Genomic DNA, 576,716 nt, shown 5'->3' on the forward strand with positions numbered 1-576,716 from the left:
GTCACACGTATCACATATCACTGCGGTTCAAATCCAGCCATTTGTAGTGAACGTGGAAAATATTGTCCTCCATTTAAAATGGGAAAAAGTGCGCGGCAAGGGACGGGGAAGTGGACTGGATGGTGCATGCAGAGGACGAGACCGGACGAGGCTGAGGCTGTGGGCAAGCTGGAATTGTGCCACAACAAAAACCCACATCTTGTTGCTCGACCTTCCTGTACCAATTAATAGAAGACCGCAGAACACCACTGTGAGAGTGTGAAATGTGGTAACAGCAGGAGGGCACTAGGACCCTGTGACTTTTGCCTGGCTGAGCTCAGAGGAGGGGCAGTGCAAGAAACTGTGTGTGTTCTAAGAGCATCTGATGTGTGACAGTCTAGACAGGAAGTCTGTGAGAAGGAGCTGCAACAAGATGCTGTCTTTACACTCTTCCCTGTGGAGTTTGTTTACCCCTTTCTCTGTTTAAGAACAAGTGCTGAGCTGGGAAAGCTGTGTGGCTCTGTGGAGTTTTGTGGAAGTCCATGTTAAGTGGATTAGAGACTTTGTGCTGAAGGAGTCACGTGGCGAGTGATAAATGAAGGGACTCAGGAATCCATTTCTGTGACGGAGCACATGGTTGGTGTACTGGATAAGAGTGAGAGTCTTCGGGAGGAAAGAAGGTTTCTGGTGCCATTTCCACTGAGAGGATATTGACAAGACTTTTTGAAGAGATCTTCCCAGACCCTAATCTGAGGCTACAGGACCAAAGTCCCCGGCTTGTGGGCTCAGCATCGGCCGACAAGACAAGGAGTTTCTGCTGTTTTTTGTGAACTTTGTTTTTGTTTTGGCGCCAAAGTTTTTCCGGGACTAGCTGCAGCCACCGCAATTCACAGGCCTGTGATAGACTGCATCTGAGGTTAACGGTACCATAACTTTAGAATACCCGGGTATCCTGATAATAAGGGTATAAGAGCAATTGATATAGTTTCATGCATTATTATTGTTCATAGTGATAGGATTATATTCAGTGTGCCATCTCAGGGGGTCCCCATATACCGCCCTCACTAGTCTGACACTGTGTTTAGGTAAAATTGTTCCAGATCACTAGAATAATTCACATAAGCTGGAAACTTTGAGATTGGCACATTGATTTCAGCTTTTGCTGATTGTGTGTATTTAGTAGAGATAGTGTCCCATGCAGAACCTGAGACTGATTCATTCAAAACTGAATTTTAGTCAAATCCCTGTTTTAGTAAAGGAATTGTTGTTTATTTCTGTCTCTGTCTCTGTTTGTGACTCACTGGATCTCTCTTGGATAGTGTTGAGCCACCCCCGTAGTGTTCGGGTTCGGTTCGGTTCGTCGAACACCGGGATGTTCGAGGAACTGTTCGTCGAACTGTTCGTCGAACACCTTAGAACACCGTCGAACACCGTTAAAACCAATGGCAGGCAAACAAAAACACATAGAAACACATAGAAAACACCTGCAAAGGTGTCCAAAAGCTGACAAACTGCTCAGAAGACACTCTCTTTAAAAAAGCCGGCCGGCAAATTCAGCAGCGGCATACACCGGTACCCGACAATTTAGACAAGAAGGAATAGAGCATCACACATAGATTAGATAGATAGAAACATGTCAGTCACACATATAAGAAGCACAGTGACAGTGTTGGTTACTGCACTTGTCATTTAGTGTAAAGGATTTATTAAAAAAAATATTAGTGTTTTCATGCACCGTCTCTTTAAAAAAGCCGGCCGGCAATTCAGCATCTGTACCCGACAATTTAGAACAGAAAGAATAGAGCTTCACACATAGATTAGATAGATAGAAACATGTCAGTCACATATATAATAAGTACAGTGATAGTGTTGCTTACTGTACTTGTCATTTAGTGTAAAGGATTTATTTAAAAAAATAATAGTGTTTTCATGCACTGTCTCTTTAAAAAAGCCGGCCGGCAATTCAGCAGCGGTACCCGACAATTTAGAACAGAAAGATAGAGCATCACACATAGATTAGATAGATAGAAACATGTCAGTCACATAAATATGAAGTACAGTGATAGTGTTGGTTACTGTACTTGTCATTTAGTATTAAAATAAAGGATTTATTATTAAAAAAATTGGCGTGGGGTTCCCCTTAATTTTAGGCTCTAGCGGAGGTTAAGCAGACGGCTGGGGCAGATGTTTGAAGCCTGGGAAGGGGGTAATACCCACGGAGCTTCCCAGGCTACTAATATCAGCCCCCAGCTGAATACATAGCCTTTACTAGCTATTAAAATGGGGGACCCCCCCAAAAAAATGACGTGGGGTCCCCCCTAATTTAATAGCTAGCAAAGGCTAGGCAGACAGCTGGGGGCTGATATTAATAGCCCAGGAAGGGAGCCATGAATATTGGCCCCCTCCCAGGCTAGAAACACCAGCCGTCAGCCGCCCCAGAAATGGCGCATTCATAGGATGCGCCAATTCTGGCACTTAGCCTCGCTCTTCCACGCTGCCCTGGTGCGGTGGCAGGGGGTAATAGGGTTGGGGTTGATGTCAGCTTATAATGCCAGCTGACATCAAGCCCAGGTTAGTAATGGAGAGGCGTCTATAAGACACCCCCATTACTAACCCCATAGTCAAAGTTAAAAAAAACACAAACACCCAGAATAAAGTCCTTTAATTGAAATAAAGACACAATCCTTTATTGTTCTAAATTAAACCATACTTACCATCACGCCCATTCCAGCTGAAGCCAACGATCTCCTGCAATAAAAGAAAAATAATAAAGCAACCTCATCCTTACCTTTCCATGGTTCCCACGACAGCTTCAGCTCTGCTCCATCGAGATGACAGGCTGGACCGCAGCAGAACGCTGCCATCCAGCCTGTCATCCCGCAGACACTGAGAAGCGCAGGCTTGCTTGCGCTGCTCAGCGTCTCTCTGTGACGACATCCAGATGAGCCGAGTTCATGTCCAATGAACTCGGCTCACCTCATGCACGTCACTGACAGCGTGGGAAAATTCTCACGCTGAAGCGCTGATTGCAGGAGAATTTTCCCACGCTGTCAGTGACGTGCAGGAGGTGAGCTGAGTTCATTGGACATGAGCTCACCTCATGCACATCACTGACAGCGTGGGAGAATTCTCCTGCACTCAGCACTTCAGCGTGAGAATTTTCCCACGCTGTCAGTGACGTGCATGAGGTGAGCCGAGTTCATTGGACATGACCTCGGCTCATCTGGATGCCGTCACAGCGAGACAGTGAGGAGCGCAAGCATGCCTGCGCTTCTCAGTGTCTGCGGGATGACAGACTGGATGGCAGCGTTCTGCTGCGGTCCAGCCAGTCATCTCGATGTAGCAGAGCTGAAGCTGTCGTGGGAACCATGGAAAGGTAAGGATGAGGTTGGTTTATTATTTTTCTTTTATTGCAGGAGATCGTTGGCTTCAGCTGGAATGGGTGTGATGGTAAGTATGGTTTAATTTAGAACAATAAAGAATTGTGTCTTTATTTCAATTAAAGGACTTTATTCTGGGTGTTGTGTTTTTTTTAAATACTTTACTAGAAATTCATGGCGGTCATGTCTAATACTAGCGTGACCCCATGAATTTTGGGCTTGGGGCCAGCTGATAATACCAAGCTGGCCCTAACCCCTTTATTACCCAGTGAGCCACCGCACCAGGGCCCTGGATGAGTTGGGTACAGCGCCAGAAGATGGCGCTTCTATGAACGCGCCATTTTCCGGGGTGGCTGCGGACTGCAATTTGTAGCGGGGGGGGGGGCCCAGAAAGCTTGGGCCTCCCTGCGCTGCAGATTCCAGCCCCCAGCTGCCTAGTTGTACCTGGCTGGACACAAAAATAGGGCGAAGCCCCACGTACTTTTTTTTTAATTATTTCATGAAATTCATGAAATAATTAAGAAAAAAAGGCCTTCCCTATATTGTTGTGTCCGGCCAGGTACAAATAGGCAGCTGGTGGATGGGGGCAGCCCGTTCCTGCCTGCTGTACCTGGCTGGACACAAATATAGTGCGAAGCCCCACTTCAATTTTTTTTAATTATTTCATGAAATTCATGAAATAATTAAGAAAAAAAGGCCTTCCCTATATTGTTGTGTCCGGCCAGGTACAAATAGGCAGCTGGTGGTTGGGGGCAGCCCGTTCCTGCCTGCTGTACCTGGCTGGACACAAATATAGTGCGAAGCCCCACTTCAATTTTTTTTAATTATTTCATGAAATTCATGAAATAATTAAGAAAAAAAGGGCTTCCCCATATTGTTGTGTCCGGCCAGGTACAAATAGGCAGCTGGTGGATGGGGGCAGCGCGTTCCTGCCTGCTGTACCTGGCTGGACACAAATATAGTGCGAAGCCCCACTTCAATTTTTTTAAATTATTTCAGGAAATTCATGAAATAATTTAAAAAAAATTGACGTGGGGCTTCGCACTATATTTGTGTCCAGCCAGGTACAGCAGGCAGGAACGGGCTGCCCCCAACCACCAGCTGCCTATTTGTACCTGGCCGGACACAACAATATAGGGAAGCCCTTTTTTTCTTAATTATTTCATGAAATAATTTAAAGAAAATTGACGTGGGGCTTCGCCCTGTTTTTGTGTCCAGCCAGGTACAACTAGGCAGCTGGGGGCTGGAATCCGCAGCGCAGGGAGGCCCAAGCTTTCTGGGCCACCCCCGCTGCAAATTGCAGTCCGCAGCCACCCCGGAAAATGGCGCGTTCATAGAAGCGCCATCTTCTGGCGCTGTACCCAACTCATCCAGGGCCCTGATGCGGTGGCTCACTGGGTAATAAAGGGGTTAGGGCCAGCTTGGCATTATCAGCTGGCCCTAAGCCCGAAATTCATGGGGTCACGCCAATATTAGACATGACCACCATGAATTTCTAGTAAAGTATTTAAAAAAAACACAACACCCAGAAAAAAGTCCTTTAATTGAAATAAACACACAATTCTTTATTGTTCTAAATTAAACCATACTTACCATCACGCCCATTCCAGCTGAAGCCAACGATCTCCTGAAATAAAAGAAAAATAATAAAGCAACATCATCCTTACCTTTCCATGGTTCCCATGACAGCTTCAGCTCTGCTACATCGAGATGACAGGCTGGACCGCAGCAGAACGCTGCCATCCAGCCTGTCATCCCGCAGACACTGAGAAGCGCAGGCTTGCTTGCGCTCCACAGTGTCTCTCTGTGAGGGCATCCAGATGAGCCGAGTTAATGTCCAATGAACTCGGCTCACCTCATGCACGTCACTGACAGCGTGGGAAAATTCTCCTGCACTCAGCGCTTCAGCGTGGGAGAATTCTCACACTGAAGCGCTGAGTGCAGGAGAATTCTCCCACGCTGTCAGTGACGTGCAGGAGGTGAGCTGAGTTCATTGGACATGAGCTCACCTTATGCACGTCACTGACAGCGTGGGAAAATTCTCCTGCACTCAGCGCTTCAGCGGGAGAATTCTCACGCTGAAGCGCTGAGTGCAGGAGAATTCTCCCACGCTGTCAGTGACGTGCAGGAGGTGAGCTGAGTTCATTGGACATGAGCTCACCTTATGCACGTCACTGACAGCGTGGGAGAATTCTCCTGCACTCACCGCTTCAGCTTGAGAATTTTCCCACGCTGTCAGTGACGTGCATGAGGTGAGCCGAGTTCACTGGACATGAACTCGGCTCATCTGGATGTCGTCACAGAGAGACGCTGAGCAGCGCAAGCAAGCCTGCGCTTCTCAGTGTCTGCGGGATGAGAGGCTGGATGGCAGCGTTCTGCTGCGGTCCAGCCTGTCATCTCGATGTAGCAGAGCTGAAGCTGTCGTGGGAACCATGGAAAGGTAAGGATGAGGTTGCTTTATTATTTTTCTTTTATTGCAGGAGATCGTTGGCTTCAGCTGGAATGGGCGTGACGGTAAGTATGGTTTAATTTAGAACAATAAAGGATTGTGTCTTTATTTCAATTAAAGGACTTTATTCTGGGTGTTTGTGTTTTTTTTAACTTTGACTATGGGGTTAGTAATGGGGGTGTCTTATAGACGCCTCTCCATTACTAACCTGGGCTTGATGTCAGCTGGCATTATAAGCTGACATCAACCCCAACCCTATTACCCCCTGCCACCGCACCAGGGCAGCGTGGAAGAGCGAGGCTAAGTGCCAGAATTGGCGCATCCTATGAATGCGCCATTTCTGGGGCGGCTGACGGCTGGTGTTTCTAGCCTGGGAGGGGGCCAATATTCATGGCTCCCTTCCTGGGCTATTAATATCAGCCCCCAGCTGTCTGCCTAGCCTTTGCTAGCTATTAAATTAGGGGGGACCCCACGTCATTTTTTTTGGGGGGTCCTCCATTTTAATAGCTAGTAAAGGCTATGTATTCAGCTGGGGGCTGATATTAGTAGCCTGGGAAGCTCCGTGGGTATTACCCCCTTCCCAGGCTTCAAACATCTGCCCCAGCCGTCTGCTTAACCTCCGCTAGAGCCTAAAATTAAGGGGAACCCCACGCCAATTTTTTTAATAATAAATCCTTTATTTTAATACTAAATGACAAGTACAGTAACCAACACTATCACTGTACTTCATATATATGTGACTGACATGTTTCTATCTATCTAATCTATGTGTGAAGCTCTATTCTGTCTGTTATAAATTGTCGGGTACCGCTGCTGAATTGCCGGCCGGCTTTTTTAAAGAGACGGTGCATGAAAACACTATTATTTTTTTTGATAAATCCTTTACGCTAAATGACAAGTACAGTAAGCAACACTGTCACTGTACTTCGTATATATGTGGCTGACATGTTTCTATCTATCTAATCTATGTATGATGCTCTATTCTGTCTGTTATAAATTGTCGGGTACCGCTGCTGAATTGCCGGCCGGCTTTTTTAAAGAGACAGTGCATGAAAACACTATTATTTTTTTAAATAAATCCTTTACACTAAATGACAAGTACAGTAATCAACACTGTCACTGCACTTCTTATATATGTGACTGACATGTTTCTATCTATCTAATCTATGTGTGATTCTCTATTCCTTCTATTCTAAATTGTCGGGTACCGCTGCTGAATTGCCGGCCGGCTTTTTTAAAGAGACGGTGCATGAAAACACTATTATTTTTTTTGATAAATCCTTTACGCTAAATGACAAGTACAGTAAGCAGCACTTTCACTGTACTTCGTATATATGTGGCTGACATGTTTATATCTATCTAATCTATGTGTGAAGCTCTATTCTTTCGGTTCTAAATTGTCGGGTACCGGTGTATGCCACTGCTGAATTGCCGGCTTTTCGTGTTTCACTGTGAGCACAGTTCCCATCGATTTGGGCAATCACTGTAATGCCACAACCACAATGGCTGTGGCATTACAGTGAGTGGCAGACAATCCCTGCATGATTGGTGCTCTAAATAGCGCCAGACATGCAGGACACGCTTTTGGTGCACGAACAGTTATCGAACATAACCTCGAACAGCAGAATTTTTTGCAAATCGTTCGGGTTCGTCGAACAACTCGAACACCGCCCAAAACAGCTCGAATTTGAGATTGGCGAACAGTTCTAGTCGAACACCGCTCATCTCTACTCTTGGACCTCCGGTAATTACATTTTTGGCGTAGTCGGCAGGATCCAGTGCTTGTCATGGACGGAGGCGAGGGAAGAAATGACTCTGCCACACCAGCAGCCCCCCAGCTGGTAGCGGAACGCCTGGCAGCCGCAACGACTGTGGGAGGATATGTGCCGGTAGGAGCTTTACTCCAGCACATGCCGAAATACGACGGGCGTAACATGCCGTTGCAGGATTGGGCTGAGAGGGTTCGGAGTGAGCTGCGGATGTGTAATCTGGCCCCCGCATTACGGGCAGAGTGGGCATTAAATGCACTAGAGGGCGACGCTAGCCGGATGGTGATGGTACGTAAAGAGTCAGAGAGGAGCACGTTAGAGAAAATCTTGGAACTGTTAGAAGGGGGTTCAGGAGGCCGGGCTCGTGTGGCCCAGCTTCGTTCCTTGTTTTTCAATCGGCCCCAAAGGGAATGTGAGACTTTGATGCAGTATTCGAACACTTTACAGGAAACGTTGAATGAGGTGCAGCGACTAGACCCAGGGGCCATGGGGGAATTCCGAGAGGTAGACCGCTTACTCCGGGATCAATTCATAACGGGGTTAGCCAATAGACTCCTTCGAGACAAACTGATGGAGATGTCCCGAGCTACCCCGGAATTATCCTTCTGGCAGATTTATCGGGCCGCAGTGGAAAGGGAGGAGGAGTCTACTCTGGTGGCCGAGGGGGCAGTGGACAGTAGAGATGAGCGTTGTTCGACTCAAACTGTTCGCCAATCTCAAATTCGAGCTGTTTTGGGCGGTGTTCGAGCCGTTCGGCGAACACGAACGATTTGAAAAAAAATTCGGCTGTTCGAGGTTCTGTTCGATAACTGTTCGCGCACCAAAATCATAACTGGATTTTTTCTCAGTAATGATGAAAATTAATGTTAATACGCAGTTTGAGTGTACAGCGGGGCGGAGGGAGGGGCAGGGGATGGCTCTCTGCAGGAATAATGAAGATCTCCATTTTTTTTTCTCTTTCCCGCATTTACAGTGGAGGTGCAATCTGTCAGCATATCAGCAGCGCACACACGGAGCGAAGTGCTTTTTTTCACACAAGCAAGGGCATGTGTCATTGGCAGTGTATGTCACATGTCCTTGCCCTATAAGACCCAGCCATTTTCCCCGTCGCCACCATTTTCTCACTGCTGCAGCTGCGTGTTAGACGGCACCGCTGTTGCTGTGTGCGCTATACCTTGTTAATTTCAAGCCAATTTTCATACAAATCTACAGATAGCTTGGGAGTAGGGAATAGTTGTGATTGCAGTCCTTTTAAGGACTAGGCTACAGCATTTCCTACAACTTTTATCAGGCAGGTCTGTGCTCTTAAATAGATAGGATGGGAGTAAAGACTAATTGTAATTTCAGTCCTTTTCAGGACTAAGTTACATCAGTTCCTATCAGCTTTTGTCAGGCAGGTCTGTGCCAGTGCTGTGCAAGTTTTTTCACAGCATTTGGCTAAATCTAGCAAAGCTAATCCTTTTTGGCCTATTGCAGACCGTGTTAGTCAGTGGAGTAGCATATCTGTGTTGCAAGTTACACCACCTGTGTATAGATTACCAATTTTTTTACTGCACCTAGTGAAGTAAAACCTTTTGGGCATAGCATCATTCTATTAGTCCATCTATACTGACCTCCATAAGGTTGCAAATTAAAAATAATTTTTTTCTTCATCGAGCTCTGAAAAAATATTTAGGCTTCTAGCAGTGTGTGGGACTTGTTCTATTAGTCCATCTATACTGACCTCCATCAGGTTGCAAATTGAATATAATTTTTTTCTGCATCTAGCTCTGAAAAAATATTTGGGCTTCTAGCAGTGTTTGGGACTTGGTCTATTAGTCCATCTATACTGACCTCCATCAGGTTGCAAATTCAATATCATTTTTTTCTGCATTTAGTTCTGAAAAAAATATTTGGGCTTCTAGCAGTGTGTGGGGCTTGGTCTATTAGCCCATCTATACTGACCTCCATCAGGTTGAAAATTGAATATAATTTTTTTCTGCATCTAGCTCTGAAAAAATATTTGGGCTTCTAGCAGTGTGTGGGACTTGGTCTATTAGTCCATCTTTACTGACCTCCATCAGGTTGCAAATTGAATATAATTTTTTTTCTGCATCTAGCTCTGAAAAAATATTTGGGCTTCTAGCTGTGTGTGGGACTTGGTCTATTAGTCCATCTATACTGACCTCCATCAGGTTGCAAATTAAAAATAATTTTTTTTCTGCATCTAGCTCTGAAAAAATATTTGGGCTTCTAGCAGTGTGTGGGACTTGTTCTATTAGTCCATCTATACTGACCTCCATCAGGTTGCAAATTGAATATAATTTTTTTCTGCATCTAGCTCTGAAAAAATATTTGTGCTTCTAGCAGTGTTTGGGACTTGGTCTATTAGTCCATCTATACTGACCTCCATCAGGTTGCAAATTGAATATAATTTTTTTCTGCATCTAACCCAGCCAATAGTTTTGGCCTAATACCACAGTTTGGCCACTCAGCTCTGCTTGGTTCCCATCCATTGTTTTTTTGTGCAAACAATTCCAGAGTTGTGAATTACTTAACCACCAAAATGAGTGGAAAAAGGCCTGCTGCTGGTGGAAAGGGGAATAGGCATGTTGGGAAGGGGAAAAATGTCTGTGAATCCAGACGAGGAAATGATCTGCACTGATGCCCAGAATCTTTATGAGTCGGATCCAGGACCAGACCCTGAAGGTTCTGACCCTAATGTAGACCCTCATTCCCAAACTGTAACTCCTGTTGGTGGAGACAATGAGGAAGACGATGATGAGACTCAAATACCTGATTGAAGCGACAACTTAAGTTTCTTGGCAGGGCAGGAACAGGTTGGCTCTGAGGACGACGGCTGTGATAACGCACAGGGTGATGATGATGAGGTTGGAGATCCCACTTACTGTCAACCCACAGTCAGCCAAGAGATGAGGTCAGCAGAGGAGGTGGAGGAGAATGCTAGTGACGACGAGGTCAGGTTGCGCCTTCCTGGACAGAGACGTAGTACTGGAAGCACGTCAACAACTGCATCCTTAAACACAACTCTGCCTCTCACCTCAAGTAGTGGTGGCTCTTCAGGTCGCATGGGTGCTAAGCCTTGCATAGCCTGGGCATTTTTTCAGATCGATAAAGATGACCCAACTCGTGTTATCTGTAACATTTGTCAGCAAAAGCTAAGTAGAGGCCAAAAAATACATAGTTTGAGTACTTCATGCATGAACCGGCACATGGACATGAAGCATAAGTTGCAGTGGGAAGCTCACTGTGCTACAATGCGGCCTAGCCGGCCGGGCCAACCACCGTCTGCCATATCTTGTGCATCCGCGGCCTCTTCATCCTCTGTGACTGGGGGGACAGCAGTCACACCTGTTTTGGGATGCAGACCTGCCACCTCTTTACCCGCAAGAGCCAGCGTGATTGGCAGGTCATCATTTTCTTTGGAGGTGGTAACACCAGCTGGTGTTGAGCGCTGTCCGACATCGATAGCACCAACTTTGGATCAAGGCATCCTAACATGTCCGTCTGCATCTTCCTCACAGACCGGCAGTTTGCCGGGGACACCCTTATCAACCCTGTCTAAGCACAATAGGAAGCCCTCGGTCTCTCAGATGTGGACAAGTAAAAGACCATTTCCTCCTAGCCATGAGAAAGCTAAGAGGTTGAATTTCACCATCTGCAAGCTCTTGGCTACAGAAATGCTGCCTTTCCGCCTGGTGGACACAGAGGATTTTCGAGACCTTATGTCCGTCGCAGTGCCCCAGTACCAGATGCCCAGTCAGCACTACTTCTCAAAGAAAGGTGTGCCTGCGCTCCACCAGCATGTCGCACACAACATCACCGCTTCTTTGAGAAACTCTGTGTGTGACATTGTGCATTTCACCACAGACACATGGACGAGTAGGCATGGACAGGGGCGTTACATGTCGCTGACTGGGCACTGGGTAACTATGGTGACAGCAGGACAAGGGGCTGCTGTCCTAGTCTTGCCGTCCCCACTAGTTGAGCGTCAATCCTCTTTATCTCAAAGTTCCTCCACTGCTTCTGCCTCCTCAACCTCCTCTCGGTCCTCCACCTGCACCCAAAGCCTGTCTGGTCATGCCACAACCTTTCTAACTGCGCAGAAGGGATCCTGCACACCTCCTTACTATGCTGGCAGTAGGGCTCAACGTCATCAGGCGGTTTTTACTTTGAAATGTCTGGGAAATGTGAGTCACACAGCTGAGGAGTTGTGGTCAGCTCTGGAGAACCAATTTCATGAATGGTTGTCTCCACTGGACCTGAAACCAGGGAAGGCCGCGTGCGACAATGCTGCAAACCTGAGTGCGGCCTTTTGCCGGGACAATGTCACACACGTGTCTTATATGGCTCACGTGTTGAACCTGGTTGTCCAGCAATTTTTAGCCCACTATCCCGGACTAGATGGCCTTCTACAGAGGGCACGGTCACTGTGTGCTCACTTCCACCGTTCGCATCCCGCAGTTCAGCGACTTACATCTCTACAGAACTCGTTGGGCCTGCCTCTTCAACGGCTAAAATGCGATGTGCCTACCCGGTGGAATTCAACTCTGCACATGTTGCAGCGACTGTGGCAGCACCGACAAGCCCTGGTGCAATACGTTCTGACGTATAGCCTGGGCCAACGAGATCCAGAGGTGGGGCAAATCACGCTGGAGGAGTGGTCTCAGATCAGGGACCTATGCACCCTTCTGCACAGTTTTGAAATGGCGACGAAGATGTTTAGTGCTGACGATACCATTATCAGCATGACTATTCCGGTGATTTACATGCTGGAGCACATGTTAAACAGAATTCGGAGTCAGGTGGTGGCACAAGAGGAGGTGGAGGAAGTAGAGGAGGAGGCGTTGTATGCGGAAGGGCTAACATCTGCAAGGTCCAGACGGTCGGCAGCACCAAGGCGGCAGGCATGTGAGGGTGGGGGAGATGGTTTTACCAGGGCGCATGGTAGCAGCCAAACTAGTGAGGAAGGTGCAGGAGCCCAGGAAGAAGTGGAGGACGAACTGATGGAAGACTCATAAGATGAGGGAGACCTTGATCACATTTCTGTTGTGCGAGGTTGGGGGGAGAGGACAGAGGAAGGAAGCATGATTGTTACCTCGCCACCAACACAACAGGGACTTGGTGCTCCTGGATTCGCAAGACACATGAGTGCCTTCTTGCTGCACTACCTGCAACATGACCCTCGAATTGTGAGAATTAGAAATAATCCTGACTACTGGGTTGCCACACTGTTAGATCCCCGGTACAAAAGTAAATTTGCAGAAATTATTCCTGCCATAGAAAGGGATGCACGCATGCAGGAGTATCAGCAGAGACTGTTGCAGAATCTTACATGTGCTTTTCCACAAAACACCAGTGGTGCACGTAGTGAATCTCACAGTTCCAAATTGCCAACCGTGGGACCGTCGAGTGTTCAGCACTCAAACCGTAACAGAAACACAGTATCTGCTGGTAACATCAATTTTGCGGAATCATTTCACCACTTTTTTAGCCCATCCTTTGCAAGGCCACAGGAGACAAGAAGTCTGACACATAGTCAACACCTAGAGACGATGGTACAGGAGTATCTCCAAGTAAACATTGAAGCCATGACTGTGTCACTGTACCCTTGCTCTTTTTGGGCTTCCAATCTGGATAAATGGCCGGAGCTCTCCACTTACGCCTTGGAGATCTTGTCATGCCCCGCAGCCAGCGTTCTGTCTGAACGTGTGTTCAGCGCTGCTGGTGGTGTGCTGACAGATAAGCGCACGCGGCTCTCCACTGATAATGTAGACAGACTCACGTTCATAAAGATGAACAAATCATGGATCCGAAACGACTTTTCGGAAGAGTAAAAGCTTGATGATTGTTTAAAATCACCTCACCAACCGTTTTAAGCTTTCAAATTACTAATCATGTTTATCTCTATCTTGGCTGGAAAATAATTTGGGCTTTGTAGCAGTGTGCAGTACTGATTCTATTAGGCCATCTATACTAAGCTCCACCAGATATAATATTACTAATCATGTTTATCTGTATCTTGGCTGGAAAATAATTTGGGCTTTGTAGCAGTGTGCAGCACTGATTCTATTAGGCCATGTATACTAAGCTCCACCAGATTTAAAATTACTAATCATGATTATCTGTATCTTGGCTGGAAAATAATTTGGGCTTTGTAGCAGTGTGCAGTACTGATTCTATTAGGCCATCTATACTAAGCTCCACCAGATTTAAAATTAATAATAATTTTTAGCTGCATCTAGCCCGGAAAATAATTTTGGGGCTCCGAGATGCGCAAGACACATAAGTGCCTTCTTGCTGCACTACCTGCAACATGACCCTCAGATTCTCAGAATTCTAAGTAATCCTGACTACTGGGTTGCCACACTCTTAGATCCCCCACACTCTTCGATCAACCTTTTCATTTTAATAAAGACCAAAAAAATGGTCATTTTTGAAATTATAAGCATTAGCAGGTTATTAGAAACTGAAATCAAACAGTTTTCAACTCAAAATTTTATTCTAGGTGATGTTACATTTGTACATAGGACCCCTTGTTCGAAAGGAGCTTCTGAACTCTCTCGTCCATTGAATTTGTCAGGTTCTGGATGGTTTCTGCTTCAATTATTTTGCATGAGGACAGAATACCCTCCCAGAGCTGTTGCTTAGATGTTAACTGCCTCCCGCCATCACAGACACTCCTTTTGATGATGCTCCAGAGGTTCTGAATGGGGTAGAGGTCAGGGGAGCATGGGGGTCACACCATAAGATTGTCCCCTTTTATGCCCATATCAGCGAGAGATGCAGATGTGTTATGTGCAGCATGAGACGGTGCATTATCATGCATAAAAATGATCTTGCTGTGGAATACACGGTTCTTCTTCTTGAACCATGGCAGGAAGTGCTGTTTGAGCAACTCTACATACATTATGGAGTTCATCTTTACCCCTTCAGGGATCCTAAAGGGGCCGACAATCTCTCTCCCCATGATTCCAGCCCAAAACATTACTCCACATCCTCCTTGTTGGCGCTGTAGCCGTGTTTGCGTGGGGTGTCCATCAACCAGCCATCCCCCACTCTATCCATCTGGACCATCGTGCGTTGCACGGCACTCATCCGTGAACAAAACAGTTTTGAAATCAGTCTTCATGTAATGTTTGGCCCACTGGAGCCGTTTCTGCTTGTGTGAAGTGGATAGAGGAGGTCGACAGGATGGCGTACGCACAGCTGCAAACCTCTGAAGGACCCTGCATCTTGTTGTTCGGGGGATGTTGGAGGCACCAGCAGCTTCAAAAACTTGTCTGCTGCTATGACAAGGCTTTTTTGCCGCTGCTCTTTTAACCTGACGTAATTGCCTGTAGGAAAGAGTCCTCAATTTGCCCTTATCAGCACGCACACGTGTGTACTGTGAATCAGCTACATACTTCTTGATTGCCAAGACACTTCATCCTGATCATCGCATAATTTTGATTGTAGTCATGCCTTGACCTAAATACTCCACAATTTGTTGCTTCCCAGCAGCCGACACATCCTTTTTCTTTCCCATTTTGGCTGAAAATGTAGGCTGCTTAATAATGTGGGACAGCCTTCTTAAGTAGTCTTGCCTTTCATTGGACACACCTGCCAAACTAATTAGCACAGGTGTCTGCAATTGCTTACAGTGATATAAAGAGCCCTGACACACATCACCATCAATGAGTTTAACTGACAAACAAACAAATTCTTCCCTTATCACTCCTAAACACTTTTTGCGTAATAATTTGGAACACAGTGTACATGTGCTTTTCCACAAAACACCAGTGGTTCACGTAATGAATCTTACAGTTCTAACTTGCCAACCGTGGTCTGTATGGAGTTGTTCAATAAAGGGCTCAAAATTAAGATAACATAGACGGGAGAGGTCTCTATGAATAGGAATTCCTAAGTATTTGATACCCTGTGAGGGCCAGGCAAAGGTAAAGTTGGACTGGATGGAATCCTGTATGGATTTGGGGAGGGAGACATCGAGGGCCTCAGACTTCGCTGCATTGATTTTAAAATTTGACCATGTAACAAAGTTATCTATTTCAGCCATAACAGCAGGGATGGATATATGTGATTGAGTGATATATACTAGGACATCATCAGCAAATAGAGAGCACTTGTACTCGGTGCCTCCCACCTCAATCCACCTAATATTGGGGTCATGGCGAATTGATGAGAGCAGGTGCTCCGTCACTAGGATGTATAAGAGAGGGGACAGAGGACATCCCTGCCTTGACCCATTGGTGATTATGAAAGGTGATGAAAATGTTCTGACGCGTCCACTGGGCCTTGGGACACCCGTAGCCAGACCCTTTTTGGTGGATGCTGGTGGTTGTAGTCTCCGTGGCGGCGACCCGGTTCCGTGGCTCAGGGTGGTCAAACCAGTGGCGGAACTATTTATGTGGTTTTGATGTTTAAATGTCCGACTACGCCACCCGTGGATTGCGGTCAGAGTGAACCGCCGCTGCAGGGCAGACCGCTGAGGCTGGTGTTGTGGGTGCAGCAGAGCGCAGCATAACTCCCCACGGGAGGAGTATAGCCTCAGGGCAGTGTATGCGGAGGATGGGGGTGATGGTGCAGGGCAGCAGCAGTAATGACACGGAGTCAGTGTTGCAGTCCAGGGCCTTTACTCACAGTTCTTATTATCCAGACCACTTCTGCAGGTAACGACTGCCCACGTCGTACTGTGCTCACCAGTTGAGGGGCTCAAACAACTCCCAGATAACTTTGGAGCGTTTCACAGGACCCCCTTTGTGTGTCCTTTGTCTAGCCTTTCTTACCAACCCTTCAGTCCGGCTGCCTCAGGCCTCCTCTTGGTAAACTTGGCGCCAGTTTCCCTGACCCTATGTGGTGCCTTCCTAGCGGGTGTAGCGAGGGGCTGCGCCACATAAAATGTCACAGCCTCAGGTTTCTAGCTGAGGGTCGTTTCCCGCCTCCACTAGTTTCGGGGACCGGTCTCCCCCTTTGGTTTGACCCCTCCACCCAGGTGGATTCGGGCGTGCGGTGGCGACTCGTCCGTCCGCACCCCTGGGATCCCTTCGTTCCTCGTTCCTGGAGCCTTCTCCGCCCCTCTTCCTTCCTTCTCCCTCTTCCAGGCCTGGGCCTCTGTTACTAGGCCCGCCTCCGGAGCAGAGCTCATGCAGAGACCCTGCTCCCTGTCACTTCTGCTGAGACTTCTCTGCACTGAACTAAGATAGTGCCCACCTTTTATACTCCCTTCTCAATGCACCCAGGAACTGCTTCCTCCCTGCTCCTGCACTACAGGGTTCCCCTTCCTCAGTGCTCCCTCCCCCCACTCCAGCCAGGGACAGGGACTGTCGTGCCCATCTCAGGGGCATATTGGTCGCCCTGCCCCACGGCAATGTGGTGTAATGCATGCAGGTGTCGGGTCCTGATCCACACTCCATCCTTACCTGAGAGTGAGATATCACACCTCTGGATGAGGTGAAATACCTCTGTAGCAACCGAGCCCTCAGGGTGCTACAGTTCCATTTATCTTCAGCCTTGGAGACGTATTGCGATACAGGGCCGTGATTTTGGCTATAAAAGGGTCCCCTAGACCCCTACCCCAAGCTTTTTAAGAGAATAATATATGGCGTGCCAGGAGACTCTATGGAATGCTTTCTCAGCATCCAACGAGAGTATCTAATTACAAATTTTTAACTGCATCTAGCCCAGGAAATACTTTGTGCCTAGTAGCAGTGTCTGCTAGTCAGCGGATTTTCCCGGCTGTTAAGCAAGCTACACCACCTGTAGTTTGGACACTTAATTTTTTCAAAGGAAATGCTTCGGGACCACGGGATACTCAGTGAAGAGCATCAGGAGGCACCCCAAGGCATAGGGGCTGGGACTGGCGGTAGGATGCCATGCGGTGGACAGCCGAGCTCGATCCTTATAAAAGCTTTTTAACTGCAGCAGCTTTAGTGGACGCTATTGGAGCTGGAATTACGCGGCTGCTGGCATGAGACTTGCCCTCCAATAGATCCTTGTAAAAGGATTTAAAGTGTATTCATTCAAATTAGAGAGACAATTTAAATTATAAAGCTTAGAGCTGCCTCCACCACAGGGGGGCTCGCTCGACCCACCAGCGGACAGGCACCAGTATTGGGAGAGGGGGGCTGGCCGTCAGGGTCCACCGCGGCTCTGGCACAAACCCGGCAACACGGAGGTGGCACGGGCAGGAACAGACTGGCCGTGTCGACTTCTCACTTTTTGGATTTTAGAAGGGCATGACATGCCTATATCTGTGTCTCCCCCTCCTTTTACTCCTCCACCTCTTTTATTTTCGCATGACTATATGTACTTGTCACTTTTCCATGTGTTAGTTATGTCTTCTGAGCAGTTTATCAGCTTTTGGACACCTTTGAAGGTGTTTTCTATGTGTTTCTATGTGTTTTTGTTTGCCTGACATTTGTTTTAACGGTGTTCGACGGTGTTCGACGAACAGTTCGGCAAACACTACGGGGGTGGCTCAACACTAGTGGACAGTGCACAGCGGGAAGGAGGTCTGGCGCCAGTTTCAGGAGGGGGTGGACTGGTAAACGTTGTACAGGCTCTCCGAGCCGAACTGAAGGAGCTAAAGCTGGAGGTGTCTAAACTCAGAGCTAGGCTGGTCCCTACTCCTACGGAAGGGCCACCCGCCCCATCCTCTGGAATGGTGGTTCCACAGTCTGCCAGGTCGTCCCCCTTGAATGATCCAAGCTCTCGTTCACGAGGAGCAGTCACCTGCTGGAGGTGTGGGCGTCAGCGACATATCTCCCGGTACAGCCTGATGTCTGCAGCCCCGGAGCCTCCTTCACCGGCGTTAAACTCCCAGCCGCTGCCATAAGAGGGTGAGCAGCAGCGGCTCACCCCCCACAGAGCCCTCGACGGGAAGAACAAGATTTATTCGCATGCAGTCCAGTGCTGGAAGCAGAGTTTGAAGGGCGGAAGATGAGATGCTTGGTCGACACAGGATCCGAAAGTACCAAAATGCCCTTAGAGGTGTACGAAAGGCACTTCAGTCAACTCGTGGTTCCCAAGGATGGCCAAGTGATAAGGCTTACAGCCGCTAACAATGACCAACTGACGGTGAAGAGGATCGTGTGGATGCAACTGAAAATGTTTGGTCAAGAGCTGGGTCAGAAAGGGATAGTGCTGGTGGACCACCCTCCCAGAAGAGGGATGGAGGTGACGCTCGGAATGAATGTTCTGCGAGATTTAAATCATCAAATGTATGCCAGTGAGGGACCCCGAAACTGGGCGCGTGCTACCCACTATCGACCCACCCAGAGAATGTTACACCGTCTAGTACTGAGTTGTGATCTCCTGAAGAGTGCGGTCCCTGGGGGTCGGGTGGGCCTGGTCCGAGTGCCATCGCGGACCACGATCTCGCTAGCGCCGCGGCATGAAGAACTCTTAATGCTACCGGTGGGGGCTGCGTAGAGACTAAATGGGCTTGAAGTACTCATCGAGCCAGCCCCAGAGAAGTCCTCGTTCGCCAAGGCGCATGTGGCCCAGTCTCTGGTGATTGTGAAGAATGGACGGGTGCCAGTCAGATGTATCAACGTTTTAGATGAGGCTGTTACAATTCCTGTTGGGACCATTCTGGCTGAATTGTTCGTGCCAGCAAGGAAGGTGCCTGATAAGACAGTGTTTGAACTTCTCCCAGATGAACAGTCTCACTGGACATTCGCGGTCAAAGTAGGCCAGACCGAATCTCCTACCGAAGAATGGAATGGTCGTGTGATCATGGACCAGATGGGAGTGGATCGGGAGAAACTGACCCCCGTGCAATTGGAGCAGCTGGAGAAGGTCTTGTGGGAACATCAAGAGACCTTTTCGTGACATGCAGAGGATTTCGGTTGTTCTCGGACGATTGAGCATGAGATTCCCACAGGGGATACTCCTCCTATTAGGGAACGTTATCGTCAAATCCCCCCAACACTCTATCAAGAGGTGAAGCACATGGTGGCCAGAATGCTTGACAACCAAGTGATCCGAGAAAGCCAGAGCCCCTGGGCGGCCCCTGTGGTCTTTGTGCGGAAGAAGGATGGGACCCTTCGGTTTTGTGTGGACTATCGCAAATTGAATGCTCACACGGTGAGGAACGCATATCCATTACCTCGCATAGAAGAGTCTCTGTCGGCATTGGGTAGGGCCAAATATTTCTCGACATTGGATTTAGCAAGTGGCTATTGGCAGGTACCAATGGCCGAAAAAGATCGAGCCAAGACTACGTTTGTCCTACCAATGGGGATCTTTGAATTCAACCGGATGCCCTTCGGGCTCACTAACGCCCCAGGAACTTTTCAGAGCCTGATGGACCATTGCTTAGGCGATCTGAATTTTGAATCAGTCCTGATATACCTAGATGACATTGTTGTGTTCGGGGCCTCATTTGAAGACCATCTTGAGAAGTTACGTCAAGTTCTCCGGCGGCTCAGTTGTTATGGCCTAAAAATAAAACCAAAGAAGTGCCAACTGTTACAGAGTCAGATTGAGTATCTAGGTCACGTGGTGACTCCGGACGGGGTTCTGCCCGTGACCAGTAAGGCCATGGTTGTGCAGGAGTGGCCATCCTCCCCCCGTACCCTGCTAGAGGTTCGGGCCTTCTTAGGTTTAGCGGGGTACTATTGGCGATTTGTACCTACGTTTTCACAAGTAGTGAGTCCCCTGAATGAGCTCTTAAGAGGGACGGCACAAGGCCCCCAAAATCGCCCCATCCCATGGAGACCCCAGCAGCGGAAGGCATTTGAGGAGGTGAAGGCCGCCCTAACGAGTGCTTCGTTGTTAGTGTATGCCCGGTTCGATTCCCCTTTCCTGTTTTATACTGATGGCAGTCTGCATGGGCTGGGGGTGGTACTAGCACAAGTGCAGGATGGTCAGGAGTGAGTAATCGCCTATGGCAGCAGGTCTTTAAGAGACACTGAACGCAACCCAGCTAACTACAGTTCATTTCGCCTAGAGCTACTGGCCCTGGTGTGGGCGATGACGGAATGCTTTGCCGAGTATTTAATGGGAGCTGAGGTGCTGGTCATGACTGATAATAACCCTCTGGCTCACCTAGAAAATGCAAAGCTAGGAGCGTTGGAGCAGCGGTGGGTCGCTCGCCTTGCTAAGTTTAACTATCGAATTAAGTTTCGATCTGGGTGGTAAAAACGGAAATGCGGATGCACTCTCAAGGGAGCCCCTTGGGTCCTCGGGGGAAAATGTTGATGACCAGCTTGAGGACACTGAAACCCCTGACTTGTGGCAGGTACCTATCTTCTGAAGTGTGGTACATTCAAGTGGGGTGGTGTCAGGGATGCCATGTGTTCTGGGAAAAACACCCTCGGATTGGGCGAAGGACCAGAACGATTGCTCTGACATTGCACTAGTGCTCAGTTGGGTACAAAAAGGGGTCTGGCCGCGTGCAGAGGAAAAAGCCCAGCTGTCCGTGGAAGGAGTGAAACTACTGCGACAGTGGGATAAGTTGTTCGTAGAACAGGGCCTCTTGTACGGTAAGGTGTACCTGCCATCTGAGCTGCAGCACCGGTACCAGCTAGTAATTCCTATGGGGATGGGTCCGTTGGTCGCTCGTGAGGCGCATGAGAAGGGGGCCCACTTTGGGAGTGAAAAGACACTCCAGTGGCTACAGCGAGTCCTCTATTGTCCTGAATTGGGGGAGATGGTGACAGAGGCGTGTCGGCAGTGTCGGGTCTGTGGGCTCAGTAAGAGCCCTGAGCAGCGGGCTCCCACGCAATCTATTAAGACTTCCGCTCCTTTAGAGATGCTCATGATTGACTATATCCTGATAGGATAATCAACGTCTGGGTATTCCTATTGCTTGGTAATGACAGACCACTTCACCAAGTATGCTGTAGCAGTGCCGACAAGAGATCAAACGGCGGAGTCGGCGGCTGAAGCCGTGTGTCGATATTTCATTCAGGTGTTTGGGTGTCCGCAAAGAATACACTCGGATCAAGGGGCATGTTTTCAGGGGACATTGATGAAGGAGCTGTACCAGCTGTATGGTGTCACACAGTCGAGAACGACACCTTACCATCCCCAAGGTAACGGAGCTTGTGAGCGCTTTAATCGGACTCTGTTGCAGATGTTGAGGACGTTGGAGGGTAAACAACAGGTACGCTGGCCTGAGTATCTTCCCGAATTGATGTGGGCTTACAATAATAGAGTGCACAGCACTACTGGCTACTCACCACACATGTTGATGTTCGGGAGGCCAGGGCAGGACATTGAGGATTTGAGCATATCAGATCCCTCCTCCAATCCCCCTCGGACCACATCAGAATGGGTTCGGGAACACCGGCGGCGATTGAGGGTGGTGTATCAGGTGGTGGGTGATCGACTCAGTCAGGTGACCCATAGGGACATGCACCCCGTGCAAACCGAGCCTTTCTCCCCGGGGGATAGAGTGTTGGTGAGAATCAAACAACGGTTCGGAAAGCTGAGTGAATGGTAGGAGGCGACTCCATACCTGGTAAAAAAATGTCTGAGCCCTGAGATTCCAGTCAACGAGGTCGAACCAGTGGGGACAGGGGGACCATCCTGTAATCTTTGTCGTAACATGCTACAACGGTGCTGGTTTAAAGATGCCGTCCCCGTTTCCCCGGATCCACAGGCTGTGTCCCGAGGGGGGGCATCCCTAATCCTCTTGAATTTGATGGTGCATCTGCCTCCGCCCCTGCTTAATTTCCCCCTGCGATCGATCTGTCCCCATGTGGAGAGAGTATTGAGAATGTGGTATGTCCTTCAGAGAACGGGGAATCAGGTCAGTTACCTGATCCGTATGATGTGGCACAGGGCGCCACACCTCAAGAGAGAGCAGCCTCATTGGCTCCCGTTGAAGACACTTCTGCTCCCTCGGGAGCCGAGCCTGTTGGGGTGGGTCTCAGGAGAACTACTCGAGCTACGGCGGGTATACCTCCAACCTCTAGTGGGGTGGCATGTGAGAGTGTGAAATGTGGTAACAGCAGGAGAGCACTAGGACCCTGTGACTTTTGCCTGGCCGAGCTCAGAGGAGGGGCAGTGCAAGAAACTGTGTGTGTTCTAAGAGCATCTGATGTGTGACAGTCTAGACAGGAAGTCTGTGAGAAGGAGCTGCAACAAGATGCTGTCTTTACACTCTTCCCTGTGGAGTTTGTTTACCCCTTTCTCTGTTTAAGAACAAGTGCTGAGCTGGGAAAGCTGTGTGACTCTGTGAAGTTTTGTGGAAGTCCATGATAAGTGGATTAGAGACTTTGTGCTGAAGGAGTCACGTGTCGAGTGATCAATGAAGGGACTCAGGAATCCATTTCTGTGATGGAGCACATGGTTTGTGTACTGGATAAGAGTGAGAGACTTCGGGAGGAAAGAAGGTTTCTGGTGCCATTTCCACTGAGATGATATTAACAAGACTTTGTGAAGAGATCTTCCCAGACCCTAATCTGAGGCTACAGGACTAAAGTCCCCGGCGTGTGGGCTCAGCATCGGCCGACAAGACAAGGAGTTTTTGCTGTTTTTTGTGAACTTTGTTTTTGTTTAGGCGCCAAAGTTTTCCGGGACTAGCTGCCGCCACCGCAATTCACAGGCCTGTGATAGACTGCATCTGAGGTTAATGGTACATTAACTTTAGAATACCCGGGTATCCTGATAATAAGGGTATAAGAGCAATTGATATAGTTTCATGCATTATTATTGTTCATAGTGTTAGGATTGTATTCAGTGTGCCATATCAGGGGGTCCCCATATACCGCCCTCACTAGTTTGACACTGTGTTTAGGTAAAATTGTTCCAGATCACTAGAATAATTCACATAAGCTGGAAACCTTGAGATTGGCACATTGCTTTCAGCTTTTGCTGATTGTGTATATTTAGTAGAGACAGTGTCCCAGGCAGAACCTGAGACTGATTCATTCAATACTGAATTTCAGTCTAATCCCTGTTTTAGTAAAGGAAATGTTGTTTATTTCTGTCTCTGTCTCAGTTTGTGACTCACTGGATCTCTCTTGGACCTCTGGTCATTACACCACTATTGAACACACAGAAGTGTGAAAAGGTTATTGGTTGGATAGCAGATAATGCTTCCAGTCACTTAGCCACCACCACCACCACGTTCAAGTCTCAGTAGCCATGAGTCTGCACTGCATATTCCTCACCCTGAACCTCCTTCCACCCGCCGTGCCGAGTGCCCGGAGACAACTGATCTCACACTTGGACACTCCGAAGAGCTGTGGGGCAAGAGGAGATTGCATGTAGCGATGCCCAAAAATTTGAGCAGTCATAGTCAGACGAAGGCGGCGGTGGGAAACTGTCACAAGAGGTAGATGATGATGAGACACAATTGCCAGAAAGTCAGGAGGAGGACCAGGGTGCAGAAGTGGAAGATGAAGTGGTGGTCAATGAAGTCACTGACCCAACCTGGCAAGGTGACATGCAGAGTGAGGACAGCAGCACACAGGGGGAGGGAGGCGTAGCACCACAACAGGCAAGAACAAGTAGTGTGGTGGCCGAAGACGGAAGGCGGGCAACTGTTCCCTTTAACACCAATACGAAGTTGCCAGTACAACTGTTAGGTCTTCCCGATTCTGGCTGTTTTTTAAAGACTCTGCCGATAACCCCAAAAAGGCCATTTGCACCACCTTTCAGGCCAGCATCAGCAGGGGTAGCAAAATTAGCAGCCTGACCACGACCAGCATGATCAGGCACATGGTAGCAAAGCACCTGACTAAGTGGGCCGAATCCTAGGGTCCAGGAACGGAGTATGAGGGTGGCACCACTGCTTCTTCCGCTGTTGTGCGTGCATGACAATCCCCTGTCAATGGCACATGCGAAGATGCCTCCTGCCTTGCACCTGTCATTGCAACTCTCAAGTAGCATCATCAGCAAGCACGTCCACGTCCTTTTCCCAGTGCAGCGTTCAGTTGTCCATACCCCAGTCCTTGGAACGCAAGCGCAAATACGCAGCCAACGCCCCACAGGCCACACTACTAAATTAACACATTTCGCGAATGTTTGCGCTTGAAATGTTGCCTTTTAGGCTCGTGGAGATGGAAGCTTTCCACAACCTGATGGCGGCGGCCGTCCCTCGGTACTCGGTCCCCAGCCGCAACTATTTCACCCGGTGTGCCGTCCCCGCATTACACAAACACGTGTCCCACAACATTAGCCGTGCCCTCAACAATACAGTTACTGGAAAAGTCCACCTAACCACGGACACATGGGCAAGTGCATGAGGGCAGGGATGGTACATCTCGCTGATGGCACACTGGATTAATATAATGGAAGCCGGGACCCAGTCGGACCTTGGGACGGAACATGTCCTCCCGATGCCAAGGATTTCGGGCCCTGGGTCAATCAGGGTTGCCCCCACATTCTACATTTCCTTCACCTCCTCATCCTACTCCTCTTCAGCCTCCATCTTCGAAATGACCACATCACTTGCAAGCTCCAAGGACTGCAGCACTGCCTCTGCCATGCGGCAACAGCCTGTGCTGAAGCTAATATGCTTAGGTGACAAACCGCACAATGCTGAAGACTTGTGGACAGCTCTGAAAGAGCAGGCAGATATGTGGCTGATGCCATTGACCCTACAGTCAGCTATGGTCCTTTGTGACAATGGCCGGAAACTTGTGGCAGCTCTGAGGCGAGGCGAGCTCACACACGTATCATGTCTGGCGCATGTGTTTAACCTCGTGGTTCAGCGGTTTCTCAAAACCTACCCGGATCTGCCGGAGATGCTTTTCAAAGTACGCCGCCTGTGTGCTCATTTTAGAAAGTCAGCTACAGCGACCGCTGCCCTTGCCGTGCTTCAGCAGCATTTGCAGCTTCCGGCTCGCCGACTAGTGTGTGATGTCTCCACGTGTTGGAACTCTACATTTCAGATGTTGGGAAGGATTTGTGGGCAGAAGAGGGCAGTTGTTCACTACCAGCATCAACAAAGCCGTCGGTATTCAGTTCAGAGTCCACACATAAGACCTCACTAGTGGACATGGATGTAAGACATATGTACCATCCTCCAAAACTTTGAGGGCTCCACCAAGATGTTGAGCGTCCATGCCGCCATAATTAGCATCACCATCTCTCTTCTCTGTCTTCTGAAATGCTATCTGCTCACAATTACAGAGGATGCATTGCAGTCGGAGCACGATGAGCTGGAGCAAGGAGCTATACAGAGTGATTACACACAGCCCAGCCTCATCTCATCCCAATGTGTATTGGGTGACAATGAGGAAGAGGATGAGGAGGAGAAAGAACAGGAGCTAGTTTCCTGCGCTATAGATGGTACTACCTGCACAACTGTCATACCATCTGTTCAGCATGGATGGCCTGAGGACAGGGAGGAGGGGGGTGAGAATGAGGAGGAGAGCATGGTCAGTTTTTCTCTTGGTGGGAACACAGAAGTCTTGCCACTTTGCAGTCTGGCACACATGGCTGAGTTTATGTTACGCTGCCTTTCCCGTGACCCTCACATTGTCCAAATTTTGGGTGACAGTCAATACTGGTTGGTGATGCTTCTAGACCCAAGCTACAGGGAGAACTTTATGTCTCTTATTCCCTTGCAGAACAGACCTAATAAAATGATGCAGTACGAGAAAGCCCTTGATTATTAAAAAAATTCCCATATGAAAATGCTGGCGGCAGAGGTCACAGTTCGATAGACAACCAAGGAGTATAGGCGAGAGAGCAACACATGCAATCCAGCAGAGGCAGGGGAGCACTGTCAAAGTTCTAGGACAGTTTTCTCAGACCCTCCCATCGCACAGGCCCTGAGGCACAGGGTAATCTCACAAGGAGTGCAATGTTTTGGAAGATGGTGAGGGAGTACCTTGCCGACCGTACCAAAGTCTTCCATGATTCCTCTGTGCCTTATAATTATTGGGTATCCAAGCATGAACTGGCTCTCTATGCCTTGGAGGTCCTAGCCTGCCCTGCCGCAGGGCGTGTTTTTAGTGCCGCCGGTTTAATTATAACCGATAGGCACATCCGCCTGTCACCTGAAAATGCTGACAGGCTGACTCTTATAAAAATAAACAATGGCTGGATTGGGCCAGCCTTCTCAACACCACCGAATGATAGCAGCGTAACATAAACTCAAATACAGTGTCTTTTTTGGGGGAGGTTTAGCTCTATTCCCATGCACCTCTATCTTCACACCCAGACATGTGTATACGTTTCCTGATTTTGACTATTTGCTCTTGTCCTCCTCCTTCTCTGCATCCTCTCCTCTACCACCATATCACCACCATATGTACGATATCAACATGTCTACGTCTCTTGCAAGGGGCATTGGAGTTCCTCAAAATTGTTGTCAGCCGTAACTTCACTTCATAGGCAGACACTATGGGAGACCCACTTCCTAATAATGGGAATATTGTTTTAGGAGGCTCTCTAACCTCTATGTGTCTTGCAAGGGGCATTAGAGTTCCTCCAAATTTTTGTCAGCCACTGATTCACTGCATAGGCAAACACTATGGGAGATCCACTTCCTAATTATGGGAACATTGTTTTTAGGAGGCTCTCTGACATCTATGTCTCTTGCAAGGGGCATTGGAGTTCCCCCAAATTTTTGGCAGATATTGCTGCACTGCATCAGCAAACAGTATGGGAAACCCTCTCCTTTCTAATGGGAATATATCATTACTGTTGCCCTGCTCTATGTGTCTTTAAATTGTTAGTGGGGTTTTTCCTAAATTTTGTTAGCCATAGGACTCACTGCATACCCTATAACTGTATAGCACACCCGCTCCTTTGTAATGGAAACATGTTATTACTGTGGCTCTGCTCTATGTGTCTTTAAATTGTTAATGGGTTTTTTCCTAAATTTTGCCAGCCCTTGCAGTTACAGCATGGGCATAACAACTATAGGAGACCCACTCCTTTATAATGGGAACATTTTTTTTTACTGAGATCCTCCTCTGTGTCTCTTCAAATGGGTATTGGGCTGCGTCCAAATTTTTGGCAGCCCTTGCAGTCACTGCACACGCAATAACAGTATAGGAGACCCAGTCATTAATAATGGTAACAACAAAGCATAGCCGGCAGATGGCTTCAGTCTCTAAAAATAGCGAGGGTCGACTGCTGGCCCTTTCAGACTAGTAAGGTTCGCCTGATGGCTCTATAAAAATAGGCTTTGTGATTTTCATAGTCCCTCCATCATAAATGAAACAGGATGTGTCTGATGATGTGTCACACATGCATTTGTCATAAAAAATAAAGTAAAAAAAACCACACAGTAGGATCTTTCTTTAGTATAAAAACCAGAGTTGCCAATGTAACCTCAGTGTAATCACATTGTTCAGCTCCTGCACCTCCTCCTCCATTTCCGAAATGACCACATCAGTCATTAGCTGAAAGCACCGAAGCACTGCCTTGGCCAAGCGGCAACAGGCTGTGCTGAATGCTTAGGTGACAAACCGCCCAGCACTGCAGAACTGTTGAAAGCTGTAACACAGCAGCCTGATCTGTGGCTCTCACCGCTGACCATACAGCCAGGCATGGTCGTGTGTTACAATGGGTGGAACCTGGTGACGGAGAAATGACAGCCAGAGTAGATATGGTTTTCCTCTATGCCAGTCCTTTCACCGAGCTAAAGAATATGGCTGTGGTGAAATACAACTCCCACTGAGAAGCAGTTTCAAACTGAAAAACATTGGGCCCACCAGAGGATTTGATTCTGAGGGCTCACCTTTCTCCCCCGCTCAAGAGTCCCATAGCTGCTGCAAAGTTTACTCTATCATGAACTCTCCTGATGGAGAAGCCAGGGCCAACCCGAGGATTCTCTGGTGGGACTGTCCAACTCTGTTGAGACGCAGTCCTGGCTAAGAAAAGTGTTTGGGAAGGTTCCCGGACACTCTATGGCTCCTTTTTTACTGAGGTGGAAACCAACGCAATATCGGGACGATAGGGGGAGGATACCGGGAGAAATAGTGGCGGCTGGGGACTGAGCATGGACACCCAGCTGCCGCCGCCATTAGGTTGTGGACAGCTTCTGCTCCATGAGCCTAAAAGGCCATATTTCAAGTGCAAGCAGCTGTCAAAAATTTGGCAGTACAGTATTGCAGCTTGTGGGTGGATGGGTGGCTGGCTGCATACTTGCGCTTGCAATCCAAGTAATAGAAAATTAAGCAAATGTTGGCCTCTATAAGCATCATGGCCTCACCTCGGCACTATTAACTCTCCTGAAGGAGAAGCCAGAGCCCACCGGAGGAGTCTCCGGTTCTCTGGTGGGCCCGTCCAACCCTGCCGACAAGCAGCCCTGGCTAAGAAAAGTGTGGGGGAAAGTTCCTGGACAATCTATGGCTGCTTTTTTTCATGTGGATTGGACGTTCTTAATTGCATGTTATTTCTTACACCACATTGCAGATCAGACTATTGCCCAACTCTGTAGTCATGAAATTAAAGGGCAAAGAAAGATGTTTGTGTGTCGAAGCACCACCGACAAGTGCGAGCAGATGTTGGACGGGCTGCTGCCATTGCATATGCGCCAAGCTGTATTAGATGACTTCCTGGGAGAAATGACAGCTGGAGTAGATACGGCTTTCCAAAACTCAGTCCTTTCACCGAGCTAAAAAATATGACTGTGGTGAAATACAACTCACCGACAAGCTGTGGAAAGGCTCCGTACCGTCCCTGGCCACATTCACTTGTCCACATGTTTGTGGCTAGGCGGTCCTTCCCAGTAAGTGCACTGGGTAGGGCATGGGTAATGTTGTAGGACCCGTTCTTGTGGAAGGTGGAGACAACACTAGGACAAATACTGCCGACTGGGGACCGAGTATGGACACCCGGCCGCCTTCCCTATAAGGTTGTGGACATCTTCGGCCTCCACAAGCCTAAAAGGCCACATTTCAAGTGCAAGCAGCTGTCAAAAATTTGGCAGTGTAGTATTGCAGCCTGTGGGTGGGTGGCTGGGATTTCAAGTAACAAAAAACTAAGCAAATGGTGGCCTCTATCATCATCATGGCCTCACCTTGGCACTATGAACTGTACTGAAGGAGAAGCCAGGGCCAACCGGAGGAGTCTCCGGTTCTCTGGTGGGCCTGTTCTCTGTGGGCCGAGAAGCAGCTCTGGCTAACAAAAATGTGTGGGAAGGTTCCCGGACACTCTATAGCTGCATTTTTAATGTGGAATGGCTCCGTACCATCCCTGGCCACATTCACCTGTCCACGTGTTTGTGGTTAGACGGTCCTTCCCAGTAAGTGCATTGGGGAGGGCACGGGTAATGTTCTGGGACCCGTGATTGTGGAAGGCGGAGACAACAACAGGAGAAATAGTGGTGGCTGGGGACCGAGTATGGACACCCGGCCGCCGCCGCCATGAGGTTGTGGACACCTTCTACCTCCACAAGCCTAAAAAGTCACATTTCAAGTGCAAGCAGCTGTCAAAAATTTGGCAGTATAGTATTGCAGCCTGTGGGTGGGTGGGTGGCTGACTGCATACTTGTGCTTGCATTCCAAGGAATGGGGTAGGGACAACTGAACACTGCACTGCGTTGGGACAAGGACGTGGACGGTAATTGTTGCAAGTCTGCAATGACAGAGGCATCTTCGCATGCGCCAAGGGTCACTTGTGATGGGCACACTTTTAGGCAGTGACTTGGGAGTCAGAGATGCTTTCAGGGGTCTTCCTCATGCTGTTCCCATGTCTTTTCAGCACTGTATGCATGTGTCTGATGATATGTCACCCACGCATGGCCAGATAAGGTTGTAAAATGTTAAAATGACATTTCCCAGTGAATGCATTTGTCTTGGTTGAAAGCAATGCAAAAGTGCAAAAACACATCAAAAACGCTACGTGTGAACATAGCCCAAGGTGTGGAGGAGCATTTTTGCTTTTGGTTATTTATTTTGACTCATAGACAAGTCATTACCCTGGATAGGATGTTCCTTAACATTTTTCCCAGGTTAATCCATTTTGATTTTGTTTTTGCATGTTTTATTGTGAGTCCGTAAAAGTGGCGTAATACTTCTGACAACATTGTTGACAGCAGTGACCTGGGCATCTGAAATGCTTCCAGGGGTCTTCCCCATGCTGATCTCATGTCATTTTAGCACTGTTCCCACCGATTTGGGCAATTTTTCGGCCCTCTGCAGACTGCCGAGCCGCCTGAAAAATGCTCGAGTTTCCCATAGACTTACATTAGGCTCGTTACTCGGTCCGATCACACGAGCATTCCACTTTGCTCGACTCAAAAAATGAGAACTCGAGCATTTTCGTGCTCGCTCATCACCAGTGCCTACCTTTTGCACTACCTATAGCTATCTACAAATAATATCCCAATAACATATTTTTATTAAACACTCTTTCATGTAACATGTCATCCATGAACACATTTCATATTCCTTAGTGACACTCTATTTTATCCCAGGGAGGTCTCCGCTGTTTGCTCATAATATTCCCCTATTTAAACTAACCTTGAATTGTGAAGTGGTCCAACGCGCTCCTCTTTGATTCAGTGACGCTCATACATCGTCAGATTGACCTTCTCCACCATGTCCACATTGACACGCCCCCGCCAGACGTCAACTGACACGGTGACATCATGTGACCGCACCACTTCTGGCCGAATTCCACTTTCGGCTTTTAAACCCTGGTAACGCTGACTTGAGCGCATACTCTGCAGTGATGTGCGTCACATTCACAGCTCTACTATAAGGCAGTTTACCCCAGACCCTCTGTCAATCAGGTAACCAGGCTCACACTATAGCACCACCATCACTTTATAACACCACCATTCCGCAAGGATAGAATCGCCTGCATAACTCTGCTGCTTCATGAATGTACTCTTTTTTATAACAATGACCTTGCAAGCCTTTCTCCTTAACCAATAGGCACACACTATGCCATTTGCTGTGTCCATTTTCTCTTAGCTCGCTTTATTTGAGTCTAAATTTCCTTTCTATTTAACGTTAGCTCTTGTTTGTCTTCTTTTCTATTTAATAAGTACATGATCTGCCATTTTTTATTTTTACTTCCTATGATGTTCCATTTATGTTCTATGCTTTTTCCTCCCTGTTGCTATATCCAGAGCTACCATAATCACTGAGAGAGCTGAGCGCCAGGCCCAAGCTGACCGAGAGGCTGCTGAGCGAAAGTGGCAAGATGAGCCGCAGCATTAGCTGGAGCTAGCCCGTCTTCAGAAGGAGCCATCCACCCTGCAGATCTGTGAGTCCAACAGTGTCAACTGTTTTAAACAACGTCCTGAGTATTTCCTGTGATTGAAAAGGATGGAGACTTGGACACATTTTTGAGAGGATTTGACAAAACCTGCAGACAGTATCAGCTGCCCACGGACCAGTGGGCCAGATGTTTAACCCCAGGGCTCAGAGGAAGAACTCTGGAGGTGTTTGCTTCTCTCCCAAGATGGAGACTATGAGGCCATCAAGCAGGCCCTGATAAAAAATGTACCAGCTGACTCTGGATGTTTACCGCAAGAAGTTCAGAGCCCTCCAACGAGGACCACATGATAGCTATAATGAAGGGGTGTGTAGCATACCTGGCGGCGTTCTTGCATGGTGTTCCATCTCTCATCATGCAAGATCGCAAACTTCATCTCCCGCCCAGCTTCCTGGTCTGGCTTCTTTCCTTGTGCTCTGCTCTGCTCCACTTTGGCTGCATAGGGCGACGCCCGCTGAACTTCCTGTTTCTTGTACCTGCTGCGGACACGCCCCTGTTGCACCTTCAGCCTATTGCTGTCCATCTTTGGGTATTTATACAACCTTCTTCCTCAAGATGGCGCCTGAGCATTGTTTCTTGTCAGTTGGCTTTTTGTCTCTGACATGCCAGGTCCTATCCTGTTTTCCTGCCTGTTTTCCAGTTCTGTGTCTGAACTGTGGTCTGTTCTTGTGAACACGCTTCTTGCCTGTTCTTTCGCCTTCTAGGGGCCGTATTCCTAGATCTGCCTGTCTGTGCCTTGCGGTATCTGTTCCCGTCTGAACAGAGTCCTGTTTGTGTCCCTGCCTTGCGGTATCTGTTCCCGTCTGAACAGAGTCCTGTTTGTGTCCCTGCCTTGCGGTATCTGTTCCCGTCTGAACAGAGTCCTGTTTGTGTTCCTGCCTTGCTGTCTCTGTTCCCGTTCCTCTGTTCCCTGTTGTCTGTGCCTCGTTTCTACTTTAACCTTGTCTCCCTTTTCCCTCTATGTCTGTTTTCTGCGTCTTTCTGCAGAGTCTGAACCCGCTCCTAAATTCCTTCTCATCGTCTCTGTACCTCTGTTGTGAATTTAGTGTACGCTCGCTACTTCTATGTAAGTACTGTGCGTGCTTCTGGTTCTGCCTTTCCTTCTCCGTCTGTTCTTTGTGAACAGAGTCCTATCCCCTTGCCTTGTTTACCGCTCTGCGGTGTCCGCTCTGCTCCTGCTTAGCTTGCCGCTCTTGCGGTTTCTGCTCTGCTCCTGCCTTGTTTACCGCTCTGCTCCTGCTTAGCTTGCCGCTCTTGCGGTTTCTACTCTGCTCCTGCCTTGTTTACCGCTCTGCGGTGTCCGCTCTGCTCCTGCTTAGCTTGCCGCTCTTGCGGGTTCTGCTCTGCTCCTGCCTTGTTTACCGCTCTGCGGTGTCCGCTCTGCTCCTGCTTAGCTTGCCGCTCTTGCGGTTTTCACTCTGCTCTTGCCTTGCTTACTGCTTCTGCGGTTTCCGCCCTGCCCTGCTTCTGCCCGCTGCTCCGGCAGTCCTGTCCTGCCCTGCTTGTGCTCGCTGCTCCTGCAGCCCCGTCCTGCTCTGTTCTTGCCCACCGCTTCGGGCGTTCCCTCTCTGCTGTGGTTGTCTACCGCATCTGCGGTTCTGTGACCCAGTCTGTACTGGGTCTTAACCTCTCTGTGCTCCAGCCCGTCCTTTCGGCCAGTACCTCCCTGCCTGCATACTCGCCTGTATCCACCCATCTGCATACCTGCCGTGTTTGCTTACATCCACCAGTCTGTGCCAGCCTAACCTGCCTGTTCCAGTAATCCCAGTGTGGGTCAACCCCCGTGTCCGGAGTTTGACCTGGAGTAGCACCTGGTCCCTCTGCCCGGTTTCTCCCTGGTGCACTGGCGTCGTATGCCGTCGTGCCACCTTGGTCGGATCGGCCAGATACTTAGTCACGCCCCTCCAGGCACTCTCCGGTCCATGGTCCAGTGGAACCACAACACCCGCACACGCCAGTCAGTCCGGGCGTGTGCATAACAGCATGCTCAGGCCATGGTTCCCGTTGAGCCCCACGGCCTTCGCTCTCTGAGACGTTTTCCAGCTAATACGTGCATTAAAAATAAATAAATAATTTTTTTTTTTCTCTAGCTGAGTTCCAGGCTAATTTCGCACCCGTCCAGGTGGAGCTTTCTGCACCCGTTCCTGCGGATCCGCCCCAGTACTATGGGGATCCAAAACAAAGTCGTGCATTTGTGGAGCAATGCATGCTGCACTTCAAGTTCTACCCTCTTTCTTTTCCTTCTGATTGGTCTAAAGTGGCATTTATAATTGACTACCTAGCGGGGGATGCCTTGAAGTGGGTCACCCCCCTATGGGAAGCTTGGGATCCTATCGTCCTTGACCTGCAGGCCTTCCTGGTGGCCTTCCTAATGGTCTTCGATGACCCCAACCCTGGAGTCCCTGCTGAAGCTGCACCTGCTCCCGCGGATCCACCACGGTACTACGGGGATCCAAAACAATGCCGTGCGTTTGTGTGGCAATGCTTGCTGCAGTTCCGGTTCTATACTAATGCTTATTCTTCTGATCGGGTTAAGGTGGGATTTATAATGTCCAACCTAGCGGGTGATGCCTTGGAATGGATCAACCCCCTATGGGAAGCACAGGATCCTATCGTTCTTGACCTACAGGCCTTCCTGGTGGCCTTCCTTTTTTCTTTCGATGATCCTAACCCTGAAGCCCCTGCTGAAGCTTCACTTCCCTGTATCCCGGAGCAGCCCCGACGGGTAATGTGCATAGGTAGCGCACAAGTTCTCCTGCCCGAAAAGACTGTTGCTTGCCCTGAATCCAATCAGGATGACTACACACTCCGGAATACTGCTCCCAACCTCAAGAGGCAGTCCAGACGTGCTAGACGCAGAGGCAAGCTGTCACGCCAGGGTCTGTCCTCCCTGAGACCTCCTGACCCCAACCTTGAAGTCCCTACTGAAGCTTCATCTTCCTGTATCCCGGAGAAGCCCCAGCGGGTGATGTGCGTGGGTGGTGCACCAGTTCTCCAGCCAGAAGAGACTGCTACCCATCCAGAGTCCACACAGGAGAGCTTCCTGCACCTGGCATCAGATTCTACACCCACTTTAACCAGTGTGCATGTCCAAGGATGCTCCGAAGCTGAGTTTACCTCCGAGTCTGTACACCTCTACTACCTGGCGGAGGACCCCTTGTTGCCTCCTGAATCCTCCGGGATACCACTCGATGACAATTGGAGAGAGACTTCCCTACACCCGGTACCCGATACTTCGTCCGCTCAGTCCTGTGGGCCTGACAATGGGTGCCTCAAAGTGGTAGTTACTCCCGAGTCTCTACACCCCTCTGACCAGGCGGAGGACCTCCAGTTGTCTCCAGAACCCTTCGGGGTGCTACCTGGTAGCGAAAGGACAGAGACTCTCCTATTCTCTGTACCTGATACCTCGCCCGCTTCTTCCAGTGAGTCCGACCTAGTGTACTCCGAAGCAGAGGTTACCCCCGAGTCTCTACACCCCTCCGACCAGGCGGAGGACCTCCAGTCATCTCCTGAACCCTTCGGGGTGCTACCTGATAGCGAATGGACTGAGACTCTCCTTTACTCGGTACCTGATACCTCGCCCGCTTCTTCCAGTGAGTCCGACCTAGTGTACTCCGAAGCAGAGGTTACCCCCGAGTCTCTACACCCCTCTGACCAGGCGGAGGACCTCCAGTCGTCTCCTGAACCCTCCGGGGTGCTACCTGATAGCGTTTGGACAGAGACTCTCCTTTACTCGGTACCTGATACCTCGCCCGCTTCTTCCAGTGAGTCTGACCTTGTGTACTCCGAAGCAGAGGTTACCCTCGAGTCTCGGTATCCCTCCAACCTGGCGGAGGACCCCCAGGTGTTTCCTGAATCCTCCGGGGTACCACCACATAACAAAGAGGCAGTGTCTTCTCTACACCTTGTACCTGATACTTTGCCCATTTCATCCTGTGAGCTTGACAAGATGTACCCCGAAACAGAGGCTACCCCCGAGTCTCTGCACCCCTCCAACCCGGCAGAGGACCTCCAGTTGTCTCCTGAACTTTTTGGGGTGCTGCCTAAAAATAAATGTAGAGAGACTTTTTTGTGTGCTGTTTCTGGTACTTCACCCGTTTCATCTGTTGCTGAAGATGGCTGGATGGGAAGTCGCATCCTAGCCATCCAAATTATGAGACCAGTTTTGTCTCCTCCTGTGGACAATAGAAGTAATCTCCTTGAAGAGAGGGATTGGCCCCCAAATTCCCTGCGGAAGATCCTTGCAGGCCTGAAGAAGAGGGGGCGTAAGGGGGGGGAACTGTAGCATATCTGGCGGCGTTCTTGCATGGTGTTCCATCTCTCATCATGCAAGGTCGCAAACTTCATCTCCCGCCCAGCTTCCTGGTCTGGCTTCTTTCCTTGTGCTCTGCTCTGCTCCACTTTGGCTGCATAGGGCGACGCCCGCTGAACTTCCTGTTTCTTGTACCTGCTGTGGACACGCCCCTGTTGCACCTTCAGCCTATTGCTGTCCATCTTTGGGTATTTATACCACCTTCTTCCTCAAGATGGCGCCTGAGCATTGTTTCTTGTCAGTTGGCTTTTTGTCTCTGACATGCCAGGTCCTATCCTGTTTTCCTGCCTGTTTTCCAGTTCTGTGTCTGAACTGTGGTCTGTTCTTGTGAACACGCTTCTTGCCTGTTCTTTCGCCTTCTAGGGGCCGTATTCCTAGATCTGCCTGTCTGTGCCTTGCGGTATCTGTTCCCGTCTGAACAGAGTCCTGTTTGTGTCTCTGCCTTGCGGTATCTGTTCCCGTCTGAACAGAGTCCTGTTTGTGTCCCTGCCTTGCGGTATCTGTTCCCGTCTGAACAGAGTCCTGTTTGTTTTCCTGCCTTGCTGTCTCTGTTCCCGTTCCTCTGTTCCCTGTTGTCTGTGCCTCGTTTCTACTTTAACCTTGTCTCCCTTTTCCCTCTATGTCTGTTTTCTGCGTCTTTCTGCAGAGTCTGAACCCGCTCCTAAATTCCTTCTCGTCGTCTCTGTACCTCTGTTGTGAATTTAGTGTACGCTCGCTACTTCTATGTAAGTACTGTGCGTGCTTCTGGTTCTGCCTTTCCTTCTCCGTCTGTTCTTTGTGAACAGAGTCCTATCCCCTTGCCTTGTTTACCGCTCTGCGGTGTCCGCTCTGCTCCTGCTTAGCTTGCCGCTCTTGCGGTTTCTGCTCTGCTCCTGCCTTGTTTACCGCTCTGCGGTGTCCGCTCTGCTCCTGCTTAGCTTGCCGCTCTTGCGGTTTCTGCTCTGCTCCTGCCTTGTTTACCGCTCTGCTCCTGCTTAGCTTGCCGCTCTTGCGGTTTCTACTCTGCTCCTGCCTTGTTTACCACTCTGCGGTGTCCGCTCTGCTCCTGCTTAGCTTGCCGCTCTTGCGGTTTCTGCTCTGCTCCTGCCTTGTTTACCGCTCTGCGGTGTCCGCTCTGCTCCTGCTTAGCTTGCCGCTCTTGCGGTTTTCACTCTGCTCTTGCCTTGCTTACTGCTTCTGCGGTTTCCGCCCTGCCCTGCTTCTGCCCGCTGCTCCGGCAGTCCTGTCCTGCCCTGCTTGTGCTCGCTGCTCCTGCAGCCCCGTCCTGCTCTGTTCTTGCCCACCGCTTCGGGCGTTCCCTCTCTGCTGTGGTTGTCTACCGCATCTGCGGTTCTGTGACCCAGTCTGTACTGGGTCTTAACCTCTCTGTGCTCCAGCCCGTCCTTTCGGCCAGTACCTCCCTGCCTGCATACTCGCCTGTATCCACCCATCTGCATACCTGCCGTGTTTGCTTACATCCACCAGTCTGTGCCAGCCTAACCTGCCTGTTCCAGTAATCCCAGTGTGGGTCAACCCCCGTGTCCGGAGTTTGACCTGGAGTAGCACCTGGTCCCTCTGCCCGGTTTCTCCCTGGTGCACTGGCGTCGTATGCCGTCGTGCCACATTGGTCGGATCGGCCAGATACTTAGTCACGCCCCTCCAGGCACTCTCCGGTCCATGGTCCAGTGGAACCACAACACCCGCACATGCCAGTCAGTCCGGGCATGTGCATAACAGGGTGGATGGGCTCAAAGCTAACTTTGAGCAGTGGATCCGAGGACTGTCAGTCACCACCTTCGAGGACCTGAATGATCTGATGGTGAAGGACCAGTTTCTTTGTCTTTGCCCTGTGGAAGTGTGACAGTTTGTGCTGGGCTGGGAGCCAAAGGAAGCCACCAAAGCAGCCCAGATAGCGGATGCCTATGAGGCCCACCAGAGATGCGGAAGTCAGCTACCGCCAGCTGGAAAGGGGTAAGCCTACAACCATCCCCAGGGTTCCATGCAGCAGGCCCTCAGCGGGTTCTGTCCCATCTTCCAGCACCTGGACTGCATTTGACTCCCGTAAGTGCTATACTTGTGACAAAATGGGTCACATCAGTCTTGTCTGCCAGGAGAGGCAGAAGATGGACCCCACACCTGAGGCCTCAGGGCTTAATGCAGCCATTCTTTTTGTGGGTGGGGCAGTTGGCCGGGCCCGGGAGAACTTACAACCGGTTACTGTGTGCAACACCATTACTGTTGGCCTTAAGGACACTGGTGCAGAACGTGCCCTCATTCGTCCTGAGTTTGTGTTACCAGAGGAACTCATTCCTGGGAAGACTCTGTCACCGGGTTTGGGGGTGTCCGTCGTCCCATACCGATGGCCTGAGTTTTACTGGACTGGGGTGCAGGGAGGGAGTTAAGGGAAGTGGGGGTGTCAGAGAATCTCCCCACTAATGTGCTATTGGGAACTGATCTGGGGCCTTTGATTGCCCGACACATTCCTGACAACCCTCCCAGATGTGATATATTCTATAATGCCACTGTCAAAAATGTCAATGTGATGCATAATAAAAGAGTGTGTTGTGGTGAAGGGAACTCAGCCACCTCACCCTGCGGGGTGATGCTGCTGAGGATCCCCTAAAGCAAGCCAGCATAAGTGCTATGAGCAAGGGGAGCAGACACGGACCCTAGGAAGCAGGTCGTCCTGTGCAGGTGACCAGTGTAACGCCAGGCAGTGATATGTTGAAAAGTAGCTGCCCCAGGACTAGCAGGCTCCAGAGGTGATAAGCAGGGATAGGGAGAAACATGGGAATCATAGGGAAAGTGGTTCCGTGCCGATGACCAGTGTCATGACGGAATGTGACGGGGCTGGTCGTAGCTCCCCCTAGTGAGCAAGACTCCCAAGGTAAAAATTATGGCAGGAAGGGTAAGCCCCACAACCGGGAAAGGTAAAAGATATGTGTGTCCTCCTGCCTGTCAGGAGTATGGGAGGAAGGTACCCATAGCCTGTCAGAGGTGTGGGGAAAAGGTATCCCAAACTGGCCAGTGGTATCGGAAAGCTGGATCCCCAGTCGGTCAGTGTGGTGGGCAAGTTGGGTCTACAGCGTGTCGGATCAGCAGGAGGGGTGGGCCACGAGGTGGGCTTAAAGGGGCTATCTGTAAATCAGCCCCCTACGCCACCTGAAAGAGGGGGGATGTCAGGGAAATATTGTGAAATTTTTAATATATTCTTTCTTTGTTCCTCTGAAGCCCCCTCATCCCCTCCAATATCCACCTTTTGTCCAAAGACAAGAGCTAGCACTCGACCACTTGACAGGCCAAGAGATGTCTCCATGTAAATCTCATTCATTCATTGCGGGAGTACATATTTAATATATGCAACGGATCCTGTTCGAAAACAGTCTAATCAAATCTGGAGCTTCTCCCCTCCACCTATGCTGAGTCGTCCCTGCGAAAGGCATAGAGTAAATCTGTCCTTTAATGCGTATTATTTTGTGTAACTGTATATTCTGTATTGTATTGTCCCCTTTGTAAAATCTTTGTATATTTTTCAGAACACTGTCTCACTTTTCAATTAAATATAAAATTTAATAGTTCTGTTTCTTTTCTGCTATAATCGCTCTGTCTCCTGAAAGTCATATGATACCAGAACGCAGGCGTCCAGCAAGGCCTGTATTATATCTCAAACTCGGCCGGTGGTGGCAGCGAGTAATATTAATAATCAGGCTATTGTGAAGCTGACAGTGACCGTACTGGGCATCTACACATATTCCATGGGTTGGAGTCGGGAGGTGTGACGCCATAGTCTCACTGGTCGCTTGCCGATACCTAAATAGTGAGTAGCCTGGATCATGTGCTCGCGATTCCGGACGAAATCCGTGACATAGTGACGGCACGGTGAGATATTGCGTGATCTCCCCGTTGTTGTTTCTGTCGAATACATGACAATGTTCCGTTTATGTTCTATGCTTTTTCCTCCCTGTTGATATCCAAAGCTACTATAATCACTTATTTAGTCACCTCTTCCCAGGTACCATACCCTGACACCCACTCACCATAGCATATCATCACGGAAACAATCTGGAATAGAAATTGCACTGCGCCATTGTCTTTATATCGAACAGAGCACCACCTAGTGGCTTCTTCTGGAATATCAACACAGATCGAGATCCAAGTCTCTCTATATCCTTTATCAGTATTTTCCAACAAAATATATATTGGTGTACATACAGTACAGACCAAAACTTTGGACACACCTTCTCATTTAAAGATTTTTCTGCATTTTCATGACTATGAAAATTGTACATTCACACTGAAGGCATCAAAACTATGAATTAACACATGTGGAATTATATACTTAACAAAAAAGTGTGATACAACTGAAAATATGTCTTATATTCTAGGTTCTTCAAAGTAGCCACCTTTTGCTTTGATAACTGCTTTGCACACTCTTGGAATTCTCTTGATGAGCTTCAAGAGGTAGTCACCGGAAATATTTTTCACTTCACAGTTGTGCCCTGTCAGGTTTAATAAGTGGGATTTCTTGCCTTATAAATGGGGTTGGGACCATCAGTTGTGTTGTGCAGAAGTCTGGTGGATACACAGCTGATAGTCCTACTGAATAGATTGTTAGAATTTGTATTATGGCAAGAAAAAAGCAGCTAAGTAAAGAAAAACGAGTGACCATCATTACTTTAAGAAATGACGGCCAGTCAGTCCGAAAAATAGGGAAAACTTTGAAAGTGTCCCGAAGTGGAGTTGCAAAAAACATCAAGCGCTACAAAGAAACTGGCTCACATGAGGACCGCCCCAGGAAAGGAAGACCAAGAGTCACCTCTGCTTCTGAGGATAAGTTTATCCGAGTCACCAGCCTCAGAAATCGCAGGTTAACAGCAGCTCAGATTAGAGACCAGGTCAATGCCACACAGAGTTCTAGCAGCAGACACATCTCTTCAGCAACTGTTAAGAGGAGACTTTGTGCAGCAGGCCTTCATGGTAAAATAGCTGCTAGGAAACCACTGCTAAGGACAGGAAACAAGCAGAAGAGACTTGTTTGGGCTAAAGAACACAAGGAATTGACATTAGACCAGTGGAAATCTGTGCTTTTGATTCGCCCCCTGGGCCGTGGGGCACGCGGAACCGGGCAATAGGGAGACGCTGGGAGTAGTAGTGGCGGCCCGGTCCCGCGGCTCAGGGTGGTCAGACCAATGGTAGTCTGCTGTTGTACTTTAGATAATGTCCGACTATGCCACCCGTGGATTGCGGTTATTAGGAACCGCCGCTGCAAGGCAGTCCGCTGGGGCTGATGATGTATGCAGCTGGGATGGTGTGACTCCCCACGGGAAGAGTGCGGCCCCAGGGCAGTGTAGTGGATGGTGGGAGTGATGGTGGTGAGAGTCCCAGTGCCGTTAGTGCTGGAGGAGCAAAGAGTACACAGACAACGTACTGCAGTCCAGTGTCTTTACTCATGGTTAATATCCAAGTCACTTCAGCTGGCAATGACTGCCCGAGCCGTGCTGCGTCCACCAGGTGTGGGGCTCGGTCAACATCCAGGCAGTTCAGGAGTATGGCACAGGACCCCCTTCTTTCCTATCTCTGGCCTGCCTCACCAGTTACCCACTTTTGTCCAGCTGCCGCGGACCTGCGCAGGTAAACGTGGGCCCTGTTCCCCGCTGTCCTATATGGTGCCTTCCTAGCAGGTTTGATGAGGTGTCGCACCAATAAATGATCACGACGTCCAGTCTTTGGCTGAGGGTAGTTTCTTCTCCACCAACTTGGGATCCGGTACCCTTAATCTGCCTGACCCTTCACCCTGTATTCTCGTGGGTTCTTAGGGTCCCTTCCACCTTCTTGTTCCTGAGCCCTTCTGTTTCTCTATCTCTCCTCCTCCTTTCCTGTTCCTTCTTCTCCTGTTCCTTCTTCTCCTCCTGTTCCTTCTCCTCTCAGGCCCCGGCCTCTTCTCTAGGCCTGCCTCTGGAGCAGCACTCAGCCTGAGTTGCTGCTCCCTGTCAGCTCTCCTCTCAACTTCTCCTCACAGACTGAACCTAGATCTAAGATGGCTCCTCCCTTTTATACCTCCCTCTAGCCATGAGCCCAGGTGACCAGCAACCAATGGGCTCCTACCTACGCTCAGGAACCAACCCCTATCTGCCCCTACAGCACTGGGTGTTCCACCCCCCTCCCTACTCCAGACAGGGACATATTCGGTTGTGCCTGCACTTCTGTCTAGTGGGAGCACCGTTGAGCTGTCCCTCGGAAATGGGGTGTGTGTGCTGTATGCAGCTAACTGAGCCCTGGTCCATACTCCATCCTTACCTGGGAGTGGAATATCACACCTCTGGTCTGAGGTGCAATACCCCTGTAGCGGCCGAACACTCGGGGCGCTACACTTTGGTCTGATGAGTCCAAATTTGAGATCTTTGGTTCCAACCACCGTGTCTTTGTGCGACGCAGAAAAGGTGAACGGATGGACTCTACATGCCTGGTTCACACCGTGTAGCATGGAGGAGGAGGTGTGATGGTGTGGGGGTGCTTTGCTGGTGACACTGTTGGGGATTTATTGAAAATTGAAGGCATAGTGAACCAGCATGGCTACCAGAGCAACTTGTAGCGGCATGCTATTCCATCCGGTTTGCGTTTAGTTGGACCATCATTTATTTTTCAGTAGGACAATGACCCCAAGCACACCTCCAGGCTGTGTAAGGGCTATTTGACCAAGAAGGAGAGTGATGGGGTGCTACGCCAGATGACCAGGCCTCCAGAGTCACCAGACCTGAATCCAATCGAGATGGTTTGGGGTGAGCTGGACTGCAGAGTGAAGGCAAAAGGGCCAACAAGTGCTTAGCATCTCTGGGAACTTCTTCAAGATTGTTGGAAGACCATTTCCGGTGACTACATCTTGAAGCTCATCAAGAGAATGCCAAGAGTGTGCAAAGCAGTCATCAAAGCAAAAGGTAGCTACTTTGAAGAACCTAGAATATAAGACATATTTTCAGTAGTTTCACACTTTTTGTTAAGTATATAATTCCACATGTGTTAATTCATAGTTTTGATGCCTTCAGTGTGAATGTACAATTTCCATAGTCAAGAATTTACAGAAAAATATTTAAATGAGAAGGTGTGTCCAAACTTTTGGTCCGTACTGTATGTTTACTTCATAGTGTTATCTCAACAGTATATTACTAGAAATGTTATGTCAAAAAAGATATTTTCTGCTAAGTTGTACGCTACAGCATAAAATCTAAGAGACGTGTATTATTATGTATGTATATTCTGTTACTCTATTTTTGTCTCTTATTTTTAATTTTGCATAATCCACACAGTTCTGATGAAGGTCCTAATATAGGACAGAAAACGTTTAACCATTTATGAATGCCTGAATAAACATTTCTTCTGTTCACTGCAAATTCCTTCTGAGTGCCACGTCTTTCTCTACATTGACTATGGGTTGGAACCCTACTTGATCACCGTATCTCACAGTGTGCCGTATATCTATTTATACCTCTTGTGGTAAGATATTCCACACTCTGACTGCTTTAACTGTAAAGAACCCTTTCCTATTTAGCTGCCAGAATTGGCCGACCTCCACACTAAACACTGTTAGGAACTAGCTTTCAGGGCATTTGGAGGCTTCGCACTACGTATGATTTGCTCTAAATTAAACTTTATGGAAAATTTGATAAAGCTGGTGAATTTGATCTACAAAATATTCACTTATTTCCAGATATATAGATCTATGGGTAATAATGACTACTAATTCCGTCTCGTCTCACAGCACACCAAAACTTGTTCCATTTTCTGTTAATGACATCAAAAGACTAATTAACACAATGGTGTTTTCATTGTGTCTTCATGACTATAGATTATATACAAACCTGTATGTAGTGTGATTCTGTGGACCATCCGGTACTTCCTTCAATTTGATAAAATTTCATACTATTCTATAGTAAAGAAATATCATGTGACTACCCCTAAATAATGTTCTCCATTCAGGTATCTATCGTTTAATACGGTCTCCCTTCTTAGCCACCAACCTGCAATAGTGTCCCCATACTAGCCCCTATCCTGTAATAGTATCCCTATTCTGGGTTGCTTCCTGTAATAATGTCTAGAGAGCAGCGAAATGTTTTGATATTCGGGTTCGGGTTCCGATCGGCAAGTCTGCAATATTTGCCGATTTATTTGCTGAATATTCACCGAACATTATCGAATGCCATAGGATTCAATGGGGGCAAAAAAAAATTCATGTGCAACACCTTCAAACTGTCCCAAAAGCTGCCAAAACACATAAAATTAGGGGTAGACACCTGGAAAGTCCCATCAATTGACCCAGAGTACAAGTACTATAATTATTATTATTATTACAGCGACATTTATTCCATGGCGCTTTACATGTCAAAAGGGGTCACCGACTGCGATAAAAGAAGAGAAGACCCTGCCCATGAGGGCTCACAAACAATCTACAAGGGATGGGTGAGGATACAGTAGGCCAGGGAACAGCTAGTCGTGCAGCAGTATGCTGGAGCGAGGCTTACTGCAGATTGTACCCAAGAAGTGGGTCTTCAGCTACCTTTTCGAGGTTTCCACAGTAGGAGATAGTCTGATTTGTTTGGGTACAGCGTTAAACAGTAGGTGAGATGCACAGGAGAAAACTTGTATGCGATTGTGACAAGAAGAGATAAGAGGGCAGTAGAGAAGGAGATGTTGGAAGGGAGGTTGCGTGCAGGTAATTAGTACAGGGATACTAGATCTCACATGTATGGAGGAGACAGGTTTTTAATGGCTTGGAATGCCAAAGTTAGGCTTTTCAACTAGAGTTTCTGGGCAACAGAGAGCCATCACACGGATTGACAGAGGAGAGAAGCCTGGGAATAGTGGGGTGACATGTGGATTAATCAACCAGCACAGTTTAGGAAAGATTGGAGGGGCGTGAGAGTGGTAGAAGGGAGACAACAGAGCAGGAGCTTGTAGTAGTCGAGGCGGGAGATGATGAGGGCGTGCACTGGTGATTTTCTAGATTCATGGTTGAGGAATGTGAAGATCCTCGAGATACTTTGGAGTTGGAGTCAGCAGCAAGTGGAAAGGGCTTGGATCTGACATTTGAAGGATAGATCAGAGTCAAGCTTGTGGGATTGGGAAGAGTGGGCAGCCATTCACTTTGATGGATAGGTCAGTGGAGGGGGATGAATGAGATGGTGAAAGATGATGCATTAAGTTTTATGCCTGTTAATTTTTACAAATATAGCAGAGAATAAAGATTATATAAATGAACACACATTGTGGGATTCTTATTAGTAAGAAGGTGATATCAGGTCCAGAGAGGTAGATCTATGTGTCATCAGCATAGAGGTGATACTGAAAGCCGTGAGACCATGAGCTGTCCCAGGCTGAAGGTGTAGGTGGAGAAGAGCCTGGATCCTAGAACTGAACCTTGGGGGACATCGACACAAAGGGGGTGAGATGAGTGTTAGAACCCTCCTGTTTGTTTTTTCCATCTTGTGTTTTGCAGTCTGCCTTTATATTCCAGCTCCGCCCTTTTGGCTGTGCTGGACTTCAGTGTTTGACTGTTTCTCTAGCCAGGTGCTTCAGTGCCTTTCTCTGTTAGTTCGCTTAGTCCTTCTGGGACCACTACTACCTTTTTGTCAGTTTTTCTTTTTGTGTTCTGCAACAACTTCTCTGTTTAGGAGGTGTCCCATTTCTGTCCCAGTCCTTAGTTCTTTTAGGGACCCCTCCCCTTATGCTATAGGTCTTTGTTCAGACTAGCCGAGGACTAAGGCGGGTCTGTTCGCTAGGAACAGGCAGCCCGCTACATCGTAGGGATTCAGCTTAGTCTTACTGTAGGGACAGCTTTCCCCTATCTTTCCTTAGTACTTGTTGCAGATCATAACAGTAAGTCCAGCCCAAAAAACTAAAAGGAAAGAAATTTTGGGATCAGTATGGTTTCCGTGCAGGATTTGGCTCAACGCTTGCAGGGATAGTTTCTGGAGGTGGCCGAGCTACAGCAACACGTGAGTAGTTGCTCTGGAGCGCATTTTGTGGAACCCAAGGTAGGACTGCCTGATGTTTTTTTATGGTAAACAGCAAGATTTTTTTTCCTTTAAAAATGCTTGTTTGTTATATTTTTGTTCGAGACCAAGGTCCTCTGGGAATGAATCACAACGCATTGGTTTTATTATGTCACTTTTGCGCAATGAACCACAGAGGTGGGCCTTTTCTCTCCAACCTAATGATCCATGTTTAAGGTCTATAGAAGAATTTTTTTCTGCTATGAGGCTATTATATGACGATCCTGATAGAATCTCATCTGCTGAGGCAGAACTCAGGCATTTGAATCAGGGGTCAGGTAATGTTGAAAATTATTGCACACACTTCAGGAGATGGGCTTCAGAAGTCAAATGGAATGATCCTGCACTGAAATGTTTATTTCTTGCTAGTCTGAGTGAAAGGGTTAAGGATCTGCTAATTGCATTCCCCGCACCTGAGACTCTGCAGGATGCCATGCAATTAGCTGTTTGTGTGGACAGGAGACTGAGGTCCAGGGTGAATGAGGTAAAGACTCCTGTAATGTCAGGTCCTAGTCCCCAGAAAATCTGCTCTGACGGCGGAGTAAAGAGACTGGAAGTTCGCCGAGGGATTTTGTCTTTATTGTGGTAAAGCTGACCATTTGATTAAGTATTGTGAGCTTCGTTTAAGAAAAGAAAAAAAAAAGTCAGTTACGCCCGTATAGCTAGTTTACACTCTGCAGGAGTATTTCTTTCTGGGAGTACTACTTTGCAGGAAAATTTGATTGAATTTCAGGTATTTGTGGATTGTGGTTCAACCCTTAATATGATTGCTAAAGGGTTTTTTGAAAACCTTAAATTGAAATCCAAACCTTTGTCATCACCTATTTCTGTGATTGCAATTGATAAGACTCCCTTGAAATGTATTACTCACAAGTTGCTGCATTTCCCCTCACTATCAATGGAGTTCACCAAGAAATTTTGGACTTGGTTGTATTAGATAATTTACCCTCTCCGGTCGTTTCAGGTTTGCCTTGGCTAAAACTGCACAATCCTTTGCTGGACTGGTTTACTGATGTGATTAAGTCTTGGAGTCCGAAGTGCTATGATAAATGTTGTAATGGTCGCATTGGGGCTGTGGAAAAAGAAGAATTACCTGTACCTATTCAAAATTTTCGGAGGGTTTTTTCAGAGGAGGAGTCGCAAGTTTTACCTCCTCATAGGGATTATGATTGCGCCATTGAGTTTGTTCCTTGAGCTACTCTTCCCAAGAGTCGCTTGTTTAATCTGTCTATTCCTGAAAGAAAGGCCTTGGAGGAGTACATACAGACTAGCCTGGCTGCTGGTCACATTAGACCTTCTAAGTCGCCTGTGGCAGTTAGATTTTTCTTTGTTAAAAAAAAGGAAGGGGGTTTACATCCATGTCTGGATTTTCGTGAAATTAATAAGATTACCGTACGCGATTCCTACCCATTGCCGTTAATTCCTGACTTGTTTAACGAGTTGGTGGGGGCCAAGTGGTTCTCTAAAATTGATCTCTGTGGGGCATACAATTTGTTACGAGTGAAGGAGGGTGATGAATGGAAAACTGCTTATAACACTCCGGTAGGTCATTTTGAGAATCTGGTGATGCCTTTTGGTCTTACCAATGCACCTGCATTTTTTCAGAACCTTATTAATGAGATCCTGAGACCTTTGATTGGTAAGAATGTGGTTGTGTATTTTGATGACATTTTGATTTATTCACCAGATTTAGAGTCCTATTGGCAAAGTGTACGTGAAGTTTTGCAGTTATTGAGTAATAATTCAATGTTTGCTAAGCTGGAGAAATGTGAGTTTGCTGTGCAGAAAATTAGGTTTTTGGGCTGCATTGTCTCCAGCGAGGGCTTTGAGATGGACCTGGTGAAGGTTCAGGCTGTGCAGGAATGGCCTAGGCCTATTGGTTTGAAATCTATACAGAGATTTTTGGGTTTTGCCAATTATTACAGGAAATTCATTAAGAATTTTTCTATAATTGATAACCCTCTGACCGATCTCACCAGGAAAGGTGCGAATACGGTCCAGTGGACTACTGAGGCCATTGTAGCGTTTGAGTATCTCAAAGAGAGGTTCAGTTCTGCCCCTATCCTTATGCAGCCTGATGAGACCAAGCCTTTTTTGGTCGAGGTCGATGCTTCATCGATGGGGGTCGGAGCAGTTTTGTCTCAGGAGAACAAGGATGGAGTACATCCTTGTGCCTTGTTTTCGAAAAAATTTTCGGAAACCGAACTGAATTATGATGTTGGAAATCGGGAGTTGCTGGCTATTAAACTTGCGTTTGAACATTGGCTTCATTTTTTGGAAGGCGCTAGATTTCCTATTCAGGTTTTCACAGATCATAAGAATTTGATCTATCTGGATGCTGCCAAGCGCTTGAATGCCCGTCAAGCTAGGTGGGCACTTTTTTTTTGCCGGTTTCATTTTTCTGTTACCTATATCCCTGGTACTAAGAATGTTAAAGCTGATGCTTTATCTCGCAGCTTCTCTCCTATGGTCGGTGCCGAGGAAGAGGAGAGGATTTTACAGAAAGGAGTTGTGGTGACGGCATTGGACTCCGTTTTGGAGAATGGGATTCTAAAAGCTCAAGATGATGCTCCATCTAACACTCCCCATGGGAGGTTGTTCGGGTCTAGAGCCTTTAGGAGAAATTTATTTGTGGAGTGTCATGAGTCTCGGTTGGCAGGTCATCCAGGAATTTCGGAGACTAAGAGACTTATCAGTCGCAGTTTTTGGTGGCCTGGATGGCAGAAGGAAGTCATCAAGTGGGTGCGTCAATGTACTGTGAGTGCTAGGTGAAAGGCTTCACATACTCCTGCTGCGGGGTTGCTTTGCCCTCTGCAGGTTCCTAGTGCACCTTGGATGCATCTCACAATGGATTTTATTACTGTGATCTTCCTGCGTCCAAAGGTTTTACTGTCATCTGGGTGGTCGTGGACCATTTTAGTAAGATGTTTCATTTGGTTCCATTCATTAAGTTGCCCTGCGCCAAGACACTCGCTAAGGCATTTGTTAATGAGATTGTCAAGCTCCATGGTGTTCCCACAGATATTGTTTCTGATAGAGGACCTCAGTTTGTGGCTCGCTTTTTGCATGCTTTTTGTGACAGGTTGGGAGTCCATTTGTCATTTTCGTCTGGTTATCATCCTGAGTCTAATGGACAGACTGAAAGAAAGAACCAGGATGCTGAACAATTTTTTGCGTTGTTTTGTGGCGGACAATCAAGAGGTGTGGTCTGAGTTTCTGGCTCTCGCTGAATTTGCTCTTAACAATCATACATCCTCCTCTGCTGGGTGTTCTCCTTTTTTTCTGTTGTACTGGGAGACATCCGTCTTTTGGTTCATTCTCCAAATTGGGGTCGGCGGTGCCAGAGGAGGAGAATTTTTCCGTTGATTTGGAGAGAGTTTGGACTAATGTACATTGCAACCTTCAAGAGGCTAACAAGAAGTCCAAGAAGTATTTTGACAGGAAATGTAAGGAGGTTTTGTTTACCGTGGGTGACATGGATTGGTTATCCTCAAAGAACCTGCGGTTGAGGATTCCCTCTAAAAAACTGGGTCCTAAGTTTGTGGATCCATTTAAAGTGCTTCAGGTTGTTAACCCGTCTACTGTTAGGTTTGATGTCCCTACTTACTGGAAGATTAATCCTGTGTTTCATATTTCCTTGTTGAAAAAGTCTGATGTATCAGAGAGGGATGCCACTGTCACAGTTCCTCCTGTGGTGGAAGACGACGAATATGAAATTTCTCGTATCTTGAATTCTAGATGGTATAGAGGGAGATTGCAGTATCTTGTCTCCTGGAAGGGTTTCGGTCCAGAAGACAACTCATGGGTAAGGACGGATGATGTCTCTGCTCCTAGGCTTGTTAAAGCTTTCCACAAGAGGTTTCTGGATAGGCCTGGGCCTGGAGGATCCGGATGATCCCCATAAAAGAGGGGGTACTGTTAAAACCCTCTTGTTTGTTTTTTCCATCTTGTGTTTTGTGGTCACGTGACAATCTGCCTTTATATTCTAGCTCCACCCTTTTGGCTGTGCTGGACTTCAGTGTTTGACTGTTTCTCTAGCCAGGTGCTTTGGTGCCTTTCTCTGTCAGTTCGCTTGGTCCTTCAGGGACCACTATTACCTTTTTGTCAGTTTGTCTTTTTGTGTTCTGCAACAGCTTCTCTGTTTAGGAGGTGTCCCATTTTTGTCCCAGTCCTTAGTTCTTTTAGGGACCCCTCCCCTTATGCTATAGGTCTTCGTTCAGACTAGCCGAGGACTAAGGCGGGTCTGTTCGCTAGGAACATCATAGGGATTCAGCTTCAGGCAGATGACAGGTCTAGGAGGAGGAGGACAGAGTAGTCTTGCTTAAATTTGGCAGTTAGTAGGTCGTAAGTGACTTTAGTCAGAGCAGTTTCAGTGGAATGATGAGGTAAGAAGACAGATTATAAGTGGTCAGAGAGGGAGCAGTTGGAGAGGTGGGAGGACAGTTCAAAATAGACGTGTTGATCCAGTAGTTTGGAGGCATAGGGGAGAAGTGACATGGGGGCGATGGCTAAACATAGAATGGGTCAAGGGAGGGCTTTTGGAGGTTTGGTGTGATCGAGGTATGTTTGAATCATGAGGAAGAAGATGCCAGTTGTTAGTCACAGGTTTAAAGAGGAGGGTTAGGCTTGGGATGAAGACTGTGGTACGGTTTGGAATGAGGTGGGATGGTATTGGGTCAAGTTCACTGGTGGTGAGATGTGATTTGGAGAGTAAAGATGATCATCCGTGATGGCATAGAAGCTGGTTTTGAAGGAGGAGAGTTGAGTCGTTATGAGAAGGTGCTGTTGGGACTTTAAGCAAAAGATTTGCCCTATGTTGTCAATCTTCTGTTTGAAGAATGAGGCTAGGTTTTCAGCTAAGATGAGAGGAGAGGGAGGGGGAGCTAGTGGACAGAGGAGGGACTTGAATGTACTGAATAGCTGTTTAGGGTTGTGAGACGCATATGATATGAGAGATGAGAAATAGGTTTGTTTTGCTGCAGTGAGCAATTGTGCAGCATTTTGAAAACTTCTGTTACTGGACTCCACTCCCTTTCTTTGGCAGTCGCATAGCGGTACGCCTTGTAGATGAGGGGCAGGAAGAACACGTGCTCCAGTAGATGACAAGCGCTGCATTAAGTGGCCTCTACTCTTTTCCCTCCACCTTAACACCACACACAGTACAGTCCTCAGAGGTGGCACCCCAATTACCCTTGTTTTCACCCACATCACAAGTCTCCAACCGGCCAACTGACTGTCGGGAAGCACAGATGGGCGAGCCTGCAGAGCTGTTCATACATTCTATTCAGGGGCATCAGAGGTCTGATCCAAAGCTTCACAGACTCAAGAGGGGGAAAGCATGTGTAGTGATGGCCAAAATTTTTATCAGTTGATCCAGGCACGGACGAGGTAGGGTACAAGAAGAATCCAAACCCTCGTCACCAGACTTTAACCCCTGGGGGTGGGTATGAATGGGTTGGAGAAAGAAATAAATACACACCAGAACATGGAGAATTAAACTAATATACAAAAGGAGTTGGAAAACTAAACTACTAAACAGCTAAGGTTGGAGAATGAAACAAATACACACTAGAACATGGAGAAATAAACTAATAGAAAACAAGGGCTGGAGAACTAAACTAATAAGACAACAGGGGTTGGAGAACTAAACTACTAAACAGCTAAGGTTGGAGAATGAAACAAATACACACAAGAACATTGAGAACTAAACTAATAGAAAACAGGGGTTGGAGAACTAAACTAATAAGACAACAGGGGTTGGAAAACTAAACCTCTGCACCAGGGGATGGAGAACTAAACCACTAGACAGCAAGGTGTCACTAGACCGCAAGTGTTGGAATCCCCAAGGCTTGCGGGACAAACCTCTGTATCTAACACTTCCTCCAGTGCTTCTGCATCCTCCCCCTCCTCTAAGGCCTCCACCTGCACCCTCAACCTCTGCCTTAATGAGACACATGTTACAACAGTGCAGAGAGAATCCCCCCCAACTCCGTACTGCGCAGCCAGGGCTCACCGCAGTCAGGCAGTGTTAAAATTAATATGCCTTGGAAATAGCAGTCATACAGCTGAAGAGTTGTGGATAGGCCGAGTTTGAGCAATGGCTGTCTCCACTGAACCTAGATCAAGGGAAGGCCGTGTACTATAACGGTTCAAACCTAGTGGCGGCCCTATGCCGGGGCAACCGCTGACACGTGCCTTGCATGGCTCGCATCCTCAACCTGATAGTACAGCAATTTCTTTGCCACTATCCCGGCCTGGATGCGCTGCTGCAGAAACCATGGTCTTTGCGTGCTCACTTAAAACTATAAACATGAGCAGGATCTTTAGTATAAAAGCCTGACTACTAGACAATGAGCAAACTCCTTCATAATTATAGAGGCCACCATCTCCTTAGCTTGCTGGTACTTTTATGTGGGAATGTGCTTGTCTCTAAACAGTCAGGAATATCCAGTGAATGGCACGCCACAGTTTGGTATTAGCACCCAGTACCAGAAGCAAAGCCATCCATAATTTCCGTACCTCAGGAATTTTATTTGGTAGACTGGCTGAGCAAACATTAGTTTCTCCAGCATAACCTGTTTGCTATTGTTGATATCAGAGGGAGAACATAACTGGGCTTTGCCAAGATGCCATGTTGCATCTTAAGTTTTATAGACCCTGCACTTGCAGCCTTACATTCTACAGGATGGTGGGGAAGGAGACAGTAGGTTGTGGAGTTGCATTAGCTCTGGTGGTGTTGAGGTGAGGTGGCAGCGAGGCAATGGCAAGCTGTAGGCTATCTTGAAGAGATAGGTTTTGAGGTTGTGTCATAAGGATATGAATGTGGTGGCTAATCGGACGTGTTGAGGCACAGAATTTCAGAGGATGGGGGATATTTGGTAGAAGTATTGGAGGCAATTAGGTGAGGAACAAATACGTGTGAAGAGAAGGAGGTCTTGGGAGGACCGTAGATTACGGAAGGAAATAAATAGGGAGATTGGTTCAGAGATGTACGGAGAAGAAAGGTTATGAATGGCTTTGTATGTCAGTGTTAGTAGTTTGGACTAGATACGCTGGGCAATTGGGAGCCAGTGAGGGGATCTTATTGATTGCAATCTTATGGATTGCTGGAGCCAGTCCACAGTAAAAAAGCAGCCATAGTGTGTCCGGGAACCTTCACACAGACTTTTCTTAGCCAGGGCTGCTTCTTGGCAGGGTTGGACGGGCCCACTAGAGAACAGGAGAATCCTACGGTGGGCCCTGGCTTCTCCAATAGGATAGTTCATAGTGCAAACCTTGCAGGTTGTGATGATGATGAAGCCATCCATCTCCTTAGTTTTCTGTTACTTAGAATGCATGGACAAGTATTCAGCCAGCCAACAGGCTGGACTGGCATAGAGGGAAACCGTATCTTCTCCTGCTGTAATTTCTCCCAGGAAGTCCTCTAATGCAGCTTGTTGCATAAGCCGTGGCAACCCGTCCCACATCAGCTCACACTTCTGGATGGTGTTTAGTCACAGACAAAGATCTTTCTTTACGCCTTGAATTTAATCACTACAGAGTTGGACAATGGCCTGATCTGCAATGCATTTTGAGAAATAACATGCATAAGCAAAGCCACGGTTTAGGCCACTGAGGTCATTAAGAGAAACTCATACAGCTTTCCCACAGTCTGAAAGAGGCATAGCAACACTTTCAAGACAGGCAAAAGTACAATGTCCTTACCCAGAGGACGACTGTCCATGTTCTCCTCCTCATCCTCCTCCTCCTCATTTTCACCCAGTCGGCATTGAGATGAGATGAGGCTGGGCTGTGGAGTCCCTTGTTCCGCCTGCAATGCCTCCTCTTTAACTGTGAGCACCTAGCGTTTCAGTAGGCAGAGAAGCAGGATGGTGACCCTAATGATGGCGTCATCGCCACTCACTGTCTTGGTGGAGTCTTCAAAGTTTTGGACGAAGGCACAGATTTTTGACATCCATGCCCACTCATCAGCTCATATGTGCAGAGGTTGACCTGAATATCAATTGGTGTTTTGAAGCTGGTACTCATCAACTGCCATCTGCTGCTCACAAATCCTTCCCAACTTCTAAAATGTTGATTTCCAACATGTGGCAACATCGCACAAGAGTCGGTGAGCTGGAAGCTGCAAATGCTGCTGAAGCACTGCCAGGGTGGCAGAAGCGATAGCTGACTTTCTGAAATGTGCACATGTGGCATACAGAAGTAGTGTTGTTTCTTCAAAAGCATCCTGCAACTGTTACAAATAACATAAGCACAGGAGACAGGAAGTGTTGTGCTTCAGAAGCATCCAGCAACTAGAGGGGTTAACACAGTCACAGGAGACAGGGAGTGTTTTAGCAGAGCCCCAGGGGGATGGTGGGAAACTTGTTATTGTAGTCTGTCTGAAGCCAAAGAGTAAGGTGGTGTGTTATCTGGATGTGACAGAAGGCAACTGAACAGGATTCAGATCAGGAGAGAACCTAAACACAGGTCAGATAAACTCCTTGAACTAACAGTGCAGAGTATTATCTGGCAGGAAGATAAGGATTGGAATGAATTCTGTCTCCGTCATCAACCCCCCCCCTCCATCTCCATGCAGGATAAACAATGCTGTTTAATGTTGTGTCCTTGTGAAGGAAAAGCCTGTGGTTGTGTATGCATAGAAGTGTTCTGTTAAGAGATCTAATCTACACTGAATTATGCTACTGATGAGACTGTAATACTGTGCCTTGTGAAGAAATTACTGTATTGTTACTGGAGCCGGTTGCTCAAGAAAATCAGACTGTACTGTAAAGAAGATTGTTGCTGTAATATCCCTGAAATGCACTGGCCATGCTTCAGATTAAATTCCACTGTTAAATTGTTGAAAAAGACTCTTGTCAGATGTGTCTGGTCAGCAACTGAATCTATCGTGTGCCTGAGAGAAGCTGCAGCCTATGGTCGCCCAGGATGACGGTTCCCCCAGGATTCCAAAGAATTCTTGAAACCCGTCTCGCCCTGTCTGAATCTAGTGGCGTGCGTGTAACACACATATGCGTTGTACTTTCACAAGACGCTCTGGCAGATCTGGGTAGGTTTTGAGATACTGCTGAAAAACTAAGTTGAGTACATTTAGTGCTCTCTCATTACTAATGTGTACCCCTGTATGGAGAACAGTATCAGCACCGAAGAATTAAAAGATTAAATATAGCCTGCTTTATATACCACGGTTCAGGCTGGACAGGCTGGACAGGCCTACCTGCAGAGACCCTCACATTGAAGGCCTGTAACCGCTGATACTGCTGCTGAACCTCACAGCGGAGGTCATTCACCTCTAGAGACAGACAGTGGAACAGCTCTGCGAGCTCAGCAACTGATCCCATACTAAAGGGAGTAAGGAAGAAAAAGGTACATGCCCAAAAACACACAAAGGAAAAAAGAAAAACCAAAATGTCAATCTAGTGTCATTTTTTTTTTCCAAAACATGCTCGGTCGGTTATAATGTCATGCCAGGTGTTAGTGCAATACAGAGAGTCATGCCAGGTGTGATTTCAACGCAGAGGGGAAAGGGAGCCCAGACACCTGGCAAAGGCGGAAGAGGTGACCTCCTAATCTGGACTAGCATCACCCTGTCTCCCCCTAACGTCCCTATGCAGCCTCCGCAGCTGTCACCGATCACGTGCCTCGTCCTACTATCCTTGCGAAGGCTATAGCTGGGGGTGGAAGGAGATGAGCACTAGTCAACCTCTGCTAGCATTCTAAAGACAAAAGGGGAAGACAATACAGAGGAATAATAACTTAGCTTTAAAAGAAACTCCAACAGGGCACACGGCCTCAAGAGTCCAAAAAGGACGTGATACTGCTTCAGCCAAGTTCAAAGTAGAAATGAGTATAACCAGTGACACCCACCTGGAGAGATCAGGTATATATACACCCAGGCCAGAGGGAGGTAGTCGCTCGGTCCTAAAGACAGCCTCCTATCTAGGCAGCTGTCTGCATTGCCAAACGTGGAGATCTCCTGCCAACCACTGCAGGACAACTGTCTGTCACCTCTAACTAGAGATGAGCGGTGTTCGACTCGAACTGTTCGCCAATCTGAAATTCGAGCTGTTTTGGGCGGTGTTCGAGCCGTTCTGCGAACACGAACGATTTGAAAAAAATTTGGCTGTACGAGATTATGTTCGATAACTGTTCGTGCACCAAAATCATAACTGGATTTTTTCTCAGTAATGCTGAAAATTAATGGTAATATGCAGTTTGAGTGTACAGCGGGGCGGGGGGAGGGGCAGGAGATGGATCTCTGCAGGAATAATGAAGATCTCCATTTTTTTTTCTCTTTCCCGCATTTACAGTGGGGAGGTGCAATCTGTCAGCCTATCAGCAGCGCACACACGGAGCAAACTGCTTTTTTTCACATAAGCAAGGGCATGTGTCATTGGCAGTGTATGTCACATGTCCTTGCCCGATAAGACCCAGCCATTTCCCTGTCGCCACCATTTTCTCACTGCTGCAGCTGCGTGTTAGATGGCACCGCTGTTGCTGTGTGCGCTATACTTTGTTAATTTCAAGCCAATTTTAGCACAAATCTACAGATAGCTTGGGAGTAGGGAAGAGTTGTGATTGCAGTCCTTTTAAGGACTAGGTTACATCATTTCATACGACTTTTATCAGGCAGGTCGGTGCTCTTAAATAGATAGGTTGGGAGTAAAGACTAATTGTAATTGCAGTGCTTTTCAGGGCTAGGTTACATCAGTTCCTATCACTTTTTGCCAGGCAGGTCTGTGCCAGTGCTGTGCAAGTTTTCTTCACAGCATTTGGGTAAATCTAGCAAAGCAAATCCTTTTTGGCCTATTGCAGAGTGTGTTAGTCAGTGGAGTAGACTATCTTTGTTGCAAGCTACACCACCTGTGTATAGAATACAAATTATTTTACTGCACCTAGTGAAGTAAAACCTTTTGGGCATAGCATCATTCTATTAGTCCATCTATACTAACCTCCACCAGGTAGCAAATTAAAAATAATTTTTTTCTGCATCTAGCTCTGAAAAAATATTTCGGCTTCTAGCAGTGTGTGGGACTTGATCTATTAGTCCATCTATACTGACCTCCATCAGGTTGCAAATTCAATATATTTTTTTTTTGCATCTAGCTCTGAAAAAATATTTAGGCTTCTAGCAGTCTGTGGGACTTGGTCTATTAGTCCATGTATGCAGACCTCCATCAGGTTGCAAATTCAATACAATTTTTTTCTGCATCTAGCTCTGAAAAAATATTTAGACTTCTAGGAGTGTGTGGGACTTGGTCTCTTAGTCCATCTATACTGACCTCCATCAGGTTGCAAATTAAAAATATTTTTTTTCTGCATCTAGCTCTGAAAAAATATTTTGGCTTCTAGGATTGTGTGGGACTTGTTCTATTAGTCCATCTATACTGACCTCCACCAGGTTGCAAATTAAAAATAATTTTTTTCTCCATCGAGCTCTGAAAAAATATTTAGGCTTCTAGCAGTGTGTGGGACTTGTTCTATTAGTCCATCTATACTGACCTCCATCAGGTTGCAAATTTAAAATAATTTTTTTCTGCATCTAGCTCTGAAAAAAATATTTAGGCTTCTAGCAGTGTGTGGGACTTGGTCTATCAGTCCATGTATACTGACCTCCATCAGGTTGCAAATTCAATATAATTTTTTTCTGCATCTAACCCAGCCAATACTTTTGGCCTAATACCACAGTTTGGCCACTCAGCTCTGCTCGGTTCCCATCCATTGTTTTTTTGTGCAAACAACTCCAGAGTTGTGAAGTAGTTAACCACCAAAATGAGTGGAAAAAAGCCTGCTGCTGGTGGAAAGGGGAATAGGCGTGTTGGGAAGCGGAAAAAAGGTTGTGTCCGTGGAGTAGGTGTTAAAGCAACAGTAATATCTGCAGAAGAAAGACCATCTTCCAGCCAAACTAAAATGTCTACTTCTTTTAGTGGACAATGTGATAAAATCCCTTTCTTATGGCCGCGAGAATCGCTACAAATTCCAGATGAGGCACAAAAACAGCAGGTGCTTCAACGGATATCAAGTGCTCCTTTAAGTGGTCTCTCCTCCACCTCAACTTCAACATCACAAATACTCCAGTCCTCAGTGGTGTCACCCCAATCGCACTTGCTTCCTCACAGCTCCCAAGTCTCCAGCTGCCCGTCTGAGTAAGGGGTAGAACAGATGGTTGAGTCTGCAGAGCTGTTTACTCATACTATAGCCTGGGAATCAGAGGTCGACTCCAGAGCTTTTGTGAATCCAGACAAGGAAATGATCTGCACTGATGCCCAGAATCTTTATGAGTGGGATCCAGGACCAGACACAGAAGGTTCTGACCATAATGTAGACCCTCATTCCCAAACTGTAACTCCTGTTGGTGGAGACAATGAGGAAGACGATGATGAGACTCAAATACCTGATTGGAGCGACAACTTTAGTTTTTTGTCAGGGAAGGAACAGGTTGGCTCTGAGGACGACGGGTGTGATAATACACAGGGTGATGATGATGAGGTTGGAGATCCCACTTACTGTCAACCCACAGTCAGCCAAGAGATGAGGTCAGCAGAGGAGGTGGAGGAGGATGCTAGTGACGACGAGGTCAGGTTGTGCCTTCCTGGACAGAGACGTAGTACTGGCAGCACGTCAACAATTGCATCCTCAAACACAACTCTGCCTCTGAAAACAAGTCGTGTTGGCTCTTCAGGTCACATGGGTGCTAAGCCATGCATAGCCTGGGCATTTTTTCAGATCGATAAAGATGACCCAACTCGTGTTATCTGTAAAATTTGTCAGCAAAAGCTAAGTAGAGGTCAAAAAATACATAGTTTGAGTACTTCATGGACATGAAACATAAGTTGCAGTGGGAAGCTCACTGTGCTACAATGCAGCCTAACCGGCTGGGCCAACTACCGTCTGCCACATCTTGTGCATCCGCGGCCTCTTTATCCTCTGTGACTGGGGGGACAGCAGTCACACCTGATTTGGGACGCAGACCTGCCACCTCTTTACCCGCAACAGCCAGCGTGATTGGAAGGTCATCATTTTCTTTGGAGGTGGTAACACCAGCTGGTGTTGAGCGCTGTCCGACATCGATAGCACCACCTTTGGATCAAGGCAACCTAACATGTCCGCCTGCATCTTCCTCACAGACCGGCAGTTTGCCGGGGACACCCTTCTCAACCCCGTCTAAGCACAACAGCCAGCCCTCGGTCCCTCAGATGTGGACAAGTAAAAGACCATTTCCTCCTAGCCATGAGAAAGCTAAGAGGTTGAATTTCACCATCTGCAAGCTCTTGGCTACAGAAATGCTTCCTTTCCGCCTGGTGGACACAGAGGATTTTCGAGACCTTATGTCCGTCGCAGTGCCCCATTACCAGATGCCCAGTCGGCACTACTTCTCAAAGAAAAGTGTGCCTGTGCTCCACCAGCATGTCGCACACAACATCACCGCTTCTTTTAGAAACTCTGTGTGTGACAGGGTGCATTTCACCACAGACACTTGGACGAGTAGGCATGGACAGGGGCGTTACATGTCGCTGACTGGGCACTGGGTAACTATGGTGACAGCAGGACAAGGGGCTGCTGTCCAAGTCTTGCCGTCCCCACGAGTTGTGCGTCAATCCTCTTTATCTCAAAGTTCCTCCACTGCTTCTGCCTCCTCAACCTCCTGAAACCAGGGAAGACTGTGTGCGACATTGCTGCAAACCTGGGTGCGGCCCTTCGCCGGGACAATGTCACACACGTGCCTTGTATGGCTCACGTGTTGAACCTGGTTGTCCAGCAATTTTTAGCCCACTATCCCGGACTAGATTGCCTTCTGCAAAGGGCACGGTCGCTGTGTGCTCACTACTGCCGTTCGCGTCCCGCAGCTCAGCGACTTACATCTCTACAGAAGTCGTTGGGCCTGCCACTTCACCGGCAAAAATACGATGTGCCTACCCGGTGGAATTCAACTCTGCACATGTTGCAGCAACTGTGGCAGCACCGACAAGCCCTGGTGCAGTACGTTCTGATGTATAGCCTGGGCCAACGAGATCCAGAGGTGGGGCAAATCACGCTGGAGGAGTGGACTCAGATCAGGGACCTATGCACCCTTCTGCACAGTTTTGAAATGGCGACGAAGATGTTTAGTGCTGACGATGCCATTATCAGCATGACTATTCCGTTGATTTACATGCTGGAGCACATGTTAAGCAGAATTCGGAGTCAGGTGGTGGCACAAGAGGAGGCGGAGGAAGTAGAGGAGGAGGAGATGTATGCGGAAGGGCTAACATCTGCAAGGTCCAGACGGTCGGCAGCACCAAGGAGGCAGGCATGTGAGGGTGGGGGAGATGGTTTTACCAGGGCGCATGGTAGCAGCCAAACTAGTGAGGAAGGTGCAGGAGCCCAGGAATAAGTGGAGGACGAACTGATGGAAGACTCATCAGATGAGGGAGACCTTGATCACATTTCTGTTGTGCGAGGTTGGGGGGAGAGGACAGAGGAAGGAAGTATGATTGTTACCTCACCACCAACACAACAGGGACTTGGTGCTCCAGGATGCGCAAGACACATGAGTGCCTTCTTGCTGCACTACGTGCAACATGACCCTCGAATTGTGAGAATTAGAAATAATCCTGACTACTGGGTTGCCACACTGTTAGATCCCCGGTACAAAAGTAAATTTGCAGAAATTATTCCTGCCATAGAAAGGGATGCATGAATGCAGGAGTATCAGCAGAGACTGTTGCAGAATCTTACATGTGCTTTTCCACAAAACACCAGTGGTGAACGTAGTGAATCTCACAGTTCCAACTTGCCAACCGTGGGACCATCGAGTGTTCAGCACTCAAACCATAACAGAAACACAATATCTGCTGGTAACATCAATTTTGCGGAATCATTTCACCACTTTTTTAGCCCATCCTTTGCAAGGCCACAGGAGACAAGAAGTCTGACACATAGTCAACGCCTAGAGACGATGGTACAGGAGTATCTCCAAGTAAACATTGAAGCCATGACTGTGTCACTAGACCCTTGCTCTTTTTGGGCTTCCAATCTGTATAAATGGCCAGAGCTCGCCACTTATGCCTTGGAGATCTTGTCATGCCCCGCTGCCAGCGTTCTGTCTGAACGTGTGTTCAGCGCTGCTGGTGGTGTGCTGACAGATAAGCTCACGCGGCTCTCCACTGATGATGTAGACAGACTCACGTTCATAAAGATGAACAAATCATGGATCCGAAACGACTTTTCTACCCCTGTGTCATCCTGGGGACAGTAAAAGCTTGATGATTTGTTAAAATCACCTCACCAACCGTTTTAAGCTTTAAAATTACTAATCATGTTTATCTGTATCGTGGCTGGAAAATAATTTGGGCTTTGTAGCAGTGTGCATTACTGATTCTATTAGGCCATCTATACTAAGCTCCACCAGATTAAAAATTAATAATAATTTTTAGCTGCATCTAGCCCGGAAAATAATTTTGGGGCTCCTAGATGAGCAAGACACATGAGTGCGTTCTTGCTGCACTACCTGCAACATGACCCTCAGATTGTCAGAATTCGAAGTAATCCTGACTACTGGGTTGCCACACTCTTAGATCCCCCACAGTCTTCGATCAACCTTTTCATTTTAATAAAGAACAAAAAAATGGTCATTTTTGAAATTATAAGCATTAGCAGGTTATTAGAAACTGAAATCAAACAGTTTTCAACTCTAAACTTTATTCTAGGTGATGTTACATTTGCACATAGGACCCCTTGTTCGAAAGGAGCTTCTGAACTGTCTCGTCCATTGAATTTGTCAGGTTTTGGATAGTTTCTGCTTCAATTGTTTTGCATGAGGACAGAATACCCTCCCAGAGCTGTTGCTTAGATGTGAACTGCCTCCCGCCATCATAGACACTCCTTTTGATGATGCTCCAGAGGTTCTCTATGGGGTTGAGGTCAGGGGAGCATGGGGGTCACACCATAAGTTTGTCCCCTTTTATGCCCATATCAGCCAGAGATGCAGATGTGTTATGTGCAGCATGAGACGGTGCATTATCATGCATGAAAATGATCTTGCTGTGGAATACACGGTTCTTCTTCTTGAACCATGGCAGGAAGTGCTGTTTGAGAAACTCCACATACATTATGGAGTTCATCTTTACCCCTTCAGGGATCTTAAAGGGGCCGACAATCTCTCTCCCCATGATTCCAGCCCAAAACATTACTCCACCTCCTCCTTGTTGGCACCATAGCCGTGTTTGCGTGCGGTGTCCATTAACCAGCCATCCTCCACTCCATCCATCTGGACCATAGAGCGTTGCACGGCATTCATTGGTGCACGAAACAGTTTTGAAGTCAGTCTTCATGTATTGTTTGGCCCACTGGAGCCATTTCTGCTTGTTTGCAGTGGATAGAGGAGGTCGACAGGATGGCTTACGCACAGCTGCACACCTCTGAAGGACTCTGCATCTTGTTGTTCGGGGGACGTTGGAGGCACCAGCAGCTTCAAAACCTTGTCTGCTGCTATGACAAGGCTTTTTTGCCGCTGCTCTTTTAACCTGACGTAATTGCCTGTAGGAAATAGTCCTCAAATTTCCCTTATCAGCACGCACACGTGTGTACTGTGAATCAGCTACATACTTCTTGATTGTGCGATGATCAGGATGAAGTGTCTTGGCAATGTTGATTGTAGTCATGCCTTGACCTAAACACTTCACAATTTGTTGCTTCTCAGCAGCCGACACATCCCTTTTCTTTCCCATTTTGGCAGAAAATGTAGGCTGCTTTATAATGTGGGACAGCCTTCTTAGGTAGTCTTGCCTTTCATTGGACACACCTGCCAAACTAATTAGCACAGCTGTCTGCAATTGCTTACAGTGATATAAAGAGCCCTGACACACATCACCATCAATGAGTTTAACTGACAAACAAACAAATTCTTCCCTTATCACTCCTAAACACTTTTTGCATAATAATTTGGAACTCAGTGTACATGTGCTTTTCCACAAAACACCAGTGGTTCACGTAGTGAATCTTACAGTTCTAACTTGCCAACCGTGGTCTGTATGGAGTTGTTCAATAAAGGGCCCAAAATTAAGATAACATAGATGGGAGATGTCTCTATGAATAGGAATTCCTAAGTATTTGATACCCTGTGAGGGCCAGGCAAAGGGAAAGTTGGACTGGATGGAATCCTGTATGGATTTGGGGAGGGAGACATCGAGGGCCTCAGACTTCGCTGCATTGATTTTAAAATTTGACCATGTAACAAAGTGATCTATTTCAGCCATAACAGCAGGGATGGATATATGTGATTGAGTGATATATACTAGGACATCATCAGCAAATAGAGAGCACTTGTACTCGGTGCCTCCCACCTCAATCCACCTAATATTGGGGTTATGGCGAATTAATGAGAGCAGGTGCTCCATCACTAGGATGTATAAGAGAGGGGACAGAGGACATCCCTGCCTTGTCCCATTGGTGATTATGAAAGGTGATGAAAATGTTCTGAAGCGCCCCCTGGGCCTTGGGACACACGGAGCCGGACCCTTCTTGGTGGATGCTGGGGATTGTAGTCTCCGTGGCAGCGACCCGGTTCCGTGGATCAGGGCGGTCAAACCAGTGGCGGAACTATTTATGTGGTTTTGATGTTTAAATGTCCGACTACGCCATCCGTGGATTGCGGTCAGAGTGAACCACCGCTGCAGGGCAGACCGCTGAGGCTGGTGTTGTGGGTGCAGCAGAGCATAGTATAACTCCCCACGGGAGGAGTATAGTCTCGCGGCAGTGTATGCGGAGGATGGGGGTGATGGTGCAGGGCAGCAGCAGTAATGACACGGAGACAGTGATGCAGTCCAGGGCCTTTACTCACAGTTCTTATTATCCAGACCACTTCTGCAGGTCACGGCTGCCCACGTCGTACTGTGCTCACCAGGTGAGGGGCTCAGACAACTCCCAGATAACTTTGGAGTGCTTCACAGGACCCCCTTTGTGTGTCCTTTGTCTGGCCTTTCTTACCAACCCTTCTGCCTCGGGCCTCGTCTTGGTAAACTTGGCGCCAGTTTCCCTGACCCTATGTGGTGCCTTCCTAGCGGGTGTAGCGAGGGGCTGCGCCACATAAAATTTCACAGCCTCCGGTTTCTAGCTGAGGGTCGTTTCCCGCCTTCACTAGTTTCGGGGACCGGTCTCCCCCTTTGGCCTGACCCCTCCACGCAGGTGGATTCGGGCGTGCGGTGGTGACTCGCCCGTCCGCACCACTGGGATCCCTTTGTTCCTTGTTCCTGGAGCCTTCTCCGCTCCTCTTCCTTCCTTCCTTCTCCCTGTTCCAGGCCTGGGCCTCTGTTACTAGGCCCGCCTCTGGAACAGAGCTCATGCAGAGTCCCTGCTCCCTTTCACTTCTGCTCTGACTTCTCTGCACTGAACTAAGATGGTGCCCACCTTTTATACTCCCTTCTCAATGCACCCAGGAACTGCTTCCTCCCTGCTCCTGAACTACAGGGTTCCCCTTCCGCGGTGTTCCCTCCCCCCACTCCAGCCAGGGACAGGGACTGTTGTGCCCATCTCAGGGGCATATTGGTCGCCCTGCCCCACGGCAATGTGGTGTAATGCATGCAGGTGTCGGGGTCCTGATCCACACTCCATCCTTACCTGAGAGTGAGATATCATACCTCTGGGTGAGGTGCAATACCTCTGTAGCAACCGAGCCCTCGGGGTGCTACAGTTCCATTTATCTTCAGCCTAGGTGATGTATTGCGATACAGGGCCGTGATTTTGGCTATAAAAGGGTCCCCTAGACCCCTACCCCAAGCTTTTTAAGAGACTAATATATGGCGTGCCAGGAGACTCTATGGAATGCTTTCTCAGCATCCAACGAGAGTATCTAATTACAAATTTTTAACTGCATCTATCCCAGGAAATACTTTGTGCCTAATAGCAGTGTCTGCTAGTCAGCGGATTATCCCAGCTGTTAAGCAAGCTACACCACCTGTAGTTTGGACACTTAATTTTTTCAGAGGAAATGCTTCAGGCCCCCGGGACACTCAGTGAAGAGCATCAGGAGGCACGCCAAGGCATAGGGGCTGGGACTGGCGGTAGGACGCCTTGCGGTGGACCGCCGAGCTCGATCCTTATAAAAGCTTTTTAACTACAGCAGCTTTAGTGGACGCTACTGGAGCTGGAATTACGCGGCTGCTGGCATGAGACTTGCCCTCCAATAGATCCTTGTAAAAGGATTTAAAGTGTATTCATTCTAATTAGAGAGACAATTTATATTAAAAAGCTTAGACCTGCCTCCACCACAGGGGGGCTCGCTCGACCCGCCAGCGGACAGGCACCAGTATTGGGAGAGGGGGGCTGGCCGTCAGGGTCCATCGCAGCTCTGGCACAAACCCGGCGACACGGAGGTCGCACAGGCAGGAACGGACTGGCCATATCGGCTTCGCACTTTTTTGGTTTTAGAAGGGCATGACATGCCTATATCTGTGTCTCCCCCTCCTTTTACTCCTCCACCTCTTTTCTTTTCGCATGACTATATGTACTTGTCACTTTTCCATGTGTTAGTTGTGTCTTCTGAGAAGTTTGTCAGGTTTTGGACACCTTTGAAGGTGTTTTCTATGTGTTTCTATGTGTTTTAGTTTGCCTGCCATTGGTTTTAACGGTGTTCGAAGGTGTTCGACGAACATACGGGTGTTCGAAGAAACCAAACCGAACTCGAACACTACGGGGGTGGCTCAACACTACCTCTGACACTCCCCTGACACACCAGCAAAGTGGCATTAATTTCACTACAGTAGAAATAGTGTAATTAGGACTGGCACCTCTTCCAGTACAGCCAACCCAGTAGATGGAGACACAATCAGGACTGTTCACATTTAAAAAAAAATAAGGCCTAAGACCACCATATTCTTGGCCTACAGATTGGAGATGGTGGCGTTCTACCTCTTAGCTTCGTTATTTGTATGAGTAAACAATCTTTTATGTGACCACAACTGCAGGACTGAGGGCTGGCTACAGTGCTGAGAAAGGTCATAGCATGGTGAAACGGACAGACTGTTAGACCGTGAGTGAGGTGCAGGCGGAGATGTTACCGTGGATTGAAAAACATGTGGTGTGCTCTGTGAAGCAAACACAAATGGCATGTCCACTTCTGTTACAGCTGATGGGCTCTCACTCAGCCAGATGGGAGCGGGTATACAACCGTAGGTTCTGTGGACAGAGACCTGTGTGGCGATACTTGGCACTGTAACAGAGGAGGAGGAAGAAGCAGCAGATGCACTTGATGGGGCGGCTGATGGTTGCTTATTGAAAACCAATTTTGAGTTTATCATGTTTGTGTACCCCTTTGTAGAGTACGATATCTGCACCAAATAATTAATTTCATTAGTATATAATTATACTAATGGATGGAGACTAAAACCTCTTTTACTACAGCCAACCCAGGAGATGGAGACCTAACCAGGCTCACATTTCCCTAAATTAGGGCCTAACACCAACAAAGTGGCATCAATTTCACTAGAGTAGAAGGAGTATAATGGGGACTGACAACTCTCCACTACAGCCAACCCAACAGACCCAATCAGGATTCTCCACATTTCCAAAAATTAGTGGCAGACGCTACCAAAGTGGCATCAATTTAACTACAGTAGAAATTGTAGAATTAGGAACCAAGACCTCTTCCACTACAGCCAACCCAGCAGATGGAAACTCAATTAGGAGTGCACCTTCCTCTCCAGTTGTTCACCGCATGTCAGACTTATACTCTGTTATGCAGGTACATGAGCTGGTCTAAAAAATGTGTGAAAGAACTCACAGAAATTGCTTCTGCCACTTACACTACTGCTGCTGCTAATATTTTGACACTGACGAATTGACGTGCTGGAGTTTAGAAGTGTAGAGCTGCGATGAACTCTGTGTGCCTCACTGCTGTCTTGGGGAAAACCTATCTTAAGGTTGTGTAGAAGCGTGTTTCGAAACTCTAGCATTCACGGGTCCCGTTCCATGGCAGGAAGCATCTAGCAAAATATAATTTAATAATGTGGACCTAACAGAGTGGCAACCCAGTAGTCAGCACCATTTTTTCTTATCATAACTATATAGGGATCATGTTGCAGATAGTGCAGCAAGAATGCACTCATATGTCGGGCTCTTTCATGAGGTTCAAGCCCATGCTGTGTTGATGGCTGGGTAATTCTGATGCTTGTTTCCTCCACCCCCTCCCACCAAACACGAATAGAGAGGGATATGATTATCCTCTTCATGTTCTGACTGTTGCTCGCCCATTGTGACACCCCAGGCCTGGATGCCACAAACTTGTAAGGCTGTGTCTGAGAGCAGGAGGGAGGTTCTCTGGTCATGGACCATTTGCATGCAGCACCTCCTGTCCCAGGCCAGTAGGGGGAGTAGGCTGCCCCTATAAAAGCTGGAACTGAGGGCAGGGTTAGGGAGACCAGGACCCACTTCTGAAGCATCCAGAAGGGTTCCCAGAGGAAAGGGACAGGTCAGTCGCTGCTGAGGAGTCCAGGAGGCAAAGGAGGAACAGAAAGCCAGGGACAGAGGCGACGAGAGCCGGTCCTGGTTGAGAGAGAACTACACAACCGGACACTGGGGTCCGAGGCTGTCAGGGTTGCAAGTCCTGCAGCAGATCATCTACCTGCGAGGGATTTTAGGTCCCTTGGCCTAAGAAGCCTGGAGGCTCCGCCACACAGAGGGACCGGTACAGAACGGAGAAGCTACAGGTACCTAAGGCCCGAGTCGCAAGCCATACAGGCATAGTACATGGCAAGCTCAGGGACGTGGGCTATCATACCACTTAAGGGGGAGATAGTCAGCAAGGGCAGAGAGAACGGTAGGCCTACCCACTCACCCTGGCCAGTAGAGCTCGCCCGAATGCCCTCAGACAACCAGGCCCATTCCTACCCTGTACTCCTGGTGGGTCTGTGATAAGTTCTGCAGTAAAAGACCCTGGACTGCATTTTTGGACTCTGTGTGGTTACTGCTGTGCCTGCACCATCACCCCCAACATCCTGTTACACTGCCCTGAGGCTACACTCCTCCCATGGGGAGTTGTACTATTCCCTGCTGCACCCCCAACACCAGCCTCAGTGGTCTGCCTTGCAGCGGCGGTCCTCCCTGACCGCAATCCACGGGTGGCGTAGTCGAACTTTCAAAACCTACTAATACACCGCCACAGCATTTGGTCTGACCACCCTGAGCCATTGGACCGGGTCGCCACTACTACTCCCAGTATTGCCCCGAAGCCCGGTTTCGAGTGCCCCACGGCCCAGGGGGCGAGTCACCATCACCTCTTCCTCTTCCATTTGTTTGTCGCCTTCACTAACACCTTCACTAACAGTTTTTCTGGTATCACCAACCCCCCTCGATCGCAGTGAACCACCCTCCCTTGGCTCCTTGAGATGTCCCCTAGGGTAAGACCTTAGTAACAGAAGAAAGTTTTTTTTAGTGTCGATGAGCCCTGTATAACATAGGAGATATGCTACAAACAATTTCACACTGCGATGTCCTCTACTGTATATCGTTAGGAATCGAAGAAAGTATTTTTTGACTGTGGATGAGACCTGTATAACGTAGAATATATGCTTGAAGATATTTCAAACTCAGATCTAGCCTGCTGTATCACATTAGTCACAGCAAAAATTTTTACTCTGGATGAGCTCTGCATACAGCTGAATTTCACTGCCACTAAAGGAATAGGTGGCTTATAGCAGAGTGTAACACGTTTGTGACAGAAAAAATATTTTGTGAACTCTGCCTAGCAAGACGAAAAAATCTATTTTTTTACATTTTTTTACTCTGAAAACAGCTGAACTTCAACTACACTAAAATAGTAGGTGGCTTTTAGCAGAGTGTATCACATTTGCGACATAAAAAAATATTTTGTGGACTCTGCCTACCTAGACCAAAAATCTATTTTTTACTCTGAAAACAGCTGAACTTCAATGCCACTAATGTAGTAGGTGGCTTTTAGCAGAGTGTATCACGTTTGCGACACAAAAAAATCTTTTGTGGACTCTGCCTAACAACAGAAAAAATATATTTGTTTTACTGTGTACACAGCTGAATTTCACCCACCAAAAAAATGAGAGTGGGCTAACACAGCTTTGGATTTCATTAGCAAATGAAAAAAAAAAAGTTTTTTGTGCTCTGCACTGACAAGGTCTGCAGCTAGCTGAATTTCAACCGTAAAAAATCAAAACGTGACCTACAAGGGCTTACTTTCTTTATCAAATTAGCAAGTGCAAAAATAGATTGAAGGTACAGTATACTCCTGCATGGAGCGCAGTACAACCAGTGCACAACACTCTTCTATGGCATGGGCCCTGCTGTTTCTGTCTGAATGTCAGTAATTGCACAAGAAAAAAAAATGTGCTGCAAGGTCGATTGAACAGGTACACAGCAGAGGACTTACCTACACTGTCTGACTTCCAAACAAGCGCCCATCTATCTAGCTAATATCTCTCATTACTGTTAAGGGGACGGTTGCAAACAACTTTATTAAATAATGGAAAGCAACCGAACCCGGGGTCCGCTATGCAGCCTGGTGGACTGCGGCTGAACACCTTCCGGGTGAGAAGGTAAAACAATCAAATTAAATAACAATCCCCTCCATGTTACAGCACACCGGAACGGGAATAGGGATTCGCACTATCTCCGTTAACTGCACGAGAGATGATAAAAAAAAAAATGTATCTGTAGTCCTGTTGCAGCACAGGAACTACACAGTTGGTGCTAAGATGCGTGTGTGACTCACGCCGGTGAATACGTGCTCCCAGCCGGCGTGCTACCGGACTGAGAAGTATCTCTCCACGTGGCTTACAGGAGGTACCGGGAATAGGGTGTCTGCAGACTGCTCGGGGTGTAAGGCGACCCCTTTGTCATAGCCAGACTGTCAGATGAAGCTACCTGCCTATTTACACTAAACCTGCCTGCCAGAAACTAAAGCACACGTGGAGCTCAAGAAACCAAGCGTCCACAGAACACCATCACAGCTCAATGATCAGAGCGCGCCGCCATGTTTGTGGGCAGGCTTTTTAAAGATTATGCCCTGCCCACCGTCACACCATTGATGACATCACCCGCGACCAATCAGGTGGTGCAGGTCACCGGATCAGCTGACTCCCAAACCACCAATCACGGTCCGCCATGTCACGGGCATGCTCAGTACAGAGAATCCTGGACTTAGACTTTATCAGCCCTGGCTCCCTCCGCAACCTATCCTTCATGTTGCTAGGAACAAAGACCCGGGCAACAACCTGTACATCTTGTGGACCAGCTAGGTGTTGGGACCGATGATGATACTGAGCATCATCAGCCCTGGCTGGACTGGAATCGGAGACCACAGGATCCACTGATTGTTCTCAACCCATTTTGAATCCAGCAAACGCCCGACGCCTAACATCATCCCCCTCCACTTGTCGCTCATTTTCCTCAATGAGCAGGGGAGCATGAATGTGGTCCACTGGTTCCCAGGAATGATCCTCAGATCCATGGCCCCTCCAGGGTACTGGGTAACCTTTTTTTCCACAAACCATCTAAGACCCCATAATAGCCTGCACCTCAAGATTATCACCCCTGGTGTCTGTAGCAAGTTGGGGTTCAGCGCGTTTTGTCAGGCAAACGGGTTTAAGGAGCGACACATGGAAAGTGTCGTGACTCCTCAGGTGTCGTGGTAATTGTAAACGGTACATTACAGGGTTTACTTGGGCCAAAATTTTGAAAGGACCAATAAAGCTGGGGGCAAACTTATCAGATTCCCCGCGTACTTTAGTATTGCGAGCCGTGAGCCACACTCTGTCGCCCGGATAGAATACGGGAGCAGAACGACGAAGAGTGTCAGCCGACTCGCTCATTCTATTCTTGGAGGCCAATATAGCATCCTGGGTATGGTCCCAAACCTCCCACGCCCCCAGAGCCAAATCTCTGACCCCAGGTTCCATAGAGGGAACTGGCATAGGAACCGGAACGTGCGGATGTTGGCCTTTATTCAGAAGAAGCAGAGTCAGATCTGTGGAGACCGCCAAGGGTAACAGGTGGAGAAGACCAGCCGGACTTTGATGGGATGATTTATCTCTTGCACAGGAGACACACGCAAGAACATATTCCTTAACGTCCTGGTGCCACCGGGGTCACCAATAGCACCGTTGAAGCAACTTTGTGGTACGTTTGACCCCAAATAGAGCTCCGATCTTAGGGGCATGTGCCCAGGAGAGCACCTCATTTTGTAGATTAGGGGGAACGAACATCGTCCCCGAATGAACCTGGTTTAAGGACACTGGAGCCACCCTCTGCATACTTCCCGAAGGAACGGTGAGCCTGGGCTCATCATCGTCCTCAGCCGTATGCATGGACCAGGACAAAAGATCTACCCGAGGGATCTTTTTGACATAATCTGACAAGACCTGGGTTTCGGGGACAGGCAGAGGATCTGTGCCGGGGGCCACATCGGTAGAAGGGTCAGAGACCACCCTCCGGGTGACTGTAACCATACACTGAGACACACAATCCTCACTCCAGGAAGAAATTCTCCCTGTATTCCAGTCGATGTGTGGAGTGTGACAACGTAACCATGGAAGACCCAATAACACCTCATCTAATCCACCGGGAATAATAAGAAAGGAGATAACCTCCCGGTGACCCTTAGGAAATGACATGATGAGGGGAATCAACTGGTGGGTGATTTGCGTGTCCAGGAGTGAACCGTTGACTACCCTAATGTTCATTGGTCTTGGCAGTAACTCTATAGGGATGGCGTGCTTCTGGGCAAACGTAGATGACAAAAAATTGCCATTGGCGCCAGAATCCACCCATGCCTTGACAGTAACCGTGGTTGCTCCAATGGACAATGTCACCTTATTCAATAATTTGGAGGAAGAAGCCCCAGAATCTAACACACCTCCTCCAACGGTGGTTAGACACACTCGGTTTCCCGACTGCTTGGAACCCTTATTAACTGGGTACTCCAAGAGTTGTGCAGGTCGGTAACGAAAGGAGCTAGACTCAGTCCGGGATATGTCCATAGCCTAAGGCTCCGGGTCGGGAGTCGCGGGTTTGGAAATGGGTCTAGAGAAGGATGGTGCCAACCGACACTGTGGTCTAGGGACCTCCAGCTCTAACTTGTATTCTGCATGACATAAATCTATTCGGTTAGCGAGAGAGATTAACTCCTCCAGGGAGGTTGGAATCTCTCTGGTAGATAGAGCATTTATAATATGCCCAGCCAGACCATTCCAGAACACCGGGATTAAAGACCGCTCAGACCAATCCAATTCAGCTGCTAAGGTTCTGAACTGGATGGCATAGTGGCTGGCGGTAACCGAACCCTGGGCCAACGCAAGAAGCTTAAGAGCCGTATCATGCGTGACCTGAGAACCTAGGAAAACACTCTTTAGGGCATTAAGAAAGAGACCCGCATTAGCCACTATCGGGTCATTGCGCTCCCACAGAGGAGTAGCCCACTCCAGAGCCCTGTGGGAGAGTAACGAGTTGACGTAACCCACTTTGGCCCTTTCAGAGGGGAACTGTGCCTCCATCATCTCCAATTGAATGGAGCATAGGTTAATAAAACCTCTGCAGAATCTGCTGTCACAAGAAAATTTTTCCGGGAGAGCAAAACGGGGTAATGGAGCAATTGCAGCAGCTGCAGCATTTACCGCAGCCGAGTTAACCAGATTGGCTGCTTGAAAATCCGCCTGGGTAGCTACTGCAGTGATATCAGCTACCGGGTCAGCTTGTTCCAGAGTCCTAAGTCTGGCCTCAAGTTGCTGTATTGCTGGTTGTCAGCCATGTTTGGCAAGACCCTGGTGCTCTGATACTGTTAAGGGGAGGGTTGCAAACAACTTTATTAAATAATGGAAAGCAACCGGACCCGGGGTCCGCGATGCAGCCTGGTGGACTGCGGCCGAACACCTTCCGGGTGAGAAGGTAAAACAACCAAATTAAATAACAATCCGCTCCGTGTTACAGCACACCGGAACGGGAATAGGGATTCACACTATCTCCGTTAACTGCACCAGAGATGTGCGATAAATAATGTATCTGTAGTCCTGTTGCAGCACAGGGACTACACAGTTGGCGCTAGGATGCGTGAGTGACTCACGCCGGTGAGTACGTGCTCCCAGCCGGCGTGCTACCGGACTGAGGAGTATCTCTCCACGTGGCTTACAGGAGGTACCAGGAATAGGGTGTCTGCAGACTGCTCGGGGTGTAAGGCGACCCCTTTGTCGTAGTCAGACTGTCAGATGAAGCTACCTGCCTATTTTATCTAAGCCTGCCTATTTCCACTAAACCTGCCTGCCAGAAACTAAAGCACACGTGGAGCCCAAGAGACCAAGCGTCAAAAACAACACCATCACAGCTCAAAGATCAGAGCGCGCTGCCATGTTTGTGGGCGGGCTTTTTAAAGATTAAGCCCTGCCCACCATTGCACCATTGGTGACGTCACCCGCGACCAATCAGGCAGTGCCAGGTCACCGGATCAGCTGACTCCCAAACCACAAATCACAGTCCGCCATGTCACGGGCATACTCAGTACAGAGAATCCTGGACTTAGACTTTAGCAACCCTGTCTCCCTCCGCAACCTATCCTTCATTTTGCTAGGAACAAAGACACAGGAGACAACTTGTACATCTTGTGGACCAGCTAGGTGTTGGGACCAATGACAATGCTGAGCAGCATCAGCCCCAGCTGTACCAGAATGGGAGACCACAGGATCCACTCATGGTTCTGAACCCATTTCAAATCCAGCAAACACCCAATGCCTAACAATTACACAGTAGCACACTGAGCAGCATCTGCCTCCAGCAGTGACATGGATAATAAAATGGTGCTGAGGGAACATGGCTGCATTTTATATAGAAAGGACATGTGATTTCAGCAGCCAATGGCAGAAACTCTGGTGTCCGGACAGTATGGATGCTTCCTGCACTGTGATTGGCTAGCCACGTTTTCCTCACTTAAAGTTACAGGGAACAAAATAATTACAAGTTCGCCGCTAATCTGAGCTATCACCAGTCCCTCCCACTCATCTATCACGTCCCCCGCTTATCATCCTGTGGTAATTGATTCTTTTTGAATCACTATTTACATCTAGTGTACCTCAACACCTTTATTACATTTGTATACATCTGTAACGCATGATTGTACCCGCTCTCTATTTGTATTTGATTGTATATATTGTGGGTCTATTATGTTATTATAGTACTCACCAGCCATGAATGTCTTGTGTCATGTATATGTTTTTTAACTTATTCATTTTTAATTGATGTTGAAATAAAATTATATTTTTATTCATATCTTTATGCCTTGAACTTCTTTTCCCATTTATTTAGTCTATGCCCTTTATGTGCAAATTGTGGCTATAGTACCTTTTTTCTCATTATATATTTGTAGGTTATTTATGTTGTTTGACAGTTAACAGCAAAACAAGGAAAATCTACCTTCATTTTTATTTTATTCTTTGGCCAATTTGCCGCTAAATGGCCTAGAGTTATATTTACTATAAGTGGTGTATATCTGTACGTCAGGGCAATAATTACAATCACGATAACACCACAATCCCCTTCCAGGTATCAAAAGAAGAAATCCCAGATACATTTATTGTTTATTGCAATGGCCCCTTATTTTTACAGACTGTGGCATCATGGACATTGGCAACCCTGAGTAAGACTTATCGCTCAATCTTGAAAACACTTCTTGCTTCATATACAGAATGAGATGATGACTTTATGAAGATTGCTCCCAGAAAAATTTCATATTGAAATCCTTCATCTTCTCTTTGTAGATTTTATCGAAATATTCACTCTGAGCTACTGTAAAATGGTTCTTCCAATCACCAGCTTGACCTGTACCAAAACAGTGCAATAATAGGAACATCACATTAATTGAAAGTATAATACGGATTTCTGTCAATTGCAATATAAAACTTACTGTCTTTAATTTCAAGTTTTTTTCAAAGAGTAAAATTTATTCCAGATTGCACTAATATGACCTGGGTTCCATAATTCTCCAAGCACAAAGCAACGCCAGGGCATCTATAGACTTCTTTGGAGTCCCAGTATGCCTCTAATGCCCAAACTTTACACAGAGGCAAGAAGAGTGTTTTTCAAAGAAACTGCATGAATTGGACATGAAACCAAATTGCAGCAGCTTCACTGGATACTTCTATATGAATCATTATAAAATCATACGTCCACTGGCAGACAGACAAAAGAGGCTCCTGTGCAAGAACAGTACATGGGCTCTTTGTAGTCCAAAAACTCATTATAATGCACAATTCCACCTGATTTGGAGATGATAATGCCCCCCTTACCTCCAAAACTCAGGTTGCTCCAATGATATGCTCAATTAAATGATACTGTAATACAGTGTAAACAATACACAACTAGCAGGATCCTAATGAGGATTTCTATGCAGGACAAATATGAGAGTATTGATTAGGCTATGAGTATGCCTAAATTCAGTACATCCAGTCAGAAGACAACTGTAGGCAGTGAGAGGGAGATCTTGCAGAAATTAATGGATATAAAAGTCTCCATAGCCTAGGAATCCTGCAGGCTATGGAAGCTGAGAGGAGCAATCATAAAAATATCAGTGGAAGTCATATAGAACCATGATAGAACCGTGGTTAACTCTGTGGAGTGAGATACAACAAACTTAGATAAGGAAAATATCTCTAAAGAACAATCTGGTTTTCAAGTATTCTTGGAGGGTAAACCTGATTCGAAAAGGTCTTTCTGAGGCCACCAAGGTATTTGCCTCTATCCATAGGGTTGGAACATATTCGATTGTTGGCTTGGCTGTAGAAAACAGAGTTTTTTATGTTTTTTGGATGAAAACTGTTCCATTTAAGGTATGCTGGATGGTCAATTGGTTTCTGGTATAGGAATGTTTCTATTTCATTGTTTTGTAGCTTAATGATGGTATCCAAAAATTTAATTTGAATACAGGAGTAGTCGAGTGTTAGGTTGATGGTGGGATGAAATTGATTAAAGTGTTCATGGAACATCTTTAGCTGTTGTTCAGACTCCGTCCAGATGATTAAAATATTGTCAATATAACGGTAATAGGCTAGAGGCCTGATTGGACTTAAGGGCAAAAAGTCACTATAAAGCATGGCCATGAAAAGATATGCCTACCTTCCTGCCTCCTTCCTGGTATATATGTCCCCCATCCCTGTCCGATCATGGTATATATGTTCACCATATTGGTGTATATGTTCCCTATCCTGGGCACATCGTGGTATATATATATACATATATATATATATATATATATATATATACACTGCTGAAAAAAATAAAGGGAACACTCAAATAACACATCCTAGATCTGAATGAATGAAATATTCTCATTGAATACTTTGTTCTATACAAAGTTGAATGTGCTAACAACAAAATAACACAAACATCATCAATGGAAATCAAATTTATTAACCAATGGAGGCCTGGATTTGGAGTCACCCCCACAATTAATGTGGAAAAACACACTACAGGCTGATCCAACTTTGATGTAATGTCCTTCAAACAAGTCAAAATGAGGCTCAGTATTGTGTGTGGCCTCCACGTGCCTGTATGACCTCCTTAGAATGCTTGGGCATGCTCCTGATGAGGTTGTGGATGGTCTCCTGTGGGATATCCTCCCAGACCTGGACTAAAGCATCCGCCAACTCCTGGACAGTCTGTGGTGCAACGTGATGTTGGTGGATGGAGCGAGACATGATGTCCCAGATGTGCTCAATCGGATTCAGGTCTGGGGAACGGGCAGGCCAGTCCATAGCTTCAATGCCTTCATCTTGCAGGAGCTGCTGACACACTCCAGCCGCATGAGGTCTGGCATTGTCCTGCATTAGGAGGAACCCAGGGCCAACCACACCAGCATATGGTCTTACAAAGGGTCTAAGGATCTCATCTCGGTACCTAACGGCAGTCAGGCTACCTCTGGCAAGCACATGGAGAGCTGTGCAGCTCTCTAAAGAAATGCCACCCAACACCATTACTGACCCACTGCCAAACCGGTCATGCTGAAGGATGTTGCAGGCAGCAGATCACTCTCCATGGCATCTCCAGACTCTGTCACGTCTGTCACATGTGCTCAGTGTGACCTGCTTTCATCTGTGAAGAGCACAGGGCGCCAGTGGTGACTTTGCCAATCCTGGTGTTCTGTGGCAAACACCAAACATCCTGCACAGTGTTGGGCTGTGAGCACAACCCCCATCTGTGGACGTCGGGCCCTAAAAAAACCCTCATGGAGTCGGTTTCTAACCATTTGTGCAGATACAGGCACATTTGTGGCCTGCTGGAGGTCATTTTTCAGGGCTCTGGCAGTGCTCCTCCTGTTCCTTCTTGCACAAAGGTGGAGGTAGCGGTGCAGCTGCTGGGTTGTTGCCCTCCTATGGCCACCTCCATGTCTCCTGGTGTACTGGCCTGTCTCCTGGTAGCACCTCCAGCCTCTGGACACTATGCTGACAGACACAGCAAACCTTCTTGCCACAGATCACATTGATGTGCCATCCTGGATGAGCTGCACTACCTGAGCAACTTCTGTGGGTTGTAGAGTCCGTCTCATGCTACTACGAGTGTGAAAGCACAACCAACATTCAAAAGTGACCAAAACATCAGCCAGAAAGCATTGGTACTGAGATGAGGTCTGTGGTTCCCACCTGCAGAACCACTTCTTTATTGAGGGTGTCTTGATAATTGCCAACAATTTCCATCTATTGTCTATTCCATTTGCACAACAGAATGTGAAATTGATTGTCAATCAGTGTTGCTTCCTAAGTGGACAGTTTGATTTCACAGAAGTTTGATTTACTTGGAGTTATATTCTGTTGTTTAAGTGTTCCCTTTATTTTTTTGAGCACTGTATATATACTATATACTTCTGCGCAGTAAGTTTTTGACCTGCCTGGAGCTAGGCCTATCTTTGTCTCTGTCCTGCGCTGGCTGACTTTGTGGTAGGGCCTTCTCTTGGAGTGCACGCTCCCAACTTACGGGGTTTATATGTCTCCTGGCTCTGTTACGTATCAGTACTTTAGCGATCCTGGGACTTGTAGTTCTCCAGGGATTCCGGTTTATCTTACTGGGTCGTGGAGATCCCGGTAAGCTTCGGAACCGGTGTCCGGTGAATTCTTCGGGGTGAGCTAGTTAAGCTCCTCTGCCCCCTATGTACTAACTCTCCACTCGCCTTCGACCCCGCTCGGGGCCCTCACTAGGCTACTCACACTGCAGCCGGGACACTGCTCTTCTTTGCCGCTCTCAGAGCGTCGGCACACTCCTAGCTCTCTATCCTGAGCTCTGTGACTTCTAGTCTGGACTCACTCTACAGACTATGCTGAACACTTTCTGCAGGAACTGCTAGGCTCTGGCTCGACTGCACTGAGTCCTTCTGTGTCTGAGCAGGAAACTGATGAATCACTATCTGGGCTGCCGGGCTCCACCTTTCCTTTATATATCCCTAACGGGCTCCCTCTGGTGGTCTGAGGTGGAAGGTGTAGGTGTGTGAATGCTTATGAGGGCCTCTTGTGGAGGAATCCGGTAATGCACCCCTCTAGGATCTGTGATACCAAGCGCAGCTGGGCGTCACACCACCGTGAAGCATGGAGGAGGAGGTGTGATGGTGTGGGGGTGCTTTGCTGGTGACACTCTTGGGGATTAATTCAAAATTGAAGGCATACTGAACCAGCATGGCTACCACAGCATCTTGCAGCGGCATGTTATTCCATCCGGTTTGCGTTTAGTTGGACCATCATTTATTTTTCAACAGGACAATGACCCCAAACACACCTCCAGGCTGTGTAAGGGCTATTTGACCAAGAAGGAGAGTGATGGGGTGCTATGCCAGATGACCTGGCCTCCACAGTCACCAGACCTGAACCCAATCGAGATGGTTTGGGGTGAGATGGACCGCAGAGTGAAGGCAAAAGGGCCAACAAGTGCTAAGCATCTCTGGGAACTCCTTCAAGATTGTTGGAAGACCATTTGCGGTGACTACCTCTTGAAGCTCATCAAGAGAATGCCAAGAGTGTGCAAAGCAGTCATTAAAGCAAAAGGTGGCTACTTTGAAGAACCTAGAATATAAAATATATTTTCAGTTGTTTCACACTTTTTTGTTAAATATATAATTCCACATGTGTTAATTCATAGTTTTGATGCCTTCAGTGTGAATGTACAATTTTCATAGTCAAGGAAATACAGAAAAATTTTTAAATGAGATGTGTCCAAACTTTTGGTCTGTACTGTATATACTCCCATCTTGGTATATATGTCCTTTATCCTCAATCCCATCCTAGTATATATTGTATGTTCCTTACACTTGTCTCCTTCCAGATATATACAGTGGTGGCCAAAAGTATTGGCACCCCTGCAATTCTGTCACATAATACTCAGTTTCTTCCTGAAAATGATTGCAATCACAAATTCTTTGGTATTATTATCTTCATTTAATTTGCTTGCAAGGAAAAAACACAAAAAGAATTGTCCTAAAGCCAAACTGGATATAATTCCACACCAAATCTAAAAAAAGGGGTGGACAAAAGTATTGGCACTGTTTGAAAAATCATGTAATGCTTCTCTAATTCGTGTAATTAACAGCATCTGTAACTTACCTGTGGCACCTAACAGGTGTTGGCAAAAGCACGAGGCTGTTCCCTGTGTGTGGGGGAACACCGCTCCTGTGAGGCCTGATGAGGCCTGGTGGACTCCGGTGGAGGTGAAGCCTGGATCCCTGTGTGTGTGTGTGTGGGATGCCAGTAAGCCTCGGAGTGCCACACAAGCGTCCTGGAGGGTGAAGCCTCGGTATGTGAAATACGCCAGTAAGCCTTAAAGGGTGGAGGGCTGGAGACCCATATCTGGGGAAGCCGTAAAGCTACAGGGGTGGCGTATGAAACAAATGGACTGAAAGCAGCTGAAAGCCGATAAAGGTAATACTCTTTATGTTATGGACATTTTCATGGACATTGTTTTATTACCTTGCGGGAGGCTGTAATTAGAGCCAAGTGGGCCGGTCTGCCACTGGGCTCGTGGACATGTTGTATGTGAAATATGGTTTATGGAGATGTAATAAACTGTGGATTGTGAAAAACGGCAAAGTAGTTGCTGGTTTGCAGTGATTGACGCAGCAAAGCGAGTATCCCCAAGGATAAGTAGCGCTGCCATGTGGTTTGAGAGTGCGGGCAGCTGCAGTCTGGTTGCTAGGGGCAACTGCAGTCTGGTTGCTGGGAGCATCTGCAGTCTGGTTGCTGGGAGCATCTGCAGTCTGGTTGCTGGGAGCAACTGTACAGGTCGACGAGTGTGGTAAAGCATCTGGCTACAACTCGGTGGGGTTGTGAAGGTCGTTGTCGCACTCAAACCTGGTTTGCTGTGGCTCGGCGGGGCTCACGAAGGTCAAAGCATCTGGCTGCAACTCGGCGGGGTTGTGAAGGTCGTCGTCGCACTCAAACCTGGTTTGCTGTGGCTCGGCAGGGCTCACGAAGTCAAAGCATCTTGCTGCAACTCGGCGGGGTTGCGAAGATTGACATCGCTCTCAAATCCTGTTTTGCGGTGGCTCGGCGGGGCCACGAAAAATTTTTCGGGGAGAGCGGTGAAGTTCAAGTGTGAACAGTGTACCGTGATGGCTGTGAGCAAAGCAGCAGAGGTGTCTGGAGCTAATGAGCGTTTGAAGGGCCGGTTGGGACCGGAGCAGGTATTTGAGAAACTCTTACTGGACATGGTGCGGGAACCGCAGGAGCTGTGTGCACCATATAGAATGGCGGCGGTGGACCATTCTATGGACTCTTCGGGGGCGCCCGTGTTGTCCCAGAGTGCCTAGGGAGGTGGTAAGAGGTCTTGTGAACTGAGTCCTAAGACTGTCGCTGATTTTTTGTGTAAAAATTACCCTGCCGGTGTGGTTGTTAAAAAGGGGGCGGAGTCTAAAAAGGGGGCGGATTTTCACAAGAATGTGGAGTGTAGAAAACTGGAAATTGTTGATGATGGTGGGTTGGTACCTCCTAAAAATGACAATTTGACCGTTGAGAATGGGGTGACTCCAGTGGAGGGGGTTAAAGTCAAAGTGGGAGGTGACCTGGTAGTCCACAACATCATGGGGAGTGACACAGACCCGATAGCTGACGGTGACACTACGGAAGTAGAAGGAGAGGTCAGTCAGGAGGGGCTAGACGAGGGGAGAGAGTCCACCTCTCGTCGTAGACGGCGCAGGGGCCACAAAAAGGTTGCTCCTGTAGTCTGTGCTGAAAGTGAAAGTAAAGAAAATGTAATGGTGTGTGCCATTGTTTCAAGTGTGGATCCTCCTATAGAGGCAGAAGAGGAGGTGACGGACCTGGAGAACGTGTCCTCAGACCAGCGGAGCCTGGAGTCTGAATGGCGGAGAGTATACCAGGTTGTGAAGGACTTACAGCGAGGTCTAAAGGAAAGCAACGAGGAAGTTGTCCAGTGGAAGGAGATGTTCCACGCAATTAAGGAGTACCGCCACAAAATTAAGGAGGAGGTTTTGCAGTTGAAACTTGAGAAGGAGACGCGGCAGGATGGAGTTTCTGGACGTGATCAGGAACTAGAGCGACTGCGCGAACAGTTCAACCGGGAACTGTCTGACTCCAAGAAGGAGTGTAGTGAACTCATGAGGGAGCTGCAGCAGTTCCAGGACCAAGTAAAGCCTCTAAGGCAGGAGAAGGAGCGACTGGAGGACTCTCTGTACCAGCGAGACCAGGAGCTATCCACCCTGAAAGAGGCAATAAAAGTTGAAGTGTCTGCTCATGACCATGAGGCAGAAAAGAGGTATGGAAAGTTCAAAGAGGAACTGCAACAGAGTAAGAGAGATTATGAGGATCTCCTCAAGGTGAAGGAAAAACTAGAAGAGGGTAAGGCGGATGCAGAGCAAGAGCGCCAAGTGGTTGAGACCACTCTGCAAGATATCCGTGAGGAGAATGATGATCTCCGGGGAAAAACCATAGATCTGGAAGCTCAAGTGAAGGAGTTACAGATGTCCTGTGATACTCTCCAGCAGGCGGAGACATACCTTAAGGAAACAGTCAGCAAGATGGAAGCTGAGCGAGAGAAGATGGAGGAGTCCATCGGAAAAGCCACAGACCAGAGTCAGGAGTTGACCGCTGGTGATGGGAAGTATGCAGCAGATACCTCCTCGTGTGATGTAAGCACGGATGATTCGGTGGATGTCGGAGCCGAGATCAAGCAGCTCAAGGAGTTGCTACAAGCCCAGTGGACTCAAGAGAAGCGTGAGAGACTGGCTATTGAGAGCCGAGTGGGCGCATTGGAGACGGATACGTCTGAGAGAGCTCTGCTGCTGGAAGAGCAGTTGAAGCAGGAAGAGCTTCAGAGATGGGCTGCTGAGAGGCGAGTAACTGAGCTAGAAGGAGAAGTTTTAGAGCTCAAAGGTCGCCTAGCAAAGTGTCACGTAGTGAACAAGGTTTCCTTGGAGAAGGGAAAAGGCAAACAAGTTGCACTCACTCCCTCAGACCGTGAGAAGGTGGACCTGAGGAGAGCTAAGAGTAGGGTAACGGAAGATAAAAGTGAAATGGAAGTGGTCAGGATGAAAATTGGTGAAGTTGTGGCTGTGAGTCCGCTCAGGGGAAGCATCCAGGGTGAAGAAGCTGGAAGTCAGTTGTCCCTGAAACCTGAGCTGGTTGATCGTCTGGAAACCACTGGTGAGACCGAAACGTCTCGGTACAAGTGCCTCGTAGATGTACCCGAGGACTTGAGGGAAGAATGCACCCGTGAGTTCGTGCATGAGGAGTTTAAGAAGGCCGTGGGAGCCTGTAAGGTGTACTTGACCTCAGAGGCTAGACAGCTGGTGGTCCTGTCCACGACTGAAGTCACGGTGAAGAGGGTGGCGATCCTGAGTGACATACATTGGCAATGTATTCGCACGAAGCGGTTTCTCCTGTTGAAGACAACTGGAGCTGATGAGAAAGGCTCACAGTCTGCGAGAAGAGGTCATCCGGGTGCCTCGTGTTCTGGTGAGAGAGCTCATTGGGAGAAATGGCCGAGCCATGCAGATGATGGTGAAAAAGTCTGGTGTGGTAAAAGTAAGCAGTCCACGTGATCGTCAGGACTGGATGCCGGATGAAGATGGCATGGTGTCGTTCTACACTGTAGGAACGGAAGAAAGTCTTGCAGATATGAGCATGCTGGTGGGGTATCGAGTGACCTACCTGAGAGAGGTGGAAAAGTTGAATCTCGCTAGACTGAGAGTGGATAGACAGCATCATCTGAGCAGCAGAAGATGGCAGCCGTCTAGAAAATGTGAGACCAGACAGAGAAAGGGCTCCCTAAATATCAGAGCAGCTGAGGTTAGGGACCTTTCAAGATGTCCTGGGAGTGGGTTTGGAGGTAGTGAGACCTCCAGTGACTCAGGGTTGAGTGGCCCATACAATCGACCCAATAGAGGACGGAACCATGTGGAGTCACACTGTTGCATTGACCGCTGGGAGCAGGGGAGACCTGATAGGGTTACGACTGACCGCTGGGAGCGGGGGAGCCGCTGGGAGCGGCGGAAGTCTGACAAGTTTACCACCCGGAAATGTGACTTGACGGAGTCGATGACATTGACAGATGGTAGATCCCTAAGGAGTGGGCTAATGTCAATGTTTAATGTTCCAGGGGCTGGACAACACAAGGGTCAAGTGCATGATCTCAGTGTGAACTGTGGGATATAGACTATTTTATATATTATGTGTTCAACCCCACAAGGTTGAACAGAGGGGGGGGGAATATGTGATGTAGCAGACATCCCTTTAATGGTTCAGTGTGTTTGAATGTCCATGTACCTTCCCCTTTAATTGACTGGTCACATGACTGTGACATCACACAGGTCCTTATGCACACAGAGGGTGTGAACACATGACTCTGACATCAGTTAAGGTCCTATCTGTGGATGTGTGCATGTGTGCTGCAAGATATAAAAACCCTGTGTGTTCCTGTGTGGGTGTGTTCCTGTGTGTTGGGAGCTCCTGTGTGGGCACTGTGTGTCAGGCACGAGGCTGTTCCCTGTGTGTGGGGGAACACCGCTCCTGTGAGGCCTGGTGGACTCCGGTGGAGGTGAAGCCTGGATCCCTGTGTGTGTGTGTGTGTGTGTGTGTGTGTGGGATGCCAGTAAGCCTCGGAGTCATAGGCGGATTATAATGAGGGCAATCCGGGCGACCGCCTGGGGCCCCGAGCCTCCAGAGGGCCCGCGGCTCCGGGCGGGGTGTCTAATGCCGGATTGCCCTCATTATATGTGCGGGCCGCCGCGGCACATACCGGTAGCAGTGGCGGGAGGGGGAGCCCCGTACCGCTCCCCCAGCAGCGGCCGCCGCTACTTCTTCATCGGCCGGGCCAGCACTGCAGCAGTTAACTTCCCTGTGCTGGCCCGGCCGCGTCACTGGTAGGAGACACGGCCCTGTGCGCGGCCGTGTCTCCTAGCTGTGACGTCACGCAGTGCGCACCCGGCCTGCACTGCTGCACCGAAGCGCCTGAGGACTGGAGCCGAGCCGGGGGATGGTGAGGGTGTATGTATGTGTATGTGTATGTGTGTGTGTGTGTGGGGGCAGATGTCATTGTGTGATGTCTGTTTGTGTGTGTATGTCTGTGTGTGTGTGTGTGTGTGTGTGTGGGCAGATGTCATTGTGTGATGTCTGTTTGTGTGATGTCTGTGTGTGTGTGGACAGATGTCATTGTGTGATATCTGTTTGTATGTGTGTGTGGGGGGGCAGATGCCATTGTGTGATGTCTGTTTGTGTATGTGTGGGCAGATCTCATTGTGTGATGTCTGTTTGTGTGTGTTTGTGTGTGTGTGTGGTGAGATGTCATTGTGTGATGTCTGTGTGTGTTTGGGGGGGGGCAGATGTCATTGTGTGATGTCTGTTTGTGTGTGTGTGGGGGCAGATGTAATTGTGTGATGTCTGTTTGTGTGTGTGTAGGCAGATGTCATTGTGTGATGTGTGTGTGTGTGAGCAGATGTCATTGTGTGATGTGTGTGTGGGCAGATGTCACTGTGTGATGTGTGTGTGTGTGGGGGCAGATGTCACTGTGTGATGTCTGTGTGTGTGTGTGGGCAGATGTCATTGTGTGATGTCTGTTTGTGTGTGTGTGGGCAGATGTCATTGCGTGATGTGTGTGTGTGTGTGTGTGTGTGTGTAGTTTGATGTCATTGTGTGATGTCTGTTTGTGTGTGTGTGTAGGCAGATGTCATTTTGTGATGTGTATGTGTGTGTGTGTGTGTAGGCAGATGTCATTGTGTGATGTGTGTGTGTGTAGGCAGATGTCATTGTGTGATGTCTGTTTGTGTGTGTGTAGGCAGATGTCATTGTGTGATGTCTGTTTGTGTGTGTGTGGGCAGATGTCATTGTGTGATGTCTGTTTGTATGTGTGTGGGGGGGGCAGATATCATTGTGTGATGTCTGTTTGTGTGTGTGTGGGCAGAAATGATTGTGTGATGTCTGTTTATATGTATTTTTGTGTTTATGCGTGTATGTATATGTCTGTATATGTTTGTGTGTGTGCGTGACTGCGTGCGGCCACCTGCTGAGTATAGTTGGCGCCGTGCGGCCTCATGCTGTATCTGGGGGGGGCGCCGTGCGGCCCCCCGCTGTGTATAGATGGCTACGTGCGGCCCCCCGCTGTGTATAGATGGCTACGTGCGGCCCCCCGCTGTGTATAGATGGCTACGTGCGGCCCCCCCTCTGTGTATAGATGGCGCTGTGCGGCCCCCCGCCGTGTATTGATGGCGCCGTGCGGCCCCCTGCTGTGTATAGATGGCGCCGTGCGGCTCCCCGCTGTGTATAGATGGCGCCGTGCGGCTTCCCGCTGTGTATAGATGGCTACGTGCGGCTCCCCGCTGTGTATAGATGGCTACGTGCGGCCTCCTGCTGTCTCTGGGGGGGGCGCCGTGTGGCCTCCCGCTGTGTATAGATGGCTACGTGCGGCCTCCCGCTGAGTATAGATGGCGCTGTGCGGCCTCCTGCTGTCTCTGAGGGGGGCCCCGTGTGGCCTCCCGTTGTGTATAGATGGCTACGTGCGGCCTCCTGCTGAGTATAGATGGCGCTGTGCGGCCTCCTGCTGTCTCAGGGGGGGCGCCATGCGGCCTCTCGCTGTGTATAGATGGCTACGTGCGGCCTCCCGCTGAGTATAGATGGCGCTGTGCGGCCTCCTGCTGTCTCTGGGGGGGGCGCTGTGCGGCATCTATACTCAGCAGAAGGCCGCACGTAGCCATCTATACACGTATACTCAGCAGGAGGCCGCATGTAGCCATCTATACGGCGCCATCTATACACAGCGGGAGGCCGCACGGCGCCATCTATACACAGCGGGAGGCCGCACGGCGCCATCTATACACAGCGGGAGGCCGCACGGCGCCATCTATACACAGCGGGAGGCCGCACGGCGCCATCTATACACAGCGGGCGGCCGCACGGCGCCATCTATACACAGCGGGAGGCCGCACGGCGCCATCTATACACAGCGGGCGGCCGCATGGCGCCATCTATACACAGCGGGCGGCCGCATGGCGCCATCTATACACAGCGGGAGGCCGCACGGCGCCATCTATACACAGCGGGAGGCCGCACGGCGCCATCTATACACCGCGGGAGTCTCAGTGCTTTGCAAGAGCAGTCAATAAATTCTGCTTGACTAATTCTGAGCACCATAAAGTCTGGTTTGCTTCTAACCTGCTGTCTTCATTTTCAGCTTGCTGAATTCTAACTCATTTACTGTCATTCGAGACGATGCCTTTGCTGGTCTCTTTCACCTTGAATACCTGTAAGTGCTCCACTTAATGTCATATTTTTGATTCTGTTCTTCATCTTATGGCATGTGCAATTGTATGAGCAAGTATTCATATGAATTTATGACCTACTTAAACCTTCGAGGACCTTAAATTTTATTCAATCAAATTTTTTTCCAGTTTAAAACTATGGGACATATATGTGCCTTGGTCCTCAAAGGGTTTTTAAAGGGGCTGCAAACATAAATAAGAAAAAAATAATTCAATTAGTGCTTTTTGTGTTCATTTAATTTTTATTTGAAGTCCATTTTTTTATATACCTTGAAATTAAGCCCTACCCCATGGAATGAAGCCCTACCTACACGACATCTGAGAGCTACATGGATCCCGCTTGTGAGGTGCCTGTCCGTCACTACTATTCAGTTTTAGGGTCCACTCACTAAGCCATATATTCTCTCATGCAAGAGAATAGGGCCAATTATGCTAATGACACACGGCTCAAACTCTGTCAGAGCTTCAACTGAGTGTGATACGATTCTCTCGCAGCACAGATATGGAGAAGATGGAGAACTTACTTTCTCCATCTTCTCCATAGTCTCTGTGAGTGTTCATCAGACTGCACTTGGATGACAGCCGAGTGCAGTCCAATGTTTTACGTGCACCCATAGACTTGTATGGGTGCACATGGTCCGAATATCGAATGAGATTATTTTCTCATGCCGATAATCGCAGATCTGCACTGTCCCATAGTATAACATAGGGCCGAGTCCTATCCGATAAAACATCACATAGCATTCGGCCTTGTTATACGACAGTGTGAGCGAGCCCTTAGAGTCAAGGAATATTTACATGCAGATGATGATATTACTCTCCCAGTGTATATTTTTTTAAGCGAGTTCATAGTAAATTCTTTGCCTTTTTGACATGTGATCAACTAAAGAACAAGAAAGATTTAGGACCTCCCCTATACAGAAACGGAAAATAGTTTGGAGGACTTGCATGTCCTTTTTTATTTATTATGAGAAAATCATAAAAGATCCCGTTTTTTAACCATGCTGTGACTTTCTGCTGAGGGAGAGGGAGAGAGCTGCCCTATTCAGAGTCTGTAATAAGACCTGCTGACAAAAGTGTTGAAGATACAGTCTAATGTGAATTAACAATGAAAAAAAGTTAATTTCACAAATGGCTTGTATTTTTTTTAATACAAACTTTTTTGTGTTTACAGCTCCTTTAAAGGGAATCTGTCATCAGGTTTTTGCCACCTAATCTGAGAGCAGCATAATGTAGGGTTAGAGGCACTGATTCCAGTAATGTGTCACTTACTGGGCTGCTTAGTGTTGTTTTGATAAAATCATTGATTTGTCAGAAGGTAATTATCACTAGATGACTAGTAAGTTCTGTAGGACCCCACCCCCATCACTGATCAGTAGATTTCTGTGTACACTGAGCATGGGCAGAAAGCTGCCAATCAGTGGTGTGGGTGGGGCTATACAGAGCGCAGCATTCAGAGAGCTGCTAGATCTGCAGCAGATGAAACGGTGATTTTCTCAAAATGACAACAAGCAGCTGAAAAAGTGACACATCGCTGGAATCAGGGTATCTGCCCCAATATTGTGCTGCTCTCAGATGAGGCAGTACAATTAATATTGTGCCAAATTAATTTGCCGTGAACTATCACATGATCTATCACAGGGGATCATGTGACATGTCACGTGATAAATCAGGTGTGTGTGGGGGGGGTCCGCGCCTTCTAAACTGCCCGGGGCCCTTGCTACTCTTAATCCACCCCTGCTCGGAGTGCCACACAAGCGTCCTGGAGGGTGAAGCCTGGGTATGTGAAATACGCCAGTAAGCCTTAAAGGGTGGAGTGCTGGAGACCCATATCTGGGGAAGCCGTAAAGCTACAGGGGTGGCGTATGAAACAAATGGACTAAAAGCAGCTGAAAGCTGATAAAGGTAATACTCTTTATGTTATGGACATTTTCATGGACATTGTTTTATTACCTTGCAGGAGGCTGTAATTAGAGCCAAGTGGGCCGGTCTGCCACTTGGGCTCGTGGACATGTTGTATGTGAAATACGGTTTATGGAGATGTAATAAACTGTGGATTGTGAAAAACGGCAAAGTAGTTGCTGGTGTGCAGTGATTGATGCAGCAAAGCGAGTATCCCCCAGGATAATAAGTAGCGCTGCCGTACTATATATATATATATATATATATATATATATATATATATATATATATATATATATATATATATATATATATATATATATATTATATACAGTATATCTATAATATAACGCTACAAGCGTCCCTCTGTCTGAAGCCTCTATTGACTGAGCAAGTGCGACACACCTGCACAGTCTGGCTCCAGGCAGAAGAACGCATAGAGGTGCTACAGGTAAGAGGAGTGTATGGTGCCGGAGATCGAGGTATGCGAAGACACTGAACACATACCGCGATGTCCGGCGCCATACTTACATATTTACCTGACCGGGAGGAGCGTTGCACGGCGCCTTTCTTCCCACCAGAGACCGGGGCAGGAGTGAAGGAATCGGAGTCGGCGCATGCACATAACGCTATCCGGCGCATTTTACTGAAGACACTCCTCCCCCGGCCTCCGGCAGAACAGGACACCGCGGCGCTGGAGCACAGGGAAGAAAGGTGAGTATAAGTGTTTTTTTTGTATGTGTGCAGCGTGGAAGGGATGAGTAGTGCCATACGTACCAGGATTGGGGGGTGAGGGGCCCATGCATTCCAGGCTTGGGGGATGAGGGGTGCCATACATACCAGGATTGGGGGTTGAGGGGGCCATGCATATCAGGATTGGGGGGAGAGGGGGCCACATATACCAGGATTGGGGGATGAGGGGGCCACGCATAATATGATTGGGGGGTGAGGGGGCCATGCATAACATGGTTGGGGAATGAAGGGGCCACGCATACCACTATTGGGGGATGAGGGGGCCATGCATACCAGGATTTGGGGATGAGGGGGCCACGCATACCAGGATTGGGGAGTGAGGGGCCACGCATACCTGGATTGGGGGTGAGGGGGCCACGCATACCATGATTGGGGTGTGAGGGGACCACGCATACCAGGATTGGGGGGGGTGAGGGGATCACGCATACCAGGATTGGGGGATGAGGGGTACCACGCATACCAGGATTGGGGGGTGAGGGGTACCACGCATACCAGGATTTGGGCATGAGGGGTACCACGCATACCTGGATTGGGGGTGAGGGGGCCACGCATACCACGATTGGGGAGAGAGGGGACCACGCATACCAGGATTGGGGGATGAGGGGTACTACGCATACCAGGATTGGGGGATGAGGGGTACTATGCATACCAGGATTGGGGGGTGAGGGGTGCCATGCATACCAGTATTGGGGATGAGGGGTAACCTGCATACCAGGATGATGAATGGGGTGCCATGTATACCAAGATGAGGGGTACCATGCATACCAGAATAGGAATATGTGGTGACATGCACACCAGGATTGGGGGATGAGGAGTGCCATGCATACCAGGATAGGGATGAGGGGGCCATACATACCAGGATTGGGGAAGAAGGAGCCATGCATACCAGAATTGGGATGAGGGGTGCCATGTATACCAGGTTGAGTGGTACCATACATACGAGAATAGCGATGTGGGATACCATGCATACAAGGTTGAGGGATGGGGTGCCATGCATACCAGGATGAGGGATGGGGTGCCATGCATACCAGGATGAGGGGTACTATACATACCAGAATAGGGATGAGGGGTACCATGCATACCAGGATGAGGGATGGAGTGCCATGCATACAAGGATTGAGGGAATGAGGAGGCCGTACATACCAGAATTGAGATGAGGGGTGGCATGTATACCAGAATACCAGAATGAGGGGTACCATACATACCAGAATAGGGATGCGGGGTACCATGCACACCAGGATGAGGGATGGGGTGCCATGCATACCAGGATAGGGATGAGGAGTGCCATGCATACCAGGATTGGGGATGAGGGGTACCATGCATACCAGGATTGGGGATGAGGAAGCCATGCATACCAGCATGAGGGATTGGGTACCATACATACCAGGATTGGGATGAGGGGTGCCATATATATCAAATTTGGGATGAGAGGGGCCATGCATACCAAAATGAGAGATGGGGTGCCATGCATAACAGGATTGGGGATGAGGGGTACCATGCAAACCAGGATTGGGGATTTGGAGTGCCATGCAAACCAGGATTGCTGATGAGGGAAGCCATGCACACCAGTAATTGGGGATGACGGGTGCCATGCATACCAGGATTGGGGATGAGGGAGCCATACATACCAGGATGAGGGGTTGGGTGCCATGCATATCAGGATTGGGGGATGAGGAGGTCAAACATACCAGGATTGGGGGATGAGGGGTGCCATACATACCAGAATTGGGATGAGGGGTGCCATGTATTCCAGGATGAGGGGTACCATACATACCAGAATAGGGATGTGGGGTACCATGCATACAAGGATGAGGGATGGGGTGCCATGCATACCGGGATGAGGGATGGGGTGCCATGCATACCAGGATGAGGAGTACCATGCATACCAGAATAGGGATGAGGGGTACCATGCATACTCGGATGAGGGATGGAGTGTAATGCATACCAGGATTGAGGGATGAGGAGGCCATACATACCAGAATTGGGATGAGGGGTGCCATGTATACCAGAATGAGGGGTACCATACATACCAGAATAGGGATATGGGGTGCCATGCATACCAGGATGAGGGGTACCATACATACCAGGATAGGGATGTGGGGTACCATGCACACCAGGATGAAGGATGTGGTGCCATGCATACCAGCATGAAGTGTACCATACATACCAGGATAGGGATGAGTAGTGTCATGCATACCAGGATTTGGAATGAGGGGTACCATACATACCAGGATTGGGAGATGAGGGGTGCCATGTATATCAAATTTGAGTTGAGGGGGCCATGCATACCAGGATGAGAGATGGGGTGCCATGCATACCAGGATAAGGATGAGGGGTGCCATGCATACCAGGATTAAGGATGAGGGGTGCCATGCATACCAGGATAGGGATGAGCAGTACCATGCGCACCAGGATATGGATCTGGGGGGCCATGCATACCATGATTCTGATGAGGGGCCATGTATACCAGGATAGGGATGAGGGGTACCATGTATATCAGGATGAGGGACGGGGTGCCATGCATACCAGGATAGGGATGAGGGGTACCATGCATACCAGGATGAGGGGTGCCATACATACTAGGATAGGGATGAGGGATGGGGTACCATGCGTACCAGGATAGGGATGGGGTACCATGCATACCAGTATTGGGTATGATGGGTATGAGGGAGCCATGCATACCAGGATGAGGGGCGCCATGCATGTATGCCAGGATTGGGGATGAGGGGTGCCATGCATACCAGGATTAGGGATGAGGGGTGCCATGCATACCAGGATTGGGGGTGAAGGGTGCCATGCTTACCAGTATTGGGGGTGAGGGGTGCCATGCATACCAGGATTAGTGGTGAGGGGTGCCATGCATACCAGGATAGGGATGAGGCGTGCCGTGCATACCAGGATAGGGATGAGGGCAGCACATAACAGGATTGGGGAGCACAAATACCAGGATGGGGGCAGCTCAAATACCAGGATGGGGGCAGCACATACCAGCATGGGAGACCATATACCAATAAAAATGCTCACCACTCGGGCGTAGAATGGGCTCGATAGCTAGTATATATGTACTGTATGTATATGTGTATATATATATATATATATATATATATATATATATATATATATACACACACATACATATATCTGGATTTGGCGATCCTCTGCCATTTTTCCTTGCAGATCCTGTCCAGTTCCTTCAGGTTGAATGGTGAACATTGGTGGACAGACATTTTCAGGTCTCTCCAGAGATGCTCAATTGGGTTTAGGTCAGGGCTGTGGCTGAGCCAGTCAAGAATGGTTACAGAGTTGTTCTGAAGCCACTCCTTTGTTATTTTAGCTGTGTGCTTAGGGTCATTGTCTTGTTGGAAGGTGAACCTTCAGCTAAGTCTAAGCACTTTGGAAGAGGTTTTTATCCAGGATATCTCAGTACTTGGTCGCATTCATGTTTCCAATTGAAACCAGTCATCCTGTCTAGTGATGAGCGAACATGCTCACAACTTTTCGGTACTCGCCGAGCATCTCACTGCTTGAGATGCTCTGCGCTCTGCGAGTATTTCCTGGTTGCTCTGGTGGGAGCTCGGGTCCCCTCCCTGCATGTTTGGTGCTCTGTAAAGAGCCAATGAACATGCAGGGATTGCCTGCCACACACTGTAATGTACAGCCATGTTGGTTGTGGCATTACAGTGATTGGCTGGCCTCACAGCATCATCAAGTGTATATAAGACCGGGCGCTGCCATGCTCATCACAGTCTACCCCAGAATCAGGCAGAGTAGGGAGAGCTGCAGCTGCGTCAGGGAAAGATTTGCTTGTTTAGAGTTAGTGTAGGTATTCCACAGCATATCTATATATCCATCTGAACTAACAGTCCTTCTGAGGACTAATCCAGCTGCATATAATCAGTGGTAATAGAAGGAGTTAAGCAGGCAGTCAGTGTATGTGGCAAACTGCAGTGCATATAGCAAGAGAGTCCACTGAACGACCTGTTAGTCTAGGTATTCCACAACATATATATATATATATATATGTTGCGGAATACCTAGACTAACAGGTCGTTCAATGGACTCTCTTGCTATATGCACTGCAGTCTGCCACATACACTGCCTAGCACTGATATATATATAATCAGTGCTAGGCAGTGTATGTGGCAGACTGCATTGTATAATACATCACAAGAGGCTCCATTCCAGTTCTGTCTGCTGCTTCTGTTACAGATATTTCTACAAATAGCCCCAGGTATCAGGGGCCAGGGATAATTATTTTTTTATCTTAATTCTGATTATTTGGTTAAAAGCAATCCAGAGAACACAGTTTTTCTGCTCCATTTGCTTGTTGCCACAGCAGAATACAGCCAGATTCTTTGTAGTGAATGTGGAGAATATTGGCCTCCATTTAAATTATGTTGCAGTGTGTTAGTGAAGTTATTGAAAATAGTTATCTACAGGCCAGTTATTTAAAACTGTGGTTTTCCGTCATACGTATCACATAAAAGTGTGCTTCAAATTCAGGCATTTCAGACCTCCATTAAAATTTTGTTTCAGTGTGTCAGTGAAGTTGTCAAGGTAAAATATATACAGTATATTATAGAAAATCAATTAGTTTCTTTTCATAGATTACCTAATCAGTGTGAATTAATATAGGGATGATGGAATAATCTATGTGTATGTATGTATGCAAATGTGTATATGCACATGGATTATGTTAATAGTTAATGAATATATAACTAACAGTTTCTATTCTTATTGTAGAAATGATTTCCTGGGAATGACGTATGCATGTACATGGCTGATAGTAGAGAGATTCATGTCGAGTTGGCAAAGATGGCGCTGAGAGACAAACTCACTCCCTCCCATTGGAATTCATAAGGCCAGGGCCGGCGTCAGCACCCGGCGTACCCGGGCAAGGGCCGGGGCCCTGGAAAATCAGAGGGGCCCACCGCCCACTCACTGTCGGGGCCCTGGCCGCTTCCTCGGCACCTGTTCAGGGACGCAGGCGCTGCTTGATTGCCGGCACTCCCCCCCAGACATGGCCGCGCGCTGTCCGGCTGTGTCTGCTAGTAATGACGCGGCAGGGTCGACGGCACTGCACCTTTAATTGTGCTTGTGTGTCGCCCCTGCCGCGTCATTACTAGCAGACACAGCCGCACAGCGCGCGGCCATGTCTAGGGGAGTGCCGGCAATCAAACTCCATCGGACCGGAGGTCCTGCACAGATGGGCGGGAGGGGCCCGGACCCGACCGGAAGTGGGCCCCTCTGATGTTCCAGGGCCATGATGTCTGTGACACGCCGGGGGCCCTGCACTGCCCCATACCTGAGGAGCTGCTGGACAGGACACCGGACCGGGGACAGGTGAGTGAGGCTTCCCCATTCCCCATATTAAAAATATTTGTAATGGGTCTGTGTGAGTGCATGTATGTGAATGTCAGTGTGTATGACTGTGTATATATATTTGTCTGTTTTATATATGTTTTTAAGAACTTGTGTAAAAATGTGTGTATGTCTGTATGTGTACATATCTGTGTACCGTGAGTGCGTGTGTCTGCGTACCGTGTGTGCGTGCATATGTCTGCGTACCGTGTGTGCGTGCATATGTCTGCGTACCGTGTGTGCGCGTGTCTGCATATGTGAAGGATGAGGGGGCAGGCTGGGCCCTGTGTACTATACATATATTTCTCCGCCGTATCTGTGCATCATGAATCGTGGTATGTGTTAAAAGGGCCCACTGAGACTCTTTCGCCCGGGGCCCAGAAAAACCTGGAGCCGGCCCTGCATAAGGCGTTACTAAGGCCAAATGATACATGGATAAACAAATTGCAGTGTGCTGAGTTATCAGAAAAAGCAAGGAATTTTACTAATCCCACTTAGAAGGAGAATACTATTTAACCCCATGTCTACGTAATAAAGTATGCCATTTGCGTGGTTCAGTCTCTGAGTGAAGTTTTTCAACCAGATTAGCAGATTTGGTTAATTAGCTTCTCTGCATACACTCGGACATCTTTAATTTGGAGGAGAGCAGTTACCTGGTGTATCTTAAATTGGTGAAACCTCCACAAAGTTATTGCCACGAGGTCGCTGAGAAAAATAGTAACCTACAGGCCAGCTATTTAAAACTGGTTTTCCGTCACACGTATCACATATCACTGCGTTCAGATCCAGCCATTTGTGGTGAACATGGAAAATGTTGTTCTCCATTTAAAATAGGCAAGGTGCATGGCAAGGGACGGGGAAGTGACGTGATGGTGATGATGGTGCATGCAGAGGATGAGGCTGAGGCCATAGGCAAGCTGAAATTGTGCCACAACAAACACCCACATCTTCTCGCTCGACCTTCCTGTCTCAATTAAAGAAGTTGGCCACAACTTTTTATTATGCCCCAAATGTATCCCCCTGGGGCCCATTTGCAAATACCTTCTGTTGCAGGTTCTGTCTGTGAGCGGCGCTATCGCTGGCCGCTCATGGGCATCACGTGGCTCCATGCTGATGTCAAGACAAGTGAGGTGTGACTCAGCGCTGGGGTCCTCGAGGTGGCTGTTGGGTTGTGGGTGGGGTTTCCCCGTACGTCACACCCAGCATCCACTGTGCGCTTTCCCAATGAATGGGGAGAGGGAGAGCGTGAGGTGGATGCTGGGTATGACACGCAGGGATAACCTCGTCCACAACCCAGCAGCCACCGTGGAATGAGGAAAAGGGACCCCCAGCTGAAGCCTGGACTTGTCATGACGTCAGCGGATGTCAGCGCCAGCTGCAGCCGGGGATCACGGGATTCCTGTGAAGAGCCACCGATAGTGCTGCTCACAGGCAGTAACTGCAACAGAAGGTATTTGCAAAAACAATTAGGGGACCGGGGGGATACATTGGGGAGGGGATAATAAGTAGCGGACAACCTCTTTAATAGTGGATTGGAGAACACCACTATTGAACACAGAGCAGTGTGAAAAGGTTATTGGTTGGATAGCAGATAATGCTTCCAGTCACTTAGCCACCACCACCACAACCCTGTCTTCCACACCGTCAAGTTTCAGTAGCTGTGAGTCTGGACTGCATATTTCTCACCCTGATCCTCCTTCCTCCCACCATGCCGAGTGCCAGGAGACAACTAATCCCACACTTGGACACTCCGAAGAGCCGTTCACTTTTCCATTTATACATTCGGCCCCTCGCCGGGTCCACTTGAAGCGGGGCAAGAGGAGATCGCATATAGCAATGCCCAAATATGTGAGCAGCCACAGTCACATGAAGGCGACAGTGGGAAAATGTCAAAAGAGGTGGATGATGATGAGACACAATTGCCATAAAGTCAGGAGGAAGACGAGGGTGCAGAAGTGGAAGATGAGATGGTGGATGATGAAGTCTCTGAACCCAACCTGGCAAGGTGAAATGCAGAGCGAGGACAGCAGCACACAGGGGGAGGGAGGTGTAGCACCACAACAGGTAAGAACAAGCAGTGTGGTGACACAGTGGTAACACGACGGAAGTTGCTAGTACAACTGTTAGGTCTTCCCGAGTCTGGTTGTTTTTTAAAGACTCTGCTGATAACCCCAAAAAGGCCATTTGCACCACCTGCCAGGACAGCATCAGTAGAGGTAGCAAAACTACCAGCCTGTGACCACCATCAGCATGATCAGGCACATGGCAGCAAAGCACCTGACTAAGTGGGCTGAACCCCAGGGTCTGCGGGTGACACCACTGCTTGTTCCGCTGTTGTGGTGCACGCCAATCCCTTGTCCATGGCGTATGCCAAGATGCCTCCCCACTGCACGTGTCATTGATCACTCAACTAGCACCATCAGCAAGCACGTCCACGTCCTTGTCCCAGCACAGCATTCAGTTGTCCTTATCCCAGTCCTTGGAAGGCAAACGCAAATATGCAGCTAACGCCCCACAGGCCACACTATTAAATTCACACATTTTGCGAATGCTTGCCTTTTAGGCTCATGGAGAAGATTTCCACAACCTCATGACGGCGGGCGTCCCTTGGTACTCGGTCCCCAGCCGCCACTATTTCTTCCGGTCTGCCATCCCCGCATTACACAAGCACTTGTCCCACAACATTAGCCATGCCCTGAACAACGCAGTTACTGGGAAAGTCCACCTAACCATGGACACGTGGAAAAGTGCTTGTGAGTAGGGACAGTACATTTTGCTGATGGCACACTGGGTTAACATAGTGGAAGCCGCAACCCAGTCGGACCTCTGGACGGAACACGTCCTCCCGACGCCGAGCATTGCGGGTCCTGGGTCAATCAGGTATGCCCCCACATTCTACTTCTCCTGAACCTCCTCCTCCTCTTCAGCATCCATCTCTGAAATGACCACATCAGTCGCAAGCTGGAAGCACTGCAGCACTGCCTCGGCCAAGCTGCAACAGGCTGTGCTGAAGCTAATAAGCTTAGGTGACAAACCACACAACGCTATAGAGTTGTGGACAGCTCTGAAAGAGCAGGCTGATCTGTTGCTGATATCGGTGAACCTACAGCCAGGCATGGTCGTGTGTGACAATGGCCGGAACCTATTGGTGGCTTTGAGGCGAGGCAATCTTACACACATACCATGCCTGGCCCATGTACTTAAGCTTGTGGTTCAGCGGTTTCTCAAAACCTATCCGGATCTGTCGGATCTGCTTGTCAAAGAAAGGCGCCATTTTAGAAAGTCAGCTACTGCTTCCGCCGCTCTTGACTTGCTTCAGCAGCGTTTGCAGTTTCCGGCTCACCGACTGATGTGTGATGTCTCCACACGATGGAATTCTACATTGCAGATGTTGGGAAGTATTTGTGAGCAGAGAAGGGCAATTGTTGACTACCTGCATCAACAAGGCCATCGGTATTCAGGCAGACTCCACACATAAGACCTCAGGAGTGGACATGGATGTCGGACATCTGTACCATCCTCCAAAACTTTGAGGACTCCACCAAGATGGTAAGCAGCAATGATGCCATAATTAGCATCACTATCCTGCTTCTCTGTCTTCTGAAACGCTCTCTGCTCACAATTAACGAGGATGCATTGCAGGTGGAGCACGATGAGATGGAGAATGGAACCGTACAGGGTGATTACACACAGCCCAGCCTCATCTCATCCCAACGTGGATTGGGTGACAATGAGGAAAAGAAGGAGGAGGAAGAACAGGAGCTAGTTTCCTGCGCTATAGATGGTACTACCTGCACAACTGCCATACCGTCTGTTCAGCATGGATGGCCTGAGGACAGGGAGGAGGAGGAAGAGGAGATGAGGAGGAGAGCATGGTCAGTTGTCCTCTTGGTGAGGACACGGAAGTCTTGCCTCTTTGCAGTCTGGCACACATGACTGAGTTTATGTTACGCTGCCTTTCTCGTGACTCTCACGTTGTCCAAATTTTGGGTGACAGTCATTCCTGGTTGGTGACGCTGCTAGACCCACGCTACAGGGAGAACTTTATGTCTCTTATTGCTTTGCAGGACAGGCCTAATAAAATGGGGCAGTCCGAGAAGGCCCTTGTTGTGGAATTAGTGAAACAATTCCCATCTGAAAACGCTGGCGGCAGATGTCACAGTTTGTTGGACAACCAAGGAGTACAAGCGAGAGAGCCACAAATGCAATCCAGCAAACTGTCAAAGTTCAGGGAAAGTTTTCTCAAACCCTCCCATCGCACATGCCCTGAGGGGGGGGGGGGTATTCTCACAAGGAATGCAAAGTTTCAGAAGATGGTGAGGGAGTACCTTGCCGACCGTACCAACGTCCTTCATAATTCCTCTGTGTCTTATAATTATTGCATATCCAAGCTGGACACGAGGCATGAACTGGCTCTCTACGCCTTGGAGGTCCTGGCCTGACCAGCCGCTAGCGTTTTGTCATAGCGGGTTTTTAGTGCCGCCAGTTTAATTATAACCGATAGGTGCATTCACCTGTCAACTGAAAATGCTGATAGGTTGACTCTTATAAAAATGAATAAGGGCTGGATTGGGCCAGACTTCTCAACACCACCGAATGATAGCAGTGTAGCCTAAACTCAAATAGATGTGTTTTTTTTGGGGAGGTCTAACTCTATTCCCATGCACCTCTGTCTTCACACTCAAACAAGGGTGTACGCTTCCTGATTTTGTCTATTTGCTCTTGTCCTCCTCCTACTCCGCATCCTCATCCTCCACCACCATATCACCACCATATGTACCATATCAACATATCTACGTCTCTTGCAAGGGGCATTGGAGTTCCTCCAAATTTTTGGCAGCCATTGTTTCACTGCGTAGCCAAACACTATGGGAGACCAACTTCATAATAATAGGAACATTGTTTTTAGGAGGCTCTCTGACCTCTATGTCTCTTGCAAGGGGCATTGAAGTGCCTCCAAATTTTTGGCAGCCCTTGCAGTAACTGCACACGCAATAACAGTATTAGAGACCCACTCGTTAATAATGGTAACAGCAAAGCACAGCTGTCTGATGGCTCCAGTCTCTAACAATAGTGAGGTCCGACTGCTGGCCCTTTAAGAATAGTAAGGGTCACCTGACAGCTCTATAAAAATAGGCTTTGCGACTTTCAGAGTCCCTCCATCATAAATGAAACAGGATGTGTCTGATGATGTGTCACACACCACATGGCCAGATAAGGTTGTAAAATGTTAAAATTACATTTCCTGGTGAATGCATTTGTCTTAAATAATTTAGTATAAGAACCAGAGTCGCCAATGTAACCTCAATGTAATCACGTTGTTCAGCTCCTGCATCTCCTCCTTCAGTTCAGCATCCATCTCCAAAAGACCACATCAGTCACAAGCTGAAAGCACTGTAGCACTGCCTTGGCCAAGCAGCAACAGGCTATGGTGAAGATAACATGCTTAATGCTTAGGGGACAAACTGCCCACAGCTGCAGAGTTGGTGAAAGCTGTAATACAGCAGTCTGATCTGTGGTTCTCACCACTGAACATACAGCCAGGCATGGTCGTGTGTGACAATGGGCAGAACCTGGTGACGGAGAAATAACAGCCGGAGTAAATATGGTTTTCCAAAAGTCAGTCCTTTCACCAAGCTAAAAAATATGGCTGTGGTGAAATACAACTCATCGACAAGCTGTGGACTGGTTCCGTACCGTCCCTGTTCACATTCACTTGACTACGTGTTTGTGGTTAGGCGGTCCTTCCCAGTAAGTGCACTGGGGAGGGCACGGGTAATGTTGTGGGACCCGCGCTTGAGGAAAGCGGAGATGACGCCGGGAGAAATAGTGGCGGCTTGAGACCGAGTATGGACACCCAGTTGCTGCCATGAAGTTGTGGACAGCTTCCACCTCCACGAGCCTAAAAGGCCATATTTCAAGTGCAAGCCGCTGTCAAAAATTTGGCAGTATAGTATTGCAGCCTGTGGGTGGGTGGCTGGCTGCATACTTGCGCTTCTATTCCATGGAATGGGGTAGGGACAACTGAACGCTGCGCTGGGACAAGGACGTTGACGGTGATTGTTACAAGTCTGCAACGACAGATGTCTGGCAGGAGGCATCTTCGCATGCGCCAAGGATCACTTCTGATGGGCACTCTTTAAGGCAGTGACCAGGGAGTCAGAGATGCTTTCAGGGGTCTTCCTCATGCTGTTCCCATGTCTTTTCAGTACTATATACATGTGTCTGATGATGTGTCACATACCACATGGCCAGATAAGGTTGTAAAATGTTAAAATTACATTTCCCGGTGAATGCATTTGTCTTGGTTGAAAGCAATGCAAAAGAGCAAAAACGCATTAAAAATGCTACGTGTGAACATAGCCCAAGGTGTGGAGGAGCATCATTGTTTTTGGTTATTTATTTTGACTTATATACAAGTCATTACCATGGAAAGGATGTTCTTTAACATATTTGCTTTCAAGGGTCTTCCTCGTGCTGTTCCCATGTCATTTGAGCACTGTTCCCATCGATTTGGGCAATTTTTAGGCCCTCTGCAGACCGCCGGGGGGATCCGCCGGAAAAATGCTCGAATTTCCCATAGACTTACATTGGGATCGTTACTCAGACCGAGCACTCGAGTATTCCAATTTGCTCGACCTGAGCAATGAGCAACTGAGCATTTTAGTGCTCGCTCACCACTAATCCTGTCCCTGCAGCTGAAAAACACCCCCATAGCATGATGCTGCCACCACCATGTTTCACTGTTGGGATTGTATTGGGCAGGTGATGAGCAGTGTCTGGTTTTCTCCACACATACTGCTTAGAATTATCACCAAAAAGCTCTATCTTCGTCTCATCAGACCAGAAAATCTTATTTATCATAGTCTGGGAGTTCTTCATGTGTTTTTGAGCAAACTCTATGCAGGCTTTCATATGTCTTGCACTTAGGAGAGGCTTTTGTCGGGCTCCTCTGCCATAAAGGCCCGACTGGTGGAGGGCTGCAGTGATTGTTGACTTTTTCAAACTTTCTCCCATCTCTCTACTGCATCTCTGGAGCTGAGCCACAGTGATCTTGGGGTTCTTCTCTACCTCTCTCACCAGGGCTCTTCTCCCACAATTGCTCAGTTTGGCTGGATGGCCAGGTCTAGGAAGACTTATGGTGGTCCCAAACTTCTTCCATTTAAGGATTATGGAGGCCACTGTGCTCTTAGAAACCTTGAGTAATGTAGAAATTCTTTTGTAACCTTGGCCTGATCTGTGCCTTGCCACACTGCTGTCTCTGAGCTCCTTGGGCAGTTCCTTTGAGCTCATGATTCTCATTTGGTCTGACATGCACTGTAAGCTGTGAGGTCTTATATAGACAGGTGTGTGCCTATCCAAATCGAGTCCTATCAGTTTAATTAAACGCAGCTGTACTCCAATGAAGGTGTAGAACGATCTCAAGGAGGATCACAAGGAAATGGACAGCATGTGACTTAAATATGAGCAACAATTTCTACATTTATGTTTTTTTTCAGTCAAGATGGGGTGCAGAGTATACTTTAATGAGAAAAAAAATGAACTTTTTACAATTTACCAAACGGATGCAATGAAACAAAGAGTGAAAAATTTTATGGGTTCTGAATACTTTCCCTACCCACTAATATATATATCCCATCCTGGTACATGTCCCCCATTCTGCCACTGTTTTCTAATGCATAGAAAAAAAATAAATGGATTTACTTACCTTCCCTCCGTTCCCCCACCACACAGCATCCTCTTCAGAAGCCAGCAGCTGATTTCAGCATGCAAGCTACAGGAGCACATAATGTCCCAGCCATGCGCCCCCAGTCACATGCACGCCAATGTCAACTGCAGGTCTCTGATTGGAAGCACATCCAGTTGAAGTTTGTGCTGCTGTCGAGGGGTTGCAATAGTTACACCCCTGCTCACTTCATGAGACTGAAAATACAGGGGCATCTTGATGGTGTCTGCATTGCACACTGTCATGGTTCAAAAATCAGCAATCAGATAGAGTAACAGCAGAAATTTGTCTATGGGGGTGCATTATACTTCTACAGATCTCTAAGGGGGTGCATTATACTACTATGGATGTTTGTGGGGTGCATTATACTACTATGGATGTCTGTGGGGTGCATTATACTGCTATAGAAGTCTGTGGAGTGCATTATATTTTTGTGGATGTCTATGGGGTGTATTATACTAATATGGATGTGTATGGGGTGCATTATACTATTATGGATATTTATGGGGTGAATTATAATACTATAGATGTCTATGGGGTGCATTATACTAGTTTGATGTCTATGGGGTGCATAATACTACTATGGATGCCTGTGGGGTGCATTATACCACTATGGATGTCTGGGGGTGCATTATAATATTATAGATGTCTGTGGAGGTGCATTATTTTACTATGGATGTCTATGGGGAGCATTATACTACTGTGGATGTCTATGGGGTTCATTATACTACTATGGATTATGGATGTCTATGGGGTGCATTATATTATTGTGGATATCTGTGGGGTGCATTGAATGTCTATGGTGGTGCATTATACTACTATGTATGTCTATGGTGTTGCATATGCTACTGTGGATGTTTATGGGGTGCATTATACTACTATTTATGTACAGCATATGGGGGTGCATTATACTACTGTGGATGTCAATGGGGTGCATTATACTACTGTGAATGTCGATGGGGTACATTATACTACTGTGGATGTCAATGGGGTGCATTATACTACTGTGAATGTCGATGGGGTACATTATACTACTGTGGATGTCTATGGAGTGCATTATTCTACTATGGATGTCTATGGGGGTGCATTATACTACTATGGATGTCTATTAAGTGCATTATTCTACTATGGATGTCTATGGGGGTGTATTATATTACTAAGGATGTCTATGGTGTGCATTATACTACTGTGGATGTCTATGGGGTGCATTATATTACTGTGAATAATTATGGGGTGCATTGAATTACTTTGGATGTCTATGGGGTGCATTATACTACTATGGATGTCTATGGTGGTGCATTGTACTACTGTGGATGTCTGTGGGGTGCATTATACTACTATGGATGTCTGTGGGGTGCATTATACTACTATGGATGTCGGTGAGGTGCATTATACTACTTTGGATGTCTGTGGGGTGCATTATATTTCTGTGGATGTCTATGGGGTGCATTATACTAATATGGGTATGTATGGGGTACATTATACTATCATGGATATGTATGGGGTGAATTATACTACTATGGATGTCTGTAGGTGTACATTATTCTACAATGGATGTCTATGGGGTGCATCATACTACTGTGGATGTCTATGGGGTGCATTATACTACTGTGGATGTCTATGGGGTGCATTATACCACTATGGATTATGGATGTCTATGGGGTGCATTATATTACTGTGGATGTCTATGGGGTGCATTATACTACTATGGATGTCTATGGTGGTGCATTATACTACTGTGAATGTTTATGGGCTGCATTATACTACTATTTATGCTGATGGGGGTGCATTATACTACTGTGGATGTCGATGGAGTGCATTATACTACTATTTATGTATATGGGGGTGCATTATACTACTGAGGATGCCAATGGGGTGCATTACACTACTGTGAATGTTGATGGGGTACATTATACTACTATAGATGTCTATGGAGTACATTATTCTACTATGGATGTCTATGGGGGTGCATTATACTGCTGTAGATGTTTATGGGGTGCATTATACTTCTATTGATGTCTATGGGGTGCATTATGCTACTGTAGATTTTTATGGGGTGCATTATACTACTATGGAGGTCTATAGGGTGCATTATGCTACTGTAGATGTTTATAAGCTAAATTATATTATTATTTATTTACATAGCACCATTGATTCCATAGTGCTGTACATAAGAAGGGGTTATATACAAAATACAGATATCACTTACAGTAAACAAACTAACAATGATAGACTGGTACGGAAGGAAGAGGACCCTGCCCTTGCGGGCTTACATTCTACAGGGATAGGGAAGGAGAGAGTAGGTTGAGGGGTTGCAGTAGCTCCGGTGTTGTTGAGGTGGCAGCAAGCAAGGTCATGGCAGGCTGTAAGCTTGTTTGAAGAGATGGGTTTTCAGGTTCTGTCTGAAGGATCCAAGTATGGCGGATAATCGGATGTGTTGAGGCACAGAATTCCATAGGATGGGGGATATTCGGGAGAAATCTTGGAGGTGATTGCGTGAGGAACGATTAAGTTTGGAGGAGAGAAGGTGGTATTGGGAGGATCGGAGATTACGTGAGGGAATATATTGGGAGATTAGTTCAGAGATGTATGGAGGAGAGAGGCTATGGATGGCTTTGTAGGTCAGTGTTAGTAGTTTGAACTGGATATGCTGGGCAATTGGGAGCCAGTGAAGGGATTTGCAAAGGGGGGTAGGAGAGGAGTAGAGAAACGAGAGATGGACCAGTCGCGCAGCAGAGTTAAGGATCGACTGGAGGGGTGCGAGAGTGCTAGCAGGTAGGCCACAAGGAGGATGTTGCAGTAGTCGAGGCGGGAGATGATGAGGGCATGCACAAGCAGTTTAGTAGATTGAGGGTTGAGGAAAGGACAGATTCTAGAAATATTTTTGAGCTGGAGGCAACAGGAGGTGGCGAGAGTTTGGGTGTGGGGTTTGAAGGACAGGGTAGAGTCAAAGCACCCCCACACCATCACACCTCCTCCTCCATGCTTCACGGTGGGAACCAGGCATGTAGAGTCCATTGGTTCACCTTTTCTGCGCCGCACAAAAACACGGTGGTTGGAACCAAAAATCTCAAATTTGGACTCATCAGATCAAAGCACAGATTTCCACTGGTCTAATGTCCATTATTTGTGTTCTTTAGCCCAAACAAGTCTCTTCTGCTTGTTGCCTGTCCTTAGCAGTGGTTTCCTAGCAGCTATTTTACCATGAAGGCTGCACGAAGTCTCCTCTTAACAGTTGTTGAAGAGATGTGTCTGCTGCTAGAACTCTGTGTGGCATTGACCTGGTGTCTAATCTGAGCTGCTGTTAACCTGCAATTTCTGAGGCTGGTGACTTGGATAAACTTATTCTCAGAAGCAGAGGTGACTCTTGGTCTTCCTTTCCTGGGGCAGTCCACATGTGAGCCAGTTTCTTTGTAGCGCTTGATGGTTTTTGCAACTGCACTTGGGGACACTTTCAAAGTTTTCCCAATTTTTCGCACTGACTGACCTTCATTTCTTAAAGTAATCATGGCCACTAGTTTTTCTTTACTTAGCTGTTTTTTTCTTGCCATAATACAAATACTAACAGTCTATTCAGTAGGACTATCAGCTGTGTATCCACCTGAATTCTGCACAACACAACTGATGGTCCCAACCCCATTTATAAGGCAAGAAATCCCACTTATTAAACCTGACAGGGCACACCTGTGAAGTGAAAACCATTTCCGGTGACTACCTCTTGAAGCTCATCAAGAGAATGCCAAGAGTGTGCAAAACAGTCATCAAAGCAAAAGGTGGCAACTTTGAAGGACCTAGAATATAAGACATATTTACAGTTGTTTCACACTTTTTTGTTAAGTATATAATTCCACATGTGTTAATTCATAGTTTTGATGCCTTCAGTATGAATGTATAATTTTCATAGTCATGAAAACATAGAAAAATCTTTAAATGAGGTGTGTCTAAACTTTTGGTCTGTACTGTATAAATAAACAATAACCATTAAGTAGTACAGTGCCAGCAAGATGAGTTAAACCATATACTGCAATGAAATCACGATACAACTGGCATCAATTAAATAGAGAACAGCAGATAAAAATGAAATAAACATCCGGAGCAAAGCAATTACCGTGTGAATTTCTGCACTCTAGGCACATTTGCAAAAACCCTTCGCTGTTTGATCATGGGTTGCTCATCTTGCTGGCAAGTTACTGCTATATGCGGTTTGTTCACATCTATTTGTCCACACAGTTATATCAGGTGTTTTTCCAAAGCTGGATATCATTTGTGCTTACTCAATTTAATTCCTAATGTATATGCTATTGATTCAATAAATAATAAGGTCTTTTTTACCCATTATTTTGTGGCTTCATGATTTTTTTGCAATTTTAAAAATGCTTTTTGGGTATTATTTTTCACTTAGACATTTTTTATTTTACTTTTTTAATGCATTTAAGTCATACAGAGAAGCTTAAGGAAACATACATGAAAATAGCCATGTCCAAAAAGGGTACTAAAAGTGAGTAAAAATGCCATGGTCATTTACCCGGCAATAGTATGTAAGAAGAATGATCATCCCTGGAGTAAATAACTATAGTCTGATCTAGAACCTGTGAATTTGTTTTTTTGTAGTATTCCATATAGGACATCCTAGAGGTTGATTATCACCATTATTTATCTGTCTCACTATATTTGTAGAATTAATATATTACAAAATGATACATGACAGACTATATTGAGCATGCCCAGACAGCCCAGTATTGGGCACTGAAGAGAGATTTACAATCCAGGAGGATGATCCACTGGATTTGCAGATGGGGATGGACTAATTCCGTGCACCGAGATCATGGAAAGGAGGACTGGGCAGGCTGTGGCAGGTGAGCTGAAGATCTTTTTTCTTATTTGCTTAATAGTGTTACTGTCTGAGATTTTTTCATGCTCCCTGGTTTATTAACGCTGGAGGAGACATTATCCTTCATAAATATAGCGTAACAGCTGCCCAGACAGGAGTTATAAGTGTTTATTACACTCTCCTAATTCCCCTTTCGTTTGGATACATATTTTTCTGAGAGAATGGAAGTCACTTTCAAGGATGCTTTATTTCTGAGCCTAGATGATAAGTCTAAACTGGAAAGCGTGGCATCTATAGTCTCCAAAAATAAGGGAAATCCTAATAATGAAGGTCAGGCAGACTTAAAACACAACATGCAACAATTGGAGAAACTCCTGTCTACACACCTGAGAACCTGGTGGGATCACACCATGTTTGAAAAATATGGAGAAAATTTGATGATTCCCAGAGGACTAAGAATAAAAAAACAGTCTACCGTTCAATTTGATGAAGTTTTCCAAAAAGAATGGAATGACATTTTGACGGGATGTTCCCTTAATCTTATGGAGCTTCTTATAGATTATGAACAAAAAAAAAGTGAAAGAGCTGGATCTAAAAATCAAAGAAATAGAAAATTCTTTGACAGAATTTGTAGATAATGCCACATATAAGAAGCTGAGGTCTGACATTATGGACAGATTGGAAAAATTAGAGGATACTATAGTTGAGAATAAACAAAAAAAATATGAAAGAGATGTTAAAGATAATGAGACAGGACATGTGTATGACTGGCGACCCCCGCAAAGACCCTATAGAAATTACAGATCTCCTAAGAAACCAAAATCAATTTCAAAAGGTCAAAGTGGCAATAAGATCTCAGGAGGTGGAGGTACACCACGAGTCACTTTTAGTTCCTCTGAATTTGAAACGACAGATGGGGAAACGGAAGAAGATGAAAATGATTGTTATGGTTTAGGAGAAGGATCTAGTGGGGCAAAAAACGGTGCAGCTCCAAATCTGGATCCAAATCAAATCCTGTAGAAGAGCGGGGTGTAAGCACAGATCTAAAACACAGGAAACACAACTACGGGACGAGATACTGCAAATAAATCAGTTTACGGTCTTAAATCAATCTGCATGTATCCTTACGAACAATGAATTGAAAATATTGTGCAAACTTTGTGCCGAAGGACAATGGTGACCTTTTTTCTACAATTTTGGATGTCAACAAATTTGTGAGAAGACTGACTATCAGGAAACATTTTTTTGACCAGGATCAATCAGCTGCCGAAACTAATCCTTCTTTTTCGCCAGCTAATGTGTATGCAGGACTTTGTTTAAAGAACAAGTCACCCTGACAGAACTTAATTCCTTTATCTGATTTTTCACAAAGGGACAATTTTGTTGGTGACAACAGTGTTGTTTCCAAAGTGCCAAACATAGATTTTTATCCCTTACAATCAAGAGCCCCTATTATGGATGAGTTTCAGCTTTCTGTGGAACGGGAATTAAAATCTGTATTTTCTAATTGTAATAAGGGGGATAATCTATCTAAGGGAGAAAGACAAGTGTGGCACCCCAGGGGTCTGGTTGCCACAGTAATGGAAATATTACGTCTGAGAGCAAGTGGGAGGTTTCCTGGTCAGGAGCCCTAAAACATGCAACACCTCCTGCCCAGCCCTGGGAGGGGAGGAATCTGCCCTTATAAACTGGGTCTGGGGCGGGGTTAGACAGTCAGAGCCTGGAGACAGTTCCAGACACAGGGAGAGTTACAGCTAGGAGCTCTGTAGGAGTAAGAGCTGAAGACCAGGGGCTGGAGCTAAGCAGAGCTCGCCCTGGCAGAAGTCGCTAAGAACCGGACACTGGAGTCCGAGGCTGTGGGGACGTATATTCACCCAGCAGCAGAAACCAGCCGGCAGGGGATTCCAGGTCCTCTGGCCATAGAAGCCTGGAGGCTCAGTCACAAGGAAGGGACCAGCACCGCCATTGAGGAGCGGAGGCTATCAGAAGGCCCCAAGTCACCAGCCATACGGGTAAGCACCACACGGTATACTCAGGGACGTGGGCTACTTCCACTCGCTTACAGCAAGGTAGCCAGGAAGAGTGCAGATAGATGGGGAGGCCTACAACTCCACCTGGCCAGGGGTGTTCCTGCTTGCTCACAGACTGACCAGGCCTCTTATGCTAGCCAGTACTCCCGGGAGGGTCTGCCTTAATATCATCAGTAAAGACCCTGAACTGCACTGCAAAGAATGAGTCGTTCCTGCTTTCTCACCGCATACAGCACTACTAGTACTGGGACGCCCGTGCACCATCACTCCCATCATCCACATTCTCTGCCCTGAGGCTATACTCCTCCCGTGGGGAGTTATCCCATCCTTTGCTGCGCACACCACTCCAGCCTCAGTGGTCTGCCTCGCAGCGGCGGTACACCCTGACCGCAATCCACGGGTGGCGTAGTCGGACAATTAACCTAAAACCCGTAAAAGACTGCCACTGGTTTGACCACCCTGAGCCACGGGACCGGGTCGACGCCACGGAGACTACAACCCCCAGAGACCCGGCTCCGGGTATCCCACACACGTGCACACTCGGCCCAGGGGGCGCGTCAACTTTGGTGTAGTCGGCAGGATTTCGTGCCCGCAAGCACCGGGTACTGCGCACCTTCAAAAGACTGTCATACCTGCCGTGGTGAAGGTTCCCGCCTTCCGGAGCCGTTTCCCGCCATCTTCAGTCGGTTCCCGCCATCTTCAGCCATTTTCCCACCATCCGCAGCTGTTTTCCCGCCATCTGCAGTCGTTTTCCTGCCATCGGGCGCCATCTTCGGGATGCCGCGCGGGAAGAAGAGGGGCGTGGACGCCGAAAGTGCGCGAGACCTGAAGCTCCACCCTACGCACCGACACTGCGCAAGGTCCTGGAAGGGAGAGGGAGCGACGCTGACGTCACCAGAGCGCGACGCAAGGTCCTCCACCCTGACGATCGTCTGCGGAGCCACGGCCTATGGAGAAGAAGCAACAGTAGGTAGGCCACACTTAACTAGGGGGGAGGAAGATGACGGACACGGAGGGACCCTTTACCACCAGCGTGGCCGCTGCTGCAGTAATGCCGTTCACCATGCCTTACATCCCCGGAGCGGCCTGGCTGCCCCAAAACTCAGGGGAGTCGCATACCCTAAGCGACTTTAAAGAGAGACTGTAAAGCCTGTTTAAAGTATACCCCCTGACAGAGGGACAAAAAGTGAGCATATTGGTAGGCCAGCTAACCGGCGCAGCCCAACGTTAAGTAAAGTCCTGGTCAGTCAGGGACAAGGAGACCGTGAAAGCGATCTTAGCCCGTCTGAGGGACACTTTCGATACCCGCACCTCAGCAGAGATCACAATGAAATTCTATGGGTGCAAGCAGCGGGCCCAAGACAGTATAAGAGACTATGCTTTGAATTTGCAAGAGGCCCTGGGAGTAGTGTTGAGCCACCCCCGTAGTGTTCGAGTTCGGTTCGGTTCGTCGAACACCCGTGTGTTCGCCGAACTGTTCGTCGAACACCTTCGAACACCGTTAAAACCAATGGCAGGCAAACAAAAACACATAGAAACACATAGAAAACACCTTCAAAGGTGTCCAAAAGCTGACAAACTGCTCAGAAGACACAACTAACACATGGAAAAGTGACAAGTACATATAGTCATGCGAAAAGAAAAGAGGTGGAGGAGTAAAAGGAGGGGGAGACACAGATATAGGCATGTCATGCCCTTCTAAAATCCAAAAAGTGAGAAGCCGACACGTTCAGTCCGCTCCTGCCCGTGCCACCTCCGTGTCGCCGGGTTTGTGCCAGAGCCGCGGTGAACCCTGACGGCCAGCCCCCCTCTCCCAATACTGGTGCCTGTCCGCTGGTGGGTCGAGCGAGCCCCCCTGCGGTGGAGGCAGCTCTAAGCTTTTTAATTTAAATTGTCTCTCTAATTTGAATGAATACACTTTAAATCCATTTACAAGGATCTATTGGAGGGCAAGTCTCATGCCAGCAGCCGCGTAATTCCAGCTCCAGTAGCGTCCACTAAAGCTGCTGCAGTTAAAAAGCTTTTATAAGGATCGAGCTCGGCTGTCCACCGCAAGGCATCCTACTGCCAGTCCCAGCCCCTATGCCTTGGGGTGCCTCCTGATGCTCTTCACTGAGTATCCCGTGGTCCCGAAGCATTTCCTTTGAAAAAATTAAGTGTCCAAACTACAGGTGGTGTAGCTTGCTTAACAGCCGGGATAATCCGCTGACTAGCAAACACTGCTACTAGGCACAAAGTATTTCCTGGGCTAGATGCAGTTAAAAATTTGTAATTAGATACTCTCGTTGGATGTTGAGAAAGCATTCCATAGAGTCTCCTGGCACGCCATATATGATTCTCTTAAAAAGCTTGGGGTAGGGGTCTAGGGGCCCCTTTTATAGCCAAAATCACGGCCCTGTATCACAATACGTCACCTAGGCTGAAGATAAATGGAACTGTAGCACCCTGAGGGCTCGGTTGCTACAGAGGTATTGCACCTCACCCAGAGGTGTGATATCTCACTCTCAGGTAAGGATGGAGTGTGGATCAGGACCCGACACCTGCATGCATTACACCACATTGCCGTGGGGCAGGGCGACCAATATGCCTCTGAGATGGGCACGACAGTCCCTGTCCCTGGCTGGAGTGGGGGGAGGGAACACTGAGGAAGGGGAACCCTGTAGTGCAGGAGCAGGGGGGAAACAGTTCCTGGGTGCATTGAGAAGGGAGTATAAAAGGTGGGCACCATCTTAGTTCAGTGCAGAGATGTCTGAGCAGAAGTGGCAAGGAGCAGGGGCTCTGCATGAGCTCTGCTCCGGAGGCGGGCCTAGTAACAGAGGCCCAGGCCTGGAAGAGGGAGAAGGAAGGAAGAGGAGCGGAGAAGGCTCCAGGAACGAGGAATGAAGGGATCCCAGGGGTGCGGACGGGCGAGTCGCCACCGCACGCCCGAATCCACCTGCGTGGAGGGGTCAGGCCAAAGGGGAAGACCGGTCCCCGAAACTAGTGGAGGCAGGAAACGACCCTCAGCTAGAAACTGGAGGCTGTGACATTTTATGTGGCGCAGCCCCTCGCTACACCCGCTAGGAAGGCACCACATAGGGTCAGGGAAACTGGCGCCAAGTTTACCAAGAGGAGGCCCGAGGCAGCCGGACAGAAGGGTTGGTAAGAAAGGCCAGACAAAGGACACACAAAGGGGGTCCTGTGAAGTGCTCCAAAGTTATCTGGGAGTTGTCTGAGCCCCTCACCTGGTGAGCACAGTACGACGTGGGCAGCCGTTACCTGCAGACGTGGTCTGGATAATAAGAACTGTGAGTAAAGGCCCTGGACTGCATCACTGACTCCGTGTCATTACTGCTGCTGCCCTGCACCATCACCCCCATCCTCCCCATACACTGCCCTGAGGCTATACTCCTCCCGTGGGGAGTTATGCTACGCTCTGCTGCACCCACAACACCAGCCTCAGCGGTCTGCCCTGCAGCGGCGGTTCACTCTGACCGCAATCCACGGGTGGCGTAGTCGGACATTTAAACATCAAAACCACATAAATAGTTCCGCCACTGGTTTGACCACCCTGAGCCACGGAACCGGGTCGCCGCCACGAAGACTACAACCACCAGCATCCACCAAAAAGGGTCCGGCTCCGGGTGTCCCAAGGCCCAGGGGGTGCATCAGAACATTTTCATCACCTTTCACAATCACCAATGGGACAAGGCAGGGATGTCCTCTGTCCCCTCTCTTATACATCCTAGCGACGGAGCACCTGCTATCATCAATTCGCCATAACCCCAATATTAGGTGGATTGAGGTGGGAGGCACCGAGTACAAGTGCTCTCTATTTGCTGATGATGTCCTAGTATATATCACTCAATCACATATATCCATCCATGCTGTTATGGCTGAAATAGATCACTTTGTTACATGGTCAAATTTTAAAATCAATGCAGCGAAGTCTGAGGCCCTCGATGTCTCCCTCCCCAAATCCATATAGGATTCCATCCAGTCCAACTTTCCCTTTGCCTGGCCCTCACAGGGTATCAAATACTTAGGAATTCCTATTCATAGAGACCTCTCCCATCTATGTTATCTTAATTTTTAGGCCCTTTATTGAACAACTCCATACAGACCACGGTTTGCAAGTTAGAACTGTAAGATTCACTACGTGAACCACTGGTGTTTTGTGGAAAAGCACATGTACACTGTGTTCCAAATTATTATGCAAAAAGTGTTTAGGAGTGATAAGGGAAGAATTTGTTTGTTTGTCAGTTAAACTCATTGATGGTGATGTGTGTCAGGGCTCTTTATATCACTGTAAGCAATTGCAGACACCTGTGCTAATTAGTTTGGCAGGTGTGTCCAATGAAAGGCAAGACTACTTAAGAAGGCTGTCTCACATTATTAAGCAGCCTACATTTTCTGCCAAAATGGGAAAGAAAAAGGATGTGTCGGCTGCTGAGAAGCAACAAATTGTGGAGTGTTTAGGTCAAGGCATGACTACAATCAATATTGTGCGATGATCAGGATGAAGTGTCTTGGCAATCAAGAAGTATGTAGCTGATTCACAGTACACACGTGTGCGTGCTGATAAGGGCAAATTGAGGACTCTTTCCTACAGGCAATTACGTCAGGTTAAAAGAGCAGCGGCAAAAAAGCCTTGTCATAGCAGCAGACAAGTTTTTGAAGCTGCTGGTGCCTCCAACGTCCCCCGAACAACAAGATGCAGGGTCCTTCAGAGGTTTGCAGCTGTGCATACGCCATCCTGTCGACCTCCTCTATCCACTTCACACAAGCAGAAACGGCTCCAGTGGACCAAACATTACATGAAGACTGATTTCAAAACTGTTTTGTTCACGGATGAGTGCCGTGCAGCGCTCGATGGTCCAGATGTATGGAGTGGAGGATGGCTGGTTGATGGACACCCCACGCAAACACGGCTACAGCGCCAACAAGGAGGAGGTGGAGTAATGTTTTGGGCTGGAATCATGGGGAGAGAGATTGTCGGCCCCTTTAGGATCCCTGAAGGCGCTAAAGATGAATTCCATAATGTATGTGGATTTTCTCAAACAGCACTTCCTGCCATGGTTCAAGAAGAAGAACCGTGTATTTCACAGCAAGATCATTTTTTTGCATGATAATGCACCATCTCATGCTGCACATAAAACATCTGCATCTCTGGCTGATATGGGCATAAAAGGGGACAAACTTATGGTGTGACCCCCATGCTCCCCTGACCTCTACCCCATTCAGAACCTCTGGAGCATCATCAAAAGGAGTGTCTTTGATGGCAGGAAGCAGTTCACATCTAAGCAACAGCTCTGGGAGGGTATTCTGTCCTCATGCAAAACAATTGAAGCAGAAACCATCCAAAACCTGACAAATTCAATGGACGAGAGAGTTCAGAAGCTCCTTTCGAACAAGGGGTCCTATGTGAAAATGTAACATCACCTAGAATAAAGTTTTGAGTTGAAACTGTTTGATTTCAGTTTCTAATAACCTGCTAATGCTTATAATTTCAAAAATGAACATTTTTTTGGTCTTTATTAAAATGAAAAGGTTGATCGAAAAGTTTGGGGGATCTAAGAGTGTGGCAACCCAGTAGTCATGATTACTTCGAATTCTGACAATATGAGAGTCATGTTGCAGGTAGTGCAGCAAGAAGGCACTTATGTGTCTTGCGCATCTCGGAGCCCCAAAATTATTTTCCGGGCTAGATGCAGCTAAAAATTATTATTAATTTTAAATCTGGTGGAGCTTAGTATAGATGGCCTAATAGGATCAGTGCTGCACACTGCTACAAAGCCCAAATTATTTTCCAGTCAAGATACAGATAAACATGATTAGTAATTTTAAATCTGGTGGAGCTTATTATAGATGGCCTAATAGAATCAGTGCTGCACACTGCTACAAAGCCCAAATTATTTTCCAGCCAAGATACAGATAAACATGATTAGTAATTTGAAAGCTTAAAACGGTTGGTAGGGTGATTTTAACCAATCATCAAGCTTTTACTCTCCCCAGGATGACACAGGGGTTGAAAAGTCGTTTCGGATCCATGATTTGTTCATCTTTATGAACGTGAGTCTGTCTACATTATCAGTGGAGAGCCGCGTGCGCTTATCTGTCAGCACACCACCAGCAGCGCTGAACACACGTTCAGACAGAACGCTGGCTGCGGGGCATGACAAGATCTCCAAGGCGTAAGTGGCTAGCTCCAGCAATTTATCCAGATTGGAAGCCCAAAAAGAGCAAGGGTCCAGTGACACAGTCATGGCTTCAATGTTTACTTGGAGATACTCCTGTACCATCGTCTCTAGGCGTTGACTATGTGTCAGACTTCTTGTCTCCTGTGGCCTTGCAAAGGATGGGCTAAAAAAGTGGTGAAATGATTCCGCAAAATTGATGTTACCAGCAGATACTGTGGTTCTGTTACGGTTTGAGTGCTGAACACTCGACGGTCCCACGGTTGGCAAGTTGGAACTGTGAGATTCACTACGTGCACCACTGGTGTTTTGTGGAAAAGCACATGTAAGATTCTGCAACAGTCTCTGCTGATACTCCTGCATGCGTGCATCCCTTTCTATGGCAGGAATAATTTCTGCAAATTTACTTTTGTACCGGGGATCTAACAGTGTGGCAACCCAGTAGTCAGGATTATTTCTAATTCTCACAATTCGAGGGTCATGTTGCAGGTAGTGCAGCAAGAAGGCACTCATGTGTGTTGCGCATCCAGGAGCACCAAGTCCCTGTTGTGTTGGTGGCGAGGTAACAATCATGCTTCCTTCCTCTGTCCTCTCCCCCCAACCTCGCACAACAGAAATGTGATCAAGGTCTCCCTCATCTGATGAGTTTTCCATCAGTTCGTCCTCCACTTCTTCCTGGGCTCCTGCACCTTCCTCACTAGTTTGGCTGCTACCATGCGCCCTGGTAAAACCATCTCCCCCACCCTCACATGCCTGCCGCCTTGGTGCTGCCGACCGTCTGGACCTTGCAGATGTTAGCCCTTCCGCATACAACTCCTCCTCCTCTACTTCCTCCACCTCCTCTTGTGCCACCACCTGACTCCGAATTCTGTTTAACATGTGCTCCAGCATATAAATCACCGGAATAGTCATGCTGATAATGGCATCGTCAGCGCTAAACATCTTCGTCGCCATTTCAAAACTGTGCAGAAGGGTGCATAGGTCCCTGATCTGAGACCACTCCTCCAGCGTGATTTGCCCCACCTCTGGATCTCGTTGGCCCAGGCTATACGTCAGAATGTATTGCATCAGGGCTTGTCGGTGCTGCCACAGTCGCTGCAACATGTGCAGAGTTGAATCCCACCGGGTAGGCACATTGCATTTTAGCCGGTGAAGTGGCAGGCCCAACGACTTCTGTAGAGATGTAAGTCGCTGAGCTGCGGGATGCGAACGGCGGAAGTGAGCACACAGCGACCGTGCCCTCTGCAGAAGGCCATCTAGTCTGGGATAGTGGGCTAAAAATTGCTGGACAACCAGGTTCAACACGTGAGCCATACAAGGCACGTGTGTGACATTGCCCCGGCGAAGGGCCGCACCCAGGTTTGCAGCATTGTCGCACACGGCCTTCCCTGGTTTCAGGTCCAGTGGAGACAACCATTCATGAAATTGGTTCTCCAGAGCTGACCACAACTCCTCAGCTGTGTGACTCACATTTCCCAGACATTTCAAAGTAAAAATCGCCTGATGACGTTGAGCCCTACTGCCAGCATAGTAAGGAGGTGTGCAGGATCCCTTCTGCGCAGTTAGAAAGCTTGTGGCATGACCAGACAGGCTTTGGGTGCAGGTGGAAGACCGAGAGGAGGTTGAGGAGGCAGAAGCAGTGGAGGAACTTTGACATAAAGAGGATTGACGCACAACTCGTGGGGACGGCAAGACTTGGACAGCAGCCCCTTGTCCTGCTGTCACCATAGTTACCCAGTGCCCAGTCAGCGACATGTAACGCCCCTGTCCATGCCTACTCGTCCAAGTGTCTGTGGTGAAATGCACCCTGTCACACACAGAGTTTCTCAAAGAAGCGGTGATGTTGTGTGCGACATGCTGGTGGAGCGCAGGCACACCTTTCTTTGAGAAGTAGTGCCGACTGGGCATCTGGTACTGGGGCACTGCGACGGACATAAGGTCTCGAAAATCCTCTGTGTCCACCAGGCGGAAAGGCAGCATTTCTGTAGCCAAGAGCTTGCAGATGGTGAAATTCAACCTCTTAGCTTTCTCATGGCTAGGAGGAAATGGTCTTTTACTTGTCCACATCTGAGGGACCGAGGGCTGGCTATTGTGCTTAGACGGGGTTGATAAGGGTGTCCCCGGTAAACTGCCGGTCTGTGAGGAAGATGCAGGCGGACATGTTAGGTTGCCTTGATCCAAAGGTGGTGCTATCGATGTCGGACAGCGCTCAACACCAGCTGGTGTTACCACCTCCAAAGAAAATGATGACCTGCCAATCACGCTGGCTGCTGCGGGTAAAGAGGTGGCAGGTCTGCGCCCCAAAACAGGTGTGACTGCTGTCCCCCCAGTCACAGAGGATGAAGAGGCCGCGGATGCCCAAGATATGGCAGACGGTGGTTGGCCCGGCTGGCTAGGCCGCATTGTAGCACACTGAGCTTCCCACTGCAACTTATGCTTCATGTCCATGTGCCGGTTCATGCATGAAGTACTCAAACTGTATTTTTTGGCCTCTACTTAGCTTTTGCTGACAAATGTTACAGATAACACGAGTTGGGTCATCTTTATCGATCTGAAAAAATGCCCAGGCTATGCAAGGCTTAGCACCCATGTGACCTGAAGAGCCACCACGACTTGTGGTGAGAGGCAGAGTTGTGTTTTAGGATGCAGTTGTTGACGTGCTTCCAGTACTACGTCTCTGTCCAGGAAGGCGCAACCTGACCTCGTCGTCACTAGCATCTTCCTCCACCTCCTCTGCTGACCTCATCTCTTGGCTGACTGTGGGTTGACAGTAAGTGGGATCTCCAACCTCATCATCAACACCCTGTGCGTTATCACACCCGTCATCCTCAGAGCCAACCTGTTCCTGCCCTGACAAAAAACTAAAGTTGTCGCTCCAATCAGGTATTTGAGTCTTATCATCGTCTTCCTCATTGTCTCCACCAACAGGAGTTACAGTTTGGGAATGAGGGTCTATATTATGGTCACAACCTTCTGCGTCTGGTCCTGGATCCGACTCATAAAGATTCTGGGCATCAGTGCAGATCATTTCCTCGTCTGGATTCACAGAAGCGCTGGAGTCGACCTCTGATTCCCAGGCTATAGTATGAGTAAACAGCTCTGCAGACTCAACCATCTGTTCTACCTCATACTCAGACGGGCAGCTGGAGATTTGGGAGCTGTGATGAAGCAAGTGCGATTGGGGTGACACCTTTGAGGACTGGAGTATTTGTGATGTTGAAGTTGATGTGGAGGAGAGCCCACTTAAAGGAGCACTTGATATCCGTTGAAGCACCTGCTGTTTTTGTGCCTCATCTGGAATTTGTAGTGATTGGCGTGGCCGTAAGAAAGGGATCTTATCACATTGTCCGCTAAAAGAAGTAGACATTTTAGTTTGGCTGGAAGATGGTCTTTCTTCTGCAGATGTTACTGTTGCTTTAACACCTACCCCACGGACACAACATTTTTTCCCCTTCCCAACACGACTATTCCCCTTTCCACCAGCAGCAGGCCTTTTTCCACTCATTTTGGTGGTTAACTAATTCACAACTCTGGAGTTGTTTGCACAAAAAAACAATGGATGGGAACCGAGCAGAGCTGAGTGGCCAAACTGTGGTATTAGGCCAAAACTATTGGCTGGGTTAGATGCAGAAAAAAATTATATTCAATTTGCAACCTGATGGAGGTCAGTATAGATGGACTAATAGAACAAGTCCCACACACAGCTAGAAGCCCAAATATTTTTTAAGAGGTAGATGCAGAAAAAAATTGTATTCAGTTTGCAACAGCTAGAAGCCCAAATATTTTTTCAGAGGTAGATGCAGAAAAAAAATATATTCAGTTTGCAACCTGATGGAGGTCAGTATAGATGGACTAATAGAGAAAGTCCCACACACTGCTAGAAGGCCAAATATTTTTTCAGAGCTAGATGCAGACAAAAAATTATTTTGAATTTGCAACCCGATGGAGGTCAGTATAGTTGGACTAATAGAACAAGTCCCACACACTGCTAGAAGGCCAAATATTTCTTCAGAACTAGATGCAGACAAAAAATTATTTTTAATTTGCAACCTGATGGAGGTCAGTATAGATGGACTAATAGAGAAAGTTCCACACACTGCTAGAAGGCCAAATATTTTTTCAGAGCTAGATGCAGACAAAAAATTATTTTGAATTTGCAACCTGATGGAGGTCAGTATAGATGGACTAATAGAGAAAGTCCCACACACTGCTAGAAGGCCAAATATTTTTTCAGAGCTAGATGCAGACAAAAAATTATTTTTAATTTGCAACCTGATGGAGGTCAGTATAGATGGACTAATAGAGAAAGTCCCACACACTGCTAGAAGGCCAAATATTTTTTCAGAGCTAGATGCAGATAAAAATTATTTTTAATTTGCAACCTGATGGAGGTCAGTATAGATGGACTAATAGAGAAAGTCCCACACACTGCTAGAAGGCCAAATATTTTTTCAGAGCTAGATGCAGAAAAAAATTATATTCAGTTTGCAACCTGATGGAGGTCAGTATAGATGGACTAATAGAACAAGTCACACACACAGCTAGAAGGCCAAATATTTTTTCAGAGGTAGATGCAGATAAAAATTATTTTTAATTTGCAGCCTGATGGAGGTCAGTATAGATGGACTAATAGAGAAAGTCCCACACACTGCTAGAAGGCCAAATATTTTTTCAGAGCTAGATGCAGACAAAAAATTATTTTGAATTTGCAACCTGATGGAGGTCAGTATAGATGGACTAATAGAGAAAGTCCCACACACTGCTAGAAGGCCAAATATTTTTTCAGAGCTAGATGCAGACAAAAAATTATTTTGAATTTGCAACCTGATGGAGGTCAGTATAGATGGACTAATAGAGAAAGTCCCACACACTGCTAGAAGGCCAAATATTTTTTCAGAGCTAGATGCAGACAAAAAATTATTTTTAATTTGCAACCTGATGGAGGTCAGTATAGATGGACTAATAGAGAAAGTCCCACACACTGCTAGAAGGCCAAATATTTTTTCAGAGCTAGATGCAGATAAAAATTATTTTTAATTTGCAACCTGATGGAGGTCAGTATAGATGGACTAATAGAGAAAGTCCCACACACAGCTAGAAGGCCAAATATTTTTTCAGAGCTAGATGCAGAAAAAAATTATATTCAGTTTGCAACCTGATGGAGGTCAGTATAGATGGACTAATAGAACAAGTCCCACACACAGCTAGAAGGCCAAATATTTTTTCAGAGGTAGATGCAGATAAAAATTATTTTTAATTTGCAGCCTGATGGAGGTCAGTATAGATGGACTAATAGAGAAAGTCCCACACACTGCTAGAAGGCCAAATATTTTTTCAGAGCTAGATGCAGACAAAAAATTATTTTGAATTTGCAACCTGATGGAGGTCAGTATAGATGGACTAATAGAGAAAGTCCCACACACTGCTAGAAGGCCAAATATTTTTTCAGAGCTAGATGCAGACAAAAAATTATTTTTAATTTGCAACCTGATGGACGTCAGTATAGATGGACTAATAGAGAAAGTCCCACACACTGCTAGAAGGCCAAATATTTTTTCAGAGCTAGATGCAGATAAAAATTATTTTTAATTTGCAACGTGATGGACGTCAGTATAGATGGACTAATAGAGAAAGTCCCACACACTGCTAGAAGGCCAAATATTTTTTCAGAGCTAGATGCTGAAAAAAATTATATTGAATTTGCAACCTGATGGAGGTCAGTATAGATGGACTAATAGAGAAAGTCCCACACACTGCTAGAAGGCCAAATATTTTTTCAGAGCTAGATGCAGATAAAAATTATTTTTAATTTGCAACCTGATGGAGGTCAGTATAGATGGACTAATAGAGAAAGTCCCACACACTGCTAGAAGGCCAAATATTTTTTCAGAGCTAGATGCAGAAAAAAATTATATTCAGTTTGCAACCTGATGGAGGTCAGTATAGATGGACTAATAGAACAAGTCCCACACACAGCTAGAAGCCCAAATATTTTTTCAGAGGTAGATGCAGATAAAAATTATTTTTCATTTGCAACCTGATGGAGGTCAGTATAGATGGACTAACAGAGAAAGTCCCACACACTGCTAGAAGGCCAAATATTTTTTCAGAGCTAGATGCAGACAAAAAAGTATTTTGAATTTGCAGCGTGATGTAGGTCAGTATAGATGGACTAATAGAACAAGTCCCACACACTGCTAGAAGGCCAAATATTTTTTCAGAGCTAGATGCAGAAAAAAATTATATTCAGTTTGCAACCTGATGGAGGTCAGTATAGATGGACTAATAGAACAAGTCCCACACACTGCTAGAAGCCCAAATATTTTTTCAGAGCTAGATGCAGAAAAAAATTATATTCAATTTGCAACCTGATGGAGGTCAGTATAGATGGACTAATAGAATGATGCTATGCCCAAAAGATTTTACTTCACTAGGTGCAGTAAAAAAATTGGTATTCTATACACAGGTGGTATATCTTGCAACACAGATAGGCTACTCCACTGACTAACACACTCTGCAATAGGCCAAAAAGGATTAGCTTTGCTATATTCAGCCAAATGCTGTGAAAAAAACTTGGTCAGCACTGGCACAGACCTGCCTGGCAAAAACTGATAGGAACTGATGTAACCTATTCCTGAAAAGGACTGCAATTACAATTAGTCTTTACTCCCACAATCTATCTATTTAAGAGCACAGACCTGCCTGATAAAAGTCGTAGGAAATGCTGTAACCTAGTCCTTAAAAGGACTGCAATCACAACTATTCCCTACTCCCAAGCTATCTGTAGATTTGTGCGAAAATTGGCTTGAAATTAACAAGGTATAACGCACACAGCAACAGCGGTGCCGTCTAACACGCAGCTGCAGCAGTGAGAAAATGGTGGCGACGGGTAAAATGGCTTGGTCTTATATGGCAAGGACATGTGACATACACTACCAATGACACATGCCCTTGCTTGTGTGAAAAAAAGCACTTCGCTCCGTGTGTGCGCTGCTGATAGGCTGACAGATTGCACCTCCCCACTGTAAATGCGGGAAAGAGAAAGAAAAATGGAGATCTTCATTATTCCTGCAGAGATCCATCCCCTGCCCCTCCCCCCACCCAGCTGTACACTCAAACTGCGTATTAACATTAATTTTCAGCATTACTGAGAAAAAATCCAGTTATGATTTTGGTGCACGGACAGTTATCGAACATAACCTTGAACAGCCAAATTTTTCTCAAATCGTTCGTGTTCGCCGAACGGCTCGAACACCGCCCAAAACAGCTCGAATTTGAGATTGGCGAACAGTTCGAGTCAAACAACGCTCATCTCTACCTGGGAGCCATTAAACAGGCAGACCCTGACAGTGTTCGGAATGCAGATGAACTGTTCACTGAGCAATTCATTGAGGGTCTGCTGTCCAACGCCCACCGAACCCAGTTACGTGCAATGGCCTTGCAGAACCCTGGTTTAGACTTTGCAAAATTCAAAGACCGGGCCATCTAGGTGCTCCGAGAACCGGCACCGGGTAGCGCTGTAACCCACCGGCGCCCTGCTATTACCTATCATCAGGAAGCGGCGCCCTTGTCTGCAGAGTCTGTAGGGGCTGGTGCGCAGGCTTTGGACAACAACCCGGCTACAGACCTGCACTATCAGGTACGAGAACTGACCAAAAGCGTAGCCGCGCTAACCAAAACTGTGCAGTCTTTACAGGTCTCTCCTCCAGGAAAGATCCAGCTGGCATCCGGACCAGAGGACGTCCCGTGGCGCCGACAGAGGAGGATCCCAACGTCCAGAGGAAGACCCAGCGACAGATACAACGAGGACGGACAACCCATCTGCCGCCGCTGCAATCAACCCGGACATATGGCAAGGTACTGTCATTTAAACGGGTGCAACCTGGAGTAGAGGGCCAACCCTCAGGCATAAGATCGTCAGGCCCATCGAACTGGCGTGATAAATATGTTGGGGGACGTCCGGTCTTGCCTGTGGTACTGGATGGCATTCCTATGAGTGCCCTTCTAGACACTGGGTCACAGGTGACTACCTTCCCGTACGTGCTCTTTAAGCGGTACTGGAATGACTCGGACATAACCCGCTACCCAGATGACGACCTGAGTATCATCGCCAGCAATGGTCAGCCCGTGCCGCAGGTGGGATTCAAAGAGGTGACCATTAAGATCGGTAAAGTCGAACTGGCGGCACAAGGACTGATTATTGTGGACATTGACTGTCATGAGAGTCACCCTAAAATAACCTTGGGAACTAACGTAATTGAAAATTGTCTTGCAGAGGTAATTCTCATTTTTCAGCAGGTTGCCAAGAATGCCAGTTCCAGTCAGCAGCGCGTTCTCCAAAAAGAGATCCGGGCGCTGATGAAACGGCAACAAGTGGAACTATCTGGTGGTGAGATAAGTAGCGTGAGAATGTGTGACCCGATCCCTATAGCCATGCCCCCGAAAAGTGAGATGATGATCTGGTGCCGGGCAGCTATTGGTCTAAGAAGTAGAGACTACCAAGCAATGGTAGAACCCGTCTACTCAGACAGTAGGCCCACCATTTCGACGGCACGGGGGGTGGTCGATGTACGCCATGGGAGGGTGCCCGTCCGCATCATAAATATCGGGGAGAGAAAAGTATACCTGCCCTGGTATGCCACGCTAGCCAAATTGTTCATCATAAACCAAAATTCTGTAAGGGCCGTGGAACCCTTGCCTCCATCTCAACCAGAGGAAGGTAACGGCTCTAAGAAACAAATGGAGGACTGGTGTCAGCAACTGCATGTGGGTACTGACTCCACTCCCTCGCACCAAAAACAGGGAGTCTACCGGGTGGTTCAGGAGTATGAAAGAGTCTTTAGTAAACACCCGCTGGACTTCGGGCGAGTAAAGGGGGTAGAACATCACATCCCCACAGGAGACCATCCACCCATAAAGGAAAGATACCGACCTGTACCCCCTGCACACTATCAGCATGCAAAGGGGATGTTGAGGGACATGAAGGAGGCTGGGGTAATCAGGGACAGCTGTAGCTCCTGGGCAGCTCCACTAGTTCTAGTGAAAAAGAAGGACAACACAATGAAAATGTGTGTAGACTACAGAAAGGTCAATCGTATCACACACAAAATGCGTACCCGTTACCTAGAATAGAAGAATATTTAGCTGCATTAAAATCTGCTAACTTCTTTTCCACTTTGGATCTTACTAGCGGGTATTGGCAGGTTCCTGTAGCAGAGGCAGACATGGAGAAGACTGCATTCACCACCCCGATTGGTCTCAGCGAATTCAACTGTATGCTGTTCGGGCTCTGCAACGCACCAGGAACCTTCCAGCGGTTGATGGAATGCTGTCTGGGACACCGGAATTTCGAGACGGTCTTGTTATACCTGGACGATGTCATCGTTTATTCCAAAACCTACGAAGACCATCTGAAACACCTGGTAGAAGTGTTTGATGCCCTGGCAAGCTACGGCCTAAAGGTGAAACCCTCCAAGTGTCACCTCCTGAAACCAAAGGTGCAGTACCTGGGACACGTGGTGAGTGCTGACGGAGTGGCTCCCGACCCAGATAAGATCACCGTGATTAAAGACTGGCCAAGACCCTCCAGCATAAAGGAAGTGCAGCAGTTCCTCGGGTTGGTAGGCTACTACCGAAGATTCATTCCCGGTTTCACCAAAATGGCAGCCCCTCTGCAGGACCTCCTGATAGGTCATTCCAGGAAGGCCAAAAACCAGAAGCCGCCCTTCAGGTGGGAAAAGCTTGAAGAGGAGTCCTTCCGCCAGCTGAAGAAGGCCCTCACGGGGGATGAAATCCTGGCGTACCCTGTCTACAGCCAGCCCTTTATCCTCCACAGGGACGCGAGCAACATCGGGCTAGGAGCCGTACTGTCCCAGATCCAGCAGGGGAAAGAACGGGTAATCGCTTACGCCAGCTGAAAACTACGGCCCACAGAGAGAAACCCTGAGAATTGTAGCTCATTCAAGCTAGAGTTCCTAGCGGTGGTGTGGGCAGTGACCGAACGTTTCAAGCATTACCTTGCCTCTTCCAAGTTCACCGTGTACACGGATAACAACCCGTTGACACACCTGGACACTGCAAAACTTGGTGCCCTGGAGCAGAGATGGATGGCCCACCTGTCCAACTATGAATTCACTATCAAATACCGGGCGGGACGCTCAAATGCCAACGCGGATGCCCTGTCCAGAATGCCAAACTTACCAGACGTAGGGAAAGATCCAGAAGAACTAGAAGAAGTCGAACTCCCTGCGTTCCACCGTCATGGGATTACCCTGTATTCCCACCGTGTGAGGGACAGGTGCTCTGCTACGTTCAATCCCTTGCCCCACTACAGCTGGGCGGAGACACAAGACAGTGATCCCGCAGTCCGTCTGGTGAAGGAAATGCTGACACAGGCTGATGCCCGTCTTGACCCAGACGCTCCGGAGGAGACCAAGCAACTGTGGAAGGAGAAAAGTAAGCTGTTTCTCTACAAGGAGAAGCTGTGCCGGAGAATGGTCAACTCTCGAACACATGAGCTGACCTGGCAGGTAGTGGTCCCAAGACGAGACGCGGCTATGGTTCTGGAGGCATACCACGACAGAGCAGGACACTTCGGATGGAAGAAGCTGGAGTTCTTGTTGCGTGAACGGTTCTACTGGGTAGGCATGAGAGGAGCCATCGAGAGATGGTGCAGAGACTGTGGCCCGTGCAACCTAAGGAGGAAGGACCGTGCCAGCCAGAAGACTCCCCTGCAGTCCATCATCACCAGGCAGCCACTGGAACTGGTAGCCCTGGACCATGTGAAACTGGCTCCAAGCAAATCCGGATACGTCTACGCCCTCACCATCGTAGATCATTACTCCCGGTTCCTGGCGGTGGTCCCTGTCAAAGACTTAATGGCTCAAACAGCAGCCAGAGCCTTCCAGCTGCACTTCTGCCGTCCACACAGGTATCCGGAGCAAGTGCTGACGGACCAAGGACCAGCCTTCGAAGCGGAGGTCTTCCAGTAGTTCTGCAACCTGTATGGCTGCAGGAAGATAAGAACAACGCCCTATCACCCTCAGACCAATGGACTATGTGAGAAAATGAACCAGGTGGTGATAGACTTGCTAAAAATGTTGCCCCTGGAAGAACGCAGTCTGTGACCTGAAAAACTGCCTGATCTGGTGGACTTGTATAATCACATCCCCGTAGGTTCCACCAACTGTACCCCGGCTTACCTAATGAGAGCAAGACCTGGTAAGCTGCCTATTGACCTGGATATGGGAGTCCTGACACCTGAGGACACCTCGCCAGAGGCAGACTGGGATACAGAACGGCAGCAGCAGTATCGTAAAGTACAGGAGAGCGTCGAGCGGAGTCTGTCTCAAGCAAGAGAAAGGCAAGAGAAGGCTTATAACCAGCATGCTCCCGCTGTTCCCCTGGTACCTGGAGAGCAGGTCTTGAAGAGAAAGAGGCGGCTCCACAAGTTGGACGACCAGTGGGAGAAGGACCCGTACACCGTACTGCCCTCAAGCCATGAGAACCCAAAAGTCTGTGTCATCAGTAAGGATGGAGGAGAGACCACAGCCATTGTCTCCAGAGACCACCAGAAAAACTGTCCCGAGCAGCTGCAAAGCCCTGACGAAGATCAAGAGAACCCTCAACCCGCAGAGGAAAGGGAAGAAATGATCAGTACCGTACTCTGGGACTTTCCCCGGTCCTGGACTCAAATCAACAACGCAGTCGTGGTACCCATCCTCACCTTTCTCCAGCCAGCCCCTCAAGGGCCCACAGAAGAACAGGGAGTGTCAGAAGAGCAGCCAGCGAAGGAGGCAGAAGAATCCATGCCAGCAGCCAAGGAGAATCAACCCGCTGCTAGTAGTGAGCCTGCCGTGCCCCTAGTGAGCCAAAGAGAGCGCAGGAAGCTGCCAGGCCTACCCGCAACACCTTCTACACCCTGTAGTGCAGAACCAGATAGTGGGTTACGTAGGTCCACAAGGAGCACTAGAGGACAGATGCCCGCTCGCTGGAGAGTCAAAACTGTAATGTAATTTTACCTGTAAACTGCAAATGTTGAAAATGGTTTATGTTTTTGTTACCTGGTTATTAATTATGTTTCTCTAGTTACCCTGCAGATTTATTTGGACTGACAGGTTATGGACGCTGAATAACCGGAACTACAATGTAGATAGTTGCACCTTGGTGCCTCTTGCGAAGATGGCCGCGGAAGAGAAAAACCTGTCTGGCGTGGCCTCCTTGTGGCCCAAAGTAGCTAGCCTCAGCCTTGCAGCCACGCCCAGGGCCAACGTTTGGGGTTTGCTTTGGATAGGTCCCCTACTCTGTTCCAAGACTTCACCTTGTTGGGTGACATGGACACCCGGTTATGGACACGCCGTGACCTCTAAAAGACTAAAACTTCTTGTACATATGTTGTTGTATTATTGTTTGTGCCCTGTATTTGTGTTTTCTTGAAAATGTGTTTAGTCCCGGAGTACTAAAATTTACTAGGGGGGAATGTGGCACCCCAGGGGTCTGGTTGCCACAGTAATAGAAATATTACGTCTGAGAGCAAGTGGGAGGTTTCCTGATCAGAAGCCCTAAAACATGCAACACCTCCTGCCCAGCCCTGGGAGGGGAGAAATCTGCTCTTAAAAACTGGGTCTGGGGCGGGGTTAGACAGTCAGAGCCTGGAGACAGTTCCAGACACAGGGAGAGTTACAGCTAGGAGCTCTGTAGGAGTAGGAGCTGAAGACCAGAGGCTGGAGCTAAGCAGAGCTCGCCCTGGCAGAAGTCGCTAAGAACCGGACACCGGAGTCCGAGGCTGTGGGGACGTATATTCACCCAGCAGCAGAAACCAGCCGGCAGGGGATTCCAGATCCTCTGGCCATAGAAGCCCGGAGGCTCAGTCACAAGGAAGGGACCAGCACCGCCATTGATGAGCGGAGGCTATCAGGAGGCCCCAAGTCACCAGCCATACGGGTGAGCACCACACGGTATACTCAGGGACGTGGGCTACTTCCACTCACTTACAGCAAGGTAGCCAGGAAGAGTGCAGATAGACGGGGAGGCCTACAACTCCACCTGGCCAGGGGAGTTCCTGCTTGCTCACAGACTGACCAGGCCTCTTATGCTAGCCAGTACTCCCGGGAGGGTCTGCCTTAATATCATCAGTAAAGACCCTGAACTGCACTGCAAAGACTCTGAGTCGTTCCTGCTTTCTCACCGCATACAGCACTACTAGTACTGGGATGCCCGTGCACCATCACTCCCATCATCCACATTCTCTGCCCTGAGGCTATACTCCTCCCATGGGGAGTTATCCCATCCTTTGCTGCGCACACCACACCAGCCTCAGCGGTCTGCCTCGCAGCGGCAGTACACCCTGACCGCAATCCACGGGTGGCGTAGTCGGACAATTAACCTAAAACCCATAAAAGACTGCCACTGGTTTGACCACCCTGAGCCACGGGACTGGGTCATCGCCATGGAGACTACAACCCCCAGAGTCCCGGCTCCGGGTATCCCACACACGTGCACACTCGGCCCAGGGGGCGCGTCACAAGCAATAAAAAGTATACAAAACAACCCAAACATTGTAGTGAAGAATGCTGATAAGGGAGGATCAGTGGTAATATTGGATAAGGCTCTATATGTAAGAGAGGTTAATAATATTCTAAATGACAGCCACTCATACAGAAAAATTGATGGGGATCCAACCTGAACTATAGAGGAAAAATTGGGGAAAATTCTACAAGAGGGGGTAGATTTAGGTATTCTTAATTTAAAACAAATAGAATTCCTATTACCAGAAAATCCTAAAATTCCTATTTTTCATGCCCTACCAAAAACTCATAAAGGGCTTTTTCCTCCTCCATTTAGGCCTATAGTGTTGGGTGTGGATTCACTATTGGAAAGACTAGGTTACTGGCTAGATGAGAGACTGCAACCTTGGTAGTTATGTCACCTAGCTATTTGAAAGACAGCAAACATGTACTATCAGTAATGCTAAATCCGAACTGGGATGAAAATCTCATGTGGATTACCTGTGATGTAAAAACATTATATTCTTGCATTCCACATGGATTAGCTATGCAAGCATTGACAGATCAACTAAACACATATTCCAATTATTCTGATGTAATGAAAGAATTTATTCTGGATGTCACTCTATTTTTGCTTCGAAATAATTACTTCAAATTCTCCCCATCCCTGGCTAATTTGTACATAAACTGGTGGGGGTCCAAATTCATCTATACTGAATCTAACCCTTATTCAGATTGCATAGAACAATACCTGCATTTTATAGATGACATCTTGATAGTGTGGAAAGGATCAGATGATTTAGTCCCTGGTTTTAATGATTACATTAATGATAATGATTTAAATCTGTCTTTTACAGTAGATAAACATAGGGATACGATTTCCTTTCTGGATATACAGCTGAGTGGAGATTGTCAGCTTTTCCGCAAAAAAATCTCAGGAAGTTCAATTTTGCATACTTCCAGTCAACACCCACAACATGTAATCAGGAATATCCCCACCGGGGAATTTATTAGGGCTTGAAGGTGTTGTACTGGTGATAGTATATATAAGGAAGAATGTGACAATATTAAGAGACTACAGCATAGGGGCTATAATCAAAAAACTATTGAAAAAGCTGAAATAAAAGCTAATGAAAATAGCAGAGATCAGTATCTACTCCAGTCCAAAAAATCAGACAGGAAAGATTTTTCTAAAGAAATGATCTTCTTCACCACATATCATAGCAATTATTATAAAGTAATTAATGTTGTTCGAAAACATCCACCATTGTTAACTACTGACAGTACCCTTAGAGAAATTCTAAAAAATGGTTGTAAATTTGTTCCAAAAAAATCCCTGGCAATAGGAAATGTAATCTCCCCGAGAGAACTCAGAGAAAATACAGGTAAAATAGGTCGTACATGGTTGTCCACTAAGGGCTCATTCAGATGCGGGCAGAAGTCATGTGGTTTATGTAAATTCATGATAAATAATAACAAGTCTATCATAAGTAATGAGGGTCAAGTATTTAATCTTAAGACTTTCATGAACTGTGCTACTGACCACTGTGTTTATATCATTTTTTGCACGATGTGCAGAAAACAATATGTGGGATCTACAAGCCGTAGTATAAGAAAAAGACTGTCGGAGCACATTTATGACAGTAACAATGTCACTACCCGCAGTCTCTCGTGGTGCTAATTACATTTTGTAATAATTTCTAGCCATTCTCATAGGGTCTTAAAATAGAGATTTGTATTGGAAAAGTATGCCCTTGAAATTAAATGTTAGAACAGTAATTTTTAGAAAATAGGTAATTAATATATGTTTAGAAGCTCTTATAGTTACATATATATTTAAATAGTGCATTAATTGTTTATTCAATGAATTCACATATATAAAAAACTTGGGTAAAAAGTGATCAAATAATTAGTGCAGTACTAAGTGGCAGTTCACATTGTAACACGTTTGTAGAGGATGAATGTACCATAGGGTTAAACTAGTGTATAGATCACTGCTAGCCTTGATTTAATGATGCTAATATCACAGCTGATTTTGGTGGGTGTTACCCTTGGCAGCTTTCCTTGACTGTTTTTCTTGAAAACTGCAACATTTATTCAGTATTTCATGCTATGACTAAGGGTCAAATATGATCCGAAACGCGTAATCCCATATACGCGTTTATCTCTGTTGGATTTGTATTTTTTAACGATGGATTAAATAAAGGCTTTTTTAATTTTTCTAAATCGTGTGCTGGAAAACTACCTTTCACGTTCATTGTGGATTTGCAGGTAAGACAACTCTCAGCTGCTCAGGTGGGGGGAGGAGACAGGAGAAAATAGGAGAACTAAGATAGCAAAGAGACTCCTGAGAGGAGAGTCCTCAAGGAGAGCATCTTTCAATCTATGAGGAAATATGGGTGATATAAAAGGTAAAAATAAAGTGTTTGTCATATAATGTCCAGCTATTAGTATAATAAATAGGGGCATTCAAATAAAATTGCATGAACCAGTCACCAGCCGGTATCTGTTCAAGTATAAATTCAAAGTGTTTGGATGAGAGAACAGGGGATATATAGATTAGCGAGATGAGGGGATAGGCCTGTGTAAAGAAATATGTTTTTAGGGCACGGGTAGATTGGTTAACATAGATGAGGGGAGAGATATATGCTGGTGCAGAACTGTTGAGAGCTTTGTGCGTAAGAGTGATAAGTTTATATTGGATTCTGTAGTGGATGGGCAACCAATGCAATGACTGGCACAGGTTGGAGGTATCAGTGTAACGGTTGGACATACAGTTAGGTCCATATATATTTGGACAGAGACAACATTTTTTGAATTTTGGTTCTAGACATTACCACAATGAATTTTAAACAAAACAATTCAGATGCAGTTGAATTTCAGACTTTCAGCTTTCATTTAAGGGTATCCACATTAAAATTGGATGAAGGGTTTAGGAGTTTCAGCCCTTAACATGTGCCACCCTGTTATTAAAGGGACCAAAAGTAATTGGACAGATTAAATAATTGTAAATAAAATGTTCATTTCTAGTACTTGGTTGAAAACCCTTTGTTGGCAATGACTGCCTGAAGTCTTGAACTCATGGACATCACCAGACGCTGTGTTTCCTCCTTTTTGATGCTCTGCCAGGCCTTCACTGCGGAGGTTTTCAGTTGCTGTTTGTTTGTGGGCCTTTCTGTCTGAAGTTTAGTCTTTAACAAGTGAAATGCATGCTCAATTGGGTTGAAATCAGGTGACTGACTTGGCCATTCAAGAATATTCCACTTCTTTGCTTTAATAAACTCCTGAGTTGCTTTGGCTTTATGTTTTGGGTCATTGTCCATCTGTAGTATGAAATGACGACCAATCAGTTTGGCTGCATTTGGCTGGATCTGAGCACACAGTATGGCTTTGAATACATCAGAATTCATTCGGCTGCTTCTGTCCTGAGTCACATCATCAATAAACATTAGTGACCCAGTGCCACTGGCAGCCATGCATGCCCAAGCCATCACACTGCCTCTGCCGTATTTTACAGATGATGTGGTATGCTTTGGATCATGAGCTGTACCACGCCTTCGTCATACTTTTCTCTTTCCATCATTCTGGTTGAGGTTGATCTTGGTTTCATCTGTCCAAAGAATGTTCTTCCAGAACTGTGCTGGCTTTTTTAGATGTTTTTTAGCAAAGTCCAGTCTAGCCTTTTTATTCTTGATGCTTATGAGTGGCTTGCACCTTGCAGTGAACCCTCTGTATTTACTTTCATGCAGTCTTCTCTTTATGGTAGATTTGGATATTGATACGCCTGCCTCATGAAAAGTGTTGTTCATTTGTTTGGCTGTTGTGAAGGGGTTTCTCTTCATGATGGAGATTATTCTGTGATCATCCACCACTGTTGTCTTCCGTGGGCGCCCAGGTCTTTTTGCATTGATGAGTTCACCAGTGCTTTCTTTCTTTCTCAGGATGTACCAAACTGTAGATTTTGCCACTCCTAATATTGTAGCAATTTCTTGGATGGGTTTTTTATGTTTTTGCAGCTTAAGGATGGCTTGTTTCACCTGCATGGAGAGCTCCTTTGACTGCATGTTTACTTCACACCAAAACCTTCCAAATGCAAGCACCACACCTCAAATCTACTCCAGGCCTTTTATCTGCTTAATTGAGAATGACATAATGAAGGGATTGCCCACACCTGTCCATTAAATAGCATTGGAGTCAATTGTCCAATTACTTTTGGTCCCTTTAAAAACAGGGTGGCACATGTTAAGGAGCTGAAACACCTAAACCCTTCATCAAATTTTAATGTGGATACCCTCAAATGAAAGCTGAAAGTCTGAACTTCAACTGCATCTGAATTGTTTTGTTTAAAATTCATTGTGGTAATGTCTGGAACAAAAATTAGAAAAATGTTGTCTCTGTCCAGATATATATGGACCTAACTGTAAATATTATCCTGGCTTATGATTTCATGATAGATTGGAGAGGGGATAGTTTAGTAAAATTGAGATTGATTAAAAGGACTCTGTCAGCAGGTTTTTGCTATTTAATCTGAGGAAAGCATGAGATGGGTTAAAACACAGAATTCAACAATGTCATATGTTCGGCTGTGTGGTGTTTACTTAGACTGACGGTTTTATCACTTTGTGATTATCATTGCCCAGACTACAGAAGCACATGCCCCCTGGTCCGAATCCACTCCCTCCTGTGACATGCAGCTCACTGTCTGTAACTATGTACATTGGGAGACTGGTGTGGGCAGGGCTTCTCTCTCAGTTCTGCTGCATTCCTAAATTGAAAAACTCTGTGTCAGAACAGTTATACCCAGTAAGGTAAGTGATACATTGTTGGATTCAGGGTTTCTTTGCCTACATCATGCTGCTCTCAGATGAGGTAGCAAAATCCTGCTGACAGAATCCCTTTAATAGAGAGTTGCAGAAATTCAGGCATCAGAGCAACAGTAAGGGCTTTTGCAAAGGTAAGGAATCGTGTTGAGCGAACATGCTCGACACTGCTCGGTACTCGCCCGAGCATCACTCTACTCGGGATGTTCGGCGAGCACCGAGCATTTCCGGATTACTCGGGTGGGAGCTCGGGTCTCCGCCCTGCATGTTTGGCGCTCTTTACAGAGCCAATGAACATGCAGGGATTGCCAGCCAGTCACTGTAATGCTGCAGCCATGTTGGTTGTGGGCATTACAGTGATTGGCTGGCCGCACAGCGTCACCTCGAGTATTTAAAACGGGGCGCCGCCATCTTGGACACAGTCGCTCCGGATTAGACAGTGTAGGGACAGCGCTGCTGATTTAGGGAGAGATATAAACTGCGAAATAGTTAGTGTAGGGACTGTAAAGGCTGCCAGAACAAACAAACAGTCCTTTTCAGGACTAATATCCATCCCAGATACCAGGCAGACAGGCTGTATAGGAGACACAGTGGTTATATCAGAAAATGCTGCATTACAGTCCTGTGTGCTCCTGTTGCTGAAATTGCTGGACTTGGCACCAGGTGTCGGGGGCCAGGAAAAATCCTTTTTTTTCATCTAAATCCTCCTTTTTTTACCTCCTTCACACTGTACAAATACCCGTCTTATTAACCTTTTGGTGTGTGTCCCCCCCCCACCTCCCAAAAAAAAAAGCGGTTCTAATCTAGTCTTTATTACCCTTTTTCCATTGATAGTGCAAGTGTAAGCTATTTTACTTCATTTACAATGGGCAAGGCGCGTGGCAAGGGACGTGGAAGTGGACGTTCTGGTGATGGTTCGTGCAGAGGACGGGGCCGTGGCCAAGGTGAAAATGTGCCACAACCAACAGCCACATCTTCTCGCTCCCACTTCTTGACCGAATTACTAGGGAAGCACAGAACAACACCAGTATTGAGAACTGATCAGTGTGAACAGGTTATTAATTGGATAGCAGATAATACTTCCAGTTACCTGGGCACCACCACCTCCGGTCTGTCTTCCACACGGTCAACTATTAGTAGCTGTGAGTCTTGACCGCATACTCCTTCTCACCCTGATGCTCCTTCTTCCCACCATGCCAAGTGTCGTCCGACAGCAAGTGATCCCACACTTGGACACTCTGAAGAGCTGTTCACTGGTCCATTTCCATATTTGGGCCCCTCGCCTGATATGCTTGAAGTGGTGGAAGAGGAGATCCCATGTTGCGATGCCCAAATATTTGAACAGCCACGGCCACAGGAAGTCGACGTTGGCAATCTGTCACAAGAGGTGGACGATGACGAGACACAATTGCCAGGAAGTGAGGAGGAGGATCGTGGTGCGCAAGTGGAAGAGGAGGAGGTGGTGGATGATCTTGTAACTGACCCAACGTGGAAGGAGGACATGCAGAGTGAGGCCAGCAGCACACAGAGGGAGGGAGGCAGAGTACGCCAACAGGCAGGAAGAAGCAGTGTGGTGGCCGCAGACAGAAGGCAGGCAACCGTTCCCCGTAACACCAACACGAGGGACGTTGCCAGTACAAGCGGTAGGTCTTCCAGAGTCTGTAATTTTTTTAAAGACTCTGCTGATAACCCCAAAAAGGCCATATGTTCCACCTGCCATGCCAGCATCAGCAGGGGTGACAAAACTACCAGCCTGACCACCACCAGCATGATCAGGCACATGGCAGCAAAGCACCCGACTTTGTGGGGCGAAACCCAGGGTCGACTACCAGTGTCAGCTGGTGTCACCACTTCTTCTTCCACTGTTGTGCGTGCAATAGAACCCCCTGTTGTGTGTGCAAGGCAATCCCCTGTCCATACTGCATGTAAAGATGCCCCCTCCTCTCAGTCTTCACTTGTTATGGCAGTTTCTCAAGCAACAGCATTAACGTCCAAGTCCACGTCCCACCGCAGCGTTCAATTGTCCATATCCCAGACCTTTGAACGAAAGCGGAAATTCGCAGCTAACGCCCCACAGGCCACAGTCCTAAATTCGCACATTTCACGACTGCTTGCATTGGAAATGCTGCCTTTTAGGCTGGTGGATACGGAATCCTTCCGCAATCTTATGGCGGTGGCCGTCCCTCGGTACTCGGTCCCCAGCCGACACTATTTTGCCCGGTGTGCCATCCCCGCACTACACAAGCACGTGTCCCAAAGCATCTGCCGTGCCCTCAACAATGCAGTTACAGGGAGAGTCCACCTGACAACGGACACGTGGACAAGTGCTTGTGGCCAGGGACGGAACATCTCTCTGACGGCACACTGGGTAAACATAGTGGAAGCAGGGACCCAGTCGGACCTTGGGACGGAACACATCCTCCCCACACCGAGGATTGCGGGCCCTATGTCAGTCAGAGTTGCCTCCACAGTGTACAGCTCCTGCGCATCCTCCTCCTCCTCATGTTCAGCCTCCATCTCAGACATCACCACATCAGTTACAAGCTGGAAGCATTGCAGTACAGCCTCCGCCAAGCGGCAACAGGCTGTGCTGAAACTCATAATCTTAGGTGATAAACCTCACACTGCTTGTGAGCTGTGGACAGCTGTGAAAGAGCAGGCAGATCTGTGGCTGAGACCGCTGAACCTACATCCCGGCATGGTCGTGTGTGACAATGGCCGTAACCTGGTGGCGGCTCTGAGGCGAAATGAGATCACACACGTACCATGCCTGGCCCATGTGCTTAACCTCGTGGTTCAGCGGTTTCTTAAATCGTACCCCGAGTTGCCAGATCTGCTCGTGAAAGTACGCCGCCTGTCAGCTCATTTTCGCAAGTCGGCTACAGCTTCCGCCGCCCTTGCTGTGTTGCAGCAGCGTTTGCAGCTTCCGGCACACCGACTGGTGTGTGATGTCCCCACACGTTGTAACTCTACCCTCCACATGTTGCAAAGGATTTGTGAGCAGAAGAGAGCAGTTGTGGATTACCAGCTGCAACAAGGCCGTCGATATTCAGGTCAGACTCCACACATAAGATCTCAGGAGTGGACCTGGATGTCTGACGTATGTACCATCCTGACAAACTTTGAGGAGGCCACCAAGATGGTGAGTGGCGATGACGCCATCATTAGTGTCAGCATCCCACTTGTCTATCTTTTGCAACGCTCTCTGCAGAGAATTAAAGAGGAGGCATTGCAGCCAGAGTATGATGAGATGGATCAAGAAGCCGTAGCGGGCGATTACACACAGCCCAGCCTCATCTCATCCCAACGTGCATTGGGGGACAATGAGGGAGAGGAGGAGGAGGAGGAGGAAGAACAGGAGCTGCTATCATGCGTTGTAGACGGCAGTACCTGTACAAGTGTCATATCGTCGGTTCAGCGTGGGTGGCCTGAAGACAGGGGGGAGGAGGAAGAGGAGGAGGAGGAGGAGAGCATGGTCAGTCGTCATCTTGGTGAGGACACGGAAATCTTGCCCGTTACCAGTCTGGCACGCATGGCTGACTTTGTTACGCTGCCTTAACCGTGACCGTCGCGTTGTCAAAATGTTGGGTGACAGTCATTACTGGTTGGTGACACTTGTAGACCCCCGCTACAAGGAGAACTTTCACTCTCTTATTCCTGAGGTGGAGAGGTCTACAAAAATGGGGCAATACCAGAAGGCCTTTGCTGCAGAACTTTTAAAAAAATTCCCATCTAAACACGCTAGCGGCAGAGGTCACAGTTCGTTGCCGAACCAAGGCGTACAGGCGAGAGAGATGAAACTCCAATCCAGCAGAGGCAGGGGAACACTGTCAACGTTCTGGGACAGTTTTCTGACACCCGCCCAGATTACAGGCCCTGAGGCGCGGGGTACTCTCACAAGGAGTGGAAAGTTTCAAAAGATGGTGAGGGAGTACCTTGCCGATCGTACCAGAGTCCTCCGTGATTCCTCTGTGCCTTTTAATTATTGGGTATCCAAGCTGGACACTTGGAATGAACTCGCTCTGTACGCCTTGGAGGTCCTGGCCTGCCCTGCCGCTAGCGTGTTATCGGAGCGTGTTTTTAGTGCCGCTGGGGGAATTATAACTGATAAGCGCACTCGCCTGTCAACTGACAATGCTGACAAGCTGACCCTTATCAAAATGAACAAGGGCTGGATTGGGCCAGACTTTTCATCACCACCAAATGACAGCAGAGTAATATAAAGTCAAATCCACTGTGTTATTTCGGGTGGTGTATTCACATGCACCGCTTCACACCCACATATGGGTATACGCTTCCTCGCTTCGGCTGTTTAATCTTCATCTCCTTATCCTCAGCCTCCACCACCACTATACCACCAGGGTGCCAGCATTGCAAATTCCTCCGTCCTTATTTTTGGCAGCTTTTGCTTGCAAGGCATAAGCAAATACTATGGGACACCCACTCCCCAATAATGGGACTTATGTTTGTAATATGCTGTACTGCATGGCTCTTGTAAGGGGCATTGCAAGTTGCTCCGTCCTAATCTTTGGCAGCTTTTGCTTGGAAAGCATAAGCAAATACCATGGGACACCCACTCCCCAATAATGGGACTTATGTTTGTAATATGCTGTACTGCATGGCTCTTGTAAGGGGCATTGCAAGTTGCTCCATCCTAATTTTTGGCAGCTTTTGCTGGGAAAGCATAAGCAAATACCATGGGACACCCACTCCCCAATAATGGGACTTATGTTTGTAATATGCTGTACTGCATGTGACGCGCCCCCTGGGCCATGTGTACACATGTGTGGGATACCCGGTGCTGGGTCTCTGGGGTCTGTAGTCTCCGTGGCTCAGGCTGGTCAAACCAGTGGCAGTCTTTCTTAGGTTTTGAGGTTAATTGTCCGACTGCGCCACCCGTGGATTGCGGTCAGGGAGTACCACCGCTGCGAGGCAGACCGCTGAGGCTGGTGTTGTGTGCGCAGCATAGAATGGGATAACTCCCCTCGGGAGGAGCATAGCTTCAGGGCAGTGAGTGTGGATGATGGGGGTGATGGTGCACGAGCACAGCAGGAATGACTCGGAGTCTTTGCAGTGCAGTTCAGGGTCTTTACTGATGATTATAAGGTAGACCCTCCCGGGAGTACTGGCTAGCATAAGAGGCCTGGTCAGTCTGTGAGCAAGCAGGAGTTCCCCAGGGAGTTGTAGGCCTCCCCGTCTGTCTACACTCTTCCTGGTTACCTTGCTGTAAGCGGGTAGAAGTAGCCCACGTCCCTGAGTGTACCGTGTAGTGCTCACCCGTATGGCTGGTGACTTGGGGCCTTCTGTTAGCCTCCGCTCCACGACGGCGGTGCTGGTCCTTTGCTTGTGACTGAGCCTACGGACTTCTATGGCCAGAGGACCTGAAATCCCCTGCCGGCTGGTTTCTGCTGCTGGATATATACTTCCTCACAGCTTCGGACTCCTGTGTCCGGTTCCTATTGTCTTCTGCCAGGGCGAGCTCTGCTCAGCTTCCAGCCCCTGGTCTTTAGCTCCTAGCTCCTACAGAGCTCCTTGCTGTTACTTTCCCTTGCTCTCACTCTGACTCTGACTGTTCTCTGACTCACTCAACCCCGCCCCAGATCCAGTTTATAAGGGCAGAATTCTCTCCTCCCAGGATTGGTGCAGGAGGATGTTGCATGTTTAAGGGATCCTGACCAGGAAACCTCCCACTTGCTCTCCGACGTAATATCTCTATTACTGTGGTGACCAGACCCCTGGGGTGCCACACATGGCTCTTGTAAGGGGCATTGCAGTTCCTCATAATTTTTGGAAAGCCTTACATTCACTGCTTAGGCCAACAGTGCACGGGAGACCCAGTTGCTATAAATGGAAAAAAAGGTTTAGTTAATGCCCTCTGACCTCCATGTCATTTCCAAGGGGAATTGGAGTGCCTCAAAATTTTTGGTAGGCATTGCACTCACTGTATGCCCTATCACTGTGTAGCAAAACCGCTCCTTTTGTTACAGAAACATATCCTACAAGACATATCTGGTTGACAGTCCTGATATTGATGTAAATGGTCCCTGTTCCTCCTGATCTTTCTCCTTTGTCACTACCTCATCCATCATTTATCACCTGAAGCTTTGTTTTAACGGGAGTCATAGAACTTGGATAGTAGCAGGAAAACATCCAGCAATCCTCGGAGGAGGTAGGATATGCGCCAAAACGCTGACCACCTCAGGCCTAGCCGCTACTACATACATGCGCTTGCATTACAACATTACAACAAAACAAAGCAGATGCTAACTTCTATCATCCTCATCATGCTCCTCACCTTGGCACTCTCAACTCCCCTGATGGAGAAGCCAGGGCCCACCGGAGGAGTCTGATAGTCCGGTGGGCTCGGCCAATGCTGCCCTAAAGCAGGCCAGGCTAAGAAAAGTGTGGGAAAGGTTACTGGGACAAATAGGGGTGGCTGGGGACCGAGTATGGACACCCGGCCACCCCCTGGAGGCTGGGGAGCAAGCGGGGACACCCGGCCACCAGGCGGCTGGGGACTGAGTATGGATACCAGGCCGCTGACACAGCCATGGCGTGGAGGCCAGATTCCGCCTCCACATGCCTAAAAGGCCCAATTTAAAGTGCAAGCAAGCAAGCAGTATGGTATTGCAGCCTGGGGGTGGGTGGGTGGCAGGCTGCATACTTGCGCTTGCATTGTAAGGAATGGGAGAGGTACAATTGAACACTGCCCGGGGACAAGGACTTGAATGGGGATAGTTGCAAGTCTGCAATGACAGGTGCAAGGTGGGAGGCATCTTCGCATGTACCATGAACAGGGGTTTGGCATTCACACACTACAGCGGAATAGGCTCTCCTTCCCACTAAATGCACTGGGGAGGGCACAGGTAATGTTTTGGTATACGCGCTTAATCTTATGTATAAGGCACACCAGGACAAATATGGGCGGCTGGGGACTGAGTATGGATACCTCGCTGCCGAAGCAGCCATGAGGTAGTGGCCAGCTTCGGCCTCCTCCAAACTAAAAGGCCCCATTTCAAGTGCAAGCTAGCAGTATGGAATTGCAGTCTTGGGGTGGGTGGGTGGCAGGCTGCACACTTACACTTGCATTAAAAGAAAACATAGCAGATGCTAACTTCTGTCATCATCATCATGCTCCTCACCTTGGCACTCTCAACTCCACCGATGGAGAAGTCAGGGCCCACCGGAGGAGTCTGATTCTCTGGTGGGCTCGTCCAATGCTGCCTAAAGCAGGCCGGGCTAAGAAAAGTGTGTGGGGGGATGTTCCAAGGAGAAATAGGGGCGGCTGGGGACCGTTTATGGACACCCGGCTGCCCCCAGGCGGCTGGGGACCGTGTGTGGACACCCGGCCACGGGGCGGCTGGGGACCGAGTATGGACACCCGGCCGCCGGGCGGCTGGGGACTGAGTATGGATTCCAGGCTGCCAACACAGCCATGACGTGGTGGCCAGATTCCGACTCCACATGCCTAAAAGGCCCAATTTCAAGTTCAAGCAAGCAAGCAGTATGGTATTGCAGCCTGGGGGTGGGTGGGTGGCAGGCTGCATACTTGAGCTTGTATTGCAAGGAATGGGGGAGGTACAATTGAACACTGCCCTGGGGCTAGAACTTGCATGGGGATAGTTGCAAGTCTGCATCTTCTGATGCGGTAAGGATCACTTATGATGGGCACACTTTTAGAAAGTGATCTGGGAGTCAGAGATGCTTCCAGGGGTCTTCCCCATGCTGTTCCCTTGTCTTTTCAGCACTTTATGCAAGTGTCACACAGCACATGGCCAGATAAGGTTGTAAAATGTTAAAATGACATTTCACGGTGAATGCATTTGTCATAGTTGAAAGCAATACAAAAGTGCAAAAACGCATAAAAAATGCTACTTGTGAACATAGCCGAAGGTGTGGAGGAGTATTTTTGTTTTTGGTAATTTATTTTAACTTATACACAAGTCTTTTCCCTGGAAAGGATGTTCCTTAACATATTTCACAGGAAAAAAGTTTCACTTTCGTTTTTGAACGTTTTATTTTGAGCCTGTAAAAGTGGCTTAATACCTCTGACCACGTTGTTGACAGCAGTGACCTGGGGGTCAGAAATGCTTCCGCGGGCGATCCCCATGCTGTCCCCATGTCATTTGAGCACTGTCACTATCGTTTTGGGCACTTGTAAGGCTTTTAAAAGACTGCCGGGGGTGCCACCGCAAAAATGCTCGAGTCTCCCATAGACTAACATTGGGCTCGTTGCTCGGGTCGAGCACCCGAGTATCACGGCGAGCTCGGCCCGAGCTTCGAGCACCCGAGCATTTTAGTGCTCGCTCAACACTAGTAAGGAAAGGTCAAAATCTAGAAATATTTTTGAGATGCAGGTGATATGAGTGAGCAGGAACCCTCATTCAGCGTGCCGGGTGTCATATTGTGGGTGGGCCCCTCATACTTTGTGAAGAAATCTGTGGGGGGTCCTCATAATGGGTGGGGCCTATAATACAGCATGGGTAATAATGTGCCATTATACAGATTGGGGCTTACTATGGGGGGCCACTTTACAGTGTGGGAGCTAATGCTGGGGCCATTATACAGTTTGAGAGCTAGTATGGTGGCCATTATAAAGTGTGAGTACTACTGGGAAGGCCATGATACAGCGTGGGAACGATTATTAAATGTGGGTTCTATTGTGGGGGCCATTACACAGTGTGAGGGCTAATGTAGGGGTCATTATACTATATTTTGAGGGAGTTGTGGGCCCATCATACTCATACTGTGTATAAGGTAACTGTGTGGGCATTATACTGTGTATGGCGGAGTTGTGGGCTCATTATATTGTGTATAGGGGAGCTGTGAAGGCATTATACTGTGTATAGTGGAGCTGTGGGCTCATCATACTGCATACTACTGGGAGCTATGGGGGCATTGTACTGTGTATAGGAGAGTTGTTGGCCCATCATACTATACATTGAGGAGCTTTAGGCCCATCATTCTGTGTATTAGGGAGCCTTGGGCCCATCATAATTTGTATAGAGCTGTGGGCCCACCATATTGTATATAGCTGTGGAGACTTTATACTTTGTATTGGCGAGCTGTGGTGGTATCATAATGTGTATAGCGGAGCTGTGGACCCATCATATTGTGTATAGGGGAGCTGTGGGTGCATTATATTGTGTATAGGGGAGTTTTTGGCCAATTATTATGTGAATAAGGGAGCTGTTGGCTCATTATACTGTGTATAGGAAAGATATGGACCCAGCATACTGTGTATAGGGGAGCTGTGGGGGCATTATACTATCTATAGAGGAGCTCATCGAACATTATTAAATGTTAAGTGTGCACTTAATAGGTACACTCAGATTATTGTAACCGTCAAAGGTGTACAGGGGGCATTATCACTTTCTACGGGCAAAATGTGGGCACTGTTTTGTAGGGCACTTGCAGAAGGCAGTAATATTTTCTAGGGGAAATTTCACTATCTATAGAGTACAAAGGAGGCATTATTACTATGTAAGGGACACAGTGGTGGGCATTATTATATGTGGCACTAAGAAGAGTGTTGTGTTTGTACCACACATGAAGTACAATAATAGAGATACGGCAACTGCTCAGTAATGGGGTGACTGCAGGATGAGTAGGTTGTTCAGGTTGGAAATAGCTGGGGAAAGCACTGTTAATGTGACAAGACAAATGTGACTTTGTTGTAATATCTGCAGACAAGTCGTGGCTGGAGAAGATCTCTTGTCAGTCTGGGCCAGATTCAAAGGAAGGGAAAGGTGAGCGACTTCATCAGGGAGAATGTCAGCTATGAGTAGCTACCTGTAACTGTACTGTAAATTCTTATATACTTGCTAAGACTGGTATCTACCACAATATGGTCACCATATGGCTGTAATATTGGTGTTGGTCTTTGTGTACATTTATATTCATTAACCGCCTGGACATCTGCTGAGGTTTCCCAATACCCACTATTAGGATGCGCCACCAAAGTTGGAATCAGGGTTATTGGTTAGGGGACCACTCAGATGTATTGCATTCCCTGAACTGATCCCCTAGCTATGCCCCTGTGGAGGAAATATTCCCTGCATCTAGCATCCACAGAGAATGTACTGTTGAAGTAGGAGATACAGAGTGCTGAGTTAGCATTAGAGGGTCTTCCCATGCATATGGGTGTGGGAGAGAGCTAGATTGTTTTGTGTAACTTTTTCAGCCAGTGATAGTTTGGGCAGATAATGTCACGGGTGTGTCAAATGCAACAGACAGTCACTCTGCATCTGGTTGCAGCAGGTCTATGTGTTTGGCATTGCAGACACCTTCTTAATCCTTCTGACTTTTGAACGCAGCGGAAACCTCCCTCCTGCTCTGATTGACACACCTTCGTCTGGGTGTTTATAACTCTCAGTCTGCTTCAGGGAGTTGCCCGTGATGCTCTCATTTTCCCTTGTGAAGGCTTGGAGCTATAGTAGTTGGCTTACTTCCTCTCTACTGCCCTTGGAGGACGGTTGGTGTTAGATCTCTGGAGTCTGCTTAACCTAAGCTTCTCCCCCTTTGTTTGTCTCCCTTGTTGTCTTTAGTTTATAGTGGGCACTGACCCTTGCTATTACCCCCTCCCTATCCAGGGCCTAGCTCTAGGGATATACAGGGCTTAGGTTTCCTGCTCGGGGATTGGTGTGCAAAAAAATATATGGACGATAGGGTAGGCAGGGTGTTATTAGTTCTGCAAGGGGTCTCCACTCCCCCTTTCCCTAGTGTCTGGGCTTCTTTCCCATCATCCCTTTGTTTTTCACTTAGTCTTTCCATGTGCATGACAGATAAGACACAGACTGAAAGAGGAAAGATGCCTTCAAGATTGGTAAAAAACAGTTGTGAATGTTTAATGCTTGCTAACTGGAGTGTCACCACAGAAACTAGTTAGGTCCAAAGATGAGCATGTAAAAAACCCCATCCTCTATTGTAGTTATTGTAGTCTGCCCAAGGAGGAAGAGATCATTCCTTCTGCACATATGTATCCATTAGAGTGAGGTGGTGAAGATTGTGATGTTTGAGGATAGCATAAAGGTTTATTCTTATAAGTGAAGAGTACCTCTGCCAACCAGGGGAAGTTTAACCAATGTACGTATTGCCACACAAGAATCATCTGAGTGCTGACGCCTTAGGGTATTTTCACATTGTATTTAGGCACCCGTTTGATGGCTTATGTCTGAACTCCCTACAAAACGGGATTCAGACATATGGGCCAACGGGGCGATAGACTATAAAAGTGATAGGAGATCGAATGTGCACTCTGCCATGCATAATTTTCGAGCGTGTATGCCTACTGGAGGCGGGCACTCAAAACAGACCATGTACAGTGAATGTTAATGGCACCACATCCTCTGTTTATTGGAAGAGATGTACCGCTGATAATGATTTTTAAGCATGCATAATTGATCCAATCACCCAACAAACAAGCGTTTTTCTCATTTGTTGAATAATTGCTGCCATGTTTATGCAAGTCAATTATCTTAAACTAGATGGTGGCCCGATTCTAACGCATCGGTTATTCTAGAATATGCATGTGGTCGACCGGGCGCGACTAATCAGCGAAGCAGTGTTTAAAGCCGGACTGCGATCGTTGCTGATTTGTGGCGGCAGGCAGCCGCGACCAATCAGCGAACCGTGTTAGTGAGGACTTGGGAGCAGCGCTGCCTGTGCGGGTACTTCCGCTGCGAGCAGCCGGGAGATGACCGACTGAAAATTAATGTTAATACGCAGTTTGAGTGTACAGCGGGGCGGGAGGAGGGGCAGGGGATGGATCTCTGCAGAAATAATGAAGATCTCCATTTTTTTTCTCTTTCCCGCATTTACAGTGGGGAGGTGCAATCTGTCAGTCTATCAGCAGAGCACACACGGAGCAAACTGCTTTTTTTCACACAAGCAAGGGCATGTGTCATTGGCATTGTATGTCACATGTCCTTGCCCTATAAGCCATTTTCCCCGTCGCCAAAATTTCTCACTGCTGCAGCTGCTTGTTAGACGGCACCGCTGTTGCTGTGTGCGCTATACTTTGTTCACTTCAAGCCAATTTTCGCACAAATTTACAGATAGCTTGGGAGTAGGGAATAGTTGTGATTGCAGTCCTTTTGAGGACTAGGTTACATCACTTCCTACGACTTTTATCAGGCCGGTCTGTGCTCTTAAATAGATAGGTTGGGAGTAAAGACTAATTGTAATTGCAGTCCTTTTCAGGGCTAGGTTACATCAGTTCCTATCACTTTTTGCCAGGCAGGTTTGTGACAGTGCTGTGCTAGTTTTTTTCACAGCATTTGGCTAAATCTAGCAAAGCAAATCCTTTTTGGCCTCTTGCAGTGTGTGTTAGTCAGTGGAGTAGCCTATCTGTGTTGCAAGCTACACCACCTGTGTATAGAATACAATTTTTTTTACTGCACCTAGTGAAGTAAAACCTTTTGGGCATAGCATCATTCTATTAGTCCATCTATACTAACCTCCACCAGGTTGCAAATTCAATATAATTTTTTTCTGCATCTAGCTCTGAAAAAATATTTCGGCTTGTAGCAGTGTATGGGACTTGTTCTATTAGTCCATCTATACTAACCTTGACCAGGTTGCAAATTCAATATAAATTTTTTCTGCATCTAGCTCTGAAAAAATATTTCGGCTTGTAGCAGTGTGTGGGACATGTTCTATTAGTCCATCTATACTAACCTCCACCAGGTTGCAAATTCAATATAATTTTTTTCTGCATCTAGTTTTGAAAAAATATTTTGGCTTGTAGCAGTGTGTGGGACTTGTTCCATTAGACCATCTATACTAACCTCCACCAGGTTGCAAATTCAATATAATTTTTTTCTGCATCTAACCCAGCCAATACTTTTGGGCTAATACCACAGTTTGGCCATTCAGCTCTGCTCGGTTCCCATCCATTGTTTTTTGTGCAAACAACTCCAGAGTTGTCAATTAGTTAACCACCAAAATGAGTGGAAAAAGGCCTGCTGCTGGTGGAAAGGGGAATAGGCATGTTGGGAAGGGAAAAAAAGGTTGTGTCTGTGGGGTAGGTGTTAAAGCAACAGTAACATCTGCAGAAGAAAGACCATCTTCCAGCCAATCTAAGATGTCTACTTCTTTTAGCGGACAATGTGATAAGATCCCTTTCTTACGGCCACGCCAATCTCTACAAATTCCAGATGAGGCACAAATACAGCAAGTGCTTCAACGGATATCAAGTGCTCCTTTAAGTGGGCTCTCCTCCACCTCAACTTCAACATCACAAATACTCCAGTCCTCAGAGGTGTCACCCCAATCGCACTTGCTTCCTCACAGCTCCCAAGTCTCCAGCTGCCCATCTGAGTATGGGGTAGAACAGATGGTTGAGTCTGCAGAGGGGTTTACTCATACTATAGCCTGGGAATCAGAGGTCGGCTCCAGAGCTTCTGTGAATCCAGACGAGGAAATGATCTGCACTGATGCCCAGAATCTTTATGAGTCGGATCCAGGACCAGACACAGAAGGTTCTGACCATAATGTAGACCCTCGTTCCCAAACTGTAACTCCTGTTGGTGGAGACAATGAGGAAGACGATGATGAGACTCAAATACCTGATTGGAGCAACAACTTGAGTTTTTTGTCAGGGCAGGAAGAGGTTGGCTCTGAGGACGATGGGTGTGATAACATACAGGATGATGATGACGAGGTTGGAGATCCCACTTACTGTCAACCCACAGTCAGCCAGTCGATGAGGTCAGCAGAGGAGGTGGCGGAGGATGCTAGTGACGACGAGTTCAGGTTGTGACTTCCTGGACAGAGACGTAGTACTGGAAGCACGTCAACAACTGCATCCTCAAACACAACTCTGCCTCTGACCACAAGTCGTTGTGGCTCTTCAGGTCGCATGGGTGCTAAGCCTTGCATAGCCTGGGCATTTTTTCAGATCGATAAGGATTACCCAACTCGTGTTATCTGTAACATTTGTCAGCAAAAGCTAAGTAGAGGCCAAAAAATACATAGTTTGAGTACTTCGTGCATGAACCGTCACATGGATATGAAGCATAAGTTGCAGTGGGAAGCTCACTGTGCTACAATGTGGCCTAGCCGGCCGGGCCAACCACCGTCTGCCACATCTTGTGCATCCGCGGCCTCTTCATCCTCTGGACTGGGGGGACAGCAGTCACACCTGTTTTGGGATGCAGACCTGTCACCTCTTTATCCGCAACAGCCAGCGTGATTGGCAGGTCATCATTTTCTTTGGAGGTGGAAACACCAGCTGGTGTTCAGCGCTGTCCGACATCGATAGTGTAGCATCGGCGTCCCTGCCTCCTGCTAGGCAGAGACGCCGTTCCCTTCACCTCCCTGCTCCGTCCTCGGCGTCCTCCTCCCGCGCTGCTGGCAGCGCTCGCTGCTTCCCGGGCACTGTGCTTAGGGCGCACGCGCGCTCCCTCTCTCTTAAAGGGGCCGCGAGCGCCGTCCTAAGGAGTCCCCGGCCAATTGCCAGTGGAGCTCCCATATATAAGGCACCTCCCCCAAAATGGAGGTGCCCGAGCAAAGTTGTTGCAAGCCTTTCACCTCTGCTTCAGCCCTCAGGTCCCGTTGCCTGTCTGTTTTCCTGCTCTGTCTATCTGCTTGCATTCCCTGCGGTCCGACAGTCTGTCTATCAGCATCTGCCAGTCTGATTATGGACCAGTCCGCCTGTGGATCAGGAGGCACCTGCCTGATACCTGCCTGATACCTGCCTGATACCTGCCGTCACTCGCCGTGACCACCTGCCAGACAGCCGAGAGACTCTTACCCGCTGACCTGGGAGCTCTCACCTGCTATCCGCCTGCTAGCCTATTTGGAGGCTCTGCCGACACTTGCCATGATCACCTGCCAGGCAGCCGAGAGACTCTTACCCGCTCACCTGGGAGCGCTCACCTGCTATCTGCCTGCGAGCCTACATGGAGGCTCTGCCGTCACTTGCCGTGACCACCTGCCAGCCAGCTGAGAGACTCTTACCCGCTCACCTGGGAGCGCTCACCTGCTACCCGCCTGCTAGCCTTCCTGGAGGCTTGCCATCACTTGCCGTGACCACCTGTCTGTCTAGAGACTCTTACCCTGCTGTCACTTGCTGTGACCACCCGCCTGTCAAGAGACTTTACCCGTCACTTGCCGTGACCACCTGCCCTTCTACTTAGAGACTGTTCCTGTCACTTGCCGTGTCTACCTGCCCACCTTCCCTCGGAGCCACCTGCTTCCTTACAAGGACTGCCCCTTTGTATAGTAGCTCAGAGGTTCCACCTCCCAGACCTGTTACAGATTGCTCGGGCCATGGAACCCGGTGGCACCCAAGCTCCCTCGCTCTCGGACCTATGCCATGAACTATCCCCTCAGAGGTCCCAACAGGAGTCCATCCTGAGCCACCTGCGTAGTGTTAACTCCCGCCTGGACACACTGACTACCTCTTCGGGACCTGCTTCTAGTCGCACGACTCCTACCCTGGCAGCGTCGCTGCCCATCAATACCATGGCATCCCTTCCCGGTCCCCGCCTTTCCACCCCGCCTCGTTTTAGTGGAGATCCCGGTCAGGCACGGGGCTTCATTAACCAGTGCACCCTGCACTTCGAACTTTTGGCACACCAGTTTTCCACCGACCGAGCCAAAGTGGCATTCATCATGTCCCATCTCACTGGGGAGGCACTGGCTTGGCTAAATCCTCTATGGGAGAGAGGAGACCCCCTGGTGTCCAACCTGCCAGTCTTTCTCACGGCCTTCCGGAAAGTCTTCGACGAACCAGGACGAAAGACCTCATCCACCTCATCTCTGCTTCGCCTCCGTCAAGGGAGTCTCACCGTGGGCCAATATGCCATACGGTTCCGTACTCTTGCTTCTGAGCTTGCCTGGGATAACGACGCCCTAGTGTCCGTCTTCTGGGAGGGTCTATCCGGTCGTATTAAAGATGAACTTGCCGGTCGGGACATTCCTACCACTCTCGACGACTTAATAACACTTGCCACCCGGATTGACATCTGGTTCCAGGAGCGTACCGAGGAGGTCACCCATGAGAGGAGGTTTCCTCGCCTTGCTCCTACCTTCCAGAATCCCGTCACTTCCTCTGTTACCCCCCAGGCGCACTCACCCGAGCCTATGCAGGTTGACCAGACCAAGATGGTCAAAACCCGTCAAGAATCACGCCGGGCCGAGGGGAGCTGCTTCTATTGTGGCAGTATGGAGCACCGGATGCGTTCCTGCCCGGAGAGGTGGGGAAATGACTGTGTCTAGGATCGCTCAGAGAGGTCGTCCTAGACAAGAATAAACCCTCTCCATCTCTGATGCTGTCGGTCTCTATCATCTGCAGGGAGAACCGTTACTTCGAACTAGCTCAACTTGATTCTGGAGCTGCCGGAAATCTCATTTCTCAGTCCCTGGTAGAGAAATACCACATTCCCACCAAACCTCTGGCTGAACCCTTATCTGTCACCTCCGTGGATGGGGGTCTCTTACCGCATCCCATCCAACTTATCACCGAACCCATAACTCTGCAGGTGGGAATGCTGCACTCTGAGAAGAGAAGGCTTAGGGGAGACCTCATAAACATGTATAAATACATCAGGGGGCAGTACAGAGATCTCTCCCATGACCTGTTTATACGAAGGATGGTGACAAAGACGAGGGGGCACACTATGCGTCTGGAGGAAAGGAGGTTCCTGCACCAGCATAGAAGGGGATTCTTTACGGTCAGAGCCGTGAGACTCTGGAACTCTCTGGAAGAGGAAGTGGTGATGTCCAACTCACTTAATGAGTTCAAGAGAGGCCTGGATGCCTTTCTTGAGAACAATAAAATTACATCTTATGCTTAGTGATAGTTAGTTAATCCAGGGATTTAATCTGACTGCCAGATTGGAGTCGGGAAGTGAATTTTTCCTCAATGATGTAAATTTTTTTGCCTTCCCCTGGATCAACACTGCGGAATAGCTGCAGTGCACAAGAAATAGGCTCAACTCGATGGACGCTTGTCTTTTTTCGGCCTTATAAACTATGTAACTATATGTAACTATGTAACTATGAGAGCATCTTCTTCCATGTTCTACCTGGACTTTCTCATGCCCTTTTGCTTGGCCTACCTTGGCTCCAGAGACATGAACCCGTGCTTGATTGGCAGACTGGAGAAGTCCTTGTTTAGTTCCCATTCGTCCTGCCCATCCTTCTCCTCCCCCAGCCAATCTACCCAGCCTGCCGGTACCCTATTGGTCTTATGTTGATGTCTTTAATAAAAAGGAATCAGAGACATTACCTCCTCATAGACCATACGATTGCCCTATCGACTTGGTACCTGGCGCTACTCTGCCCCGAGGGCGTATCTACCCTTTGTCCGCTGCTGAGACCCAGTCCATGTCTGAATATATCGTGGAGGACCTGGCCCGGGAATTTATCCGGAAATCTACCTCCCCGACGGGAGCAGGCTTCTTCTTCGTTAAAAAGAAGGACGGCTCACTCCATCCCTGCATAGACTATAGAGGCCTTAACCAGGTCACGGTGAAGAATAAATACCCCCTTCCGCTCATTCCTGAATTATTTGATCATCTGAGGGGTGCTAGAATCTTCACCAAGCTGGATCTCCGTGGGGCCTATAACCTGTTTCGTATCCGTCAGGGGGATGAATGGAAGACTGCATTCAACACCCGGGACGGCCACTATGAATACCTCGTAATGCCCTTCGGTCTCTGTAATGCTCCCGCCGTCTTTCAAGAGTTGGTCAATGATATCTTCCGTGACCTTCTCTACTCCTGCGTGGTGGTATACCTGGACGACATCTTGGTCTTCTCTCCGGATCTCCAGACACACCGGAGGGACGTTCATCAGATCCTGCTCAGGCTCAGGCAGAACCACCTCTACGCAAAATTTGAGAAGTGCCTCTTTGAACAGACCTCGCTTCCATTTCTGGGCTACATCATCTCTCAGACCGGTCTACGAATGGATCCTGAGAAACTTTCTGCCATCCAGAAGTGGCCCCGACCGGAGGGGTTGAAGGCTATCCAGCGGTTCCTGGGCTTCGCCAACTACTACCGCCTCTTCATTCCGCACTTCTCTTCCCGGACTGCCCCTATCTCTGCGCTCACCCGTAAGGGCGCTAATCCCAAAGAATGGCCGCCCGAGGCAGAGGAGGCCTTCCTGTCTTTGAAACAAGCTTTCTCTTCCGCTCCTGTGCTGCACCGTCCTGACAGCAACAAACAATTCTTCTTAGAAGTAGATGCTTCCTCCTCCGGAGCCGGAGCGGTGCTCACCCAAAAGTCGTCTTCCGGAAGAATGGTAACCTGCGGCTTCTTCTCCAAACTCTTCTCCTCATCTGAGCGCAATTATTCTATAGGAGACCGAGAATTGTTAGCCATTAAGTTGGCACTGGAGGAGTGGCGTTACCTACTCGAGGGGGTTCTTCACCCGGTAATAATCTACACAGATCACCAAAACTTGGCTTATCTCCAGAGTGCCCAAAGACTTAACCCACTCCAAGCCCGGTGGTCCTTGTTCTTCGCCCGCTTTGATTTCATTCTTCATTTTCGCCCGGCAGACAAAAATATCAAAGCTGATGCCTTGTCCCGATCCTTTTTGTTCTCCGATCTAGAGGAGGAGCCAAAGCACATCATCGACCCCGCCAAGGTAATGCAGGTGGCTCCCGTGGATCTTAATCGTCTTCCATCCGGTAAGACGTTCGTAGCAGTACCTGATCGTGAGAAGGTTCTACACTGGGGACATTCGTCTAAGCTAGCTGGCCATGCTGGCCAGAAAAAGACCCTCCTGCTTATTACCCGGCATTACTGGTGGCCTACCCTGCACAAGGACGTAATAAACTTTGTCTCAGCCTGTGCGTCCTGCGCTCACAACAAGGTTCCTAGACGTCTGCCAGCCTGCCGCCTTTTGCCTCTTCCCATACCTGCTGCCCCGTGGCAGCATATAGCCTTGGACTTTATAACGGATCTCCCTGTTTCTGCTGGTTGTACGGTCATTTAGGTGGTCGCTGACCGCTTCTCTAAGATGGCTCACTTCATTCCCCTGCCGGGTTTTCCGTCTGCATTTGAGTTGGCTAAAGACTTTATCCATCATATTTTCCGTCTCCATGGTCTCCCTCTCCACATCGTATCCGACCGAGGAGTTCAGTTCACCTCTCGCTTCTGGAGAGCCATGTGTAAACTGCTGGTGGTCACCTTGGACTTCTCCTCTGCTTATCACCCACAGTCCAATGGTCAAGTAGAGCGGATTAACCAAATCTTAACCAGTTACCTCCGGCACTTTGTTAATGCCCACCATTCCGACTGGGTGGATCTTTTACCGCGGGCCGAATTTTCCTATAATAATCACGAGAGCGAGTCTTCCTCCAAATCCCCGTTTTTTATTGTCTACGGTCAACATCCTCGGATCCCGTTTCCCGTCTCCGCCTCGGTGGATAATCCATCCGCGGAATCTCTTGTTAGCGAATTCTCCTCCATTTGGGAAAGTACCAGGTCCGCACTTCTTCAGTCCTTCGAGCGGATGAAGAAACAGGCTGACAAAAGACGTCTGGATCCGCCCCAATTCCGTCCTGGAGATAAAGTCTGGCTCTCGTCCAAATATGTCCGGCTCAAGATTCCTTCCTACAAGTTAGGGCCTCGGTTCATCGGCCCACTGGAAGTTATCAAACAAATCAACCCCGTGGCCTATAAATTGAAACTACCGGCCAACTTGCGGATCCCTAACTCCTTCCATGTGTCTCTCCTCAAACCTGTGGTACTTAACTCTTTTTCCAAGTCTACAGGTACGCCTGCTGCTCCGGTTTCCGCTGAGGACGAGTTTGAGGTAGAGAGCATATTGGCCACCAAAAGGGTAAGAGGAAAGACCTTTTTTCTAGTGGATTGGAAGGGGTTTGGTCCTGAGGAGAGAATGTGGGAGCCCCGGGAGAATATCCATGCCCCGCTCATCCTTGATAAATTTCTCTCTGGCCTAAAAAAAGGGGGGGGGGGCCTAAAGGGGGGGTACTGTTTAATCGGCGTCCCTGCCTCCTGCTAGGCAGAGACGCCGTTCCCCTCAACTCCCTGCTCCGTCCTCGGCGTCCTCCTCCCGCGCTGCTGGCAGCGCTCGCTGCTTCACGGGCACTGTGCTTAGGGCGCGTGCGCGCTCCCACTCTCTTAAAGGGGCCGCGCGCGCCGTCCTAAGGAGTCCCCGGCCAATGGCCGGTGGAGCTCCCATATATAAGGCACCTCCTCCAAAATGGAGGTGCCCCAGCAAAGTTGTTGCAAGCCTTTCACCTCTGCTTCAGCCCTCAGGTCCCGTTGCCAGTCTGTTTTCCAGCTCTGTCTACCTGCTTGCATTCCCTGCGGTCCGACAGTCTGTCTACCAGCATCCGCCAGTCTGTCTATGGACCAGTCCACCTGTGGATCAGGAGGCACCTGCCTGATACCTGCCTGATACCTGCCTGATACCTGCCGTCACTCGCCGTGACCACCTGCCAGCCAGCCGAGAGACTCTTACCCGCTCACCTGGGAGCGCTCACCTGCTATCCGCCTGCTAGCCTACCTGGAGGCTCTGCCGTCACTTGCCGTGACCACCTGCCAGCCAGCCGAGAGACTCTTACCCGCTCACCTGGGAGCGCTCACCTGCTACCCGCCTGCTAGCCTACCTGGAGGCTTGCCGTCACTTGCCGTGACCACCTGTCTGTCTAGAGACTCTTACCCTGCTGTCACTTGCTGTGACCACCCGCCTGTCAAGAGACTTTCCCCGTCACTTGCCGTGACCACCTGCCCTTCTACCCAGAGAATGTTCCTGTCACTTGCCATGTCTACCTACCCGCCTTCCCTGCGAGCCACCCGCTTCCTTACAAGGACTGCCCCTTTGTATAGTAGCTCAGAGGTTCCACCTCCCAGACCCGTTACAGAGAGCACCACCTTTGGATCAAGGCAACCTAACATGTCCACCTGCATCTTCCTCACAGACCGGCAGTTTGCCGGGGACACCCTTCTCAACCCCGTCTAAGCACAAAAGCCAGCCCTCGGTCCCTCAGATGTGGACAAGTAAAAGACCATTTCCTTCTAGCCATGAGAAAGCTAAGAGGTTGAATTTCACCATCTACAAACTCTTGGCTACAGAAATGCTGCCTTTCCGCCTGGTGGACACAGAGGATTTTCGAGACCTTATGTCCGTCTCTGTGCCCCAGTACCAGATGCCCAGTCGGAACTACTTCTCAAAGAAAGGTGTGCCTGCGCTCCACCAGCATGTCGCACACAACATCACCGCTTCTTTGAGAAACTCTGTGTGTGACAGGGTGCATTTCACCACAGACACTTGGACGAGTAGGCCTTGGACAGGGACGTTACATGTCGCTGACTGGGCACTGGGTAACTATGGTGACAGCAGGACAAGGGGCTGCTGTCCAAGTCTTGCCGTCCCCACGAGTTGTGCATCAATCCTCTTTATCAAGAAGTTCCTCCACTGCTTCTGCCTTCTCAACCTCCTCTCGGTCCTCCACCTGCACCCAAAGCCTGTCTGGTCATGCCACAAGCTTTCTAACTGCGCAGAAGGGATCCTGCACACCTCCTTACTATGCTGGCAGCAGGGCTCAACGTCATCAGGCGGTTTTTACTTTGAAATGTATGGGAAATGTGAGTCACACAGCTGAGGAGTTGTGGTCAGCTCTGGAGAACCAGTTTCATGAATGGTTGTCTCCACTGGACCTGAAACCAGGGAAGGCCGTGTGCGACAATGCTGCAAACCTGGGTGCGGCCCTTCGCCGGGGCAATGTCACACACGTGCCTTGTATGGCTCACGTGTTGAACCTGGTTGTCCAGCAATTTTTAGCCCACTACCCCGGACTAGATGGCCTTCTGCAGAGGGCACGGTCGCTGTGTGCTCACTTCCGCCGTTCGCATCCCGCAGCTCAGCGACATCTCTACAGAAGTCGTTGGGCCTGCCACTTCACCGGCTAAAATGCGATGTGCCTACCCAGTGGAATTCAACTCTGCACATGTTGCAGCGACTGTGGCAGCACCGACAAGCCCTGGTGCAATATGTTCTGACGTATAGCCTGGGCCACCGAGATCCAGAGGTGGGGCAAATCACGCTGGAGTAGTGGTCTCAGATCAGGGACCTATGCACCCTTCTGCACAGTTTTAAAATGGCGACGAAGATGTTTAGTGCTGACGATGCCATTATCAGCATGACTATTCCGGTGATTTACATGCTGGAGCACATGTTAAACAGAATTCGGAGTCAGATGGTGGCACAAGAGGAGGTGGAGGAAGTAGAGGAGGAGGAGTTGTATGCGGAAGGGCTAACATCTGCAAGGTCCAGAGGGTCGGCAGCACCAAGGCGGCAGGCATGTGAGAGTGGAGCCCAGGAAGAAGTGGAGGACGAACTGATGGAAGACTAATCAGATGAGGGAGACCTTGATCACATTTCTGTTGTGCGAGGTTGGGGGGAGAGGGCAGAGGAAGGAAGCATGATTGTTACCTCGCCACCAACACAACAGAGACTTGGTGCTCCTGGATGCGCAAGACACATGAGTGCCTTCTTGCTGCACTACCTGCAACATGACCCTCGAATTGTGAGAATTATAAATAATCCTGACTACTGGGTTGCCACACTGTTAGATCCCCGGTACAAAAGTAAATTTGCAGAAATTATTCCTGCCATAGAAAGAGATGCACACATGCAGGAGTATCAGCAGAGACTGTTGCAGAATCTTACATGTGTTTTCCCAAAACACTAGTGGTGCACATAGTGAATCTCACAGTTCCAACTTGCCAACCGTGGAACCATCGAGTGTTCAGCACTCAAAACGTAACAGAAACATAGTATCTGCTGGTAACATCAATTTTGCAGAATCATTTCACCACTTTTTTAGCCAATCCTTTGCAAGGCCACAGGAGACAAGAAGTCTGACACATAGTCAACGCCTAGAGACGATGGTACAGGAGTATCTCCAAGTAAACATTGAAGCCATGACTGTGTCACTGGACCCTTGCTCTTTTTGGGCTTCCAATCTGGATAAATGGCCGGAGCTCTCCACTTACGCCTTGGAGATCTTGTCATGCCCCGCAGCCAGCGTTCTGTCTGAACGTGTGTTCAGCGCTGCTGGTGGTGTGCTGACAGATAAGCGCATGCGGCTCTCCACTGATAATGTAGACAGACTCACGTTCATAAAGATGAACAAATCATGGATCCGAAATGACTTTTCTACCCCTGTGTCATCCTGGGGAGAGTAAAAGCTTGATGATTTGTTAAAATCACCTCACCAACCGTTTTAAGCTTTCCATTTACTAATCATGTTTATCTGTATCTTGGCTGGAAAATAATTTGGGCCTTGTAGCAGTGTGTAGTACTGATTCTATTAGGCCATCTATACTAAACTCCACCAGATTTAAAATTACTAATCATGTTTATCTGTATCTTGGCTGGAAAATAATTTGGGCCTTGTAGCAGTGTGCAGTACTGATTCTATTAGGCCATCTACACTAAACTCCACCAGATTTAAAATTACTAATCATGTTTATCTGTAACTTGGCTGGAAAATAATTTGGGCCTTGTAGCAGTGTGCAGTACTGATTCTATTAGGCCATCTATACTAAGCTCCACCAGCTTTCAAATTAATAATAATTTTTAGCTGCATCTAGCCCGGAAAATAATTTTGGGGCTCCTAGATGCGTAAGACACATGAGTGCCTTCTTGCTGCACTACCTGCAACATGACCCTCAGATTGTCAGAATTCGAAATAATCCTGACTACTGGGTTGCCACACTCTTAGATCCTCCACACTCTTCGATCAACCTTTTCATTTTAATAAAGAACAAAAAATGGTCATTTTTTAAATTATAAGCATTAGCAGGTTATTAGAAACTGAAATCAAACAGTTTTCAACTCAAAACTTTATTCTAGGTGATGTTAAATTTGCACATAGGACCCCTTGTTCGAAAGGAGCTTCTGAACTCTCTCGTCCATTGAATTTGTCAGGTTTTGGATGGTTTCTGCTTCAATTGCTTTGCATGAGGACAGAATACCCTCCCAGAGCTGTTGCTTAGATGTGAACTGCCTCCCGCCATCATAGACACTCCTTTTGATGATGCTCCAGAGGTTCTCAATGGGGTTGAGGTCAGGGGAGCATGGGGGTCACACCATTAGTTTGTCCCCTTTTATGCCCATATCAACCAGAGATGCAGATGTGTTATGTGCAGCATGATACGGTGCATTATCATGCATGAAAATGATCTTGCTGCGGAATACACGGTTCTTCTTCTTGAACCATGGCAGGAAGTGCTGTTTGAGAAACTCCACATACATTATGGAGTTCATCTTTACCCCTTCAGGGATCCTAAAGGAGCCGACAATCTCTCTCCCCATGATTCCAGCCCAAAACATTACTCCACCTCCTCCTTGTTGGCGCCGTAGCCGTGTTTGCATGGGGTGTCCATCAACCAGTCATCCTGCACTCCATCCATCTGGACCATCAAGCGTTGCACTGCACTCATCGGTGAACAAAACAGTTTTGAAGTCAGACTTCATGTATTGTTTGGCCCACTGGAGCCGTTTCTGCTTGTGTACAGTGGATAGAGGAGGTCGACAGAATGGCTTACGCACAGCTGCAAACCTCTGAAGGAATCTGCATCTTGTTGTACGGGGGACGTTGGAGGCACCAACAGCTTCAAAAACTTGTCTGCTGCTATGACAAGGCTTTTTTACCACTGCTCTTTTAACCTGAAGTAATTGCCTGTATGAAAGAGTCCTCAATTTTCCCTTATCAGCACGCACACGTGTGTACTGTGAATCAGCTACATACTTCTTGATTGTGCGATGATCAGGATGAAGTGTCTTGGCAATGTTGATTGTAGTCATGCCTTGACCTAAACACTCCACAATTTGTTGCTTCTCAGCAGCCGACACATCCTTTTTCTTTCCCATTTTGGCAGAAAACGTAGGCTGCTTAGTAATGTGGGACAGCCTTCTTAAGTAGTCTTGCCTTTCATTGGACACACCTGCCAAACTAATTAGCACAGGTGTCTGCAATTGCTTACAGTGATATAAAGAGCCCTGACACACATCACCATCAATGAGTTTATCTGACAAACAAAAAAATTCTTACCTTATCACTCCTAAACACTTTTTGCATAATAATTTGGAACACAGTGTACATGTGCTTTTCCACAAAACACCAGTGGTTCACGTAGTGAATCTTACAGTTCTAACTTGCCAACCGTGGTCTGTATGGAGTTGTTCAATAAAGGGCCCAAAATTAAGATAACATAGACGGGAGAGGTCTCTATGTTATACGAATTCCTAAGTATTTGATACCCTGTGAGAGCCAGGAAAAGGGAAAGTAGGACTGGATGGAATCCTGCATGGATTTGGGGAGGGAGACATCGAGGGCCTCAGACTTCACTGCATTGATTTTAAAATTTGACCATGTAACAAAGTGATCTATTTCAGCCATAACAGCAGGGATGTATATATGTGATTGAGTGATATATACTAGGACATCATCAGCAAATGCAGAGCACTTGTACTCGGTGCCTCCCACCTCAATCCACCTAATATTGGGGTTATGGTGAATTGATGAGAGCAGGTGCTCCGTCACTAGGATGTATAAGAGAGGGGAAAGAGGACATCCCTGCCTTGTCCCATTGGTGATTATGAAAGGTGATGAAAATTTTCCATTTATCTTCAGCCTAGGTGACGTATTGCGATACAGGGCCATGATTTTGCCTATAAAAGGGTCCCCTAGACCCCTACCCCAAGCTTTTTAAGAGAATAATATATGACGTGCCAGGAGACTCTATGGAATGCTTTCTCAACATCCAACGAGAGTATCTAATTACAAATTTTTAACTGCATCTAGCCCAGGAAATACTTTGTGCCTAGCAGCAGTGTCTGCTAGTCAGCGGATTATCCCAGCTGTTAAGCAAGCTACACCACCGGTAGTTTGGACACTTAATTTTTTCAAAGGAAATGGTTCGGGCCCCCGGGACCCTCAGTGAAGAGCATCGGGGAGGCACCCCAAGGCACAGGGGCTGGGACTGGCGGTAGGACGCCTTGCGGTGGACCGCCAAGCTCGATCCTTATAAAAGCTTTTTAACTGCAGCAGCTTTAATGTACGCTACTGGAGCTGGAATTACGTGGCTGCTGGCATGAGACTTGCCCTCCAATAGATCTTTGTAAAAGGATTTAAAGTGTACTCATTCAAATTAGAGAGACAATTTAAATTAAAAAGATTAGACCTGCCTTCACCGCAGGGGGGCTCGCTCAACCCACCAGCGGACAGGCACCAGTATTGGGAGAGGGGGGCTAGCCGTCAGGGTCCACCGCGGCTCTGGCACAAACCCGGCGACACAGAGGTCGCACGGGCAGGAACGGACTGGCCCTGTCGGCTTCGCACTTTCTTGGTTTTAGAAGGGCATGACATGCCTATATCTGTGTCTCCCCCTCCTTTTACTCCTCCACCTCTTTTCTTTTCGCATGACTATATGTACTTGTCACTTTTCCATGTGTTAGTTGTGTCTTCTGAGCAGTCTGTCAGCTTTTGGACACCTTTGAAAGTGTTTTCTATGTGTTTCTATGTGTTTTTGTTTGCCTGCCATTGGTTTTAACAGTGTTCGAAGGTGTTCGACGAACAGTTTGACGAACAGTTCGGCGAACATACGGGTGTTCGACGAACCGAACCGAACTCGAACACTACGGGGGTGGCTCAACACTCTTCAGGACCCTTCCCAGCTCAGCTCAGCCCATTATGACAGAGCAGCTTCAAATTGATGTAAAAAAAAAAACTAACAACATTTTTGCACAACTCTTCATTGTACAAAAATATGCAAATTTTCAAAATGTTTTACCCCAGTTTTCTAGCAAAAACACTTTGATGAATGGCCCCCATTGACTGCAATGTGTTAGAAGAATAAAAGTTACCTTTACGCATGAAGGATCCTTTTGATTGGTCTAGTATTTCAGATGAGAGTTGAGTCCAATTTGACTTTACATTTTCCTTCATGGCTTTGAAGGTTGAATGTTCGGCAACCAAGTCAATCTGTGCATCATCTAAATCTTGTCCTAAAAATTTACAGATTCTCACCACACAGCCACGGAGATCCTGAAAAAAATGACAATAAGTAAATGACAGAAAGTAATAACCAAACTTTCCTTTTTATCACAAATGGTTTAAAAAACTATGTTTAATATTAAAACTGTGCAGGTATAAATTATAATTCACTTAAAGGGGTTGTACCGAGTTTGGAAGTTATCCCCTATACATAGGATAGAGGGGAACCTTCCGATTACTGTGGGTCCAACCCATGGGATCCCTACAGATCCTGAGAATAGGGTTCTAAAGTGCCCTGTATGAATGGAGGATTGGTGGAGCATGTGTAATGTACCAGAGTAGAAGGGCCAGGAGGCTCTATTAGGCCCAGATATAGGTGCCGAGCAGTGGTATGGCTCTTCTGCGGTGATGCAGTTTGGGGTGTCACGGTGCTCCAGACTAGTTCACAGGGTATATCTAGATTATTTAGAGGTAGGTGAGAAGAAGGCAGACCAGACCTTGATATGATTAGTCCAAATGGTTTATTGCATCACAGATCAAGAAATCACTGCTTCTCCAGCATTTAGTTGCAACACTGTTTTTTCATACAGGACCCAGCTGGATGGCAACGGGACTAATATTTTGATATGGGAAAAATATTTGGCCTTGCTGCGATGGGCTCTAAAAATATTGTCTGGTAAGGTACTTAACCTGGCAGACCTTGTATCCTAAGCCTCACCTCTAGACAGGCTTGACTCCCTCTCACCGCCAGCTGCCAACTTCCCCCTGGTCACCATAGTGACCAGACTATAGACGATGTTAATCAGACATCCTCCAATACCGCCCGCTGTACTGCCACCTGCTGGTTTCCAGTGGTATTACAGAGCAACAATTTACATTTAATTTAACAGAATGATACCAGGCAATACATTCAAGCATAAATTATTCCAGAGACTCCTATGAATGCAGAAATGTTTGTAATGGCCCCTTTTGGGTCACTACATACCCCCTTGAAGAAGAACCAAGCTGCCCCCGGCTTGCTTAAGAGGTCTTGGCTAAATATATGATTAGGCATTGTCCTGTAACCAACCAGATGTGTGGTGATGAACACCTGAAGAGAATGCCTCTACCCTATCATAGTGTAACTTTTGGAAATTCCAGTTACTAGTGTTCTAGATGTGTCATGCAGAAGTAGTGCTGTTGCAGACTGTGATATGCAGAAGTAGTGCTGTAGCTTTAAAAGCATTCAGCAACTATTAGCAGTAACACAAGAACATGAGACAGGAAGTGTTGTACTCCAGAAGCATCCAGCAACTAGAGGGGTTAACACAGTCACAGGAGAAGGGTAGTGTTTTTGCAGAGCCCCAGGGGTATTGTGGGGAAGTTGTTTACTGTCTGGCTGGAGCCGAAGAGAAAAGTAGTGTGTGTGTGTGTTCTGCATCTGACAGAAACCCCCTGCAAGTGAAAAGGATTCAAGTCAGTAGTGAAGCTAAGCACAGGTCAAGTAGAGTTCCTGAACTAGCAGTGCAGAGTATTGTCAAGCAGAAAGATAAGGACTGTAAGAAATGGTGTCACAGGGATCATCTCCTTCAGCAAACCTTCCCCCCGTCCTCCATCTCACTGTGCTGTAAAGATTGCTGTGTTCATTAATGTGCCTTTGCATTAGAATTGTGCTGTCCTGTACTACTGGGAAGACTGTGAACTGCTGTGCTACTAGGGAACTTGTACTGTTTGTCACTGGAGCCTGTTGCTCATAAGACTTAACTTGCACTGGCTGTGCGGCTTCTTATTAAATGCTACTGTTCTACCGTTTATGAGGACTCTTGTCAAGTGTGTCTGGTCAGCAAGTGAAACAACCTACGTGTCTGTGCCTGAGGGTCAATACCCCTGTGTGCCTGAAAGAAGCTGCAGCACATGGTCTATGGTCGTCCTGAGTAACGGTTCCACCAGGATTCCAAAGAATTTATGTAACCTGTCTCACCCCTATCTGAACCTAGTGGCGTGAGTGCAACATAGAACTTCACTTGGGTTCTACTCTCCATGCTGCATGTGGCTCCCATATATGCTTAGTGCCACAGACTCATACCCAATTCCCTGACTAGGCTTTGACTAAAGTGTATTTTACTTCCCACTAAAATTAGTGTCCTATGGCAAAGACAAGTCTAGCAGACTCCTCATGTGCTCTTAAGAACACAAGGAGAGTGTGGGCATGGTTATCTCAACCACATAATCAGTTGAACCAATCTACCTTTAGAAGGGTGTTATGATACAGTTACCCTTTCAAGCTCATCAAGTCCTGTAATTACTCTGAATGCTGCATCGCCTTGATAACTTTGTGTGCATATTTGTGCCTGCTTGTGACCTAGTGTGTAAGTCTCATTGATGTGCAACACATATTACCCAAGACACATTATCCGCTGACTCCAGCTTCATTTAAGGAGACCTCTGGTTAAGAGTATATGCAACTTAAGTACATTTCCTAGGATTCTAGCTACATAGTGAAAAAAAACATTACACATCGATCCTCAGAGGCAGGGCTTTTCTGTGGGAGCAGCTCTCTGGAACACTTGAGACATTAAGCACTGGAACCATGGTTTCTTCTTATTTAGGACCTGCAAAGCCTAGCTATTCTACAAAAATTATAGTTAGCAAAGATTCTATATTTTTAAAAGCAATGAGTCTTGTGGTGAAGTGCAATAGATTTTAAAAACCATCACATTGCGGCTCCCAAACGGCAGAAGGAGTCCACACAATGTGCACAAGTACTTGAACAGAATAACTGGGATTAACGTGTACAACCAGAAAGACCATGAACAGGGTGCTTTTCAGTGAAAACAGGATCACAGGGAGCTCAAGTATTCATATGAGTCCTTTCCCGGGCACATGGCTTCAAACTTTACACAACAGTAGGATGAGGTATTTATTGTTGAAGAGGTGACTCTAGACTTTGGGTATAGGGTTTGGAGGAAGAGGAATTTTCTTCTGCTCTTGGGACAACTCATAACTGTGCAGATAAGACAGAAGTCATCCCTCGTTCTCCTTTTGAGACCTTTGCAGAGTGTCCTGAGAATTCTCCACCAGAAGTGGATTTCTTGCAGGTTCAGAGTTTCTAAGCAAAGCAACCTGTTTCTTTGGAGAGACAATATCCTCAATTGAAGTGAAGGCGGAGAAGGGGCAAGAGGTTTCTGTAGAGACCCCGCCCAAACAGTGGTTGTCAATATAGGTATCCTCACCAGGATCTGTGGCAACAAGGACAATTGAAGTGGGTCAGGTTAAGAAGACATCTCGAAGGAAGGCCCCCTTGAAGAAGACAATGGCCCAGTTGGCTCACTTTCTATTGATAGTTGCTGAGGAATGTGCTCTTGCAGGCACTTTTTCAACCAGTTACGGTGAACTTTTTGGGTACTTCGGTCCTCTCGATAAATCAGGTAGACTTCAGGAGAGAGACTGTCCCGAACTACATATGGCTCATGCCCCCATCTGCTATTTAGCCTACAGATCAAGTGTGATTGTTCTTTAGCCACACTTGATCCCTTGACTGCAAAGGCTCGGCACTGGCATGGAGGTCAACGTTTTGCTTCTGTCTTTGTTGGGCCTTTTCAATTCTAGAGTCCACAATTCCTCTGCCATCTTCCAAGGGTCTCTGGTACTCTTTGACCCAATCAGACTGAGGAAGGAGAAGCTCTGAGTCTGGTCCACAGATGTCGAAAGCAATGTCAGCGGGCAAGTGTCCATGCCTCCCAAACATCAGATAGTAAGGAGTGTATCCGGTGGGACAGTGCGTGATATTATTGTGGAGATACACCAGTTGCGGCAGAAGTCTTGGCCAGTCCATTCGCTGGTGTGTGGGAACCACCTTGATCATGCTAATTAGGGTTTGGTTCATCTTCTCGCACAGACCATTTCCCTGCAGATGATAGACTGTAGTTCTCAGCTTTTAATTATATAGTGCACACAGCTCCTGAAACAATTGAGACTCGAAGGCCAACCCTTGATCTGTAAGAATCTTTCATAGGATAAGATGAAACTTTTCCACAAGGCAGCCGCGGAGATCTTGGCGGTAAGGTCTTTCCCGGGGACGGCCACCACAAACTTTATGTAGTGGTCAATGACCGTCAGAGCATACGTGTACTCAGACCGACTAGTCTCCAGTTTGACATGGTCAATGGCTACCAGCTACAAGGGGCTCTTTGCCACAATGGGATGAAGAGGAGCATGCTGATTATGCCTTTCACCCCTGGTCACAGCACAGGTGAGGCACTCTTTACACCAAGCCTCAATGTCAGCTCTCATGTTGATTCAATAGAACCGTCGCCTGATAGTGACCTTTGTCTTTTGGATCCTAAAATGACTAGATTGGTTATGATACATGTCCAGAACCATTTTGGTGTCTCTTCTAGGGACTACCAATTGGAAAATTCTCTCATAAGTTACTGGATTCAAGGTTCTTCTATGCTATAGGCCCTGTTGGAGGAAGAGACGTTTTCTCTGTCGCCAGAGACGTCCCAGCTTTGCATCATCTCCCTTCCTTCGGCTTCTTTCTGGCACCCGCCCACTGGAAAAGTAATTCAGTAGTTCTCTAATGATTCTGCTCTCAGCCTGGAGATTCTTCGAGAGCTCTTTTTCTATGGGAGGCAGAAGATCGTCTGGCTGGGAAGCACTAATAGTCCTATGAATCTGCTGTCTGATCTGCAGGGTTTCCTGCCGGGCAAACCGGGTATAAAAAGCGGGTATCTCCACATCTTCCCACAGATCGTCCGGGGATTTGAGTTCTGTTTGACCTGGCAGCCTGGACAAGGCATCAGCATTATCATTGGCCTTGCCGGCCCAGTATCTTATACCAAAGCTGAAGTTGGCCAATCGAGAGGCCCATCTCTGCTCCAGAGCTCCCAGATGGGCTGAATTCTGATGCGCCAATGGGTTGTTATCTGTGTATATAATGAAGGGTGTGATACAGCCAGATAGTCCTTAAATTTTTCAGTTACTGCCCATACCAGGGCCAGGAATTCCAGCTTGAAGGAGCTATGATTCTGATCATTTTGCTCAGGTTCTCTAAGTGAACGACTGGCATAGGCAATAACCCTTTCAGTTCTGGCCTGCATCTGAGAAAGCATTGCTCCTAAGCCTTTTTTGCTGGCATCCATGTATAGGTTAAAGGGTAAACTGTAATCAGGATGTGAGGGTGGTGAGGATGACATCCCACTCCTCTAAAATTTCTGTTGGTTGAATGTATTTTACATCCATGTTACTGCTATGTATATAATGGTTATTTCCCTATGGGCTGCAGTGTTGACCGGAGGCCACAAGATGTCACTCTCTTTTCACTCTGGTATAGAATGAAGGTGAAATCTGCCCAGATACAAGACAAGATACAGACATCAGGCATAGGGAAAATATATATTCTTGTACCATGTTAGCCAGTAGATAAAAAAATATTTAGATTTGAGAGTCCTCAGTGGTTGATTCCTTTTAATGGCTAACTAAAAAACAAATTTCAAGCTTTTAAGACTACTCAGATCTCTTCATCAGGCTGGTAAAACACAAATTCTGAAGAGTCACATATTTATACACAATAAGACACAAACATAATGCAATAGATAATACAGGTGATGAAAAGCAGAGTTATTATGGAAGAGATAAACAGTTCTGGCTATAAATATTTTAGCAGTTAAAAGACATCAGGCACAAAGACATTAGACATCAGGCACAAAGCCAGTGTGAGGGTTAACTAGGTACAGCCAATAGTGGGAGGGAGTTCTGTGATTCCTGGGAGAAGGGATCCATTTTAGTCAATCTAGAAGAGTAAGAGAGAAGGAAGACAGATTGTTTCTTGTGTGGAACTACAAGGCTCATGAGGAAAAGGACCTAGTTACAGAGGCAGCAGAACAACACAGGCAAGTGGGGAACCCTGTAGGAGAAAAGCTTAGAAGTCCAGGGAGCATACTTTCCAGTGAGAAAGGGGACCTTGGATGAGATAGCGTCCTGCTGTGGGTACTGAAGCGTACTGTCAGCGAGAAAGGGACCTTGGGATGAGATAGCGTCCTGCTGTGGGTACTGAAGCTTTCTGTCCAGCAAGTAAGGGACCTTGGGACAAGGCATCACCCTGCTGTGGGAACTGAAACAGGGAGCACATCTCTACGAGCGGCCCCTGGGACTGATATAAGCAAGGACACAGGGGGTCAGGGCATAGCGACCCATGTGGACCCTTATAACTCTACCCCTAAGGAAAATGTAGGCATTTAAGATCTCTCCTCACTACTGTGCCGTACCTGTTGCCAGAAACAAAGTGCAGACTGTAAGTCTGAGAATGGAGCCTGTGTACTGTGTGGGAAGTGATGAAGAATGCATAACCTGTGACTCTATGTTCACCCGTTTGACTGTGCATATAAAGAACACCGTTTATAACAGCTGGTTTGGCTTCTTGACTGAGAGAGTTAAACGAGACAGTTCAGCACCCAGCGCATTAACAGGGATAGTGGAGATCTCAGATCTCGAAACATCATCGCACATGCAACCCCACAGTACACCATTTCCTGTAGCGGGCCGAGGTGTCAAAGAAGCGATACTCGCCCATGGCTACCACCCTGAGCCCCTTTACATGGATACCCTGGCACCGGTGGCTCAGTCAGCTTCTCTTTCAGGAACTGGAATACAGCTTCTCTGTCAGCAGTCCAATCCACCAGGAGTCTGGCCTTCTGGCAGCCTTTGGGCTACCCCTTTAGGAGCTCTTGGAGTGGACCCGCTATCTGGGAAAATTTCGGGATAAATCTCCTATACTAACTGGCAAATCGAAGGAAACTCTTTACTTCCTTGACTGTGGTAGGAGCAGGCCAGTCTCTCACTGTAGCTATTTTTTCTGGGTCCAGCTGGACTCCCTCAGCACTCACAATGTGGCCCAAATACTTCACTTGAGGCTTGAGGAGGAAGCACTTGGAAGGTTTTATCTGCAACCCATGTTGGGCCAGGGTCTGGAACACTTCCACCAAACGTTGCAGAAGGTTGTGAAGGAGTACACTATTATATCGTCCAGTTATAGAAGAACTGTTTCAAATTTCCGGTGTCCAAGACATCTCTCCATCAGTCTCTGAAACGTCTCTGGGGCAGGGTATTACACAGCCCAAATGGCATATGAATTTAATTGAATTCAAAGAGGCCCATTGGTGTTGTGAAGGCAGTTTTCTCTTTGTCTTCAGGTACCATAGGAACTTGCCAGTAGCCGCTTGTCAAGTCTATAGTGGAGAAATTGTCCGCGGCCCCTAAAGCTGTGAGAGATTCCTCTATCCGAGGCAAGGGATAGGCATCTTTATGTGTGATATTGTTGATTTTGCTATAGTCCATGCAGAACCATATGGTCCCATCATTCTTCTTCACTAGAACAAAGGGGGCAACCCAAGGACTGTGGCTATCCCTGATCACATTTGCTGTCTTCATGTCCTGGACGATTTTCTTCACCTACTGGTACATGGCAGGGGGCACCGACCTGTACCTTTCCTTGATGGGGAGATTGTCGCCTGTCAGGATGGTATGCTGGATTACACTGGTTTGCCCATAGTCCACGGGGTCTTGGCTGAAGGCTTGTTGGTGCTGTCTGGCTACCTCTACTACTCCTTGGATTTGTTCATCTGGACTAGTATCATCACCAACGTTCAATGTGGCCCACCAGGGCAGCGAGGCAGGATCTTCAGCTGCATTCTCAGCTGAGGTTGCTTGTTGTGAAGCCATAAAAGAGGTTTCCACTAGATCTTCTGGATGTACATTATACAGGCTCGCTATTAGTGATGAGTAGTGTTGAGCGATACCTTCCGATATCAGGAAATATTGGATTGGATTGGATCGGGCCGATACCCAAAAAGTATCGGATATCGCCAATTCCGATACCGGAAACCAATGCAAGTCAATGGGACACAAATATCGGAATGAAAATAAACCCTTTCTTTCCTTGTAGGTTAATTCTACATGAAGGAAAACAACTAACAATAATGTAGAATGTATTGGGGGAGGTGGTTGCCCAAATCGATGGGAACAGTGCTCACAGTGAAACATGAAAAGCCGGCAATTCAGCAACGGCATACACCGGTACCCGACAATTTATAACAGAAAGAATAGAGCTTCACACATAGATTAGATAGATAGAAACATGTCAGTCACATATATATGAAGGACAGTGACAGTGTTGCTTACTGTACTTGTCATTTAGTGTAAAGGATTTATTAAAAAAAATAACAGTGTTTTCATTCACCGTCTCTTTAAAAAAGCCGGCCGGCAATTCAGCAGCGGTACCCGACAATTTATAACAGAAAGAATAGAGAATCACACATAGATTAGATAGATAAAAATATGTCAGTCACATATATAATAAGTACAGTGTCAGTGTTGCTTACTGTACTTGTCATTTAGTGTAAAGGATTTATTTAAAAAAACATTAGTGTTTTCATGCACCGTCTCTTTAAAAAAGCCGGCCGGCAATTCAGCAGCGGTACCCGACAATTTATAACAGAAAGAATAGAGCATCACACATAGATTAGATAGATAGAAACATGTCAGTCACATATATAAGAAGTACAGTGATAGTGTTGATTACTGTACTTGTCATTTAGTGTTAAAATAAAGGATTTATTAAAAAAAAAATTGGCGTGGGGTTCCCCGTAATTTTAGTCTCTAGCGGAGGTTAAGCAGACGGCTGGGTCAGATGTTTGAAGCCTGGGAAGGGGGTATTACCCACGGAGCTCCCCAGGCTACTAATATCAGCCCTCAGCTGAATACCTAGCCTTTATTAGCTATTAAAATGGGGGACCCCCCAAAAAAAATGACGTGGGGTTCCCCCTATTTTAGTAGCTAGCAAAGGCTAGGCAGACAGCTGGGGGCTGATATTAATAGACCAGGAAGGGTGCCATGAATATTGGCCCCCTCCCAGGCTAGAAACACCAGCGGTCAGCCGCCCCAGAAATGGCGCATCCATAGGATGCGCCAATTCTGGCACTTAGCCTCGCTCTTCCCACTGCCCTGTAGCGGTGGCAGTGCGGTAATAGGGCTGGGGTTCATGTCAGCTTATAATGCCAGCTGACATCAAGCCCAGGTTAGTAATGGAGAGGCGTCTATAAGACACCCCCATTACTAACCCCATAGTCAAAGTTAAAAAAAAAAACACAAACACACAGAATAAAATCCTTTAATTGAAATAAACACACAATTCTTTATTGTTCTAAATTAAACCATACTTACCATCACGCCCATTCCAGCTGAAGCCAACGATCTCCTGCAATAAAAGAAAAATAAGAAAGCAGCATCATCCTTACCTTTCCATGGTTCCCAGGACAGCTTCAGCTCTGCTACATCCAGATGACAGGCTGGACCGCAGCAGAACGCTGCCATCCAGCCTGTCATCCCGCAGACACTGAGAAGTGCAGGCATGCTTGCGCTCCTCAGTGTCTGGCTGTGACAGCATCCAGATGAGCCGACAATGAACTCAGCTCACCTCATGCACGTCACTGACAGTGTGGGAGAATTCTCCTGCGCATGCGGTGAGCGTGAGAGACTCGGCTCATCTGGATGCCGTCACAGCCTGACACTGAGGAGCGCAAGCATGCCTGCTCTTCTCAGTGTCTGCGGGATGACAGGCTGGATGGCAGCTTTCTGCTGTGGTCCAGCCTGTCATCTCGATGTAGCAGAGCTGAAGCTGTCCTGGGAACCATGGAAAGGTAAGGATGATGTTGGTTTATTATTTTTCTTTTATTGCAGGAGATCGTTGGCTTCAGCTGGAATGGGCATGATGGTAAGTATGGTTTAATTTAGAACAATAAAGAATTGTGTGTTTATTTCAATTAAAGGACTTTATTCTGGGTGTTGTGTTTTTTTTAAATACTTTACTAGAAATTCATGGCGGTCATGTCTAATATTGGCGTGACCCCATGAATTTCGGGCTTAGGGCCAGCTGATAATGCCAAGCTGGCCCTAACCCCTTTATTACCCAGTGAGCCACCGCACCAGGGCCCTGGATGAGTTGGGTACAGCGCCAGAAGATGGCGCTTCTATGAACGCTCCATTTTCCGGGGTGGCTGCGGACTGCATGTAACGGGTCTGGGAGGTGGAACCTCTGTGCAACTATACAAGGGGGCAGTCCATGTAAGGAAGCGGGTGGCTCCCAGGGAAGATGGGCAGGTAGTCACGGCAAGTGACAGGGACAGTCTCTGGGTAAAAGGACGGGTACTCACGGCAAGTGACAGGGACAGTCTCTGGGTAGAAGGACAGCAGACAGGTGGCTGGTGAGCGCTCCCAGGTGAGCGGGCGAGAGTCTCTGGACGGGCAGGTGGTCACGGCAAGTGACGGCAGAGCCTCCAGGTAGGCTAGCAGACAGGTAGCAGGTGAGCGCTCCCAGGTGAGCAGGCAAGAGTCTCTGGACAGGCAGGTGGTCACGGCAAGTGACGGCAGAGCCTCCAGGTAGGCTAGCAGACAGGTAGCAGATGAGCGCTCCCAGGTGAGCAGGCGAGGGTCTCTGGACAGGCAGGTGGTCACGGCAAGTGACGGCGGAGCCTCCAGGTAGGCTAGCAGGCAGGTAGCAGATGAGCGCTCCCAGGTGAGCGAGCAGGCTGGTCCATAGACAGACTGACAGGAGTAGGAAAGCAGACCGTCGGACCGCAGGCTTGCAAGTAGGTAAACGGATATCAGGCAGGTATCAAGCAGGAATCAGGCAGGTAGCTGGCAGGTAACAGGCAGGAATCCGGCAGGTGACTGGCAGGTAACAAGCAGGAATCTGGCTGGTGACTGGCTGGTAACTGGTAACGGGACCTGAGGGCTGAAGCAGAGTGAAGGCTTTGCAACAACATTGCTCGGGCACCTCCATTTTGGAGGAGGTGCCTTAAATATGGGAGGTCCTCCGGCAATTGGCCGGGGACTCCTTAGGACGGCGCGCGCGGTCCCTTTAAGAGAGGGGGAGCGCGCGCGCGCCCTAGGCACACTGCCGGGGAAGAAGCGCATGCCGGAAGCAGCGGGGAGAGTAGCGCTGGAGGACGCCGCGCCAGGAGCGGGGAGGTGAGAGGGACGGTGTCTCTGCCTAGTACGGTGCAGAGACGCCCATGCTACAGTACCCCCCCTTTAGGCCCCCTCTTTTTTTGGCCAGAAAGAAATTTTTCAAGGAGAAGCGGGGCGTTGATGTTCTCCCTGGGTTCCCAAGTTCTCTCCTCAGGACCAAACCCCTTCCAATCTACCAGAAAAAAGGTCTTTCCTCTTACCCTCTTGGAGGCCAGAATACTCTCTACCTCAAAGACGTCATCAGCGGAAACCGGAGCAGGAGGGGCACCTGGATTATTGGAAAAAGAGTTAAAGACAACGGGTTTGAGGAGAGATACGTGGAAGGAGTTGGGAATCCGTAGGGTGGCCGGGAGTTTTAATTTGTAGGCCACAGGGTTAATTTGCCTGAGGACTTCGAAGGGACCGATGAATCGAGGGCCCAACTTGAAGGAGGGTACCTTGAGCCGCACATGTTTGGACGAGAGCCAAACCTTGTCTCCCGGACGGAATTGAGGCGGATCCAGACGTCTCTTATCAGCATATCTCTTCATCCGCTCAGAGGACAGAAGAAGAGCGGACCTGGTACTCTCCCAAATAGTAGAAAATTCGCTGACAAGAGACTCCGCAGCAGGGTTGTCCACAGAAACGGAGACAGGGAGCGGAATCCGGAGGTGCTGGCCATAGACAATAAAGAACGGGGACTTGGAAGAGGATTCGCTCTCGTGGTTATTATAAGAGAACTCGGCCCAAGGAAGGAGGTCCACCCAATCAGAATGGTGGGCATTAACAAAGTGCCGGAGATAGCTGGTAAGGATCTGATTGATCCGCTCCACTTGACCATTGGACTGAGGGTGGTAAGCGGAGGAGAAGTCCAGGGTGACGTCCAGCAGTTTACATGTGGCTCTCCAGAAGCGTGAGGTAAACTGAACCCCTCGATCCGACACGATGTGGAGGGGTAGGCCATGGAGACGGAAGATATGGCGAATAAAGTCCTTAGCGAGCTCAGGTGCAGACGGAAGACCAGGCAGGGGAATGAAGTGGGCCATTTAAGAGAAGCGGTCCGCGACCACCCAAATGACAGTACACCCGGCAGAGACAGGAAGATCGGTAATGAAGTCCATAGCGATGTGTTGCCATGGGGCAACAGGTATGGGAAGCGGCAGGAGATGACCAGCTGGTAAGTGTCTGGGAATTTTGTTGCGGCCACAAGATGAACAGGCAGAGACGAAGTCTACCACATCCTTACGCAGGGTAGACCACCAGTAATGCCGGGAAATGAGTAGGAAGGTCTTCTTTTGGCCGGCATGGCCAGCTAGTTTAGAAGAATGACCCCAGCGAAGAACCCTCTCACGGTATGGAGGCGCCACGAACGTCTTGCCGGGTGGAAGACGAGTGAAATCCAAGGGGGCCACATTCATCACCTTGGAGGGGTCGATAATGTGCATAGGCTCCTCCTCTTGGTCGGAGGACAGGAAGGATCGGGACAAGGCATCAGCTTTGACATTTTTGTCCGCCGGGCGGAAATGAAGGATGAAATCGAAGCGGGCAAAGAACAAAGACCACCGGGCTTGACGTGGATTAAGTCTCTGGGCATCTTGGAGATATGCCAGGTTCTTGTGATCCGTATAGATGATCACCGGGTATAGAGCCCCTTCAAGCAGGTAACACCACTCCTCCAGCGCCAATTTAACGGCAAGCAGTTCTCGGTCTCCTATGGAGTAATTGCGCTCAGAGGAGGAGAAGATTTTAGAGAAAAAGCCGCAGGTTACCATTCTCCCGGAGGAAGACTTCTGGGTGAGCACCGCTCCGGCTCCAGAGGAGGAGGCATCAACCTCCAGGTAGAACTGTTTGTTGCAGTCCGGACGGTGCAGCACAGGGGCAGAGGAGAAGGCTTGTTTCAGGGAAAGGAAGGCCTCCTCAGCTTCGGATGACCATACCTTGGGATTTGCTCCCTTACGGGTGAGCGCAGATATGGGCGCAGTCCGTGACGAGAAGTGAGGAATGAAGAGACGATAGTAATTAGCGAAGCCCAGGAATCGCTGAATCGCCTTCAAGCCCTCCGGACGGGGCCACTTTAGGACAGCAGAGAGCTTCTCGGGATCCATTCGCAAGCCTGTCTGGGAGATAACATAGCCCAAGAAAGGAAGAGAGGTCTGCTCAAAAAGGCACTTCTCGTATTTAGCATAGAGGTGGTTCTGCCTGAGCCTAAGCAGGACCTGACGAACATCCCTCCGGTGTGTGGGAAGATCCGGAGAGAAGACCAAGATGTCGTCCAGGTATACCACCACGCAGGAGTAAAGAAGGTCACGGAAGATGTCGTTGACCAGTTCTTGGAAGACGGCGGGAGCATTGCAGAGACCGAAGGGCATCACACGGTACTCATAGTGTCCGTCCCGGGTATTAAATGCTGTTTTCCACTCATCACCCTGACGGATACGGACCAGGTTATAAGCTCCACGTAGATCCAGCTTGGAGAAGATCCTGGCGCCTTTAAGACGATCAAATAACTCAGAGATGAGCGGAAGGGGGTATTTATTTTTAACCGTGATCTGATTGAGTCCTCTATAGTCAATACAGGGGCGTAGCGAGCCGTCTTTCTTTTTGACAAAGAAGAATCCGGCTCCAGCCGGGGAGGTAGATTTCCGGATAAATCCCCTAGCCAGATTCTCTTCAATGTACTCAGACATGGCCCGGGTCTCGGCTGCAGACAACGGGTAGATACGCCCACGGGGAGGAGTGGTGCCAGGTACCAGGTCGATCGGGCAGTCATATGGCCTATGGGGTGGCAACGTCTCTGCTTCCTTCTTACCGAAGACGTCCGCATAGGGCCAGTAAGGAGCCGGGAGACCTGGTAAATTAGCTGGAGTAGGCGGAGGGAGAACTGGGCGGACCGGAACCAGGCAGGTCCTATGGCAGTCTGGACCCCATCGGAGTACTTCACCGGATCGCCAGTTCAATACGGGTTCGTGTGTCTGGAGCCAAGGTAGACCTAGCAACAGGGAGTGAGAAAGTCCGGACAACACATGGAATGAGATTTCCTCAGAGTGCAGCATTCCCACCTGCAGGGTTATGGGTTCAGTGACGAGCAGGATGGTCTCCGAGAGAAGCCTTCCATCCACGGAGGCGACTAATAATGGTTCAGCCAGGGACTTGGTGGGAATACGGTATCTCTCTACCAGAGACTGGGAGATGAGGTTTCCAGCAGCTCCAGAATCCAGGTGGGAAAGTTCAAAGTGACGGTTTTCTCCCCAAGCAATAGAGACCGGTAAAGTCAGAGACGGAGAGGGCTTACTTTTGTCTAGGACGACCTCTCCGAGCGGTCCTAGACACTGGCGTTTCCCGGCTTCTCCGGGCAGGAACGGATGAAGTGCTCCATACTGCCACAATAGAAACAGCTTCCCTCGGCTCGGCGAGATTCTTGGCGAGATTTGACCATCTTGGTCAGGTCGATCTGCATAGGTTCAGGCGAGGGCGCCCGCGGAGTGACTGATTGAGAGGCAGGTCTCAGGGAAGTAGGAGCAGAGCAAGAAAAGTCTTTCTCCCAGGTAGTCTCTTTGGCACGTTCTTGGAACCGGATGCCAATCCGGGTAGCTAGTGACACCAGGTCATCCAGAGTGGTAGGAATGTCCCGACCAGCTAACTCGTCCTTAATCCGACCGGAAAGACCCTCCCAGAAGACGGACACCAGAGCCTCATTTTCCCAGGCAAGCTCAGAAGCGAGGGTGCGGAACCGTATGGCATATTGGCCCACGGTGAGACTCCCTTGGCGGAGACGTAGCAGTGAGGAGGCAGAAGAGGTTTTCCGTCCAGGTTCATCGAAGACTTTCCGGAAAGCAGCGAGGAAAGACGGCAGGTCAGACACCAGGGGATCCCCTCTCTCCCACAGGGGATTTAGCCATGCCAGTGCCTCCCCAGTAAGATGGGACATGATGAAGGCCACCTTGGCTCGGTCGGAGATGAACTGGTATGCCAATAGCTCAAAGTGCAGGGTGCACTGGTTTATGAAACGCCGAGCTAAAGTAGGTTCGCCGGCAAAGCGTGGAGGTGCCAGAAGCCGAGGTCCATAGTCGGGTACCATGAAGGGACTGGATTGCGGTACCGCAGGAATGGGCATGGCTGGACCAGAGGTAGACATAGACAAGTCACACAATGCGCCTAGACGAGAGTTAACGGACCGTAGATAGGACAGTACCACCTCCTGCTGAGTTTTCTGACGTAAGACTTCCTGGTGCAGATCGGAGATCTGGGGGCCACCGGGTTCCATGGCCCGAGCAAACTGTAACGGTTCTGGGAGGTGGAACCTCTGTGCAACTATACAAGGGGGCAGTCCATGTAAGGAAGCGGGTGGCTCCCAGGGAAGACGGGCAGGTAGTCACGGCAAGTGACAGGGACAGTCTCTGGGTAGAAGGGCAGGTAGTCACGGCATGTGACAGGGACAGTCTCTGGGTAGAAGGACAGCAGACAGGTGGCTGGTGAGCGCTCCCAGGTGAGCGGGCGAGAGTCTCTGGACGGGCAGGTGGTCACGGCAAGTGATGGCAGAGCCTCCAGGTAGGCTAGCAGACAGGTAGCAGATGAGCGCTCCCAGGTGAGCAGGCGAGGGTCTCTGGACAGGCAGGTGGTCACGGCAAGTGACGGCGGAGCCTCCAGGTAGGCTAGCAGGCAGGTAGCAGATGAGCGCTCCCAGGTGAGCGAGCAGGCTGGTCCATAGACAGACTGACAGGAGTAGGAAAGCAGACCGTCGGACCGCAGGCTTGCAAGCAGGTAAACGGATATCAGGCAGGTATCAAGCAGGAATCAGGCAGGTAACTGGCAGGTAACAGGCAGGAATCTGGCAGGTGACTGGCAGGTAACAAGCAGGAATCTGGCAGGTGACTGGCTGGTAACTGGTAACGGGACCTGAGGGCTGAAGCAGAGTGAAGGCTTTGCAACAACATTGCTCGGGCACCTCCATTTTGGAGGAGGTGCCTTAAATATGGGAGGTCCTCCGGCAATTGGCCGGGGACTCCTTAGGACGGCGCGCGCGGTCCCTTTAAGAGAGGGGGAGCGCGCGCGCGCCCTAGGCACACTGCCGGGGAAGGAGCGCGTGCCGGAAGTAGCGGGGAGAGAAGCGCTGGAGGACGCCGTGCCAGGAGCGGGGAGGTGAGAGGGACGGCGTCTCTGCCTAGTACGGTGCAGAGACGCCGATGCTACACTGCAATTTTCAGCGGGGGGGCCCAGAAAGCTTGGGCCTCCCTGCACTGCAGATTCCAGCCCCCAGCTGCCTAGTTGTACCTGGCTGGACACAAAAATAGGGCGAAGCCCCACGTGTTTTTTTTTTAAATTATTTCATGAAATTCATGAAATAATTAAGAAAAAAAGGGCTTCCCTATATTGTTGTGTCCAACCAGGTACAAATAGGCAGCTGGTGGTTGGGGGCAGCCCGTTCCTGCCTGCTGTACCTGGCTGGACACAAATATAGTGCGAAGCCCCACGTCAATTTTTTTTTGCAATGCAGTCAAGCATGAACTCACATGAACCCTCTGAGGGCACCGCGGCTACTTCAAATGAACAGCTGATCGGCATCAGCGGATACCTCAGCTGTTCATTTGAAATAACCGGCGGGAAAGCGCAGCACAGAACGGGAAAGCCGGTGGTGAAGTCTTTTCACTGCCGGCTTCCCCACCCGGGTCCCTCGCTCCCCGCTACTTGGTGCTGCGCTCCCCGCCCGGTCCTAACTTACGATCAGGATGGGGGGAGCGGAGGATCGGGGTGGGAGGCTGCGGGGAAGCAGTATGGGGCTGTGTGATTATTTAAAAGCCGGCGGCTTTTTACCGCCCGCCGGCTTTTAAACAATCAGGAGAATTCTCTCACGCTGGGATGGCATTCTGATGACAGGCTGGATCGCAGCTGAGCGCTGCCATCCAGCTTGTCATCCTTCAGAGACACTGCAGAGCGCAGGCATTATGGTAACTTCCGATTCCGGTATGCGGTATTCTAAAAGTATCGGAATTAAGTATCGGAATCCCGATACCACGAATATCGGCCGATACCCGATATTTCAGTATCGGAATCCTCAACATTAGTGATGAACGAGCATACTCGCAAGTACTCGGTACTCGCCCGAGCAACACAGTACTCGAGATGCTCGGAGCTCGCCGAGTACTTATGAGATGCTTGGGCGGATGCTCGGGTCCCCTCTCTGCATGTTTGGCGCTGTTTAGAGCACCAATCAACATGAAGGGATTGCCTGCCACTCATTGTAATGCCGCAGCCATGTTGGTTGTGGCATTACAGTGATTGGCTGGCCGCACAGCGTCATCAGGTCTATATCAGACCTGGCGCCGGTGTGCTCGTCACAGTCACTCCAGAATCAGGCAGATTAGGGAGAGGTGCTGCTGAGCTAGGGAGAGATTTGCTTGTGTATTAGGTATTGTAGTGTAGGGAGAAAACACGTACATTACACATATCCATCTCAACAAACAGTCCTTCTGAGGACTAATCCATCTGAAGAGATATCAGGCAGGCAGTGTATATAGGCAGGCAGGCAGGGTATATAGCAGACTACAGTACATATAGCACAATATGCTCCATTCCAGTTCTGCCTTCTGCTGCTGTTAGATATTTCTAGACAAAGGCCCAGGTCTCAGGAGCCAGGAATAATTTTTTTTGGATCTTAATCCTCATTATTTGCTTAAAAAGCAATCCAGAGAACAATGTTTTTCTGCGCCATTTGCTTGTTGGCACTGAAAAATACAGCCAGGTCCTTTCCATATTACAGCGCTAAAAATCCAGGCATTTAAAACTGTGTTTTCTCCGTCACATGGATCACATATACGTTTACGAAAATACTGCCATTTCTGACCTCCATTAAAAATTTGTTTCAGTGTGTCAGTGAAGCAAGTGACACCAGATTGCTATTCAAAATAGTTACCTACAGGCCAGATATTTAAAACTGTGTTTTCTCCGTCACAGGGATCACATATACGTTTTCAGAAAATACTGACATTTTTGGCCTCCATTCAAATTTGTTTTTCACTGTGTCAGCGAGGTTTTCGACACTGGTTTGCTGTTCAAAATAGTTACCTACAGGACAGGTATTTAAAACTGTGTTTTCTCCGTCACACGGATCACATATACGTTTTCAGAAAATAATGCCATTTCTAACCTCCTTTAAAAATTAGTTTCAGTGGGTCAGTAAAGCAATTGACACCAGTTTGCTGTTCAAAATAGTTACCTACAGGCCAGGTATTTAAAACTACGGTTTCTCCGTCACACGAATCACATATAAGTTCGCTCAAAATTCAGTCATTTGTAGTGAGCGTGGAAGATATTCTCCTCCATTTAAAATGGGCAAGGCATGTGGCAAGGGACGGGGAACTGGACGTGATGGTGATGGTGCATGCAGAGGCCGAGGCCAAGGCCGTGGGCAAGCTGAAATTGTGCCACAACAAACACCCACATCTTCTCGCTGGACCTTCCTGTCCCAATTCCTAGGGGACCGCAGCACACCGCTATTGAACCCAGAGCAGTGTCAAAAGGATTTTGGTTGTATAGCGGATAATGCTTCCAGTCACTTAGCCACCACCACCACCACCACCCTATCTTTCACACGGTCAAGTCTCAGTAGCCGTGAGTCTGGACCGCATATTCCTCACCCTGATCCTCCTTCCTCCCACCATGCCGAGTGCCCGGAGACAAATGATCCCACACTTGGATACTCTGAAGAGCTGTTCACTTTTCCATTTATAGATTTGGGCCTCTTGTCCGTCCACTTGAAGCAAGGCAAAAGGAGATCGCATGCAGCGATGCCCAAATATTTGAGCAGCCAGTGTCACACGAAGGCAATGGTGGGAAAGTGTCACAAGAGGTTATAGCATCGGCGTCTCTGCCCCGTGGCAGGCAGAGACGCCGTCTCCATTACCGCCGCGCTCCTGGTCCGGTGTCTTCAGGCCTCCCTGCTGCTGTTGCATGCAACTTCCCGGGAACTGTGCTTAGGGCGCGTGCACGCTCCCTCCCTTTTAAAGGGGCCGCGTGCGCTATCCTTAAAAGTCCCCGGTCAATGGCCAGAGGACTTTCTCTATTTAAAGCACCTCCTCCAATATGGAGGTGCCTGTGCAAGGTTGTTGCTCTGTGATTCTTACTGTTGCTTCAGCCCTCAGGTCCCTCAGCCAGTCAGTCCTATCCACCAGTCTGTTCTTCAGTCCAGCCCGCCAGTCTGACTACTTTCCAGCCCGACAGTCTGTCTACAGTCCAGTCTGCCAGTCTGTCTATGGGCTCTGCCCATCTGCTTACCTGGAAGCAACTGTTACCTGCTGTGCCCGCCAGTCTGCTTACCTGGAAGCACCTGCCTTTTACCTGCCGTGCCCGCCAGCCTGCTTACCTGGAAGCTCCCGCCAGTTACCCATAGTAATCGCCAGCCTGCCTCCCTGGAGCAGCCAAATCTGCCTGCTTGTCTACCCGGACCACCTGTCAGCCTGCCTGCCGTGCTCACCTGCTGTACCAGTCAGTTCCTGCCATCTGACCCGTGGGAGTCACCTGCTCTCATACAAGGTCGGTCCCAGAGAGGCACATGGTCCCCCTGCTCGTTCCCTCCCTAGTTCACGGAGTCGATTGAGCCGCCATGCAACCTTGGTCAGGCCGAGTAGGTACTTAGTTACGCCCCTTTGGTCTCTCCTTGCACCGCAGCACAGAGGTTCCACCACCAGGATGTGTAACAGTTTGCACAGGCCATGTAACCTGGTGGACCCCAGGCTCCTTCGCTCTCTGACCTATACCAGGAGGTCTCACGTCAGAGGTCCGAACAGGAGACTATCTTGTCCTACCTGCGGACTGTCAACTCCCGCCTGGACACGCTGTCCACCTCGTCTGTGTCTGCCTCCAGCCGAGCGGCACCCACTCCGGCGGCACCTCAACCCACTGGCGCTATGGCACCCAGCTCCAGACCCTGGCTCTCTGCACCCCCATGTTTTGGTGGTGACCCCATCTTATGTTGGGGCTTCCTGAACCAGTGCACACTGTACTTTGAACTCCTGCCACATCAGTTCCCCTCCGACCGGGCCAAGGTGGCGCTCATCATGTCTCACCTCACCGGGCCTTGGCATGGCTTAACCCTCTGAATGAAAGAGGGGACCCCCTGGTGTCTGATCTTTTGGCCTTTCTCACTGCCTTCCGGAAGGTTTTCGATGAGACCGGACAAAAATCTTCTACTGTCTCCTCACTTCTCCGCCTCCGCCAAGGGAGTCTCGCCGTGGGCCAATATGCCATACGTTTCCGAACCCTCACATCTGAGCTTGCCTGGAACAACGAGGCCATGGTATCCACCTTCTGGGAGAGTCTTTTCGGACGGATCAAGGATGAGCTAGCCGGTCCTGACATTCCTACCACTACGTGTTAAGGAGACTACTCGGGAGAGAAGATTTTGGCGTCTCGCTCCTGTATTCCAAAGCCCATGATAGGCAAAAGTAAATCCTCCCATCCTTGACTCTATCTGTTTCTATTTCCTGTGGCGAGACCCGCTTCTTTGAGACTGCCCACCTAGATTCCGGAGTTGCTGGGAACCTCATTTCACAGACTGTAGTGGAGCGGTATTAGATCCCTACCATATGTCTATCTGAATCTTTGGCAGTCGCCTCTGTGGATGGGAGGCTTCTTCCTGAGAACATCCTGCTTGTCACAAAGCCTGTAACCCTTCAGGTGGGAATGCTGCAGTCGGAGAAAATCTCCTTTCATGTGCTCTCCGGTCTCTCTCACTCCCTCCTGCTTGGTCTACCCTGGTTACAAAGACATGAGCCCGTCCTGGTGAAGTGCTCCGTTGGGGTCAGGTATGCCATGAGTTCTGTCTGGTTCCGGTCCGTCCAGCTTGACCTCCGTCTACTCCGGCTAATCTACCTGGTCTGCTGGCACCTTACTGGTCCTATGCAGACGTCTTCGACAAAAAGGAGGCAGAGACACTATCACCTCATAGGCCGTATGATTGCTCCATTGACCTGGTACCTGGTGCTTCTCCACCCCGCGGGCGTATCTACCCCTTGTCGCTGGCCGAGACTCGGGCCATGTCTGAGTACATTAAAGAAAATCTTGCTAGGGGATTCATCCAGAAATCTACCTCCCCGGCTAGAGCAGGATTCTTCTTCATGAAGAAGAAAGATGGCTCACTACGTCCCTGTATTGATTACAGAGGCCTTAACCAGATCACCATCAAAAATAAGTACCCCCTGCTGCTCATCTCTGAGCTGTTCGACCGCCTTAAAGGCGCAAAGATCTTCACCAAGCTCAAACTTCATGGGGCGTACAATTTGGTCCGGATCTGTCAGGGAGACGAGTGGAAGACGGCATTCAACACCCGGGACGGTCACTATGAATACCGTGTGATGCCCTTTGGTCTCTGTAATGCTCCAGCCGTCTTCCAGGAGCTAGTTAACGACATCTTCCATGATCTCCTTTATTCTTGTGTGGTGGTATACCTGGATGACATCTTGGTCTTCTCTCCGGATCTGCCCACACACCGGAGGGATGTTCGTCAGGTTCTGCTTAGGCTCCGTCAGAATCGCCTATACGCAAAATTAGAGAAATGCCTCTTCGAGCAGTCCTCCCTTCCATTCTTGGGCTATAATATTTCAGAGACTGGTCTGCAGATGGACCTGAGAAAGTCTCTGCCATCTTAAAGTGGCCCCGACCGGAGGGGTTGAAGGCGATTCAGCGATTCCTGGGCTTCGCAAATTATTATCACCTCTTCGTTCATCATTTCTCCTCCAGGATCGCTCCCATCTCCGCGCTCACCCGTAAAGGAGCAAATCCCAGCGAATGGACTTCCGAAGCTGAGGAAGCCTTCGTCTCCCTAAAACAAGCTTTTTCCTCCACTCCCGTGCTGCACCATCCGGATTGCAACAAGCAGTTCTTCCTGGAGGTTGATGCATCCTCCTCCGGAGCCGGAGCGGTGCTCACCCAGAAATCCCCGTCCGGGAGAATGGTAACCTGATGCTCTTCTCCTCGTCCGAGCACAACTACTCCATTGGAGATTGTGAGCTGCTTGTCATCAAATTGGCACTGGAGGAGTGGCGCTACCTGCTGGAAGGGGCTCTGCACCCAGTGGTCATCTACATTGACCACAAAAACCTGGCCTATTTACAAAACGCCCAAAGACTCAACCCGCGTCAGGCCCGTTGGTCTCTGTTCTTTGCCCGATTCTGCTTTACTTTACATTACCGCCCTGCAGATAAGAAAATTAAAGCCGACGCTCTATGCCGATCATTCCTGTCTTCTGACCAAGAGGAGGAGCCTCTGCATATCATCGACCCCTGCAAAGTAATGACTGTGGCTCCGTTTGACCTGTCTCGTCTTCCACCCGGTAAGACTTTTGTAGCAGTTCCAGATCGTACTTGGGCCGAGTTCTCCTATAAAAACCATGAGAGCGAGTCTTCTTCCAAATCGCCGTTCTTTGTGGTCTACAGTCAACACCTTTGGATTTCGTTTCCCGTCTCCGCTTCTGTGGACAACCCTGCCACGGAGTCTCTGGTTGGCGAATTTTCTGCTATTTGGGAAGACACTAGATCTGCACTTCTTTAGTCCTCTGAGCAGATGAAGAAACATGCTGATAAAAGACGTCTGGATCCGCCTCAATTCCGTCCGGGAAACAAGGTCTGGCTCTCCTCCAAACATGTTCGTCTCAAAATACCATCATATAAGTTGGGTCCGCGGTTCATCGGTCCGTTTGAGGTTCTCAATCAAATCAATCCCGTGGCTTACAAGCTAAAACTCCTGGCCACCTTATGGATGCCCAACTCCTTCCTCGTATCTCTCCTCAAACCAGTTGTTCTTAATTCTTTTTCTGACGATCCAGGTACCACCCCAGCTCCGGTCTCCGCTGAGGACGTCTATGAGGTAGAGAACATTTTGGCCACCAAAGGGGAAGAGGAAAAACCTTTTTTCTGGTGGATTGGAAGGGGTTTGGCCCAGAAGAGAGGCCTTGGGAACCCAGGGAGAATATTCATGTCCCCCTTCTTCTTAAAGAATTTCTTGCAGGCCTAAAAAAAAGGGGGCATAAAGAGGGGGGTACTGTAGCATCGGCGTCTCTGCGCCCTGCCAGGCAGAGACGCTGTCTCCCTTACCGCCACGCTCCTGGTCTGGCATCTTTCGGGCTCCCTGCTACTGCTGCTGGTGCACGCAGCTTCCTGGGCACTGTGCTTAGGGTGCGTTCTCCCTCTCTCTTAAAGGGGCCACTAGTGCCATCCAAAAAAGTCCCCGGCCAATGGCCAGAGGACTTTCCCTATTTAAAGCACCTCCTCCAATATGGAGGTGCCCGTGCAAGGTTGTTGCTCTGTGATTCTTACTATTGCTTCAGCCCTCAGGTCCCTCAGCCAGTCAGCCCTGTCCGCCAGTCTGTTCTTCAGTCCAGCCCGCCAGTCTGACTACTTTCCAGCCTGACAGTCTGTCTACAGTCCAGTCCGCCTGTCTGTCTATGGGCTCTGCCCGTCTGCTTACCTGGAATCACCTGTCTGTTACCTGCTGTGCCTGCTAGCCTGCTTACCTTGAAGCAACTGACTGTTACCTGCCGTGCCCGCCAGCCTGCTTACCTGGAAGCTCCTGCCGGTTAGCTGTAGTGCTCGCCAGCCTGCCTACCTGGAGCACCCGTCTGGCTATCAGCCGAATCTGCCTGCTTGTCTACCAGGACCACCTGTCAGCCTGCCTGCCGTGCTCATCCGCTGTACCGGTGGGAGTCACCTACTCTCATACAAGGTCGGTCCTAGAGTGGCACCTGGTCCCCCTGCTCGGTCCCTCCCTGGTTCACGGAGTCGATTGAGCCACCGTGCGACCTTGGTCAGGCCAAGTAGGTACTTAGTTACGCCCCTCTGGTCCCTCCTTGCACTGCAGCACAGAGGTTCCACCACCCGCATCCGTAACAGAGGTGGACGATGATGAGATACAATTGCCAGTAAGTCAGGAGGAGGACCAGGGTGCGGAAGTGGAAGACGAGGTGGTGGATGATATAGTAACTGACCCAACCTGGCAGGAGGACATGCAGAGTGAGGAGAGCAGCACACAGGGGAAGGGAGGCAGAGCACCCCGACAGGCAGGAAGAGGCAGTGTGGTGGCCGCAGACAGAAGGCAGGCAAACGCTCCCCATAACACTAAAACAAAGGAAGTTGCCAGTACAACTGTTAGGTCTGCCCGAGTCTGGTTGTTTTTCAAAGACTCTGTCGATAACCCCAAAAAGGTGAAAAATGCTCGAGTTTCCCATAGACTTACATTGGGCTCGTTGCTGGGATCGAGCACCTAAGTATTCCAATGTGCTCGACCCGAGCATCGAGCACCTGAGCATTTTAGTGCTCACTCATCACTACTTGCTGTGGCATAATATTTCTTCAGGTCCACTGGTTGGTCCCCTAGATTGATCAGACGAATGGGTACTTGCCTTCTGGACACTAACTAGGCTTCTTGCTGCTAGGACAAGTATTTCATCCCTCATCAAGAGAAGCTCTACAAGGGCCTCGTAGTCTTGTCCCCGCACTCCCATGCAGGCTCTACACCACACCAGAGTCTCTCTTCCAGATTTTAACCGGATAGATTGGGCATTCTTGATGCGGACATGGCATATCTCCCCCTTTTTGTTGGTAAACTTCTGTTGAGCCACCAATACCTGCATGGTCTCATGGATAGCCTTCTGAGAGTCTTTGGGTACATTTGGCAGGGACTGTTATAGGGCTTCCAGCACTTCAGTATAGCTGTTTCGGAGAGCATTAGTGCCTAGAATCACAGGAAAGTTGTAATTTTCTGGAACTTGGATCACTACTAACCCTTGCTGTGTGAGTTCGGTCTCTCCAATCTGAAGCGTGGGTTCCCAGTAGCCGCTTAATGCTACTGACTTTCCATTGGTGGCTATGATGTGGAGCCAGGTCTTTGGAGGTTGTGTCAGTTGGGCTCCTTTTTGGCACTCTTCAAATACCGTATGGCGGATAGTGGTCACTTGAGACCTGTTGTCAAAAAGGCAGAGAAACTCACTGCGTTAATGCTGACTTCAACCATGGGGCGAGCACCACGTACTTCGGCATCCAGGCTGGATCTACAGGATTTCAAGTCTTTTCTCCTGAGGGGTGTCCCACTGCCTCAGGGGATAATCAATTAACTGCCAGCAATCCTCTTCTTGGTGCCCACATCAATGACAGTATCCGCATTCAAGTCTTCGGGTACTCTTGTACCACGTATCTGAAGACCTCTCTGGGGGTCGGAGTCTGTTCTCTCTTGATCCTGGAGGTGGTCATTCCCGTTCTAATCTTGAAGAATCTTCTCTTTCCTGCCTAGAGGGATACTCCAGTCTCTCAAACAGCTTCATCACCTTTTCCAGATTTGCAGCGAGATGACAGACTTGACCGACTTTGGTGGCTTCATCTTCTGAAGGTGGGACTTGGACTTCTTGCTCAGCAATATGACTTGAATGGGGGAACTCAAAGGCAGGATTAATCCTTCCATCTTCTGGGGCTTCTCCTCCAGGACGTCTATGGCCAGTTCCTTCAATTCCCAGAAAAAGGTACCCGGATGCTGGTTGGACAGCATTTTTAGTTGACACTTCAGGGTCTTGCCCAACACACCTTCTATGAATTGTTCTCGAAGAGTCTGATCTTGACCCTTAGCCTCTCGAGGAATCATATGAATGATGGCCCTCAAGGCTTCCTGCAGTGACAGGGCAAAGTCTCTAAAGGACTCTTGGGGTTTCTTTCTCTTTCCATAAAAATGCTTCTTCAGCCCTGAAGCTGTCTTTGATTCAAAAGTGACCTTCAGTTTCTCCAAGATCTGATTTCAGACCGAGGCCAGGATTTGACCTCTCGGAGTGCGATTCCCTGTTGCTGACCAATTAAGATCTCCACTTTCTGCTCTTCAGAGACAGGGAACAATTTGAAGGTAGCCTGCATTCTCTTTCTGAACTCTGTTGTTGTGAGGCGCTCCTTCATATCGGGGAAGCCAAGGGGCCTCAAAATAATATGGCATGGTCAGAGACATGATACAACTGGCTGCTGTGGCTGCTGAGGATGGACTAGTGTGACAATAAAATTTAAAATCTAAATTAGCCAGACAATTAGATTTGTTTATCAAAGAGAAATACCTTATTGTGTTGTATTAGAGATTACTGGCTGTGTTTTATTAATGTTCTCCTTGCTTGTCAGTTTATGTACACTAATTTAACTTGTAAAGTATCCAGCATTCCACTAATCTCATTAGCATCTCAGGAGCCTCTAACAGTTGTTCAAAAATCATCTAGGCCCATTCTGTAAGTGCTGAAAGAGGATCCGGCAGAGCCTTCACCACAGGGAGTCTCACATGTAGACCAAGGTGATGTGGTTGACCTAAGAAAGATACCTCCACTAATGCACACTTAGCTTTGGGGGGGTGAGGATGAGAGCAGCTCTGCCATTCTGGGGGCTGAGCACAGAGAAGCAGAAGGGACATGTGTTTTTATAGCCATCAGACTTTCAGACTTGAGACAGAATCAAGGAGAGTCAGAAAGACTTTACAAGGATAATGAGAGACATCCTTCAGGACAGCAGATGGACTGCATGGCATTACCCAAAGAGACACAGATTTGAATTCTATATGATTCTAGCCTAAGGGTACGGCCCTGACAGGAAAGATATGGATCTGCTCCATTAACCATCAGGGAGACCATGGATACATTGTGGAGAGACCAGGTTGGAATGAAGAAGTTGTTAGAACCTTGCTCTTAGGTTTTTTTCCTTTGCTGGTCACATGACCTCGTTGGCCTATTTAATCCTGCTCCGCCCTTCTGGCTTTGCTGGACTTCATTGTATAACTACTTTCTAGCTAGCCTGTGCTCTGTATCTAACTCTGTTAGTTTGCTTGGTCTACGGACCTCTTTGTTCTTTATATTTTGTTTGTTTGTCTGTCTGCTACTGTTTCTGTTAGGAGGTGTCCCATTTTCCTCCCAGTCCTTAGTACTTGTAGGGATTCCTTCCCCACATCTATAGGTCTCTGTACAGACTAGCTTAGGACTTTAGCAGGTCTGATCGCAGGATCAGTTTCCCTGTTACATCATAGGGATTCAGCTGAGTTCTATCGTAGGGACAGATCTCCTCTCTTTCCTTAGCTCTGGTAGCAGAACATAACAGAAGTCACCTGGTCCCATGGATATGTTGTTTGGGGTTGCCAAGAGGGACCCATGGGTCACCTGAAACCCATGGAGACATTCAGAGAAGCCAGATTGGGACCCACCGGTCATCTGGCCCCATGGAAACTCTCGGGGAGGCCAGGTGGGACTATCGAGACTCCTGGCCTTGTACCTCGATGGACTGCTAGCTTCCTAAGCTTGCCGCTTCCTTTTCTCTGTGGGGGCCCGTCAGAAGCGGGGGGCCACTGGTTGATGTCCAGGAAGTCTCCAAAGTCGCAGTTGTTCTATCCCAGGCGGGCGGAGAAGGAAGGGTGAGACTGTGTAATGTTGTACCATCTTGAGCATTTGCTGGGACTGTTCTCTGTGTTTATTGTCCGCTTGGTGGTTCAATAAAGATTGCCACGCTGTTTTACCCTAACCCTGTGTTGTCTGAGTAGCGTTACCCTGGGTCTTCACAACTAGAATTCATTGGGGTACTAGGTAAACTTCTCCATGGCCGCATCACTTGAGTTGCTGATGAGTCCCACTGCTCCACGGTATAGCTATCTTCACTGAGAGACATTGTATGTATGTATGTGTGTATCTACTTTGAAACAGACACCCTGGCCAAACAAAGGTCCATGGAAAATTGTTCAGTGCCTTTCAATTAGCTGTTATTGTAAAGAAGTGAAGATGCTGCCCACACCTCCATTGAAGATATTATGATTATATAATGAATTGATATGCATAAAATGTTGTTTTATCTATTTTGTGCCCAGCAACAGTTAGTTACCAGCAGAGAGGGTTAATTATTGGGACTAACACATGCAGGGAGGAGGGACAATGGAAAGTCAGCTCACCAGTGAGAAAGTGTCCAGGAATGACTGCAAGGATCCGCTCGGAAAACCCGGGACCAGACTTGGAAGCAAATGTGAAAATAAAAGTTCCAGTGGATGCAAAGTAATTTAAAAATCCATTCATTCACAAAAAAAGTTAATAACCATGGCAGCAGCGTGACCAGCAGGTATGAAAACCAACACGTTTTGACCTATACGGTTTTACTCATGGTAGTCATGAGTAAGACAGTATAGGTCGAAATTGTAGTACTCATGAGTTTTTTAAATGAGAGTTTTAAATCACTCCACTGGAACTTCTATTTTCTCATTAATTATTGGGGCTAACCCAGGACGGGGGGGAGTTATGGGCAAAAGCAGATGCAGTTTCCTGTTGATAAGTTAGATAGGCGAAGCATTGAGAAGTGAACAGACCTATGGTCTAGTTTCTTGCAAACCTGCTTTGTAACAGGCGTTTGTGTGTGAAGAGAGGGATCACTATACCAGAAAGTATGTTTTGAAGGAAAGCAAGGATTAAGTGGCAGCAGAATTCCGGATCATAGGTAGAAGGCCTAGTGAAGACAAAGAGAACGGGATTCTTATCTCAGGCCAGAAGGCCTATTTAAACGGGTGGAGCATTGCAGGTCAGGAAGTCTAATTAAAGGGATAGAACTTTGCTCAGGTGACCAGAAAATCAGGAGTCCTAAAAAGGACTAAGCAGAAGGAAGGATTCCTTATCTCAGGCAAGTGGGTTTTAAGGAAACAATTATCTATAGAAGAGAAGAAGCAGGAGTGTTGCTGAACTGGTACACAAATTCTCCTATGGAGAGCTAAAGATGCAGTGCCACAGCAGAGTGTGTGGACTTCATCGAATGGACTCTGAAAGTAGTAGTGAGTAGTCGTATCGACTGTCCTGAACCAGTGAGGTCCTCACAAATCAACATGGGGTTCAGACTAGCTGTGAGGCGCCGTAGCGACACACCTCGACCTGTGCGGTCCTCACAGGAGAAGATGGAGCTTCGCATGATGGTTTTCTAGACTGTTGTAATATGTAATGGAAGTAATCTACCACCACATTTAACTTTACAGTTCCTGCCTTAGTTTTGCACAGAAGAATCATTCTTGAAGGGTTGTGCCAGTTATCTAATGTATCAAGTTGTTGTTCAGTAAAGAAAAGTTTATATTTGAACTTTGGTCTCCCTCATTCATATCTATTTTAATTGGTTCTTGCCTGTCATGATTAGAGATGAGCGGTGTTCGACTTGAACTGTTCGCCAATCTCAAATTCGAGCTGTTTTGGGCGGTGTTCGAGTTGTTCGACGAACCCGAACGATTTGCAAAAAATTCGGCTGTTCGAGGTTATGTTCGATAACTGTTCGTGCACCAAAAGCGTGTCCTGCATGTCTGGCGCTATTTAGAGCACCAATCATGCAGGGATTGTCTGCCACTCACTGTAATGCCACAGCCATGGTGGTTGTGGCATTACAGTGATTGCCCAAATCGATGGGAACAGTGCCAACAGTGAAACATGAAAAGCCGGCAATTCAGCAGCGGCATACACCGGTACCCGACAATTTAGAACCGAAAGAATAGAGCTTCACACATAGATTAGATAGATATAAACATGTCAGCCACATATATACGAAGTACAGTGAAAGTGCTGCTTACTGTACTTGTCATTTAGCGTAAAGGATTTATCAAAAAAAATAATAGTGTTTTCATGCACCGTCTCTTTAAAAAAGCCGGCCGGCAATTCAGCAGCGGTACCCGACAATTTAGAATAGAAGGAATAGAGAATCACACATAGATTAGATAGATAGAAACATGTCAGTCACATATATAAGAAGTGCAGTGACAGTGTTGATTACTGTACTTGTCATTTAGTGTAAAGGATTTATTTAAAAAAATAATAGTGTTTTCATGCACTGTCTCTTTAAAAAAGCCGGCCGGCAATTCAGCAGCGGTACCCGACAATTTATAACAGACAGAATAGAGCATCATACATAGATTAGATAGATAGAAACATGTCAGCCACATATATACGAAGTACAGTGACAGTGTTGCTTACTGTACTTGTCATTTAGCGTAAAGGATTTATCAAAAAAAATAATAGTGTTTTCATGCACCGTCTCTTTAAAAAAGCCGGCCGGCAATTCAGCAGCGGTACCCGACAATTTATAACAGACAGAATAGAGCTTCACACATAGATTAGATAGATAGAAACATGTCAGTCACATATATATGAAGTACAGTGATAGTGTTGGTTACTGTACTTGTCATTTAGTATTAAAATAAAGGATTTATTATTAAAAAAATTGGCGTGGGGTTCCCCTTAATTTTAGGCTCTAGCGGAGGTTAAGCAGACGGCTGGGGCAGATGTTTGAAGCCTGGGAAGGGGGTAATACCCACGGAGCTTCCCAGGCTACTAATATCAGCCCCCAGCTGAATACATAGCCTTTACTAGCTATTAAAATGGGGGACCCCCCAAAAGAAATGACGTGGGGTCCCCCCTAATTTAATAGCTAGCAAAGGCTAGGCACACAGCTGGGGACTGATATTAATAGCCCAGGAAGGGAGCCATGAATATTGGCCCCCTCCCAGGCTAGAAACACCAGCCGTCAGCCGCCCCAGAAATGGCGCATTCATAGGATGCGCCAATTCTGGCACTTAGCCTCGCTCTTCCACGCTGCCCTGGTGCGGTGGCAGGGGGTAATAGGGTTGGGGTTGATGTCAGCTTATAATGCCAGCTGACATCAAGCCCAGGTTAGTAATGGAGAGGCGTCTATAAGACACCCCCATTACTAACCCCATAGTCAAAGTTAAAAAAAACACAAACACCCAGAATAAAGTCCTTTAATTGAAATAAAGACACAATCCTTTATTGTTCTAAATTAAACCATACTTACCGTCACGCCCATTCCAGCTGAAGCCAACGATCTCCTGCAATAAAAGAAAAATAATAAAGCAACCTCATCCTTACCTTTCCATGGTTCCCACGACAGCTTCAGCTCTGCTACATCGAGATGAAAGGCTGGACCGCAGCAGAACGCTGCCATCCAGCCTCTCATCCCACAGACACTGAGAAGCGCAGGCTTGCTTGCGCTGCTCAGCGTCTCTCTGTGACGACATCCAGATGAGCCGAGTTCATGTCCAATGAACTCGGCTCACCTCATGCACGTCACTGACAGCGTGGGAAAATTCTCAAGCTGAAGCGGTGAGTGCAGGAGAATTCTCCCACGCTGTCAGTGACGTGCAGGAGGTGAGCTGAGTTCATTGGACATGAGCTCACCTTATGCACGTCACTGACAGCGTGGGAGAATTCTCCTGCACTCAGCGCTTCAGCGTGAGAATTCTCCCGCTGAAGCGCTGAGTGCAGGAGAATTTTCCCACGCTGTCAGTGACGTGCATAAGGTGAGCTCATGTCCAATGAACTCAGCTCACCTCCTGCATGTCACTGACAGCGTGGGAGAATTCTCCTGCACTCAGCGCTTCAATGTGAGAATTCTCCCACGCTGAAGCGCTGAGTGCAGGAGAATTTTCCCACGCTGTCAGTGACGTGCATGAGGTGAGCCGAGTTCATTGGACATTAACTCGGCTCATCTGGATGCCCTCACAGAGAGACACTGTGGAGCGCAAGCAAGCCTGCGCTTCTCAGTGTCTGCGGGATGACAGGCTGGATGGCAGCGTTCTGCTGCGGTCCAGCCTGTCATCTCGATGTAGCAGAGCTGAAGCTGTCATGGGAACCATGGAAAGGTAAGGATGATGTTGCTTTATTATTTTTCTTTTATTTCAGGAGATCGTTGGCTTCAGCTGGAATGGGCGTGATGGTAAGTATGGTTTAATTTAGAACAATAAAGAATTGTGTGTTTATTTCAATTAAAGGACGTTTTTCTGGGTGTTGTGTTTTTTTTAAATACTTTACTAGAAATTCATGGTGGTCATGTCTAATATTGGCGTGACCCCATGAATTTCGGGCTTAGGGCCAGCTGATAATGCCAAGCTGGCCCTAACCCCTTTATTACCCAGTGAGCCACCGCATCAGGGCCCTGGATGAGTTGGGTACAGCGCCAGAAGATGGCGCTTCTATGAACGCGCCATTTTCCGGGGTGGCTGCGGACTGCAATTTGCAGCGGGGGTGGCCCAGAAAGCTTGGGCCTCCCTGCGCTGCAGATTCCAGCCCCCAGCTGCCTAGTTGTACCTGGCTGGACACAAAAACAGGGCGAAGCCCCACGTCAATTTTCTTTAAATTATTTCATGAAATAATTAAGAAAAAAAGGGCTTCCCTATATTGTTGTGTCCGGCCAGGTACAAATAGGTAGCTGGTGGTTGGGGGCAGCCCGTTCCTGCCTGCTGTACCTGGCTGGACACAAATATAGTGCGAAGCCCCACGTCAATTTTTTTTAAATTATTTCATGAATTTCCTGAAATAATTTAAAAAAATTGAAGTGGGGCTTCGCACTATATTTGTGTCCAGCCAGGTACAGCAGGCAGGAACGGGCTGCCCCCATCCACCAGCTGCCTATTTGTACCTGGCCGGACACAACAATATAGGGAAGCCCTTTTTTTCTTAATTAATTCATGAATTTCATGAAATAATTAAAAAAAATTGAAGTGGGGCTTCGCACTATATTTGTGTCCAGCCAGGTACAGCAGGCAGGAACGGGCTGCCCCCATCCACCAGCTGCCTATTTGTACCTGGCCGGACACAACAATATAGGGAAGCCCTTTTTTTCTTAATTATTTCATGAATTTCATGAAATAATTAAAAAAAATTGAAGTGGGGCTTCGCACTATATTTGTGTCCAGCCAGGTACAGCAGGCAGGAACGGGCTGCCCCCAACCACCAGCTGCCTATTTGTACCTGGCCGGACACAACAATATAGGGAAGGCCTTTTTTTCTTAATTATTTCATGAATTTCATGAAATAATTTAAAAAAAAGTACGTGGGGCTTCGCCCTATTTTTGTGTCCAGCCAGGTACAACTAGGCAGCTGGGGGCTGGAATCTGCAGCGCAGGGAGGCCCAAGCTTTCTGGGCCCCCCCCCGCTACAAATTGCAGTCCGCAGCCACCCCGGAAAATGGCGCGTTCATAGAAGCGCCATCTTCTGGCGCTGTACCCAACTCATCCAGGGCCCTGGTGCGGTGGCTCACTGGGTAATAAAGGGGTTAGGGCCAGCTTGGTATTATCAGCTGGCCCCATGCCCAAAATTCATGGGGTCACGCCAGTATTAGACATGACCGCCATGAATTTCTAGTAAAGTATTTAAAAAAAACACAACACCCAGAATAAAGTCCTTTAATTGAAATAAAGACACAATTCTTTATTGTTCTAAATTAAACCATACTTACCATCACACCCATTCCAGCTGAAGCCAACGATCTCCTGCAATAAAAGAAAAATAATAAACCAACCTCATCCTTACCTTTCCATGGTTCCCACGACAGCTTCAGCTCTGCTACATCGAGATGACTGGCTGGACCGCAGCAGAACGCTGCCATCCAGTCTGTCATCCCGCAGACACTGAGAAGCGCAGGCATGCTTGCGCTCCTCACTGTCTCGCTGTGACGGCATCCAGATGAGCCGAGGTCATGTCCAATGAACTCGGCTCACCTCATGCACGTCACTGACAGCGTGGGAAAATTCTCACGCTGAAGTGCTGAGTGCAGGAGAATTCTCCCACGCTGTCAGTGATGTGCATGAGGTGAGCTCATGTCCAATGAACTCAGCTCACCTCCTGCACGTCACTGACAGCGTGGGAAAATTCTCCTGCAATCAGCGCTTCAGCGTGAGAATTTTCCCACGCTGTCAGTGACGTGCATGAGGTGAGCCGAGTTCATTGGACATGAACTCGGCTCATCTGGATGTCGTCACAGAGAGACGCTGAGCAGCGCAAGCAAGCCTGCGCTTCTCAGTGTCTGCGGGATGACAGGCTGGATGGCAGCGTTCTGCTGCGGTCCAGCCTGTCATCTCGATGTAGCAGAGCTGAAGCTGTCGTGGGAACCATGGAAAGGTAAGGATGAGGTTGCTTTATTATTTTTCTTTTATTGCAGGAGATCGTTGGCTTCAGCTGGAATGGGCGTGATGGTAAATATGGTTTAATTTAGAACAATAAAGGATTGTGTCTTTATTTCAATTAAAGGACTTTATTCTGGGTGTTTGTGTTTTTTTTAACTTTGACTATGGGGTTAGTAATGGGGGTGTCTTATAGACGCCTCTCCATTACTAACCTGGGCTTGATGTCAGCTGGCATTATAAGCTGACATCAACCCCAACCCTATTACCCCCTGCCACCGCACCAGGGCAGCGTGGAAGAGCGAGGCTAAGTGCCAGAATTGGCGCATCCTATGAATGCGCCATTTCTGGGGCGGCTGACGGCTGGTGTTTCTAGCCTGGGAGGGGGCCAATATTCATGGCTCCCTTCCTGGGCTATTAATATCAGCCCCCAGCTGTCTGCCTAGCCTTTGCTAGCTATTAAATTAGGGGGGACCCCACGTCATTTTTTTTGGGGGGTCCCCCATTTTAATAGCTAGTAAAGGCTATGTATTCAGCTGGGGGCTGATATTAGTAGCCTGGGAAGCTCCGTGGGTATTACCCCCTTCCCAGGCTTCAAACATCTGCCCCAGCCGTCTGCTTAACCTCCGCTAGAGCCTAAAATTAAGGGGAACCCCACGCCAATTTTTTTAATAATAAATCCTTTATTTTAATACTAAATGACAAGTACAGTAACCAACACTATCACTGTACATCATATATATGTGACTGACATGTTTCTATCTATCTAATCTATGTGTGATGCTCTATCTTTCTGTTCTAAATTGTCGGGTACCGCTGCTGAATTGCCGGCCGGCTTTTTTAAAGAGGCAGTGCATGAAAACACTATTATTTTTTTAAATAAATCCTTTACACTAAATGACAAGTACAGTAAGCAACACTATCACTGTACTTATTATATATGTGACTGACATGTTTCTATCTATCTAATCTATGTGTGAAGCTCTATTCTTTCTGTTCTAAATTGTCGGGTACAGATGCTGAATTGCCGGCCGGCTTTTTTAAAGAGACGGTGCATGAAAACACTAATATTTTTTTTTATAAATCCTTTACACTAAATGACAAGTGCAGTAACCAACACTGTCACTGTGCTTCTTATATGTGTTACTGACATGTTTCTATCTATCTAATCTATGTGTGATGCTCTATTCCTTCTTGTCTAAATTGTCGGGTACCGGTGTATGCCGCTGCTGAATTTGCCGGCCGGCTTTTTTAAAGAGAGTGTCTACTGAGCAGTTTGTCAGCTTTTGGACACCTTTGCATGTGTTTTCTATGTGTTTCTATGTGTTTTTGTTTGCCTGCCATTGGTTTTAACGGTGTTCGACGGTGTTCTAAGGTGTTCGACGAACAGTTCGACGAACAGTTCGACGAACAGTTCCTCGAACATCCCGGTGTTCGACGAACCGAACCGAACCCGAACACTACGGGGGTGGCTCAACACTAGTCATGATAAGTGACAGCATGCGGTCTGCACAGGTATATCGCCAAGGTAACAGCACCACACACACCCAGCCAAGGCCTCCTTTTTCCTGTAGTGTGATGGGGCGCTGATGATGTTCACCTCACCCATGACTACCTCCCCTGCCCACGTTACACTATGCCCATATATTGAGGAGTATAAATGCCAGAGACATGCAACTAGGCAATGAGTTCTAACCAGAAACCCTACTGACGCTGCATGCCGACCTACAGTATTACTACCTGTAAGAGCTCCTCGTATGTAACAAAGAAGAATCTACTGTCATCTTTCATTTTCATCCAGCCTTTCACATGTTCAAACCAAGATCCATACGGAACTGTAAGAAAGACAATGGTTTATCTTTTAGATGAGAATTTTCAGCCCACAGAAAAAAACCTTAAATTATTAACTTGATTATAAACTGTAGATACGGTTTTGCAAGAACGCATCTAGTGCAAGCAAGCAAAAATTAGGGTGTATGTTTTTATACTCAGCATCAAACTTTACCCTAGATAACTCTTATGCCCATAACCTTTGGCTTACAAACTCACATAAAAATTTACATGTGCTCATGAGCACTAATATTCTCTTAGGTATTTCTTTTATATGCGGTAGCTATAACTATGGGCATAAATGAATTTGAGTCATGACTATGTAAAGTTCCCCTATGCTTACCTTATCTATTTGGATTAGTAGAGAAGGTAAAGGCAGTAAACGTCGGGATATTGAAGACAGAAATGACCACAGGACAATTACAAAGTAATAAGCTCAGGAAAGAGGTGCAGTAAAGTTCTCTATACTAAACAGTAAGATGAGGACAGGAAAATACATGCAGAACCTTATCCATGTGTATGATGTTGCTCCCCTACTTCATCTTGGTCTCCAGTTGTATCATAGATATCTTTCAAATAATGTATTTTTCTAAATACATATTCCCTTAAGAAAATATATTACCCTTCCCCAGTATAAAGTCATCTATGAATTTCTCGAAGTCTTCAGCTGCTTCAAAGATATTCAGAATCTTGGTGAAATGGAACATGGACACAATAATGTCTCTCGGATTCCTCATTGTGTAGATAATCTGAAAAAAAAGAAGTGAAGGATAAGAATGTGCATTTCATACCATAGTACAGCTTGTTATTTTTTAATTTTAAAAATGTAATTAAGTATTACTATTATTAATTAATTAAGTTTTAAAATGCACGTTACCATATACTGTATATAGTTATTTTTATATGTTGAATTTTCCATAAAATAACCATTCTACAGCAACTTTTCTTGAAACTCTGGATTGCTGTTCTTCTTTTGTTATTCCTCCTTAAAATGTATTAGCTTGTCACGTAGGTTATACATTCATTTTTGTAGGAACCTATCATATTGACAAGGTATATTGTAACCCCCAGTGCACTTTAAAGCCTACACTACCAGAAAACACTCCCCCACTCTTTAGTGCAGCCCACCAGAAAGCATTAGGGAGTTGTCTTACACTATTGTGCCAAACAGCACCACCCTCCTAACCCACCACCCAGTGTCAAAATTTCAACTGTATCTACATCTTTAGGCTACTGAGACAGTTGAATACAATGATGAGTGAGGAGGAAGCCACTGCCTCCCTTTTCCACCATTCAGCCTGTATGATTAATTCTCAACAGAGTCATGATCATGTCACTAAATCACGCCTGCTGTGAAGCTAATCATGGCTGACTAACAAAATGCATCAGTGAAATGGGACTATATGAGTAGGTACTTTTTTGTCAATCAGTACATGTGGGGGGACTGCTGGACATCATACTGTGTGATGAGCTGTGGAAGCATTAAACTCTGTGACTCTGTGGAGGCAGTTGGGTGAACTGTAGGCATGATACTTTGTGGGGTGGACTGGAGACCATCAAACTGTGTGGGAGCTATGGGTTATTATACTGCTTGGGAGTTGTGGAGGCATCATATTGTGGAAAGGTACAGTATTAGGGTGAAACTGTAGGCACTACATTGTGTGCAGGAGACTGGAGACTGGAGGTCATTATACTATGGAGCCACCATACTATGTGTGTGAGCTGTGTGGTATCATACTGTGTGGGTGGAATCATATTGTTTGGGGGCATCATACTGTGGGGAAGGGAAAACTATGGGGTCCATTATACTGTGTGTGAGAAGTTATTTTGGGCCATGACACTCAGTGTGAGGGGCTGTGGCGGCCTGATACTTTGTGTGGGAAGTTTTTGGTAGCCATGATACTGTATGTGGAGAGCTGTTTGGGCTGTGATACGATGAATGGGGCTGTCGGGGCCATTATATTTGGATGGGATGACTGTGGAGGCATCATACACTATGTGGGGGTATTATGGTGCATCATACATTGTTGGTGCCTTGTATTGGAGGACTGTGGAGGGGAACTTTAGATGCATCATATTTAGTGATGGGCGAGCACTAAAATGCTCAGGTGCTCGATGCTCGGGTCGAACAAATTGGAATGCTTGGGTGCTCAACCTGAGCAACGAGCCCAATGTAATTCTATGGGAAACTCGAGTATTTTTCAGGCGGCTCCCCCCGACGATCTGCAGGGGCCTAAAAATTGCCCAAATCGATGGAAACAGTGTTCAACTGACATGGGAACAGCATAGGGAAGATCCCTGGAAGCATTTCTGACTCCCAGGTCACTGCTGTGAACAACGTTGTCAGAGGTATTATGCCACTTTTACTGACTCACAATAAAACATACAAAAACAAAACCAAAAAGGATTTTCCTGGGAAATATGTATGTAAGGTACATCCTTTCCAGGGTAATGACATATATAGGCAAAATAAATAACCAAAACCAAAAATACTCCTCCATACCTTGGGCTATGTTCACACGTAGCTATTCTGATGCGTTTTTGCACTTTTGCATTGCTTTCAACTATGACAAATGCATTCACCGGGAGATGTCATTTTAACATTTTACAACCTTATCTGGCCATGTGGTGTGTGAGACATGATCAGACACATCCTGTTTCATGTTTTATGAAGGAGGGACTCTGAAAGTCACAAAGCCTATTTTTATAGGGCCATCAGGCGGCCTTTACTATTCTTAAAGGGCCATAAGCCGGTCCTCACAATTCTTAGAGAGCCATCAGCCGGCAATGCCTTGTTGTTCCCATTACTAAAGAGTGGATCTCCTATACTGTTATTGCGTAGGAAGTGAGTGCAAGTGCTACCCAATACTCCTTTGAAGAGAGTTAGAGGAGGGCCTCCTGAAAACAATGTTCCCATTATTAGAAAAGTGGGTCTCCCATTGTGTTTGCCTATGCAGTGAATGCAAAGGTAGAAAAAATTTGGAGACACTCCAGTGCCTCTTGGAAGAGACGTGGAGGTCAGAGGGCCTCCTGAAAACAATGTTCCCATTATTAGGAAGTGGGTCTCCCATTGTTTTTGCCTATGCAGTGAATGCAAGGGTTGTCAAAAATTGGGAGGCACTCCAATGCCCCTTGGAAGAGACGTAAAGGGCGTCATGAAAAAATGTTCCCATTATTAGGAAGTGGGTCTCCCATAGTGTTGGCCTATGCAGTGAATGCAAGGGCTGCCAAAAATTGGGAGGCACTCCAATGCACCTTGGAAAAAATGTGGAGGAGGGCCTTATAAAAAAATGTTCCCATTAGAAAGGAGCGGGTCTCCTATACTTGTAATGCCCATGCACTAAGCATATGGGCTGACAAACATTTACAACTGGGGGGTATACATGAACATACTCTATAGTATACTGTATCCAGCTTGGATAACCAATAATTATAAGGCACAGAGGAATCACGGAGGACGTTGGTACAGTCGACAAGGTACTCCCTCAGCATCTTCCCAAACTTTGCACTTCTTGTGAGAGTACCCCACACCTCAGGGCCTGTGCGATGGGAGGGGCTGAGAAAATTCTCCCAGAACTTTGACAGTGTTCCCCTGCTTCTGCTGGATTGGAGTTGTGTCTCTCTCGCGTGTAGTCCTTGGTTGTCCAACGAACTGTGACCTCTGCTGCCAGCGTTTTCAGATGGAAATTTTTTTAATAGTTTTGCAACAAGGGATTTCTGGTACTGCCCCATTTTTGTAGACCTGTCCGCCTCAGGAATAAGAGATATAAAGTTCTCCATGTAGCGTGGGTCTAGAAGTGTCACCAACCAGTAATGACTGTCACACAAAATTTTGAGAACGCAAGGGTCATGGGAAAGGCACCGTAACAAACTCAGCCATGCGTGCCAGACAGCTAACAGGCAAGTCTTCTCTGTCCTCACCAAGAGGACGACTGACCATGCTCTCTTCCTCCTCCTCTCTGTCCTCAGGCCATCCACGCTGAACAGACGGTATGACAGTTGTGCAGGTAGCATCATCTATAGCGCATGAAACTAGCTCTTATTCTTCCTCCTTCTCTTCCTCATTGTCACCCAATCCACGTTGGGATGAGATGAGGCTGGGCTGTGTGTAATCACCCTGTATGGTTCCTGTTGGTATATGCAACAGTTGTGGACTTCTTTGTTTGCGTGAAGGAAAATTTTATGCTGATCTGACAGTAGATGGCAATGTTGTATAAAGTTTCCTTGTGTATTGCATTGTAAAAAGAAAAAAGTCTCTCTTGTACCTTCTGTTCTGGTCTTACTGTTATGCTCTGCTACCAAAGCTAAGGAAAGAGAGGAGATCTGTCCCTACTATGAGACTCAACTGAATCCCTACGATGTAACAGGGAACCTGATCCTGCGATCAGACCTGCTAAAGTCCTAATCTAGTCTGTACGAAGACCTATAGATGTGGGGAGGGAATCCCTACAAGTACTAAGGACTGGGAGGAATATGGGACACCTCCTAACAGAAATAGTAGCAGACAGACGAACAAACAAAATAGATAGAACATAGAGGTCCGTAGACCAAGCAAACTAACAGAGTTAGATACAGAGCACAGGCTAGCTAGAAAGTAGATATACAATGAAGTCCAGCAAAGCCAGAAGGGCGGAGCAGGACTAAATAGGCCAACAAGGTCATGTGACCAGCAAAGGAAAAAAAACCTAACAGCAAGGTTCTAACACTTACTTCCTGGTGCAGTACTGTGTGTCTGTGCGTTTTTTCCTTAACCTCATGTTCTGATAAGTAAAAGCTTGTTATCCCATGTAATCTGCTCTGTGAAGTTTTCTATTGCAACTGTAGGTATCCAGAAGCTGTGCACCTTGCTCCATTTCATTGTGCTCCGCCTGCAATGCATCCTCTTTGATTGTTCTGTGCTTCAAAAGACAGAGAAGCGGGATGGTGACGCTAATTATGGCATCATCGCTGCTCACCATCTTGGTTGAGTCCTCAAAGTTTTGGAGGATGATACATATGTCTGACATCCATGTCCATTCCTGACGTCTCATTTGTGGAGTCTGAACTGAATACCGAAGACCTTGTTTGATGCTGGTATTCAACAACGACCCTCTTCTGCTCACAATTCCTTCCCAACATCTGCTGTATAAAGTTCCAAAGCATGGAGACATCACACACGAGTCTGTGAGCCGGAAGCTGCAAACGCTGCTGAAACACGGCAAGGGCGGCGGAAGCTGTAGGTGACTTTCTAAATTGGTTACACAGGCGGCGTACTTTAACAAGCAGACCTGGCAGTTCCGGGTAGGATTTGAGAAACCGCTGAACCACGAGGTTAATCACATGGGCCAGGCATGGTACGTGTGTGAGCTCGCCTCGCCTCAGAGCCGCCACCAGGTTCCGGCCATTGTCACACACAACCATGCCTGGCTGTAGGTTCAGCCACAGATCTGCCTGCTCTTTCAGAGCTGTCCACAACTCTTCAGCATTGTGCGGCTTGTCATATTAGCTTCAGCACAGCCTGTTGTCGATTGGCCAAGGCAGTGCTTCAGTGCTTCCAGCTTGTGACTGATGTGGTCATTTCGGAGATGGAGGCTGAAGAGGAGGAGGAGGCTGAGGAGGATGAGGTGCAGGAGCTGTAGACTGTGGGGGCAACCCTGATTGACCTAGGGCCCGCAATCCTTGGGATCGGGAGGATGTGTTCCATCCCAAGGCTCTGACTGGGTCCCAGCTTTCACTATGTTAACCAAGTGTGCCATCAGCGAGATGTACCGTCCATGCCCACAAACACTTTCCACGTGTCCGTGGTTAGGTGGACTTTCCCGATAACTGCATTGTTGAGGGCACAGATAATGTTTTTGGACATGTGCTTGTGTAATGCATGGCACACCGGGAGAAAGAGTGGTGGCTGGTGACTGAGTACAGAGTACAGGCCATCCATATAGCTTCTCTGTATACCTTCTCTCCTTCACCCCCCCTCAGGTTCTCCATTTAACTTCCCTTCATCACCAGGTTCTCCATATAGATCCCCTCCTCACCAGGTTCTCCATACAGGTGCTCCATATAGCTTCTTCATACCACTTCTCATTCCCCTCTCAGGTTCTCCATTCAGCTTCTCCTCCCATCCTCAGGTTATCCATTTATCTTCTCCCCCTCTCTCCTCGGGTTCTCCATATAGCTTCTCCCTTTTCCCCAGGTTCTCAATACAGGTTCTCCATATAACTACTCTCACCCTCTCAAGGTTCTCCATACAGGCTCCCCATATAGCTTCTACATATAGCTTCTCCCTCCCTCCCCAGGTTATCCGTACAGGTTGTCCATATAACTTTTCCATATGGCTTCTCCCCCACCTCCCCAGGTTCATCAGACAGCAGCCCCCAGGTTCTCCATACAGCTTCTGCCCCCTACTCAGGTATTCCATACAGCTACCCCCCCTTCCCAATTTCTCCATACAGCTTCTCTACCCTCCCCAGGTTCTTCATAGAGATTCCACCCTCCCCAGGTTTTCGATACAGCCCCCCCTTCCCAGGTTCTCCATACAGCTTCTCCCCGCTCCCCAGGTTCTCCATACAGATTCCACTCTTCCCAGATTCTCCATACAGGTTCTCCATATAGCTTCTCCATATGGCTTCTCCACCTCCCCATGTTCTACATACAGCTTCTTCCCCCTCCCCAGGTTCCTAATACAGTGTCCCCACCCTTCACAGGTTCTCCATATAGCTTCTGCCCTTTACCCCCTTCCTCAGGTGGTTCTCTATTTTCTCCCCTCTCACCCCAGATTCTCCATATAGCTTCTCTATATGGCTTCTACCTCACCTCCCCATATTCTCCATATAACTTCTCCCCTTTCCCCAGTTTCTCCATACAGTGTCTCGCCCCCATCTCCCCAAGTTCGCCATATACAGTGGGGAAAAAAAGTATTTAGTCAGCCACCAATTGTGCAAGTTCTCCCACTTAAAAAGATGAGAGAGGCCTGTAATTGACATCATAGGCAGACCTCAACTATGAGAGACAAAATGAGAAAACAAATCCTGAAAATCACACTGTCTGATTTGGGAAGAAATGTTTTTTCAAATTTTGTTGGAAAATAAGTATTTAGTCAATTAGAAAAGTTCATCTCAATACTTTGTTTTATATCCTTTGTTGGCAATGACGGAGGTCAAACGTTTTCTGTAAGTCTTCACAAGGTTGGCACACACTGTTGCTGGTATGTTTGCCCATTCCTTAATGCAGATCTCCTCTAGAGCTTACCCCCCTCCTCAGGTTCTCCATACAGCTTCACCCCCATCCCCAGGTTCTCCATACAGCTTCTTCTCCTCATGTTCTTCGTTTAGCTTCACCCCCCTCCCCTGGTTCTCCAAACAGCTTCTTTCCCCCCTCCCTAGGTTTTCCATATAGCCTCCTCTCCCCATTTTATTTATACAGATTTTCCATATAGCTTTTCCCCATCCTCGCTAGGTTCTACATATACCTTCTTCCCCCTCCCCAGGTTCCTAATACCAGTGTCTCTTCCCTTCACAGATTCTCCATATAGCTTCTGCCCTTCACCCCTTCTTCAGGTTCTCTATTTAGCTTCTCCCCCCTCTCACCAGGTTTTCCATTTAGCTTCTCCCCAGTTACCCAGGTTCTCCATACAGATTCTCCTCCCCCTCCCAGGTTCTCCATACAGCTTCTCCTCCCGTCCCCAGGTTCTCCATTTAGCTTCTCCCCTCCTTCCTCAGGTTCTCCATATAGCTTCTTTCCTTCTCCCCAGATTTTCCATATAGCTTTCCCACCTTCCCAGGTTCTCCATATAGCTCCCCCCTCCCCAGGTTCTCTATACAGTTTTTCCATATAGATTCTCCCCTTTCCCCAGGTTCTCAATACAGGTTCTCCATATTACTACTTCCACCCTCTCCAGGTTCTCTGTACAGGCTCTCCATATAGCTTCTCCATATAGCCCCCCCTCCCAGGTTGTCCATATTACTTTTCCATATGGCATCTCCCCCACCTCCCCAGGTTCTCCACTCAACTTTCCCCCAGGTTCTCCATTTAGCTTCTTTCCCCTTCCCCAGGTTCTCCATACAGCTTCTCCCCCTCTCCGGATTCTCCATAAACCTGCCCCCCTCCCCAGGTTCTCCATGTAGACTCTCCTTATAGCTTTTCCCTCCTCCCCAGGTTCTCCATATGGCTTCTTCCCCATCTCCCAAGGTTTTCATTACAGCTTCTTCCCACTCCCCAGTTTCTTATTACAGTGTTTTGCCCCCTTCACAGATTCTCCATATAGCTTCTCCACTTCCTCAGGTTCTCCATTTAACTTCTCCCACACCTCCTAGGTTCATCATACAGTTTCTCCCCCCTCCCCTGGCATTCCATACAGCTACCCCTCCTTCCCAGGTTCTCCATAAAGCTTCTCCCCCCTCCCAAGGTTATTCATAGAGATTCCACCCTTCCTAGGTTCTCCATACAACTTCTTCCACCCTCCTCAGGTTTTCCATACAGCTCACACCACTTCCCAGGTTCTCCATACAGCTTCTCCCCCCTCCCCAGGTTCTCCATACAGGTTCTTCCCCATCCCCAGGTTCTTAATACAGTGTCTCCTCCCTTCACAGATTCTCCATATAGCTTCTGCCCTTCACCCCCTTCCTCAGGATCTCTATCTTCACCCCTCTCACCCCAGGTTTTCCATTTAGCTTCTCCCCCCTCCTGCCTATGTTCTCCAAATAGCTTCTCCCCCTTCTCCAGGTTCTCCATACAGGTTCTCCATATAGCTTCTCCCCCCCTCCCCAGGTTCTCCATACAGGTTCTCCATATAGCTTCCCTATATGGCTTCTACCCCACCTCCCCATATTCTCCATACAACTTCTCCCCTTTCCCCAGGTTTTCCATACAGTGTCTCCCCCATCTCCCCAAGTTCTCCATATAAATTCTCCGCTTCACTCCCAATTTCTCCACTTAACTTCCCTCCCTTCTCAGGATCTCCATTTAGCTTCCTCTCCATCACCAGGTTCTCCATACAGGTTCTCCATATTGCTTCTCCCCCACCTCCTCAGGTTCTACATACAGCTTCTCCATGTAGCTTCCCCCCACCCTCCCCAGGTTCTCCATACAGGTTCTCCATATAGCTTCTCTATATGGCTTCTAACCCACCTCCCCAGGTTCTCCATACAGGTTATCCATATAGCTTCTCCCCTCAGATTATCCATACAGGCTCTCCATATAGCTTCTCCCCTTCACCCCCAGGATCTCCATTTAGCTTTCCCCATCACCATATTCTCCATATAGATTCCCTCCACCCTCACCAGGTTTTCCATAGAGGTCCTCCATATAGCTTCTCCATACAGCTTCTTTCTCTCCTCCCCAGGTTTTCCATATAGCCCCCTCTCCCCAGTTTAGCCATACAGGTTTTCCATATAGCTTCTCCCCGCCCAAGGTTTTACTTACAGGTTCCCCATATAGCCACTCCCATCCTCCCCAGGATCTCCATATAGCTTCTACTCCCTCCCCAGGTTCTCTATACAAGTTCTCCATATAGCTTTCCATATAGCTTCTCCCCCCTCCCCAGGTTTTCCATATAGATTCTCCATATAGCTTCTGCACCCTCCCCAGTATCTCCATATAGCTTCTCCATATGGCTTCTCTGCCTTCTCCACAGGTTCTCCATACATATTCTAATCCTCCCTAGATTCTCCATAGAGCTTCTGCACCCTTCCAGTTTCTCCATATAGCTTCTCCGTATGGCTTCTCTCCCATCTCCACAGGTTCTCCATACAAATTCTAATCCTCCCCAGGTTCTCCATACAGCTTCTCCACCGAGGTTTTCCATACAGTGTCTCCCTCCTCCCCAGGTTCTCCAAACAACTTCTTTCCTCCTCCCCAGGTTTTCCATACAGCTTCCCTCCCTCCCAAGATTCTCCATACAGCTCCCCCCCTCCCGAGGTTCTGCATACAGGTTCTCCATATAGCTTTTCTAAATGGCTTCTACCCCACCTCCATACAACTTCTCCCCTTTCCCCAGATTCTCCAAACAGTGTCTCCCCCTACCTCCCCAAGTTCTCCATATAGCTTCTCCCCTTCAACCCCAGGTCCTCCATTTAGCTTCCCACCCTTCCCAGGATCTCCATTTAGCTTCCTGCCCATCACCAGATTCTCCATATAGCTTCTCCCCCCTTCCCAGGTTCTCCATAAAAGTCTCCATATAGCTTTTCCATATGGCTTCTCCTACACCTCCCCAGGTTCACCACACAGCTTATCCCCACCCCACTTTATTCTACATACAGGTCCCCCCTCTCCAGGTTCTCCATACATACCCTCCATATAGCTTCTCTATATAGCTTCTCCCCTTCACTCCCCTCCGGTTCTCCATTTAGCTTTCCCTCCATCACCAGGTTCTCCATATAGATCCCCCCCGCCTGGTTCTCCATACAGGTTCTCCATATAGCTTCTCCATACAGCTTCTCCACCCATTCACAGGTTCTCCATTTAGCTTCTCCCCCTCTTTCCTAAGGTTCTCCATATAGCTTCTTTCTCCCCTTCCCATTTTCTCCATATAGCTTCTCCCCCCTCCTCAGGTTCTCTATACAGTTTTTCCATATAGTTTCTCCCCTTTCCCCAGGTTCTCAATACAGGTTCTCAATAACTACTCCCACCCTCTGCAGGTTCTCCATACAGGCTCTCCATATAGCTTCTCCATATAGTTCCCCGTCCCTCCCCAGGTTGTTCATATAGCTTTTCCAAATGTCTTCTCTCCCACCTCCCCAGGTATGTCATACATCTTCTCCCTACTCCCAGGTTTCTCCATACAGCTTCTCCCCTCTCCCCAGGATCTCCACTCAATTCCCCCCCAGGTTCTCCATTTATCTTCTCCCCCCCTCCCCAGAATCTTCATACAGCTTCTCCCCCCCTCCTCAGATTCTCCATACACCCCACCCAGGTTCTCCATACAGGCTCTCCTTATAGCTTCTCCCTCCTCCCCAGGTTCTCCATACAGGTTCTCCATATAGCTTCTCCTTATGGCCTCTCCCCCACCTCCCAAGGTTCTCATTACTGCTTCTTCCCCCTCCCCAGTTTCTTAGTACAGTGTCCCCCCCCTTCACAGATTCTCCATATAGCATCTCCTCTTCACCCTCTCCCTCAGGTTCTCCATTTACCTTCTCCCCCCTCTTCCCAAGTTCTCCATTTAACCCCCCCTCCTCCCCAGGTTCTCCATATAACTTCTCCCCCCCTCCAGGTTTTCCATACAGCTTCCCCCCCCTTCCCAGGTGCGCCATTTAGCTTCTCCCCCCTCCTTCCCCAGGCTGCATCTTAGACTCTGTAAGCGCTTACCTGCTCCAGGCTCCGGATTGTCCTCCGTGGCACTCTGCATTGATGCTGGCAGCGTGATGAGGTCTCCTGCCACCGCATGCCAGGTTAGAGAGCAGATCCTCTGACCCTGGAAGTGGCGGCGCACACGGGGGATCATGTGTATTTGCGTCTTAAAGATGCAAATACAAATGAATGCACCTTGCTCCCTCCCTCATCCAGAAAAATGCTGGTTTATGTAAAGCACCTGGAGGAGGGAAGGAGATTAAAAAAAAAATCATTTTGGCCCTCCCTGACGCCACCCTCTGCAAACCGCTGCTCTAGACACCGTACCTCCGGTGCCTAGAGGCAAATATCGGCATGGATATACCATTATGGATACCCTTTTAGACAACATAATTAAGCAAGAATAATATGAATATGAATATATTACATTATTTTTCTACTTTTACAGGTTCAGTTGATTCATTCGCATTACAGGACCATAATATTTTTAGTATCTGCTTCCACATATTTTTATTTTTTTATTTTTTTACTTCCATGACTCTACTGTAGTGATGTGACTGGTACATTAGTTCTTTGTTAACATGATTAAAAGAGTTTCTCCCGCTAGAGTACTCATAAATGAGAATCTATTTGAATCATACAATTGTCGTCATAACATACAATAATGTAGCAAAGTTTTAGACAGGTGTGCAATAAATACTACAAAATAAGAATTCTTTCAAAAATAGAAGTGAAAACAGTAGTGATGAGCGAGCATGCTCGCTACTGCTCGGTGCTCGCCTGAGCATCTCACTGCTTGAGATGCTCAGCACTCGGCGAGTATTTCCGGGTTGTTCGGGCCGGAACTCGGGTCCCCTCCCTGCATGTTTGGCGCTCTTTAGAGAGCCAATGAACATGCAGGGATTGCCTGCCATGCACTGTAATGCCGTAGACATGTTGGTTGTGGGCATTACAGTGATTGGCTGGCCGCACAGCGTCATCAGGTCTATATCAGATCTGGCGCCACCATGCTCGTCACAGTGACTCAAGATCAGACAGTGTAGGGAGAGCTGCTGCTGTGTCAGGGAGAGATTTGATCGTGTATTAGGTAGTGTAGGGAGAAAAACCATACATCTATATATATAATTGTCTTATCCCGTCTGTCTGTCTGTCTGTCTGTCTGTGTGTCAGTCTGTCTGTCCAGGAAATCCCGCGTCGCTCATTGGTCCGGCAGCAGCCAATTAGCGCCACGGGATTTCTGAAAAAAGATGGCGGCCGTTAGCGGCTCATCTGCGGGACGGAGCTGAGCGGCGATGCAGCCGGGAGATGAGCGCCTCGAGGCGCTCATCTCCCGGCCGGCAACAGCAGAAGGAACCCGACCGCCGGACCCATCTGCGGGACGGAGATGCAGCCGGGAGATGAGCGGCGCGAGGCGCTCATCTCCCGGCCGGTAGCAGCGGATGGACCGCCGGCGCCGCTGACCTCCATGCGGAAAAGAGGACCGGGGAGCGGCGCTGCAGGTCGGGATACTTCTCCTGCGAGCGCCCACTCATGTCCCGGGTTCTCGCAGCGGAAGTATCCGCACAGGCAGCGGCGCTCCCCGGTCCTCACCAAGACGATTTGATGATTGGTCGCGGTCTTCGGACCCGACCAATCACTGATCTTAGCGCAAAAGTTAAACACCGCTGTGCTGATTGGTCGCTGATGCTGCCCGCGACAAATCACCGATTTGGGTGCCACATTTAAATATCGGCCGCGACCAATCACCGATCTTGGCTCCACATTTAAACACCGCTGTACTGATTGGTCGCGGCCGATATTTAAATTTGGCGCCCAAATCGGTGATTGGTCGCGGGCAGCATCGGCGACCAAACAGCAGAGCGGTGTTTAACTTTAGCGCCCAGATCACTGATTGGTCGCGTGCGGAGAGCGCGACCAATCAGCGAATCGTATTGGTGAGGAGTGGGGAGCGGAATCGTATTAGTGAGGACCGGGGAGCGCCGCTGCCTGTGCGGCTACTTCCACTGCGAGAAGCCTGGAGATGAGCGACTGCTCGCAGCAGAAGTATCCCGACCGGCAGCGCCACTCCCCGGTCCTCCCTTCACACCCTAGCCGCTGATGTCCCCACAGTATCCGCATGGTGTTACAAAGGTCCGGACATTTGTGTTAAAAATCGCTGATTGGTCACTGGCGCTGCCCGCGACCAATCACCGATTTGGGCGCCAAATTAAAATATCGGCCGCGACCAATCAGCACAGCGGTGTTTAAATCTGGAGCCAAGATCGGTGATTGGTCGCGTCCGATATTTAAATTTGGCGCCCAAATTGGTGATTGGTCGCGGGCAGCGCCTGTGACCAATCAGTGATTTTTAACACAAATGTCCGGACCTTTGTAACACCATGCGGATACTGTGTGGACATCAGCGGCTAGGGTGTGAAGGGAGGACCGGGGAGCGGCGCTGCCTGTGCGGATACTTCCGCTGCGAGAACCAGGGACATGAGCGAGCGCTCGCAGCGGAAGTATCCGGACCCGCAGCGCCGCTCCCTGGTCCTCCCTTCACACCCTAGCCGCTGATGTCCCCAAAGTATCCGCATGGTGTTACAAAGATCCGGACATTTGTGTTAAAAATCGCTGATTGGTCGCTGGCGCTGGCCGCTGGCCGCGACCAATCACCGATTTTGGCGCCAAATTTAAATATCGGCCACGACCAATCACCGATCTTGGCTCCTGATTTAAACACCGCTGTACTGATTGGCGACCGCGACCAATCAGCAGAGCGATGCAGAGCGGGGTTTAAATTTGGCCCCAAAGTCGCTGATTAGTCGCGTCTGACGGCCGCGACCAATCAACAGAGCCTTGTTTAAATTTTGCGGCAAAATCGCTGATTGGTCGCAGCCGTCAGACGCGACTAATCAGCGACTTTGGGGCCAAATTTAAACCCCGCTCTGCATCGCTCTGCTGATTGGTCGCGGTCGGCGGCCGCGACCAATCAGCAGTATTGGCGGCAAATTTAAACAACGCTCTGCTGATTGGTCGCGACTAATCAGCTATTTTGGTGCCAAATTTAAACACGCTCTCCAGTCCTCACTAACACGGTTCGCAGATTGGTCGCGGCCGCCGCCCGCGACCAATCACCGATATTGCTGCCAAATTTAAACACCGCTTTGCTGATTGGTCGCGGTTGCCGAACGCGACCAATCAGCAATTTTGGCGCAAAATTTAAACACAGCTCTGCTAATTGCGCCCGATCGGCCGCATACCTATTCTAGAATACCCGATGCATTAGAATCGGGCCACCATCTAGTTACACATATCCATCTTAACAAACAGTCCTTCTGAGGACTAATCCATCTGCAGAGATATCAGGCAGGCAGGGTATATAGGCAGGCAGGGTATATAGCAGACTGCAGTGCATATAGCACAAAAGGCTCCATTCCAATTCTGCCTTCTGCTGCTGCTAGACATTTCTATACAAAGGCCCAGGTCTCAGGGGCCAGGAATACTTTTCTTTGGATCTTAATCCTCATTATTTGCTTAGAAAGCAACCCAGAGAACACCATTTTTTCTGCGCCATTTGCTAGTTGGCACTGCAGAATACAGCCAGGTCCTTTCCATATTAGAGCGCTAGAAATCCAGCTATTTAAAACTGTGTTTTCTTCATCACACGGATCACATATATGTTGTCAGAAAATACTGCCATTTCTGGCCTCCATTAAAAATTTGCTTTAGTGTCTCATTGAAGCCATTCACAGCAGTTTGCTGTTCAAACTACTTACCTACAGGCCAGATATTTAAAACTCTGTTTTCTCCGTCAACGGATCACATATACGTTGTCAGAAAACACTTCTATTTTTGGCCTCCATTAAAAATTTCCTTTAGTGTGTCATTGAAGCAATTAACCGCAGTTTGCTGTTCAAACTACTTAAATACAGGCCAGGTATTTAAAACTATGGTTTCTCTATCACACGCATCACATATAAGTTCGCTCCAAACTCAGTCATTTGTAGTGAGCGTGGAAGATACTGTCCTCCATTTAAAATGGCAAGGCACGTGGCAAGGGATGGGGAACTGGATGTGATTGCAATAGTGCATGCAGAGGCCGAGGACAAGGCCGTGGGCAAGCCGAAATTGTGCCAAAACAAACACCCACATCTTCTCGCCTGACCTTCCTGTCCCAATTTCTAAGGGACCGCAGCACACCACTATTGAACCCAGAGCAGTGTCAAAAGGTTGTTGGTTGGATAGCGGATAATGCTTCCAGTCACTTAGCCAACACCACCACAACCCTGTCTTCCACACGGTCAAGTCTCAGTAGCCGTGAGTCTGGTCCGCATAGTCCTCACCCTGATCCTCCTTTCTCCCACCATGCTGAGTACCCAGAGGCAACTGCTTCCACACTTGGACACTCTGAAGAGCTGTTCACTTTTCCATTTATAGATTCGGGCCTCTACCCCGGTCCACTTAAAGCGGGGCAAAAGGAGATTGCGTGTAGCGATGCCCAAATATTTGAGCAGCCATGGTCACACGAAGGCGACGGTTGGAAAGTGTCACAAAAGGTGGACGATGATGAGACACAATTGCCAGAAAGTCAGGGGGAGGCCCAGGGTGCGGAAGTGGAAGACGAGGTGGTGGATGATATAGTAACTGACCCAACCTGGAAAGAGGACATGCAGAGCGAGGACAGCAGCACAAAGGGGGAGGGAGGCAGAGCACCCCAACAGGCTGGAAGAAGCAGTGTGGTGGCTGCAGACCGAAGGCAAGCAACCGTTCCCTGTAACACCAACACGAAGGAAGTTGCCAGTACAACTGTTAGGTCTTCCAGAGTCTGGTTGTTTTTTAAAGACTCGGCCGATAACCCCAAAAAGGCCATTTGCACCACCTGCCAGGCCAGCATCAGCAGGGGTAGCAAAACGACCACCGCCAGCATGATCAGGCACATGGCAGCTAAGCACCCGACTTTGTGGGTGTTAGAACCTTGCTGTTAGGTTTTTTTTCCTTTGCTGGTCACATGACCTTGTTGGCCTATTTAATCCTGCTCCGCCCTTCTGGCTTTGCTGGACTTCATTGTATATCTACTTTCTAGCTAGCCTGTGCTCTGTGTCTTGCTCTGTTAGTTTGCTTGGTTTACTGACCTCTATGTTCTATATATTTTGTTTGTTCGTCTGTCTGCTACTATTTCTGTTAGGAGGTGTCCCATATTCCTCCCAGTCCTTAGTACTTGTAGGGATTCCTCCCCCACATCTATAGGTCTTCGTACAGACTAGCTTAGGACTTTAGCAGGTCTGATCGCAGGATCAGGTTCCCTGTTACATCGTAGGGATTCAGCTGAGTTCTATCGTAGGGACAGATCTCCTCTCTTTCCTTAGCTCTGGTAGCAGAACATAACAGTAAGTCCAGCCAGCAAATTCTCTAAGGAAAGATTTTTTTTGTTCCATCATGGTGTCGGTTCAGGATTTGGCTAAACACCTGCAGGGACTCTCTCTGGAAGTGGCCGAGCTCCGTCAGCACGTGAGTAACTGTTCTGGAGCACATTTCTTGGAGCCTAAGGTATGTTTGCCGGATTTATTTTTTGGTGAACATCGAGAATTTTTTTCATTTAAAAATGCTTGCTTATTGTATTTTCGTTTGAGACCCAAGTCCTCTGGGGATGAATCCCAGCGCGTAGGGTTCATAATGTCACTTTTGCGCAAAGAGCCTCAGGAGTGGGCCTTTTCTTTGCAACCTAGTGATACATGCTTCAGATCAGTGGATAGTTTTTTTTCTGCTTTAGGACTATTATATGATGATCCTGACCGTGTCGCATCAGCTGAGACTGAGTTGAGACGTCTAAAACAAGGATCAGGTAATGTCGAAAAATATTGTACTCATTTTCGTCGTTGGTCCACTCAAACAGGGTGGAACGATTCTGCTCTGAAAAGTCTATTTCTTGCTGGGCTCAGTGAAAGGGTTAAAGACCTGCTAATTGCTTATCCAACACCTGAGGATTTGCAACAGGCTATGCAATTAGCTATACGGGTGGATAGAAGACTGCGTGCTAGGGTTAATGAGAGCAAATCCTCTGCTATGTCAGTTTCTGGTTATGATAATGTGTGTACTAACAGTGGTGAACCGATGGAGATTGGATCGGTGGCACCTCGCGCTCAAGAAAAAGACCGTCGTTTTTCGAAAGGCTTGTGTTTCTATTGCGGAAAATCTGGTCATTTGATTAAAGGCTGTGAGCTTCGTATGAAGAAAGAAAAAAAAATGGTCAGTCACACCCGTATTGCCTGTTTAAATTCCAAGGGTATATTTTTAGCTGCTTCCACGATTGCTCAGGAAAAATTAATGGAATTTCGGGTGTTTGTTGATTGCGGGTCTACACTGAATGTAATTGATGGGGGATTCGTGGAAAAACTCAATTTAAAACCTGAACCTTTATCATCCCCCATTGCTGTGGTTTCTGTGGATGGTTCCCCTTTGAAGAATATTACTCTCAAGGTCTGTGAATTTCCTCTCACTATTAATGGTGTTCACCATGAGAAATTGGATTTGGTAGTGTTGAATAACTTGCCTTCTCCAGTAATATTGGGTTTGCCCTGGTTAAAATGTCACAATCCTGTACTGGATTGGTCTACCAGTGAAATTAAATCCTGGAGCCATAAATGTTATGACAAGTGTTGTAACGGGCGTATTGCAGCTTTGGATAGGGGAGAATTGCCTGTTCCTATTCAGGATTTTTGGAGAGTTTATTCTGAGAAAGAATCGCAGGTTTTGCCTCCCCATAGAGACTATGATTGTTCTATTGAATTTGTCCCTGGAGCGACTCTTCCTAAAAGTCGTTTATTTAACCTTACTATTCCTGAGAGGAAGGCTTTGGAGGAATACATACAGACAAGTTTGGCCGCCGGTCACATTAGGCCCTCTAAGTCTCCTGTGGCGGTTGGATTTTTTTTTGTAAAAAAAAAGGACGGCGGTTTACGTCCTTGTCTGGATTTTCGTGAGATTAACAAAATTACGGTACGCAATCCTTACCCACTGCCATTGATTCCTGATCTGTTTAACCAGTTATTGGGGGCCAAGTGGTTCTCTAAAATTGACCTTAAGGGGGCATACAATCTGTTGCGCATGAAGGAGGGTGATGAATGGAAGACTGCTTTTAACACTCCTGTGGGTCATTTTGAGAATCTGGTTATGCCTTTTGGTCTTACTAATGCTCCTGCATTTTTTCAGAATCTGATTAATGACATCCTTAGACCTTTGATCGGTAAAAATGTGGTTGTGTATTTGGATGACATTTTGATTTATTCGCCAGATCTGGAGTCTCATTGGCGGAGCGTGCGTGAGGTATTACAGTTATTAATGGACAATTCGCTTTTTGCTAAGCTGGAGAAATGTGAGTTCGCTGTACAGAGAATTAGTTTTTTGGGCTACATTATCTCCAGCAAAGGTTTTGAGATGGATCCGGTTAAGGTTCAGGCTGTGCAGGAATGGCCTAGGCCTATTGGTTTGAAATCGATACAGAGGTTTTTGGGTTTCGCCAATTACTATAGAAAATTCATAAAAATTTTTTCTAGTATTGTCAAACCTCTGACTGATCTCACCAGGAAAGGTGCTGATGCGGTTCAGTGGTCTTCTGAGGCCATTGAAGCTTTTGTGTATCTCAAGGAGAGGTTCACCTCTGCTCCCATCCTTATGCAGCCTGATGTTACTAGGCCGTTTTTGGTTGAGGTTGATGCTTCCTCTGTGGGGGTTGGCGCAGTATTGTCTCAGGATAACGGGGATGGATTACATCCCTGTGCCTTTTTTTCAAAAAAATTTTCGGAGACTGAATTGAATTACGATATTGGTAATCGGGAATTATTGGCTATTAAACTCGCATTTGAACACTGGCGCCACTTCTTGGAAGGTGCGGAATTTCCCGTTCAGGTTCTTACGGATCATAAAAATCTGATATATCTTGATGCTGCCAAGCGCCTGAATGCCCGTCAGGCTAGGTGGGCACTGTTTTTCTCGCGGTTTAATTTCTCCGTTACTTACATCCCTGGTACTAAGAATGTTAAGGCGGATGCCTTGTCTCGCAGTTTTTCTCCCATAGTCGGTGCTGAGAAAGAGGAAAACATTTTACAAGAAGGTGTTGTGATAGCTGCTTTAGACTCCGTTTTGGAAGATGAGATTCTTAAAGCTCAGGAGAATGCCCCATCTAACACTCCTCATGGGAGGTTGTTTGTGCCTGGGACCTTTAGGAGAGATTTGTTTGTTGAGTGTCACGAATCTCGGTTGGCAGGTCATCCCGGAATTTCTGAGACCAAGAGACTGGTGGGTCGCAGTTTTTGGTGGCCTGGATGGCAGAAGGAAGTCATTAAGTGGGCACGCCAATGTACTGTATGTGCTAGATCTAAGTCCTCACATACTCCTGCTGCGGGGTTGCTTTGTCCTTTGGAGGTCCCCAGTGCTCCTTGGACACATTTGGCTATGGACTTTATAACTGACCTTCCCCCCTCTGAGGGTTTTACTGTCATCTGGGTGGTCGTGGACCGTTTTAGCAAGATGTGTCACTTGGTTCCCTTCATCAAACTGCCCTGCGCTAAAACTCTCGCTAAGGCCTTTGTCAAGGAAATTGTCAGACTTCATGGCGTTCCTACTGACATTGTTTCTGATAGGGGTCCTCAGTTCGTGGCTCGTTTTTGGCGTGCCTTTTGTGACAGGTTGGGAATTCATTTGTCGTTTTCGTCCGGATATCATCCTGAATCTAATGGCCAGACAGAAAGGAAAAACCAGGATGTTGAGCAGTTCTTGCGTTGTTTTGTGGCAGACAATCAAGAGGGGTGGTCTGAGTTTCTGCCACTTGCCGAATTTGCTCTGAACAATCATACATCTTCTTCTGCTGGTTGTTCGCCTTTTTTTTTGTTGTTCTGGGAGACATCCGTCGTTTGGGTCGTTCTCCAAGTTGGGATCTGCCGTGCCTGAGGAGGAGAATTTTTCCGGTGATTTGGAAAGAGTTTGGACGGATGTGCGTGGTAATCTTCAGGAGGCCAACAGAAAATCTAAAGACTACTTTGATAGGAAACGACAGGAGGTTTTGTTCGCTGTTGGTGACATGGTTTGGTTGTCCTCTAGGAATCTGCGGTTGAGGATTCCTTCTAAGAAATTGGGTCCCAAGTTTGTAGGGCCCTTTAAGGTGCTTCAGGTTGTCAACCAATCTGCTGTTAGGTTGGAGGTTCCTACCTCCTGGAGAATTAATCCGGTCTTTCATGTCTCTCTGTTAAAAAAAGCTGTTGTGTCGGATGGCGACGCCTCTGCCTCTGTTCCTCCGGTGGTGGAGGACGGGGAATATGAAATTTCTCGCATCCTTGACTCTAGACGGTATAGAGGTAGTTTGCAGTATCTTGTGGCCTGGAAAGGTTTCGGACCCGAGGATAACTCTTGGGTGAGGTCAGATGATGTTTCCGCGTCCAGACTTATCAGAGCGTTTCACAGGAGATTTCCTGATAAGCCTGGTCCTAGGGGATCCGGAGGATCCTCTTAGAAGGGGGGGTACTGTTAGAACCTTGCTGTTAGGTTTTTTTTCCTTTGCTGGTCACATGACCTTGTTGGCCTATTTAATCCTGCTCCGCCCTTCTGGCTTTGCTGGACTTCATTGTATATCTACTTTCTAGCTAGCCTGTGCTCTGTGTCTTGCTCTGTTAGTTTGCTTGGTTTACTGACCTCTATGATCTATATATTTTGTTTGTTCGTCTGTCTGCTACTATTTCTGTTAGGAGGTGTCCCATATTCCTCCCAGTCCTTAGTACTTGTAGGGATTCCTCCCCCACATCTATAGGTCTTCGTACAGACTAGCTTAGGACTTTAGCAGGTCTGATCGCAGGATCAGGTTCCCTGTTACATCGTAGGGATTCAGCTGAGTTCTATCGTAGGGACAGATCTCCTCTCTTTCCTTAGCTCTGGTAGCAGAACATAACAGTGGGCTGAACCCCAGGGTCCAAGAACAGTGTCTGCGGGTGGCACCACTGCTTCTTCTTCTGTTGTGCGTGCAAGCCAATCCCCCGTCCATGGTGCATGCAAAGACGCCTCCTGCCCTGCACCTGTCATTGTAGTAGCATCAGGAAGCAGGTCCATGTCCTTGACCCAGTGCAGCGTTCTGTTGTCCAAGCGCAAATATGCAGCCAACGCCCCACAGGCCACATTATTAAATTCTCACATTTCACGATTGATTGCACTCGAAATGTTGCCTTTTAGGATCGTGGAGACGGAAGCATTCCGCAACCTGATGGTGGCGGCCGTCCCTCGGTACTCGGTCCCCAGCCGCCACTATTTCTCCCGGTGTGCCATCCCCGCATTACACAAGCATGTGTCCCAAAACATTAGCCGTGCTCTCAACAACGCAGTTACCGGTAAATTCCACCTAACCACGGACACGTGGACAAGTGCTTGTGGGCAGGGACGGTACATCTCGCTGACGGCACACTGGGTTAACATAGTGGAAGCCTCGGTCAAGTGGCAACAGGCTGTGCTGAAACTAATGTGCTTAGGTGAAAAAACGCACAATGCTTAAGAGTTGTGGACAGCTCTGAAAGAGCAGGCATATCTGTGGCTCACACCGCTGAACCTACAGCCAGTGTTTTTCTTAATAGTTCATCAGGTGGCCTTGTCCACCGAAACGCGTTGTGTGTATTAATAAATCAGTCATTTTAATTAATTTTTGCCCTGTTATTGGCGCTCTGATACCGCTATTCATATTCAATGATTGTCTTTTCCCCCTCTTGGAGTGCGGTAGAGCTGCCTTTATTTACTTGTTCAACCACCTGTGGGATGAAGTTAACTAAGAGTTACTACCCTGGTTTCCAAGCTGCGCTGCCCTAACCCCTCCGGAACACTGCCGGGAGTGTTGGTGAAGCTGGGCGTCCATCTCGGCGGTATGCGCAACTAACCTGATCACGTGACCCACCACCGTGAGATCGGGATCTGTGAACGCCGCTGAAAGCTGACGACAGCCACCAACAGAGCGGAGCTTGTGGAGCTTTACACTGGGGTTGTGCAGAGGTGCAAAACTCCATAAGGTTAGTAGCCATTCCCACACCCATCTACAAATAGCATTACTGAGTCACCCATTGCGCCCTGTTCTCTCCTTTTTTTTTCTTTTCGTAAAATGTTAAAATGACATTTCCCGGTGAAGGCATTTGTCTTAAAAAATAACGTAAAAAAAACAAAACAATAGGATCTTTCTTTAGTATAAAAAACAGCATCACCAATTTAAAATCAATGTAATCACATTGTTCAGCTCATGTACCTCCTCATCCATCTCCAAAATGACCACATCAGTCACAAGCTGACAGTACTGCAGCACTGCCTTGGCCAAGCGACAACAGGCTGTGCTGAAGATAACATGCTTAATGCTTAATTAACAAACCGCCCAGCGCTGCAGAGTTGTTGAAAGCTGTAACACAGCAGCCTGATCTGTGGATCTCACTGCTGAATATACAGCCAGGTATGGCCGTGTGTGACAACGGGCGGAAACTGGTGACGGAGAAATGACAGCCGGGGTAGATACTCTTTCCCTCTATGCCAGTCCTTTCACCGAGCTAAAGAATATGGCTGTGGTGAAATACAACTCCCACTGAGAAGCTGTTTCAGATTGAAAAACATTGCGCCCACCAGAGGATTTGATTCTGAGGGCTAACCTTTCTCACGAGCTCAAGAGCCCCATAGCAGCTGCAATGTTAGTGCTATCATGAACTCTCCTGAGGTAGAAACCAAGGCACACAAGAGGATTCTCTGGTGGGGCCGTCTAACCCTGCTGAGAAGCAGTCCTGGCTAAGAAAAGTGTGTGGGAAGGTTCTCGGACACTCTATTGCGGCTTTTTTACTGAGGAGGAAACACACGCAAACACGGGGAGAACATACAAAGTCCTTGCAGATGTTGTCCTTGCTGGGGTTGAACCCAGGATCCCAGCGCTGCAAGGCTTCCGTGCTAACCACTGATCCAATGTGCTGCCGTTCACCCTCTAATATCTAACAGGCTGGAGAAACTTGCACCTACTGCCACTCTATCTTTAGCTCCTTTGTGAGAAAATGTATTTGGGCAGCCACTCAGTCTACCAAATAAAATTCCTGAGAAGGAAATTGGGAATGGCTTTGCTACTGGTACTGGGGGCAGGGCTAATACCATGGCATCGTACCATAGTTTGTTGGAAATATTCCAGGCTGGTAGGAGGCAAGCAAATTCCCACAGAAAAGTACCAGCAGTAATGTTCAGGCCACATTTCAAGTGCAAGCAGCTTTAGAGGACTTCCTGGGAGAAATGACAAGCAGGGTAGATACGGTTTCCCTCTATGCCAGTCCTTTCACCGAGCTAAATACAACTCTCAGCAAAAAAAAGTTGTGGACTGGCTCCATACCGTCCCTGGCCACATTTACCTGTCCACGTGTTTGTGGTTAGGCAGTCCTTCCCAGTAAGTGCAGTGGGGAGGGCACGGGTAACGCTGTGGGATCCGTGCTTGTGGAAGGCAGAGGCGATGCCGGGAAATATAGTGGCGGCTGGGGAGCGACCATGGACACACGGCTGCCGCCAGCATGAGGTTGTGAAAAGCTTCCGCCTCCACGTGCTTAAAAGGCCATATTTCAAGTGCAAAGAGCTGCCCAGAAATCTGGCAGTTTAGTGTTGCGGCCTGTGGGTGGGTGGGTGGCTGCATACTTGCATTTGCATTCCAAGTAACAGAAAACTAAGCAGATGGTGGCCTCTATCATCATCATGGCCTCACCTCGGCACTATGAACTCTCCTGAAGGAGAAGCCAGGGCCCGCCGGAGGAGTCTCCGGTTCTCTGGTGAGCCCGTCCAACCCTGCCGAAAAGCAGCCCTGGCTAAGAAAAATGTGGGGGAAGGTTCCCAGACACTCTATGGCTGCTTTTTTAATGTGGATCGGCCATGCTTATGCATGTTATTTCTCAAAACGCATTACAGATCAGGACATTGTCCAACTCTGTATTCAAGAAATTAAATGTGCAAAGAAAGATGTTTGTGTGTCAAAGCACCACCGACAAGTGCGAGTTGATGTTGGACGGGCTGCCATTGCTTCTGTAACAAGCTCAATTACAAGACTTCCTGGGAGAAATGACACAAAGGGTAGATACGGTTTTCCTCTATGCCAGTCCTTTCACCGAGCTAAATACAGCACTTAGCAAAAAAAGTTGTGGACTGGCTCCGTATCGTTCGTGGCCACATTCACCTGTCCACGTGTTTGTGGTTAGGCGGTCCTTCCCAGTAAGTGCAGGGGGGAGGGCACGGGTAATGTTGTGGGACCCGTGCTTGTGGAAGGCGGAGGCGATACCGGGAAATATGGTGGCGGCTGGGGACCGAGTATGGACACCCGGCCACCACCAGCATGAGGTTGTGAAAAGCTTCCGCCTCCACGAGCTCAAAAGGCCATATTTCAAGTGCAAAGAACTGGCAAGAAATCTGGCAGTTTAGTGTTCCGGCCTGTGGGTGGGTGGCTGGCTGCATACTTGCACTTGCATTCCAAGTAACAGAAAACTAAGCAGATGGTGGCCTCTATCATCATCATGGCCTCACCTCGGCACTATGAACTCTCCTGAAGGAGAAGCCAGGGCCTGCCAGAGGAGTATCCGGTTCTCTGGTGAGCCCGTCCAACCCTGCCGAAAAGCAGCCCTGGCTAAGAAAAGTGTGGGGGAAGGTTCCCGGACACTCTATGGCTGCTTTTATAATGTGGATCGGCCATGCTTATGACTCGCCCCCTGGGCCTTGGGGCACTCGGAACCGGGCTTCAGTGTAATGATGGGGGTAGTGGTGGCAACCCGGTCCGTGGCTCAGGGTGGTCAGACCAGTGGTAGTCTACTATGTGCTTTGCAATGTCCAACTACGCCACCCGTGGATTGCGATCAGGGCAAACCGCCGCTGCAGTGCAGACTCGTGAGGCTGGTGTTGTGGGTGCAGCAGGGAATAGTACGACTCCCCACGGGAGGAGTGTAGCCTCAGGGCAACGAGGAGTAGATGGTGGGGGTGATGAAGCAGGGAGTCCCAGTACCGTTAGTGCTGGCGAAGTAAGAAGCACAAAGACAACGTGTTGCAGTCCAGGGTCTTTTACTCACAGTTCGTATACTCCAAGCCACTTCTGTACAGGTAGTGACTGCCCAAGCCGTGCTGAGTCCACCAGGTGAGGGGCTCGGTCAACCCCCAGGCAATTCAGGAGTATGGCACAGGACTCCCTTCTATCCTTCCTCTGGCTCGTGCCCCACCAGTGACCAAGCTTTTGTCCAGCTGCCGCGGATCTATGCGGGTAAACGTGGGCCCCGTTTCCCGCTATCCTATATGGTGCCTTCCTAGCAAGGTTTAGCAGGGGGTCGCACCAAGTGATGATCACGACCTCCGGTTCTTGGCTGAGGGATAATTTACCTCCACCAATTTGGGATCCGGTACCCTTTTCTTGCCTGACCCATCACCCGATTTCACGTTGGTCCTTAGGGTCCCCTCTGCCTTCTTGTTTCTGAGCCCTTCTGTTTCTCTGTCACTTCTCCTCCTTTCCTGTTCCTTCTTCTCCTCCTTCCCTCAGCCTCTTCTCCAGGCCTACTTCTCCTTCTCCTCCCAGGCTCCGGCCTTCACCCTAGGCCTGCCTTTGAGCGGAGCTCCTACAGAGCCTCCGCTCCCTGTCTTCTCCTCTCACTCTGAACTGACCGGACTCCTGTCCTAAGATGGTGCCCACCTTTTATACCTCCCCTCTGAGTGTGAGCTCAGGTGACCAGCACCCAATGAGCTCCTTCCTATGCTCAGAGACCGTCACCTTCTGCTCCTACATCACTGGGTTTTCCTCCCCCCCTGCCCACTCCAGCTGGGGACATGGTCTGTCGTGCCTGCATTACTGCATAAATGGGAGCACCGTTGAGCTGTCCCCCAGAAATGGGGTGTGTGTGATGCATGCAGCTAACTGAGCCCTGGTCCATACTCCATCCTTACCCGGGAGTGGAATATCACACCTCTGGCAGAGGTGTAATACCCCTGCAGCGGCCGAACCCTCGGGGCGCTACATTCCCCCCTGGTAAACCACAGCACGTCCTCGGGCTGGAACAGAGTAAAGACATTTGATTACAAGACATGCACCACTTTTTCAAAACTTTTCACATTAGAAAACGGACGACATTGTTCAATTCCCTTTATGGGAAACACTTTTCTTTGTCATTGTTAATACTACAGGAACTCTTTTGTCACATAAAACATTCTCATTATCATATAGCAGCATATAAAACATTTTTAAGTAAAACATATTCTTGGGTACTGGCCGCGGTGCAACTTGCGACCAGGTGTTCATTCTTCTTAAAGGTGCAACACTCTAGCAAACTTGTCTTGAGGTAGACGTTGCAGTTCTTTTATAAAACCAATAAGGGGCGCTTTAGGAAGCGCAACTATTTACAGAGACGGCCGTTCTCAGTCCTCGGCCAGTTTAGGAAGGGGATGGCTGCTCTCAGTCCTCAGCCAGGTTAAGGAAAAGGGGTGGCTTTTCTCAGCCCTCAGCCAGGTAACTTGGGGAAGGGGACTACTTTAGCAGGTAACAGTCCCATAACAGTCCCAACGGGGACCACACTCAAATCTGAAACAGTCCCACGTACTCTGTCGGGTAACTATATACAATGGTATGCCACTGTTCACTGGTAGCGATATCCTCCAGCCGCGCCTTGCTCCTCATGGCGACGATCTTCAGACCCATCTGGGTCCTCTTGGTACTCGGGGTCTGAGTAGTACTGTTCCTCCTCCTCTACTACACTATGGACGTGGAGGGCGTTCCACCCCTTCACGCCCTGGTGTTGGGTGTAGGACACCACGTCTCCAGGATACAAATCCCATCCACAATGACCCTCTGGCAGGTGGCTTTCCACGTCCCTTCGGGTCACGAACACATCACTGATCGTGTCCGGGTCCCTGATGAATCCCCAGCCGTGCTCCATCTGAAATTTTACGACAGTCCCGGTGGCTCGGGGACCGCGGGCAGCTCGGGGGTCTCGCCGGGTGCGCATCTTTTGTTCTGTGCTTCGGGCCTGTAGCTGCTCTTGCCGGACACGCCGTTCCCTCTGCTCCCTCTCGAACATCGCCAACTGTTGGCGACAGGACTCCCGTCGGCGGGCTGCGTCTGCCCGTGTCTCCTGGGTGAACCCCATTAGATTTTCTCCGGTCGGGTACCACTCAAACTGGGCGTCTTCAAGCGGGGGCTGGGAGACTTCCATGGGCTCCAGAGCAGGTATCAGGGGTTCAGGTGGGACTCCGGCCTCCGCGGACAGGCCTCTCCGTATACGGGGGTTAACATATCCGGGGGGCCAGATGAAAGGGAGCCCATCTGGACCGGTGTGCTGGGCGAACAGATCCGCGCCCAGGGGTGGTATTGTAGAGGCCGGGGGCGCGAGCGGGTTAGCGGCACCCGGAGGTTCTCGGCCTTGCGACCAGGCCTGCGGTGGTTTTCTCCTAGTCGCACCCGGGGGTGGCACAGCAGAGGCAGGGGGTGCTGGCGGGGCAGCAGCGCCCGGGGGCACTAGGCATTGCGACCAGGCCTGCGGTGGTCGGCTTCCGGTCGCGCCCGGGGTTAAAGGGCACGGCGCGGGTCGGGGCTCGACGACGGCATATACGGCCTGGGGCCTAGTTGGTAGCGGGGGAGGTTTGGCGGCAGCTACGGCTCCCGGGGCTTCGGGTGTCGTGACGGGAGACAGGGACAGGGTTGCGGCCCCTGGACTCGGGGTAAAGACTTCCTCGTTACCTGCATCCGCGGCTATGGCCTCCTCCGCGGCGTCGTCCTCAGCCTCCGATCCACTCTCACCGCCCCCGGAGGCAGGCGTGCTGCTGGGTGGTGGCGGTGCCTCCTGCTGCTGGGTCACGGTCCGCCGGGCCATCTCTTCCTTCCACCCAGCAATCACGTCCCGCTGCGCCCCCGGACCATCCTCCGGTCCAACTCCTCCAGTGCAGCCAGCACATACTCCGGGTCTTCCTTGGGGAGCTGTGCTAGCAGCTCCGTGAAGCTGCATGGTGGTTCGGCCTGTATCAGGGCCCTTGCCAAAGTACTGGAGCTGGCTCCTCTCTCCATCTCCGGGTGTGGTCCGGTGAGACTGATCCAAACCACACCCAGCCCCGCAGTTTTCTTCTCATTCCGCCCCCATTGGGGGTGGTCTTGGGGCAATCTGCTGACAATCACCTTCAGGGGCAGCCCCCCCACCTTGATGGACATCTCCACAGCCGCACTCATGGCTGTTGGGGGTGGGCTCCTTCTTTGGCGCCATTCTGGGACCTGGCCCACGATGGGAGGTGGCTTCCTGTTGTCTTTTGGCACGCACATTATGGCGTCCGTTCTTCTGAGGCAGGCGACATTTTAAATACAGTGAAACAGTCTCTTTTCAGGCGCGCAATACCCGTTTGTGGCGAATTGGTCACGATCCTGCCGACTATGGCAAAGCTGACTCGCCCCCTGGGCCTTGGGGCACTCGGAACCGGGCTTCAGTGTAATGATGGGGGTAGTATTGACAACCCGGTCTGTGGCTCAGAGTGGTCAGACCAGTGGTAGTCTACTATGTGCATTGCAATGTCCGACTACGCCACCCGTGGATTGCGGTCAGGGCTAACCGCCGCTGCAGTGCAGACCGCTGAGGCTGGTGTTGTGGGTGCAGCAGGGAATAGTACGACTCCCCACGGGAGGAGTGTAGCCTCAGGGCAACGAGGAGTAGATGGTGGGGGTGATGAAGCAGGGAGTCCCAGTACCGTTAGTGCTGGCGAAGTAAGAAGCACAAAGACAACGTGTTGCTGTCCAGGGTCTTTTACTCACAGTTCGTATACTCCAAGCCACTTCTGTACAGGTAGTGACTGCCCAAGCCGTGCTGCGTCCACCAGGTGAGGGGCTCAGTCAACCCCCAGGCAATTCAGGAGTATGGCACAGGACTCCCTTCTATCCTTCCTCTGGCTCATGCCCCACCAGTGACCAAGCTTTTGTGAAGCTGCCGCGGATCTATGCGGGTAAACGTGGGCCCCGTTTCCCGCTATCCTATATGGTGCCTTCCTAGCAAGGTTTAGCAGGGGGTCGCACCAAGTGATGATCACGACCTCCGGTTCTTGGCTGAGGGATAATTTACCTCCACCAATTTGGGATCCGGTACCCTTTTCTTGCCTGACCCATCACCCGATTTCACGTTGGTCCTTAGGGTCCCCTCTGCCTTCTTGTTTCTGAGCCCTTCTGTTTCTCTGTCACTTCTCCTCCTTTCCTGTTCCTTCTTCTCCTCCTTCCCTCGGCCTCTTCTCCAGGCCTACTTCTCCTTCACCTCCCTAGGCCTGCCTTTGAGCGGAGCTCCTACAGAGCCTCCGCTCCCTGTCTTCTCCTCTCACTCTGAACTGACCGGACTCCTGTCCTAAGATGGTGCCCACCTTTTATACCTCCCCTCTGAGTGTGAGCTCAGGTGACCAGCACCCAATGAGCTTCTTCCTATGCTCAGAAACCGTCCCTTTCTGCTCCTACATCACTGGGTTTTCCTCCCCCCTCCCCACTCCAGCCAGGGACATGGTCTGTCGTGCCTGCATTACTGTATAAATGGGAGCACCGTTGAGCTGTCCCCCGGAAATGGGGTGTGTGTGATGCATGCAGCTAACTGAGCCCTGGTCCATACTCCATCCTTACCCGGAAGTGGAATATCACACCTCTGGCAGAGGTGCAATACCCTTGTAGCGGCCGAACCATCGGGGCGCTACACTTATGCATGTTATTTCTCAAAATGCATTACAGATCAGGCCATTGTCCAACTCTGTATTCAAGAAATTAAATGCGCAAAGAAAGATGTGTGTGTGTCAAAGCACCACCGACAAGTGCGAGTTGATGTTGGACGGGCTGCCATTGCTTCTGCAACAAGCTCAATTACAGGACTTCCTGGGAGAAATGACATGCAGGGTAGATACGGTTTCCCTCTATGCCAGTCCTTTCACCGAGCTAAATACAACTCTTAGCAAAAAAGTTGTGGACTGGCTCCATACCGTCCCGGTCCACATTCACCTGTCCACTTGTTTGTGGTTAGGTGGTCCTTCCCAGAAAGTGCACTGGGGAGGGCACGGGTAATGTTGTGGGACCCATGCTTGTGGAGGGCGGAGGCGATACCGGGAAATATGGTGGCGGCTGGGGACCGAGTATGGACACCCGGCCGCCGCCAGCATGAGGTTGTGAAAAGCTTCCGCCTCCATGTGCTTAAAAGGCCATATTCCAAGTGCAAAGTGCTGCCAAGATATCTGGCAGTTTAGTGTTCCGTCCTGTAGGTGGGTGGGTGGCTGGCTGCATTCTTGCTCTGGCATACCAAGTAACAGAAAACAAAGCAGATGGTGGCCTCTATCATCATCATGGCCTCACCTCGGCACTATGAACTCTGCTGAAGGAGAAGCCAGGGCCCGCCGGAGGAGTCTCCGGTTCTCTGGTGAGCCAGTCCAACCCTGCCGAAAAGCAGCCCTGGCTAAGAAAAATGTGGGGGAAGGTTCCCAGAAAGTCTATGGCTGCTTTTTTAATGTGGATCGGCCATGCTTATGCATGTTATTTCTCAAAACGCATTACAGATCAGGCCATTGTCCAACTCTGCATTCAAGAAATTAAATGCGCAAAGAAAGATGTGTGTGTGTCAAAGCACCACCGACAAGTGCGAGTTGATGTTGGACGGGCTGCCATTGCTTCTGCAACAAGCTCAATTACAGGACTTCCTGGGAGAAATAACATGCAGGGTAGATACGGTTTCCCTCTATGGCAGTCCTTTCACTGAGCTAAATACAACTCTAAGCAAAAAAAGTTGTGGTCAGTAGAGATGAGCGTTGTTCTACTCGAACTGTTCGCCAATCTCAAATTCGAGCTGTTTTGGGCGGTGTTCGAGCCAATTTGAGAAAAATTCGGCTGTTCGAGGTTATGTTCGATAACTGTTCGTGCACCAAAATCATAACTGGATTTTTTCTCAGTAATGATGAAAATTAATGTTAATACGCAGTTTGAGTGTACAGCGGGGTGGGGGGAGGGGCAGGGGATGGATCTCTGCAGGAACAATGAAGATCTCCATTTTTTTTTTCTCTTTCCCGCATTTACAGTGGGAAGGTGCAATCTGTCAGCCTATCAGCAGCGCACACACGGAGCGAAGTGCTTTTTTTCACACAAGCAAGGGCATGTGTCATTGGCAGTGTATGTCACATGTCCTTGCCCTATAAGACCAAGCCATTTTCCCCGTCGCCACCATTTTCTCACTGCTGCAGCTGCGTGTTAGACGGCACCGCTGTTGCTGTGTGCGCTATACCTTGTTAATTTCAAGCCAATTTTCGCACAAATATACAGATAGCTTGGGAGTAGGGAATAGTTGTGATTGCAGTCCTTTTAAGGACTAGGTTACAGCATTTCCTACGACTTTTATCAGGGAGGTCTGTGCTCTTAAATAGATCGGTTGTGGGAGTAAAGACTAATTGTAATTGCAGTCCTTTTCAGGACTAGGTTACATGAGTTCCTATCAGTTTTTGCCAGGCAGGTCTGTGCCAGTGCTGTGCAAGTTTTTTTCACAGCATTTGGCTGAATCTAGCAAAGCTAATCCTTTTTGGCCTATTGCAGAGTGTGTTAGTCAGTGGAGTAGCCTATCTGTGTTGCAAGATATACCACCTGTGTATAGAATACCAATTTTTTTACTGCACCTAGTGAAGTAAAATCTTTTGGGCATAGCATCATTCTATTAGTCCATCTATACTGACCTCCATCAGGTTGCAAATTAAAACTAATTTTTATCTGCATCTACAGTACCTCTGAAAAAATATTTGGGCTTCTAGCAGTGTGTGGGACTTGTTCTATTAATCCATCTATACTGACCTCCATCAGGTTGCAAACTGAATATAATTTTTTCTGCATCTAGCTCTGAAAAAATATTTGGCCTTCTAGTAGTGTGTCGGACTTTCTCTATTAGTCCATCTATACTGACCTCCATCAGGTTGCAAATTAAAACTAATTTTTATCTGCATCTACAGTACCTCTGAAAAAATATTTGGGCTTCTAGCTGTGTGTGGGACTTGTTGTATTAGTCCATCTATACTGACCTCCATCAGGTTGCAAACTGAATATATTTTTTTCTGCATCTACCTCTGAAAAAATATTGGGCTTCTAGCTGTGTGTGGGTCTTGTTCTATTAATCCATCTATACTGACCTCCATCAGGTTGCAAACTGAATATATTTTTTTCTGCATCTACCTCTGAAAAAATATTTGGCCTTCTAGTAGTGTGTCGGACTTTCTCTATTAGTCCATCTATACTGACCTCCATCAGGTTGCAAATTAAAACTAATTTTTATCTGCATCTACAGTACCTCTGAAAAAATATTTGGGCTTCTAGCTGTGTGTGGGACTTGTTGTATTAGTCCATCTATACTGACCTCCATCAGGTTGCAAACTGAATATATTTTTTTCTGCATCTACCTCTGAAAAAATATTTGGCCTTCTAGTAGTGTGTCGGACTTTCTCTATTAGTCCATCTATACTGACCTCCATCAGGTTGCAAATTAAAAATAATTTTTATCTGCATCTACAGTACCTCTGAAAAAATATTTGGGCTTCTAGCTGTGTGCGGGACTTGTTGTATTAGTCCATCTATACTGACCTCCATCAGGTTGCAAACTGAATCTATTTTTTTCTGCATCTACCTCTGAAAAAATATTTGGCCTTCTAGTAGTGTGTCGGACTTTCTCTATTAGTCCATCTATACTGACCTCCATCAGGTTGCAAATTCAAAATAATTTTTTTCTGCATCTAACCCAGCCAATAGTTTTGGCCTAATACCACAGTTTGGCCACTCAGCTCTGCTCGGTTACCATCCATTGTTTTTTTGTGCAAACAACTCCAGAGTTGTGAATTAGTTAAACACCAAAATGAGTGGAAAAAGGCCTGCTGCTGGTGGAAAGGGGAATAGGCGTGTTGGGAAGGGGAAAAAAGGTTGTGTCCGTGGGGTAGGTGTTAAAGCAACAGTAACATCTGCAGAAGAAAGACCATCTTCCAGCCAAACTAAAATGTCTACTTCTTTTAGCGGACAATGTGATAAGATCCCTTTCTTACGGCCACGCCAATCGCTACAAATTCCAGATGAGGCACAAAAACAGCAGGTGCTTCAACGGATATCAAGTGCTCCTTTAAGTGGGCTCTCCTCCACATCAACTTCAACATCACAAATACTCCAGTCCTCAAAGGTGTCACCCAAATCGCACTTGCTTCCTCACAGCTCCCAAATCTCCAGCTGCCCGTCTGAGTATGAGGTAGAACAGATGGTTGAGTCTGCAGAGCTGTTTACTCATACCATAGCCTGGGAATCAGAGGTCGACTCCAGCGCTTCTGTGAATCCAGACGAGGAAATGATCTGCACTGATGCCCAGAATCTTTATGAGTCGGATCCAGGACCAGACGCAGAAGGTTCTGACCATAATGTAGACCCTCATTCCCAAACTGTAACTCCTGTTGGTGGAGACAATGAGGAAGACGATGATAAGACTCAAATACCTGATTGGAGCGACAACTTTAGTTTTTTGTCAGGGCAGGAACAGGTTGGCTCTGAGGACGACGGGTGTGATAACGCACAGGGTGATGATGATGAGGTCGGAGATCCCACTTAATGTCAACCCACAGTCAGCCAAGAGATGAGGTCAGCAGAGGAGGTGGAGGAAGATGCTAGTGACGACGAGGTCAGGTTGCGCCTTCCTGGACAGAGACGTAGTACTGGAAGCACGTCAACAACTGCATCCTCAAACACAACTCTGCCTCTCACCACAAGTCGTGGTGGCTCTTCAGGTCGCATGGGTGCTAAGCCTTGCATAGCCTGGGCATTTTTTCAGATCGATAAAGATGACCCAACTCGTGTTATCTGTAACATTTGTCAGCAAAAGCTAAGTAGAGGCCAAAAAATACATAGTTTGAGTACTTCATGCATGAACCGGCACATGGACATGAAGCATAAGTTGCAGTGGGAAGCTCAGTGTGCTACAATGCGGCCTAGCCGGCCGGGCCAACCACCGTCTGCCATATCTTGTGCATCCGCGGCCTCTTCATCCTCTGTGACTGGGGGGACAGCAGTCACACCTGTTTTGGGGCGCAGACCTGCCACCTCTTTACCCGCAACAGCCAGCGTGATTGGCAGGTCATCATTTTCTTTGGAGGTGGTAACACCAGCTGGTGTTGAGCGCTGTCCGACATCGATAGCACCACCTTTGGATGAAGGCAACCTAACATGTCCACCTGCATCTTTCTCACAGACCGGCAGTTTGCCGGGGACACCCTTATCAACCCCGTCTAAGCACAATAGCCAGCCCTCGGTCCCTCAGATGTGGACAAGTAAAAGACCATTTCCTCCTAGCCATGAGAAAGCTAAGAGGTTGAATTTCACCATCTGCAAGCTCTTGGCTACAGAAATGCTGCCTTTCCGCCTGGTGGACACAGAGGATTTTCGAGACCTTATGTCCGTCGCAGTGTCCCAGTACCAGATGCCCAGTCGGCACTACTTCTCAAAGAAAGGTGTGCCTGCGCTCCACCAGCATGTCGCACACAACATAACCGCTTCTTTGAGAAACTCTGTGTGTGACAGGGTGCATTTCACCACAGACACTTGGACGAGTAGGCATGGACAGGGGCGTTACATGTCGCTGACTGGGCACTGGGTAACTATGGTGACAGCAGGACAAGGGGCTGCTGTCCAAGTCTTGCCGTCCCCAAAAGTTGTGCGTCAATCCTCTTTATGTCAAAGTTCCTCCACTGCTTCTGCCTCCTCAACCTCCTCTCGGTCTTCCACCTGCACCCATAGCCTGTCTGGTCATGCCACAAGCTTTCTAACTGCACAGAAGGGATCCTGCACACCTCCTTACTATGCTGGCAGTAGGGCTCAACGTCATCAGGCGGTTTTTACATTGAAATGTCTGGGAAATGTGAGTCACACAGCTGAGGAGTTGTGGTCAGCTCTGGAGAACCAATTTCATGAATGGTTGTCTCCACTGGACCTGAAACCAGGGAAGGCCGTGTGCAACAATGCTGCAAACCTGGGTGCGGCCCTTCGCCGGGGCAATGTCACACACGTGCCTTGTATGGCTCACGTGTTGAACCTGGTTGTCCAGCAATTTTTAGCCCACTATCCCAGACTAGATGGCCTTCTGCAGAGGGCACGGTCGCTGTGTGCTCACTTCCGCCGTTCGCATCCCGCAGCTCAGCGACTTACATCTCTACAGAAGTCGTTGGGCCTGCCACTTCACCGGCTAAAATGCGATGTGCCTACCCGGTGGAATTCAACTCTGCACATGTTGCAGCGACTGTGGCAGCACCGACAAGCCCTGGTGCAATACGTTGTGACGTATAGCCTGGGCCAACGAGATTCAGAGGTGGGGCAAATCACGCTGGAGGAGTGGTCTCAGATCAGGGACCTATGCACCCTTCTGCACAGTTTTGAAATGGCGACGAAGATGTTTAGTGCTGACGATGCCATTATCAGCATGACTATTCCTGTGATTTACATGCTGGAGCACATGTTAAACAGAATTCGGAGTCAGGTGGTGGCAGAAGAGGAGGTGGAGGAAGTAGAGGAGGAGGAGTTGTATGCGGAAGGGCTAACATCTGAAAGGTCCAGAAGGTCGGCAGCACCAAGGCGGCAGGCATGTGAGGGTGGGGGAGATGGTTTTACCAGGGCGCATGGTAGCAGCCAAACTAGTGAGGAAGGTGCAGGAGCCCAGGAAGAAGTGGCGGACGAACTGATGGAAGACTCATCAGATGAGGGAGACCTTGATCACATTTCTGTTGTGCGAGGTTGGGGGGAGAGGACAGAGGAAGGAAGCATGATTGTTACCTCGCCACCAACACAACAGGGACTTGGTGCTCCTGGATGCGCAACACACATGAGTGCCTTCTTGCTGCACTACCTGCAACATGACCCTCGAATTGTGAGAATTAGAAATAATCCTGACTACTGGGTTGCCACACTGTTAGATCCCCGGTACAAAAGTAAATTTGCAGAAATTATTCCTGCCATAGAAAGGGATGCACGCATGCAGGAGTATCAGCAGAGACTGTTGCAGAATCTTACATGTGCTTTTCCACAAAATACCAGTGGTGCACGTAGTGAATCTCACAGTTCCAACTTGCCAACCGTGGGACCGTCAAGTGTTCAGCACTCAAACCGTAACAGAACCACAGTATCTGCTTGTAACATCAATTTTGCGGAATCATTTCACCACTTTTTTAGCCCATCCTTTGCAAGGCCACAGGAGACAAGAAGTCTGACACATAGTCAACGCCTAGAGACGATGGTACAGGAGTATCTCCAAGTAAACATTGAAGCCACGACTGTGTCACTGGACCCTTGCTCTTTTTGGGCTTCCAATCTGGATAAATGGCCGGAGCTAGCCACTTACGCCTTGGAGATCTTGTCATGCCCCGCAGCCAGCGTTCTGTCTGAATGTGTGTTCAGCGCTGCTGGTGGTGTGCTGACAGATAAGCGCACGCGGCTCTCCACTGATAATGTAGACAGACTCACGTTCATAAAGATGAACAAATCATGGATCCGAAACGACTTTTCTACCCCTGTGTCATCCTGGGGAGAGTAAAAGCTTGATGATTGGTTAAAATCACCCTACCAAACGTTTTAAGCTTTCAAATTACTAATCATGTTTATCTGTATCTTGACTGGAAAATAATTTGGGCTTTGTAGCAGTGTGCAGCACTGATCCTATTAGGCCATCTATAATAAGCTCCACCAGATTTAAAATTAAAAATAATTTTTAGCTGCATCTAGCCCGGAAAATAATTTTGGGGCTCCGAGATGCGCAAGACACATAAGTGCCTTCTTGCTGCACTACCTGCAGCATGACCCTCATATTGTCAGAATTCGAAGTAATCATGACTACTGGGTTGCCACACTCTTAGATCCCCCAAACTTTTCGATCAACCTTTTCATTTTAATAAAGACCAAAAAAATGGTCATTTTTGAAATTATAAGCATTAGCAGGTTGTTAGAAACTGAAATCAAACAGTTTTCAACTCAAAACTTTATTCTAGGTGATGTTACATTTTCACATAGGACCCCTTGTTCGAAAGGAGCTTCTGAACTCTCTCGTCCATTGAATTTGTCAGGTTTTGGATGGTTTCTGCTTCAATTGTTTTGCATGAGGACAGAATACCCTCCCAGAGCTGTTGCTTAGATGTGAACTGCCTCCCGCCATCATAGACACTCCTTTTAATGATGCTCCAAAGGTTCGGAATGGGGTAGAGGTCAGGGGAGCATGGGGTTCACACCATAAGTTTGTCCCCTTTTATGCCCATATCAGCCAGAGATGCAGATGTTTTATGTGCAGCATGAGATGGTGCATTATCATGCAGAAAAATGATCTTGCTGTGAAATACACGGTTCTTCTTCTTGAACCATGGCAGGAAGTGCTGTTTGAGAAAATCCACATACATTATGGAGTTCATCTTTAGCGCCTTCAGGGATCCTAAAGGGGCCGACAATCTCTCTCCCCATGATTCCAGCCCAAAACATTACTCCACCTCCTCCTTGTTGGCGCTGTAGCCGTGTTTGCGTGGGGTGTCCATCAACCAGCCATCCTCCACTCCATCCATCTGGACCATCGAGCGCTGCACGGCACTCATCCGTGAACAAAACAGTTTTGAAATCAGTCTTCATGTAATGTTTGGCCCACTGGAGCCGTTTCTGCTTGTGTGAAGTGGATAGAGGAGGTCGACAGGATGGCGTATGCACAGCTGCAAACCTCTGAAGGACCCTGCATCTTGTTGTTCGGGGGACGTTGGAGGCACAAGCAGCTTCAAAAACTTGTCTGCTGCTATGACAAGGCTTTTTTGCCGCTGCTCTTTCAACCTGACGTAATTGCCTGTAGGAAAGAGTCCTCAATTTGCCCTTATCAGCACGCACACGTGTGTACTGTGAATCAGCTACATACTTCTTGATTGCCAAGACACTTCATCCTGATCATCGCACAATGTTGATTGTAGTCATGCCTTGACCTAAACACTCCACAATTTGTTGCTTCTCAGCAGCCGACACATCCTTTTTCTTTCCCATTTTGGCAGAAAATGTAGGCTGCTTAATAATGTGAGAGAGCCTTCTTAAGTAGTCTTGCCTTTCATTGGACACACCTGCCAAACTAATTAGCACAGGTGTCTGCAATTGCTTACAGTGATATAAAGAGCCCTGACACACATCACCATCAATGAGTTTAACTGACAAACAAACAAATTCTTCCCTTATCACTCCTAAACACTTTTTGCATAATAATTTGGAACGCGGTGTACATGTGCTTTTCCACAAAACACCAGCGGTTCACGTAGTGAATCTTACAGTTCTAACTTGCCAACCGTGGTCTGTATGGAATTGTTCAATAAAGGGCCCAAAATTAAGATAACATAGATGGGAGAGGTCTCTATGAATAGGAATTCCTAAGTATTTGATACCCTGTGAGGGCCAGGCAAAGGGAAAGTTGGAATGGATGGAATCCTATATGGATTTGGGGAGGGAGACATCGAGGGCCTCAGACTTCGCTGCATTGATTTTAAAATTTTACCATGTAACAAAGTGATCTATTTCAGCCATAACAGCATGGATGGATATATGTGATTGAGTGATATATACTAGGACATCATCAGCAAATAGAGAGCACTTGTACTCGGTGCCTCCCACCTCAATCCACCTAATATTGGGGTAATGGCGAATTGATGAGAGCAGGTGCTCCGTCACTAGGATGTATAAGAGAGGGGACAGAGGACATCCCTGCCTTGTCCCCTTGGTGATTGTGAAAGGTGATGAAAATGTTCTGACGCACCCCCTGGGCCTTGGGACACCCGGAGCCGGACCCTTTTGGTGGATGCTGGTTGTTGTAGTCTTCGTGGCGGCGACCCGGTTCCGTGGCTCAGGGCGGTCAAACCAGTGGCGGAACTATTTATGTGGTTTTGATGTTTAAATGTCCGACTACGCCACCCGTGGATTGCGGTCAGAGTGAACCGCCGCTACAGGGCAGACCGCTGAGGCTGGTGTTGTCGGTGCAGCAGAGCGTAGCATAACTCCCCAGAGGAGTATAGCCTCAGGGCAGTGTATGCGGAGGATGGGGGTGATGGTGCAGAGCAGCAGCAGTAACGACACGGAGTCAGTGATGCAGTCCAGGGCCTTTCCTCACAGTTCTTATTATCCAGACCACGTCTGCAGGTAACGGCTGCCCACGTCGTACTGTGCTCACCAGGTGAGGGGCTCAGACAACTCCCAGATAACTTTGGAGCACTTCACAGGACCCCCTTTGTGTGTCCTTTGTCTGGCCTTTCTTACCAACACTTCTGCCCGGCTGCCTCGGGCCTCCTCTTGGTAAACTTGGCGCCAGTTTCCCTGACCCTATGTGGTGCCTTCCTAGCGGGTGTAGCGAGGGGCTGCGCCACATAAAATGTCAGAGCCTCCGGTTTCTAGCTGAGGGTCGTTTCCTGCCTCCACTAGTTCGGGGACCGGTCTCCCCCTTTGGCCTGACCCCTCCACGCAGGTGGATTCGGGCGTGCGGTGGCGACTCGCCCGTCCGCACCCCTGGGATCCCTTCATTCCTCGTTCCTGGAGCCTTCTCCGCTCCTCTTCCTTCCTTCTCCCTCTTCCAGGCCTGGGCCTCTGTTACTAGGCCCGCCTCCGGAGCAGAGCTCATGCAGAGCCCCTGCTCCCTGCCACTTCTGCTCAGACTTCTCTGCACTGAACTAAGATGGTGCCCACCTTTTATACTCCCTTCTCAATGCACCCAGGAACTGCTTCCTCCCTGCTCCTGCACTACAGGGTTCCCCTTCCTCAGTGTTCCCTCCCCCCACTCCAGCCAGGGACAGGGACTGTCGTGCCCATCTCAGGGGCATATTGGTCGCCCTGCCCCACGGCAATGTGGTGTAATGCATGCAGGTGTCGGGTCCTGATCCATACTCCATCCTTACCTGAGAGTGAGATATCACACCTCTGGGTGAGGTGCAATACGTCTGTAGCAACCGAGCCCTCAGGGTGCTACAGTACCATTTATCTTCAGCCTAGGTGACGTATTGCGATACAGGGCCGTGATTTTGGCTATAAAAGGGTCCCCTAGACCCCTACCCCAAGCTTTTTAAGAGAATCATATATGGCGTGCCAGGAGACTCTATGGAATGCTTTCTCAGCATCCAACGAGAGTATCTAATTACAAATTTTTAACTGCATCTAGCCCAGGAAATACTTTGTGCCTAGTAGCAGTGTCTGCTAGTCAGCGGATTATCCCGGCTGTTAAGCAAGCTGCACCACCTGTAGTTTAGACACTTAATTTTTTCAAAGGAAATGCTTCGGGACCATGGGATACTTAGTGAAGAGCATCAGGAGGCACCCCAAGGCATAGGGGCTGGGACTGGCAGTAGGATGCCTTGCGGTGGACAGCCGAGCTCGATCCTTATAAAAGCTTTTTAACTGCAGCAGCTTTAGTGGACGCTACTGGAGCTGGAATTACCTCGGCTGCTGGCATGAGACTTGCCCTCCAATAGATCCTTGTAAATGGATTTAAAGTGTATTCATTCAAATTAGAGAGACAATTTAAATTAAAAAGCTTAGAGCTGCCTCCACCACAGGGGGGCTCGCTCGACCCACCAGCGGACAGGCACCAGTATTGGGAGAGGGGGGCTGGCCGTCAGGGTTCACCGCGGCTCTGGCACAAACCCGGCGACACGGAGGTGGCACGGGCAGGAGCGGACTGGCCGTGTCGGCTTCTCACTTTTTGGATTTTAGAAGGGCATGACATGCCTATATCTGTGTCTCCCCCTCCTTTTACTCCTCCACCTCTTTTATTTTCGCATGACTATATGTACTTGTCACTTTTCCATGTGTTAGTTGTGTCTTCTGAGCAGTTTGTCAGCTTTTGGACACCTTTGAAGGTGTTTTCTATGTGTTTCTATGTGTTTGTTTGCCTGCCATTGGTTTTAACGGTGTTCGAAGGTGTTCGACGAACAGTTCGACGAACCGAACCGAACTCGAACACTACGGGGGTGGCTCAACACTAGTGGTCAGGCTCCTTACCGTCCCTGGCCACTTTCGCCTGTCCATTTGTTTGTGGTTAGGCGGTCCTTCCCAGTAAGTGCACTGGGGAGGGCACGGGTAATGTTGTGGGACCATTGCTTGTGGAAGGCGGAGGCGATACTGGGAAATATGGTGGCGGCTGGGGACCGAGGATAGACACCCAGCCGCCACAGGCATGAGGTTGTGAAAAGCTTCCGCCTCCACGAGCTCAAAAGGCCATATTTCAAGTGCAAAGAGCTGCCCAGAAATCTGGCAGTTTAGTGTTCCGGCCTGTGGGTGGGTGGATGGCTGGCTGCATACTTGCACTAGTATTCCAAGTAACTGAAAACGAAGCAGATGGTGGCCTCTATCATCATCATGGCCTCACCTCGGCACTATGAACTCTCCTGAAGGAGAAGCCAGGGCCCGCCGGAGGAGTCTCCGGTTCTCTGGTGAGCCTGTCCAACCCTGCCGAAAAGCAGCCCTGGCTAAGAAAAGTGTGGGGGAAGGTTCCCGGATACTCTATGGCTGCTTTTTTAATGTGGATAGGCCATGCTTATGCATGTTATTTCTCAAAACGCATTACAAATCAGGCCATTGTCCAACTCTGTATTCAAGAAAATAAATGCGCAAAGAAAGATGTGTGTGTGTCAAAGCACCACCGACAAGTGCGAGTTGATGTTGGACGGGCTGCCATTGCTTCTGCAACAATCTCAATTACAGGACTTCCTGGGAGAAATAACACGCAGGGTAGATACGGTTTCCCTCTATGCCAGTCCTTTCACCGAGCTAAATACAACTCTTAGCAAAAAAGTTGTGGACTGGCTCCATACCGTCCCGGTCCACATTCACCTGTCCACTTGTTTGTGGTTAGGTGGTCCTTCCCAGTAAGTGCACTGGGGAGGGCACGGGTAATGTTGTGGGACCCATGCTTGTGGAGGGCGGAGGCGATACCGGGAAATATGGTGGCGGCTGGGGACCGAGTATGGACACCCGGCCGCCGCCAGCATGAGGTTGTGAAAAGCTTCCGCCTCAATGTGCTTAAAAGGCCATATTCCAAGTGCAAAGTGCTGCCAAGATATCTGGCAGTTTAGTGTTCCGGCCTGTGGGTGGGTGGGTGGCTGGCTGCATTCTTGCTCTGGCATACCAAGTAACAGAAAACAAAGCAGATGGTGGCCTCTATCATCATCATGGCCTCACCTCGGCACTATGAACTCTCCTGAAGGAGAAGCCAGGGCCCGCCTGAGGAGTCTCCGGTTCTCTGGTGAGCCAGTCCAACCCTGCCGAAAAGCAGCCCTGGCTAAGAAAAATGTGGGGGAAGGTTACCAGAAAGTCTATGGCTGCTTTTTTAATGTGGATCGGCCATGCTTATGCATGTTATTTCTCAAAACGCATTACAGATCAGGCCATTGTCCAACTCTGTATTCAAGAAATTAAATGTGCAAAGAAAGATGTTTGTGTGTCAAAGCACCACCGACAAGTGCGAGTTGATGTTGGACGGGCTGCCATTGCTTCTGTAACAAGCTCAATTACAGGACTTCCTGGGAGAAATGACACGCAGGGTAGATACGGTTTCCCTCTATGCCAGTCCTTTCACCGAGCTAAATACAACTGTTAGCAAAAAAAGTTGTGGCGATACCAGGAAATATAGTGGCGGCTGGGGACTGAGTATGGACACCCGGCCGCCGCCAGCATGAGGTTATGAAAAGCTTCCGCCTCCACGAGCCTAAAAGGCCACATTTCAAGTGAAAGCAGCTGTCAAAAATTTGGCAGTATAGTATTGCAGTCTGTGGGTGGGTGGCTGCCTGCATACTTGCTGTAACATACCTGGCAGCATCCTTGCATAGTGGTCCATCTCCCACTGTGCAAGAGCGCGCACTTGATCTCCAGTCCAGTCTGCTAGCCTGGCTTCCCTCCATGCTGTCTGCTTGCCTGTGTGTCTGCTGATTAAGGGCGGCGCCCGATCACTTCCTGCTTTTTGTACCTGCTGCAGACACACCCCTTGTGCGTCCTCAGCCTATTGCTGTCTGTCACCTGGCATTTAACCCAGCTGCTCCAATGAATCCCTGCCTGAGCATTGTGTTTCTTTCAGTGTGGTCTTTCACTCTGAGTGTGCCAGGTCCCCTTCTGTGTTCTCTTGTCTGCCTATCCTGGAGGCTTTATTTCCAGGCCTGTCTGAACACACTCCTTGCCTGTTCGTCTCGCCTTCTAGGGGCCGCATACATAGACCCACTCCTGTATCTTGTCTGTCCTGTCTGAACACGCTCCTAGCCTGTTCCTCCCGCCTTCTAGGGGCTGCATTCCTAGACCCGCTCCTGTATCTAGTCTGTCCTGTCTGAACACGCTCTTAGCCTGTTCCTCCCGCCTTCTAGGGGCTGCATTCCTAGACCCGCTCCTGTATCTAGTCTGTCCTGTCTGAACACGCTCCTGGCCTGTTCCTCCCGCCTTCTAGGGGCTGCATTCCTAGACCCGCTCCTGTATCTTGCTACTGTGTCTGTTCTTGTCTGTATTCCCTTCTAGCCTGTTTTCCCGTGTTTCTCTATGTCCGTACCTTTCCTTTTTCTGCAGAGTCTGAATTCGTACCTAACTCCTGCTCGTTGAAACTGTACTCCCGTTTGTGAGTTTGTGGTCCACTCGCTACTTCACTGCAAGTACCCTGTGGGTATCTGGTTCTGCATTTCCCTTCCTGTCTGTCCCGTGTGAACAGAGCCCTGTCCCCCCTGCTCAGCCTTTGCTCACCGCTCCGGCGGTTCTAGCCTGATCTGCCTTTGCTCACCGCTCCGGCGGTTCTAGCCTGATCTGCCTTTGCTCACCGCTCCGGCGGTTCTAGCCTGCTCTGCCTTTGCTCACCGCTCCGGCGGTTCTAGCCTGCTCTGCCTTTGCTCACCGCTCCGGCGGTTCTAGCCTGCTCTGCCTTTTCTCACCACTCCGGCGGTTCTAGCCTGCTCTACTCTTGCTCACCGCTCCAGGCGGCCTTGTCCTGCTCTGCTCTTGCTCGCCGCTCCAGGCGGCCTCGTCCTGCTCTGCTCTTGCTCGCCGCTCCAGGCGGCCTCGTCCTGCTCTGCTCTTGCTCGCCGCTCCAGGCGGCCTTGTCCTGCTCTGCTCTTGCTCGCCGCTCCAGGCGGCCTTGTCCTGCTCTGTTCTTGCTCGCCGCTCCGGGCGGCCTTGCCCTGCTCTGCTCTTGCTCGCCGCTCCGGGCGGCCTTGTCCTGCTCTGCTCTTGCTCGCCGCTCCGGGCGGCCTTGTCCTGCTCTGCTCTTGCTCGCTGCTCCAGGCAGCCTCGTCCTGCTCTGCTCTTGCTCGCCGCTCCGGGCGGCCTCGTCCTGCTCTGCTCTCACTCGCCGCTCTAGGCGGTCTCGTCCTGCCCTGCTCTCGCTCGCCTCTCTGGGCGGCCTCACTCTGCTGTGTTTGTCCGCCACATCTGTGGTTCTGTTCCTGAGTCCCAGTGTGTACTGGGTCCTATCCCGCCTGTGTTCCTACCTGCTAGTGCCTCCCTGTCTGCACTCTAACCGTGCTTGCCTTTACCACCCTGCCTACATACCTGCCTGCCTGCATACCAGTCGTGCCTGCCTATACCCACCAGTCTGTGTGCCAGCCTAACCAGTCTGTTCCTGTATTCCCCTGTGTGGGTCAACAGCCGTGTCCGGGGTCTGTCCTGGAGTAGCACCTGGTCCCTCTGCTCGGGTCCTCCTTGGCGCACTGGCGTCGAATGCCGTCGTGCGACCCTGGTCAGATTGGGTGAATACCTAGTTACGCCCCTCCAGGCATTCACTCTCCGTCACGGTCCAGTGGAATCACACGCACACGCCGCTCAGCCCGGGCGTGTGCATTACATCATGCTCAGGCCATGGTTCCCGTTGAGCCCCACGGCCTTCGCTCTCTGAGACGTTTTCCAGCAAATACCTGCATTAAAAATAAATAAATAAAAAAAAATAAATAATTTTTCTTTAGCTGAGTTCCAGGCGAAGTATGCAAACGTCCAGATGGATCTTTCTGCACTCGTTCCTGCGGATCCGCCACGGTACTATGGGGATCCAAGACAGAGTCGTGCATTTGTGGAGCAATGCTTGCTACACTTCAAGTTCTACCCTCTTTGTTTTCCCACCGATCGGGTTAAGGTGAGATTCATTATGTCTAACCTAGCGGGTGATGCCTTTTGAATGGATCAACCCCCTATGGGAAACACAGGATCCTATCCTCCTGGACCTTCAGGCCTTCCTGGTGGCCTTTCTAATGGTCTTCGATGATCCTAACCCGGAGGCTCCTGCTGAAGCTTCACTTCCCAATATCCCGGAGCAGCCCCGATGGGTAATGTGTGTGGGTAGCGCAATAGTTCTCCAGCCCAATGAGACTACTGCCCACCCAGAGTCCTCACAGGGTGACTACGCTCTCCGGAATACTTCTCCCAACCTCAAGAGGCAGTCCAGACGTGCTAGACGTAGAGGCAAGCCGTCACGCCAGGGTCTGTCCTCCCTGAGACTTCCTGACCCCAATCTTGAAGTCCCTACTGAAGCTTCATCTCCCTGTATCCCGGAGAAGCCCCAACGGGTAATGTGCGTGGGTAGTGCACCAGTTCTCCTGCCCGAAGAGACTACTGCCCATCCAGACTCCACACAGGAGAACTTCCTGCACCCGGCATCAGATACTTCACCCACTTTAACCAGTGTGCATGTCCAAGGACGCTCCGAAGCTGTGATTACCTCCGAGTCTGTGCACCTCTACTACCTGGCGGAGGACCCCCTGTTGCCTCCTGAATCCTCCGGGATAGCACTCGATGACAAATGGAGAGAGACTTATCTACACCCGGTACTCGATACTTTGTCCGCTCCGTCCTTTGAGCCTGACAATGGGTACCCCAAAGTGGTAGTTACCCCCCGAGTCTCTACACCCCTCCGACCAGGCGGAGGACCTCCAGTTGTCACCAGAACCCTTCGGGGTGCCAACTGGTGGTGAATGGACAGAGACTTTCCTATATCCTGGATCTGATACCTCGCTCGCTTCGCCTAGTGAGTCTAACCTAGTGTACTCTGAAGCAGAGGTTATTCCCGAGTCTCTACACCCCTCCGACCAGGCGGAGGACCTCCAGTTGTCTCCTGAACCCTTCGGGGTGCTACCTGATAGTGAATGGACAGAGACTCTCCTATACTGGGTACCTGATACCTCGCCCGCTTCTTCCAGGGAGTCCGACCTAGTGTACTCCGAAGCAGAGGTTATCCCCGAGTCTCTATACCCCTCCGACCAGGCGGAGGACCTCCAGTTGTCTCCTGAATCATCCGGGGTACCACCTGATAACAAAGAGACAGTGACTTTTCTACACCTTGTACCTGATACCTCGCCCATTTCATCCTGTGAGCTTGACAAGGTGTACCCCGAAGCAGTGGTTACCCCCGAGTCTCTGCACCCCTCCAACCCGGCGGAGGGCTTCCAGTGGTCTTCTGAACCCTCTTGGGTGCTACCTGATAATAAGTGGAGAGAGACTTCCTTGTGTGCTATTCCTGGTACTCCACTCGTTTCGTCTGTTGCTGAGGATGGCTGGATAGGAGGTAGAATCCTAGCTACCCAGAGGAGACCAGTTTTTCCGGTGCACAGTGGAAGTGATCTCCTTGAAGTAAAGGATTGGCCCTCGAATTAACTGCGGAACCTTCTGGCAGGCCTGAAGAAGAGGGGGCGTAAGGGGGGGGTACTGTAACATACCTGGCGGCGTCCTTGCATAGTGGTCCATCTCCCACTGTGCAAGAGCGCGCACTTGATCTCCAGTCCAGTCTGCTAGCCTGGCTTCCCTCCATGCTGTCTGCTTGCCTCTGTGTCTGCTGCTTAAGGGCGGCGCCCGATCACTTCCTGCTTTTTGTACCTGCTGCAGGCACACCCCTTGTGCGTCCTCAGCCTATTGCTGTCTGTCACCTGGTATTTAACCCAGCTGCTCCAATGAATCCCTGCCTCAGCATTGTGTTTCTTTCAGTGTGGTCTTTCACTCTGAATGTGCCAGGTCCCCTTCTGTGTTCTCTTGTCTGCCTATCCTGGAGGCTGTATTTCCAGGCCTGTCTGAACACGCTCCTTGCCTGTTCGTCTCGCCTTCTAGGGGCCGCATACCTAGACCCGCTCCTGTATCTTGTCTGTCCTGTCTGAACACGCTCCTAGCCTGTTCCTCCCGCCTTCTAGGGGCTGCATTCCTAGACCCGCTCCTGTATCTAGTCTGTCCTGTCTGAACACGCTCCTGGCCTGTTCCTCCCGCCTTCTAGGGGCTGCATTCCTAGACCCGCTCCTGTATCTAGTCTGTCCTGTCTGAACACGCTCCTGGCCTGTTCCTCCCGCCTTCTAGGGGCTGCATTCCTAGACCCGCTCCTGTATCTTGCTACTGTGTCTGTTCTTGTCTGTATTCCCTTCTAGCCTGTTTTCCCGTGTTTCTCTATGTCCGTACCTTTCCTTTTTCTGCAGAGTCTGAGCTCGTACCTAACTCCTGCTCGTTGTCACTGTACTCCCGCTTGTGAGTTTGTGGTCCACTCGCTACTTCACTGCAAGTACCCTGTGGGTATCTGGTTCTGCATTTCCCTTCCTGTCTGTTCCGTGTGAACAGAGCCCTGTCCCCCCTGCTCTGCCTTTGCTCACCACTCCGGCGGTTCTAGCCTGATCTGCCTTTGCTCACCGCTCCGGCGGTTCTAGCCTGCTCTGCCTTTGCTCACCACTCCGGCGGTTCTAGCCTGATCTGCCTTTGCTCACCACTCCAGCTCTTCTAGCCTGCTCTGCCTTTGCTCACCGCTCCGGTGGTTCTAGCCTGCTCTGCCTTTGCTCACCGCTCCAGCGGTTCTAGCCTGCTCTGCCTTTTCTCACCGCTCCGGCGGTTATAGCCTGCTCTACACTAGCTCACCGCTCCAGGCGGCCTTGTCCTGCTCTGCTCTTGCTCGCCGCTCCAGGCGGCCTCGTCCTGCTCTGCTCTTGCTCACCGCTCCAGGCGGCCTTGTCCTGCTCTGCTCTTGCTCGCCGCTCCGGGCGGCCTTGTCCTGCTCTGTTCTTGCTCGCCGCTCCGGGCGGCCTTGCCCTGCTCTGCTCTTGCTCGCCGCTCCGGGCGGCCTTGTCCTGCTCTGCTCTTGCTTGCCGCTCCGGGCGGCCTTGTCCTGCTCTGCTCTTGCTCGCCACTCCAGGCAGCCTCGTCCTGCTCTGCTCTTGCTCGCCACTCCGGGCGGCCTCGTCCTGCTCTGCTCTCGCTCGCCGCTCTAGGCGGTCTCGTCCTGCCCTGCTCTCGCTCGCCTCTCTGGGTGGCCTCACTCTGCTGTGTTTGTCCGCCACATCTGTGGTTCTGTTCCTGAGTCCCAGTGTGTACTGGGTCCTATCCCGCCTGTGTTCCTACCTGCTAGTGCCTCCCTGTCTGCACTCTAGCCGTGCTTGCCTGTACCCCCCTGCCTGCATACCTGCCTGCCTGCATACCAGTCGTGCCTGCATATACCCCCCAGTCTGTGTGCCAGCCTAACCAGTCTGTTCCTGTATTCCCCTGTGTGGGTCAACAGCCATGTCCGGGGTCTGTCCTGGAGTAGCACCTGGTCCCTCTGCTCGGTTCCTCCTTGGCGCACTGGCGTAGTATGCCATCATGCGACCCTGGTCGGATCGGGTGAATACCTAGTTACGCCCCTCCAGGCATTCACTCTCCGGCACGGTCCAGTGGAATCACACGCACACGCCGCTCAGCCCGGGCGTGTGCATTACACTTGCGCTTACATTCCAAGAAATGGTGTAGGGACAACTGAACACTGCAGTGGGACAAGGATGTGGACGGTGATTGTTGCAAGTCTGCAATGACAGGTGCATGGCGGGAGGCATCTTCGCATGCGTCAAGGATCACTTATGATGGGCACACTTTTAGGCAGTGACCTGCGAGTCAGAGATGCTTCCAGGGGTCTTCCCCATGCTGTTCCCATGTCATTTGAGCTGTGTCTTTTCAGCACTGTATGCATGTGTCTGATGATGTGTCACACACCACATGGCCAGATAAGGTTGTAAAATGTTGAAATGACATTTCCTGGTGAATGCATTTGTCTTGGTTGAAAGCAATTCAAAAGTGCAAAAACGCATCAAAAACACTACGTGTGAACATAGCCCAAGTTGTGGAGGAGTATTTTTGTTTTTGCTTATTTATTTTGCCTTATATACAAGTTATTACCCTGGAAAGGATGTTCCTTAACACATTTCCCAGGAAAATCCATTTTGGTTTCGTTTTTGTATGTTTTATTGTGATCTCATAAAAGTGGCATAATACTCTGACCACGTTGCTGACAGCAGTGATCTGGGAGTCAGAGATGCTTCCAGGGTTCTTCCGCATGCTGTTCCCATGTCATATGAACCCTGTTCCCATCGATTTGGGCAATTTTTAGACCCTGTGCCTGAAAAATGCTCAAGTTTCCCATAGACTTACATTGGGCTCGTTGCTCGGGTCGAGCACCCGAGCATTCCAATTTGCTCGACCCGAGCAACGAGTACCCGAGCATTTTAGTGCTCGCTCATCACTAGAAAATAGTTTTTATCAATTATTAAAATACAAAGTGAATGAAAAAGAGAAATGTAAATCGAATCAATATTTGGTGTGACCATCCTTTGCCTACAAAACAGCATCAAAGTTTCAATTCTTCTAGGTGTTACAAATTATGGTTGTGTGCTCCCACCTGGTAATGGAGCTGGTCCAGTAAGGCACTACTCCAGTCGCAAGCGGCACCATTGTTCTGACCCGGGATGCAGAGATAACACGCGTGCAGGGAAATTGTCCTAATCTTGCAGTGCGTCGAGTTCTGGTGTTGTGGGATGTGTGAGGACACGGTACGCCAGGTCCCTCACTGATTTCTCTGCCCAGGGAAGATAGTACACTGTCTTCCCTGGTTGTCAACAATGCTGGATGCTGTTTTGTTTGGCAATAAGCAATGGTGGAATTTTGTCCATCCTATTGAAGATAGCAGGGAGTGGCTGTCTGGGGATGATTGAGAGGTAGTCAGCAACTGATCCTTTGGCAGGCTATATAATCCTGCTCCCTGCTCAGTCCTTTGCTGTTTAATTCAGTTTCCCAAGTGCTTGGTATTTTTTAGTGTATTAGGTTTTGTTATTACAGCAAGGTTTTCTCATTTTTTATTTGGTTACGCTTTCTGGGGTTCCTGCAGAGGTACTCACCTGGCCTTAGACTGAGCACCAGCCATGTCAACAGATGCCAGCTGTCCTTCGACAGCAGGCCTGAGAAGGGCTCTGCCAAAGTCCCCTTTCCATTTAAGAGTATTTCCGACCCTCAAGGGCTCGCCTAGCTAGGCAGCTTGTGCCAAGTGCTCCTGTGGCTGCGCCTTTGCTAGTTTGGTGCCAGTCTTTTTTGGTCCTTCTTTGAAGGGCATAACACTAGGTAAACTTGCATGCAGTTTTTGAAGTAACTTGGCATGGAGGTTGTTCCAACATCTTGGAGAACTAACTACAAGTCGATGTCATTTGTTTGCTTGTACAAATCCTTCTGTCTGTTCATATAACCACAGACAGACTGAATGATGTTGAGATCAGGGCTCTGTGGCTACCATATCATCACACTCCTTGTTTTATTTTATTCTGAAGATAGTTCTTAATGACATTGGCATTGGGGTCTTTGTCTTACAGCTTAATAGAGTTGGAGCCAATCAGACTCCTCCCTTATGGTCCTACAGTATTGTCAGTATTTCTCAGCAGAATTTATGTTGACCAAATACCCAACTCCATTTGCTGAAATGCAGCCCCAAGCTTTCAAGGAGCCACCATCAAGCTTTACTGTTGCCTGCAGACAGTCATTAATATACTACTCTCCAGCACTTCACGAACAAACTGTCTTTTGTTAAAGCTAAATATTTCACATTTTCATGCATCAAACCAGCTGACATTTTTTCTGCACCCTAGTTCCTGGGTTTTCTTGTATAGTTAGTATCACTTATCCTTGTTTCTATTTTTAAGGTTAATTTTTTATATCTAGATTCATTATTAATTTAGAAAAACAATTTATATTTTTGCTATGTCTGAAGTCTCTGCTTAAGACTTACATTGTGGAATGTCTGACTAAGATACTGGTTTCCTGTGAATTCCCAGAGAAGGTTTTAATTTGGGCCAAGGGAAGTGTCTTTATTACTGATAGTCTAATTTCGGTTTCCAGTTCAGTTGTATGTAACAATTGTATTTCCTTTTTGTCTAGCTAATAAATGTGGTGAGTAGTGTTGAGTAGAGATGAGCGTTGTTCTACTCGAACTGTTCGCCAATCTCAAATTCGAGCTGTTTTGGGCGGTGTTCGAGCCATTCGGCGAACACGAACAATTTGAGAAAAATTCGGCTGTTCGCGGTTATGTTCGATAACTGTTCGTGCACCAAAATCATAACTGGATTTTTTCTCAGTAATGATGAAAATTAATGTTAATACGCAGTTTGAGTGTACAGCGGGGTGGGGGGAGGGGCAGGGGATGGATCTCTGCAGGAACAATGAAGATCTCCATTTTTTTTTTCTCTTTCCCGCATTTACAGTGGGGAGGTGCAATCTGTCAGCCTATCAGCAGTGCACACACGGAGCGAAGTGCTTTTTTTCACACAAGCAAGGGCATGTGTCATTGGCAGTGTATGTCACATGTCCTTGCCCTATAAGACCAAGCCATTTTCCCCGTCGCCACCATTTTCTCACTGCTGCAGCTGCGTGTTAGACGGCACCGCTGTTGCTGTGTGCGCTATACCTTGTTAATTTCAAGCCAATTTTCACACAAATCTACAGATAGCTTGGGAGTAGGGAATAGTTGTGATTGCAGTCCTTTTAAGGACTAGGTTACAGCATTTCCTACGACTTTTATCAGGCAGGTCTGTGCTCTTAAATAGATAGATTGTGGGAGTAAAGACTAATTGTAATTGGAGTCCTTTTCAGGACTAGGTTACATCAGTTCCTATCAGTTTTTGCCAGGCAGGTCTGTGCCAGTGCTGTGCAAGTTTTTTTCACAGCATTTGGCTGAATCTAGCAAAGCTAATCCTTTTTGGCCTATTGCAGAGTGTGTTAGTCAGTGGAGTAGCCTATCTGTGTTGCAAGATATACCACCTGTGTATAGAATACCAATTTTTTTACTGCACCTAGTGAAGTAAAATCTTTTGGGCATAGCATCATTCTATTAGTCCATCTATACTGACCTCCATCAGGTTGCAAATTGAATATAATTTTTTTCTGCATCTAGCTCTGAAAAAATATTGGGCTTCTAGCTGTGTGTGGGACTTGTTGTATTAGTCCATCTATACTGACCTCCATCAGGTTGCAAACTGAATATATTTTTTTCTGCATCTACCTCTGAAAAAATATTGGGCTTCTAGCTGTGTGTGGGACTTGTTCTATTAATCCATCTATACAGACCTCCATCAGGTTGCAAACTGAATATATTTTTTTCTGCATCTACCTCTGAAAAAATATTGGGCTTCTAGCTGTGTGTGGGACTTGTTGTATTAGTCCATCTATACTGACCTCCATCAGGTTGCAAACTGAATATATTTTTTTCTGCATCTACCTCTGAAAAAATATTGGGCTTCTAGCTGTGTGTGGGACTTGTTCTATTAATCCATCTATACAGACCTCCATCAGGTTGCAAACTGAATATATTTTTTTCTGCATCTACCTCTGAAAAAATATGTGGCCTTCTAGCAGTGTGTGGGACTTTCTCTATTAGTCCATCTATACTGACCTCCATCAGGTTGCAAACTGAATATAATTTTTTTCTGCATCTAGCTCTGAAAAAATATTTGGCCTTCTAGCAGTGTGTGGGACTTTCTCTATTAGTCCATCTATACTGACCTCCATCAGGTTGCAAATTAAAAATAATTTTTATCTGCATCTACAGTACCTCTGAAAAAATATTTGGGCTTCTAGCTGTGTGTGGGACTTGTTCTATTAGTCCATCTATACTGACCTCCATCAGGTTGCAAATTGAATATAATTTTTATCTGCATCTAGCTCTGAAAAAATATTTGGCCTTCTAGCAGTGTGTGGGACTTTCTCTATTAGTCCATCTATACTGACCTCCATCAGGTGGCAAATTAAAAATAATTTTTATCTGCATCTACCTCTGAAAAAATATTTGGGCTTCTATCTGTGTGTGGGACTTGTTCTATTACTCCATCTATACTGACCCCCATCAGGTTGCAAACTGAATATATTTTTTTCTGCATCTACCTCTGAAAAAATATTGGGCTTCTAGCTGTGTGTGGGACTTGTTGTATTAGTCCATCTATACTGACCTCCATCAGGTTGCAAATTAAAAATAATTTTTATCTGCATCTACAGTACCTCTGAAAAAATATTTGGGCTTCTAGCTGTGTGTGGGACTTGTTCTATTAGTCCATCTATACTGATCTCCATCAGGTTGCAAATTGAATATAATTTTTATCTGCATCTAGCTCTGAAAAAATATTTGGCCTTCTAACAGTGTGTGGGACTTTCTCTATTAGTCCATCTATACTGACCTCCATCAGGTTGCAAATTAAAAATAATTTTTATCTGCATCTAGCTCTGAAAAAATATTTGGCCTTCTAGCAGTGTGTGGGACTTTCTCTATTAGTCCATCTATACTGACCTCCATCAGGTTGCAAATTAAAAATAATTTTTATCTGCATCTACCTCTGAAAAAATATTTGGGCTTCTAGCTGTGTGTGGGACTTGTTCTATTAATCCATCTATACAGACCTCCATCAGGTTGCAAACTGAATATAATTTTTTTCTGCATCTAGCTCTGAAAAAATATTTGGCCTTCTAGCAGTGTGTGGGACTTGTTCTATTAGTCCACCTATACTGACCTCCATCAGGTTGCAAATTCAAAATAATTTTTTGTCTGCATCTAGCTCTGAAAAAATATTTGGCCTTCTAGCAGTGTGTGGGACTTTCTCTATTAGTCCATCTATACTGACCTCCATCAGGTTGCAAATTAAAAATAATTTTTATCTGCATCTAGCTCTGAAAAAATATTTGGCCTTCTAGCAGTGTGTGGGACTTTCTCTATTAGTCCATCTATACTGACCTCCATCAGGTTGCAAATTAAAAATAATTTTTATCTGCATCTACCTCTGAAAAAATATTTGGGCTTCTAGCTGTGTGTGGGACTTGTTCTATTAATCCATCTATACAGACCTCCATCAGGTTGCAAACTGAATATAATTTTTTTTCTGCATCTAGCTCTGAAAAAATATTTGGCCTTCTAGCAGTGTGTGGGACTTGTTCTCTTAGTCCACCTATACTGACCTCCATCAGGTTGCAAATTCAAAATAATTTTTTGTCTGCATCTAGCTCTGAAAAAATATTTGGCCTTCTAGCAGTGTGTGGGACTTTCTCTATTAGTCCATCTATACTGACCTCCATCAGGTTGCAAACTGAATATATTTTTTTCTGCATCTACCTCTAAAAAAATATTGGGCTTGTAGCTGTGTGTGGGACTTGTTCTATTAATCCATCTATACAGACCTCCATCAGGTTGCAAACTGAATAAAAAATTTTTCTGCATCTACCTCTGAAAAAATATTTGGGCTTCTAGCTGTGTGTGGGACTTGTTGTATTAGTCCATCTATACTGACCTCCATCAGGTTGCAAATTAAAAATAATTTTTATCTGCATCTACAGTACATCTGAAAAAATATTTGGGCTTCTAGCTGTGTGTGGGACTTGTTCTATTAGTCCATCTATACTGATCTCCATCAGGCTGCAAATTGAATATAATTTTTATCTGCATCTAGCTCTGAAAAAATATTTGGCCTTCTAGCAGTGTGTGGGACTTTCTCTATTAGTCCATCTATACTGACCTCCATCAGGTTGCAAATTAAAAATAATTTTTATCTGCATCTAGCTCTGAAAAAATATTTGGCCTTCTAACAGTGTGTGGGACTTTCTCTATTAGTCCATCTATACTGACCTCCATCAGGTTGCAAATTAAAAATAATTTTTATCTGCATCTACCTCTGAAAAAATATTTGGGCTTCTAGCTGTGTGTGGGACTTGTTCTATTAATCCATCTATACAGACCTCCATCAGGTTTCAAACTGAATATAATTTTTTTCTGCATCTAGCTCTGAAAAAATATTTGGCCTTCTAGCAGTGTGTGGGACTTGTTCTCTTAGTCCACCTATACTGACCTCCATCAGGTTGCAAATTCAAAATAATTTTTTGTCTGCATCTAGCTCTGAAAAAATATTTGGCCTTCTAGCAGTGTGTGGGACTTTCTCTATTAGTCCATCTATACTGACCTCCATCAGGTTGCAAATTAAAAATAATTTTTATCTGCATCTAGCTCTGAAAAAATATTTGGAATTCTAGCAGTGTGTGGGACTTTCTCTATTAGTCCATCTATACTGACCTCCATCAGGTTGCAAATTAAAAATAATTTTTATCTGCATCTACCTCTGAAAAAATATTTGGGCTTCTAGCTGTGTGTGGGACTTGTTCTATTAATCCATCTATACAGACCTCCATCAGGTTTCAAACTGAATATAATTTTTTTCTGCATCTAGCTCTGAAAAAATATTTGGCCTTCTAGCAGTGTGTGGGACTTGTTCTCTTAATCCACCTATACTGACCTCCATCAGGTTGCAAATTCAAAATAATTTTTTGTCTGCATCTAGCTCTGAAAAAATATTTGGCCTTCTAGCAGTGTGTGGGACTTTCTCTATTAGTCCATCTATACTGACCTCCATCAGGTTGCAAACTGAATATATTTTTTTCTGCATCTACCTCTAAAAAAATATTGGGCTTGTAGCTGTGTGTGGGACTTGTTCTATTAATCCATCTATACAGACCTCCATCAGGTTGCAAACTGAATAAAAAATTTTTCTGCATCTACCTCTGAAAAAATATTTGGGCTTCTAGCTGTGTGTGGGACTTGTTGTATTAGTCCATCTATACTGACCTCCATCAGGTTGCAAATTAAAAATAATTTTTATCTGCATCTACAGTACCTCTGAAAAAATATTTGGGCTTCTAGCTGTGTGTGGGACTTGTTCTATTAGTCCATCTATACTGACCTCCATCAGGTTGCAAATTGAATATAATTTTTATCTGCATCTAGCTCTGAAAAAATATTTGGCCTTCTAGCAGTGTGTGGGACTTTCTCTATTAGTCCATCTATACTGACCTCCATCAGGTTGCAAATTAAAAATAATTTTTATCTGCATCTAGCTCTGAAAAAATATTTGGCCTTCTAGCAGTGTGTGGGACTTTCTCTATTAGTCCATCTATACTGACCTCCATCAGGTTGCAAATTGAATATAATTTTTATCTGCATCTAGCTCTGAAAAAATATTTGGCCTTCTAGCAGTGTGTGGGACTTTCTCTATTAGTCCATCTATAGTGACCTCCATCAGGTTGCAAATTAAAAATAATTTTTATCTGCATCTACCTCTGAAAAAATATTTGGGCTTCTAGCTGTGTGTGGGACTTGTTCTATTACTCCATCTATACTGACCTCCATCAGGTTGCAAACTGAATATATTTTTTTCTGCATCTACCTCTGAAAAAATATTGGGCTTCTAGCTGTGTGTGGGACTTGTTGTATTAGTCCATCTATACTGACCTCCATCAGGTTGCAAATTAAAAATAATTTTTATCTGCATCTACAGTACATCTGAAAAAATATTTGGGCTTCTAGCTGTGTGTGGGACTTGTTCTATTAGTCCATCTATACTGATCTCCATCAGGTTGCAAATTGAATATAATTTTTTTCTGCATCTAGCTCTGAAAAAATATTTGGCCTTCTAGCAGTGTGTGGGACTTGTTCTATTAGTCCACCTATACTGACCTCCATCAGGTTGCAAATTCAAAATAATTTTTTGTCTGCATCTAGCTCTGAAAAAATATTTGGCCTTCTAGCAGTGTGTGGGACTTTCTCTATTAGTCCATCTATACTGACCTCCATCAGGTTGCAAATTAAAAATAATTTTTATCTGCATCTAGCTCTGAAAAAATATTTGGCCTTCTAGCAGTGTGTGGGACTTTCTCTATTAGTCCATCTATACTGACCTCCATCAGGTTGCAAATTAAAAATAATTTTTATCTGCATCTACCTCTGAAAAAATATTTGGGCTTCTAGCTGTGTGTGGGACTTGTTCTATTAATCCATCTATACAGACCTCCATCAGGTTGCAAACTGAATATAATTTTTTTCTGCATCTAGCTCTGAAAAAATATTTGGCCTTCTAGCAGTGTGTGGGACTTGTTCTCTTAGTCCACCTATACTGACCTCCATCAGGTTGCAAATTCAAAATAATTTTTTGTCTGCATCTAGCTCTGAAAAAATATTTGGCCTTCTAGCAGTGTGTGGGACTTTCTCTATTAGTCCATCTATACTGACCTCCATCAGGTTGCAAACTGAATATATTTTTTTCTGCATCTACCTCTAAAAAACTATAGGGCTTGTAGCTGTGTGTGGGACTTGTTCTATTAATCCATCTATACAGACCTCCATCAGGTTGCAAACTGAATAAAAAATTTTTCTGCATCTACCTCTGAAAAAATATTTGGGCTTCTAGCTGTGTGTGGGACTTGTTGTATTAGTCCATCTATACTGACCTCCATCAGGTTGCAAATTAAAAATAATTTTTATCTGCATCTACAGTACCTCTGAAAAAATATTTGGGCTTCTAGCTGTGTGTGGGACTTGTTCTATTAGTCCATCTATACTGACCTCCATCAGGTTGCAAATTGAATATAATTTTTATCTGCATCTAGCTCTGAAAAAATATTTGGCCTTCTAGCAGTGTGTGGGACTTTCTCTATTAATCCATCTATACTGACCTCCATCAGGTTGCAAATTAAAAATAATTTTTATCTGCATCTACCTCTGAAAAAATATTTGGGCTTCTAGCTGTGTGTGGGACTTGTTCTATTACTCCATCTATACTGACCTCCATCAGGTTGCAAACTGAATATATTTTTTTCTGCATCTACCTCTGAAAAAATATTGGGCTTCTAGCTGTGTGTGGGACTTGTTGTATTAGTCCATCTATACTGACCTCCATCAGGTTGCAAATTAAAAATAATTTTTATCTGCATCTACAGTACATCTGAAAAAATATTTGGGCTTCTAGCTGTGTGTGGGACTTGTTCTATTAGTCCATCTATACTGATCTCCATCAGGTTGCAAATTGAATATAATTTTTATCTGCATCTAGCTCTGAAAAAATATTTGGCCTTCTAGCAGTGTGTGGGACTTTCTCTATTAGTCCATCTATACTGACCTCCATCAGGTTGCAAATTAAAAATAATTTTTATCTGCATCTACCTCTGAAAAAATATTTGGGCTTCTAGCTGTGTGTGGGACTTGTTCTATTAATCCATCTATACAGACCTCCATCAGGTTGCAAACTGAATATAATTTTTTTCTGCATCTAGCTCTGAAAAAATATTTGGCCTTCTAGCAGTGTGTGGGACTTGTTCTATTAGTCCACCTATACTGACCTCCATCAGGTTGCAAATTCAAAATAATTTTTTGTCTGCATCTAGCTCTGAAAAAATATTTGGCCTTCTAGCAGTGTGTGGGACTTTCTCTATTAGTCCATCTATACTGACCTCCATCAGGTTGCAAACTGAATATATTTTTTTCTGCATCTACCTCTAAAAAAATATTGGGCTTGTAGCTGTGTGTGGGACTTGTTCTATTAATCCATATATACAGACCTCCATCAGGTTGCAAACTGAATAAAAAAATTTTCTGCATCTACCTCTGAAAAAATATTTGGGCTTCTAGCTGTGTGTGGGACTTGTTGTATTAGTCCATCTATACTGACCTCCATCAGGTTGCAAATTAAAAATAATTTTTATCTGCATCTACAGTACCTCTGAAAAAATATTTGGGCTTCTAGCTGTGTGTGGGACTTGTTCTATTAGTCCATCTATACTGACCTCCATCAGGTTGCAAATTGAATATAATTTTTATCTGCATCTAGCTCTGAAAAAATATTTGGCCTTCTAGCAGTGTGTGGGACTTTCTCTATTAATCCATCTATACTGACCTCCATCAGGTTGCAAATTAAAAATAATTTTTATCTGCATCTACCTCTGAAAAAATATTTGGGCTTCTAGCTGTGTGTGGGACTTGTTCTATTACTCCATCTATACTGACCTCCATCAGGTTGCAAACTGAATATATTTTTTTCTGCATCTACCTCTGAAAAAATATTGGGCTTCTAGCTGTGTGTGGGACTTGTTGTATTAGTCCATCTATACTGACCTCCATCAGGTTGCAAATTAAAAATAATTTTTATCTGCATCTACAGTACATCTGAAAAAATATTTGGGCTTCTAGCTGTGTGTGGGACTTGTTCTATTAGTCCATCTATACTGATCTCCATCAGGATGCAAATTGAATATAATTTTTATCTGCATCTAGCTCTGAAAAAATATTTGGCATTGTAGCAGTGTGTGGGACTTTCTCTATTAGTCCATCTATACTGACCTCCATCAGGTTGCAAATTAAAAATAATTTTTATCTGCATCTACCTCTGAAAAAATATTTGGGCTTCTAGCTGTGTGTGGGACTTGTTCTATTAATCCATCTATACAGACCTCCATCAGGTTGCAAACTGAATATAATTTTTTTCTGCATCTAGCTCTGAAAAAATATTTGGCCTCCTAGCAGTGTGTGGGACTTGTTCTATTAGTCCACCTATACTGACCTCCATCAGGTTGCAAATTCAAAATAATTTTTTGTCTGCATCTAGCTCTGAAAAAATATTTGGCCTTCTAGCAGTGTGTGGGACTTTCTCTATTAGTCCATCTATACTGACCTCCATCAGGTTGCAAATTAAAAATAATTTTTATCTGCATCTAGCTCTGAAAAAATATTTGGCCTTCTAGCAGTGTGTGGGACTTTCTCTATTAGTCCATCTATACTGACCTCCATCAGGTTGCAAATTAAAAATAATTTTTATCTGCATCTACCTCTGAAAAAATATTTGGGCTTCTAGCTGTGTGTGGGACTTGTTCTATTAATCCATCTATACAGACCTCCATCAGGTTGCAAACTGAATATAATTTTTTTCTGCACCTAGCTCTGAAAAAATATTTGGCCTTCTAGCAGTGTGTGGGACTTGTTCTCTTAGTCCACCTATACTGACCTCCATCAGGTTGCAAATTCAAAATAATTTTTTGTCTGCATCTAGCTCTGAAAAAATATTTGGCCTTCTAGCAGTGTGTGGGACTTTCTCTATTAGTCCATCTATACTGACCTCCATCAGGTTGCAAACTGAATATATTTTTTTCTGCATCTACCTCTAAAAAAATATTGGGCTTGTAGCTGTGTGTGGGACTTGTTCTATTAATCCATCTATACAGACCTCCATCAGGTTGCAAACTGAATAAAAAAATTTTCTGCATCTACCTCTGAAAAAATATTTGGGCTTCTAGCTGTGTGTGGGACTTGTTCTATTAGTCCATCTATACTGACCTCCATCAGGTTGCAAATTAAAAATAATTTTTATCTGCATCTACAGTACCTCTGAAAAAATATTTGGGCTTCTAGCTGTGTGTGGGACTTGTTCTATTAGTCCATCTATACTGACCTCCATCAGGTTGCAAATTGAATATAATTTTTATCTGCATCTAGCTCTGAAAAAATATTTGGCCTTCTAGCAGTGTGTGGGACTTTCTCTATTAATCCATCTATACTGACCTCCATCAGGTTGCAAATTAAAAATAATTTTTATCTGCATCTACCTCTGAAAAAATATTTGGGCTTCTAGCTGTGTGTGGGACTTGTTCTATTACTCCATCTATACTGACCTCCATCAGGTTGCAAACTGAATATATTTTTTTCTGCATCTACCTCTGAAAAAATATTGGGCTTCTAGCTGTGTGTGGGACTTGTTGTATTAGTCCATCTATACTGACCTCCATCAGGTTGCAAATTAAAAATAATTTTTATCTGCATCTACAGTACATCTGAAAAAATATTTGGGCTTCTAGCTGTGTGTGGGACTTGCTCTATTAGTCCATCTATACTGATCTCCATCAGGTTGCAAATTGAATATAATTTTTATCTGCATCTAGCTCTGAAAAAATATTTGGCCTTCTAGCAGTGTGTGGGACTTTCTCTATTAGTCCATCTATACTGACCTCCATCAGGTTGCAAATTAAAAATAATTTTTATCTGCATCTAGCTCTGAAAAAATATTTGGCCTTCTAGCAGTGTGTGGGACTTTCTCTATTAGTCCATCTATACTGACCTCCATCAGGTTGCAAATTAAAAATAATTTTTATCTGCATCTACCTCTGAAAAAATATTTGGGCTTCTAGCTGTGTGTGGGACTTGTTCTATTAATCCATCTATACAGACCTCCATCAGGTTGCAAACTGAATATAATTTTTTTCTGCATCTAGCTCTGAAAAAATATTTGGCCTTCTAGCAGTGTGTGGGACTTGTTCTCTTAGTCCACCTATACTGACCTCCATCAGGTTGCAAATTCAAAATAATTTTTTTGTCTGCATCTAGCTCTGAAAAAATATTTGGCCTTCTAGCAGTGTGTGGGACTTTCTCTATTAGTCCATCTATACTGACCTCCATCAGGTTGCAAACTGAATATATTTTTTTCTGCATCTACCTCTAAAAAAATATTGGGCTTGTAGCTGTGTGTGGGACTTGTTCTATTAATCCATCTATACAGACCTCCATCAGGTTGCAAACTGAATAAAAAATTTTTCTGCATCTACCTCTGAAAAAATATTTGGGCTTCTAGCTGTGTGTGGGACTTGTTCTATTAGTCCATCTATACTGACCTCCATCAGGTTGCATATTGAATATAATTTTTTTCTGCATCTAACCCAGCCAATTGTTTTGGCCTAATACCACAGTTTGGCCACTCAGCTCTGCTCGGTTCCCATCCATTGTTTTTTTGTGCAAACAACTCCAGAGTTGTGAATTAGTTAACCACCAAAATGAGTGGAAAAAGGCCTGCTGTTGGTGGAAAGGGGAATAGGCGTGTTGGGAAGGGGAAAAAAGGTTGTGTCCGTGGGGTAGGTGTTAAAGCAACAGTAACATCTGCAGAAGAAAGACCATCTTCCAGCCAAACTAAAATGTCTACTTCTTTTAGCGGACAATGTGATAAGATCCCTTTCTTACGGCCACGCCAATCGCTACAAATTCCAGATGAGGCACAAAAACAGCAGGTGCTTCAACGGATATCAAGTGCTCCTTTAAGTGGGCTCTCCTCCACATCAACTTCAACATCACAAATACTCCAGTCCTCAAAGGTGTCACCCCAATCGCACTTGCTTCCTCACAGCTCCCAAATCTCCAGCTGCCCATCTGAGTATGAGGTAGAACAGATGGTTGAGTCTGCAGAGCTGTTTACTCATACTATAGCCTGGGAATCAGAGGTCGACTCCAGCGCTTCTGTGAATCCAGACGAGGAAATGATCTGCACTGATGCCCAGAATCTTTATGAGTCGGATCCAGGACCAGACGCAGAAGGTTCTGACCATAATGTAGACCCTCATTCCCAAACTGTAACTCCTGTTGGTGGAGACAATGAGGAAGACGATGATAAGACTCAAATACCTGATTGGAGCGACAACTTTAGTTTTTTGTCAGGGCAGGAACAGGTTGGCTCTGAGGACGACGGGTGTGATAACGCACAGGGTGATGATGATGAGGTTGGAGATCCCACTTACTGTCAACCCACAGTCAGCCAAGAGATGAGGTCAGCAGAGGAGGTGGAGGAAGATGCTAGTGACGACGAGGTCAGGTTGCGCCTTCCTGGACAGAGACGTAGTACTGGAAGCACGTCAACAACTGCATCCTCAAACACAACTCTGCCTCTCACCACAAGTCGTGGTGGCTCTTCAGGTCGCATGGGTGCTAAGCCTTGCATAGCCTGGGCATTTTTTCAGATCAATAAAGATGACCCAACTCGTGTTATCTGTAACATTTGTCAGCAAAAGCTAAGTAGAGGCCAAAAAATACATAGTTTGAGTACTTCATGCATGAACCGGCACATGGACATGAAGCATAAGTTGCAGTGGGAAGCTCAGTGTGCTACAATGCGGCCTAGCCGGCCGGGCCAACCACCGTCTGCCATATCTTGTGCATCCGTGGCCTCTTCATCCTCTGTGACTGGGGGGACAGCAGTCACACCTGTTTTGGGGCGCAGACCTGCCACCTCTTTACCCGCAACAGCCAGCGTGATTGGCAGGTCATCATTTTCTTTGGAGGTGGTAACACCAGCTGGTGTTGAGCGCTGTCCGACATCAATAGCACCACCTTTGGATCAAGGCAACCTAACATGTCCGCCTGCATCTTCCTCACAGACCGGCAGTTTGCCGGGGACACCCTTATCAACCCCGTCTAAGCACAATAGCCAGCCCTCGGTCCCTCAGATGTGGACAAGTAAAAGACCATTTCCTCCTAGCCATGAGAAAGCTAAGAGGTTGAATTTCACCATCTGCAAGCTCTTGGCTACAGAAATGCTGCCTTTCCGCCTGGTGGACACAGAGGATTTTCGAGACCTTATGTCCGTCGCAGTGCCCCAGTACCAGATGCCCAGTCGGCACTACTTCTCAAAGAAAGGTGTGCCTGCGCTCCACCAGCATGTCGCACACAACATCACCGCTTCTTTGAGAAACTCTGTGTGTGACAGGGTGCATTTCACCACAGACACTTGGACGAGTAGGCATGGACAGGGGCGTTACATGTCGCTGACTGGGCACTGGGTAACTATGGTGACAGCAGGACAAGGGGCTGCTGTCCAAGTCTTGCCGTCCCCACGAGTTGTGCGTCAATCCTCTTTATGTCAAAGTTCCTCCACTGCTTCTGCCTCCTCAACCTCCTCTCGGTCTTCCACCTGCACCAAAAGTCTGTCTGGTCATGCCACAAGCTTTCTAACTGCACAGAAGGGATCCTGCACACCTCCTTACTATGCTGGCAGTAGGGCTCAACGTCATCAGGCGGTTTTTACATTGAAATGTCTGGGAAATGTGAGTCACACAGCTGAGGAGTTGTGGTCAGCTCTGGAGAACCAATTTCATGAATGGTTGTCTCCACTGGACCTGAAACCAGGGAAGGCCGTGTGAGACAATGCTGCAAACCTGGGTGCGGCCCTTCGCCGGGGCAATGTCACACACGTGCCTTGTATGGCTCACGTGTTGAACCTGGTTGTCCAGCAATTTTTAGCCCACTATCCCAGACTAGATGGCTTTCTGCAGAGGGCACGGTCGCTGTGTGCTCACTTCCGCCGTTCGCATCCCGCAGCTCAGCGACTTACATCTCTACAGAAGTCGTTGGGCCTGCCACTTCACCGGCTAAAATGCGATGTGCCTACCCGGTGGAATTCAACTCTGCACATGTTGCAGCGACTGTGGCAGCACCGACAAGCCCTGGTGCAATACGTTCTGACGTATAGCCTGGGCCAACGAGATCCAGAGGTGGGGCAAATCACGCTGGAGGAGTGGTCTCAGATCAGGGATCTATGCACCCTTCTGCACAGTTTTGAAATGGCGACGAAGATGTTTAGTGCTGACGATGCCATTATCAGCATGACTATTCCGGTGATTTACATGCTGGAGCACATGATAAACAGAATTCGGAGTCAGGTGGTGGCACAAGAGGAGGTGGAGGAAGTAGAGGAGGAGGAGTTGTATGCGGAAGGGCTAACATCTGCAAGGTCCAGACGGTCGGCAGCACCAAGGCGGCAGGCATGTGAGGGTGGGGGAGATGGTTTTACAAGGGCGCATGGTAGCAGCCAAACTAGTGAGGAAGGTGCAGGAGCCCAGGAAGAAGTGGAGGACGAACTGATGGAAGACTCATCAGATGAGGGAGAACTTGATCACATTTCTGTTGTGCGAGGTTGGGGGGAGAGGACAGAGGAAGGAAGCATGATTGTTACCTCGCCACCAACACAACAGGGACTTGGTGCTCCTGGATGCGCAACACACATGAGTGCCTTCTTGCTGCACTACCTGCAACATGACCCTCGAATTGTGAGAATTAGAAATAATCCTGACTACTGGGTTGCCACACTGTTAGATCCCCGGTACAAAAGTAAATTTGCAGAAATTTTTCCTGCCATAGAAAGGGATGCACGCATGCAGGAGTATCAGCAGAGACTGTTGCAGAATCTTACATGTGCTTTTCCACAAAACACCAGTGGTGCACGTAGTGAATCTCACAGTTCCAACTTGCCAACCGTGGGACCGTCAAGTGTTCAGCACTCAAACCGTAACAGAACCACAGTATCTGCTGGTAACATCAATTTTGCGGAATCATTTCACCACTTTTTTAGCCCATCCTTTGCAAGGCCACAGGAGACAAGAAGTCTGACACATAGTCAACGCCTAGAGACGATGGTACAGGAGTATCTCCAAGTAAACATTGAAGCCATGACTGTGTCACTGGACCCTTGCTCTTTTTGGGCTTCCAATCTGGATAAATGGCCGGAGCTAGCCACTTACGCCTTGGAGATCTTGTCATGCCCCGCAGCCAGCGTTCTGTCTGAATGTGTGTTCAGCGCTGCTGGTGGTGTGCTGACAGATAAGCGCACGCGGCTCTCCACTGATAATGTAGACAGACTCACGTTCATAAAGATGAACAAATCATGGATCCTAAATGACTTTTCTACCCATGTGTCATCCTGGGGAGAGTAAAAGCTTGATGATTGGTTAAAATCACCCTACCAACCATTTTAAGCTTTCAAATTACTAATCATGTTTATCTGTATCTTGGCTGGAAAATAATTTGGGCTTTGTAGCAGTGTGCAGCACTGATTCTATTAGGCCATCTATAATAAGCTCCACCAGATTTAAAATTACTAATCATGTTTATCTGTATCTTGACTGGAAAATAATTTGGGCTTTGTAGCAGTGTGCAGCACTGATCCTATTAGGCCATCTATACTAAAGCTTCACCAGATTTAAAATTAATAATAATTTTTAGCTGCATCTAGCCTGGAAAATAATTTTGGGGCTCCGAGATGCGCAAGACACATAAGTGCCTTCTTGCTGCACTACCTGCAGCAAGACCCTCATATTGTCAGAATTCGAAGTAATCATGACTACTGGGTTGCCACACTCTTAGATCCCCCAAACTTTTCGATCAACCTTTTCATTTTAATAAAGACCAAAAAAATGGTCATTTATGAAATTATAAGCATTAGCAGGTTGTTAGAAACTGAAATCAAACAGTTTTCAACTCAAAACTTTATTCTAGGTGATGTTACATTTTCACATAGGACCCTTGTTCGAAAGGAGCTTCTGAACTCTCTCGTCCATTGAATTTGTCAGGTTTTGGATGGTTTCTGCTTCAATTGTTTTGCATGAGGACAGAATACCCTCCCAGAGCTGTTGCTTAGATGTGAACTGCCTCCCGCCATCATAGACACTCCTTTTAATGATGCTCCAAAGGTTCTCAATGGGGTAGAGGTCAGGGGAGCATGGGGGTCACACCATAAGTTTGTCCCCTTTTATGCCCATATCATCCAGAGATGCAGATGTTTTATGTGCAGCATGAGATGGTGCATTATCATGCAAAAAAATGATCTTGCTGTGAAATACACGGTTCTTCTTCTTGAACCATGGCAGGAAGTGCTGTTTGAGAAAATCCACATACATTATGGAGTTCATCTTTAGCGCCTTCAGGGATCCTAAAGGGGCCGACAATCTCTCTCCCCATGATTCCAGCCCAAAACATTACTCCACCTCCTCCTTGTTGGCGCTGTAGCCGTGTTTGCGTGGGGTGTCCATCAACCAGCCATCCTCCACTCCATCCATCTGGACCATCGAGCGCTGCACGGCACTCATCCGTGAACAAAACAGTTTTGAAATCAGTCTTCATGTAATGTTTGGCCCACTGGAGCCGTTTCTGCTTGTGTGAAGTGGATAGAGGAGGTCGACAGGATGGCGTATGCACAGCTGCAAACCTCTGAAGGACCCTGCATCTTGTTGTTCGGGGGACGTTGGAGGCACCAGCAGCTTCAAAAACTTGTCTGCTGCTATGACAAGGCTTTTTTGCCGCTGCTCTTTCAAACTGACGTAATTGCCTGTAGGAAAGAGTCCTCAATTTGCCCTTATCAGCACGCACACGTGTGTACTGTGAATCAGCTACATACTTCTTGATTGCCAAGACACTTCATCCTGATCATCGCACAATGTTGATTGTAGTCATGCCTTGACCTAAACACTCCACAATTTGTTGCTTCTCAGCAGCCGACACATCCTTTTTCTTTCCCATTTTGGCAGAAAATGTAGGCTGCTTAATAATGTGAGACAGCCTTCTTAAGTAGTCTTGCCTTTCATTGGACACACCTGCCAAACTAATTAGCACAGGTGTCTGCAATTGCTTACAGTGATATAAAGAGCCCTGACACACATCACCATCAATGAGTTTAACTGACAAACAAACAAATTCTTCCCTTATCACTCCTAAACACTTTTTGCATAATAATTTGGAACACAGTGTACATGTGCTTTTCCACAAAACACCAGTGGTTCACGTAGTGAGTCTTACAGTTCTAACTTGCCAACCGTGGTCTGTATGGAGTTGTTCAATAAAGGGCCCAAAATTAAGATAACATAGATGGGAGAGGTCTCTATGAATAGGAATTCCTAAGTATTTGATACCCTGTGAGGGACAGGCAAAGGGAAAGTTGGAATGGATGGAATCCTATATGGATTTGGGGAGGGAGACATCGAGGGCCTCAGACTTCGCTGCATTGATTTTAAAATTTGACCATGTAACAAAGTGATCTATTTCAGCCATAACAGCATGGATGGATATATGTGATTGAGTGATATATACTAGGACATCATCAGCAAATAGAGAGCACTTGTACTCGGTGCCTCCCACCTCAATCCACCTAATATTGGGGTTATGGCGAATTGATCAGAGCAGGTGCTCCGTCACTAGGATGTATAAGAGAGGGGACAGAGAACATCCCTGCCTTGTCCCATTGGTGATTGTGAAAGGTGAGGAAAATGTTCTGACGCGCCCCCTGGGCCTTGGGACACCCGGAGCCGGACCCTTTTTGGTGGATGCTGGTGGTTGTAGTCTCCGTGGCGGCGACCCGGTTCCGTGGCTCAGGGCGGTCAAACCAGTGCGGAACTATTTATACAGGGCCGTGATTTTGGCTATAAAAGGGTCCCCTAGACCCCTACCCCAAGCTTTTTAAGAGAATCATATATGGCGTGCCAGGAGACTCTATGGAATGCTTTCTCAGCATCCAACGAGAGTATCTAATTACAAATTTTTAACTGCATCTAGCCCAGGAAATACTTTGTGCCTAGTAACAGTGTCTGCTAGTCAGCGGATTATCCCGGCTGTTAAGCAAGCTACACCACCTGTAGTTTAGACACTTAATTTTTTCAAAGGAAATGCTTCGGGACCATGGAATACTTAGTGAAGAGCATCAGGAGGCACCCCAAGGCATAGGGGCTGGGACTGGCAGTAGGATGCCTTGTGGTGGACAGCCGAGCTCGATCCTTATAAAAGCTTTTTAACTGCAGCAGCTTTAGTGGACGCTACTGGAGCTGGAATTACGCAGCTGCTGGCATGAGACTTGCCCTCCAATAGATCCTTGTAAATGGATTTAAAGTGTATTCATTCAAATTAGAGAGACAATTTAAATTAAAAAGCTTAGAGCTGCCTCCACCACAGGGGGGCTCGCTCGACCCACCAGCGGACAGGCACCAGTATTGGGAGAGGGGGGCTGGCCATCAGGGTTCACCGCGGCTCTGGCACAAACCCGGCGACACGGAGGTGGTACGGGCAGGAGCGGACTGGCCGTCTCGGCTTCTCACTTTTTGGATTTTAGAAGGGCATGACATGCCTATATCTGTGTCTCCCCCTCCTTTTACTCCTCCACCTCTTTTCTTTTCGCATGACTATATGTACTTGTCACTTTTCCATGTGTTAGTTGTGTCTTCTGAGCAGTTTGTCAGCTTTTGGACACCTTTGAAGGTGTTTTCTATGTGTTTCTATGTGTTTTTGTTTGCCTGCCATTGGTTTTAACGGTGTTCGAAGGTGTTCGACGAACAGTTCGACGAACAGTTCGGCGAACACACGGGTGTTCGACGAACCGAACCGAACTCGAACACTACGGGGGTGGCTCAACACTAGTGTTGAGCGAACATGCTCGACACTGCTCGGTACTCGCCCGAGCATCACGCTACTCGGGATGTTCGGCGAGCACCGAGCATTTCCAGGTTACTCGGGCGGGAGCTCGGGTCTCCGCCCTGCATGTTTGGCGCTCTTTACAGAGCCAATGAACATGCAGGGATTGCCAGCCAGTCACTGTAATGCCGCAGCCATGTTGTTTGTGGGCATTACAGTGATTGGCTGGCCGCACAGCGTCACCTCGAGTATTTAAAACCGGGCGCCGCCATCTTGGACACAGTCGCTCCGGATCAGACAGTGTAGGGACAGCGCTGCTGATTTATTGAGAGATATATTCTGCAAAATAGTTAGTGTAGGGTCTGTAAAGGCTGCCAGATCAAACAAACAGTCCTTCTCAGGACTAATATCCATCCCAGGTATATCAGGCAGGCAGGCAGGCAGGCTGTATAGGAGACGCAGTGGTTATACCAGCAAACGCTGCATTACAGTCCTGTGTGCTGCTTCTGTTGCTGAAATTGCTGGACTTAGCTCCAGGTCCCGGGGGCCAGGAAAAATCCTTTTTTTTTTATCTAAATCCTCTTTTTTTTTTCCTCCTTCCCAATGTACAAATACCCATCTTATTAACCTTTTGGTGTCCCCCAACCCCAAAAAAAACAAAAGTGTGATTCTGATTTTTCAGACACAAATATATCTGTTGAAAATAGTCTGGTGTAGGCCAGAGAAATAGAAGTGTGGTTTTGCAGTTCTATGGGCCATTTGTATCTAAAAAAAACAGTTTGAGTGTGTCGCTCACTGTTCAGCCGCAAATATATATATATTTTAAAAAGCCTGGTATACACCAGTAAATTATTACTGTGGTTTTGATGTTCCACGGTAAAACATCTTTATTATCCTGTTTTTGGCATTTTTTGCTGTATAAAAATAATAATAGTGTCTCCCTGATTTTTCAGACACAAATATATCTGTTGAAAATAGTCTGGTGTAGGCCAGAGAGACAGAAGTGTGCTTTTGCTGTTCCACGGTAAAAAATCTCTATTATCCTGCTTTTTGCATTTTTTGCTGTAAAAAAAAAAAAAAATAGTGTCTCCCTGATTTTTCAGACACAAATATATCTGTTGAAAATAGTCTGGTGTAGGCCCGAGAAATGCAAGTGTGGTTTTGCAGTTCCACGGTACAAACCTCTGTATTATCCACTTTTGGGCCATTTGTATCTAAAAAAAACAGTTTGAGTGTGTCGCTCACTGTTCAGCCGCAAATATATATATATTTTAAAAAGCCTGGTATACACCAGTAAATAATTACTGTGGTTTTGATGTTCCACGGTAAAACATCTCTATTATCCTGTTTTTGGCATTTTTTGCTGTATAAAAATAATAATAGTGTCTCCCTGATTTTTCAGACACAAATATATCTGTTGAAAATAGTCTGGTGTAGGCCAGAGAGACAGAAGTGTGCTTTTGCTGTTCCACGGTAAAAAATCTCTATTATCCTGCTTTTTGCATTTTTTGCTGTAAAAAAAAAAAAAATAGTGTCTCCCTGATTTTTCAGACACAAATATATCTGTTGAAAATAGTCTGGTGTAGGCCCGAGAAATGCAAGTGTGGTTTTGCAGTTCCACGGTACAAACCTCTGTATTATCCACTTTTGGGCCATTTGTATCTAAAAAAAACAGTTTGAGTGTGTCGCTCACTGTTCAGCCGCAAATATATATATATTTTAAAAAGCCTGGTATACACCAGTAAATTATTACTGTGGTTTTGATGTTCCACGGTAAAACATCTCTATTATCCTGTTTTTGGCATTTTTTGCTGTATAAAAATAATAATAGTGTCTCCCTGATTTTTCAGACACAAATATATCTGTTGAAAATAGTCTGGTGTAGGCCAGAGAGACAGAAGTGTGCTTTTGCTGTTCCACGGTAAAAAATCTCTATTATCCTGCTTTTTGCATTTTTTGCTGTAAAAAAGAAAATAATAGTGTCTCCCTGATTTTTCAGACACAAATATATCTGTTGAAAATAGTCTGGTGTAGGCTCGAGAAATACAAGTGTGGTTTTGCAGTTCCACGGTACAAACCTCTGTATTATCCACTTTTGGGCCATTTGTATCTAAAAAAAACAGTTTGAGTGTGTCGCTCACTGTTCAGCCGCAAATATATATATATTTTAAAAAGCCTGGTATACACCAGTAAATTATTACTGTGGTTTTGATGTTCCCCGGTAAAACATCTCTATTATCCTGTTTTTGGCATTTTTTGCTGTATAAAAATAATAATAGTGTCTCCCTGATTTTTCAGACACAAATATATCTGTTGAAAATAGTCTGGTGTAGGCCAGAGAGACAGAAGTGTGCTTTTGCTGTTCCACGGTAAAAAATCTCTATTATCCTGCTTTTTGCATTTTTTGCTGTAAAAAAAAAAAAATATAGTGTCTCCCTGATTTTTCAGACACAAATATATCTGTTGAAAATAGTCTGGTGTAGGCTCGAGAAATACAAGCGTGGTTTTGCAGTTCCACGGTACAAACCTCTGTATTATCCACTTTTGGGCCACTTGTATCTAAAAAAAACAGTTTGAGTGTGTCGCTCACCGTTCAGCCGCAAATATATATATATTTTAAAAAGCCTGGTATACACCAGTAAATTATTACTGTGGTTTTGATGTTCCACGGTAAAACATCTCTATTATCCTGTTTTTGGCATTTTTTGCTGTATAAAAATAATAATAGTGTCTCCCTGATTTTTCAGACACAAATATATCTGTTGAAAATAGTCTGGTGTAGGCTAGAGAGACAGAAGTGTGCTTTTGCTGTTCCACGGTAAAAAATCTCTATTATCCTGCTTTTTGCATTTTTTGCTGTAAAAAAAAAATAATAATGTCTCCCTGATTTTTCAGACACAAATATATCTGTTGAAAATAGTCTGGTGTAGGCCCGAGAAATACAAGTGTAGTTTTGCAGTTCCACGGTACAAACCTCTGTATTATCCACTTTTGGACCATATGTATCTAAAAAAAACAGTTTGAGTGTGTCGCTCACTGTTCAGCCGCAAATATATATATATTTTATAAAGACTGGTATACACCAGTAAATTATAACTGTGGTTTTGCTGTTCCACGGTAAAAAATCTCTATTATTCAGGTTTTGGTAGTTTTTTCCGTAAAGAAAAACAGTAGTGTCTCCTGACTGTTGTGACACAAAAATATATCTGTTGAAAATAGTCTTGTGTAGGCCCGACATCCCAGTGTGGTTTGCAGTTCCACTGGTCAAATCGCTGTACTATCCAGTTTTGGGCCTTTGGTATCTAAAAAAAAAGCAGTTTGAGTGTGTCGCTCACTGTTCAGCCGCAAATATCTCTATTTAAAAAAGTGTGGTATACCCCAGTAAACAATAACTGTGGTTTTCCTCTTCCACGGTTCTAATCTACTCTTTATTACCCTTTTTTTCATTGATAGTGCAAGTGTAAGCTATTTTACTTCATTTACAATGGTCAAGTCGCGTGGCAAGGGACGTGGAAGTGTACGTTCTGGTGATGGTTCGTGCAGAGGACGGGGCCGTGGCCAAGGTGAAAATGTGCCACAATCAACAGCCACATCTTCTCGCTCCCACTTCTTGACCGAATTACTAGGGAAGCACAAAACAACACCAGTATTGAGAACTGATCAGTGTGAACAGGTAATTAATTGGATAGCAGACAATACTTCCAGTTACCTGGGCACCACCACCTCCGGTCTGTCTTCCACACGGTCAACTCTTAGTAGCCGTGAGTCTCGACCGCATACTCCTCCTCACCCTGATGCTCCTTCCTCCCACCATGCCGAGTGTCGTCAGACAGCAAGTGATCCCACACTTGGACACTCTGAAGAGCTGTTCACTGGTCCATTTCCATATTTGGGCCCCTCGCCTGATACGCTTGAAGTGGTGGAAGAGGAGATCCCAAAGATTTGAACAGCCACGGCCACAGGAAGTCGACGTTGGCAATCTGTCACAAGAGGTGGACGATGACGAGACACAATTGCCAGGAAGTGAGGAGGAGGATCGTGGTGCGCAAGTGGAAGAGGAGGAGGTGGTGGATGATCTAGTAACTGACCCAACGTGGAAGGAGGACATGCAGAGTGAGGCCAGCAGCACACAAGGGGAGGGAGGCAGAGTACCCCAACAGGCAAGAAGAAGCAGTGTGGTGGCCGCAGACAGAAGGCAGGCAACCGTTCCCCGTAACACCAACACGAGGGACGTTGCCAGTACAAGCGGTAGGTCTTCCAGAGTCTGGAATTTTTTTAAAGACTCTGCTGATAACCCCAAAAAGGCCATATGTTCCACTTGCCATGCCAGCATCAGCAGGGGTGCCAAAACTACCAGCCTGACCACCACCAGCATGATCAGGCACATGGCAGCAAAGCACCCGACTTTGTAGGGCGAAACCCAGGGTCCACGACCAGTGTCAGCGGGTGTCACCACTGCTTCTTCCACTGTTGTGCGTGCAATAGAACCCCCTGTTGTGTGTGCAAGGCAATCCCCTGTCCATACTGCATGTAAAGATGCCCCCTCCTCTCAGTCTTCACTTGTTATGGCAGTTTCTCAAGAAACAGCATCAACGTCCACGTCCACGTCCCACCGCAGCGTTTAATTGTCCATATCCCATACCTTTGAACGAAAGCGGAAATTCGCAGCTAACGCCCCACAGGCCACAGTCCTAAATTCGCACATTTCACGACTGCTTGCATTGGAAATGCTGCCTTTTAGGCTGGTGGAGACGGAATCCTTCCGCAATCTTATGGCGGTGGCCGTCCCTCGGTACTCGGTCCCCAGCCGACACTATTTTGCCCGGTGTGCCATCCCCGCACTACACAAGCACGTGTCCCAAAGCATCTGCCGTGCCCTCAACAGCGCAGTTAATGGGAGAGTCCACCTGACAACGGACACGTGGACAAGTGCTTGTTGCCAGGGATGGTACATCTCTCTGACGGCACACTGGGTAAACATAGTGAAAGCCGGGACCCAGTCGGACCTTGGGACGGAACACATCCTCCCCACACCGAGGATTGCGGGCCCTATGTCAGTCAGAGTTGCCCCCACAGTGTACAGCTCCTGCGCATCCTCCTCCTCCTCATGTTCAGCCTCCATCTCAGATATCACCACTAGAGATGAGCGTTGTTCTACTCGAACTGTTCGCCAATCTCAAATTCGAGCTGTTTTGGGCGGTGTTCGAGCCGGTCGGCGAACACGAACAATTTGAGAAAAATTCGGCTGTTCGAGGTTATGTTCGATAACTGTTCGTGCACCAAAATCATAACTGGATTTTTTCTCAGTAATGATGAAAATTAATGTTAATACGCAGTTTGAGTGTACAGCGGGGCGGGGGGAGGGGCAGGGGATGGATCTCTGCAGGAACAATGAAGATCTCCATTTTTTTTTCTCTTTCCCGCATTTGCAGTGGGGAGGTGCAATCTGTCAGCCTATCAGCAGCGCACACACGGAGCGAAGTGCTTTTTTTCACACAAGCAAGGGCATGTGTTATTGGCAGTGTATGTCACATGTCCTTGCCCTATAAGACCAAGCCATTTTCCCCGTCGCCACCATTTTCTCACTGCTGCAGCTGCGTGTTAGATGGCACCGCTGTTGCTGTGTGCGCTATACCTTGTTAATTTCAAGCCAATTTTCGCACAAATATACAGATAGCTTGGGAGTAGGGAATAGTTGTGATTGCAGTCCTTTTAAGGACTAGGTTACAGCATTTCCTACGACTTTTATCAAGCAGGTCTGTGCTCTTAAATAGATAGATTGTGGGAGTAAAGACTAATTGTAATTGGAGTCCTTTTCAGGACTAGGTTACATCAGTTCCTATCAGTTTTTGTCAGGCAGGTCTGTGCCAGTGCTGTGCAAGTTTTTTTCACAGCATTTGGCTGAATCTAGCAAAGCTAATCCTTTTTGGCCTATTGCAGAGTGTGTTAGTCAGTGGAGTAGCCTATCTGTGTTGCAAGATATACCACCTGTGTATAGAATACCAATTTTTTTACTGGACCTAGTGAAGTAAAATCTTTTGGGCATAGTATCATTCTATTAGTCCATCTATACTGACCTCCATCAGGTTGCAAATTGAACAAAAAAATTTTCTGCATCTAGCTCTGAAAAAATATTTGGGCTTCTAGCGGTGTGTGGGACTTGGTCTATTAGTCCATCTATACTGACCTCCATCAGGTTGCAAATTAAAAATAATTTTTTTCTGCATCTAGCTCTGAAAAAATATTTGGGCTTCTAGCAGTGTGTGGGACTTGGTCTATTAGTCCATCTATACTGACCTCCATCAGGTTGCAAATTAAAAATATTTTTTTTCTTCATTTATCTCTGAAAAAATATTTGGGCTTCTAGCAGCGTGTGGGACTTGTTCTATTAGTCCATCTATACTGACCTCCATCAGGTTGCAAATTAAAAATAATTTTTTTCTGCATCTAGCTCTGAAAAAATATTTGGGCTTCTAGCAGTGTGTGGGACTTGGTCTATTAGTCCATCTATACTGACCTCCATCAGGTTGCAAATTAAAAATAATTTTTTTCTTCATTTATCTCTGAAAAAATATTTGGGCTTCTAGCAGCGTGTGGGACTTGTTCTATTAGTCCATCTATACTGACCTCCATCAGGTTGCAAATTAAAAATAATTTTTTTCTTCATTTATCTCTGAAAAAATATTTGGGCTTCTAGCAGCGTGTGGGACTTGTTCTATTAGTCCATCTATACTGACCTCCATCAGGTTGCAAATTAAAAATAATTTTTTTCTGCATCTAGCTCTGAAAAAATATTTGGGCTTCTAGCAGTGTGTGGGACTTGGTCTATTAGTCCATCTATACTGACCTCCATCAGGTTGCAAATTAAAAATAATTTTTTTCTTCATTTATCTCTGAAAAAATATTTGGGCTTCTAGCAGCGTGTGGGACTTGTTCTATTAGTCCATCTATACTGACCTCCATCAGGTTGCAAATTAAAAATAATTTTTTTCTGCATCTAGCTCTGAAAAAATATTTGGGCTTCTAGCAGTGTGTGGGACTTGGTCTATTAGTCCATCTATACTGACCTCCATCAGGTTGCAAATTAAAAATAATTTTTTTCTTTATTTAGCTCTGAAAAAATATTTGGGCTTCTAGCAGTGTGTGGGACTTGTTCTATTAGTCCTTCTATACTGACCTCCAGCAGGTTGCAAATTGAATATAATTTTTTTTCTGCATCTAGCTCTGAAAAAATGTTTGGGCTTCTAGCGGTGTGTGGGACTTGGTCTATTAGTCCATCTATACTGACCTCCATCAGGTTGCAAATTAAAAATAATTTTTTTCTGCATCTAGCTCTGAAAAAATATTTGGGCTTCTAGCAGTGTGTGGGACTTGGTCTATTAGTCCATCTATACTGACCTCCATCAGGTTGCAAATTGAATAAAAAAAATTTCTGCATCTAGCTCTGAAAAAATATTTGGGCTTCTAGCGGTGTGTGGGACTTGGTCTATTAGTCCATCTATACTGACCTCCATCAGGTTGCAAATTAAAAATAATTTTTTTCTGCATCTAACCCAGCCAATAGTTTTGGCCTAATACCACAGTTTGGCCACTCAGCTCTGCTCGGTTACCATCCATTGTTTTTTTGTGCAAACAACACCAGAGTTGTGAATTAGTTAACCACCAAAATGAGTGGAAAAAGGCCTGCTGCTGGTGGAAAGGGGAATAGGCGTGTTGGGAAGGGGAAAAAAGGTTGTGTCCGTGGGGTAGGTGCAGAAGAAAGACCATCTTCCAGCCAAACTAAAATGTCTACTTCTTTTAGCGGACAATGTGATAAGATCCCTTTCTTACGGCCACGCCAATCGCTACAAATTCCAGATGAGGCACAAAAACAGCAGGTGCTTCAACGGATATCAAGTGCTCCTTTAAGTGGGCTCTCCTCCACATCAACTTCAACATCACAAATACTCCAGTCCTCAAAGGTGTCACCCAAATCGCACTTGCTTCCTCACAGCTCCCAAATCTCCAGCTGCCCGTCTGAGTATGAGGTAGAACAGATGGTTGAGTCTGCAGAGCTGTTTACTCATACTATAGCCTGGGAATCAGAGGTCGACTCCAGCGCTTCTGTGAATCCAGACGAGGAAATGATCTGCACTGATGCCCAGAATCTTTATGAGTCGGATCCAGGACCAGACGCAGAAGGTTCTGACCATAATGTAGACCCTCATTCCCAAACTGTAACTCCTGTTGGTGGAGACAATGAGGAAGACGATGATAAGACTCAAATACCTGATTGGAGCGACAACTTTAGTTTTTTGTCAGGGCAGGAACAGGTTGGCTCTGAGGACGACGGGTGTGATAACGCACAGGGTGATGATGATGAGGTCGGAGATCCCACTTACTGTCAACCCACAGTCAGCCAAGAGATGAGGTCAGCAGAGGAGGTGGAGGAAGATGCTAGTGACGACGAGGTCAGGTTGCGCCTTCCTGGACAGAAACGTAGTACTGGAAGCACGTCAACAACTGCATCCTCAAACACAAGTCTGCCTCTCACCACAAGTCGTGGTGGCTCTTCAGGTCGCATGGGTGCTAAGCCTTGCATAGCCTGGGCATTTTTTCAGATCGATAAAGATGACCCAACTCGTGTTATCTGTAACATTTGTCAGCAAAAGCTAAGTAGTGGCCAAAAAATACATAGTTTGAGTACTTCATGCATGAACCGGCACATGGACATGAAGCATAAGTTGCAGTGGGAAGCTCAGTGTGCTACAATGCGGCCTAGCCGGCCGGGCCAACCACCGTCTGCCATATCTTGTGCATCCGCGGCCTCTTCATCCTCTGTGACTGGGGGGACAGCAGTCACACCTGTTTTGGGGCGCAGACCTGCCTCCTCTTTACCCGCAACAGCCAGCGTGATTGGCAGGTCATCATTTTCTTTGGAGGTGGTAACACCAGCTGGTCTTGAGCGCTGTCCGACATCGATAGCACCACCTTTGGATCAAGGCAACCTAACATGTCCGCCTGCATCTTCCTCACAGACCGGCAGTTTGCCGGGGACACCCTTATCAACCCCGTCTAAGCACAATAGCCAGCCCTCGGTCCCTCAGATGTGGACAAGTAAAAGACCATTTCCTCCTAGCCATGAGAAAGCTAAGAGGTTGAATTTCACCATCTGCAAGCTCTTGGCTACAGAAATGCTGCCTTTCCGCCTGGTGGACACAGAGGATTTTCGAGACCTTATGTCCGTCGCAGTGCCCCAGTACCAGATGCCCAGTCGGCACTACTTCTCAAAGAAAGGTGTGCCTGCGCTCCACCAGCATGTCGCACACAACATCACCGCTTCTTTGAGAAACTCTGTGTGTGACAGGGTGCATTTCACCACAGACACTTGGACGAGTAGGCATGGACAGGGGCGTTACATGTCGCTGACTGGGCACTGGGTAACTATGGTGACAGCAGGACAAGGGGCTGCTGTCCAAGTCTTGCCGTCCCCACGAGTTGTGCGTCAATCCTCTTTATGTCAAAGTTCCTCCACTGCTTCTGCCTCCTCAACCTCCTCTCGGTCTTCCACCTGCACCCAAAGCCTGTCTGGTCATGCCACAAGCTTTCTAACTGCACAGAAGGGATCCTGCACACCTCCTTACTATGCTGGCAGTAGGGCTCAACGTCATCAGGCGGTTTTTACATTGAAATGTCTGGGAAATGTGAGTCACACAGCTGAGGAGTTGTGGTCAGCTCTGGAGAACCAATTTCATGAATGGTTGTCTCCACTGGACCTGAAACCAGGGAAGGCCGTGTGCGACAATGCTGCAAACCTGGGTGCGGCCCTTCGCCGGGGCAATGTCACACACGTGCCTTGTATGGCTCACGTGTTGAACCTGGTTGTCCCAGCAATTTTTAGCCCACTATCCCAGACTAGATGGCCTTCTGCAGAGGGCACGGTCGCTGTGTGCTCACTTCCGCCGTTCGCATCCCGCAGCTCAGCGACTTACATCTCTACAGAAGTCTTTGGGCCTGCCACTTCACCGGCTAAAATGCGATGTGCCTACCCGGTGGAATTCAACTCTGCACATGTTGCAGCGACTGTGGCAGCACCGACAAGCCCTGGTGCAATACGTTCTGACGTATAGCCTGGGCCAACGAGATTCAGAGGTGGGGCAAATCACGCTGGAGGAGTGGTCTCAGATCAGGGACCTATGCACCCTTCTGCACAGTTTTGAAATGGCGACGAAGATGTTTAGTGCTGACGATGCCATTATCAGCATGACTATTCCGGTGATTTACATGCTGGAGCACATGTTAAACAGAATTCGGAGTCAGGTGGTGGCACAAGAGGAGGTGGAGGAAGTAGAGGAGGAGGAGTTGTATGCGGAAGGGCTAACATCTGCAAGGTCCAGACGGTCGGCAGCACCAAGGCGGCAGGCATGTGAGGGTGGGGGAGATGATTTTACCAGGGCGCATGGTAGCAGCCAAACTAGTGAGGAAGGTGCAGGAGCCCAGGAAGAAGTGGAGGACGAACTGATGGAAGACTCATCAGATGAGGGAGACCTTGATCACATTTCTGTTGTGCGAGGTTGGGGGGAGAGGACAGAGGAAGGAAGCATGATTGTTACCTCGCCACCAACACAACAGGGACTTGGTGCTCCTGGATGCGCAACACACATGAGTGCCTTCTTGCTGCACTACCTGCAACATGACCCTCGAATTGTGAGAATTAGAAATAATCCTGACTACTGGGTTGCCACACTGTTAGATCCCCGGTACAAAAGTAAATTTGCAGAAATTATTCCTGCCATAGAAAGGGATGTACGCATGCAGGAGTATCAGCAGAGACTGTTGCAGAATCTTACATGTGCTTTTCCACAAAATACCAGTGGTGCACGTAGTGAATCTCACAGTTCCAACTTGCCAAACGTGGGACCGTCAAGTGTTCAGCACTCAAACCGTAACAGAACCACAGTATCTGCTGGTAACATCAATTTTGCGGAATCATTTCACCACTTTTTTAGCCCATCCTTTGCAAGGCCACAGGAGACAAGAAGTCTGACACATAGTCAACGCCTAGAGACGATGGTACAGGAGTATCTCCAAGTAAACATTGAAGCCACGACTGTGTCACTGGACCCTTGCTCTTTTTGGGCTTCCAATCTGGATAAATGGCCGGAGCTAGCCACTTACGCCTTGGAGATCTTGTCATGCCCCGCAGCCAGCGTTCTGTCTGAACGTGTGTTCAGCGCTGCTGGTGGTGTGCTGACAGATAAGCGCACGCGGCTCTCCACTGATAATGTAGACAGACTCACGTTCATAAAGATGAACAAATCATGGATCCGAAACGACTTTTCTACCCCTGTGTCATCCTGGGGAGAGTAAAAGCTTGATGATTGGTTAAAATCACCCTACCAACCGTTTTAAGCTTTCAAATTACTAATCATGTTTATCTGTATCTTGACTGGAAAATAATTTGGGCTTTGTAGCAGTGTGCAGCACTGATCCTATTAGGCCATCTATAATAAGCTTCACCAGATTTAAAATTAAAAATAATTTTTAGCTGCATCTAGCCCGGAAAATAATTTTGGGGCTCCGAGATGCGCAAGACACATAAGTGCCTTCTTGCTGCACTACCTGCAGCATGACCCTCATATTGTCAGAATTCGAAGTAATCATGACTACTGGGTTGCCACACTCTTAGATCCCCCAAACTTTTCGATCAACCTTTTCATTTTAATAAAGACCAAAAAAATGGTCATTTTTGAAATTATAAGCATTAGCAGGTTGTTAGAAACTGAAATCAAACAGTTTTCAACTCAAAACTTTATTCTAGGTGATGTTACATTTTCACATAGGACCCCTTGTTCGAAAGGAGCTTCTGAACTCTCTCGTCCATTGAATTTGTCAGGTTTTGGATGGTTTCTGCTTCAATTGTTTTGCATGAGGACAGAATACCCTCCCAGAGCTGTTGCTTAGATGTGAACTGCCTCCCGCCATCATAGACACTCCTTTTAATGATGCTCCAAAGGTTCTGAATGGGGTAGAGGTCAGGGGAGCATGGGGTTCACACCATAAGTTTGTCCCCTTTTATGCCCATATCAGCCAGAGATGCAGATGTTTTATGTGCAGCATGAGATGGTGCATTATCATGCAGAAAAATGATCTTGCTGTGAAATACACGGTTCTTCTTCTTGAACCATGGCAGGAAGTGCTGTTTGAGAAAATCCACATACATTATGGAGTTCATCTTTAGCGCCTTCAGGGATCCTAAAGGGGCCGACAATCTCTCTCCCCATGATTCCAGCCCAAAACATTACTCCACCTCCTCCTTGTTGGCGCTGTAGCCGTGTTTGCGTGGGGTGTCCATCAACCAGCCATCCTCCACTCCATTCATCTGGACCATCGAGCGCTGCACGGCACTCATCCATGAACAAAACAGTTTAGAAATCAGTCTTCATGTAATGTTTGGCCCACTGGAGCCGTTTCTGCTTGTGTGAAGTGGATAGAGGAGGTCGACAGGATGGCGTATGCACAGCTGCAAACCTCTGAAGGACCCTGCATCTTGTTGTTCGGGGGACGTTGGAGGCACAAGCAGCTTCAAAAACTTGTCTGCTGCTATGACAAGGCTTTTTTGCCGCTGCTCTTTCAACCTGACGTAATTGCCTGTAGGAAAGAGTCCTCAATTTGCCCTTATCAGCACGCACACGTGTGTACTGTGAATCAGCTACATACTTCTTGATTGCCAAGACACTTCATCCTGATCATCGCACAATGTTGATTGTAGTCATGCCTTGACCTAAACACTCCACAATTTGTTGCTTCTCAGCAGCCGACACATCCTTTTTCTTTCCCATTTTGGCAGAAAATGTAGGCTGCTTAATAATGTGAGAGAGCCTTCTTAAGTAGTCTTGCCTTTCATTGGACACACCTGCCAAACTAATTAGCACAGGTGTCTGCAATTGCTTACAGTGATATAAAGAGCCCTGACACACATCACCATCAATGAGTTTAACTGACAAACAAACAAATTCTTCCCTTATCACTCCTAAACACTTTTTGCATAATAACTTGGAACGCGGTGTACATGTGCTTTTCCACAAAACACCAGTGGTTCACGTAGTGAATCTTACAGTTCTAACTTGCCAACCGTGGTCTGTATGGAATTGTTCAATAAAGGGCCCAAAATTAAGATAACATAGATGGGAGAGGTCTCTATGAATAGGAATTCCTAAGTATTTGATACCCTGTGAGGGCCAGGCAAAGGGAAAGTTGGACTGGATGGAATCCTATATGGATTTAGGGAGGGAGACATCGAGGGCCTCAGACTTCGCTGCATTGATTTTAAAATTTTACCATGTAACAAAGTGATCTATTTCAGCCATAACAGCAGGGATGGATATATGTGATTGAGTGATATATACTAGGACATCATCAGCAAATAGAGAGCACTTGTACTCGGTGCCTCCCACCTCAATCCACCTAATATTGGGGTTATGGCGAATTGATGAGAGCAGGTGCTCCGTCACTAGGATGTATAAGAGAGGGGACAGAGGACATCCCTGCCTTGTCCCATTGGTGATTGTGAAAGGTGATGAAAATGTTCTGACGCACCCCCTGGGCCTTGGGACACCCGGAGCCGGACCCTTTTTGGTGGATGCTGGTGGTTGTAGTCTTCGTGGCGGCGATCCGGTTCCGTGGCTCAGGGCGGTCAAACCAGTGGCGGAACTATTTATGTGGTTTTGATGTTTAAATGTCCGACTACGTCACCCGTGGATTGCGGTCAGAGTGAACCGCCGCTACAGGGCAGACCGCTAAGGCTGGTGTTGTGGGTGCAGCAGAGCGTAGCATAACTCCCCACGGGAGGAGTATAGCCTCAGGGCAGTGTATGCGGAGGATGGGGGTGATGGTGCAGGGCAGCAGCAGTAACGACACGGAGTCAGTGATGCAGTTCAGGGCCTTTACTCACAGTTCTTATTATCCAGACCACGTCTGCAGGTAACGGCTGCCCACGTCGTACTGTGCTCACCAGGTGAGGGGCTCAGACAACTCCCAGATAACTTTGGAGCGCTTCACAGGACCCCCTTTGTGTGTCCTTTGTCTGGCCTTTCTTACCAACACTTCTGTCCGGCTGCCTCGGGCCTCCTCTTGGTAAACTTGGCGCCAGTTTCCCTGACCCTATGTGGTGCCTTCCTAGCGGGTGGAGCAAGGGGCTGCGTCACATAAAATGTCAGAGCCTCCGGTTTCTAGCTGAGGGTCGTTTCCTGCCTCCACTAGTTCGGGGACCGGTCTCCCCCTTTGGCCTGACCCCTCCACGCAGGTGGATTCGGGCGTGCGGTGGCGACTCGCCCGTCCGCACCCCTGGGATCCCTTCATTCCTCGTTCCTGGAGCCTTCTCCGCTCCTCTTCCTTCCTTCTCCCTCTTGCAGGCCTGGGCCTCTGTTACTACCCCCGCCTCCGGAGCAGAGCTCATGCAGAGCCCCTGCTCCCTGCCACTTCTGCTCAGACTTCTCTGCACTGAACTAAGATGGTGCCCACCTTTTATACTCCCTTCTCAATGCACCCAGGAACTGCTTCCTCCCTGCTCCTGCACTGCAGGGTTCCCCTTCCTCAGTGTTCCCTCCCCCCACTCCAGCCAGGGACAGGGACTGTCGTGCCCATCTCAGGGGCATATTGGTCGCCCTGCCCCACGGCAATGTGGTGTAATGCATGCAGGTGTCGGGTCCTGATCCACACTCCATCCTTATCTGAGAGTGAGATATCACACCTCTGGGTGAGGTGCAATACGTCTGTAGCAACCGAGCCCTCGGTGCTACAGTTCCATTTATCTTCAGCCTAGGTGACGTATTGTGATACAGGGCCGTGATTTTGGCTATAAAAGGGTCCCCTAGACCCCTACCCCAAGCTTTTTAAGAGAATCATATATGGCGTGCCAGGAGACTCTATGGAATGCTTTCTCAGCATCCAACGAGAGTATCTACTTACAAATTTTTAACTGCATCTAGCCCAGGAAATACTTTGTGCCTAGTAGCAGTGTCTGCTAGTCAGCGGATTATCCCGGCTGTTAAGCAAGCTACACCACCTGTAGTTTGGACACTTAATTTTTTCAAAGGAAATGCTTCGGGACCACGGGATACTCAGTGAAGAGCATCAGGAGGCACCCCAAGGCATAGGGGCTGGGACTGGCACTAGGATGCCTTGCGGTGGACAGCCGAGCTCGATCCTTATAAAAGCTTTTTAACTGCAGCAGCTTTAGTGGACGCTACTGGAGCTGGAATTACGCGGCTGCTGGCATGAGACTTGCCCTCCAATAGATCCTTGTAAATGGATTTAAAGTGTATTCATTCAAATTAGAGGGACAATTTAAATTAAAAAGCTTAGAGCTGCCTCCACCACAGGGGGGCTCTCTCGACCCACCAGCGGACAGGCACCAGTATTGGGAGAGGGGGGCTGGCCGTGAGGGTTCACCGCGGCTCTGGCACAAACCCGGCGACACGGAGGTGGCACGGGCAGGAGCGGACTGGCCGTCTCGGCTTCTCACTTTTTGGATTTTAGAAGGGCATGACATGCCTATATCTGTGTCTCCCCCTCCTTTTACTCCTCCACCTCTTTTCTTTTCGCATGACTATATGTACTTGTCACTTTTCCATGTGTTAATTGTGTCTTCTGAGCAGTTTGTCAGCTTTTGGACACCTTTGAAGGTGTTTTCTATGTGTTTCTATGTGTTTTTGTTTGCCTGCCATTGGTTTTAACGGTGTTCGAAGGTGTTCTACGAACAGTTCGACGAACAGTTCGGCGAACACACGGGTGTTCGACGAACCGAACCGAACTCGAACACTACGGGGGTGGCTCAACACTAATCACCACATCAGTTACAAGCTGAAAGCATTGCAGTACTGCCTCCGCCAAGCGGCAACAGGCTGTGCTGAAACTCATAAGCTTAGGTGATAAACCTCACACTGCTTGTGAGTTGTGGACAGCTATGAAAGAGCAGGCAGATCTGTGGCTGAGACCGCTGAACCTACATCCCGGCATGGTCGTGTGTGACAATGGCTGTAACCTGGTGGCGGCTCTGAGGCGAGGTGAGATCACACACGTACCATGCCTGGCTCATGTGCTTAACCTCGTGGTTCAGCGGTTTCTTAAATCGTACCCCGAGTTGCCAGATCTACTCGTGAAAGTACGCCGCCTGTCAGCTCATTTTCGCAAGTCGGCTACAGCTTCCGCCGCCCTTGCTGTGTTGCAGCAGCGTTTGCAGCTTCCGGCACACCGACTGGTGTGTGATGTCCCCACACGTTGGAACTCTACCCTCCACATGTTGCAAAGGATTTGTGAGCAGAAGAGAGCAGTTGTGGAGTACCAGCTGCAACAAGGCCGTCGATATTCAGGTCAGACTCCACACATAAGACCTCAGGAGTGGACCTGGATGTCTGACATATGTACCATCCTGACAAACTTTGAGGAGGCCACCAAGATGGTGAGTGGCGATGACGCCATCATTAGTGTCAGCATCCCACTTGTCTGTCTTTTGCAACGCTCTCTGCAGAGAATTAAAGAGGAGGCATTGCAGCCAGAGTATGATGAGATGGATCAAGAAGCTGTAGCGGGCGATTACACACAGCCCAGCCTCATCTCATCCCAACGTGCATTGGGGGACAATGAGGGAGAGGAGGAGGAGGAGGAGGAGGAGGAGGAGGAGGAAGAACAGGAGCTGCTATCATGCGTTGTAGACGGTAGTACCTGTACAAGTGTCATCCTGTCGGTTCAGCATGGGTGGCCTGAGGACAGGGGGGAGGAGGAAGAGGAGGAGGAGGAGGAGAGCATGGTCAGTCGTCATCTTGGTGAGGACACGGAAATCTTGCCCGTTACCAGTCTGGCACGCATGGCTGACTTTATGTTACGCTGCCTTAACCGTCACACTCACGTTGTCAAAATGTTGGGTGACAGTCATTACTGGTTGGTGACACTTGTAGACCCCCGCTACAAGGAGAACTTTCACTCTCTTATTCCTGAGGTGGAGAGGTCTACAAAAATGGGGCAATACCAGAAGGCCCTTGCTGCAGAACTCTTAAAAAAATTCCCATCTGAACACGCTAGCGGCAGAGGTCACAGTTCGTTGCCCAACCAAGGCGTACAGGCGAGAGAGATGCAACTCCAATCCAGCAGAGGCAGGGGAACACTGTCAACGTTCTGGGACAGTTTTCTGACACCCGCCCAGCTTACAGGCCCTGAGGAGCGGTGTACTCTCACAAGGAGTGGAAAGTTTCAAAAGATGGTGAGGGAGTACCTTGCCGACTTCTCATCACCACCAAATGACAGCAGAGTAACATAAAGTCAAATCCACTGTGTTATTTCGGGAGGTGTATTCACATGCACCGCTTCACACCCACACATGGGTATACGCTTCCTCGTTTCGGCTGTTTAATTTTCTTCTCCTTATCCTCAGCCTCCACCACCACTATACCACCAGGGAGCCAGCATTGCAAGTTCCTCCGTCCTAATTTTTGGCAGCTTTTGCTGGGAAAGCATAAGCAAATACCATGGGACACCCACTCCCCAATAATGGGACTTATGTTTGTAATATGCTGTACTGCATGGCTCTTGTAAGGGGCATTGCAAGTTGCTCCGTCCTAATTTCTGGCAGCTTTTGCTGGGAAAGCATAAGCAAATACTATGGAACACCAACTCCCCAATAATGGGACTTATGTTTGTAATATGCTGTACTGCATGGCTCTTGTAAGGGGCATTGCAAGTTGCTCCGTCCTAATTTTTGGCAGCTTTTGCTTGCAAGGCATAAGCAAATACTATGGGACACCCACTCCCCAATAATGGGACTTATGTTTGTAATATGCTGTACTGCATGGCTCTGGTAAGGGGCATTGCAAGTTGCTCCGTCCTAATATTTGGCAGCTTTTGCTTGCAAGGCATAAGCAAATACTATGGGACACCCACTCCCCAATAATGGGACTTATGTTTGTAATATGCTGTACTGCATGGCTCTTGTAAGGGGCATTGCAAGTTGCTCCGTCCTAATTTTTGGCAGCTTTTGCTGGGAAAGCATAAGCAAATACTATGGGACACCCACTCCCCAATAGTGGGACTTATGTTTGTAATATGCTGTACTGCATGGCTCTTGTAAGGGGCATTGCAAGTTGCTCCGTCCTAATTTTTGGCAGCTTTTGCTGGGAAAGCTTAAGCAAATACAATGGGAAACCCACTCCCCAATAATGGGACTTATGTTTGTAATATGCTGTACTGCATGGCTCTTGTAAGGGGCATTGCAAGTTGCTCCGTCCTAATTTTTGGCAGCTTTTGCTTGCAAGGCATAAGCAAATACTATGGGACACCCACTCCCCAATAATGGGACTTATGTTTGTAATATGCTGTACTGCATGTGACTCGCCCCCTGGGACGTGTGTACACGTGTGTGGGATACCCGGTGCCGGGTCTCTGGGGTCTGTAGTCTCCGTGGCGGTGACGCGGTCCCGTGGCTCAGGCTGGTCAAACCAGTGGCAATCTTTCTTAGGTTTTGAGGTTAATGGTCCGACTGCACCACCCGTGGATTGCGGTCAGGGAGTACCACCGCTGCGAGGCAGACCGCTGAGGCTGGTGTTGTGTGCGCAACATAAAATGGGATAACTCCCCTCGGGAGGAGTATAGCCTCAGGGCAGTGAGTGTGGATGATGGGGGTGATGGTGCACGAGCGCAGCAGGAATGACTCAGAGTCTTTGCAGTGCAGTTCAGGGTCTTTACTGATGATTATAAGGTATACCCTCCCGGGAGTACTGGCTAGCATAAGAGGCCTGGTCAGTCTGTGAGCAAGCAGGAGTTCCCCTGGCCAGGTGGAGTTGTAGGCCTCCCCGTCTGTCTGCACTCTTCCTGGCTACCTTGCTGTAAGCGGGTAGAAGTAGCCCACGTCCCTGAGTGTACCATGTAGTGCTCACCCGTATGGCTGGTGACTTGGGGCCTTCTGTTAGCCTCCGCTCCACGACGACGGTGCTGGTCCCTTGCTTGTGACTGAGCCTCCGGGCTTCTATGGCCAGAGGACCTGAAATCCCCTGCCGGCTGGTTTCTGCTGCTGGATATATAAGTCCTCACAGCTTCGGACTCCTGTGTCCGGTTCCTATTGTATTCCGCCAGGGCGAGCTCTTCTCAGCTTCCAGCCCCTCGTCTTTAGCTCCTAGCTCCTACAGAGCTCCTTGCTGTTACTTTCCCTTGCTCTCACTCTGACTCTGACTGTTCTCTGTTCTCTGACTCACTCAACCCCACCCCAGATCCAGTTTATAAGGGCAGAATTCTCCCCTCCCAGGACTGGGGCAGGAGGATATTGCATGTTTAAGGGATCCTGACCAGGAAACCTCCCACTTGCTCTCCGACGTAATCTCTATTACTGTGGTGACCAGACCCCTGGGGTGCCACACATGGCTCTTGTAAGGGGCATTGCAGTACCTCATAATTTTTGGAAAGCCTTCCATTCACTGCTTAGGCCAACAGTGCACAGGAGACCCAGTTGCTATAAATGGAAAAAAAGGTTTAGTTAATGCCCTCTGACCTCCATGTCATTTCCAAGGGGCATTGGAGTGCCTCGAAATTTTTGGTAGGCATTGCACTCACTGTATGCCCTATAACTGTGTAGCCGAACCGCTCCTTTTGTTACAGAAACATATCCTACAAGACATATCTGGTTGACTGGCCTGATATTGATGTGAATGGTCCCTGTTCCTCCTGCTCTTTCTCCTTTGCCACTACCTCATCCATCATTTATCACCTGAAGCTTTGTTTTAACGGGAGTCATAGAACTTGGATAGTAGCAGGAAAACATCCAGCAATCCTCGGAGGAGGTAGGTTATGCGCCAAAACGCTGACCTCCTCAGGCCTAGCCGCTACTACATACATGCGCTTGCATTACAACAAAACAAAGCAGATGCTAACTTCTATCATCCTCATCATGCTCCTCACCTTGGCACTCTCAACTCCCCTGATGGAGAAGCTCGGGCCCACCGGAGGAGTCTGATAGTCCAGTGGGCTCGGCCAATGCTGCCCTAAAGCAGGCCAGGCTAAGAAAAGTATGGGAAAGGTTACCGGTACAAATAGGGGTGGCTGGGGACCGAGTATGGACACCCGGCCACCCCCTGGAGGCTGGGGAGCAAGCGGGGACACCTGGCCACCAGGCGGCTGGGGACTGAGTATGGATACCAGGCCGCCGACACAGCCTTGGCGTGGTGGCCAGATTCTGCCTCCACATGCCTAAAAGGCCCAATTTAAAGTGCAAGCAAGCAAGCAGTATGGTATTGCAGCCTGGGGGTGGGTGGGTGGCAGGCTGCATACTTGCGCTTGCATTGCAAGGAATGGGAGAGGTACAATTGAAGACTGCCCTGGGACAAGGACTTGAATGGGGATAGTTGCAAGTCTGCAACGACAGGTGCAAGGTGGGAGGCATCTTCGCATGTACCATGAACAGGGGTTTGGCATGCACACACTACAGCGGAATAGGCTCTCCTTCCCACTAAATGCACTGGGGAGGGCACAGGTAATGTTTTGGTATACGCGCTTAATCTTATGTATAAGGCACACCAGGACAAATAGGGGCGGCTGGGGACTGAGTATGGATACCTCGCTGCCGAAGCAGCCATGAGGTAGTGCCCAGTTTCGGCCTCCTCTAAACTAAAAGGCCCCATTTCAAGTGCAAGCTAGCAGTATGGAATTGCAGTCTGGGGGTGGGTGGGTGGCAGGCTGCACACTTACACTTGCATTAAAAGAAAACATAGCAGATGCTAACTTCTGTCATCATCATCATGCTCCTCACCTTGGCACTCTCAACTCAACCGATGGAGAAGTCAGGGCCCACTGGAGGAGTCTGGTTCTCTGGTGGGCTCGTCCAATGCTGCCTAAAGCAGGCCGAGCTAAGAAAAGTGTGTGGGGGGATGTTCCAAGGAGAAATGGGGGCGGCTGGGGACCGTTTATGGACACCCGACTGCCCCCAGGCGGCTGGGGACCGTGTGGACACTCGGCCGCGGGGCGGCTGGGGACTGAGTATGGACACCCTGCCGCCGGGTGGCTGGGGACTGAGTATGGATTCCAGGCCGCCAACACAGCCATGACGTGGTGGCCAGATTCCGCCTCCACATGCCTAAAAGGCCCAATTTCAAGTTCAAGCAAGCAAGCAGTATGGTATTGCAGCCTGGGGGGTGGGTGGGTGGCAGGCTGCATACTTGCGCTTGTATTGCAAGGAATGGGGGAGGTACAATTGAACACTGTCCTGGGACTAGAACTTGCATGGGGATAGTTGCAAGTCTGCATCTTCTGATGCGGCAAGGATCACTTATGATGGGCACACTTTTAGACAGTGACCAGGGAGGCAGAGATGCTTCCAGGGGTCTTCCCTATGCTGTTCCTATGTCTTTTCAGCACTTTATGCATGTGTCACACAGCACATGGCCAGATAAGGTTGTTAAATGTTAAAATGACATTTCCCGGTGAATGCATTTGTCATAGTTGAAAGCAATACAAAAGTGCAAAAACGCATAAAAAATGCTACTTGTGAACATAGCCGAAGGTGTGGAGGAGTATTTTTGTTTTTGGTCATTTATTTTAACTTATACACAAGTCTTTTCCCTGGAAAGGATGTTCCTTAACATATTTCACAGGAAAAAAGTTTCACTTTTGTTTTATTGTGAGCCTGTAAAAGTGGCTTAATACCTCTGACCACGCTGTTGACAGCAGTGACCTGGGGGTCAGAAATGCTTCCTGGGGCGATCCCCATGCTGTCCCCATGTCATTTGAGCACTGTCACTATCGTTTTGGGCACTTGTTAGGCTTTTAAAAGACTGCCGGGGGTGCCACCGCAAAAATGCTCGAGTCTCCCATAGACTAACATTGGGCTCGTTGCTCGGGTCGAGCACCCGAGTATCACGGCGAGCTCGGCCCGAGCTTCGAGCACCCGAGCATTTTAGTGCTCGCTCAACACTAGTGGTGAGTCTTTGTTGCCACAACAGAAGACTCTACCTGCTGACAATGCATGTCGCATGTATTCTGTCTCTCTCCCTTCATCTATGAAGTATTTTAATTTGAATCTCACAGGCAATGTGAAGACCCTTTGCTGTCTATTCCAAAGTTCTCCTTAAAACAAAGAGGGTCTCCATAACAGTACGTTGAAAAGTTATACCATTTTGGACTTAATTTTTCCATGAAGACCATTTCTGGCCAGACTTCTCCATACAGTAGACGGATTTAGCTGGGTAACACTGATTGATGCCAGTTCTGAGCTGATGTCACTTCTGATTATTTTCCCATTTCAAAGAGAAGTAAACATGATGTATCTTTCATCAAAAGAGATTGAACAGCAATTTTTGAAAAAACAATCTGCTTTGAAATCTTTGCCTGGGAGAGACCTTGCTGATGAAGTATAACTACCTTGTGTCTTGTTGCTGTGCTCAGTCATGTTATGGTGAATTACCTGTGACATGAAACAGACTTTCACAACCTCACCTTTGTAGCAGAGTTTAGCTTTTCCTATCCACATCTGTTTCTATTTAAGTTAATGACTCAGTTTTTTTCAACCTACATTTGAAAATTATGGTCATTAACACCTGTTTTGTAGAATTGGTTACATGTACACCTGACAAAATCCTACATCCTGCAATATCCCTGACTTTCGGCAAGTGTACCTATACCTAGAAGAACTGATGTTGTCTGAAGGCACAGGGTGGTCACAACAAATATTGATTTGAGTTAGATTTCTTTTTTTTTTTGTTCAAATCACTGTGCATTTTGCTAATTTATAAAAAAAAATATTAGTACTTCAATTCTTCAATTTTTAAAAACATTCTTACAATGTAACAATTTTTTCACACCTGCATAAAATTTACTGTATATTTTGAACAGTTAATATAGACTGAATATGCTTTTGACCGGGACCTTGGGGAGTGTTGAACTTTACGAATAAACTACTGTACTATTCTTTCACATAAGCAATGGGACATAGATATCATTTAATTCTAAATATACCTTTATTCCAGGATCATCAGTGTTGCATGTATTATCATATTTGGAAAATTGGGCTCAAGGCAAATAAAAGAGCAATTCAGACTTTAGTAATGCTTTCTATCCCTTATTCCTCATTTCTGCTTTCCCTCTTTGTACCCCTTAATTGCATTTGCATAATCCTTCCATGTGGTTCATGATGTTATGCACCTCTCCCGGATCCAGGCTTTGCTTCCCTCACCCTGGTCCACTGAACTCTGTTGGGCTCCACGTCGTGCATTGCAAATGGCTTGCCATGATTCCATGTGATAATCTGCTTGGGCCTACTGTATATAAGGCCTACACAGACACACACTAGTGTCATAGTATTAAGACGTCCACTGTTCCTGAGTCTGGTATGCCTGCAATTTCCAGGATCTGTTCTACCAGTTCTTAATCAACTGCCCACCTGTGGTCTCCAGGACCTTGGCTACCTGCTTCCCAGTTTCTTGTTTTGTCTAAAGCCTAAAGGACCTCTGCTACCTGTTCCCTGCCCCCTGCAGTCTCCAGGACCCAGGACCTCTGATATATGTTTCCTGTCCCCTGCAGTCTCCAGGACCTCTGCTACCTGTTCCAGGTCTCCCGTCCGCCTCCAATACCTCTGCAACCTGTTTTCTGCGTGACTCATCTGCTTGCTGCACCGACACCCATGGTCCGTGTGGTGCACACCCTGACCATGAGCTTGGAGGATCCACCTCACCCATTGAGACTAACACATGGATTTAGAAAGTGAAGCATTATACTTACTTTTGCCTTAGATTTAGAAAAAGATTTCGCAAAAATGTGTTGTGGTAAGTGGGAAGATATTATTCTTGGAGAATCCATTGTTTTTATTCCTTCTTCAGATCCAATTGTTTCATACCATGGTGATCTCTCGTAAATAGGCAAAATATTGCTTTTTGCAACATCTCCTTTGTGTTTAATTAAATTTAAGATTTCAATCATCCAGTTAGTACCTACAAGAAGTAAATGTTACACATTCCATTATATTTTTTATTACTTTGTGCAAAATGTTTATTTCTTCAAATTTTGCAGAACTACTGGGTGACTGTATATGGACTTAAAGGGAAGATATAATAAGAAAATGAATAACGTTTTTAAGCCATCCTTTTTGTGTTTAAAGTATGTTGTAAATAGTTTTTCACATTTTTTTTTAACATATCACAATTAGTGATGGGCGAGCACTAAAATGCTTGGGTGCTCGATGCTTGGGTCGAGAACATTGGCATACTCGGGTGCTCGACCTGAGCAACGAGCACAATGTAAGTCTATGGTAAACTCGAGCATTTTTCATGCTGCTCCCCCCGGCGGTCTGCAGAGGGCCTAAAAATTGCCCAAATCGATGGCAACAGTGCTAAAATGGCATGGGAACAGCATGGGGAAGACCCCTCGAAGCATCTTGACTCCCAGATCACTACTGTCAACAATGTTGTTAGAGGTATTACGCCACTTTTACGGACTCACAATAAAACATACAAAAACAAAACCAAAATGGATTTTCCTGGGAAATATGTTAAGGAACATCCTTTCCAGGGTAATGACTTGTATATATGGCAAAAAAAATAACCAAAAACAAAAATATTCCTACACAACTTGGGCTATGTTCACACGTAGCGTTTTTGATGCATTTTTGCATTCCTGTCAACTGTGACATATGAATTCACTGGGAAATGTCATTTTAACATTTTACAACCTTATTTGGCCATGTGGTGTGTGAGACATGATTAGACACATCCTGTTTCATTTATGAAGGAAGGACTCTGAAAGTGACAAAGCTTATTTTTATAGGGTCATCAGGCGGCCTTTACTATTCTTAAAGGGCCAGCAGTCGGCCCTCACTATACTTAGAGCGCCATCAGCCAGCTAGGCTTTGTTGTTCCCATTACTAAAGAGTCTGTCTCCTATACTGTTATTGCGTATGCACTGAGTGGCAGGGCTGCCCAAAATTTGGACGCACCCCAAAACCCCTTTGAAAATTTGGACGCACCCCAATATCTCTGAAGAAAATTAGAGGAGGGCTTCCTGAAAACAATGTTTCCATTATTAGGAAGTGGGTCTCCCATTGTCTGTGCCTATGCAGTGAATGTAAGGGTTGCCAAAAATTTTGAGGCACTCCAATGCCCCTTGGAAGAGACGTGGAGGTCAGAGGGCCTCATGAAAAAATGTTCCCATTATTAGGAAGTTGGTTTTCCATTGTGTTTGCCTATACAGTTCATGCAAGAGCTGCCAAAAATTGGGAAGCACTCCAATGCTCCTTGGAAGAGACATAGAGGAGGGCCTCTTAAAAAAGTTCCCATTAGATAGGAGCGGGTCTCCTATACTTGTAATGCTCATGCACTAAGTGTACGGGCTGACAAACATTTACATACTGTATAATTTTTTTTTTTTACGGGCATCATAAACACCCTTTAAAAAAATTATGTGGGTGTTGCATTACGGACCACGGTCACCCTGGTGATATGGTGGTGGAGGATAAGAATGAGTAGAAGGAGGAGGACAAGAGCAAATAGCCAAAATCAGGAAGTGCATACCCATGTGTGGGTGTGAAAAGGTGCATGGGAATACACCTCCCAAAAAAAGACACTGGATTTGAGTTTGTTACGCTGCTCTCATTCATTCGTGTTGAGTGTCGCACAGCTTCTGGATACCAACAGTTGCAGTAGAAAACTTCACAGAACAGATTACATGGGATAGCAAGCTTTTACTTCTCAGTAAATGAGGTAAAGGAAAAACGCACAGTCACACAGTACTGCACCAGGAAGTAAGAACAAAACAGAAAGTACAAGAGATGCATTTTTCTTTTACAATGCAGTAAACAAGGAAACTTTACACAACATCGCCATCTACTGTCAGATCAGCATAAAGTCCTCCTTCACACAGAGAATCCACAACTGTTGCATATACCAACATTGAGAAGTCTGGCCCAATCCACCCCTTGTTCTGTTTTATAAGAGTCAGCCTGTCAGCATTTTCAGTTGACAGGCGGATGAGCTTATCAGTTATAATTCCACCAGAGGCACAAAAAATCAGCTCTGATAAAACGCTAGCAGCAGGGCAGGACAGGACCTCAATGGAGTAGAGAGCCAGTTCATTCCACGTATCCAGCTTGGATGCCCAATAATTATAAGGCACAGAGGAATCACAGAGGATGTTGGTACAGTCGGCAAGGTACTCCCTCAGCATCTTCCCAAACTTTACACTCCTTGTGAAAGTACTCCGTGCCTCAGGGCCTGTGCGAAGGGAGGGGCTGAGAAAATTCTCCCACAACTTTGACAGTGTTCCCCTGCCTCTGCTGGATTGGAGTTGTGTCTCTCTCGCTTGCAGTCCTTGTTTGTCCAACGAACTGTGACCTCTGCTGCCAGCGTTTCGAGATGGGAATTTTTTAAATAGTTCTGCAACAAGGGCTTTCTGGTACTGCCCCATTTTTGTAGACCTGTCTGCTTCAGGAATAAGTGATATAAAGTTATCCTTGTAGCATGGGTCTAGAAGTGTCACCAACCAGTAATGATTGTCACCCAAAATTTTGAGAACGCAATGGTCATGTGAAAGGCAGTGTAACGTAAACTCAGCCATGCGTGCCAGACTGCTAACAAGCAAGACTTCCTTGTCCTCACCAAGAGGACAACTGACCATGCTATCCCCCTCCTCTCTGCCCTCAGGTCATCCACGCTGAACAGACTGTATGACAGTTGTGCAGGTAGTACCGTCTATAGCGCAAGAAACTAGCTCCTGTTCTTACTCCTCCTCCTCCTCTTCCTCATTGTCACCCAATCCACATTGGGATAAGATGAGGCTGGGCTGTGTGTAATCACACTGTATGGTTCCTTGCTCCATCTCATTGTGCTCCACCTGCAATGAATCCTCTTTAATTGTGAGCAGAGAGCGTTTCAGAAGACTGAGAAGCGGGATGGTGACGCTAATTATGGCATCATAGTTGCTCACAATCTTGGTGGAGTCTTCAAAATTTTGGCGGATGGTACATATGAATGACATCCATGTCCACTCCTGAGGTCTTATGTGTGGAGTCTGAACTGAATACCGATGGCCTTGTTGATGCTGGTACTCAACAACTGTCCTTTTCTGCTCACAAATCCTTCCCAACCTCTGCAGTGTAGTGTTTCAATGCGTGGGGACATCACATACCCGTCTGTGAGCTGGAAGCTGCAAACGCTGCTGAAACACGGCAAGGGCGGTGGAAGCTGTAGGTGGCTTTCTAACAACAAGGCACACAGGCGGCGTACTTTAACAAGCAGATCCGGCAGCTCCGGGTAGGATTTGAGAAACCGCTGAACCACGAGGTTAAGGCATGGTACGTGTGTGAGCTCACCTTGCCTCAGTGCCGCCACCAGGTTGCGGCCATTGTCACACACAACTATGCCTGGCTGGAGGTTCAGCGGTGTGAGCCACAGATCTGCCTGCTCTTTCAGAGCTGTCCACAACTCTTCAGCATTGTGCGGTTTGTCACCTAAGCAGATTAGCTTCAGCACAGCCTGTTGCCGCTTGGCCGAGGCAGTGCTGCAGTGCTTCCAGCTTGTGACTGATGTGGTCATTTTGGAGATGGAGGCTGAAGAGGAGGAGGTTGAGGAGGATGAGATGCAGGAGCTGTAGACTGTGGGGGCAACCCTGATTGACCTAGGGCCTGAAATCCTTGATGTCGGGAGGACGTGTTCCATCTCAAGCTCCGACTGGGTACCGGCTTCCACTATGTTATCCCTGTGTGCTGTCAGCAAGATTTACAGTCCCTGCCCACAAGTACTTGTCAACTTGTCCGTGGTTAGGTGGACTTTCCTTGTTACTGCGTTGTTGAGGGCACGGCTGTTTTGGGACACGTGCTTGTGTAATGTGGGGACGGCACATCGGTAGAAATAGTGGCGGCTAGGGACCGAGTACCAAGGGACGGCCGCCGCCATCAGGTTGCGGAATGCTTCCATCTCCTCGAGCTTAAAATACAACATTTCGAGCGCAAGAAGTCGCGAAATGTATGAATTTAGTAGTGTGGCCTGTGGGGCGTAGGCTGCATATTTGCGTTCCAAGGACTGGGGTATGGACAACTGAACGCTGCACTGGTACAAGGACGTGGACAGGCTTCCTGATGCTGCTACTTGAGAGTGTGCAATGACAAGTGCAGGGCAGGAGGCATCTTCGCATGCACCATGGACAGGGGATTGGCTTTCATGCACAACAGCGGAAGAAGCAGTGGTGCCACATGCAGGCACTGTTCCTAGACCCTGGGGTTCGGCCCACAAAGTCGGGTGCTTTGCTGCCATGTGCCTGATCATGCTGATGGTGGTCAGACTGGTAGTTTTTCCACCCCTGCTGATGCTGTCCTGACAGGTGGAGCAAATGGCCTTTTTGGGGTTAACGGCTGAGTCTTTAAAATACAACCAGACTCGGGAAGACCTAAGAGTTGTACTGGCAACTTCCTTCGTGTTGGTGTTACGGGGAACGGTTGCTTGCCTTCTGTCTGCGGCCACCACACTGCTTCTTCCTACCTGTCAGGGTGTTCTGCCTCCCTCCCCCTGTGTGCTGCTGTCCTCGCTCTGCATATCCTCCTGCCAGGTTGGGTCAGTTACTATATCATCCAGCACCTCGTCTTCCACTTCCGCACCCTGGTCCTCCTCCTGACTTTCTGGCAATTGTGTCTCATCATCGTCCACCTCTTGTGACACTTTCCCACCGTCGCCTTTGTGTGACCATGGCTGCTCAAATATTTGGGCAATGCTAATTGCGATTTCCTCTTGCCCCACTTCAAATGGACTGGGCGAAAGGCCCGAATCTATAAATGGAAAAGTGAACAGCTCTTCGGAGTGTCCAAGTGTGGGATCATTTGTCTCTGGGCACTCGGCATGGTGGGAGGAAGGAGGTTCAGGGTGAGGAATACACGGTCCAGACTCACGGCTACTGAGACTGGACCATGTGGAAGACAGGGTGGTGGTGGTGGCTAAGTGACTGGAAGCATTATCTCCTATCCAACCAAAAACCTTTTCATACTGCTCTGTGTTCAATAGTGGTGTTCTGCGGTCCCCTATTAATTGGGACAGGAAGGTCGAGCAAGAAGATGTGGGTGTTTGTTGTGGCACAATTTCAGCTTACCCACGGCCTCGGCCTCTGCATGCACCATCACCATCACGTCCATTTTACTGTGCCTTGCCCATTTTAAATGGAGGACAATATCTTCCACGCTCACTACAAATGGCTGAATTTGAGCGAACTTATATGTGGTCTGTGTGACGGAGAAAACACAATTTTAAATATCTGGCCTGTAGGTAACTATTTTGAACAGCAAACTGGTGTCAATAGCTTCACTGGCACATTGAAACAAATTTTTAATGGAGGCCAGAAATGGCAGTATTTTCTGAAAACATATATGTGATCCGTGTGACGTAGAAAACACAGTTTTAAATAGCTGACGTATGGGTATAACTATTTTGAACAGCAAACTGGTGTCAATACCTTCACTGACACACTGAAACAAATTATTAATGGAGGCCAGAAATGGCAGTATTTTCTGAAAATGTATTCGTGATCCGTATGTCCGAGAATACACAGCTTTAAATATTTGGCTTGTGGGTAACTATTTTAAACAGCAAACTGGTGTCAATAGATTCACTGACACACTGAAATAAATTTCTAATGGAGGCCAGAAATGGCAGCATTTTCTGAAAACGTATTTGTGATCCGTGTGACGGAGAAAACACAGTTTTATATAGCGGACTTATTGGTATAACTATTTTGGACAGCAAACTGGTGTCAATAGCTTCACTGACACACTGAAACAAATTTTTAATGGAGGCCAGAAATGGCAGTAAGTTCTGAAAACGTATATGTGATCCGTGTGACGGAAAAAACACAGTTTTAAATACCTGGCCTGTAGGTAACTATTTTTAACAGCAAACTGGTGTTAATAGCTTCAGTGACACACTGAAATAAAATTTCAGTGGATGCCAGAAATAGCAGTACTTTCAGTGCAATTATATGTGATCCATGTCATGGACAAACCACAGTTTTAAATAGTTGGATTTTTAGCGCTGTAATATGGAAAGGACCTGGCTGTATTCTGCAGTGCCAACACGCAAATGGCGCAGAACAAAGGTGTTCTCTGGATTGTTTTTTAAGCAAATAATGGGTATTAAGATCCAAAAAAAAATTATTCATGGCCCCTGAGACCTGGGCCTATGTCTAGAAATATCTAACAGCAGCAGAAGGCAGAAATAGAATGGAGCCTCTTGTGCTATATGCACTGCAGTCTGCTATATACCCTGTCTGCCTATATACACTGTCTGCCTGATATCTCTGCAGATGGATTAGTCCTCAGAAGGACTGTTTGAGATGGATATGTGTAATATACTTCTGTTCTACCTACACTACCTAATAAACAACCGTATCTCTCCCTAGCACAGCAGCACCTCTCCCTACACTGTCTGATTCCGGAGTGACTGTGACGAGCATGGCGGCGCCAGGTCTGATATAGACCTGTTGATGCTGTGTGGCCAGCCAATTACTATAATGTCACAACCAACATGGCTGCGGCATTACAGTGAGTGGCAGGCAATCCCTGCATGTTCATTGGCTCTGTAAAGAGCGCCAGACATGCAGGGAGTAGACCCAAGCTCCCGTTGAGCAACCCCAGAAATACTCGGCGAGCGCCGAGCAGCTCGAGAAGTGAGATGCTCGGGCGAGCACCGAGCAGTAGCGAGCATGCTCGCTCATCACTAATAACAATCTGTATTAAAAATAAAATATAGAAATTTAGCAATGCAGCAATTTTCATACTGGCTTTATTAGACCCTAAGATCCTGTTTCTGTTTCAGGAAATTCACTTGGACATTAGCAGCAATGAGTAGACTCTGACCATATATTTTGTATTGAAGCATTTAATAAGCCCGTGTTAAAGTCATTGTGAAAAGATGGCAAGCAGGGTCAGCTGTGACTTCAGCTATTGTGAATGCTGAATCCTGTGTTATCAGCCATTTATGAGGTGTACCCCATCATTAGTATCCTTCCTTTGATAATAAGGAGCCTGATGAAAACTCTTCCTGAGAGGACAGGAAATCTGAGTCTGAAATAGCCCCAGTGGCCAGTGTGAAAATTGCAAGATTTCCATTTTCTTTTTTTTTTTAATAAGAATTGTAACATGAAAAATAAACATTGCCAGTTTTTTAAAAATGCATGTAACACAAATACCTGATTTAAATAATAGTTCATTTTTTGAATCTATCTTCCTTTTAAAGACAGATCTTCAGGCCAATGGTAGAGAGGCACATTGCAGTGGCTTACCTTGAAACTTGTGTGTCCCAAAGCAAAATCTCTAACAGGGCGCATAACAACCACAAGTCGTTAACTCTTCTAGTACCAGGTAATTTTTCTTTTTTGGTACTTTAATTTCTTTCCTCCCCTTCTAATTTTTTTTTAATATCTTGTCAACATATATATATATATATATATATATATATATATATACAGTACAGACCAAAAGTTTGGACACACCTTCTTATTTAAAGATTTTTCTGTATTTTCATGACTATGAAAATTGTACATTCACACTGAAGGCATCAAAGCTATGAATTAACACGTGGAATTATATACTTAACAAAAAAGTGTGAAACAACTGAAAATATGTCTTATATTCTAGGTTCTTCAAAGTAGCCACCTTTTGCTTTGATGACTGCTTTGCACACTCTTGGCATTCTCTTGATGAGCTTCAAGAGGTAGTCACCGGAAATGGTCTTCCAACAATCTTGAAGGAGTTCCCAGAGATGCTTAGCACTTGTTGGCCCTTTTGCCTTCACTCTGCGGTCCAGCTCATCCCAAACCATCTCGATTGGGTTCAGGTCTGGTGACTGTGGAGGCCAGGTCATCTGGCGTAGCACCCCATCACTCTCCTTCTTGGTCAAATAGCCCTTACACAGCCTGGAGGTGTGTTTGAGGTCATTGTCCTGTTGAAAAATAAATGATGGTCCAACTAAACGCAAACCGGATGGAATAGCATGCCGCTGCAAGATGTTGTGGTAGCCATGCTGGTTCAGTATGCCTTCAATTTTGAATAAATCCCCAACAGTGTCACCAGCAAAGCACCCCCACACCATCACACCTCCTCCTCCTTGCTTCACGGTGGGAACCAGGCATGTAGAGTCCATCCGTTCACCTTTTCTGTGTCGCACAAAGACACAGTGGTTGGAACCAAAGAGCTCAAATTTGAACTCATCAGACCAAAGCACAGATTTCACAGGTCTAATGTCCATTCCTTGTGTTCTTTAGCCCAAACAAGTCTCTTCTGCTTGTTGCCTGTCCTTAGCAGTGGTTTCCTAGCAGCTATTTTACCATGAAGGCCTGCTGCACCGAGTCTGATCTTAACAGTTGTTGTAGAGATGTGTCTGCTGCTAGAACTCTGTGTGGCATTGACCTGATCTCTAATCTGAGCTGCTGTTAACCTGCGATTTCTGAGGCTGGTGACTCGGATAAACTTATCCTCAGAAGCAGAGGTGACTCTTGGTCTTCCTTTCCTGGGGCGGTCCTCATGTGAGGCAGTTTCTTTGTAGCGCTTGATGGTTTTTGCAACTGCACTTGGGGACACTTTCAAAGTTCGCCCAATTTTTCGAACTGACTGACCTTCATTTCTTAAAGTAATGATGGCCACTCGTTTTTCTTTTCTTAGCTGCTTTTTTCGTGCCATAATACAAATTCTAACAGGCTATTCAGTAGGACTATCAGCTGTGTATCCTCCAGACTTCTGCACAACACAACTGATGGTCCCAATCCCATTTATAAGGCAAGAAATCCCGCTTATTAAACCTGACAAGCACACCTGTGAAGTGAAAACCATTTCCGGTGACTACCTCTTGAAGCTCATCAAGAGAATGCCAAGAGTGTGCAAAGCAGTCATCAAAGCAAAAGGTGGCTACTTTGAAGAACCTAGAATATAAGATATATTTTCAGTTGTTTCATACTTTTTTGTTAAGTATATAATTCCACATGTGTTAATTCATAGTTTTGATGCCTTCAGTGTGAATGTACAATTTTCATAGTCATGAAAATACAGAAAAATCTTTAAATGAGAAGTTGTATCCAAACTTTTGGTCTGTACTGTATATATATATATTAAATTTTGCTATTTGCTATTGGGGAAAATGGGGATGATTTAAACATTTCTTTTTTATTTGTTTTTTTTATGTTTATCTATTAATATTTTTTTATTTTACATTTTTAATCAGACCTCTAAGGGGATTTGAACATGTGATCTCCTCAATGCCTATGATTACTTACGCAATACATCGCAGTGAAGTTATTGTGAAATGAAGCCCACAAGCTGGGATTCATAAGAGATCTCACTTGGAAGACATTGGGGCTTTCAGAAAGTCCTCCACTGCCATAGCAATCGATTAGTACCCTGTGATAGCGTCACATACGATCACTGTATCACTGTCTTGAAGACTTTTAAACGCCACTGTCATGCTTGACCGTGGAATTTGAGAGGTTAAACTGATGTGATCAGCGTTGGCCCTGACAGCGTGAATTTGATGGAGACCTTTCCATACAATGATAGTGCATGTCTGCTATAGCTGTATGATGGCTATCACTAAGGGGATGAAGAGATCCTGTCACTTCTCATAACTGTAATTTTTTGTTACCTGCTGTAAATGCTGCTGATCTCCTAAAACTGTGATTATTTTTTTTTTTGTTCTTGGTCCTCTCAATTCCTAAAATATGGTCTTCTCTTCCCTGTATGGAAATCTATTATTTTTAGTTATGTGGGCTAAACTCTTTTCCATGGGAGACTTCTTGACAACCATGCACAGTTGGATAAAATAAACTAGATTTATATACAGGAAACTTTCATAAAGGAGTAGACAGCCATTACGATTTTCAAAGTAAGTGTGACGCTAGTCACAAGGTGGCTCGTCATAAACAAAGGAGTAAGGCAAAGGTGTAGTCAGGTTGTAGGGGGTCAGCCCCTGTTAAGAACTGTATTACACTGTGACTCGTGCCTGTGGCAGGAAGACCGACCAGGAAGAGTGTCCGAACACTGAGAGACTGTTCAAAACGAATCAGTGGCAGTAAGTGAGAACATAGTGCTCGGCTACCGCAGGATCGGCTAGCAGGACCATGTCAGAAGGAAAGTGTCGCATAGTACTGCTTAGGCGGTTTTCCCCAAGTGCCTGTAAGCTAGAGAGAGGAAGCCATGCTGTGGGACCAGTGACCCCTCTGCATTGAAAGCGGGATAAGAATTCCCTGTACGCGAAAGAAGAGGGAACCATTAACCTTAAAGGGGTTGTCCACTACTTTATATGATCCCCCAATGTATTCACCCAGGGCCCATAACTGTTTCTCTAAATACCTTGTGGTGCCTTTTCGGCCTGTGAGCGGCGCTATCACTGGCCTCTCACAGGCATCACGTGACCCCCGGCTGCGGCCGGCTCTGACATCCGCTGATGTCACATCAAGTTCCGGCTACAGCAGGGGGTACTCACTTCTGTGTTCCACGGTGGACGTTGGACTGTGGGCGGGGTTACCCCGCGCGTCACACCTGGCATACATCGCGCTCTCCCTCTCCTCATTCACTGGCAAAGAGCGCGGTGGATGCTGGGTGTGATGCAAGGGGTAACCCCGCTCACAGCCCAGCATTCACCATGGGGAGCGCATCACTGATGTCACGCCTCACTTGACGTGACATCAGTGACGGGTCACGTGATGCCTCTGAGCGGCCAGCGATCGCGCCACTCTGAAGCAGAAAAGGCACCACGAGGTATTTACAAAAACACTTCTGGGCCCCGGGGGGATACATTGGGGGTTTCATATAAAGCAGTGGAGAATTTCTTTAAGGAAGAGTGAAACACAGCAAAACCAACTCCACTATACCAGGAGCAAACAGAAGCTAGTAGACTTTCTCCTCACTGCTGCAGAACTGTGAATGTACACCGATGCAACATCTAGAATGCAGCTTGTGTAGCATTCCAGCTATCTTTCCTTGTATCTGTTATTGCTGATATCAACATAAAAACTGTTCGTTTCATTTTCCTGCATAAATCAAATTCGAGGTCCAAGGTCGGTCAACAAAGATCAAATACAGGAACACAGAGAACAGAGCAAGCGCACACCATTTCAGCTAAGCTACAATTGGCACTAATTGTAGTCAGAGAGCAAGCTAAATAGCCAGGTAATCGTTCGAATAGCAGACACATGGAGGAAACCCCGGCTCTGATTGGACAGCTGAACTGTCACTCAACACACTGACAGCTAAGCATGCTCCAACTTCCGATTGGATGGCTGAGCTGTCCATCACCATACTGACAACTCAGCACCCTCTGTACTAGATTGGGCGGCTGAACTGTCACTTACTGCTTCCATTATGTAAAAAAGAGAGAGAACATGGCGCAATGGGTGACTCAGTAATACAATTTGTAGGGGGGTGTGGGAATGGCTACTAACCTTATGGAGTTCTGCACCTGATGAAGGTGGCCTTGTCCACCGAAACGCGTTGTGTGTTAATAAACCAGTTATTTTAATTTAATTTTTGCCCTGTTATTGGTGCTCTGATACCGCTATTCACATTCACTGACTCACAGCTTCCAGACACACCGATAGGTGGAATCGTGACAGCAAGTACACAACCGTCATCTATTGACTAATATGCATTCTATTATCTAATATCTATTTATTAATATTTATTGATATGCATTTTTATTTGTGAAATATGGTGACAGCTGAATTTTAATAAAATTGTATCTAGTCAAATAATGATCAACCTGTTTATTGAGAAGATTCGCTTGAATTAAAGTTTAACCCCTTTCCGACCTTGACAGCAATAGTGCGTAGCTGCACCCTGGGCCTATAGGGCCAGCTATGTACTATTACGTACGATCTTTAATGTGGTCCCACGACCGAAGTTGCGGTGACCGCATTAAACTTCCCGCTGCCCCCCCTTTTACCACGATCGCTTTGATTGGCTGTTCAATTCTGAACAACCAATCACAGCATTTCTCACTGTTTCCCGCAATCAGATTGCCGGAAACAGTGATGTGCAACCTAGGATTGGGGCTCCTAAGACATCCTAGGTGGTTGCCTAGAGACCCCAGCCCTCTCTCCAAACAGCTATGATAGGTGCAATCGCTGATCACATCGATCGCACCGCTCATAGCGCGACCGAGCAGTGATTGAGCGGTCACGGGGCAGTGGCCGGCTTGTGACCTGCCTGTCACCGTCCCATGACCCCCTGTAGTGTATGTCCAGGCCCCAGCCACCTCTGATTGGAGCAGAGTTGTTGACCACAGGTGACCGGGCGGTCACAGGGCAGTGACCGGCTTGTGAACTGCCTGTCACCACTCCATGACCCCCAGTGATGCTGCCTAGGCCCTATCCATCCCTTATTGGTGCGATTGATGTCATCATCTATCGCACCAATCAGAGTACCTGACCGGGAGGTGACCGGCCTGTGACCTGGCTGTCACCACTTTATCACCCCCCTGTGACCGCCCTGCAGATCCTCACACTTGGTGAGGATTTCTACAGAGCGGTCACGTCTGATCTGCGCTGTGCTGGGCCTTGTAGTGCCACAGAATTTTCTGTGACACTACAAGACCTTTTTCCTACCTCCTCTGGTCTTCTGGATTTCCTGCTTCGATGTCCTGTTCCAGTCCTGCTGTGGTGTCCTGGATCTTCTGCTCGGGTCTTGAGTCTCCTGCTGCTGTTGGGCTCCTGCTGCCGATCCTGCTACTGACCCTGCTTCTGCTCCTGAGCCTGCTCCTGATCCTGCTGAATTAAAGAATAGAGAAGACTGTAGTAAGTCCATCTCTGATCTCTCCTCATCCACCCCAACCCCCCTTCTCCTCCTCATCCCCCCCCAACCTTTTCCCCCTCTCTTTTTACCGCCCTCCCCATCCCCTTTTTCTGACACCGAGCGTGTTTTTTTCGTGCGTCCTGCAGCAGCCGAGCGCTGACCAGTGACTACGCCACTGATCAACGTCCAGGACTTTTTTGTCACTGTCCATTTCCCCCTCTCCCACTTCGCACCACTTCCGTGCGTTCATCCAGCAGCCGCTGAACGTTGATTGGTGACGCAAATCACCGATCAGCACTCGCACTTGCTACTTTACACTTTTTTTTCCACTAACCTTTTTTCTTTTGTAGAGGGTGGTGGCGCTGTCCTATTGTGCGCCACAGAAGCCTGTGACACCACAATCGCCGCTCCTGCTACAGAAGACATCTGACAGAAGACATCTGACAGGAATCCCACCTTTCTTTATTTTTCTAATTTCTCATCTTCCTCTTCTTCTTCTTCCTCCTCCTCTTCCTCCTCAGATGCTGCTGGACCGCCACGCAGTCGCCCCAGGATAGAAGATGAACCAGCGCCCCCCACTACTGACCCCGTATGGACCTTGCCCCCCTAAAATTATGAGACACTAATTCCTGATTTCGTGGCGGAATCAGGAATCAAGCTTGACACCACCGGCCTCACAGAAACAGACTTTTTCTAAGTCTTTTCATCTGAGGATTTTGTAAACCTCATGGTGGGCCAAATTAATTTGTACGCTCATCAATTTTTTGAACAAAACCCCTCTTCATCATTTTCTAACTGGTCTCCTGTAGACGCAGAAGAAATGATGAAGTTTTGGGGCCTGGTCCTGCATATGGGGATGCTGAAGAAGCCAGAACTTCAGCGATCCTGGAGTGTTGACATTTTGTACGACACTCCAGTGTTCCGAATGGTCATGACCCGGAAACATTTTGAGGCCATCCACAATTTCTTGCATTACAACGATAATGCATGGTGTCCTGCACGCGATGACTCGAACTTTGATCGTCTTTTCAAAGTTCAGCCAATCATTGAGAACTTCAACAAGTTTACTGAAGTGTACGTGCCCCAAAGGGACATCTGCGTGGATGAGTCCTTAATTCAGTTTAAGGGGCGGCTTAGATTCAGGCAGTACCTGCCCAGTAAAAGGTAAAAATACATCCCTAAAAAAAATGTAAGTATTTTTACTTTATACTTTGATGGTCTATCTAGTGTAAACAATAAACTCTGCATACTGTCAGTGAAAAGTTTTGGGAAGGACTAAAAATAAAAGAAAAGAGTGAGGCACCATAAGTTGAGTGTGTTCACCCCAGGTAGATATCAGTGAGTAGAGTCAGGAAAACTATCTTCTGAGCTTCTGCTATGTCTTTGACATGCATGAGAAGGTCCAGGTAAAATTGTAGTCGTAAATTACAGGATTTGAACATAGCATATCGCTGAGGGAGCCAGATGTTAGTCGGGATACTAATCTCCCTTCTTCCTTTACAAGCAGTACTGGTGACAGGGCAGTGGCGTAGCATGGGAGGAGTGCAATAGATTCAGGTGCAAAAGTCTATGGGGTGCAAAACTTTGTCCTTTAGTTGTCCCACCGCTATTATCAAATGATTGTAGACTGCCACTTCTTGTTCTGGTGCAGTGATTATTTAACCAGTGATGCTAATGCAGAGCGCAATAGTCATGATGAGTTTGTAATCGGCTGCTGTGCTATTCATAGGCAGCAACCAAAATTGCAAAGCTCAGCATGAACTTTATCTTCTCAGACGCTGCCTATGCAGAGCTCAACGGCCTATAGCAAATTCATGTAGACTGCTTCGGGTTAGGGCTATGGTAATAAAATTGTTACATAAAGAAAAAAACTAAAATGTAATAACATACAGAACCCCCAAAAATGTTACTTATATCTTTTTATTCTTAAAATGTTTTCTTATTTCAACAAAAAGCTTAAACAATAGGAGGTAAAACTGCAAACTATTGGGCATAAGGATACTGGACTGTTTAGAGAGCGCAAACTACCTGCCTTGTCCTGGATGCAATTATGGAAAAATGTTATCATTCACTCTGTGTCTGAGCTCTGATTTCCCAGCCCGGTGGGCACAATAGTGTCCTTACATTGCACCTGCTGTGCAGAGCTTTTGAATACATGCTGCAGAGATCAAGGCAGCAGGAGAATGTCTTTCATGAATGCGGTCATGTATGGGGATATACCATGTATGAAGGATATGCTGAGAAGCCATCATAAAGTGTGAGTAGCTTTGGGGGCCATCAACTGTATGTCGGAGGACTGTGGGGATGATCATACTGTGTGAAAGGCTGTGTGGGGGCCATTATACTGTGCGGTGGTCTGTGTACAAGGCATTATGGTGTGTTGAGGGATATGTATGGACCAATAAACTGTATGGAGGCAATAAAGCTATTTGGAGAGCTTTGTGTAGGTGATCATAGTGTGTGGGGGCTATTGTACTGTTTAGAAGGGATCATACTGTAAGGAGGACTGTGTGGGGGTGGGCAGCTGATTCAGTGGGTGTGATCCTACTGTGTGGGTGGCCATTATACTGTGTGAAGGGCTGTGCAGGGGCCATTATACTGTGTGGAAGCCATTTTTTTTACTCACTTATATAGCTCTTTACAGACATCAGCATCGCCATAGACATCAGTATATCCTTGGTGTGTGGGAGTAAGTCAGACTACCCAGAGGAAGCCCATGGGGAACATACAAAGTCATTGCAGATGTTGTCCATGGGAGTATTTGAACCCAGGATTCCAGAGCTGCAAAGCAACAGTGTCAAGCACTATACACTGTGTTGCTCATTATACACATTATACTGTGTGGGCGCCATGATACTGTGTGGAGGGCTGTGTGAGGGTGATCATACTGTGTGAAGGGCTGTGGAGGGCAACTGTACTGTGTGGAGAGCTGTATGAGAGCCACCATACTGTGTTTAGGGCTGTGGAGGTGATCATACTGTAAAATAGGCTGTGTGGGGGTCAATTTACTTTATAGGGGCCATTATACTGTGTTGGGGACAGTATGCTGTGAGGAGGGCTGTGCGGGGGTGATTTTAACAGCAGAACTGGAGCTCTATGTGACAGGAGTACAAATATGATGTAACAGCAGAGTGAATAACATCTGTACTCACTAATGGTAGTGTGCTGAGGCACAGTGTAGTCTGTTGTTATCATATATGTGTATATATATATCCACTGGGGCTATCTAATGAGGTCAGTACATGTAATCAAATTATCAGGCCAGCTGCTCAGCATTGCTGTAATCATCATGGGCCCTGTCACTACTGGTCCCATAATTCATTTGGGAGTACAGGAAGCCAAACACCCTGTACCTGTAGGAATATTTTGGCTTAAGTCAGTTGTGGCAGATGCATACAAGACATTTTGTTTGTTTTTTCCATTATGATCAATGGGATTTATTTCAAACCGCAAGATGCTCTAGGTATGGCATTTCACTGTAGACTTCCCTATAGGATTTCAAATACACTGGAAAAATGCATGTACAAGCATTATAAAATACCACCATAAAACAATTGTAAAAAAGAAAACCTTAATTAAAAATGCAAATGTCATTTTTTGCAAACATTTAAAAAAAAAACTGGAAAAAAAGTTACGTAAAGGAATTGAAATCTTGCTTCTGTAACCTCAACAAAAAATAAGGGCTAAGATAGCTCAAGAGAAACTAGGTAAAATAAAAATAAACTTTTTTATTCAGGGACTTCTTTTTCCCTTAATAATAAAGACCTTAATTTAAAAACTGCAATTCGTGGTTACTTGTGTTATCTTTGTCTAATATTTGAATTTGTTTTGTGAACTAAAACATTTAAGTGTGACAAACATGCAAAGAATAAGAAATCAGGAAGGTGGTAAATACTTTTTCACACCACTGTATATGTACTCATCTGCTGATCCCCCATATCTCCTCCATAGTTTACATAGCGCTGCCCACAGAAATTAAGGAGGCTAACAGGGAACCATGACACTGGTGTGAAGGAGTGGTGGGGGATTTGGAGGTGGGTATTTGTGGACCATACTGGGTCTGACTTTAGAAAAAGAAAGATTTAAAGATTCTGAAATTGATGATATAATGAAAATATTAAAGTGACAAATATTAATATATAATATTTACCTGATTTGGGAAAGGTTACATTGTAAATGTCATCATTCAAAATTTCAAATTCATTTTCAGCATAAGCAACAGACTCTTCTGAGTGCACCCCTATGGCGAATCTGGTTCCTTTATATTCAAAATGGTGAAAAGCCATTGTATCTGAAAAAAGAACAGATTACAGTTCAGATCATACCAAAAGTTTTTTTTAAAGGTTTTCATCCTTTAGTTTTATATCACTTTCCAGTCATACTCGTTATCTATGAATTTTATCCAGTATTCCCATAAAATCTTGATAGGTAAAAAAAGCTGCACTTCAATATAACCTCTAAATCACGCACAGAATTGTCAAACTTGATTGATCACTATTTTATCCCCTTCTTTCTATTTTTCTTTTTTTTTCAACTACATTTTTCAAGTCTGTGTTCCAAGAGTCTTTTATTATTTTTCTACCTTTTTTCTATTTTTTCGCTGTTGTAGCCAAACAATCACTTGATTTTGTGTAATTTGTTCTGTTTTTGAAAGGGCCATTTAATTTGCCACATAATGTACTAAAAATTCGACAAACAACTTTTTGTGGGGTGGATTAAAATGGACAGCACGGTGGCTCAGTGGTTAGCACTGGGGCCGTGGGTTTACAGTCTCCATACAATATGATGATTCCCCTCGCAGCCTTAATACTGTAAGATAGTCCCTCACAGCCTCCATATATTATGATGGTCCCCCTCACAGCCCCAATACAGTATGATGGTCCCCCATAGTCCCATATATTATGAGGGTCCCCTTCACAGTCCAAATACAGTATGATAGCCCCCAGTGCCACTATATAGTATGAGGGTCTCCTCACATCACAATTACAGTATGATGGTCCCCATCACAGTCCCCATATATTATGAGGGTTCCTTTCACAGCCCAAATACAGTATGATAGCTCCCACAGCCCTTATAGAGTATGAGAGTCCCCCGTCACAGCTCGATTACAGTATGATGGTCCACCTCACAGCTCCAATAAAGTGTGATGGTCTCATACAGCCCAAATAAAGTAAAATGAACCCCTTTGTAGCCTCCATACAGTATGATATTATACCTTGCAGCTTTAATACTGTATGATGGTCACAAACAGCCCCCATATAGTTTGAGGGTCCCCCCTCACAACCCCAATACAGTATAATGGTCTCTCAAAGCCCTATATATTATGAGTGCCCTCTTCACAGCCCAAACACAGTATGATGGTCCCCCACAGCCCCTATTTAGTATGAGGATCCCCCTTACAGCCCCAATACAGTATAATGGTCCCCCTCACAGCTCCAAGGCTTCACGTCCATTACAGCTGCTGCTTCCTGTTCTATTGCGTCTTGCAGTGGACATAGGAGATGCAATGCAGTGACATCATCATGCCGCCAATGTCATCTGTGTGGCTCCAGCCTCCTGCAGGCCGTGAGTTAAAAGTATCCAGTGGCCTGCCGGAGTAAGTGACGGAGCATGGAGCGGAGGCTCCGTGCTCCGGCACAGCTATTAAAAGAACTGCTGTCCTGACCAACCCATATGGCATTTGCCAAATGGCCACTTCGGCACTGCTCACAGCCAACCAGCCTGCACTTCTAAGGCTGATTTGGCCCACACCTCACAGTAGCTCTCACTGTCACACATGTGCTTTGTTTTACACATTTGTTACCAAATACTCAAGCTCATATGGTGCTGATGTGCACAAATTCCACTGTCACTCCTGGTGACACCTTCCGGTCCTGCTGGAGCAGGATGGGATCCAATGAAGTCATTCCTGGTGCTATTAACAAGCACAGGAATAGAGATACAGTTAAAGCAACAGTTCACTAACACCTCCTAAACATTGAGCGTATAATGGCAAAAACAATGCAACAAAGTTGTTTGTGAAACGTGGTTTCTAACGAAAGTGGACAGAAGAGAAATTGCTGCCATGGAGCTGTTGTGCTTCTGAAGTCTTCTACATATCCCATGGACAGCTAGGATCACCAACAATGATGTTCCTGATCATATAAATTATGATTATTATTACTATATAAACTCAGAATTGCTCCTGGAAGGCAAGATCACCTGAGAGAAACTTAACTAATTTGGACATGTGATGAGGACAAAGCCATTAGAAAAGGAGATGTTACTCAGAAATATCAGTGGTAAAAAAGAATGGGGGAGACCAAAGGCCTACTGGCTGGATACCTTCAAGAATGACACAGGAATGAACATCAATCAACTGAAAGAAACTGTGGAAAACAGCACGATGAGAAGTGGCCTACAGAGTAAGCAATGGTCAGAAAAGACAACGGATAGAATCAGAACCAAATTAGGCATCACACCCTGTCACATGTCAGCATGCTAATAAACCTCTCAATGAAAAGAGCACAACTTAACATTGGAAACAGAGTTATAATAGGCAAAATACTCATAAGACTTTATTTTATTTGGTTGCATATGTCTTTACCTTCTGAACTGTATTAACCTTCAAACTTATCTACATGGCTACAATCATTGCAGGTCATGGGTGTTCATAACTGTATTTACCTACAGTTCACCCTGTTCAATGAACTCTTACCCTACCATCATTAATCATTCTATATTGTCCAGAGATGCAATATCTCTGCCAACTGTCTTGTCTCACTGATATGCTGTGGAGCCAACTATACTGACCAGCATTACTCATAGCTTGGGGATATTAAAGTACATAGTTCACTGATAAAAAATTACATTTCTCAGTCATTTCTTTTTTATTGTAGTTGAAACTTTGTTAAAGGCTATGTGAAAATTATTACAATCTAAGAAACTTATCAACCAAGCACCTACTAGGAGAACATGTGACATGGCCAACAACCAAGTGGCTGCCAGGGCACCATTGTAAAGAGGGTGATAAGTATTGGTTAGTACTATTTTCTTTGCTGGAAACCTCTCTCGTAAGGAGGCCTAAGGATCATAGAGGAAGTCATGAACAAACACTGTGTGCCAAAGTCTCTCAATATAAGAGTGGATTCAGTGTGAACTTTGCCTTGGGGCTCCCGCTCTATTATGCACTGACTTGGGCAATACAGCTTGTTCTAAAAATGAGAACTCCTTGCTTCTCTCTCTGGTGACTCCTCATCTCCGCTTTGTGCAGTCTGTGTCTCTTACAACCATATTACAGACCCTTTTCTTAGTCAGAGCTGGGTGCTCTTGTCTTAGAATCACATACCCAATCACATATGTTGCCATACACATGCCGTATATTAGTTCCTTTTGTCTTCCCCGTAAGAAAGCAAATACTGCAGTCCCTGGATAGAGAAAGCCACAAGTTCCACTACATAACCAAGGCTGTATATGCTGGTAACATGCATGTTTGCCATCTCAGGAGTTGATACTGAAGCCCTCTTCCCAATCAGTAGTATTGGCATATTAAGGGGAAAAGCAATGTACATATCTTCCAGCCACACTATATAATCTAAATTTGTACATACTTTCTGTATTTCATAGTAATAATTATTTGCATTCACCTTTTAATCTATGTCTTATTGATTACATTTGCATACAGTGCTGGCCAAAAGTATTGGCACCCCTGCAATTCTGTCAGATAATACTCAGTTTCTTCCTGAAAATGATTGCAGTCACAAATTCTTTGGTATTATTATCTTCATTTAATTTGTCTTCAATGAAAAAAACACAAAAAGAATTGTCCTAAAGCCAAATTGGATATAATTCCACACCAAACCTAAAAAAGGGGGTGGACAAAAGTATTGGCACTGTTTGAAAAATCATGTGATGCTTCTCTAATTCGTGTAATTAACAGCACCTGTAACTTACCTGTGGCACCTAACAGGAGGAGTAAAGGTAACAGTTATTGTGGAAATATTGCAATGGGAGATTACCATAGTCCGATTTATTTTAAAAAATTGGGATAAAATCCTATGAGTTACTATTGTAAGAAATACATCAAATAAAACAGAAAAAAACACATGCAGATTATATATAAATATGGCAAATGTTCTAACACTGGTATATGTGCACTTAATTGATAGTGTTTGTCGAAAGCTTTTCCTGACATGTACAATAAAAGGAACATGTCAGGGAAGACCAGTCCGGTTCTGCCACTGTCCGGCTATTCCCAGCAAATCTACAAGTGACTGACACATCTCTACATTGTGCATACATAGGGAGAAACCTGTCAATCACCTAAGGTGGCGCTGAGAAGATCCAGCCAGGTGGTTGCGTAGGACTAGTCTGGTTTTCGGCTATGGTCCACACCTGGATACTAAAAGTATATTTTCTTTGAAACACTTGAGTGTTTCAGAGAATAATGTATCTTGTTGCAATTGTGCAGCCCGGCTGCAATTCATGCTGCTCAAACCGCATGAAGCACTACTATAAGATTGCCATTGCCAGATGCTAGACCAAAAGTGTATTTTTTTTGCCTCTGTCTCGTCACTATCATATTATAACATATTATGGTTCAAAATGTGCTGTCACACAGGTGCCCAAGAGGTGCATAGAGATCTAGTTGCTTGTTATAAGGCACAATGTCCTAGTTCTTATACCAAAATGTCATGGCTGGGGAAGAGAAACATCTTCAAATAGGAGGCCTATAGTTTTACATCAATGATAAATTAAAATAACCATATCAAGAAATATTTATTTTTAGCGTCATTAATGTTACCGCTCATCAGAGTCACGGAGTCACGCTGCACTCTCTGTGTGACTGCAACTCTGATGAGTGGTAACATTAATGATGGTACGTTAATAATGTCACCGCTCTCAGAACCTCCGGATCTCATGGAGTGCAGCGTGAGCCAGGAGTGACTGCTGCTAAAGCCTATGGAGCCTAAGAACTAGACTCCATAGGCTGTGGATGATGGAATTGGAGAACGTTGTAGGAAGCGCTGGACTACGTCGGACCTGTGTGGGATCTTTTTTTTGTATAAAAAAATTGGTGAATGAGGGACAGTGTCTTGTTTCTATTTGTCTCTATTTATGTTTTTCATGTTTTCATTTGTAGACTATGTCAGATTCCCAGGATTACGTTGGACCTGCATGGTTTTTTTTTTAATAAATTGGTGAACTAGATAATGTGCCGGGGAGTGTTTTTTTAAATAAAGTATTTTTGTGTGTTTTGCTTTTTACTTTTTAGTACTGAGTTAGTAATGGGGAAGTCTGATAGACACTTCCCCATTACCAACATCAGGGCTTGATGTCAGCTGTGTTTTTGGACAATTCACACTTGACATCAACCTCATTACCCCGATTGCCAATGCACCAGGGCAATCGGGAAGCATGAAGGCGAAGCACCAGCATTGGAGCACCTCATGTGATGATCCTTTTCTGGGGCGGCTGCGGGCTGGTATTTTTAGGCTGGGAATCTCCCTATAACAATTTGCTGGTTTCATAAAATAAGGGTTACCCTAAATCATTTTTTTTCCATTTATTTATTAGGTTAACCAAGCCTAAAAAGCTGTACTATAAACTCCATATGAAAGGTACTAGGGTGCAAGTTTATAATATGTTGGGGAGTTGTGAAATTATATATCTGCAGGATATATATCTATTCTATCTGTTTATATCTTCATATAAGATTGCTTTATTATTTTTGCCAGCTAGCTTTAAAGGGAATCTGTCACCACATTTGACCTATCTAAACTATTAATATGGTCACACAGGTTATAGACTGCTGAGGAGAGTGATACCTGAATGCCTCATATCAGATGTCTTTTTATTGATAAATCATCTTTTATCACTTTATATAAATGAGCTCTTCCAGGCTATATGGAGGATGTTGCCCAGAAGATAACTCTGCCTCCAGAGATTATTTTACATGAAGGAGGAGTTACCAGTGTAATGTGTGATGGCCGATCTCTGCTCTCCTGATTTCACTGCAGAGCTGTGTGTGATTATACCTGACACATCTGCAGGCTCCTCTCAGCTACCATCTCAGTCAGAGCTCAGAGAAAAGCAAAACATGTGTTTGCAACAAGACAAATGTAATTTCTCCTGTTCTGTGTTAGTTACTTGGCTCACACTGGTAACTCCCCCTTCATGTAAAATAGTCTCTTGAGGCGGAGTTATCTTCCAGGCAAAATTCTCCCCATAGCCTGGCAGAGGTCATTTACATAAAGGGATAAAAGACATCTGATACGAGGCATACAGGTATCACTCTCCTCAGCAGCATATAACCTGTATGCTCATATTAATAGTTTAGATAGGTCAAATTTGGTGACAGATTGCCTTTAAGTTACATAAAGTATTATAGTTTGTAAAATATGTTAATTAACACATAGCATATGGATTGCATACAGATGACATACGTATAATAGATGAGAAAAAAAATCACACACTTGCATAGCATTCACATGACATACAAAATGACATATGTATAGGGACGGGTTTGGCTGGGGGCAGAGGGCCAAATGCCCCCTGGTTGCCACCTCAACAGTTGTGCAGGGCCACAAGACCAGCAGCTTTTTCTTATGCTGGGACATCACTGCACCTTTAAATCTTGTTTGGCCTGGCCACATCACATCTAGCTGACACGGCTGTGTCTGCTAAAGTGACGTTATGCAGTGCGCCCTGCACTGCCATGTTCCCACTGGAGAGGAGCTTCAAAGCAGCATGTGGGCCAGATGGGAGACAAGTCGGGGGGAAGGTATAAAAAAAGAAACTCCCTTAATTTGTGTGTATTTATATATGTTTCTGTATATTTACTTCTGTTTCTATGAATTTTTGTATATAAGTCTTCAAATATGTATGTGCCTGCATGTGTATATGTCTGTGCATGGGTCTGAGTATTTATGCATGCCTGTACTTGTCTGTGTCTTTGTGCGTGTCTGCGTGCATATCTGCGTATGTGTCTATGTATGTGATTGCGTGCATGTCTGTGTGCATGTCTGCATGCGTGTCTATAAGCGTGTCTGTGTGCATGTCTGCATATGTGTCTATGTGCATGTCTGAGTGTGTGTTTTGTGCATGTCTGCGTGCATGTCTGTGTGCATATGTTCATGTGTGTCTATATGCGTGTGTGCATGCATGTTTATGTGTGTGTGTGTATGCATGTTCCTGTGCATGTCTGCGCGCTCAATCCAAGACATATTATAATTGACGAGACTATTAAGGGGAATGATGTGAGGAGACAGTGTAGGGGGAGAAAAGTGTGAGGAGGCCCATAACCGAGAGGAGCAGTAGTGTGGAGGAGCGGTATAGAGAAAGGGTAGCATGGGGGGGACAGTATGCTGAGGATGGTGTATAGAGCGGCACAGTATAGAGATTTGGCAGTGTACGAGGAAGACAGTGTGAGAAGACAGTGAAAAGGGGGGGCACAGTATGGAATGGAGAGGGCACTGTGGAGAGCATGTACCACAAGAGGGACAATGTGGGGGTCACATTTTTTGTAGAGAATATAGTGAGGGGCAATTATTTATTCAGGGGCTCAGTGTAGGGCATATGTTTGTATTCAGGAGCATTATAATGACACTGCTATCTTTAAGGGCAGCGTGTGGGGATGTGCTGCAGAAGACCAGAGAAGATGGGAGTCTGCAAAGAAGTACTGTGGATGGTAAAAGTCACCATGGCTTCTGGATTAGATGGAAAATAAAATAAGAAGAATGACTCCAATCAGATACATCGTCATCTATATGGTAGCTGGATGTATTTGTTTATTTGTGATTCTGACCAATTCTCATCACTGCTGTAGTTTCTGTATGGTCCCCAGTCTGATTATGGCTGTTAATAACAACAACTCCCAGTATCTCATTACCATTGTTAGGGACATACTGGGAGTGGTAGTTTTATGTGATACAAATGTTACAGACGCGCCGCTAGGTTCAGATATGGCGAGACGGGTTTCATGAATTTGTTGGGATCCTGGGGGACCCGTCACTCAGGGCGACCATAAGCTGCAGTTTCTCTTAGCCACACAATAGATTCAATTGCTGACCAGACACATCTGACAAAAATCTTTTTTAACAGTTTAAGAGTGGGATTTAATCTGAAGCACGGCCAGTGAAATTCAGGGATATTACAGAAACAATCTTCATTACAGTATAGTCTAATAAAGCAAGCACAGTAACGTCAGTCTCTACAGTAGCATAATTCAGCACAGATTAGATCTCTTAGCAGCACACTTCTATGTATACACAAACAAAGGCTTTTCCTTCACAAGGACACAATAGTACACAGCATTCTTTATCCTAAATGGAGATGGAGGGGGAGGGCTTGATGAGGGAGATGATCCGTGTGACACAATTCCTTCCAGTCCTTATCTTCCTGCCCAATAATACTCTGCACTGTTAGTTCAGGGAGTTTAACTGACATGTGTTTAGTTTTTCTCCTGATCTGAATCCTGTTAAGTTGCCTTCGGTCAGATCCAGATAACACACCATCTTTCTCTTCGGCTTCAGCCAGATTACAATAACAAGTTTCCCACAATCCACCTGGGGCTCTGCTAAAACAATTCCTGTCTCCTGTGACTGTGTTAGCCCCTCTAGTTGTTGGATGCTTCTGAAGCACAACACTTCCTGTCTCCTGTGCTTCTGTTATTTTCAACAGTTGCTGGATGCTTTTGAAGCAATAGCACTACTTCTGCATGTCATGCAAATGTATATGAGTCTGACCTGACATTACAATTAATGTACCATGTACTGATGATGGTTCAGTACATTCATGTACTGATGTCTGTGTGTGTGAAAATGTCTGAATACTATATGTGTGCATGCCTGTGTAGGTTTCTGTGTATCTTGAATTATATGTATTTTTGTAAGATGCATGTAGAGATGATGCATTGTGGTGTGCAAAAACATATGTTTGGGGCACATTTACTAAATTTGTAAGGGCTCTTTCACATCTGTTAGGGAATTCCATTTGTCTTTCCAACTTTGGGAACAGACAAGGGAAATGAATCCCTTTACACATCTTGATGTAGCTATCTCACCATAGGGATGTGATTGTGTGCAGTGGGTTCAAGAGTTGAGCCCACTCCATACCAGGCACGTCAGCTGTGATACATAGCTGGCATCTGCCTGTAACAGCAGTGATCAGAGCTCGCCTTGAGTGCTGCTGTTTTAAGTATTTAAATGCCCTTATCATTCACTGACAGCGGCATTTAGATAGCAAGATGGCCGATGCATGAATTCACCTGCACCCAACAGCCCCCTGTGACACAGTTGTGGGTGGATGATGGGTTGTCATGTTTTCCTGCCATGTTGGTTGTTTTATGAAGTCCAGCCTGAGGTTGTGCTCCTTGGAAGATGTCACAATCAAAGTGCCTGAACATTATTACAGCATGCTCACTTTGTAGTGAGCGGTGACTGCAACATATACTTGCAGCAATCCTATGAGAGAAAACAAGTAGTGGCAGGGAGAATAAAACTTATTTTTCTCCATGTAGCCAACATTTTTCCAGAAAGCCAGCTAACTGGGCTTAAAACGCTATTTACCTGAAGATTGACCCTATCAGCAGATAAATAGCATTTCTTGAGGTGACAAGTTACTCTTAGGCTGGTTTCACACCTCCGTATATTTCCGGTACCGGAAGAAACAGTACCTGAGATATTCGTGTCCTGTGTGTCCGTGTGTCACACGTGTGGCAACTGTGTTCTGCCCATGTGCCATATCAGGATCACATGTACTGGCGCCTGGGAATCAGTGCTACAGTTAGCACTGTTTCCTAACGCCGGGTGCTGAACGCAGCTTTCATCATTGTTCCTTGCTTGCGCTGCAATCAGCACAAGCAATAGACAATGTTGGGAGGAATAGTGTCTGCTCCCGCAGTGTCCCTGTGTGAAAATAAGATTAAAATAATATAATCCATATACTCACCTGTCCTAAGTGTTCCTCGCTGTAATCCTCTGACCACTGACGCCGGGGAGAATGAGCTGCTCCGGAGCTGAGCTCAGTGAGTGACAGGACACAGTTCCTGAGCGCAGCTCCGGGACCCACTCGCTGCAGGAGTCATTCTCGCCAGCATGAACGGTCGCATGGATTACAGGGACACTTAGCACAGGTGAGTATATGGATTTTATTATTTTAATCTTATTTTTACACAGGGACACTGCGGGTGCAGACACTACTATTACTACCAACTGTAGTGTTGATTCCCAAGCGCCGATACTTGTCACACTAATGACACACGGATGGCATCTGTGTGTGTTCAGTGTGAGGCACTTTTGAGGACCGTGCATCCGCAAAAAAACAAACATGTCAGCGCGTGGAGCACACGGACACACAGTCCATGGAAGCACACTAACGTGTGAACAGACTCATAGATTTGAATGGGTCTGCGTGTGTCAGAGTCTCCGGTACATGTGGAAACTGACACCACACGTACCGTACACACTGATGTTTGAAAGAGCCCTTAAAGAGGTGACCAATACAGTTGGAGGATTTCACTCTGTCTCCTAAGATTGTATAATGTACTATTAAGCCACGTTCACAAGTTCAGTATTTGGTGAGTTTTCTACATCAGTATTTGTTAGCCAAAATCAGGAGTGGAACAATCTGAGGAAAAATATAATAGAAACACGTGCACCACTTCTTTTATTTCCACCACTCCTGGTTATGGCTCACAAATACTGAGGTAAAAAAACTCACCAAATACTAAACGTGTGCACGTGGCCTTGGGGTTCGGCTGTTTTCATCATCTCTGAGCTCGCTATATTACTGATCCATATGCTAATTGTGCAGCGGCCGTGAGGGCCTAGGGTACTCGGTAGCCGGGTCGGCAGTCTTCCAGGGAGGTCACGGTGGCAGTGGCCCAGCTCCGTGTTCCTGGCCGAGCAGATGAAGGGAGTATTTACAGGGGATTCATAGTCTTTATATGACGCCATCTGTGGTGCCTGGTCAGGGATGACCAGTGCTGCTGTGTGGACCATGGGGGTTAGATGGTATAACAGCTGGGATGAAACACTTCCCACAGGCGAAGCGGGCCCCCAGGGACTGAGAAAGCTAATATGAAGGATGGCGGCGGGGGAAACAGGGTGCAGAGAGCAGGGTGGCAGCAGTGATGATAGTCACAGTGGTAGCACAGCTGCGGGGAGGCGCAGAAGAAGAAGACAGACATGAGTAATGCAGTCTGGTTATCTTTACTGCTGAGAAAGCTGTGGAGTTCGGGGCACTGGTCACTAGGTCCAGGAGAGTCCGGTCAGCCTGGAAGCAGTCGGAGTCAGGTGGGTTTGGAGGCCTGCCTGCTGTGCTTCTCCGTGCGGGCCTCGCTGCCTGTGAGCTACCCTGCAGTCCCCCTTCTTCTCTCCTGCTCTTCAGCTCCGTACTAGCAGGCGGTGCGAATCTATAATGGGTACTGCCGTCTTGGGTGCAGCCCCAGGCTCTAGTTATGCCTCTGTGCTGCCGGGCTTCTGCTTGTGGCATGAAAACTTGCAGTCTACTGTCCCCCAGATTCGGTTCCAGGGACGTGTAATCCCTATACAACCCAGGACCCTGGCGTCCTCTGCTCCGCTGCCTGGGGTGAGCTCTTCACGTGCTCTACTCCCCAGAACTTTCTCCTTCTCTCTCTCTCTGCTGCTTTCTCCCCCTCTCCCTTCCCTCTCACACTCACTGACTAACTCCTCTTCCCAACCAGAAAAGGCAGCTCCCCAAAAAAAAGGGTGTAGAGCCCCCTCTTCAGGTAAGGGATCAGAACTTGTGTGTGCATGTGGGGTTTACCTGACGTGGGGAGCTCCTCCTGCTTGCAAGCGTAATATCACCTCCGGTGAATGAGGCTGCACTACTGTGGCAACCAGCCCAGGGGGCGCCACAATTTCATAGAAACAATACCATGCCACGCGCTTTCTCTTCTGCTTCTCTCATTGTTTCAATTGAGAAACGCAGAAGAGAAAGAGGTTGACGAGATTTTAAGTGGGCAAACTATATATGGAGAGGTGATGTGAAGAGCGCAAAGGGTGTGAAAACAGCCGAATCCTAATTGTATCCAAAAACTACATCAGAATACATTTTTGAGGGATTTTCTTGTTTGCTTTATTAAGGTGGTGTGCAAAAGGACCTCACTATATACCTTTTGTACTGTTCAGCTTTTATCAACATAACTCACTATTTGATGAATAACATGCAATTTCTAATTCACAGAGTTTTTATTCTGACATTGTGTTCTGTTTCCATATCCAGTAATTAGCTTGATTTTGCTCCTATATCTATGTAGTAAGTGCAGTTCTGGTACTGTATCTACGTAGTAAGCTTGGTTTTCGTTCCATATCTGTGCAGTAAGCATGGCTGTTTCTGTACTTATGTAATAAGCTCAGTTTTGGCACAATATTTATGCATTAAGCTTGGTTCTGTTCTGATATCTATGTAGTTATCTTGGTTCTGTTGCTGTATCTATGTAGTAAGCACAATTCTGTTTCCATATTGATGTACTAAGCTCGGTTCTGTTCTCGTATCAGTAGGAAGTTTGTTTTTGTTCCCATATCTATGTAGGAAACTCGATTCTGCTGCCTTATCTATGCATTAAGCTCCTTCTGTTCCTGAATTTTTTTAGTAATCCAAGTTCCATATTTAGGCAGTAAGCTCGATTCTATACCTGTATTTATATAGTAGGCTGGGTTATTTTCCTGTATCTGTGCTGTAGTTTTTTTCTGCTCCTTTATCTATATAGTACGCTCCATTCTGTTCACATTTCTATGTACCAGCCACCATTATATTTAAAACCTGTTATCGCTGCTGCTTTAATGCAGTGGCCAGATATAAGCAGGCTGAAGATGGAACGCTGCAACTCCAGGGCCACTGCTTTGTAATTGCCCCTGCCTGCTCCTGCATACGCATGACACTCGTCCAACTTCCGGATGAACTTCGGAATAATATTTTATACGCAGATGTGAGTGAACCCTCAGGAGCATAACAATCACGGTCGCAGAGAGTGCGACTGGGCCCGTGCAGGAGGGAGGCTCACTGATGTCAGCGCCAATTTCCCCTGGATGTGTATCATCATAAGCACATTCACCTAAAAGGTATTGCTTCGCAGAAATCCACGTGCTCCCTGCAGTGCAAAAACACGCTGATGGCCAATCAGAGGATGGCAGCAGACTTCAGCTTGCTCGTAACAGGCAACACACGGCAGTGAGGTCAAGTTCTGCTTGTGCTGGCATGTCAAAGTCAGCTACTGACTTTTCTGCCAGCTATAAAGGAGGATGCCTTATGTCTTGGGAGCTGGGGAAGATAAGAATAATCATTTGTTTTTTGTTAAAACATCTTGGAGAAGAATTAAAGGGGCCCAGGTTGTGGTGCATTATACCTGGAAGGGGCAAGTATGGTGGATATTATACCAGGATGGAGGACATTGTTTTAGGATGGTGGCCACAATGGAGGGCATTTTTACTGGAATTATTCAGGATGAGGGACATTATTACTGGAAGGGGTCAGTATCGGACATTATTACTGGAAATTGCTAGGATGGATGACATTATTATAGGAAGGGGCCCAGAATGGGGGACAGTATTGCATAGTGGAGAATATATACCAGGAAGGGGAAGGGGCCCAGGATGGGGGGGCATTATTGCATAGTCGAGAAAATATACCAGGAAGGGGAAGGGGCACAAGATGGAGGATATTATACCAGAAAGGGGCCCAGGATGGGATACATTGTAATATAATGGGTCCCAGGATAGTATTATTACTGGAAGGACCCAGGATGGAGGACATTATTAAAGGAAGAGGCCCACGGTGGGGGATATTATTGCAGGAAGAAGCCAGAATGTCCACACAGGGCCAATTTCATGGATTGAAAGGCTTCTTCTGTCTGAGGATTCCACCGAACCATTTCCGATTTTTTTCCTTGCAAGAGATTGATCAGAGCCTCCATTCTCCCCGCAAATTAGGTATAAACCGGTGTTAATACCCAAGGATGCCAAGGAACGCCCTCATCTGTTTTGTACATAACGGTTTAGGCTAGTTTTTGATGGCCTCAACTTTTTTGATTTGGGGCTTAATAACTCCTCGGCCAATCGCATACCCCAAATATCGGGCTTCCTCTAGCCCTATCGCACATTTTTTTGAGTTTGCTCTTAACCCCGTGGCTCTGAGAGCTCAGCTTGTACCTGGGATAAGTGCTCATGCCAGTCAGTGCTAAAGATGATAATATCATCTAGATACGCGGATGCTTACTCCTGATGAGGCTTGAGCACTATGTCCATCAGCCTCTGGAATGTAGCCGGGGCCCCATTTAACCCAAAAGGTAAGACCATATAGTGATATAGACCCTCTGGAGTTATGAAGGCTGTCTTTTCCTTTGCCAATTTCGTGAGAGGTACCTGCCAGTAACCCTTGGTGAGATCGAGCATGGTAAAGTACTGGACTTGCCCCAGTCTCTCAAGCAGCTCATCCACCCTGGGCATTGGATAAAGATCAAACTTCGACACTTCATTTAGTTTCCGGAAATAATTACAGAAGCGTAACGATCCGTCTGGTTTCGGAATCAGTACGATGGGACTAGCCCACTCACTCCGTGATTACTCACTGACGCCTAACTGGAGCATTTGTTTTACCTCAGCCGTGATGGCTTGCCTCCAGGCTTCGGGTACCCGGTACGGTCTCATTCGTACCCTTACCCCAGGTTCGGTGACAATGTCATGTTGGAGAACCATAGTTGACGCTCCCCCTGGGCCGTGGGGTACCCGGAGCCGGGCCTGTAGATGCTGGGGGTTGTAGTCACTGTGGCGGTGACCCGGTCCGTGACCCAGGGCGGTCAATCCAAAGGTAGTAGATGTATATAGGTTATATAATGTCCGACTACGCCACCTGTGGAGTACGGTTAATAGAGACCGCCGCTGCGGAACAGTCCTCTGAAGCCGGTGGTATAGCAGCAAAGGTGGTATAACGCCCCACAGGAAGAGTTAGCTTCAGGGCAGTGTGTGTGGATGATGGTGGTTGTGCAGGGTGTCACGGTGCAGAAATAACCACAGAGTCCATATAGTGCAGTCCCAGGGTCTTTACTGGTAGCAATTAGACAGGCCTGGACTAGAGTACTGGCTAGAGATAAGAGTCTGGTCAGTCTGGGAGCAAGCATAGAGTCCTCCTGGACAGGTGGAGTTGTAGGCCTGCCATTCTCACTATACTCTTTGGCTATTCTGCTTGTAGCTGTGTTGTAGCCCACGTCCCTGAGTGTAACTTGCTGTACTCACCCGTATGGCTGGCAGCTCGGGCCTTGTGGATGCCTCGCTCCTCCTTGGCGGTACTGGTCCCTCGGTGCTGCTGAGCCTCCGGGCGTCTGATGGGGGCCAGGAGACCTGCAATCTCCTGCCCTACGGTATCTGCTGCTGGGTCTGGAATCCCCCACAGCCTCGGACTCCAGTGTCTGGTTCTTTGTGTGCTCCAGCTAGGACGAGCTATCTCCAGCTCCAGTCCCTAGCTCCTCTCTCTTCGATGTCCTAAACTCAACTCCTGACACTAAGCTAAACTAACCCCACCTCCAGATCCAGTTGCAAAGGGGAAGGTCCTCCCCTTGCTGGTCTAGAGCCAGGAAGTGTTGCATGTATTATGTTCCTGACCAGGATACCCCTGCTTGCCTCCAGACATGGCATTACTTCTTTTGAGGGAAGCAATACCACTGTGGCAACCAGACCCTCTGGGGTGCCACATAGTCCTACCCAGTAGCTCTGAAAACACGTTGGTATTCTGCTGCACCAGCGAGCGAGCCTCCTGTTGTTTAGCGAGAGCATCACTTACCCTGACCTCTTCCCCGGATGCATCCCTGGCTGAAGGTAGAGAACTCTTTGGCGATATGCCCGGAGTGACATCTGTAACTAAACACTCTCGATCTTTCCAAGGTTTTAGCAGGTTTACATGATAAAGCTGCTAAGGTTTCCACTTTTCGGGCTGATACACCCGGTAATTTACCTCCCTCACCGTTTCTCGAACCTCATATGGCCCTTGCCACTTGGCCATAAGCTTACTCTCGGCTGAGGGTACAAGTACTAACACCAGATCACCCTTGTTAAAAGACCTGACCGTGCCTCTTTTATTATATTATGCTTCTGTGCTGCCTGGGCATCTAACAGATGTTCTTTCACAATGGGCATGACCACCACGGTCCGATCCTGCATACTAGCCACGTGTTCAATTATACTCCTATGTGGAGTCGGCTCTTGTTCCCACGTATCTTTGGCTACGTCCAACAGACCCCTAGGGTGTCTGCCGTACAATAACTCAAAGGGAGAGAACCCTGTGGAAGCCTGGGGTACCTCACGGACGGCAAACATCAAATAGGGTAGCAACATGTCCCAATCCCTTCCGTCCTTAGAAACCATCTTTTTTAACATGGACTTGAGGGTTTTATTGAACCGTTCTACTAGCCCGTCGGTTTGAGGATTGTACACCGAGGTGCGCAATTGTTTTATTTTTAGCAGTTTGCACAGTTCCCTTGTCACCTTGGACATAAAAGGGATCCCTTGATCCGTCAGGATCTCCTTAGGTAGCCCAAGGCGGCAGAAAATGGCAAACAGCTCCCATGCAATCAGTTTCGCCGAGGTGTGGCATAGCAGTACAGCCTCCGGGTACCGGGTGGCATAGTTTGCGACCACAAGTATATGTTGGTGGATATGAGCGGATTTTACAATGGGCCCTACCAAGTCCATTGCAATCTGTTCAATAGGTACCTCTATCACTGGCAGAGGTACCAATGGGCTACGGAAACTGATGGTGGGTGTGGTCAGTTGACATTCTGGGCAGGATTCGCAGTACTTTTGGACCTCATCATAAGTCTCAGGCCAAAAGAACTGCTGCAAAATACGTTCTTGCGTCTTTTTAATCCCTAAGTGTCCACCCAGCAGGTGTGTGTGTGCCATCTCCAGAACCGTCCGACGGTACGACTTGGGTACCACTAACTGTTCCACGACCTCATCCCTGATTTTGTGTACCCTATAGAGCAACTCACCATTGACTACCATGCGTGGAAATACAGTATCTGCACCAGGCTGTTGAGCTACGCCATTTACCTCTAACACCCTTTCCAGCACCAGAGTCAGGGTAGGATCCTGTAGCTGAGGTGTCCATAACGTGTCCCGGGACACTTCCAGCTCGGGGTGTCCTCGACCTCTCCTGCCAGCTCCTCTAGGGGAGACCTATCGGGGTCACACTCTGTCCCTAGGTTGGACACCCCTGCGGCAGGTACCCCTGACTCGGGATCGTCGGGTACAGCGCCTGTATCAAATTTTACCGGGGGAGAGTGGATTTTGTTTTTCCACAGAGTCCAGAACAGAGGCAAGTCTCTTCCCAACACAGTCCCATAGGGAAGAGTTTTTACCACCCCCACCACATGTTTTATGTCGCCACCTCTCGACCAGCTGCAAAAGGTCATAAGCCTGAGACCGGGTGGGTCGAGTCTCCACATATGCCCATGAAAATACAAGCTGAGCCCTCATTTATGTATTGACCCCCAGTCGGGCTAGGATCTCACCTTTGAGCCTCTGGTAGTCCTGGGCGTCCTCCGAAGTCGAAGGTTGAAGTAGGCCTTCTGGGCATGGCCGACCAAAAACAGAGCCACCACTTCCGCCCACTGGCCGGCTGGTAGGTTTTCCCGCTCTGCTGTACGTTCATAGATGGACAGGAAGGCTTCCACGTCGTCCTCCGGTACCATCTTCCTCAATGCTGAGTGAACCTTGTCCTGGGTCTCTCGACGTTCCTTCCTGTAGCTTCCTCCAAGAAATGAAGGCCCTGCCGGGTTTTAATAATCTGCCTTAGCCAGATAGCCTGACCAGGTCAACGCTCACCTTCATTCCTGCATTGCCGCCACAGGTGAGTTTGTGACTGCAATGCACTCCATTTAATAGGTCTCTGTACACATTCTGGGGGATATATAACGTCCCTCATATACGATCCCGGTCACTGCCTCACACCATGAATTGAGAATGAATGATCAGTCCAGGAAGAGAAAGAAGCAGATTTCTATGATCAGATATATTATAAAGTATCTTATTTTCACCTGTACTATTGATTTATGTGGAAAAAAATAATGAACGGACAGTTACTCTTCAAGTGATTTTGACATAAAACTTTTTAAAGTTTTCCTTAAATATTTTGTAGGAACAGATCTTGGATATTACATCATTTGAGCCTGGAGCTTTATTGCTGTTTAGAAAAGGACTTCAATGTTTTCATTTTTGTATTATAGATGATACGAAATAAAATCTGAGTCACATTACTACAGAGGAATACTAAAGAATAGCCTTTTCCAGAGGCTAGAATTAGTGAAATATTAGAGAACCCCACATTCATGTATCCCACGGGCTACTGATATACTGTTTTGGCAAATACCCAATGTGTAAGCAAAACCCAGAATGTACTATCAGCGCATTTAAAAAAGGAGCAAAAAAGGATTTTTTATGCACAAAGCAGAGACCTGTCAATCACTTCTAGGTTTTTCTTTTTACATTGAAGTATAAGATATACCTTTACTTCTTAGAATTACATGTCATAGGGCTTTTGTTTCCTGGTACATGGAATATGCCATAGACGTCTACATTGCTGATTAATGTTACATTTTCATTTCATGATTGTTGTGGCCTCTAACTCACACTTTCTGCTATGTCACAGAATACAGCTATTTCTTGCCTTTGCTTTGAATGAATCATCGTCTGTCAATAACATGGAGACATGGAGGGAGATGGGACTAAGCCGGCCACTCAGTGAGCGCTCACAGTATTAATATACCTTTATATAGGATACAATAGAAATGGAAAGATGGAAAAAATACAGGCAGTTACCCATTGATCATTTTTTCCGTTTGCTTTTAAGCCACAGAACACATCATTCATTATACACTACAGTAGCAATTATGTGAAGAATGAGGACAAAGTGATTTGAGAATCCTGTGACATGGGAATGTGCTGCTGCACTGCAGGTATTCTGTTAATGTCTTTATAAAATGTATTTAAAAATATTCTAACAAATAATTACAAACATTAATATAACTAAACACAATGTGTAGCCATTATTCCTATATAAACATAAAACAATGTTCAGTTGTTGAATTATCAAATTCTGATTTCATTAAAAACAAGCAAAGGAGAAAGTTACCTTCAAGTCCAGAAACTACCTGATATCAGAAAAGCTGGTGGCTTTTTGAAAAGTCTTCCTTCACCTTAAAACTTATGAACTAGAACTAGGGATCACTGTGTAATGTAAATCAGTTAATTATAAAACTACTGGGGTGAAGAAAGTGTACATGATTGGTCTGAGAAGTATAACGACACCCTCCTAGAGTATATGCAACATGAAATGCATTATTGTGCTGGACTAGGGGAGTGATGGGCTCCTGTGAGCTACAGTGGTGGCCAAAAGTATTGGCACCCCTGCAATTCTGTCAGATAATACTCAGTTTCTTCCTGAAAATGATTGCAATCACAAATTCTTTGGTATTATTATCTACATTTAATTTGCTTGCAAGGTAAAAACACAAAAGAGAATGAAGCAAAAATCAAATCATTGATCATTTCACACAAAACTCCAAAAATGGGCCAGACAAAAGTATTGGCACCCTCAGCCTAATACTTGGTTGCACAACCTTTAGCCAAAATAACTGCGAACAACCGCTTCCGGTAACCATCAATGAGTTTCTTACAATGCTCTGCTGGAATTGTAGACCTTTCTTCTTTGGCAAACTGCTCCAGGTCCCTGATATTTGAAGGGTGCCTTCTCCAAACTGCCATTTTGAGATCTCTCCACAGGTGTTCTATGGGATTCAGGTCTGGACTCATTGCTGGCTACCTTAGAAGTCTCCAGTGCTTTCTCTCAAACCATTTTATAGTGCTTTTGGAAGTGTTTTTTGGGTCATTGTCATGCTGGAAATACAAAAAAAAAAATAAATAAAAGATCTGTGGATCTCTTATGCAATACTTTGTCATCTATGCCTAGTTCTGTAACCTATTCAGGTGGTGCTGTATTATATTATTATCTGTAATTCTATTTATCATATTGTCTTGTTATCATACTCATGCCTGTTCATCTCATTGACATATGCCTTCTCCTTTTTTGCAGATTTGCCTATTGCCTGGTCCTCCCCCGTCTTCCCCTCCTGCTCCTGTACCCCTCCAGCACCTTATCTGAACGGTTCACACTCCGTTACTAGCCTTGCGCTGCTCGTTCCTAGTGTGGAACGCAAGCTTTAGTCCAATGGAACGCACACGTGACCTGTTCCCCGTTCCTTCCGGTCACGTGACTCAGGTTACTTCCGGACATGCGCAATCGCGGAATTTAGCGCTCTCGTAGATGATTGGCTCTTCAATCATCCCCCTCCATATTTAAATGCCCTCCCTCCCGCTCCAAACCACAGCATCTAGCGGTGGATGCCGCGCTGCCGGTCCTGAGTCCCTTTTGAGCTCCTTAGCAGGTGCATGCCCGGGTCTTTCTTCCTAAACTGGCCATTTGCTTTATATGCTTTCTCTATATATATGTTTTATCGCTCTGCCTCCAACATGGCTTTTACCCTAGTATCACACATATTTACTGTTCTCCCTCCAGGCTGTCCTAGTTGACTCCTCCAGCTTATCTTTCCTTATATCATTGATACGAATATACGGGTAGGTCCTACACTTAAAATGGCCTTTCCCTCTTCCTCCCTCCTTTTGTGTTGCCCTCTATTTGTCTCCCTATTCCCCTATACCCCATTACCCTGTCCTCCATAGATTTGTAACATTGTATGTCTTTTGCATATGTTTATATATGGTTTTTCAACAGAGATTTTCTGTATTCTTTTGTTTTTATTTTCTTTATTTGTCCATTTTTCAGTCAACTGAAGAAGGTCGTGTAGACCGAAACGTTAACGTATTGTTCACTGTATATTAATATGGACTGCAATAAATTTTCTTAAGCAGAATTTTTTCGAGTGCCAAGGTTATTTTCGCATGTGACAGGGCACGGTCCCTTCTTGAGCACCACTTTAGGGTGTGCAGTGATTTATTTTTTTTTTGTATTTACTGCTATACCGGTCCGCTGGCACCCCTAAGGGGATATGTCCTCTTCCACATTCTCCTATAATGCAGAGGAAACCAATTCTATCTTGGCTCGTACCTGCATTTCTAGCGGCTTCCTCAAGGTGCCTCCAGGCGAAGTGAGAGGACGGAATTTGGAGAAGGACCATCGACAATTGGTAAATCTGGAACTGCACTGTACAACGCTTACTGAGTACCTGCGAGTACAGAGAATCCCTAGGGGTCTCAGGGTCCCCCTTAGACCCACGCTTTTTTCTGATCTGCCTGACTACAATAACAAATTTGAACAAATTCTTAATAAGTGCTCCTTTGACCTTATGGTCCTTACTATAGACTTTCTACATAAGGCCATAGCATCCACCAAGGAGCTGATCAGTAATACGGAAGCACAACTCGTCTCCTCCCTGAGTCCAGACGCATGGTCTAACCTCAAAACGAAAATCCAATCCAATATTGATCTACACAGAAGGGATACTGGATCCAGAAAGAGAAACAAATTTCAAAGAGACACTGAGGATTACGAGTCTAATAAAGTATACCACTGGCAAGAGAGATATCAGCCAAGTGGGAATCCTCCTAGATTCACCCGTTCCTCTGCAGACGCTTCATCCTCGGGTTCTGAACCAGACAGAGGAGACTACTTTTCTAACACATCTCGTTTTTTAGGCCAACCACGACGTTATCAATCAAGAAGAAGACGAGGAGGGGCGGCCAACGCCGGAGGCAACACAGACTACCAGAGAGTAACCCGGTCCCAGACTCGCCCCGCTTGGTGGTAAATATCTCTTCTAAGACTCTCAATATGGCCCAACTATCGGTCCTACAGAAGGGACTTTCTTTCAGTCCCACTACTAGATATAATACTTTCAGGCTCGAAATGGAGTTGCAGCGTTTTTATCGCTCATTGAGGTAAAAAGTCCACTTTGACCAGACCCACGTCACACCACCACTCCCCAACACTTTGGATAGGGCGGTCATTACTGCCAAAGGTTTAGGCTTGTACACTAAGAGTACCTATAGACCCCCTCAGGGCTCTCATGCCCTTGAAACATTTATTGGCTTTGTCAACTCGGCCTTTAGGGATTTACGCTCTAAGGCTGACAAAGGTAAACTCCATTATGAACCAAACCTGACTGCTCTCGACTTCCAAGCCCTTAATAGTCTTCGAGAGGACCATGACCTAGTTATAAAACCAGCAGACAAAGGGGGTGCTATAGTCGTTATGGACAAGGCCCTATACACTAATGAGGTGGAGCGTCAACTTAGTGATAAAACCACATACCGACAACTTCCCCAGGACCCCACCTCCCAGTTCCAAACTCTTATTAGAGACACCATTGACCGACACATTAGAGCAAGGACGATTGATATTAAAACGGGTGAGTATCTCACCAAAACACATCCCATCACCCCTGTTCTATATGTCCTACCCAAGATACATAAAAATTTGACCGAACCCCCTGGACGTCCTATCGTGGCCTCTACTGATTCGCTCCTTTCCCCCCTCTCGATTTTCGTAGAAAAAATCATCACACCCCTTGTACAGAAGAGCACTTCCTTTCTGTTAGACACAGGCTCATTCCTCAATATCCTTGCGGATCTCAAACAGGTTCCATCTTCCGCATGGCTAGTCTCTTTTGACGTCAAGGATCTCTATACCTCCATCCCGCACGATCAAGGTATACACGCAGTCAGAACACTTTTGTTAGAGGCCCAGACCAATCATCAGATTGTTGACCTAGTTGTGGATTTACTATCTTTAATACTCAAAAAGAATTACTTTATGTTCCAAGATAGATATTTCCTACACACTAAGGGCACGGCTATGGGTTCTAATGTTGCGCCACCCTACGCTAACTGCTATATGGCGGCATTTGAAACACAGATCGTCTACACCCATCCCCTCTTCCAATCACACTCTATGATTTGGAAGAGGTATATAGATGATATTTTTTGTATCTGGGATGGCCCTCTGTCTTCTCTTGAGACATTCTTTACTGATCTCAATACTGCATGGCCTGACTTAAAATTTACCATGACCCATGATTCAAATCAGATCAGCTACCTAGACACAGTGGTCATCAAGAACAATACTGGCTCTCTCTCCACAGACCTATATACCAAACCCACGGATCGGAATAGCCTCCTTCACTATTCTAGCAATCATCCTTTACACATCAAAAAATCCGTTCCCCGGTCTCAACTTAAGAGGGTCGAGCGGATTGTATCCAACCCCGACACCCGTAAACTGAGACTACAAGAAATGCATCGGAAATTCGCAGAAAGGGGCTACCCTTCCCCCTCCCTACAGCCCCCAAGGGCTGCCTCTCCAGATACACGTCCTGACAATTCGAATCGAATCCCTTTTGTACACACCTTCCACCCGTTTGCTTATATACTCCACAAGACCATCCGTAAGCACTGGAATATCTTACGTACGGGCTACCCATCCATCACTAGCTTCCGAAATCCTTTCATGCCCTGCTTTAAACGAGCCCCCAATCTCAGAGATTCACTCATCCGAGCTGATATTGGCACAAGTCGACCCAAATCCACCCAACGTTTTCTTCAGAACCCCAAAATGGGTACTTTCCCGTGTCTACAGTGTAGGCAGTGTAACAATGTCTTAAAAGGTAACCTCATACACCATCCCCATTCTGGACGGAAATACAACATCAAAGGTTTCTTCACCTGTGAGAGCTCGTATGTAGTGTATTTAATTAAATGCCCTTGTGGACTCCTATATGTGGATGAAACTACCCAACCTATACGTGACAGAATTTCCAAACATAAGTCCACAATCCGTTGCAAGAACCTTCTCTTGCCAATACCCCACCACTTCATATCAACAGGCCACAACATCTCCCAACTTAGGTTTCAGGTGCTTGAACAGGTTCCACCACCCCGGCGGGGTGGCGATCGGATCCGCCTCCTTAAACAACGAGAGGCATTTTGGATCCATTAGTTGGATTCCCTTTCCCCAAGGGGCTTGAACAGGGATTATGACTTAATGTCCTTTATCTGAAGACTTACCCCACAGTACCTTGCCATTGTTAACTTGTTGTCTTTTTCTGTGGATCTCTTATGCAATACTTTGTCATCTATGCCTAGTTCTGTAACCTATTCAGGTGTTGCTGTATTATATTATTATCTGTAATTCTATTTATCATATTGTCTTGTTATCATACTCATGCCTGTTCATCTCATTGACATATGCCTTCTCCTTTTTTGCAGATTTGCCTATTGCCTGGTCCTCCCCCGTCTTCCCCTCCTGCTCCTGTACCCCTCCAGCACCTTATCTGAACGGTTCACACTCCATTACTAGCCTTGCGCCGCTCGTTCCTAGTGTGGAACGCAAGCTTTAGTCCAATGGAACGCACACGTGACCTGTTCCCCGTTCCTTCCGGTCACGTGACTCAGGTTACTTCCGGACATGCGCAATCGCGGAATTTAGCGAGCTCGTAGATGATTGGCTCTTCAATCATCCCCCTCCATATTTAAATGCCCCCCCCCCCCGCTCCAAACCACAGCATCTAGCGGTGGATGCCGCGCTGCCGATCCTGAGTCCCTTTTGAGCTCCTTAGCAGGTACATGCCCGGGTCTTTCTTCCTAAACTGGCCATTTGCTTTATATGCTTTCTCTATATATATGTTTTATCGCGCTGCCTCCAACATGGCTTTTACCCTAGTATCACACATATTTACTGTTCTCCCTCCAGGCTGTCCTAGTTGACTCCTCCAGCTTATCTTTCCTTATATCATTGATACGAATATACGGGTAGGTCCTACACTTAAAATGGCCTTTCCCTCTTCCTCCCTCCTTTTGTGTTGCCCTCTATTTGTCTCCCTATTCCCCTATACCCCATTACCCTGTCCTCCGTAGATTTGTAACATTGTATGTCTTTTGCATATGTTTATATACGGTTTTTCAACAGAGATTTTCTGTATTCTTTTGTTTATATTTTCTTTATTTGTCCATTTTTCAGTCAACTGAAGAAGGTCGTGTAGACCGAAACGTTAACGTATTGTTCACTGTATATTAATATGGACTGCAATAAATTTTCTTAAGCAGAATTTTTTCGAGTGCCAAGGTTATTTTCGCATTGTCCTGCTGGAAGACCCATGACCTCTGAGGGAGACCCAGCTTTCTCACACTGGGCCCTACATTATGCTGTAAAATTTGTTTGTAGTCTTCAGACTTCATAATGCCATGCACACGGTTAAGCAGTCCACTGCCAGAGGCAGCAAAGCAACCCCAAAACATCAGGGAACCTCCGCCATGTTTGACTGTAGGGACCGTGTTCTTTTCTTTGTTTGCCTCTTTTTTTTTCCTGTACACTCTATGTTGATGCTTTTTGCCAAAAAGCTCTACTTTTGGCTCATCTGACCAGAGAACATTCTTCCAAAACGTTTTATGCTTTCTCAGGTAAGTTTTGTCAAACTCCAGCCTGGCTTTTTTATGTCTCGGGATAAGAAGTGGGGTCTTCCTGGGTATCCTACCATACAGTCCCTTTTCATTCAGACGCCGACGGATAGTATGGGTTGACACTGTTGTACCCTCGGACTGCAGGGCAGCTTGAAATTGTTTGGATGTTAGTCGAGGTTCTTTATCCACCATCCGCACAATCTTGCGTTGAAATCTCTCGTAAATTTTTCTTTTCCGTCCACATCTAGGGAGGTTAGCCACAGTGCCATGGGCTTTAAACTTCTTGATGACACTGCGCACGGAAGACACAGGAACATTCAGGTCTTTGGAGATGGACTTGCAGCCTTGAGATTGCTCATGCTTCCTCACAATTTGGTTTCTCAAGTCCTCAGACAGTTCTTTGGTCCTCTTTCTTTTCTCCATGCTCAATGTGGTACACACAAGGACACAGGACAGAGGTTGAGTCAACTTTAATCCATGTTAACTGGCTGCAAGTGTGATTTAGTTATTGCCAACACCTGTTAAGCGCCACAGGTAAGTTACAGGTGCTGTTAATTACACGAATTAGAGAAGCATCACATGATTTTTCAAACAGTGCCAATACTTTTGCCCACCCCCTTTTTTAGGTTTGGTGTGGAATTGTATCCAATTTGGCTTTAGGATAATTCTTTTTGTGTTTTTTCATTGAAGACAAATTAAATGAAGATAATAATACCAAAGAATTTGTGATTGCAATCATTTTCAGGAAGAAACTGAGTATTATCAGACAGAATTGCAGGGGTGCCAATACTTTTGGCCACCACTGTAAGTTTTCAGATGTAATTGCAGCGCTGGAGCCCTGGGCACAAGTCCCACCCAGGACTATATTTGAAAGGAACTAGTATGTTCCACATGTGTTTGTGTGGGTTTCTTTGTGGTTCTCTGGTTTCCTCCCACACTACAAAGAAATACTGATAGGGAGATTAGACTGTGAGCTTTTATGTGTATAGTAAACCAAGTAAACTTATCTCTAGCTCAGCAAATTGCGGCTTTAATCACATTTAGATTTTGGTATATAAGCGGTGCCAGGGTCGGACTGGGACAAAAAAGCAGCCCTGCCACACAAACCTCACCAGCCCACATACTATAACACTCATAACCGCTATTGATGAGTGAACGTGCTAGCCACTGCTCGGTAATCACCAGAGCATCACGGTGCTCGACAAGCTGGCGAGTATTTCCGGGTTGCTTGGGACCCCTCCCTGCATGTTTGGCACTCTTTAGAGATCCAATGAACATGCAGGGATTGCCTGCCTTGCACTGTAATGCCGTAGCCATGCTGTTTGTGGCATTACAGGGATTGGCTGGCCGCACAGAATCATCAGGTCTATATAAGACCTGGCGTCACTATGCTCGTCACAGTCTACCCCGGAAACAGGCAGTGCAGGGAGAGATGCTGCTGAGTCAGGGAGAGATTTGTTTGTTTATTGTTAGTATGGGTATTCCACAGCATATATATATATATATATATATCCATCTGAACTAACAGTCCTTCTGAGGACTAATCCAGCTGCATATAATCAGTGTTAGGCAGGCAGGCAGTGTATGTGGCAGACTGCAGTGCATATAGCGCAAGAGGGTCCATTGAACATCCTGTCTGCTGCTGTAATAATTACAGATATTTGTAGACATAGCCCCAGATATTAGGGGCCAGGGCAATTTTTTTTTATCCTAATTCTGGTTATTTGCTTAAAAATCAATCCAGAGTACACCATTTTTCTGCTCCATTTGCTTGTTCTCACCGCAGAATAATGCCAGATTTGTTCCATATTTCCGCAATAAAAATCCAGAAATTGAACTGAACGTGGAAAATATTGGTCTCCTTTTCCATTCGGTTGCAATGTGTATGGTCAATCTATTCACACTAGGTCTCTATGTAGAATAATATTAGTAAATTATAGGTCTGCTATTTAAAACCGTGGTTCTCTGTCAGACGTATCACATATAACTGCATTCCAAAATCAGCCATTTCTGGTGAACGTGGAAAATATTCTCCTCCATTTAAAATGGGCAAGGTGCTTGGCAAGGGACGGGGAAGTGGATGTGATGATGATGGTGCATGCAGGGGCCGAGGACGTGGCCGTGGGCAAGCTGAAATTGTGCCACTACAAACACCCAAATCTTTTTCTCAATCTTCCTGTCCCAATTACTAGGGGACCGCAGTACACCACTATTGAACCCAAAGCAGTGTCAAAAGGTTGTTGGTTGGATAGCAGATAATGCCTCTAGTGACATTGCCACCACCACCACCCTGTCTTCGACACTGTCAAGTCTCAGTAGCCGTGAGTCTTAACTGCATATTCCTCACCATGATCCTTCTTCCTTCCACCGTGCCGAGTGCTGAGAGACAACTGATCCCATACTTGGACTCTCAGAAGAGCTGTTCACTTTTCCATTTGTAGATTCTGGCCTCTCACCCGTACAGCTTCAAGCGAATCAAGAGAAGATGTGTGTAGCGATGCCGAAATATTGGTGCAGCCAAGGTCACATGAAGGCAACGGTGGGAAAGTGCAATTACTGTCGCAAGAGGTAGATGATTATGATGAGACATAATTTCCAGAAAGTCAGGAGGAGGACCAGGGTGTGGAAGTGGAAGACGAGGTGGTGGATGATGTAGTAACTGACCCAACCTGGCAGAAGGACATAGGATGAGGGAGGCATAGCACCACAACAGGCAGGAAAAAGCAGTGTGGGGGCCACAGACACAAGGTGGGAAAGCGTTCCCTGTAATGCCAGCACGACGGAAGTTGCCAGTACAACTGTTAGGTCTTCCTGAGTCTGGTTGCTTTTTAAAAAAACCCGCAGATAACCCCAAAAAGACCACTTGCACCACCTGCCAGGCCAGCATCAGCAGGGGTAGCAAAACTAGCAGCCTGGCCACCACCAGCATGATGAGGCACATGGCAGCAAAGCACCTGACTAAGTGGGCCGAGCGCCAGGGTCCAGAAACAATGTCTGCAGGTGACACCACTGCTTGTTCCGCTGTTGTGCGTGCTTGTCAATCCCCCGTCCATGGCACATGCCATGATGCCTCCCGCCCTGCACGTGTCGTTGCACGTTTTCAACCATCAGCAAGCACGTCCACGTCCTTGTCCCAGCGCAGCGTTCAGTTGTCCCTACCCCAGTCCTTGGAACACAAGTGCAAATACGCAGCCACCACCCCACAGGCCACTTTACTAAATTCACACATTTCGGGAATGCTTGTGCTCGAAATGTTGCCTTTTAGGCTTGTGGAGACGGAAGCTTTCCACAACCTGATGGTGGCGGCTGTCCCTCAGTACTCGGCTGCCACTATTTCTCCCAGTGTGCAGTCCCCGCATTACACGAGCACGTGTCCCACAACATTAGCAGTGCCCTCAACAATGCAGTTACTGGGAAAGACAACCTAACCACGTACACATGGACAAGTGCTTGTGGGCAGGGACGGTACATCTCGCACACTGGGTTAATATAGTGGAAGCTGGGACTCAGTCGGACCTTTGGATGGAACACGTACTCCTGACGCCGAGGATTGCGGGTCCTGGGTCAAACAGGGTTGTCCCCACATTCTACAAATCCTGCACCTCTTCCTCCTCCTCATCTTCAGCCTGCATCTCTGAAATGATCTCATCAGTCTCAATTTGGAAGCACTGCAGCACTGCCTCAGCCAAGCGGCAGCAGGCTGTACTGAAGCTAATATGCTTAGGTGACAAACCGCACAATGCTGAACAGTTGTGGACAGCTCTGAAAGAGCAGGAAGATCTGTGGCTGACATTGCTGACCCTACAGCCAGGCTTGGTCATGTGTGACAATGGCCGGAACCTGGTGGCGACTCTAAGGCGAGACAAACTCACACATGTACCATGCCTGGCCATGTGCTTAACCTCATGGTTCACCGGTTTCTCAAAACCTACCTGGATCTGACGGATCTCCTTGTCAAAGTACTCCACATGTGTGCCCATTTTAGAAAGTTAGATACTGCTTCCGCCACCCTCGCCTTGCTTCAGCAGCGTTTACAGCTTCCAGCTCACCGACTGATCTGCAATGTCCCCACGCGTTGGAACTCTACATTGCAGATGTTCGGAAGGATTTGTGAGCAAAAGAGGGCAGTTGTTGACTATCAGCATCAACAAGGCTGTCAGTATTCAGGTCAGAATCCATACATAAAACCTGAGGAGTGGACATGGATGTCAGACATCTGTACCACTCTCCAAAACTTTGAGGACCCCACCAAGATGGTGAGAAGCGATGACGCCATAATTAGCATCACCATCCCGCTTCTCTGTCTTCTGAAACGCTCTCTGCTCACAATTAAAGAGGATGCATTGCAGGCGGAGCACGATGAGATGGAGCAAAGAACTATACAGGGTGATTACACACAGCCCAGCCTCATCTCATCCCAACATGGATTGGATGACAATGAGGAAGAGGAGGAAGAACAGGAGCTTGTTTCCTGCGCTATAGACGGTACTACCTGCATAACTATCATATCATCTGTTCAGCGTGGATGGACTGAGGACAGGGAGGAGGATGAGGAGGAGAGAATGGTCAGTCGTCCTCTTGGTGAGGACACGGAAGTCTTGCCTCATTGCAGTCTGACACACATGGCTGAGTTTGTTACGCTGCCTTTCCCTTTATCCTTGCATTGTCCACATTTTGGGTGACAGTCACTGGTTGGTGACACTTCTAGACCCATGCTACAAGGAGAACTTTATGTCTCTTATTCCCTTGCAGGACAGGCCTAATAAAATGGTGCAGTACGAGAAGGCCCTTGTTGGGGAATTATTTAAAAAATTCCCTTCTGAAAGCGCTGGCAGCAGAGCTCACAGTTCATTGGACAACCAAGGACTACAGGGAAGAGAGAGACACAAATGCAATTCAGCAGAGGCAGGGGAACACTGTCAAAGTTCTGGAACAGTTTTCTCAGACCCTCCCATCGCACAGTCCCTGAGGCACGGGGTACTCTCCCAAGGAGGGAAAAGTTTCGGAAGATCATGAGAGAGTACCTTGCTGACTGTACCAACGTCATCTGTAATTCTTCTGTGCCTTATTGTGTATCCAAGCTGGACACATGGCATGAACTGGCTCTCTATGCCTTGGAGGTCCTGGCCTGCCCTGTCGCTAGCGTTTTGTCAGAGTGGGTTTTTAGTGCCGCTGGTGGAAATAGAACCGATAGGCGCATCCGCCTGACAACTGAAAATGCTAAAAGAGATAAAACCAGCTCACCCTACGTGAAGTTGATGAATCCAGGAGCATGCACTCAGCGCTCTGCTGGCGCTTGGCAATGTAGATTCAAAGATCCAGATGACTCAGCTCACCGGATATCGACTGAAAATGCTGACAGGCTAACTCTTATAAAAATGAACAAGTGCTTGATTGGGCCTGACTTCTTAACACCACCGAATGATAGCAGCGTAACAAACTCAAATACAGTGTCCTTTTTGAGTTTGTCACACCCAGACATGGGTATACGCTACCTTATTTTGTCTATTTGCTATTGTCCTCCTCCTCATCCTCATCCTCCACATCCTCCTCCATATCACCACCATATCTGCGTCTCTTGCAAGGGACATTGGAGTTCCTCCAAATTTTTGGCAGTCGTTGCATTCACTGCATAGGCAAACAGTATGGGAGACCCACTCCTTTTTAATGGTAACATGTCGTACTCGTTACTGTAGCCCATCTCTATGTGTCTTTAAATTGTTAATAGGGTTTTTCCTAAATTTTGGCAGCCATTGGACTCACTGCATACCCTATAACTGTATAGCAAACCCTCTCCTTTCTAATAGGAACATGTCGTAACTGTGGTCCAGCTCTATGTGTGTTTAAATTGTTAGTGGAGTTTTTCCCAAATTTTGCAGCCCTTGCAGTCACAGCATGGGCATTACCACTATAGGAGACCCACTCCTTTATAATGGAACATTTTTTTTTACTGAGACCCTCCTCTATGATTCTTCAAAGGGGTATTGTGGTGTGTCCAAATTTTTGGCAGCCATTGCAGTCACTGCATACACAATAACAGTATAGGAGACCCACTCTTTAATAATGGCAACAACAAAGCATAGCCGACTGCTGGACCTATAAAGAATAGTAAGGCTGGAAAAATACTGTTTGTGACTTTCACAATCCCTCCTTCATAAATGAAACAGGATGTGTCTAATGATGTGTCGCACACACCACATGGCCAGATAACATTGTAAATTGTTAAAATGACATTTCCCGGTGAATGCATCTATCAGATTTGAAAGCAATGCAAAAATGCATCAAAAACGCTACGTGTGAGCATAGCCTAAGGAGTGGATGAGCATTTTTGTTTTTGGTTAATTATTTTGACTTATATACAAGTCATTACCCTGGAAAGGATGTTCCTTAACATATTTTCCAGGAAAATCCATTTTGGTTTCGTTTTTGTATGTTTTATTGTCAGTCCGTAAAAGTGGCGTAATACATCTGACAACGTTTTTGACAGCAGTGACCTGGGAGTCAGAAATGCTTCCAGGGGTCTTCGCCATGCTGTTCCCATGTCATTTGATCACTGTTCCCATCGATTTGGACAATTTTTAGGCCCTCTGCAGACCGCCGGGGGGTGAGCCGCCGGAAAAATGCTTGAGTTTCCCATGTACTTACATTGGGCTCATTACTTGGTCCGAGCACTCGAGCATTCCAATTTGCTCGACCTGAGCAGCCAGTACCCGAGCATTTTAGTGCTCGCTCATCACTAAATACCACTGATCACTGAATTTTGCTATATTTTATCGTGCCCCTTATCACTCTCTTAAAGGAGTTATTTAAAGAGCCACATGTAAATGGCGCAGCAATGCATATGATCAACCACAGCTCCATTTACATGGTGATCTTTAGAGCTCCAGTTCTCAGGATCGTGAGGGTCCCAGAGGTCAGATCCACAGCAAACGGAAAGTCATATGTGTGTCGTATAACGGGCACCACATAGTCCTCCATACAGTATAAAGGACCCCACATAGTCTTCCATACAGTATTATGGGCCCCACATAGTCCTCCATACAGTATAATGGGCACCACATAGTCTTCCATGCAGTATATTGGACCCCATATAATGCTCCATATAGAATAATGGGCCACCTATATTACTTCATACGGTATAATGGTGCCCATATATTACTCCACACAGTATAATGGGGCCCCTATATTTCTCCACACAGTATAATGGGGTCCCTATATTACTCCACACAGTATAATGAGGACCCTATATCACTCCACACAGTATAATGGGGCCCCTATATTACTCCATACATTATAATGGGGCCCCTATATTAATCCATACAGTATAATGGGGCCCTATATTACTCCACACAGTATAATGGAGCCCATATATTACTCCACACAGTATAATGGGGCCCCTATATTTCTCCACACAGTATAATGGGGCCCTTATATTGCTCCACACAGTATAATGGGGCCCCTATATTACTCCACACAGTATAATGGGGCCCATATATTTCTACACACAGTATAATGGGGCCCCTATATTAATCCATACAGTATAATGGGGCCCTATATTACTCCACACAGTATAATGGAGCCCATATATTACTCCACACAGTATAATGGGGCCCCTATATTTCTCCACACAGTATAATGGGGCCCTTATATTGCTCCACACAGTATAATGGGGCCCATATATTTCTCCACACAGTATAATGGAGCCCATATATTACTCCACACAGTATAATGGGGCCCCTATATTTCTCCACACAGTATAATGGGGCCCCTATATTACTCCACATAGTATAATGGGGCCCATATATTTCTACACACAGTATAATGGGGCCCCTATATTAATCCATACAGTATAATGGGGCCCTATATTACTCCACACAGTATAATGGAGCCCATATATTACTCCACACAGTATAATGGAGCCCATATATTACTCCACACAGTATAATGGGGCCCCTATATTTCTCCACACAGTATAATGGGGCCCTTATATTGCTCCACACAGTATAATGGGGCCCCTATATTACTCCACACAGTATAATGGGGCCCATATATTTCTACACACAGTATAATGGGTACAAGTCACAAAGGTCACATAAATATACTTCCTGAGTTCACAACATAACACACAAAAAGCTCAAGCTCAAGTGGCCCAGCTTCAAAAGGAAGATGGATAAAATTTGTAGATAAAAAATAAATTTTATTTCCAATCTTTAAAATCAACAAATAATTAAAAATAATTAAAAAACAGAGACCTTCGGGTTCCATCCATCAACATCATGCATAGATAACAGGAAGCACAGCTTCTCAAATAAATACAAAATAATTGTATAACATAGTCCCATACAATATCAAAACGTCCTATATCAGCCAAAAGTAGCCAGGTAAATACACCCAAAGTTGCAGACTAAATGACAATACTGGACTCAGTTATTAATCTCAGACATAAAGGTGCAAAGTGCATATATCAGGGAAATCCCTTATTATGAATAGAGACAGCTGGATGTAGATAAACAGAAATAAGTAGATAAGTAGTGAATCAAAACCGGACTAGAGGATATATGTATTAACTCACATGAGGAGGGAAGGAACCTACCCCGACGACGCCGTTTCGCAAAGTGCTTCTTCCAAGGGGGCGCTATATTACTCCACACAGTATACTGGTGCCCATATATTACTCCACACAGTATAATGGGGCCCCTATATTTCTCCACACAGTATAATGAGGCCCCTATATTACTCCACACAGTATAATGGGGCCCCTATATTGCTCCACACAGTATAATGGGGCCCCTATATTACAACATACATTATAATGGGGCCCCTATATTAATCCATACAGTATAATGGGGCCCTATATTAATCCACACAGTATAATGGGGCCCATATATTACTCCGCACAGTATAATGGGGCCCCTATATTTCTCCACACAGTATAATGGGGCCCCTATATTACTCCATACACTAATGAGGCCCCTATGTTACTCCATACACTCTTGGGGCCCTATATTACTCCATACAGTAATGGGGTCCCTATATAACTCCATACAGTAATGGGGCCCCTATATTACTCCATACAGTATAATTAGCCTCATGTATTACTCCATTTAGAATAACGGGGTCTATATATTATTTCATACAATATAATGGGCCCCATATAATGTTGCATACATAAAAAATAATCAAATACTCACCTCTGCCTTTTCCCCCCGCTGCTCCGGTCTCCTCAGCGTCTACTGCCCCTCTGCACTGCTTGGCACACAGAGGGCACACTGTAGTGACGTCATCGTGCCCTCTGCCTGAGACATTACAGAGCTCAGACGCAGAGGGGGTATGATGGGAGAGGAAACATCAGTGGACGGCTCCCTCACCCATCATTGTTTTCAACTGGGAGCTGTGCTGGCATCGGGCCCCCACAACTCACGAACCCCATAGCGTGCCGTGTCCCCCGACTGCTAGTGGACCCCCCAGTTTGTCCAGGGCCCTGGAACTTGCCCAGGTGGTGACGTTGGCCCTGATATGTGTGATAACTGAGTACCATCAAATATTAAGCAGTGCATGAAATGCTTTTAGAACACATACCCTTAAATCAAAGGGATTTATAAAAAGAAAATAAGCAGCACAATAAATAAAGAGAAAAGTGGAGGGCTCTTTATTAGCTCATGTGACGACATTTCAGTTCCATAGCAGAGAAATATTCTGTTATGGATCTGAAACGTTACCACATGGGCTAAGAAAGAAAGAGCCCTCCACTGTTTCCACAATTAATCAGAGTGCTGCTTGTTTTCATACATATAATATACCCTGCTCAAAAAAATAAAGGGAACACTCAAATAACACATCCTAGATCTGAATGAATGAAATATTCTCATTGAATACTTTGTTCTGTACAAAGTTGAATTTGCTGACAACAAAATCACACAAAAATCATCAATGGAAATCAAATTTATTAACCAATGGAGGCCTGGATTTGAAGTCATCCCCAAAATTAAAGTGGAAAAACACACTACAGGCTGATCAAACTTTGATGTAATGTCCTTAAAACAAGTCAAAATGAGCCTCAGTATTGTGTGTGTCCTCCACGTGCCTATATGACCTCCCTACAATGCCCGGGCATGCTCCTGATGAGGTTGCGTTTAGTCTACTGTGGGATCTCCTCCCAAACCTGGACTAAAGCATCCGCCAACTCCTGGACAGTCTGTGGTGCAACGTGACATGATGTCCCAGATGTGCTCAATTGGATTCAGGTCCGGGGAACGGGCGGGCCAGTCCATAGCTTCAATGCCTTCATTTTGCAGGAACTGCTGACACACTCCAGCCACATGAGGTCTGGCATTGTCCTGCATCAGGAGGAACGGAACCCAGGGCCAACCGCACTAGCATCTGGTCTCAAAAGGGGTCTGAGGATCTCATCTCGGTACCTAATGGTAGTCAGGCTACCTCTGGCGAGCACATTGAGGGCTGTGCGGCCCTCCAAAGAAATGCCACCCCACACCATTACTGACCCACTGCCAAACCGGTCATGCTGAAGGATGTTGCAGGCAGAAGATCGCTCTCCACGGTGTCTCCAGACTCTGTCACTTCTGTCACATGTGCTCAGTGTGAACCTTCTTTCATCTGTGAAGACCACAAGGCGATTTTGCCAATCCTGGTGTTCTGTGGCAAATGCCAAGCGTCCTGCATGGTGTTGGGCTGTGAGCACAACCCCCATCGGTGGACGTCGGCCCCTCATACCACCCTCATGGAGTCGGTTTCTAACCGTTTGTGCAGACACATGCACATTTGTGGCCAGCTGGAGGTCATTTTGCAGGGCTCTGGCAGTGCTCCTCCTGTTCATCCTTGCACAAAGGTGGAGGTAGTGGTCCTGCTGCTGGGTTGTTGCCCTCCTATGGCCCCCTCCACATCTCCTGGTGTACTGGCCTGTCTCCCGGTAGCGCCTCCAGGCTCTGAACACTATGCTGACAGACACAGCAAACCTTCTTGCCACTAGAGATGAGCGTTGTTCTACTCGAACTGTTCGCCAATCTCAAATTCGAGCTGTTTTGGGCGGTGTTCGAGCCGGTCGGCGAACACGAACAATTTGAGAAAAATTCGGCTGTTCGAGGTTATGTTCGATAACTGTTCGTGCACCAAAATCATAACTGGATTTTTTCTCAGTAATGATGAAAATTAATGTTAATACGCAGTTTGAGTGTACAGCGGGGCGGGGGGAGGGGCAGGGGATGGATCTCTGCAGGAACAATGAAGATCTCCATTTTTTTTTCTCTTTCCCGCATTTGCAGTGGGGAGGTGCAATCTGTCAGCCTATCAGCAGCGCACACACGGAGCGAAGTGCTTTTTTTCACACAAGCAAGGGCATGTGTGATTGGCAGTGTATGTCACATGTCCTTGCCCTATAAGACCAAGCCATTTTCCCCGTCGCCACCATTTTCTCACTGCTGCAGCTGCGTGTTAGACGGCACCGCTGTTGCTGTGTGCGCTATACCTTGTTAATTTCAAGCCAATTTTCGCACAAATATACAGATAGCTTGGGAGTAGGGAATAGTTGTGATTGCAGTCCTTTTAAGGACTAGGTTACAGCATTTCCTACGACTTTTATCAGGCAGGTCTGTGCTCTTAAATAGATAGATTGTGGGAGTAAAGACTAATTGTAATTGGAGTCCTTTTCAGGACTAGGTTACATCAGTTCCTATCAGTTTTTGCCAGGCAGGTCTGTGCCAGTGCTGTGCAAGTTTTTTTCACAGCATTTGGCTGAATCTAGCAAAGCTAATCCTTTTTGGCCTATTGCAGAGTGTGTTAGTCAGTGGAGTAGCCTATCTGTGTTGCAAGATATACCACCTGTGTATAGAATACCAATTTTTTTACTGCACCTAGTGAAGTAAAATCTTTTGGGCATAGCATCATTCTATTAGTCCATCTATACTGACCTCCATCAGGTTGCAAACTGAATATAATTTTTTTCTGCATCTAGCTCTGAAAAAATATTTGGGCTTCTAGCAGTGTGTGGGACTTGGTCTATTAGTCCATCTATACTGACCTCCATCAGGTTGCAAATTAAAAATAATTTTTTTCTTCATTTAGCTCTAAAAAAATATTTGGGCTTCTAGCAGTGTGTGGGACTTGTTCTATTAGTCCTTCTATACTGACCTCCAGCAGGTTGCAAATTGAATATAATTTTTTTCTGCATCTAGCTCTGAAAAAATATTTGGGCTTCTAGCAGTGTGTGGGACTTGGTCTATTAGTCCATCTATACTGACCTCCATCAGGTTGCAAATTAAAAATAATTTTTTTCTTCATTTATCTCTGAAAAAATATTTGGGCTTCTAGCAGCGTGTGGGACTTGTTCTATTAGTCCATCTATACTGACCTCCATCAGGTTGCAAATTAAAAATAATTTTTTTCTGCATCTAGCTCTGAAAAAATATTTGGGCTTCTAGCAGTGTGTGGGACTTGGTCTATTAGTCCACCTATACTGACCTCCATCAGGTTGCAAATTAAAAATAATTTTTTTCTGCATCTAGCTCTGAAAAAATATTTGGGCTTCTAGCAGTGTGTGGGACTTGGTCTATTAGTCCATCTATACTGACCTCCATCAGGTTGCAAATTGAATAAAAAAAATTTCTGCATCTAGCTCTGAAAAAATATTTGGGCTTCTAGCGGTGTGTGGGACTTGGTCTATTAGTCCATCTATACTGACCTCCATCAGGTTGCAAATTAAAAATAATTTTTTTCTGCATCTAGCTCTGAAAAAATATTTGGGCTTCTAGCGGTGTGTGGGACTTGGTCTATTAGTCCATCTATACTGACCTCCATCAGGTTGCAAATTAAAAATAATTTTTTTCTGCATCTAACCCAGCCAATAGTTTTGGCCTAATACCACAGTTTGGCCACTCAGCTCTGCTCGGTTACCATCCATTGTTTTTTTGTGCAAACAACTCCAGAGTTGTGAATTAGTTAACCATCAAAATGAGTGGAAAAAGGCCTGCTGCTGGTGGAAAGGGGAATAGGCGTGTTGGGAAGGGGAAAAAAGGTTGTGTCCGTGGGGTAGGTGCAGAAGAAAGACCATCTTCCAGCCAAACTAAAATGTCTACTTCTTTTAGCAGACAATGTGATAAGATCCCTTTCTTACGGCCACGCCAATCGCTACAAATTCCAGATGAGGCACAAAAACAGCAGGTGCTTCAACGGATATCAAGTGCTCCTTTAAGTGGGCTCTCCTCCACATCAACTTCAACATCACAAATACTCCAGTCCTCAAAGGTGTCACCCAAATCGCACTTGCTTCCTCACAGCTCCCAAATCTCCAGCTGCCCGTCTGAGTATGAGGTAGAACAGGTGGTTGAGTCTGCAGAGCTGTTTACTCATACTATAGCCTGGGAATCAGAGGTCGACTCCAGTGCTTCTGTGAATCCAGACGAGGAAATGATCTGCACTGATGCCCAGAATCTTTATGAGTCGGATCCAGGACCAGACGCAGAAGGTTCTGACAATAATGTAGACCCTCATTCCCAAACTGTAACTCCTGTTGGTGGAGACAATGAGGAAGACGATGATAAGACTCAAATACCTGATTGGAGCGACAACTTTAGTTTTTTGTCAGGGCAGGAACAGGTTGGCTCTGAGGACGACGGGTGTGATAACGCACAGGGTGATGATGATGAGGTCGGAGATCCCACTTACTGTCAACCCACAGTCAGCCAAGAGATGAGGTCAGCAGAGGAGGTGGAGGAAGATGCTAGTGACGACGAGGTCAGGTTGCGCCTTCCTGGACAGAGACGTAGTACTGGAAGCACGTCAACAACTGCATCCTCAAACACAACTCTGCCTCTCACCACAAGTTGTGGTGGCTCTTCAGGTCGCATGGGTGCTAAGCCTTGCATAGCCTGGGCATTTTTTCAGATCGATAAAGATGACCCAACTCGTGTTATCTGTAACATTTGTCAGCAAAAGCTAAGTAGAGGCCAAAAAATACATAGTTTGAGTACTTCATGCATGAACCGGCACATGGACATGAAGCATAAGTTGCAGTGGGAAGCTCAGTGTGCTACAATGCGGTCTAGCCGGCCGGGCCAACCACCGTCTGCCATATCTTGTGCATCCGCGGCCTCTTCATCCTCTGTGACTGGGGGGACAGCAGTCACACCTGTTTTGGGGCGCAGACCTGCCACCTCTTTACCCGCAACAGCCAGCGTGATTGGCAGGTCATCATTTTCTTTGGAGGTGGTAACACCAGCTGGTCTTGAGCGCTGTCCGACATCGATAGCACCACCTTTGGATCAAGGCAACCTAACATGTCCGTCTGCATCTTCCTCACAGACCGGCAGTTTGCCGGGGACACCCTTATCAACCCCGTCTAAGCACAATAGCCAGCCCTCGGTCCCTCAGATGTGGACAAGTAAAAGACCATTTCCTCCTAGCCATGAGAAAGCTAAGAGGTTGAATTTCACCATCTGCAAGCTCTTGGCTACAGAAATGCTGCCTTTCCGCCTGGTGGACACAGAGGATTTTCGAGACCTTATGTCCGTCGCAGTGCCCCAGTACCAGATGCCCAGTCGGCACTACTTCTCAAAGAAAGGTGTGCCTGCGCTCCACCAGCATGTCGCACACAACATCACCGCTTCTTTGAGAAACTCTGTGTGTGACAGGGTGCATTTCACCACAGACACTTGGACGAGTAGGCATGGACAGGGGCGTTACATGTCGCTGACTGGGCACTGGGTAACTATGGTGACAGCAGGACAAGGGGCTGCTGTCCAAGTCTTGCCGTCCCCACGAGTTGTGCGTCAATCCTCTTTATGTCATTTTTCCTCCACTGCTTCTGCCTCCTCAACCTCCTCTCGGTCTTCCACCTGCACCCAAAGCCTGTCTGGTCATGCCACAAGCTTTCTAACTGCTCAGAAGGGATCCTGCACACCTCCTTACTATGCTGGCAGTAGGGCTCAACGTCATCAGGCGGTTTTTACATTGAAATGTCTGGGAAATGTGAGTCACACAGCTGAGGAGTTGTGGTCAGCTCTGGAGAACCAATTTCATGAATGGTTGTCTCCACTGGACCTGAAACCAGGGAAGGCCGTGTGCGACAATGCTGCAAACCTGGGTGCGGCCCTTCGCCGGGGCAATGTCACACACGTGCCTTGTATGGCTCACGTGTTGAACCTGGTTGTCCAGCAATTTTTAGCCCACTATCCCAGACTAGATGGCCTTCTGCAGAGGGCACGGTCGCTGTGTGCTCACTTCCGCCGTTCGCATCCCGCAGCTCAGCGACTTACATCTCTACAGAAGTCGTTGGGCCTGCCACTTCACCGGCTAAAATGCGATGTGCCTACCCGGTGGAATTCAACTCTGCACATGTTGCAGCGACTGTGGCAGCACCGACAAGCCCTGGTGCAATACGTTCTGACGTATAGCCTGGGCCAACGAGATTCAGAGGTGGGGCAAATCACGCTGGAGGAGTGGTCTCAGATCAGGGACCTATGCACCCTTCTGCACAGTTTTGAAATGGCGACGAAGATGTTTAGTGCTGACGATGCCATTATCAGCATGACTATTCCGGTGATTTACATGCTGGAGCACATGTTAAACAGAATTCGGAGTCAGGTGGTGGCACAAGAGGAGGTGGAGGAAGTAGAGGAGGAGGAGTTGTATGCGGAAGGGCTAACATCTGCAAGGTCCAGACGGTCGGCAGCACCAGGGCGGCAGGCATGTGAGGGTGGGGGAGATGATTTTACCAGGGCGCATGGTAGCAGCCAAACTAGTGAGGAAGGTGCAGGAGCCCAGGAAGAAGTGGAGGACGAACTGATGGAAGACTCATCAGATGAGGGAGACCTTGATCACATTTCTGTTGTGCGAGGTTGGGGGGAGAGGACAGAGGAAGGAAGCATGATTGTTACCTCGCCACCAACACAACAGGGACTTGGTGCTCCTGGATGCGCAACACACATGAGTGCCTTCTTGCTGCACTACCTGCAACATGACCCTCGAATTGTGAGAATTAGAAATAATCCTGACTACTGGGTTGCCACACTGTTAGATCCCCGGTACAAAAGTAAATTTGCAGAAATTATTCCTGCCATAGAAAGGGATGCACGCATGCAGGAGTATCAGCAGAGACTGTTGCAGAATCTTACATGTGCTTTTCCACAAAATACCAGTGGTGCACGTAGTGAATCTCACAGTTCCAACTTGCCAACCGTGGTCTGTATGGAATTGTTCAATAAAGGGCCCAAAATTAAGATTACATAGATGGGAGAGGTCTCTATGAATAGGAATTCCTAAGTATTTGATACCCTGTGAGGGCCAGGCAAAGGGAAAGTTGGACTGGATGGAATCCTATATGGATTTAGGGAGGGAGACATCGAGGGCCTCAGACTTCGCTGCATTGATTTTAAAATTTTACCATGTAACAAAGTGATCTATTTCAGCCATAACAGCAGGGATGGATATATGTGATTGAGTGATATATACTAGGACATCATCAGCAAATAGAGAGCACTTGTACTCGGTGCCTCCCACCTCAATCCACCTAATATTGGGGTTATGGCGAATTGATGAGAGCAGGTGCTCCGTCACTAGGATGTATAAGAGAGGGGACAGAGGACATCCCTGCCTTGTCCCATTGGTGATTGTGAAAGGTGATGAAAATGTTCTGACGCACCCCCTGGGCCTTGGGACACCCGGAGCCGGACCCTTTTTGGTGGATGCTGGTGGTTGTAGTCTTCGTGGCGGCGATCCGGTTCCGTGGCTCAGGGCGGTCAAACCAGTGGCGGAACTATTTATGTGGTTTTGATGTTTAAATGTCCGACTACGCCACCCGTGGATTGCGGTCAGAGTGAACCGCCGCTACAGGGCAGACCGCTAAGGCTGGTGTTGTGGGTGCAGCAGAGCGTAGCATAACTCCCCACGGGAGGAGTATAGCCTCAGGGCAGTGTATGCGGAGGATGGGGGTGATGGTGCAGGGCAGCAGCAGTAACGACACGGAGTCAGTGATGCAGTTCAGGGCCTTTACTCACAGTTCTTATTATCCAGACCACGTCTGCAGGTAACGGCTGCCCACGTCGTACTGTGCTCACCAGGTGAGGGGCTCAGACAACTCCCAGATAACTTTGGAGCGCTTCACAGGACCCCCTTTGTGTGTCCTTTGTCTGGCCTTTCTTACCAACACTTCTGTCCGGCTGCCTCGGGCCTCCTCTTGGTAAACTTGGCGCCAGTTTCCCTGACCCTATGTGGTGCCTTCCTAGCGGGTGGAGCGAGGGGCTGCGCCACATAAAATGTCAGAGCCTCCGGTTTCTAGCTGAGGGTCGTTTCCTGCCTCCACTAGTTCGGGGACCGGTCTCCCCCTTTGGCCTGACCCCTCCACGCAGGTGGATTCGGGCGTGCGGTGGCGACTCGCCCGTCCGCACCCCTGGGATCCCTTCATTCCTCATTCCTGGAGCCTTCTCCGCTCCTCTTCCTTCCTTCTCCCTCTTGCAGGCCTGGGCCTCTGTTACTAGGCCCGCCTCCGGAGCAGAGCTCATGCAGAGCCCCTGCTCCCTGCCACTTCTGCTCAGACTTCTCTGCACTGAACTAAGATGGTGCCCACCTTTTATACTCCCTTCTCAATGCACCCAGGAACTGCTTCCTCCCTGCTCCTGCACTGCAGGGTTCCCCTTCCTCAGTGTTCCCTCCCCCCACTCCAGCCAGGGACAGGGACTGTCGTGCCCATCTCAGGGGCATATTGGTCGCCCTGCCCCACGGCAATGTGGTGTAATGCATGCAGGTGTCGGGTCCTGATCCACACTCCATCCTTATCTGAGAGTGAGATATCACACCTCTGGGTGAGGTGCAATACGTCTGTAGCAACCGAGCCCTCGGTGCTACAGTTCCATTTATCTTCAGCCTAGGTGACGTATTGTGATACAGGGCCGTGATTTTGGCTATAAAAGGGTCCCCTAGACCCCTACCCCAAGCTTTTTAAGAGAATCATATATGGCGTGCCAGGAGACTCTATGGAATGCTTTCTCAGCATCCAACGAGAGTATCTACTTACAAATTTTTAACTGCATCTAGCCCAGGAATACTTTGTGCCTAGTAGCAGTGTCTGCTAGTCAGCGGATTATCCCGGCTGTTAAGCAAGCTACACCACCTGTAGTTTGGACACTTAATTTTTTCAAAGGAAATGCTTCGGGACCACGGGATACTTAGTGAAGAGCATCAGGAGGCACCCCAAGGCATAGGGGCTGGGACTGGCATTAGGATGCCTTGCGGTGGACAGCCGAGCTCGATCCTTATAAAAGCTTTTTAACTGCAGCAGCTTTAGTGGACGCTACTGGAGCTGGAATTACGCGGCTGCTGGCATGAGACTTGCCCTCCAATAGATCCTTGTAAATGGATTTAAAGTGTATTCATTCAAATTAGAGGGACAATTTAAATTAAAAAGCTTAGAGCTGCCTCCACCACAGGGGGGCTCTCTCGACCCACCAGCGGACAGGCACCAGTATTGGGAGAGGGGGGCTGGCCGTCAGGGTTCACCGCGGCTCTGGCACAAACCCGGCGACACGGAGGTGGCACGGGCAGGAGCGGACTGGCCGTCTCGGCTTCTCACTTTTTGGATTTTAGAAGGGCATGACATGCCTATATCTGTGTCTCCCCCTCCTTTTACTCCTCCACCTCTTTTCTTTTCGCATGACTATATGTACTTGTCACTTTTCCATGTGTTAGTTGTGTCTTCTGAGCAGTTTGTCAGCTTTTGGACACCTTTGAAGGTGTTTTCTATGTGTTTCTATGTGTTTTTGTTTGCCTGCCATTGGTTTTAACGGTGTTCGAAGGTGTTCGACGAACAGTTCGACGAACAGTTCAGCGAACACACGGGTGTTCGACGAACCGAACCGAACTCGAACACTACGGGGGTGGCTCAACACTACTTGCCACATCTCACATTGATGTTCCATCCTGGATGAGCTGCACTACCTGAGAAACTTCTGTGGGTTGTAGAGTCCGTCTCATGCTACTGACTCGCCCCCCTGGGCCGTGGGGCACTCGGATCCGGGCAATTAGGGAAACGATGGGAGTAGTAGTGGCAACCCGGTTCCGTGGCTCAGGGTGGTCAGGCCAATGGTAGTCTGCTATGTTCTGCTGATAATGTCCGACTACGCCACCCGTGGATTGCGGTTATTAGGAACCGCCGCTGCATGCAGACCACTGGGGCTGATGAGGTGTGCAGCTAGGGTAATGTGACTCCCCACGGGAAGAGTGCGGCCCCAGGGCAGTATAGTGGATGGTGGGAGTGATGGTAGTGCTGGAGGAGCAAGGAGCACACAGACAACAGGTTGCAGTCCAGGGTCTTTACTAACAGGTAAACTGACCCACAAACAGTCCCAGCTAGGAGGGGACCTGGATGTCTGAGAGCAACGGGGAAATTGGCCCTGGTCAGGGTGAGGGTGTAGGCCTACCGTGCTTTCTGCGCTCCTTCTGGCTATCTCCTCGTTATAGGATAACAGCCCTGAGGCCTGACAGGAAGTGGTGGAGGCGGAGCCTGCCGTGTGCTGCAAGATTTGTGCTGTGTGTGGAGAGTGCTCCTGGGAAGGGAGGAGAGCCAGGCGGAGGTGACCGAGCGGACCGGGAGGACCAGTAGGAGCGCTGTGGCAGCGTGCAGTGCCGGCCAGCGGAGGGTGCCAGGTGGTGGTGACCAGGAGGTGATCAGGAGGACCGGTAAGAGGCGACCGGAGGGACAAGCGCGCTGTGATAGCGTGCAGCGTCCCTAGAGGAGGTGAGTGAGGGGCAGGAGGCCGCGATAAGCGGCCCTACTGAACCCAAGTGTGTACTGTACTGTATTGTATTTGTATCTGTATTGTAATTGTATTGTATTCCCTAGTCCATATTTAATTGATTACCCCCCCGTCCATATTTAATTGATCACCCCCGTCCATATTTAAATTGATTCCCCTGAACACCCCCGTCCATATTTAACTGATCCCTCTGACCACATTAAATTGACCCCCCGTCCTCATTTAATTGATCCCCGACCACCCCCCGTCCATATTAAAGTGATCCCCCTGACCACATTTAAATGATTGACCCCCCCAGCCCATAATTGATTGATCCCCCTTGTCCTATTTAATAGATTCCCCTTGTCCACTTTTATTCATCCCCAGTCCCTATCTATTTGCCTTATCCCCCACCATATTTAATTAACCCCTGTCGATAATTAATTGATTGATTCCCCAGACCACAATTAATTATTTCCCCAGTCCATATTTATTGATATTATTGATACTTATTGATCCCCAGTCCTTAGTTAATTGACCCACCGTCCATACCTATTTATTTGCTTTACCCCCCATCCTATTTAATTAAACCCCCTGTCCATAATTAATTGATTGAATCCCTAGTCCACAATTAATTATTTCCCCAGTCCATACTTCTGATCCCAGTCCATAGTTAATTGACACACCGTCCACACTTAATTAATCCACCTGACCCACTCAGCTGATCCCCCGTCCATACTTAATTGATACTTAATTGATCCCCCGTCCATACTTAACTGATCCCGCGCCGATATCTAATCGATACACTTGCACATCCCTAATTGATCCCCGTCCATACACCTATATATAAATAATTGTGTTTTGTACTTGTACATATATACTGACTGTATCCCCATATTTAGAATGACGTCCATGTTGGCCGGAGCCGTGCAGTGTACATCTTGCGCAATGTATGCATTCCCTGAGCTACCGCTCAGGGATCCATACTGCTGCGAGAGATGTGAGCATATCGTGCACTTGGAAGCCCAAATCCTGGATCTAAGTGCTCAGATAGCGGTACTGAGGAGCATCGACAACATGGAACGGAGTTTGCTGCTCACCGAGCAGACACTCAATGGGTCAACACTGGGGGTGGAGCTTAGTGGGGAAGCGCAGGCTGAACAGGCAGGTAGCTGGGTAACGGTTAGAAGGGATAGAGGGAAGAAGTATAGGAAGGCTGGTTCAGAACCAGCATTATTGGAGCACGACAGATCCTCTGACCGCCGGGGGAGTGTATGCTCCAGTAATGAGGGGGAGGGGGGAAGTGTAGGGCAGGCTAGACAGGTCCTGGTAGTGGGTGACTCTATTATTAGGGGGACAGACAGGGCAATCTGTCACAAAGACCGGGATCGCCGAACGGTGTGCTGCCTCCCTGGCGCTCGAGTCCGGCACATCGCGGATCGGGTTGACAGGTTACTGGGTGGGGCTGGCGAAGACCCAGCAGTCATGGTCCACATTGGCACCAATGACAAAGTGAGTGGTAGATGGAGGGTCCTTAAAAATGATTTCAGGGATCTAGGTAGGAAGCTTAGGGCAAGGACCTCCAAGGTAGTTTTCTCAGAAATACTACCAATCCCGCGAGCCACACAGGAGCGCCAACGGGAGGTTAGGGAGGTGAATAAGTGGCTAAAGAGTTGGTGCAAGGCAGAAGGGTTTGGGTTCATGGAGAACTGGGCCGACTTCGCTGTCGGCTACAGGCTCTACCGTAGGGACGGGCTGCACCTCAATGGGGAGGGTGCAGCGGTGCTGGGGAAGAAGATGGCTAATAGGTTGGAGGAGTTTTTAAACTAGAGACGGGGGGGGGAAACCAAGGAAATAGGTGGGATGTGAGGCAAGCAAGGGGGAAGGGGAGAAGTGAATATAATGAGGGTGGAGAGGGGGGTGGGGATAGTACAGTTAGATCGTTAGAGAAGAATAGGATGCTAAATAACCCCAAAGTTTTATCTTGCATGCTGACCAACGCAAGAAGCCTGACCAATAAGGCGGATGAGCTGCGGGCGCTTATATCGGAGGAGAGGTATGACATCGTAGGTATAACAGAGACTTGGCTAGACGATAGCTACGACTGGGCGGTAAATTTAACAGATTATAGTTTATTTAGAAGGGACCGGAAACAGGGGAAGGGCGGAGGAGTCTGCTTATATGTAAAGTCACGTCTAAAGCCCAGACTAAGGGAAGATATAGGAGAGGGAGAAGAGGGGGTCGAGTCCATGTGGGTAGAGATAGAGGGGGCAAAAAATAATAATAAAATATTACTGGGGGTCTGCTATAAGCCACCCAATATAACAGAGGAGAATGAGAAGCTGCTATTAGGACAAATAGACAAAATAGCAAAACATAATGAGGTGATTGTAATGGGGGACTTCAACTACCCGGATATTGACTGGGAAACAGAAACCTGTAGATCGCAGAAAGGAAAAAGGTTCTTGACAAATATCAAGGATAATTATCTCTCCCAACTAGTGCAGGAACCAACGAGAGGGAAGGCAGTGTTGGACTTAATATTGACTAATAGGCCTGATAGAATAACTGAGGTACAGATAGGGGGGCACCTAGGTAATAGCGATCATAATATTATCAATTTCAAAATGCCCTTCAGTAGGGTTATCAATAAGGGAACAACTAAAACATTAAACTTTAGGAGGGCGAAGTTTGATCAGCTGAAAGAAAACCTTCAACTTATAGACTGGGACAAAGTTCTTAATCAAGGAAATACGAATAGTAAATGGGAAACCTTCAAAAGAATTCTGAATACTCAGTGCGAGAGGTATATACCGTATGGGAATAAAAGGGCCAGAAATAAGAGGAAACCAATATGGTTGAATAAGAACATAAAAGGGGCGTTAAATAGCAAAAAAGAGGCATTCAAGAGATTAAAACAGGAAAACAGCAAGGAGGCACTAATGTGTTACAAGGAAAAAACGAGAACCTGCAAAAAACAAATAAAAATAGCAAAGGAGGAAACAGAGAGACGTATTGCTAGGGAAAGTAGATCAAATCCCAAACTGTTCTTTACGTATATAAATAGTAAAAGGATTAAATCGAATAATATTGGACCGATAAAAAGTGATGAAGGCAAAATCATAGAGAAAGATGAGGATAAAGCTAATCTATTAAATAAATTTTTTTCGTCAACTTTCACAAAGGAAAAAGAAATAACAGGCGAAATGAGAAGTGACAAGCTTAATCCTCCACTAAGTATGACAAATCTAACCCAAGCTGGGGTACAGAAACGCCTCAGTAACATTAAAATAAACAAATCACCAGGACCTGATGGCATACACCCACGGGTACTAAGGGAACTAAGTAATGTGATAGACAGACCGTTATATCTTATATTTAAGGACTCTGTTGAGACTGGGTCTGTACCACTTGATTGGCGACAGGCGAATGTAGTGCCAATATTCAAAAAGGGAGCGAAAAGTGACGCCGGAAACTATCGGCCGGTGAGTCTGACGTCCGTTGTGGGCAAAATTTTTGAAGGCTTTATTAATGAGGCAATCATGGAGCATCTTGACGCTAATAATCTATTAACCCCGAACCAACATGGATTCATGAGGAATCGCTCCTGCCAAACAAACCTGATTGACTTCTACGAGGAGGTTAGCTCTCGAGTAGATCAGGGGGAACCAGTGGATGTCGTGTATCTCGACTTCTCAAAAGCGTTCGATAGCGTGCCACATAATAGGTTGGTATACAAAATGAGAATGATGGGGCTGGGGGAAAATGTCTGCAAGTGGGTAGCTAACTGGCTAAAGGATAGAAGGCAGAGGGTGGTTATAAATGGAATATACTCAGATTGGGTAAGCGTCACTAGTGGGGTACCACAGGGGTCTGTACTAGGCCCAATGTTATTTAATATCTTTATTAACGACATAGTCAACGGGATAAATAGTAAAATATCAATATTTGCAGATGACACAAAGTTATGTAAAACAATTAATACAAAAGAGGATAGTGAAGACCTACAGAGGGATTTGGATAAGCTGGGTAGGTGGAGCATTAAATGGCAAATGAGGTTTAACAAGGAGAAATGTAAGGTCATACATATGGGAAGGAAAAATGGAAGTCACCAGTACTCACTGAATGGGAAATCATTGGGGAATTCAGAGATGGAGAAGGACTTGGGCATCTTGATTGATAGCAAACTAAATTGGAGTGCCCAAAGTCAGGCCGCTGCTGTAAGGGCAAACAGGGTAATGGGATGTATCAGAAGAGGTATAGCTGCAAAGGATGAGAACATTGTTCTTCCACTGTACAAAGCACTGGTCAGACCACACTTGGAATACTGTGCTCAGTTATGGGCCCCAATATATAGAAAGGATATAAATGAGCTTGAAAAGGTACAAAGGAGGGCAACAAAATTAATAAGGGGAATGGAGGGACTGCAATACCCAGAGAGGTTGGCAAAACTAGGACTATTCAGCCTGGAAAAGAGAAGGTTGAGGGGGGACATAATAAATGTGTGCAAATATGTTAGGGGACAGTATAGAGACCTTGCCCGGGATTTGTTCAAAAGGAGGGATATTATGGTAACAAGAGGGCATTCACCAAGACTGGAAGAGAAAAGGTTTCAGCACCAGCATAGGAAGGGGTTCTTTACGGTAAGAGCAGTGAGAATATGGAATTCACTGAGTGAGGAGACGGTAATGTCAGATTCACTAAACCAGTTCAAGCGGGGACTGGATGCTTTTCTAGATACCAGGCAGATTTCAGCATATACTTAAAAATAAAATAAAATAGTAGGTTGATACAGGGATTTATTCTGACTGCTGGTTTCAGAGTCGGGAGGGAATTTTTCCTCAGGTGAAGATTGGCTAAATCATTTGGGGTTTTTGCCCTCCTCTGGATCAACTTTAGCAATTACAGAACTAACAGGTCGAACTTGATGGACGCAAGTCTTTATTCGGCTTTACAAACTATGTAACTATGTAACTATGTAGCCCACGTTTCCGAGCTTTCCGTGCTTTCTCGCCTGTATGGCCTGCGACGTGGGTTCCTTTCTGCTCCCAGCCTTGTACGGCTTTACTGGTCCCTTCGGTTGTGGCAGGGCCTCCAGGCTTCTTAGGCCAAGGAATGTACAGTCCCTTGCGGACTGGTTCTCTGCTGGGGGATGTGGAATCCTTCCAGCCTCAGACACCAAAGTCTGGTAAAATTAAGTCTTTTCTCTGCCAAGACAGGCTCTCTTCGCCTCTTGTCTCTGGCTGGTGGCTCTCTCCTACTGCCACACTTCCTCTTAGGTGCAATCAACTTTCTGTCCCTGCTCCACTCTGGGACACGTCTCAGAGCTGAGACAGGCAATCCAGTTCTCTCTAACCCTGTCCCCAGTACCAGCTTTTATAGTGGCAGCCTGCTCCCCCTACTGGCCTGAGACAGGAGGCATTGCATGCTAATGTTCCCCTAACCAGAGAACCTCCCCCTTGCTCCCAGACACAGCTTTAATTACACTTGTGGCATCCAGGCCTGGGTGACACACTACCACGAGTGTGAAAGCACAAGCAACATTCAAAAGTAACCAAAGCATCAGCCAGAAAGCATTGGTACTGAGATGTGGTCTGTGGTCCCCATCTGCAGAACCACTCCTTTATTGAGTGTGTCTTGATAATTGCCAATAATTTCCTTCTACAGTGTTGTCTATTTCATTTGCACAAGAGCAAGTGAAATTGATTGTCAATCAGTGTTGCTTCCTTTAGTGGACAGTTTGATTTCACATAAGTTTGATCTACTTGGAGTTATATTCTGTTGTTTAAGTGTTCCGTTTATTTTTTTGAGCAGTGTATATATACTAGCTATTGAGCTTGTTCTACGCCTGGGTGGCAAGCATTTTTATTGGTATATGGTCTCCCATTATGGTGTTTGTGCTGCCCCTATCCTGGTATTTGTGCTGCCCAATCCTGTTCCCCCATCCTGTTATGTGCTGCCACCATCCTATCCTGGTATGCACAGCACCCCTCATCCCCATCCTGGTACGCATGGCATCCCTCCTCCCCATCCTGATATGCATGGCACCCCTCACACCCAATCCTGGTTTGCATGCCACCCCTCACCCCCCATCCTGGTATGCATGGCACCCCTCATCCCAATCCTGACATGCATGACTGCCTCATACCCAATCCTGATATGCATGGTACCCCATCCCTCATCCATATCCTGGTATGTAGGGTACTCCTCATCCTGGTATGGATGGTACCCCTCATCCCTATCCTGGTATGCATGGTACCCCTCTTCCCTATCCTGGTAAACCTGGTATGCATGGAACCCCTCATCCCCAATCCTGATATGCATCACACCTCTCATCCCCAATCATGGTATGCATGGCACTCCTCATCCCCAATCCTGGTGTGCATGGCACCCATCATCCCCAATCCTGGTATGAATGGCACCCCTCATCCCCAATCCTGGTATGCATGGTACCCCATCTCTCATCCTGGTATACATTGCACCGCTCATCCCAATCCTGGTATGCATGGCACCCCATCTCTCATCCTGGTATGCATGGACCCCTTATCCCAAATTTATTATACATGGCACCCCTCATCCCAATCCTGGTATGTATGGCACCCCTCATCCCCAAATCCTGGTATGTATGGTACCCAATCCCCCATCCTGGTATGCATGGCTTCCTCATCCCCCAATCCTTGTATGCATGGCACTCAATCCCTCATCCTGGTATGCATGGCTTCCTCAACCACAATCCTGGTATGGAGGGCACTCCTCATCCCCCAGTCCTGCTATGCATGGCACCCCATCCCTCATCCTGGTATACATGGCACCCCTCATCCCCAATCCTGGTATGCATGGCACTACTCATCCCCCAATCCTGGTATGCATGGCACCCCATCCCTTATCCTGGTATGCATGGAACCCCATCACTTATCCTGGTATGCATGGCATCCCATCCCTTATCCTGGTATGCATGGCACCCCATCCCTTATCCTGGTATGCATGGCACCCCATCCCTTATCCTGGTATGCATGGCACCCCATCCCTTATCCTGGTTTGCATGGCACCCCTCATCCCCAATGCTGGAATGCATGGCAACCCTTACCCCCCAATCCTGGTATGCATGGTCCCCTCACACCCCAATACTGGTATGCATGGTCCCCTCACCACCCAATTCTGGTATGCATGATCCCCTACCCCCCAATGCTGGTATGCATGGTCCCCTCACCACCCAATTCTGGTATGCATGATCCCCTACCCCCCAATCCCGGTATGCATGGTGCCCCCTCATCCCTATCCTGGTACACATGGTCTGCTCACCCCCCAATCCTGGTATGTGTGATATCCCTCATACTGGTATGCATGGCACCTCATTCCTCATTCTGGTATGCATGGTCTCCTCACCCCCCAATTCTGGTATGCGTGATCCCCCCTCACCCTCAATCCTGATATGCATGTGTCGCGCCCCCGGGGGCCTTACTGTTTGGGGACAATATATATATCACGGTGGCTGGCTCAGGGCGGACAGGGCACAAAAGGGGTAGCAATTACTAATAAAGTTCAGAGAAATTTGTGACGTCACCTGTGGTGTCTGGTGAAGGTCACCAGCGCTGCAGCAGTACTCTGAGGCAGGTGACAAGGCAGCTAAAGATGGTACAGCTCCCCACAGATGGAGTGGGCCTCAGGGCAGTGTAGATAGATAGATGGTGGGTGCTCTGGGCATTGTTGTGCAGGTAGAGAAAGCAGCAGGAGAAGCGGACAGAAACAGGGGGTTTTGCTTCATTAGCTTTACTGGTACAGCTGGTAGATACAGTCCAGGGTACTCTAGGTGAAGGGCGCACTTTTGGACTTCTCCCCAGGGAGCGGGTATAAGGCCTCCTGATCCGTGTCTGCTTCTGTGTAAGCTCCTGGCCAGCCTGCAACTGTGCATAGCTTATGTGTCTCGCTTTTTCAACTCCACCTGTTGCTCTGAAGTAGGACGTCCGGTTGGTAACCACTTTCCCTGGATGTCGGGGCCTTCGTGGTTCCTGGTCCTGTACGTGTCTAGCTTCAGGTTTGCCAGGGACTTGTAGTCCTCCTGGGATTCCGGTTATCAATACTGGGTGTAAAGGATCCCTGTAGGCTCGGACCGGTGTCCGGTGTATATACTGGGGTGAATCTGGTATGATCCTCTGCCTCCTTGATCACTCCTTTTTCCCACTCGCCTTCGGCCACGCTCGGGGCCCTCACTAGGCTTCAGTGCTGCTGGAGGCCTAGCTTGCCTCACACAGCAGCCTGCTTGCTCCTCTCTGAACACTAACTTTTGACTTAACTAGAAACTATTCTCAGAGTGAGCTCCACCTTCCCTTTATATATCCCTAACAGGGCTCCCTCTGCTGGTATCAGGTGGAAGGTGGAGGTGTTTGCATGTAGTGAGGGCCTCTTGTGTAGAAATCCGTCCATGCACCCTTCTGGGTTCTATGGCACCATGAGCAGCAGGGCGCCACATTCTCCCCTAGTAAAACTCAGTACTCCTGGACTGAAGCATTTTTTTTTTCCAAAAACAAGTTAAACAACAATAATAACAATTACATTAATATTTACAATAATAACAATATGGTTACAGCAAGTCCCGTAACCTGGTGTCCTTTTCACCAAAAGTACATGGTAGCATGAGGGACCAGTCCGCAAACCCTCCACGTAGGCCCTGGGCGTGGCTGCAGGGCATAGGTGATCCAGGTGATGGACCACGTCTTCCGCCACGCCAAATGGGTTTTTGTTCAGTGGTCTGTAACAAGGCACTCCAGGGACAGCAATTATGTACAGTACAGACCAAAAGTTTGGACACACCTTCTCATTTAAAGATTTTTCTGTATTTTCATGACTATGAAAATTGTACATTCACACTGAAGGCATCAAAGCTATGAATTAACACGTGGAATTATATACTTAACAAAAAAGTGTGAAACAACTGAAAATATGTCTTATATTATAGGTTCTTCAAAGTAGCCACCTTTTGCTTTGATGACTGCTTTGCACACTCTTGGCATTCTCTTGATGAGCTTCAAGAGGTAGTCACCGGAAATGGTCTACCAACAATCTTGAAGGAGTTCCCAGAGATGCTTAGCACTTGTTGGCCCTTTTGCCTTCACTCTGCGGTCCAGCTCACCCCAAACCATCTCGATTGGGTTCATGTCTGGTGACTGTGGAGGCCAGGTCATCTGGCGTAGCACCCCATCACTCTCCCTGTTGGTTAAATAGCCCTTACACAGCCTGGAGGTGTGTTTGGGGTCATTGTCCTGTTAAAAAATAAATGATGGTCCAACTAAACGCAAACCGGATGGAATAGCATGCCGCTGCAAGATGCTGTGGTAGCCATGCTGGTTCAGTATGCCTTCAATTTTGAATAAATCCCCAACAGTGTCACCAGCAAAGCATCCCCACACCATCACACCTCCTCCTCCATGCTTCACGGTGGGAACTAGGCATGTAGAATCCATCCGTTCTCCTAATCTGCGTCGCACAAAGACACGGTGGTTGGAACCAAAGATCTCAAATTTGGACTCATCAGACCAAAGCACAGATTTCCATTGGTCTAATGTCCATTCCTTGTGTTCTTTAGCCCAAACAAGTCTCTTCTGCTCATTGCCTGTCCTTAGCAGTGGTTTCCTAGCAGCTATTTTACCATGAAGGCCTGCTGCACAAAGTCTCCTCTTAAAAGTTGTTGAAGAGATGTGTCTGCTGCTAGAACTCTGTGTGGCATTGACCTGGTCTCTAATCTGAGCTGCTGTTAACCTGCGATTTCTGAGGTTGGTGACTCGGATAAACTTATCCTCAGAAGCAGAGGTGACTCTTGGTCTTCCTTTCCTGGGGCAGTCCTCATGTGAGCCAGTTTCTTTGTAGCGCTTGATGGTTTTTGCAACTGCACTTGGGGACACTTTCAAAGTTTTCCCAATTTTTCACACTGACTGACCTTCATTTCTTAAAGTAAGGATGGCCACTCGTTTTTATTTACTTAGCTGCTTTTTTCTTGCCGTAATACAAATTCTAACAGTCTATTCAGAAGGACTATCAGCTGTGTATCCACAAGACTTCTGCACAACACAACTGATGGTCCCAATCCCATTTATAAGGCAAGAAATCCCACTTATTAAACCTAACGGGGCACACCTGTGAAGTGAAAACCATTTCCGGTGACTACCTCTTGAAGCTCATCACGAGAATGCCAAGAGTGTGCAAAGCAGTCATCAAAGCAAGAGGTGGCTACTTTGAAGAACCTAGAATATAAGACATATTTTCAGTTGTTTCACACTTTTTTGTTAAGTATATAGTTCCACATGTGTTAATTCATAGTTTTGATGCCTTCAGTGTGAATGTACAATTTTCAAAGTCATGAAAATACAGAAAAATCTTTAAATGAGAAGGTGTGTCCAAACTTTTGGTCTGTACTGTACATGGATAATTTTTGGGCTGCTCACAGTCCTCAGCCACAGAGTCTTTTTATATATACCCTTACGGGTAACTAAATACAATACAAAAGTGTCCATGTCAACTATATTGTCCATAAGCAAGGAAAAACAAAACAATGATTAAATACATGACAATTTCACAATTATAATATACCCCAGGGGCAACTCTTTAAACTGTAGGTATCTCTGGTTATTTGCTAAACCTAACAGGGGCCTGGCCTTTGGTGCTGCGTGTGGATCTACGTAGTATGGGAGTGTGGATGGTATCTGTGTTTGTTACCCTGTCAGTTCTATGTGTGGGTAGGTTGTAATACTGCCTTAACCTCTCCATGGGACTGGCAAGTGTACCATTGGCTTGGCCTTCTTGCTCTGCTTCAACCGGGGATCGTTCTTCCGGGGATTCTTCTTGAGCAGGCTCTTCTGGAGCACTTATAGGTTCTTCTTGCTGTGGAGGGTCTTCTGGCTGTTCGAAGAAGGGGATCACAGGTATTATCATTGCTCCTCCTATTTGGGGCCAATCTGCCGGGAAATCTCCTAATTCAGTGTGTATCACTGCTTCTTTGAGCTCCTCCGGTTCAGTGAGAGGCACTTATTCTTGGGGCTTTAGCATACCTGGACACATCTTCAGGTGGTCTCTTGATACCATTGCAGTTGTTCTTCCTCCGTCCTTGGTAATTAGACAGGTCTTCCTGCTATCAAATCTTGACTTTAACACAGTGTAGGGTTCTCTCTCCCACTGGTCATCAAGTTTATGGTTCCTTCTCTTTCTTTTTAACACCACTTCTCCTGGTGCACTTTTATTGTAGTGAGCTTCCTGATTGTCTTTTACCCTATTCAGACTGTCTTCGACACAGGCTTGTACCCTCCTGTACTGTTCCTGTCTGGTCGTGTCCCAGTCCTCAGTGGACATATTTGCTTCTGGTTCTACTACGCCAAGCTCCAGGTCCATCGGCAATTTCCCAGGTCTTGCTCGCATGAAATATGCTGGAGTACAATTGGTGGAACTCACAGGTATGTGGTTGTACAGATCTACCAGGTCAAGTAGTAGGTCTGGCCACTGATTTCTCTCCTCTAGTGGTAAGGTCTTTAGCAGGTCGATGACGATGTTATTCATCTTTTCACAGAGACCGTTGGTTTGGGGGTGGTACGGTGTAGTCCGGATCTTTTTACACCCGTACAGATGACAGAACTCCTTGAACAATTCGGCTTCAAAGGCTGAGCCTTGATCTGTCAGCACCTGCTCCGGGTATCCATGGGGCCTGCAGAACTACGCCTGAAATGTCTTTGCCGCAGTTTCTGCCGCCAGATCCTTGACAGGGGCGACCACCAGGAACCTGGAGTAGTGATCCACCATGGTCAGGGCATAGAAGTATCCTGACCTGCTGGGTGACAGCTTGACATGATCCAGGGCCACGATCTCTGAGGGCCGAGTTGTCTTGATGGGTTGCAGGGGTGCCTTCTGGCTGCTGTAGTCTTTCCTTCTGAAGCTACAGGTTCCACAGTTTCGGCACCATCTCTCTATGGAGCTCCGCATTCCAACCCAGTAAAACCGACCTTTTAGCAGGGTTTCTAGCTTCTTCCAGCCAAAGTGCCCTGCTTGATCGTGGTATGCCTCCAACACCATCTGGATGTCCGTCCTGGGCACTACGATCTGCCACACCATCTCATGGGTCCTCGGGTTGACGTACCTTCGGCACAGCTTCTCTCTAAAGATGAACAGCCGGCTTCTCTCACCCCACAGTTGCTTGGCTTGTAGAGACGCTTCCTTCTCCAGGGAGGAACCTTCCTGGGTTATCAGTTCCTTGATATGGCTGACAACCGGGTCGCTGTCCTGGGTCTCTTTCCAGCTGTGGTGAGGCAGAGGGTTTAGCGTCTTACCGCGATGCCTCCTGGAGGCTCGTTGCTCGTGGACCATTACATTTCTGTGAAAGGCAGGTACCTCAATCTCTTCCAGGTCATCCACTTCTTCTTCAGTGTCTGACTGGTGAGGCATCCTGGACAGGGCATCGGAGTTGGCATTCTTGCGGCCTGCCCGGTATTTAATAGTGAACTGGTAATTTGATAGCCAAGCCATCCATCGTTGTTCCATGGCTCCTAACTTGCCTGTTTCTAGATGAGTCAAGGGGTTGTTATCTGTGTAGGCAGTGAACTTACTGGAGGTTAGGTAGTGCTTGAACCACTCGGTGATGGCCCAGACCAGGGCCAGGAACTCCAACTTAAAGCTGCTATAGTTCTCTGGGTTCCTCTCGGTTGGGCGGAGCTTCCTGCTTGCATAGGCGATCACCTTCTCTCGGCCATTCTGCATCTGACATAACACAGCTCCTAATCCCTCATTGCTGGCATCAGTATACAGCAGGAACAGTTGGCTGTAGTCAGGGTAGGCTAGGATCTCTTCGCCAGTCAGGATCTCCTTCATCACCTTAAAGGATTCAGCTTGCTCTGTACCCTACTGGAACGGGGGGTTTCTGCCTCTCCCGGACTGTCCTACCTGGAGATCTTGCAAAGGCGCCGCTTACTTGGTATAGTCCTTCACAAACCTCCGGTAATACCCGACTAGTCCCAGGAACTGACGCACCTCCTTGAGGCTCTTCGGATCTGGCCATTTCTGGATGGCAGTGACCTTCTCCGGGTCTGGTGCTACTCCCTCTGGACTGACGATGTGCGCCAGGTACTGTACCTTTTGCTTGAGCAGGTGGCACTTTGAGGGATTCAACTTCATCCCATACCGGAACAGTGACTCAAATACCTGTGCCAGGTGCTTCAAGTGGCGCTCATACGTCTTGGGGTACACTATTACGTTGTCCAGGTATAGTAGTACAGTCTCGAAGTTGCGGTGTCCCAGGCAGCACTCCATCAATTGCTGGAACGTTCCGGGGGCATTGCAGAGTCCGAACGGCATACTGTTGAACTCGCAGAGTCCCATCGGGGTGTTAAAGGCCGTCTTCTCCTGATCCTTCTCAGAAACAGCGACTTGCCAGTACCTACTAGTGAGGTCAAGGGTGGAGAAGTAATTTGCAGACTTTAAGGCAGCCAGGGATTCCTCTATACGTTGTAAAGGGTATGCATCCTTATGTGTAATGCAATTTACTTGTCTGTAATCTACACACATTCTCATGCTTCCGTCCTTTTTCCTGACTAGAATTAGGGGAGCTGCCCAGGGACTACAACTATCCCTTACTACCCCTGCCTTCTTCATGTCGTGCAACATCTCCTTCGCCTTCTGGTAGTGTGCTGGTGGTATAGGCCTGTAACGTTCTTTGATCGGTGGATGGTCACCTGTGGGGATATGGTGTTGTACCCCTTTAATCCTCCCAAAGTCAAGTGGGTGTTTACTGAATACCTGCTCGTATTCCTGAACCACCCGGTGTACACCCTGCTTCTGATGGGCAGGAGTGGTGTCTGTCCCAACATGGAGCTGTTGACACCAATCCTCCACCTTAGCTCCCGGGTCATTATCCTCCACTTTGTCTGGTGAGGTTAAGAACTCCGCCGTGTGTATGGAGTTGTTATCTACTGTGTACAGTTTGGCAACAGTGGCGTAGCGTGGTAATCTAATCTCGTCCTCTCCATAGTTTAGGAGGCGTACGGGCACCCTTCCATTGCGTACATCTACTACGCCTCTGGCAGTCAAGAGTGTAGGTCTATGTTCTGAGTTAAGGGGCTCTACTACCGCCTGGTAGCTCCATCCTTTGAGACCTATTGCTGCTCTACACCAAATCAGCATTTCACTCATTGGGGGAATCACAATGGGTATCGGGTCTGTCACCCGTACATTACCAATTTCACCACCTGATAGTTTTACCTGTTGCTGGTACATAAGGGCTCGGATCTCTTTCTGGAGCACCCTCCTCTGCTCTGGTCTGGCGGTGTCAGCCATCTGTTGGAGCAAGAACAACACTTCTCCCAAACAGTTACTAACAATATTTGTGCCAAGTACCATATACAAGTCTGTATCATCAGGATTAGTCTCTACTACAATTAGTCCCTGGTCCTTCAGTTCCACTCTTCCCACCTTTACTGCCACATCCTTAACCCCGACTAGGTTAACGGGAAGGCCATTGGAGGCATACATGGAAAGCTTTGGAGATGGCAGGCTCAGTTCATCTATGGACCAGAACCTTTTGTAGAGGACATCAGGCATAATGGTTACCTGAGATCCTGTGTCCAGCAGGGCAGAGGTCATGATGCCATCCAGCACAATGGACAGGAAAGGTCTTCCTCCCACGAACCGGCAGTACCAGTTTGTTGGGCCTGGTTGGTCTACTCCTGGGTGTCGGCCCTCGGCCCCTGGGTTTTCTCGCTTAAAGGACACCTCCGCGTGGTGTGGCCTATTTTATGGCAGCGGTAGCAGATGAAGTCTTCTGGAGGGCGGCGTTGTCGTTGGTCCTCCCACAGGGGTGGCGTTGTCCCCCTCCGGGGTGGTGTTGTCCTCCTTCTTCTTCTCATCCAGGGGACATCTTCAGGGCTGTTGGCTAGCAAGATCCTTCCTTACTGCTCAGTCTCTGTCCGCAGCTGCAGGGTGCTCATGACAGTGGCCAGGGTTTTACTTAGCTGGCGCACCTCAGAGCGTAGGCTGTCCAGCTCGCTAGGGGGCACTGTTTGCATCCTTGTTTCGACCGTTAGTGAAGGAGTGGTGGGTGCTGCAGGCACTGCAGTGGCCCCACCCTGGTAACGCTGGATAGCAGTGTCTGCAGTTTCCAGGGGCTGCAGTCCCTTTATAGCCATGTCCTTAAGGGTGTCAAAGGTGGCATCTGGATGGTCTAAGGCCCACCACCATACAGTTCTGCTCTCTTCTTGGGACTTTAACCCCCGGATGAACTGTTCCGTCAACATTTTATTTTCATCATAGATGCTGGCTGGACTAACCTGTTTCAGGGACTGCAGGGCCTCCTGTAAGCGCCAGGCATAGTCCCGGATACTGTCCTCAGGTTTTCGACACAATGTTAGAACCTCATCCGGAGATCTGTTTCAGTGCGGTTTTCAAACGCGGTTTGCAGTCTCTTAAAGATGGTGGACAGTGATTCTCGGTCTGCGGCTGGCCAGGTTTCAACTTCTCGCTCAGCGGCACCAGTCAATTGTACCAATACTACAGCGGCTCTCTGCTTGCCAGTCATAGAGTACATGACCAATATGCCGCATATCTTCCTCTTGAACCCGGACAGTGTGTCCGGTTTGCCGTTATGCTGGGGGAACTACTTCACTCCCCGGATATACGGCAGGGCCATAGGTATGACAGGGGTTACAGGCCCTGCTGGTGGAGCGACAGCTTCAGCCTGCTCAGCGCCGAGCGCAAGTGTGACATCGGGGCCATTAACCGGTATTCCGGTGCTCTGCTGGGCTTCAGACATCATTGCGCCCCCCCTAGTGAACCAGAGCCTACCTTCTGAACTTTTCTTTTAGGTAGGCCGCAGCTCCGCGGGCGACGGTCTTCTTTAAGGACCTTGCGTCGCTCGCTTCTGACGTCAGAGCGTCCTCTGGCTCCTTCCAGGACCTGACGCTTCCTGATTTGACGTCAGGGGCGGGGCGTGTCCTTGTCTTCGCACGCTTCCAGCGGTTACGCCCCACTTCTTCCCACGCGGCGACCCGAAAATGGCGGATAATGGCTGGAAACAGCGGCAATTGGCGGGAAAAACTTCACCACGCTTTGATTTACAGTCTTTTAAAGGCGCACAGTACCCAGTGGCAACGGGCACGCAATCCTGTTCGTGACGCCAGTTGGGATGTCGCGCCCCCGGGGGCCTTACTGTTTGGGGACAGTATATATATCACGGTGGCTGGCCCAGGGCGGACAGTGCACAAAAGAGGTAGCGATTACTAATAAAGTTCAGAGAAATTCGTGACGCCACCTGTGGTGTCTGGTGAAGGTCACCAGTGCTGCAGCAGTCCTCTAAGGCAGGTGACAAGGCAGCTAAAGAAGGTATAGCTCCCCACAGGTGGAGCGGGCCTCAGGGCAGTGTAGATAGATAGATGGTGGGTGCGTTGGGCGTTGTTGTGCAAGTAGAGAACGCAGCAGGAGAAACGGACAGAGACAGGGGTTTTGCTTCGTTACCTTTACTGGTACAGCTGGTAGATACGGTCCAGGGTACTCTAGGTGAAGGGTGCACTTTTGGACTTCTCCCCAGGGAGCGGGTATAAGGCCTCCTGATCCGTGTCTGCCTCTGTGTAAGCTCCTGGCCAGCCTGCAACTGTGCCTAGCTTATGTGTCTTGCTTTTTCTACTCCACCTGTTGCTCTGAAGTAGGACCTCCGGTTGGTAACCACTTTCTCTGGATGTCGGGGCCTTCGTGGTTTCTGGTCCTGTACGTGTCTAGCTTCAGGTTTGCCAGGGACTTGTAGTCCTCCTGGGATTCTGGTTATCCCTACTGGGTGTAAAGGATCCCTGTAGGTTCGGACCTGGTGTCCAGTGTATATACTGGGGTGAGCCTGGTATGCTCCTCTGCCCCCTTGATCACTCCTTTCTTCCACTCGCCTTCGGCCACACTCGGGGCCCTCACTAGGCTTCAGTGCTGCTGGAGGCCTAGCTTGCCTCACGCAGCAGCCTGCGTGCTCCTCTCTGAACACTAACTTTTGACTTAACTAGAAACTATTCTCAGACTGAGCTGCCTGGCTCCACCTTCCCTTTATATATCCCTAACAGGGCTCCCTCTGCTGGTATGAGGTGGAAGGTGGAGGTGTTTGCATGTAGTGAGGGCCTCTTGTGGAGAAATCCATCCGTGCACCCTTCTGGGTTCTGTGACACCATGTGCAGCAGGGCGCCACACCTGGCACCCCCTCACCCACAATCCTGGTGTGTATGGTCCCTTCACCCCCCAATCCTGGTGTACATGGTACCCCCTCACCCCCCAATCCTGGTATACATGGTACCCCCTCACCTCCAATCCTGGTATTCATGGCACCCCTCATCCCCCAATCCTGGTATGTATGGCCCCCTCATCCCCCAATCCTAGTATGTGTGGCCCCCTCATCCCCCAATCCTGGTATGCATGGTACCCCTAATCCCTATCACTCTGCACACATACAAAAAAATAAACATTTCTACTCACCTTTCTTCCCTGTTCTCCAGCGCTTAGTCCCGTTCTGCCGCAGGCCAAAGGAGGAGTGTGGCACCGGAGTACGCGCGTGCCCATACCGCGCTGTACAGCGCCCTTTTTCTGAAGACACACTGCAAATGTGTCTTCAGTAAAATGGTGCCAGATAGCGCTATGCCCATGCGCCGATTCCAACGCCTGACTCCTGCTTCGGTCTCCGGTGAGAAGAAAGGTGCCGCCGCAACGCTCCTCCCGGTCAGGTGAGTATGGCGCTGGAGATCGCGATATGCATTTAGTGTCTACGCATACCGCGATCTCCGGCGCCATACACTCCTCTTACCTGTAACGGCTCCATGCGTTCTTCTGTCTGGAGCCAGACTGTACGTCGCGCATGCGGAGTCTATAAAGGCTTCAGACAGAGGGACACTTCTCCGGATATCTATAATATAATCTATAATATAATCGGCTAAGCGTGTCTCTGTCTGAAGCCTTTATAGACTGCGTATGCGTGACGCAGAGTCTGGCTCCAGACAGAATACCGCATCCAGCCGTCACAGGTAAGAGGAGTGTTTGGCGCCGGAGATCGCGGTATGCATAGACACTGAACGCATACCGCGATCTCCGGTGCCATACTTACATACTAACCTGACTGGGAGAAGCGTTCCCGCGGCGCCTCTCTTTGCTGGAGACAGGGGCAGGAGTGAGGTGTCGGATCGGTGCATGCGCATAGTGCTATCTGGCGCCATTTTACTGAAGACACATTTGCATTGTGTCCTCAGCAAAATGGCACCGGACAGCGCGGTGCTCCGTCGCCGCACTCCTCCCCCTGTTTCCGGCAGAACAGGACACAGCAGCGCTGGAGCACAGAGAAGAAAGGTGAGTATAACTGTTTATTTTTTTGTATGTGTATACGGTGTGAAAGGGATGAGGGGGCCACACATACCAGGATTGTGGGGTGAGGGAACCACGCATACCAGTATTGAGGTGTGAGGGGGCCACACAGACCAGGATTGTGGGGTGAGGGGACCATGCATACCAGGATTGGGGGGGTGAGGGGACCATGCATACCAGGATTGGGGGGTGAGGGGACCATGTATACCAGGATTGGGGGGTGAGGGGACCATGTATACCAGGATTGGGGGTGAGAGGTACCACACATACCATTATTGGGGGATGAGGGGACCATGCATGCAAGGATTGGGGGGTGAGGGGTGCCATGCATACTAGAATAGGGATGAGGGGTACCATGCATACCAGAATAGGGATGAGGGGTACTATGCATACCAGGATAGGAATGTGGGGTACCATGCATATCAGGATGAGGGATGGGGTGCCATGCTTAATAGGATGAGTAATTGGGTGCCATGCATTCCAGGATGAGGGGTACCATACATAATAGGATAGGGATGAGGGGTACCATACATACCAAGATAGGGATGAGGGGTACCATGTATACCAGGATTGGGGATGAGGGGTACCATGTAAACCAGGATAGGGATGAGGAGTGCCATGTATACCAGGATTGGGGATGAGGGGTACCATGTATACTAGGATTGGGGATGAGGGGCCCATGCGTACCAGGATAGGGATGAGGAATGCCATGCATACCAGGATGGGGGATGAGGGAGCCATGCATATCAGGATTGGGGATGAGGGGTGCCATATATACCAGGATTGGGGATGAAGGGTGCCATGTATACCAGGATTGGGGATGAGGAGTGCCATGCATACCTGGATTGGGGATGAGGGGCCCATGCATACCAGGATGGGTGTGAGGGGTGCCATGCATATCAGGATTGGAGAAGAGGGAGCCAAGCATACCATGATTGGGGATGAGGGAGCCATGCATGCCAGAATTGGGGATGAGGGGTGCCATTCATACCAGGATTGGGGATGAGGGGTGCCACGCATACCTGGATTGGGGATGAGGAGTGCCATGCATACCAGGATTGGGGCTGAGGAGTGCCACGCATACCAGGATTGGGGGTGAGGGGTACCACACATACCATTATTGGGGGATGAGGGGACCATGCATACCAGGATTGGGGGGTGAGGGGTGCCATGCATACCAGGATTGGGGGTGAGGGGTGCCATGCATACTAGGATTGGGGGTGAGGGGTGCCATGCATACTAGGATTGGGGGTGAGGGGTGCCATGCATACCAGGATTGGGGGTGAGAGATGCTATGCATACTAGGATTGGGGGTGAGGGGTGCCATGCATACCAGGATTAAAGGTGAGGGGCGCCATGCATACCAGGATTGGGGGTGAGGGGTGCCATGCATACCAGGATAGGGATGAGGGGCGCCATGCATACCAGGATGGGGATGTGGGGTGCCATGCATACCAGGATAGTATGGTGGGGACAGGAGGGGGGCAGCACAAATATCAGGATGAGGGCAGCACGTACCAGCATGGGAGACCATATATCAATAAAAATGCTTGCCACCCGCACGTAGAACGGGTTCAATAGCTAGTATATTTAATATATGTATATGTATTGTAAAGTAGAGCTAATGATCATGTTGAGGGGCACTCACTTCACCTGGTCAATTAAAGCACACATGCAACGTTTTCCGGTAATATGAAGTCCAGCAGTTTATTACTATTGTTGAGCGAGCATGCTTGACACTGCTCGTTACTCTCCCGAACATCTCACTACTCGAAATGTTCAGAGAGCACCGAGCATTTCCGGGTTACTTGAGCGGGAGCTCGGATCTCCGCCCTGCATGTTTGGCATTCTTTACAGAGCCAATGAACATGCTGGGATTGCCAGCCAGTCACTGTAATGCCGCAGCCATGTTGGTTGAGGGCATTACAGTGATTGGCTGGCCGCACAGTGTCACCTCAAGTATTTAAAACCGGGCACCACCATCTTGGACACAGTCGCTCCGGATCAGAAAGTGTAGGGAGAGTGCTGCTGAGCTAGGGAGAGATTTATACTGCAAAATAGGTAGTGTAGGGTCTCTAAAGCCTGCAAAATCAAACAAACAGTCCTTCTTAGGACTAATATCCATCCCAGATATCAGCCAGGCAGGCAGGCTGTATAGGAAACGCAGTGGTTATACCAACAAACACTGCATTACAGTCCTGTGTGCTACCGCTGCTCAAATTGCTAGACTTAGCCTCAGGTCTCAGAGGCCAGGAAAAATCATTTTTTTTCATCGAAATCCTCTTTTTTTTTTTTTCTCAGTCAGACTGTACAAATACCCGTCTTCTTAACCTTTTGGTATTCCCCCACCCAAAAAAAAAAATTGAGTGTGTCTGTGAGTGTTCAGACACAAATATATCTGTTTAGAAGAGTCTGGTTTCGGCCAGATAACTAGAACTGTGGTTTTGCAGTTCCATGGTTCAAATCTCTGTATTATCCACTATTTTGCCTTTTTTCCATAAAAAAAACAGTTTCAGTGTCTCGCTGTCTGTTCAGACACAAATATATCTGTTTAAAAGATTCTGGTGTAGACGAGAGAACTAGAACTGTGGTTTTCCTCTTCCACGGTTCAAATCGGGGTGTAATCCACCTTTTTGCATAAAAAAAAACAGTTTCAGTGTCTCGCTGACTATTCAGACACAAATATATCTGTTTAAAAGATTCTGATGTAGGCCAGAGAACTAGAACTGTGGTTTTCATCTTCCATGGTTCAAATCTGTGTGTAATCCACCTTTTTGCCTTTTTTACATAAAAAAAAAAGGTTTCAGTGTCTCGCTGACTGTTCAGACACAAATATATCTGTTTAAAAGATTCTGGTGTAGGCCAGAGAACTAGAACTGTGGTTTTCCTCTTCCACGGTTCAAATCTGGGTGTAATCCACCTTTGTGCATAAAAAAAAACAGTTTGAGTGTCTCGCTGACTGTTCAGACACAAATATATCTGTTTAAAAGATTCTGGTGTAGGCCAGAGAACTAGAACTGTGGTTTTCCTCTTCCACGGTTCAAATCTGGGTGTAATCCACCTTTTTGCATAAAAAAAAACAGTTTCAGTGTCTCGCTGACTGGTGGAAGAGGAGATCCCATGTAGCGATGGCCAAATATTTGAACAGCCACGGCCACAGGAAGGCGACGCAGGCAATTTTTCACAACTGGTGGACGATGATGAGACATAATTGCCGCGAAGAGAGGAGGAGGACCGTGGTGCGGAAGTGGAAGAGTAGGAGGTGGTGGATGACCCAACGTGGCAGGAGGACATGCAGAGCGAGGCCAGCAGCATGCAGGGGGAGGGAGGCAGAGTACCCCAACACGAGGGATGTTGCCAGTACAACCGGTAGGTCTTCCAGAGTCTGGAATTTTTTTAATGACTCTGCTGATAACCCCAAAAAGGCCATTTGTACCACCTGCCAGGCCAGCATCAGGGGTGACAAAACTACCAGCCTGACCACCACCAGCATGATCAGGCACATGTCAGCAAAGCACCCGACTTTGTGGGGTGAACCCCAGGGTCCACGACCAGTGTCAGCTGATGTCATCACTGCTTCTTCCACTGTTGTGTGTGTAAGAGAACCCCCTGTTGTGCGTGCAAGGCAATCCCCTGTCCATACTGCAAGCAAGGATGCCCCCTCCTCTCAGTCTTCACTTGTTATGGCAGTTTCTCAAGAAACAGCATCAACGTCCACATCCATGTCCCACCACAGCATTCAATTGTCCATATCCCAGACCTTTGAACGAAACCGCAAATTCACAGCAAACGCCCCACAGGCCACAGTCCTAAATTCGCACATTTCACCACTGCTTGTGTTGGAAATGCTGCCTTTTAGTCTGGCGGAGATGGAATCCTTACGCAACCTTATGGCGGTGGCCGTCCCGTGGTACTCAGTCCCCAGCCGATACTAATTTGCCCGGTGTGCCATCCCCGCACTACACAAGCACGTGTCCCAAAACATCTACCGTGTCCTCAACAACGCAGTTACTGGGAGAGTTCACCTGACAACGGACACGTGGACAAGTGCTTGTGGCCAGGGACGGAACATCTCACTGACGGCACACTGGGTAAACATAGTGGAAACCGAGAACCAGTCAGACCTTGGGATGGAACACATCCTCCCCACACCAAGGATTGCGGGCCCTATGTCAGTCAGAGTTGCCTCCACAGTGTACAGCTCCTGTGCATCCCCCTCCTCCTCCTCCTCCTCCTCATGTTCATCCTCCACCTCAGATATCACCACATCAGTTACAAGCTGGAAACACTGCAGTACTACCTCAGCCAAGCGGCAACAGGCTGTGCTGAAACTCATAAGCTTAGGTGATAAACCTCACACTGCTTGTGAGTTGTGGACAGCTGTGAAAGAGCAGGCAGATCTGTGGCTGAGACCGCTGAACCCACATCCAGGCATGGTCGTGTGTGACAATGGCCGTAACCTGGTAGCGGCTCTGAGGAGAGGCGAGATTACACACGTACCATGCCTGGCTCAAGTGCTTAACCTCGTGTTTCAGCGGTTTCTTAAATCGTACCCCGAGTTGCCAGATCTGTTCGTCAAAGTACGCTGCCTGTCAGCTCATTTTCGCAAGTCGGCTACAGCTTCCGCCGCCCTTGCTGTGTTGCAGCAGCGTTTGCAGCTTCCAACACACCGACTGGTGTGTGATGTCCCCACACGTTGGAACTCTACCCTCTACATTTTGCAAAGGATTTGTGAGCAGAAGAGAGAAGTTGTGGAGTACCAGCTGCAACAAGGCCGTCGATATTCAGGTCAGACTCCACACATAAGACCTCGGGAGAGGACCTGGATGTCTGACATATGTACCATCCTGACAAACTTTGAGGAGTCCACCAAGATGGTGAGTGGCGATGACGCCATCATTAGCGTCAGCATCCCACTTGTCTGTCTTTGCAACACTCTCTGCAGAGAATTAAAGAGGGGGCATTGCAGCCAGAGTATGATGAGATGGATCAAGAAGCTGTAGCAGGCGATTACACCCAGCCCAGCCTCATCTCATCCCAACGTGCATTGGGGGACAATGAGGGAAAGGAGGAGGAGGAGGAAGAACATGAGCTGGTATCATGCGCTGTAGACGGTAGCACCTGTACAACTGTCATAACAGTCGGTTCAGCGTGGGTGGCCTGAGGACAGGGGAGAAGAGAAGGAGGAGAGCATGGTCAGTCATCATCTTGGTGAGGACACGGAAGTCTTGCCCGTTACCAGTCTTGCACGCATTGCTGACTTTATGTTACGCTGCCTTAACCCTGACCCTCGCGTTGTCAAAATGTTGGGTGACAGTCATTACTGGTTGGTGACACTTTTAGACCCCCGCTACAAAGAGTACTTTCACTCTCTTATTCCTGCGGTGAAAAAGATTTCCTCCAGGCTATTTGCGCTCCCGAATAACTTGTAAGTACAAGCTATAGTATTATCCTGTATGGATCTTTATTATTTCTCCAAAAACATGTACATACAACGCGTTTTGACAAATAAAATGTCTTCCTCAGGTATTTTGTTATAAGTGCTACTTAGTTCTGACCAGCTTTTATAAGAAGTGTTACTATAATGGTCTGGGTGTGGAGCACATATGGTTAATTTTGACACACCCATTCCAAAAAGGCACTACAAGTCAGTAGTTAGTAAAAAGGAAAAAGTCCCTATATAAATAGATATATAAATACATAAAAAAGTTAAAATGTGATATATAACTGCTTACATGATTGTTGTATGTTACGAAACTTTTTAAAATACTGTTAAAAAACAATCATTATAAAAAAAATATATTGGAAGACTCATAAAAACTATAACATATATAAAACCATTAATAAACAGAATCCAGAGGTATATTAATTCTTCCTATATCCCCTCAATAATATCATTCAGCCCATCTGGGTGTAAAGTGCCCATTTTAAATATCCAAAAGGATTCTTTACAGTTTAATCTCTCAGTGCGGTTTGGACAATTCTCAGGGATTTGTTCCACTGGTGTAACTTTTATGTTGAATTTTTTATTGTGTTTCAAGCACAAGTGTCTAGATAGGCTGTGTTTCATAAAGCCGTTTTGCGCATTATGCCTCTGGCCATTCATACGTGTTCTTAAGGTCTGCATGGTACGTCCTACATACTGAACGCCACAGGCACATGTAATGACATACACCACAAACTGGCTGTCACAAGACAGCTTCTGGGTAATTGGGAAACGTTCACCCGTATTATTGCAAAGGATTGTATCCACATTGTAGTCAATAATTTCACAACAGCAGCATTTTTTCGAATGACATCGTGTTACACATATTTTTTTATAAATGTTCTTTCTGTCTATGTTCCCATTTATTTGGATGATTTTCTGACCTCCATGTGGTGCTGATTTTAAGTTACTGGGAGCAATAATACCTCTCATGATTTGTCCCCTGCGAAAGGTGATATTCGGTCTTTGTGGTAGGATTTTTTTCAGATATGTATCCCTTTTGAGTAGATACCAATATTTATTCAATATCTTTCTGATGTCATTATTATTCCGATTGAAGGCTGTTACAAAATTATACTGCCATCTATTGTTTCTTTTTTTTTCTTCCTCACAGTTTTTATTATTTTTATCCTTATATTTGACCAAACATTCATCCTGAGTTTTCTGTAAATTTGCTGCATAAGCACTCATGGTCATTTTTTTTGGGTATTTTTTATCATCAAATCTGTTGATTAGAATTTTGGACTGTTTAATATAGTCATCTGTAGTCGTGTTATTTTTTCTAATCCTGTGGAACTGACTGTAGGGGATATTAGATTTCCATTTTTTATAATGCGCGCTGTAATAATGTAAAAACCCATTTGTGTCTGTTATTTTAAAAAAGGTTTTACTGATGATCCGTTTATCTTTATGTGATAACTCCAGGTCTAAAAAGTCAATTTTTTCCTTACTAGTTTTAGCAGTGAATGTAATCCCCCACTGGTTTCTATTCATCTCGCTGATAAACTGCTCCGCTTTTTCCTCACTCCCCCTCCATATAATCATTAAATCATCAATAAAACGACGGTATAGCACTATATTCTCAGTATAATGTTGTTGGTTTATTGGCGATGAGGACTCGAATAGCCCCATGAACAAATTTGCGAAACTTGGGGCTACCTGCGTCCCCATCGCTGTACCGAGTTGCTGTATATAGCGTTGGTCTTGGAAAATGAAGACATTATGTTCCAATATAAATTTAAGACCTTTCAGAAGGAATTCCCTCTGAAGGTCTGGCATATCTAGAACGCCATTCAGATAATGCTCCACCGCTTTTATTCCCAGGTCGTGTTGGATATTCGAATACAAGGCGTTTACATCCATAGTGATGAAAAGAAAGTCATCCTCCCATATGATGTTTTTACATTCACTTAGTAACTGATTTGAATCCATTAGATATGAGGGTAAGGTTTTAACTATATCCTGCAAAAACAAGTCAATGTAATGGGACAGCTGGCTTGTAAGGGAACCGATGCCTGCTATTATAGGCCGGCCCGGTGGGTTATTTAGACATTTGTGTACCTTTGGAAGGTGATAAAATATAGCTGTATTAGGATTCTTATTTATCAGAAATCTTCTCTCTTTTTTGTTTATAATGTTTTTCCCAAAAGCTTCATTAATTAAATCATAGTATTCCTCCAAAAACTTTTTAGAGGGATCCTTGCTCAATTTTTTATAATATTTCTCATCAGCAAGTATTCTATGAGCTTCTTTCAGGTATATTTCCCTATCTTGAAGTACAATATCCCCTCCCTTGTCTGCTTCCCTTATTACTATCTTAGTATTTTCCTTTAGATTTTTCAAAGCCCTCCTTTCTTCCCTAGAAATGTTTTGCTTATAACCATTTGTTTTTATGTTATCATCATTTTTCTTTTTGGATTTTTCATTCACATTTTTATTTTTTATACCAGCAGTTTTTGCATTAATATTGCGAAATTCTTCATTAACCAACGAGAAAAATGTCTCCAAATTACTACCCCGGTAATGAACCGGGTTGAATTTGGACTGTGGGCATACTTCTTTATGTAAAAAACTATCCAAATTTTCATCAGGTTTTTCCATTATATGTTCAGCTTTATCATTTTCTGAGCTTTCCTGTATAGAAAAATGACGTGCTATTGTAAGCTTACGGATATACTTATTTAAATCTATAAAAAGGTCAAAGGCTTTTGCTTCTTGTGTTGGACAAAAACCTAGACCTTTAGAAAGGACAGTTAATTCCGATTTTGTCAAACAGTGTTCAGAAAGATTAAAAATCTGGATTGTATTTTTCTTATTTTTATATTCTTCTGCTATAGCTTCTTTTCCTTTTCCACAGTCAGCACTTTTTTTCTTTTTTCTCCCTCCTCTGGTCTCCCTGGCCTCCTTTTCTTTTTAGCGATTTTGTGGAGGTTTGGGGGAAATATTTCAAAATCGTGTTTATTCCTTCTCCTTGCATAGACATTGGCGCTGCTATCTGTGAATCGTTCTCGATATTGGGTAATAATATCTCTGTTAATGGAGGGCATTTCACTACCAGCACTAAAAAAGAAATATTAGAGTTCGCTGGTGAGGGTGATGGTGCCTGCATCACTGTAGTAAACAAATTAGGCGAGGCGGAAGTCTCATGTATAGTGAATTGGCTACACAAAAATGGAACTTCCTGGTTGTCCTCGCGGGGACACAGTGTCTCCCCGTTAGGCTCAATATGGAATTTTCAGAGGGGAATTCAAACTGGCTAGTATTGGATTCCTCCCTTTCTTTACTCCTTTCCCTGCTAACTCCATCATTTGAGCCGTCTCTAGAAATGGTGATTGGAGCTAGTCCGGGTGTGGAAGAAGTGATCTTTCTCCCCCAATTGTTATTTTTATTAATTTTTTTAGGCATAGCTCCTGCATCCTGTGGCGTATATTTCTTGTTATTAGTAGTAGTTTTAATTAATAATAAAGATCCATACAGGTTAATACTATAGCTTGTACTGACAAGTTATTCGGGAGCGCAAATAGCCTGGAGGAAATCTTTTTCGGATATTTTTCCTATGATAACTCTGCCCAAGTTAAACAATAGCCACCAGGGATCTGCAGCATACCGCTCAAAAAGGAAGATCATTACTGGATGCTCTGTGGTTCTAAGGGACCTATAAGCAAGTGACCAAGGCCTAATAAATGTGAGTGCAACTAACACCTATCTGTGATCTGACCATACACCTACATTTAGATCGGTGCGCTCTCTGCTTTCTTTTCCCTCTCTCCTGCTGGACTTATTCCTGCGGTGGAGAGGTCTACAAAAATGGGGCAGTACCAGAAGGTCCTTGCTGCAGAACTGTTAAAAAAATTCCCATCTGAACACGCTAGCGGCAGAGGTCACAGTTCTTTGCCCAACCAAGGCGTACAGGCGAGAGAGACGCAACTCCAATCCAGCAGAGGCAGGGGAGCACTGTCAACGTTCTGGGACAGTTTTCTGAGACCCGCCCAGCTTACAGGCCCTGAGGCGCGGTGTACTCTCACAAGGAGTGGAGGGTTTCAAAAGATGGTGAGGGAGTGCCTTTTAATTATTGGGTATCCAAGCTGGACAATTGTAATGAACTCGCTCTGTACGCCTTGGAGGTCCTGGCCTGCCCTGCCACTAGCGTGTTATCGGAGCGTGTTTTTAGTGCCGCTGGGGTAATTATAACTGATAAGCGCACTCGCCTGTCACCTGACAATGCTGACAAGCTGATCCTTATCAAAATGAACAAGGGCTGGATTGGGCCAGACTTCTCATCACCACAAAATGACAGCACAGTAAAATAAAGTCAAATCCACTGTGTTATTTCGGGAGGTGTATTCCCATGCACCGCTTCACACCGACACATGGGTATACGCTTCCTCATTTCGGCTGTTTTTTGCTCTTCTCCTTATCCTCAGCCTCTACCACCACTATACCACCAGTGTGACCGTGGTCCATGATGCCAGCATTGCAAGTTCCTCCGTCCTAATTTTTGGCAGCTTTTGCTTGGAAGGCATAGGCAAAGACTATGGGAGACCCAATCCCCAATAATGGGAATAATGTTTTTAATATGCTGTGCTGCATGGCTCTTGTAAGGGGCATTGCAAGTTCCTCCGTCCTAATTTTTGGCAGCTTTTGCTTGGAAGGCATAGGCAAAGACTAAGGGAGACCCACTCCCCAATAATGGGAATAATGTTTTTAATATGCTGTACTGCATGGCTCTTGTAAGGGGCATTGCAAGTTCCTCCGTCCTAATTTTTGGCAGCTTTTGCTTGGAAGGCATAGGCAAAGACTATGGGAGACCCAATCCCCAATAATGGGAATAATGTTTTTAGTATGCTGTACTGCATGGTTCTTGTAAGAGGCATTGCATGTTCCTCCGTCCTAATTTTTGGCAGCTTTTGCTTGGAAGGCATAGGCAAAGATTATGGGAGACCCACTCCCCAATAATGGTAACAATGTTTTTAATATGCAGCACTGCATGGCTCTTGTAAGGGGCAATAAAATCGTCTTGTTAAGCTACTGTGACCTCCACGTCTCTTCAAAGGATCATTGATATTGTCTTTTTATTCCACTGTGACCTCCACCACTCTTCCAAGGGGCATTGATATTGTCTTTTTATTCCACTGGGATCTCCACCTCTCTTCCAAGGGGCATTGATATTGTCTTTTTATTCCACTGGGACCTCCACGTCTCTTCCAAGGGGCATTAAAACCATCTTGCTAAACCACTTTGAAATACACGTCTCTTCCAAGGGGCATTAAAACCGTCTTGTTAAGCTACTGTGACCTCCACGTCTTTTCCAAGGAGCATTAAAACCGTCTTGTTAAGCCACTCTGAACTTCGCGTCTCTTCCAAGGGGCATTCAAATCGTCTTGTTAAGCTGCTGTGACCTCCACGTCTCTTCCAAGGGTCATTGATATTGTCTTTTTATTCCACTGGGATCTCCACCACTCTTCCAAGGGGCATTGATATTGTCTTTTTATTCCACTGGACCTAAACCACTTTTCCAAGGGGCATTTATATTGTCTCTTTATTCCACTGGGACCTCCACATCTCTTCAAAGGGACATTAAAACCGTCTTGTTAACCACTCTGAACTCCACATCTCTTCCAAGGAGCATTAAAACGGTCTTCTTAAGCTACTGTGACCACCACGTCTCTTCCAAGGGGCATTAAAACCATCTCGTTAATCCACTCTGAACTCCAGGTCTCTTCCAGGGGGCATTGAAATCGTCTTGTTAAGCTACTGCGACCTCCACGTCTATTCCAATGGTAATTTATATTGTTCTTTTATTCCACTGGGACCTCCACCACTCTTCCAAGGGGCATTGATATTGTCTTTTTATTCCACTGGGACCTACACCACTCTTCCAAGGGGCATTGATACTGTCTATTTATTCCACTTAGACCTCCACGTCTCTTCCAAGGGGCATTAAATCCGTCTTGTTAAACCACTCTGAACTCCACGTCTCTTCCAAGGGGCATTAAAACAGTCTTACTAAATAACTCTGAACTCCACGTCTCTTCTAAGGGGCGTTAAAATCGTCTTGTTAAGCTATTGTGACCTCCACATCTCTTCCAAGGGTCATTTATATTTTCTTTTTATTCCACTGGGACCTCCACCACTCTTCCAAGGGGCATTGATATTGTCTTTTTATTCCACTGCGACCTCCACTACTCTTCCAAGGGACATTGATATTGTCTTTTAATTCCACTGGGACCTCCACGTCTCTTCCAAGGGGCATTAAAACTGTCTTGTTAAACCACTCTGAACTCCACGTCTCTTCCAAGGGGCATTAAAACCGTCTTGTTAAGCTACTGTGACCTCCACATCTCTTCCAAGGGGCATTAAAACCATCTTGTTAAACCACTCTGAACTCCACGTCTCTTCCAAGGGGCATTAAAACCGTCTTGTTAAGCTACTGTAACCTCCACGTCTCATCCAAGGGGCATTAAAACCATCTTGATAAACCACTCTGAACTCCACGTCTCTTCCAAGGGGCATTAAAATCGTCTTTTTAAGCTTCTGTGACCTCCACTTCTCTTATAAGGGTCATTGATATTGTCTTTTTATTCCACTGTGACCTCCACGTCTCTTCCAAGGGGCATTGATATTGTCTTTTTATTCCACTGGGACCTCCACCACTCTTCCAAGGGGCATTGATTTTGTCTTTTTATTCCACTGGGACCTCCACCACTCTTCCAAGGGGCATTAATATTGTCTTTTTATTACACTGGGACCTCCACGTCTCTTCCATGGGGCATTAAAACCGTCTAGTTAAACCACTCTGATCTCCACGTCTCTTCCAAGGGGCATTAAAACGGTCTTGTTAAGCTACTGTGACCTCCACGTCTCTTCCAAGGGGCATTAAAACCGTCTTGTTATACCACTCTGAACTCCACGTCTCTTCCAAGGGGCATTAATATAGTCTTTTTAAGCTACTGTGACCTCCACGTCTCTTCCAAGGGTCATTGATATTGTCTTTTTATTCCACTGGGACCTCCACCACTCTTCCAAGGGGCATTGATATTGTATTTTTATTCCACTGGACCTCCACCACTTTTCCAAGGGGCATTTATATTGTCTCTTTATTCCACTGGGACCTCCACATCTCTTCGAAGGGGCATTAAAACCGTCTTGTTAACCACTCTGAACTCCACGTCTCTTCCAAGGGGCATTAAAACGGTCTTGTTAAGCTACTGCGACCACCACGTCTCTTCCAATGGTCATTGATATTGTCTTTTTATTCCTCTGGGACCTCCACCACTCTTCCAAGGGGCATTGATACTGTCTTTTTATTCCACTTGGACCTCCACGTCTCTTCCAAGGGGCATTAAATCCATCTTGGTAAACCACTTTGAACTCCACGTCTCTTCCAAGGGGCATTAAAACAGTATTGTTAAGCTACTGTGACCTCCACGTCTCTTCCAAGGTGCATTAAAACAGTCTTACTAAATAACTCTGAACTCCACGTCTCTTCCAAGGGGCGTTAAAATCGTCTTGTTAAGCTATTGTGACCTCCACGTCTCTTCCAAGGGTCATTGATATTGTCTTTTTATTCCACTGGGACCTCCACCACTCTTGCAAGGGGCATTGATATTGTCTTTTTATTCCACTGCGACCTCCACTACTCTTCCAAGGGACATTGATATTGTCTTTTTATTCCACTGGGACCTCCACGACTCTTCCAAGGGGCATTAAAACTGTCTTGTTAAACCACTCTGAGCTCCACGTCTCTTCCAAGGGGCATTAAAACCGTCTTGTTAAGCTACTGTGACCTCCACATCTCTTCCAAGGGGCATTAAAACCATCTTGTTAAACCACTCTGTACTCCACGTCTCTTCCAAGGGGCATTAAAACCGTCTTGTTAAGCTACTGTGACCTCAACGTCTCATCCAAGGGGCATTAAAACCATCTTGTTAAACCACTCTGTACTCCACGTCTCTTCCAAGGGGCATTAAAACCGTCTTGTTAAGCTACTGTGACCTCAACGTCTCATCCAAGGGGCATTAAAACCATCTTGTTAAACCACTCTGAACTCCACGTCCCTTCCAGCGGGCATTAAAATCGTCTTTTGAAGCTTCTGTGACCTCCACGTCTCTTCCAAGGGTCATTGATATTGTCTTTTTATTCCACTGGGACCTCCACCACTCTTCCAAGGGGCATTGATATTGTCTTTTTATTCCACTGGACCTCCACCACTCTTCCAAGGGGCATTTATATTGTCTTTTTATTCAACTGGGACCTCCACCACTCTTCCAAGGGGCATTGATATTGTCTTTTTATTCCACTGGACCTCCACCACTCTTCCAAGGGGCATTTATATTGTCTTTTTATTCCACTGGGACCTCCACATCTCTTCCAAGGGGCATTAAAACCGTCTTCTTAACCACTCTGAACTCTACGTCTCTACCAAGGGGCATTAAAACGGTCTTGTTAAGCTACTGCGACCACCACGTCTCTTCCAATGGTCATTGATATTGTCTTTTTATTCCACTGGGACCTCCACCACTCTTTCAAGGGGCATTGATATTGTCTTTTTATTCCTCTGGGACCTCCACCACTCTTCCAAGGGGCATTGATACTGTCTTTTTATTCCACTTGGACCTCCACGTCTCTTCCAAGGGGCATTAAATCCATCTTGGTAAACCACTCTGAACTCCACGTCTCTTCCAAGGGGCATTAAAACAGTATTGTTAAGCTACTGTGACCTCCACGTCTCTTCCAAGTTGCATTAAAACAGTCTTACTAAATAACTCTGAACTCCACGTCTCTTCCAAGGGGCGTTAAAATCGTCTTGTTAAGCTATTGTGACCTCCACGTCTCTTCCAAGGGTCATTGATATTGTCTTTTTATTCCACTGGGACCTCCACCACTCTTACAAGGGGCATTGATATTGTCTTTTTATTCCACTGCGACCTCCACTACTCTTCCAAGGGACATTGATATTGTCTTTTTATTCCACTGGGACCTCCACGACTCTTCCAAGGGGCATTAAAACTGTCTTGTTAAACCACTCTGAACTCCACGTCTCTTCCAAGGGGCATTAAAACCGTCTTGTTAAGCTACTGTGACCTCCACATCTCTTCCAAGGGGCATTAAAACCATCTTGTTAAACCACTCTGTACTCCACGTCTCTTCCAAGGGGCATTAAAACCGTCTTGTTAAGCTACTGTGACCTCAACGTCTCATCCAAGGGGCATTAAAACCATCTTGTTAAACCACTCTGAACTCCACGTCCCTTCCAGCGGGCATTAAAATCGTCTTTTGAAGCTTCTGTGACCTCCACGTCTCTTCCAAGGGTCATTGATATTGTCTTTCTATTCCACTGTGACCTCCACCACTCTTCCAAGGGGCATTGATATTGTCTTTTTATTCCACTGGACCTCCACCACTCTTCCAAGGGGCATTTATATTGTCTTTTTATTCCACTGGGACCTCCACCACTCTTCCAAGGGGCATTGATATTGTCTTTTTATTCCACTGGACCTCCACCACTCTTCCAAGGGGCATTTATATTGTCTTTTTATTCCACTGGGACCTCCACATCTCTTCCAAGGGGCATTAAAACCGTCTTCTTAACCACTCTGAACTCTACGTCTCTACCAAGGGGCATTAAAATGGTCTTGTTAAGCTGCGGTGACCTTCACGTCTCTTCCAAGGGGCATTAAATCCATCTTGTTAAACCACTCTGAACTCCACGTCTCTTCCAAGGGGCATTAAAACAGTCCTGTTAAGCTACTGTGACCTCCACGTCTCTTCCAAGGGGCATTAAAACAGTCTTACTAAATAACTCTGAACTCCACGTCTCTTCCAAGGGGCGTTAAAATCATCTTGTTAAGCTATTGTGACCTCCTCGTCTCTTCCAAGGGTCATTGATATTGTCTTTTTATTCCACTGGGACCTCAACCACTCTTCCAAGGGGCATTGATATTGTCTTTTTATTCCACTGCGACCTCCACTACTCTTCCAAGGGACATTGATATTGTCTTTTTATTCCACTGAGACCTCCACGTCTCTTCCAAGGGGCATTAAAACTGTCTTGTTAAACCACTCTGAACTCCACGTCTCTTCCAAGGGGCATTAAAACCGTCTTGTTAAGCTACTGTGACCTCCACATCTCTTCCAAGGGGCATTAAAACCATCTTGTTAAACCACTCTGAACTCCACGTCTCTTCCAAGGGGCATTAAAACCGTCTTGTTAAGCTACTGTGACCTCAACGTCTCATCCAAGGGGCATTAAAACCATCTTGTTAAACCACTCTGAACTCCACGTCCCTTCCTGCGGGCATTAAAATCGTCTTTTGAAGCTTCTGTGACCTCCACGTCTCTTCCAAGGGTCATTGATATTGTCTTTTTATTCCACTGGGACCTCCACCACTCTTCCAAGGGGCATTGATATTGTCTTTTTATTCCACTGGACCTCCACCACTCTTCCAAGGGGCATTTATATTGTCTTTTTATTACACTGGGACCTCCACATCTCTTCTAAGGGGCATTAAAACCGTCTTCTTAACCACTCTGAACTCTACGTCTCTACCAAGGGGCATTAAAATGGTCTTGTTAAGCTGCTGTGACCTCCACGTCTCTTCCAAGGGGCATTAAATCCATCTTGTTAAACCACTCTGAACTCCACGTCTCTTCCAAGGGGCATTAAAACAGTCCTGTTAAGCTACTGTGACCTCCACGTCTCTTGCAAGGGGCATTAAAACAGTCTTACTAAATAACTCTGAACTCCGCGTCTCTTCCAAGGGGCGTTAAAATCATCTTGTTAAGCTATTGTGACCTCCTCGTCTCTTCCAAGGGTCATTGATATTGTCTTATTATTCCACTGGGACCTCCACCACTCTTCCAAGGGGCATTGATATTGTCTTTTTATTCCACTGCGACCTCCACTACTCTTCCAAGGGACATTGATATTGTCTTTTTATTCCACTGGGACCTCCACGTCTCTTCCAAGGGGCATTAAAACTGTCTTGTTAAACCACTCTGAACTCCACGTCTCTTCCAAGGGGCATTAAAACCGTCTTGTTAAGCTACTGTGACCTCCACGTCTCTTCCAAGGGGCATTAAAACCATCTTGTTAAACCACTCTGAACTCCACGTCTCTTCCAAGGGGCATTAAAACCGTCTTGTTAAGCTACTGTGACCTCCACGTCTCATCCAAGGGGCATTAAAACCATCTTGTTAAACCACTCTGAACTCCACGTCTCTTCCAAGGGGCATTAAAATCGTCTTTTCAAGCTTCTGTGACCTCCACGTCTCTTCCAAGGGTCACTGATATTGCCTTTTTATTCCATTGGGACCTCGACCACTCTTCCAAGGGGCATTGATATTGTCTTTTTAATCCACTGGACCTCCACCACTCTTCCAAGGGGCATTTATATTGTCTTTATATTCCACTGGGACCTCCACATCTCTTCCAAGGGGCATTAAAACCGTCTTGTTAAACCACTCTGAACTCCAAGTCTCTTCCAAGGGGCATTAAAATGGTCTTGTTAAGCTGCTGTGACCTCCACGTCTCTTTCAATGGTCATTGATATTGTCTTTTTATTCCACTGTGACCTCCACGTCTCTTCCAAGGGGCATTGATATTGTCTTTTTATTCCACTGGGACCTCCACCACTCTTCCAAGGGGCATTGATTTTGTCTTTTTATTCCACTGGGACCTCCACCACTTTTCCAAGGGGCATTAATATTGTCTTTTTATTACACTGGGACCTCCACGTCTCTTCCATGGGGCATTAAAACCGTCTAGTTAAACCACTCTGATCTCCACGTCTCTTCCAAGGGGCATTAAAACCGTCTTGTTAAGCTACTGTGACCTCCACGTCTCTTCGAAGGGGCATTAAAACCGTCTTTTTAACCACTCTGAACTCCACGTCTCTTCCAAGGGGCATTAAAACGGTCTTGTTAAGCTACTGCGACCACCACGTCTCTTCCAATGGTCATTGATATTGTCTTTTTATTCCACTGGGACCTCCACCACTCTTTCAAGGGGCATTGATATTGTCTTTTTATTCCTCTGGGACCTCCACCACTCTTCCAAGGGGCATTGATACTGTCTTTTTATTCCACTGGGAACTCCATGTCTCTTCCAAGGGGCATTAAATCCATCTTGGTAAACCACTCTGAACTCCACGTCTCTTCCAAGGGGCATTAAAACAGTCTTGTTAAGCTACTGTGACCTCCACGTCTCTTCCAAGGGGCATTAAAACAGTCTTACTAAATAACTCTGAACTCCACGTCTCTTCCAAGGGGCATTAAAACCGTCTTGTTAAGCTACTGTGACCTCCACGTCTCTTCCAAGGGGCTTTGATATTGGCTTTTTATTCCACTGCAACCTCCACCACTCTTACTATGGGCATTGATATTGTCTTTTTATTCCACTGGGACCTCCACCACTCTTCCAAGGGGCATTGATACTGTCTTTTTATTCCACTTGGACCTCCACGTCCCTTCCAAGGGGCATTAAATCTATCTTGGTAAACCACTCTGAACTCCACGTCTCTTCCACGGGGCATTAAAACAGTCTTGTTAAGCTACTGTGACCTCTACGTCTCTTCCAAGGGGCATTAAAACAGTCTTACTAAATAACTCTGAACTCCCCGTCTCTTCCAAGGGGCGTTAAAATCATCTTGTTAAGCTATTGTGACCTCCATGTCTCTTCCAAGGGTCATTGATATTGTCTTTTTATTCCACTGGGACCTCCACCACTCTTCCAAGGGGCATTGATATTGTCTTTTTATTCCACTGCGACCTCCACTACTCTTCCAAGGGACATTGATATTGTCTTTTTATTCCACTGGGACCTCCACGTCTCTTCCAAGGGGCATTAAAACTGTCTTGTTAAACCACTCTGAACTCCACGTCTCTTCCAAGGGGCATTAAAACCATCTTGTTAAGCTACTGTGACCTCCATGTCTCTTCCAAGGGGCATTAAACCATCTTGTTAAACCACTCTGAACTCCACGTCTCTTCCAAGGGGCATTAAAACCGTCTTGTTAAGCTACTGTGGCCTCAACGTCTCATCCAAGTGGCATTAAAACCATCTTGTTAAACCACTCTGAACTCCACGTCCCTTCCAAGGGTCATTGATATTGTCTTTTTATTCCACTGGGACCTCCACCACTCTTCCAAGGGGCATTGATATTGTCTTTTTATTCCACTGGACCTCCACCACTCTTCCAAGGGGCATTTATATTGTCTTTTTATTCCACTGGGACCTCCACATCTCTTCCAAGGGGCATTAAAACCGTCTTGTTAACCACTCTGAACTCCACGTCTCTTCCAAGGGGCATTAAAATGGTCTTGTTAAGCTGCTGTGACCTCCACGTCTCTTCCAAGGGTCATTGATATTGTCTTTTTATTCCACTGTGACCTCCACTTCTCTTCCAAGGGGCATTGATATTGGCTTTTTATTCCACTGCAACCTCCACCACTCTTACAAGGGGCATTGATATTGTCTTTTTATTCCACTGGGACCTCCACCACTCTTCCAAGGGGCATTGATATTGTCTTTTTATTACACTGGGACCTCCACGTCTCTTCCAAGGGGCATTAAAACCATCTTGTTAAACCACTCTGAACTCCACGTCTCTTCCAAGGGGCATTAAAACAGTTTTGTTAAGCTACTGTGACCTCCACGTCTCTTCCAAGGGGCATTAAAACTGTCTTGTTATACCTCTCTGAACTCCACGTCTCTTCCAAGGGGCATTAAAATAGTCTTTTTAAGCTACTGTGACCTCCACGTCTCTTCCAAGGGTCATTGATATTGTCTTTTTATTCCACTGGGACCTCCACCACTCTTCCAAGGGGCATTGCTATTGTCTTTTTATTCCACTGGACCTCCACCACTCTTCCAAGAGGCATTTATATTGTCTCTTTATTCCACTGGGACCCCCACATCTCTTCGAAGGGGCATTAAAACCGTCCTGTTAACCTCTCTGAACTCCACGTCTCTTCCAAGGGGCATTAAAACGTTCTTGTTAAGCTACTGTGACCTCCACGTCTCTTCCAAGGGGCATTAAAACCATCTCATTAAACCACTCTGAACTCCACGTCTCTTCCAGGGGGCATTGAAATCGTCTTTTTAAGCTACTGCGACTTCCACGTCTCGTCCAATGGTCATTGATATTGTCTTTTTATTCCACTGGGACCTCCACCACTCTTCCAAGGGGCATTGATATTGTCTTTTTATTCCACTGGGACCTCCACCAGTCTTCCAAGGGGCATTGATACTGTCTTTTTATTCCACTGGGAACTCCATGTCTCTTCCAAGGGGCATTAAATCCGTCTTGTTAAACCACTCTGAACTCCACGTCTCTTCCAAGGGGCATTAAAACAATTTTGTTAAGCTACTGTGACCTCCACGTCTCTTCCAAAGGGCATTAAAACAACTAAATAACTCTGAACTCCACGTCTGTGCCAAGGGGCATTAAAATCGTCTCGTTAAACCACTCTGAACTCCACGTCTCTTCCAGGGGGCATTGAAATCGTCTTGTTAAGCTATTGTGACCTCCAAGTCTCTTTCAAGGGTCATTGATATTGTCTTTTTATTCCACTGGGACCTCCACCACTCTTCCAAGGGGCATTGATATTGTCTTTTTATTCCACTGCGACATCCACCACTCTTCCAAGGGGCATTGATATTGTCTTTTTATTCCACTGCGACCTCCACCACTCTTCCAAGGGGCATTGCAGTGCCTCGAAATTTTTGGTAGGCATTGCTCTCACTGTATGCCCTACAACTGTGTAGCCGAACTGCTCCTTTTGGTACAGAAACATATCCTACCAGACATGTGTGGTTGACTGGCCTGATATTAATGTGAATGGTCCCTGTTCCTCCTGCTCTTTCTTCCTTTGCCACCACCTCATCCATCATTCATTACCTGAAGCTTTGTTTTAACGAGAGTCATAGAACTGGGATAGTAGCAGGAAAACATCCAGAAATCCTCGGAGGAGGTAGGATATGCGCCAAAACGCTGACCACCTCAGGTCTTGCTGCTACTTCATACATGCGCTTGCATTCCAATGAACAGAAAGCTAAGGAGATGGATGGCCTCATGATCATGAATAATTTACTCATTGTGTAGGAGGCCGACCACTGCTGCTGTCTACCTTCTGAACTTTGTGTTCAAGCCCGATTGACCCAGGACCCGCAATCCTCTATATCTGGAGGACGTGTTGCATCCCAGTGTCCAAATGTGTTCCGGCTTCCACAATATTAACCCAGTGTAAAGGCGTCAGTGAGATGGACCATCCCTGGCCACATTCACTTGTCCACGTCTTTGTGTTTATGCTGTCCTTCCCACTAAATGCACTGGGGAGGGCACAGGTAATGTTTTGGTATGCGCGCTTGTGTATAAGGCGCACCGGGACAAATAGGGGTGGCTGGGGACTGTTTACGGACACCCGGCCGCCCCCAGGCGGCTGGGGACCATGTGTGGGCACCCGGCCGTGGGGCGGCTGGTGACCGAGTATGGACACCCGGCTGCCCCCTGGTGGCTGGGGACCAAGCGTGGACACTCGGCCGCCGGGCGGCTGGGGACTGAGTATGGATACCAGGTCACCGATGCCGCCATGCCATGGTGGCCAGATTCTGCCTCCATATGCCTAAATGGCCCAATTTCAAGTGCAAGCAAGCAAGCAGTATGGTATTGCAGCCTGGGGTTGGGTGGGTGGCAGGCTGCATACTTGCGCTTGCATTGCAAAGGAATGGGAGAGGTACAATTAAACACTGCCCTGGGACAAAGACTTGCATGGGGATAGTTGCAAGTCTGCATCTTCTGATGCGGCAAGTATCACTTTTGATGGGCACACTTTTAGGCAGTGACCTGGGTGTCAGAGATGCTTCCAGGGGCCTTCCCCATGCTGTTCCCATGTCTTTTCAGCACTGTATGCATGTGTCACACAGTACATGGCCAGATAAGGTTGTAAAATGTTAAAATGACATTTCCCGGGGAATGCATTTGTCACGGTTGAAAGCAATATAAAAGTGCAAAAACACATAAAAAATGCTACTTGTGAACATAGCCCAAGGTGTGGAAGAGTTTTTTTGTTTTTCGTTATTTATTTTACGTTATACACAAGGATATTCCTTAACATATTTCACAGAAAAACAGTTTCAGTTTTGTTTGTGAACGTTTTATTGTGAGCCCGTAAAAGTGGCTTCATACCTCTTACCACGTTGTTAACAGCAGTGACCTGGGGGTCATAAATGCTTCCTGGGGCGATTCCCATGCTGTCCCTATGTCATTTGAGCACTGTCACTATCATTTTGGGCACTTTTTAGGCTTTCTACAGACTGCCGGGGGTGCCGTCGCAAAAATGCTCGGGTCTCCCATAGACTAACATTGGGCTCGTTGCTCGGGTCGAGCAGCCAAGTATCACGGTGAGCTTGGCCCGAGTTTCAAGCACCCGAGCATTTTAGTGATCGCTCAACACTATTTATTATACATCAGAAACTGCTTATAACATAGTCTATCTCAGTGGCTAGCAGGAATGTTACACATGTAATATCCTAGAGCCTTTTTAGTAGCAGCTATGCCCGCTTGGCTTCAGATACAGACTTAAGCAAGGTACAACATCAATATTCATTTAAAGCACCGATTTACCTTTGCTGGGTCTTAGCTGCTTCTATCAGCTCTGTTCTGCCACAGCTGTGGATTAAGGCTCCAGAGACGTGGTCTCCCGACTACGTGTCTTCCAGGGCTACTGGTGTCCCAGACACAGGGATCAGGCCTCTTGCCTTCCAAGACTACTGGTGTCCCAGTCACAGGGACCAGGCCTTTTGCCTCTCAAGGCTAATGGTGTCCCAGACACAGGGACCAGGCCTCTTGCCTCTCCAGGCTAATGGTGTCCCAGACACAGGGACCAGCCTTCTCCACTGTTTCAAAAACCACCAGGATTTATATATCCTTCTGTGCTCAGGACCTGTGCTCATTCTGTGCTCAGGACCTGTGATGATGTCACAGTCATGTGATCAGTCACCTGAAGGGGAGGTACATAGTCAGCCAGAACACACCCCCTCTGACATTTTGGCAATGCAGCAAGCCGCTGCATTACAGTACATATATATATATATATATATATATATATATATATATATATATATTATATACACACACACACCGCTCCACTCTATATTCCCTAGCACAGTATATGTTGTAGAGCTGTGTACATCGTATATACTTCCCCTGTCCTGTACACATGGTGTAAATCTCAGTATCTGCTCTAATTATGAATGTGCATGCGTGTGTGTGTGTGCATGTGCTTCTCACAAAATTATAATTTCATCAAAAAGTTAATTTACTTCAGTTCTTCAATACAAAAAGTGAAACTCATTATATAGAGTCATTACAAACAGAGAGATCTATTTCAAGTGTTTATTTCTGTTAATGTTGATGATTATGGCTTACAGCCAATGAAAACACAATAGTCATTATCTCAGTAAATTAGAATAATTAACAGAAAACACCTGCAAAGGCTTCCTAAGCATTTAAAAAGGTCCCTTAGTCTGTTTCAGTAGGCTCCACAATCATGGGGAAGACTACTAACTTGACAGATGTCCAAAAGGCAGTCATTGACACACTGACACACTCCACAAGGAGGGTAAGCCACAAAAGGTCATTCCTAAAAAATCTGGCTGTTCACAGAGTGCTGTATCCAAGCATATTAATGGAAAGTTGAGTGGAAGGAAAAAGTGGTAGAAAAAGGTGCACAACCAACCGGGATAACCGCAGCTTTGAAAGGATTGTTAACATAAGGCTATTCAAAAATTTGTGGGAGATTCACAAGGAGTGGACTGCTGCTGGAGTCATTGCTTCAAGAGACACCACACACAGACGTATCCAGGACATGGGCTACAAGTATCGCATTCCTTGTGTCAAGCCACTCATGACAAATAGACAACCCAGAAGAGTCTTACCCGGGCCAAGGAGAAAAGACCTGGACTGTTGCTCTGTGGTCCAAGGTGTTGTTTTCAGATGAAAGTAAATTTTGCATTTCATTTGGAAATCAAGTTCCCAGTGTCTGGAGGAAGAGTGGAGAGGCCACAATCCAAGCTGCTTGAGGTCTAGTGTGAAGTTTCCACAATCAGTGATGGTTTGGGGAGCCATGTCATCTGCTGATGTAGGTCCACTGTGTTTTAACAAGACCAAAGTCAGAGCAGCCGTCTACCAGGAAATTTTAGAGCACTTCATGCTTCCCTCTGCCGACAAGATTTTTGGAGATGGAAATTTCATTCTCCATTAGGACATGGCACCTGTCCACGCTGCCAAAAGTACCAATACCTGGTTTACAAACAACGGTATCACTGTGCTTGATTGACCAGCAAACTCACCTGACCTTAACCCCATAGAGAATCTTGTCAAGAGGAAGATGAGAGACACCAGAACCAACAATGCACACTATCTGAAGGCTGCTATCAAAGCTTCCATAACACCTCAGCAGTGCCACAGGCTGATCGCCTCCATGCCACGCCGCATTGATGCAGTAATTGATGCAAAAGGAGTCCTGACCAAGTATTGAGTGCATTTACTGAACATACATTTCAGTAGGCCAACATTTTGTATTTTAAAATCATTTTTCAAGCTGTTGTTATAAAGTATTCTAATTTACTGAGATAATGACTCTTGTGTTTTCATTGGCTGTAAGTCATAATCATCAACATTAACAGAAATAAAAACTTGAAATAGATCACTCTGTTTGTAATAACTCTATATAATGAGTTTCACTTTTGTATTAAAGAACTGAAATACATTTTTTGATGATATTCTAATTTTGTGAGAAACACCTGTATATACACATACATTCTATATATACACACACACACACACACACACACACACACACACAGACACACACACACACATTCATAATTAGAGCAGATACTGACATTTACACCAAGTATACAGGACAGGGGAAGTATATACGACATACACAGCTCCACAATATCTACTGTGTTAAGGAATGAGAAAAGAAAAGAACAACCGAACCTGCGGTTCCCCATATGGAATATTGCACTTGATATGCAGCGGGTGGCAAGAATTGGCCAGCAGAATACTATTACTAGCAGTCTCTTTTCTATAGGGTGCTATTTTTACTGTATTGAGATATTTGTCACCGATTAATTTAAAATCCAAAAAATGTATTTCTCTAGAATCAAAACAATGTGTAAATCTCAAATTTTATGCAAATTTCAACACCGCCTCCTCCTCTGTGCCTCCCCACACCAGAAGGAGGTCGTCGATACATCGACCGTACCATATGATTTTGGGGCTGTAAATATTGTTCTCACTGTAAATGTGTTGCGCCTCCCATTAGGACATTACTATATTAGCCAATGACAGTGAAAATTTGCAACCCATACTTAATCCCCTCCTTTGTAAAAAAAAAATTAATTGTCAAAGCAGAAATAATTAGGATCCAGAAGAAATTTAACTGACATGATAATGAAATCTTTAATTCTACTGTATATGTGCTATAGGTATCCTGTGATAGCTCAAACTAGTCAATGCTACACTGTGTGGTATGGATGGATATAGAGCTATAACATCGCATGATAGATTGTGATAATTTTCTTGCCATGGAAAATCTTCAAATACAGTAGCCACAAATTTAGAGTCCCTAATGTAGCTGGGGATTTCTTGCACTAGTGGTTGTAAATAGAAATCTATCCATGCCCCCAATCTCTCTCCCATAGAACCTAAGCCTGCTACTATTGGTCTGTGTGGTGGTCAAAATATGTTTTTGTGGATCTTAGGAAATTAATGATATGTAGGTATGACAGGTTGTTCCACATAGAGATATTCCGCAGTTTTTTATCCAAGGCTCCCGTACTGAAACCTTCTTGTAGCAATCTATATAATTCCAAATTTAAATCATTGGTGGGGTCTCTGGTTAGTTCCAAATACAGATCAGTGTTTCTTAAATCAATCAAATTGAGCTTTTTATATAAGCTAGAATTTAATACCACTATTGTGCCCCCCTTGTCTGCTTGATGCACTGTCAAATCCATATTGCTTTTGAGTTCCCTCGGGGTAATTTTTTCTTTCCTAGTTAGATTGTTATTATTATTTCCCTTATTAGTGATTTCATTTTTTAGAGAAACCAAATCCTTTTCAATAAGATCCTGAAACTGTTCTTAAACCATGGGACGTGATTACAGTGGATAAAAGGATGGACTTCCCCTATGAAACATACTATTTAGAGAGGTATCAGATTTCATAGATTCCTTCTCCAATGATTTCAATTGTAATAACACCTTTTGTTCTGAAAAAGATTTGTTAAGAGCAGGGGCTTACATAGGAATCATGGGGCCCCATTGCAGAAGCTCTAATTGGGCCCCCCACCCCTCCTCCAAAAAAAAGTAAATAATTGTCGGGGTTACAGAAGGGCAGATCTCACAACTTTCCATCCTGTATATAGTAATTTTCCTTCTGCTGAAGTCCTATATTCCTCTTTCATTGCCCCATGAAATGCGATGCCAACAAACGTGTCCCCCGAACACAGTATTATACCCCCATGGAGAATTCCTCCACATGTGCAGTATAATGACCCTACTGTACCCCACCTCAACTCCCAGGGCAAAGTATGCTGACCCCAACACAGTATGATCCCCCAACTGTGACCCCCTAGAGCTAGAGAGGATGGTACGTAAAGGAGGGTGTTATACATAATAATAGATGAAACTATATAACTAAGGACGGCGCTATACATAATAAGTCAGTACACTATATACTAAGGGAGTATGCTATTCATAATACGAATTACATTCCTGCATCTGTATGCAGGGTCGATGTGCTGCCCTGTTTTACAGACGCATAGAGCATGTTCTATTCTGATCCTCAGAATCGGATCAGAAGAGGACATTCTCTGACCCTCACAGATCTCATAGATGTGTGAATGGATCTATAAAACTCTACGAGTCCGTGGATCATCCGATTAAAAAATCTGGCAGCACACGGACATTTCACACAAATGTGAGAATGCAGCCTAAAGGATTTTATAGATAACATTATCACTCCAAGTCACACAGTGCAGATACAGAATATTTACATCCAGGCACTTACCGCATCTCATCTGATCATAGACAGTTTCTGCTGTTTCTTCTCCGTTTAATCAGACGTTCATGTCGACATCTCCCAGTCACGACTCGTCTTGTCACGATGATCTCCAGCCTAGAAAATAACAAGGTCACATATATTGTATATATACATGTGTCTCCCCCACACTGCGCACCTGACTACAGATATGTACCACCCCCATTAATATACTATTAGCCACTTAGTAATCAAAATATAAAGTGATAAGCAGCACTTTGCCCCCGCCCCATTAACTATAATCTCCACCAGCCAATAATATAAATTATTCAGTCTCTGTGACTCTCCCCAATTAACTGTAAGGCTATGTGCACATGAAAAATATGCAAGGCTTGACAGTACAAGCAAAGTGAAACCCCGCATAATTGCTCTCTCCCAGCACCCCCATAATTGCTCTCTCCAAGCACCCCCATAATTGCTCTCTCCCAGCACCCCTATCATTGCTCTCTCCCTGCACCCCCATCACTGCTCTGTCCCAGCACCTCCATCATTGCTCTCTCCCAGCACCCAACCATTGCTCCCTCCCAGCACCCCCATCATTTCTCTCTCCCAGCACCCCAATCATTGCTCTCTCCCAGCATCCCCATCATTGCTCTGTCCCAGCACCCTCATCATTTCACTCTCCCAGCACCTCCATCATTGCTCTCTCCCATTACCACCATCATTTCTCTCTCCATACCCACCATTGCTCTCTCCCAGCAACCTGTCATTGCTCTCTCCCACCATCCCCATCATTGCCCTCCCCAACCCCATATTTGCCCTCCCCAACTCCAACATTGCTCTCCCCAGCCCTATCATTGCTCTCCACATGATTGCTCTCCTCATCATTGCTCTCCCCATTATTGTTCTCTCCCACCCCATCAGTGCCCTCCCCAACCCCATCACTGCTCTCCCCAACCCCATCATTGCTCTCCCCAGCCCCATCATTGCTCTCCCCATCCCCATCATTGCTCTCCCCATCCCCATCATTGCTCTCTCCATCATTACTCTCCCCAGCCCCATTACTGCTTTCCCCATCCCCATCATTGCTCCTCTCAACCCCATCAGCCCAATTATTGCTCTCCCCAGTCCCACCAACCCCAGCATTGCTCTCCCCATTGCCACCATCCCCATCATTGCTCTCCCCAGCCCCATCATTGCTCTCTCCCAGCACCTCCATCATTGCTCTTTCCCAGCACCCCATCATTGCTCTGTCCCAGCACCCCCATAATTGCTCTCTCCCAGGACCTCTATCATTGCTTTCTCCCAGCACCTCCATCATTTCTTTTTCCCAGCACCCAAATCATTTCTCTCTCCCAGCACCCCCATCATTGCTGTCTCCCAGCAACCTGTCATTGCTCTCTCCCAGCATCCTGTCATTGCTCTCTCCCACCATCCCCATAATTGCTTTCCCAATCCTCATCATTGCTCTCCCCATCCCCAACATTGCTCTCCCCAACCCCATCATTGCCCTCCCCAACCCCATCATTGCCCTCTCCAAACCAATCAGTGCTTTCCCCAGCCCCATCATTGCTCTCCCCATCATTGCTCTCTCCATCATTTTTCTCTTCATCATTGCTTTCCCCAATGCCATCATTGCTCTCCCCATCCCCATCATTTCTCTTCCCAGCTCCATCATTGCTCTCCCCATCCCCATCATTGCTCTCCCCATCCCCATCAGCCCCATCATTGCTCTCCCCAGCCCCACCATCCCTATCAATGCTCTCCCCAGTCCCACCATCCCCATCATTTTTCTCCCCAGCCCCACCATCCCCATCAATGCTCTCCCCAGTCCCATCATCCCCATAATTGCTCTCCCCAGCCCCATCACTGCTCTCCCCAGCCCCAAAATTGCTCTCTTCAGCCCCACCATCCCCATCATTTCTCTCCCCAGCTCCATCATTGCTCTCCTGAGCCCCACCATCCCCATCATTGCTCTCCCCATTGCCACCATCCCCATAATTGCTCTACCCATCATTGCCCATTGCCCATCAGCCCCATCTTTGCTCTCCCCAGCCACATCAGCCCCATCATTGCTCTCTCCAGCCCCACCATCCCCATCATTGCTGTGGCCAGCCCCACCATCCCCATCATTGCTGTCCCCATTGCCATCATCCCCATCATTGCTCTCCCCAGCCCCATCAGCCACATCATTGCTCTCCCCAGCCCCATAATCCCCATCATTGCTCTCCCCATCACCACCATCCCCATCATTGCTGTCTTCATTGCCGCCATCCTCATCATTGCTCTCCCCAGCCCCATCATTGCTTACCCCAGCTCCATCAACCCCATCATTGCTCTCCCCATCTCCACAGTCCCCATCATTGCTGTGGCCAGCCCCACCATCCCCATCATTGCTGTCCCCATCACCACTATCCCCATCATTGCTCTCCCCAGCTCCACCACCCCTATCATTGCTCTCCCCAGCCCCATCAGCCCCATCATTGCTCTCCCCAGCCCCACTATCCCCATCATTGCTGTGGCCAGCACCACCATCCCCATCATTGCTGTCCCCATCCCCATCATTGCTCTCCCCAGCTCAACCATCGCCATCATTGCTCTCCCCAGCCTCATAAGCCCCATCATTGCACTTCCCAGCCCCATTATTGCTCTCCCCATCGCCACCATCCCCATCATTGCTGTCTCCATCTCTACCATCCTCAACATTGCTCTCCCCAGCCCCATCATTGTTCTCCACAGCCTCATCAGCCCCATCATTGCTCTCCCCATCGCCACTATCCCCATCATTGCTCTCTTCCACCTCTCCTCATTCGCCTGTTCCTCTCCCCAGCTTTTCAGTAAAAAAAATATATATACACAGTACAGACCAAAAGTTTGGACACACCTTCTCATTTAAAGATTTTTCTGTATTTTCATGACTATGAAAATTGTACATTCACACTGAAGGCATCAAAACTATGAATTAACACATGTGGAATTATATACTTAACAAAAAAGTGTGAAACAACTGAAAATATGTCTTATATTCTAGGTTCTTCAAAGTAGCCACCTTTTGCTTTGATGACTGCTTTGCACACTCTGGGCATTCTCTTGATGAGCTTCAAAAGGTAGTCACTGGAAATGGTTTTCACTTCACAGGTGTGCCCTGTCAGGTTTAATAAGTAGGATTTCTTGCCTTATAAATGGGGTTGGGACCATCAGTTGTGTTGTGCAGAAGTCTGGTGGATACACAGCTGATAGTCCTACTGAATAGACTGTTAGCTGCTTTTTTCTTGCCATAATACAAATTCTAAGTAAAGAAAAACGAGTGGCCATCATTACTTTAAGAAATGAAGGTCAGTCAGTCCGAAAAATTGGGAAAACATTGAAAGTGTCCCCAAGTACAGTTGCAACAACCATCAAGCGCTACAAAGAAACTGGCTCACATGAGGACTGCCCCAGGAAAGGAAGACCAAGAGTCACCTCTGCTTCTGAGGATAAGTTTAATCCGAGTCACCAGCCTCAGAAATCGCAGGTTAACAGCAGCTCAGATTACAGACCAGGTTAATGCCACACAGAGTTCTAGCAGCAGACACATCTCTACAACAACTGTTAAGAGGAGACTTTGTGCAGCAGGCCTTCATGGTAAAATAGCTGCTAGAAAACCACTGCTAAGGACAGGCCAAATTTGAGATCTTTGGTTCCAACCACCGTGTCTTTGTGCGACGCAGAAAAGGTGAACGGATGGACTCTACATGCCTGGTTCTCACCGTGAAGCATGGAGGAGGAGGTGTGATGGTGTGGGGGTGCTCTACTGGTGACACTGTTGGGGATTTATTAAAAATTGAAGGCATACTGAACCAGCATGGCTACCACAGCATCTTGCAGAGGCATGCTATTCCATTCGGTTTGCGTTTAGTTGGACCATCATTAATTTTTCAGCAGGACAATGACCCCAAACACACCTCCAGGCTGTGTAAGGGCTATTTGACCAAGAACAAGAGTGATGGGGCGCTACGCCAGATGACTTGGCCTCCACAGTCACCAGACCTGAACCCATCATACAAAAATAGCCCCATCATTGCTCTCCCCATCGCCACTATCCCCATCATTGCTCTCTTCCTCCTCCCCTCATTCGCCTGTTCCTCTCCCCAGCTTTTCAGTAAAAAAAAAATATATATATAAAAATATACTTAACTCTCAGCTCGCTCCCCGGCAGCATCCTCGTTCCCAGCAACTTTATCCCTGACCCAGTCGAGTGCTGCATGTTGATGTCATTAAGCTGTGCGCGCCTGTGTCAGGGAGGAAGCGCCAGGCAGGAAGCAGAGGACGGATCCCTCCAGCTCCACTGCCATTTTTTCCTGTCAGCAGCAGAGCTGCAGGAATCGCTCCCTGCCCACCGCATGTGATGAGGGCAATCTGGCCATGCGCCCCCTGGCACTTTTGGGCTCTGAGAAACAGGCGAGATTGCCCTCAATATTAGCCGTCCTGCAATGGCCCCCCTGACCTTCCAAGCCCCGGTTCTGCTGCACTGGCGGTATGTCCACCCCTAGACTGCTATTGGGCCCCCGGCTCACGGGCCCCATAGCAGTCGTGTGGCCTGCCACCATTGGCGGTACGCCACTGGTTAAGAGTAATATCAGAATTAACTGTTGCAACATTAGTAATATTTTCAACATCATTATCAGAGCTATCAAAATTACATTTCACAGTAAGGTTCTGCGCCAGTCTATTAACATCCAAAATTGTTCTAAATACAGCAAACTCATTGGTAGGGGCAAAACTTAAGCCTTTTGCTAAAAGTGATAATTGTTCCTCTGATAACACAAAACTGTACAAATTCCAAATCGGTAGCTCTAATAGTGACTGTTTCTGTTCCAGGAGGTATATCTTTTTCCGCTTGTGTTTGTGGCCCCCCCTCTTCCTCCAATTTTTGGCATGCTAGTAGATGTATTATGCTGAGTACTTCTGCTGGCCCAAAAATGCTGATTTTGACTTGCCGAGCTTACTGAGGAATCTTATTGTTCATCTGATGTAGGAAAGGAAGATGAAAAATCTGTAAAAACATCCATACCCTTGAAACTGACTTTGGCTGGTTTTGTTGTACTTTTGTAGGGACTTTTTTTAGGATAGAAAATGGAGCTTTATTGCAAACATACACTTTGTTCTGTGAATAATCCTCACTATCACGTTTGAATTGCGTTTTTTTAATATTCATAAAAGAATCTTCCATCTTAGCTAAATTAGCTTTCAGTTTGTCATTATGGCTAGTGAAATCCTTGTTGTGCACAAATTTTTCCAATGAGCATTGGATACTTTTTATTTCTGTTTTAGTTTTTAGGAGTTCCAGCTCCTCATATTTCAGGATTAATTCCATCAACTTCAATGAGCAATCGCTGAGGATGCAGTTCCACTCTGTTTCAATTGTCTCATCATACAAAAATAGAGTTTTAAGTCCAGCTCCCTTGTGGGAATTTTATTGTGTGCTTTTCCATGATGGCTAACTTCAATGATATAGAAGACTGTTCAGGTAGAATGCACAAGCTGGCATCTATTTTTGATGACAACTTAACTGCAGTATATACTGAACCAGATGAATTTAAAGATTTAATGCTACACTTAGAAAGGAAAATGACTAAAGAATTAAAAATCTGGTGGGGTTTTACAACTCTGGAAATGTATGTGAAAAGGAGATGATACCAAGGGGATTAAGGCTAAAAAAAAGTGGCCACAACCATGTGTGATGAGAAATTGCAAACAGAGTGGAACTACATCCTCAGCGATTGCTCATTGAAGTTGATGGGATTAATCCTGAAATATGAGGAGCTGGAACATTTAAAAATGAAAACAGAAATAAAAAGTGTCCATTCCACATTGGAAAAAATTTGTGCACAACAAGGATTTCACTAGCCATAATGACAAACTGAAAGCTAATTTAGCTAAGATGGAAGATTCTATTAAGAACATTAAAAAAACTAAATTCAAACGTGATAGTGAGGATTATTCACAGAACAAAGTGTATGTCACGCAAGGTGTGGGAAAGACTTAGTGCAACACAAAGGGAAGAGGGAAAGGAAGCCCAAACTCTAGGGAAAGGGGGGAAGTGGAGACCTCCTAGGTAGTGATAAGTGAATGTGCTCGCCACTGCTCGGTACTCGAGCATCACAGTGCTTGACAAGCTCAGCGCTCAGCGAGTATTTCTGGCTTGCTCGGGCGGGAACTCGGGTCCCTTGCCTGCATGTTTGGCGCTCTTTGGAGAGCCAATGAACATGCAGGGATTGCCTGCCACACACTGTAATGCCGTAGTCATGTTGGTTGTGGGCATTACAGTGATTGGCTGGCCGCACAGCATCATCAGGTCTATATAAGACCGGGCACAGCCATGCTCGTCACTGTCTATCCCTGAAACAGGCAGCGTAGGGAGAGCAGCTGCTGAGTCAGGGAAAGATTTGCTTGTTTATAGTTAGTATAGGTATTCCACAGCATATATACACTTCTCAAAAAAATAAAGGTAACACTTAAACAACAGAATATAACTCCAAGTAATTCAAACTTCTGTGAAATCAAACTGTCCACTTAGGAAGCAACACTGATAGACAATCAATTTCACATGCTGTTGTGCAAATGGAATAGGCAATATATGGAAATTAATGGCAATTATCAAGACACACTCAATAAATGAGTGGTTCTGCAGGTGGGGACCACAGACCACATCTCAGTACCAATGCTTTCTGGCTGATGTTTTGGTAACTTTTGAATGTTGCTTGTGCTTTCACACTCGTGGTAGCATGAGATGGACTCTACAACTCACAGAAGTTGCTCAGGTAGTGCTGCTCATCCAGGATGGCACATCAATGTGAGCTGTGGCAAGAAGGTTTGCTGTGTCTGTCAGCGTAGTGTCCAGAGGCTGGAGGTGCTACCAGGAGACAGGCCAGTACACCAGGAGACGTGGAGGGGGCAACAACCCAGCAGCAGGACCGCTACCTCCGCCTTTGTGCAAAGAGGAACAGGAGGAGCACTGCCAGAGCCCTGCAAAATGACCTCTATCAGGCCACAAATGTGCATGTGTCTGCACAAACATCCCAACACCGTGCAGGACGCTTGGAATTTGCCACAGAACACCAGGATTGGCAAAATCCCCACTGGCGCCCTGTGCTCTTCACAGATGAAAGCAGGTTCACACTAAGCACATGTTGTAGACGTGACAGAGTCTGGAGATGCCATGGAGAGCGATCTGCTGCCTTCAACATCCTTCAGCATGACCAGTTTGGCAGTGGGTTAGTAATGGTGTGGGGTGGCATTTCTTTGGATGGCCACACAGCTCTCCATGTACTCGCCAGAGGTAGCCTGACTGCCATTAGGTACCGAGATGAGATCCTCAGACCCCTTGTGAGACCATATGCTAGTGCGGTTGGCCTTGGGTTCCTCCTAATGCAGGGCAATGCCAGACCTCATGTGGCTGGAGTGTGTCAGCAGTTCCTGCAAGATGAAGGCATTGAAGCTATGGACTGGCCCGCCCGTTCCCCGGACCTGAATCCGATTGAGCACATCTGGGACATCATGTCTCGCTCCATCCATCATCATCACGTTGCACCACAGACTGTCCAGGAGTTGGCAGATGCTTTAGTCGAGGTCTGGGAGTAGATCCCACTGGAGACCATCCGCAACCTCATCAGGAGCATGCCCAGGCAATGTAGGGAAGTCATACAGGCACGTGGAGGCCACACACAATACTGAGCCTCATTTTGACTTGTTTTAAGGACATTACATTAAAGTTGGATCAGCCTGTAGTGTGTTTTTCCACTTTAATTTTGGGGGTGACTCCAACTCCAGACCTCCACTGGTTAATAAATTTGATTTCCATTAATGATTTTTGTGTGATTTTGTTGTCAGCAAATTCAACTTTGTACAGAACAAAGTATTCAATGAGAATATTTCATTCATTCAGAACAAGGATGTGTTATTTGAGTGTTCCCTTTATTTTTTTGACCAGTCTATATATATATATATATATATATATATATATATATATATATATATATATACATATATATATATATATACAGTACAGACCAAAAGTTTGGACACACCTCATTTAAAGATTTTTCTGTATTTTCTTGACTGTGGAAATTGTACATTCACACTTAAGGCATCAAAACTATGAATTAACACATGTGGAATTATATACTTAACAAAAAAGTGTGAAACAACTGAAAATATGTCTTATATTCTAGGTTCTTCAAAGTAGCCACCTTTTGCTTTGATGACTGCTTTGCACACTCTTGGCATTCTCTTGATGAGCTTCAAGAGGTAGTCACCGGAAATGGTTTTCACTTCACAGGTGTGCCCTTTCAGGTTTAATAAGTGGGATTTCTTGCCTTATAAATGGGGTTGGGACCATCAGTTGTGTTGCGCAGAAGTCTGGTGGATACATAGCTGATAGTTCTACTGAATTGACTGTTAGAATTTGTATTATGGCAAGAAAAAATCAGCTAAGTAAAGAAAAATGAGTGGCCATCTTTACTTTAAGAAATGAAGGTCAGTCAGTCCGAAAAATTGGGAAAACTTTGAAAGTGCAGTTGCAAAAACCATCAAGCACTACAAAAAAACTGGCTGACATGAGGACCGCCCCAGGAAAGGAAGACCAAGAGTCACCTCTGCTTCTGAGGATAAGTTTTTCCGAGTCACCAGCCTCAGAAATCGCAGGTTAACAGCAGCTCTGGTTAGAGACCAGGTCAATGCCACACAGAGTTCTAGCAGCAGATACATCTTTTCAACAACTATTAAGAGTAGACTTTGGGCAGCAGGTCTTCATGGTAAAATAGCTGCTAGGAAACCACTGCTAAGGACAGGCAACAAGCAGAATAGACTTGTTTGGGCTAAAGAACACAAGGAATGGACATTAGACCAGTGGAAATCTGTGCTTTGGTCTGATGAGTCCAAATTTGAGATCTTTGGTTCCAACCACCGTGTCTTTGTGCGACGCAAAAAAGGTGAACGGATGGACTCTGCATGCCTGGTTCCCACCGAGAAGCATGGAGGAGGAGGTGTGATGGTGTGGGGGTGCTTTGCTGGTGACACTGTTGGGGATTTATTCAAAATTGAAGGCATACTGAACCAGCATGGCTAGCACAGCATCTTGCAGCGGCATGCTATTCCATCCGGTTTGCGTTTAGTTGGATCATCATTTATTTTTCAACAGGACAATGACCCCAAACACACCTCCAGGCTATTTGACCAAGAAGGAGAGTGATGGGGTGCTATGCAAGGTGACCTGGCCTCCACAGTCACCAGACCTGAACCCAATCGAGATGGTTTGGGGTGAGCTGGACCGCAGAGTGAAGGCAAAAGGGCCAACAAGCATCTCTGGGAACTCCTTCAAGATTGTTGGAAGACCATTTCCGATGACTACCTCTTGAAGCTCATCAAGAGAATGCCAAGAGTGTGCAAAGCAGTCATCAAAGCAAAAGTTGGCTACATTGAAGAACCTAGAATATAAGACATATTTTCAGTTGTTTCACACTTTTGTTAAGTATATAATTCCAAATGTGTTAATTCATAGTTCTGATGCCTTCAGTGTGAATGTGCAATTTCCATAGTTAAGAAAATACAGAAAAATCTTTAAATGCGAAGGTGTGTCCAAACCTTTGGTCTTTACTGTATATATATATAAATATATATATATATATATATATATATATATATATATATATATATATATATACAGTTTTATGAAAAAGTTTGGGCACCCCTATTAATCTTAAGCTTAATGTTTCATAAAAATTGGTGTTTTTGCAACAGCTATTTCAGTTTGATATATGTAATAACTGTTGGACACAGTAATGTTTCTGCCTTGAAATGAGGTTTATTGTACTAACAGAAAATGTGCAATCTGCATTCAAACAAAATTTGACAGGTGCATAAGTATGGGCACCCTTATCATTTTCTTGTTTTAAATACTCCTACCTACTTTTTACTGACTTACTAAAGCACTTTTTTTGGTTTTGTAAGCTCATTGTGTTTTGAACTACATAGCCAGGTGTATGCAATCATGAGAAAAGCTACTTAAAGTGGCCACTTGCAAGTTGTTCTCCTGTTTGAATCTCCTCTGAAGAGTGGCATCATGGGCTCCTCAAAACAACAGTCAAATGATCTGAAAACAAAGATTATTCAACATAGTTGTTCAGGGGAAGGATACAAAAAGCTGTCTCAGAGATTTAACCTGTCAGTTTCCACTGTGAGGAACATAGTAAGGAAATAGAAGAACACAGGGACAGTTCTTGTTAAGGCCAGAAGTGGCAGGCCAAGAAAAACATCAGAAAGGCAGAGAAGAAGATTGGTGAGATCAGTGAAGGACAATCCTCAGACCACCTCCAGAGAGCTGCAGCATCAACTTGCTGCAGATGGTGTCACTGTGCATCGGTCAACTATACAACGCACTTTGCACAAGGAGAAGCTGTATGGGAGAGTGATGCGAAAGAAGCCGTTTCTGCAAGCACGCCACAAACAGAGTCGGCTGAGGTATGCAAAAGCACATTTGGAGAAGCCAATTTCTTTTTGGAAGAAGGTCCTGTGGACTGATGAAACCAAGATTGAGTTGTTTGGTCATACAAAAAGGCGTTATGCATGGCGGCAAAAAAACACAGCATTCCAAGAAAAACACTTGCTACCCACAGTAAAATTTGGTGGAGGTTCCATCATGCTTTGGGGCTGTGTGGCCAATGCCGGCACCGGGAATCTTGTTAAAGTTGAGGGACGCATGGATTCCACTCAGTATCAGCAGATTCTTGACAATAATGTTCAAGAATCAGTGATAAAGTTGAAGCTACGCAGGGGATGGATCTTTCAGCAAGACAATGATCTAAAACACCGCTCCAAATCTACTCAGGCATTCATGCAGGGGAACAATTACAATGTTCTGGAATGGCCATCCCAGTCCCCAGACCTGAAAATCATTGAACATCTGTGGGATCATTTGAAGAGTGCTGTCCATGCTCGGCGACCATCAAACTTAACTGAACTGGAATTGTTTTGTAAAGAGGAATGGTCAAAAATACCTTCATCCAGGATCCAGGAACTCATTAAAAGCTACAGGAAGCGACTAGAGGCTGTTATTTTTGCAAAAGGAGGATCTACTAAATATTAATGTCACTTTTCTGGTGAGGTGCCCATACTTATGCACCTGTCAAATTTTGTTTGAATGCAGATTGCACATTTTCTGTTAGTACAATAAACCTCATTTCAAGGCAGAAACATTACTGTGTCCAACAGTTATTACATATATCAAACTGAAATAGCTGTTGCAAAAACACCAATTTTTATAAAACATTAAGCTTAAGATTAATAGGGGTGCCCAAACTTTTTCATATAACTGTATATATATATATATAAAAATTAGTAATGAACGGGCACTAAAATGCTCGAGTACTCGTTGCTCGTGTCGAGCAAATTGGAATACGCGGGTGCTTGACCCAAGCAACGAGCCCAATGTAAGTCTATGGGAAACTTGAGCATTTTTCAGGCGGCTCCCCCCAGCGGTCTGCCGAGGGTCTAAAAATTGCCCAAATCGATGGGAACAGTGCTCAAATGACATGGGAACAGCATGGGGAAGACCCCTGGAAGCATTTCTGACTCCCAGGTCACTGCTGTCAACAACGTTGTCAGAATATTACGCCACATTTACGGACTCACAATAAAACATACAAAAATGAAACCAAAATGGATTTTCCTGGGAAATATATTAAGGAACATCCTTTCCAGGGTAATGACTTGTATAGAAGGCAAAATAAATAACCAAAACCAAAAATACTCCTCCACACTTTGGGCTATGTTCACACGTTGCGTTTTTGATGCGTTTTTGCACTTTTGCATTGCTTTCACCCAAGACAAATGCATTCACCAGGAAATGTCATTTTAACATTTTACAACCTTATCTGGCCATGTGGTGTGTGACACATCATCAGACACATGCATACAGTGCTGAAAAGATATGGGAACAGCATGGGGAAGACCTCTGCTGGAAGCATGTCTGACTTCCAGGTCACTGCCTAAAAGTGTGCCCATCATAAGTGATTCTTGGCGCATGCGAAGATGCCTCCCACCATGCACCTGTCGTTGCAGACTTGCAACAATCACCGTCAGCGTCCTTGTTCCACTGCAGCGTTCAGTTGTCCCTACCCCATTCCTTGGAATGCAAGCGCAAGCCACCCGCCCACCCACAGGCTTCAATACTATACTGCCAAATTTGTGACAGCTGCTTGCACTTGAAATGTGGCCTATTAAGCTCGTGGAGGCAGAAGCTTTTCACAACCTCATGCCGGCGGCGGCCGAGTGTCCTTACTCGGTCCCCAGCCGCCACTTTTTTTCCCGGTATCGCCTCCGCCTTTCTCAAGCACGGGTCCCACAACATTACCCATGCCCTCCCCAGTGCACTTACTTGGAAGGGCCGCCTAACAACAAACACGTGGACAGGTGAATGTGGCCAGGGACGGTACCGAGCCAGTCCACAACTTTTTTTGCTGACAGTTCTATTTAGCCCGGTGAATGGACTGGCATAGAGGGAATCCCTATCTACCCTGCATGTCAATTCTCACAGGAAGTCCTGTAATTAAGCTTGTTGCAGAAGCAATGGCAGCCCAGCCAACATCAACTCGCCCTTGTCGGTGGGGCTTTGACACACACATCTTTCTTTGTGCATTTAATTTCTTGAATACAGAGTTGGACAATGGCCTGATCTGTAATGCGGTTTGAGAAATAACATGCATAAGCATGGCCGATCCACATTAAAAAAACAGCCATAGAGTGTCCGGGAAACTTTCCACACACACTTCTTAGCCAGGACTGCTTCTCGGAAGGGTTGGACGGTCCCACCAGAGAATCCTCTGGTGTGCCTTGGCTTCTACCACAGGAAAGTTCATGATAGCTCTAACTTTGCAGCTGCTATGGGGCTCTTGAGCGGGAGAGAAAGGTTAGCCCTCAGAATCAAATCCTATGGTGGGAACAATGTTTTCAATCTGAAACAGCTTCTCAGTGGAAGTTGTATTTCACCACAGCCATATTCTTTAGAATATGGCTGTGAGAAATTTAGTAGTGTGGCCTGTGGGGCGTTGGCTGCATATTTGTGCTTGCGTTCCAAGGACTCGGGAATGGACAACTGAATGCTGCGCTGGGACAAGGACATGGACGTGCTTCCTGATGCTGCTACTTGAGAGTGTGCAACGACACGTGCAGGGCAGGAGGCATCTTCGCATGCACCATGGACAGGGGATAGGCTTGCATCCACAACAGCGGAAGAAGCAATGGTGCCACCCGGAGACACTGTTCCTGGACCCTGGGGTTCGGCCCACAATGTTGGGTGCTTTGCTGCCATGTGCCTCATCATGCTGGTGGTGGTCAGGCTGGTTGTTTTGCCACCCCTGCTGAAGATGGCCTGGCAGGTGGTGCAAATAGCCTTTTTGGGGTTATCGGCAGAGTCTTTAAAAAACAACCAGACTCGGGAAGACCTAACAGTTGTACTGGCAACTTCCTTCGTGTTGGTTTTACGGGGAATGGTTGCCTGCCTTCTGTCTGCGGCCACCATACTGCTTCTTCCTGCCTGTTGGGGTGCTCTGCTTCCCTCCCCTTGTCTGCTGCTGTCCTCGCTCTGCATGTCCTCCTGCCAGGGTGGGTCAGTTACTATATCGTCAACCACCTCGTATTCCACTTCCTCACCCTGGTCCTCCTCCTGACTTTCTGGCAATTGTGTCTCATCATTGTCCACCTCTTGTGACACTTTCCCACCGTCGCCTTCGTGTGACCGTGGCTGCTCAAATATTTGGGCATCGCTACACGCGATCTCCTCTTGCCCCGCTTCAAGTGGACCAGATGAGAGGCCAAAATCTATAAATGGAAAAGTGAACAGCTCTTCAGAGTGTCCAAGTGTGGGATCAATTGTCTCTGGGTACTCGGCATGGTGGGAGGAAGGAGGATCAGGGTGAGAAATATGCGGTCCAGACTCGCGGCTACTGAGGCTTGACCGTGTGGAAGACAGTGTGGTGATGGTGGTGGCTAAGTGACTGGAAGCATTATCCGCTATCCAACCAACAACCTTTTGACACTGCTCTGGGTTCAATAGTGGTGTGCTGCTGTCCCCTATAAATTGGGACAGGAAGGTCAGGCGAGAAGATGTGGGTGTTTGTTGTGGCACAATTTCTGCTTGCCCACGGCCTTGTCCTCGGCCTCTGCATGCACATTTACCATCACGTCCAGTTCCCCGTCCCTTGCCGCGTGCCTTGCCCATTTTAAATATATCTTCCACGCTCACTACAAATGACTGAGTTTGGAGCGAACTTATATGTGAGCCGTTTGACGGAGAAAACACAGTTTTAAATACCTGACCTGTAGGTAACTGTTTTGAACAGCAAACCAGTGTCAAAATCTTTGCTGACACACTGAAAGAAATTTTAATGGAGGCCAGAAATGGCAGTATTTTCTGACAAAGTATATGTGAGCCTGACTCGCCCAGGGGGATATGGGGGACTCGGTACCCAGGCCTTTACCTTCTTGGGATGTCACGGCAGTCGGCTCCCGGGCACGTACTCTGGGTTCACTCTTTAAAAGGGGCTTGTTACTTGAAGGGATGAATAACAGTTTTGTCTCGTGACGCCACCTGTGGTTCCTGGTAATGGGTACCAGCGCTGCTGCAGACCTCCGGGGGTAATGGGATGGCAGCTGGGATGCTTCGGCTCCCCACAGGCGGAGCGGGCCCCCGGGGCAGGGTTGATGGAAGGGATGCAGGTGAGAGGTGGCTCGGTCGGGTAAGGGGAATGATGAACACGCACACAGGGGATTCGCTTCAGTACCTTTACTGGTGTAACGGCAGGTGTGGTCCAGGGAACTCAGTAGGAAGGGTGCACTTCTAGACTCTCCCCAGTGAGCAGGTAGTAGGCCCCCTGATCCGTTTCTTCCTCTCTCTAAAGCTCATGGCCAGCCTGGAACTAGGCCTAGCTTCTGTGCTGTTTCACTCTCTCACCTGTCGGCTTTGTAGAACTTTTCTCTGGCAATCACTATCCCTGGAAGCTGGGGCCTTCGTGGTTCCTTGTTCTGTAAATGATTATAGCTTCAGGTTGACCAGGGGTCTGTAATCCTCATGGTATGCTGGTTATCCCTACTTGGTGTAGAGGACCCTGTAGGCACGGACCCAGTGTCCGGCTTGAGTCCTGGGGTGAGCTTAAGGTGCTCCTCTGCCCCCTTAACTCCTCTCTCCTCTCCTTGCCTCGGCCGCACTTGAAGCCCTCTGGCTTCAGCACATGCTTTGGGCCCTGGCTTGCCCTCAGCACAGCAGCACAACAGGTGCTGCCTCTTCACTGATCTCAAGTGCCAGCACACTCTGCCTACCTAACTCCACCCTCTTGTATATATAACCCTATCAGGGCTCCCTCTGGTGGTATGAGGTGGAAGGGTGGAGGTGTCTGTGTATATTGAGGACCTCTTGTGGAGAAGTCCGTCTATGCACCCTTTTGGGTCCTGTGGTACCTGTGGGTAGCAGAGTGCCACATTACCCCCTAGTACAATTCAGTACTCCTGGACTGAAGCATTTCACAACAACAATTACAATAACAATAACACATATCAAAGCTACAGTGAGTCCCATAACCAGGTGTCCATCTCACTGGTGAAGGTGCAACATGAGTAGCATGAGGGACCCGTCCGAAAACCTTCAACGTAGGCCCTGGGCGTGGCTACAGGGCATAAGTGATCCAGGTGTTGGACCACGTCTTCAGCCACGCCAAACGAGTTTTAGTTCAGTGGTTTTTTAATATAAAACCAATAGGGTGCACTTTAATAAGTGCAACTATTTACAATGGACAGTTTTTGGCTGCTCACAGTCCTCAGCCTGCAAGTCTTTATACCCTTTATGGGTAACTAAATGCACACATATAACTTCTTCAGCTCACACAAACAATGCTATACCTTTCCGGGTAGCTATTTACACTGTAGGCATTTTGTACCTTTTTCCGTATACCTGGTAGGGATTTGGCCTTGTGTGCTTCGTGTGGATCTACGTAGCACTGGGGTTATACTGGTGTCTGTGCATGCACTATCAACTAACCTATCAAGTCTACGTGCGGGTAAATTATAGAACTGCCTCAACATATCTATAGGACTGGCAAGTGCACTGTTTACTGGACCCTCCGGTTCTGCTTCAACTGGTGATCCTTCTCTTACTGGGGACTCTTCCTGTTCCTGAGCAGGTTCTTCCAGGGTGCTCACAGGTTCTTCTTGTGGTGGAGGTTCTTCTGGTGGCTGACAGACGTGTATCACTGGTATGATAGCTGCTCCATCGAGTTGAGGCCAGTCCGTGGGGAAGTCTCCTAGAGCTGTATGAGCTACATGTTCCTTGGGTTTGTCCGGTATTATAAGAGGTACTTCTTCCTCCTGTGTCTTCAGTAGACCAGGGCACAATTTCAAGTGGTCTCTTGAGACTGTTGTGGTTGTCCTAACTCCATCCTTGCTGATCAGGCAGGTTTTGGTGTTGTCAAATCCGGAATTTAACATGGTGTAGGGCTCTCTTTCCAACTGGTCATCGAGCTTGTGACCTCTTCTTTTCCGCTTTAGCACTATTTCTCTGGGTGCCAAGGGATCTGCTGGTGCATGCTTGTTATATTGGTCTTCTTGTCTTTCCCTTACTTTGTTTAAGCTGTCTTCAACACAGGCCTGTACTTTCCTGTACTGCTCTTGCCGATTTGTGTCCCAATCTTTAGTGGACATATCTGCAGCAGGTTCTACCACTCCGAGTTCCAGGTCCATGGGCAATTTTCCGGGCCTTGCTCTCATAAGGTACGCTGGGGTACAGTTAGTAGAACTGACAGGTATGTGGTTATACAGGTCCACCAGATCAGGTAGTTTGTCTGGCCACTGGTTCCTTTCTTCCAAATGTAGGGTTTTTAACAGGTCAATGAGGATGTTATTCATTTTCTCGCACATACCGTTGGTTTGAGGATGATATGGTGTAGTCCGGATCTTATTGCATCCATATAGGTGACAGAATTCTTTAAACAGCTCAGCTTCAAAGGCAGGGCCTTGATCTGTTAGCAGCTTGTCCGGGTATCCATGGGGCCTGCAGAAGTAGGTTTGGAATGTTCTTGCTGCAGTTTCTGCTGTCAGATCCTTGACAGGGGCTACCACCAAGAACCGGGAATAGTGATCCACCATGGTCAGGGCATATGAATAGCCTGATCTGCTGGGTGACAGTTTGACTTGATCCAGAGCGACAATCTCCAGGGGTTGGGTTGTTTCGATGGACTGCAAGGGTGCTTTCTGACCTCCATATTCTTTCCTTCTGAGGCTACAGGGCCCACAATTCCGGCACCACCTTTCTATGGAACTTGGCATTCCAACCCAATAGAACCGGTCCTTCAGCAGGGTTTCCAGCTTCTTCCAGCCAAAATGACCTGCTTCGTCATGGTAGGCCTTGTTACGCACATGCTCGGGCAGACTAGCGTGAGCGTGATTAGTGATCCACTGTACGATGAACCGAGGAGTGCCTGGAGGGGCGTTACTAAGTATCAACCCGATTCGAGCAAGGTCGCACGGCGGCTCAGTCGACTCCGTGAACCAGGGAGGAACCTAGCAGAGGGACCAGGTGCTACTCCAGGTCAGACCCCGGTCACAGCTGTTGACCCACACCGGGGAAGGCAGGAACAGGCAGGTTAAACTGGCATATTGACTGGTGGGTACTGCAGGCACGACTGGTATACAGACAGGTGGATATTAACAGGCACGGCTGGTATGCACACAGGTGGGCACAGGCAGGCACGGCTGACATGCAGACAGGCGGGTACTGGCAAATAGGAACGTAGGCAGGATAGGGACCAGTACAGACTGGGATACAGGAACAGAGTCGCAGGTGTGGTAGACAAGCAGAGAGAAGCAAAACGTGCAGATGCGGTGAACAAGCAAAGCAGAGCAAACCCGCAGATGCGGTGAACAATCAAAGCAAAGCAAAACCCGCAGATGCGGTGAACAAGCAAAGCAGAGCAAAAACACAGGTGCGGTGAGCAAGCAGAGCAAAGCAAAACCGCAGATGCGGTGAACAAGCAAAGCAGAGCAAAACCAGCAGATGTGGTGAACAGGACAGGGATCTGTTCACATGGAACAGACTGGAGAACACAAGAAGATAGCTGGAACACAGGAGTTAGATACAGGGGAAGGGAAACAGAACAAGCAGAACCAGATACACACAAGGTACTTACAATGAAGTAGCGAGTGGACACAAAACTCACAAACAGAAGTACAGAGACAACGAGTTGGAGTTAGGTGCAGGTTCAGATACTGCAGGAGAAAGGGAAGATACAAACATAGAGACAAACAAGTAACGGACTAGGACACTGTTCAGATAGGGCCTGAACCAGGAACAAGATACAGGAACGAGCCTGGGAACTCAGCCCCCAGGGTGGCGGAAACTGATTAAGGTCACAGGTACAGGTAACAGGCCTGGGTATACAGCCCCCAGGGTGGCAGAAACAGACTAGATACAGGACAGGACCTGGCAACTAAGTTGCAAGAAATACACAGATGGAAAGTGTTGCTCAGGCACCTCCTACTGGGTGGAGGGGGTTTAAGCATCCAGTGACTCACAGCAATAGGCTGGGGATGCATTAGGACTGTGCACACAGTAACTATAAGAAACAGGCAGAAACTGCGCCGATGCACTAAGCAGTCAGTCAAAAGACATGGACACAGCAGATACTGAAACAAAATGTGCAGCCTGGACTGACAGTTAAGATTGTGGTCTTGCATGGTGGGAGGTGGTGAACCATGCAAGCACGCTGCCAAGACTGTTACAGGCCTCTAGCACCATCTGGATATCCGTCCTGGGCACTACAATCTGCCACACCATTTCATGGGTTCTAGGGTTGACATACCTCCTGCACAGCTTTTCTCTGTAGATGAACAACCGGCTTCTCTCATTCCACAGGTGTTTGGCTTGGAGAGGAGCATCCTTCTCCAGGTGAGAACCTTCTTGGGTTATCAGTTCTTTGATGAGGCTGACAACCGGGTCACTGTCCTGGGTCTCCTTCCAGCTGTGATGAGGTAAAGGGTTTAGCATCTTACCATGACGTCTTCTGGAGGTGTGTTGCTCGTGGACCATTCCATTTCTGTGGAAAGCAGGTAATTCAATTTTTTCTAGGTCATCCACTTGATCCTCGGTGTCTGATTGATGGGGCATTCTTGACAGGGCATCAGCATTGGTGATCTTGTGACCTGTCCGGTACTTGATTGTGAACTGCTAATTCGACAATATGGCCACCCAAAGCTGCTCCATGGCTCCCAACCTGGCTGTCTCCAGGTGTGTCAAACGGTTATTGTCGGTAAAGGCTTTAAATTTAGTTGAGGCTAGGAAATTTTTTAATCTTTCGGTGATAGCCCAGACCAAGGCCAGGAACTCCAGCTTGAAGGAACTGTAATTCTCCAGGTTCCTCTCAGTAGGGCGAAGCTTCCTACTGGCATAGGCGATCACGTTTTCTCGGCCGTTTTGCTTCTGAGACAACACAGCTCCCAGTCCCTCATTGCTGGCGTCTGTGTATAACAGGAAAGGCTGGCTGTAGTCGGGGTAAGCCAGGATTTCCTCACCGGTTAGGGCTTCCTTCATTAATGCAAAGGACTCAGTCTGTTCTTTGCTCCACTGGAATGGGGGACTTTTACCTCTTTTGGACTGTCCTACTAGGAGATCTTGTAAAGGTGCTGCCTTTTCGGTGTAGTCCTTAATGAACCTCCTGCAGTACCCGACCAGTCCCACAAATTGTCGCACCTCTTCGATGTTCCTTGGTTCAGGCCACTTCTGGATGGCAGTGACCTTCTCCTGGTCTGGTGCTACCCCCTCTGAGCTGACTACGTGCCCCAGGTACTGAACCTTCCGTTTGACCAGGTGGCACTTGGAAGGTTTTAGTTTCATCCCATACCGGGACAATGCCTCAAATACCTCCGCCAGGTGCTTTAGATGGTCTTCATACGTCCTCGAGTACACGATAACATCATCCAGTTATAGCAGCACTGTCTCATAGTTCCAGTGTTCCAAGCAACACTCCATCAACCTCTGGAACGTTCTGGGTGTGTTGCAGAGTCCAAATGGCATGCTGTTGAATTAGCATAATCCTATCAGGGTGGTGAAGGCTGTCTTCTCCCGGTCTTCCTCAGCAACAGAGACTTGCCAGTACCCGCTAGTGAGATCCAATGTGGAGAAATAATTGGCAGATTTTAGTGCAGCCAGGGATTCCTCTATAAGATGCAAAGGATATGCATCTTTATGTGTTGTTTGATTAATTTGTCTATAATCTACACACATCCTCATGCTACCGTCCTTCTTTCTGACCAGGACCAGGGGTGCCACCCAGGGGCTAGAGCTATCCCTTACTACCCCTGCCTTTTTCATGTCATGCAACATTTCTTTTGCTTTTTGGTAAAGGGCTGGTGGTATGGGTCTGTAACGCTCCTTAATGGGTGGATGGTTACCTGTGGCTATGTGGTGTTGTACCCCTTTGACCCTTCCAAAATCAAGTGAGTGTTTACTAAACACCTGTTCATATTCCTGAACCACTCTGTAAACACCGTGTTTTTGATGGACAGGAGTGGCGTCAGTTCCAACATGGAGCTGTTGACACCATTCCTCCAGCTGGGTTTTGGAGTCATTGTCCTCCACCGTGTCTGGTGGGGTCAAGGATTCCACTGTGTGTATGGCATTATTATTCACTGTATACAGTCTGACAACAGTGGCATATCTTGGCAATTTGACTTCCTCCTCCCCACAATTTAGGAGGCGTATGGGTACCCTCCCATTGCGCAAATCAACTACCCATCTAGCAGTTAGGAGTATAGGTCTGTGCTCTGAGTTAACGGGCTCTACTACCGCCTGGTAGTTCTGTCCCTTGAGGCCTATTGCTTTCCTACACCAAATCAGCATTTCACTTAGTGGGGTAATCACAATGGGTATTGGGTCTGTCACCCGTACATTACCAATCTCACCACCTGTTAGTTTTACCTGCTGCTGGTACAGGAGGGCGCAAATTTCCTTCTGGAGCATCTTCCTCTGCCCTGGTCTGGCAGTGTCAGCAATCTGTTGGATTAAGAACAACACTTCTCCCAAACAGTTACCAACAACATTTGTACCAAGTATCATATATGGGATTGTATCACCACGGTTAGAATCTATTACAATCAGTCCTTGGTCCTTTAGTTCCACTCTTCCCACCTTCACTGTCACGTCCTTAACCCCGACTGGGTTAAGAGGAAGGCCATTGGAGGCATATACAGAGAGGTTTGGGTCTGGCGGGTGGAGTTCATCTACGGACCAGTACCTTTTGTAGAGGGCATCAGGTTTGATGGTTACCTGTGACCCGGTGTCCAGTAGTGCAGGGGTTGCCATGCCGTCCAGCACGATGGACAGGAGAGGCCTTCCTCCTACAAATCGGTCGTACCAGCTCGATGGGCCTGGTTGATCTACTCCTGGGTGTCGGCCCTTGGCCCCAGGATTTGCCCGTTTAAAGGACAGGTCCGTGTGGTGTGGCCTGCCTTGTGGCAATGGTAGCAAATGAGTTCACCTGGAGGGCAAGGTCGGTCGTTGGTCCTCCCACGGGGTGGCGTTGTCCTCCTTCTTCTCCTCATCCAGGGGACATCCTCAGGACTGTCAGCGAGTAGGATCCTTCCATCCAGTTCGGGCTCCGTCTGTAGCTGCAGGGCGCTCAGGACAGTGGTCAGGGTCCTTCTTAGCTGATGCACTTCAAAGCGCAGGCTGTCCAGCTCGCTAGGGGAAGCTGTTTGCACTTTTGCCTCAGCCGCTAATGAAGGGGCAGTGAGTGCTGTGGGCATTGGGGTGGCTCCACCCTGGTAACGCTGGATAGCAGTATCTGATGTTTCCAGGGGCTGAAGGCCCTTAATAGCCATGTCCTTCAGGGCGTCAAAGGTGGCATTTGGATGATCTAAGGCCCACCACCGTACAGTTCTGCTCTCCTCCTGGGACCTTAACCCACGGATGAATTGTTCATTCAGCATTTTGTCCTCATCATGTATGCTGGCTGGACTAACCTGTTTCAGGGCCTGCAGGGCCTTTTGTAAATGCCAGGCATAGTTCTGGATACTGTCCTCAGGTTTCTGGGTACAGTGGTAGAACCTCATCCGAAGATCTATCTCAGTGCGGTTTTCAAAGACAGTTTGCAGTCTCTTAAATATAATAGACACCGATTCCTGGTCTGCGGCTGGCCAGGTTTCAACTTCCCGCTCTGCGGCACCAGCCAATTTTCCCAGCGCAACAGCGGCTCTCTGTTTACCAGTCATTGAGTACATGTCCAATACACCACATATTTTCCTTTTGAACCCAGACAGGGTGTCTGGCTTGCCGTCATACTGGGGAAGCCATTTCTCTCCGGGGACGTACGGCAGGGCCATGGGTATCACTGGAGTCACGACCCCGGCTGGTGGGGTGGCCGCCCCGGCCTGAGCAGCGCCGGGCGCGGGTTGAGCATCGGGAGCATTAACCGGTGGTCCGGCGTTTTGCTGGTCGTCGGCCATGGTTGCGCCCCCCCAGTAAACTGTAGCCTACCTTCTTTGCTTTTATCGGGTAGGCCGCAGCTCCGCAGATCGCAGTCTCCTTCCAGGAACTGACGCTTCCTGGTGCGGCATCAGAGCGCGAGGCGGGGCTTGTTCGTCGCTCGCTACCAACGGTCATGCCTCTCTGGTTCCCACGGTTAAGCCCCTCTTCTTCCCGCGCAGCGACGTGGTAATAGCGGCGATGTTCACCACAGTTCAAACACAGTTCAAATACGGCACACAATACCCGGTGGCAACGGGCACGAAATCCTGTTCGTGACACCAGGAAGAGATGACTCACCCAGGGGGATATGGGGGACTCGGTACCCAGGCCTTTACCTTCTTGGGAGGTCACGGCAGTCGGCTCCCGGGCCCGTTCTCTGGGGTCACTCTTTAAAAGGGGCTTGTTACTTGAAGGGATGAATAACAGTTTTGTCTCGTGACGCCACCTGTGGTTCCTGGTAATGGGTACCAGCGCTGCTGCTGAAGTCCGGGGTGATGGGATGGCAGCTGGGATGCTTCGGCTCCCCACAGGCGGAGTTGGCCCCCGGGGCAGGGTTAATGGAAGGGATGCAGGTGAGAGGTGGCCCGGTCGGGTCAGGGGGAATGATGGACATGCACACAGGGGATTCGCTTAAGTACCTTTGCTGGTGTAACGGCAGGTATGGTCCAGGGTACTCAGTAGGAAGGGTGCACTTCTGGACTCTCCCCAGTGAGCGGGTAGTAGGCCTCCTGATCCATTTCTTCCTCTCTCTAAAGCTCCTGGCCAGCCTGGAACTATGCCTAGCTTCTGTGCTGTTTCACTCTCTCACCTGTCGGCGTCGTAGTAGAACTTTTCTCTGGCAACCACTATCCCTGGACGCTGGGGCCTTCGTGGTTCCTTGTTCTGTAAATGATTATAGCTTCAGGTTGACCAGGGGTCTGTAATCCTCCTGGTATGCCGATTATCCCTACTGGGTGTAGAGGACCCTGTAGGCGCGGACCCAGTGTCCAGCTTGAGTCCTGGGGTGAGCTTAAAGTGCTCCTCTGCCCCCTTAACTCCTCTCTCCTCTCCTTGCCTCAGCCGCACTCGAGGCCCTCAGGCTTCAACACATGCTTTGGGGCCTGGCTTGCCCTCAGCATAGCAGCACAACAGGTGCTGCCTCTTCACTGATCTCAAGTGCCAGCACACTCTGCCTACCTAACTCCACCCTCCTGTATATATAACCCTAGCAGACTTTTCTTTTCCCGGCCTACTTTAGGGCAGCATTGGACGAGCCCACCAGGGAATCAGACTCCTCCGGTGGGCCTTGGCTTCTCCATCAGGGGAGATGAGAGTGCCAAGGTGAGGAGCATGATGATGATAGAAGTTAGCATCTGCTTTGTTTTGTTGGAATGCAAACGTAAGTGTGCAACCTGCCACCCACCCACCTCCAGGCTGCAATACCATACTGCTAGCTTGCTTTCACTTGAAATTCGGCCTTTTAGGCAAGTGGAGGCAGACGCCGGCCACCATGTCATGGCTGCGTCGGCGGCCCTTTTATCCATACTCAGTCCCCCGAGCCCGGCAGCCGGGTGTCCACGCTCGGTCCCCAGCCGCCCAGGGGGCTGCCGGGAGTCCACACTCGGTCCCCATCCGCCCCGCGGCCGGGTGTCCAGAAACGGTCCCCAGCCGCCCCGATTTCTCCGTGGAACATCCCCGCACACTTTTCTTAGACTGGCCTGCTTTAGGGCTGCATTGGACGAGCCCACCAGAGAACCCGGCTCCTCCGTTGGGCCCTGGCTTCTCCATCAGGGGTGTTGAGAGTGCCAAGGTGAGGAGCATGATGATGATAGAAGTTAGCACCTGCTTTGTTTTGTTGGAATGCAAGCGTAAGTGTGCAACCTGCCTCCCACCCACCCCCATGCTGTAATACCATACTGCTAGCTTGCTTGCACTTGAAATTGGGTCTTTTAGGCATGTGGAGGCAGACGCCGGCCACCATGTCATGGCTGCGTCGGCGGCCCTTTTATCCATACTCAGTCCCTAGCCGCCCTGCGGCCGGGTGTCCACGCTCGGTCCCCAGCCGCCTGGGGGCGGCCGGGTGTCCATGAACGGTCCCCAGGCGCCCCTATTTCTCCACGGAAAATCCCCACACACTTTTCTTAGACTGGCCTGCTTTAGGGCAGCATTGGACGAGCCCACCAGAGAACCCGACTCCTCCGGTGGGCCCTGGCTTCTCCATCAGGGGAGTTGAGAGTGCCAAGATGAGGAGCATGATGAGGATGATAGAAGTTAGCATCTGCTTTGTTTTCAAGGAATGCAAGCACATGTATGTAGTAGCGGCTAGGCCTGAGGTGATCAGCGTTTTGGCGCATATCCTACCTCCTCCGAGGACTGCTGGATGCTTTCCTGCGACTATCCAAGTTGTATGACTCACATTAAAACAAAGCTTCAGGTGATAAATGATGGATGAGGTAGTTGCAAAGGAGAAAGAGCAGGAGGAACAGGGACCATTCACATCAATATCAGGCCAGTCAACCACATATTTCTTGTAGGATATGTTTCTGTAACACAAGGAGCGGTTCGGCTACACAGTTATAGGGCATACAGTGAGTGCAATGCCTACCAAAAATTTTGAGGCACTCCAATGCCCCTTGGAAATGACATGGAGGTCAGAGGGCATTAACTCAACCTTTTTTTTCCATTTATAGCAACTGGGACTCCTGTGCATTTGCATTGAAAAGCAAAAGCTGACTAAAATTAGGAGGAAATGCAATGCCCGTTGGAAGAGTCGTGGAGATTAGAGGTAAGGTAATTAAAAACAACATTTCAATGCCCCTTTGAAGAGCTGTGGAGTTCAGAGTGGCTTAAGAAGCCGCTTTTAATGCCCCTTTGAAGAGACATGGAGATCACAGTAGCTTAACAAGACGGTTTTAATGCCCCTTGGAAGAGTGGTGGAGGTCGCAGTGGAAAAAAAGACAATATCAATTCCCCATGGAAGAGACATGGAGGTCACAGTAGCTTAAAAAGACGGTTTTAATGCCCCTTGGAAGCGACGTAGAGGTCACAGTAGTTTAACAAGAGGTTTTTAAAGCCCCTTACAAGAGCCATACAGTACAGCATCTTAATAACATTATTCCCAATATTGGGGAGTGGGTCTCCCATAGTATTTGCTAATGCCTTCCAAGCAAAAGCTTCCAAAAATTAGGACAGAGCAACTTGCAATGCCGCTTACAAGAGCCATGCAGTACAGCATATTACAAACATAAGTCCCATTATTGGGGAGTGGGTCTCCCATAGCATATGCTTATGCCTTCCAAGCAAAAGCTTCTAAAAATTATGGGGAAATACAATGCCCGTTCGAAGAGTCGTGGAGGTCCCAGTAGCTTAACAAGATGCTTTTAATGCCCCTCCGAAGAGATGTGGAGGTCAGAGTGGTATAACAAGACTCTTTTAATGCCCCTTACAAGAGACGTGGAGGTCAGAGTGATATAACAAGACGCTTTTAATGCCCCTCAGAAAGACGTGGAGGTCAGACTAGTATAACAAGATGCTTTTTATGCCCCTTACAAGAGACGTGGAGGTCAGAGTGGTAAAACAAGATGCTTTTAATGCCCCTCAGAAGAGACGTGGAGGTCAGAGGGGTATAACAAGATGCTTTTAATGCCCCTCAGAAAAGACGTGGAGGTCAGAGTGGTATAACAAGACGGTTTTAATGCCCTTTACAAGAGACGTGGAGGTGAGAGTGGTATAACAAGACACTTTTAATGCCCCTCAGAAGAGACGTGGAGGTCAGAGTGGTATAACAAGAAACTTTTAATGCCCCTCAGAAGAGACGTGGAGGTCAGAGTGGTATAAAAAGACTGTTTTAATGCCCCTCAGAAGAGACGTGGAGGTCACCGTGGTATAACAAGACTGTTTTAATGCCCCTTACAAGAGACGTGGAGGTCAGAGTGGTATAACAAGATGCTTTTAATGCCCCTCAGAAGAGACGTGGAGGTCAGAGTGGTATAACAAGACGCCTTTAATGCCTCTCAGAAGAGACGTGGAGGTCAGAGAGGTATAACAAGACGCTTTTAATGCCCCTCAGAATAGACATGGAGGTCAGAGTGGTATAACAAGATGCTTTTAATGCCCCTCAGAAGAGACGTGGAGGTCAGAGTGGTATAACAAGATGGTTTTAATGACCCTCAGAAGAGACGTGGAGGTCAGAGTGGTATAACAAGATGCTTTTAATGCCCCTTACAAGAGACGTGGAGGTCAGAGTGGTATAACAAGATGATTTTAATGCCCCTTACAAGAGACGTGGAGGTCAGAGTGGTATAACAAGATGATTTTAATGCACCTCAGAAGAGATGTGGAGGTCAGAGTGGTATAACAAGAAGCTTTTAATGCCCCTCAGAAGAGACGTGGAGGTCAGAGTGGTATAAAAAGATGCTTTTAATGACCCTCAGAAGAGACGTGGAGGTCAGAGTGGTATAACAAGACGGTTTTAATGCCCTTTACAAGAGACGTGGAGGTCAGAGTGGTATAACAAGACACATTTAATGCCCCTCAGAAGAGACGTGGAGGTCAGAGTGGTATAACAAGACGCTTTTAATGCCCCTCAGAAGAGACGTGGTGGTCAGAGTGGTATAACAAGACGCTTTTAATGCCCCTCAGAAGAGACGTGGAGGTCAGAGTGGTATAACAAGACGATTTTAATGCCCCTTACAAGAGACGTGGAGGTCAGAGTGGTATAACAAGACGCTTTTAATGCCCCTTACAAGAGACATGGAGGTCAGAGTGGTATATCTAGATGCTTTTAATACCCCTCAGAAGAGACGTTGAGGTCAGAGTGGTATAACAAGACGCTTTTAATGCCACCCAGAAGAGACGTGGAGGTCAGAGTGGTATAACAAGACGCTTTTAATGCCCCTTACAAGAGACGTGGAAGTCAGAGTGGTATATCTAGATGCTTTTAATACCCCTCAGAAGAGACGTGGAGGTCAGAGTGGTATAACAAGACGCTTTTAATGCCACCCAGAAGAGACGTGGAGGTCAGAGTGGTATAACAAGATGCTTTTAATGCCCCTCAGAAGAGACGTGGAGGTCAGAGTGGTATAACAAGATGCATTTAATGCCCCTCAGAAGAGACGTGGAGGTCAGAGTGGTATAACAAGATGCTTTTAATTCCCCTTACAAGAGAGGTGGAGGTCAGAGTGGTATAACAAGACGCTTTTAATGGCCTTCAGAAGAGACGTGGAGGTGAGAGTGGTATAACAAGATGCTTTTAATGCCACTCAGAAGAGACGTGGAGGTCAGAGTGGTATAACAAGACGCTTTTAATGCCCCTCAGAAGAGAAGTGGAGGTCAGAGTGGTATAACAAGACTTTTAATGCCACTCAGAAGAGACGTGGAGGTCAGAGTGGTATAACAAGACGCTTTTAATGCCCCTCAGAAGAGACCCGGAGGTCAGAGTGGTATACCAAGACGTTTTTAATGCCCCTTAGAAGAGATGTGGAGGTTAGAGTGGTATAACAAGATGATTTTAATGCCCCTCAGAAGAGACATGGAGGTCAGAGTGGTATAACAAGATGCTTTTAATGACCCCTTACAAGAGACATGGAGGTCAAAATTGTAAACCAAGACGCTTTTAATGCCCCTTACAAGAGACGTGGAGGTCAGAGTGGTATAACCAGATGCTTTTAATGCCCCTCAGAAGAGACGTGGAGGTCAGAGTGGTATAACAAGACAGTTTTAATGCCTCTCAGATGAGACGTGGAGGTCAGAGTGGTTTAACAATACGGTTTTAATGCCCCTCAGAAGAGACGTGGAGGTCAGAGTGGTATAACAAGACGGTTTTAATGCCCCTTACAAGAGACGTGGAGGTCAGAGTGGTATAACAAGATGCTTTTAATGCCCCTCAGAAGAGATGTGGAGGTCAGAGTGGTATAACAAGATGCTTTTAATGCCCCTCAGAAGAGACGTAGAGGTCAGAGTGGTATAACAAGATGCTTTTAATGCCCCTCAGAAGAGGCCTGGAGGTCAGAGTGGTATAACAAGATGCTTTTAATGCCCCTCAGAAGAGACGTGGAGGTCAGAGTGGTATAACAAAACGCTCTTAATGCCCCTCAGAAGAGACGTGGAGGTCAGAGTGGTATTCCAAGATGGTTTTAATGCCCCTCGGAAGAGGCGTGGAGGTCAGAGTGGTATGTCAAGACGGTTTTAATGCCCCTCACAAGAGACGTGGAGGTCAGAGTGGTATAACAAGACGCTTTTAATGCCCCTCAGAAGAGACGTGGAGGTCAGAATGGTATAACAAGATGCTTTTAATGCCCCTCAGAAGAGACGTGGAGGTCAGAGTGTTATGACAAGACACTTTTAATGCCCCTCAGAATAGACGTGGAGGTCAGAGTGGTATAACAAGATGCTTTTAATGCCCCTCAGAAGAGACGTGGAGGTCAGAGTGGTATAACAAGATGCTTTTAATGGCCCTTATAAGAGACGTGAAGGTCAGAGTGGTATAACAAGACGCTTTTAATGCCCCTTACAAGAGACGTGGAGGTCAGAGTGGTATAACAAGATGCTCTTAATGCCCCTCAGAAGAGATGTGGAGGTCAGAGTGGTATAACAAGACGGTTTTAATGCCCTTTACAAAATACGTGGAGGTCAGAGTGGTATAACAAGACGCTTTTAATGCCCCTCAGAAGAGACGTGGAGGTCAGAGTGGTATAACAAGACGCTTTTAATGCCCTTCAAAAGAGATGTGGAGGTCAGAGTGGTATAACAAGACGCTTTTAATGCCCCCAGAAGAGACGTGGAGGTCAGAGTGGTATAACAAGATGGTTTTAATGCCCCTTACAAGAGACGTGAAGGTCAGAGTGGTATAACAAGATGCTTTTAATGCCCCTTACAAGAGACGTGGAGGTCAGAGTGGTATAACAAGATGCTCTTAATGCCCCTCAGAAGAGATGTGGAGGTCAGAGTGGTATAACAAGATGCTTTTAATACCCCTCAGAAGAGACGTGGAGGTCAGAGTGTTATAACAAGACGGTTTTAATGCCCTCTACAAAATACGTGGAGGTCAGAGTGGTATAACAAGACACTTTAAATGCCCCTCAGAAGAGACGTGGAAGTCAGAGTGGTATAACAAGACGCTTTTAATGCCCTTCAAAAGAGACGTGGAGGTCAGAGTGGTATAACAAGACGCTTTTAATTCCCCCAGAAGAGACGTGGAGGTCAGAGTGGTATAACAAAATGGTTTTAATGCCCCTTACAAGAGACGTGGAGGTAAGAATTGTATAAGAAGACGCTTTTAATGCCCCTCAGAAGAAACGTGGAGGTCAGAGTGGTAAAAAAAGATGCTTTTAATGCCCCTCAGAAGAGACGTGGAGGTCAGAGTGGTATAAAAAGACGGTTTTAATGCTCTTTACAAGAGATGTGGAGGTCAGAGTCGTATAACAAGACGCTTTTAATGCCCCTCAGAAGAGACGTGGAGGTCAGAGTGATATAACATGATGCTTTAAATGCCCCTTACAAAAGACGTGGAGGTTAGAGTGGTATAACAAGACTGTTTTAATGACCCCTCACAAGAGACGTGGAGGTCAGAGTGGTATAGCAAGACTCTTTTAATGCCCCTCATAATTGACGTGGAGGTCAGAGAGGTATAACAAGACGCTTTTAATGCCCCTTACAAGAGACATGGAGGTCAAAGTGGTATAACAATTTGCTTTTAATGCCCCTGAGAAGAGACATGGAGGTCAGAGTGGAATAACAAGATGGTTTAATGCCCCTTACAAGAGAAGTGGAGGTCAGAGTGGTATAACAAGACGCTTTTAATGCCCCTTACAAGAGTCGTGTAGGTCAGAGTGGTATAACAAGATGGTTTTAATGCCCCTTAAAAGAGACGTGGAGGTCAGAGTGGTATAACAAGACACTTTTAATGCCCCTTACAAGAGACGTGGACGTCAGAGTGGTATAACAAGATGCTCTTAATGCCTCTCAGAAGAGATGTGGAGGTCAGAGTGGTATAACAAGATGCTTTTAATGCCCCTCAGAAGAGACGTGGAAGTCAGAGTGGTATAAAAAGACGGTTTTAATGCCCTTTACAAGAGACGTAGAGGTCAGAGTGGTATAACAAGACGTTTTTTATGCCTCTCAGAAGAGACGTGGAGGTCAGAGTGGTATAACAAGACGTTTTTAATGCCCCTCAGAAGAGACATGGAGGTCAGAGTGGTATAACAAGACGCTTTTAATGCACCTCAGAAGGGACGTGGAGGTCAGAGTGGTATAACAAGACGGTTTTAATGCCCCTTACAAGAGACGTGGAGGTCAGAGTGGTATAACAAGACGCTTTTAATGCCCCTCAGAAGAGACATGGAGGTCAGAGTGGTATAAAAAGACGGTTTTTATGCCCCTCAGAAGAGACGTGGAGGTCAGAGAGGTATAACAAGACAGTTTTAATGCCCCTCACAAGAGATGTGGAGGTCAGAGTGGTATAACAAGACGCTTTTAATGCCCCATACAAGAGACGTGGATGTCAGAGTGGTATATCTAGATGCTTTTAATGCCCCTCAGAAGAGACGTGGAGGTCAGCGTGGTTTAGCAAGACGCTTTTAATGCCCCTCAGAAGAGACGTGGAGGTCAGAGTGGTATAACAAGACGCTTTAAATGCCCCTCAGAAGAGACGTAGAGGTCAGAGTGGTATAACAAGACGCTTTTAATACCCCTCAGAAGAGACGTGGAGGTCAGAGTGGTATAACAAGACGGTTTTAATGCCCCTTACAAGAGACGTGGAAGTCAGAGTGGTATAACAAGATGCTTTTCATTCCACTTACAAGAGAGGTGGAGGTCAGAGTGGTATAACAAGATGCTTTTAATGGCCCCCAGAAGAGACGTGGAGGTCAGAGTGGTATAACAAGACGCTTTTAATGCCACTCAGAAGAGACGTGGAGGTCAGAGTGGTATAACAAAACGCTTTTAATTCCCCTCCGAAGAGACGTGGTGGTCAGAGTGGTATGACAAGACACTTTTAATGCCCCTCAGAAGAGACGTGGAGGTCAGAGTGGTATAACAAGATGCTTTTAATTCCCCTTACAAGAGCGGTGGAGGACAGAGTGGTATAACAAGATGCTTTTAATTGCCCTCAGAAGAGACATGGAGGTCAGAGTGGTATAACAAGATGCTTTTAATGCCCCTCAGAAGAGACGTGGAGGTCAGAGTGCTATAACAAGACGCTTTTAATGCCCCTCAGAAGAGACGAGGAGGTCAGAGTGGTATAACAAGAAGGTTTTAATGCCCCTTACAAGAGACGTGGAGGTCAGAGTGGTATAACAAGACGCTTTTAATGCCCCTCAGAAGAGACGTGGAGGTAAGAGTGGTATAACAAGACGCTTTTAATGCCCCTCAGAAGAGACGTGGAGGTCAGAGTGGTATAACAAGACGCTTTAAATGCCCCTCAGAAGAGACGTAGAGGTCAGAGTGGTATAACAAGACATTTTTAATACCCCTCAGAAGAGACGTGGAGGTCAGAGTGGTATAACAAGACGCTTTTAATGCCCCTTACAAGAGACGTGGAGGTCAGAGTGGTATAACAAGATGCTTTTAATTCCCCTTACAAGGGAGGTGGAGGTCAGAGTGGTATAACAAGACACTTTTAATGCTCCTCAGAAGAGACGTGGAGGTCAGAGTGGTATAACAAGATGCTTTTAATTCCCCTTACAAGAGCGGTGGAGGACAGAGTGGTATAACAAGATGCTTTTAATTGCCCTCAGAAGAGACATGGAGGTCAGAGTGGTATAACAAGATGCTTTTAATGCCCCTCAGAAGAGACGTGGAGGTCAGAGTGCTATAAAAAGACGCTTTTAATGCCCCTCAGAAGAGACGAGGAGGTCAGAGTGGTATAACAAGAAGGTTTTAATGCCCCTTACAAGAGACGTGGAGGTCAGAGTGGTATAACAAGACGCTTTTAATGCCCCTCAGAAGAGACGTGGAGGTTAGAGTGGTATAACAAGACGCTTTTAATGCCCCTCAGAAGAGACGTGGAGGTCAGAGTGGTATAACAAGACGCTTTAAATGCCCCTCAGAAGAGACGTAGAGGTCAGAGTGGTATAACAAGACACTTTTAATACCCCTCAGAAGAGACGTGGAGGTCAGAGTGGTATAACAAGACGCTTTTAATGCCCCCAGAAGAGACGTGGAGGTCAGAGTGGTATAACAAGATGGTTTTAATGCCCCTTACAAGAGACGTGAAGGTCAGAGTGGTATAACAAGATGCTTTTAATGCCCCTTACAAGAGACGTGGAGGTCAGAGTGGTATAACAAGATGCTCTTAATGCCCCTCAGAAGAGATGTGGAGGTCAGAGTGGTATAACAAGATGCTTTTAATACCCCTCAGAAGAGACGTGGAGGTCAGAGTGTTATAACAAGACGGTTTTAATGCCCTCTACAAAATACGTGGAGGTCAGAGTGGTATAACTAGACACTTTAAATGCCCCTCAGAAGAGACGTGGAAGTCAGAGTGGTATAACAAGACGCTTTTAATGCCCTTCAAAAGAGACGTGGAGGTCAGAGTGGTATAACAAGACGCTTTTAATTCCCCCAGAAGAGACGTGGAGGTCAGAGTGGTATAACAAAATGGTTTTAATGCCCCTTACAAGAGACGTGGAGGTAAGAATTGTATAAGAAGACGCTTTTAATGCCCCTCAGAAGAAACGTGGAGGTCAGAGTGGTAAAAAAAGATGCTTTTAATGCCCCTCAGAAGAGACGTGGAGGTCAGAGTGGTATAAAAAGACGGTTTTAATGCTCTTTACAAGAGATGTGGAGGTCAGAGTCGTATAACAAGACGCTTTTAATGCCCCTCAGATGAGACGTGGAGGTCAGAGTGATATAACATGATGCTTTAAATGCCCCTTACAAAAGACGTGGAGGTTAGAGTGGTATAACAAGACTGTTTTAATGACCCCTCACAAGAGACGTGGAGGTCAGAGTGGTATAGCAAGACTCTTTTAATGCCCCTCATAATTGACGTGGAGGTCAGAGAGGTATAACAAGACGCTTTTAATGCCCCTTACAAGAGACATGGAGGTCAAAGTGGTATAACAATTTGCTTTTAATGCCCCTGAGAAGAGACATGGAGGTCAGAGTGGAATAACAAGATGGTTTAATGCCCCTTACAAGAGAAGTGGAGGTCAGAGTGGTATAACAAGACGCTTTTAATGCCCCTTACAAGAGTCGTGTAGGTCAGAGTGGTATAACAAGATGGTTTTAATGCCCCTTAAAAGAGACGTGGAGGTCAGAGTGGTATAACAAGACACTTTTAATGCCCCTTACAAGAGACGTGGACGTCAGAGTGGTATAACAAGATGCTCTTAATGCCTCTCAGAAGAGATGTGGAGGTCAGAGTGGTATAACAAGATGCTTTTAATGCCCCTCAGAAGAGACGTGGAAGTCAGAGTGGTATAAAAAGACGGTTTTAATGCCCTTTACAAGAGACGTAGAGGTCAGAGTGGTATAACAAGATGTTTTTTATGCCTCTCAGAAGAGACGTGGAGGTCAGAGTGGTATAACAAGACGTTTTTAATGCCCCTCAGAAGAGACATGGAGGTCAGAGTGGTATAACAAGACGCTTTTAATGCACCTCAGAAGGGACGTGGAGGTCAGAGTGGTATAACAAGACGGTTTTAATGCCCCTTACAAGAGACGTGGAGGTCAGAGTGGTATAACAAGACGCTTTTAATGCCCCTCAGAAGAGACATGGAGGTCAGAGTGGTATAAAAAGACGGTTTTTATGCCCCTCAGAAGAGACGTGGAGGTCAGAGAGGTATAACAAGACAGTTTTAATGCCCCTCACAAGAGATGTGGAGGTCAGAGTGGTATAACAAGACGCTTTTAATGCCCCATACAAGAGACGTGGATGTCAGAGTGGTATATCTAGATGCTTTTAATGCCCCTCAGAAGAGACGTGGAGGTCAGCGTGGTTTAGCAAGACGCTTTTAATGCCCCTCAGAAGAGACGTGGAGGTCAGAGTGGTATAACAAGACGCTTTAAATGCCCCTCAGAAGAGACGTAGAGGTCAGAGTGGTATAACAAGACGCTTTTAATACCCCTCAGAAGAGACGTGGAGGTCAGAGTGGTATAACAAGACGGTTTTAATGCCCCTTACAAGAGACGTGGAAGTCAGAGTGGTATAACAAGATGCTTTTCATTCCACTTACAAGAGAGGTGGAGGTCAGAGTGGTATAACAAGATGCTTTTAATGGCCCCCAGAAGAGACGTGGAGGTCAGAGTGGTATAACAAGACGCTTTTAATGCCACTCAGAAGAGACGTGGAGGTCAGAGTGGTATAACAAAACGCTTTTAATTCCCCTCCGAAGAGACGTGGTGGTCAGAGTGGTATAACAAGACACTTTTAATGCCCCTCAGAAGAGACGTGGAGGTCAGAGTGGTATAACAAGATGCTTTTAATTCCCCTTACAAGAGCGGTGGAGGACAGAGTGGTATAACAAGATGCTTTTAATTGCCCTCAGAAGAGACATGGAGGTCAGAGTGGTATAACAAGATGCTTTTAATGCCCCTCAGAAGAGACGTGGAGGTCAGAGTGCTATAACAAGACGCTTTTAATGCCCCTCAGAAGAGACGAGGAGGTCAGAGTGGTATAACAAGAAGGTTTTAATGCCCCTTACAAGAGACGTGGAGGTCAGAGTGGTATAACAAGACGCTTTTAATGCCCCTCAGAAGAGACGTGGAGGTAAGAGTGGTATAACAAGACGCTTTTAATGCCCCTCAGAAGAGACGTGGAGGTCAGAGTGGTATAACAAGACGCTTTAAATGCCCCTCAGAAGAGACGTAGAGGTCAGAGTGGTATAACAAGACATTTTTAATACCCCTCAGAAGAGACGTGGAGGTCAGAGTGGTATAACAAGACGCTTTTAATGCCCCTTACAAGAGACGTGGAGGTCAGAGTGGTATAACAAGATGCTTTTAATTCCCCTTACAAGGGAGGTGGAGGTCAGAGTGGTATAACAAGACACTTTTAATGCTCCTCAGAAGAGACGTGGAGGTCAGAGTGGTATAACAAGATGCTTTTAATTCCCCTTACAAGAGCGGTGGAGGACAGAGTGGTATAACAAGATGCTTTTAATTGCCCTCAGAAGAGACATGGAGGTCAGAGTGGTATAACAAGATGCTTTTAATGCCCCTCAGAAGAGACGTGGAGGTCAGAGTGCTATAACAAGACGCTTTTAATGCCCCTCAGAAGAGACGAGGAGGTCAGAGTGGTATAACAAGAAGGTTTTAATGCCCCTTACAAGAGACGTGGAGGTCAGAGTGGTATAACAAGACGCTTTTAATGCCCCTCAGAAGAGACGTGGAGGTCAGAGTGGTATAACAAGACGCTTTTAATGCCCCTCAGAAGAGACGTGGAGGTCAGAGTGGTATAACAAGACGCTTTAAATGCCCCTCAGAAGAGACGTAGAGGTCAGAGTGGTATAACAAGACACTTTTAATACCCCTCAGAAGAGACGTGGAGGTCAGAGTGGTATAACAAGACGCTTTTAATGCCCCTTACAAGAGACGTGGAGGTCAGAGTGGTATAACAAGATGCTTTTAATTCCCCTTACAAGGGAGGTGGAGGTCAGAGTGGTATAACAAGACGCTTTTAATGGCCCTCAGAAGAGACGTGGAGGTCAGAGTGGTATAACAAGACGCTTTTAATGCCCCTCAGAAGAGACGTGGAGGTCAGAGTGGTATAACAAGACGCTTTAAATGCCCCTCAGAAGAGACGTAGAGGTCAGAGTGGTATAACAAGACGCTTTAAATACCCCTCAGAAGAGACGTGGAGGTCAGAGTGGTATAACAAGACGGTTTTAATGCCCCTTACAAGAGACGTGGAAGTCAGAGTGGTATAACAAGGTGCTTTTCATTCCACTTACAAGAGAGGTGGAGGTCAGAGTGGTATAACAAGATGCTTTTAATGGCCCCCAGAAGAGACGTGGAGGTCAGAGTGGTATAACAAGACGCTTTTAATGCCACTCAGAAGAGACGTGGAGGTAATAGTGGTATAACAAAATGATTTTAATGCCCCTCCGAAGAGACGTGGTGGTGAGAGTGGTATAACAAGATACTTTTAATGCTCCTCAGAAGAGACGTGGAGGTCAGAGTGGTATAACAAGATGCTTTTAATTCCCCTTACAAGAGCGGTGGAGGGCAGAGTGGTATAACAAGATGCTTTAAATTGCCCTCAGAAGAGACGTGGAGGTCAGAGTGGTATAACAAGACGGTTTTAATGCCCTTTACAAGAGATGTGGAGGTCAGAGTCGTATAACAAGACGCTTTTAATGCCCCTCAGAAGAGACGTGGAGGTCAGAGTGGTATAACAAGATGCTTTAAATGCCCCTTACAAAAGACGTGGAGGTTAGAGTGGTATAACAAGACTGTTTTAATGACCCCTCACAAGAGACGTGGAGGTCAGAGTGGTATAGCAAGACTCTTTTAATGCCCCTCATAATTGACGTGGAGGTCAGAGAGGTATAACAAGACGCTTTTAATGCCCCTTACAAGAGACATGGAGGTCAAAGTGGTATAACAATATGCTTTTAATGCCCCTCAGAAGAGACATGGAGGTCAGAGTGGAATAACAAGACGGTTTAATGCCCCTTACAAGAGAAGTGGAGGTCAGAGTGGTATAACAAGACGCTTTTAATGCCCCTTACAAGAGTCGTGTAGGTCAGAGTGGTATAACAAGATGGTTTTAATGCCCCTTAAAAGAGACGTGGAGGTCAGAGTGGTATAACAAGACACTTTTAATGCCCCTTACAAGAGACGTGGAGGTCAGAGTGGTATAACAAGATGCTCTTAATGCCTCTCAGAAGAGATGTGGAGGTCAGAGTGGTATAACAAGATGCTTTTAATGCCCCTCAGAAGAGACGTGGAAGTCAGAGTGGTATAACAAGACGGTTTTAATGCCCTTTACAAGAGACGTAGAGGTCAGAGTGGTATAACAAGACGCTTTTTATGCCTCTCAGAAGAGACGTGGAGGTCAGAGTGGTATAACAAGACGTTTTTAATGCCCCCCAGAAGAGACATGGAGGTCAGAGTGGTATAACAAGATGCTTTTAATGCACCTCAGAAGGGACGTGGAGGTCAGAGTGGTATAACAAGACGGTTTTAATGCCCCTTACAAGAGACGTGGAGGTCAGAGTGGTATAACAAGACGCATTTAATGCCCCTCAGAAGAGACATGGAGGTCAGAGTGGTATAACAAGACGGTTTTTATGCCCCTCAGAAGAGACGTGGAGGTCAGAGAGGTATAACAAGACAGTTTTAATGCCCCTCACAAGAGATGTGGAGGTCAGAGTGGTATAACAAGACGCTTTTAATGCCCCATACAAGAGACGTGGAGGTCAGAGTGGTATATCTAGATGCTTTTAATGCCCCTCAGAAGAGACGTGGAGGTCAGCGTGGTTTAGCAAGACGCTTTTAATGCCCCTCAGAAGAGACGTGGAGGTAAGAGTGGTATAACAAGACGCTTTAAATGCCCCTCAGAAGAGACGTAGAGGTCAGAGTGGTATAACAAGATGCTTTTAATACCCCTCAGAAGAGACGTGGAGGTCAGAGTGGTATAACAAGATGGTTTTAATGCCCCTTACAAGAGACGTGGAAGTCAGAGTGGTATAACAAGATGCTTTTCATTCCACTTACAAGAGAGGTGGAGATCAGAGTGGTATAATAAGATGCTTTTAATGGCCCCCAGAAGAGACGTGGAGGTCAGAGTGGTATAACAAGACGCTTTTAATGCCACTCAGAAGAGACGTGGAGGTCAGAGTGGTATAACAAAACGATTTTAATGCCCCTCCGAAGAGACGTGGTGGTCAGAGTGGTATAACAAGACACTTTTAATGCTCCTCAGAAGAGACGTGGAGGTCAGAGTGGTACAGTCATATGAAAAAGTTTGGGCACCCCTATTAATCTTAAGCTTAATGTTTTATAAAAATTGGTGTTTTTGCAACAGCTATTTCAGTTTGATATATGTAATAACTGTTGGATACAGTAATGTTTCTGCCTTGAAATGAGGTTTATTGTACTAACAGAAAATGTGCAATCTGCATTCAAACAAAATTTGACAGGTGCATAAGTATGGGCACCTCACCAGAAAAGTGACATTAATATTTAGTAGATCCTCCTTTTGCAAAAATAACAGCCTCTAGTCGCTTCCTGTAGCTTTTAATGAGTTCCTGGATCCTGGATGAAGGTATTTTTGACCATTCCTCTTTACAAAACATTTCCAGTTCAGTTAAGTTTGATGGTCGCCGAGCATGGACAGCCTCTTCAAATGATCCCACAGATGTTCAATGATATTCAGGTCTGGGGACTGGGATGGCCATTCCAGAACATTGTAATTGTTCCTCTGCATGAATGCCTGAGTAGATTTGGAGCGGTGTTTTGGATCATTGTCTTGCTGAAAGATCCATCCACTGTGTAACTTCAACTTTATCACTGATTCTTGAACACTATTGCCAAGAAACTGCTGATACTGAGTGGAATCCATGCGTCCCTCAACTTTAACAAGATTCCCAGTGCCGGCATTGACCACACAGCCCCAAAGCATGATGGAACCTCCACCAAATTTTACTGTGGGTAGCAAGTGTTTTTCTTGGAATGCTGTGTTTTTTTGCCACCATGCATAACGCCTTTTTGTATGACCAAACAACTCAATCTTGGTTTCATCAGTCCACAGGACCTTCTTCCAAAAAGAAATAGGCTTCTTCAAATGTGCTTTTGCATACCTCAGCCGACTCTGTTTGTGCGTACTTGCAGAAACGGCTTCTTTCGCATCACTCTCCCATACAGCTTCTCCTTGTGCAAAGTGCGTTGTATAGTTGACCGATGCACAGTGACACCATCTGCAGCAAGTTGATGCTGCAGCTCTCTGGAGGTGGTCTGAGGATTGTCCTTGACTGATCTCACCATTCTTCTTCTCTGCCTTTCTGATGTTTTTCTTGTCCTGACACTTCTGGCCTTAACAAGAACTGTCCCTATGTTCTTCCATTTCCTTACTATGTTCCTCACAGTGGAAACTGACAGGTTAAATCTCTGAGACAGCTTTTTGTATCCTTCCCCTGAACAACTATGTTGAATAATCTTTGTTTTCAGATCATTTGACAGTTGTTTTGAGGAGCCCATGATGCCACTCTTCAGAGGAGATTCAAACAGGAGAACAACTTGCAAGTGGCCACTTTAAGTAGCTTTTCTCATGATTGCATACACCTGGCTATAAAGTTCAAAGCTCAATGAGGTTACAAAACCCAAAAAAGTGCTTTAGTAAGTCAGTAAAAAGTAGGCAGGAGTATTTAAAACAAGAAAATGATAAGGGTGCCCATACTTATGCACCGGTCAAATTTTGTTTGAATGCAGATTGCACATTTTCTGTTAGCACAATAAACCTCATTTCAAGGCAGAAACATTACTGTGTCCAACAGTTATTACATATATCAAACTGAAATAGCTGTTGCAAAAACACAAATTTTTATAAAACATTAAGCTTAAGATTAATAGGGGTGCCCAAACTTTTTCATATGACTGTATAACAAGATGCTTTTAATTCCCCTTACAAGAGCGGTGGAGGACAGAGTGGTATAACAAGATGCTTTTAATTGCCCTCAGAAGAGACATGGAGGTCAGAGTGGTATAACAAGATGCTTTTAATGCCCCTCAGAAGAGACGTGGAGGTCAGAGTGCTATAACAAGACGCTTTTAATGCCCCTCAGAAGAGACGAGGAGGTCAGAGTGGTATAACAAGAAGGTTTTAATGCCCCTTACAAGAGACGTGGAGGTCAGAGTGGTATAACAAGACGCTTTTAATGCCCCTCAGAAGAGACGTGGAGGTCAGAGTGGTATAACAAGACGCTTTTAATGCCCCTCAGAAGAGACGTGGAGGTCAGAGTGGTATAACAAGACGCTTTAAATGCCCCTCAGAAGAGACGTAGAGGTCAGAGTGGTATAACAAGACACTTTTAATACCCTTCAGAAGAGACGTGGAGGTCAGAGTGGTATAACAAGACGCTTTTAATGCCCCTTACAAGAGACGTGGAGGTCAGAGTGGTATAACAAGATGCTTTTAATTCCCCTTACAAGGGAGGTGGAGGTCAGAGTGGTATAACAAGACACTTTTAATGCTCCTCAGAAGAGACGTGGAGGTCAGAGTGGTATAACAAGATGCTTTTAATTCCCCTTACAAGAGCGGTGGAGGACAGAGTGGTATAACAAGATGCTTTTAATTGCCCTCAGAAGAGACATGGAGGTCAGAGTGGTATAACAAGATGCTTTTAATGCCCCTCAGAAGAGACGTGGAGGTCAGAGTGCTATAACAAGACGCTTTTAATGCCCCTCAGAAGAGACGAGGAGGTCAGAGTGGTATAACAAGAAGGTTTTAATGCCCCTTACAAGATACGTGGAGGTCAGAGTGGTATAACAAGACGCTTTTAATGCCCCTCAGAAGAGATGTGGAGGTCAGAGTGGTATAACAAGACGCTTTTAATGCCCCTCAGAAGAGACGTGGAGGTCAGAGTGGTATAACAAGACGCTTTAAATCCCCCTCAGAAGAGACGTAGAGGTCAGAGTGGTATAACAAGACACTTTTAACACCCCTCAGAAGAGACGTGGAGGTCAGAGTGGTATAACAAGACGCTTTTAATGCCCCTTACAAGAGACGTGGAGGTCAGAGTGGTAGAACAAGATGCTTTTAATTCCCCTTACAAGGGAGGTGGAGGTCAGAGTGGTATAACAAAACGCTTTTAATGGCCCTCAGAAGAGACGTGGAGGTCAGAGTGGTATAACAAGACGCTTTTAATGCCCCTCAGAAGAGACGTGGAGGTCAGAGTGGTATAACAAGACGCTTTAAATGCCCCTCAGAAGAGACGTAGAGGTCAGAGTGGTATAACAAGACGCTTTTAATACCCCTCAGAAGAGACGTGGAGGTCAGAGTGGTATAACAAGACGGTTTTAATGCCCCTTACAAGAGACGTGGAAGTCAGAGTGGTATAATAAGCTGCTTTTCATTCCACTTACAAGAGAGGTGGAGGTCAGAGTGGTATAACAAGATGCTTTTAATGGCCCCCAGAAGAGACGTGGAGGTCAGAGTGGTATAACAAGACGCTTTTAATGCCACTCAGAAGAGACGTGGAGGTCAGAGTGGTATAACAAAATGATTTTAATGCCCCTCCGAAGAGACGTGGTGGTCAGAGTGGTATAACAAGACACTTTTAATGCTCCTCAGAAGAGACGTGGAGGTCAGAGTGGTATAACAAGATGCTTTTAATTCCCCTTACAAGAGCGGTGGAGGACAGAGTGGTATAACAAGATGCTTTAAATTGCCCTCAGAAGAGACATGGAGGTCAGAATGGTATAACAAGATGCTTTTAATGCCCCTCAGAAGAGACGTGGAGGTCAGAGTGCTATAACAAGACGCTTTTAATGCCCCTCAGAAGAGACGTGGAGGTCAGAGTGGTATAACAAGAAGGTTTTAATGCCCCTTACAAGAGACGTGGAGGTCAGAGTGGTATAACAAGACGCTTTTAACGCCCCTCAGAAGAGACGTGGAGTTCAGAGTGGTATAACAAGACGGTTTTAATGCCCCGCAGAAGAGACGTGGAGGTCAGAGTGGTATAACAAGACGCTTTAAATGCCCCTCAGAAGAGACGTAGAGGTCAGAGTGGTATAACAAGACACTTTTAATACCCCTCAGAAGAGACGTGGAGGTCAGAGTGGTATAACAAGACGCTTTTAATGCCCCTTACAAGAGACATGGAGGTCAGAGTGGTATAACAAGATGCTTTTAATTCCCCTTACAAGGGAGGTGGAGGTCAGAGTGGTATAACAAGACGCTTTTAATGGCCCTCAGAAGAGACGTGGAGGTCAGAGTGGTATAACAAGACGCTTTTAATGCCCCTCAGAAGAGACGTGGAGGTCAGAGTGGTATAACAAGACGCTTTAAATGCCCCTCAGAAGAGACGTAGAGGTCAGAGTGGTATAACAAGACGCTTTTAATACCCCTCAGAAGAGACGTGGAGGTCAGTGTGGTATAACAAGACGGTTTTAATGCCCCTTACAAGAGACGTGGAAGTCAGAGTGGTATAATAAGATGCTTTTCATTCCACTTACAAGAGAGGTGGAGGTCAGAGTGGTATAACAAGATGCTTTTAATGGCCCCCAGAAGAGACGTGGAGGTCAGAGTGGTATAACAAGACGCTTTTAATGCCACTCAGAAGAGACGTGGAGGTCAGAGTGGTATAACAAAATGATTTTAATGCCCCTCCGAAGAGACGTGGTGGTCAGAGTGGTATAACAAGACACTTTTAATGCTCCTCAGAAGAGACGTGGAGGTCAGAGTGGTATAACAAGATGCTTTTAATTCCCCTTACAAGAGCGGTGGAGGACAGAGTGGTATAACAAGATGCTTTAAATTGCCCTCAGAAGAGACATGGAGGTCAGAGTGGTATAACAAGATGCTTTTAATGCCCCTCAGAAGAGACGTGGAGGTCAGAGTGCTATAACAAGACGCTTTTAATGCCCCTCAGAAGAGACGTGGAGGTCAGAGTGGTATAACAAGAAGGTTTTAATGCCCCTTACAAGAGACGTGGAGGTCAGAGTGGTATAACAAGACGCTTTTAACGCCCCTCAGAAGAGACGTGGAGGTCAGAGTGGTATAACAAGACGGTTTTAATGCCCCGCAGAAGAGACATGGAGGTCAGAGTGGTATAACAAGACGATTTAATTGCCCCTCAGAAGAGACGTAGAGGTCAGAGTGGTATAACAAGACACTTTTAATGCCCCTCAGAAGAGACGTGGAGGTCAGATTGGTATAACAAGACGCTTTTAATGCCCCTTACAAGAGACGTGGAGGTCAGAGTGGTATAACAAGATGCTTTTAATTCCCCTTACAAGGGAGGTGGAGGTCAGAGTGGTATAACAAGACGCTTTTAATGGCCCCCAGAAGAGACGTGGAGGTCAGAGTGGTATAACAAGACGCTTTTAATGCCACTCAGAAGAGACCTGGAGATCAGAGTGGTATAACAAAACGATTTTAATGCCCCTCAGAAGAGACGTGGAGGTCAGAGTGGTATAACAAGACTCTTTTAATGCCCCTCAGAAGAGACGTGGAGGTCAGAGTGGTATAACAAGATACTTTTACTTCCCCTTACAAGAGCGGTGGAGGACAGAGTGGTATAACAAGGTGCTTTTAATGGCCCTCAGAAGAGACGTGGAGGTCAGAGTGGTATAACAAGATGCTTTTAATGCCCCTCAGAAGAGACGTGGAGGTCAGAGTGGTATAACAAGACGCTTTTAATGCCCCTCAGAAGAGACGTGGAGGTCAGAGTGTTATGACAAGACACTTTTAATGCCCCTCAGAATAGACATGGAGGTCAGAGTGGTATAACAAGATGCTTTTAATGCCCCTCAGAAGAGACGTGGAGGTCAGAGTGGTATAACAAGATGCTTTTAATGCCCCTTACAAGAGACGTGGAGGTCAGAGTGGTATAACAAGATGCTCTTAATGCCCCTCAGAAGAGATGTGGAGGTCAGAGTGGTATAACAAGATGCTTTTAATACCCCTCAGAAGAGACGTGGAGGTCAGAGTGGTATAACAAGACGGTTTTAATGCCCTTTACAAAATACGTGGAGGTCAGAGTGGTATAACAAGACGCATTAAATGCCCCTCAGAAGAGACGTGGAGGTCAGAGTGGTATAACAAGACGCTTTTAATGCCCTTCAAAAGAGACGTGGTGGTCAGAGTGGCAGAACAAGACGCTTTTAATGCCCCCAGAAGAGACGTGGAGGTCAGAGTGGTATAACAAGATGGTTTTAATGCCCCTTACAAGAGACGTGAAGGTCAGAGTGGTATAACAAGACGCTTTTAATGCCCCTTACAAGAGACGTGGAGGTCAGAGTGGTATAACAAGACACTTTAAATGCCCCTCAGAAGAGACGTGGAATTCAGAGTGGTATAACAAGATGCTTTTAATGCCCTTCAAAAGAGACGTGGAGGTCAGAGTGGTATAACAAGACGCTTTTAATGCCCCCAGAAGAGATGTGGAGGTCAGAGTGGTATAACAAGATGGTTTTAATGCCCCTTACAAGAGACGTGGAGGTAAGAATTGTATAACAAGACGCTTTTAATGCCCCTCAGAAGAGACGTGGAGGTCAGAGTGGTAAAAAAAGATGCTTTTAATGCCCCTCAGAAGAGACGTGGAGGTCAGAGTGGTATAACAACACGGTTTTAATGCCCTTTACAAGAGATGTGGAGGTCAGAGTCGTATAACAAGACGCTTTTAATGCCCCTCAGAAGAGACGTGGAGGTCAGAGTGGTATAACAAGATGCTTTAAATGCCCCTTACAAAAGACGTGGAGGTTAGAGTGGTATAACAAGACGGTTTTAATGACCCCTCACAAGAGACGTGGAGGTCAGAGTGGTATAGCAAGACTCTTTTAATGCCCCTCATAATTGACGTGGAGGTCAGAGAGGTATAACAAGACGCTTTAAATGCCCCTTACAAGAGACATGGAGGTCAAAGTGGTATAACAATATGCTTTTAATGCCCCTCAGAAGAGACATGGAGGTCAGAGTGGAATAACAAGACGGTTTAATGCCCCTTACAAGAGAAGTGGAGGTCAGAGTGGTATAACAAGACGCTTTTAATGCCCCTTACAAGAGTCGTGTAGGTCAGAGTGGTATAACAAGATGGTTTTATTGCCCCTTAAAAGAGACGTGGAGGTCAGAGTGGTATAACAAGACACTTTTAATGCCCCTTACAAGAGACGTGGAGGTCAGAGTGGTATAACAAGATGCTCTTAATGCCTCTCAGAAGAGATGTGGAGGTCAGAGTGGTAAAACAAGATGCTTTTAATGCCCCTCAGAAGAGACGTGGAGGTCAGAGTGGTTTAACAAGACGGTTTTAATGCCCTTTACAAGAGACGCAGAGGTCAGAGTGGTATAACAAGACGCTTTTAATGCCTCTCAGAAGAGACGTGGAGGTCAGAGTGGTATAACAAGACGTTTTTAATGCCCCTCAGAAGAGACATGGAGGTCAGAGTGGTATAGCAAGACGCTTTTAATGCACCTCAGAAGGGACGTGGAGGTCAGAGTGGTATAACAAGACGGTTTTAATGCCCATTACAAGAGACGATGAGGTCAGAGTGGTATAACAAGACGCTTTTAATGCCCCTCAGAAGAGACATGGAGGTCAGAGTGGTATAACAAGACGGTTTTTATGCCCCTCAGAAGAGACGTGGAGGTCAGAGAGGTATAACAAGACAGTTTTAATGCCCCTCACAAGAGATGTGGAGGTCAGAGTGGTATAACAAGACGCTTTTAATGCCTCATACTAGAGACGTGGAGGTCAGAGTGGTATATCTAGATGCTTTTAATGCCCCTCAGAAGAGACGTGGAGGTCAGCGTGGTTTAGCAAGACGCTTTTAATGCCCCTCAGAAGAGACGTGGAGGTCAGAGTGGTATAACAAGACGCTTTTAATGCCCCTTACAAGAGACGTAGAGGACAGAGTGGTATAACAAGACGCTTTTAATACCCCTCAGAAGAGACGTGGAGGTCAGAGTGGTATAACAAGACGGTTTTAATGCCCCTTACAAGAGACGTGGAAGTCAGAGTGGTATAACAAGATGCTTTTAATTCCACTTACAAGAGAGGTGGAGGTCAGAGTGGTATAACAAGATGCTTTTAATGGCCCCCAGAAGAGACATGGAGGTCAGAGTGGTATAACAAGACGCTTTTAATGCCACTCAGAAGAGACGTGGAGGTCAGAGTGGTATAACAAAACGATTTTAATGCCCCTCCGAAGAGACGTGGTGGTCAGAGTGCTATAACAAGACACTTTTAATGCTCCTCAGAAGAGACGTGGAGGTCAGAGTGGTATAACAAGATGCTTTTAATTCCCCTTACAAGAGCGGTGGAGGACAGAGTGGTATAACAAGATGCTTTTAATTGCCCTCAGAAGAGACATGGAGGTCAGAGTGGTATAACAAGATGCTTTTAATGCCCCTCAGAAGAGACGTGGAGGTCAGAGTGCTATAACAAGACGTTTTAATGCCCCTCAGAAGAGACGTGGAGGTCAGAGTGGTATAACAAGAAGGTTTTAATGCCCCTTACAAGAGACGTGGAGGTCAGAGTGGTATAACAAGACGCTTTTAATGCCCCTCAGAAGAGACGTGGAGGTCAGAGTGGTATAACAAGACTCTTTTAATGCCCCTCAGAAGAGACGTGGAGGTCAGAGTTGTATAACAAGACGCTTTAAATGCCCCTCAGAAGAGACGTAGAGGTCATAGTGGTATAACAAAACACTTTTAATACCCCTCAGAAGAGACGTGGAGGTCAGAGTGGTATAACAAGACGCTTTTAATGCCCCTTACAAGAGACGTGGAGGTCAGAGTGGTATAACAAGATGCTTTAAATTCCCCTTACAAGGGACGTGGAGGTCAGAGTGGTATAACAATACGGTTTTAATGCCCCTCAGAAGAGACGTGGAGGTCAGAGTGGTATAACAAGACGGTTTTAATGCCCCTTACAAGAGACGTGGAGGTCAGAGTGGTATAACAAGACACTTTTAATGCCCCTCAGAAGAGACGTGGAGGTCAGAGTGGTATAACAAGACGCCTTTAATGCCCCTCAGAAGAGACGTGGAGGTCAGAGTGGTATAACAAGATGCTTTTAATGCCCCTCAGAAGAGACATGGTGCTCAGAGTGGTATAACAAGATGCTTTTAATGCCCCTTACAAGAGACGTGGAGGTCAGAGTGGTATAACCAGATGCTTTTAATGCCCCTCAGAAGAGACGTGGAGGTCAGAGTGGTATAACAAGACGGTTTTAATGCCCCTTACAAGAGACGTGGAGGTCAGAGTGTTATAAGAAGATACTTTTAATTCAATTCCCCTTACAAGAGAGGTGGAGGTCAGAGTGGTATAACAAGACGCTTTTAATGCCCCTCAGAAGAGACGTGGAGGTCAGAGTGGTCTAACAAGATGCTTTTAATGCCCCTCAGAAGAGACGTGGAGGTCATAGTGGTATAACAAGACGGTTTTAATGCCCCTTACAAGAGACGTGGAGGTCAGAGTGGTATAACAAGACGGTTATAATGCCCCTTACAAGAGACGTGGAGGTCAGAGTGGTATAACAAGATGCTTTTAATGACCCTCAGAAGAGACGTGGAGGTCAGAGTGGTATAACAAGACGCTTTTAATGCCCCTCAGAAGAGACGTGGAGGTCAGAGTGGTATAACAAGACGCTTTTAATGCCACTCAGAAGAGACATGGAGGTCAGAGTGGTATAACAAAATGATTTTAATGCCCCTCCGAAGAGACGTGGTGGTCATAATGGTATAACAAGACACTTTTAATGCTCCTCAGAAGAGACGTGGAGGTCAGAGTGGTATAACAAGATGCTTTTAATTCCCCTTACAAGAGCGGTGGAGGACAGAGTGGTATAACAAGATGCTTTTAATTGCCCTCAGAAAAGACATGGAGGTCAGAGTGGTATAGCAAGACGCTTTTAATGCCCCTCAGAAGAGACGTGGAGGTCAGTGTGCTATAACAAGACGCTTTTAATGCCCCTCAGAAGAGACGTGGAGGTCAGAGTGGTATAACAAGAAGGTTTTAATGCCCCTTACAAGACACGTGGAGGTCAGCGTGGTATAACAAGACGCTTTTAATGCCCCTCAGAAGAGACGTGGAGGTCAGAGTGGTATAACAAGACGCTTTTAATGCCCCTCAGAAGAGACGTGGAGGTCAGAGTGGTATAACAAGACGCTTTAAATGCCCCTCAGAAGAGAGGTAGAGGTCAGAGTGGTATAACAAGACACTTTTAATACCCCTCAGAAGAGAAGTGGAGGTCAGAGTGGTATAACAAGACGCTTTTAATGCCCCTTACAAGAGACGTGGAGGTCAGAGTGGTATAACAAGATGCTTTTAATTCCCCTTACAAGGGAGGTGGAGGTCAGAGTGGTATAACAAGATGGTTTTAATGCCCCTTACAAGAGACGTGGAGGTCAGAGTGGTATAACAAGATACTTTTAATTCCTCTTACAAGAGAGGTGGAGGTCAGAGTGGTATAACAAGACGCTTTTAATGCCCCTCAGAAGAGACGTGGAGGTCAGAGTGGTATAACAAGATGCTTTTAATGCCCCTCAGAAGAGACGTGGAGGTCATAGTGGTAAACAAGACGGTTTTAATGCCCCTTACAAGAGACGTGGAGGTCAGAGTGGTATAACAAGATCCTTTTAATGCCCCTCAGAAGAGACATGGAGGTCAGAGTGGTATAACAAGACGCTTTTAATGCCCCTCAGAAGAGACATGGAGGTCAGAGTGGTATAACAAGATGCTTTTAATGCCCCTCAGAAGAGACGTGGAGGTCAGAGTGGTATAACAAGACGGTTTTAATGCCCCTTACAAGAGACGTGGAGGTCAGAGTGATATAACAAGACGCTTTTAATGCCCCTCAGAAGAGAAGTGGAGGTCAGAGTGGTATAACAAGACGCTTTTAATGCCACTCAGAAGAGACATGGAGGTCTGAGTTGTATAACAAAATGATTTTAATGCCCCTCCGAAGAGACGTGGTGGTCAGAGTGGTATAACAAGACACTTTTAATGCTCCTCAGAAGAGACGTGGAGGTCAGAGTGGTATAACAAGATGCTTTTAATTCCCCTTACAAGAGCGGTGGAGGACAGAGTGGTATAACAAGATGCTTTTAATTGCCCTCAGAAAAGACATGGAGGTCAGAGTGGTATAACAAGACGCTCTTAATGCCCCTCAGAAGAGACGTGGAGGTCAGAGTGCTATAACAAGACGCTTTTAATGCCCCTCAGAAGAGACGTGGAGGTCAGAGTGGTATAACAAGAAGGTTTTAATGCCCCTTACAAGAGACGTGGAGGTCAGCGTGGTATAACAAGACGCTTTTAATGCCCCTCAGAAGAGACGTGGAGGTCAGAGTGGAATAACAAGACGCTTTTAATGCCCCTCAGAAGAGACGTGGAGGTCAGAGTGGTATAACAAGATGCTTTTAATGCCCCTCAGAAGAGACGTGGAGGTCAGAGTGGTATAACAAGACGGTTTTAATGCCCCTTACAAGAGACGTGGAGGTCAGAGTGGTATAACAAGACGCTTTTAATGACCCTCAGAAGAGACGTGGAGGTCAGAGTGGTATAACAAGACGCTTTTAATGCCCCTCAGAAGTGACGTGGAGGTCAGAGTGGTATAACAAGACGCTTTTAATGCCACTCAGAAGAGACATGGAGGTCAGAGTGGTATAACAAAATGATTTTAATGCCCCTCCGAAGAGACGTGGTGGTCAGAGTGGTATAACAAGACACTTTTAATGCTCCTCAGAAGAGACGTGGAGGTCAGAGTGGTATAACAAGATGCTTTTAATTCCCCTTACAAGAGCGGTGGAGGACAGAGTGGTATAACAAGATGCTTTTAATTGCCCTCAGAAAAGACATGGAGGTCAGAGTGGTATAACAAGACGCTTTTAATGCCCCTCAGAAGAGACGTGGAGGTCAGAGTGCTATAACAAGACGCTTTTAATGCCCCTCAGAAGAGACGTGGAGGTCAGAGTGGTATAACAAGAAGGTTTTAATGCCCCTTACAAGAGACGTGGAGGTCAGCGTGGTATAACAAGACGCTTTTAATGCCCCTCAGAAGAGACGTGGAGGTCAGAGTGGTATAATAAGACGCTTTTAATGCCCCTCAGAAGAGACGTGGAGGTCAGAGTGGTATAACAAGACGCTTTAAATGCCCCTCAGAAGAGAGGTAGAGGTCAGAGTGGTATAACAAGACACTTTTAATACCCCTCAGAAGAGACGTGGAGGTCAGAGTGGTATAACAAGACGCTTTTAATGCCCCTTACAAGAGACGTGGAGGTCAGAGTGGTATAACAAGATGCTTTTAATTCCCCTTACAAGGGAGGTGGAGGTCAGAGTGTTATAACAAGATGGTTTTAATGCCCCTTACAAGAGACGTGGAGGTCAGAGTGGTATAACAAGATACTTTTAATTCCCCTTACAGGAGAGGTGGAGGTCAGAGTGGTATAACAAGACGCTTTTAATGCCCCTCAGAAGAGACGTGGAGGTCAGAGTGCTATAACAAGACGCTTTTAATGCCCCTCAGAAGAGACGTGGAGGTCAGAGTGGTATAACAAGAAGGTTTTAATGCCCCTTACAAGAGACGTGGAGGTCAGCGTGGTATAACAAGACGCTTTTAATGCCCCTCAGAAGAGACGTGGAGGTCAGAGTGGTATAACAAGACGCTTTTAATGCCCCTCAGAAGAGACGTGGAGGTCAGAGTGGTATAACAAGATGCTTTTAATGCCCCTCAGAAGAGACGTGGAGGTCAGAGTGGTATAACAAGATGGTTTTAATGCCCCTTACAAGAGACGTGGAGGTCAGAGTGGTATAACAAGACGCTTTTAATGACCCTCAGAAGAGACGTGGAGGTCAGAGTGGTATAACAAGACGCTTTTAATGCCCCTCAGAAGAGACGTGGAGGTCAGAGAGGTATAACAAGACAGTTTTAATGCCCCTCACAAGAGATGTGGAGGTCAGAGTGGTATAACAAGACGCTTTTAATGCCTCATACAAGAGACGTGGAGGTCAGAGTGGTATATCTAGATGCTTTTAATGCCCCTCAGAAGAGACGTGGAGGTCAGCGTGGTTTAGCAAGACGCTTTTAATGCCCCTCAGAAGAGACGTGGAGGTCAGAGTGGTATAACAAGACGCTTTTAATGCCCCTTACAAGAGACGTAGAGGACAGAGTGGTATAACAAGACGCTTTTAATACCACTCAGAAGAGACGTGGAGGTCAGAGTGGTATAACAAGACGGTTTTAATGCCCCTTACAAGAGACGTGGAAGTCAGAGTGGTATAACAAGATGCTTTTAATTCCACTTACAAGAGAGGTGGAGGTCAGAGTGGTATAACAAGATGCTTTTAATGGCCCCCAGAAGAGACATGGAGGTCAGAGTGGTATAACAAGACGCTGTTAATGCCACTCAGAAGAGACGTGGAGGTCAGAGTGGTATAACAAAACGATTTTAATGCCCCTCCGAAGAGACGTGGTGGTCAGAGTGCTATAACAAGACACTTTTAATGCTCCTCAGAAGAGACGTGGAGGTCAGAGTGGTATAACAAGATGCTTTTAATTCCCCTTACAAGAGCGGTGGAGGACAGAGTCGTATAACAAGATGCTTTTAATTGCCCTCAGAAGAGACATGGAGGTCAGAGTGCTATAACAAGACGTTTTAATGCCCCTCAGAAGAGACGTGGAGGTCAGAGTGCTATAACAAGACGTTTTAATGCCCCTCAGAAGAGACGTGGAGGTCAGAGTGGTATTACAAGAAGGTTTTAATGCCCCTTAAAAGAGACGTGGAGGTCAGAGTGGTATAACAAGACGCTTTTAATGCCCCTCAGAAGAGACGTGGAGGTCAGAGTGGTATAACAAGACTCTTTTAATGCCCCTCAGAAGAGACGTGGAGGTCAGAGTTGTATAACAAGACGCTTTAAATGCCCCTCAGAAGAGACGTAGAGGTCATAGTGGTATAACAAAACACTTTTAATACCCCTCAGAAGAGACGTGGAGGTCAGAGTGGTATAACAAGACGCTTTTAATGCCCCTTACAAGAGACGTGGAGGTCAGAGTGGTATAACAAGATGCTTTAAATTCCCCTTACAAGGGACGTGGAGGTCAGAGTGGTATAACAATACGGTTTTAATGCCCCTCAGAAGAGACGTGGAGGTCAGAGTGGTATAACAAGACGGTTTTAATGCCCCTTACAAGAGACGTGGAGGTCAGAGTGGTATAACAAGACACTTTTAATGCCCCTCAGAAGAGACGTGGAGGTCAGAGTGGTATAACAAGACGCCTTTAATGCCCCTCAGAAGAGACGTGGAGGTCAGAGTGGTATAACAAGATGCTTTTAATGCCCCTCAGAAGAGACATGGTGCTCAGAGTGGTATAACAAGATGCTTTTAATGCCCCTTACAAGAGACGTGGAGGTCAGAGTGGTATAACCAGATGCTTTTAATGCACCTCAGAAGAGACGTGGAGGTCAGAGTGGTATAACAAGACGCTTTTAATGCCCCTTACAAGAGACGTGGAGGTCAGAGTGGTAGAACAAGATGCTTTTAATTCCCCTTACAAGGGAGGTGGAGGTCAGAGTGGTATAACAAAACGCTTTTAATGGCCCTCAGAAGAGACGTGGAGGTCAGAGTGGTATAACAAGACGCTTTTAATGCCCCTCAGAAGAGACGTGGAGGTCAGAGTGGTATAACAAGACGCTTTAAATGCCCCTCAGAAGAGACGTAGAGGTCAGAGTGGTATAACAAGACGCTTTTAATACCCCTCAGAAGAGACGTGGAGGTCAGAGTGGTATAACAAGACGGTTTTAATGCCCCTTACAAGAGACGTGGAAGTCAGAGTGGTATAATAAGATGCTTTTCATTCCACTTACAAGAGAGGTGGAGGTCAGAGTGGTATAACAAGATGCTTTTAATGGCCCCCAGAAGAGACGTGGAGGTCAGAGTGGTATAACAAGACGCTTTTAATGCCACTCAGAAGAGACGTGGAGGTCAGAGTGGTATAACAAAATGATTTTAATGCCCCTCCGAAGAGACGTGGTGGTCAGAGTGGTATAACAAGACACTTTTAATGCTCCTCAGAAGAGACGTGGAGGTCAGAGTGGTATAACAAGATGCTTTTAATTCCCCTTACAAGAGCGGTGGAGGACAGAGTGGTATAACAAGATGCTTTAAATTGCCCTCAGAAGAGACATGGAGGTCAGAATGGTATAACAAGATGCTTTTAATGCCCCTCAGAAGAGACGTGGAGGTCAGAGTGCTATAACAAGACGCTTTTAATGCCCCTCAGAAGAGACGTGGAGGTCAGAGTGGTATAACAAGAAGGTTTTAATGCCCCTTACAAGAGACGTGGAGGTCAGAGTGGTATAACAAGACGCTTTTAACGCCCCTCAGAAGAGACGTGGAGGTCAGAGTGGTATAACAAGACGGTTTTAATGCCCCGCAGAAGAGACGTGGAGGTCAGAGTGGTATAACAAGACGCTTTAAATGCCCCTCAGAAGAGACGTAGAGGTCAGAGTGGTATAACAAGACACTTTTAATACCCCTCAGAAGAGACGTGGAGGTCAGAGTGGTATAACAAGACGCTTTTAATGCCCCTTACAAGAGACATGGAGGTCAGAGTGGTATAACAAGATGCTTTTAATTCCCCTTACAAGGGAGGTGGAGGTCAGAGTGGTATAACAAGACGCTTTTAATGGCCCTCAGAAGAGACGTGGAGGTCAGAGTGGTATAACAAGACGCTTTTAATGCCCCTCAGAAGAGACGTGGAGGTCAGAGTGGTATAACAAGACGCTTTAAATGCCCCTCAGAAGAGACGTAGAGGTCAGAGTGGTATAACAAGACGCTTTTAATACCCCTCAGAAGAGACGTGGAGGTCAGTGTGGTATAACAAGACGGTTTTAATGCCCCTTACAAGAGACGTGGAAGTCAGAGTGGTATAATAAGATGCTTTTCATTCCACTTACAAGAGAGGTGGAGGTCAGAGTGGTATAACAAGATGCTTTTAATGGCCCCCAGAAGAGACGTGGAGGTCAGAGTGGTATAACAAGACGCTTTTAATGCCACTCAGAAGAGACGTGGAGGTCAGAGTGGTATAACAAAATGATTTTAATGCCCCTCCGAAGAGACGTGGTGGTCAGAGTGGTATAACAAGACACTTTTAATGCTCCTCAGAAGAGACGTGGAGGTCAGAGTGGTATAACAAGATGCTTTTAATTCCCCTTACAAGAGCGGTGGAGGACAGAGTGGTATAACAAGATGCTTTAAATTGCCCTCAGAAGAGACATGGAGGTCAGAGTGGTATAACAAGATGCTTTTAATGCCCCTCAGAAGAGACGTGGAGGTCAGAGTGCTATAACAAGACGCTTTTAATGCCCCTCAGAAGAGACGTGGAGGTCAGAGTGGTATAACAAGAAGGTTTTAATGCCCCTTACAAGAGACGTGGAGGTCAGAGTGGTATAACAAGACGCTTTTAACGCCCCTCAGAAGAGACGTGGAGGTCAGAGTGGTATAACAAGACGGTTTTAATGCCCCGCAGAAGAGACATGGAGGTCAGAGTGGTATAACAAGACGATTTAATTGCCCCTCAGAAGAGACGTAGAGGTCAGAGTGGTATAACAAGACACTTTTAATGCCCCTCAGAAGAGACGTGGAGGTCAGATTGGTATAACAAGACGCTTTTAATGCCCCTTACAAGAGACGTGGAGGTCAGAGTGGTATAACAAGATGCTTTTAATTCCCCTTACAAGGGAGGTGGAGGTCAGAGTGGTATAACAAGACGCTTTTAATGGCCCCCAGAAGAGACGTGGAGGTCAGAGTGGTATAACAAGACGCTTTTAATGCCACTCAGAAGAGACCTGGAGATCAGAGTGGTATAACAAAACGATTTTAATGCCCCTCAGAAGAGACGTGGAGGTCAGAGTGGTATAACAAGACTCTTTTAATGCCCCTCAGAAGAGACGTGGAGGTCAGAGTGGTATAACAAGATACTTTTACTTCCCCTTACAAGAGCGGTGGAGGACAGAGTGGTATAACAAGATGCTTTTAATGGCCCTCAGAAGAGACGTGGAGGTCAGAGTGGTATAACAAGATGCTTTTAATGCCCCTCAGAAGAGACGTGGAGGTCAGAGTGGTATAACAAGACGCTTTTAATGCCCCTCAGAAGAGACGTGGAGGTCAGAGTGTTATGACAAGACACTTTTAATGCCCCTCAGAATAGACATGGAGGTCAGAGTGGTATAACAAGATGCTTTTAATGCCCCTCAGAAGAGACGTGGAGGTCAGAGTGGTATAACAAGATGCTTTTAATGCCCCTTACAAGAGACGTGGAGGTCAGAGTGGTATAACAAGATGCTCTTAATGCCCCTCAGAAGAGATGTGGAGGTCAGAGTGGTATAACAAGATGCTTTTAATACCCCTCAGAAGAGACGTGGAGGTCAGAGTGGTATAACAAGACGGTTTTAATGCCCTTTACAAAATACGTGGAGGTCAGAGTGGTATAACAAGACGCATTAAATGCCCCTCAGAAGAGACGTGGAGGTCAGAGTGGTATAACAAGACGCTTTTAATGCCCTTCAAAAGAGACGTGGTGGTCAGAGTGGCAGAACAAGACGCTTTTAATGCCCCCAGAAGAGACGTGGAGGTCAGAGTGGTATAACAAGATGGTTTTAATGCCCCTTACAAGAGACGTGAAGGTCAGAGTGGTATAACAAGACGCTTTTAATGCCCCTTACAAGAGACGTGGAGGTCAGAGTGGTATAACAAGACACTTTAAATGCCCCTCAGAAGAGATGTGGAATTCAGAGTGGTATAACAAGATGCTTTTAATGCCCTTCAAAAGAGACGTGGAGGTCAGAGTGGTATAACAAGACGCTTTTAATGCCCCCAGAAGAGATGTGGAGGTCAGAGTGGTATAACAAGATGGTTTTAATGCCCCTTACAAGAGACGTGGAGGTAAGAATTGTATAACAAGACGCTTTTAATGCCCCTCAGAAGAGACGTGGAGGTCAGAGTGGTAAAAAAAGATGCTTTTAATGCCCCTCAGAAGAGACGTGGAGGTCAGAGTGGTATAACAACACGGTTTTAATGCCCTTTACAAGAGATGTGGAGGTCAGAGTCGTATAACAAGACGCTTTTAATGCCCCTCAGAAGAGACGTGGAGGTCAGAGTGGTATAACAAGATGCTTTAAATGCCCCTTACAAAAGACGTGGAGGTTAGAGTGGTATAACAAGACGGTTTTAATGACCCCTCACAAGAGACGTGGAGGTCAGAGTGGTATAGCAAGACTCTTTTAATGCCCCTCATAATTGACGTGGAGGTCAGAGAGGTATAACAAGACGCTTTAAATGCCCCTTACAAGAGACATGGAGGTCAAAGTGGTATAACAATATGCTTTTAATGCCCCTCAGAAGAGACATGGAGGTCAGAGTGGAATAACAAGACGGTTAAATGCCCCTTAAAAGAGAAGTGGAGGTCAGAGTGGTATAACAAGACGCTTTTAATGCCCCTTACAAGAGTCGTGTAGGTCAGAGTGGTATAACAAGATGGTTTTATTGCCCCTTAAAAGAGACGTGGAGGTCAGAGTGGTATAACAAGACACTTTTAATGCCCCTTACAAGAGACGTGGAGGTCAGAGTGGTATAACAAGATGCTCTTAATGCCTCTCAGAAGAGATGTGGAGGTCAGAGTGGTAAAACAAGATGCTTTTAATGCCCCTCAGAAGAGACGTGGAGGTCAGAGTGGTTTAACAAGACGGTTTTAATGCCCTTTACAAGAGACGCAGAGGTCAGAGTGGTATAACAAGACGCTTTTAATGCCTCTCAGAAGAGACGTGGAGGTCAGAGTGGTATAACAAGACGTTTTTAATGCCCCTCAGAAGAGACATGGAGGTCAGAGTGGTATAGCAAGACGCTTTTAATGCACCTCAGAAGGGACGTGGAGGTCAGAGTGGTATAACAAGACGGTTTTAATGCCCATTACAAGAGACGATGAGGTCAGAGTGGTATAACAAGACGCTTTTAATGCCCCTCAGAAGAGACATGGAGGTCAGAGTGGTATAACAAGACGGTTTTTATGCCCCTCAGAAGAGACGTGGAGGTCAGAGAGGTATAACAAGACAGTTTTAATGCCCCTCACAAGAGATGTGGAGGTCAGAGTGGTATAACAAGACGCTTTTAATGCCTCATACTAGAGACGTGGAGGTCAGAGTGGTATATCTAGATGCTTTTAATGCCCCTCAGAAGAGACGTGGAGGTCAGCGTGGTTTAGCAAGACGCTTTTAATGCCCCTCAGAAGAGACGTGGAGGTCAGAGTGGTATAACAAGACGCTTTTAATGCCCCTTACAAGAGACGTAGAGGACAGAGTGGTATAACAAGACGCTTTTAATACCCCTCAGAAGAGACGTGGAGGTCAGAGTGGTATAACAAGACGGTTTTAATGCCCCTTACAAGAGACGTGGAAGTCAGAGTGGTATAACAAGATGCTTTTAATTCCACTTACAAGAGAGGTGGAGGTCAGAGTGGTATAACAAGATGCTTTTAATGGCCCCCAGAAGAGACATGGAGGTCAGAGTGGTATAACAAGACGCTTTTAATGCCACTCAGAAGAGACGTGGAAGTCAGAGTGGTATAACAAAACGATTTTAATGCCCCTCCGAAGAGACGTGGTGGTCAGAGTGCTATAACAAGACACTTTTAATGCTCCTCAGAAGAGACGTGGAGGTCAGAGTGGTATAACAAGATGCTTTTAATTCCCCTTACAAGAGCGGTGGAGGACAGAGTGGTATAACAAGATGCTTTTAATTGCCCTCAGAAGAGACATGGAGGTCAGAGTGGTATAACAAGATGCTTTTAATGCCCCTCAGAAGAGACGTGGAGGTCAGAGTGCTATAACAAGACGTTTTAATGCCCCTCAGAAGAGACGTGGAGGTCAGAGTGGTATAACAAGAAGGTTTTAATGCCCCTTACAAGAGACGTGGAGGTCAGAGTGGTATAACAAGACGCTTTTAATGCCCCTCAGAAGAGACGTGGAGGTCAGAGTGGTATAACAAGACTCTTTTAATGCCCCTCAGAAGAGACGTGGAGGTCAGAGTTGTATAACAAGACGCTTTAAATGCCCCTCAGAAGAGACGTAGAGGTCATAGTGGTATAACAAAACACTTTTAATACCCCTCAGAAGAGACGTGGAGGTCAGAGTGGTATAACAAGACGCTTTTAATGCCCCTTACAAGAGACGTGGAGGTCAGAGTGGTATAACAAGATGCTTTAAATTCCCCTTACAAGGGACGTGGAGGTCAGAGTGGTATAACAATACGGTTTTAATGCCCCTCAGAAGAGACGTGGAGGTCAGAGTGGTATAACAAGACGGTTTTAATGCCCCTTACAAGAGACGTGGAGGTCAGAGTGGTATAACAAGACACTTTTAATGCCCCTCAGAAGAGACGTGGAGGTCAGAGTGGTATAACAAGACGCCTTTAATGCCCCTCAGAAGAGACGTGGAGGTCAGAGTGGTATAACAAGATGCTTTTAATGCCCCTCAGAAGAGACATGGTGCTCAGAGTGGTATAACAAGATGCTTTTAATGCCCCTTACAAGAGACGTGGAGGTCAGAGTGGTATAACCAGATGCTTTTAATGCCCCTCAGAAGAGACGTGGAGGTCAGAGTGGTATAACAAGACGGTTTTAATGCCCCTTACAAGAGACGTGGAGGTCAGAGTGTTATAAGAAGATACTTTTAATTCAATTCCCCTTACAAGAGAGGTGGAGGTCAGAGTGGTATAACAAGACGCTTTTAATGCCCCTCAGAAGAGACGTGGAGGTCAGAGTGGTCTAACAAGATGCTTTTAATGCCCCTCAGAAGAGACGTGGAGGTCATAGTGGTATAACAAGACGGTTTTAATGCCCCTTACAAGAGACGTGGAGGTCAGAGTGGTATAACAAGACGGTTATAATGCCCCTTACAAGAGACGTGGAGGTCAGAGTGGTATAACAAGATGCTTTTAATGACCCTCAGAAGAGACGTGGAGGTCAGAGTGGTATAACAAGACGCTTTTAATGCCCCTCAGAAGAGACGTGGAGGTCAGAGTGGTATAACAAGACTCTTTTAATGCCACTCAGAAGAGACATGGAGGTCAGAGTGGTATAACAAAATGATTTTAATGCCCCTCCGAAGAGACGTGGTGGTCATAATGGTATAACAAGACACTTTTAATGCTCCTCAGAAGAGACGTGGAGGTCAGAGTGGTATAACAAGATGCTTTTAATTCCCCTTACAAGAGCGGTGGAGGACAGAGTGGTATAACAAGATGCTTTTAATTGCCCTCAGAAAAGACATGGAGCTCAGAGTGGTATAGCAAGACGCTTTTAATGCCCCTCAGAAGAGACGTGGAGGTCAGTGTGCTATAACAAGACGCTTTTAATGCCCCTCAGAAGAGACGTGGAGGTCAGAGTGGTATAACAAGAAGGTTTTAATGCCCCTTACAAGACACGTGGAGGTCAGCGTGGTATAACAAGACGCTTTTAATGCCCCTCAGAAGAGACGTGGAGGTCAGAGTGGTATAACAAGACGCTTTTAATGCCCCTCAGAAGAGACGTGGAGGTCAGAGTGGTATAACAAGACGCTTTAAATGCCCCTCAGAAGAGAGGTAGAGGTCAGAGTGGTATAACAAGACACTTTTAATACCCCTCAGAAGAGAAGTGGAGGTCAGAGTGGTATAACAAGACGCTTTTAATGCCCCTTACAAGAGACGTGGAGGTCAGAGTGGTATAACAAGATGCTTTTAATTCCCCTTACAAGGGAGGTGGAGGTCAGAGTGGTATAACAAGATGGTTTTAATGCCCCTTACAAGAGACGTGGAGGTCAGAGTGGTATAACAAGATACTTTTAATTCCTCTTACAAGAGAGGTGGAGGTCAGAGTGGTATAACAAGACGCTTTTAATGCCCCTCAGAAGAGACGTGGAGGTCAGAGTGGTATAACAAGATGCTTTTAATGCCCCTCAGAAGAGACGTGGAGGTCATAGTGGTAAACAAGACGGTTTTAATGCCCCTTACAAGAGACGTGGAGGTCAGAGTGGTATAACAAGATCCTTTTAATGCCCCTCAGAAGAGACATGGAGGTCAGAGTGGTATAACAAGACGCTTTTAATGCCCCTCAGAAGAGACATGGAGGTCAGAGTGGTATAACAAGATGCTTTTAATGCCCCTCAGAAGAGACGTGGAGGTCAGAGTGGTATAACAAGACGGTTTTAATGCCCCTTACAAGAGACGTGGAGGTCAGAGTGATATAACAAGACGCTTTTAATGCCCCTCAGAAGAGAAGTGGAGGTCAGAGTGGTATAACAAGACGCTTTTAATGCCACTCAGAAGAGACATGGAGGTCTGAGTTGTATAACAAAATGATTTTAATGCCCCTCCGAAGAGACGTGGTGGTCAGAGTGGTATAACAAGACACTTTTAATGCTCCTCAGAAGAGACGTGGAGGTCAGAGTGGTATAACAAGATGCTTTTAATTCCCCTTACAAGAGCGGTGGAGGACAGAGTGGTATAACAAGATGCTTTTAATTGCCCTCAGAAAAGACATGGAGGTCAGAGTGGTATAACAAGACGCTCTTAATGCCCCTCAGAAGAGACGTGGAGGTCAGAGTGCTATAACAAGACGCTTTTAATGCCCCTCAGAAGAGACGTGGAGGTCAGAGTGGTATAACAAGAAGGTTTTAATGCCCCTTACAAGAGACGTGGAGGTCAGCGTGGTATAACAAGACGCTTTTAATGCCCCTCAGAAGAGACGTGGAGGTCAGAGTGGAATAACAAGACGCTTTTAATGCCCCTCAGAAGAGACGTGGAGGTCAGAGTGGTATAACAAGATGCTTTTAATGCCCCTCAGAAGAGACGTGGAGGTCAGAGTGGTATAACAAGACGGTTTTAATGCCCCTTACAAGAGACGTGGAGGTCAGAGTGGTATAACAAGACGCTTTTAATGACCCTCAGAAGAGACGTGGAGGTCAGAGTGGTATAACAAGACGCTTTTAATGCCCCTCAGAAGTGACGTGGAGGTCAGAGTGGTATAACAAGACGCTTTTAATGCCACTCAGAAGAGAAATGGAGGTCAGAGTGGTATAACAAAATGATTTTAATGCCCCTCCGAAGAGACGTGGTGGTCAGAGTGGTATAACAAGACACTTTTAATGCTCCTCAGAAGAGACGTGGAGGTCAGAGTGGTATAACAAGATGCTTTTAATTCCCCTTACAAGAGCGGTGGAGGACAGAGTGGTATAACAAGATGCTTTTAATTGCCCTCAGAAAAGACATGGAGGTCAGAGTGGTATAACAAGACGCTTTTAATGCCCCTCAGAAGAGACGTGGAGGTCAGAGTGCTATAACAAGACGCTTTTAATGCCCCTCAGAAGAGACGTGGAGGTCAGAGTGGTATAACAAGAAGGTTTTAATGCCCCTTACAAGAGACGTGGAGGTCAGCGTGGTATAACAAGACGCTTTTAATGCCCCTCAGAAGAGACGTGGAGGTCAGAGTGGTATAATAAGACGCTTTTAATGCCCCTCAGAAGAGACGTGGAGGTCAGAGTGGTATAACAAGACGCTTTAAATGCCCCTCAGAAGAGAGGTAGAGGTCAGAGTGGTATAACAAGACACTTTTAATACCCCTCAGAAGAGACGTGGAGGTCAGAGTGGTATAACAAGACGCTTTTAATGCCCCTTACAAGAGACGTGGAGGTCAGAGTGGTATAACAAGATGCTTTTAATTCCCCTTACAAGGGAGGTGGAGGTCAGAGTGTTATAACAAGATGGTTTTAATGCCCCTTACAAGAGACGTGGAGGTCAGAGTGGTATAACAAGATACTTTTAATTCCCCTTACAGGAGAGGTGGAGGTCAGAGTGGTATAACAAGACGCTTTTAATGCCCCTCAGAAGAGACGTGGAGGTCAGAGTGCTATAACAAGACGCTTTTAATGCCCCTCAGAAGAGACGTGGAGGTCAGAGTGGTATAACAAGAAGGTTTTAATGCCCCTTACAAGAGACGTGGAGGTCAGCGTGGTATAACAAGACGCTTTTAATGCCCCTCAGAAGAGACGTGGAGGTCAGAGTGGTATAACAAGACGCTTTTAATGCCCCTCAGAAGAGACGTGGAGGTCAGAGTGGTATAACAAGATGCTTTTAATGCCCCTCAGAAGAGACGTGGAGGTCAGAGTGGTATAACAAGATGGTTTTAATGCCCCTTACAAGAGACGTGGAGGTCAGAGTGGTATAACAAGACGCTTTTAATGACCCTCAGAAGAGACGTGGAGGTCAGAGTGGTATAACAAGACGCTTTTAATGCCCCTCAGAAGAGACGTGGAGGTCAGAGAGGTATAACAAGACAGTTTTAATGCCCCTCACAAGAGATGTGGAGGTCAGAGTGGTATAACAAGACGCTTTTAATGCCTCATACAAGAGACGTGGAGGTCAGAGTGGTATATCTAGATGCTTTTAATGCCCCTCAGAAGAGACGTGGAGGTCAGCGTGGTTTAGCAAGACGCTTTTAATGCCCCTCAGAAGAGACGTGGAGGTCAGAGTGGTATAACAAGACGCTTTTAATGCCCCTTACAAGAGACGTAGAGGACAGAGTGGTATAACAAGACGCTTTTAATACCCCTCAGAAGAGACGTGGAGGTCAGAGTGGTATAACAAGACGGTTTTAATGCCCCTTACAAGAGACGTGGAAGTCAGAGTGGTATAACAAGATGCTTTTAATTCCACTTACAAGAGAGGTGGAGGTCAGAGTGGTATAACAAGATGCTTTTAATGGCCCCCAGAAGAGACATGGAGGTCAGAGTGGTATAACAAGACGCTGTTAATGCCACTCAGAAGAGACGTGGAGGTCAGAGTGGTATAACAAAACGATTTTAATGCCCCTCCGAAGAGACGTGGTGGTCAGAGTGCTATAACAAGACACTTTTAATGCTCCTCAGAAGAGACGTGGAGGTCAGAGTGGTATAACAAGATGCTTTTAATTCCCCTTACAAGAGCGGTGGAGGACAGAGTGGTATAACAAGATGCTTTTAATTCCCCTTACAAGAGCGGTGGAGGACAGAGTGGTATAACAAGATGCTTTTAATTGCCCTCAGAAGAGACATGGAGGTCAGAGTGGTATAACAAGATGCTTTTAATGCCCCTCAGAAGAGACGTGGAGGTCAGAGTGCTATAACAAGACGTTTTAATGCCCCTCAGAAGAGACGTGGAGGTCAGAGTGGTATTACAAGAAGGTTTTAATGCCCCTTACAAGAGACGTGGAGGTCAGAGTGGTATAACAAGACGCTTTTAATGCCCCTCAGAAGAGACGTGGAGGTCAGAGTGGTATAACAAGACTCTTTTAATGCCCCTCAGAAGAGACGTGGAGGTCAGAGTTGTATAACAAGACGCTTTAAATGCCCCTCAGAAGAGACGTAGAGGTCATAGTGGTATAACAAAACACTTTTAATACCCCTCAGAAGAGACGTGGAGGTCAGAGTGGTATAACAAGACGCTTTTAATGCCCCTTACAAGAGACGTGGAGGTCAGAGTGGTATAACAAGATGCTTTAAATTCCCCTTACAAGGGACGTGGAGGTCAGAGTGGTATAACAATACGGTTTTAATGCCCCTCAGAAGAGACGTGGAGGTCAGAGTGGTATAACAAGACGGTTTTAATGCCCCTTACAAGAGACGTGGAGGTCAGAGTGGTATAACAAGACACTTTTAATGCCCCTCAGAAGAGACGTGGAGGTCAGAGTGGTATAACAAGACGCCTTTAATGCCCCTCAGAAGAGACGTGGAGGTCAGAGTGGTATAACAAGATGCTTTTAATGCCCCTCAGAAGAGACATGGTGCTCAGAGTGGTATAACAAGATGCTTTTAATGCCCCTTACAAGAGACGTGGAGGTCAGAGTGGTATAACCAGATGCTTTTAATGCACCTCAGAAGAGACGTGGAGGTCAGAGTGGTATAACAAGACGCTTTTAATGCCCCTTACAAGAGACGTGGAGGTCAGAGTGGTAGAACAAGATGCTTTTAATTCCCCTTACAAGGGAGGTGGAGGTCAGAGTGGTATAACAAAACGCTTTTAATGGCCCTCAGAAGAGACGTGGAGGTCAGAGTGGTATAACAAGACGCTTTTAATGCCCCTCAGAAGAGACGTGGAGGTCAGAGTGGTATAACAAGACGCTTTAAATGCCCCTCAGAAGAGACGTAGAGGTCAGAGTGGTATAACAAGACGCTTTTAATACCCCTCAGAAGAGACGTGGAGGTCAGAGTGGTATAACAAGACGGTTTTAATGCCCCTTACAAGAGACGTGGAAGTCAGAGTGGTATAATAAGATGCTTTTCATTCCACTTACAAGAGAGGTGGAGGTCAGAGTGGTATAACAAGATGCTTTTAATGGCCCCCAGAAGAGACGTGGAGGTCAGAGTGGTATAACAAGACGCTTTTAATGCCACTCAGAAGAGACGTGGAGGTCAGAGTGGTATAACAAAATGATTTTAATGCCCCTCCGAAGAGACGTGGTGGTCAGAGTGGTATAACAAGACACTTTTAATGCTCCTCAGAAGAGACGTGGAGGTCAGAGTGGTATAACAAGATGCTTTTAATTCCCCTTACAAGAGCGGTGGAGGACAAAGTGGTATAACAAGATGCTTTAAATTGCCCTCAGAAGAGACATGGAGGTCAGAATGGTATAACAAGATGCTTTTAATGCCCCTCAGAAGAGACGTGGAGGTCAGAGTGCTATAACAAGACGCTTTTAATGCCCCTCAGAAGAGACGTGGAGGTCAGAGTGGTATAACAAGAAGGTTTTAATGCCCCTTACAAGAGACGTGGAGGTCAGAGTGGTATAACAAGACGCTTTTAACGCCCCTCAGAAGAGACGTGGAGGTCAGAGTGGTATAACAAGACGGTTTTAATGCCCCGCAGAAGAGACGTGGAGGTCAGAGTGGTATAACAAGACGCTTTAAATGCCCCTCAGAAGAGACGTAGAGGTCAGAGTGGTATAACAAGACACTTTTAATACCCCTCAGAAGAGACGTGGAGGTCAGAGTGGTATAACAAGACGCTTTTAATGCCCCTTACAAGAGACATGGAGGTCAGAGTGGTATAACAAGATGCTTTTAATTCCCCTTACAAGGGAGGTGGAGGTCAGAGTGGTATAACAAGACGCTTTTAATGGCCCTCAGAAGAGACGTGGAGGTCAGAGTGGTATAACAAGACGCTTTTAATGCCCCTCAGAAGAGACGTGGAGGTCAGAGTGGTATAACAAGACGCTTTAAATGCCCCTCAGAAGAGACGTAGAGGTCAGAGTGGTATAACAAGACGCTTTTAATACCCCTCAGAAGAGACGTGGAGGTCAGAGTGGTATAACAAGACGGTTTTAATGCCCCTTACAAGAGACGTGGAAGTCAGAGTGGTATAATAAGATGCTTTTCATTCCACTTACAAGAGAGGTGGAGGTCAGAGTGGTATAACAAGATGCTTTTAATGGCCCCCAGAAGAGACGTGGAGGTCAGAGTGGTATAACAAGACGCTTTTAATGCCACTCAGAAGAGACGTGGAGGTCAGAGTGGTATAACAAAATGATTTTAATGCCCCTCCGAAGAGACGTGGTGGTCAGAGTGGTATAACAAGACACTTTTAATGCTCCTCAGAAGAGACGTGGAGGTCAGAGTGGTATAACAAGATGCTTTTAATTCCCCTTACAAGAGCGGTGGAGGACAGAGTGGTATAACAAGATGCTTTAAATTGCCCTCAGAAGAGACATGGAGGTCAGAGTGGTATAACAAGATGCTTTTAATGCCCCTCAGAAGAGACGTGGAGGTCAGAGTGCTATAACAAGACGCTTTTAATGCCCCTCAGAAGAGACGTGGAGGTCAGAGTGGTATAACAAGAAGGTTTTAATGCCCCTTACAAGAGACGTGGAGGTCAGAGTGGTATAACAAGACGCTTTTAACGCCCCTCAGAAGAGACGTGGAGGTCAGAGTGGTATAACAAGACGGTTTTAATGCCCCGCAGAAGAGACATGGAGGTCAGAGTGGTATAACAAGACGATTTAATTGCCCCTCAGAAGAGACGTAGAGGTCAGAGTGGTATAACAAGACACTTTTAATGCCCCTCAGAAGAGACGTGGAGGTCAGATTGGTATAACAAGACGCTTTTAATGCCCCTTACAAGAGACGTGGAGGTCAGAGTGGTATAACAAGATGCTTTTAATTCCCCTTACAAGGGAGGTGGAGGTCAGAGTGGTATAACAAGACGCTTTTAATGGCCCCCAGAAGAGACGTGGAGGTCAGAGTGGTATAACAAGACGCTTTTAATGCCACTCAGAAGAGACCTGGAGGTCAGAGTGGTATAACAAAACGATTTTAATGCCCCTCAGAAGAGACGTGGAGGTCAGAGTGGTATAACAAGACTCTTTTAATGCCCCTCAGAAGAGACGTGGAGGTCAGAGTGGTATAACAAGATACTTTTACTTCCCCTTACAAGAGCGGTGGAGGACAGAGTGGTATAACAAGATGCTTTTAATGGCCCTCAGAAGAGACGTGGAGGTCAGAGTGGTATAACAAGATGCTTTTAATGCCCCTCAGAAGAGACGTGGAGGTCAGAGTGGTATAACAAGACGCTTTTAATGCCCCTCAGAAGAGACGTGGAGGTCAGAGTGTTATGACAAGACACTTTTAATGCCCCTCAGAATAGACATGGAGGTCAGAGTGGTATAACAAGATGCTTTTAATGCCCCTCAGAAGAGACGTGGAGGTCAGAGTGGTATAACAAGATGCTTTTAATGCCCCTTACAAGAGACGTGGAGGTCAGAGTGGTATAACAAGATGCTCTTAATGCCCCTCAGAAGAGATGTGGAGGTCAGAGTGGTATAACAAGATGCTTTTAATACCCCTCAGAAGAGACGTGGAGGTCAGAGTGGTATAACAAGACGGTTTTAATGCCCTTTACAAAATACGTGTAGGTCAGAGTGGTATAACAAGACGCATTAAATGCCCCTCAGAAGAGACGTGGAGGTCAGAGTGGTATAACAAGACGCTTTTAATGCCCTTCAAAAGAGACGTGGTGGTCAGAGTGGCAGAACAAGACGCTTTTAATGCCCCCAGAAGAGACGTGGAGGTCAGAGTGGTATAACAAGATGATTTTAATGCCCCTTACAAGAGACGTGAAGGTCAGAGTGGTATAACAAGACGCTTTTAATGCCCCTTACAAGAGACGTGGAGGTCAGAGTGGTATAACAAGACACTTTAAATGCCCCTCAGAAGAGACGTGGAATTCAGAGTGGTATAACAAGATGCTTTTAATGCCCTTCAAAAGAGACGTGGAGGTCAGAGTGGTATAACAGAACGCTTTTAATGCCCCCAGAAGAGATGTGGAGGTCAGAGTGGTATAACAAGATGGTTTTAATGCCCCTTACAAGAGACGTGGAGGTAAGAATTGTATAACAAGACGCTTTTAATGCCCCTCAGAAAAGACGTGGAGGTCAGAGTGGTAAAAAAAGATGCTTTTAATGCCCCTCAGAAGAGACGTGGAGGTCAGAGTGGTATAACAACACGGTTTTAATGCCCTTTACAAGAGATGTGGAGGTCAGAGTCGTATAACAAGACGCTTTTAATGCCCCTCAGAAGAGACGTGGAGGTCAGAGTGGTATAACAAGATGCTTTAAATGCCCCTTACAAAAGACGTGGAGGTTAGAGTGGTATAACAAGACGGTTTTAATGACCCCTCACAAGAGACGTGGAGGTCAGAGTGGTATAGCAAGACTCTTTTAATGCCCCTCATAATTGACGTGGAGGTCAGAGAGGTATAACAAGACGCTTTAAATGCCCCTTACAAGAGACATGGAGGTCAAAGTGGTATAACAATATGCTTTTAATGCCCCTCAGAAGAGACATGGAGGTCAGAGTGGAATAACAAGACGGTTTAATGCCCCTTACAAGAGAAGTGGAGGTCAGAGTGGTATAACAAGACGCTTTTAATGCCCCTTACAAGAGTCGTGTAGGTCAGAGTGGTATAACAAGATGGTTTTATTGCCCCTTAAAAGAGACGTGGAGGTCAGAGTGGTATAACAAGACACTTTTAATGCCCCTTACAAGAGACGTGGAGGTCAGAGTGGTATAACAAGATGCTCTTAATGCCTCTCAGAAGAGATGTGGAGGTCAGAGTGGTAAAACAAGATGCTTTTAATGCCCCTCAGAAGAGACGTGGAGGTCAGAGTGGTTTAACAAGACGGTTTTAATGCCCTTTACAAGAGACGTAGAGGTCAGAGTGGTATAACAAGACGTTTTTAATGCCCCTCAGAAGAGACATGGAGGTCAGAGTGGTATAGCAAGACGCTTTTAATGCACCTCAGAAGGGACGTGGAGGTCAGAGTGGTATAACAAGACGGTTTTAATGCCCATTACAAGAGACGATGAGGTCAGAGTGGTATAACAAGACGCTTTTAATGCCCCTCAGAAGAGACATGGAGGTCAGAGTGGTATAACAAGACGGTTTTTATGCCCCTCAGAAGAGACGTGGAGGTCAGAGAGGTATAACAAGACAGTTTTAATGCCCCTCACAAGAGATGTGGAGGTCAGAGTGGTATAACAAGACGCTTTTAATGCCTCATACTAGAGACGTGGAGGTCAGAGTGGTATATCTAGATGCTTTTAATGCCCCTCAGAAGAGACGTGGAGGTCAGCGTGGTTTAGCAAGACGCTTTTAATGCCCCTCAGAAGAGACGTGGAGGTCAGAGTGGTATAACAAGACGCTTTTAATGCCCCTTACAAGAGACGTAGAGGACAGAGTGGTATAACAAGACGCTTTTAATACCCCTCAGAAGAGACGTGGAGGTCAGAGTGGTATAACAAGACGGTTTTAATGCCCCTTACAAGAGACGTGGAAGTCAGAGTGGTATAACAAGATGCTTTTAATTCCACTTACAAGAGAGGTGGAGGTCAGAGTGGTATAACAAGATGCTTTTAATGGCCCCCAGAAGAGACATGGAGGTCAGAGTGGTATAACAAGACGCTTTTAATGCCACTCAGAAGAGACGTGGAGGTCAGAGTGGTATAACAAAACGATTTTAATGCCCCTCCGAAGAGACGTGGTGGTCAGAGTGCTATAACAAGACACTTTTAATGCTCCTCAGAAGAGACGTGGAGGTCAGAGTGGTATAACAAGATGCTTTTAATTCCCCTTACAAGAGCGGTGGAGGACAGAGTGGTATAACAAGATGCTTTTAATTGCCCTCAGAAGAGACATGGAGGTCAGAGTGGTATAACAAGATGCTTTTAATGCCCCTCAGAAGAGACGTGGAGGTCAGAGTGCTATAACAAGACGTTTTAATGCCCCTCAGAAGAGACGTGGAGGTCAGAGTGGTATAACAAGAAGGTTTTAATGCCCCTTACAAGAGACGTGGAGGTCAGAGTGGTATAACAAGACGCTTTTAATGCCCCTCAGAAGAGACGTGGAGGTCAGAGTGGTATAACAAGACTCTTTTAATGCCCCTCAGAAGAGACGTGGAGGTCAGAGTTGTATAACAAGACGCTTTAAATGCCCCTCAGAAGAGACGTAGAGGTCATAGTGGTATAACAAAACACTTTTAATACCCCTCAGAAGAGACGTGGAGGTCAGAGTGGTATAACAAGACGCTTTTAATGCCCCTTACAAGAGACGTGGAGGTCAGAGTGGTATAACAAGATGCTTTAAATTCCCCTTACAAGGGACGTGGAGGTCAGAGTGGTATAACAATACGGTTTTAATGCCCCTCAGAAGAGACGTGGAGGTCAGAGTGGTATAACAAGACGGTTTTAATGCCCCTTACAAGAGACGTGGAGGTCAGAGTGGTATAACAAGACACTTTTAATGCCCCTCAGAAGAGACGTGGAGGTCAGAGTGGTATAACAAGATGCTTTTAATTCCCCTTACAAGAGCGGTGGAGGACAGAGTGGTATAACAAGATGCTTTTAATTGCCCTCAGAAGAGACATGGAGGTCAGAGTGGTATAACAAGATGCTTTTAATGCCCCTCAGAAGAGACGTGGAGGTCAGAGTGCTATAACAAGACGTTTTAATGCCCCTCAGAAGAGACGTGGAGGTCAGAGTGGTATAACAAGAAGGTTTTAATGCCCCTTACAAGAGACGTGGAGGTCAGAGTGGTATAACAAGACGCTTTTAATGCCCCTCAGAAGAGACGTGGAGGTCAGAGTGGTATAACAAGACTCTTTTAATGCCCCTCAGAAGAGACGTGGAGGTCAGAGTTGTATAACAAGACGCTTTAAATGCCCCTCAGAAGAGACGTAGAGGTCATAGTGGTATAACAAAACACTTTTAATACCCCTCAGAAGAGACGTGGAGGTCAGAGTGGTATAACAAGACGCTTTTAATGCCCCTTACAAGAGACGTGGAGGTCAGAGTGGTATAACAAGATGCTTTAAATTCCCCTTACAAGGGACGTGGAGGTCAGAGTGGTATAACAATACGGTTTTAATGCCCCTCAGAAGAGACGTGGAGGTCAGAGTGGTATAACAAGACGGTTTTAATGCCCCTTACAAGAGACGTGGAGGTCAGAGTGGTATAACAAGACACTTTTAATGCCCCTCAGAAGAGACGTGGAGGTCAGAGTGGTATAACAAGACGCCTTTAATGCCCCTCAGAAGAGACGTGGAGGTCAGAGTGGTATAACAAGATGCTTTTAATGCCCCTCAGAAGAGACATGGTGCTCAGAGTGGTATAACAAGATGCTTTTAATGCCCCTTACAAGAGACGTGGAGGTCAGAGTGGTATAACCAGATGCTTTTAATGCCCCTCAGAAGAGACGTGGAGGTCAGAGTGGTATAACAAGACGGTTTTAATGCCCCTTACAAGAGACGTGGAGGTCAGAGTGTTATAAGAAGATACTTTTAATTCAATTCCCCTTACAAGAGAGGTGGAGGTCAGAGTGGTATAACAAGACGCTTTTAATGCCCCTCAGAAGAGACGTGGAGGTCAGAGTGGTCTAACAAGATGCTTTTAATGCCCCTCAGAAGAGACGTGGAGGTCATAGTGGTATAACAAGACGGTTTTAATGCCCCTTACAAGAGACGTGGAGGTCAGAGTGGTATAACAAGACGGTTATAATGCCCCTTACAAGAGACGTGGAGGTCAGAGTGGTATAACAAGATGCTTTTAATGACCCTCAGAAGAGACGTGGAGGTCAGAGTGGTATAACAAGACGCTTTTAATGCCCCTCAGAAGAGACGTGGAGGTCAGAGTGGTATAACAAGACGCTTTTAATGCCACTCAGAAGAGACATGGAGGTCAGAGTGGTATAACAAAATGATTTTAATGCCCCTCCGAAGAGACGTGGTGGTCATAATGGTATAACAAGACACTTTTAATGCTCCTCAGAAGAGACGTGGAGGTCAGAGTGGTATAACAAGATGCTTTTAATTCCCCTTACAAGAGCGGTGGAGGACAGAGTGGTATAACAAGATGCTTTTAATTGCCCTCAGAAAAGACATGGAGGTCAGAGTGGTATAGCAAGACGCTTTTAATGCCCCTCAGAAGAGACGTGGAGGTCAGTGTGCTATAACAAGACGCTTTTAATGCCCCTCAGAAGAGACGTGGAGGTCAGAGTGGTATAACAAGAAGGTTTTAATGCCCCTTACAAGACACGTGGAGGTCAGCGTGGTATAACAAGACGCTTTTAATGCCCCTCAGAAGAGACGTGGAGGTCAGAGTGGTATAACAAGACGCTTTTAATGCCCCTCAGAAGAGACGTGGAGGTCAGAGTGGTATAACAAGACGCTTTAAATGCCCCTCAGAAGAGAGGTAGAGGTCAGAGTGGTATAACAAGACACTTTTAATACCCCTCAGAAGAGAAGTGGAGGTCAGAGTGGTATAACAAGACGCTTTTAATGCCCCTTACAAGAGACGTGGAGGTCAGAGTGGTATAACAAGATGCTTTTAATTCCCCTTACAAGGGAGGTGGAGGTCAGAGTGGTATAACAAGATGGTTTTAATGCCCCTTACAAGAGACGTGGAGGTCAGAGTGGTATAACAAGATACTTTTAATTCCTCTTACAAGAGAGGTGGAGGTCAGAGTGGTATAACAAGACGCTTTTAATGCCCCTCAGAAGAGACGTGGAGGTCAGAGTGGTATAACAAGATGCTTTTAATGCCCCTCAGAAGAGACGTGGAGGTCATAGTGGTATAACAAGACGGTTTTAATGCCCCTTACAAGAGACGTGGAGGTCAGAGTGGTATAACAAGATCCTTTTAATGCCCCTCAGAAGAGACATGGAGGTCAGAGTGGTATAACAAGACGCTTTTAATGCCCCTCAGAAGAGACATGGAGGTCAGAGTGGTATAACAAGATGCTTTTAATGCCCCTCAGAAGAGACGTGGAGGTCAGATTGGTATAACAAGACGCTTTTAATGCCCCTTACAAGAGACGTGGAGGTCAGAGTGGTATAACAAGATGCTTTTAATTCCCCTTACAAGGGAGGTGGAGGTCAGAGTGGTATAACAAGACGCTTTTAATGGCCCCCAGAAGAGACGTGGAGGTCAGAGTGGTATAACAAGACGCTTTTAATGCCACTCAGAAGAGACCTGGAGGTCAGAGTGGTATAACAAAACGATTTTAATGCCCCTCAGAAGAGACGTGGAGGTCAGAGTGGTATAACAAGACTCTTTTAATGCCCCTCAGAAGAGACGTGGAGGTCAGAGTGGTATAACAAGATACTTTTACTTCCCCTTACAAGAGCGGTGGAGGACAGAGTGGTATAACAAGATGCTTTTAATGGCCCTCAGAAGAGACGTGGAGGTCAGAGTGGTATAACAAGATGCTTTTAATGCCCCTCAGAAGAGACGTGGAGGTCAGAGTGGTATAACAAGACGCTTTTAATGCCCCTCAGAAGAGACGTGGAGGTCAGAGTGTTATGACAAGACACTTTTAATGCCCCTCAGAATAGACATGGAGGTCAGAGTGGTATAACAAGATGCTTTTAATGCCCCTCAGAAGAGACGTGGAGGTCAGAGTGGTATAACAAGATGCTTTTAATGCCCCTTACAAGAGACGTGGAGGTCAGAGTGGTATAACAAGATGCTCTTAATGCCCCTCAGAAGAGATGTGGAGGTCAGAGTGGTATAACAAGATGCTTTTAATACCCCTCAGAAGAGACGTGGAGGTCAGAGTGGTATAACAAGACGGTTTTAATGCCCTTTACAAAATACGTGGAGGTCAGAGTGGTATAACAAGACGCATTAAATGCCCCTCAGAAGAGACGTGGAGGTCAGAGTGGTATAACAAGACGCTTTTAATGCCCTTCAAAAGAGACGTGGTGGTCAGAGTGGCAGAACAAGACGCTTTTAATGCCCCCAGAAGAGACGTGGAGGTCAGAGTGGTATAACAAGATGGTTTTAATGCCCCTTACAAGAGACGTGAAGGTCAGAGTGGTATAACAAGACGCTTTTAATGCCCCTTACAAGAGACGTGGAGGTCAGAGTGGTATAACAAGACACTTTAAATGCCCCTCAGAAGAGACGTGGAATTCAGAGTGGTATAACAAGATGCTTTTAATGCCCTTCAAAAGAGACGTGGAGGTCAGAGTGGTATAACAAGACGCTTTTAATGCCCCCAGAAGAGATGTGGAGGTCAGAGTGGTATAACAAGATGGTTTTAATGCCCCTTACAAGAGACGTGGAGGTAAGAATTGTATAACAAGACGCTTTTAATGCCCCTCAGAAGAGACGTGGAGGTCAGAGTGGTAAAAAAAGATGCTTTTAATGCCCCTCAGAAGAGACGTGGAGGTCAGAGTGGTATAACAACACGGTTTTAATGCCCTTTACAAGAGATGTGGAGGTCAGAGTCGTATAACAAGACGCTTTTAATGCCCCTCAGAAGAGACGTGGAGGTCAGAGTGGTATAACAAGATGCTTTAAATGCCCCTTACAAAAGACGTGGAGGTTAGAGTGGTATAACAAGACGGTTTTAATGACCCCTCACAAGAGACGTGGAGGTCAGAGTGGTATAGCAAGACTCTTTTAATGCCCCTCATAATTGACGTGGAGGTCAGAGAGGTATAACAAGACGCTTTAAATGCCCCTTACAAGAGACATGGAGGTCAAAGTGGTATAACAATATGCTTTTAATGCCCCTCAGAAGAGACATGGAGGTCAGAGTGGAATAACAAGACGGTTTAATGCCCCTTACAAGAGAAGTGGAGGTCAGAGTGGTATAACAAGACGCTTTTAATGCCCCTTACAAGAGTCGTGTAGGTCAGAGTGGTATAACAAGATGGTTTTATTGCCCCTTAAAAGAGACGTGGAGGTCAGAGTGGTATAACAAGACACTTTTAATGCCCCTTACAAGAGACGTGGAGGTCAGAGTGGTATAACAAGATGCTCTTAATGCCTCTCAGAAGAGATGTGGAGGTCAGAGTGGTAAAACAAGATGCTTTTAATGCCCCTCAGAAGAGACGTGGAGGTCAGAGTGGTTTAACAAGACGGTTTTAATGCCCTTTACAAGAGACGTAGAGGTCAGAGTGGTATAACAAGACGCTTTTAATGCCTCTCAGAAGAGACGTGGAGGTCAGAGTGGTATAACAAGACGTTTTTAATGCCCCTCAGAAGAGACATGGAGGTCAGAGTGGTATAGCAAGACGCTTTTAATGCACCTCAGAAGGGACGTGGAGGTCAGAGTGGTATAACAAGACGGTTTTAATGCCCATTACAAGAGACGATGAGGTCAGAGTGGTATAACAAGACGCTTTTAATGCCCCTCAGAAGAGACATGGAGGTCAGAGTGGTATAACAAGACGGTTTTTATGCCCCTCAGAAGAGACGTGGAGGTCAGAGAGGTATAACAAGACAGTTTTAATGCCCCTCACAAGAGATGTGGAGGTCAGAGTGGTATAACAAGACGCTTTTAATGCCTCATACTAGAGACGTGGAGGTCAGAGTGGTATATCTAGATGCTTTTAATGCCCCTCAGAAGAGACGTGGAGGTCAGCGTGGTTTAGCAAGACGCTTTTAATGCCCCTCAGAAGAGACGTGGAGGTCAGAGTGGTATAACAAGACGCTTTTAATGCCCCTTACAAGAGACGTAGAGGACAGAGTGGTATAACAAGACGCTTTTAATACCCCTCAGAAGAGACGTGGAGGTCAGAGTGGTATAACAAGACGGTTTTAATGCCCCTTACAAGAGACGTGGAAGTCAGAGTGGTATAACAAGATGCTTTTAATTCCACTTACAAGAGAGGTGGAGGTCAGAGTGGTATAACAAGATGCTTTTAATGGCCCCCAGAAGAGACATGGAGGTCAGAGTGGTATAACAAGACGCTTTTAATGCCACTCAGAAGAGACGTGGAGGTCAGAGTGGTATAACAAAACGATTTTAATGCCCCTCCGAAGAGACGTGGTGGTCAGAGTGCTATAACAAGACACTTTTAATGCTCCTCAGAAGAGACGTGGAGGTCAGAGTGGTATAACAAGACGCTTTTAATGCCCCTCAGAAGAGACGTGGAGGTCAGAGTGGTATAACAAGACGGTTTTAATGCCCCTTACAAGAGACGTGGAGGTCAGAGTGGTATAACAAGACACTTTTAATGCCCCTCAGAAGAGACGTGGAGGTCAGAGTGGTATAACAAGATGCTTTTAATTCCCCTTACAAGAGCGGTGGAGGACAGAGTGGTATAACAAGATGCTTTTAATTGCCCTCAGAAGAGACATGGAGGTCAGAGTGGTATAACAAGATGCTTTTAATGCCCCTCAGAAGAGACGTGGAGGTCAGAGTGCTATAACAAGACGTTTTAATGCCCCTCAGAAGAGACGTGGAGGTCAGAGTGGTATAACAAGAAGGTTTTAATGCCCCTTACAAGAGACGTGGAGGTCAGAGTGGTATAACAAGACGCTTTTAATGCCCCTCAGAAGAGACGTGGAGGTCAGAGTGGTATAACAAGACTCTTTTAATGCCCCTCAGAAGAGACGTGGAGGTCAGAGTTGTATAACAAGACGCTTTAAATGCCCCTCAGAAGAGACGTAGAGGTCATAGTGGTATAACAAAACACTTTTAATACCCCTCAGAAGAGACGTGGAGGTCAGAGTGGTATAACAAGACGCTTTTAATGCCCCTTACAAGAGACGTGGAGGTCAGAGTGGTATAACAAGATGCTTTAAATTCCCCTTACAAGGGACGTGGAGGTCAGAGTGGTATAACAATACGGTTTTAATGCCCCTCAGAAGAGACGTGGAGGTCACAGTGGTATAACAAGACGGTTTTAATGCCCCTTACAAGAGACGTGGAGGTCAGAGTGGTATAACAAGACACTTTTAATGCCCCTCAGAAGAGACGTGGAGGTCAGAGTGGTATAACAAGACGCCTTTAATGCCCCTCAGAAGAGACGTGGAGGTCAGAGTGGTATAACAAGATGCTTTTAATGCCCCTCAGAAGAGACATGGTGCTCAGAGTGGTATAACAAGATGCTTTTAATGCCCCTTACAAGAGACGTGGAGGTCAGAGTGGTATAACCAGATGCTTTTAATGCCCCTCAGAAGAGACGTGGAGGTCAGAGTGGTATAACAAGACGGTTTTAATGCCCCTTACAAGAGACGTGGAGGTCAGAGTGTTATAAGAAGATACTTTTAATTCAATTCCCCTTACAAGAGAGGTGGAGGTCAGAGTGGTATAACAAGACGCTTTTAATGCCCCTCAGAAGAGACGTGGAGGTCAGAGTGGTCTAACAAGATGCTTTTAATGCCCCTCAGAAGAGACGTGGAGGTCATAGTGGTATAACAAGACGGTTTTAATGCCCCTTACAAGAGACGTGGAGGTCAGAGTGGTATAACAAGACGGTTATAATGCCCCTTACAAGAGACGTGGAGGTCAGAGTGGTATAACAAGATGCTTTTAATGACCCTCAGAAGAGACGTGGAGGTCCGAGTGGTATAACAAGACGCTTTTAATGCCCCTCAGAAGAGACGTGGAGGTCAGAGTGGTATAACAAGACGCTTTTAATGCCACTCAGAAGAGACATGGAGGTCAGAGTGGTATAACAAAATGATTTTAATGCCCCTCCGAAGAGACGTGGTGGTCATAATGGTATAACAAGACACTTTTAATGCTCCTCAGAAGAGACGTGGAGGTCAGAGTGGTATAACAAGATGCTTTTAATTCCCCTTACAAGAGCGGTGGAGGACAGAGTGGTATAACAAGATGCTTTTAATTGCCCTCAGAAAAGACATGGAGGTCAGAGTGGTATAGCAAGACGCTTTTAATGCCCCTCAGAAGAGACGTGGAGGTCAGTGTGCTATAACAAGACGCTTTTAATGCCCCTCAGAAGAGACGTGGAGGTCAGAGTGGTATAACAAGAAGGTTTTAATGCCCCTTACAAGACACGTGGAGGTCAGCGTGGTATAACAAGACGCTTTTAATGCCCCTCAGAAGAGACGTGGAGGTCAGAGTGGTATAACAAGACGCTTTTAATGCCCCTCAGAAGAGACGTGGAGGTCAGAGTGGTATAACAAGACGCTTTAAATGCCCCTCAGAAGAGAGGTAGAGGTCAGAGTGGTATAACAAGACACTTTTAATACCCCTCAGAAGAGAAGTGGAGGTCAGAGTGGTATAACAAGACGCTTTTAATGCCCCTTACAAGAGACGTGGAGGTCAGAGTGGTATAACAAGATGCTTTTAATTCCCCTTACAAGGGAGGTGGAGGTCAGAGTGGTATAACAAGATGGTTTTAATGCCCCTTACAAGAGACGTGGAGGTCAGAGTGGTATAACAAGATACTTTTAATTCCTCTTACAAGAGAGGTGGAGGTCAGAGTGGTATAACAAGACGCTTTTAATGCCCCTCAGAAGAGACGTGGAGGTCAGAGTGGTATAACAAGATGCTTTTAATGCCCCTCAGAAGAGACGTGGAGGTCATAGTGGTATAACAAGACGGTTTTAATGCCCCTTACAAGAGACGTGGAGGTCAGAGTGGTATAACAAGATCCTTTTAATGCCCCTCAGAAGAGACATGGAGGTCAGAGTGGTATAACAAGACGCTTTTAATGCCCCTCAGAAGAGACATGGAGGTCAGAGTGGTATAACAAGATGCTTTTAATGCCCCTCAGAAGAGACGTGGAGGTCAGAGTGGTATAACAAGACGGTTTTAATGCCCCTTACAAGAGACGTGGAGGTCAGAGTGATATAACAAGACGCTTTTAATGCCCCTCAGAAGAGAAGTGGAGGTCAGAGTGGTATAACAAGACGCTTTTAATGCCACTCAGAAGAGACATGGAGGTCTGAGTTGTATAACAAAATGATTTTAATGCCCCTCCGAAGAGACGTGGTGGTCAGAGTGGTATAACAAGACACTTTTAATGCTCCTCAGAAGAGACGTGGAGGTCAGAGTGGTATAACAAGATGCTTTTAATTCCCCTTACAAGAGCGGTGGAGGACAGAGTGGTATAACAAGATGCTTTTAATTGCCCTCAGAAAAGACATGGAGGTCAGAGTGGTATAACAAGACGCTCTTAATGCCCCTCAGAAGAGACGTGGAGGTCAGAGTGCTATAACAAGACGCTTTTAATGCCCCTCAGAAGAGACGTGGAGGTCAGAGTGGTATAACAAGAAGGTTTTAATGCCCCTTACAAGAGACGTGGAGGTCAGCGTGGTATAACAAGACGCTTTTAATGCCCCTCAGAAGAGACGTGGAGGTCAGAGTGGAATAACAAGACTCTTTTAATGCCCCTCAGAAGAGACGTGGAGGTCAGAGTGGTATAACAAGATGCTTTTAATGCCCCTCAGAAGAGACGTGGAGGTCAGAGTGGTATAACAAGACGGTTTTAATGCCCCTTACAAGAGACGTGGAGGTCAGAGTGGTATAACAAGACGCTTTTAATGACCCTCAGAAGAGACGTGGAGGTCAGAGTGGTATAACAAGACGCTTTTAATGCCCCTCAGAAGTGACGTGGAGGTCAGAGTGGTATAACAAGACGCTTTTAATGCCACTCAGAAGAGACATGGAGGTCAGAGTGGTATAACAAAATGATTTTAATGCCCCTCCGAAGAGACGTGGTGGTCAGAGTGGTATAACAAGACACTTTTAATGCTCCTCAGAAGAGACGTGGAGGTCAGAGTGGTATAACAAGATGCTTTTAATTCCCCTTACAAGAGCGGTGGAGGACAGAGTGGTATAACAAGATGCTTTTAATTGCCCTCAGAAAAGACATGGAGGTCAGAGTGGTATAACAAGACGCTTTTAATTCCCCTCAGAAGAGACGTGGAGGTCAGAGTGCTATAACAAGACGCTTTTAATGCCCCTCAGAAGAGACGTGGAGGTCAGAGTGGTATAACAAGAAGGTTTTAATGCCCCTTACAAGAGACGTGGAGGTCAGCGTGGTATAACAAGACGCTTTTAATGCCCCTCAGAAGAGACGTGGAGGTCAGAGTGGTATAATAAGACGCTTTTAATGCCCCTCAGAAGAGACATGGAGGTCAGAGTGGTATAACAAGACGCTTTAAATGCCCCTCAGAAGAGAGGTAGAGGTCAGAGTGGTATAACAAGACACTTTTAATACCCCTCAGAAGAGACGTGGAGGTCAGAGTGGTATAACAAGACGCTTTTAATGCCCCTTACAAGAGACGTGGAGGTCAGAGTGGTATAACAAGATGCTTTTAATTCCCCTTACAAGGGAGGTGGAGGTCAGAGTGTTATAACAAGATGGTTTTAATGCCCCTTACAAGAGACGTGGAGGTCAGAGTGGTATAACAAGATACTTTTAATTCCCCTTACAGGAGAGGTGGAGGTCAGAGTGGTATAACAAGACGCTTTTAATGCCCCTCAAAAGAGACGTGGAGGTCAGAGTGCTATAACAAGACGCTTTTAATGCCCCTCAGAAGAGACGTGGAGGTCAGAGTGGTATAACAAGAAGGTTTTAATGCCCCTTACAAGAGACGTGGAGGTCAGCGTGGTATAACAAGACGCTTTTAATGCCCCTCAGAAGAGACGTGGAGGTCAGAGTGGTATAACAAGACGCTTTTAATGCCCCTCAGAAGAGACGTGGAGGTCAGAGTGGTATAACAAGATGCTTTTAATGCCCCTCAGAAGAGACGTGGAGGTCAGAGTGGTATAACAAGATGGTTTTAATGCCCCTTACAAGAGACGTGGAGGTCAGAGTGGTATAACAAGACGCTTTTAATGACCCTCAGAAGAGACGTGGAGGTCAGAGTGCTATAACAAGACGCTTTTAATGCCCCTCAGAAGAGACGTGGAGGTCAGAGAGGTATAACAAGACAGTTTTAATGCCCCTCACAAGAGATGTGGAGGTCAGAGTGGTATAACAAGACGCTTTTAATGCCTCATACAAGAGACGTGGAGGTCAGAGTGGTATATCTAGATGCTTTTAATGCCCCTCAGAAGAGACGTGGAGGTCAGCGTGGTTTAGCAAGACGCTTTTAATGCCCCTCAGAAGAGACGTGGAGGTCAGAGTGGTATAACAAGACGCTTTTAATGCCCCTTACAAGAGACGTAGAGGACAGAGTGGTATAACAAGACGCTTTTAATACCCCTCAGAAGAGACGTGGAGGTCAGAGTGGTATAACAAGACGGTTTTAATGCCCCTTACAAGAGACGTGGAAGTCAGAGTGGTATAACAAGATGCTTTTAATTCCACTTACAAGAGAGGTTGAGGTCAGAGTGGTATAACAAGATGCTTTTAATGGCCCCCAGAAGAGACATGGAGGTCAGAGTGGTATAACAAGACGCTGTTAATGCCACTCAGAAGAGACGTGGAGGTCAGAGTGGTATAACAAAACGATTTTAATGCCCCTCCGAAGAGACGTGGTGGTCAGAGTGCTATAACAAGACACTTTTAATGCTCCTCAGAAGAGACGTGGAGGTCAGAGTGGTATAACAAGATGCTTTTAATTCCCCTTATAAGAGCGGTGGAGGACAGAGTGGTATAACAAGATGCTTTTAATTGCCCTCAGAAGAGACATGGAGGTCAGAGTGGTATAACAAGATGCTTTTAATGCCCCTCAGAAGAGACGTGGAGGTCAGAGTGCTATAACAAGACGTTTTAATGCCCCTCAGAAGAGACGTGGAGGTCAGAGTGGTATAACAAGAAGGTTTTAATGCCCCTTACAAGAGACGTGGAGGTCAGAGTGGTATAACAAGACGCTTTTAATGCCCCTCAGAAGAGACGTGGAGGTCAGAGTGGTATAACAAGACTCTTTTAATGCCCCTCAGAAGAGACGTGGAGATCAGAGTTGTATAACAAGACGCTTTAAATGCCCCTCAGAAGAGACGTAGAGGTCATAGTGGTATAACAAAACACTTTTAATACCCCTCAGAAGAGACGTGGAGGTCAGAGTGGTATAACAAGACGCTTTTAATGCCCCTTACAAGAGACGTGGAGGTCAGAGTGGTATAACAAGATGCTTTAAATTCCCCTTACAAGGGACGTGGAGGTCAGAGTGGTATAACAATACGGTTTTAATGCCCCTCAGAAGAGACGTGGAGGTCAGAGTGGTATAACAAGACGGTTTTAATGCCCCTTACAAGAGACGTGGAGGTCAGAGTGGTATAACAAGACACTTTTAATGCCCCTCAGAAGAGACGTGGAGGTCAGAGTGGTATAACAAGACGCCTTTAATGCCCCTCAGAAGAGACGTGGAGGTCAGAGTGGTATAACAAGATGCTTTTAATGCCCCTCAGAAGAGACATGGTGCTCAGAGTGGTATAACAAGATGCTTTTAATGCCCCTTACAAGAGACGTGGAGGTCAGAGTGGTATAACCAGATGCTTTTAATGCACCTCAGAAGAGACGTGGAGGTCAGAGTGGTATAACAAGACGGTTTTAATGCCCCTTACAAGAGACGTGGAGGTCAGAGTGTTATAAGAAGATACTTTTAATTCAATTCCCCTTACAAGAGAGGTGGAGGTCAGAGTGGTATAACAAGACGCTTTTAATGCCCCTCAGAAGAGACGTGGAGGTCAGAGTGGTCTAACAAGATGCTTTTAATGCCCCTCAGAAGAGACGTGGAGGTCATAGTGGTATAACAAGACTGTTTTAATGCCCCTTACAAGAGACGTGGAGGTCAGAGTGGTATAACAAGACGGTTATAATGCCCCTTACAAGAGACGTGGAGGTGAGAGTGGTATAACAAGATGCTTTTAATGACCCTCAGAAGAGACGTGGAGGTCAGAGTGGTATAACAAGACGCTTTTAATGCCCCTCAGAAGAGACGTGGAGGTCAGAGTGGTATAACAAGACGCTTTTAATGCCACTCAGAAGAGACATGGAGGTCAGAGTGGTATAACAAAATGATTTTAATGCCCCTCCGAAGAGACGTGGTGGTCATAATGGTATAACAAGACACTTTTAATGCTCCTCAGAAGAGACGTGGAGGTCAGAGTGGTATAACAAGATGCTTTTAATTCCCCTTACAAGAGCGATGGAGGACAGAGTGGTATAACAAGATGCTTTTAATTGCCCTCAGAAAAGACATGGAGGTCAGAGTGGTATAGCAAGACGCTTTTAATGCCCCTCAGAAGAGACGTGGAGGTCAGTGTGCTATAACAAGACGCTTTTAATGCCCCTCAGAAGAGACGTGGAGGTCAGAGTGGTATAACAAGAAGGTTTTAATGCCCCTTACAAGACACGTGGAGGTCAGCGTGGTATAACAAGACGCTTTTAATGCCCCTCAGAAGAGACGTGGAGGTCAGAGTGGTATAACAAGACGCTTTTAATGCCCCTCAGAAGAGACGTGGAGGTCAGAGTGGTATAACAAGACGCTTTAAATGCCCCTCAGAAGAGAGGTAGAGGTCAGAGTGGTATAACAAGACACTTTTAATACCCCTCAGAAGAGAAGTGGAGGTCAGAGTGGTATAACAAGACGCTTTTAATGCCCCTTACAAGAGACGTGGAGGTCAGAGTGGTATAACAAGATGCTTTTAATTCCCCTTACAAGGGAGGTGGAGGTCAGAGTGGTATAACAAGATGGTTTTAATGCCCCTTACAAGAGACGTGGAGGTCAGAGTGGTATAACAAGATACTTTTAATTCCTCTTACAAGAGAGGTGGAGGTCAGAGTGGTATAACAAGACGCTTTTGATGCCCCTCAGAAGAGACGTGGAGGTCAGAGTGGTATAACAAGATGCTTTTAATGCCCCGCAGAAGAGACGTGGAGGTCATAGTGGTATAACAAGACGGTTTTAATGCCCCTTACAAGAGACGTGGAGGTCAGAGTGGTATAACAAGATCCTTTTAATGCCCCTCAGAAGAGACATGGAGGTCAGAGTGGTATAACAAGACGCTTTTAATGCCCCTCAGAAGAGACGTGGAGGTCAGAGTGGTATAACAAGACGGTTTTAATGCCACTTACAAGAGACGTGGAGGTCAGAGTGATATAACAAGACGCTTTTAATGCCCCTCAGAAGAGAAGTGGAGGTCAGAGTGGTATAACAAGACGCTTTTAATGCCACTCAGAAGAGACATGGAGGTCTGAGTTGTATAACAAAATGATTTTAATGCCCCTCCGAAGAGACGTGGTGGTCAGAGTGGTATAACAAGACACTTTTAATGCTCCTCAGAAGAGACGTGGAGGTCAGAGTGGTATAACAAGATGCTTTTAATTCCCCTTACAAGAGCGGTGGAGGACAGAGTGGTATAACAAGATGCTTTTAATTGCCCTCAGAAAAGACATGGAGGTCAGAGTGGTATAACAAGACGCTCTTAATGCCCCTCAGAAGAGACGTGGAGGTCAGAGTGCTATAACAAGACGCTTTTAATGCCCCTCAGAAGAGACGTGGAGGTCAGAGTGGTATAACAAGAAGGTTTTAATGCCCCTTACAAGAGACGTGGAGGTCAGCGTGGTATAACAAGACGCTTTTAATGCCCCTCAGAAGAGACGTGGAGGTCAGAGTGGAATAACAAGACGCTTTTAATGCCCCTCAGAAGAGACGTGGAGGTCAGAGTGGTATAACAAGATGCTTTTAATGCCCCTCAGAAGAGACGTGGAGGTCAGAGTGGTATAACAAGACGGTTTTAATGCCCCTTACAAGAGACGTGGAGGTCAGAGTGGTATAACAAGACGCTTTTAATGACCCTCAGAAGAGACGTGGAGGTCAGAGTGGTATAACAAGACGCTTTTAATGCCCCTCAGAAGTGACGTGGAGGTCAGAGTGGTATAACAAGACGCTTTTAATGCCACTCAGAAGAGACATGGAGGTCAGAGTGGTATAACAAAATGATTTTAATGCCCCTCCGAAGAGACGTGGTGGTCAGAGTGGTATAACAAGACACTTTTAATGCTCCTCAGAAGAGACGTGGAGGTCAGAGTGGTATAACAAGATGCTTTTAATTCCCCTTACAAGAGCGGTGGAGGACAGAGTGGTATAACAAGATGCTTTTAATTGCCCTCAGAAAAGACATGGAGGTCAGAGTGGTATAAAAAGACGCTTTTAATGCCCCTCAGAAGACACTTGGAGGTCAGAGTGGTATAACAAGACGCTTTTAATGCCCCTTAGAAGAGACGTGGAGGTCAGAGTGGTATAACAAGAAGGTTTTAATGCCCCTTACAAGAGACGTGGAGGTCAGAGTGGTATAACAAGACGCTTTTAATGCCCCTCAGAAGAGACGTGGAGGTCAGAGTGGTATAACAACACGCTTTTAATGCCACTCAGAAGAGACGTGGAGGTCAGAGTGGTATAACAAGACGCTTTAAATGCCCCTCAGAAGAGAGGTAGAGGTCAGAGTGGTATAACAAGACACTTTTAATACCCCTCAGAAGAGACGTGGTGGTCAGAGTGGTATAACAAGACGCTTTTAATGCCCCTTACAAGAGACGTGGAGGTCAGAGTGGTATAACAAGATGCTTTTAATTCCCCTTACAAGGGAGGTGGAGGTCAGAGTGGTATAACAAGACGCTTTTAATGGCCCCCAGAAGAGACGTGGAGGTCAGAGTGGTATAACAAGACGCTTTTAATGCCACTCAGAAGAGACCTGGAGGTCAGAGTGGTATAACAAAACGATTTTAATGCCCCTCAGAAGAGACGTGGACGTCAGAGTGGTATAACAAGACTCTTTTAATGCCCCTCAGAAGAGACGTGGAGGTCAGAGTGGTATAACAAGATACTTTTAATTCCCCTTACAAGAGCGGTGGAGGACAGAGTGGTATAACAAGATGCTTTTAATGCCCCTCAGAAGAGAAGTGGAGGTCAGAGTGGTATAATAATACGCTTTTAATGCCCCTCAGAAGAGACGTGGAGGTCAGAGTGGTATAACAAGACGGTTTTAATGCCCCTTACAAGAGACGTGGAGGTCAGAGTGGTATAACAAGACGCTTTTAATGCCCCTCAGAAGAGACGTGGAGGTCAGAGTGGTATAACAAGACGCTTTTAATGCCCCTCAGAAGAGACGTGGAGGTCAGAGTGGTATAACAAGACGCTTTAATGCCCCTCAGAAGAGACATGGTGGTCAGAGTGGTATAACAAGACGCTTTTAATGCCCCTTACAAGAGACGTGGAGGTCAGAGTGGTATAACAAGATACTTTTAATTCCCCTTACAAGAGAGGTGGAGGTCAGAGTGGTATAACAAGACACTTTTAATGCCCCTCAGAAGAGACGTGGAGGTCAGAGTGGTATAACAAGATGCTTTTAATGCCCCTCAGAAGAGACGTGGAGGTCATAGTGGTATAACAAGACGGTTTTAATGCCCCTTACAAGAGACGTGGAGGTCAGAGTGGTATAACAAGATGCTTTTAATGCCCCTCAGAAGAGACGTGGAGGTCAGAGTGGTATAACAAGACGGTTTTAATGCCCCTTACAAGAGACGTGGAGGTCAGAGTGTTATAAGAAGATACTTTTAATTCAATTCCCCTTACAAGAGAGGTGGAGGTCAGAGTGGTATAACAAGACGCTTTTAATGCCCCTCAGAAAAGACGTGGAGGTCAGAGTGGTCTAACAAGATGCTTTTAATGCCCCTCAGAAGAGACGTGGAGGTCATAGTGGTATAACAAGACGGTTTTAATGCCCCTTACAAGAGACGTGGAGGTCAGAGTGGTATAACAAGATGCTCTTAATGCCCCTCAGAAGAGACGTGGAGGTCAGAGTGGTATAACTAGACGGTTATAATGCCCCTTACAAGAGACGTGGAGGTCAGAGTGGTATAACAAGATACTTTTAATTCCCCTTACAAGAGCGGTGGAGGACAGAGTGGTATAACAAGATGTTTTAATGGCCCTCAGAAGAGACGTGGAGGTCAGAGTGGTATAACAAGATGCTTTTAATGCCCCTCAGAAGAGACGTGGAGGTCAGAGTGGTATAACAATACGCTTTTAATGCCCCTCAGAAGAGACGTGGAGGTCAGAGTGGTATAACAAGACGGTTTTAATGCCCCTTACAAGAGACGCGGAGGTCAGAGTGGTATAACAAGACACTTTTAATGCCCCTCAGAAGAGACGTGGAGGTCAGAGTGGTATAACAAGACGCTTTTAATGCCCCTCAGAAGAGACGTGGAGGTCAGAGTGGTATAACAAGACGCTTTTAATGCCCCTCAGAAGAGACGTGGAGGTCAGAGTGGTATAACAAGACGGTTTTAATGCCCCTTACAAGAGACGTGGAGGTCAGAGTGTTATAAGAAGATACTTTTAATTCAATTCCCCTTACAAGAGAGGTGGAGGTCAGAGTGGTATAACAAGACGCTTTTAATGCCCCTCAGAAGAGACGTGGAGGTCAGAGTGGTCTAGCAAGATGCTTTTAATGCCCCTCAGAAGAGACGTGGAGGTCATAGTGGTATAACAAGTCGGTTTTAATGCCCCTTACAAGAGACGTGGAGGTCAGAGTGGTATAACAAGACGGTTATAATGCCCCTTACAAGAGACGTGGAGGTCAGAGTGGTATAACAAGACGCTTTTAATGACCCTCAGAAGAGACGTGGAGGTCAGAGTGGTATAACAAGACGCTTTTAATGCCCCTCAGAAGAGACGTGGAGGTCAGAGTGGTATAACAAGACGCTTTTAATGCCACTCAGAAGAGACATGGAGGTCAGAGTGGTATAACAAAATGATTTTAATGCCCCTCCGAAGAGACGTGGTGGTCAGAGTGGTATAACAAGACACTTTTAATGCTCCTCAGAAGAGACGTGGAGGTCAGAGTGGTATAACAAGATGTTTTTAATTCCCCTTACAAGAGCGGTGGAGGACAGAGTGGTATAACAAGATGCTTTTAATTGCCCTCAGAAAAGACATGGAGGTCAGAGTGGTATAACAAGACACTTTTAATGCCCCTCAGAAGCGACGTGGAGGACAGAGTGCTATAACAAGACGCTTTTAATGCCCCTCAGAAGAGACGTGGAGGTCAGAGTGGTATAACAAGAAGGTTTTAATGCCCCTTACAAGAGACGTGGAGATCAGCGTGGTATAACAAGACGCTTTTAATGCCCCTCAGAAGAGACGTGGAGGTCAGAGTGGTATAACAAGACGCTTTTAATGCCCCTCAGAAGAGACGTGGAGGTCAGAGTGGTATAACAAGACGCTTTAAATGCCCCTCAGAAGAGAGGTAGAGGTCAGAGTGGTATAACAAGACACTTTTAATAACCCTCAGAAGAGACGTGGAGGTCAGAGTGGTATAACAAGACGCTTTTAATGCCCCTTACAAGAGACGTGGAGTTCAGAGTGGTATAACAAGATGCTTTTAATTCCCCTTACAAGGGAGGTGGAGGTCAGAGTGGTATAACAAGATGGTTTTAATGCCCCTTACAAGAGACGTGGAGGTCAGAGTGGTATAACAAGATACTTTTAATTCCCCTTACAAGAGAGGTGGAGGTCAGAGTGGTATAACAAGAAGCTTTTAATGCCCCTCAGAAGAGACGTGGAGGTCAGAGTGGTATAACAAGATGCTTTTAATGCCCCTCAGAAGAGACGTGGAGGTCATAGTGGTATAACAAGACGGTTTTAATGCCCCTTACAAGAGACGTGGAGGTCAGAGTGGTATAACAAGATGCTTTTAATGCCCCTCAGAAGAGACATGGAGGTCAGAGTGGTATAACAAGACGCTTTTAATGCCCCTCAGAAGAGACATGGAGGTCAGAGTGGTATAACAAGATGCTTTTAATGCCCCTCAGAAGAGACGTGGAGGTCAGAGTGGTATAAGAAGATGGTTTTAATGCCCCTTACAAGAGACGTGGAGGTCAGAGTGGTATAACAAGATACTTTTAAGTCCCCTTACAAGAGAGGTGGAGATTAGAGAGGTATAACAAGATGCTTTTAATGGCCCTCAGAAGAGACCTGGAGGTCAGAGTAATATAACAAGACCCTTTTAATGCCACTCAGAAGAGACGTGGAGGTCAGAGTGGTATAACAAGACGGTTTTAATGCCCCTTACAAGAGACGTGGAGGTCAGAGTGGTATAACAAGACGCTTTTAATGCCCCTCAGAAGAGACATGGTGGTCAGAGTGGTATAACAAGACGCTTTTAAAGCCCCTTACAAGAGACATGGAGGTCAGAGTGGTATAAGAAGACACTTTTAATGCCCCTCAGAAGAGACGTGGAGGTCAGAGTGGTATAACAAGACGGTTTTAATGCCCCTTACAAGAGACGTGGAGGTCAGAGTGGTATAACAAGATACTTTTAATTCCCCTTACAAGAGAGGTGGAGGTCATATTGGTATAAAAAGACGCTTTTAATGCCCCTCAGAAGACACTTGGAGGTCAGAGTGGTATAACAAGACGCTTTCAATGCCCCTCAGAAGAGACGTGGAGGTCAGAGTGGTATAACAAGAAGGTTTTAATGCCCCTTACAAGAGACGTGGAGGTCAGAGTGGTATAACAAGATGCTTTTAATGCCCCTCAGAAGAGACGTGGAGGTCAGAGTGGTATAACAAGACGCTTTTAATGCCCCTCAGAAGAGACGTGGAGGTCAGAGTGGTATAACAAGACGCTTTAAATGCCCCTCAGAAGAGAGGTAGAGGTCAGAGTGGTATAACAAGACATTTTAATACCCCTCAGAAGAGACGTGGAGGTCAGAGTGGTATAACAAGACGCTTTTAAAGCCCCTTACAAGAGACGTGGAGGTCAGAGTGGTATAACAAGATGATTTTAATTCCCCTTACAAGGGAGGTGGAGGTCAGAGTGGTATAACAAGACGCTTTTAATGGCCCCCAGAAGAGACGTGGAGGTCAGAGTGGTATAACAAGACGCTTTTCTTGCCACTCAGAAGAGACCTGGAGGTCAGAGTGGTATAACAAAACGATTTTAATGCCCCTCAGAAGAGACGTGGACGTCAGAGTGGTATAACAAGACTCTTTTAATGCCCCTCAGAAGAGACGTGGAGGTCAGAGTGGTATAACAAGATACTTTTAATTCCCCTTACAAGAGCGGTGGAGGACAGAGTGGTATAACAAGATGCTTTTAATGCCCCTCAGAAGAGAAGTGGAGGTCAGAGTGGTATAACAATACGTTTTTAATGCCCCTCAGAAGAGACGTGGAGGTCAGAGTGGTATAACAAGACGGTTTTAATGCCCCTTACAAGAGACGTGGAGGTCAGAGTGGTATAACAAGACGCTTTTAATGCCCCTCAGAAGAGACGTGGAGGTCAGAGTGGTATAACAAGACGCTTTTAATGCCCCTCAGAAGAGACGTGGAGGTCAGAGTGGTATAACAAGACGCTTTTAATGCCCCTCAGAAGAGACATGGTGGTCAGAGTGGTATAACAAGACGCTTTTAATGCCCCTTACAAGAGACGTGGAGGTCAGAGTGGTATAACAAGATACTTTTAATTCCCCTTACAAGAGAGGTGGAGGTCAGAGTGGTATAACAAGACGCTTTTAATGCCCCTCAGAAGAGACGTGGAGGTAAGAGTGGTATAACAAGATGCTTTTAATGCCCCTCAGAAGAGACGTGGAGGTCATAGTGGTATAACAAGACGGTTTTAATGCCCCTTACAAGAGACGTGGAGGTCAGAGTGGTATAACAAGATGCTTTTAATGCCCCTCAGAAGAGACGTGGAGGTCAGAGTGGTATAACAAGACGGTTTTAATGCCCCTTACAAGAGACGTGGAGGTCAGAGTGTTATAAGAAGATACTTTTAATTCAATTCCCCTTACAAGAGAGGTGGAGGTCAGAGTGGTATAACAAGACGCTTTTAATGCCCCTCAGAAGAGACGTGGAGGTCAGAGTGGTCTAACAAGATGCTTTTAATGCCCCTCAGAAGAGACGTGGAGGTCATAGTGGTATAACAAGACGGTTTTAATGCCCCTTACAAGAGACGTGGAGGTCAGAGTGGAATAACAAGATGCTCTTAATGCCCCTCAGAAGAGACGTGGAGGTCAGAGTGGTATAACTTGACGGTTATAATGCCCCTTACAAGAGACGTGGAGGTCAGAGTGGTATAACAAGACGCTTTTAATGACCCTCAGAAGAGACGTGGAGGTCAGAGTGGTATAACAAGACGCTTTTAATGCCCCTCAGAAGAGACGTGGAGGTCAGTGTGGTATAACAAGACGCTTTTAATGCCACTCAGAAGAGACATGGAGGTCAGAGTGGTATAACAAAATGATTTTAATGCCCCTCCGAAGAGACGTGGTGGTCAGAGTGGTATAACAAGACACTTTTAATGCTCCTCAGAAGAGACGTGGAGGTCAGAGTGGTATAACAAGATGCTTTTAATTCCCCTTACAAGAGCGGTGGAGGACAGAGTGGTATAACAAGATGCTTTTAATTGCCCTCAGAAAAGACATGGAGGTCAGAGTGGTATAACATGACGCTTTTAATGCCCCTCAGAAGAGACGTGGAGGTCAGAGTGCTATAACAAGACGCTTTTAATGCCCCTCAGAAGAGACGTGGAGGTCAGAGTGGTATAACAAGAAGGTTTTAATGCCCCTTACAAGAGACGTGGAGGTCAGCGTGGTATAACAAGACGCTTTTAATGCCCCTCAGAAGAGACGTGGAGGTCAGAGTGGTATAACAAGACGCTTTAAATGCCCCTCAGAAGAGAGGTAGAGGTCAGAGTGGTATAACAAGATGGTTTTAATGCCCCTTACAAGAGACGTGGAGGTCAGAGTGGTATAACAAGATACTTTTAATTCCCCTTACAAGAGAGGTGGAGGTCAGAGTGGTATAACAAGACGCTTTTAATGCCCCTCAGAAGAGACGTGGAGGTCAGAGTGGTATAACAAGATGCTTTTAATGCCCCTCAGAAGAGACGTGGAGGTCATAGTGGTATAACAAGACGGTTTTAATGCCCCTTACAAGAGACGTGGAGGTCAGAGTGGTATAACAAGATGCTTTTAATGCCCCTCAGAAGAGACATGGAGGTCAGAGTGGTATAACAAGACGTTTTTAATGCCCCTCAGAAGAGACATGGAGGTCAGAGTGGTATAACAAGATGCTTTTAATGCCCCTCAGAAGAGACGTGGTGGTCAGAGTGGTATAACAAGACGGTTTTAATGCCCCTTACAAGAGACGTGGAGGTCAGAGTGGTATAACAAGATTCTTTTAAGTCCCCTTACAAGAGAGGTGGAGATCAGAGAGGTATAACAAGATGCTTTTAATGCCCCTCAAAAGAGACCTGGAGATCAGAGTAATATAACAAGACCCTTTTAATGCCACTCAGAAGAGACGTGGTGGTCAGAGTGGTATAACAAGACACTTTTAATGCTCCTCAGAAGAGACGTGGAGGTCAGAGTGGTATAACAAGATGCTTTTAATTCCCCTTACAAGAGCGGTGGAGGACAGAGTGGTATAACAAGATGCTTTTAATTGCCCTCAGAAAAGACATGGAGGTCAGAGTGGTATAACAAGACACTTTTAATGCCCCTCAGAAGCGACGTGGAGGACAGAGTGCTATAACAAGACGCTTTTAATGCCCCTCAGAAGAGACGTGGAGGTCAGAGTGGTATAACAAGAAGGTTTTAATGCCCCTTACAAGAGACGTGGAGATCAGCGTGGTATAACAAGACGCTTTTAATGCCCCTCAGAAGAGACGTGGAGGTCAGAGTGGTATAACAAGACGCTTTTAATGCCCCTCAGAAGAGACGTGGAGGTCAGAGTGGTATAACAAGACGCTTTAAATGCCCCTCAGAAGAGAGGTAGAGGTCAGAGTGGTATAACAAGACACTTTTAATAACCCTCAGAAGAGACGTGGAGGTCAGAGTGGTATAACAAGACGCTTTTAATGCCCCTTACAAGAGACGTGGAGTTCAGAGTGGTATAACAAGATGCTTTTAATTCCCCTTACAAGGGAGGTGGAGGTCAGAGTGGTATAACAAGATGGTTTTAATGCCCCTTACAAGAGACGTGGAGGTCAGAGTGGTATAACAAGATACTTTTAATTCCCCTTACAAGAGAGGTGGAGGTCAGAGTGGTATAACAAGACGCTTTTAATGCCCCTCAGAAGAGACGTGGAGGTCAGAGTGGTATAACAAGATGCTTTTAATGCCCCTCAGAAGAGACGTGGAGGTCATAGTGGTATAACAAGACGGTTTTAATGCCCCTTACAAGAGACGTGGAGGTCAGAGTGGTATAACAAGATGCTTTTAATGCCCCTCAGAAGAGACATGGAGGTCAGAGTGGTATAACAAGACGCTTTTAATGCCACTCAGAAGAGACATGGAGGTCAGAGTGGTATAACAAGATGCTTTTAATGCCCCTCAGAAGAGACGTGGAGGTCAGAGTGGTATAAGAAGATGGTTTTAATGCCCCTTACAAGAGACGTGGAGGTCAGAGTGGTATAACAAGATACTTTTAAGTCCCCTTACAAGAGAGGTGGAGATTAGAGAGGTATAACAAGATGCTTTTAATGGCCCTCAGAAGAGACCTGGAGGTCAGAGTAATATAACAAGACCCTTTTAATGCCACTCAGAAGAGACGTGGAGGTCAGAGTGGTATAACAAGACGGTTTTAATGCCCCTTACAAGAGACGTGGAGGTCAGAGTGGTATAACAAGACGCTTTTAATGCCCCTCAGAAGAGACATGGTGGTCAGAGTGGTATAAGAAGACGCTTTTAAAGCCCCTTACAAGAGACATGGAGGTCAGAGTGGTATAAGAAGACACTTTTAATGCCCCTCAGAAGAGACGTGGAGGTCAGAGTGGTATAACAAGACGGTTTTAATGCCCCTTACAAGAGACGTGGAGGTCAGAGTGGTATAAAAAGATACTTTTAATTCCCCTTACAAGAGAGGTGGAGGTCATATTGGTATAAAAAGACGCTTTTAATGCCCCTCAGAAGACACTTGGAGGTCAGAGTGGTATAACAAGACGCTTTCAATGCCCCTCAGAAGAGACGTGGAGGTCAGAGTGGTATAACAAGAAGGTTTTAATGCCCCTTACAAGAGACGTGGAGGTCAGAGTGGTATAACAAGATGCTTTTAATGCCCCTCAGAAGAGACGTGGAGGTCAGAGTGGTATAACAAGACGCTTTTAATGCCCCTCAGAAGAGACGTGGAGGTCAGAGTGGTATAACAAGACGCTTTAAATGCCCCTCAGAAGAGAGGTAGAGGTCAGAGTGGTATAACAAGACATTTTAATACCCCTCAGAAGAGACGTGGAGGTCAGAGTGGTATAACAAGACGCTTTTAATGCCCCTTACAAGAGACGTGGAGGTCAGAGTGGTATAACAAGATGCTTTTAATTCCCCTTACAAGGGAGGTGGAGGTCAGAGTGGTATAACAAGACGCTTTTAATGGCCCCCAGAAGAGACGTGGAGGTCAGAGTGGTATAACAAGACGCTTTTCTTGCCACTCAGAAGAGACCTGGAGGTCAGAGTGGTATAACAAAACAATTTTAATGCCCCTCAGAAGAGACGTGGACGTCAGAGTGGTATAACAAGACTCTTTTAATGCCCCTCAGAAGAGACGTGGAGGTCAGAGTGGTATAACAAGATACTTTTAATTCCCCTTACAAGAGCGGTGGAGGACAGAGTGGTATAACAAGATGCTTTTAATGCCCCTCAGAAGAGAAGTGGAGGTCAGAGTGGTATAACAATACGTTTTTAATGCCCCTCAGAAGAGACGTGGAGGTCAGAGTGGTATAACAAGACGGTTTTAATGCCCCTTACAAGAGACGTGGAGGTCAGAGTGGTATAACAAGACGCTTTTAATGCCCCTCAGAAGAGACGTGGAGGTCAGAGTGGTATAACAAGACGCTTTTAATGCCCCTCAGAAGAGACGTGGAGGTCAGAGTGGTATAACAAGACGCTTTTAATGCCCCTCAGAAGAGACATGGTGGTCAGAGTGGTATAACAAGACGCTTTTAATGCCCCTTACAAGAGACGTGGAGGTCAGAGTGGTATAACAAGATACTTTTAATTCCCCTTACAAGAGAGGTGGAGGTCAGAGTGGTATAACAAGACGCTTTTAATGCCCCTCAGAAGAGACGTGGAGGTCAGAGTGGTCTAACAAGATGCTTTTAATGCCCCTCAGAAGAGACGTGGAGGTCATAGTGGTATAACAAGACGGTTTTAATGCCCCTTACAAGAGACGTGGAGGTCAGAGTGGTATAACAAGATGCTCTTAATGCCCCTCAGAAGAGACGTGGAGGTCAGAGTGGTATAACTTGACGGTTATAATGCCCCTTACAAGAGACGTGGAGGTCAGAGTGGTATAACAAGACGCTTTTAATGACCCTCAGAAGAGACGTGGAGGTCAGAGTGGTATAACAAGACGCTTTTAATGCCCCTCAGAAGAGACGTGGAGGTCAGAGTGGTATAACAAGACGCTTTTAATGCCACTCAGAAGAGACGTGGACGTCAGAGTGGTATAACAAGACTCTTTTAATGCCCCTCAGAAGAGACGTGGAGGTCAGAGTGGTATAACAAGATACTTTTAATTCCCCTTACAAGAGCGGTGGAGGACAGAGTGGTATAACAAGATGCTTTTAATGCCCCTCAGAAGAGAAGTGGACGTCAGAGTCGTATAACAATACGCTTTTAATGCCCCTCAGAAGAGACGTGGAGGTCAGAGTGGTATAACAAGACGGTTTTAATGCCCCTTACAAGAGACGTGGAGGTCAGAGTGGTATAACAAGATGCTTTTAATGCCCCTCAGAAGAGACGTGGAGGTCAGAGTGGTATAACAAGACGCTTTTAATGCCCCTCAGAAGAGACGTGGAGGTCAGAGTGGTATAACAAGACGCTTTTAATGCCCCTCAGAAGAGACATGGTGGTCAGAGTGGTATAACAAGATGCTTTTAATGCCCCTTACAAGAGACGTGGAGGTCAGAGTGGTATAACAAGATACTTTTAATTCCCCTTACAAGAGAGGTGGAGGTCAGAGTGGTATAACAAGACGCTTTTAATGCCCCTCAGAAGAGACGTGGAGGTCAGAGTGGTATAACAAGATGCTTTTAATGCCCCTCAGAAGAGACGTGGAGGTCATAGTGGTATAACAAGACGGTTTTAATGCCCCTTACAAGAGACGTGGAGGTCAGAGTGGTATAACAAGATGCTTTTAATGCCCCTCAGAAGAGACGTGGAGGTCAGAGTGGTATAACAATATGGTTATAATGCCCCTTACAAGAGACGTGGAGGTCAGAGTGGTATAACAAGACGCTTTTAATGCCCCTCAGAAGAGACGTGGAGGTCAGAGTGGTATAACAAGATGCTTTTAATGCCCCTCAGAAGAGACGTGGAGGTCAGAGTGGTATAACAAGATGGTTATAATGCCCCTTACAAGAGACGTGGAGGTCAGAGTGGTATAACAAGACGCTTTTAATGCCCCTCAGAAGAGACGTGGAGGTCAGAGTGGTATAACAAGACGGTTTTAATGCCCCTTACAAGAGACGTGGAGGTCAGAGTGGTATAACAAGATGCTTTTAATGCCCCTCAGAAGAGACGTGGAGGTCAGAGTGGTATAACAAGACGCTTTTAATGCCCCTCAGAAGAGACGTGGAGGTCAGAGTGGTATAACAAGACGCTTTTAATGCCCCTCAGAAGAGACATGGTGGTCAGAGTGGTATAACAAGACGCTTTTAATGCCCCTTACAAGAGACGTGGAGGTCAGAGTGGTATAACAAGATGCTTTTAATGCCCCTCAGAAGAGACGTGGAGGTCAGAGTGGTATAACAAGACGCTTTTAATGCCCCTCAGAAGAGACGTGGAGGTCAGAGTGGTATAACAAGACGCTTTTAATGCCCCTCAGAAGAGACATGGTGGTCAGAGTGGTATAACAAGACGCTTTTAATGCCCTTTACAAGAGACATGGAGGTCAGAGTGGTATATTAAGACACTTTTAATGCCCCTCAGAAAAGACGTGGAGGTCAGAGTTGTATAACAAGATGGCTTTAATGCCCCTTACAAGAGACGTGGAGGTCAGAGTGGTATAACAAGATACTTTTAATTCCCCTTACAAGAGAGGTGGAGGTCAGAGTGGTATAACAAGACGCTTTTAATGCCCCTCAGAAGAGACGTGGAGGTCAGAGTGGTATAACAAGATGCTTTTAATGCCCCTCAGAAGAGACGTGGAGGTCATAGTGGTATAACAAGATCGTTTTAATGCCCCTTACAAGAGACGTGGAGGTCAGAGTGGTATAACAAGATGCTTTTAATGCCCCTCAGAAGAGACATGGAGGTCAGAGTGGTATAACAAGACGCTTTTAATGCCCCTCAGAAGAGATATGGAGGTCAGAGTGGTATAACAAGATGCTTTTAATGCCCCTCAGAAGAGACGTGGAGGTCAGAGTGGTATAACAATATGGTTATAATGCCCCTTACAAGAGACGTGGAGGTCAGAGTGGTATAACAAGACGCTTTTAATGCCCCTCAGAAGAGACGTGGAGGTCAGAGTGGTATAACAAGATGCTTTTAATGCCCCTCAGAAGAGACGTGGAGGTCAGAGTGGTATAACAAGATGGTTATAATGCCCCTTACAAGAGACGTGGAGGTCAGAGTGGTATAACAAGACGCTTTTAATGCCCCTCAGAAGAGACGTGGAGGTCAGAGTGGTATAACAAGACGGTTTTAATGCCCCTTACAAGAGACGTGGAGGTCAGAGTGGTATAACAAGATGCTTTTAATGCCCCTCAGAAGAGACGTGGAGGTCAGAGTGGTATAACAAGACGCTTTTAATGCCCCTCAGAAGAGACATGGTGGTCAGAGTGGTATAACAAGACGCTTTTAAAGCCCCTTACAAGAGACATGGAGGTCAGAGTGGTATAAGAAGACACTTTTAATGCCCCTCAGAAGAGACGTGGAGGTCAGAGTGGTATAACAAGATGGTTTTAATGCCCCTTACAAGAGACGTGGAGGTCAGAGTGGTATAAAAAGATACTTTTAATTCCCCTTACAAGAGAGGTGGAGGTCATATTGGTATAAAAAGACGCTTTTAATGCCCCTCAGAAGACACTTGGAGGTCAGAGTGGTATAACAAGACGCTTTCAATGCCCCTCAGAAGAGACGTGGAGGTCAGAGTGGTATAACAAGAAGGTTTTAATGCCCCTTACAAGAGACGTGGAGGTCAGAGTGGTATAACAAGATGCTTTTAATGCCCCTCAGAAGAGACGTGGAGGTCAGAGTGGTATAACAAGACGCTTTTAATGCCCCTCAGAAGAGACGTGGAGGTCAGAGTGGTATAACAAGACGCTTTAAATGCCCCTCAGAAGAGAGGTAGAGGTCAGAGTGGTATAACAAGACATTTTAATACCCCTCAGAAGAGACGTGGAGGTCAGAGTGGTATAACAAGACGCTTTTAATGCCCCTTACAAGAGACGTGGAGGTCAGAGTGGTATAACAAGATGCTTTTAATTCCCCTTACAAGGGAGGTGGAGGTCAGAGTGGTATAACAAGACGCTTTTAATGGCCCCCAGAAGAGACGTGGAGGTCAGAGTGGTATAACAAGACGCTTTTCTTGCCACTCAGAAGAGACCTGGAGGTCAGAGTGGTATAACAAAACGATTTTAATGCCCCTCAGAAGAGACGTGGACGTCAGAGTGGTATAACAAGACTCTTTTAATGCCCCTCAGAAGAGACGTGGAGGTCAGAGTGGTATAACAAGATACTTTTAATTCCCCTTACAAGAGCGGTGGAGGACAGAGTGGTATAACAAGATGCTTTTAATGCCCCTCAGAAGAGAAGTGGAGGTCAGAGTGGTATAACAATACGTTTTTAATGCCCCTCAGAAGAGACGTGGAGGTCAGAGTGGTATAACAAGACGGTTTTAATGCCCCTCAGAAGAGACATGGTGGTCAGAGTGGTATAACAAGACGCTTTTAATGCCCCTTACAAGAGACGTGGAGGTCAGAGTGGTATAACAAGATACTTTTAATTCCCCTTACAAGAGACGTGGAGGTCAGAGTGGTATAACAAGACGCTTTTAATGCCCCTCAGAAGAGACGTGGAGGTCAGAGTGGTATAACAAGACGCTTTTAATGCCCCTCAGAAGAGACGTGGAGGTCAGAGTGGTATAACAAGACGCTTTTAATGCCCCTCAGAAGAGACATGGTGGTCAGAGTGGTATAACAAGACGCTTTTAATGCCCCTTACAAGAGACGTGGAGGTCAGAGTGGTATAACAAGATACTTTTAATTCCCCTTACAAGAGAGGTGGAGGTCAGAGTGGTATAACAAGACGCTTTTAATGCCCCTCAGAAGAGACGTGGAGGTAAGAGTGGTATAACAAGAAGCTTTTAATGCCCCTCAGAAGAGACGTGGAGGTCATAGTGGTATAACAAGACGGTTTTAATGCCCCTTACAAGAGACGTGGAGGTCAGAGTGGTATAACAAGATGCTTTTAATGCCCCTCAGAAGAGACGTGGAGGTCAGAGTGGTATAACAAGACGGTTTTAATGCCCCTTACAAGAGACGTGGAGGTCAGAGTGTTATAAGAAGATACTTTTAATTCAATTCCCCTTACAAGAGAGGTGGAGGTCAGAGTGGTATAACAAGACGCTTTTAATGCCCCTCAGAAGAGACGTGGAGGTCAGAGTGGTCTAACAAGATGCTTTTAATGCCCCTCAGAAGAGACGTGGAGGTCATAGTGGTATAACAAGACGGTTTTAATGCCCCTTACAAGAGACGTGGAGGTCAGAGTGGTATAACAAGATGCTCTTAATGCCCCTCAGAAGAGACGTGGAGGTCAGAGTGGTATAACTTGACGGTTATAATGCCCCTTACAAGAGACGTGGAGGTCAGAGTGGTATAACAAGACGCTTTTAATGACCCTCAGAAGAGACGTGGAGGTCAGAGTGGTATAACAAGACGCTTTTAATGCCCCTCAGAAGAGACGTGGAGGTCAGAGTGGTATAACAAGACGCTTTTAATGCCACTCAGAAGAGACATGGAGGTCAGAGTGGTATAACAAAATGATTTTAATGCCCCTCCGAAGAGACGTGGTGGTCAGAGTGGTATAACAAGACACTTTTAATGCTCCTCAGAAGAGACGTGGAGGTCAGAGTGGTATAACAAGATGCTTTTAATTCCCCTTACAAGAGCGGTGGAGGACAGAGTGGTATAACAAGATGCTTTTAATTGCCCTCAGAAAAGACATGGAGGTCAGAGTGGTATAACATGACGCTTTTAATGCCCCTCAGAAGAGACGTGGAGGTCAGAGTGCTATAACAAGACGCTTTTAATGCCCCTCAGAAGAGACGTGGAGGTCAGAGTTGTATAACAAGAAGGTTTTAATGCCCCTTACAAGAGACGTGGAGGTCAGCGTGGTATAACAAGACGCTTTTAATGCCCCTCAGAAGAGACGTGGAGGTCAGAGTGATATAACAAGACACTTTTAATGCCCCTCAGAAGAGACGTGGGGGTCAGAGTGGTATAACAAGACGCTTTAAATGCCCCTCAGAAGAGAGGTAGAGGTCAGAGTGGTATAACAAGATGGTTTTAATGCCCCTTACAAGAGACGTGGAGGTCAGAGTGGTATAACAAGATACTTTTAATTCCCCTTACAAGAGAGGTGGAGGTCAGAGTGGTATAACAAGACGCTTTTAATGCCCCTCAGAAGAGACGTGGAGGTCAGAGTGGTATAACAAGATGCTTTTAATGCCCCTCAGAAGAGACGTGGAGGTCATAGTGGTATAACAAGACGGTTTTAATGCCCCTTACAAGAGACGTGGAGGTCAGAGTGGTATAACAAGATGCTTTTAATGCCCCTCAGAAGAGACATGGAGGTCAGAGTGGTATAACAAGACGCTTTTAATGCCCCTCAGAAGAGACATGGAGGTCAGAGTGGTATAACAAGATGCTTTTAATGCCCCTCAGAAGAGACGTGGAGGTCAGAGTGGTATAACAAGATACTTTTAATTCCCCTTACAAGAGCGGTGGAGGACAGAGTGGTATAACAAGATGCTTTTAATGCCCCTCAGAAGAGATGTGGAGGTCAGAGTGGTATAACAATACGTTTTTAATGCCCCTCAGAAGAGACGTGGAGGTCAGAGTGGTATAACAAGACGGTTTTAATGCCCCTCAGAAGAGACATGGTGGTCAGAGTGGTATAACAAGACGCTTTTAATGCCCCTTACAAGAGACGTGGAGGTCAGAGTGGTATAACAAGATACTTTTAATTCCCCTTACAAGAGACGTGGAGGTCAGAGTGGTATAACAAGACGCTTTTAATGCCCCTCAGAAGAGACGTGGAGGTCAGAGTGGTATAACAAGACGCTTTTAATGCCCCTCAGAAGAGACGTGGAGGTCAGAGTGGTATAACAAGACGCTTTTAATGCCCCTCAGAAGAGACATGGTGGTCAGAGTGGTATAACAAGACGCTTTTAATGCCCCTTACAAGAGACGTGGAGGTCAGAGTGGTATAACAAGATACTTTTAATTCCCCTTACAAGAGAGGTGGAGGTCAGAGTGGTATAACAAGACGCTTTTAATGCCCCTCAGAAGAGACGTGGAGGTAAGAGTGGTATAACAAGAAGCTTTTAATGCCCCTCAGAAGAGACGTGGAGGTCATAGTGGTATAACAAGACGGTTTTAATGCCCCTTACAAGAGACGTGGAGGTCAGAGTGGTATAACAAGATGCTTTTAATGCCCCTCAGAAGAGACGTGGAGGTCAGAGTGGTATAACAAGACGGTTTTAATGCCCCTTACAAGAGACGTGGAGGTCAGAGTGTTATAAGAAGATACTTTTAATTCAATTCCCCTTACAAGAGAGGTGGAGGTCAGAGTGGTATAACAAGACGCTTTTAATGCCCCTCAGAAGAGACGTGGAGGTCAGAGTGGTCTAACAAGATGCTTTTAATGCCCCTCAGAAGAGACGTGGAGGTCATAGTGGTATAACAAGACGGTTTTAATGCCCCTTACAAGAGACGTGGAGGTCAGAGTGGTATAACAAGATGCTCTTAATGCCCCTCAGAAGAGACGTGGAGGTCAGAGTGGTATAACTTGACGGTTATAATGCCCCTTACAAGAGACGTGGAGGTCAGAGTGGTATAACAAGACGCTTTTAATGACCCTCAGAAGAGACGTGGAGGTCAGAGTGGTATAACAAGACGCTTTTAATGCCCCTCAGAAGAGATGTGGAGGTCAGAGTGGTATAACAAGACGCTTTTAATGCCACTCAGAAGAGACATGGAGGTCAGAGTGGTATAACAAAATGATTTTAATGCCCCTCCGAAGAGACGTGGTGGTCAGAGTGGTATAACAAGACACTTTTAATGCTCCTCAGAAGAGACGTGGAGGTCAGAGTGGTATAACAAGATGCTTTTAATTCCCCTTACAAGAGCGGTGGAGGACAGAGTGGTATAACAAGATGCTTTTAATTGCCCTCAGAAAAGACATGGAGGTCAGAGTGGTATAACATGACGCTTTTAATGCCCCTCAGAAGAGACGTGGAGGTCAGAGTGCTATAACAAGACGCTTTTAATGCCCCTCAGAAGAGACGTGGAGGTCAGAGTTGTATAACAAGAAGGTTTTAATGCCCCTTACAAGAGACGTGGAGGTCAGCGTGGTATAACAAGACGCTTTTAATGCCCCTCAGAAGAGACGTGGAGGTCAGAGTGATATAACAAGACACTTTTAATGCCCCTCAGAAGAGACGTGGGGGTCAGAGTGGTATAACAAGACGCTTTAAATGCCCCTCAGAAGAGAGGTAGAGGTCAGAGTGGTATAACAAGATGGTTTTAATGCCCCTTACAAGAGACGTGGAGGTCAGAGTGGTATAACAAGATACTTTTAATTCCCCTTACAAGAGAGGTGGAGGTCAGAGTGGTATAACAAGACGCTTTTAATGCCCCTCAGAAGAGACGTGGAGGTCATAGTGGTATAACAAGACGGTTTTAATGCCCCTTACAAGAGACGTGGAGGTCAGAGTGGTATAACAAGATGCTTTTAATGCCCCTCAGAAGAGACATGGAGGTCAGAGTGGTATAACAAGACGCTTTTAATGCCACTCAGAAGAGACATGGAGGTCAGAGTGGTATAACAAGATGCTTTTAATGCCCCTCAGAAGAGACGTGGTGGTCAGAGTGGTATAACAAGACGGTTTTAATGCCCCTTACAAGAGACGTGGAGGTCAGAGTGGTATAACAAGATACTTTTAAGTCCCCTTACAAGAGAGGTGGAGATCAGAGAGGTATAACAAGATGCTTTTAATGCCCCTCAAAAGAGACCTGGAGATCAGAGTAATATAACAAGACCCTTTTAATGCCACTCAGAAGAGACGTGGAGGTCAGAGTGGTATAACAAGACGGTTTTAATGCCCCTTACAAGAGACGTGGAGGTCAGAGTCGTATAACAAGACGCTTTTAATGCCCCTCAGAAGAGACATGGTGGTCAGAGTGGTATAACAAGACGCTTTTAAAGCCCCTTACAAGAGACATGGAGGTCAGAGTGGTATAAGAAGACACTTTTAATGCCCCTCAGAAGAGACGTGGAGGTCAGAGTGGTATAACAAGACTCTTTTAATGCCCCTTACAAGAGACGTGGAGGTCAGAGTGGTATAACAAGATGCTTTTAATTCCCCTTACAAGGGAGGTGGAGGTCAGAGTGGTATAACAAGACGCTTTTAATGGCCCCCAGAAGAGACGTGGAGGTCAGAGTGGTATAAAAAGACGCTTTTAATGCCACTCAGAAGAGACCTGGAGGTCAGAGTGGTATAACAAAATGATTTTAATGCCCCTCAGAAGAGACGTGGACGTCAGAGTGGTATAACAAGACTCTTTTAATGCCCCTCAGAAGAGACGTGGAGGTCAGAGTGGTATAACAAGATACTTTTAATTCCCCTTACAAGAGCGGTGGAGGACAGAGTGGTATAACAAGATGCTTTTAATGCCCCTCAGAAGAGAAGTGGAGGTCAGAGTGGTATAACAATACCCTTTTAATGCCCCTCAGAAGAGACGTGGAGGTCAGAGTGGTATAACAAGACGGTTTTAATGCCCCTTACAAGAGACGTGGAGGTCAGAGTGGTATAACAAGATGCTTTTAATGCCCCTCAGAAGAGACGTGGAGGTCAGAGTGGTATAACAAGACGCTTTTAATGCCCCTCAGAAGAGACATGGTGGTCAGAGTGGTATAACAAGACGCTTTTAATGCCCCTTACAAGAGACGTGGAGGTCAGAGTGGTATAACAAGATGCTTTTAATTCCCCTTACAAGGGAGGTGGAGGTCAGAGTGGTATAACAAGACGCTTTTAATGGCCCCCAGAAGAGACGTGGAGGTCAGAGTGGTATAACAAGACGCTTTTAATGCCACTCAGAAGAGACCTGGAGGTCAGAGTGGTATAACAAAATGATTTTAATGCCCCTCAGAAGAGACGTGGACGTCAGAGTGGTATAACAAGACTCTTTTAATGCCCCTCAGAAGAGACGTGGAGGTCAGAGTGGTATAACAAGATACTTTTAATTCCCCTTACAAGAGCGGTGGAGGACAGAGTGGTATAACAAGATGCTTTTAATGCCCCTCAGAAGAGAAGTGGACGTCAGAGTCGTATAACAATACGCTTTTAATGCCCCTCAGAAGAGACGTGGAGGTCAGAGTGGTATAACAAGACGGTTTTAATGCCCCTTACAAGAGACGTGGAGGTCAGAGTGGTATAACAAGATGCTTTTAATGCCCCTCAGAAGAGACGTGGAGGTCAGAGTGGTATAACAAGACGCTTTTAATGCCCCTCAGAAGAGACGTGGAGGTCAGAGTGGTATAACAAGACGCTTTTAATGCCCCTCAGAAGAGACATGGTGGTCAGAGTGGTATAACAAGACGCTTTTAATGCCCCTTACAAGAGACGTGGAGGTCAGAGTGGTATAACAAGATACTTTTAATTCCCCTTACAAGAGAGGTGGAGGTCAGAGTGGTATAACAAGACGCTTTTAATGCCCCTCAGAAGAGACGTGGAGGTCAGAGTGGTATAACAAGATGCTTTTAATGCCCCTCAGAAGAGACGTGGAGGTCATAGTGGTATAACAAGACGGTTTTAATGCCCCTTACAAGAGACGTGGAGGTCAGAGTGGTATAACAAGATGCTTTTAATGCCCCTCAGAAGAGACGTGGAGGTCAGAGTGGTATAACAATATGGTTATAATGCCCCTTACAAGAGACGTGGAGGTCAGAGTGGTATAACAAGACGCTTTTAATGCCCCTCAGAAGAGACGTGGAGGTCAGAGTGGTATAACAAGATGCTTTTAATGCCCCTCAGAAGAGACGTGGAGGTCAGAGTGGTATAACAAGATGGTTATAATGCCCCTTACAAGAGACGTGGAGGTCAGAGTGGTATAACAAGACGCTTTTAATGCCCCTCAGAAGAGACGTGGAGGTCAGAGTGGTATAACAAGACGGTTTTAATGCCCCTTACAAGAGACGTGGAGGTCAGAGTGGTATAACAAGATGCTTTTAATGCCCCTCAGAAGAGACGTGGAGGTCAGAGTGGTATAACAAGACGCTTTTAATGCCCCTCAGAAGAGACGTGGAGGTCAGAGTGGTATAACAAGACGCTTTTAATGCCCCTCAGAAGAGACATGGTGGTCAGAGTGGTATAACAAGACGCTTTTAATGCCCCTTACAAGAGACGTGGAGGTCAGAGTGGTATAACAAGATGCTTTTAATGCCCCTCAGAAGAGACGTGGAGGTCAGAGTGGTATAACAAGACGCTTTTAATGCCCCTCAGAAGAGACGTGGAGGTCAGAGTGGTATAACAAGACGCTTTTAATGCCCCTCAGAAGAGACATGGTGGTCAGAGTGGTATAACAAGACGCTTTTAATGCCCTTTACAAGAGACATGGAGGTCAGAGTGGTATATTAAGACACTTTTAATGCCCCTCAGAAAAGACGTGGAGGTCAGAGTGGTATAACAAGATGGTTTTAATGCCCCTTACAAGAGACGTGGAGGTCAGAGTGGTATAACAAGATACTTTTAATTCCCCTTACAAGAGAGGTGGAGGTCAGAGTGGTATAACAAGACGCTTTTAATGCCCCCCAGAAGAGACGTGGAGGTCAGAGTGGTATAACAAGATGCTTTTAATGCCCCTCAGAAGAGACGTGGAGGTCATAGTGGTATAACAAGATCGTTTTAATGCCCCTTACAAGAGACGTGGAGGTCAGAGTGGTATAACAAGATGCTTTTAATGCCCCTCAGAAGAGACATGGAGGTCAGAGTGGTATAACAAGACGCTTTTAATGCCCCTCAGAAGAGATATGGAGGTCAGAGTGGTCTAACAAGATGCTTTTAATGCCCCTCAGAAGAGACGTGGAGGTCAGAGTGGTATAACAAGACGGTTTTAATGCCCCTTACAAGAGACGTGGAGGTCAGAGTGGTATAACAAGATACTTTTAAGTCCCCTTACAAGAGAGGTGGAGATCAGAGAGGTATAACAAGACGCTTTTAATGGCCCTCAGAAGAGACCTGGAGGTCAGAGTGATATAACAAGACCCTTTTAATGCCACTCAGAAGAGACGTGGAGGTCAGAGTGGTATAACAAGACGGTTTTAATGCCCCTTACAAGAGACGTGGAGGTCAGAGTGGTATAACAAGACGCTTTTAATCCCCCTCAGAAGAGACATGGTGGTCAGAGTGGTATAACAAGACGCTTCTAATGCCCCTTACAAGAGACATGGAGGTCAGAGTGGTATATTAAGACACTTTTAATGCCCCTCAGAAAAGACGTGGAGGTCAGAGTGGTATAACAAGATGGTTTTAATGCCCCTTACAAGAGACGTGGAGGTCAGAGTGGTATAACAAGATACTTTTAATTCCCCTTACAAGAGAGGTGGAGGTCAGAGTGGTATAACAAGACGCTTTTAATGCCCCTCAGAAGAGACGTGGAGGTCAGAGTGGTATAACAAGATGCATTTAATGCCCCTCAGAAGAGACGTGGAGGTCATAGTGGTATAACAAGACGGTTTTAATGCCCCTTACAAGAGACGTGGAGGTCAGAGTGGTATAACAAGATGCTTTTAATGCCCCTCAGAAGAGACATGGAGGTCAGAATGGTATAACAAGACGCTTTTAATGCCCCTCAGAAGAGATATGGAGGTCAGAGTGGTATAACAAGATGCTTTTAATGCCCCTCAGAAGAGACGTGGAGGTCAGAGTGGTATAACAAGACGGTTTTAATGCCCCTTACAAGAGACGTGGAGGTCAGAGTGGTATAACAAGATACTTTTAAGTCCCCTTACAAGAGAGGTGGAGATCAGAGAGGTATAACAAGACGCTTTTAATGGCCCTCAGAAGAGACCTGGAGGTCAGAGTGATATAACAAGACCCTTTTAATGCCACTCAGAAGAGACGTGGAGGTCAGAGTGGTATAACAAGACGGTTTTAATGCCCCTTACAAGAGACGTGGAGGTCAGAGTGGTATAACAAGACGCTTTTAATCCCCCTCAGAAGAGACATGGTGGTCAGAGTGGTATAACAAGACGCTTTTAATGCCCCTTACAAGAGACATGGAGGTCAGAGTGGTATAAGAAGACAATTTTAATGCCCCTCAGAAGAGACGTGGAGGTCAGAGTGGTATAACAAGACGGTTTTAATGCCCCTTACAAGAGACGTGGAGGTCAGAGTGGTATAACAAGATTCTTTTAATTCCCCTTACAAGAGAGGTGGAGGTCAAAGTGGTATAAAAAGACGCTTTTAATGCCCCTCAGAAGAGATTTGGAGGTCAGAGTGGTATAACAGGACGCTTTTAATGCCCCTCAGAAGAGACGTGGAGGTCAGAGTGGTATAACAAGATGGTTTTAATGCCCCTTACAAGAGACGTGGAGGTCAGAGTGATTTAACAAGATGCTTTTAATGCCCCTCAGAAGAGACGTGCAGGTCAGAGTGGTATAACAAGACGCTTTTAATGCCCCTCAGAAGAGACGTGGAGGTCAGAGTGGTATAACAAGACGCTTTTAATGCCCCTCAGAAGAGACGTGGAGGTCAGAGTGGTATAACAAGACGCTTTTAATGCCCCTCAGAAGAGACGTGGAGGTCAGAGTGGTATAACAAGACGGTTTTAATGCCCCTTACAAGAGACGTGGAGGTCAGAGTCTTATAACAAGATGCTTTTAATGCCCCTCAGAAGAGACGTGGTGGTCAGAGTGGTATAACAAGACGGTTTTAATGCCCCTTACAAGAGACGTGGAGGTCAGAGTGGTATAACAAGATACTTTTAAGTCCCCTTACAAGAGAGGTGGAGATCAGAGAGGTATAACAAGATGCTTTTAATGCCCCTCAAAAGAGACCTGGAGATCAGAGTAATATAACAAGACCCTTTTAATGCCACTCAGAAGAGACGTGGAGGTCAGAGTGGTATAACAAGACGGTTTTAATGCCCCTTACAAGAGACGTGGAGGTCAGAGTCGTATAACAAGACGCTTTTAATGCCCCTCAGAAGAGACATGGTGGTCAGAGTGGTATAACAAGACGCTTTTAAAGCCCCTTACAAGAGACATGGAGGTCAGAGTGGTATAAGAAGACACTTTTAATGCCCCTCAGAAGAGACGTGGAGGTCAGAGTGGTATAACAAGACTCTTTTAATGCCCCTTACAAGAGACGTGGAGGTCAGAGTGGTATAACAAGATGCTTTTAATTCCCCTTACAAGGGAGGTGGAGGTCAGAGTGGTATAACAAGACGCTTTTAATGGCCCCCAGAAGAGACGTGGAGGTCAGAGTGGTATAACAAGACACTTTTAATGCCACTCAGAAGAGACCTGGAGGTCAGAGTGGTATAACAAAATGATTTTAATGCCCCTCAGAAGAGACGTGGACGTCAGAGTGGTATAACAAGACTCTTTTAATGCCCCTCAGAAGAGACGTGGAAGTCAGAGTGGTATAACAAGATACTTTTAATTCCCCTTACAAGAGCGGTGGAGGACAGAGTGGTATAACAAGATGCTTTTAATGCCCCTCAGAAGAGAAGTGGAGGTCAGAGTGGTATAACAATACGCTTTTAATGCCCCTCAGAAGAGACGTGGAGGTCAGAGTGGTATAACAAGATGCTTTTAATGCCCCTCAGAAGAGACGTGGAGGTCAGAGTGGTATAACAAGACGCTTTTAATGCCCCTCAGAAGAGACGTGGAGGTCAGAGTGGTATAACAAGACGCTTTTAATGCCCCTCAGAAGAGACATGGTGGTCAGAGTGGTATAACAAGACGCTTTTAATGCCCCTTACAAGAGACGTGGAGGTCAGAGTGGTATAACAAGATGCTTTTAATTCCCCTTACAAGGGAGGTGGAGGTCAGAGTGGTATAACAGGACGCTTTTAATGGCCCCCAGAAGAGACGTGGAGGTCAGAGTGGTATAACAAGACGCTTTTAATGCCACTCAGAAGAGACCTGGAGGTCAGAGTGGTATAACAAAACGATTTTAATGCCCCTCAGAAGAGACGTGGACGTCAGAGTGGTATAACAAGACTCTTTTAATGCCCCTCAGAAGAGACATGGACTTCAGAGTGGTATAACAAGATACTTTTAATTCCCCTTACAAGAGCGGTGGAGGACAGAGTGGTATAACAAGATGCTTCTAATGCCCCTCAGAAGAGAAGTGGACGTCAGAGTCGTATAACAATACGCTTTTAATGCCCCTCAGAAGAGACGTGGAGGTCAGAGTGGTATAACAAGACGGTTTTAATGCCCCTTACAAGAGACGTGGAGGTCAGAGTGGTATAACAAGATGCTTTTAATGCCCCTCAGAAGAGACGTGGAGGTCAGAGTGGTATAACAAGACGCTTTTAATGCCCCTCAGAAGAGACGTGGAGGTCAGAGTGGTATAACAAGACGCTTTTAATGCCCCTCAGAAGAGACATGGTGGTCAGAGTGGTATAACAAGACGCTTTTAATGCCCCTTACAAGAGACGTGGAGGTCAGAGTGGTATAACAAGATACTTTTAATTCCCCTTACAAGAGAGGTGGAGGTCAGAGTGGTATAACAAGACGCTTTTAATGCCCCTCAGAAGAGACGTGGAGGTCAGAGTGGTATAACAAGATGCTTTTAATGCCCCTCAGAAGAGACGTGGAGGTCATAGTGGTATAACAAGACGGTTTTAATGCCCCTTACAAGAGACGTGGAGGTCAGAGTGGTATAACAAGATGCTTTTAATGCCCCTCAGAAGAGACGTGGAGGTCAGAGTGGTATAACAAGATGGTTATAATGCCCCTTACAAGAGACGTGGAGGTCAGAGTGGTATAACAAGACGCTTTTAATGCCCCTCAGAAGAGACGTGGAGGTCAGAGTGGTATAACAAGATGCTTTTAATGCCCCTCAGAAGAGACGTGGAGGTCAGAGTGGTATAACAAGATGGTTATAATGCCCCTTACAAGAGACGTGGAGGTCAGAGTGGTATAACAAGACGCTTTTAATGCCCCTCAGAAGAGACGTGGAGGTCAGAGTGGTATAACAAGACGCTTTTAATGCCCCTCAGAATAGACGTGGAGGTCAGAGTGGTATAACAAGACGCTTTTAATGCCCCTCAGAAGAGACATGGTGGTCAGAGTGGTATAACAAGACGCTTTTAATGCCCTTTACAAGAGACATGGAGGTCAGAGTGGTATATTAAGACACTTTTAATGCCCCTCAGAAAAGACGTGGAGGTCAGAGTGGTATAAAAAGATGGTTTTAATGCCCCTTACAAGAGACGTGGAGGTCAGAGTGGTATAACAAGATACTTTTAATTCCCCTTACAAGAGAGGTGGAGGTCAGAGTGGTATAACAAGACGCTTTTAATGCCCCTCAGAAGAGACGTGGAGGTCAGAGTGGTATAACAAGATGCTTTTAATGCCCCTCAGAAGAGACGTGGAGTTCATAGTGGTATAACAAGATGGTTTTAATGCCCCTTACAAGAGACGTGGAGGTCAGAGTGGTATAACAAGATGCTTTTAATGCCCCTCAGAAGAGACATGGAGGTCAGAGTGGTATAACAAGACGCTTTTAATGCCCCTCAGAAGAGATATGGAGGTCAGAGTGGTATAACAAGATGCTTTTAATGCCCCTCAGAAGAGACGTGGAGGTCAGAGTGGTATAACAAGACGGTTTTAATGCCCCTTACAAGAGACGTGGAGGTCAGAGTGGTATAACAAGATACTTTTAAGTCCCCTTACAAGAGAGGTGGAGATCAGAGAGGTATAACAAGACGCTTTTAATGGCCCTCAGAAGAGACCTGGAGGTCAGAGTGATATAACAAGAACCTTTTAATGCCACTCAGAAGAGACGTGGAGGTCAGAGTGGTATAACAAGACGGTTTTAATGCCCCTTACAAGAGACGTGGAGGTCAGAGTGGTATAACAAGACGCTTTTAATCCCCCTCAGAAGAGACATGGTGGTCAGAGTGGTATAACAAGACGCTTTTAATGCCCCTTACAAGAGACATGGAGGTCAGAGTGGTATATTAAGACACTTTTAATGCCCCTCAGAAAAGACGTGGAGGTCAGAGTGGTATAACAAGATGGTTTTAATGCCCCTTACAAGAGACGTGGAGGTCAGAGTGGTATAACAAGATACTTTTAATTCCCCTTACAAGAGAGGTGGAGGTCAGAGTGGTATAACAAGACGCTTTTAATGCCCCTCAGAAGAGACGTGGAGGTCAGAGTGGTATAACAAGATGCATTTAATGCCCCTCAGAAGAGACGTGGAGGTCATAGTGGTATAACAAGACGGTTTTAATGCCCCTTACAAGAGACGTGGAGGTCAGAGTGGTATAACAAGATGCTTTTAATGCCCCTCAGAAGAGACATGGAGGTCAGAGTCGTATAACAAGACGCTTTTAATGCCCCTCAGAAGAGATATGGAGGTCAGAGTGGTATAACAAGATGCTTTTAATGCCCCTCAGAAGAGACGTGGAGGTCAGAGTGGTATAACAAGACGGTTTTAATGCCCCTTACAAGAGACGTGGAGGTCAGAGTGGTATAACAAGATACTTTTAAGTCCCCTTACAAGAGAGGTGGAGATCAGAGAGGTATAACAAGACGCTTTTAATGGCCCTCAGAAGAGACCTGGAGGTCAGAGTGATATAACAAGACCCTTTTAATGCCACTCAGAAGAGACGTGGAGGTCAGAGTGGTATAACAAGACGGTTTTAATGCCCCTTACAAGAGACGTGGAGGTCAGAGTGGTATAACAAGACGCTTTTAATCCCCCTCAGAAGAGACATGGTGGTCAGAGTGGTATAACAAGACGCTTTTAATGCCCCTTACAAGAGACATGGAGGTCAGAGTGGTATAAGAAGACACTTTTAATGCCCCTCAGAAGAGACGTGGAGGTCAGAGTGGTATAACAAGACGGTTTTAATGCCCCTTACAAGAGACGTGGAGGTCAGAGTGGTATAACAAGATTCTTTTAATTCCCCTTACAAGAGAGGTGGAGGTCAGAGTGGTATAAAAAGACGCTTTTAATGCCCCTCAGAAGAGACTTGGAGGTCAGAGTGGTATAACAGGACGCTTTTAATGCCCCTCAGAAGAGACTTGGAGGTCAGAGTGGTATAACAGGACGCTTTTATTGCCCCTCAGAAGAGACGTGGAGGTCAGAGTGGTATAACAAGATGGTTTTAATGCCCCTTACAAGAGACGTGGAGGTCAGAGTGATTTAACAAGATGCTTTTAGTGCCCCTCAGAAGAGACGTGCAGGTCAGAGTGGTATAACAAGACGCTTTTAATGCCCCTCAGAAGAGACGTGGAGGTCAGAGTGGTATAACAAGACGCTTTTAATGCCCCTCAGAAGAGATATGGAGGTCAGAGTGGTATAACAAGATGCTTTTAATGCCCCTCAGAAGAGACGTGGAGGTCAGAGTGGTATAACAAGACGGTTTTAATGCCCCTTACAAGAGACGTGGAGGTCAGAGTGGTATAACAAGATACTTTTAAGTCCCCTTACAAGAGAGGTGGAGATCAGAGAGGTATAACAAGACGCTTTTAATGGCCCTCAGAAGAGACCTGGAGGTCAGAGTGATATAACAAGACCCTTTTAATGCCACTCAGAAGAGACGTGGAGGTCAGAGTGGTATAACAAGACGGTTTTAATGCCCCTTACAAGAGACGTGGAGGTCAGAGTGGTATAACAAGACGCTTTTAATCCCCCTCAGAAGAGACATGGTGGTCAGAGTGGTATAACAAGACGCTTTTAATGCCCCTTACAAGAGACATGGAGGTCAGAGTGGTATAAGAAGACACTTTTAATGCCCCTCAGAAGAGACGTGGAGGTCAGAGTGGTATAACAAGACGGTTTTAATGCCCCTTACAAGAGACGTGGAGGTCAGAGTGGTATAACAAGATTCTTTTAATTCCCCTTACAAGAGAGGTGGAGGTCAGAGTGGTATAAAAAGACGCTTTTAATGCCCCTCAGAAGAGACTTGGAGGTCAGAGTGGTATAACAGGACGCTTTTAATGCCCCTCAGAAGAGACTTGGAGGTCAGAGTGGTATAACAGGACGCTTTTATTGCCCCTCAGAAGAGACGTGGAGGTCAGAGTGGTATAACAAGATGGTTTTAATGCCCCTTACAAGAGACGTGGAGGTCAGAGTGATTTAACAAGATGCTTTTAGTGCCCCTCAGAAGAGACGTGCAGGTCAGAGTGGTATAACAAGACGCTTTTAATGCCCCTCAGAAGAGACGTGGAGGTCAGAGTGGTATAACAAGACGCTTTTAATGCCCCTCAGAAGAGACGTGGAGGTCAGAGTGGTATAACAAGACGCTTTTAATGCCCCTCAGAAGAGACGTGGAGGTCAGAGTGGTATAACAAGACGGTTTTAATGCCCCTTACAAGAGACGTGGAGGTCAGAGTGGTATAACAAGATACTTTTAATTCCCCATACAAGAGAGGTGGAGGTCAGAGTAATATAACAAGACGCTTTTAATGCCACTCAGAAGAGACGTGGAGGTCAGAGTGGTATAACAAGCCGCTTTTAATGACCCTCAGAAGAGACGTGGATGTCAGAGTGGTTTAACAAGACGCTTTTAATGCCCCTTACAAGAGATGTGGATGTCACAGAGTTATAACAATGCGCTTTTAATGCCCCTTGTAAGAGCCATACAGTACAGCATCTTAAAAATATTATTCCCATTATTTGGGAGTGGGTCTCCCACAATCTTTGCTTATGCCTTCCAAGCAAAAGCTGACAAAAATCAGGATGGAGGAACTTTCAATAATGGCAACACGGACCACGGTCACCCTGTTGGTATAGTGGTGGTGGAGGCTGAGGATAAGGAGAATAACATTAAACAGCCGAAATTAAGAAGCGTATACCCATGTGTGGGTGTGAAGCGGTGCATGTGAATACACCTCCCGAAATAACACAGTGGATTTGACTTTATGTTACTCTGCTGTCATTTGGTGGTGATGAGAAGTCTGGCCCAATCCAGCCCTTGTTCATTTTGATAAGGGTCAGCTTGACAGCATTGTCAGTTGACAGGCGAGTGCGCTTATCAGTAGAGATGAGCGTTGTTCTACTCGAACTGTTCGCCAATCTCAAAGTCGAGCTGTTTTGGGCGGTGTTCGAGCCGTTCGGCGAACACGAACAATTTGAGAAAAATTCGGCTGTTCGAGGTTATGTTCGATAACTGTTCGTGCACCAAAATCATAACTGGATTTTTTCTCAGTAATGATGAAAATTAATGTTCATACGCAGTTTGAGTGTACAGCGGGGCGGGGGGAGGGGCAGGGGATGGATCTCTGCAGGAACAATGAAGATCTCCATTTTTTTTTTCTCTTTCCCGCATTTACAGTGGGGAGGTGCAATCTGTCAGCCTATCAGCAGAGCACACACGGAGCGAAGTGCTTTTTTTCACACAAGCAAGGGCATGTGTCATTGGCAGTGTATGTCACATGTCCTTGCCCTATAAGACCAAGCCATTTTCCCCGTCCTCACCATTTTCTCACTGCTGCAGCTGCATGTTAGACGGCACCGCTGTTGCTGTGTGCGCTATACCTTGTTAATTTCAAGCCAATTTTCGCACAAATCTACAGATAGCTTGGGAGTAGGGAATAGTTGTGATTGCAGTCCTTTTAAGGACTAGGTTACAGCATTTCCTACGACTTTTATCAGGCAGGTCTGTGCTCTTAAATAGATAGATTGTGGGAGTAAAGACTAATTGTAATTGGAGTCCTTTTCAGGACTAGGTTACATCAGTTCCTATCAGTTTTTGCCAGGCAGGTATGTGCCAGTGCTGTGCAAGTTTTTTTCACAGCATTTGGCTGAATCTAGCAAAGCTAATCCTTTTTGGCCTATTGCAGAGTGTGTTAGTCAGTGGAGTAGCCTATCTGTGTTGCAAGATATACCACCTGTGTATAGAATACCAATTTTTTTACTGCACCTAGTGAAGTAAAATCTTTTGGGCATAGCATCATTCTATTAGTCCATCTATACTGACCTCCATCAGCTTGCAAATTGAATATAATTTTTTTCTGCATCTAGCTCTGAAAAAATATTGGGCTTCTAGCTGTGTGTGGGACTTGTTGTATTAGTCCATCTAAACTGACCTCCATCAGGTTGCAAACTGAATATATTTTTTTCTGCATCTACCTCTGAAAAAATATTGGGCTTCTAGCTGTGTGTGGGACTTGTTCTATTAATCCATCTATACAGACCTCCATCAGGTTGCAAACTGAATATTTTTTTTTCTGCATCTACCTCTGAAAAAATATTGGGCTTCTAGCTGTATGTGGGACTTGTTGTATTAGTCCATCTATACTGACCTCCATCAGGTTGCAAACTGAATATATTTTTTTCTGCATCTACCTCTGAAAAAATATTGGGCTTCTAGCTGTGTGTGGGACTTGTTCTATTAATCCATCTATACAGACCTCCATCAGGTTGCAAACTGAATATATTTTTTTCTGCATCTACCTCTGAAAAAATATTGGGCTTCTAGCTGTGTGTGGGACTTGTTGTATTAGTCCATCTATACAGACCTCCATCAGGTTGAAACTGAATATATTTTTTTCTGCATCTACCTCTGAAAAAATATTGGGCTTCTAGCTGTGTGTGGGACTTGTTCTATTAATCCATCTATACAGACCTCCATCAGGTTGCAAACTGAATATATTTTTTTCTGCATCTACCTCTGAAAAAATATGTGGCCTTCTAGCAGTGTGTGGGACTTTCTCTATTAGTCCATCCATACTGACCTCCATCAGGTTGCAAACTGAATATAATTTTTTTCTGCATCTAGCTCTGAAAAAATATTTGGCCTTCTAGCAGTGTGTGGGACTTTCTCTTTTAGTCCATCTATACTGACCTCCATCAGGTTGCAAATTAAAAATATTTTTTATCTGCATCTACAGTACCTCTGAAAAAATATTTGGGCTTCTACCTGTGTGTGGGACTTGTTCTATTAGTCCATCTATACTGACCTCCATCAGGTTGCAAATTGAATATAATTTTTATCTGCATCTAGCTCTGAAAAAACATTTGGCCTTCTAGCAGTGTGTGGGACTTTCTCTATTAGTCCATCTATACTGACCTCCATCAGGTTGCAAATTGAATATAATTTTTATCTGCATCTAGCTCTGAAAAAATATTTGGCCTTCTAGCAGTGTGTGGGACTCTCTCTATTAGTCCATCTATACTGACCTCCATCAGGTTGCAAATTAAAAATAATTTTTATCTGCATCTACCTCTGAAAAAATATTTGGGCTTCTAGCTGTGTGTGGTATTTGTTCTATTACTCCATCTATACTGACCTCCATCAGGTTGCAAACTGAATATATTTTTTTCTGCATCTACCTCTGAAAAAATATTGGGCTTCTAGCTGTGTGTGGGACTTGTTGTATTAGTCCATCTATACTGACCTCCATCAGGTTGCAAATTAAAAATAATTTTTATCTGCATCTACAGTACCTCTGAAAAAATATTTGGGCTTCTAGCTGTGTGTGGGACTTGTTCTATTAGTGCATCTATACTGACCTCCATCAGGTTGCAAATTGAATATAATTTTTATCTGCATCTACCTCTGAAAAAATATTTGGCCTTCTAGCAGTGTGTGGGACTTTCTCTATTAGTCCATCTATACTGACCAACATCAGGTTGCAAATTAAAAATAATTTTTATCTGCATTTACCTCTGAAAAAATATTTGGGCTTCTAGCTGTGTGTGGGACTTGTTCTATTAATCCATCTATACAGACCTCCATCAGGTTGCAAACTGAATATAATTTTTTTCTGCATCTAGCTCTGAAAAAATATTTGGCCTTCTAGCAGTGTGTGGGACTTGTTCTATTAGTCCACCTATACTGACCTCCATCAGGTTGCAAATTCAAAATAATTTTTTGTCTGCATCTAGCTCTGAAAAAATATTTGGCCTTCTAGCAGTGTGTGGGACTTTCTCTATTAGTCCATTTATACTGACCTCCATCAGGTTGCAAACTGAATATATTTTTTTTCTGCATCTACCTCTGAAAAAATATTGGGCTTGTAGCTGTGTGTGGGACTTGTTCTATTAATCCATCTATACAGACCTCCATCAGGTTGCAAACTGAATAAAAAATTTTTCTGCATCTACCTCTGAAAAAATATTTGGGCTTCTAGCTGTGTGTGGGACTTGTTCTATTAGTCCATCTATACTGACCTCCATCAGGTTGCAAATTGAATATAATTTTTTTCTGCATCTAACCCAGCCAATAGTTTTGGCCTAATACCACAGTTTGGCCACTCATCTCTGCTCGGTTCCCATCCATTGTTTTTTTGTGCAAACAACTCCAGAGTTGTGAATTAGTTAACCACCAAAATGAGTGGAAAAAGGCCTGCTGCTGGTGGAAAGGGGAATAGGCGTGTTGGGAAGGGGAAAAAAGGTTGTGTCCATGTGGTAGGTGTTAAAGCAACAGTAACATCTGCAGAAGAAAGACCATCTTCCAGCCAAACTAAAATGTCTACTTCTTTTAGCGGACAATGTGATAAGATCCCTTTCTTACGGCCACACCAATCGCTACAAATTCCAGATGAGGCACAAAAACAGCAGGTGCTTCAATGGATATCAAGTGCTCCTTTAAGTGGGCTCTCCTCCACATCAACTTCAACATCACAAATACTCCAGTCCTCAAAGGTGTCACCCCAATCGCACTTGCATCCTCACAGCTCCCAAATCTCCAGCTGCCCGTCTGAGTATGAGGTAGAACAGATGGTTGAGTCTGCAGAGCTGTTTACTCATACTATAGCCTGGGAATCAGAGGTCGACTCCAGCGCTTCTGTGAATCCAGACGAGGAAATGATCTGCACTGATGCCCAGAATCTTTTTGAGTCGGATCCAGGACCAGACGCAGAAGGTTCTGACCATAATGTAGACCCTCATTCCCAAACTGTAACTCCTGTTGGTGGAGACAATGAGGAAGACGATGATAAGACTCAAATACCTGATTGGAGCGACAACTTTAGTTTTTTGTCAGGGCAGGAACAGGTTGGCTCTGAGGACGACGGGTGTGATAACGCACAGGGTGATGATGATGAGGTTGGAGATCCCACTTACTGTCAACCCACAGTCAGCCAAGAGATGAGGTCAGCAGAGGAGGTGGAGGAAGATGCTAGTGACGACGAGGTCAGGTTGCGCCTTCCTGGACAGAGACGTAGTACTGGAAGCACGTCAACAACTGCATCCTCAAACACAACTCTGCCTCTCACCACAAGTCGTGGTGGCTCTTCAGGTCGCATGGGTGCTAAGCCTTGCATAGCCTGGGCATTTTTTCAGATCGATAAAGATGACCCAACTCGTGTTATCTGTAATATTTGTCAGCAAAAGCTAAGTAGAGGCCAAAAAATACATAGTTTGAGTACTTCATGCATGAACCGGCACATGGACATAAAGCATAAGTTGCAGTGGGAAGCTCAGTGTGCTACAATGCGGCCTAGCCGGCCGGGCCAACCACCGTCTGCCATATCTTGTGCATCCGCGGCCTCTTCATCCTCTGTGACTGGGGGGACAGCAGTCACACCTGTTTTGGGGCGCAGACCTGCCACCTCTTTACCCGCAACAGCCAGCGTGATTGGCAGGTCATCATTTTCTTTGGAGGTGGTAACACCAGCTGGTGTTGAGCGCTGTCCGACATCGATAGCACCAACTTTGGATCAAGGCAACCTAACATGTCCGCCTGCATCTTCCTCACAGACCGGCAGTTTGCCGGGGACACCCTTATCAACCCCGTCTAAGCACAATAGCCAGCCCTCGGTCCCTCAGATGTGGACAAGTAAAAGACCATTTCCTCCTAGCCATGTGAAAGCTAAGAGGTTGAATTTCACCATCTGCAAGCTCTTGGCTACAGAAATGCTGCCTTTCCGCCTGGTGGACACAGAGGATTTTCGAGACCTTATGTCCGTCGCAGTGCCCCAGTACCAGATGCCCAGTCGGCACTACTTCTCAAAGAAAGGTGTGCCTGCGCTCCACCAGCATGTCACACACAACATCACCGCTTCTTTGAGAAACTCTGTGTGTGACAGGGTGCATTTCACCACAGACACTTGGACGAGTAGGCATGGACAGGGGCGTTACATGTCGCTGACTGGGCACTGGGTAACTATGGTGACAGCAGGACAAGGGGCTGCTGTCCAAGTCTTGCCGTCCCCACGAGTTGTGCGTCAATCCTCTTTATGTCAAAGTTCCTCCACTGCTTCTGCCTCCTCAACCTCCTCTCGGTCTTCCACCTGCACCCAAAGCCTGTCTGGTCATGCCACAAGCTTTCTAACTGCGCAGAAGGGATCGTGCACACCTCCTTACTATGCTGGCAGTAGGGCTCAACGTCATCAGGCGGTTTTTACATTGAAATGTCTGGGAAATGTGAGTCACACAGCTGAGGAGTTGTGGTCAGCTCTGGAGAACCAATTTCATGAATGGTTGTCTCCACTGGACCTGAAACCAGGGAAGGCCGTGTGCGACAATGCTGCAAACCTGGGTGCGGCCCTTCGCCGGGGCAATGTCACACACGTGCCTTGTATGGCTCACGTGTTGAACCTGGTTGTCCAGCAATTTTTAGCCCACTATCCCAGACTAGATGGCCTTCTGGAGAGGGCACGGTCGCTGTGTGCTCACTTCCGCTGTTCGCATCCCGCAGCTCAGCGACTTACATCTCTACAGAAGTCGTTGGGCCTGCCACTTCACCGGCTAAAATGCGATGTGCCTACCCGGTGGAATTCAACTCTGCACATGTTGCAGCGACTGTGGCAGCACCGACAAGCCCTGGTGCAATACGTTCTGACATATAGCCTGGGCCAACGAGATCCAGAGGTGGGGCAAATCACGCTGGAGGAGTGGTCTCAGATCAGGGACCTATGCACCCTTCTGCACAGTTTTGAAATGGCGACGAAGATGTTTAGTGCTGACGATGCCATTATCAGCATGACTATTCCGGTGATTTACATGCTGGAGCACATGTTAAACAGAATTCGGAGTCAGGTGGTGGCACAAGAGGAGGTGGAGGAAGTAGAGGAGGAGGAATTGTATGCGGAAGGGCTAACATCTGCAAGGTCCAGACGGTCGGCAGCACCAAGGCGGCAGGCATGTGATGGTGGGGGAGATGGTTTTACCAGGGCGCATGGTAGCAGCCAAACTAGTGAGGAAGGTGCAGGAGCCCAGGAAGAAGTGGAGGACGACCTGAAGGAAGACTCATCAGATGAGGGAGACCTTGATCACATTTCTGTTGTGCGAGGTTGGGGGGAGAGGACAGAGGAAGGAAGCATGATTGTTACCTCGCCACCAACACAACAGGGACTTTATGCTCCTGGATGCGCAACACACATGAGTGCCTTCTTGCTGCACTACCTGCAACATGACCCTCGAATTGTGAGAATTAGAAATAATCCTGACTACTGGGTTGCCACACTGTTAGATCCCCGGTACAAAAGTAAATTTGCAGAAATTATTCCTGCCATAGAAAGGGATGCACGCATGCAGGAGTATCAGCAGAGACTGTTGCAGAATCTTACATGTGCTTTTCCACAAAATACCAGTGGTGCACGTAGTGAATCTCACAGTTCCAACTTGCCAACCGTGGGACCGTCAAGTGTTCAGCACTCAAACCGTAACAGAACCACAGTATCTGCTGGTAACATCAATTTTGCGGAATCATTTCACCACTTTTTTAGCCCATCCTTTGCAAGGCCACAGGAGACAAGAAGTCTGACACATAGTCAACGCCTAGAGACGATGGTACAGGAGTATCTCCAAGTAAACATTGAAGCCATGACTGTGTCACTGGACCCTTGCTCTTTTTGGGCTTCCAATCTGGATAAATGGCCGGAGCTAGCCACTTACGCCTTGGAGATCTTGTCATGCCCCGCAGCCAGCGTTCTGTCTGAACGTGTGTTCAGCGCTGCTGGTGGTGTGCTGACAGATAAGCGCACGCGGCTCTCCACTGATAATGTAGACAGACTCACGTTCATAAAGATGAACAAATCATGGATCCGAAACGACTTTTCTACCCCTGTGTCATCCTGGGGAGAGTAAAAGCTTGATGATTGGTTAAAATCACCCTACCAACCGTTTTAAGCTTTCAAATTACTAATCATGTTTATCTGTATCTTGGCTGGAAAATAATTTGGGCTTTGTAGCAGTGTGCAGCACTGATTCTATTAGGCCATCTATAATAAGCTCCACCAGATTTAAAATTACTAATCATGTTTATCTGTATCTTGACTGGAAAATAATTTGGGCTTTGTAGCAGTGTGAAGCACTGATCCTATTAGGCCATCTATACTAAAGCTTCACCAGATTTAAAATTAATAATAATTTTTAGCTGCATCTAGCCCGGAAAATAATTTTGGGGCTCCGAGATGCGCAAGACACATAAGTGCCTTCTTGCTGCACTACCTGCAGCATGACCCTCATATTGTCAGAATTCGAAGTAATCATGACTACTGGGTTGCCACACTCTTAGATCCCCCAAACTTTTCGATCAACCTTTTCATTTTAATAAAGACCAAAAAAATGGTCATTTTTGAAATTATAAGCATTAGCAGGTTGTTAGAAACTGAAATCAAACAGTTTTCAACTCAAAACTTTATTCTAGGTGATGTTACATTTTCACATAGGACCCCTTGTTCGAAAGGAGCTTCTGAACTATCTCGTCCATTGAATTTGTCAGGTTTTGGATGGTTTCTGCTTCAATTGTTTTGCATGAGGACAGAATACCCTCCCAGAGCTGTTGCTTAGATGTGAACTGCCTCCCGCCATCATAGACACTCCTTTTAATGATGCTCCAAAGGTTCTGAATGGGGTAGAGGTCAGGGGAGCATGGGGGTCACACCATAAGTTTGTCCCCTTTTATGCCCATATCAGCCAGAGATGCAGATGTTTTATGTGCAGCATGAGATGGTGCATTATCATGCAAAAAAATGATCTTGCTGTGAAATACACGGTTCTTCTTCTTGAACCATGGCAGGAAGTGCTGTTTGAGAAAATCCACATACATTATGGAGTTCATCTTTAGCGCCTTCAGGGATCCTAAAGGGGCCGACAATCTCTCTCCCCATGATTCCAGCCCAAAACATTACTCCACCTCCTCCTTGTTGGCGCTGTAGCCGTGCTTGCGTGGGGTGTCGATCAACCAGCCATCCTCCACTCCATCCATCTGGACCATCGAGCGCTGCACGGCACTCATCCGTGAACAAAACAGTTTTGAAATCAGTCTTCATGTAATGTTTGGGCCACTGGAGCCGTTTCTGCTTGTGTGAAGTGGATAGAGGAGGTCGACAGGATGGCGTATGCACAGCTGCAAACCTCTGAAGGACCCTGCATCTTGTTGTTCGGGGGACGTTGGAGGCACCAGCAGCTTCAAAAACTTGTCTGCTGCTATGACAAGGCTTTTTTGCCGCTGCTCTTCCAACCTGACGTATTTTCCTGTAGGAAAGAGTCCTCAATTTGCCCTTATCAGCACGCACACGTGTGTACTGTGAATCTTCTTGATTGCCAAGACACTTCATCCTGATCATCGCACAATGTTGATTGTAGTCATGCCTTGACCTAAACACTCCACAATTTGTTGCTTGTCAGCAGCCGACATATCCTTTTTCTTTCCCATTTTGGCAGAAAATGTAGGCTGCTTAATAATGTGAGACAGCCTTCTTAAGTAGTCTTGCCTTTCATTGGACACACCTGCCAAACTAATTAGCACAGGTGTCTGCAATTGCTTACAGTGATATAAAGAGCCCTGACACACATCACCATCAATGAGTTTAACTGACAAACAAACAAATTCTTCCCTTATCACTCCTAAACACTTTTTGCATAATAATTTGGAACACAGTGTACATGTGCTTTTCCACAAAACACCAGTGGTTCACGTAGTGAATCTTACAGTTCTAACTTGCCAACCGTGGTCTGTATGGAGTTGTTCAATAAAGGGCCCAAAATTAAGATAACATAGATGGGAGAGGTCTCTATGAATAGGAATTCCTAAGTATTTGATACCCTGTGAGGGCCAGGCAAAGGGAAAGTTGGACTGGATGGAATCCTATATGGATTTGGGGAGGGAGACATCGAGGGCCTCAGACTTCGCTGCATTGATTTTAAAATTTGACCATGTAACAAAGTGATCTATTTCAGCCATAACAGCATGGATGGATATATGTGATTGAGTGATATATACTAGGACATCATCAGCAAATAGAGAGCACTTGTACTCGGTGCCTCCCACCTCAATCCACCTAATATTGGGGTTATGGCGAATTGATGAGAGCAGGTGCTCCGTCACTAGGATGTATAAGAGAGGGGACAGAGAACATCCCTGCCTTGTCCCATTGGTGATTCTGAAAGGTGATGAAAATGCTCTGACGCGCCCCCTGGGCCTTGGGACACCCGGAGCCGGACCCTTTTTGGTGGATGCTGGTGGTTGTACTCTCCGTGGCGGCGACCCGGTTCCGTGACTCAGGGCGGTCAAACCAGTGGCGGAACTATTTATGTGGTTTTGATGTTTAAATGTCCGACTACGCCACCCGTGGATTGCGGTCAGAGTGAACCGCCGCTCCAGGGCAGACCGCTGAGTCTGGTGTTGTGGGTGCAGCAGAGCGTAGCATAACTCCCCACGGGAGGAGTATAGCCTCAGGGCAGTGTATGCGGAGGATGGGGGTGATGGTGCAGGGCAGCAGCAGTAATGACACGGAGTCAGTGATGCAGTCCAGGGCCTTTACTCACAGTTCTTATTATCCAGACCACGTCTGCAGGTAACGGCTGCCCACGTCGTACTGTGCTCACCAGGTGAGGGGCTCAGACAACTCCCAGATAACTTTGGAGTGCTTCACAGGACCCCCTTTGTGTGTCCTTTGTCTGGCCTTTCTTACCAACCCTTCTGTCCGGCTGCCTCCGGCCTCCTCTTGGTAAACTTGGCGCCAGTTTCCCTGACCCTATGTGGTGCCTTCCTAGTGGGTGTAGCGAGGGGCTGCGCCACATAAAATGTCACAGCCTCCTGTTTCTAGCTGAGGGTCATTTCCTGCCTCCACTAGTTTCGGGGACCGGTCTCCCCCTTTGGCCTGACCCCTCCACGCAGGTGGATTCGGGCGTGCGGTGGCGACTCGCCCATCCGCACCCCTGAGATCCCTTCGTTCCTCGTTCCTGGAGCCTTCTCCGCTCCTCTTCCTTCCTTCTCCCTCTTCCAGGCCTGGGCCTCTGTTACTAGGCCCGCCTCCGGAGCAGAGCTCATGCAGAGCCCCTGCTCCCTGCCACTTCTGCTCAGACTTCTCTGCACTGAACTAAGATGGTGCCCAACTTTTATACTCCCTTCTCAATGCACCCAGGAACTGCTTCCTCCCTGCTCCTGCACTTCAGGTTTCCCCTTCCTCAGTGTTCCCTCCCCCCACTCCAGCCAGGGACAGGGACTGTCGTGCCCATCTCAGGGGCATATTGGTCGCCCTGCCCCACGGCAATGTGGTGTAATGCATGCAGGTGTCGGGTCCTGATCCACACTACATCCTTACCTGAGAGTGAGATATCACACCTCTGGGTGAGGTGCAATACCTCTGTAGCAACCGAGCCCTCAGGGTGCTACAGTTCCATTTATCTTCAGCCTAGGTGACGTATTGCGATACAGGGCCGTGATTTTGGCTATAAAAGGGTCCCCTAGACCCCTACCCCAAGCTTTTTAAGAGAATCATATATGGCGTGCCAGGAGACTCTATGGAATGCTTTCGCAGCATCCAACGAGAGTATCTAATTACAAATTTTTAACTGCATCTAGCCCAGGAAATACTTTGTGCCTTGTAGCAGTGTCTGCTAGTCAGCGGATTATCCCGGCTGTTAAGCAAGCTACACCACCTGTAGTTTGGACACTTCATTTCTTCAAAGTAAATGCTTCGGGACCACGGGATACTCAGTGAAGAGCATCAGGAGGCACCCCAAGGCATAGGGGCTCGGACTGGCAGTAGGATGCCTTGCGGTGGACAGCCGAGCTGGATCCTTATAAAAGCTTTTTAACTGCAGCAGCTTTAGTGGACGCTACTGGAGCTGGAATTACGCGGCTGCTGGCATGAGACTTACCCTCCAATAGATCCTTGTAAATGGATTTAAAGTGTATTTATTCAAATTAGAGAGACAATTTAAATTAAAAAGCTTAGAGCTGCCTCCACCACAGGGGGGCTCGCTCGACCCACCAGCGGACAGGCACCAGTATTGGGAGAGGGGGGCTGGCCGTCAGGGTTCACCGCGGCTCTGGCACAAACCCGGCGACACGGAGGTGGCACGGGCAGGAGCGGACTGAACGTGTCGGCTTCTCACTTTTTGGATTTTAGAAGGGCATGACATGCCTATATCTGTGTCTCCCCCTCCTTTTACTCCTCCACCTCTTTTCTTTTCGCATGACTATATGTACTTGTCACTTTTCCATGTGTTAGTTGTGTCTTCTGAGCAGTTTGTCAGCTTTTGGACACCTTTGAAGGTGTTTTCTATGTGTTTCTATGTGTTTTTGTTTGCCTGCCATTGGTTTTAACGGTGTTCAAAGGTGTTCGACGAACAGTTCGACGAACAGTTCGGCGAACACACGGGTGTTCGACGAACCGAACCGAACTCGAACACTACGGGGGTGGCTCAACACTATTTATGAGCAGCAAAGGGCAGTTGTTGGGTACCAGCTTCAACACGCCCATCGAAATTCAGGTCAGCCTGCACACATAAGAGCTGATGAGTGGGCATGGATGTCTGACATCTGTGTCATCCTCAAAAACTTTGAGGACCTCACCAAGTGTCATCATCCCTTTTTACTGTCTACTGAAACATTCGCTGCTCACAATTAAAGAGGAGGAATTGCAGGCAAAGAACGATGAGATGGACAAGGAACTATACAGGGTGATGCTACACAGCCAAGCCTCATCTCATGTCAATGCGGATTGGGTGTTAATGAGTAGGAGGATTAAGAGGAGGAGAACATGGACAGTCATCCTCTTGGTGAGAACAAGGAAGCCTTGGCTGTTGGTGGTCTGGCACACGTGGCTGACTTTATGTTCTGCTGCCTTTAACTTGACCCTCACATTGTACGCATTTAGGGCAAAAGTAATTACTGGTTGGTCACACTTAATAATAATAATTTTTATTTGTATAGCACCAACATATTTCGTAGCACTTTACAATTAAGTAGAAACATGTACATACAGACAATACAAACAATAAAATCTATCACGTTTCAAGAGTTAAAGTGAGGGCCCTGCTCGCAAGCTTACAATTTATATGGAAATAGGGGGATACAATAGGTAGAACATGGTCATCAGCCAAAATCTGTCTACGTGCAATTACCATGTGCTATTGCATGCATGGAGGATGTGGAGACAGATGAATAGGTAGGAGCAAATTAAGATTAATATTTAAGAGAGGACAGGGGAGATTTGGGTTAGTGATTTGAGGTGATAGGCTTAACTAAACAGATGTGTTTTTAAAGCATGTTTAAAAACATGGGGGCTAGATATAAGTCGCATCGTTTGGGGTAGTGCATTTAAGAAAACTGGTGCAGCACAGGAGAAGTCTTGGAGAAGGAGGTGTGAGGTTCTGATTAAGGAGGATGTTAGTGTTAGTCTTAGATCAGTTGCCGAATAGAGGGCACGGGAGAAGTGATAGACAGAAATGATGGATGAGATATAGGGCGATGCACAACTGTGGAGAGCTTGGTGGGTGAGAAAGATGAGTTTGTATTGAATGGGTGAACCTAACCAGTGCAATGACTGGCACAGGGTAGAAGTGTTGGTGAAGCGGCTTGATAAAAATACAACCTTGGCTGCTGCATTCAGAATGGCTTGGAGAGTAGAGAGTTTGTTTACAGGATGACCAATTAGAAGAGAGTTGCAGTAGTGAATAAGAGCGACTGTAAGAGGTTTTGCAGTATCAAAGGTGAGAAAAAGTTGGATTCTGGAGATGTTTTAAGGTGCAGTTGAGATGAGCGAGTGAGTGATTTTCCAATGGCGAATAAAAGAAAGTTGTGTGTCAAATATGACTCCAAGACAGCAGGTGTGCTGAGTGGGAGTTATGGTGGCACCACCTAAAGGAAATTGCAATATTAGGTATAGGTAGGTTAGTAAAATTCTGATATAGGTAGGTTAGTAAAATACAGATATAGGTAGGTTAGTAGAGAGAGGAAACAGAAGGAGTTCATTTTTGGAGATATTCAGTATTCACTATTTCAGGCCATTGTTGAAGAATTATTAAAAAAAATTCCCATCTGGCAACGCTGGCAGCAGAGGTCAAAGATGGGAATTGGACAACCAAGGAGAACAGGTGAGGGAGACACAAACCAGATGCGGCAGAATCAGGGGAATGCTGTTAAAGGTCTGGGACAGTTTTCTCAGACCCTCCTAGAGCCCAGTCCCTGATACACCGAGTACTTTTACAAGGAGGGAAAAGTTTTAGAAGATGCTGAAGGCTACATTGGCGACCGTATCAGCATCCTCCATGACTCCTCTCTGTGCCTTACAACTGTTGGGTATCCAAGCTGGACACGTGGCATGAACTGTCTCGGTACGCCTTTGAGGTCATAGCCATTATCGTTTTGTCAAAGACGGTTTTTAGTGCCGCTGGGGGCATTATAACTGATATAACTGAGAGGCACATCCGCCAGTCAACTGAAAATGCTGACAGGCTGACTCTTATCAAAATGAACAAGGGCTGGATTGAGCCAGACTTCTCAACTCCACCAGATGATAGCATTAAATATAAACTCAAATCCAGTGGTTATTTTTTGAGTGGTCTATTGCCATGCATGGGTAATATATATGTCTCAGGATTTCTTCTAATTTATGTCGCCCTCCTCCTTCTCCTTCTCCTCATCCTCCACCACCATATCACCAAAGTGACCATCATGCAACCCCCACATAATTTTTTAAGGGTGTTTATGATGCACGTAGGAACTATTTTTAGAGGCCTACCTCTAACTTCATATATAATAATGACCCTCAGCGGTCAATGTTTTTCATCCCATGCACTTAGTGCATGAACATTACCAGTCTAGGAGACCCACTCCTTAATTATAGAACACTAGAAATAGGCCCGATGCTATTGCATTGGGAGTGCGGTGAAATGAACATCTGTGTATCCTTAGTGGTGCTAACAGGAGCAGTGGACATTTGTCACACCATTTGAGCTTTCCAACTGTTCTCTATCATCCTTCTGCATTTGAGTATTGTATTTGTTGCATCATTTGACTTCTTTCACACCTGTGCACTGTCTCTTCCTTGTTGTGTGCTGTATTTTGGTATCTGGTGTTGTGTTTCTTGGGTGATGTTCACTATGTGGTGTCTCCCCTGTGTGCTGTGTGTGTGTTTACACTATATGGTCTCTTGGAAGCTGTTGTGACTATAATTGGATGTGGTACATTGTTTTGTGTAGTTTGATGTGTGTGTGATTGTCCGTTTCCAAGGTGGAGCAAAAAAACAGAAAGGAAGTATAAGGATACAATTTATTAACATGTCAAAAATAATGGCAAAGCTTCATACTTTTACATAATAGTAACAGAAAGACAATCCATACATATTGCTGTGATGTCGCCGCTATTGCTGTTGGGGTACCCGCTAGTCACCATGGCAGCCGTGTCCGGCGGGCGCCGCTGATCTCCCGACAGTGTGGCAGTAGGAGATGTAAACACAGCCGTGTCTAAATCTCCCATGTCGAAACCGCCGGGAGATCGGCAATACCGCTAACAGCTGATCAGCAACCCGGCGGCGGTCGACCAATCACATCAGCTGGTAGCCATATTCAAATCTGGCGCCAATACTGCTAGCAGCTGATTGGTCGCCAGCCTTGGCGGGAGATTCGAATCCCGCACAGCACGCTCATTGGCTCAGCCGGCGGGTGGCTCAGCCAATGAGCAGTGCCGCATAGGATTAAAATCCCCTGCCAAATCCGCGCAGCACGGCTCATTGGCTGAGCTGCCAGCGGCTGAGCCAATGAGCAACGCGGGATTCAAATCCCCCGCCAAAGCTCATTGGCTCAGCCGGCGGCAGCTCAGCCAATGAGCGGTGTCGCGCTGCTTGGCGGGGCATTTGAATCCCGCGCCGCTCATTGGCTCAGCCGGCGGCAGCTCAGCCAATGAGCAGTGTCGTGTGGCTTTGAGCGGCGCGGGATTCAAATCCCCCACCAAAACTGCGCGGCATCGCTCATTGGCTGAGCGCCCCCAGCGTTCAGCCAATGAGCGGCGCAGGATTCAAATCCCCCGCCCCACCGGCTGAGCCAATGAGCGGTGCCGCAAGGGATTTAAATCCCCCACCAAAACCACGCAGCCAGGGGCGGCTCAGCCAATGAGCGGTGCCACGTGGATTTGGCAAGGGATTTGAATCCCACGCCGCTCAAAGCCACGTGGCACCAATCATTGGCTGAGCTGCTGCCGGCTGAGCCAATGAGCTGAGGCTTGGAGGGAGATTTAAATCCTGTGCGGCACCGCTCATTGGCTCAGCCGGCAGGGGATTTGAATCCCGCGCTGCTCATTGGCTGAGCGCCAGGGGCAGCCGCTCATCTCCCAGCTGCGTCGCTGCTGACCTCCCTACGGTGGGAGATAAGCGAATGAGCGGCGCGGGATTCAAATACCCCGCCCCACCGGCTGAGCCAATATGCGGTGCCGCCGGTCCCTGTGATGTGCGCTTTTTTCCCTCACCTCTCGGCACATGCGCAAAGCGAGGCTCACAGAGAGCGAGTTTGCTCATTGTCTAGGAGACCGACAAGGAGACCAACCACCGCTGCTGTCTATCTTGTGAACTTTGTATTAAAGCTTGCAAGAATTAAGAAGTTTCATTTGCGAGTCTGGTTTTTATACTAAAGATCCTGCTGTGTTTTTAAAGTTTTTTTTTTTTTTTACGTTTCTTCAAATGTGTATTGAAGTGCGTCCTAATTTTTGGCAGCCCTTGAAATAATAATGCTCCTTAATAATGGGAAGGACAATTCAAATAGATTCTATATTCTAGAATATTACTTGTCTCATCGGAAATTTGTTTATGGGTGAGCTATTGCAGTATGGATAGCGTATTACACCGATCCAGCCAGGTGTTATTGCCTTATACTGCGTGCTGCTCGCGCTGAAGCAAAAAAAAAATCCATTCTATTCCCTATTGATACCACTGTTAGATGCATTTAAAATAGGGACAGGTGTTGCCAAGTGGTATCATCAGCTCGAGATTAGTGTTCATTCTGGTCGCATAAATCTCTTCCACAGTCCATAATATTTTTTGTTCATTTATTTGGCCTTATATTCAAGTCATGACCCTGCAAACAATGTTTCTTAACATTTCTTCCAGTATAATCCATTTTAGCTTAGCATTTTTGTATGTTTTATTGTCAGTCCGTAAAAGTGACGTAATACTCTGACAACATTGTTCACAGATATGCTATTGGTCAGCGACCAAGTGTAAATAGGCCTGAACCACACACAACAGGCAAACTTTAAATGGAGCGTAATATCTGGCACACTCCCCAAAATGTCACAATTATTATGGCGGTAACATCAGATCACGTCTGATGAACACGGTTTTAAGCAGTGGCCTATTAGTATGATATTGGTCAGCGACCAAGTATGAATAGTTTTGAACAACACACAATTGGCAGACTTTAAATGGAATGTTATATCTGGCACGCTCCCAAAAAATTCTGGATTATTAGTGCAGTAATATCTGATCCAGTTTGATAACCATGGTTTTAGGCAATGGTGCTAGAGATATGGTATTGGTCAGCGACTAAGTGTGAATAGGTTATACAACACACAACTGGTAGACTTTAACTGGAGTGTAATATTTGGCATGCTACAGAAAATGTAACGATTATTACTGCAGTAATATGGGATCACGTTTGAAGACTACAGGTTTAGGCAGTGGCGTTAGAGATATGGTATTGGTCAGCGACCAAGTGTGAATACGTTGAACAATACACAACTGCCATACTTTAAATGGAGTATAATATCTGACACGTTCCCTAAAACTGTCTGGATTATTAGTTCAGAAATATCTGATACATCTGAAGACCACTGTTTTAGGCACTGACCTTGTAGTACACTTAGTATTGGTCAGCGACCAGGTGTTAATAGGTTCAACAACCCCCAGCTGCCATACTATAAATGGAGTATAATATCTGACACGTTCTCTGAAAATTTCTGGATTAATACTGCAGAAATATCTGATATGTCTGACGACCACGGTTTTAGGCACTGGCCTTGTAGTATTGTATTGGTCCGTGACCAATTGTTAATAGTTTGGAACACACAACTGCCAGACTTTAAATAGAGTATAATATTTGACACTCTCCCAAAAAATTCAGGATTATTACCGTAGAAATATGGGATCACGTCTGATGACCATGGTTTTAGGCAGTGGCCTTGTAATATGCTATGGGTCATCGACCAAGTGTGAATAGGTTGAACAACACACAGCTGGCGGGCTGACTTTAAATGGAGTATAATATTTTCCACACGCCACAAAATGTCTGTATTATTATGGCAATAATATCAGATCACATGTGATGATGGACATGTTTCTCTGCTTCCACAATGCAGCAATGAGAATAAAATCAACCAAATCTGGTTGTATGCTGCTAACAAGCAAATGGAACAGTTAAAATTGTGTATTATATTGATTTTTAAGCAAATAATCAGGATTAAGAGCAAAAAGAATATTAGCCCTGATATCTAGGGCTATGGATATCTGTAACATCAGCAGCAGACAGAACTTGCAATGGACCATTTTCTGCTTTATAGACTATCCACAAACTCTGCCTGCCTAACTCCTTCTATCATCAGGATTAATATATGCAGCTGGATTACTCCTTGGAAGGACTGTTAGTTCAGATGGATATATATCTTGCTGTGGAATACCTATACCTAACTATACCTAACTTCTCTCTGACTCAGCTGCAGCTCTCCCTACTCTGCCATTCTGAAGGGTATTAATTCTCATACCATCATTAGTGAAAATGTCAGAAACTAATTCATATACTATCAAAATGTATACGTTTCTTATATCAAGAATTACAAAATTACACAACCAACAAACAAAACTCTTTTATAAAATAGCCCCTAAAAAAAACATTTAAAATGTAAAAACTTGGGTAGTGTGATTCTAGATGTAAATATTACTTGGCATCATGATTATATATATAACATCAATACTTAGTGGTGAACATGATACAAAAATTAAATTCATATAATCCAAAATTAGAATTACATAGATAACATACAATCAAAATTTCATATATGTACAGCCTAATAGCAACAATCATTTATAACCATGATTATAGTTGTGGTACATGATTGTAAGATAAACAATAAAGACTAATCTGTATATTGCACATAATCTCAATTTGTATCATAGTCACTATCTCTATAAGTTAAAATGTCAGACAATATAAAAGTTCTTAATGCCACCCAGAGATAAGACAAAGTAGTGAAGAACAAAAGTTAACATTTTGACCCCCATAGCTTAATGAAAAGCATTAGTCGGTAATAATCAGCTTATACAGACCATGTGCCATCTTATTAGAACCACACTGCATCGTACCCCTACGTTTCGCGTTCTGCATTCTGTCCCTCACACAGCAGCACCTCTCCCTACTCTGCCTATCTGAAGGGTAGACTGTGATGAGCATAGGGTCCCCTTTTGTTATATAGACCCGATGATGCTATGCGGCAAGCCAATCACTGTAATGCCATAACCAACAAGATACGACATTACAGTGAGTGGAAGGCAATCCCTGCATGTTTACTCGCTGTCTAAAGAGAGCCAAACATGCGGGGCTGAGACCCGAGCTCCCACTCGATCATCCCTGAAGTACTCACCAAGCATCGAGCATCTCGAACAGTGAGATGCTCAGGCAAGTACAGAGTAGTTGCGAGCACACTCGCTCATCAGTAATAATCATTACAATTTCTGGGCTGTACATTACTTTTATTCCCTGTAACAGTGTCTTGTAGAGGAGATAGTGATGGGTTTAGACACAGTTACAGGTCTTTGCTCATTGCGGTCTTGCAGCCCAGCACAAGGTCTGATGGGTAATATAGTCAGAAGGAAGCAGAGGATTCTGACAAGGAAGTGATATTTGTGACAGCACAACTGGTGCCATGGTACAGGAAGCAAAGCAGAAAGACATAAAACAACATGAAACTGGCAGAGAAGATACACAGGATTCTATTGTGGAATTAGTACTAAGCATTTGAGACAAAAACAGTAACTGAGTTGGGTAGCAGATATCCTCTTTAATGTTGTACAGAGCGGAGTTTACATTCTTCAATGACACCTGTTTCTGTTCTGTCCCATAGTTCCCTTACCTATAGCACCCTGGGGGCTGAGGAAAATGCTACATCTAAACAATTTCTTTCATTTTATTTATTGGAAGAGATGAACAGCCAGCCTATGTACTCAGAAGACATGGTTATGGAAGAAAAAGAAGATAATTCTATCGCAAAGTTGTGTTTCTGGCTTTGAGAGTCATTGTTGTAAGGGTACTGAGAGCCATAATAACATTCTGAGCTGTGGTGAATCTTGAGATGGGAATCAGATAGGGGGCATGAAGCCCATGCCAATTCCCACAAAGAGGCAACTGTCACACAACTGTCAGTGATAATGATTCTGTGGTGGACAAGATCAGGATACCAGATGGGGTGCAGAGAAGGTGATGCCATTGAAAGGGCAGTGAACTGGTCTTGGCAAGGGTGTATATACACCCTTTCTGAAGAAGAATTGATGAAAAATTTGGGGTCTTTTGGAGTAATTATAATTAGGGTTGAGCAAATATTTCAAAAATTCGGTTCAGATTACGGTCATCAAATCTGTAATATTCGCCGATTAATTCGTCAAATATTCGTAGAACATTACCGAACACCATAGGATTCAATGGGGGGCAAAAAAAACGCATATACTACACCTTCAAACAGGCCCAAAAGCTTGGAGTAGACACCTGGAAAGTGCCATCAATTGACCCAGAGCACAAGTACTAGAATTATTATTATTACAGCGACAATTATTCCATGGCACTTTACATGTGAAAAGGAGTCACAGTCTGTGACTCGCCGACTGTTACAAGAAGAGAGAGGACCCTGCCTGCGAGGGCGCACAAACAATCTGCAAGGGATGGGTGAGGATATAGTAGGTCAGGGTACAGCTATTCGTGCAGCGGTATGCTGAAGCAAGGTTTACCGCAGATTGTACGCTTGTCACAAGAAGTGGGTCTTCAGCTTCCTTTTCAAGGTTTCCATGGTAGGTGACAGTCTGATGTGTAGCGGAGTAGCTACACAACAAGCTGGAGAACTAAACCACTACACACCAGGGGATGGAGAACTAAACCACTAGACACCAAGGTGTCACTAGACAGCAAGTGTTGGAATCCCCAAGGCTTGCGGGACAAACCTCTGTATCTAACACTTCCTCCAGTGCTACTGCATCCTTCACCTCCTCTAGGGTCTCCATCTGCACCCTCAACCTCTGTCTTAATGGGACACACGTTCCAGAGAGAATCCCACCTCCATACTGAGCAGCCAGGGCTCACCGCAATCAGGCAGTGTTAAAATTAACATGCCTTGGAGATCGCAGTCATTCAGCTGAAGAGCTGTGGACAGCTCTCCAGGCCAAGTTTGAGCAATGGCTGTCTTCACTGAACATGGAGCAAGGGAAAACTGTGTGCAATAATGCTGCAAACCTGGTGGTAGCACTACGCTGAGGCAACCTCACAAACGTGCCTTGCATGGCTTGCATCCTCAACCCAATGGTACAGCAATTTATCTGCCACTACCCCGGCCTGGATGTGCTGCTGCAGAAACCACGGTCTCTGTGTGCCCACTTAAAACTACAAAAACTGCAGGATCTTTAGTATAAAAACCAGACTCGCCAAGGAAAACTCTTAATATAAAAAACACTACTCGACAACAAGCAAACACCTTCATGATGATAGAGGCCACCATCTCCTTAGCTTGCTGGTACTTTTCTGTGGGAATGAGCTTGTCTCCAACCAGCCAGGAATATCCAGTGAATGGCACACCACGGTTTGGTATTAGCACCCAGTACCAGAAGTGAAGCCATCCACAATTTCCACACCTTAGGAATTTTATTTGGTAGACTGACTGAGAAAACATTAGTTTCTCACAAAGGAGCTGAAGACACTGCATGGCAGTAGGTGCAAGTTTCTCCAGAATGACCTGTTTGTTATTGTTAGATATCAGAGGGAGAACATAACTGGGCTTTGCCAAGATGTCATATTGCACCTTAAGTCTTATAGACCCTGCACTGCCTTACATTCTACAGGATGATGGGGAAGGAAACAGTAGGTTGTGGAGTTACATTAGCTCCGGTGGTGTTGAGTAGTGTTGAGCCACCCCCGTAGTGTTCGAGTTCGGTTCGTCGAACACCCGTGTGTTCGCCGAACTGTTCGTCGAACTGTTCGTCGAACACCTTCGAACACCGTTGAAACCAATGGTAGGCAAACAAAAACACATAGAAACACATAGAAAACACCTTCAAAGGTGTCCAAAAGCTGACAAACTGCTCAGAAGACATAACTAACACATGGAAAAGTGACAAGTACATATATAGTGTTGAGCCACCCCCGTAGTGTTCGAGTTCGGTTCGGTTCGTCGAACACCCGTGTGTTCGCCGAACTGTTCGTCGAACTGTTCGTCGAACACTTTCGAACACCGTTAAAACCAATGGCAGGCAAACAAAAACACATAGAAACACATAGAAAACACCTTCAAAGGTGTCCAAAAGCTGACAAACTGCTCAGAAGACACAACTAACACATGGAAAAGTGACAAGTACATATAGTCATGCGAAAAGAAAAGAGGTGGAGGAGTAAAAGGTGGGGGAGACACAGATATAGGCATGTCATGCCCTTCTAAAATCCAAAAAGTGAGAAGCCGAGACGGCCAGTCCGCTCCTGCCCGTGCCACCTCCGTGTCGCCGGGTTTGTGCCAGAGCCGCGGTGAACCCTGACGGCCAGCCCCCCTCTCCCAATACTGGTGCCTGTCCGCTGGTGGGTCGAGAGAGCCCCCCTGTGGTGGAGGCAGCTCTAAGCTTTTTAATTTAAATTGTCCCTCTAATTTGAATGAATACACTTTAAATCCATTTACAAGGATCTATTGGAGGGCAAGTCTCATGCCAGCAGCCGCGTAATTCCAGCTCCAGTAGCGTCCACTAAAGCTGCTGCAGTTAAAAAGCTTTTATAAGGATCGAGCTCGGCTGTCCACCGCAAGGCATCCTAGTGCCAGTCCCAGCCCCTATGCCTTGGGGTGCCTCCTGATGCTCTTCACTAAGTATCCCGTGGTCCCGAAGCATTTCCTTTGAAAAAATTAAGTGTCCAAACTACAGGTGGTGTAGCTTGCTTAACAGCCGGGATAATCCGCTGACTAGCAGACACTGCTACTAGGCACAAAGTATTTCCTGGGCTAGATGCAGTTAAAAATTTGTAAGTAGATACTCTCGTTGGATGCTGAGAAAGCATTCCATAGAGTCTCCTGGCACGCCATATATGATTCTCTTAAAAAGCTTGGGGTAGGGGTCTAGGGGACCCTTTTATAGCCAAAATCACGGCCCTGTATCACAATACGTCACCTAGGCTGAAGATAAATGGAACTGTAGCACCGAGGGCTCGTTTGCTACAGACGTATTGCACCTCACCCAGAGGTGTGATATCTCACTCTCAGATAAGGATGGAGTGTGGATCAGGACCCGACACCTGCATGCATTACACCACATTGCCGTGGGGCAGGGCGACCAATATGCCCCTGAGACGGGCACGACAGTCCCTGTCCCTGGCTGGAGTGGGGGGAGGGAACACTGAGGAAGGGGAACCCTGCAGTGCAGGAGCAGGGAGGAAGCAGTTCCTGGGTGCATTGAGAAGGGAGTATAAAAGGTGGGCACCATCTTAGTTCAGTGCAGAGAAGTCTGAGCATAAGTGGCTCTGCTCCGGAGGCGAGCCTAGTAACAGAGGCCCAGGCCTGCAAGAGGGAGAAGGAAGGAAGAGGAGCGGAGAAGCCTCCAGGAACGAGGAATGAAGGGATCCCAGGGGTGCGGACGGGCGAGTCGCCACTGCACGCCCGAATCCACCTGCGTGGAGGGGTCAGGCCAAAGGGGGAGACCGGTCCCCGAACTAGTGGAGGCAGGAAACGACCCTCAGCTAGAAACCGGAGGCTCTGACATTTTATGTGGCGCAGCCCCTTGCTCCACCCGCTAGGAAGGCACCACATAGGGTCAGGGAAACTGGCGCCAAGTTTACCAAGAGGAGGCCCGAGGCAGCCGGACAGAAGTGTTGTTAAGAAAGGCCAGACAAAGGACACACAAAGGGGGTCCTGTGAAGCGCTCCAAAGTTATCTGGGAGTTGTCTGAGCCCCTCACCTGGTGAGCACAGTACGACGTGGGCAGCCGTTACCTGCAGACGTGGTCTGGATAATAAGAACTGTGAGTAAAGGCCCTGAACTGCATCACTGACTCCGTGTCGTTACTGCTGCTGCCCTGCACCATCACCCCCATCCTCCGCATACACTGCCCTGAGGCTATACTCCTCCCGTGGGGAGTTATGCTACGCTCTGCTGCACCCACAACACCAGCCTTAGCGGTCTGCCCTGTAGCGGCGGTTCACTCTGACCGCAATCCACGGGTGGCGTAGTCGGACATTTAAACATCAAAACCACATAAATAGTTCCGCCACTGGTTTGACCGCCCTGAGCCACGGAACCGGATCGCCGCCACGAAGACTACAACCACCAGCATCCACCAAAAAGTGTCCGGCTCCGGGTGTCCCAAAGCCCAGGGGGTGCGTCAGAACATTTTCATCACCTTTCACAATCACCAATGGGACAAGGCAGGGATGTCCTCTGTCCCCTCTCTTATACATCCTAGTGACGGAGCACCTGCTCTCATCAATTCGCCATAACCCCAATATTAGGTGGATTGAGGTGGGAGGCACCGAGTACAAGTGCTCTCTATTTGCTGATGATGTCCTAGTATATATCACTCAATCACATATATCCATCCCTGCTGTTATGGCTGAAATAGATCACTTTGTTACATGGTAAAATTTTAAAATCAATGCAGCGAAGTCTGAGGAACTCGATGTCTCCCTCCCTAAATCCATATAGGATTCCATCCAGTCCAACTTTCCCTTTGCCTGGCCCTCACAGGGTATCAAATACTTAGGAATTCCTATTCATAGAGACCTCTCCCATCTATGTTATCTTAATTTTGGGCCCTTTATTGAACAATTCCATACAGACCACGGTTGGCAAGTTAGAACTGTAAGATTCACTACGTGAACCACTGGTGTTTTGTGGAAAAGCACATGTACACCGCGTTCCAAATTATTATGCAAAAAGTGTTTAGGAGTGATAAGGGAAGAATTTGTTTGTTTGTCAGTTAAACTCATTGATGGTGATGTGTGTCAGGGCTCTTTATATCACTGTAAGCAATTGCAGACACCTGTGCTAATTAGTTTGGCAGGTGTGTCCAATGAAAGGCAAGACTACTTAAGAAGGCTCTCTCACATTATTAAGCAGCCTACATTTTCTGCCAAAATGGGAAAGAAAAAGGATGTGTCGGCGCCTGAGAAGCAACAAATTGTGGAGTGTTTAGGTCAAGGCATGACTACAATCAACATTGTGCGATGATCAGGATGAAGTGTCTTGGCAATCAAGAAGTATGTAGCTGATTCACAGTACACACGTGTGCGTGCTGATAAGGGCAAATTGAGGACTCTTTCCTACAGGCAATTACGTCAGGTTGAAACAGCAGCGGCAAAAAAGCCTTGTCATAGCAGCAGACAAGTTTTTGAAGCTGCTTGTGCCTCCAACGTCCCCCGAACAACAAGATGCAGGGTCCTTCAGAGGTTTGCAGCTGTGCATATGCCATCCTGTCGACCTCCTCTATCCACTTCACACAAGCAGAAACGGCTCCAGTGGGCCAAACATTACATGAAGACTGATTTCAAAACTGTTTTGTTCACGGATGAGTGCCGTGCAGCGCTCGATGGTCCAGATGAATGGAGTGGAGGATGGCTGGTTGATGGACACCCCACGCAAACACGGCTACAGCGCCAACAAGGAGGAGGTGGAGTAATGTTTTGGGCTGGAATCATGGGGAGAGAGATTGTCGGCCCCTTTAGGATCCCTGAAGGCGCTAAAGATGAACTCCATAATGTATGTGGATTTTCTCAAACAGCACTTCCTGCCATGGTTCAAGAAGAAGAACCGTGTATTTCACAGCAAGATCATTTTTCTGCATGATAATGCACCATCTCATGCTGCACATAAAACATCTGCATCTCTGGCTGATATGGGCATAAAAGGGGACAAACTTATGGTGTGACCCCCATGCTCCCCTGACCTCTACCCCATTCAGAACCTTTGGAGCATCATTAAAAGGAGTGTCTATGATGGCGGGAGGCAGTTCACATCTAAGCAACAGCTCTGGGAGGGTATTCTGTCCTCATGCAAAACAATTGAAGCAGAAACCATCCAAAACCTGACAAATTCAATGGACGAGAGAGTTCAGAAGCTCCTTTCGAACAAGGGGTCCTATGTGAAAATGTAACATCACCTAGAATAAAGTTTTGAGTTGAAAACTGTTTGATTTCAGTTTCTAACAACCTGCTAATGCTTATAATTTCAAAAATGACCATTTTTTTGGTCTTTATTAAAATGAAAAGGTTGATCGAAAAGTTTGGGGGATCTAAGAGTGTGGCAACCCAGTAGTCATGATTACTTCGAATTCTGACAATATGAGGGTCATGCTGCAGGTAGTGCAGCAAGAAGGCACGTATGTGTCTTGCGCATCTCGGAGCCCCAAAATTATTTTCCGGGCTAGATGCAGCTAAAAATTATTTTTAATTTTAAATCTGGTGAAGCTTATTATAGATGGCCTAATAGGATCAGTGCTGCACACTGCTACAAAGCCCAAATTATTTTCCAGTCAAGATACAGATAAACATGATTAGTAATTTGAAAGCTTAAAACGGTTGGTAGGGTGATTTTAACCAATCATCAAGCTTTTACTCTCCCCAGGATGACACAGGGGTAGAAAAGTCGTTTCGGATCCATGATTTGTTCATCTTTATGAACGTGAGTCTGTCTACATTATCAGTGGAGAGCCGCGTGCGCTTATCTGTCAGCACACCACCAGCAGCGCTGAACACACGTTCAGACAGAACGCTGGCTGCGGGGCATGACAAGATCTCCAAGGCGTAAGTGGCTAGCTCCGGCCATTTATCCAGATTGGAAGCCCAAAAAGAGCAAGGGTCCAGTGACACAGTCGTGGCTTCAATGTTTACTTGGAGATACTCCTGTACCATCGTCTCTAGGCGTTGACTATGTGTCAGACTTCTTGTCTCCTGTGGCCTTGCAAAGGATGGGCTAAAAATGTGGTGAAATGATTCCGCAAAATTGATGTTACCAGCAGATACTGTGGTTCTGTTACGGTTTGAGTGCTGAACACTTGACGGTCCCACGGTTGGCAAGTTGGAACTGTGAGATTCACTACGTGCACCACTGGTATTTTGTGGAAAAGCACATGTAAGATTCTGCAACAGTCTCTGCTGATACTCCTGCATGCGTGCATCCCTTTCTATGGCAGGAATAATTTCTGCAAATTTACTTTTGTACCGGGGATCTAACAGTGTGGCAACCCAGTAGTCAGGATTATTTCTAATTCTCACAATTCGAGGGTCATGTTGCAGGTAGTGCAGCAAGAAGGCACTCATGTGTGTTGCGAATCCAGGAGCACCAAGTCCCTGTTGTGTTGGTGGCGAGGTAACAATCATGCTTCCTTCCTCTGTCCTCTCCCCCCAACCTCACACAACAGAAATGTGATCAAGGTCTCCCTCATCTGATGAGTCTTCCATCAGTTCGTCCTCCACTTCTTCCTGGGCTCCTGCACCTTCCTCACTAGTTTGGCTGCTACCATGCGCCCTGGTAAAACCATCTCCCCCACCCTCACATGCCTGCCGCCTTGGTGCTGCCGACCGTCTGGACCTTGCAGATGTTAGCCCTTCCGCATACAACTCCTCTTCCTCTACTTCCTCCACCTCCTCTTGTGCCACCACCTGACTCCGAATTCTGTTTAACATGTGCTCCAGCATGTAAATCACCGGAATAGTCATGCTGATAATGGCATCGTCAGCACTAAACATCTTCGTCGCCATTTCAAAACTGTGCAGAAGGGTGCATAGGTTCCTGATCTGAGACCACTCCTCCAGCGTGATTTGCCCCACCTCTGAATCTCGTTGGCCCAGGCTATACGTCAGAACGTATTGCACCAGGGCTTGTCGGTGCTGCCACAGTCGCTGCAACATGTGCAGAGTTGAATTCCACCGGGTAGGCACATCGCATTTTAGCCGGTGAAGTGGCAGGCCCAACGACTTCTGTAGAGATGTAAGTCGCTGAGCTGCGGGATGCGAACGGCGGAAGTGAGCACACAGCGACCGTGCCCTCTGCAGAAGGCCATCTAGTCTGGGATAGTGGGCTAAAAATTGCTGGACAACCAGGTTCAACACGTGAGCCATACAAGGCACGTGTGTGACATTGCCCCGGCGAAGGGCCGCACCCAGGTTTGCAGCATTGTCGCACACGGCCTTCCCTGGTTTCAGGTCCAGTGGAGACAACCATTCATTAAATTGGTTCTCCAGAGCTGACCACAACTCCTCAGCTGTGTGACTCACATTTCCCAGACATTTCAATGTAAAAACCGCCTGATGACGTTGAGCCCTACTGCCAGCATAGTAAGGAGGTGTGCAGGATCCCTTCTGCGCAGTTAGAAAGCTTGTGGCATGACCAGACAGGCTTTGGGTGCAGGTGGAAGACCGAGAGGAGGTTGAGGAGGCAGAAGCAGTGGAGGAACTTTGACATAAAGAGGATTGACGCACAACTCGTGGGGACGGCAAGACTTGGACAGCAGCCCCTTGTCCTGCTGTCACCATAGTTACCCAGTGCCCAGTCAGCGACATGTAACGCCCCTGTCCATGCCTACTCGTCCAAGTGTCTGTGGTGAAATGCACCCTGTCACACACAGAGTTTCTCAAAGAAGCGGTGATGTTGTGTGCGACATGCTGGTGGAGCGCAGGCACACCTTTCTTTGAGAAGTAGTGCCGACTGGGCATCTGGTACTGGGGCACTGCGACGGACATAAGGTCTCGAAAATCCTCTGTGTCCACCAGGCGGAAAGGCAGCATTTCTGTAGCCAAGAGCTTGCAGATGGTGAAATTCAACCTCTTAGCTTTCTCATGGCTAGGAGGAAATGGTCTTTTACTTGTCCACATCTGAGGGACCGAGGGCTGGCTATTGTGCTTAGACGGGGTTGATAAGGGTGTCCCCGGCAAACTGCCGGTCTGTGAGGAAGATGCAGGCGGACATGTTAGGTTGCCTTGATCCAAAGGTGGTGCTATCGATGTCGGACAGCGCTCAACACCAGCTGGTGTTACCACCTCCAAAGAAAATGATGACCTGCCAATCACGCTGGCTGTTGCGGGTAAAGAGGTGGCAGGTCTGCGCCCCAAAACAGGTGTGACTGCTGTCCCCCCAGTCACAGAGGATGAAGAGGCCGCGGATGCACAAGATATGGCAGACGGTGATTGGCCCGGCCGGCTAGGCCGCATTGTAGCACACTGAGCTTCCCACTGCAACTTATGCTTCATGTCCATGTGCCGGTTCATGCATGAAGTACTCAAACTATGTATTTTTTGGCCTCTACTTAGCTTTTGCTGACAAATGTTACAGATAACACGAGTTGGGTCATCTTTATCGATCTGAAAAAATGCCCAGGCTATGCAAGGCTTAGCACCCATGCGACCTGAAGAGCCACCACGACTTGTGGTGAGAGGCAGAGTTGTGTTTGAGGATGCAGTTGTTGACGTGCTTCCAGTACTACGTCTCTGTCCAGGAAGGCGCAACCTGACCTCGTCGTCACTAGCATCTTCCTCCACCTCCTCTGCTGACCTCATCTCTTGGCTGACTGTGGGTTGACAGTAAGTGGGATCTCCGACCTCATCATCATCACCCTGTGCGTTATCACACCCGTCGTCCTCAGAGCCAACCTGTTCCTGCCCTGACAAAAAACTAAAGTTGTCGCTCCAATCAGGTATTTGAGTCTTATCATCGTCTTCCTCATTGTCTCCACCAACAGGAGTTACAGTTTGGGAATGAGGGTCTACATTATGGTAAGAACCTTCTGCGTCTGGTCCTGGATCCGACTCATAAAGATTCTGGGCATCAGTGCAGATCATTTCCTCGTCTGGATTCACAGAAGCGCTGGAGTCGACCTCTGATTCCCAGGCTATAGTATGAGTAAACAGCTCTGCAGACTCAACCATCTGTTCTACCTCATACTCAGACGGGCAGCTGGAGATTTGGGAGCTGTGAGGAAGCAAGTGCGATTTGGGTGACACCTTTGAGGACTGGAGTATTTCTGATGTTGAAGTTGATGTGGAGGAGAGCCCACTTAAAGGAGCACTTGATATCCGTTGAAGCACCTGCTGTTTTTGTGCCTCATCTGGAATTTGTAGCGATTGGCGTGGCCGTAAGAAAGGGATCTTATCACATTGTCCGCTAAAAGAAGTAGACATTTTAGTTTGGCTGGAAGATGGTCTTTCTTCTGCACCTACCCCACGGACACAACCTTTTTTCCCCTTCCCAACACGCCTATTCCCCTTTCCACCAGGAGCAGGCCTTTTTCCACTCATTTTGGTGGTTAACTAATTCACAACTCTGGAGTTGTTTGCACAAAAAAACAATGGATGGTAACCGAGCAGAGCTGAGTGGCCAAACTGTGGTATTAGGCCAAAACTATTGGCTGGGCTAGATGCAGAAAAAAATTATTTTTAATTTGCAACCTGATGGAGGTCAGTATAGATAGACTAATAGAACAAGTCCCACACGCTGCTAGAAGCCCAAATATTTTTTCAGAGATAAATGAAGAAAAAAATTATTTTTAATTTGCAACCTGATGGAGGTCAGTATAGATGGACTAATAGACCAAGTCCCACACACTGCTAGAAGCCCAAATATTTTTTCAGAGCTAGATGCAGAAAATTTTTTTATTCAATTTGCAACCTGATGGAGGTCAGTATAGATGGACTAATAGACCAAGTCCCACACACTGCTAGAAGCCCAAATATTTTTTCAGAGCTAGATGCAGAAAAAAATTATTTTTAATTTGCAACCTGATGGAGGTCAGTATAGATGGACTAATAGACCAAGTCCCACACACTGCTAGAAGCCCAAATATTTTTTCAGAGCTACATGCAGAAAAAAATTATTTTTAATTTGCAACCTGATGGAGGTCAGTATAGATGGACTAATAGAACAAGTCCCACACGCTGCTAGAAGCCCAAATATTTTTTCAGAGATAAATGAAGAAAAAAATTATTTTAAATTTGCAACCTGATGGAGGTCAGTATAGATGGACTAATAGACCAAGTCCCACACACTGCTAGAAGCCCAAATATTTTTTCAGAGCTACATGCAGAAAAAAATTATTTTTAATTTGCAACCTGATGGAGGTCAGTATAGATGGACTAATAGAACAAGTCCCACACGCTGCTAGAAGCCCAAATATTTTTTCAGAGATAAATGAAGAAAAAAATTATTTTAAATTTGCAACCTGATGGAGGTCAGTATAGATGGACTAATAGACCAAGTCCCACACACTGCTAGAAGCCCAAATATTTTTTCAGAGCTAGATGCAGAAAAAAATTATTTTTAATTTGCATCCTGATGGAGGTCAGTATAGATGGACTAATAGACCAAGTCCCACACACTGCTAGAAGCCCAAATATTTTTTCAGAGCTAGATGCAGAAAAAAATTATTTTTAATTTGCAACCTGATGGAGGTCAGTATAGATGGACTAATAGAACAAGTCCCACACGCTGCTAGAAGCCCAAATATTTTTTCAGAGATAAATGAAGAAAAAAATTATTTTTAATTTGCAACCTGATGGAGGTCAGTATAGATGGACTAATAGACCAAGTCCCACACACTGCTAGAAGCCCAAATATTTTTTCAGAGCTAGATGCAGAAAAAAATTATTTTTAATTTGCAACCTGATGGAGGTCAGTAAAGATGGACTAATAGACCAAGTCCCACACACTGCTAGAAGCCCAAATATTTTTTCAGAGCTAGATGCAGAAAAAAATTATTTTTAATTTGCAACCTGATGGAGGTCAGTATAGATGGACTAATAGAACAAGTCCCACACGCTGCTAGAAGCCCAAATATTTTTTCAGAGATAAATGAAGAAAAAAATTATTTTTAATTTGCAACCTGATGGAGGTCAGTATAGATGGACTAATAGACCAAGTCCCACACACTGCTAGAAGCCCAAATATTTTTTCAGAGCTAGATGCAGAAAAAAATTATTTTTAATTTGCAACCTGATGGAGGTCAGTATAGATGGACTAATAGACCAAGTCCCACACACTGCTAGAAGCCCAAATATTTTTTCAGAGCTAGATGCAGAAAAAAATTATTTTTAATTTGCAACCTGATGGAGGTCAGTATAGATGGACTAATAGACCAAGTCCCACACACCGCTAGAAGCCCAAATATTTTTTCAGAGCTAGATGCAGAAAAAAATTATATTCAGTTTGCAACCTGATGGAGGTCAGTATAGATGGACTAATAGAATGATGCTATGCCCAAAAGATTTTACTTCACTAGGTGCAGTAAAAAAATTGGTATTCTATACACAGGTGGTATATCTTGCAACACAGATAGGCTACTCCACTGACTAACACACTCTGCAATAGGCCAAAAAGGATTAGCTTTGCTAGATTCAGCCAAATGCTGTGAAAAAAACTTGCACAGCACTGGCACAGACCTGCCTTGCAAAAACTGATAGGAACTGATGTAACCTAGTCCTGAAAAGGACTCCAATTACAATTAGTCTTTACTCCCACAATCTATCTATTTAAGAGCACAGACCTGCCTGATAAAAGTCGTAGGAAATGCTGTAACCTAGTCCTTAAAAGGACTGCAATCACAACTATTCCCTACTCCCAAGCTATCTGTATATTTGTGCGAAAATTGGCTTGAAATTAACAAGGTATAGCGCACACAGCAACAGCGGTGCCGTCTAACACGCAGCTGCAGCAGTGAGAAAATGGTGGCGACGGGGAAAATGGCTTGGTCTTATAGGGCAAGGACATGTGACATACACTGCCAATCACACATGCCCTTGCTTGTGTGAAAAAAAGCACTTCGCTCCGTGTGTGCGCTGCTGATAGGCTGACAGATTGCACCTCCCCACTGCAAATGCGGGAAAGAGAAAAAAAAATGGAGATCTTCATTGTTCCTGCAGAGATCCATCCCCTGCCCCTCTCCCCGCCCCGCTGTACACTCAAACTGCGTATTAACATTAATTTTCATCATTACTGAGAAAAAATCCAGTTATGATTTTGGTGCACGAACAGTTATCGAACATAACCTCGAACAGCCGAATTTTTCTCAAATTGTTCGTGTTCGCCGACCGGCTCGAACACCGCCCAAAACAGCTCGAATTTGAGATTGGCGAACAGTTATAGTAGAACAACGCTCATCTCTATACATATAGTCATGCGAAAATAAAAGAGGTGGAGGAGTAAAAGGAGGGGGAGACACAGATATAGGCATGTCATGCCCTTCTAAAATCCAAAAAGTGAGAAGCCGACACGGCCAGTCCGCTCCTGCCCGTGCCACCTCCGTGTCGCCGGGTTTGTGCCAGAGCCGCGGTGAACCCTGATGGCCAGCCCCCCTCTCCCAATACTGGTGCCTGTCCGCTGGTGGGTCGAGCGAGCCCCCCTGTGGTGGAGGCAGCTCTAAGCTTTTTAATTTAAATTGTCTCTCTAATTTGAATGAATACACTTTAAATCCATTTACAATGATCAATTGGAGGGCAAGTCTCATGCCAGCAGCCGCGTAATTCCAGCTCCAGTAGCGTCCACTAAAGCTGCTGCAGTTAAAAAGCTTTTATAAGGATCGAGCTCGGCTGTCCACCGCAAGGCATCGTACTGCCAGTCCCAGCCCCTATGCCTTGGGGTGCCTCCTGATGCTCTTCACTAAGTATCCCATGGTCCCGAAGCATTTCCTTTGAAAAAATTAAGTGTCTAAACTACAGGTGGTGTAGCTTGCTTAACAGCCGGGATAATCCGCTGACTAGCAGACACTGCTACTAGGCACAAAGTATTTCCTGTGCTACATGCAGTTAAAAATTTGTAATTAGATACTCTCGTTGGATGCTGAGAAAGCATTCCATAGAGTCTCCTGGCACGCCATATATGATTCTCTTAAAAAGCTTGGGGTAGGGGTCTAGGGGACCCTTTTATAGCCAAAATCACGGCCCTGTATCACAATACGTCACCTAGGCTGAAGATAAATGGAACTGTAGCACCCTGAGGGCTCGGTTGCTACAGACGTATTGCACCTCACCCAGAGGTGTGATATCTCACTCTCAGGTAAGGATGGAGTGTGGATCAGGACCCGACACCTGCATGCATTACACCACATTGCCGTGGGGCAGGGCGACCAATATGCCCCTGAGATGGGCACGACAGTCCCTGTCCCTGGCTGGAGTGGGGGGAGGTAACACTGAGGAAGGGGAACCCGGAAGTGCAGGAGCAGGGAGGAAGCAGTTCCTGGGTGCATTGAGAAGGGAGTAAAAAAGGTGGGCACCATCTTAGTTCAGTGCAGAGAAGTCTGAGCAGAAGTGGCAGGGAGCAGGGGCTCTGCATGAGCTCTGCTCCGGAGGCGGGCCTAGTAACAGAGGCCCAGGCCTGCAAGAGGGAGAAGGAAGGAAGAGGAGCGGAGAAGGCTCCAGGAACGAGGAATGAAGGGATCCCAGGGGTGCGGATGGGCGAGTCGCCACCGCACGCCCGAATCCACCTGCGTGGAGGGGTCAGGCAAAGGGGAAGACCGGTCCTCGAACTAGTGGAGGCAGGAAACGACCCTCAGCTAGAAACCGGAGGCTCTGACATTTTATGTGGCGCAGCCCCTCGCTACACCCGCTAGGAAGGCACCACATAGGGTCAGGGAAACTGGCGCCAAGTTTACCAAGAGGAGGCCCGAGGCAGCCGGACAGAAGTGTTGGTAAGAAAGGCCAGACAAAGGACACACAAAGGGGGTCCTGTGAAGTGCTCCAAAGTTATCTGGGAGTTGTCTGAGCCCCTCACCTTGTGAGCACAGTACGACGTGGGCAGCCGTTACCTGCAGACATGGTCTGGATAATAAGAACCTGAACTGCATCACTGACTCCGTGTCGTTACTGCTGCTGCCCTGCACCATCACCCCCATCCTCCGCATACACTGCCCTGAGGCTATACTCCTCCCGTGGGGAGTTATGCTACGCTCTGCTGCACCCACAACACCAGCCTCAGCGGTCTGCCCTGTAGCGGCGGTTCACTCTGACCGCAATCCACGGGTGGCGTAGTCGTACATTTAAACATCAAAACCACATAAATAGTTCCGCCACTGGTTTGACCGCCCTGAGCCACGGAACCAGGTCGCCGCCACGAAGACTACAACCACCAGCATCCACCAAAAAGTGTCCGGCTCCGGGTGTCCCAAGGCCCAGGGGGTGCGTCAGAACATTTTCATCACCTTTCACAATCACCAATGGGACAAGGCAGGGATGTCCTCTGTCACCTCTCTTATACATCCTAGTGACGGAGCACCTGCTCTCATCAATTCGCCATAACCCCAATATTTTTTGGATTGAGGTGGGAGGCACCGAGTACAAGTGCTCTCTATTTGCTGATGATGTCCTAGTATATATCACTCAATCACATATATCCATCCATGCTGTTATGGCTGAAATAGATCACTTTGTTGCATGGTCAAATTTTAAAATCAATGCAGCGAAGTCTGAGGCCCTCGATGTCTCCCTCCCCAAATCCATATAGGATTCCATCCAGTCCAACTTTCCCTTTGCCTGTCCCTCACAGGGTATCAAATACTTAGGAATTCCTATTCATAGAGACCTCTCCCATCTATGTTATCTTAATTTTGGGCCCTTTATTGAACAACTCCATACAGACCACGGTTGGCAAGTTAGAACTGTAAGATTCACTACGTGAACCGCTGGTGTTTTGTGGAAAAGCACATGTACACTGCGTTCCAAATTATTATGCAAAAAGTGTTTAGGAGTGATAAGGGAAGAATTTGTTTGTTTGTCAGTTAAACTTATTGATGGTGATGTGTGTCAGGGCTCTTTATGTCACTGTAAGCAATTGCAGACACCTGTGCTAATTAGTTTGGCAGGTGTGTCCAATGAAAGGCAAGACTACTTAAGAAGGCTCTCTCACATTATTAAGCAGCCTACATTTTCTGCCAAAATGGGAAAGAAAAAGGATGTGTCGGCTGCTGAGAAGCAACAAATTGTGGAGTGTTTAGGTCAAGGCATGACTACAATCAACATTGTGCGATGATCAGGATGAAGTGTCTTGGCAATCAAGAAGTATGTAGCTGATTCACAGTACACACGTGTGCGTGCTGATAAGGGCAAATTGAGGACTCTTTCCTACAGGCAATTACGTCAGGTTGAAAGAGCAGCGGCAAAAAAGCATTGTCATAGCAGCAGACAAGTTTTTGAAGCTGCTTGTGCCTCCAACGTCCCCCGAACAACAAGATGCAGGGTCCTTCAGAGGTTTGCAGCTGTGCATACGCCATCCTGTCGACCTCCTCTATCCACTTCACACAAGCAGAAACGGCTCCAGTGTGCCAAACATTACATGAAGACTGATTTCAAAACTGTTTTGTTCACGGATGAGTGCCGTGCAGCGCTCGATGGTCCAGATGGATGGAGTGGAGGATGGCTGGTTGATGGACACCCCACGCAAACACGGCTACAGCGCCAACAAGGAGGAGGTGGAGTAATGTTTTGGGCTGGAATCATGGGGAGAGAGATTGTCGGCCCCTTTAGGATCCCTGAAGGCGCTAAAGATGAACTCCATAATGTATGTGGATTTTCTCAAACAGCACTTCCTGCCATGGTTCAAGAAGAAGAACCGTGTATTTCACAGCAAGATCATTTTTCTGCATGATAATGCACCATCTCATGCTGCACATAAAACATCTGCATCTCTGGCTGATATGGGCATAAAAGGGGACAAACTTATGGTGTGACCCCCATGCTCCCCTGACCTCTACCCCATTCAGAACCTTTGGAGCATCATTAAAAGGAGTGTCTATGATGGCGGGAGGCAGTTCACATCTAAGCAACAGCTCTGGGAGGGTATTCTGTCCTCATGCAAAACAATTGAAGCAGAAACCATCCAAAACCTGACAAATTCAATGGACGAGAGAGTTCAGAAGCTCCTTTCGAACAAGGGGTCCTATGTGAAAATGTAACATCACCTAGAATAAAGTTTTGAGTTGAAAACTGTTTGATTTCAGTTTCTAACAACCTGCTAATGCTTATAATTTCAAAAATGACCATTTTTTTGGTCTTTATTAAAATGAAAAGGTTGATCGAAAAGTTTGGGGGATCTAAGAGTGTGGCAACCCAGTAGTCATGATTACTTCGAATTCTGACAATATGAGGGTCATGCTGCAGGTAGTGCAGCAAGAAGGCACTTATGTGTCTTGCGCATCTCGGAGCCCCAAAATTATTTTCCGGGCTAGATGCAGCTAAAAATTATTTTTAATTTTAAATCTGGTGAAGCTTTAGTATAGATGGCCTAATAGGATCAGTGCTGCACACTGCTACAAAGCCCAAATTATTTTCCAGTCAAGATACAGATAAACATGATTAGTAATTTGAAAGCTTAAAACGGTTGGTAGGGTGATTTTAACCAATCATCAAGCTTTTACTCTCCCCAGGATGACACAGGGGTAGAAAAGTCGTTTCGGATCCATGATTTGTTCATCTTTATGAACGTGAGTCTGTCTACATTATCAGTGGAGAGCCGCGTGCGCTTATCTGTCAGCACACCACCAGCAGCGCTGAATACACGTTCAGACAGAACGCTGGCTGCGGGGCATGACAAGATCTCCAAGGCGTAAGTGGCTATCTCCGGCCATTTATCCAGATTGGAAGCCCAAAAAGAGCAAGGGTCCAGTGACACAGTCGTGGCTTCAATGTTTACTTGGAGATACTCCTGTACCATCGTCTCTAGGCGTTGACTATGTGTCAGACTTCTTGTCTCCTGTGGCCTTGCAAAGGATGGGCTAAAAAAGTGGTGAAATGATTCCGCAAAATTGATGTTACCAGCAGATACTGTGGTTCTGTTACGGTTTGAGTGCTGAACACTTGACGGTCCCACGGTTGGCAAGTTGGAACTGTGAGATTCACTACGTGCACCACTGGTATTTTGTGGAAAAGCACATGTAAGATTCTGCAACAGTCTCTGCTGATACTCCTGCATGCGTGCATCCCTTTCTATGGCAGGAATAATTTCTGCAAATTTACTTTTGTACCAGGGATCTAACAGTGTGGCAACCCAGTAGTCAGGATTATTTCTAATTCTCACAATTCGAGGGTCATGTTGCAGGTAGTGCAGCAAGAAGGCACTCATGTGTGTTGCGCATCCAGGAGCACCAAGTCCCTGTTGTGTTGGTGGTGAGGTAACAATCATGCTTCCTTCCTCTGTCCTCTCCCCCCAACCTCGCACAACAGAAATGTGATCAAGGTCTCCCTCATCTGATGAGTCTTCCATCAGTTCGTCCTCCACTTCTTCCTGGGCTCCTGCACCTTCCTCACTAGTTTGGCTGCTACCATGCGCCCTGGTAAAACCATCTCCCCCACCCTCACATGCCTGCCGCCTTGGTGCTGCCGACCGTCTGGACCTTGCAGATGTTAGCCCTTCCGCATACAACTCCTCCTCCTCTACTTCCTCCACCTCCTCTTGTGCACCACCTGACTCCGAATTCTGTTTAACATGTGCTCCAGCATGTAAATCACCGGAATAGTCATGCTGATAATGGCATCGTCAGCACTAAACATCTTCGTCGCCATTTCAAAACTGTGCAGAAGGGTGCATAGGTCCCTGATCTGAGACCACTCCTCCAGCGTGATTTGCCCCACCTCTGAATCTCGTTGGCCCAGGCTATACGTCAGAACGTATTGCACCAGGGCTTGTCGGTGCTGCCACAGTCGCTGCAACATGTGCAGAGTTGAATTCCACCGGGTAGGCACATCGCATTTTAGCCGGTGAAGTGGCAGGCCCAACGACTTCTGTAGAGATGTAAATCGCTGAGCTGCGGGATGCGAACGGCGGAAGTGAGCACACAGCGACCGTGCCCTCTGCAGAAGGCCATCTAGTCTGGGATAGTGGGCTAAAAATTGCTGGACAACCAGGTTCAACACGTGAGCCATACAAGGCACGTGTGTGACATTGCCCCGGTGAAAGGCCGCACCCAGGTTTGCAGCATTGTCGCACACGGCCTTCCCTGGTTTCAGGTCCAGTGGAGACAACCATTCATGAAATTTGTTCTCCAGAGCTGACCACAACTCCTCAGCTGTGTGACTCACATTTCCCAGACATTTCAATGTAAAAACCGCCTGATGACGTTGAGCCCTACTGCCAGCATAGTAAGGAGGTGTGCAGGATCCCTTCTGCGCAGTTAGAAAGCTTGTGGCATGACCAGACAGGCTTTGGGTGCAGGTGGAAGACCGAGAGGAGGTTGAGGAGGCAGAAGCAGTGGAGGAACTTTGACATAAAGAGGATTGACGCACAACTCGTGGGGACGGCAAGACTTGGACAGCAGCCCCTTGTCCTGCTGTCACCATAGTTACCCAGTGCCCAGTCAGCGACATGTAACGCCCCTGTCCATGCCTACTCGTCCAAGTGTCTGTGGTGAAATGCACCCTGTCACACACAGAGTTTCTCAAAGAAGCGGTGATGTTATGTGCGACATGCTGGTGGAGCGCAGGCACACCTTTCTTTGAGAAGTAGTGCCGACTGGGCATCTGGTACTGGGGCACTGCGTCGGACATAAGGTCTCGAAAATCCTCTGTGTCCACCAGGCGGAAAGGCAGCATTTCTGTAGCCAAGAGCTTGCAGATGGTGAAATTCAACCTCTTAGCTTTCTCATGGCTAGGAGGAAATGGTCTTTTACTTGTCCACATCTGAGGGACCGAGGGCTGGCTATTGTGCTTAGACGGGGTTGATAAGGGTGTCCCCGGCAAACTGCCAGTCTGTGAGGAAGATGCAGGCGGACATGTTAGGTTGCCTTGATCCAAAGGTGGTGCTATCGATGTCGGACAGCGCTCAACACCAGCTGGTGTTACCACCTCCAAAGAAAATGATGACCTGCCAATCACGCTGGCTGTTGCGGGTAAAGAGGTGGCAGGTCTGCGCTCCAAAACAGGTGTGACTGCTGTCCCCCCAGTCACAGAGGATGAAGAGGCCGCTGATGCACAAGATATGGCAGACGGTGGTTGGCCCGGCCGGCTAGGCCGCATTGTAGCACACTGAGCTTCCCACTGCAACTTATGCTTCATGTCCATGTGCCGGTTCATGCATGAAGTACTCAAACTATGTATTTTTTGGCCTCTACTTAGCTTTTGCTGACAAATGTTACAGATAACACGAGTTGGGTCATCTTTATCGATCTGAAAAAATGCCCAGGCTATGCAAGGCTTAGCACCCATGCGACCTGAAGAGCCACCACGACTTGTGGTGAGAGGCAGAGTTGTGTTTGAGGATGCAGTTGTTGACGTGCTTCCAGTACTATGTCTCTGTCCAGGAAGGCGCAACCTGACCTCGTCATCACTAGCATCTTCCTCCACCTCCTCTGCTGACCTCATCTCTTGGCTGACTGTGGGTTGACAGTAAGTGGGATCTCCGACCTCATCATCATCACCCTGTGCGTTATCACACCCGTCGTCCTCAGAGCCAACCTGTTCCTGCCCTGACAAAAAACTAAAGTTGTCGCTCCAATCAGGTATTTGAGTCTTATCATCGTCTTCCTCATTGTCTCCACCAACAGGAGTTACAGTTTGGGAATGAGGGTCTACATTATGGTCAGAACCTTCTGCATCTGGTCCTGGATCCGACTCATAAAGATTCTGGGCATCAGTGCAGATCATTTCCTCGTCTGGATTCACAGAAGCGCTGGAGTCGACCTCTGATTCCCAGGCTATAGTATGAGTAAACAGCTCTGCAGACTCAACCATCTGTTCTACCTCATACTCAGACGGGCAGCTGGAGATTTGGGAGCTGTGAGGAAGCAAGTGCGATTTGGGTGACACCTTTGAGGACTGGAGTATTTGTGATGTTGAAGTTGATGTGGAGGAGAGCCCACTTAAAGGAGCACTTGATATCCGTTGAAGCACCTGCTGTTTTTGTGCCTCATCTGGAATTTGTAGCGATTGGCGTGGCCGTAAGAAAGGGATCTTATCACATTGTCCGCTAAAAGAAGTAGACATTTTAGTTTGGCTGGAAGATGGTCTTTCTTCTGCAGATGTTACTGTTGCTTTAACACCTACCCCACGGACACAACCTTTTTTCCCCTTCCCAACACGCCTATTCCCCTTTCCACCAGCAGCAGGCCTTTTTCCACTCATTTTGGTGGTTAACTAATTCACAACTCTGGAGTTGTTTGCACAAAAAAACAATGGATGGTAACCGAGCAGAGCTGAGTGGCCAAACTGTGGTATTAGGCCAAAACTATTGGCTGGGTTAGATGCAGAAAAAAAATATTTTGAATTTGCAACCTGATGGAGGTCAGTATAGATGGATTAATAGAACAAGACCCACACACAGCTAGAAGCCCAATATTTTTTCAGAGGTAGATGCAGGAAAAAAATATATTCAGTTTGCAACCTGATGGAGGTCAGTATAGATGGACTAATACAACAAGTCCCACACACAGCTAGAAGCCCAAATATTTTTTCAGAGGTACTGTAGATGCAGATAAAATTTAGTTTTAATTTGCAACCTGATGGAGGTCAGTATAGATGGACTAATAGAGAAAGTCCGACACACTACTAGAAGGCCAAATATTTTTTCAGAGGTAGATGCAGAAAAAAATATATTCAGTTTGCAATCTGATGGAGGTCAGTATAGATGGACTAATAGAGAAAGTCCGACACACTACTAGAAGGCCAAATATTTTTTCAGAGCTAGATGCAGAAAAAAATTATATTCAGTTTGCAACCTGATGGAGGTCAGTATAGATGGATTAATAGAACAAGACCCACACACAGCTAGAAGCCCAATATTTTTTCAGAGGTAGATGCAGAAAAAAATATATTCAGTTTGCAACCTGATGGAGGTCAGTATAGATGGACTAATACAACAAGTCCCACACACAGCTAGAAGCCCAATATTTTTTCAGAGGTAGATGCAGAAAAAAATATATTCAGTTTGCAACCTGATGGAGGTCAGTATAGATGGACTAATACAACAAGTCCCACACACAGCTAGAAGCCCAAATATTTTTTCAGAGGTACTGTAGATGCAGATAAAAATTAGTTTTAATTTGCAACCTGATGGAGGTCAGTATAGATGGACTAATAGAGAAAGTCCGACACACTACTAGAAGGCCAAATATTTTTTCAGAGCTAGATGCAGAAAAAAATTATATTCAGTTTGCAACCTGATGGAGGTCAGTTTAGATGGACTAATAGAGAAAGTCCGACACACTACTAGAAGGCCAAATATTTTTTCAGAGCTAGATGCAGAAAAAAATTATATTCAGTTTGCAACCTGATGGAGGTCAGTATAGATGGATTAATAGAACAAGACCCACACACAGCTAGAAGCCCAATATTTTTTCAGAGGTAGATGCAGGAAAAAAATATATTCAGTTTGCAACCTGATGGAGGTCAGTATAGATGGACTAATACAACAAGTCCCACACACAGGTAGAAGCCCAAATATTTTTTCAGAGGTACTGTAGATGCAGATAAAAATTAGTTTTAATTTGCAACCTGATGGAGGTCAGTATAGATGGACTAATAGAATGATGCTATGCCCAAAAGATTTTACTTCACTAGGTGCAGTAAAAAAATTGGTATTCTATACACAGGTGGTATATCTTGCAACACAGATAGGCTACTCCACTGACTAACACACTCTGCAATAGGCCAAAAAGGATTAGCTTTGCTAGATTCAGCCAAATGCTGTGAAAAAAACTTGCACAGCACTGGCACAGACCTGCCTGGCAAAAACTGATAGGAACTGATGTAACCTAGTCCTGAAAAGGACTCCAATTACAATTAGTCTTTACTCCCACAACCTATCTATTTAAGAGCACAGACCTCCCTGATAAAAGTCGTAGGAAATGCTGTAACCTAGTCCTTAAACGGACTGCAATCACAACTATTCCCTACTCCCAAGCTATCTGTATATTTGTGCGAAAATTGGCTTGAAATTAACAAGGTATAGCGCAGACAGCAACAGCGGTGCCGTCTAGCTCGCAGCTGCAGCAGTGAGAAAATGGTGGCGACGGGGAAAATGGCTTGGTCTTATAGGGCAAGGACATGTGACATACACTGCCAATGACACATGCCCTTGCTTGTGTGAAAAAAAGCACTTCGCTCCGTGTGTGCGCTGCTGATAGGCTGACAGATTGCACCTCCCCACTGCAAATGCGGGAAAGAGAAAAAAAAATGGAGATCTTCATTGTTCCTGCAGAGATCCATCCCCTGCCCCTCCCCCCACCCCGCTGTACACTCAAACTGCGTATTAACATTAATTTTCATCATTACTGAGAAAAAATCCAGTTATGATTTTGGTGCACGAACAGTTATCGAACATAACCTCGAACAGCCGAATTTTTCGTGTTCGCCGAACGGCTCGAACACCGCCCAAAACAGCTCGAATTTGAGATTGGCGAACAGTTCGAGTAGAACAACGCTCATCTCTACTAATGGGCTCTCACTCAGCCTGAATGGAGCAGGTATACAACTGGAGGTTCTGGGGTCGGAGACCTGCGTGACAAAACTTGGCAAGGTAACAGAGGAGGAGGAAGAAGCAGCAGATGCGTTCGATGGTGCGACTGGTGTATTAAAAATCAATTTTGAGTTTATCATGTTTGTGTACCCCTGTGTAGAGAACAATATCTGCACCAAAAATTTATTTCACTACAGTATAACTATTATAATGGATTCCATTACAGCCAGCCCAGAAAAAGGAGACCCAACCGGGAGTGTTCACTAGAGATGAGCGTTGTTCGATTCGAACTGTTCGCCAATCTCAAATTCAAGCTGATTTGGGCTGTGTTCGAGCAGTTCGGCGAACACGAACGATATGAAAAAAATTCGGCTGTTCGAGGTTATGTTCGATAACTGTTCGTGCACCAAAATCATAACTGGATTTTTTCTCAGTAATGATGAAAATTAATGTTAATACGCAGTTTGAGCGTACAGTGGGGCGGGGGGGAGGGACTGGGGATGAATCTCTGCAGGAATAATGAAGATCTAAGCTAATTCTTTTTGGCCTATTGCAGAGTGTGTTAGTCAGTAGAGCAGCCTATCTGTGTTGCAAGCTACACCACCCGTGTATAGAATACCAATTTTTTTACTGCACCTAGTGAAGAAAAACCTTTTGGGCATAGCATCATTCTATTAGTCCATCTATACTGACCTCCATCAGGTTGCAAATTGAATATAATTTTTTTCTGCATCTAGCTCTGAAAAAATATTTGGGCTTCTAGCAGTGTGTGGGACTTGTTCTATTAGTCCATCTATACTGACCTCCCCAGGTTTCAAATTGAATATTATTTTTTTCTGCATCTAGCTCTGAAAAAATATTTGGGCCTCTAGCAGTGTGTGGGACTTGTTCTATTAGTCCATCTATACTGACCTCCAACAGGTTGCAAATTGAATATAATTTTTTTCTGCGTCTAGCTCTGAAAAAATATTTGGGCTACTAGCAGTGTGTGGGACTTGTTCTATTAGTCCATCTATACTGACCTCCATCAGGTTGCAAATTAAAAATAATTTTTATCTGCATCTAGCTCTGAAAAAATATTTGGGCTTCTAGCAGTGTGTGGGACTTGGTCTATTAGTCCATCTATACTGACCTCCATCAGGTTGCAAATTAAAAATAATTTTTATCTGCATCTAGTTCTGAAAAAATATTTGGGCTTCTAGCAGTGTGTGGGACTTGGTCTATTAGTCCATCTATACTGACCTCCATCAGGTAGCAAATTAAAAATAATTTTTATCTGCATCTAGCTCTGAAAAAATATTTGGGCTTCGGGCAGTGTGTGGGAATTGTTCTATTATTCCATCTATACTGACCTCCACCAGGTTGCAAATTGAATATAATTTTTTTCTGCATCTAGCTCTGATAAAATATTTGGGCTTCTAACAGTGTGTGGAACTTGTTCTATTAGTCCATCTATACTGACCTCCATCAGGTTGCAAATTGAATATAATTTTTTTCTGCATCTAGCTCTGAAAAAATATTTGGGCTTCTAGCAGTGTGTGGGACTTGTTCTATTAGTCCATCTATACTGACCTCCACCAGGTTGCAAATTGAATATAATTTTTTTCTGCATCTAGCTCTGAAAAAATATTTGGGCTTCTAGCAGTGTGTGGGACTTGTTCTATTAGTCCATCTTTACTGATCTCCACAACATTGCAAATTGAATATAATTTTTTTCTGCGTCTAGCTCTGAAAAAATATTTGGGCTTCTAGCAGTGTGTGGGACTTGTTCTATTAGTCCATCTATACTGACCTCCATCAGGTTGCAAATTAAAAATAATATTTATCTGCATCTAGCTCTGAAAAAATATTTGGGCTTCTGGCAGTGTGTGGGACTTGGTCTATTAGTCCATTTATACTGACCTCCATCAGGTTGCAAATTAAAAATAATTTTTATCTGCATCTAGCTCTGAAAAAATATTTGGGCTTCTAGCAGTGTGTGGGACTTGGTCTATTAGTCCATCTATACTGACCTCCATCAGGTAGCAAATTAAAAATAATTTTTATCTGCATCTAGCTCTGAAAAAATATTTGGGCTTCGGGCAGTGTGTGGGACTTGTTCTATTATTCCATCTATACTGACCTCCACCAGGTTGCAAATTGAATATAATTTTTTTCTGCATCTAGCTCTGATAAAATATATGGGCTTCTAGCAGTGTGTGGGACTTGTTCTATTAGTCCATCTATACTGACCTCCATCAGGTTGCAAATTGAATATAATTTTTTTCTGCATCTAGCTCTGAAAAAATATTTGGGCTTCTAGCAGTGTGTGGGACTTGGTCTATTAGTCCATCTATACTGACCTCCATCACGTTGCAAATGAAAAATAATTTTTATCTGCATCTAGCTCTGAAAAAATATTTGGGCTTCACCAGTGTGTGGGACTTGTTCTATTATTCCATCTATACTGACCTCCATCAGGTTGCAAATTGAATATAATTTTTTTCTGCATCTAGCTCTGAAAAAATATTTGGGCTTCTAGCAGTGTGTGGGACTTGTTCTATTATTCCATCTATACTGACCTCCATCAGGTTGCAAATTGAATATAATTTTTTTCTGCATCTAGCTCTGAAAAAATATTTGGGCTTCTAGCAGTGTGTGGGACTTGTTCTATTAGTCCATCTATAGTGACCTCCATCAGGTTGCAAATTGAATATAATTTTTTTCCGCATCTAGCTCTGAAAAAATATTTGGGCTTCTAGCAGTGTGTGGGACTTGTTCTATTAGTCCATCTATACTGACCTCCATCAGGTTGCAAATTGAATATAATTTTTTTCTGCATCTAGCTCTGAAAAAATATTTGGGCTTCTAGCAGTGTGTGGGACTTGGTCTTTTAGTCCATCTATACTGACCTCCATCAGGTTGCAAATTCAATATAATTTTTTTCTGCATCTAGCTCTGAAAAAATATTTGGGCTTATAGCAGTGTGTGGGACTTGGTCTATTAGTCAATCTATACTGACCTCCATCAGGTTGCAAATTGAATATAATTTTTTTCTGCATCTAACCCAGCCAATAGTTTTGGCCTAATACCACAGTTTGGCCACTCAGCTCTGCTCGGTTCCCATCCATTGTTTTTTTGTGCAAACAACTCCAGAGTTGTGAATTAGTTAACCACCAAAATGAGTGGAAAAAGGCCTGCTGCTGGTGGAAAGGGGAATAGGCGTGTTGGGAAGGAGAAAAAAGGTTGTGTCCGTGGGGTAGGTGTAAAAGCAACAGTAACATCTGCAGAAGAAATACCATCTTCCAGCCAAACTAAAATGTCTACTTCTTTTAGCGGACAATGTGATAAGATCCCTTTCTTACGGCCACGCCAATCGCTACAAATTCCAGATGAGGCACAAAAACAGCAGGTGCTTCAACGGATATCAAGTGCTCCTTTAAGTGTTCTCTCCTCCACATCAACTTCAACATCACAAATACTCCAGTCCTCAGAGGTGTCACCCCAATCGCACTTGCTTCCTCACAGCTCCCAAATCTCCAGCTGCCCGTCTGAGTATGAGGTAGAACAGATGGTTGAGTCTGCAGAGCTGTTTACTCATACTATAGACTGGGAATGAGAGGTTGGCTCCAGCGCTTCTGTGAATCCAGACGAGGAAATGATCTGCACTGATGCCCAGAATCTTTATGAGTCGGATCCTGGACCAGACGCAGAAGGTTCTGACCATAATGTAGACCCTCATTCCCAAACTGTAACTCCTGTTGGTGGAGACAATGAGGAAGACAATGATGAGACTCAAATACCTCATTGGAGCGACAACTTTAGTTTTTTGTCAGGGCAGGAACAGGTTGGCTCTGAGGACGACGGGTGTGATAACATACAGGGTGGTGATGATGATGAGGTTGGAGATCCCACTTACTGTCAACCCACAGTCAGCCAAGAGATGAGGTCAGCAGAGGAGGTGGAGGAGAATGCTAGTGACGACGAGGTCAGGTTGCACCTTCCTGGACAGAGACGTAGTATTGGAAGCACGTCAACAACTGCATCCTCAAACACAACTCTGGCTCTCACCACAAGTCATGGTGGCTCTTCAGGTCGCATGGGTGCTAAGCCTTGCATAGCCTGGGCATTTTTTCAGATCGATAAACATGACCCAACTTGTGTTATCTGTAACATTTGTCAGCAAAAGCTAAGTAGAGGCCAAAAAATACATAGTTTAAGTACTTCATGCATGAACCGGCACATGGACATGAAGCATAAGTTGCAGTGGGAAGCTCACTGTGCTACAATGCGGCCTAGCCGGCCGGGCCAACCACCGTCTGCCACATCTTGTGCATCCGCGGCCTCTTCATCCTCTGTGACTGGGGGGACAGCAGTCACACCTGTTTTGGGACGCAGACCTGCCACCTCTTTACCCGCAACAGCCAGCGTGATTGGCAGGTCATCATTTTCTTTGGAGGTGGTAACACCAGCTGGTGTTGAGCGCTGTCCGACATCGATAGCACCACCTTTGGATCAAGTCAACCTAACATGTCCACCTGCATCTTCCTCACAGACCGGCAGTTTGCCGGGGACACCCTTATCAACCCCGTCTAAGCACAACAGCCAGCCCTCGGTCCCTCAGATGTGGACAAGTAAAAGACCATTTCCTCCTAGCCATGAGAAAGCTAAGAGGTTGAATTTCACCATCTGCAAGCTCTTGGCTACAGAAATGCTGCCTTTCCGCCTGGTGGACACAGAGGATTTTCGAGACCTTATGTCCGTCGCAGTGCCCCAGTACCAGATGCCCAGTCGGCACTACTTCTCAAAGAAAGGTGTGCCTGCGCTCCACCAGCATGTCGCACACAACATCACCGCTTCTTTGAGAAACTCTGTGTGTGACAGGGTGCATTTCACCACAGACACTTGGACGAGTAGGCATGGACAGGGGCATTACATGTCGCTGACTGGGCACTGGGTAACTATGGTGACAGCACGACAAGGGGCTGCTGTCCAAGTCTTGCCGTCCCCACGAGTTGTGCGTCATTCCTCTTTATCTCAAAGTTCCTAAATAGCTTCTGCCTCCTGAACCTCCTCTCGGTCCTCCACCTGCACCCAAAGCCTGTCTGGTCATGCCACAAGCTTTCTAACTGCGTAGAAGGGATCCTGCACACCTCCTTACTATGCTGGCAGTAGGGCTCAAGGTCATCAGGCGGTTTTTACATTGAAATGTCTGGGAAATGTGAGTCACTCAGCTGAGGAGTTGTGGTCAGCTCTGGAGAACCAATTTCATGAATGGTTGTCTCCACTGGACCTGAAACCAGGGAAGGCCGTGTGCGACAATGCTGCAAACCTGGGTGCGGCCCTTCGCCGGGGCAATGTCACACACGTGCCTTATATGGCTCACGTGTTGAACCTGGTTGTCCAGCAATTTTTAGCCCACTATCCCGGACTAGATGGCCTTCTGCAGAGGGCACGGTCGCTGTGTGCTCACTTCCGCCGTTCGCATCCCGCAGCTCAGCGACTTACATCTCTACAGAAGTCGTTGGGCCTGCCACTTCACCGGCTAAAATGCTATGTGCCTACCCGGTGGAATTCAACTCTGCACATATTGCAGCGACTGTGGCAGCACCAACAAGCCCTGGTGCAATACGTTCTGACGTATAGCCTGGGCCAACGAGATCCAGAGGTGGGGCAAATCACGCTGGAGGAGTGGTCTCAGATCAGGGACCTATGCACCCTTCTGCACAGTTTTGAAATGGCGACGAAGATGTTTAGTGCTGACGATGCCATTATCAGCATGACTATTCCGGTGATTTACATGCTAGAGCACATGTTAAACAGAATTCGGAGTCAGGTGGTGGCACAAGAGGAGGTGGAGGAAGTAGAGGAGGAGGAGTTGTATGCGGAAGGGCTAACATCTGCAAGGTCCAGACTTTCGGCAGCACCAAGGCGGCAGGCATGTGAGGGTGGGGGACATGGTTTTACCAGGGCACATGGTAGCCAAACTAGTGAGGAAAGTGCAGGAGCCCAGGAAGAAGTGGAGGACGAACTGATGGAAGACTCATCAGATGAGGGAGACCTTGATCACATTTCTGTTGTGCGAGGTTGGGGGTAGAGGACAGAGGAAGGAAGCATGATTGTTACCTCGCCACCAACACAACAGGGACTTGGTGCTCCTGGATGCGCAATACACATGAGTGCCTTCTTGCTGCACTACCTGAAACTTGACCCTCGAATTGTGAGAATTAGAAATAATCCTGACTACTGGGTTGCCACACTGTTAGATCCCCGGTACAAAAGTAAATTTGCAGAAATTATTCCAGCCATAGAAAGGGATGCACGCATGCAGGAGTATCAGCAGAGACTGTTGCAGAATCTTACATGTGCTTTTCCACAAAGCACCAGTGGTGCGCGTAGTGAATCTCACAGTTCCAACTTGCCAACCGTGGGACTGTCGAGTGTTCAGCTCTCAAACCGTAACAGAAACACAGTATCTGCTGGTAACATCAATTTTGCGGAATCATTTCACCACTTTTTAGCCCATCTTTTGCAAGGCCACAGGAGACAAGAAGTCTGACACATAGTCAACGCCTAGAGACGATGGTACAGGAGTATCTCCAAGTAAACATTGAAGCCATGACTGTGTCACTGGACCCTTGCTCTTTTTGGGCTTCCAATCTGGATAAATGGCCAGAGCTAGCCACTTACGCCTTGGAGATCTTGTCATGCCCCGCAGCCAGCGTTCTGTCTGAACGTGTGTTCAGCGCTGCTGGTGGTGTGCTGACAGATAAGCGCACGCGGCTTTCCACTGATAATGTAGACAGACTCACGTTCATAAAGATGAACAGATCATGGATCCGAAATGACTTTTCTATCCCTGTGTCATCCTGGGGAGAGTAAAAGCTTGATGATTGGTTAAAATCACCTCACCAACCGTTTTAAGCTTTCAAATTACTAATCATGTTTATCTGTATCTTGGCTGGAAAATAATTTGGGCTTTGTAGCAGTGTGCAGTACTGATTCTATTAGGCCATCTTTACTAAGCTCCACCAGATTTAAAATTACTAATCATGTTTATCTGTATCTTGGCTGGAAAATAATTTGGGCTTTGTAGCAGTGTGCAGTACTGATTCTATTAGGCCATCTATACTAAGCTCCACCAGATTTAAAGTTACTAATCATGTTTATCTGTATCTTGGCTGGAAAATAATTTGGGCTTTGTAGCAGTGTGCAGCACTGATTCTATTAGGCCATCTATACTAAGCTCCAACAGATTTAAAATTACTAATCATGTTTATCTGTATCTTGGCTGGAAAATAATTTGGGCTTTGTAGCAGTGTGCAGTACTGATTCTATTAGGCCATCTATACTAAGCTCCACCAGATTTAAAATTAATAATAATTTTTAGCTGCATCTAGCCCGGAAAATAATTTTGGGGCTCCGAGATTTGCAAGACACATAAGTGCCTTCTTGCTGCACTACCTGCAACATGATCCTCAGATTGTCAGAATTCGAAGTAATCCTGACTGCTGGGTTGCCACACTCTTAGATCCCCCACACTCTTCGATCAACCTTTTCATTTTAATAAAGAACAAAAAAATGGTCATTTTTGAAATTATAAGCATTAGCAGGTTATTAGAAACTGAAATCAAACAGTTTTCAACTCAAAACTTTATTCTAGGTGATGTTACATAGGACCCCTTGTTCGAAAGGAGCTTCTGAACTCTCTCTTCCATTGAATTTGTCAGGTTTCTGCTTCAATTGTTTTGCATGAGGACAGAATACCCTCCCAGAGCTGTTGCTTAGATGTGAACTGCCTCCCGCCATCATAGACTTTCCTTTTGATGATGCTCCAGAGGTTCTGAATGGGGTAGAGATCAGGGGAGCATAGGGGTCACACCATAAGTTTGTCCCCTTTTATGCCCATATCAGCCAGAGATGCAGATGTGTTATGTGCAGCATGAGACGGTGCATTATCATGCATGAAAATTATCTTGCTGTGGAATACACGGTTCTTCTTCTTGAACCATGGCAGGAAGTGCTGTTTGAGAAACTCCACATACATTATGGAGTTCATCTTTACCCCTTCAGGGATCCTAAAGGGGCCGACAATCTCTCTCCCCATGATTCCAGCCCAAAACATTACTCCACCTCCTCCTTGTTGGCGCTGTAGCCGTGTTTGCCTGGGGTGTCCATCAACCAGCCATCCTCTACTCCATCCATCTGGACCATCGAGCGTTGCACGGCACTCATCCGTGAACAAAACAGTTTTGAAATCAGTCTTCATGTATTGTTTGGCCCACTGGAGCTTTTTCTGCTTGTGTGCAGTGGATAGAGGAGGTCAACAGGATGGCGTACGCACAGCTGCAAACCTCTGAAGGACCCTGCATCTTGTTGTTCGGGGGACGTTGGAGGCACCAGCAGCTTCAAAAACTTGTCTGCTGCTATGACAAGGCTTTTTTGCCGCTGCTCTTTTAACCTGACGTAATTGCCTGTAGGAAAGAGTCCTCAATTTGCCCTTATCAGCACGCACACATGTGTACTGTGAATCAGCTACATACTTCTTGATTGCCAAGACATTTCATCCTGATCATCGCACAATGTTGATTGTAGTCATGCCTTGACCTAAACACTCCACAATTTGTTGCTTCTCAGCAGCCGACACATCCTTTTTCTTTCCCATTTTGGCAGAAAATGTAGGCTGCTTAATAATGTGGGACATCCTTCTTAAGTAGTCTTGCCTTTCATTGGACACACCTGCCAAACTAATTAGCACAGGTGTCTGCAATTGCTTACAGTGATATAAAGAGCCCTGACACACATCACCATCAATGAGTTTAACTGACAAACAAACAAATTCTTCCCTTATCACTCCTAAACACTTTTTGCATAATAATTTGGAACACAGTGTACATGTGCTTTTCCACAAAACACCAGTGGTTCACGTAGTGAATCTTACAGTTCTAACTTGCCAACCGTGGTCTGTATGGAGTTGTTCAATAAAGGGCCCAAAATTAAGATAACATAGACGGGAGAGATCTCTATGAATACGAATTCCTAAGTATTTGATACCCTGTGAGGGCCAGGCAAAGGGAAAGTTGGACTGGATAGAATCCTGTATGGATTTGGGGAGGGAGACATCGAGGGCCTCAGACTTCGCTGCATTGATTTTAAAATTTGACCATGTAACAAAGTGATCTATTTCAGCCATAACAGCATGGATGGATATATGTGATTGAGTGATATATACTAGGAAATCATCAGCAAATAGAGAGCACTTGTACTCGGTGCCTCCCACCTCAATCCACCTAATATTGGGATTATGGCGAATTGATGAGAGCAGGTGCTCCGTCACTAGGATGTATAAGAGAGGGGACAGAGGACATCCCTGCCTTGTCCCATTGGTGATTATGAAAGGTGATGAAAATGTTCTGACACGCCCCCTGGGCCTTGGGACACCCGGAGCCGGACCCTTTTTGGTGGATGCTGGTGGTTGTAGTCTCCGTGGCGGCGACCCGGTTTCGTGGCTCAGGGCGGTCAAACCAGTGGCAGAACTATTTATTTGGTTTTGATGTTTAAACGTCCGACTACGCCACCCGTGGATTGCGGTCAGAGTGAACCGCCGCTGCAGGGCAGACCGCTGAGGCTGGTGTTGTGGGTGCAGCAGAGCATAGCATAACTCCCCACGGGAGGAGTATAGCCTCAGGGCAGTGTATGCGGAGGATGGGGGTGATGGTGCAGGCAGCAGCAGTAACGACACGGAGTCAGTGGTGCAGTACAGGGCCTTTACTCACAGTTCTTATTATCCAGACCACTTCTGCAGGTAACGGCTGCCCACTTCGTACTGTGCTCACCAGGTGAGGGGCTCAGACAACTCCCAGATAACTTTGGAGCGCTTAACAGGACCCCCTTTGTGTGTCCTTTGTCTGGCCTTTCTTACCAACCCTTCTGTCCGGCTGCCTCGGGCCTCCTCTTGGTAAACTTGGCGCCAGTTTCCCTGACCCTATGTGGTGCCTTCCTAGCGGGTGTGGCGAGGGGCTGCGCCACATAAAATGTCACAGCCTCCGGTTTCCAGCTGAGGGTCGTTTCCCGCCTCCACTATTTTCGGGGACCGGTCTCCCCCTTTGGCCTGACCCCTCCACGCAGGTGGATTCGGGCGTGCGGTGGCGACTCACCCGTCCGCACCCCTGGGATCCCTTCGTTCCTCGTTCCTGGAGCCTTCTCCGCTCCTCTTCCTTCCTTTTCCCTCTTCCATCCCTGGCCTCTGTTACTAGGCCCGCCTCCGGAGCTGAGCTCATGCGGAGCCCCTGCTCCCTGTCACTTCTGCTCAGACTTCTCTGCACTGAACTAAGATGGTGCCCACCTTTTATACTCCCTTTTCAATGCACCCAGGAACTGCTTCCTCCCTGCTCCTGCACTACAGGGTTCCCCTTCCTCAGTGTTCCCTCCCCCCACTCCAGCCAGGGACAGGGACTGTCGTGCCCATCTCAGGGGCATATTGGTCACCCTGCCTCACGGCAATGTGGTGTAATGCATGCAGGTGTCGGGTCCTGATCAACACTCCATCCTTACCTGAGAGTGAGATATCACACCTCTGGGTGAGGTGCAATACCTCTGTAGCAATTGAGCCCTCAGGGTGCTACAGTTCCATTTATCTTCAGCCTAGGTGACGTATTGCGATACAGGGCCGTGATTTTGGCTATAAAAGGGTCCCCTAGACCCCTACCCCAATCTTTTTAAGAGAATAATATATGGCGTGCCAGGAGACTCTATGGAATGCTTTCTCAGCATCCAACGAGAGTATCTAATTACAAATTTTTAACTGCATCTAGCCCAGGAAATACTTTGTGCCTAGTAGCAGTGTCTGCTAGTCAGCGGATTATCCCGGCTGTTAAGCAAGCTACACCACCTGTAGTTTGGACACTTAATTTTTTCAAACGAAATTCTTCGGGACCACGGGATACTCAGTGAAGAGCATCAGGAGGCACCCCAAGGCATAGGGGCTGGGACTGGCGGTAGGATGCCTTGCGGTGGACAGCTGAGCTCGATCCTTATAAAATCTTTTTAACTGCAGCAGCTTTAGTGGACGCTACTGGAGCTGGAATTACGAAGCTGCTGGCATGAGACTTGCCCTCCAATAGATCCTTGTAAAAGGATTTAAAGTGTATTCATTCAAATTAGAGAGACAATTTAAATTAAAAAGCTTAGAGCTGCCTCCACCACAGGGGGGCTCGCTCGACCCACCAGCGGACAGGCACCAGTATTGGGAGAGGGGGGCTGACCGTCAGGGTCCACCGCGGCTCTGGCTCAAACCCGGCGACACGGAGGTAGCACGGGCAGGAACGGACTGGCCGTGTCGGCTTCTCACTTTTTGGATTTTAGAAGGGCATGACATGCCTATATCTGTGTCTCCCCCTCCTTTTACTCCTCCACCTCTTTTCTTTTTGCATGACTATATGTACTTGTCACTTTTCCATGTGTTAGTTTTGTCTTCTGAGCAGTTTGTCAGCTTTTGGACACCTTTGAAGGTGTTTTCTATGTGTTTCTATGTGTTTTTGTTTGCCTGCCATTGGTTGTAACGGTGTTCGAAGGTGTTCGACGAACAGTTCGGCGAACATACGGGTGTTCGACGAACCGAACCGAACTCGAACACTACGGGGGTGGCTCAACACTAGTGTTCACATTAAAAAATTTTAGGGCCTGACACCACCGAAGTGGCATCAATTTCAGTAGATTAGAAGTAGTGTAATGGGGACCGACACCTCTTTCACTACAGCCAACCCAGTAGATGGAGACCCAATCAGGATTCTCCACATTTCAAAAAATTAGTGCCAGACACCAGCAAAGTGGCAAAAATTTCAGTACAGTAAAAATTGTTGAATTAGGAGCTACACTTTTTCCACTACAGCCAACCCAGTAGACGGAGACCCAATCAGGATTCTACATATTTCAAAAAGTTTGTGGTAGACAGTAGTAAAGTGGCCTAAATTTCAGTACAGTAAAAATTGTAGAATTAGGAACGACACCTCTTCCACTTCAGCCAACCCAATAGATGGAGACCCAATCAGGAGTGTTCACATTAAAAAATTTAGGGCCTGACACCAGCAAAGTGGCATCAATTTCAGTAGATTAGAAGTAGTATAATGGGGACCGACACCTCTTCCACTACAGCCAACCCAGTAGATGGAGACTCAATCAGGATTCTCCACATTTGCAAAAAATAGTGGCAGACACCAGCAAAGTGGCATCAATTTCACTACAGTAGAAATAGTAGAATTAGGAATGACACCTCTTCGACTACAGCCAACCCAGCAGATGGAGACTCAATCAGGAGTGCACCATCCTCTCCAGTCGTTCCCCACATGTCAGACTTGTACTCTGTTGTGCTGGTGCACAAGCTGGTCTAAAAAATGTGTGAAAGGACTAACAGAAATTGGTTCTGCCACTTACACTACTGCTGCTGCTAATATTTTGGCGTTGACGAATTGACATGCCGGAGGTTGGAAGTGTAGAACTGTGATGCACTCTGTGTGCCTTACTGCTGTCTTGGAGAAAAATTATCTTAAGTAGTGATGGGCGAACCTGAACACTAAAGTTCAGGGTCCATACCGAACACCTACTGTCCGTGTTAATGTTTGGGTGTTTCCCACGCTGTCACTTACGCCTGATTGGCTGTAATAGCATTACCCCGGTCAGAGCGCTGTGAGATGATGTTCACTGAGCCTCATGTTCAATGCTCTGTTCATGGGATCATCGTAGGACCCTCGCTATTTGGACTGTGGTGGACAGGTGAGGATGAGGTTGCTTTATTATTTTACTTTCATTGCAGGTGACATTGGCTTCAGGTGGCATGGGCATGACGGTAAGTATGGTTTAATTTAGAACATTAAAGGTGTATGTCTTTATTTCAATTAAAATATTTTATTCTGGGTGTGGGTGTCTTTATTTTACATTTCACCATGACTATGGGGTTAGTAATGCTGGCATCTTATAGATGCCTCTCCATTACTAACCTGGGCTTGATGTCAGCTGGCATTATAAGCTGACATCAACCTCAACCCTATAACCCCACTGCCACCGCTACAGGGCAGTGGGCAGAGCGAGGCTAAGTGCCAGAATTGGTGCATCCTATGGATTGGCCATTTCTGGAGTGGCTGAGGGCTCCTGTTTCTAGCCTCTGAGGGGGCCAATATTCGTGGCTCCTTACTAGGCTATTAATATCAGCCACCAGCTGTCTGCATAGCCTTTGCTAGGTGTTAAAATTGGGGGACCCCAAATCATTTTTATTTGTTGGGGGTCCCCATTTTAATAGCCAGTAAAGGCTAAGTATACAGCTGAGGGTTGATATTAGTAGCCTGGGAAGCTCCATGGGTATAACCCCCTTCCCAGGCTAAAAACATCCACCCCAGCTGTCTGCATTTCCAACTGTTGGTTAATAAAATTACGGGGGCCCCCATGCCATTTTTTCCAGAAATGTACTCATTTAATTTTAAATTACATGAACAGTAAGGTACACACACAAAGAACTGATAATATATATCACATATTTCTATCTGTTTATCTATCTATTATCTATTTAATATCTACTGTATATATCTACCTATCCATCTATCTATCTATCTATCTATCTATCTATCTATCTATCTATCTAACATTGGATCATTCAGAGATCCTCACTGAACTTCTGGAGTGAGTTTGCTGCACTGAAAGTAAAGGGGCCGAATAATATTGCACGCCCCACTTTTCAGTTGTTAATTTGCTAAAAAAGTTTAAAATATCCAATAAATTTCGTTCCACTTCACGATTGTGTCCCACTTGTTGTTGATTCTTCCCCAAAAAATTAGAATTTTATATCTTTATGTTTGAAGCCAGAAATGTGGCAAAAGGTAGAAAAGTTCAAGGGTGCCAAATACTTTCACAATGCACTGTATCTATCCATATATCTATATCTATCCTGCTGTTCTGTTCTGGTCTACTATACACTTATAATGTTCCGCTCATTTTTCACCCGACCTATTAAAGTCTTAATTTTTAGCTTATTTAAGTGTTTTATTTGAATACCTGTTGCATTATTATACTGTATGTGAACATGGTTGTTCATAAACAAATGAAAAATGAAATCAAAAACTTAGTTTTTACTTTGTTTATATCAAAACCTGTTACATGGCCTTATTGCAATATTCATGCATATTGCACATTTGCACATAAAAAAATATTCTTTATATAACTGTAAATTATAACTAATAACATCAAACTGTATGTAAATATATTAAAAAAAAAAAAGTTCAGTTTTTTCTATATAAAATGGTATATAAGGTTCACGGTGCCAAATTTACTGTTTGCATTCGTCAAAAGTATAATTTACATGTCTTTTGCATAAATACTTTGCACAACTGCAACATATCACATTTGTTTTGTGATTACTTGATGTTGGACAGAAGGCGCATCATTTCCATTTTAGGCTGGTTGCGTTGCTGGTGGAGGCCGTGGACATAGTGGCCGTGCCGGTGGAAGCCGTTGGTTCACTTTCTTTAGCATGCTGTTGGATCCTGTGGACAATGGCTGAGCGCAATCATCTATGGGTGTTACTTTTCTTTCTTCGATATATTGGCTAACCAGTGATTTTCCCAACTCCGCTCTAAAAATTCTTCTTTTATATAGTTTATTTTTGTTCGAATTTGGGTGTACTTCACGCCATAACACGAATGCATTGTATGCCGACACATCAAGAATGTTATAAAAAACAACCATTGGCCACCGATTTGTTTTGCGTTTACAGGTGTAAGTGCCTATGAATCGATCTATAGTATCAACTGCCCCTTTTGTGGCAGTGTAATGTAAAATCATGTCCGGCTTTCTGTTGTCTCGATTAATGATTGCACTATCGTGGTGCATTGTGCTCATCAGAATGACCTGTTTGTGTTTTATGGGAACATAAGAAACTACTGTTATATCCTTAGTAAAATAAAACATTGAACTGCCTTGCGGCAGTTCTGGCTTATTTTTTCTAACAGTACCCAGCATGGTCATTTTTCCTTTTCTGCAACATCTGCCCCAGTTGGTATGATGTAAAAAATGTTTGCACATAACTATACTGGGAGCAAATCCATCTACTGTATCGTAATTTGAAAATGTATGTATGTGTAAATCTGCACAGACCAAAAAGACCTAGATAAATTGATAAATAGTAGTAGATGTAATATATAGTCCAAAATGGGATTATAAGTCCTGTATTGTACTCAAAAAATGGCTGGAGATTAGTATAAAAGGCTATCAGTCATTTTTGACCGAACAGTGCAAGTGTAAAACAAACGTGGAGCGAAGAGTAAGCAAAAAAAAATACCCATAGTAAGAACCCCTCAAATGATGAAAAGTCAAGTAACCACAAGTTTCAGAACTGCATAATGAATATTTTAAAAAATATCAAATTTCAAATTCGGTCATTTTTGACCAGAACAGCAGGGTTAATCTATTTATCTACAGTATATATCCATATATCTATTATCTGTCTATCAATATCTTTAATATAACGCTACAAGCGTCCCATTGTCCGAAGCCTTTATAGACTGCGCAAGCGCGATGCATCTGGGCAGTCTGGCTCCAGACAGAAGAACGCATCGAGCCGTTACAGGTAAGAGGAGTGTATGGCACCGGAGATCGCAGTATGTGTAGACACTGAACACATACCGCGATCTCCGGCGCCGTAATTACATACTTACCTGACCAGGAGGAGCGTTGCCGCAGAGCCTTTCTTCTGACTGGAGACCGGGGCAGGAGTGCGGTGTCAGAATCGGCGTATGCGCATAGCGCGCTATCTGGCGCCATTTTGCTGAAGACATATTTGCAGTGTGTCTTCAGCAAAATGGCGCCGGACAGCGCCGTATAGGCACGCGCATACTCCGGTACCACACTCTACTCCCGGCCTCCGGCATAACGGGACGCAGTGCTGTAGCACAGGGAAGAAAGGTGAGTATAATTGTTTATTTTTTGTGTGTGTGTGCGCAGCGTAATAGGGATGAGGGGTACCATACATGCCAGGATAGGGATGAGGGGGTACCATGCATACCAGGATAGGGATGAGGGGGTACCATGCATGCCAGGATAGGGATGAGGGGGTACCATGTATGCCAGGATAAGGATGAGGGGGTACCAAGCATACCAGGATACGGATGAGGGGGCCATGCATACCAGGATGAGGGATGGGGTGCTATACATACCAAGATAGGGATGAGGGGGTACCATACATGCCAGGATAGGGATGAGGGAGTACCTTACAAATCAGGATAGGGATAAGGGGGCCATGCATACCAGGATATGGATGAGGGGTGCCATACATACCAGGACAGGGATGAGGGGTGCCATACATACCAGGATAGGGATAAGGGGCCATGCAAACCAGGATTGGGAACGAGGGGCCATGCATACCAGGATAGGGATGAGGGGGTCAAGCATACCAGGATAGGAATGAGGGGTACCACACATACCAGGATAGGGATGAGGGGTACCATACATACCAGTATAGGGATGCGGAATGCCATGCATACCAGGATGAGGGATGGGGTGCCATGCATACCAGGATGAGGGGTACCATACATATCAGGATAGGGATGAGGGGGCCATACATACCAGGATAGGGAAGAGGGGTACTATGCACAACAGGATAGGAATGCAGAGTACAATGCATGCCAGGATGAGGGGGGGTGCCATGCATACCAGGATGAGGGATGGGGTGCTATACATACCAAGATAGGGATGAGGGGGTACCATGCATACCAGGATACGGATTAGGGGGCCATGCATACCAGGATGAGGGATGGGGTGCTATACATACCAAGATAGGGATGAGGGGGTCAAGCATACCAGGATAGGAATGAGGGGGCCAAACATACCAGGATAGGGAAGAGGGGTACCACACATACCAGGATAGGGATGAGGGGTACCATACATACCAGTATAGGGATGCGGAGTGCCATGCATACCAGGATGAGGGATGGGGTGCCATGCATACCAGGATGAGGGGTACCATGCATACCAGGATAGGGATGAGGGGTGCCATGCATACCAGGATTGGGGGATGAGGGAGTACCATATGACGCGCCCCCTGGGCCATATTCTTTAGGGGGAATATCCGGAGCCGGATCAGATGGGAGTTGTAGTCTTCCGAGTGGCTGTGACCCGGTCCGTGCCCAGGGTGTCAAACTCAGTTGTATGTGGCAGTCCTACAGATGTTACTAAGTTCTTAATGTCGACTACGCCACCCGTTGTGTTGCGGTCACTGTGGCCGCCGCTGCAGCAGGGTCCGCTGAGGCTGGTGGTGTAGGTGCAGCTTTGGTGATATAACCCCCAACGGGTGGGGTATAGCCTCAGGGGGATCAGGTGCAGAGGATGGGAGTTGTGGTGATGCAGTGTAGTCGGCAATCAGAGACAGAGTCGGGTTATGCAGTTTAGGATGTTTACTCACTGCTGATGTTCCGGTCACTCCAGCTTCGAATGACCTCCCGAGCCGTGCTGCGTCCACCAGGTTCTGGATCCAGCCAACCCCCAAATAAGTCCGGAGCGTGACCCTGAGCTCTCCTTCTGTCCTTTCTCTGGCCGTCCCCACTATTGATCCACCCAGGTCCAGCTCCCTCGGGCCTTCTGTTGGGAGACCCTTGGCCTCGGGTTCCCTGACCCTCCACGTGGTATGCCTTCGTGGTGGATGTGGTGGGTGACCGTGGCAAACGCTGCCCACGGTCTCCGGTCTCTGGCTGGGGTGTGTTTTTGCCCCCACCAGCTTGGGTTCCGGTACCCTGTGCCGACTCTTCACCCGGGGATTTAGTTTGGGGTCTTAGAGTCCTCTTCTTCTGTTTCCCCCTCTGGGTCTCTCTTTCTCCTCTCTCACTCTGGGTCTCTTCTCCTCAGCTCGCTGACTTTCTCTCTGCAACTGACCCTGTTCTTAGTTGGTGCCCACCTTATATACACCCTCTATGTGTGAGCTCAGGTGACCAGCACCCAATGAGCTCCTATCTTTACCCAGGCTGCTCCCCCTATCTGCCCCTACACTACTTGGGATGTACCACCCCCCTCCCACTCCAGCCAGGAACAGACTCGGTCGTACCTGCACATTTCTAAGTGGGAGTACCGTCGGTCTGCTCCTCGGAAATGGGATGTGTGTAGTGCATGCAGCCTACCGAGCTCAGTTCCACACTCCATCCTTACCCGGGAGTGGAATATCACACCTCTGGGTTGAGGTGCAATACCCCTGTAGCAGCCGAATCCTCAGGGTGCTACATTCCCCCCTGGTAAATCACAGCACGTCCTCGGGCTGTAAGACAAAAACATCACAAAACATACAAAAATTTTCATAAACATATAAAACATATAAAACATATAAAACATTATATAAATTAGCAGCATTAAACATTCTCGTCGTCTCTTGTTCCTCCTCCGGTCACTGGGCAACTGTTGACCGGGCAAAGTGCGACAGTTCTTTTCCTTAAGATGATTTAACAGTTAAAACCAGTAGGGGGCGCTTTAGGAAGCGCAACTATTTACAAGGGACAGTGTGGCCGCTCTCAGTCCTCGGCCAGGTATTGGGGAGGAATGACCGCTCTCAGTCCTCGGTCAGTGGGATTAAGGGTAAAACGGGTAACAGTTCACACTTGCTGGTCCCAACGGGGACTATATTATCAGCAGTAACAGTTTCTTTGTACCCCGATCGGGTAACTATTTACAGCACCTGCTCCGCTGTACTCAACAGCGTCTTCCTCCTGCTCTTTCTTTGGGGATCTCAGCTTCAGACCCGTCCGGATCCTCTTGCTCTTCCTCCTCACATCGCAGCTCCTCCTCTGTCAGGCGATGCACATGGAGGGCGTAAGGTCCTTTGGCACACTTGTGCCGGGTAAAGGTGACCTCGTCCCCGATATAAAGGTCACGACCTCTGTGCCCCTCCGGCAGATGGGACTCCACATCTCTGCGCGTGACAAAGACGTCGCCGGGGGTGTTGTGGTCTCTGATGAAGCCCCACCCATGCTGCATGTTGAACTTAATTACAGTCCCGGTGGTGCGGGGACTGTGCGCTGCACGGGGGTCCCTCCTGGTTCGGCTCTTCTGCTCGGCGCTCCTTATTTGGGCCTGTTGTTCCCGGACCCGCCTCTCTCTCCGCTCCCTCGCAAACTCCTCGAGCTGTTGGCGGCAGCACTCAGCACGCTCCGCTGCAGCTGCCCTGGTTTCTTGGGTGAACCCCATTAGGTCTTCTCCGGTGGGGTCCCACTCAAATTGGGTCTCTTCAAGCGGGGGCGAGTTCCTTATGACGGGCTTCGGAGCCGGAATCAGGGGTGCACACATGGCCCCAACTCTTCTCTGGTGCTCCAGTTCATAATATTTCTGGGGCCAGATGAAAGGCTGCCCGTCCGGCCACGTGTGCTGGGCAAACAAGTCCTCTCCCAGACGCGGCACCCTTGGTTTTACGGGTGCGGGCGCGGTGGTGGTGGCGCCCGGGTTGCCCAGGCCTTGCGGCCAGGCCTGGGGCACCTGGAAGGTGAAGGGCACCGTTAGGACGGCGGCGCCCTGGGCTATCTGGCCTTGCGGCCAGGCCGGAGGCTCCGCGGAGGTAGGGGGCGCTGTTGGTGATGCGACGCCCGGGAATTCTAGGCCCTGCGACCAGGCTGGTGTTGCTTCCTGTTTTGCCACGCTCGGGGTCGGTGCGCATGGCGTCACAGGGGTCGCGGCGGCGGCTTCCGGTTGGGGCCTAGTCTGCGTCGGTGACATGGCGTTTTCGGGCACAGCAGGGGGACTTTCGGGCTCTGCGACGGGGAGCTGGGGCAGGTAAGCGGTGTCCCGGTTTGGGGTATAGACGTCCCCTTTACCTGCCTCCATGCGTTCGGCTCCCTTCTCGGCGCCGTCTCCGGCCTTGGGTCCTCCCGCGCCATATTCAGAGGCGGTCTGTCTCCTCATCTTGGCTGGCGTGCTCCGGGTCTTGGTTTGCTGGGCCATCTCTCGGCTCCACTCCGCCAATGTCTCTCGCTGTACCCGGGCCATCCTCCGTGCGAGGCCCTCCAGGGCAGTCTGTGCACACTCCCGGTCTCGGGGGAGCTGTGCGAGGACCTCCACTAGGCCTAGTGGGGTCGTGGTTTCCAGCAGGCTCCTGACCAACGGGTCGGTGCTGCTCTGCTCTCTCGCCATCTCCGGGTGAGCTCCTCTGCTACTCTTCTCCAGGCTTCTTGCCTCCGGGTGCGCTCGCTCTAGACTGCTCCAGGCGGCACCCATCTTTGTTCTCTCCTTTCGTCTCCTCCCACTTCGAGGGCGGTCCCGGGGCCACTTGGTGACTGTCAGCTCCAGGGGCGGTTCTTTCACGCTGACAGACACCTCTAGCATCACAGTCTCTGTTGGTGGGGGCGGTTTCCACTTTTGGCGCCATTTTCGGTCCTGGCCCACGATGGGAGGTGGCCTCTCGCCACCCTCTGGCACGCCCATAATGGCGTCCGCTCTTCCAAGGCGGGAAACCTTTGGAAATGGCGGGAATCGCTTCCCAGTGGCGGGAAACTCTGCATATGGCGGGAAAACGTGGTTAATGGCGGACAACCGGCGGGAATCGACTGGTGATGGGGTCCGATGGCGGGGACCCTCCGGAACCGGCAGGAGACTTCTTTCTGAGGTAAACTTGCACTTTTCTTCAGGCACACAGTACCCGGTTGTTGTGGGCACGTAATCCTGCCGACTACGCCAAAGTTGACGCGCCCCCTGGGCCATATTCTTTAGGGGGAATATCCGGAGCCGGATCAGATGGGAGTTGTAGTCTTCCGAGGGGCTGTGACCCGGTCCGTGCCCAGGGTGTCAAACTCAGTTGTATGTGGCAGTCCTACAGATGTTACTAAGTTCTTAATGTCGACTACGCCACCCGTTGTGTTGCGGTCACTGTGGCCGCCGCTGCAGCAGGGTCCGCTGAGGCTGGTGGTGTAGGTGCAGCTTTGGTGATATAACCCCCAACGGGTGGGGTATAGCCTCAGGGGGATCAGGTGCAGAGGATGGGAGTTGTGGTGATGCAGTGTAGTCGGCAATCAGAGACAGAGTCGGGTTATGCAGTTTAGGATGTTTACTCACTGCTGATGTTCCGGTCACTCCAGCTTCGAATGACCTCCCGAGCCGTGCTGCGTCCACCAGGTTCTGGATCCAGCCAACCCCCAAATAAGTCCGGAGCGTGACCCTGAGCTCTCCTTCTGTCCTTTCTCTGGCCGTCCCCACTATTGATCCACCCAGGTCCAGCTCCCTCGGGCCTTCTGTTGGGAGACCCTTGGCCTCGGGTTCCCTGACCCTCCACGTGGTATGCCTTCGTGGTGGATGTGGTGGGTGACCGTGGCAAACGCTGCCCACGGTCTCCGGTCTCTGGCTGGGGTGTGTTTTTGCCCCCACCAGCTTGGGTTCCGGTACCCTGTGCCGACTCTTCACCCGGGGATTTAGTTTGGGGTCTTAGAGTCCTCTTCTTCTGTTTCCCCCTCTGGGTCTCTCTTTCTCCTCTCTCACTCTGGGTCTCTTCTCCTCAGCTCGCTGACTTTCTCTCTGCAACTGACCCTGTTCTTAGTTGGTGCCCACCTTATATACACCCTCTATGTGTGAGCTCAGGTGACCAGCACCCAATGAGCTCCTATCTTTACCCAGGCTGCTCCCCCTATCTGCCCCTACACTACTTGGGATGTACCACCCCCCTCCCACTCCAGCCAGGAACAGACTCGGTCGTACCTGCACATTTCTAAGTGGGAGTACCGTCGGTCTGCTCCTCGGAAATGGGATGTGTGTAGTGCATGCAGCCTACCGAGCTCAGTTCCACACTCCATCCTTACCCGGGAGTGGAATATCACACCTCTGGGTTGAGGTGCAATACCCCTGTAGCAGCCGAATCCTCAGGGTGCTACACATACATACCAAGATAGGGATGAGGAAGTACCATACATAACAGGATAGGGATGAGGGGTGCCATACATGCCAGGATAGGGATGAGGGGGCCATGCATACCAGGATTAGGAATGAGGGGCCATGCATACCAGGATAGGGATGAGGGGGTTATGCATACCAGGATAGGGATGAAGGGGCCATACATACCAGGATAGGGAAGAGGGGTACTATGCACAACAAGATAGGAATGCAGAGTACAGTGCATACCAGGATGAGGGGTGGTGCCATGCATACCAGGATGAGGGATGGGGTGGTATACATACCAAGATAGGTATGAGGGGGTATCATACATACCAGGATATGGGTGAGGGAGTACCATACATACCAGGATAGGGATGAGGGGTGCCATACATGCCAGGATAGGGATGAGGGGACCATGCATACCAGGATTGGGAATGAGGGGCCATGCATGCCAGGATAGGGATGAGGGGGTCATGCATACCAGGATAGGGATGAAGGGGCACCATACATACCAGGATAGGGAAGAGGGATACTATGCATACCAGGATGAGGGATGGGGTGCCATGCATACCAGGATGAGGGGTACCATACATACCAAGATAGGGATGAGGGGTGCCATGCATACCAGGATTGGGGGATGAGGGCTGCCATGCATACCAGGATAGGGATGAGGGGTGCCATGCATACCAGGATTGGGGGTGAGGGGGCAATGCATACCAGGATGAGGGATGAGGGGGTCATGCATACCAGGATAGGGATGAGGGGGTCATGCATACCAGGATAGGGATGAGGGGCCATGCACACCAGGATGAGGGATGGGGTGCAATGCATACCAGGATTGGGGATAAGGGGTGCCATGCATACCAGGATTGGGGATGAGGAGGCCATGCATACCAGGATGAGGGATGGGGGTTATGCATACCAGGATAGAGATGAGGGACCATATATACCAGGATGGGGATGAGGGGGCCATACATACCAGGATAGGGTTGAGGGGGCCATGCATACCGGGATTGTGAATGAGGGGCCAAGCATACCAGGATAGGGATGTGGGGGTCATGCATACCAGGATAGGGATGAAGGGGCCATACATACCAGGATAGGGAAGAGGGGTACCATGCATGCCAGGATAGGGATGAGGGGTACCATGCATGCCAGTATAGGAATGCGGAGTCCCTTGCATACCAGGATGAGGAATGGGGTGCCATGTGTACCAGGATGAGGGGTACCATACATACCAGGATAGGGATGCGGGGTGCCATGCATACCAGGATTGGGGGATGAGGGGTGCCATGCGTACCAGGATAGGGATGAGGGGGGTCATTCGTACCATGATAGGAATGAGAGGCCATACATACCAGGATGAGGGATGGGATGCCATGCATACCCGATTGAGGGATGGGGTGCCGTGCATACCAGGATTGGGGATGAAGGATGCCAAGCATACCAGGATTGGGATGGGGG

At 46.9% G+C, this 576,716-nt stretch overlaps 1 protein-coding gene across 3 annotated transcripts; it reads right to left on the reverse strand.

The window, feature by feature from the left end:
- Positions 1-74,611: 74,611 nt before the first annotated feature.
- Positions 74,612-325,971, reverse strand: LOC141172264 (sulfotransferase 2B1-like). Of its 3 annotated transcripts, XR_012252447.1 has the most exons (8): positions 325,818-325,971; positions 306,841-306,981; positions 289,664-289,872; positions 197,236-197,362; positions 196,524-196,618; positions 160,748-160,928; positions 110,020-110,334; positions 74,741-74,864 (listed from the first exon to the last, which is right to left on the reverse strand). XR_012252447.1 is itself a non-coding variant. In XM_073656271.1 (7 exons), the coding sequence occupies exons 2-7, from the start codon at positions 306,974-306,976 to the stop codon at positions 74,746-74,748; spliced, it is 867 nt and encodes a 288-aa protein (XP_073512372.1). In that variant the 5' UTR covers positions 306,977-306,981; positions 325,818-325,971; the 3' UTR covers positions 74,612-74,745. The 3 variants fall into 3 exon arrangements, 2 of the variants coding, with proteins under 2 accessions (XP_073512372.1, XP_073512373.1); XM_073656271.1 differs by lacking the exon at positions 110,020-110,334 and having other exon boundaries at positions 74,612-74,864; XM_073656272.1 differs by lacking the exon at positions 110,020-110,334 and having other exon boundaries at positions 74,612-74,864; positions 325,837-325,956.
- Positions 325,972-576,716: the final 250,745 nt, after the last annotated feature.

The sequence above is a fragment of the Phyllobates terribilis genome, unplaced genomic scaffold (genome assembly GCF_046119375.1).
Source record: "Phyllobates terribilis strain yellow unplaced genomic scaffold, ASM4611937v1 Scaffold_12__6_contigs__length_324123572, whole genome shotgun sequence".
In the NCBI taxonomy this organism is placed as follows: Eukaryota; Metazoa; Chordata; class Amphibia; order Anura; family Dendrobatidae; genus Phyllobates; species Phyllobates terribilis.

What these genes read in the sequence shown, in the direction of transcription:
- LOC141172264 (XM_073656271.1), bottom strand. Translation starts at nt 306,976, where the DNA reads ATGGCTTTTCACCATTTTGAATATAAAGGAACCAGATTCGCCATAGGG. An exon ending in CATACGAGGAGCTCTTACAG is followed by an intron (nt 160,929 to 196,523) that starts GTAGTAATACTG and finishes CATTTTTTTCAG; the next exon opens with GATCTCCGTGGCTGTGTGGT. An exon ending in AGGATCCTTCATGCGTAAAG is followed by an intron (nt 74,865 to 160,747) that starts GTAACTTTTATT and finishes GTTTTGGTACAG; the next exon opens with GTCAAGCTGGTGATTGGAAG.